We start from the raw sequence: 441,623 nt of genomic DNA on the forward strand, positions 1-441,623 counted from the left end.
GGGAGAACCAGCTCTCTATATAAATGACTCTATAGGGAGAACCAGCTCTCTATATAAATGACTCTATAGGGAGAACCAGCTCTCTATATAAATGACTCTATAGGGAGAACCAGCTCTCTATATAAATGACTCTATAGGGAGAACCAGCTCTCTATATAAATGACTCTATAAGGAGAACCAGCTCTCTATATAAATGACTCTATAGGGAGAACCAGCTCTCTATATAAATGACTCTATAGGGAGAACCAGCTCTCTATATAAATGACTCTATAGGGAGAACCAGCTCTCTATATAAATGACTCTATAGGGAGAACCAGCTCTCTATATAAATGACTCTATAGGGAGAACCAGCTCTCTATATAAATGACTCTATAGGGAGAACCAGCTCTCTATATAAATGACTCTATAGGGAGAACCAGCTCTCTATATAAATGACTCTATAGGGAGAACCAGCTCTCTATATAAATGACTCTATAGGGAGAACCAGCTCTCTATATAAATGACTCTATAGGGAGAACCAGCTCTCTATATAAATGACTCTATAGGGAGAACCAGCTATCTATATAAATGACTCTATAGGGAGAACCAGCTCTCTATATAAATGACTCTATAGGGAGAACCAGCTCTCTATATAAATGACTCTATAGGGAGAACCAGCTCTCTATATAAATGACTCTATAGGGAGAACCAGCTCTCTATATAAATGACTCTATAGGGAGAACCAGCTCTCTATATAAATTACTCTATAGGGAGAACCAGCTCTCAATATAAATGACTCTATAGGAGAACCAGAACCAGCTCTCTATATAAATGACTCTATAGGGAGAACCAGCTCTCTATATAAATGACTCTATAGGGAGAACCAGCTCTCTATATAAATGACTCTATAGGGAGAACCAGCTCTCTATATAAATGACTCTATAGGGAGAACCAGCTCTCTATATAAATGACTCTATAGGGAGAACCAGCTCTCTATATAAATGACTCTATAGGGAGAACCAGCTCTCTATATAAATGACTCTATAGGGAGAACCAGCTCTCTATATAAATGACTCTATAGGAGAACCAGCTCTCTATATAAATGACTCTATAGGGAGAACCAGCTCTCTATATAAATGAATAGGGAGAACCAGCTCTCTATATAAATGACTCTATAGGAGAACCAGCTCTCTATATAAATGACTCTATAGGGAGAACCAGCTCTCTATATAAATGACTCTATAGGGAGAACCAGCTCTATATAAATGACTCTATATAAATGAGCTCTATATAAATGACTCTATAGGGAGAACCAGCTCTCTATATAAATGACTCTATAGGGAGAACCAGCTCTTTATATAATTGACTCTATAGGGAGAACCAGCTCTCTATATAAATGACTCTATAGGGAGAACCAGCTCTCTATATAAATGACTCTATAAGGAGAACCAGCTCTCTATATAAATGACTCTATAGGGAGAACCAGCTCTCTATATAAATGACTCTATAGGGAGAACCAGCTCTCTATATAAATGACTCTATAGGGAGAACCAGCTCTCTATATAAATGACTCTATAGGGAGAACCAGCTCTCTATATAAATGACTCTATAGGGAGAACCAGCTCTTTATATAATTGACTCTATAGGGAGAACCAGCTCTCTATATAAATGACTCTATAGGGAGAACCAGCTCTCTATATAAATGACTCTATAAGGAGAACCAGCTCTCTATATAAATGACTCTATAGGGAGAACCAGCTCTCTATATAAATGACTCTATAGGGAGAACCAGCTCTCTATATAAATGACTCTATAGGGAGAACCAGCTCTCTATATAAATGACTCTATAGGGAGAACCAGCTCTCTATATAAATGACTCTATAGGGAGAACCAGCTCTCTATATAAATGACTCTATAGGGAGAACCAGCTATCTATATAAATGACTCTATAGGGAGAACCAGCTCTCTATATAAATGACTCTATAGGGAGAACCAGCTCTCTATATAAATGACTCTATAGGGAGAACCATGTAGAACGATGAATAAAGTCAACTGAATAACATTTTTATTAGATACAATTTCACCTGCCTTGTGGACAGAGTGTAAGCTGACCCTTTGAAATAAACTGTGAGGCAAAGAAAATGTCAGAAATCCTGTAGTTAACTCAAGGGAAACAGAAATGGGAATTACGTAACAGAATTGACAATGGCTGTTGTTTTGTGGCCATTCATTTACATGTATTATTTAGTTCACTGAGAAACAAATGTTAACCCTGAAAGTGCCAAAAATGTAAATTACTAAACACTTTTTTTTATCCATCTGAAATGTTTAGGACATTGTCAAGCAACTAATTATAGACAAAACACACAATTTATCAGGATTTAATATAAAATAAAAGAATAACCTCTCTTTTGTATGCTAGTGGTGTGCGGCTAAACTGAAAATGTAGACTCAATAGTAAACTTTGGCATAGAGGTAGATGTAACTCTAAAAATACATCGTTTTGGGGCCACTTCAGATCTGCCCTTAGGGTGCGTGGCAGCCACTATAACTACAAAATTACTAAACAATTCTAGTCAGTAGCTAGGTATCCATCCAACTGGCAATAGGTTTTCAATATTCTAAAATATGCATAAATAAAATATGCAAATTTTTCCACCAGAGATGTGTTTCCATCAAATTAACTTGTTTCAGATAAAAGTCTGTGCATGATGACATAGTGCACATATAAAACTTTTGCGGTTCAATTTCCGTGTACTGAATAAAAAATACAAGTTAAATGGGGTTCCATTGCATTTTCAACTCTACTGATGGTTTTGTAACAATTTTTTTTGCTTTATATAGCGAATGTGCCCAGACTGGTCTGGGTAAATGCACTCCAGCCAACAGCTCGCAGAAACAGTGCTCTGGTATAGCCAACATGATGAGAACATTTTGAACGAAAGAGCAATATTATTTTTAATTGTCAAATGGCAGAAAAGCATCGATCATCATGTCACCAGAATAAGATATTTATTGGAAAGGAGCATCAAGCTCATCACCTTGCACTTTCACCACTGTGAAATTCAGAACTTATAATAAACAGCTAGGTGTAATAAACGGCATGCTTTCCCGAGTTGTAGCGGGGGGACCAGGGTTGGATAGGTTACTTCCTAAATGTAATCCATTACAGTTACTAGTTACCTGTCCAAAATTGTAATCAGTAACGTAACTTTTGGATTACCCAAACTCAGTAATGTAATCTGATTACATTCAGTTACTTTTCGATTACTTTCCCCTTAAGAGGCATTAGAAGAAGACAAAAATGTATGTTACCAATTGAACGACATCTATTGCAGGATGAATGAATGTTAAAGTTTACATAACTGGTCATATATGGATGTTACATTTTACTTTATGGGTTGGTTGTGTATGCTTCTTCTAACCCATCGCTTTCTACTACATATAATAATACGATTAAATTATATCTTTACATTAATATATATAATTTGTAAGTCCAAAAATGGATGTAACAACTACAGATTGCCCCTTTAAGTCTATCAAAAGTGTGTGAGTTTGAGCATGTGTCCATTAGGCCTGTGGATGCATTTTTTTTATCAGCATGAATTACATTGAGCAATAAAAGCCCCACTTTTATTCCATAGGCTGGGATCCGCACTATTCATCTGTTGTAAGAGCTCATTTTCACTAGCTGTCCAATGGTTTCAAAAACAATGATTGATAGGCAGCTTAAATTTCTTCAATTCAACCATTATTGGGTTCAAATAAACATTTGATTTGTGAACAGCCATCCACAATAACCACAATCCGTAAGGTGCAAATAGCTAAATGAGAGAGCAGCAGTGTGATTCACACCAATGCGCTATGTAGATATCAATAATAAGTGATATCCATATCCCGGTAGACTACACCACTGCTGTCATCCTTACCTCCAACCTTTTATTCAAGTTGAATCATCTTTGGATGCCAACAGCAGTCGCACCATTGGAAGACATAGCTTGACTGTAGCCTACAAAAGCCTATTCCTGCCCTTTTTCCGTGATCCACATTTGGTTTGTCATCATAGTGGTCTCTGACTTGTGGTCAGACTCACTCAAGTGGAACAAACTTAAACTTGCACCTTTTTTCAATGCTGATTTGAGTGTCATTGAGAAAACAGAGAACTGTCAAATATTTATTTTCCTAAACACCTTTTCTCAATATAAAAGTAATCCTCGATGTAATCTAGATTTTCAAAAGTATCTGTTATCTGATTACAATATTTTTGCTTGCAACGTAACGGGTTACAGTTCCCGGTATTTGTAATCTCTTACGTGTAACGGATATGATTACTTGTAATCCATTACTCCTAAACCCTGTGGAGGACTATACAACATGTGACTCCAAGTTAACTTCGATATGATGGTTACTACAGATGAACCGGAAGTTTAAATACACCTTACCAAATACATTTAAACTCAGTTTTTCACAGTTCCTGACATGTAATCTTAGCAAAATACCCTGTTTTAGTTCAGTTAGGATCCACCACTTTATTTTAAGAATGTGAAATGTCAGAATAATAGTAGAGAGAATGATTTATTTCAGCTTTTATTTCTTTCATCACATTCCCATTGGGTCAGAAGTTCACATACACTCAATAAGTATTTGTTAGTATTGCCTTTACATTTTTTAACTTGGGTCAAACATTTTGGGTAGCCGTCCACAAGCTTCCCACAATAAGTTGGGTGAATTTTGGCCCATTCCTCCTGATAGGGCTGGTGTAACTGAGTCAGGTTTGTAGGCCTCCTTACTCGCACACGCTTTTTCAGTTCTGCCCACATATTTTCTATGGGATTGAGGTCAGAGGTTTGTGATGGCCACTCCAATACCTTGACTTTGTTGGCCTTAAGCCATTTTGCCACATCTTTGGAAGTATGCTTGGGGTCATTGTCCATTTGGAAGACCCATTTACGACCAAGCTTTAACTTCCTGACTGATGTCTGCAGATATTGCTTCAATGTATCCACATAATTTTCCTACCTCATGATGCCATCTATTTTGTGAAGTGCACCAGTCCGTACTGTATCAAAGCACCCCCACAACATGATGCTGCCACTCCCGTGCTTCACGGTTGGGATGGTGTTCTTTGGCTTGCAAGCTTCCCCCTCCAAACATAACGATGGTCATTATGGCAAAACAGTTCTATTTTTGTTTCATCAGATCAAATCAAATCAAATCAAATGTATTCATATAGCCCTTCGTACATCAGCTGATATCTCAAAGTGCTGTACAGAAACCCAGCCTAAAACCCCAAACAGCAAACAATGCAGGTGTAAAAGCACGGTGGCTAGGAAAAACTCCCTAGAAAGGCCAAAACCTAGGAAGAAACCTAGAGAGGAACCGGGCTATGTGGGGTGGCCAGTCCTCTTCTGGCTGTGCCGGGTAGAGATTATAACAGAACATGACCAAGATGTTCAAATGTTCATAAATGACCAGCATGGTCGAATAATAATAAGGCAGAATAGTTGAAACTGGAGCAGCAGCACAGTCAGGTGGACTGGGGACAGCAAGGAGCCATCATGTCAGGTAGTCCTGGGGCACGGTCCTAGGGCTCAGGTCCTCCGAGAGAGAGAAAGAAAGAGAGAATTAGAGAGAGCATATGTGGGGTGGCCAGTCCTCTTCTGGCTGTGCCGGGTGGAGATTATAACAGAACGTGGCCAAGATGTTCAAATGTTCATAAATGACCAGCATGGTTGAATAATAGTAAGGCAGAACAGTTGAAACTGGAGCAGCAGCATGGCCAGGTGGACTGGGGACAGCAAGGAGTCATCATGTCAGGTAGTCCTGGGACATGGTCCTAGGGCCCAGGCCAGTTGAAACTGGAGCAGCAGCATGGCCAGGTGGACTGGGGACAGCAAGGAGTCATCATGTCAGGTAGTCCTGGGGCATGGTCCTAGGGCTCAGGTCCTCCGAGAGAGAGAAAGAAAGAGAGAAGGAGAGAATTAGAGAACGCACACTTAGATTCACACAGGACACCGAATAGGACAGGAGAAGTACTCCAGATATAACAAACTGACCCTAGCCCCGACACATAAACTACTGCAGCATAAATACTGGAGGCTGAGACAGGAGGGGTCAGGAGACACTGTGGCCCCATCCGAGGACACCCCGGACAGGGCCAAACAGGAAGGATATAACCCCACCCACTTTGCCAAAGCACAGCCCCCACACCACTAGAGGGATATCTTCAACCACCAACTTACCATCCTGAGACAAGGCCGAGTATAGCCCACAAAGATCTCCGCCACGGTACAACCCAAGGGGGGCGCCAACCCAGACAGGCCGACCACAACAGTGAATCAACCCACCCAGGTGACGCACCCCCAGGGACGGCACGAGAGAGCCCCAGCAAGCCAGTGACTCAGCCCCAGTAACAGGGTTAGAGGCAGAGAATCCCAGTGGAAAGAGGGGAACCGGCCAGGCAGAGACAGCAAGGGCGGTTCGTTGCTCCAGAGCCTTTCCGTTCACCTTCCCACTCCTGGGCCAGACTACACTCAATCATATGACCCACTGAAGAGACGAGTCTTCAGTAAAGACTTAAAGGTTGAGACCGAGTTTGCGTCTCTGACATGGGTAGGCAGACCGTTCCATAAAAATGGAGCTCTATAGGAGAAAGCCCTGCCTCCAGCTGTTTGCTTAGAAATTCTAGGGACAATTAGGAGGCCTGCGTCTTGTGACCGTAGCGTACGTGTAGGTATGTACGGCAGGACCAAATCAGAGAGGTAGGTAGGAGCAAGCCCATGTAATGCTTTGTAGGTTAGCAGTAAAACCTTGAAATCAGCCCTTGCTTTGACAGGAAGCCAGTGTAGAGAGGCTAGCACTGGAGTAATATGATCTAATTTTTTGGTTCTAGTCAGGATTCTAGCAGCCGTATTTAGCACTAACTGAACTTTATTTAGTGCTTTATCCGGGTAGCCGGAAAATAGAGCATTGCAGTAGTCTAACCTAGAAGTGACAAAAGCATGGATTAATTTTTCTGCATCATTTTTGGACAGAAAGTTTCTGATTTTTGCAATGTTACGTAGATGGAAAAAAGCTGTCCTCGAAATGGTCTTGATATGTTCTTGAAAAGAGAGATCAGGGTCCAGAGTAACGCCGAGGTCCTTCACAGTTTTATTTGAGACGACTGTACAAACATTAAGATTAATTGTCAGATTCAACAGAAGATCTCTTTGTTTCTTGGGACCTAGAACAAGCATCTCTGTTTTGTCCGAGTTTAATAGTAGAAAGTTTGCAGCCATCCACTTCCTTATGTCTGAAACACATGCTTCTAGCGAGGGCAATTTTGGGGCTTCACCATGTTTCATTGAAATGTACAGCTGTGTGTCATCCGCATAGCAGTGAAAGTTTACATTATGTTTTCGAATAACATCCCCAAGAGGTAAAATATATAGTGAAAACAATAGTGGTCCTAAAACAGAACCTTGAGGAACACCGAAATTTACAGTTGATTTGTCAGAGGACAAACCATTCACAGAGACAAACTGATATCTTTCCGACAGATAAGACCTAAACCAGGCCAGAACATGTCCGTGTAGACCAATTTGGGTTTCCAATCTCTCCAAAAGAATGTGGTGATCGATTGGTATCAAAAGCAGCACTAAGGTCTAGGAGCACGAGGACAGATGCAGAGCCTCGGTCCGATGCCATTAAAATGTCATTTACCACCTTCACAAGTGCCGTCTCAGTGCTATGATGGGGTCTAAAACCAGACTGAAGCATTTCGTATACATTGTTTGTCTTCAGGAAGGCAGTGAGTTGCTGCGCAACAGCCTTCTCTAAAATCTTTGAGAGGAATGGAAGATTCGATATAGGCCGATAGTTTTTATATTTTCTGGGTCAAGGTTTGGCTTTTTCAAGAGAGGCTTTATTACTGCCACTTTTAGTGAGTTTGGTACACATCCAGTGGATAGAGAGCCGTTTATTATGTTCAACATAGGAGGGCCAAGCACAGGAAGCAGCTCTTTCAGTAGTTTAGTTGGAATAGGGTCCAGTATACAGCTTGAAGGTTTAGAGGCCATGATTATTTTCATCATTGTGTCAAGAGATATAGTACTAAAACACTTGAGCGTCTCTCTTGATCCTAGGTCCTGGCAGAGTTGTGCAGACTCAGGACAACTGAGGTTTGGAGGAATACGCAGGTTTAAAGAGGAGTCCGTAATTTGCTTTCTAATAATCATAATCTTTTCCTCAAAGAAGTTCATGAATTTATCACTGCTAAAGTGAAAGTCATCCTCTCTTGGGGAATGCTGCTTTTTAGTTAGCTTTGCCACAGTATCAAAAAGGAATTTCGGATTGTTCTTATTTTCCTCAATTAAGTTAGAAAAATAGGACGATCGAGCAGCAGTAAGGGCTCTTCGGTACTGCACGGTACCGTCCTTCCAAGCTAGTCGGAAGACTTCCAGTTTGGTGTGGCGCCATTTCCGTTCCAATTTTCTGGAAGCTTGCTTCAGAGCTCGGGTATTTTCTGTGTACCAGGGAGCTAGTTTCTTATGAGATGAGAGGAGATTTCTCCACAAAGTATGATCTTTGTCCCCATGTGCAGTTGCAAACTCTAGTCTGGCTTTTTTTATGGAAGTTTAGGAGTAGTGGCTTCTCCCTTACTGAGTGGCCTTTCAGGTTATGTCAATACAGGACTCATTTTACTGTGGATATAGATACTTTTGTACCTGTTTCCTCCAGTATCTTCACAAGGTCCTTTGCTGTTGTTCTGGGATTGATTTGCACTTTTTGCACCAAAGTACGTTCATCTCTAGGAGACAGAACGCGTCTCCTTCCTGAACGGTATGACGGCTGCATGGTCCCATGGTGTTTATACTTGCGTACTATTGTTTGTACAGATGAACGTGGTACCTTCAGGCGTTTTGAAATTGCTCCCAATGATTTTTTAAACCTTTGTTTAACCAGTTAAGCTAGTTGAGAACAATTTGTCATTTACAACTGCGACCTGGCCAAGATAAAGCAAAGCAGTGTGACACAACAACAACAACATAGAGTTACACATGGAATAAACAAGCGTACAGTCAATAACACAATAGAAGAAAAAAAGAATTGTGGAGGTTTACAATTTTTTTTTCTGAGGTCTTGGCTGATTTCTTTTGATTTTCTCATGATGTCAAGCAAAGAGGCACTGAGTTTTAAGGTAGGCCTTGATGTACATCCACAGGTACACCTCCAATTGACTCAAATTATGTAAATGAGGCTATCAGAAGCTTCTAAAGCCATGACACCATTTTCCAAGCTGTTTAAAGGCACAGTCAACTTAGTGTATGTACACTTCTGACCCACTGCAATTGTGATACAATGAACTATAAGTGAAATAATCTGTCTGTAAACAATGGTTGGAAAAATTACTTGTGTCATGCACAGTACTAACTGACTTGCTAAAACTATAGTTTGTTAACAATACATTTGTGGAAACAAGTTTTAATGACTCCAACCTATATTATTAAAGTTTTACATCAGGCATTGCGTGACATGTTTTATCCGACATGTACTTTACTCACATAAAAAGATTGGATGGAAACCTGGCTAACCTGCAAATGGAACTGGATTGATAGCACATAGCATTCCAAATGTAGAGCTAAAAGTCTGATGGCACCAGTGACCATATCACGTTCAGCACCAGTCAAAAGTTTGGACAAACCTACTCACTCCAGGGTTTTTCTTTATTTTGACTATTTTCTACATTGTAGAATAATAGTGAAAACATCAAAGCTATGAAATAACACATACTGTACAGATTCACCTAATAACCAAAGAAGTGTTAAACAAATCAAAATACATTTGTGGAATTTCTTTCCTTCTTAATGCGTTTGAGCCAATCCATTTTGTTGGGACAAGGTAGTGGTGGCATACAGAAGATAGCCTTATTTGGTGAAAGACCAAATCCATATTATGGCAAGAACAGCTCAAATAAGCAAAGAGAAATGACAGTCCATCATTACTTTAAGACATGAAGGTCAGCAAATGCGAACATTTCAAGAACTTTGAAAGTTTCTTCAAGTGCCGTTGCAAAAACCATCATGCATCATGATGAATCTGGCTCTCGTGAAGACCGCCACAGGAAAGGAAGACCCAGAGTTACTTCTGATACAGAGGATAAGTTCATTGGAGTTACCTGCCTAAGAAATTGCAACCCAAATAAATGCTTCACAGAGTTGAAGTAACAGACACATCTAAACATCAACTGTTCAGAGGAGACTGCATGAATCAGACCTTCATAGTTGAAATGCTGTAAAGAAACCACTACTAAAGGACACCAATAATAAGAAGAGACATGCTTGGGCCAAGAAACATGAGCAATGGACAATAGACCGGTAGAAATATGTCCTTTGTTCTTATGAGCCCAAATTTACGATTTTTGGTTCCAACTGCTGTGTCTTTGTGAGACTAGGTGAACGGATGATCTCTGCATGTTTAGTCCCCACCATGAAGGATGAAGGACGATGTGTGATGGTGTGGGGGTGCTATGCTGGTGACACTGTCAGTGATTTACTTAGAATTCAGGGCACACTTAACCAGCATGACTTCCACAGCATTCTGTAGCGATGCAGCTTCCCATCTGGTTTGCACTTAGTGGGACTATCATTTGTTTTTTTGACAATGACCCATCACACCTCCAGGCTGTGTAAAGGCTATTTGACCAAGAAGGAGAGTGATGAAGTGCTGCATCTGATGACCTGGCCTCCACAAGCACCCGACCTCACTCCTATTGAGATGGTTTGGGATGAGTTGGACCGCAGAGTGAAGGAAAAGCAGTCAAAGTGCTCAGCATATGTGGGAACTCCTTCAAGACTGTTAGAAAAGCATTCCAGCTGAAGCTGATCGAGAGAATGACAAGAGTGTGCAAAGCTGTCAGAGGCAAAGGGTGGCTACTTTGAAGAATCTAAAATGTGGAATATATTTTGATTTGTTTAACACTTTTTTGGTTACAACATGATTCCATATGTGTTATTTCATAGTGTTGATGTCTTCACTATTATTCTGCAATGTGGAATTTAAAAAACATTTATTTAGTTGGAAAAGATAAATAAAATAATGTGTATTTTTGCCATAATTCCCCATTTAGAGTCATAAATTACCCCTGTTGGCGCATTTAGGGGTCTGAATAGCCTATGTTGCAGCTTTTAGGGTTAAGGATATTTTATTTGTTTCATGAGCAAACCTCTAAATTACTTTCATAAACCACTCAAGGTGTTGTTATCCTCTTTCCCTCTTATTATTCTTTGTAACACCTTCTATAGAGCGGATATTATACATGTTGAGACATTTCATGACAGTTGTTTAGTATGCAGACCGAAGCTTGTCACCTGCCTTCTTGCCTTTGGGACAACTTCCATTGGTAGTGCGGAGACATGAGCAACTCGTCATTATATAGCCAACAGATCTCGGACTAATGCTGCATTCAATTGCACTCTGAAATTTCCGACATGTGAACTGATATTATTTATACATGTACCGCAGCCCAACGAAACAGGAAGTTGGATATTTCAGAGTAGCATATGAATGCAGTATAAGGTAACACTGACATCATCTTTTAGGGTGTGGTAATGAGGTGACCATTAATGATTGCAATTGAGATCAGCCGTGTGGGTGAATTTAGCACATATTGATGTCTTAAGGAGACGTGGTCCTTCTGTAGCTCAGTTGGTAGAGCATGGCGCTTGTAACGCCAGGGTAGTGGGTTCGATTCCCGGGACCACCCATACGTAGAATGTATGCACACATGACTGTAAGTCGCATTGGATAAAAGCGTCTGCTAAATGGCATATATTATTATTATATTACATCAGCTGGCGTTAATCTAGTGACATCCATGGTTGCAATAGGCATCTTGTTATTTGATTAAATTCCAATAGGCCACATTTTGCCTAGCCATTGTCACAAATTGAAAGGTGTGAAAACCATTAATAGGCTACTGTTTCTGTTTCCCTGAGCTGATTTGGGCCATCAGTTGATTGACAGATGTTGACCTACTGTAGAATGGTAAACTTTCCTCCAGTGTGGATGCTCGCCCATGTTTTATAGTTAGGCTATGTACAATTTGCAGAGGAATGTATGGTACTGAAAATCTGTACTTAAAGCGGTTATCAGCAGTAGAAACAATAACAAAGTGCTCTCCCAGACCCTGTTTCGGTATAAAGCTAAGGAATGGGGCTGGAGAAATGTAACCATTTAAATTAATAGACAGAGCTATTGATGCAAGGACTGACCATCCATGATATCACAATTATAGTTTTAACCATGTTTTGAGGCTATATAGTCTTTAATTTGTTTAGAAACAGAAAAATACCTAAGTACTAGTCACAAATTTAGTTTGGTCATTTTTACACCTTATAGTAAATTGTGGCAGCAAAGAAAAAGGACAGTTTAGTGCAAGTGATTTGACATGCATTGTTTCATTTAAGCCTGCCAGCCAGCACCATCTTGCAGATGTCCTCCAGTACAGCTAAAATCTTGATATAATAACCATCAGATGGAAATAAACGTAATAAATGATATGGTGTGGTCCTCTCACTACAACTCGGGAAACCATGCAGTTTACTAGGCTACAGATGAAATAAGTTATGATGAACTTCACAGAGTTGTGAAAGTGCACGGTGATCTTGATGTTCCTTTCCAAACAATATCGAGGGTCTTATTCTGGTGACATGATGTTTGACAAATGCTTGACAAATATTTTTGCTCTTGTCCATGATAAACTCATCTGCAAGCTGTTGGCTAGAGCACATGTGCCAAGACCAGAGTAGACACATTTGCTATTTAATGAAACAATTTTTGTGACATAACTGTCCATTGGGTTGAAAATGCGATGGACACACATTGAACTTTAGATTTTTATTCGGTACATGAAAATGTAAGCGAAAAAGTACATTTTGTGTGGATTATGTCATCACGTGCTGATTTTTATCCCCAACATATGTCCATTTGGTGTTAACACCCCTGGTGGTTAAAGGCACATATTTTCTTTATGCGGATTCTAGAATATTCACATGAAAATCTGTCGCCAATTGGACCGAAACCTAGCTGCTGTGCAGAATTTCATAAAAAGGTAAATGGTAACTGAGACATTTTAATAATTTTACAATTACAATAGCATTAGAACGCCAGCCAGCCCTGAGGTTAAGAGGTTGATCCGGTAACCGAAAGGTTGCTGGTTTGAATCCCCAAGCTGACTAGGTGAAAAATCTGTTGATGTGCCCTCAAGCAAGGCACTTAACTCTAATTGCTCCTGTAATGGATAAGAGCGTCTGCTAAATGAGTAAAATGTCAAATGTAATTGCACAATATAATTTGAGGCCCATGATCACTCTGGATGAACTGCAGAGATCTACAGCTGAGGTGGGAGACTCTGTCCATAGGACAACAATCAGTCGTATATTGCACAAATCTGGCCTTTATGGAAGAGTGGCAAGAAGAAAGCCATTTCTTAAAGATATCCATAAAAAGTGTCGTTTAAAGTTTGCCACAAGCCACCTGGGAGACACACCAAACATGTGGAAGAAGGTGCTCTGATCAGATGAAACCAAAATTGAACTTTTTGGCAACAATGCAAAACGTTATGTTTGGCGTAAAAGCAACACAGCTCATCACCCTGAACACACCATCCCCACTGTCAAACATGATGGTGGCAGCATCATGGTTTGGGCCTGCTTTTCTTCAGCAGGGACAGGGAAGATGGTTAAAATTGATGGGAAGATGGATGGAGCCAAATACAGGACCATTCTGGAAGAAAACCTGATGGAGTCTGCAAAAGACCTGAGACTGGGACGGAGATTTGTCTTCCAACAAGACAATGCTCCAAAACATAAAGCAAAATCTACAATGGAATGGTTAAAAAATAAACACATCCAGGTGTTAGAATGGCCAAGTCAAAGTCCAGACCTGAATCCAATTGAGAATCTGTGGAAAGAACTGAAAACTGCTGTTCACAAATGCTCTCCATCCAACCTCACTGAGCTCGAGCTGTTTTGCAGGGAGGAATGGGATAAAATTTCAGTCTCTCGATGTGCAAAACTGATAGAGACATACCCCAAGCGACTTACAGCTGTAATCGCAGCAAAAGGTGGCGCTACAAAGTATTAACTTAAGGGTGCTGAATAATTTTGCACGCCCAAATTTTCGGTTTTGGATTTGTTAAAAAAGTTTGAAATATCCAATAAATGTTGTTCCACTTCATGATTGTGTCCCACTTGTTGTTGATTCTTCACAAAAAAATACAGTTTTATATCTTTATGTTTGAAGCCTGAAATGTGGCCAAAGGTCGCAAAGTTCAAGGGGGCCGAATACTTTCGCAAGGCACTGTAAATACAGGCAGTTAGCAACCTAGCCATTTAATTTGCACTCGCCCCTCAAAACACAATCAAAATAAAATGTAATTTGTCACTTGCACCGAATACAACACCTTACCGTGAAATTCTTACTTACAAGCCCTTTACCAACAATTCAGAGTATGAAATTTCATACTGGCTAAATAAACTAATGTAAAAAAAATAACAAAGCAATAACAATAACGAGGCTACAGTTGAAGTCGTAAGTTTATATACACTTAGGTTGGAGTCGTTTTTTTCAACCACTCCACAAATTTCTTGTTAACAAACTATAGTTTTGGCAAGTCGGTAAGGACATCTACTTTGTGTATGACACAAGTAATTTTTCCAAGCATTGTTTACAGACAGATTATTTCACTTATAATTCACTGTATCACAATTCCAGTGGGTCAGAAGTTTACATACACTAAGTTGACTGTGCCTTTAAACAGCTTGGAAAATTTCAGAAAATGATGTCATGGCTTTAGAAGCTTCTGATAGGCTAATTGACATCATTTGAGTCAATCGGAGGTGTACCTGTGGCTGTATTCCAAGAACTACCTTCAAACTCAGTGCCTCTTTCCTTGACATCATGGGAATATCAAAAGAAATCAGCCAAACCCTCAGAAAAAATGTCTGGTTCATCATTGGGAGCAATTTCCAAATGCCTGAAGGTACCACGTTCATCTGTAAAAACAATAGTACACAAGTATAAACACCATGGGACCACGCAGCCGTCATACCGCTCAGGAAGGAGACGCTTTCTGTCTTTTAGAGGTGAACGTTCTTTGGTGTGAAAAGTGCAAATCAATCCCAGGACAACAGCAAAGGACCTTGTGAAGATACTGGAGGAAACAGGTACAAAAGTATCTATTTCCACAGTAAAACGAGTCCTATATCGACCTAACCTGAAAGGCCGCTCAGCAAGGAAGAAGCCACTGCTCCAAAACCACCATTAAATAAGCCAGACTACGGTTTACAACTGCACAATGGGGGACAAAGATCGTACTTTTTGGAGAAATGTCCTCTCGTCTGATAAAACAACAACTGTTTTGCCATAATGACCATCGTTATGTTTGGAGGAAAAAGGGGGAGACAACCAAGCCAAAGAACACCAATCCAAAGAACGGAGGTGGCAACATCATGTTGTGGGGGTGCTTTGCTGCAGGAGGGACTGGTGCACTTCACAAAATAGATGGCATCATGAGGTAGGAAAATGATGTGGATATATTGAAGCAACATTTCAAGACATCAGTCAGGAAGTTAAAGCTTGGTCGCAAATGGGTCTTCCAAATGAAAAACCCCAAGCATACTTCCAAAGTTGTGGCAAAATGGCTTAAGGACAACAAAGTCACGGTATTGGAGTGGCCATCACAAAGCACTGACATCAATCATGTAGAAAATTTGTGGGCAGAACTGAAAAAGCGTGTATGAGCAAGGAGGCCTACAAACCTGACTCAGTTACACCAGCTCTGTCAGGAGGAATGGGCCAAAATTCACCCAACTTATTGTGGGAAGCTTGTGGAAGGCTACCCGAAACGTTTGACCCAAGTTAAATCATTTAAAGGCAATGCTACCAAATACTAATTGAGTGTATGTAAACTTCTGACCCACTGGGAATGTGATGAAAGAAAGAAAAGCTGAAATAAATCATTCTCTCTACTATTATTCTGACATTTCGCATTCTTAAAATAAAGTGGTGATATAGGCGTAGAGAGGCCCATTATCAGCAACCGTTGTTCCTGTGTTCCAATGGCATGTTGTGTTAGCTAATCCAAGTTAATCATTTTAAATGGCTAATTTTTCATTAGAAAACCCTTTTGCAATTATGGTAGCACATCTGAAAACTGTTGTACTGATTAAAGAAGCAATAAAACTGTCCTTCTTTAGACTAGTTGATTATCTCAAGCATCAGCATTTTTGGGTACGATTACAGGCTCATAATGGCCAGAAACACAGACTTTCTTCTGAAAGTCGTCTGTCTATTCTTGTTCTGAGAAATTAAGGCTAATCCATGTGAGAAATTGCTAAGAAACTGAAGATCTCGTACAATGCTGTGTACTACTCCTTTCACACAACAGTGCAAACTGGCCCTAACCAAAATAGAAAGAGGAGTGGAAGGCCCCGGTGCACAACTGAGCAAGAGGACAAGTACATTAGAGGGTTTAGTTTGAGAAACAGACGCCTCACAAGTCCTCAATTGGCAGCTTCATTAAATAGTACCCAAAAACACCAGTCTCAACGTCAACAGTGACGAGGTGACTCCGGGATGCTGGCCTATGCAGAGTTAAAAAGAAAAAGCTATATCTCAGACTGGCCAATAAAAAGAAAAGATTAAGATGGGTGAAAGAACACAGACACTGGACAGAGGAACTCTGCCTAGAAGGCCAGCATCTGTTTAAGCTCTCTTTGGTAGGGGGCAGCATTCTGAATTTTGGATGAAATGCATGCGCAAATTAAACCGCCCGCTACTCGGGCCCAGAAAAAATGATATGCATTTAACTGGTATATTTGGATGGAAAACACTCTAAAGTTTCCAAAACTGTTAAAATAGTGTCTGTGAGTATAACATAACTGATTTGGCAGGCGAAAACCTGAGAAAAATCCATTCAGGAAATTTATGTTTGGTAGTTTTCTATTCATTGCCATTAGAGTATCCGTTGACTCAGGACTCATTTTGCAGTTCCTATGCTTTCCACTAGATGTCAACAGTCTTTAGAAATTGTTTCAGGCTTGTATTCTGATAAGAGGGAGTAAGACCAGTCTGAATGAGTGGACCCTGACGTGTCACAGAGCTTTTTCATGCTCAATCCCGAGAGAGTGCATTTCTTGTTTACCTTTTATATTGATGGCGTTATTGTCCGGTTGAAATATTATAGATCATTTAGGATAAAAACAACCTGAGGATTGAATATAATAATTGTTTGGCATGTTTTCGGTGAACTTTACGGATACAATTTGGATTTTTTTGTCTGCCTGTTTTAACTGCGGTTGAGCCTGTGGATTACTGAAGAAAACGCACGATCAAAGATACTTTATCGAACAAAAGGAACATTTATTGAGTAAATGAATGTCTTCTGAGTGCCACCATATGAAGATCAAAGGTAAGGGATTAATTTGATCTCTATTTCTGAGTTTTGTAACGCTTCTGCTTGGCTGGTTACTGTTTGTAATAATTTGTCAACTGGGCTATGTTCTTGGCTAGGTATGTTCTGGGCTAGGTATGCTTTCACCGAAAAGCATTTTATAAAATCTGACACCGTGGTAGGATTGACAAGAAGTTAATCTTTAAACATATGCAAAATATGTTTTGTTTTCTGAATTTTTATAATGAGCATTTCTGTATTTGAATTTGGCGCTCTGCAATCTCACTGGATGTTGGCCAGATGGGACGCTAGCGTCCCAAATACCCTAGAGAGGTTAACAGTCTCATGACGTTGCCCTCTTTGGACACAGCGAGCACCATCCTCCGACCTCTGCACCATCCCCCTCTCTCTCTCTCCTACACTCAGGCTGCTGTGGTCAAAGAGGTCATAAATTCCTGGAGGAGAATCTTCCTCATGGCCAGACAGTATAGAGAGAGAGTGAGTTTCATAGAGAGAACAGAGGAATTTATTCCGCCTCACAGAACTGGAGAACCGAACAATATTTATGTTCTGGAGAATGGATAAAAGATCGGTGAAGAATCCAGCTACGAACTGGTCCATTTGGTACAATTTTGTGAAACTCATGAGAGTCAACACAGCAGCATTACCATAACCCTGTTTTTACAAGATTCTCAGTTATGAGGCTTACATCTAATTGTTGTATGAAATTAATGAGTAAAGATGAAACTATTTGTGAAATTATGTAATGTGATTTTAGACTGTTTAATGAAGGAAACTCCAATTCCCTTTGGAGTTTAACTAAATCAGAGGACCGCCCCCAGCACAGGCAGGACCCGGCGTCATGGGACCGCCCCTTTCTATGTTCTGAATAAAACCCCCACCTGGGTTTTCCCCACTTCAGACCGAGCTTACCTCAATTAGGGGAGGGCTAAGGGTTGAGACCAGACCAGCTTACCTCGATAACCACAAGAGGGCTAAGGTTGCAGACCATGCATTTCTCTTGTTGAAAACCATACCACGTGGTTAAACTCTTAGACTATTGATACCGACAGAATAACAACAAATCTTTGATGCTAAATACTAGTCTGCAGCTAGGAATTCGGGATCATTGAACCGACAACCGCCGAAACATCTATTCTATAACAATATGAATGAATGTTACTCTGAACTATCCATTCTAACCACGGCAGAGAGAGAGGGCGGACAAACTCTCCAACAGAAACAAACTTTTCAACAAAGATCCCGACGACACACTGAGCGTAAATATATATTGACTGCAATTATTCCCGAATGAGTGAGCGTTCATGTGCAAAGGATTAGCATTTCAATTGTTATAATGATCAACTTTGTAGTGTCTCATCTCAGTTGACCCCCACTTCCCTTTTTGTCCACCAAACCGCGATACCTGTTTATAAAACTAGGGAAACTCCACTATCATTTCCTTGTAACTATCTACTGTTTGTTTATGCATTTCTGTGAATTACTTAGTTAGTAAATAAATGATTTAAGACAATTGATGTATGGATGACTCATAGTGAAGACTGGGTTCATGCAGATAACCAACAATTTACGACGTTTGGAATGAGACTGACGTGAGGTAAAGAATAATTCATTAATTAGAAGACTAATTGATCAGATATTAAAATACCTGAAGTTACATTAGGAAAATTATAACTTTGTAATCTGAATATTTTCCTTCGTGCCCCGACTTCCTAGTTAATTACAGTTACACGATTAATTTGTTTAATCGCGTAATAATAATTACAGAGAGTTATTTGATAAAATAAGTCTTCAGTTTTAATGATGCCAAAGACACGACAACAGTCTAATGGCCTGGGAATAAACCGTTTCTATCAGTCTCTCCTCCCAGCTTTGATGCACTTGTACTGTCTTCTTTTTCTAGATGATAGCAGGGTGACCAGGGCCTGTTTCGAGTGGCTGAGGTCCTTGATGATCTTCTTGGACTTCCTGTGATACCGGGCTGACCTCACCACCATCTGGAGAGCCCTGTGTTTGCGGACTGTGCAATTGTCGTACCAGGGGTTGATACAACCCAACAGGATGCTCTCAATGGTGCATCTGTAGAAGTTTGTGATGGTTTTAGGGGCCAAGCTGAATTTCTTTAGCCTCCTGAGGTTGAATCAAATCAAAGTTTATTTGTCACGTGCGCTGAATACAACAGGTGTTCAGTGAAATGCTTACAGGCTCTAACCAATAGTGCAAAAAAGTATTAGGTGAACAATAGGTAGGTAAAGAAATAAAACAGTAAAAAGAAAGGCTATATAGAGTAGCGAGGCTATAAAAGTAGCGAGGCTACGTACAGACACCGGTTAGTCAGGCTGATTGAGGTAGTATATATGATAAACAGAGAGTAGCAGCAGCGTAAAAAGAGGGGTTGGTGGGGTTGGGGGGAGCACACAATGCAAATAGTCCGGGTATCCATTTGATTACCTGTTCAGGCTTGGGGGTAAAAACTGTTAAGAAGCCGTTTTGTCCTAGACTTGGCACTCCGGTACTGCTTGCCATGCGGTAGTAGAGAGAACAGTCTATGTATGACTGGGGAGGCTGGGGTCTTCGACAATTTTTAGGGCCTTCCTCTGACACTGCCTGGTGTAGAGGTCCTGGATGGCAGGCAGCTTTGCCCCAGTGATGTACTGGGCGGTACGCACTACCCTCTGTAGTGCCTTGCGGTCGGAGGCCGAGCAATTGCTGTACCAGGCAGTGATGCAACCAGTCAGGATGCTCTCGATGTCGCAGCTGAATAACCTTTTGAGGATCTCAGGACCCATGCCAAATCATTTTAGTTTCCTGAGGGGGAATAGGCTTTGTTGTGCCCTCTTCACGACTGTCTTGGTGTGTTTGGACCATTCTAGTTTGTTGGTGATGTGGACCCCAAGGAACTTGAAGCTCTCAACCTGCTCCACTACAGCCCTGTCGATGAGAATGGGGCCGTGCTCAGTCCTCCTTTTCCTGTAGTCCACAATCATCTCATTAGTCTTGGTTACGTTGAGGGATAGGTTGTTATTCTGGCACCACATCAGTGTGGCAGATGTTTTGCTACCTACCCTCACCACCTGGGGGCGGCCCGTCAGGAAGTCCAGGATCCAGTAGCAGAGGGAGGTGTTTAGTCCCAGGATCCTTAACTTAGTGATGAGCTTTGAGGGTATTATGGTGTTAAACGCTGAGCTGTAGTCAATGAATGGCATTCTCACATAAGTGTTCCTCTTGTCCAGTTGGGAAAGGGCAGTGTGGAGTGCAATAGAGATTGGATCATCTGTGGATCTGTTTGGGCGGTATGCAAATTGGAGTGGGTCTAGGGTTTCTGGGATAATGGTGTTGATGTGAGCCATTACCAGCCTTTCAAAGCACTTCATGGCTATGGACGTGAGTGCTACTTGTCTGTAGTCATTTTGACAGGTTGCCTTCGTGTTCTTGGGCACAGGGACTATGGTGGTCTGCTTGAAACATGTTGGTATTACAGACTCAATCAGGGACGTGTTGAAAATGTCAGTGAAGTCAGTTGGCCAGTTGGTCAGCACATGCCCAGAGCACACGTCCTGGTAATCCATCTGGCACCCCAGCCTTGTGTATGTCATCCTGTTTAAAGGTATTCCTCACGTCGGCTACGGAGAGCGTGATCACACAGTCGTCCGGAACAGCTGATGCTCTCATACATGCCTCAGTGTTGCTTGCCTTGAAGCGAGCATAGAAGTGATTTAGCTCGTCTGATAGGCTTGTGTCACTGGGCAGCTCGCGGCTGTGCTTCCCTTTGTAGTCTGTATTAGTTTGCAAGCCCTGCCACATAAGACGAGCGTCAGAGCCGGTGTAGTATTATTCAATCTTAGCCCTGTGTTGACGCTTTGCCTGTTTGATGGTTCGTCGGAGGGCGTAGCAGGATTTCTTGTAAGCTTCTGGGTTAGAATCCCGCACCTTGAAAGCAGCAGCTCTACCCTTTAGCTCAGTGTGAGTGTTGCCTGTAATCCATTGGTTCTGGTTGGTACGTACAGTCACTGTCGGGACGACATCCTAGATGCACTTTTTGATAAAGCCAGTGACTGATATGGTGTACTCCTCAATGCCATCGGAAGAATCCCGGAACATGTTCCAGTCTGTGATAGCAAAACAGTCCTGTAGTTTAGCATCTGCTTCATCTGACCACTTTTTTATAGACCGAGTCACTGGTGCTTCCTGCTTTAATTTTTGATGTAAGCAGGAATTAGGAGGATAGAGTTGTGATCGAATTTACCAAATGGAGGGCGAGGGAGAGTTTGTACGCGTCTCTGTGTGTGGAGTACAGGTGATCTAGAATTGTTTTCCCTCTGGTTGCACATTATATAGCTGAATATAGCTGAAAACTCTAGGCAATTTATCACAATATACTCTACTTCAGGCGAGCAAAATCTAGAGACTTCCTTAGATTTCGTGCACCAGCTGTTGTTTACAAATATGCACAGTGCCCCCCGTTTTACCGGTATGTGCTGTTCTATCTTGCTGGTGCAGCGTGTATCCCGCTAGCTGAATATCCATGTCGTCATTCAGCCACGATTCCGTAAGACATAGGATATTACTATTTTTGATGTCCCGTTGGTAGGATATTCGTGATCGTACCTCGTCTAGTTTATTGTCCAATGATTGCACGTTGGCGAGTAGTATTGACGGTAACGGCACTTTCCCAGGCATCTGGCTCTTTGTCCTCTGTACCTGCGTCGCTTCCTCTTGGAAATAACGGGGATGTCAGCCCTGTCTGTCACGATGTTCGTAATAATGAATGTCGGACCAAGGCGCAGCACACGTTGAGTTCAACATAACATAATTAAACTTTAGCAAAGACAAAACAATAAACAATAAACTAACAAACAACAAACCGTGACTACAACACTAACTCAAAACATAAACAATATCCCATAACCCACAGGTGGAAAAAATGCTACTTAAGTATGATCCCCAATTAGAGACAACGATTGCCAGCTGCCTCTAATTGGGAATCATATAAAAACCCCAACATGGAAAAAACAACCTAGAACCCCACATAGAAAATATAAACTAGACTAACCCCCCAGTCACACCCTGACCTACTCCACCATAGAAAATAAAGGCTCTCTATGGTCACTTGATGATTGAGTTGGAGACGTGCGTTGCTACACAGTCATGGGTGAACAGGAAGTACAGGAGGGAGAGGAGCACGCACCCCTGTGGGGCCCCCATGTTGAGGATCAGTGTGGCGGAGGTGTTGTTGCCTACCTTCACCACTGAGCCAGGGCCTTGAGCTTAGTGATGAGCTTTGAGAGCACTATGGTGTTAAAGTCAAGGAATAGCATTCTGTGAGATGGGCAGTGTGCCTTGCAATGACGATTGTGTCATTTGTGGATCTGTTGGTGGTCTAAGTTGTCGGGTAAGGTAGAGGTGATATGGTCCTTAACTAGCCTCTCAAAGCACTTCAAGATTACAGGAGTGAGTGCTATGGGGCGATAGTCATTTAGTTCAGTTACCTTTGCTATTTTGGGTCCAGGAATAATGGTGAATATTTTGAAGGAAGTGTGGGGGATAACAAACTGGGATATGGAGAGATTGAATATATCCGTAAACACTCCAGCCAGCTGGTCTGCACATGCTCTGAGGAATCGGCTTGGAATGCCATCTGGGATGGTAGCCCTGCGAGGGTTAACACGCTTAAATAACTTACTCACGTCAGCCACAGAGAACAAGAGCACACTGTCCTCATGAGCGGAGGGGGCCCGCGTCCGCGACTTGATGTTGTTTTCCTCGAAGTGGGTGAAGGAGGTGTTTAGCTTATCCGGGAGTGAGGCATCGTTAGATCAACACTTAACCCTGCTGAGAGCACTGAAACACAAAACTGACACTTCATCAGAACTCAGTGTGCAGTGCAGGGTTGCTCCTGTGCAGTGGCTAACAAGATATTAAATATAAAGGAGCTGATTGACATCTTCAAAATCACGAATAAGATTACAAATCATTTATAATATTAAACTGAAATATATTCTGCTATCCATGGGCTCAGCTGTTTCAAAAAAGGCATGCTAAATGAGGAGAATCTAGGTCAGGGATGTGCATCTGGGCAGGCCCCTTTTGAAGATACTTTAATATACACTAAACAAAAATATACTAACCAAAAATATAAATGCAACATGTAAAGTGTTGGTCACATGTTTCATGAGCTGAAATAAAAGATCCCAGAAATGTTCTATAAGCACAAAAAGCTTATTTCTCTCAAATGTGTTTACAGCCCTGTTCGTGAGCATTTCTCATCTGCTAAAATAATCCATCCACCTGGCAGGTGTGGCATATCAAGAATCTGATGAAACATCATGATCATTACACAGGTGCACCTTGTGCTGGGGACAATAAAAGCACACTCTAAATTGCACAGTTATGTCACACAACACGATGCCACAGATGTCTTAAGTTTTGAGGGAGAGTGCATTTGGCATGCTGACTGCAGGAATGTCCACCAGAGCTGTTGCCAGAGAATTAAATGTTCATTTCTATACCATAAGCCGCCTCCAACTTTGTTTTATAGAATTTGGCTGTACGTCCACCCGGTCTCACAACCGCAGACCACGTGTATGGTTTCTTTTGGGCGAGTGGTTTGCTGATGTCAACATTGTGAACAGAGTGCCCCATGGTGGTGGTGGGGTTATGGTATGGACAGGCATAAGCTACAGACAATGAACACAATTGCATTTTTTCAATTGTAATTTGATGCTGTGATGAGATCCTGAGGCCCACTGTCGTTCCATTCATCTGCCGCCATCACTTTATGTTTCATCATGATAATGCATGGCCCCATGTCTCAAGGATCTGTACAGAATTCCTGGAAGCTGAAAATGTCCTAGTTCTTCCATGGCCTGCATACTCACCAGACATTTCAGTCATTGAGCATGTTTGGAATGCTCTGGATAAACGTTCTACGGTGCTCTGGATTGACGTGTACGACATGTTCCAGTACCCACCAATTTCCAGCAACTTCACACAGCCATTGAAGAGGAGTGGGACGACATTCCACAGGCCACAATTAATTAGATATGTTGCGCTGCACGATGTAAATGGTGGTCACACCAGATACTGACTGGTTTTCGGAACCTAAGTCTAGGTTCCTGGATATTACAAAAGGTGTACCACAGGGGTTGGTATTGGGACCTGTTCTCTTTAATATTTATATAAGTATATTGGTCTCTCTGTTAAAACTTGTAATAGTCATCCATATTCAAAGCAAATTTGTTTGGTCACATACACATGTTTAGCAGATGTTATTGCGTGTGTAGTTAAATGCTTGTTTCTAGTTCCAACAGTGCAGTAAAATCTAACAAGTAATATCTAACAATTTCACAACAATACACACAATAGACACAAATCTAAAGTAAGGAATTTAATTAAGAATATATACTGTTATGTATGCCATTGCCGCAACAGTAGACCAGGCATTGATAGAGCTGCAATCTGACCTTGTTACCTTACAGAAATCCCTGGTTTATTAATAATGTGCACATAATGTGGCCACGACTACATATATGTTGTTCTCCAATTCTCAAGAAAATGTTTCAGATGGACTAAATATTTATTAATGGAATGGTTCTCCCATCGATCGGGTTCCCGTCTCTATAAATATCTGAGCTTCTGGTTTGGCAAGGATTTAAAAAACATACTAATGAGTTAGTTAAAAAGCTAAGATTTAAGTGGCTTCATTTCTAGAAATTGATCTAGCCTCTCCCTAAACTGCAGGAAGTAGATCGTATAGTTCACTTTCCTGGCAGTTCTTGATTATGGTGACACAATTTACCAGAATGCAGCAACCACTACTGTTAAACCTTTGGATGCCATCTTCCATAGCACCCTTCACTTTATCACAGGTGAGAGCTTTAATACTCATCACTGTATCCTTTATGAAAAACTCTTGAGGTTCCTCGAGTCTCCACCAAATGAGGCAAATCCCCTTTCAGTTTCAGTTTCCTCACCACTGGAACAATTTCCACAAGTCATTACAGTTAGATGTTCTGGTGTCGCTCGGACAGCTTAGGGTGTTAATTGAGGACCTAGTAGCTGAGGACTGTGACTGTTTTTCATACATTTTGTGTGTCCTGTTGATTCCTGTTATATTTTTAATCGTATTGGTTTTTGTATTTTTTTTCCAAGGTGGTGTAGCAGTGCAGATGTGTTTTGTTCATCCCCTCGTGTACTTTTGTATTTTTTCATCTTTTTTTGTATATAGTTCAATTTTATTTTCTATCTCTTCTCCATTTTAGTTCAATTATACCTTCCAGTAACCTACTTCACCCAATGTGATACGGAACCGCTATCATTTGTCATTTTTAGACTTTTAGCAAGAACCACAGCCATCGGAAGCTAACCATTAGCTATTTAGTCATTGTTAGCCACTGCAAACTGCCTTTACCTTCTGCACAGGTACCAGACCCTTTTTTAAAAATATATATAGAAATATTTATACAGTTGGGCAAAAGTAAAACAATTCGATGAGAGAGGCCTGTAATTTTCATCATAGGTACACTTCAATGACAGACAAAATGAGAAAAAAAATCCAGAAAATCACATTGTAGGATTTTTAATGAATTTATCTGCAAATTATGGTGGAAAATAAGTATTTGGTCACCTACAAACAAGCAAGATTTCTGGCTCTCACAGACCTGGCTCTCACAGACCCCTTCTTTAAGAGGTTCCTCTGTCCTCCACTCGTTACCTGTATTAATGGCACCTGTTTGAACTTGTTATCAGTATAAAAGACACCTGTCCACAACCTCAAACAGTCACACTCCAAACTCCACTATGGCCAAGACCAAAGAGCTGTCAAAGGACACCAGAAACAAAATTGTAGACCTGCACCAGGCTGGGAAGACTGAATCTGCAATAGGTAAGCAGCTTGGTTTGAAGAAATCAACTATGGGAGCAATTATTAGGAAATGGAAGACATACAAGACCACTGATAATCTCCCTCGATCTGGGGCTGTGCAAGGCCCCGTGGGGTCAAAATGATCTCAAGAGCGGTGAGCAAAAATCCCAGAACCACACGGGGGGACCTAGTGAATGACCTGCAGAGAGCTGGGACCAAAGTAACAAAGCCTACCATCAGTAACACACTACGCCGCCAGGGACTCAAATCCTGCAGTGCCAGACGTGTCCCCCTGCTTAAGCCAGTACATGTCCAGGCCCGTCTGAAGTTTGCTAGAGAGCATTTGGATGATCCAGAAGAAGATTGGGAGAATGTCATAAGGTCAGATCAAACCAAAATATAACTTTTTGGTAAAAACTCAACTCGTCGTGTTTGGAGGACAAAGAATGCTGAGTTGCATCCAAAGAACACCATACCTACTGTGAAGCATGGGGGTGGAAACATCATGCTTTGGGGCTGTTTTTCTGCAAAGGGACCAGGACGACTGATCCGTGTAAAGGAAAGAATGAATGGGGCCATGTATCGTGAGATTTTGAGTGAAAACCTCCTTTCATCAGCAAGGGCTTTGAAGATGAAACGTGGCTGGGTCTTTCAGCATGACAATGATCCCAAACACACCGCCCGGGCAACGAAGAAGTGGCTTCGTAAGAAGCATCTCAAGGTCCTGGAGTGGCCTAGCCAGTCTCCAGATCTCAACCCCATAGAACATATTTGGAGGGAGTTGAAAGTCTGTGTTGCCCAGCACCAGCCCCAAAACATCACTGCTCTAGAGGAGATCTGCATGGAGGAATGGGCCAAAATACTAGCAACAGTGTGTGAAAACCTTGTGAAGACTTACAGAAAACATTTGACCTTTGTCATTACCAACAAATGGTATTTAACAAAGTATTGAGATAAAGTTTTGTTATTGACCAAATACTTATTTTCCACCATAATTTGCAAATAAATGTATTAAAAATCCTACAATGTGATTTTCTGGATTTTTCCCCCCTCATTTTGTCTGTCATAGGTGAAGTGTACCTATGATGAAAAGTACAGGCCTCTCTCATCTTTTTAAGTGGGAGAACATGCACAATTGGTGGCTGACTAAATACTTTTTTTGCCCCACTGTATATATATATATACAATGCCTGACACCTGCCGTAATCCCTGGACCATTCTCCTGATCTTCACAGCTAGCTAGCACCCATCGTGTTACCCAGTACTGAAGTTATCCCTGAGACCCACCTCCCGGTCGACTGAGTTGTTCACCCGGACTCCAACCAAACACGGCTAGAACACACTACTCCACCGAATCCTTGCCATAACCTCTGGACCTTGGCACCGGATCACCGCTGCTACCGAGTGGCTATAGTGGCTAAAGCCTCTGCCCCGAAGCTAGCACCAGTTAGCCGTGAGCCAGGCGTATCTACCGTATAGAAAACTAAATTACTACAACTACAATACCTCTTTTGCCACCTGGCTTGGATCCTTAGTCGACACGGCGCCCCGCCGCACCACCACGACAAGTCTGCCGACGAATACTCCATCCGCTGTGCCTTCAATTGGCCTCCGTCGGAGCAGACACTTCTACTAGCCCCAGGCTATTAACTTTAAACGCTGCGTCGCCCTCGTGCTAGCGTGGTAACGACTACTCCGCGGCCTCCCTGTTCCATCTATTGCTACCCCTGGACCCTATGATCACTTAGCTACATAGCTGATGCCCACTGGACTGTCCATTAATCACAGTACTCCATTCTGTTTATACTGTATATACTGTATATATATATTTATTCATTATTATTTCTTTATTTCTTTATTTCTTAATCTGCCGGCCCCAGCCGCAAACTCAGGCTCTGTGTGCAGTTAACCGACCCCCTGCCCATTCATCGCCATTTTACCTGTTGTTGTCTTAGCTAGCTCTCCAAATCAACACCTGTGATTACTTTATGCCTCGCTGTATGTCTCTCTCATACGTCAATATGCCTTGTATACTGTTGTTTAGGTTAGTTATCATTGTTTTAGTTTACAATGGAGCCCCTAGTTCCACTTATTATACCTCTGATACCTCCTTTGTCCCACCTCCCACACATGCGGTGACCTCACCCATTATAACCAGCTTATCCAGAGATACAACCTCTCTTATCATCACTCAGTGCCTGGGCTTACCCCCGCTGTACCCGCACCCCACCATACCCCTGTCTGCATATTATGCCCTGAATATCTCTTCTACCACGCCCAGAAATCTGCTCCTTTTATTCTTTGTCCCCAACGCTCTAGGCGACCAGTTTTGATAGCCTTTAGCCGTACCCTCATCCTACTCCTCCTTTGTTCCTCGGGTGATGTGAAGGTAAACCCAGGCCCTGCGTGTCCCCAGGCACCTTCATTTGTTGGCTTCTGTGATCGAAAAAACCTTGGTTTCATGCATGTCAACATCAGAAACCCCCTCCCTAAGTTTGTTTTACTTACTGCTTTAGTACACTCCACCAACCCTGATGTCCTTGCCGTGCAGAGAGAGAACCTGCAAAGTTTTGTCATACTTTCCAGGTCTATACCCAAACAGTTTGAACTTCTAATTTTAAAAATGAACATCTCCAGAAATAAGTCTCTCACTGTTGCCGCCTGGTATTGACCCCCCTCCGCTCCCAGCTGTGCCCTGGACACCATTTGTGAATTGATCGCCCCCCATCTAGCTTCAGAGTTCCTTCTGTTAGGTGACCTAAACTGGGATATGCTAAACACCCCGGCAGTACTACAATCTAAGCTAGATGCCCCAAATCTCACACAAATCATCAAGGAACCCACCTTGTACAACCCTAATTCGGTAAACATGGGCACCCTCATAGACATTATCCTGACCAACTTGTCCAACTTTCAACCGTTCGCTGCCCGCACCCGCCCGCCCGACTAGCATCACCACCCTGGACGGTTCCGACCTAGAATATGTGGACAACTATAAATACCTAGGTGTCTGGCTAGACTGTAAACTCTCCTTCCAAACTCATATTAAACATCTCCAATACAAAATGATATCTAGAATCGGCTTTCTATTTCACAACAAAGCCTCCTCTCTCATGCCGCCAAACTTACCCTAGTAAAACTGATTATCCTACCGATCCTCGACTTCGGCGATGTCATCTACAAAATAGCTTCCAACATTCTACTCAGCAAACTGGATGTAGTCTATCACAGTGCCATCCATTTTGTTACCAAATCACCTTATACCACCCACCTCTGCGACCTGTATGCTCTAGTCGGCTGGCCCTCGCTACATATCCGTCGCCAGACCCACTGGCTCCAGGTCATCTATAAGTTTATGCTAGGTGAAACTCCGCCTTATCTCAGTTCACTGGTCACGATAACAACACGTAGCACACATTCCAGCAGGTATATCTCACTGATCATCCCCAAAGCAACACCTCATTTGATAGCATTTCCTTCCAGTTCTCTGCTTCCAGTAACTGGAACGAATTGCAAAAATCGCTGAAGTTGGAGACTTTTATTTCCCTCACCAACTTTAAACATCAACTTTCTGAGCAGCTAACTGATCACTGCAGCTGTACATAGTCCATCTGTAAATAGCCCACCCAATCCACCTACCTCATCCCCATACTGTTTTTATTTAATGACATTTTCTGCTCTTTTGCACACCAGTATCTCTACTTGCACATCATCATCTGTTCATTTATCACTCCAGTGTTAATCTGCTAAATTGTAATTATTCGCTCCTATAGCCCATTTATTGCCTACCTCCTCATGCCTTTTGCACACACTGTATATAGACTTTCTTTTCTCTACTATGTCATTGACTTGTTTGTGTCATTGGTTTGTTTATTTTTTACTCCATGTGTAACTCTGTGTTGTTGTCTGTTTTACACTGCTTTGCTTTATCTTGGCCAGGACGCAGTTTCAAATGAGAACTTTTTCTTAACTAGCCTACCTGGTTAAATAAAGGTAAAATTAAAATAAATAAATAAAAGTATTGTTGTGATGAGGGCACCCTTTGGAAAGAGACCATGGTCTCAAGGAGTTTTCTCTGAATAAATAAAGAATAATACAAAAAAATACATAATAGTACTCGCTAAAATAAAAAATACATCTGTTCAAGATACAAAAACTAGTAACACTCAAGCAAAGAAAGACATAAAGAATGAAAGAAAGAGAGAGAGAAAGATAAAAAGAGAGAAAGAAAGAAAAACACCCTACACAAACTTTAGCGGATTGTCATGGGTTGTTTTACTGCTGTTTTCAGAGCAGCCATTTTGTGGTGTGCCTCAGAAGTAAGGGGCTGTTGATGTGATGGGATTCAGAGCACCTCTGACTCACTGTGGGCTGTAATTCAGCAGGAGGCCCTCCCGAGGGGAAGGAGGCAGTGTATCAATCTGCCCTCAGTATTGCAACTCCTTTCATGTGGTCAGGGGGTTTACGCTAAGAGGCCTCTATACTTGCTGAGAGTTCCTGAGAGTACGAGTTTATTCATGCTAGCCCCGTACGTTATAGAGAGGGAGAAATGTAGCTGGATTGGAAAGAATCCATGATATTAAACAGTAGATGGGATTGTAAGTGCTAGAAGTAATCATGCCAGGCAACAGGCCACAGGAATGCAAATCATCCTCCACGCCAAGAGTTAAGTTAGCAGGTGGCCTCTTCTATTCATTGAACATCAACACTTTACGATGGGAGCACACATAACATCTGGGCAGACTGGTCACTGCTTTAAATTAAGTGAAATATAGTCACTCAATGTTCTGCCATTTGGGAAAAAAAGCTATAAAAAGGGGTGACTAAGGGAAGAAAAAGTATAACTGAATACATGTCCTGTGTTTGATGAAGGTCAATACAGTTGTGGCAATAAATATTCATCTTTAACCTAATCCCTTTGGTTATCTACCTTTCCAAGTGTACTGAACATCCCTGGGCAACCAAAGGACTTCAGGAAGCCCTACTTGGACTGATTTGTTAGACCAGGGGTGAATGCAAGAGCTATTCATCCCAGGTCACTGCTCTCATTTCATAAATGAGCTGCTATGGTGAGATATTGCCTTAGTTAGGACAGCGCATGCTCCTGTTGATAGAACCTTCTTCTGATTCGACTTAAGCCTGCTCATTTCATAGGTAGATGCTTACAGCTTGTTGTTGTTGTCGTGGAGCAGTTGTTGTTGGTATTTAAGTGCCTTGCTCAAGGGCACAACGGCATGCAATGGCATCTATGATTTGATACCAGCAACCCTCCGGTTGCCAGCTCACTTCACGACAGATTTTTCCCATCAGACCCGGGATTCAATCTTGCAACCCTCCGGTTGCTTGCTCGCCTCTCTAACTGCTAGGCTCCCTGTTGCTAGGTTACTCTATAAACATTTTTTTTAAACGTTATGTACAGTGGCGTTTATTCATGGATGCCAAGGGAACACAGGCTTCCCCCAAAAATGAACGGGAAAAAAACTATATAAAATAATGTATCTTTCGTCTCTCTGTGTTTCATAATTTTGATTCAATTCGCAAGAGACTGAATGTATCTCACTGGAGAAAGCATCTGAGCAAGCGAAACAGTGCCCCTCTCTCTGTCTCTGTATATGTAGCCCATGCTGTCTGGTCAAAAAGAGTATGACATTGTTGCCGCCCGCAGAATTGAATGCAAAGGAAGCCAGAGAGCATTTGGCCTCTGTTGATAAAAACATAAAAGTAATAAAAGCCAATCAACATTGAGCTAAACTGAGTGAGCACAACTGTGAAATTAGCCATGGATGGAGACAGGGATTTGGACTTAATTATCCATACTGGCCAATGATTATAACATCGATTCTGATCCAACCATTAATTCATATTGTGCCCATGGCCTGAGGATGGTAGTTCAATATGCTGCTATATGTAGTAGGCTAACATTAACTAACTGGCTCATCATTGCCCATGAAAGGAAGTCAGGCTAGTGAGCAAGCATTTGAGCTCGGTAGTCTAGGAAAATATATATTGTGGTAACTCTTCGTGGTTCTAAATCATCAGTTATTTAGTAGTTGGAAAATGTTGTAAACATTAACTTGCTTGACTATGCTGTAGGTGATGTAACTGTTCGTATGCTTTGTGGACTTCACAGGACAAATGTTGCTCCCCGGTTTTGTAACGGAACAAAGGTGTAGTTGACTTTATTCTGCCACTGTCTTCTTATTGTCTGGGCCTTAGGCCTATATGTCACAGTGGCAAGGCATAACTGGTTATAGAGCAAACAATGCAAATATCACAACAAAAAGGTTGTAATATGTTTTTTTTCTGGCCTGGCTTCCTCAGTGATTTTACCCATGCACCGCTACTGTTTATGTATATTGCATAAACAAGAAGTTTGATTGAATCCTACTCTTGGTGTGTTAGTGGTTATTAGGGACAAATTCCTCAATGGTTAACTATCTGTTCTTCATCCCATTTGAGCCAAGTGGGAGCTGGAATAGCAACTATGGCAAATAGCATTGCTTCTCTTTTTATCTCGAAGGATAGGACGCAATGTCAGTGGTCAAAAAAGTAAGTCGAACTGTCTTGAACTGAATTGTCTACAAAGTGTTTGTGTGTCACAGAGAAAACTGAATCCATTTAGATATTCTACCTCTTGGCAGTTGTCATTCTAATAGCGTGGATTTCCTAGCTAGTTGATTTAAAAGGTCACTTCTCTATGGAAACCCCATGCACAACGGTGCTTTACCAACAGCTGCTTGGCAGGAATCATGATTAAGTGCTAGCAGATACGAAAAAAGCATAACAACCATTATGATCACACCACCGTAATTCAAACCCTGATGCTACTCATATACTTTGCATTAAACAATAATGTAGCAGTAGAACATTTGGTCAATGTATGGTCTAACCCGTACATTTATTTTATATTCTCCAAAATAGGAGGGATGCCTCTTTGGTGCCTAGTGACTATAGATCACCGCACACAGCAACAATATGATGGTGTAATCCTCCCTGTCAGGAGTCAGGAGAGAGCTCTGCTGAAGCTCACAAAACAACTAAACACTAGCAGTCTGTCACTACGCAGCAGATGTACAGGCTCCCTGGGTGGACCCCTATGTTTATATCATACTTGTCAAACATTTATAAATCTCAGACGGTAGTCCGGCAACAGTGCATAAAACATCCATAGAATTCCAAACACTAATACACGAAGACAACTTGGATTTGAAAAACCTGAAGGCCTGCAGCTGGAGGACAAAAGAGAGTGTTTGTCAATGGAGTTTCTTTAAGGTGGGATTGGTGTTTTAAGCCTTTTGGGGTGGGGAAAATGGTTATTTTCATGTTTAAACTGAACATCTTTTAAGGGATGTAAATTGTCTGTTTATTTTTTAATATGTATTGGTTGAGTTAATAATACATTGAAAGTATTTGGAAGCAATATTTTCAAAAAGATCATTTAATAATATGTAAACAACACTAACAACACAGTAACCTGTATTTTTCCCAAACATATATTACTCAAATTACTATGAAGCATAACAACATGACAATAATAATATAACATCAATAATAATACAAAAATAACAGTGATATAACCACAATTGGGCAAACAATGTATTTTCTCACACCTTGACCAAACCTGTCCCAAGCATGCATCCGCGTGCGCCATCGTGTGCATTTTGATTTAGTTTATCTCCGCCATATGCGTTCATGACACGCAGGTTAAAATGCCAAAACCAACTGTGAACCAACTATATTCATTTGGGGACAAGTTGAAACACAAATTAAACATTCATGGACATTTAGCTAGCTTGCTGTTGCTAGCTAATTTATCCTGGGAGATAAACATTGGCTTGCTATTTTATCTGAAATGCTAACGGTCCTATTTTTTTGCTGGATCTTTGTAGAATTTCCTTTGAGTCATACAAAATTGTGTGTCCTCTACTCCGACAATTAATTTTGTTGTCAGTTTGTGAGTTTTCTTTGATTAATCTCTCCTTGTTAATTATTCAATCACCCATGTGGGTTAGTATGGTCATGAAAACAAAAGAGTAGATGGGAGAGGCAGGACATGGAACCAAGTTCTGGCTACGCAGACGATCGTTGAAACATGCAAGCAGTTTGGATGAAATGATTGAATAACGTGTACATGATGTGTACATTTATTTTGCAACACTCGCGCACACAACGTGGCCGGTCTAGTCAGCATGTTAGGGATGTTTCATCCATTACGTATTGAATATGTAAAATATGAAAATATATACTGGCCATAAAGTACTTTTAAGAGAGCTACTGCACAACTTTTGCCTAATTTTCATATATTCCTACTGTTATTGAACTATGACATTTCAAGGGTCTGAGAATATAGCAGGCCAGTCCTCATGTTTTTTCAGTGAATGCTCTGGAAATATGTATTCAACAGAATGTAGCTATGGGATACTTTGGCATAGAGGAAGTACCTTTCAGCAGAACTTATTTGATATAAAACATGATATATACATATATTTTATAGCCAGAAGTCTAAGGATACCGTATAAACAACCACGCGTTTTTCCAAACCCATTTTCATGATAGACTGAAGCCTGTGCACAGTGTAAATATGATTAACTTCAAGCCTGGAGGAAAAACTCAGAGTGTTATTCAAGGGGACCTATTTGAAATACTTCCTTTGCTCTTTTACGGCATACCTTTAATGTGATTTATGTTGTGCCAGGCTCTTACTCAGTCAATGACATCAATACGGATTCTGCTTTAACACGTCTGATGGATAAATCAAATACATTTTTTTGCAAGTTGCATAGGCTAGTATAGGTTATAATGTGCTTCATAATACAATGTCGATGCAATAATTGACACTATTTCTAGGTAAGATACTGTAGCTACGCAAGCTATTTTCAACTGCGATGTCATAAGATTTGACCTCATTTTACTGTAGCAGCATCTTGTAAATCTTTTCTGAGTGGTTAGAATGGTTTAAAACAATGGTTTGAAAATGAAACCTAATGTAACAGTTTGAAAAACAGTGCTTTACACTCTTAGAAAACGGGTTCCAAAACGGTTCTTCCGCCGTCCCCATAGAAGCACCATTTTGGGTTCAATGTAGAACCGTATGTGGAAAGGCTTCTATATGGAACCCCAAAAGGTTCTACCTGGGAAGAAAAGGGTCTCTTCAAATGGTTCTCCTATGGGGACAGCCGAAGAACCATGTTGGTAAAATGTGTATACTTAGTTGAACCGTATTCAATAACAATACGTCCAATAGATCCATATTGGATCGAGAAGTTTCCTTTTGCTAAGATGTACAACAAAATCCTACAACTATAACAACATACCTTTATATGTTTGATATGGCCTATAGGAGAGAGTGCCAAGTCATGTCTAATATACATGCACTCTAATTTCATATTCTAAGTCATATTCATTGTACAATGTTGAGTGTTTCCACAAAAATAGGGGAAATAAATAAGTTAATACAACTAATATATACATAATACTGTACATCACACCTCCAACCTATCTAAATCGATATTGTACTTTTTCCAGCAATACCACATATGTGAAATATAACGCTGCTTGCCCGTTAATGGCAACCACATGACCTGACGACCATGTTTCTGTATTTCTTGAGGATGACATTTGAGCTGTCATCAAAGTAAAGCACAGATATAGCGTTCAGCTTGGTCGGTGCACAGCATGGCTTTGGCACATTGTCAGGGAACATCAGATGGACCTGTGGAAGTGAACAGAAAGGACTGAGTAAAATATAAATGAAAATGACTGAAAGAAAGAAAGAAAGAAAGGACTGAGTATAGAAAGGAGATAGCATCAAAGCAGCAGTTTGAGAAGCTCATAAAATCTATATGGTGAGGGAATAATTATCACCATATTGTTAAAGAAATTCAATATGAATTCAAATAAGTCACTTTTGAGGCTTTGCACTTACCAGAGTTTGCACAATGGCGTGATTTGTCGCATTCATATGTGCATTGAGTGGAAAAGAACATTCCCCATCGCAGTAAAAAGCAGCATAGCCTTCAGGTGCAATAATCCAGTCCTTCAAATAGAATTAAAAAAGACAAAATAAGCCGCAACGTGCTCCTCATTGAATATTGAAGACACTTCATGTGTTTCCTTTAGTCAGTCATCTGTCTGTTTCTCGTGCACTGCATTGAATACCCTAAATAACAGTGTTGAAACTAACAGAGGTGTTTTTACAAACACACACATATTTGTAACACACATGTAACACACATGTTATGATTCTGATATTTTTTTTTACTAATTGGTCTTTTGACCAATCAAATCAGCCAAGAAAAAGAGCTGATGTCATTGGTCAGAAGACCTATTATTGGAGAAAGAAAAGAATTGGGCTGAATTGGGCTGCCTGTCTAAATGCAGCCTATGTGCCTTCTGCTCTGACATGCTTATGACAGTGTAGAATAGACATGGTAAGGTTGAAATGGTATTCCATCTTTCTTACCTGCCATCCTAAGTCTCGGAAGCTGACGTAAAGTTCATGCTTCTTGCAGGCTTGTTTCTGTTCACTGGTGTTATGATCTGAAAACAAGAAACATTAAATTCATCTGCAAGTTTACCGGTTTTTCATGCATCATTAGACTTTTATTTTATTTTATTGAGCACCTGTGAGCACTATTATTATTTTGGACAATAGGAAACTAGAAAATTATTAGTGGAATGTTAACAAACTGTTAACAGCAAATGGCAGCGCCAACTAATTTCTAGTTATTACAGTAAAGCGGCCACTGAAAGGGTCTTGACTGGGTGTCCCTAACGCACTGAACCACATCAGTTCTAAACAGCTGTGGAGCTGAAGCAAGTGCACATAGACTTCTATAAAATGACAGCTAAATTAAACTAATTTATTGAGGGTCATTGGGGATGTTTTGTGTACTTTAGCTACAGTATTTATTTAAGGTGAGCGTTACATGTTAATATCCATGGACCATCCTAAGTTGAAGAAAGGGTAAAAGATTCACCAGGTAGGTTTATTATTTTGAAAAGCTATGTGTTTTATATGGATCTATAGTACATGTGTAACTGCCAAAACAAGGCTAATTGGCAACAAGAAGCTGCTTGAGTAGACATAACTTCCTGGAGGGTAGACATAACTTCCTGGAGGGTAGACATAACTTCCTGGAGGGTAGACATAACAATTATGATCGTTTAATATGCCCACCTCCACTTTTCGGTGCCTGTGATGATTCCTGTTGACCACCTGATTTGTTACGATTGTGATTCTTTTTCTTTCCACCAGCGGCCCTGACAGAGCGCAGCAATACCTCACTGGCCTTGAAGAATGAGACGAGGAACGGCTGTTTGGATTGTGGTCCATTCCTACCAACGATGCCAGCAGACTTCATGTTGATACTCCGTCCTTTAAAACAACAAGCAGTGTGAATAGCAGCAAACAGAAGCATACTTACATTCCTATCCAATCAAATGCAATGATCGGGGCACAACATAAGAGTTTATTTCCAAAAAGCAATATCCACCAATCCTTCACATTTGTGTTTTTAGGATTGCATATGGATACTTTCATGTGTGTGTAAAATATTACTGTTCTCAGATGTTTCATTCATAGATTTTAGATGTATAGTTGAAGTTAGAAGTTTACATACACCTTAGCCAAATACATTTGAACTCAGTTTTTCACATTTAATCTTAGTAAAAAATTCCCTGTCTTAGGTCAGTTAGTATCACCACTTTATTTTAAGAATGTGAAATATTAGAATAATAGTAGACCGAATTATTTATTTCAGCTTTTATTTCTTTCGATCACATTCGAATTGGGTCAGAAGTTTACATACAATCAATTTGTATTTGGTAGCATTGCATTTAAATAGTTTAACTTGGGTCAAATATTTCACAAGCTTCCCACAATAAGTTGGGTGAATTTTGGCCCATTCCTCCTGACAGAGCTGGTGTAACTGAGTATTGTAGGCCTCCTTTCTGGCGTATGCTTTTTCAGTTCTGCCCACATATTTTCTATAGGATTGAGGTCAGGGTTTTGTGATGGCCACTCCAATACCTTGACTTTGTTGTCCTTAAGCCATTTCGCCACAACTTTGGAATTATGCTTTGGGTCATTGCCCATTTGGAAGACACATTTGCGACCAAGCTTTAACTTCCTGACTGATGTCTTGAGATGTTACTTCAATATATCCACATCATTTTCCTACTTCATGATGCCATCTATTTTGTGAAGTGCACCAGTACCTCCTGCAGCAAAGCACCCCCCACAACATGACGCTGCCACCCCCTTGCTTCATGGTTAGGATGGTGTTCTTCGGCTTGCTAGCCTCTCCCTTTTTCCTCTAAACATAACAATGGTCATTATGGCCAAACAGTTCTATTTTTGCTTCATCAGACCAGAGGACATTTCTCCAAAAAGTACGATCTTTGTCCCCATGTGCAGTTGCAAACCGTAGTCTGGCTTTTTTATGGTGGATTTTTCCAAGCTGTTTAAAGGCACAGTCAATTTAGTGACCCACAGGAATTTTGAGACAGTGAATTATAAGTGAAATAATCTGTCTGTAAACAATTGTTGGGAAAATTACTTGTGTCATGCACAATGTAAATGTCCGAACCGACTTGCCAAAACTATAGTTTGTGAACAAGAAATTTGTGGAGAGGTTGAGAAACGAGTTTTAATGACTCCAACCTAAGTGCATGTAAACTTCCAACTTCAACTGTATATTTTGATTTTGTTTTGCAAAACGCTACAAAATGTATACGTTGTTTAGCTGGAATTTTTTATTTTTTATTTAACCTTTATTCAAGTCAGTTAAGAACAAATTCTTATTTGCATTGACAGCCTACCAAAAGGCAAAAGGCCTCCTGCGGGGATGGGGGCTGGAATTAAAAATAAACATGTATTAAATCAAAATATAGAACAAAACACACAACACGACAAGAGAGACAACACAACACTATATAAAGAGAGACTTAAGACAACAACATAGTATGGCAGCAACACATAACAGCACAGCATGTTAGCAACACAATATGACAACAACATGGTTGCAACACAACATGGCAGCAGCACAACATGGTAGCAGCACAAAACAGGGTAAAAACATTATTGGGTAAAGACAACAGCACAAAGGGCCAGAAGGTAGAGACAACAATACATCACTTAAAGCAGCCACATCTGTCAGTAAGAGTGTACATGATTGAGTATTTGAATGAAGAGATTGAGATAAAACTGTCCAGTTTGAGTTTTTGTTGCAGCTTGTTCCAGTCGCTAGCTGCAGTGAACTGAAAAGACGAGAAACCCAGGGATGTGTGTGCTTTGGGGACCTTTAACAGAATGTGACTGGCAGAACGGGTGTTGTAAGTGGAGGATGAGGGCTGCAGTAGATATCTCAGATAGGGGGGAGTGAGCACTAAGAGGGTTTTATAAATAAGCATCAACCAGTGGGTCTTGCGATGGGTATACAGAGTGATGTGTCCTACAAGCAGCATTGGTGGCAAATCTGATGGCCGAATGGTAAAGAACATCCAGCTGCTCGAGAGCACCCTTACCTGCCAAACTATGAATTACATCTCCGTATACTAGCATGGGTAGGATGGTCATCTGAATCAGGGTTAGTTTGGCAGCAGGGGTGAAAGAGGAGCTATTACAATAGAGGAAACCTGATTTTATACACTGCACTCTTTGAGAGAGGTAGTTAGCAAACCAGGACAAAGACCTTCTTGTCTACACCCATTCAGCATCATTCACACCCTCTTCAGTTTTAGCCCCACCCAGCTCTTAAGGGTTGTTCCGAATGTACTAACAGCAGCAGTCAAGCACCCGAGCTAACTTGTTAGCTACTTAAGTGAGAGAGAACAGCTCACTGAACATTACTCACCCTAGCAGAGCTAATTAGGCTGTAATGTTATCCAGAACATTGGTGACTGCAACTGTGTTGTCAGACTGTCCGTTAGTAAATTCAGAGCATTTCGCGTTCAGAGTGCACACCGGATGCTTTGGCCAATTAGTAGGGCTGATCCGAACATTCTGATGGCTCTTTCTGTCAAAATTAGACATTTGTAATATCTGAAAATATGGCTAGCTAGAATATCTTAATGTCTTATCTTACATTATTCATGGATGGAAGCGTCTCCTGTCGGATGCCATGGTTGCTCTTAGGTTGAAGATGTAATCCGGAGACATATTATATTCCACTGATTTCAAAACTCAGTACTCCAGAAAGTGGAGAGCCACACTTATGCAGTTTTAATACGCAATACACTTTAAAAAAAGCCACGCTAGACAGGATTACTTAGACATATTGACCAGCTCAAATAGACAGAAGCACACTAAACTCAGCAAAAAAAGAAACGTCCCTTTTCAGTCTTTCAAAGATAATTTGTAAAAATCCAAATAACTTCACAGATCTTCACAGAAAAGGGTTTAAACACTGTTTCCCATGCTTGTTCAATTAACCATAAGCAATTCATGAACATGCAGCTCTGGAACGGTTGTTAAGACACTAACAGCTTACAAACGGTAGGCAATTAAGTTCAAAGTTATTAAAATTTAGGGCACCAATGAAGCCTTTCTACTGACTCTTAAAAACACCAAAAGAAAGATGCCCAGGGTCCTTGCTCATCTGCATGAACGTGCCTTAGGCATGCTGCAAGGAGGCATGAGGACTGCAGATGTGGCCAGGGCTATAAATTGTAATGTCCGTACTGCGAGACGCCTAAGACAGCGCTACAGGGAGACAGGATGGACAGCTGATCATCCTCGCAGTGGCAGACCACATGTAACAACATCTGCACAGGACCGGTACATCCGAACATCACACCTGCAGGACAGGTATAGGATGGCAACAATAACTGCCTGAGTTACACGAGGAACGCACAATCCCTCCATCAGTGTTCAGACTGTCCACAGTAGGCTGAGAGAGGCTGGACTGAGGACTTGTAGGCCTGTTGTAAAGGCAGCTCCTCACCAGACATCACCGGCAACAAAGTCTCCTATGGGCACAAACCCACCGTCGCTGGACTAGACAGGATTGGCAAAAAGTGCTCTTCACTGACAAGCCACGGTTTTGTCTCATCTGGGGTGATACACTGAGGCATTACACTGAGGTCTGCACTCTGGAGCGGAATCGATTTGGAGGTGGAGGGTCCGTCATTGTCACGTTCTGAACTTTATTTCCTTTGTTTTGTCTTTATTTAGTATGGTCAGGGCGTGAGTTGGGGTGGGCAGTCTATGTTTGTTTTTCTAGGTTTGGTTTCTGTTTCGGCTTCGTATGGTTCTCAATCAGAGGCAGGTGTCGTTAGTTGTCTCTGATTGAGAATCATACTTAGGTAGCCTGGGTTTCACTGTTGGTTTGTGGGTGTTTGTTTCCATATGTGTGTTTGTCGCCACACGGTAATGTTTAGTTTTTTGTAGATTTCACATTATCGTTTATTATTTTTGCTCGAGTGTTCATTTGTCTTTATTAAAATATCGCCATGAACACTTACCACGCTGCATCTTGGTCTGATCCTTACTCCTGTTCAGACGAAGATCTGCCGTTACAGTCGTGGTGTGGGGCGATGTGTCACAGCATCATCGGACTGAGCTTGTTGTCATTGCAGGCAATCTCAATGCTGTGCATTACAGGGAAGACATCCTCCTCCCTCATGTGGTACACTTCCTGAAAGCTCATCCTGACATGACCCTCCAGCATGACAATGCCACCAGCCATACTGCTCGTTCTGTGTGTGATTTCCTGCAAGACAGGAATGTGTTCTGCATGGCCAGCGTAGAGCCCGGAACTCAATCCCTTTGAACACATATGGGACCTGTTGATTCGGAGGGTGAGGGCTGGGGCCGTTCCCCCCAGAAATGTCTGGGAACTTGCAGGTGCCTTGGTGGAAGAGTGGGGTAACATATCACAGCAAGAACTGGCAAATATTTTGCAGTCCATGAGGAGGAGATGCACTGCGGTACTGTTGATGGAATTTATAGCTTTAAAGGAATGATTAGAATACTCCACTCAGAAACCATATAATTGTAGGAATTGACTAGAATCATAAAGTTATAATTAATGATGTGTGTAGTAGTTTTAGTCAAACAATATGTCTATTATAGCGTCTTGAGCACAGACTGTCTGAGCAATATTCGGTGCCGACCTGACTAGAGATTTGGGAGAGAATGGGAAGTCTCAAGGACAAGGTCTCCCTAATCTCTGTCGGCTGGGTAGTGAGACAGTATGTGCGTCGGATACCTTCTGTTTTGTGTGGATGTATGTGTGTGCATATGTTTGCGTGAATGTGTGTGCGTATGTTTGTATGAATGTGTGTGCGTATGTTTGTGTGAAGGTGTGCGTGAAAAGCCAGTATAAAATTAATTGTTTTGTACAACAGGCTAGCGTGCTCTCGTATATACATTTTCTGACTATTGTAGCTGGGCCTCCGTCTGATTCATTTAATCCAGTTTCTTACAAATTCTGGGTTTCAGGCTGAGTAATTAATTAAATTGGGTTTATGAACATTGAGAACATAATTCTTGTGACAGGTACTTAATGCAGCTGGTGGCCACACCAGATACTGACTGTTACTTTTGATTTTTAGCCCCCCAACTTTGTTCAGGGACACATTATTCCATTTCTGTTAGTCACATGTCTGTAGAACTTGTTCAGTTTATGTCTCAGTTGTTGAATCTTGTTATGTTCATACAAATATTTACACGTTAAGTTTGCTGAAAATACATTTTGTTGAAGGTGAGAGGACGTTTCTTTTTTTGCTGAGTTCATATGGCAGAACAATCCCAACTCATCTCTCGGCAAGTCCAGCCCACTCATTATCTCAGCCAATCATGGCTAGTGGGAGGTTTGCTCACTATTTCTGTGGCTCAACCAACTAGACTCGTAATTTAACAATTTTATTTGTATTTACAGATTGCATACACGTTTGTTATTAAGGCAAATGAAAGCTCACATGTTCGAGAAGGCATTTCTGCCAAGAACGCATTTTGATAAAAATGTTTACGTTCAAACCGCTCTCCTGTGAAGTAGTGACCCGCGACATATGCCTAGTTTCCTGAAATGAGTTACATTTTACTGTGATATGTGGCTGTCTTACCTAGCTATCTTAAGATGAATGCACTAACTGTAAGTTGCTGTGGATAAGAGCAACTTGCGTTCTTGGCAGAAATGTCTTCTCGAACATGTGAGCTTTCATGTGCCTTAATAACAAACATGTATGCCATCTGTAAATACAAATAAAATTGTTAACCTCTATGAGGAATGGGCTTCTCAGGATGATCACCACAAACACATGAAGAGGATCTATCCTTAACTTTTATTTATTATTAGGAAAGTCAGTTAAGAACAAATTTTTATTTACAATGACAGCCTACCCCAGCCAAACACAGACTACACTGAGCCAATTGTGCACCACCCCATGGGACTCCCAATCACAGCCAGATGTGATAGAACCTGTATTTGAACCAGGGACTGCAGTTATATCTCTTGCACTGAGACAGAGTGCCTTAGACCACTGTGCCACTTGGAAGCCCATGAAGCCAAGCAACACGTGTTGGGTTAAATGCGGAAGACACATTTCAGTTAAAGGTATTCAGTTGTGCAACTGACTAGGTATCCCCCTTTCCCCTTTCCCCAGGGCTCAGTTCTCCTCCCCTGTTCTCTCTGTAGACCACAACCAAGTCACAGGGCTCTGTTTTCTCTTCACAGGGCTTATCCTACATTTGCTATGCAGAAGGCAAACAGCTCTGTCTGTCCTTCTCTCATCTGACATACAGGTTATGATATGGTACAGTATGTATCTCTTCATGGTAAACATCAACATCACAACCTCAAACCTTGACAATAAAGACATAAACTCTCCTCTATGGACAGCTGTGTCTACCTACAAGATGGCAAAGAACTTGGTTGTGACTTTGGAAGACCAGTTTTGGGGTAACTACAAAGTTTAACTGCCATTTGCTTTTCTATATGTATTTCCCAGCAACAACAAAGGCTGAAGAAAAGTAATGCTTCCATTACCATCCATAGTTTCAACAGAGAGCTGCAGACCCATGTTCTGCAGTGGATTCAGCACCCAGTGGTTACTGGTAGCTGTGATATCAAAGACCAGCCAACCCCCATCAGAGGCCTTGATCTTTTTGGAATCCAACAAGAACGTCTCTGCATCCCTGTTGAGGAAAAAATACATAGAAAATCAATAAGAAAATAACAGGTGAATGCATGTGATCACTTGACACGCAAAGCAATGCACATACATTATTATGTGTAATAGTTTGATTTATTGAATAAAAAAGATTTGGCACAGTGGTGATATAATTGATGGGCCTTCCTCTCCTCTTTGAGCTCTGGAACTAATCATGAAATTCCTGTCATTCCGCGTTAATTTTGTTAAAACTTGCACGGGGCCACACAAAGAGAGAACATGCTTCCTCTGTGACATTTAGACTTGGAAGCAGAAGAACAGTTAAGGAGGCCCTGACACACCATATTGGAAATTATTCTAGAAACAAAGTACCATTGAATAATCCCTACTGGATGCAATTTATTCCATCTTTCTCTCTCAGATCTGAGCCAAAAACATCCTTTGACAAACATGTATCTTGCTAGTTACATTTATTGATCCCATTTGCTGTGTCCTTTGAGCCCCATACTTTGAAGTAAATTCTTCTGAAATACAGGCACGCAACTTTCACTGGGGACTGGGGGTCATGTCGTCCCTACATTCTGAAATTACATTTCAAACTCAAATAAAATCGAATCAATTTTATTGGTCACAATCATGTGTTTAGCAGATGTTATTGCGAGTGTAGCGAAATGCTTGTGCTTCTAGTACTGACCGTGCAGTAATAACAGTAATATCTAACAATTCCACAATAAATGCCTAATTTCTTTTACCTTTATTTAACTAGGCAAGTCAGTTAAGAACAAATTCTCATTTTCAATGACAGCCTAGGAACAGTGGTTAACTGCCTGTTCATGGTCAGAACAACAGATTTGTACCTTGTCAGCTCAGGGATTTGAACTTGCAACCTTCTGGTTACTAGTCCAACGCTCTAACCACTAGGCTACCCTGCCGCCCCATGGAGTCATTTACATTCTGAAATTACATCTCTGTCCCCCCCCAGTTTTATCATTGCAATATGATACAAAAAAGCGGCAACGGTGTGCTTTAGGACGACGTGGACGCCTCGGAGAGGTCCACTAGGCTGTTTGGAGTGTTCAGCAGGCTGGATTTAGGACCATCCGGACACCACAGAGGGGGCGGACAGGCTGTGTAAAAGGCAAAGGAACTGGAAGGCTGGTTGGACCAACACCAGAGAGTTGAACAGAGGCAGCTGCTGTCAGTGTGTTACACTTTTTTTCCAAGTTGTAAAAGCAAGCAGAGCAGAAACTGGCTACTCTTTAGTTGACTGATGTAGCTGGTAAGGTAACTGCTGTTTAACTTAACAGAATAAAACAAAACTAGTGTTTAACTAGTGTTTATTCGCAGTACTGAGCTATTAGCTAGTGTGACTGACATATAACATTTGCTAAAGTTTCATCCTCTCTCGACTGAGGTGAATGAATTAGCTGCACTAGCTAGTAGCTACCATAGCCAGGTCAGCTCTAGCCTCTAGCTGTCTGTCAGATTGCGATATGAGGTCCCTATTATAACTATATAACAGCAGTTGCTTGTATGTACAGTATTTTTGGGCCTACCTGTAAGGAGTGGGAAGATTTTCAGACCAAGAAATATGGGTTATCAATATTTAGGCCTATTTCTAGGCAATGTAGTAAACTAATTAGGAAGTATATTTTCTTGGAAAGATAACGGCCCAGTGCTTCTCTGCCCATGCATAGGCTATAGCCTACTCTATTTCATTGAGACCACAAGCACACCTGATCTCAGGTACTGTATGGCTACTGAACTTGAAGCAGCAAGAATGATGACAGCGACACTTGCTATTTTTTTGCAGAGTCCTATAGGATATAGCCTACCTTTTAGGAGGACCATTTGCAGGCATTGACAAATAAATGGGTAATCAATGCTTATTGAAAAAGAGAAGGCGCAACCCTCGCTCACCATAGTAGCCTAACCAATGTGCGTATTGTGCCTTTTTCTTTTCAGTGATGATTATATTTTTGGATTGCACTTCAACTCACGTTGGTGGAGCACCCTCCACTTCGTTCCATTACCAATATTTATTTACAGACACTGTGGTAAACTACTGTCTAATCATATTTAAGTTAACAGCCACGTGATTCTCTGCCCATGTATGCAGCTTAGTTTATTTCAATGAGACCACACATTCTAGATGCACTTGAACTCTCACACCCAACTAGGAGAGGTAGGCTACTAAAGTTGAAGCACCATATTCTGAGTGTGTGAGTAATGCGGAAAAATATGTGCTTTTAAACCTCTCTTGGGTAGGGGGCAGTATTTTGACATCCGGATGAAAAGCATGCCCAAAGTAAACTACTTGTTACTCTGCCCCAGAAGCTAGGATATGCATATAATTGGTATATTTGGATAAAAACACTCTAAAGTTTCTGAAACTGTTAAAATAATGTCTGTGAGTATAACAGAACTGATTTGGCAGGCGAAACCCCGATGACATAGGATTTTCCAATGGATTTCTATGGGATACACTTATTATTAGGAACCTGGTTGCAGTTCCTATGGCTTCCACTAGATGTCAACAGTCTTTAGAAATTGTTCGATGTTTTTCTTTTGAGAAATGAAGAAGTAGTCCTATTCATTGTATGTGTCACTCCAGGTGGACTCGACGGTTTTGGTGCGCGTGAACTGGAGCGCGCTTCACGTTGTATTTATCCGGTATTAGAAACTTAAATTTGATTGATTATTTACATTTTAGGCTACCTGAGGTTGGATTAGGAACGTTGTTTGAAATGTTTGGACCAAGTTTACAGGTAACTTATTAGATACTGCGTAGGGATGTTGGGCGAGTTGAAACCGGTGTATTTCTGAATCAAGCGCGCCAAATAAATTGACATTTTTTGGGACATAAAGAAGGACATTATCGAAGAAAATGACAATTTGTGATGTTTCTGGGACATGATGTTTCTTGGAGTGCCAACAGAAGAAGATCTTCAAAGGTAAGGCATTAATTATATCGCTATTACTGACTTATGTGTCGCACATTCTTGGTTGAAAAATGATTTTCATGTGTTTCTATGCGGGGTGCTGTCCTCAGATAATCGCATGGTGTGCTTTTGCCATAAAGCCATTTTGAAATCTGACACAGCAGCTGGATTAACAAGAAGTTAAGCTTTTTTAAAATGTATAACACATATATTTTCAAGAATGTTAAAAATTTGAATTGAGTATTTTTGAATTTCGCGCTCTGCAATTTCACCAGATGTTGGCCAGGTGGGACGGTAGCGTCCCACCTGTCCAACAAGAAGTTAATACAATACAATAGGCTAACACCAGGTGGGACGGTAGCGTAACACATACAAAGCAGAAAGAGGACCGTTTCCAAATAATCTGTGGGACAAGAAAAATATTTTCATCCCAAAGTCATTTGTCTGACCGCCTGCAGCATGAAAAATGCAGACCGCACCGCAATGATCTCTGTCAGTTCCTGTAGGCATCCCCCGGGAATGCAGCCATCTAGTGCACAGACGGTACACAATATTGCTCATCATGTCTTAGCAGGATCAGATGGTGACATGGGTCAGGGAAGACTAATCTACAGAGCTCAGGTGAATTTTGCAGTATATTAACAATATCAGTGAATGATACAAAGTTCCATCTTGAATTGATGGGTAGACCTACAGCAGCCACAGGACAGCAACTTAAAGCTACAGTCTGAGATCTGGGAATGATGGTCATTTCAATTATTGAACAATTGATTATATTCTTGGATAACATCATGTATAAATATACACCAAGGTAATTTGTTGTCATGCCTCATCTTAGGAGGATCAGATGGTGACAGGGGTCTCAGCAGAGTCAGGCAGCCTGGGAAAACCAGTCTGTGATGGAGCTGAGGTGAAGTTTTGCAGATACAACACGTTATTCTCTCTGTGCAGCAAACACTGGACAAGCCACATACGGTTTCCAAACTGTATAAATGGTTGAAAGAGGCTTTGTCTGATGTCACAAAACATTCTGAAACAAAAATGTGAAGAAGAACCATGGGCAGGATTCACAAAACCTTCTTAAGAAGAAATTTCTTCGTAACAGCCATTTATTTGCCCTTAACGTTAGACTTAAGAATAAAGTTAAGAAAAATTGCTATTCCTCAATAAAGGAAATGTTCTTAAGGTTTTTCCTAAATGTCTTTTTAAGAAAAAAGTCGAAAGGAAATGGGATTCTTGAAAATAATGCTTTAGAATTTCTTCTTGGAAATGTACTTAACTTTAGAACAGTTTAAACCCTTGAGACAAATGGATACTTTTGTAACCATGAACGTTTTCTTGCGCCACAGACACAGTTGGCTAAAGGATACAAATTAAACATGCATTATCTTGCTAGCTAGTAATTAACAACATATTACAATATTCTAGAAGTGTTAAATAGCTAGTGCTATCTCATCAATTTGCAAAGAAGAACACGGCTAACTTAGCTAACGTTAACGTTGTTAGCTATGTTGGCTATAATGTCTTTACACGTTAGCTAGCTAACATATCTAACTAATTTACCGGTTGCGCAGTCCATCTACCACCATCTCTATGATGGACGACACCTTCTCCTCCAGCTGGTCCACATGAATGTTCTCTCAGCTCCCTTCTTCTTAGCAGCCGACTTGATGTCGGGCCACTTCTTCTTTACGGCGTCACTGTCCCTTGCCATACCCCCGACGGCAGAGACAGACTCGGCCACTCTCGCCCATCCTTTCTTTTTGGTCTCTGCAGTGACCACACAGTTATCAAGTCTCACCAATAGCAACCTTTTCCTGGCTGCTATTTCCTCCACCATCGCTTCAATCTCTTTTTTTGGTTATCAATTTTTGATTTTGATATAGTTAGTCTGATGGCTATAATCTGTGAAAAATAACCAAATAACCAAATCTGATCATCCCTGTCACATAGGCTTATTGACTTGTTTCAAGCCCGTCACTAATGTCAAAGCCCTCAAATGAATTACTTAAAAATCATACAATGTGATTTTCTGGATTTTTGAAATTACAGACCTCTCTCTACATGCTTTGTAAGTAGGAAAACATGCAAAATCAGCAGTGAATCAAATACTTGTTCTCCCCACTGTATATACAAAACATTAAGATCACTTGCTCTTTCTGTGACATAGGTGACCAGGTGAATCCAGGTGAAAGCTATGATCCCTTATTGACGTCAAAGTTAATGAGCTCTTCAGTAAGACCATTCTACTGCCAATGTTTGTCTATGGAGATTGCGTGATTGTGTGCTCGAATTTATACACCTGTCAGCAACGGGTGTAGCTGAAATAGCCACATCCATTCATTTGAGGGGGTTTCGATATGCTTTTGACAGAATTAGATTACTTCCCCAAATTTTTTTTTTTTTTTTTTTGTCTTTGGCAATAGCAGGTTGTAACTCAGCCTCTGAATATCAACTAAACAAAACAATGATATCAATATGCATCTGAGTAACGTCTTTCCCGGGTATTTTACACTTTGTTTCTAGCATAAAGCATCACAGACCAAAGCGCTGTTATAGATCACTTTATATAATCGGATCAGTTTTATTTGAATCAAAATCTTAAGCTAACAAAGGGTAGGCTTTTAGACATTTTCTTTAATAAAAGGTCAGCCTATGGGATACCCTCTCATACCCCCTCAATTCAAGTCTTGGTTTAAACTTAACAGCCCTTCACTGGCACAGAGGTAGGCTTTTTAAAGAGTACAATATGAGTGGAGGAATTTACCAACAACTCTATGGATATAGCAGCATATAGCCTAATTTTGTTTGTTTCTTATTTATTAAATATGAAGAAATAGGGTCAACACAAAGCCCTCTTGTTGTTAGTAAAGTCTAATTTAAATGAAGACGGTTGAAATTAATTATGCTTACTTGAATTTGCCTACTTTCAGCACCCTGAGCTGTCCATTTCTGATTGATTGTGGCTCGGCTGCTAATTCAAAGTTTAAGCACCACAATGTAAATTACTCCAATCTGGCTTATTGTCAATTACTCTGATAAATACACTACTGTTCAAAAGTTTGGGGTCACTTAGAAATGTTTTTGAAAGAAAAGCATTTATTGTCCATTAAAATAACATCAAATTGATAAGAAATACAGAGTAGACTTTGTTAATGCTACCCACCATTGCGACCTGTACGCTCTCGTTGGCTGGCCCTCGCTTCATACTCGTCGCCAAACCCACTGGCTCCATGTCATCTACAAGACCCTGCTAGGTAAAGTCCCCCCTTATCTCAGCTCGCTGGACACCATAGCATCACCCACCTGTAGCAGCACATGCTCCAGCAGGTATATGTCTCTAGTCACCCCCAAAACCAATTCTTTCTTTGGCCGCCTCTCCTTCCAGTTCTCTGCTGCCAATGACTGGAACGAACTACAAACATCTCTGAAACTGGAAACACTTATCTCCCTCACTAGCATTAAGCACCAACTGTCAGAGCAGCTCACAGATTACTGCACCTGTCCATAGCCCACCTATAATTTAGCCCAAACAACTACCTCTTTCCCTACTGTATTTATTTATTTATTTTGCTCCTTTGCACCCCATTATTTTTATTTCTACTTTGCACATTCTTCCACTGCAAATCTACCATTCCAGTGTTTTACTTGCTATTTTGTATTTACTTTGCCACCATGGCCTTTTTTTTGCCTTTACCTCCCTTATCTCACCTCATTTGCTCACATCGTATATAGACTTGTTTATACTGTATTATTGACTGTATGTTTGTTTTACTCCATGTGTAACTGTGTCGTTGTTTGTGTCGAACTGCTTTGCTTTATCTTGGCCAGGTCGCAATTGTAAATGAGAACTTGTTCTCAACTTGCCTACCTGGTTAAATAAAGGTGAAATAAAATAAAATAAAAAATGTTGTAGATGACTATTGTAGCTGGAAACGGCAGATTTTTTATGGAATATCTACATAGGTGTCACGAGTCCGACCGAGGGTGTTTCCCCTTCCCGGGGCGGGTGGAGCTCGGCGGTCGTCGTCACCGGCCTATTAGCTGCCACTGATTGTTTTTCCTCCCCCTCCTTGTATGTTTAGTGGTAGCACCTGTTCATGTTAATTAGTTTGTCTTTATTAGACAGCCGGCCCGCCTGGTTGTTGTGCGGGATTATTTCAATGTAACCTTCGGCTCTGTTGTAGAGGTACGTGTTAGTGCCTGGTTGTGATTTTTTCCATTGTATTTTTTGATTCCCTGTGTTTGGGAACGTAACTTTTGTGAGCACCCTGTGGTGCGTTGGTGCTATTAAAAGACACACAGCATTGAACTCTGTCTCCTGCATTTGACTCCACACCCACGACACCCGGAGCATTACAATAGGCGTATAGAGGCCCATTATCAGCAACCATCACTCCTGTGTTCCAATGACACGTTTTGTTAGCTAATCCAAGTTTATCATTTTAAAAGACTAATTTATCATTAGAAAACCCTTTTGCAATTATGTTAGCACAGCTGAAAACTGTTGTGCTTATTAAAGAAGCAATGAAACTGGCCTCCTTTAGACTAGTTGAGTATCTGGAACATCAGCATTTTTGGGTTCGTTTACAGGCAAAAGGCCAGAAACGAAGCACTTTCTTCTGAAACTCGTCAGTCTATTATATTGTTCTGAGAAATGAAGGCTAATCCATGTGAGAAATTTCCAAGAAACTGATGATGTCGTACAATGCTGTGTACTACTTCCCAAAACACCGCAAACTGGCTCTAACCAGAATAGAAAGAGGAGTGGGAGGCTCTGAGCAAAATGACAAGTACATTCGAGTGTCTTGCTGAGAATCAGACGCCTCACAAGTCCTCAACTGGCAGCTTCATTAAATAGTACCCGCAAAACACCAGTCTCAACGTCAACAGTGAAGAGGTGACTCCGGGATGCTGGCCTAGGCAGAGGTGCAAAGAAAAAGCCATATCTCAGACTGGCCAATAAAAAAAAGATTAAGATGGGCAAAAGAACACAGCATCCAGGATTCGCCTCTTCACTGTTGACGGTGAGACTGGTGTATTGCGGGTGCTATTTAATGAAGCTGCCAGTTGAGGACTTGTGAGGTATCTTCTTCTCAAACTAGACACTCTAATGTACTTGTCCTCTTGCTCAGTTGTGCACCCGGGCCTCCCACTCCTTTTTCTATTCTGGTTAGAGCCAGTTTGCTCTGTTCTGTGATGGGAGTAGGACACAGCGTAAGGTAGTCATTTACAACATTAACAATGTCTACACTGTATTTCTGTTCAATATGATGTTATTTTAATGGATAAGAAATGTGATTTTCTTTCAAAAACAAGGACATTTCTAAGTGACCCCAAACTTCTGAACAGTAGTGTACATCATGGGCAGGAAACATACTGTTTTTTATAAAACCAACTATATTAGTAGCAAGCTATCAAAGTTGATCTTCATTCCTCCTAATCTTCACACTCCCCTTAAACTGATGAGAACATAGGCTATAGGCTAGTCCATGCGCAATAAGTGCGTTTTTTGGACTAGGCCTAATCCTTTCCCAAAAATCAGAAGAAGCCTTTGACTCTTGTTCTGAACTGCTACACAGCACAGCCACTGGCCAGGCAGCACATAAACACGTTTTTGATCAGCAAGAGCAGAGCAGGCAGGGGCTCAGGGTTGGAATATCCATTGCGGTGTGTAATGCAGCCTAGTTTAATTACACGTCACAGCAGCTATTTTCGAAATGTAACTTTACTCTGTGATTCTCCGAGCGTGCACTTCGTAGACTACAGCCTATATGGAAAATCTGATTGAGACCACAGTAAATAGCCTATAGGCGCAATTGATATTGCACGCCCAGCAGAGAATCATAGATGAGGGGTGGCATCGGGCACACATCGATATATAACCTAATAAGCAACTAATTGTAAAAATATGTTTTTTAACCAATTACAAATGACTCTGACTAGATTTCAAAAAAGACTAAACCTTCTCATGTCTAGACTTAAAAAAGACTAAACCCTCCTCTGACTATATTCAAAAAAGACTAAACCCTCCCCTTGACTGAAATTGAAAAAGTATGGCCCTCTCCATTTTCCTCCAGGTAACCATTCTGTAACTTTCGATTCATGCCTCATGACTCTTTGGCCAGATTAGAGACAATCTGTTTTCACAACTGCACAATGTATGGACAGGCAGGATATTAATCAACCAGTCACATACTCAAGGCCATAATTTCCAAGTAGTGAAAAAAACAATAAAGTTACAAATGTGTCTTTGTTCTACCACACATTTAAAGTCCTATGTGTCTGAGCTGTTGAGCAGTTTAGAGCCATCTTTATGAGTGCTTCTTGGGGGAGGAGCAGAGAAAGGAGGTGCTGAACTGTGAAACTCGGAATAAGTTTTATCCAGCAGAAAAATAACAGTTAGGACCTAAGAAGCTAAATGTGTGGTGTGTGATGGCTCCAGACCTGGGTGAGCTATAAAGGTGACCGTGATGACTGGGGCCCAGGGCTTCAGATGGGAGAGTTTATTGACTAGGACCTCCAGAAAAGCCCAAGAGGGCCATATCTCCCCTTCAATCACCCGCACACATATTTGGCCAGTGAATGTGGGCCCTGCTTTAAGTAGACCCCTGTGTGTTCAGCTATGTCACTGCTTCCCACTTCCAAAACAGCTTTAAGAGAAGTAGGTAGGCATAATGGTTACCATGGGAACCCCCTAGGCAGCTCCTATTGGGCCAATATGGCTTCAACTGAACGGGAATGCAACAAGTCGCCTGATAGTTAACACATAGAGCAGGAGGACTGATAACTGATGGTTTTCTGAGTGGTGAACTTGCTAATGGAAAATCTTTATCCAATATATTTGTGAGCCCCTGGTGTGGTGAGAATGAGACAGAACAGGGTTTGAGATACAATGATGAGGTTCACAAGCTGTATCTAGACAGTCAACTGAAAGGAGAACAATGTAGAACATTTTTAGACCAGGCAAAGATCAACTGTAGAATTCATACATAACATTGACATATTTACTTAACATGCAAATGTATGTTTGTTCTAACGTTTCAGTAACTTATTAAAACCTATTTTTCATGTCCAAATACACATAAAGTCAAAATGTATGTTTGGTCTTAATTAATTAAAAGAAAAACCTGATTGGGCCAGAATGTTTGCGTAAAAACCATGTCCATTCAGCTGTGTTTACACAAGCAGTCCAATCAGATCTTTTGCCAATAATTGGTCATTTGAACAATCAGATCTTTAGCCCATATTTGGTCATTTTAACAATAAGATCTTTAGCCCATATTTGGTCATTTTAACAATCAGATATTTTGCCCAGAATTGGGTAAAAGATCAGAATTGGGCTGCCTGTGTCAACCCAGCCTTATTGCCTCCTTTGTTGTTTGCTTCATCTTCATTGGATTGTTTCATGACTCACCACACTGTGTAGGCTACTGATTGCATTTACCACAGCTAAAACTCTCTTTCCATGGAAGACGTATAATATAAATACCACAATGGATGTTTCTAGTCAATAAAATAACCTTAATCTAGATCCTCCATTTGGAATCAAAGTTAAGATTTAAAAAAAGTATAGTCAAGCTCCTAATGATAATATATTTGTGACAAGCTTCATTTCATGGCAATTCTTATTACTTTGTGCCACTTAATGCTCTGCAATATCCATCTATTGCCTAAATGTTTGTATCAGGTCATGATTTGATATTTCAAAGGAGAAAAATAAAAAGTTTGAAGATACTCAAAACAAGCTGATTAATCAAGGAAAATACCCTCTAAACTTTAGAGATGGGCTAGTGTAAACATGCCCTTTATTTTCTGTCTGATTGCCTGCCAAAAGTGTTTCACAGTATCATGCAGGTGTTAAAGGGACATTTGAAAGCCTCCCTTGGAGAAAGCCTCCCTTGGAGTTGATTGATTGACTGATTAAGAGCACAAGATTGGATAGTGCTAGAGGTTCCAAGGGTGGCTTCCGATTTAAGGCCAATTTATGCTTGATCTCCAAATGCGGTTGGAGGTTCCGTATGGACGGTGTGACACAATTGTGGAGCCGCTGGAGGCATGCAGAGGCCATTGAGGTCCGTAACGCATTGCCGTGCTCCTCCCAAATTTTGCAACAATGAGGAGGGCTCTGTATTGCGCCGTATAGCTCCGCATTGACATGATTGATTAAAGAATGGTAGGGGCGGGAGGTCCTGTGTCAACACAAACTCACTTCGTTAACAACTTCCTTCACAACAACTCTGCTTCATAAAGCACAATACGTATGAATGCCCTGACTTCTGCGGAAGCTGCATCACAGTAAACGCTGTAAAGCCACTGCAGACGTCAGATTGACCATGCATAGCCTTTTAGGGAGAGCCGCTCATAGATGTTATGCTCTACAGATGTAGAATATGTTGCAAGGAAAGCTCAGGCTTGAATGCCTCGTGCCCTTTAGGGAATGTACAGCATTAGTGGGGGATGCTCTAACGGAAGATTGTGTTTGGGTTTCTGTTTCTGTACAGCACTTTGAGATATCAGCTGATGTACGAAGGGCTATATAAATACATTTGATTTGATTTGATTTGTTTGTTTTTTATGGTTATTTAGTATTTGTATTGTGTTTTGTATTGATGTGTGTGTTTGTATTGTGCAGGGCTCATTTGTAAAAGAGACTTGGTCTCAATATGACACCCTGTTAAAATAAAGGTGAAGAAAAAGTATAAAATGTGATTGATTGGATTTATTGATTAATTAATTAGTTAATTAATTAATGTATTTATTCATTCATCCATTCATTTGAAAATACATTTACATCCATATCACTGAGGTATTACATCTCACATATGATAAAGTCATGTTTTCCATTCTCAAGCTTTCCATTTTAAAAACCCAAATCAGCAACCATTTTGGATCTCTAACTGGCAAAAAGCCCAGGGCAGAACAAGGCAAACTGGTTTGTAAACTCACATGGCTGCATCTTTTATGTACAGTGATTCAGGATGCCTATAAACAGTAATAGGGGACATTTGAGATGGCTGTTTCCTCTCAGTTAAACAGAATAAAATGTGCTTTCACTTCCCTTCGTATAGGCGTTTGATTGAGGAATCCACCACTCTAAACCATAGAATGATCAATTACATGCAGTAGCAAATTCAGTTCATAACATAGTTTGATTTAGACCAAATGTACAGTGACCGTCTAAAGAGGTATAAAACTGGATGTCAAGGATACTCTACTGTGCACAGTACTGTTTTAGAAAAAAAAGATTGTGGAACTTATTCCAAAGGTGGTATTCAATATAATCTGTTTCTGTGGAGGGACTTTTAAATGCCCATGACTGAAAGTATATTCCATTTCACAAGAATTTACAAGGTAATGATATACTTCATATAAAAACATTTTTATAGGATGGATGATTTACAGAGTCAAATTGAAAAGCAGCTGGTCATGATTTGATATTTCAAAGGAGACAAATTACCTTCTTGAAGCTACTCGGAACAAGCTGATTAATCAAGAAAAAATACCCTCTAAACTTCAGCGATGTACTTATATAAACAGGATGTCCTTTATTTTATGCCTGATTGCCTGACACAAGTGTTTCACAGAACCGTGCAGGTTTTAAAGGGCCATTTAAAAGCCTCCCTTGGAGTAAACTGTCACAAGCATGTCCCCAAACCTGGATGCTCAGCTTTAGATAATGATCTAAAGATATCCACACCCAAAATTCCAAACTTTCAAATGCATTCACATCAAATCAAATCAAATGTTGTTTTTCACATGCGTCGAATACAACAGATGTAAACGTTACTGTGAAATGCTTACTTGCAAGCCCTTAACCAACAATGCCATTTTAAGAAAATAGAGTTAAGAAAATGTGAAAATGTGCAGATGTGTTCTTGCCTACCCTTACCACCGGGAGACGACTCATCAGGAAGTCCAGGATCCAATTGCAGAGGGAGGTGTTTAGTACCAGGGTTCTTAGCTCAGTGATGAGCTTTGTGGGCACTATGGTGTTGAGCGCTGAGCTGCAGTCAATGAACAGCATTCTCACATACTGTAGGTGTTCCTTTTGTCCAGGTGGAAAAGGGCAGTGTTGTGTGCGATTGAGATTGTGTCATCTGTGGATCTATAATAATAATATTGGGTTGGTATGTGATTTGGAGTGGGTCTAGGGTTTCCGGGATGATGGTGTTGATGTGAGCCATGGCTAGCCTTTCAAAGCCCTTCATAGCTTCCGTCCTGAGTGCTACAGGGAGGTAGTCATTTAGGCAGGTTACCTTCGCTTCCTTGGGCACAGGGACAATGGTGGTCTGCTTGAAACATGTAGGTATTACAGATCCGGTCAGGGAGAAGTTGAAAATGTCAGTGAAAACACTTGCCAGTTGGTCAGCGTATGCTCTGAGACAAGACCTGTTAATCCGTCTGGCCCCGCGGTCTTGTGAATGTTGAACTGTTTAAAGGTATTGGTCACATCGGCTACGGAGAGCACGATCACTGATCACTGTGTCCGGAATAGCTGGTGCTCTCATACATGCTTCAGTTTTGCTTGCCTCGAACAGACCATAAAAGGGATTTAGACTGTTTGATAGGCTCGCGTCACTGGGCAGCTCGGGGCTGTTTTTCGCTTTGTAGTCCGTAATAGTTTGCAAGCCCTGCCACATCCGATGAGCGTCAGAGCCGGTGTACTAGGATTCCATCTTAGTCCTGTATTGACACTTTGCCTGTTTGATGGTTCATCTGAGGGCTGTCATGACGTTGGCATGTGGGTAAGGTTTATGACCCCCCCCATAAATACCTTTCTCCCTTCCCTCTCTCTTGACTCTACAGAGGGACTCTTGAATAGCCTTTGTTAAACAGAGGTTCTGGAAACATCAGAAGGTGGGGGGAAATGAACCATATTTTGGTAATCCAACCAGTTGAACATATGCATTGGTACTTAATGAATATGATGTCAGTTCAGTTGTCATCTGAGACATTCTCATCAATGATATGATGACATAAACGGTACAGTGGAAAGTCTACACATTATAGTTATCAGATTCACATGGAATTGTGTGCAATTTAAATGTTTGAATATTAAATTATTTGGGAGGGGATGAAATGTGATTTTATATTCTAAAATGTGAGAATTGGGTTTTCATGAATGAATTAGGCCCGACTCAGTGGCCCGCCCACGTGAAGAGACACTGGTTATAATCTATGAAACACGCCATCCTCTCCCTTCCTATGTAAAACCTTGACAACAATATAACTTTCTGTTCCGGGTACATTAGGATGACATTCCGATGTCAGAAGGGTTCAGATAATAACTACAGAACGAAGCCAACCTCAGTGTGAGCTTTGGTTGCGAATGGTATGAACTTTGAACTCTTATTCACTACAGAAGTGATACCTCCTAGCTGTTGAGTTAGCAACAGCAGCTACAAACGTGGGCTAGGAAAGAACAGACAGAGTATCCCATCTACCACATAACAACGTTATTACAATGTATCCAATTTACCACCAGAGACATTATTCAAAGGACAAAGGACTCTGTTGGACAACACGGCCTTCTATCTACCACCAGCCTACCGAAGTGCAGCTCAGAGTAAATATTTATTGCATTTTCCTTTTCCAAATGGGCGGTAATTTAGAATGCATAAGATACTGTTTTTCCGAGACATCACTTCTCCCTTTTTCTTCAGTCTTTCCGCTCTTTCACTCAAACCCAACCCCCTTTTCTTTGGATAACCAGCTGTCATATCTGTTCTGTCCGCTAGGTACGCTTTCCTTTATGACATAATTTGTAATCAAGGTATGATTCATTCTGTGTATATGTAATTCTGTGTGATTAGTTAGGTATTTAGTAAATAAATAATTAAACCCAATTTTGTATTGCTGATTCAACTTGTTTGCCAGGGTGTTTGTGAAGATAACCAAGAATTTACAACTTTCATATGAGACTGAAATAAGCTGACGGTATTGATATTGACTGCTATTGATGTAAAATATTACTAGGTCTTTAAGAATTTATTTGGAATATAACTGCTCTATAAATATTATTTCGTGGTGCCTCAACTTTCTCGTTAATTACATTTACATGATTAGCTCAATCAAGTAATATTAATTACAGAGAAATGATTTTTATAGAAATGCATGTCATATCACTTAATCCGGCATAGCCAAAGACACGACAGGGCATAGCAGGATTACTTATCAGATTAGTCTCCCGCTCCTTCAAAACGGCAGCTCTAGCCTTTAGCTCTGTGCTAATGTTGCCGGTTATCCAAGTCTTCTGGTTGGGATATGAACGTTCTGTGACTGTGGGGATGATGTCGTCGATACACTTATTGATGAAACCGATTACTGAGGTGGTATACTCCTCAATGCCATTGGATGAATCCCAGAACATATTCCCGTCTGTGCAAGCAAAACAGTCCTGTTGCGTAGCATCTGCGGCATCTGACCGATTCCATATTGATCGAGTCACTGGTAATTATTGTCGAATTTGCCAAATGGAGGTTGAGGGAGTACGTGTCTCTTTGTGTGGAGTAAAGGTGGTCTAGAGTTTTTTTCTCCCTCTGGTTGCATATGACATGCTGGTAGAAATGAGGTACAACAGATTTAAGTTTGTCTGTATTAAAGTCCCGAAACACTAGGAGCGCTGCTTCTGGATGAGCATTTTATTGTTTTCTTATGGCCTTATACATCTTGTTGAGTGCAGTCTTTGTGCGAGCGTCGGTTTGTGGTGGTAAATAGACGGCTATGAAAAATATATATGAAAACTCTCTTGGTAGATAGTGTTGTCTACAGCTTATCATGAGGTACTCTACCTCAAACAAGCAATACCCAGAGACTACCTTAATATTAGACATTGCACACTAGCTGTTATTGACAGGTAGACACACAACCCCGCCCGTCATTTTACCGCACATAGCTGTTCTGTCCTGCCGATGCATGGAAAACCCAGTCAACTGTATATTATCTGTGTCATCGTTCAGCCACGACTCGGTGAAACCTAAGATATTACAGTTTTTAATTGTCCATTGGTAGGATAGTCTCGAACGGAGCTCATCCTGTTTATTCACCAGTGATTGCACGTTGGCTAATATAACAGATGGTAGAGGGGGCTTACACACTCATTGACAAATTCTTACAAGGCACCCTAATCTGTGCCCCCTATATTTCCGTCTTTTCTTCATAAGAATGACAGGATTTGGGATCCGCCATAAGAGATGGTAGCATCAACATTATGTACAAAAAAGTTACAAACAATGCGGAAAAAAACACAAAATAGCACAATTGGTTAGGACCCCGTAAAACGGCAGCCATCCCCGTCAGCGCCATTATCAGTTTCAAAGCTGATTCAAAACTAATTTAAGCTGTGTTCAATTTCATAAAATGTTAGGTTCACTCTAAGACCATGGTGTTTGGAAGATTGGGTGATTGGTAGATTGGGTGATTGGTCGATTGGAAGATTGCGTGACTGGTAGATTGGTTGATTGGTAGATTGGTAGATTGATTGACCGGTTGATTGGTAGATTGGTAGATTAGTAGATTGGAAGATTGTTTAATTGGTTGTTTGGTGGATTGGAAGATTGGTGGGTTGATTGATTGATTGATTGGTTGGTTGATTGGTAAATTAGAAGACTGAAATATTGACTGATCTGTTTGGAAGATTAGTTGATCGATAGATTGGATGATTGGTTGATTGATAGATTGATTGATTGGAAGATTGCTTAATTGGTAGATTAAACGATTGGTTGGTTGATTTATTGGTTGATTGGTAGGTTGATTGATTGAATTATTGATTGAATGTTTAATTGATTGGATTTATCAATGAATTCATTTGAACATACATTTACAGCCATGTCACTTAGATATTACATCAGACATGTGATAAAGACAGTTCTTCCATTCTCAAAATATCCAATATAAAACCCAAATCAGCAACCATTTTGGTTCTCTAACTGGCAAAAAGGCCAAGGCAGAACAAGGCAAACTGGTTTGTAAACTCACATGGCTGCATCTTTTATGTACAGTGATTCAGGATGCCTATAAACAGTAATAGGGGACATTTGAGATGGCTGTTTCCTCTCAGTTAAACAGAATAAAATGTGCTTTCACTTCCCTTCGTATAGGCGTTTGATTGAGGAATCCACCACTCTAAACCATAGAATGATCAATTACATGCAGTAGCAAATTCAGTTCATAACATAGTTTGATTTAGACCAAATGTACAGTGACCGTCTAAAGAGGTATAAAACTGGATGTCAAGGATACTCTACTGTGCACAGTACTGTTTTAGAAAAAAAAGATTGTGGAACTTAGGAATCATAAATATACAGTTCACCCTATTCCAAAGGTAGCAGTCAATATAATCTGTTTCTGTTTCTGTTTCATAACTGAATTCATATACCATTTCAGAAGAATTGAAAAGGTAATGATATACCTCATATTTAATTGGGATGATTTGGGGTGTTAAAATGAAGAGCAGCTGGAGCTTACTTGTTTTGATATTCCTTGATGACCTGGTGGATGGTGACCTTCAGGGTAATGTTCTCATAGCGAGGAGGACTGCCATCTTTGTAGATCCGAAACTCAGCAGCAGTCACCGCCTCCCCCTCTGGGATCTGAGTCAAGTCAAAACGGAACTCCTTGTAGTGTCTTCGCTGATGGGAGAAATCTTTGTCTTTCTCCACTGAAAAAGAAGACAGTATGGTCCATGAGGACTAAATAGAGGACTCGCATAACTGCATAACATGCTGAGAGGAAATGTATAAACCTTGTTCAGATCAGTGATTATTATTACCGATATCTTCCTCCCTGATACACAATAGATCCAAAATGTGTTGCAAAGCGACAGAATGTGGTGTGACAGCAGTAACCTACCTAACTGAAAAAAAAGTAATTTATCAAAACTTTTCACATTCCAAAAGCCAATCCAAACATTTTGACTCCCAACAAAAGCACTCTCCAGTCCATTCAATCAGTCAACTGAGTACAAGTAGAAGTTTCCAGACAGGCCCTCCACTGTGTGCCGCACAACATTCTCTGCCGATGATGAATGGGCTGTCAGTTATGAAAAACAGGGTGATTTCAATAATTGAAAGTTACTTTCGTCTGCCCCTCCACGTGAGAAAAAGAGATCAGACAGACTTTTTTTTACATGATTTGAGTGACTGCTTTGACCTCATTTACCAACCTAATATTGATCTCCTGTAGTTCCTATATAACATATTGGCTATGTTTGATACAAGAAACCCATATGAAGAATCAAGGAACCCATATTAATCTTTGTCTGATATATTTGTTTAAACTTGTTTCATAGGAGGACATTAGAAAATGTGCACATTTCCAATTTACAAAAATTATAAATGCAGGTGTAGCATCTTCATTTAACTAATATTGTCACCACTGGCGGTCGTGCCTTTTAAGATTAGGGAGAACAAATTGTTTTAATAAGCATGGTTTTATTTCTATTACAGCATTATTGGATGATACTCTAATTTGCCCTATTCCCATCATGAGGTTGTTACAACTTAGCATGCAAATGTTTATAACGTTGGTGCACAGGTCGAGAGACAAATTGGAGTAATCAAGATGACAGACAGTGACACATTCAATACTGCCTTGCACACTCTTGACTGCATCTAGCTGATCTGGGGTGTAATCATTAGTCCAAATAGTTTCAAAATGTTTCTCCTCCTCTCAACCTTCACTCTTTGCTTGTGGACTTCAGTGCACAACACAATAGCTGTGACCAAGGGCAAAAAACTCTCCAAGCCAAACCTTCATACCATAACCGCTAACCGCTACACAGCTTACATCGTTGTCACTATATTAACATTATAGTCAACAAACTAGAACTAACGCGTTAGTAAACCCACAATCTAATCCATATATATAATTGCGAAGTAAGCAGTTTAGCAGTTACACCAGTGGGCCCTGGTGGCAATACATTTATAAAACTGAAAGTTTACCTGGACTTGGAAGAGTTGCAGTGTTTCATAGCCTCACAGCAGTGTTATAGAATATTGGACCTTTGACTTTCATTCTTTTCTCATTCTCAGCTCAAGCTATTTCTCCAACTGTCAATAATTTCAAATGAACAGAGGACGCGTATCAGAGCTGCTTAGCAATGTCACAATGGGATGCCGGACTATTACGTCTCAGCATACGTGGACTATGATTTACTCTTTAGCCAGCTAGCTAACACACAGTAAATAGCTATCTAGAATTCCTCAATGTTGGAGTCAGGTTGTTGAGCAGGCTAAATGAGCTGCATTACCCAAGTAAGTGAAAGGTAAAACAATAACAACAACAAATTACCATGAAATCTCTCTCTCTCTCTCTCTCTGCTGCTTCTCCTTAATTTTTGAAGAAATGAATGTATTCAAAACTGTTCCAACTATTGTCTTTCTCTCTCTTCGAGTCAACTACTCACCACATTTTATGCACCGTAGTGCTAGCTAGCTATATCTTAGGCTTTCAGTAGGCTACTAGATAAATGATCTGATTATTGGATTGGATGGCCAACGTGTCAGTTCATACTGCAAGAGCACTGCTAGGTAATTATGAAGTCGTCATAATTACTGTGTAAGTCTATGAAAGCGGGTGAGAACCATGAGCCTCCTATGTTTTATATTGAAGTCAATGTACCCAAAGGAAGAAGGAAAATAGCTGTCCTCCGGTTACACCATGGTGCTACAGTAGAGGGTTCTGTTAAGGCCACTGTAGACCTTCATTGCAAAACTGAGTAGAATGGTCCTCGCCTTCCTCCTCTGAGGAGCCTCCATTGATAGTCACAGCAAAATATTCCTGCAGCAACATGATTTGAACATTTAGTCAATAATGTTGCTTTATCAGTGGTTAGGCTATTAGCTGGCCAAATGTAAGCTACATGAAATAGCGAATTTATGTAAATCACGAAGCTCATCTGCATTTCCTGCGGTACAGGAAAATTATCAGCAACAAAATATTGATCAAATTAAGATTGTACATTTGTACTATATTATATGACTGAGAGTTACACTTGACAAACAAAGAAGAGCAGACCTCATTTTGAACCCTGTCTGCAATCAAAGGCATGCCATAATACAGTCAAGAAGACACAAAGTGACAGCTAACCATCCAACACTTGCTAAATAGCAGCAGAAAAGCATTGATGTTGAGGTGTGTTAGTGTTCTGGCACAGCAAGTGAAATCATACAGCCAGTGAGTCCATTTCACTGATAGTTTATCTACAGTGAAAGTCTGTGGTTACTTAACACAAACAGGCCAGGGGTCAGGCCGTCCTGTTATAGATTGGAATTGCTCCATGATTAGCTTTGGTCAGTAATCAGAAGCAGAAGTGAGGTTGAGTATATAGTATTTCAAGCGTCAGATAGCTGCAGATCAATTCAGAGGGTGGTTTGACTCACTAAAAAGGGTCGGCAACTTAGGCTACCAGACATGTAGCAGTTTCAGTGAATAAACTTTGATGATAATTTGGAAGAGGAACTAGGCAAATTATACATATTTTGCACAATTGCTCATCATAATCTCTCCCGAGTGGCGCAGTGGTGTGAGGCATCACTGTAGTGCATGAGGCATCACTGCAGTTCCTGGTTCAAAACCAGCTGCGTCACATCCGGCTGTGATTGGGAGTCCCATAGGCCAGCGCACAATTGGCCCAGTGTTGTCTGGGGTAGGCTGTCATTGTTTTTTTAGAAATTGCTCTTGCCTGATAAAAATTAATTTTGACAAGAGTGAATATGCATTTTTGTGAATACTACTACTATGAATGACCTACTAATCATTCATAGTAGTAGTATTATAATAGGCGTTAGTAGTATCATTAGTGTAGTTAAATCCATTATAGCTGTAGTAGTAATACTTGCGTAAATAGTCTCATTGAACACTTTACCACTGACTGTCCCATGAATGAGAGCACAGAGCATTAAAGGCTGACAGTGAACATGCCATACAGCTCTAAGTGCAAACAGATGGGACTGGCCAAGGTGAGGGATTATTCATCCAACTGCGTTCACACAAATACCTTTTACATGCTTCCGCTATACAGCACATATAAGAGCTATATCTCGTATAAGCCTCTTTGTTGTTAAATGTGTTCTCTGTAACTGTAGTTGTTGGTAGATGTGTCTGTATCATTGTAGGATCATAATTTGACCTGTATTGTCACAGCAAAAATAATCCTGCAAGCAACAGGATTTGAACTGTTTAGTCCATAATGTTGCTTAATCAGTATCTGGTCAAAAGTAGGCTACATGAAAAGTGCAGTACAGTTAATATAACTTGTGTTAGTGTGGGTTTTCAGTGAATTTCTGTAATCACAAAGCTCCTCTGTATTTCTTGCAGTCCAGGAAAATTCTCAGCAACAAAATAGCGATTTAATTAAGATCCTACATCTGTAAGTGTAGTTTGTGTTTTATCATAGTGGCACATGTGAACAAGTATAACATTTCACTAGCTCCTTTTTTGCCGCTGTTGTACTATTCCTTAAATGCGATATACATTACATTTCACTCTCCTTTGGGATGTAATGTTTAATGAAAAATGACACAAAGACGAATTAACAATGCTACTGCTTTCACATCTTACTTCCCAAATCCACTGCCACGATGAATAAGTGGCGAAAATGTGCAGCACTCATTCGATCGCTTTCCTTTCTTTAACAACAGGACGTAATTAAGGCCAATTTAACCAAGGCCAGACAGTCATCTGATAAGTTTGTATGAACTGCGGGTATAAAGGTCAGCGCTACTGAAGAAACAGTGTTAATCATATTTACCAGAACGCCTTTCCTTAGGCTACAATGCGTTTTGACAATTTCAAAAAACATAAATATTCCGATGTGGGCCTTATGAAGTACTTTGATAAAAATCTAATCATTCAAAATGCATGTGCTGGATATCTAACATGTGCTGAATGCTTTTGATGTCCCCTTGTCAAATAACCATTGTCCTAGGTTATTCAAATATGAAGGTTTAAGAGAAAAGTCATGCATTTTAAGGGAAGCAAGACTTAGAATGAAATTGCAGTTGAATATTTCAAGATCTCCATTACAGATGAGAATTTGAAGAATGTCCATACAAACAGCTTGTTTGATCAAACCTTATTCAAAGAGCATGGATAAGGTCTTTAAAATATGGGTCGTTTGTGCTTTTACCACTGTTTTACCTTGTAAATATGGTCTGACATTAATATCAGGCATCTCAAATTCTGAACTAGAAACTGATATTGACATCGAAATAGACTTGAAACATCAACATCAGTATAATGAAAAGTACAGCATTAAGACAAACAGCACAGCACAGTGACCTTGAAGAGAACTTGGGAACACTTCTGAGCAGTGTGCCACACTGTTCATGCTACAGGTGACAAAGGGGAAATGAGGTCCTGATACTACAGGAATAGCCTGTATTGGAAATCTAACTGAATATCATAATTATCTGCAACAAAATTAATAGCATTGCATATGCTACTGTGGGAGGAACATTTGTTTAACATGTTTAGGGTTTTTATTTTCGTCTAATGAATCCAATCAAATTCAATAAAAATAAACACAGATTCGTGTTAATTTAATCAATGTTGTTAAGTTAGAATTTGTATGAATCTATGTGGTATTTTAAATCTAAAATGAAAACAGGGTTTAAAGAGTACGTTTCCAGCATGGAAGGACATATGGACAATATAAGAAAAAGAATAAGCCTATAATATATTAACAAATCTGAATATTAAAATATTAGTAGTGAGAAAGCCATGTGACATTGTTCTAAGGATTAAAAAATACTGTGGTTAATCAGTTACCGCAATATTTGCCATTTTTGTGTGTTGGAGCGCACGGAACAAATCAGCAAGCTTGAAACCTTTCTCAATTCAATTCGCTTACCTAAGTTGACAAAGCTCATAACCATATCAGCATCGTTTAGAAAGTTGGTGTCGTGAGATGTAGTGAGTGGAGGGCTTTGGCTCGTCAGAGGAGCCGCGCGGTAAGGTTGCGAAACACGAGAGTGTCCCTGCGGAGAGCCGTGGTACCCTTTACGCGAGTTTCCATGAGCCTTCGCGCTGAATCCTTTCCCTGTAACCTCTTGTGTTCTCAACCCTTCTTCCTCCTCAGTAGTCATGGCATTGTACAGGTCAAGCATGAACAGGGGTGCTGAAGATGCTTGTTTTCCTGGAGAAAAGGGCCTTGGACGATGTGGTAAACCCAAAATAGAGAGAATCTCTCTCTGAATCTCTCTCCGTTCATGGTTACGCAATCTCCTGTAAATAAAACTAGAATGCGCATGGTTGTCGCCTAAACCACAATGAGCGCAGTATAGAAAACTCAAGCAGCTCCAGAAAAGTCCAAACGTTGCCCGGTTCAAAGAAATGAAAGCTCTCATCTTGCACAATTATGTTTTTGATGATGATGTTACACAAGTATACAGTTGTTACCAATGTATAAAGATGATCTCCATTTCAATGCAAATATCACAATTTCTGAATGTTTTTTTTTTTACATCCAGCATAACATAAAGGTTATTATGTCACAACACTTTTAAGGAGAACGTCTGCCTGCAATGATGTTCTTGTAAGTCTCACATGAACGTATGCTGTGGAGCTGTCCCTTCTCTTCGGCAAAAATAAACACGTTTTTGTTGGTTCTTTCCAGTGCTCCGCTTAAATCCAATGTCCCACTGTCACATGTTTCAAAATAGGCGCATCACATGTGGAATTGTTACTTTCTATCGCACCTACACAATAACATGCAGGTACGCCCATAAAAGTCGAAAATGCCCAACGCTTTCATTGAATAGGAACATAAAAGCCCATTTGAGTGGAAATCAGTAGACTATATACAGTAACAGGACCCGTTGCCACTAGTTGCCACCGCGCGTAAAGTTTTGGGGAAAATGTGTTGAAGCTTGTTGTCTATCCAATGAGTCCATCCCATCCAGGAACACGTTGTTGCATCCAACTCTAGCGGCCACAATAAAACTTAACCGACATGAAGATGAATGTGGCAACTCAGATGTGCAAGGGGAGACACTTGAAATCTGAAACCTGTCTTAACAAGTCAAAAAATAACGACACGGCCATTTAATTACCCCTTCAGGGTTGGCCATATCAGTGCGTTTAAGGAGAGGACATTTGGACAAATGAGTAATTATAGTTTCCAAAATCAAATCTGTACATTCATTGAATCTAGAAATATATCAATCAACGTATATTTTTGACCACCTACAATATTATGTCGATGGTCTTTTAGGACAGGCCCATCTATATTGAACACCATTTTTATATGAATGCAACATGTAAAGTGTTGGTCTCATGTTTTGTGAGATGAAATACAAGATCCCAGAAATGTTCCATACACTTTTTTTTCTCAAATTTTGTGGCCAAGTTTGTTTACATCCTTGTTAGCGAGCACATCTCATTTGCCAAGATAATCCCTCTACCTGACAGGTGTGGCATATCAAGAAGCTGATTAAACAGCATGATCATTACACAGGTGCACCTTGTGCTGTGGAATATAAAAGGCCACTCTAAAATGTACACAGTTGTCACATAACACAATGCCACAGATATCTCAAGTTTTGATGGAGTGTGCAACTGGCATGCTGACTGAAGGAATTTTCACCAGAGCTGTTGCTAGTGAATTTAATGTTAATTTCTCTGCCATAGAGAATTTGGCAGTACGTCCTACCGGCCTCACAACCACAGACCGACCACGTGTAACCACGCCAGCCCAGGACCTCCACATCTGGCTTCTTCGCCGGCGGGATCGTCTGAGACCAGCCACCTGGACAACTGATGAAACTGAGGAGCATTTCTGTCAGTAATAAAGGCCTTTTTTGGGAGAAAAAAACCCTATTCTGATTGGCTGGGCTTGCCTCCCCAGTGGTGGAGGTAATGTGTAATAAATAGAGTAGGGCCTAATTCATTTATTTCAATTGGCTTTTTTCCATCTATGAACTGAAATTGTCACATGTTGAGTTTATTGTTTTTGTTAATTATTATTTCATTTTAGCTCCACAAAGTTGCAAATCATTTTTTTCTTAATAAGCAGACTGTAGGCTGGTGAGGTGTGACATGTGCGCGAGTTATCCTCACATGGGGCTGTATGGTCATCATCATTGGACATAGTTAAATAATGGGGTTAGTGCATACATTTTCATATGTACTGGTGCCCTGTGGGAATCAAACATACAGCCCTGGCATTGTAGCAACTACGCTCTATCAACTGAACCACACAAGCCCCAGGAATGTGTAAGCCTATGTATGTATACAGGAACGTATGTGCTATTGATATGGCTGCTAAGATGTCTTGCCAGGTTTGCAATAGTGTATTGATTGGGTATATCATGATATAAATATCCTAACATTCATTTACATCAAAGGCAACACGATTACTTTTCCAATTATGTTCAGACCTACAGTATGTATACACTATTAAAATGTTAACTTTTGAAGGGATTGATAGCAATAGTTACAGGTAAGAACAACCTGTAACCATGCAGTAGGCCTACCTCAGCTTTAATATTACTGATGTACTATCATAGTGTCCAAGCTATCAGTCATTGGTTGGCTCAGGTGCAGCTTAGCAGTGCTGTCAATATTATCCCCAAGACATATACAGTAGCAGCATAAATTGTCCTTCTCCACATTTTCTCCATCAAAGTCTTGGCCTCTATTGGTTGGCTTCGCTATAGTTAGGCTACTCATGGTGATGTATTGGTTGACCTCACTAACTATAGCTAGGCTGCTCATTAAGATCTATTGGCTGTTTGTTCTATGCCTTTCAAGCTGAGTTTCTTTTGAAAAGAGATAGAAATTGTAAATTATTATTATTATTAGCAATCTATAAAGTATTTAATTTTCATTGAATTGACTAAGCATCCCCAATGATTAAGTTATTTCACAGTTTAGTTGCAGAGTTGTAATCCCATTGCGCCATCTAGTGTAGGATGTGTACATCACCTGTTATTGCAGACAGACAGCCATAGACAGACACACAGATACACACACATGCGAGCACACACACAAATTCAGTCATCTGGCAACTGTGATGTGACAGTTGATGAAGATCGTACAAAGATGTAAGAGTGTGAGAGCGTTAGGACCATCATGTATCATCCCCAATTACCACCAGTGAGAATTCTGTACTTAAAAGGAAATTCCAACTGTAATTTTGAAACAGAAGGAAATTAATAATATAAGGTAAAAAGTGGTGGAATTAATTTTTTTATTTGCATTACACACACACAAACACCAAAAAAATTCACGTCATAAAAAAAGTTTTAATTAATGATACCAAAAGTCAATACAAAAGTCACCATTACACATACAAAATTAGACACAGCAAAAAAACGACCATGCTCTCACAGGTAAAGCCCATCAATACACAGTAAATTAGTTCAGTTTTATAAATAACCAAAAATACTTAAACTTGATAGGCTAAGGTAAGACAAGGTACGGTAAGGTAAGGTACTCAGGCACATAAATGTCATATATGCACGAACAGTAAAACATTTGCAACAGAGCAAACTTCAGATTAAGTCAAGATGTCAACATGTTTCATTTATCCCGCACTCGTTTGGCAGAAAGTAGCTAGGATTTCCCAGGTTTACATTTGTTATAGTAGGTAGGCCTATCCTCTACTCAAATTTAAAAAAATACTTGTTAATGTATTTTTCATACAATACATAAACTAGTTTTTGTTAAAAAAAAATGTTTTAAAAGGAATATAAACTGAAATAGCATCGCTGTAATGCACACAGGTTTTACATTATGGCTTGTATATGTTAATTCATCAAAATGTTTCATAAACATAGCAGCCTCCATTATAGAGATAGTAAGCTCACAGATTTGCCCTGAAACTATGTAATAATTATTTAGATGTTGTTTACAACAACTTTATTTGTCAAATTACAAATTATAATACATTACAGGGTCTTTAAACATTCCATTAAAAAATACAAACAAATTTGCTAAACAAATTGGGTGGTGACCATGAAATAGAAATGGTGCAAAAACACAACTTTTTTGGGGTGACCAATCAGAATGTATGGTGCAAAAAACAAAAACGTTTTGGGGTGACCAATCAGAATGTATGGTGCAAAAAACAAAAACGTTTTGGGGTGACCAATCAGAAAGTCTGGTGCAAAAAATGTATAATTTTGGGGTGACCCATCAAAAAGTATAGTGGAAAAACACCAACACCAGGGGGCAGTATATGGCAAGAAAATGTACCATCAGCATTGTCCAAGTGGAGTACCAACCCTTTATTCCTGTGTACTTCTGTGAGCAATGTAGAATTCTTTACATTGGATTTTTTGTATTGCTATTTGGCTCAGAATCTAACCAACCAAAGCCATCCAAATGTAGGAGCAATTACTATCATTCTTTTAAAGGGATAGTGAAACATTTTTTCATGCTAGCTGTTCCTGTAGACTTCCAGTCATTGTGCTAATGCTAGATAGCAATGGCTCCAGAAACTACCTTCAAACTGCCTGCAGAGACAAATGGTATCCATGAGTTCATCTGACTCTGGGCAAGTACAAAAAGGAAAAAATGTTGTACTATCCCTTTAAAGCAAAATGGAGCCCATGACATAACAAGCAGAATGTGACAAGGACAGAATGAATATGTTTTTTTCCCCTCTAAAGCCGGTTTATACCTGCTGCTAATATGGGACCTGTGTCCTGATCTTGTCCACATTGTGATTGTTCCCAAATTTTCAGAAATGTAATCTCTTATCTGTCCACTGTGCATGCATTGTGACCAGATTTCCTGGCCCACCCCTGTATGCAAATGATTTCACAGTTATTCTTTCAAAATAATCTTTATTTATTTTAAGACACATATTGATGACATAAGTCAATGGTGCCATCTGTCCAGATTCGTCTACACAGATATTTCCAAACCCAACGTGTGACTGACTACCGAAGAAGCTGGTCAGGAAGATTCGATCACAATCAGATCACAGATCACAATCTTATAATTGTCTACACCTGTCTAAAAATGTGGGCACAGTCAAAATGTGGACAAGATCAGAACAAAGGACCAGGTTAGAACCAGGTATAAACTGGGCTTGATAAAGGTAATGAAAGGATGCACATGAGTATCTTTGCTATATACATGTTAAGAGGTACTTCCTGTTTCCGTGACTAATGGGAAACACTGTAAAATGTGATCTTCCTGAGATTGGAAAGATTTGCTGTTTTTCTTTGAGGTGTATGCATCAACTCCAGACTGTTTGATTGCCTGCCTGCTGCCATGTTGGGTCAATAGTTTGGTCCTTTACTAAAAGGATCCCTGCTCCTCATCATGACACCGTAACACATGGATAGATGACACACCCCCGGCTGGCCCGGGACCCCAGGGTTACCTCTCTTCCCCTCCTCCCCGTTTAAGCCAGGGGGTCCTGGCTTCCCTGGATGGCCTGGTTTACTGTACCCCTGGGGACCCATTTGACCTAGGAAAGTAGACAATTACAAATGAGATGTTTCTCTTGTGGTTCCAAAACATGTCTTACTGGTTTGCCAACAATTCCTAATCCTGTTATTTGATCACTTTTGATTGAAAAGGGTAGCTAAGGTCCCAGAAGTCTTACAATGTGTTTATCTGCAGAAGAGGGGAAAAGGGTCATAATAGATTTGAAATGAATCCCAGAAAGTACTCTCCAACAGCTTGGACTGAGGACATGATTGGACACTATGCAGTGACTCAGATGCATCAATCTTAAGAACATTCTCCTGATTCCATTTCTATCTTAACTAAATAACTGAATAGACATAACTACACTGAGTGAAAAAAACATACAGAACACCTTCCTAATATTGAGTTGCACCCTTCCTTTTTCCCTCAGAACTGCCTACATTTTTTGACACAAACCGGTGTCACCTGGCACCTACTACCATACCTCGTTCGTTCAAAGGCACTTACATCTTTTGTTTTGCCCATTCACCCTGTGAATGGCACACATACACAATCCATTTCTCAATTGTCTCAAGGCTTCTTTAACCTGTCTCCTTGTCTTCATCTACACTGATTGAAGTGGATTTAACAGGTGACACCAATAAGGGATCTTAGTCTATGTCATGGAAAGAGTAGGTGGTCATAATGTCTTGTATACTCAGTGTATATTGCATTTATCTGGTTGGATGTACAGTAGCGTACCATACATAGTAAACATGTATTATATTCCTATTATTACCTGGAGGCCCTGGTGTTCCCGGATCTCCAATCTCTGTTCTTCCTTGACTGCCCTTCTCACCCTTTAATCCAGGATCTCCTGGAAACACAAATAGAATGCAATGTGTTCCAGACAATACAAATAGAATGCAATGTGTTCCAGACAGTACAAATATAATGCAATGTGTCCCAGACAGTACAAATAGAATGCAATGTGTTCCAGACAGTACAATATAATAATAATATAATATATGCCATTTAGCAGACTTTTATCCAAAGACTACAGTCATGTGTTGCATACAATACAAATGGGTGGCAATGAACCCACTACCCTGGCGTTACAGACAGTACAAATAGAATGCAAACTCCAACAGAAGGACCACAGTACAAATAGAATGCAATGTGTTCCAGACAATACAAATAGAATGCAATGTGTTCCAGACAGTACAAATAAAATGCAATGTGTTCCAGATAGAACAAATAGAATGCAATGTGTTCCAGATAGAACAAATAGAATGCAGTGTGTTCCGGACAGTACAAATAGAATGCAATGTGTTCCGGACAATACAAATAGAATGCAATGTGTTCCAGACAGTTCAAATAGAATACAATGTGTTCCAGACAGTACAAATAGAATGCAATGTGTTCCAGACAGTACAAATAGAATGCAATGTGTTCCAGATAGAACAAATAGAATGCAGTGTGTTCCGGACAGTACAAATAGAATGAAATGTGTTCCAGATAGAAAACATAGAATGCAATGTGTTCCAGACAATACAAATAGAATGCAATGTGTTCCAGACAGTACAAATAGAATGCAATGTGTTCCGGACAGTACAAATAGAATGCAATGTGTTCCAGACAATACAAATAGAATGCAATGTGTTCCAGACAGTACAAATAGAATACAATGTGTTCCAGACAGTACAAATAGAATGCAATGTGTTCCAGATAGAACACATAGAATGCAATGTGTTCCAGGCAGTACAAATAGAATTCAATGTGTTCCAGACAATACAAATAGAATGCAATGTATTCCAGACAGTACAAATAGAATGCAATGTGTTCCGGACAGTACAAATAGAATACAATGTGTTCCAGACAATACAAATAGAATGCAATGTGTTCCAGACAGTACAAATAAAATGCAATGTGTTCCAGATAGAACAAATAGAATGCAATGTGTTCCAGATAGAACAAATAGAATGCAGTGTGTTCCGGACAGGACAAATAGAATGCAATGTGTTCCGGACAACACAGAATATGTGTTCCAGACAGTTCAAATAGAATACAATGTGTTCCAGACAGTACAAATGGAATGCAATGTGTTCCAGACAGTACAAATAGAATGCAATGTGTTCCGGACAGTACAAATAGAATGCAATGTGTTCCAGACAATACAAATAGAATGCAATGTGTTCCAGACAGTACAAATATAATACAATGTGTTCCAGACAGTACAAATAGAATGCAATGTGTTCCAGATAGAACACATTTAGAATACAATTTAAGACATTTAGCAGACAGTACAAATAGAATCAAGTGTTCCAGACTTGCAATGTGTTCCAGGCAGTACAAATAGAATTCAATGTGTTCCAGACAATACAAATAGAATGCAATGTGTTCCAGACAGTACAAATAGAATGCAATGTGTTCCAGATAGAACAAATAGAATGCAATGTGTTCCAGATAGAACAAATAGAATGCAATGTGTTGCAGATAGAACACATAGAATGCAATGTGTTCCAGGCAGTACAAATGGAATGCAATGTGTTCCAGACAGTACAAACACATTTTGAAATCTTATTTGAATAAAGGAAAAAGCTAGGCCTATGTTTATATTCTACTCTACTGTTTACCTGTACAAGCTGCACAGATTAATTGAGTCCTCTGTAAGCCTATGTATTTATTACCTTTCAAGCCAAGCATCCCAGGATGCCCAGGTCGACCTGGATGGCCTGGCTGTCCACTGGAACCAGGGTTCCCAGGAAAGCCTGTAGATCCTTGGGGCCCAACCGGGCCTGGTACCCCCGGAGTCCCATCCCTGGTCTGACAGTGGTCACAGTTACTCAGCTGCTGGTTACTGAGGAGTAGTGAAGGCATCTCCACTGGGATGAAAACACAATGGAGAGGGCTCAGATATAGGTGTACTACACAGAGCACAGCAATGATCAAACATAATCAATACTCACATCTAAGTACCTCTCTGCATATTTCCTGAATTATTTGCTTGGACATCTCCCTTCCCTGTGGAAATGTGACATGATTGATGGCATCATGTAAAATGTACGAGTCAATTAATACAAATGGCATAGACATTGATGGAACAGTGAACGATTGTTGTTGAAAAGTGACATGTTGGGTAGTTGTTGATGACCAAGGATGGTCAGTGTACTGGTGATTGTACTGGTGAGGTACATACAGGTCTCCCCTCTAGTCCAGGTGGCCCAAGAGGGCCAACGTCCCCGCTTTGTCCTCGAGGCCCAGGCGGGCCTGTCTGCCCAGATAGTCCTGGCTGGCCTTGGTGACCTCCCAGTCCCCTCTGACCGGGGTCTCCTGTTGTCCCTTTCTGGCTTCCACAAGAGCATAGTATAAGTACACACACACTGCTCTAGATGGGGATGTATGCTTGGCTATTAGGGCTGCAGCTACTTACAGTAAGTAGTCAATGACAAACTTACCTCTCCTTTTTGTCCCGATGAGCCATTAGAGCCCTGTCAATCAAAGTCATAATGGCTGATTATTAGTAATGTTCATTAATTATAATGTAATACAACTAACTTCCATATCCTCTAGATGTGGATAAAGGGAAAACATGCTGTTTAAATTGATATTGCCAATGGAAAAGTGATCGTCAGAAGTAAATTTGAGAGTTGTTCTGACACTTCCAAATTCACAATCCAATTTCTGTACATGAATGTATTAGATCAGTGCTAGTCTATGATATGAAATAAATACATTGTGACAAGAGGATAATATTCCCATTTACAAATGATTTAGGCTATTGAAGAACCACTATAATGTGGTGAGAAAAGTTTCCCAATAGAACAAGTCTACTGCAGCACTTGCAAGCAGTAAATATTATGTAACTGGGCTTCCGAGGCTACTGGACAATCAACTGTCCAATTGGACAAAATGCTCTTGTATAGCCATTACAGAATTCATTCACTGATGTAAAAAAAAATATGTAATCATAGGAAGGGGAACTTACATGATTCCCTGGAATTCCTATATCTCCTTTTTCACCTCTCAATCCCTGTAGAGAAAATTAAACTAGCAATTATGGTTTTTGTTTTTAGTCATTCTGTTTGTGATTAAATGTAAGGTCATCCGTAATCAAATTAGTGTCCTTCAGAGCAGAGTTAAAATTGACTGAGATTTTACAAGAAGGTTGTTGCTACGTCCATGACAGTCAGTTTAAGGATATTTCCATCCAGAGACTCGGTACAAGTGACTTCTTAACCGTAGTCCTGTGGTGACATTGTTATTTGACTCGATACGCTTCCTAGTTTCCCCCCCAAAGATCATAGCTGTCCCTGTTTTCCATGACTTTTGAATTAAGCGGTTGTTCAACATGATTCCACTCTGGCTAAATGAAAGCAACCACATTTGGAAGGAGGTAGTGAGCCAAGCATCCGATTATACTTGAAGCAGTCTTTTGTACATGGAAAATGTAGCAACCTGTATATACAGTACCAGTCAAAGGTTTGGACACACCTACTCATTCAAGGGTTCAAGACGCTCCATACAAAGAATCAAGGGCAGCTAATGGATTTGAATTATCAGGAGTTATTAAATGTCGCAAATACCTCCCCTCCTCGTTCACCTGGATCTCCCCTTTGTCCCTGGTGAGATAGAAATGACACAACAATCACGTGTTATGATATTGTTCTAATATTGTTACAATAGGAGAATACAGAGTTACAGCTACAAATGTTCAAACTTCAGCTGCATCAATTCCACGGAACATGTTATGGATATGCCAGAGGACAGTGTGTTAAACATTCTACAAGCCTCTTGTAGTGTTTCCCTGTTTTTTGAAAACATATTTTGTTGTAAGATTGCAAGTTGTCCTGAAGTGGTAGAAATTAAACGAAAGGCAAACTAAAAAGTGCTGTTTATGATACGGTAAGCTAGATATAATTGTCTCTAGGGTGGAGCATCAAATAATGACCGTGAAACAGTTCCTGTAAAAAATACTGTTATTGATCAATGATGTATTTTATGGCATTTGATTAACCCTCACCTGTAAATTGCAGTCCTTGGGGAAATGTATTTATTTCATCATATGAAAGGCTTATTGGAAGCTGTGGTATAAATTATTATTCTTTATTGAAGTTAATGGAGGTAAATCTGGAAACACAGCTCACTATAAAGTAGCTTTCTGGCTCCTAATTCTTCATCAAAATGCAATGTCAGTGTTTTTCCTCGCTCATTAAATAAACAATTTGATCGGGATGGCAACACTGAAAACATTTGCAGAAAACATTCTTAATGCTTAATCCCAGCTCAATCGTACACTAAGCCTCAGAAAAATAAATAATTATACCAATTTCAAAAGAACATATTTGACCAGAACATTTAGTGAAAATGAGTATAATTGCTAATTCCAATAATTCCAATAATTGCTAAATAGGTTAATCCCTATTGAACAGTATAGACATAGTATTTTCACAGCAGTTAAGAGTGATTTTGTAGGAGACTGTCCTCTCCCTAATAACTACCTTAGGTCCTGTCAGGCCTGGCATTCCTGGGTGTCCTGGCTGACCTGCTCCACCATGGTCACCTGACTTGCCCTGGAATAACATTCATTCAATCAGCATTATACTGTACATGTCCATTTGAGTCATTTAGCAGACACTTATTACAGCGACTTACAGTCTTAACATAGCTGGGTGAGACAACCACATATCTGTACATAGTAAGAACCCACAGTAAGGACACTTTCTCTTTTAGACGTTCTGTAGCTTACGTCGTCAGGGTTCATCAATGACTCACACAACCTTCTTAAAACAGATCTAAATGACGTAATCACCTTCACATTCATAATAGACAATATCAACCGATATAAAACTTTAAATGTTGACCTCCTGTCCTGGAACCCCTGGTTGACCTGGAAGTCCACTTTCACCTTTGCTGCCCTTTATTTGAGAAGAAAATATTAGTTGAAGGAGGTACTTCATAAAATACAAATCAGAAATACAATTCTGCTTTGAAATCATGATATACTGCTGTGAAAAAAAAGGCATTGTTGAAAGGCATTGTTTCCACATTGGCAGAGACCACATTCAAGGTAAGTGCTGCGTATGTCGGCTCAATCAGAAATTCCATTTAAATGTCAAGCGTGCTATCACATTATCTAGTGCAGATCGGATTTAAACCTAGCCCTAGTTTGTGTTTTTTCTTTTTCTAAACAAATATCCTCTCCGTAATAAATGCTGTTTGAAACTCGGACATTAATATGAAAACCCTGGTCATGTCTATAAACTACTATTTCACTCCTGTGCCATTAACCAATACACATTGGCTCTTGTTAAACACATATCAGTTAATGAAAAGTGATTGGGAGACAGAGAGTCGAGACCAGAGAACCAGAGTACCAGACCGCTTTTGATTTCCATCCCAAAATTCCACTGTCGAAGGCAATAGTAGTCAACTTATATCACCATTTCATTTGGCGTCTCCAGTATAACCATGGCACTGCTCTAAACAACATACTCGCTAGAAATTATATCACTGCAGAAAATGTTAACCCAAGCACTATATGCATCTACAATAATGCAAAGTTTTGTTGCATGTCTCGGTAGGCCTATACAGTGGCACTCTAACATGACTAGAGGAACGGATTTCACACACCAATAGACAAGGGCTGATATGCACAGCGCAACTATAAACCCTTTTAAGGACAGATGAGGTAATGTAGCCGGCAATATTTTGAATTTCATAACACTGCTCAATGTCATTAAGTGTTTTAAAGTTGCTCTGTGTGGTCATCACTGCCTCTAGTGGTGGTGTTGCAGCGCTGCCTCTAGTGGTGGTGTTGCAGCGCTGCCTCTAGTGGTGGTGTTGCAGCACTGCCTCTAGTGGTGGTGTTGCAGCACTGCCTCTAGTGGTGGTGTTGCAGGAGACAGGAGTAATTGAGATCTTCAACAGGACACTGTATCAGTACCAGTAAATGGCCAGAACACTGAAATTCGTCCAACACATTACAGATGTAGGGTCTTAATTTGTGCCAGTTTGCTGCAGCAAGAAAATACTTATTAAACCAATTATAATTCATGGACATTCTTGTATGAGGTGATGGATTTTTTGTTAGATCAATTCTGAAATGTATAGGTGGAAATGACAAACTTTAGAAGCCTTTTTAAAACTCAAATACACTCAAAGTTAGCATTTCCTGCTGTGCAGGAACATTCTCAGCAACAAAACAGTGATCAAATTAAGATCCTACATTTGTACCTGTATTGGTTCACATCATTTCAATGCTAATATGGTGTATTAAGGTATGTGTTCGAGCAATCTTTACTAATACTATTGACATTATTTACACAGGTTATTGAGATGTTCTCAGCCCCCCATGAAAAGTGCATTTTACTACTTCTGCAAATAGTATTCACATGGACATTGGGCAAAAGAAAATCGACATAATCCATGATTGACATAATCCCATTGACAAGATGTTACATTTCTGGAAGAGAACAGAAACCACTAGTACCTTAGGTCCAGGTTGTCCTGATGATCCAGGTTCACCAGGCAATCCATTGTCCCCCTAAATAAGAAAAACAAGAAAACAACATCAGTTTCGATGTTCCCGGTATCTCTGCACATCTGTATTTGTATTTATTATGGATCATTGAGTATGTGTGAAAATTACTTAGAACTTTGCTCCATGCATATGTAAAATATACTATACTACTGTAAGTGTGACTCTGAATACATTTGTAAAAATTGAAACTGTATCTATTGGTGGCAGCCAACTTACAGATAGTCCAATGGAACCTTTGGCTCCCTTCGGTCCTGGTAAACCATCTTCACCCTGTAATTATAGAATCATATAATTAATAACACTTTTCTATACAGTGGTTGTTCAATTTGGAAATATTTTTAGCTAAGAACAAGTTTAACAACTTCCCTGATTGTTTGCATGTGTGCTCTTTCTCTCTGTTACTTATGACATCTTTATTAAAGATTATTTATGTATTTCAATATCAAAACTTGAACCATAGTTTATAAAAGTCTAATGTTATGGGGATAGGGTACTGGGTCCTCAGAGGACTTTTGAAATTGAAGACTGAAGTCTTCAATTTTTGTAATCCCAAAATCATTTGTGGATTTTCCAAAATCCATCACCTGCACTTATATTTTTGTGATTTTGCAGATGCTAAAATCTTATCCAGAGTGACTTACAAGAGCAATTAGGGTTCAGTGCCTTGCTCAAGGGCACATCGGCAGATTTTTCACCTAGTCGACTCGGGGATTCAAACCAGCATTTTTTTTGGTTACTGGCCCAACACTTTAACGACTAGGCTTACTTTATTATATTCCTATTTATTTTAGTCTATACTTTATAACAGTGCAGGTAAACCAAAGTTGAAAACAGTATAGTGTTCCTAAATTGTTTTAGACATAAAACAAGGGAATGTCAAATAAAGTACAATAACATTATAGCCTTTCTTGCACAAAAGTTTTCTATAAAAAATTGCCGGGAAGGAGATGTGACTTTGAATCAATATTTAATGAAAATGTAATAGACAGTATGGGTACGTCCTGATATAAGGGCAGATGTTTATGAGAATAACAGGAGCTCACCTTAGTTCCACTCTGGCCCTCATTTCCAGGCCCGCCAGGCATACCCTGGAAACAAAAGAGTATGTAGCTTACTCTATATGACAGAACACGATCACAATACCCCGTGTGTTATGCATTACAATTGTTTTCAATATATTGATGAAAGACAGACAGGAAAGTGTCCTCCCCATCTAACACAGCTAACATACTGTATATGGTTCACGGATAGTCTTGTTTTCTTTCTTCTGAGAGGTCTGGATTATTCACATATCAAATGTCTTTCCCCTGAGCTTCGCTGGCTGTATCAGACAGTGGGTTTAATAGCTTTCACAGGATGTTGTAAAAACAAACACAAATACCGCCCTAATGAAGAGAACAGTAGTACTAGATAGCAATGGGTATCACTATGAATGGACAGGTCGAATGCGGCTTGAAACCTCATTGCATTTATAATTCATCAGAGAGATTGTTGTACCAATCTATATAACATACAATGTGTGTGTTAACCCTTGGCGATCTCTTCATAACATGTTCATTGATTTTATATGAATAACTAGTTGACCCCTAACAAGGATAGACCTAATAGTACAAATAAGTTTGTTGTCCAACTAAACTAATGGTGTTTTCTAATGCAATAAATAGACCTCTGAACCTTTCACCTATTACTACCTGTCAGGGCAAGGAGATTGAGGTTGTAACCTCATATAAATATCTTGGAATTTTAACTGATGATGCCTGTCTTTTAAATTGCATATTCAACCATTTACAAAAAAATTGAAGCTGAAATTGGGATTTTATTTTAGGAATAAGGCCTGTTTTTCTTTTGAAGCCAGAAGGAGGCTAGTATCAGCTACATTTATGCCTTTACTAGACTATGGGGATATTTTATATCTGAATGCTTTCGCTCAGTGTTTGAGATCAATTGACACTCTTTACCATGGCACTTTGAGATTTATTTCAAACTGCAAAACCCTTACGTACCACTGCACTTTGTATACCAGGGTTGGCTGGCCTTCTCTAGTCACTTGTAGACTCAGTCACTGGTATACTTTTATGTACAAAGCCATTTTGGGTTTACTACCTTTTTATTTGTGCATTTTTATTGTTCATAAATGTGGTGGGTACTCTCTTCGTTCGCTCAACTTTATCCTGCTAACTGTTCCAAATGTCCGAACGGAATTTGGTAAAAGGGCTTTTAATCTCAATGAGCCCTTCCTGGTTAAATAAAGGTTCATTTAAATTAAAAATGTACTTCCTAAAGTTTGTATAGAAGAATATACACAACTTTATGTTGACCTATAAGTGTTCTCTGCACACAATAGTTTTCCCACTAATCAGACATTTCAACATGGAAAATGTATCTGGGACACCTCCAGAGTCTCATTCCGACAAAGCCTCAGACCTCAAAGCTCTTAAAGCCACAGTGTATATCTTGGTTTAAATGAATAGCAACACAGTCCCAAAAATATTACTCATTGAAAACAGCAATAGGTGTTTCAAATGCTTGAGGATATGTTCCATGAAGTGGAACGGATGCATTCCATTTCCATGAAAGCTTGCCCATTTTGTCTGACCACTCAGTGTCACAAATCAGGAGTTTAAAAGAAGAAGCATGTATGTAGTGAATACATATGCCATGTTTATGGAAGTACTAAATATGGACTACTGCATTTAGTGATACCAAATATCTCTGAAAATACACTGTGGTGTAACCCTGTGAACGATGAGACCAAAAGGAGACTATTGCGTACAGGCCAAAGGTCAGTTGATACATCATATTTAAGTAGTCCCAGAGATGACTGTATATCCTTTTTCAAGTATGTTCTACATTCATGACTGTACGCATATTATCTATTGAAAACATTTCCTCCTCTTCAAAGACTTTCGACAGACACATCTCTGTCACACTTCAAACAAAGACTGACGTCGAAGGTTAAGGATATGGATATGGGTGACATAGCAGGTCACCCAAGTAGTGGTTGGCGGCAAATGGTTGGCGGCAAATGTAGAATAACCAACAATGTCAAATCCCAAGCAGGGATTGTCACATCCTAAACCAAATTCTGCATATTCCATTACACCTCGCAGCATAATCTGATATATGTTTGGTAGATGAGAGACAATATTTGTTGTTAATGGACAAATGTGAAAAGTGCATGGCGTTTAAAACCCTCCTGGGGACATAAATGGTCGTAAATAGTAAATCTGTTAGTTTGTGAATGTTTAGTTGAGTAAATAAACAGTTTATAATTGTTGAGCACATCCAACAAAACTACCTTGAAATGCCTCTTTCGTCAGTTTTTCATGATAAACGGGTACAGATGTTTGGAAAACGGCAGAGACTTTATCTTGAGGGGATTGTAAAGGAACATGGAAACATGGAAAATAACTCATCAAAACTCCTCCGATGCTGCAAATATATTAAAAGCTGTTCCCCAGATGAGGCTATTGACAATTAGCCACTTCAGTTAAGACACCATGAAAATCTATGTATGTGTCATATAGATAAGCCAAAGCGTATTTATGTGTTAAACGGCAGAGATATTCTTGGAATAGGCAGAGTAGTACATCATGGTCAACTATAGTTTGTTACATGTATTCTTGGATCTTTGATGGGAGTATGGGGGAGATGAATGGAGTTAATCCATGAACAAGTTGTGACTGTGAGGCTTATTATGGCTCATTGGAGGCACAAATGTTTCATATCATTTTCTTCCAATGGAATTCATAGAAAATGTTGCACATCAAAGAGTTGCCTAGCTATGGAAGTGTCCAAGAACAGCCTTTGTTTCCTTCTCTTTACATAGTGTTCTACTAATTAGAAATGTGACGACAAAGAACCCTTTCAATTCCAAACACTAAATACCTAAATAAGGACCTCTAACCAATTTTGGGCAAGAACACCGCATGAGCTATGTTTTTCGTTATGTGCAATGCTTAAATCCTGTTAAATGCTAACATGCAGTACTGTATCTATCTGCTGCAGAGGAGGCTGGTAGGAGGAGCTATAGGAGGACAGGCTCATTGTAATGGCTGGAATGGAATACATGGAACGGTATCAAACACATCAAACATATGGAAACCACATGTTTTACTCCATTCCATATATGCCATTCCAGCCATGACAATAAGCCTGTCCTCCTATAGCTCCTCCAAACAGCCTTCTCTAATCTGTTGGCATCTATCTGTTGGCTTTGGATAGGGCCTGAAAGTGGTTTTGGAGGGCCAATAGTGTGTGCTCTTCCAGCTAATCTAAAAAAAGCAATGACTCAATGTCTTTCGGATACAACACTCTTGACTCTCATTGGTTATTCAAAATCACATGACACTTGTCTCAAGAGTAAGGCTGATAACCCAATCCTTTTCCCCATGCCATTATCAACACGTCATGTAAAATAAGTACCTAAATAGAAAAAATATAGAAAAAAGTCTCACAATACAATCATTTTTAGACACTAGCTTTGAGGGGGTTACAGGCAGATACAACTATTGTGTTATTTAGTCCATAAAGACATTGGATCATTGGATGTTCTGGCAAACCAAATGGCTTACAGCCCTGTGGAGCAACTGACTCATCTAGAACATTGTAGTTCCACCACTCGGCTTGTGCGGCCAAATCTGCAGAACTCCCAAGACTAATGGGGATGCACTTTTTCAGATGTATTATTCTGTCCCCAAATGACTACAAAATGACTACATGAAGTCACCAAAGTATTGTCATAATAGGGTTTATATCCTGGGATGAACTAGAGGGAAACCACTCCAAATTTACTAGCTGTCAGAAATACTGTCATGATCCATGATGTCGGCTGTGATTCAAGTAGCTCCAGATGACTGAGTCTGTTTTGGATATCCCCTGCTAAAGTCAAGGAACTCATTTTATTTGAGGGGGCGGAGGGCATTCTGGCATTGTTCATATTTCATAGAAACCTAAGCATACAAGAAAGTAGACCGTCTAGAGTGCATAGAATGTAGATTATAATCCATGGTTATAGAAAGAATAGAAATGTCCATGACTTACAGGATGGCCCTCCCCTCCGTCTAGACCAGGGATGCCAGCTGCTCCAACCTCTCCCTATTGATGAAAATAATGCATAAGAATATCATTAACACAGACATCATGCTTGATGATTCAGTGAACCGGCTACAGGTACAGTTCAAAGAGATAGCAGCACCCACCATGAATTTGCTAATTGGATACTGTTGAATCTATCTTTGTTAGATTAAAGTTAACAGCAGAGGCGGCAGGTAGCCCAGCAGTTAACAGTGTTGGGCCAGTAACCGAAAGGTCACCGGTTTGGATCCCCAAGCCAACTGGGGGAAAAATCTGCCGATGTGCCCCTGAGCAAGGCACTTAGCTGTAAGTCACTCTGGATAAGAGTGTCTGTCAAATTAGGTGTTAAATAAGGTGTATGTACAGTGTCAGCTCTACATGTGACCCAGCTTGTCAAGCCATGATGAGGTTAAATAAGGTACAGTGTCTGTACAGTATCAGCTCTACATGTGACCCAGCTTGTCAACCCGGGCAGCAGCGTAGCCTAGTGGTTAGAGTGTTAGACTTGTAACCAAAAGGTTGCAAGTTCAAATCCCTGAGCTGACAAGGTACAAATCCCCTGAACCAGGCAGTTAACCCACTAGGCCATCATTGAAAATAAGAATTTGTTCTTAACTGACTTGCCTAGTTAAATAAAGGTTAAAAAAGCCATAATAAGGTGTCTGTACAGTATCAGCTCTACATGTACAGTAACCCAGCTTGTCAAGCCATTATTTTCAACCAACTGGCATTCTAAAAACATCCAATGAGACACTACTTGTTCTATTTTCCACAGTGTAGAAGGGAAGAAACCAACTGTGAACATTTTTGGAAGGTTCTACATGTGGAAGAAAAAAATGATATAAATCCAGAAGTTATAACGCAGACACAACCACCTAGATGGTGATGAACTGCCATTAAGATAATGGAAACCATGTGTCAGGAAAGCCTGAGCTGAGTAAGAACACAAGGAAACAATGGTGCTAACCCCCTTATAGATCACAATGTGTTCTAACAGCAATAATATATTTCCACTGTTGGGGAACTGCCAGACAATAGCAGCGTAACCCTTTGGTGGTTCAGTTCCGACCGACTACGACAGGTCAACCTTATGGTCAATTTTGTCAAACATCAATCCCATCCATCAGTAAGTTAACTTTCCTTTGTTTAGTCACATTGAAAACCAACCTTTTGACCGATTTGTCCTGGGACTCCGTTCTTTCCATCGCTTCCAGGTAAACCCTGAGTTGAAGAATGGGAGAAAGAGATATTTTTTCAAACTTAAAGCCATGTCAGTTCCTGGTTTGAGACCAGAGTATCTATATTGTACATACGGGTACTCCTGGATGTCCGGCTGGCCCAGAGAATCCCCTGGCTCCTTTTTCTCCCTGAAATCGTTAAATTGATATATAGTATTTAGTATTTTATTAGGATCCCCTTTAGCTGCTGCCAAGGCAGCCGCTACTCTTCCTGGGGTCCATACGGGAACCAAACAACACATCACACCAAAACGGTCTACATCATCAATAAAACAATACATCACACAATACCTTTTGTACTATACAAATTCACCCTTATCCATCATTACAAATGTACAATATAAAATGTACAATATTACAACAATATAATACTGCAGTATATTGGCCAGAGGTCAATATACTGTATAAATTTGTCAATATGTTTGTCATCTTGAAAGCATAAGCAAGTGGCCAGTTAACTACTACCTAACCTTTGTTGTTTACTTAGCAATTAATGTACATAACCGTGTGGTTAACAGTATTGAGATATTCTTACCACGAGGCCATCTTTGCCGGCAAGTCCTGATCCCCCTGAAAGACCCATAGAGCCCTGGGAAAGAAATGAAAGAAATGAAAGATTCATTTAATAACGCCCCTTGCCCACCGTTCCCTGAAAACATTTGATTAAGATGAACAGTGAAATGCTTACTTACGAGCCCTTCCAAACAAAAAAAGTAATAACACATAATAATAACAGTAACAATAAATAATGTACAGAGTCAATGTCTATGTTCCTTATAACCTACAAATGTTTCATGTTCTTTTTAATTTCCTTTGGCTTGCTCTCATAGAATACAAGGTGTATTGTTTTATTAGATGTGGGGTTCATGACATTCAGTTCACCAGCTGTTTATTTCCATTTAAGACGGATCTATTAGGATAGTTCCGAGAGTTTATTGCTATGGATTACCAATAGCTTCCTTTTCTGTTCATAATTTGACCAAAATAATTCATCAATGCAACATATGTCATCTTCCCAGGATGTAAGACATTTAGGGAGATGGATTACTGATTATATACAGATTAATTGAATAACCTGGCTGATAATGTGCATGCAAAGAGTTGATATTATATAGAGATGTATACATTTGATAACCTTATTCAGTGAAACCAGTGTTATGGTGTACCTTTTCACCTGCTTGACCCAATGGCCCAGGTAATCCCGGAACCCCTCTTTCACCCTGAAAAGACAAGAGATTTATACATAAAATGTGTGTCTGATAAAAGTGATTGTAGATTATTAGAAGTAGCTTTGATCAGTTGGTTGGAATACAAGCATTGGTTATAATGCATGAAAGTGGGTCTCCTACAGTGTCATAAAATACATAATGCCGAATCGATAAAAAGTCATACTAATGCTTTTTTTTGACCTTCCTACCGAATCACCAGGCCGTCCTTGTTCTCCCTTGTTGCCATCAACCCCGCGTCGCCCCTGAAAGAGAGAACAGAAAGAGTATCTCCATTGATTTTACATCAAAAACACTACTCTGATCAAAACATAATTTGTTTTAAAATTCAGCTGATACCTCTGTCCCAGTTGGACCCTGTGGTCCAGGAATCCCTCGGTTACCAGGCACACCCTTCAATTTAAAAAGAGGAGAGATGAGAATTCATGAGATATTTACCCTTTTTATTAATATTGCTCATAGATAAAACACATGAATCAGCTGTGTTCAATTAAATTAGTCTCACTTAATGTGGCAATCAGCAGTTAAACATTAACAAGGCGTGCTCCCAGCCTGTGTTTCGCTAAAAAATTGAGGGATGGGGCTGGAGAAACGTAACCACGCTCAAATTCGTAGACAGAGCTATGGATGCAAGGACTGACCATCCATTATATCAAAATTACGGGTAACAATTTACTTTGATAACACAGCTATAAAGCATTCTTTATACATCTATAAGCATTTCATGAACGTGTTATAACAGGCCCCAAATGCATTATTCATTAAAGGTTAATGAAATATATCCATAGCATATCTACAGAGCATATCTATAGCGCCTTCATGTCTTTCTAGTCTGGTGTGGATCACTTGGTAGAGCACAGCACTTACAGCACCAGGGTTGTGGGATCAACTCCCATAGGGGACCAGTATGAAAATCTATGTACTTAGTACTGTAAGTCTCTTTGGATAAGAGAGTTTTCTAAATGTAAAAAACTGTAAATGCTATGCAAGAGCTCATGTTTAGGTATCTTTATAGATGTGTCATATGGTGTACTTTATCCTTCATAGTTACATTTTCATTGACCTAGGCATGCTCTCACAAATTATTTACCTTAATTGATGACATGTGTGTGCTGTAACTTTCTGTACTTAATTAACCACCCTCCTCCTGTGATTGGAGCATCCTTTAAACTACTGACTCTCTTTCATTGTGGTCCACACGCTCTGCCTCCTTTATAACCTGTGGTGCCCCTGTGTTTGAGGTCAAGCGTGGTGAAGAAAAGACGCAAATTGTTGGTCCAAACTACAAAGGTTTGAGCTGCGTAGGTGTGGTTGAAGCTAGCTCATAGTGGCGTTCGTCCTAAAAATAGTTTTCCGTGAGTTCAGGGTTGTCGCCTATCGTTAGTTGTTTTGTAGTTGTTGGTCCAAGTGCCACACCCCGTGCTCCCCCATGCTCGTGGTGATGGTGGCTTCGTCCAGGTAGATTTATTGTGATTCAATAATTGACAACGTCATTTATTTGCTCTTATGGACAGTAATGTGGTTGTAGTCCTGTGCATTATTATTGTCTAAGTAGTGTGCAAGCCACCATCTCGGTATCTGTTGACTGATGATCATTGTGATACTGGCTTGGAGAAAGAAGATTGGAATAAAATAGATTTTTTTTAATGGTGTTGTCTGCTCAATTACATTGCTTCACAGATCTTCACTATAAAGGGTTTAAACACTGTTTCACAAGCTTGTTCAATGAACCATACACAATTAATGAACATGCACCTGTGTAGTTAAGACACTAACAGCTTACAAACGGTAGGCAATTAAGTTCAAAGTTATTAAAACGTAGGGCACTAAAGAGGTCTTTCTACTGACTCTGAAAAACACCAAAAGAAAGAGGCCCAGGGGTCCCTGATCATCTGCGTGAATGTGCCTTAGGCATGCTGCAAGGAGGCATGAGGACTGCAGATGTGGACTGGGCAATAAATTGCAATGTCCGTACTGTGAGACGCTTAAGACAGCACGACAGGGAGACAGGACGGACAGCTGATTGTCCTCGTAGTGGCAGACCACGTGTAACAACACCTGCACAGGATTGGTACTTCCGAACATCACACCTGCAGGATGGCAACAACAACAGCCCAAGTTACACCAGGAATGCACAATCCCTCCATCAGTGGTCAGAATGTCCGCAATAGGCTGAGAGAGGCTGGACTGAGGGCTGTTGTAAGGCAGGTCCTCACCAGACATCACCGGCAACAACTTTGCCTATGGGCACAAAATCACCAGACAGGACTGGCAAAAAGTGCTCTTTACGGAAAAGTCACGGTTTTGTTTCACCAGGGGTGATGGTCGGATTCGCGTTTATCTTGAAAGAATGAGCGTTACAACGAGTCCTGTACTCTGGAGTGGGATCAATTTGGAGGTGGCGCGTCCGTCATGGTCTGGGGCGGTGTGTAACACTCATTCCTTCACGAAGGAGAGTTACACACAGCATCATCGGACTGAGCTTGTTGACATTGCAGGCATTCTCAATGCTGTTCATTACAGTGAAGACATCCTACTCCCTCATGTGATACCCTTCCTGCAGTCTCATCCTGACATGACCCTCCAGCATGACAATGCCACCAGCCATACTGCTCATTCTGTGCGTGATTTCCTGCAAGACAGGAATGGTAGTGATCTGCCATGGCCAGCGAAGAGCCCGGATCTCAATCCCATTGAGCACGTCTGGGTCCTTTTGGATCGGAGGGTGAGGGCTCGGGCCATTCCCCCCAGAAATGTCCGGGAACTTGCAGGTGCCTTGGTGGAAGAGTGGGGTAACATCTCACAGCAGGAACTGGCAAATCTGGTGCAGTCCAAAAGGAGGAGATGAGCTGCAGTACTTAATGCAGCTGGTGGCCACACCAGATACTGACTGTTACTTTTGATTTTGACGCTCCCTTTGTTCAGGGACACATTATTCGATTTCTGTTAGTCACATGTCTGTGGAACTTGTTCAGTTTATGTCTCAGTTGTTGAATCTTATTATGTTCATACAAATATTTACACATGTTACGTTTGCTGAAAATAAACGCAGTTGACAGTGAGAGGACGTTTCTTTTTTTGCTGAGTTTACTTTATTTACGTACGTATTCAGACCCTTTGCTATGAGACTCGAAATTGAGTTGAGGCGCATCCTGTTCCCATTGATCATCCTTAAGATGTTTCTTCAACTTGATTGGAGTCCACCTGTGATAAATTCGCTTGATTGGACATGATTTGGAAAGGCACACGCCAGTCTATATAAGGTCCCAAAGTTGACAGTGCTTGTCAGACCAAAAACCAAGCTATGAGATAAAAGGAATTGTACATAGAGCTCAGAGACAGGATTGTGTCTAGGCACAGATCTGGGAAAGGGTAACAAAAAATGTCTGCTGCATTTAAGGTCCCCAAGAACACAGTTGCCTCCATCATTCTTAAATGGAAGAAGTTTGGAACCACCAAAACTTTTCATGGAGCTGGCCGCCTGGCCAAACTGAGCAATCGGTGGAGAAGGGCCTTGCTCAAGGAGGTGACTAAGAACCTGATGGTCACTCTGACAGAGCTCCAGAGTTCCTCTGCGGAGATGGGAGAACGTTCCAGAAAGAAAACCATCTCTGCAGCACTCACCAATCAGGCCTTTATGGTAGAGTTGCCAGACGGAAGCCACTCCTCAGTAAAAGGCACATGAAAGCCTTTCTTGGAGTTTTCCAAAAGGCACTCACAGACCATGAAAAACAAGATTCTCTGGTCTGATGAAACCAAGATTGAACCCTTTGGACTGAATGACAAGCGTCAGATCTGGAGGAAACCAGGTAGCATTCATCACCTGGCCAATACCATCCCTACGGTTAAGCATGGTGGTGGCAGTATTATGCTGTGAGAATGTTTTTCAGTGGCCAGGACTGGGAGACTAGTCAGGATTGAGGAAAAGGTGAACGAAGAGATCCTTAATGAAAACCTGCACCAGAGCGCTCAGGACCTCAGACTGGGGTGAAGGTTCACCTTCCAACAGGACAACGAGCCTAAGCACAATGCAGTCAAGACAACGCAGGAGAGGCTTTGGGACAGTCTCTGAATGTCCTTGAGTGGCCCAACCAGAGCCCGGACTTGAACCTGATCAAACATCTCTGAAAATAGCTGTGCAGCAACACTCCCCATCCAACCTGACAGAGCTTGAGAGGATCTGCAGAGAAGAATGGGAGAAACTCCCCAAATACAGGTGTGCCAAGCTTGTAGCGTCATACCCAAGAAGACAGTTGGTGGTTGAGGATATCCCTCTAGTGGTGTGGGGGCTCATCTTTGGCAAAGTGGGTGGGGATATATATCCTGCCTGTTTGGCTCTGTCCAGGGGCATCTTCGGAAAGGGTAACAGTGTCTCCGAACCCCTCCTGTCTCAGCCTCCAGTATTTATGCTGCAATAGTTTATGTGTCGGGGGGCTAGGGTCAGTCTGTTATATCTGGAGTATTTCTCCTGTCTTCCTGTGTGAATTTAAGTATGTCCCCTCTAATTCTCTCTCTCTTTCTCTTTCTTTCGGAGGAAAGAAGTGTCTCCTGACCCCTCCTGTCTCAGCCTCCAATATTTATGCTGCAATAGTTTGTGTCGGGGGGCTAGGGTCAGTCTGTTATATCTGGAGTATTTCTCCTGTCTTCCTGTGTGAATTTAAGTATGCCCCCTCTAATTCTCTCTCTTTATCTCTTTCTTTCTCTTTCTTTCGGAGGGCCTGAGCACTAGGACCATGCCTCAGGACTACCTGGCCTGATGACTCCTTGCTTTCCCCAGTCCACCTGATCATGCTGATGCTCCAGTTTCAACTGTTCTGCCTGTGGCTATGGAACCCTGACCTGTTCACTGGAAGTGCTACCTTGTCCCGGTAGCACTGCTATATTGGACTCTCTCTCTACCGCACCTTCTGTCTCTGACTCTGAATGATTAGCTATGTGATAGGTGAGAATTGTCTGTTAATTGAATGATAAGAATATTCCGCCCTGAAACATATAATTGTATGGAATTGATTAGAATGTATGAAATCATAATCAATTAATGTGTAGTCCTAGTCAGAAATAGGGTAAAACAATATGCCTTTATGGTATTCTAAACACAGACTGTCTGAGCTTGGTGCTGACCTGACGAGAGATTTGTGAGAGAACGGGGAGTACGTCTCAAGGACAAGGTCACTATCTCTGTCGGCTGGGAAGTGAGACAGACAGTGTGCGCGAAGCAGGACATGTGTGTGCGTATGTTTGTGTGTACGTGTGTGCAAATGTTTGTGTGTATGTGTGTGCGTATGTTTGTGTGTATGTGTGGGCGTATGTTTGTGTGTATGTGTGGGCGTGAGAAGTCAGTATAAAATGAATTGATTTGTATTCATGACTTCAGAACGTTCCCGTGAATAAACATTTAACTTTGGTAGACTGGGCCTCTGTCTGTTTCCTGTTCTATCAGTATCTTACAAATCCTGATATAACAGACTACGGGTAACTTAATTGGTAAATGAACAGGAGTATAGAATTCTCCTGACACTATGAAAAGCCAACTGACGTTTACTCTTGAGGTGCTGACCTGCTGCACCCTCTACTACCACTGTGATTATTATTATCTGACCCTGCTGGTCATCTATGAACGTTTGAACATCTTGGCAATGTTCATTTATAATCTCCACCCGGCACAGCCAGAAGAGAACTGAACACCCCTCAGAGCCTGGTCCTTCTCTAGGTTTCGTCCTAGGTTCCGGCCTTTCTAGGGAGTTTTTCCTAGCCACCGTACTTCTACACTAGGCAAAGTACTGGGTAAAGGGTATGAATACTTACGTAAATGTGATATTTGAGTGTTCATTTATTTTTTAATGCAGAAATACGGATTCTGCTTTGTCATTATGGGGTATTGCGTGTCAATTGATGAGGGGGAAAAACTATTTAATCCATTTTAGAATAAGGCTGTAACGTAACAAAATGTGTAAAATGTCAAGGGGTCTGAATACTTTCCGAAGGCAGTGTATTTCATTAACCTTTAATGTGGTTGGGAACTGTTATAACATGTTCCTGAAAAGCTTATATATGTGTAATGAATACTTTATGGCTATATAGTGTTGGGTTCGGGATTTCTTAACTTGTGAAATCTACTTATTCATGTCACTGTGGGAGAGAGTGGAATGTATCATGTTTACATTGTGACAGGATGTGTTATCGTTAGCCTTCAGGGATCCTAGTCACCATGACAGAAGTGATTTTGGTAGGATTGAGCACTTTGGGGCAGAGGTCAGGTCAGATGAAGTGAGGAAGAACAGATATCACTAAGGTTCTGTCTTGCACCAGGGATGCATTGGCTGTTCAGATGTGTAGGAGGAGACTCAGCCTGGGAGAAAGAGTTCAATATCAGTGCTTGTGTGAATATGTTTTTTGTCTAATGCAGTTGTATTGACCCAATGGGAGAATAAACTTGGTGTAAGGTTTCATAGTGTCCGACGAGTTCTTACTCTGATAATTAGAACATAACACTAGTCAAATTATAGTTTTAACCTATACAGGCTATACAGTGTTTGTTTACAAACATTGGTGTAAAACAAGGTCATATTGTGGGTTCTGATGGGGTACGACAGTTGAACTAAGCTCATGAGGCATTTATAAGTTATATTCTTCAAGAATCAATGTGTACATATCATTCCTTTCTATGTCCAAAAATGGCTGTAGCTACTGCAATTGTCCCTTCAAAATTTTAAAACAACTTTCAAAACCTTCATACATACACACTTTATAAGCCTTCATTAGCCCGTTATAAGGCCTATATAGATGGTCTAGAAGTCATTCATAATCAAATGCCATATGAAGGGTGCCAAAGGGGTTTTGATAGATTTGACAAAACAGATGTAAGGACCTTTTATATCACTCTTTTTGTAGTATGACTTTGCTTATAAAGGATTCGTAAGACCTCTATGTAGGGATCATTAAAGCTCTAAAAAGCCTTTATCAGTTGAAACATGTTGCTGGTATAGTTAAGACAAGGTTTTTGGTATCCTGTTAAAGTCAAGGTTATAAGGTTATGGGTAAACTATGCCTTTGTCCTCACAGCAGGACAACCACAATCTATATGAGGACATGACCTCCAGCCAGCTTTCAATTGGAATCTGTTGAAAAATGCTAATCAGTTTAATCAAACATCAGGCAATTTATTTTCTCCAAATCTTGTTCCTACATGGCCATGAAAGAGGGTGAACACCTTTTTCCATTGCTTTTAGGAGACGTACTTTTATCCTCGTGAGAGTGGTGAGCACCACCGCCAAGCACTATACACTTCATAATTTTACGTCAAGAGAGCATATGAAACTCATTAATGAATTAGCGCTCATACTGCTGCTCTGCAGCTGTTATGGAAAACTTGAGCCTCTGCCCTAGATATGAAGTACTACATAGGTAGCAATTTACAGTTCACACTACCTGTTAGCTAAAATATAGTTCCATACTGCATTTTACTTGATTTTAATATCATAAACTGGCACAGGAATGGTATGTCATCTGCATGTCTATATTCAACATAAGAAAAAATAGTCAGGAGAAAAGTATGCTTTCTGTGTGTAGATAAGTTTCTGCATTGATCATAGATCTTTGCTCTTAGTATGATGGTAAACTTGATTACTGAACAGAATATGTTTCCAGTTCTGTAAGTTCTTTCATACTTCCACACCCATACTTGATTATACTACAAGTGGGTACCATTTGTTTATTCAACTAAGTGTGTCGACAAATTCATTGGGGAAAATTTGAGGACTGTTCAATTAAGATAATTATTCAATTCTATTTAATGACTCAAACCACTAGAGGATGTTTACTGGGAACTAAAATATTCTCAGTTGCTACAGACATTAGCATTTGCAATAAAACAGCCCTCATATTTTGGGATAAACCCAAATGTAACATCTGCCCCAACTTCAGTGGGAGGATGAAATGTAGGAGGATGATATGTACTGCTTTCATTGTTATGTAGTGTAGGGTTTGAACGAAACTAATATCTTTCCTCTGGTTACAAAGGAAAGACTTCACAAGATATTTATGAAAGACACTCTCTCATCCCTTTATGGCACTTTGGAGGAAGATTTGCTCCAATAATGCATTGGCAGTATTTAAAGGCCACAACATGTTCACAAAGAATTCATCTTTGTATTGTAAACTGGTCTACAATTCTCGTGACCTCAGTCAACAGTAGAGATTAGTATTGAGTGCAAGTTGAACACCCCACACAGACCAACGTACTGTCCTTCCAACCATACAGCATTTCAAAGCATCTAATGGAAAAAGCTATTAAAATATAGGACTTCAAAATGTCATCCGAACAGTGAGTTGATAAAGAGTTCATTGATAGATAACAATGAACAAATTGAGTTCATAAAAATTAGTGAAACAATGGTTATTTTGTCCCTGATATAGTTTAGGCAGAAAATGACACAATAGTCTTTGTTACATGACTATTTACAAGAATAATGATGATATTCAAAATTGACTTTATATGCCACTTTGGGCAAACATTACTGAGTCATTACAGGGTGGTTTTCCGGACACAGATTCAGACTAGTCCTGAATTAAAAATAATTTTTAATGTAGATTCTCCATTGAGCTTTACTTTTTAGTCCAATACTAGGTTTAATCTGTGTCCAGGAAATCACCCTTCAAGTTCAAAGTGATGGTAGAGCTGGTACAAGCAAGCAAGCAACATCAGCAAACGTGCCACATGTTTTCAGTTAGTGAATTTCCAGGTTCTTGTGTAAGTTTTCATACAGACACTCTTACCTCCTGCTTACCAGTTTCAGTGAAATCTGAGTCATACCACAAAAAAACAACAAATGCCAAACCGCTAATGCACAAACGCCTACTAAAAAATCTACTGCTTCTGTAAGATGTATCTTGTTACAGTGACAGTCCCCTGCGAGGTAACATGTGCTGTACTGTTTCATGGAAACAATGACCATGAGTCCTCTTAAAACATTTGTCAGATTTCCAAAAACATTTGCTTCATGGCATGAAGTCTAGCCCTTAGAAATGAACAGTCCCCTAAAGGTCATGATCCAATCCACTAAGGGTCTATTCAATCAATTCTGGTAAGACAATTCTGCTCTAACTCAAAGAAATCAAACACCAACATGGAACGAAGACATGTAGGGACTTTATCATTAAGCTAGACACTAGAGGTTAGAGAGACATTCACCTTTACAAATGACATGACAGATTCTTCTCTTTTCCTTTCTGCTTGATGTTAGAGAGCATCTCAGGGAGGACTTGCTCCTTGACTATCTTCATGATCTGTTTCATAATCGTTATGTTCTGACTATCAGCCACTTAACATGTAATCAGGTGAAGATCCAATATGCTTTAGCATCTTCAGTGGCAACCAGATCATTCTATCAAATCTACACTTAGAAAAAAAGGGTTCTATAAAAGGGTTCTTCGGCTGTCCGCATAGGATAACCCTTTTTGATTCCAGCTATAACTTTTAGGGTTTCATGTAGAACCCTCTGTGGAAAGGGTCCTACATGGAACCAGAAAGAGTTCTACGTGGAACCAAAAAGGGTTATCCTATAGGGACAGCCGAAGAACCCTTTTTGGTTCTAGATAGCACCTTTTTTTCTACTCTCTGCAGATTTCTGTATGTTAGAAACTGTGGCAGCGGTGATTACTTACGTTTGAGTTCAGTCTAGTCTAGAAATAGTAGATCTGGGCCCGTATCCACAAAGCGTCTCAAAGCAGGAGTGCTGATCTAGGATATGTCCATATAATCTTAATCTTTGTGATCAACACTCCTACTCTGAGACACTTTGTGGATACGGGCCCTGGACTTATTAATCATATTTAACACAAAGCTTTTCTGCAAATAATGACATTTGATCTCCATCTGGCCCGCCTCCATCTGGCCCGCCTCCATCTGGCCCGCCTCGTGTGCCCAGTTATCACACTGGCAGGAGTCATAAAGTTTCTCCTGCCACCCAGTAGGGAGAAAAAGCCTTTAGAGTTAAGTACCAGATACTGTACTTAACACTCAGACATGAACCTCTTTTCCCTTTCCTTTTAAGAAAAATGAAAAATGCCCTGAAATCCCTAGAAGGTAAATCCTGTTGGAGAAAGGGTACTATTAGCACCACTATGTACTCTACCCCGGGTGCCGATGGCATGGGCGTCAATTAAGGCAGCCCCCTGCACCTGATTCAGAGGGTTTGGGTTAAACGTAGAAGACAAGTTTTGGTTGAATGCATTCAGTTGTACAACTGACTAGGTATCCCCTTTCACCCTCTCTCTCCAAGTGTGCTCTTTAACCGTTACAACATTAAAGGGAATTCTCTTGACATCCAAAACATCCAACTGGCATCCAACTGATTTGAATGCCCATTCAGCAATGTCCCGAATAGCAATTCATCCATTTTCAATGCATTTATTTTCTCCAAAAGTGTTGGATTCTGATGGGTGTTGAATAAGTAGATGTTTGTATATTAAACTATGTAGTACTCACAGGCTTACCATCAGCACCAGCAGGACCAGCTTGACCTGGGTTCCCCGTTGTTCCTGCTTCCCCCTGACAGAGAACACAGCATGTTATTGACTGGACCATTTTGATCTTTAAAACAACACAATTGCACCACTCATGAAACCGCTGAACTACTCAGAAACTGTTTGTCTATTGCATGCTGCAAAGCAGCACCGATTTGGTTTTAAAACATGTTCTTTGTGAGGAGCATCAAACATAAATGCTTTTTACCTTTCCTGGAAAAGACCTTTCAAGGTTTTACAGACTTTATCAGTACGAAAGATCATTCTGAGTTCATGTCTCAGCAGGACATGTTGAGCTTTACTTGATTCAAGATGCCCTTTGCTACAATTCCTGTTAATATATCAGCCCCATAGGAGGCTGGTGGGAGGATATATAGGAGGACGGGCTCATTGTAATGTAATGGATAATTGTAAACAATTATGGAAACATGTTTAACTCCATTCCATTGATACCATTCCAGCCATTACAATGAGCCCATCCTCCTGTAGCTCCTCCCACCAGTTTCCTCTGATTCAGCCCAAAAGATCCATCTGCGAACCAGCCATGCTTGTAGCCTTTTGGATGTATTATTAAAACCTTTAAGAGCAATCTTTTCCTTTTGAAAAACTGGATTTGTACCCATGCGTGACTATGGCCTTATAAACACAAACATGCCTGCAACCTTGTGCACTTTTACAGAATAAAATGACCTGTTGCTGTGGTAATATTGCTTAAAGGTGAAACGTTTTAATTTAACTTTTAACATCTTGTAAATTCTTTGGCATATGCTCTGTGAACAATTAAATGTGTCACACAGCACTTTATTTTGTGGCCCATTTAAGGAAATTGTATTTTTGCCTAGGAGCCAGTCTGTTTGTACTTTTAGTCAACTTGTCATTCTCTTGCCAAACAATCCGTAACTAGTCCCTTTTTCAATGGTTCATTATTTAAATCAATAAAGACGTTGGACAGTGGGGCAGGTCTTATTGATAACATCTTCCAACCACAACCCAATCACATGCATTGCTGTCACAGTGACGTACTGTAGGCACAAAGCCACATCCGTTTGAACCGCATCTTTCTATTTGGCTGTACGTTCACGTCTTGGATGAATTGGTCAAGTTGTGGGTAGACAAAACCATTTAAGTCAGAAAACTGTTCAAAAGTGAAACGCTTTCAGAGGTGTATTTGATTTGCACAGCATCATGTCCTGATGGAAGGAGTTGACACCTGATTTAGAAACTGGCAAGCGCGGTGATGTAACCCTTCTGACTGACCTTCATTCCTTGAAGACCAGGAGGTCCGGGAGGACAGGTACATGGTTCTGGAGTCGGGTCCACGTCTATGTCACCAGGGCCATTGGCGCACTGGAATAAACAAGAAACACGCACACCATTCACTAATGGCACGTAGCCCTTTCCAGCGGTCATACCACCAACTCTCCCTCTAGTGGCCTCATGGGTGGAAAGTTATTAATATTTTTCATCATTTCATAATTAATCAAGATGATTAAAAAAACAGCCAAAAATCCAGTGTTTCAATGTCAAACTTTTTTCCCCTCTTATTTCTTCTGTTACGTATATAAAGTGTAATATTGGGATGCAAACTCAAAATTGAATACATTTCAACTCTATATCTGACATGGTACAGGTGTCTTTTTTTTTAAAGTCCATAGCCATGCGTGTGAGGTGTGTACTTTTCTTTCAAAGTAGACTACCAAGAAACACTCTGCCTACTGCAGTAAAAGGTTTGAACATAGTGATCACTAAGCCATACTCTTGTCATATGGAAGACATACGAGCAATTAATCAATGATATGTCTGATTTCCTGCTAACAGACACTCAGACAACTGAAGCCAAGGGAGTGCATTCAGTTCAGGTCTCTTAGCAGTCGTATCATTTAGCATTTGGCAGCCTAGTAGCATTCACACAGCAGACACTTCCAGCAAAATGACTTTGCAAACATAGTTCTAAAGACAAAGCGCTATATTACATGTTTATAGCAAGAGACTAAAAACCTTGACTGCATATTAGTACAAATATGTTTGCTTGCTTGACGCAAGGGAAAAATATTACTTTGGACTTACCCTGAAATTCATAAAATGTAACTATAGGTATGTTCAACATAACGTTATTACCATGTGATTACTTTTGTATTACCGGTAGCCTAGCGGTTAAGAGTGTTGGGCCAGTAACTGAAAGGACGGCTGGTGCAAATTGTCAAGCCGGCAAGGTGGTAAAAATCTGACGTTTTGCCCTTGAGCAAGGCAGTTAACCCCCAACAACAACTGCTCCCCAGGCGCCTATGATGTGGACGTCGATTACAGAAGACCCCCGCACTTCGCTGATTTAGAGGGGTTTGGATAAATGCGGAAGACACATTCCGATTGAATGCATTCAGTTGTGCAATTGACTAGGTATCCCCTTTCCCTTCCCTATTACAATGTTGTAACTATAGTTAGTGCTGTGTAGTTACCTCGGTATAAGATAAGCTTAAAAGAAAACTCCACCCAAAAACCCTATTTTTATTTTGTTTCCCTTGTTGATATAGTCCCAAAATCTGTTGCATGTCAGCAACCACATTTTGAATATACTGTATATAACTTTCAAAATACAGTAATACAGTCAGTATTTTGCATTATATGATGGTGTGTATTGCATCATATAATTGCTGGCATACAAAACAAGTTGGGATTATATCAACAATGGACTAATAAAACCAATACCAAAAGATAACATTTTGGGTGGAATTTTCCTTTAAGGTAAAGTGTTACCTATACATTGCACAACCCCTAGCAGATTAGTGATGGCAGGTAGCCTAGTGGGCCAGTAACCGAAAGGTTGCTAGATTGAATCCCTGAGCTCACAAGGTAAAAATCTATTGTTCTGCACCTGAACAAGGCAGTTTACCCACTGTTCCTAGGCTGTCATTGTAAATAAGAATTTGTTCCTAACTGACTTGCCTAGTTGAATAAAGGTTAAATTAAAAAATTATAAATTAAAAAAGTGACACTGCAAAAGACCATAAAATGAAGTATAGTCTTACCTCTGTCGATGAAAATTAAACTAGGGTTTACTTTGTAAGCGAGCAAAGCCATCAGCCAAAATACATACCTCGCCGTCCTGGAAATAAAAGGAGCGAGATTATGTCATGGAAGCGCCTGGAACCTGTAATCTCACACTAATAGACCAATTCATTTAGACAATAACACTGGTTGAAGGTAAATGAGACAATGCAAGACATGCAGGGAGAGAGAGAGAGAGAGAGATGCTGGCATGCGGTTGTGTTTTCAGTGCCTCTCTGTCCCTCTCTTTTTGTTTCTCCCAAACTGATATCCAGAAACCACATATGCAAAACAATGGTCTGGCATCGTGGGTTAGTAGTGAAAGCAATAGCCAAGCCAATGCAGCATTTGGCCACTGCTTCACAAACAGATTTGCTGTCAGACGGTAAAATAACAGTGAGAGCAATGTGCATGTGGCAAGCAGAGGTAAAAGGAGCTCCACCACAGCACAATAGAAAGCAGGATGAGGTCAAACAAGTGATATGTGTAATAATCTATAAAACACGGGTCATATATCGTGAATCATATTCCTAGTACCATATGATTCAATGCACAACTGAAAGAGGAGAAAGAAGAAAGAAAAAGGTAACGTTTTTTGACAAATTTCAACAGATTTCAAGATGAACATTGAATGGATTTTCCCCGATACTAAGTCATGGTGGTGGTATGGTGGTATACAGTATAGTGGTGCATTGTGATCACAAACAGGAAAATATGTGATCCCTTAAAAAAATGTGGTTTGGTTTTAATGTGCCACATTAATTACAAGGACACATCCAAAAAGTTGGTTGTACTCACAACTCCAGGTATTTCACAGGCAGTCTCACGGTTGTTCTGCTCGGGGTCGCAGTAGATCCTGAGTTTCATAATCTCAAACTGTTAAAGATAAAGGAATTATCGTACGGTCGGGGGGAAAGCATTTCAACACTAACAAGTGGCTACTTTATCTTGATAAGAGTTTTATAACGATTCATGAAAAGTAATAAGTCCCTCTCATCACCATACCAGGAAGTTATTTATCTAGACTTAAGTGACACCTTCCTTATATTTACCATAACTTGTAAGGATTTACTTGCAGGTCATTTTCAAGTTTTATGGGTTGAAAACAAATCCAGCAACATTCTGGTTGCACGTCTCAAATTAGCTTGGCCAAAAGTTGTTCATTTTAACACACATCATTATGATTGATTGCAGGTTGAGGATGTTTGGCACAGCACACCAAGTATCAACATGTTCTAATAAAGCAAAGACTAAATAAGACGTAGAGGGCAGAGAGGTTCTTCGTGGTAAGATTTTCTAATCCACTGAGGTCAGTATGTTTTAGAGGAAAATGCAGAATATTGACTCTTCACATCCTACAGTTAAACAGTTAGACCAATAGCCGCTTAAATGCGATCCAATGTACCGATGTAGGATGTTAATTCGATCACAATGTTGAAGGAGAACTTTGCAAACTTGTGGTGTATTTTAGGTTTTAAAAGGCTTCTAAAATGTGTAATTTCCCTTGCAAAAAATTCATCAACCCCTAAAAAATGCCCATTAATTGTAATTAATTGTAATTCACATTTCCTGTTGCAGAAGGATTATTTTCTTGTTGTAGCAAACTGGCTCAAATTAAGATCCTACATCTGTAAACGACAGTTGTCTTGCTCAAAGAAGCACAAATGCACATTACTGGTTCTGAAAATGTTGTCTCCGGACACTTACTGGTACAGTCGTCTCTTTGCTGACATACTTTCCGATCTGGGTCTTCCCATTAATGAAGATACCAACCGGAGGTTCCAATGGCATGGTTTCAATTTCCAGGTCATCAACATACAGGGTAACATCCTGCTCAGTGACCAGTAGGCGAAGCTGGTGCCAGTTCTCATCAAATAGTTTCTATTTGACAAGAAAAGAGGATAGGGAATGATTATATATACAAAGGTCAACAAGGTCAAGGAGGATGTAGCAACCTGCCCACTAGAGAGTGCAATGGATATGAAATTGTTGGGTAATCACAAAACACTGATAGAAAGAACAATGGAGAAACAAATAATAAAGACAGCCTCAGCTTTAGAAGATCAGTTTCTTTTAGTTTTTGTTAAAATCACTAATCCATATGGTCAAAACGTAAGAAATCAAAGGCTAAGTTTAGACAGGCACCTCAATACAGATATTTTTTAACTAATTGGTATTTTGACCAATAACATCAGATATTTTTTTTACATCAGATATCCTTTAGAGCTGATCTGATTGGTCAAAAGAACAACTAGTGAAAACAATATCAGAATTGGTCTGCCTGTCTAAAGGCAGCCCATGACATTTAACTTAGGCATGTCAAGAAGCCATTGTAAAGTAGGCCTCGGCTAGCACAAGGCCAGTAGGAAACCGTTGGATTATTTGAAATAGTCTGGTAAGGTGACTGATCTCCAAGAAGTTATTATCTAACCATATTGAATCATTCCTTCAATTCACTACATCCCATTCTCCTCAAATGTCACAGTCTTCAATCCCCCCACATCCTAGGCCTTAGAAAGCTAGTTATTTTCCCAAAAATGCTTCTTCGGAATATAACGTAGCTTGTTGTCATATCATTAGTGTGTGTAGTAATAAACCCTATCACTGTTTTATGAGGACTCTCTGTGTTTCATGGACTGTAGAGACTGTACATCTGCCTCAGAGATTTTCATGATGATTGCCAGTTCTGGAGAGAAATGAATTAATGACTTAGCCAGACTATTTTTGTTTCTCTTTTTCAAATTTGATGTTTTATAAATGCCACAAACAGATCATGATTTTACATTTGTTGGGGCTCGGTAAAGATTTATCATCTTAATCACTCTTTCGTTGCTGAGAATTTCACTGTTTCACAGGAAATGCACATGAGCTTTGTGATTTACAAAAATGAATTGAAAACCTGCACTAACAGATCGTTATAGTAACAGTATCCCACTTTACAAGTAGCCTCATTTTGACCCGCTAAAAGCCTAACCACCGCTCAAGCAACATTATGGATTAAACGTTGAAATCCTGTTGCTGCAGTATTATTTTGCTGTGACTATACTCATTCAAGGGGGTTTCTTTGCCTTGATGCAAAGCTGTCATCTTCGAAGAATCTCAAATATAAAATCTATTTTAATTTGTTTAACACATTTTCTGGTTACTACATGATTTCATGTGTTATTTCATACTTTTGATGTATTCACTATTACTAGAAAATAGTAAAAATAAAGAAAAACCCTTGAATGAGTAGGTGTATCCAAACCTTTGACTGGTACTGTAGGTAGGGGTAAAAGTGACTAGGCAATCAGGATAGATAATAAAAAGAGTACCAATAAACAGAGGTCAAATAAAGATCCAACATCTGTAAAGTACTATCATGTCATGTGTCTGTTTTGGTGGTTTGGAAGACTCATGGTGTTGAGGTACCTTGGAAGGCTCTTGTTGGAAGACCACTGTCTGAGTATCACCTGGTGCTACACTGGTTGTAGTGAACTTGACATTGCGTTCAAATCCGTTAAGTGTGACAGCCATTTGTGGTTTGCCGTTGTTGGTCTGTACCCTCCATAAGTCCCACTCTTCCCTGAGCAGAGACCCCTTGTACCTCAGTGTGGACACAAAGACGTAGGACGGAGGCAGGCCGTCTGGAAACAAGTTCCTGTGGGCCAAAATTAAACAACCAGTCAATCACATCACCATGAAACAACCAGTCAATCACATCACTATGAAACCAGAGTGATAAAGTAGACATGTCAACAGTGACACTCGTAGGAAAGGTTACCATCTTTACCTCACAATCTGTGGATACTACACGATTAGAAATGTAAAAAAAATGATGTAAAACATCACAGCACAATTGAAAAACACATGGCACATGGAAACTAAACAAGGGTGGTCTACGGTGATAGGTGGGATAGGCTGAGAGTGGCTGAGGTTTGGGATTAAAGAGCTGAGGTCTATGGTGATAGGTGGGATGGGCTGAGGGTTGGGATTAAAGAGCTAAAGTCTATGGTGATAGGTGGGATGGGCTGAGGGTTGGGATTAAAGAGCTGAGGTCTATGGTGATAGGTGGGATGGGCTGAGGGGTGGGATTAAAGAGCTGAGGTCTATGGTGATTAGGTGGGATGGGTTGAGGGGTGGGATTAAAGAGCTGAGGTCTATGATGATAGGTGGGATGGGCTGAGGGTTGGGATTAAAGAGCTTATGTTTGGTATTGTATTATTGTTATGTGAATGCTTTATATAAAAGTACCATGTATGTCAAATGTGCATGTCAAATGTGTATGCAAAATGTATAAAAAATGTATTTATAAAATGTATGTACACTATCATTCAAAGTTTGGGGTCACTTAGACATTTCCTTATTTTTGAAAGAAAAGCTAATTTTGTCTATTAAAAGAACATCAAATTTATCAGAAATACAGTGTAGACATTGTTAATGTTGTAAATTACTATTGTAGCTGGAAACGGCTAAAGGAATATGTACATAGGCGTACAGAGGACCATTATCAGCAACCATCACTCCTGTGTTCCAATGGCATGTTGTGTTAGCTAATCCAAGTTTATAATTTTAAAAGGCTAATTGGGGTGGCAGGGTAGCCTAGTGGTTAGAATGTCAGACTAATAACCGAAAGGTTGCAAGTTCAAATCCCCAAGCTGACAAGATACAAATCTGTCCTTCTGCCCCTGAACAGGCAGTTAACCCACTGTTCCTAGGCTGTCATTGAAAATAAGAATTTGTTCTTAACTGACTTGCCTACTTAAATAAAGATAAAATAAACCCATTTTGCAATTATGTTAGCACAGCTGAAAACTGTTGTACTGATTGAAGAAGCAATAAGTAAGTAAGTAAGTAGGATGGCAGATGTTTATTTGTGTTATTTGTAACTTTTTTTAAATCTTTTTTTGTACATAATGTTGCCGCTACCGTCTCTTATGAGCGAAAATAACTTCTAGACATCAGGACTGCGATTACTCATGACGGACTAGCAGAATCCTCTTTTTCCTTTCACAACTATGATGAGCCCAACACGAAGGATACACTGCTTCCTCAAGAACAGGCCCCGATCCCATGATCTGCCTGAAGAGGAGGCGGAAAAAGAGGGGTGAAGGTCAGGCTGCCTTCTAAGAATTCATAGGCGATCGAATAAACCCCCACTTCCCTCCATTCTGGTGGCAAAGTGCAATCTTTGGAGAATAAACTCGATGAGTTACGAGGAAGATTAAACCACCAACAGGACATTAAAAACTGTAACATCTTATGTTTCACGGAGTCGTGGCTGAACGACTACAATATCAACATACAGCTGGCTGGTTATTCACTGTACCGGCAGGATAGAACAGCGGCGTCTGGTAAGACAAGGGGCGGCGGTCTATGTATTTTTGTTAACAACAGATGGTGCACGATATCTAAGGAAGTCTCAAGCTATTGCTCGCCTGAGGTAGAGTATCTCATGATAAGCTGTAGACCACACTACTTTTACTGAGATAGTTGTCATCTGTATTCTTTGTAGCTGTTTACATACCACCACAGTCAGAGGACGGCACTAAGACAGCATTGAATGAGCTATATTCCACCATAAGAAAACAAGAAAACGCTCACCCAGAGGTGGCGCTCCTAGTTACTGGGGACTTTAATGCAGGGAACGTTAAATCCATTTTACCAAATTTCTATCAGCATGTTAAATGTGCAACCAGAGGGAAAATAACTCTGGACCACCTATACTCCACACACAGAGACGCATACAAAGCTCTCCCTCACTCTCCATTTGGCAAATCTGACCATAGTTTTATCCTCCTGACTCCTGATACCAAGCAAAAATTAAAGCAGGAAGCACCAGTGACTAGATCAATAAAAAAAGTGGTCAGAGGAAGCAGATGCTAAGCAACAGGACTGTTTTGCTAGCACAGACTGGAATATGTTCCGGGATTCCTCCTCTGATCAGTCATTGGCTTCTTCAATAAGTGCATTGATGATGTCGTCCCCACAGTGGCTGTACTTACACACCCCAACCACAAGCCATGGATTAGAGGCAGCAACCACACTGAGCTAAAGGCAAGAGCTGCCGCATTCAAGGAGCGGGACTCTAACCCGGAAGCTTATAAGAAATCCTGCTATGCCCTCCAAGGAACCATCAAACAGGCAAAGCGTCAATACAGGGCTGAGGTCGAATCGTACTACACCTGCTCTGACGCTCGTCGGATGTGGCAGGGCTTACAAACCATTACAGACTACAAAGGGATGCACAGCCGAGAGCTGCCCGGTGACACAAGCCTACCAGACGAGCTAAACTACTTCTATGCTCGCTTCTCACATGGAATAGCCTTCATTTCTCAGAACAAGAATAGACTGACGAGTTTCAGAAGAAATTATTTGTTTCTGGCCATTTTGAGCCTGTAATCGAAACCACAAATGCTGATGCTCCAGATACTCAACTTGTCTAAAGAAGGCCACTTTTATTGCTTCTTTAATCAGTACGACAGTTTTCAGCTGTGTTAACATAATTGTAAAAGGGTTTTCTAATGATCAATTAGCCTTTTAAAATGATGAACATGGATTAGCTAACACAACATGCCATTGGAACACATGAGTGATGGTTGCTGATAATGGGCCTCTGTACACCTATATAGATATTCCATTAAAAATCAGCCGTTTCCAACTACAATAGTCAATTACAGCATTAACAATGTCAACACTGTATTTATGATCAATTTGAAGCTATTTTAATTGACACATTTTTTGCTTTTCATTCAAAAACAAGAATATTTCTAAGTGACCCCAAACCTTTCAACGGTAGTGTATATGTAGCAGAAAGGCTGTAAAAATAAATAAATAAAGACAGTTGTCCTCCAAAGAGGGATGGTTAATAAAAAATCAAAATAAAAAATTAAATATTGACACAGCCACTGGTGTTGCACATACTGAGATACGGGGGGCACGAGATTTGGGGTCCCCCAGCCCCCCAAAAAAGCATCATACCATGAAAGAAATGTTCAGAATTATAGGAAATTGGCTTTACAACTACAACATTTTCTCTCAGCAATATGTAGAATGTCAGGAAATTAGCTCAGAGACTCTTGAAAGTCAGGACAATTGTTGTCTGACAGGGAAGTTTTTATAGTTAAAAAATATGATTTTGTTGTGTTATTTTTATTTGAGCCCTAAAATGTATATTCATGATAATCTTAGAAGGGACGAGATTTGTTTGAGACATTCTCTAAACTTTCAAAAAGCCTTTGTCCGGAGCAAAGGAACCCAATTTCAAACTTTCCAAAAAAGTGTTTAAAATTTTAAAAACTGGCAATGATGGTTATTAACTACAAAATTATCTTTCATGAAATAGCCATCTCTGAATTTAAAACCCCCTAGATTTTATTGACACACCCACACCCACAAGGTGATGTCATTTTGGATATTGAGTAGCTCCATGTATGTTTAAGTTAGAGACATACAGTACAATTTATTGTATTGGCTGCAGCTCAATCCCCTCTTTCCGGATATATAAAGTTTTCACTTAATCCATACAACGGGGCTTTTGAAAGTGGCCTTTTTATACACATGAGAGAATCCAGACAAGACATTCGCAACAAATCTGTCTGTAAAACCCAAACAGTGTGAGTTACAAACTAATAAGCTTCAGGGAAGTTGTCTGAAGGTAATCCAGTACCAGGCTGCAAAAAATGTATCGTAAAATGTGCCAAAAATAACGTGACCAAACATGGGTCTAAGTTTTCTCATTCAAAACCTTGTTCCTTCTTATTTATTTTTTGCCATTTATTAATGTGTAGTTCAATGTGTTTCTATGGGCTGTAGCAATAAAGGTCTAATTCAATATTATATCAAATATGTTTTTTTATATAGGCCTTTAAACACCTGTTCGATAATAATTGTAAAAATAAAATGCCTTTTATGGTGTCTGATGGGGTTGGCAGGAATCCAGTTTGTTGCATTTTATGAAAACATATAGAAATTGGAGGTTGTTCCTTTACATGCTGTTATACTGTAGCTGATACTTTGGTCTATCAAAATATATGTTTCATTTTTATTTGTATTTTTATTAAGACAAATATTTGTGGAAAAAAAGTTGAGATTGTCCTGTCTTTCAAGAATCCCTGAGCTATAAAATAGCAAAACATATATATACCTCATAGCCAAAATGTGTAAAATAGCATGAGATTAGCTATAAATCTGCACATTTTTCTCTCTGCCCACATGAAAAACAGGGGGCCCAGTGAAACTGTGCTACGCCACTGGACATGGCATGGTGTTTAAAGCTTACGTCGTGCTTTCACTCAGGTCAACGCGAGATGTCACCTGGAAGGCTTTGGAGCCATAGAAAGACCCTTGAGTTTTTTTGACCTTTTTGGCCAAATTAAGATACTGTAGAATATCGAAGCCCTTCACATCACCGTTATCGACTGAGATACTGCTTGGACAAACAGTCTCTGAAATAAAGAGAATGAGAGAATTTAGAACACAGCAGAGTACGTATTTTTGTGTGACTGGTTGAACATCACAAACACACTTTCATACCACCATCCTTTTTTTCTGGTTGGGCTGCATGTTCATTTTGAGTTAAATCCATTTAATTTGACCTATAAACCGAAGTGTCAGATAATCTGTTGTAAAAGGGATTGGAAAGGCTGTCTAAAGAACACCCCTCCCATTGTGAAAACCAGACAGCATTTGACCATTACACCCACCCACACCTTAATCACGCATGTTAATTGTTACAGTAGGCTATTCATTTACATGGGATCAGGCATCCTTATTGTTTTTAAGTGGATACAACCACTCAAATAGGTCTGATTTTCCTAACTATTGTTTTATGCTTGGTTCTGGGAGTTGTTTCTGCTCTTGTTCTTGATGAAAACATTTTGTTTTAAATAGCTTCACTAACCTTCACTTCACTCTGAAGCATGAACCAGTATCTGGGCAAAGGAGATGATGAATATGACGAGATCGCCTCTCTGCACAAACCTCTACCATTCAAGCTACCATTCACCAGCTCTGCAAGCGTCAAAATTTCAGAGTTACTAACCAAATATGCCTGCGATGCCAGCAACTATTGTAATTTACTGCCGTTACGCCATGTATGTTCCTTTAAAAAAGATTTAAATAAAAATCTACAAGCGAACAAAAAAAATCATTATGTATTGTTTCTTACCAGAAGGTGCCTCTTCCGGTCAAAAGCAATTGATAGCTGTTTTGTTGTTGTTGCTTGTTCATTTTTATTTAGGCCTTGGGCAGAGAGCAGATCACATCATATCATCCTCTCCTTTGCCCAGATATTGGGTCACCTGAAGCACTAACATCACATTGACATTACTCTCTAGGCACAGTTTGGCTCGTCATCCATAGTCATCAGCTTTAGAAAACATTTACATTAACAATCATTAGATCTTGAGAAAAAATTAGATTTCAAGACAGTTCTTGGTTTTGAAGAGCTTCAATGTTTGGCAATGTGCAAACATGTTAAATGAACCGAAGAGTCCTTAAAGGCCCTCTCCTTCATTTTAACGAACAACAACAAAAATGATTGCCCCACTTGGTTTGTTGTAAAGCTGAGGGATAGGGCATATGACTGTCCCCATTTTGTCATCACAACAATGCCTACCTTCACACAATTTCTGCCTTATGGTCTCACGGATCTTGGAAATAGCTTTATAGTCATCAACGTAAAACACGTAGTTGGAGGAAGGCTTGTTTCCAATAGCATTCAACTCTGCCTCTTCTGTCTCAGATCCCACACCAATGGCAAAGATGATTATTCCTCTTCTCCTGGCTGCCTCTGCTGCAGCTTTCACCTCATCTTGTGACTTCCCGTCTGTTAGGACCACAGCGATTCTAGCAACGCCCTTTGGGCCTCTCTCAGACAGGTTAAACAGTTTGTCGCTAGCAAACTGTATGGCCGTCCCAGTCCTTGTATTTCCTCCCATGTAGTCAATGGATTCCATGGCTCTAATGAGATCCTTGATATGAAGGTGCTTCCCTAGTGGAATATTTATGATTGGATCATCACTGTATTGGACCACTCCAATCTGGGAGAACTTCTGTCCGATGTTAAAGCTTGTGGTAATGTTGACTAGCCATCGCTTGACTAGTTCAAAGTTCACATCAGCTACACTCCATGAGCCGTCTAGGATAAAGACCAGATCACTTGCAACAGTCTTACAACCTGTAAGAGACATGAGACACATGAGTGGTGGTACACAGCCTTGAGACAAAACATTAATGCTGAGTATTCACTTCTTCTAAACGAATGGCCTTTACCAATACGGTTCATAGAGAGCTTTCCTGAACATCCATTCTGTTTTTATAGTAAACCTGAGAGATAACGGACACCATGCAATGGAAATGTGTCACACATAACGATGAAGACAGAAGCACTCTTACTGAATCTCATGTCCTCATCTTGTGCTGTACAAGACAAGTGAAGGAGCATGAAGCACACACACCGCAAGACACAATGCATGGATCTTGTTTTGCAACCCATGATGCTGAAGTACCAAACTCCAATTGTGCCCCTATAGGGAAAGGGAAACAACACATGCATTGCTGAGATTGTCGTTACAATTGCTCATATCAGTTAACCAATCAAGACCGTTTTTCTTACTTGTCACTGCTGTTACTTGAATTGCATGCAATGCAAATCTTAATATTGAAAGTAGACATATCTGTGACAAAAGATGGAGGGTCAGTATATTGTATTTGTTGTAAAGATGATAAAGCAAATTAAGTATGTGTTAGTGGCAATGAAACATGGAAGAGCATTCTGAGGTCTCTCTCTCTCTCACACACACTCGCTCTCTCTCACATACTCGCTCTCTCTCCGTGTGTGTGAGTACTCAGAATTGTTTTGATCATACTTCTTTGTTTCCCTCTGGCTTCTTTAGGAAATGGTATATTTTATTGCAGTTTCCAGCCCGTGAAAGTTAGAAACTGCAGACATTATAAAAAGAAGCAGCTATAAATGAGGAACAGATATGTTCCATAGAAAGCATTTGTGGAAGGAAGGAAGGAAGGAAGGAAGGAAGGAAGGAAGGAAGGAAGGAAGGAAGGAAGGAAGGAAGGAAGGAAGGAAGGAAGGAAGGAAGGAAGGAAGGAAGGAAGGAAGGAAGGAAGGAAGGAAAGACCTTTAGTCAGCTCAGTCAATCCATCCGATCAACCTTAAGCAGTGGGTTTTCCTGAGACAATGACCAGACTTGGATAGATCAATTCTGCAATGACCGAAATCTAACCCTGATCCACCATATGTAACTGTGCAGTCGGTTTGTTGTCACAGCCATAACATGACTGTGTTTTTCCACTCCCTGACCTGGGATTTGCGGCACAGCTCAGTGAGGCTCCAAACTGCCATGGTAGAACTGCCATTTTGTTCCGGTCTTTCCCCCCAAATCCGTCCAGAGCACTAGGGGAGGTCGCTGGAGCAGAAGCGTGACATGGGCAATTTGGTATGGTCAGTGCTATCCTGTATCCTTGGGACATTCCTACCATAAACCTTAACATTAACCCCTACCCTTACCCTAACCCTAACCCTTACTGTTTTAAATTTCAACTTCAATGATGTGACTTCAGAGTAGGGACTTCCCAATGATCCCAGAAAGCAAAGACCCATTCGCTAGTACCCCAAACTGGATATTTCTACATTTCTGCTAAAGCCACATGGAATTCATTTATGGCGTCAGACAGTGAAATTCCAGCTCTGGACAGTGACCAAACACATGTAGTCATGACGAATGGATGGCAACCATTGTCCAAGACACAAAGAGACCTGGTTGTGATTGGACTACACAGTTAAAGGAACACATTCCTGAATGGGCTACATTAAAGCTTGATGGAGTAGGCACCAGCTGAGAATGCATGCCACAAAATTCTCTCAAATAACCCATGCACTTTGCAGGTCAGTGCAGTGCCGTCAACCATATGTTTATTTTTATTTTGTATGACCCAGTCATTGACCTCTGACGTTATTGGAGCAGTGCAGACACTTAATAGCTCTCCATCTTGGTCAAGATGACGGGTCGCTGGTATGCAGTTTATTATCCCCTCCCCGACTAGAAAAACACAAAACAATATCCATCATAAAGATTTTTTTTAATCTGACATGTTGCCTAAAACCCGTAACATGACTTCCAAATTCTATTCCAGACACCTTATTTATTATTATCGAGTCTGAGTTATTCATCTAGTTTGCAGCAATACTTTGTAAAATATTTATGTCATGCCTAGTGGATTGCATCCAGCTGGACATGGGAGTCAGGAAGCTCATGTTGAACAGCTGATTCCTCCCACTTTTCCAGAAAAGGTGCTACCAACAGAGTTAACCTGTTCATGGTTCGAACCGAAAGCACAAACTTATATAGATGATCACTTACGGATTTTCTGGTTCCTTCATCTGGTTCTTACCCTAACCTTTTTGGTTGCTATGGTCTTCTGATTGATAGAGTTGTTGTTAGGGATACATTTGAGATGTTGTTTTCACAACTCCAAAGCTAATTGGGGAAGTTAATGTGCACCTACTAGAATAGCTATTTAAACATTAGCACCTGCTGTCTTAAATTACTCTTTAATATGTCAACCATTGCATTTTGGACTGAACTCCTTTAAATAATGCAATTAAAAGTTATTCCATCCCAAAATCAACAGCTGCTGTTCAGCATGTACTACAACCAATGATTTATACAGTATGTACACTAGTTGACTGACTAGCTGTCTCTAAGCCACCGCACCTCAATTGTGACACTCCGCCACCATTGTAAAAACTATTTTGGAAGCTATATAAATACATTTATTTTTATACCTTCATTTGTTTTTGCCAGCTTTATTCTATTATAAGCTCCTTATTTTATTACAGACACATACATTTGATTATGTTAGCTAAACAGAAAAATATATATATTTAGAAATATTCCTTAAAGTATAGTTTCTTACTTTCCCCGCTACAAAAACAAAAATACTTACTGCCCAGTGCAGTAAAATATGTATTTATTTCCACACTGAGGTTGGAATAATAATTTGAAATTCAGAAAATGATGATAATGCCCTTTTAGTGTAAGAGCTGTTTGAAAATACCGCCTGAAATGTCTGCCTGTTTTGATGGGAATTCCAACGCTCTCTGCCAATAACAGATCGTTTTTCAGTTATCCCTCCCCTCTCAGACCACTCCCAGACAGTCCAAGCAAAATTCTTGTTTGAGAAATTGCTCTTTGCTAAGAAGCAATTTTTTTGTTCATGACCATATTAATAGAAAACAATCACAGTAAGTTATTCATTGTTACCCAGAAATGATTTGATATTGAGATACAAATGGCTGCTTTGTACCTTTAAATAGATGTCATTTTGTTCTTAAAAAATGTAATTGAAATACTGTAGAATTCCATTCATTCATGTGGAGGACTGCTTCTTCTGGGGAGTGCCAATATGGCTGACTGGTGGTTTCAAAGACTCTCTTTGGCCAATACATAGCATCAGCAATCCAGGGTTTATATACATAATTGATTACAACTTTGCCAAGATAAGGGGAACGTTAATTACTGCCAAGTTCCTCAGGCACCAAAGGAAAAGCCAAAACATTATATTAAACCTCCATTGAAATCAAATCAAATAAGCAAAACTATGAACCTATATCATCACAGGAGACTAAACCACTTGGAGCCTGGGAGGGGTATATTATCATCCAATATGTTCCTATTTTAGAATGAGCTACAGGCTAGGGGTTTACTTTTGGGAATGCCTAAATTTTGTTTTATATAAATCTGTCACACTCACAGAAACTCATGAAAGCAATTTATGCAAACCCCTGATCTTGGTATTTCTATGGTTTTTGTTCCCTCAACTTTCTTTTTCTGTTTATGAGAGGAGACTGAGTCGAGCGCCAAGCAGAGTTCAGTTAAATAATTCCATTCATTCTTTGCATATGACAGAGGCACAAACAAGGGACTGATAACTGCTCCTAATGTCTTCAGTATGCTACCTGCTGTCTGCTGCTGCAGCCGCTCAGATCATAGGAATATAAACACTAGTAGATTATCACATCTATTGAGACATTGATAAAGCACAAAGCTTCAGTGAAAGCTACAACACACTAAAACACACTCAAAAACCAGAATGATCTGAAATTGTACTGAAAGTTCATACTCAGTTTAAATCCCAAAAGGATCCAACAGGTACAACTTGCTTTACAATGCATTAAACAATTGAATAATAAACACATTTCAAACAAGAAACAATCTGTTTCCTAATTTAAACATGAAACATTCTTTAGCATACCGTAGATTAAAGTATTGGCATCAAAGGCCCTTGCAGACCCAAAATCAACAAGTGTACAAAATGTAGTTTTCCAAAAATGGCAAAAGCAAACCCCCCAACCCCCCCCCCCAAAAAAAAAGTTACCAGAGGTTAGTGTAGTCCGAGTGTCAGTGTCCCCTGTCACCTTCTCATATGTGCCCTGTGGCCATAACCGTGGCAAGGTCTAGGTAGAAGAAGAAGAAGCTGTGTATAGGGAAGAAGTTTCAGCACTGCACCAAATGTTCCTCCTGTTACTGAAAGCCTGCCTTCTCCATTCACTTTCCAGTTTTCTCTCTCTCTCTCTCTCTCTCTCTCTCTCTCTCTCTCTCTCTCTCTCTCTCTCTCTCTCTCTCTGCCTCTCTCTTCCCCTCTCTCTCTCTGCCTCTCTCTTCCCCTCTCTCCCCCTGTCTCCCCTTCTCACTTTCTTCCCCTCTCTCTTGATCTCCCCCTCTTCCCTTTCACTTTCTTCACCTCCCTCCCTCCCCTTCTCTCTACCCCTCTCTCTTCTCCTCTTTCTCTCTCTGCCTCTCTCCCTCTCTCTCTTTTCTCTGGGCCTTCTCCAACTTTTACTGACCAACAGCCACTCTTAATTATCCAGGCTAAAAGAGAGAGAGACAGATAAGAAATACTGAGAGAGACAGCCTCTTTCTGTCAGTGCCAGGAGAAAAAGAGTAGTCAAAAGGACAGGATTGTGTGTGGGGGCTGAAGGTATACACATGAAGTCCTGAGGGTTCCAGGAACCAGGGTGGGTCCTAGATAACGCTACAGGCTTTCACATGCTGGGACCAAACCTCGGGCTTGGTAACTGGCATTCTGTTCCGTTGTTTTTCATATTCCATTGTTATCCATATCTCCATCTGCCCATTGTCATTTTCCTATTGTGTGCTCAAGGAAAGGGCTTACCAAGGTGGACAGCAGGAGATCATGTTGTACAAGTGAGCAATGAACAAGGGGCATAAAATGACTGTGATATTGTACCGTTCCTAGTAGCCTCGTCTTACAGCTGAAACTCGTCAAAAATGTCCAACCAAATCTGATATCAGTTGAGAATGTTGTTGAAGACTTCAGTTTGTCATATTTCTTTGAGTTTCATAGCTCTGCAGCATCCTGCATCAACTAATGACTCCATTTTGGCTTTCTCCACCTCAGTATTGCAATGATTAACGGGGGCAGTTTCAGCATACAGGCTGAAATACTCCCAGGGTAGCCCAGAATACACAATGTTAGGCCTTCACAATGTACATCTCATGAGAATAAAAACACACATTGTACACATCAAGATGATTTCACAACCTGACCTAAGGGAACAAAAAAATCAGTGTAATAACTAAGATACACATTAAATGCTGTCCAGATGCTGTAGGACAGGGTTTCCCAATAGGCGGCACACGGGCCGAATTTGGCCCGCTGGTGATTTTATTTGGCCTCCCAAGTTTTCTGAGCAATTTCTTTATATATTTTTGGACATAAAATACTGTAACAACACCAGCAAATCAGCTCCAAGTGATTTTGATTTGGGAAGTCTGTTCCAAAGTATTCCCATGTATAATAGAGAGATAGATGTGGTCGTTTACAAATGTAAGCTGGGTTTGAAATTATTACGTTTAGTCAAATATTACATTATTTTGGGGTTTCTTGCGGTCAATTTGCAGTCTACAAATTATGTGTAATTATGTTCTGGCCCCGTGACCATCCGCTCAAGAAAAACTCTAGTTGACGATGCCTGCTGTAGGAGAATGCATTGAGTCAAGCATGATCGTCATCTGTTTGAGGAAAAAAGGGGTTTACGCTAACGATACAAATAAAATAAAATTAAATTTGTCACATACGCCGAATGCAACAGGTGTATATCTTACAGTGAAATGCTTTACTTATAAGCCCTTAACCAACAATGCAGTGTTAAGAAAAATAGCCCCCCCCCCCAAAAAAAAAAATGAAAGTAACAAATAATTAAAGAGCAGGAGTAAAATAACAAAGCTATATAGAGGGGTTACCAGTACAGAGTCAATGTGTGGGGGCACTGGTTAGCCAAGGTAATTGAGGTAATATGTACATTTAGGTAGAATTGACTATGCATGGATAATAACAGAGAATAGCAGCAGCGTAAAAGACAGTGTGAGGGGCGACAATGCAAATAGTCTGGGTAGCCATTTGATTATATGTTCAGGAGTCTTATGGCTTGGGGGTAGAAGCTGTTTAGAAGCCTCTTGGACCTAGACTTGGTGCTCCGGTACCACTTGCCGTGCGATAGCAGAGAGAACAGTATATGACTAGGGTGCCTGGAGTCTTTGACAATTTTTAGGGCTTTCCTCTGACACCATCTGGTATAGAGGTCCTGGATGGCAGGACGTTTGGCCCCTGTGATGTACTGTCACATCGCCTTCACTCTGTATGACAGAGAGGGTAGTGGCAGTCTGACAGCGGTGGATGTGTCTGACCTGATGGGGGCGGTAGTGGGGAGTCCTCAATACCACACAGAGGAGCTGTACTTAGAACTGTCCCGGAGAGGCGTGCCCACTGAACGCAAGACACCAATCTATATTAACATAATTTACATTTAAATGAATGAACAACTTGATTAATCAAATTAACATATCTTTAATTTTTGGGGACCCATCCACCACGACCCCTCTTTCGGAGGACCAACAAATGTTTTCGTTACATGTATATTCTACACATTATTTACATGGTACTTTTTTTTACACCGTAATTACATAACTATACAGTGGGACAAAAAAGTATTGACTCAGCCACCAATTGTGCAAGTTCTCCCACTTAAAAAGATGAGAGGCCTGGAATTTATCATAGGTACACTTCAACTATGACAGACAAAATGAGAGAGAAAAAATCCAGAAAATCACATTGTAGGATTTTTAATGAATGTATTTGCAAATTATAGTGGAAAATAAGTATTTGGTCAATAACAAAAGTTTATCTCAATACTTTGTTATATACCCTTTTGTTGGCAATGACAGAGGTCAAACGTTGTCTGTAAGTCTTCAAGGTTTTCACACACTGTTGCTGTTATTTTGACCCATTCCTCCATTCAGATCTCCTCTAGAGCAGTGATGTTTTGGGGCTGTCGCTGGGCAACACAGACTTTAAACTCCCTCCAAAGATTTTCTATGGGGTTGAGATCTGGAGACTGGATAGGCTACTCCAGGACCTTGTATTGCTTCTTACGAAGCCACTCCTTTGTTGCCCGGGCGGTGTGTTTCGGATCATTGTCATGCTGAAAGACCCAGCAACGTTTCATCTTCAATGCCCTTGCTGATGGAAGATTTTCACTCAAAATCTCACGATACATGGCCCCATTTATTCTTTCCTTTACACAGAATTTGTAAGTCGCTCTGGATAAGAGCGTCTGCTAAATGACTAAAATGTAAATGTAAATGTACTGGGGCATTCGCACTACTACCCTGCCTCCATGGTGCAGCTGTTAGAAACTTTAGAGCATATGAGGACCCATGCCAAATCTTTTCAGTCTTCTGAGGGGGAATAGATTTTGTCGTTCCCTCTTCATGACTGTCTTGGTGTGCTTGGACAATGTTAGTTTGTTGGTGATGTGGACGCCAAGGAATTTGAAGCTCTCAACCTGCTCCACTACAGCCCCGTCGATGAGAATGGGGCGTGCTCAGTCCTCCTTTTCCTGTAGTCCTCAATTATCTCCCTTGTCTTGAACACATTGAGGGAGAGTTGTTGTCCTTGCACCACACGGTCAGGTCTCTGACCTCCTCCCTATAGGCTGTCTCGTTATTGTCGGTGATCAAGCCTACCACTGTTGTTATCTGAAAACTTGTGACCTGATGTAATGAAACACTGTTTACATTTTTGACATGATTGTGCTGTGATAGGGGGGCATCTAGAGCCTAATTATTTGATTTGGCCCGCATTTTCAGAAATACAGTGGGGCAAAAAATTATTTAGTCAGCCACCATTTGTGCAAGTTCTCCCACTTAAAAAGATGAGAGAGGCCTGTAATTTTCATCATAGGTACACTTATAAAATAAATTAATTAAAAATCCTACAATGTGATTTTCTGGATTTTGTTTTCTCATTTTGTCTGTCATAGTTGAAGTGTACCTATGATGACAATTACAGGCCTCTCTCATCTTTTTAAGTGGGAGAACTTGCACAATTGGTGGCTGACTAAATACTTTTTTGCCCCACTGTATGTCTACACATGGTATTAAAATGTCACTTATTCGTCCACTGTGTCTGCATTGTGACCAGATTTCCTTGCGTCTCCCTGTTTGCAAATTATTTGACAGCCATACTTTCAAAATAATATGTATTTATACATTTTAAGACAAAAATTGATGCCATAAGTCAATGGTGCCACCTGTCAATGTTAGAAGGCGGGATAATGATGATTTAAATGGTTCCACTATCCAGATCCGCCTACACTTGTAAGATATCCAGATACCATGCATGCCTGACTACCTCCGGGGGTGATCAGGAAGATCTGACCACAATCAGCTAATCAGTTTTTAATCCTCTAAACCTGTCTGAAAATGCAGGCACAATCAGAATGTGGAAATGATCAGGACAAAGGATGCATGTTAGAACCAGGTATAAATGTCATACATAAGCCTATGAAGACAGCATACTGATAAATAATGTCAGAAACAAGGTTGTTTTGTTAAAATGTTTATGATGGAATTGTAGATAAAGTATCTAGTAGCAGTGGAAGAAGGGGTGGACAATCCTCCTCAGTGAATTTCATAAAAGTAAAAATAATGAAAAGTGATCGTTTTTAGATAAAACTATACTAAATATATTCACGTCACCAAAGAATTGATTAAAGCACACTGTTTCGCAATGGCTTACAGTAGCCTCAGCAGCACTCTGTAGGGTAGCACCATGGTATACCCGGAGGACAGCTGGTCCTTCCTCCTCTCGATACATTCACTTCAATAAAAAAAAATAGGAGGCTCGTATTTCTCACCGCTTTCCATAGACTTACACATTAATTATGACAACTTCCAGATGACATCCTCCAACCGATCAAAGCTTTTGCAGCATGAACTAACATGTTGTCCACCCAATCAAAGGATCAGGTAATGAATCTAGTACTAAAAGTATAGGCTACAGTACAGCTAGCTAGCACAAAATCTGGTGAGTAGTTGACTCAAAGAGAGAGAAAGGCAATAGTTTAACAAATTTGAGAATGTGTATTTTGTTTAACTGAAGGAGAAGCAAAAGAGAGAGAGAGTGAGAGAGAAATAGCTATATTTCATATTTTTCCACTATCACTTTCACTTAGTTAGCTAGCAAAGATATATAGCTAGTTTAGCCTACTCAAACACCCAGCTCAAACAGAGAGCGATGCTATGTGACCTAGTTGGCTATGGCTATCTAACATTGGGACCCTTCCAAGTCAAGGTAAGCTTTTGGTTTTATTAATTTATTGCCACTGCGGCTCGCCGATCGATGTAACTGCTAAACAGCTTGCTAACTGTACAGTGTACTACATGATTGTAGCGGGTTTAGTAATGGGTTAGCTCTAGTAGCTATGTTTTTGACTTGACATTAGCTAATGAGGTGACAACAATATAGTCTGTGTGTAACGGTTAGCGGTTATGATATGAAGGTTTGGCTTAGAAAGTTTTTTTTGCCTGGTCACAGACCAATGATGTGTTGTGCACTGAAGTCCACAAGGGAGTGGAAAGGTGAGAGGAGGAGAGTGCATAGATGCAAGAAGGATTATACAACGATCTGGCTGCTATGAAAGTGAACTGTTTGCATGTGATCAGGAGTGTATTGATTCTACCGATTCTGTTGAAAAACAGGCATAAACATACCTGAATTTGTCTAATAGAAACTCTTGTTTGCAACTTTTGGACTAATGATTACACCCTAGATCAGCTAGATGCAGGCAAGTGTGTGCAAGGCTGTAATGAATGTGTCAATGTCTGTCACCTTGATTACTCAAATTTCTCTCAATCTGTGCACCTACAGTACATTGTAAACTTTAATTCATAGGCTAGGTTGTAGCAACCTTGTTGGGTATAGGGAAAATGTGAGTATCATGTAGTAAGTAGCCTAAACCTATCTCTGTTACATTGAGCTGGATGAATGGAATATGAATGACAGTCATCCAATATGCTGTAATATAAATAAATCCATGCTCATAAAACACGTAATCGTCCTCCCTCATCTTAAATGGCACCTAAATCAAATCAAATCAAATTTATTTATAAATCCCTTCTTACATCAGCTGATATCTCAAAGTGCTGTACAGAAACCCAGCCTAAAACCCCAAACAGCAAGCAATGCAGGTGTAGAAGCACGGTGGCTAGGAAAAACTCCCTAGAAAGGCCAAAACCTAGGAAGAAACCTAGAGAGGAACCAGGCTATGTGGGGTGGCCAGTCCTCTTCTGGCTGTGCCGGGTGGAGATTATAACAGAACATGGCCAAGATGTTCAAATGTTCATAAATGACCAGCATGGTCGAATAATAATAAGGCAGAACAGTTGAAACTCATTGCTATGAGCAGCAGCACGGTCAGGTGGACTGGGGACAACAAGGAGTCATCATGTCAGGTAGTCCTGGGGCATGGTCCGAGGGCTCAGGTCCTCCGAGAGAGAGAAAGAAAGAGAGAATTAGAGAGAGCATATGTGTGGTGGCCTAATCCAGTCCTCTTCTGGCTGTGCCGGGTGGAGATTATAACAGAACATGGCCAAGATGTTCAAATGTTCATAAATGACCAGCATGGTCGAATAATAATGGCTCAGCCCAGGCATAACAGTTGAAACTGTAATCCTTCTCACCCCCTTTCTCCCCCAACAAAGATTTAGCAGCAGCACAGCCAGGTGGACTGGGGACAGCAAGGAGTCATCATGTCAGGTAGTCCTGGGGCATAGTCCTAGGGCTCCAGGTAATCCTCTATTGACTCCATGCTCAGGTCCTCAGGTCCTCTGGAGAGAGAAAGAAAGAGAGAAGGAGGGAATTAGAGAATGCACACTTAGATTCATACAGGACACCGAATAGGACAGGAGAAGTACTCCAGATATAACAAACTGACCCTAGCCCCCCGACACATAAACTACTGCAGCATAAATACTGGAGGCTGAGACAGGAGGGGTCAGGAGACACTGTGGCCCCATCCAAGGACACCCCCGGACAGGGCCAAACAGGAAGGATATAATCCCACCCACTTTGCCAAAGCACAGCCCCCACACCACTAGAGGGATAACTTCAACCACCAACTTACCATCCTGAGACAAGGCTGAGTATAGCCCACAAAGATCTCCACAACGGCACAACCCAAGGAGGGGGGGCACCAACCCAGACAGGATGCCCACAACAGTGAATCAACCCACTCAGGTGACGCAGCCACTGCATGGACGGCATGAGAGAGCCCCAGTAAGCCAGTGACTCAGCCCCTGTAATAGGGTTAGAGGCAGAGAATCCCAGTGGAAAGAGGGGAACCGGCCAGGCAGAGACAGCAAGGGCGGTTCATTGCTCCAGAGCCTTTCCGTTCACCTTCCCACTCCTGGGCCAGACTACACTCAATCATATGACCCACTGAAGAGATGAGTCTTCAGTAAAGACTTAAAGGTTGAGACCGAGTTTGCGTCTCTGACATGGGTAGGCAGATCGTTCCATAAAAATGGAGCTCTATAGGAGAAAGCCCTACCTCCAGCTGTTCTAGGGACAATTAGGAGGCCTGCGTCTTGTGACCGTAGCGTACGTGTAGGTATGTACGGCAGGACCAAATCAGAGAGATAGGTAGGAGCAAGCCCATGTAATGCTTTGTAGGTTAGCAGTAAAATCTTGAAATCAGCCCTTGCTTTGACAGGAAGCCAGTGTAGAGAGGCTAGCACTGGAATAATATGATACAATTTTTTGGTTCTAGTCAGGATTCTAGCAGCTGTATTTAGCACTAACTGAAGTTTATTTAGTGCTTTATCCGGGTAGCCGGAAAGTAGAGCATTGCAGTAGTCTAACCTAGAAGTGACAAAAGCGTAGATTACTTTTTCTGCATCATTTTTGGACAGAAAGTTTCTGATTTTTGCAATGTTACGTAGATGGAAAAAAGCTGTCCTTGAAATGGTCTTGATATGTTCTTCAAAAGAGAGATCAGGGTCCAGAGTAACGCCGAGGTCCTTCACAGTTTTATTTGAGACGACTGTACAACTATTAAGATTAATTGTCAGATTCAACAGAAGATCTCTTTGTTTCTTGGGACCTAGAACAAGCATCTCTGTTAAGTCCGAGTTTAAAAGTAGAATGTTTGCAGCCATCCACTTCCTTATGTCTGAAACACATGCTTCTAGCAAGGGCAATTTTGGAGCTTCACCATGTTTCATTGAAATGTACAGCTGTGTGTCATCCGCATAGCAGTGAAAGTTAACATTATGTTTTCGAATAACATCCCCAAGAGGTAAAATATATAGTGAAAACAATAGTGGTCCTAAAACGGAACCTTGAGGAACACTGAAATTTACAGTTGATTTGTCAGAGGACAAACCATTCACAGAGACAAACTGATATCTTTCCGACAGATAAGATCTAAACCAGGCCAGAACTTGTCCGTGTAGACCAATTTGGGTTTCCAATCTCTCCAAAAGAATGTGGTGATTGATGGTATCAAAAGCAGCACTAAGGTCTAGGAGCACGAGGACAGATGCAGAGCCTCGGTCCGATGCCATTAAAACGTAATTTACCACCTTCACAAGTGCAGTCTCAGTGCTATGATGGGGTCTAAAACCAGACTGAAGCATTTCGTATACATTGTTTTTCTTCAGGAAGGCAGTGAGTTGCTGCGCAACAGCCTTTTCTAAAATTTTTGAGAGGAATGGAAGATTCGATATAGGCCGATAGTTTTTTATATTTTCTGGGTCAAGGTTTGGTTTTTTCAAGAGAAGCTTTATTACTGTCACTTTTAGTGAGTTTGGAACACATCCGGTGGATAGAGAGCCGTTTATTATGTTCAACATAGGAGGGCCAAGCACAGGAAGCAGCTCTTTCAGTAGTTTAGTTGGAATAGGGTCCAGTATGCAGCTTGAAGGTTTAGAGGCCATGATTATTTTCATCATTGTGTCAAGAGATATAGTACTAAAACACTTGAGCGTCTCTCTTGATCCTAGGTCCTGGCAGAGTTGTGCAGACTCAGGACAACTGAGCTTTGGAGGAATACGCAGATTTAGAGTCCGTAATTTGCTTTCTAATAATCATAATTTTTTCCTCAAAGAAGTTCATGAATTTATCACTGCTAAAGTGAAAGTCATCCTCTCTTGGGGAATGCTGCTTTTTAGTTAGCTTTGCGACAGTATCAAAAAGGAATTTCGGATTGTTCTTATTTTCCTCAATTAAGTTAGAAAAATAGGATGATCGAGCAGCAGTAAGGGCTCTTCGATACTGCACGGTACTGTCTTTCCAAGCAAGTCGGAAGACTTCCAGTTTGGTGTGGCGCCATTTCCGTTCCAATTTTCTGGAAGCTTGCTTCAGAGCTCGGGTATTTTCTGTGTACCAGGGAGCTAGTTTCTTATGAGAAATGTTTTTAGTTTTTAGGGGTGCAACTGCATCTAGGGTATTGCGCAAGGTTAAATTGAGTTCCTCAGGTGGTTAACTGATTTTTGTCCTCGGGTCCTCGTCCTTGGGTAGACAGAGGGAATCTGGAAGGACATCAAGGAATCTTTGTGTTGTCTGTGAATTTATAGCACGACTTTTGATGTTCCTTGGTTGGGGTCTGAGCAGATTATTTGTTGCAATTGCAAACGTAATAAAATGGTGGTCCGATAGTCCAGGATTATGAGAAAAAACATTAAGATCCACAACATTTATTCCATGGGACAAAACTAGGTCCAGCGTATGACTGTGACAGTGAGTGGGTCCAGAGATATGTTGGACAAAACCCACTGAGTCGATGATGGCTCCGAAAACCTTTTGGAGTGGGTCTGTGGACTTTTCCATGTGAATATTAAAGTCACCAAAGATTAGAATATTATCTGCTATGACTACAAGGTCCGATAGGAATTCAGGGAACTCAGTGAGGAACGCTGTATATGGCCCAGGAGGCCTGTAAACAGTAGCTATAAAAAGTGATTGAGTAGGCTGCATAGAACGTCATTCTTTTTTTGTAAATTTAAATTTGCTATCGTAAATGTTAGCAACACCTCCGCCTTTGCGGGATGCACAGGGTATATGGTCACTAGTGTAGCCAGGAGGTTAGGCCTCATTTAACACAGTAAATTCATCAGGCTTAAGCCATGTTTCAGTCAGGCCAATCACATCAAGATTATGATAAGTGATTAGTTCATTGACTATAATTGCCTTTGAAGTAAGGGATCTAACATTAAGTAGCCCTATTTTGAGATGTGAGGTATCAAGATCTCTTTCAATAATGACAGGAATGGAGGTGGTCTTTATCCTAGTGAGATTGCTAAGGCGAACACCGCCATGTTTAATTTTGCCCAACCTTGGTCGAGGCACAGACACAGTCTCAATGGTGATAGCTGAGCTGACTACACTGACTATGCTAGTGGCAGACTCCACTATGCTGGCAGGCTGGCTAATAGCCTGCTGCCTGGCCTGCACCCTATTTCATTGTGGAGCTAGAGGAGTTAGAGCCCTGTCTATGTTGGTAGATAAGATGAGAGCACCCCTCCAGCTAGGATGGAGTCCGTCACTCCTCAGCAGGTCAGGCTTGGTCCTGTTTGTGGGTGAGTCCCAGAAAGAGGGCCAATTATCTACAAATTCTATCTTTTGGGAGGGGCAGAAAACAGTTTTCAACCAGCGATTGAGTTGTGAGACTCTGCTGTAGAGCTCATCACTCCCCCTAACTGGGAGGGGGCCAGAGACAATTACTAGATGCCGACATATCTTTCTAGCTGATTTACACGCAGAAGCTATATTGCGCTTGGTGATCTCTGACTGTTTCATCCTAACATCGTTGGTGCCGACGTGGATAACAATATCTCTATACTCTCTATACTCGCCAGTTTTAGCTTTAGCCAGCACCATCTTCAGATTAGCCTTAACGTCGGTAGCCCTGCCCCCTGGTAAACAGTGTATGATCGATGGATGATTCGTTTTAAGTCTAATACTGTGGGTAATGGAGTCGCCAATGACTAGAGTTTTCAATTTGTCAGAGCTTATGGTGGGAAGCTTCGGCGTCTCAGACCCCGTAACGGGAGGAGTAGAGACCAGAGAAGACTCGGCCTCTGACTCCGACCTGCTTCTGTCGGCTGAATGAGCGACACCGGTTGAGCGTTCCTACAGCATTTCCTTCCAAAAACCATGAGAAAGTTGTCCGGCTGCGGGGACTGTGCCAGGGGATTTATACTACTATATGTACTCACTGGTGGCACAGACGCTGTTTCATCCTTTCCTACACTGAAATTACCCTTGCCTAACGATTGCGTCTGAAGCTGGGCTTGTAGCAGAGCCATCCTCGCCGTAAGGCGAGTACAGCGACTGCAATTAGAAGGCATCATGTTAATGTTACTACTTAGCTTCGGCTGTTGGAGGTCCTGACGAATCGTGTCCAGATAAAGCGTCCAGAGTGAAAAAGTTGAGGAAAAAAAACAACAAAATATAAACGGTAATTAAAAAGTAAAAAGCGTAAAGTTGTCAGGTAACAAAATAGGTTGGCAACAAAACGCACAGCAACTCGAAAACAAGTCTGCAAGTTGTTTGATGACACCTCCCACCACTCGTATCGAGCATTTGTCAAGTCGACAGGAAATTGAATGGTGCTCTGTAAATATTTGATGACTCATTAGATTGGTCAATGAAAAATACATGGCCTTCAAAAAATAACCCAACAGAATGTTTATTGGTGTTTTACATGGTAGGATCACCAGCCGATGGATCAGAAGTTCATTAATCACAAATGATGACTCCATTGTAGCTTACAGTTGAATTTGTAGTATTTTCTCACTGTAACAACATTGCTGTATTCTGTAACAACTGAAATGACAACGTAAAGATGGAAAGTGCATTCCCAAACTTGATCAGACATGTTACATTTTGATGACCTCACAGCTTTAAGGGTCCCAATGAAAATGTTTAGGTACTTTGTCGAATTAACAGAAAACTACTGACACAGCAAATTACTGTCATCCTAAAGGAAAACACTGGAAACTCACAAGCACCATTATTAGCAATTGTAACAAGTATTAATGTTATACCCATCAAACATAAACCCATCATTCAATTCCTTGAAAGTTGACCCAACATACTACTATATTTCAGCTGCTCAGAACACTCCAATGTCGCACAGAGAGTTTCTTTCAAAAGTCCATTAGACATGTTCTTGTTCTGAAGCCAAGCAACAGAGGCTTCGTGAATCAGACCTGAGAGACCCTGTGTCTCGGCACAACCTTGTGGTAGAGCGCCCACCTGCTGACAATCTTCTGGCAACTTAGTTCCACATTTGACGAATGGTTAATCTGTGGTTTACACTGACGGATGACATTTAAATGGGAACACCTGGAAAACTAGAACATCTCTGGGAGTCCTGTCATTCTGTCATAGCTATCGAAATGTGAAATTTACAGCTAGGATCATTCTGGATGATTTGGAGGCCTTAGAGGAAGAACCAGGGGAAGGGAACATTGTGAGGTTAAGGAATTATAGGTCACACAAGGGAAATAGCAGGGATGCATGAGAGACATACATGTATGATTATGCAATTATCTTGGTTCTCCCCCAAAAAACGTTATATGTATGTGTATGCATGTGAACCTTTCGGAGGGGTTGGGTTCAAAGAGGAAGTCAAATTTAGGTTGGACCTTATGTGCTATTGACCAATAAAGTGATATTCATCTTAATCTTGATTTTGTAAATGTCGCCGAATTACTTTGAATATAGTTGTATCATATCATATGTGCATTTTTCAAATAAATGACAAACCTTAAACATTAGTGAGGACCTACTATCCTTACATACTGTAGCCTATAGTATACTTGGGATGGAAGGGCTGGTACACCAACTGTACAGTATACCCTCTCTCTCTTCGGACGACCACTTTTCCATCTTGAAGGTAGACTCAGCGATATGACTTACATGCAGAAAGTAAACAGCATACTGGGTCAATTTCCACATCAACTCAGAGCGTTGAAGTGCGATGCTCAAATTCTCTGCTGTTTTGGATACCGGGAACCACCCATATGTCACTTCAGTCACACTTCAGCATTATCACCGTGCTGCTGGGCTGTTTGTTGCTACTTGGCTACCTGCCAAACTCTAGCTTTTTACTTTTAAAAGCCGTTTAATCAAACTTTGCATTTAAGACATTTCCCAACATCTTAGTTTTGCCCAGTAAGTACAGGTGGTACTAACTGTCTGCATGCTCAACCGGTGTTGCTCATTCAACCGATATAAACTTTCAACCAGTTTTCCCCACTAAGCCAGGAATCTGAGTCAGAGCCTTCTCAGGTCTCTCCTCTATCTGTTATGGGGTCTGAGCCTCCCACCATTAGCTCTGACAAATTGAAAAGCCTAGTCATTGGCAACTCCATTACCTGCAGTATTAGACTTAAAGGAATCATCCAGCGGTCAAACATAGTTTACCAAGGGGACGGGCTACCGATGTAAAGGCTAATCTGAAGATGGTGCTGGCTGAGGATAAAACTGGTGAGTGTAAAGAGGATAGGGATATTGTTATCTAGGATAGGATAAAGTAATCCTTCTTACCCCCCTTAAAAGATTTAGATGCACTATTGTAAAGTGGCTGTTCCACTGGATGTCATAAGGTGAATGCACCAATTTGTAAGTCGCTCTGGATAAGAGCGTCTGCTAAATGACTTAAATGTAAATGTTAAATGTTATCCACATTAGCACCAAAGATGTTAGGATGAAACAGTCAGAGGTCACCAAGCTCAACATCGCTTCAGAGTGTAACTTAGCCAGAAAGATGTGTCAGCATTGAGTAATTGTCTCTAGCCCCCTCCCAGTTAGGGGTAGTGATGAGCTCTGCAGCAGACTCGCACAACTCAATCGCTGGTTGAAAACTGTTTTCTGTCCCTCCCAAAAGATTGAATTTGCAGATAATTAGCCCTCTTTCTGGGACTCTCCCACAAACAGGACCAAGACTGGCCTGCTGTGTAGTGATGAACTCCATCCTAGCTGGAAGGGTGCTCTCAACTTATCTACCAACATCTGGTTACACTAGTTACCATATCCCCCGCTCATCCCGCAAAGGCGAAGGTGTTGCTAACATTTATGACAGTAAATTTCAATTATTAAAAAAAGAGTGTTCTTTTCTTTGAGGTTCTAGTCATGAAATCTATGCATCCTCCTCAATCACTTTTTACATCTACTGTTTACAGGCCTCTTGGGCCATATACAGCGTTCCTCACTGAGTTTCCTGAATTCCTATCGGGCCTCGTAGTCAGGCCAGATAATATTCACGTTTTTGATTACTTCAATATTCACATGGAAAAGTCCACAGACCCACTCCAAAAGGCTTTTGTAGCCATCATCGACTCAGTGGGTTTTGTCCAACATGTCTCGTGACCTACACATTGCCACACACAATCATAGCCTGGATCTATTTTTTTCCCCCTTGGAATAGATATTGTGGATCTAAATGTTTTTCCTCATAATCCGGGACTATCGAACAAACATCTTATGAAGTTTGCCAATCTCAACAAATAATTTGCTTAGACCCCAACCAATGATTATCAAAAGCAGCTGTCACGCCCTGGTCGAAGTATTTTGTGTTTATCTTCATGTTTGGGTCAGGCCAGGGTGTGGCATGGGGTTTTTGTATTGTGGTGTGTTTTGTCTTGGGGTTTTGGTATGTATTGGGATTGTAGCTAGTGGGGTGATCTAGCAAAGTCTATGGCTGTCTGGAGTGGTTCTCAATCAGAGGCAGGTGTTTATCGTTGTCTCTGATTGGGAACCATATTTAGGCAGCCATATTCTTTGGTTGGTTTGTGGGTGATTGTCCTTAGTGTCTTTGTAACTATCTAGTGTTAGTTTGCACCAGTTTAGGCTGTTTCAGTTTTCATTATGTTTATTGTTTTTGTATTGATTCGTGTTTACTTAGTTTTTATTAAACATGAATCGCAATATACACGCTGCAGTTTGGTCTGACTCTCCTTCACCATATGAAAACCGTTACAGCAGCACCATAAATTCTCAGGCAATCCAAACATTCCTAGATGCCCTTCCAAACACCATCCACCTGCCCAAGGATGTCGTGGTACAAAAGTCAGTTAACCCCCTAGAGTCGATTTCCATGGCTCCGCTGAAATCTAATTAGCATAATAAAAACATCCCCAGCAAGATCCATCAGTTTAAACTAAAGATATCTCCATTGGATGCGTCTCAATCTATCATATCTGCAGATGTCTCACTTCCGCATTCCGCAAAGCTAAAGTGGTGTTTGTCAGACCATGAAACATCCCGAAAATCGGTCTTCGCACTAAATTGTCTGTAGCATCTCAATGGTTCGGCCTACAAACTACCCCTCTATAGAAAGAGGAAACTCACAAACATGAAGGTGTTTGCAGTTTCGCTTTAGGATGCCCACAAGCCTCACAAGACTAGTCTGAATGTCCCCTGGTACCAGTTTTAAAAAATAATGGATGTACAGTATATGGACAAAGTTTAGTGTCAAAACTAAGGGGTTAAATGCATGTCAAAAATAAATCAAATCTCTCAGATATACAGTAGATTCAGAAAGAATTCAGACCCATTCCCTTATTCCACATTTTGTTTTGTTACAGCCTTATTCTAAAATTGATTAAATAAAAACAAATCCTCATCAATCTACACAAAATACCCCACAATAAAAAAATAAAAAAAGTTTTTTAGACATTTTTGTCCCAAAAAATGGAAATACCTTATTTATGTACGTATTCAGACCCTTTGCTATGAGACTCGAAATTGAGCTCAGGTGCATCCAGTTTCCATTGATCAACCTTGAGGTGTTTCTACAAATTGATTGGAGTTCACCTAAATTCCATTGATTGGACATGATTTGGAAAGGCACACACCTGTCTATATAAGATCCCACAGTTGACAGTGCATATCCCACAGTTGATCAGAGCAAAAACCAAGCCATGGGATCAAAGGAATTGACCGTAGAGCGCCGAGACAGGATTGTGCCGAGGCACAGATCTGGGGAAGGGTACCTTAAAATGTTTTCAGCTTTGAAGGTTGCCAAGAACACAGTGGCCTCCATCATTCTTAAATGGTAGAAATTTGGAACCACCAAGACTCTTCCTAGAGCTGGCCGCCCAGCCAAACTGAGCAATCGGGGGATAAGGGCATTGGTCAGGGAGGTGACCAAGACCCCGATGTTCACTCTGACAGTGCTCCAGAGTTCCTCTGTGGAGATGGGAGTACCTTCCAGAAGGACGACTAAAGACCTCTCAGACGATGAAAAACAAAATATTTGACCTGAATGGAAAGTGTCATGTCTGGAGGAAACCTGGCATCATCCCTAGAGTAAAGCAAGGTGGTGGCAGCATCATGCTGTGGGGATGTTTTGCAGCGGTAGGGACTGGGAGACTTGTCGGGATCGAGGGAAAGATGAATGGAGAAGAGTACCGAGAAATCATTGATGGAAACCTAATCCAGAGTACTCAGGACCTCAAACTGGGGCAAAGGTTCACCTTCCAACAGGACAATGACCCTAAGCACACAGCCAAAACAATGCAGGAGTTGCTTCGGGACAAGTCTCTGAATGTCCTTGAGTGGCCCAGCCAGAGCTCGGACATGAACTCAATCGAACATCTCTGGAGAGACCTGAAAATAGCTGTTCACCAACACTCCCCATCCAACCTGACAGAGCTTGAGAGGACTTTCAGAGGAGAATGGAAGAAACTCCCCAAATACAGCATCATACCCTAGAAGACTCAAGGCTATAATCGTTGCCAAATGTGATCAACAAAGAGTCTGAATACCTATGTAAATGTGATATTTCTCTTTTTTTTAATACATTTGCAAAAGTGTCTAAAAATCTGTTTTTGCTTTATGGGGTATTGTATGTAGATTGATGGAGGAAAACACAATTTAATCAATTTTAGAATAAGGCTGTAACACAACAAAATGTGGAAAAGTCAAGCAGTCTGAATATTTTTCAGATACACTGTAGGACAGACACTTCAGAACAAACTTCCTTTAGATTTTTTGGGGGGGACTATCTGTTGATCCATGTAATGAATCCGTTATTAAATGTGTTTGTACGGGCTAATAGTAATAAGGCTAAATTCAATATTTCATCAAACAATTTTTTTATATATATTTTTTTATACTTCAAGGGGTCTTAAAATTCCAAATCAAATAGCTAAATGATCCTTGGTATGACCGTCCACATGTTAGCGTAGTAGCTTGGAAAGACAGTACCATGCAATATCGAAAAGAACTCACTATTGCTCGATCAGCCTCCTTTTACACCCTGATGGAGAACAACTATCCAAAATGTATTTTGATACGGATGAAAAGCTATGTAAAAAGCAGCATTCCCCAAGTGAGGATGGCCTTCACTTCAGAAGTGATGAGTTTGTGAACTTCTTCAATGAAAAGATCATGGAGTGGCAGGGTAGCCTAGTGGTTAGAGCATTGGACTAGTAACTGAAAGGTTGCAAGTTCAAATCCCTGAGCTAACAAGGTATAAAATCTGTTGTTCTGCCCCTGAACAGGCAGTTAACCTAATGTTCCTATGCTGTCATTGAAAATAAGAATTTGTTCTTAACTGACTTGCCTAGTCAAATGAAGGTACAATTTTTAAAAATGGACATTAGAAAACAAATTACAGACTTTCTAACTTTCTTCAAAGTTGTTCTGAATCTGCAACAAACTTCCATGAAATCGTATCAATAGAGACACTCAAGTTTTTTAAATCCCGTATCTTTCGACACATTCACAAAAATAGTCATGGCCTCTAAAACTTCCAGCTGTCTAGTGGAACTTATTCAAACTGAACTACTGAAAGAGCCACTTCCTGTTGAATTTAATAAATTGCTCCCTGTGTAACAAACTCACTAAAAGTGGCTATTATAAAACCTCTCCTGAAAAAAAAACCTTGACAAGGAAACTATCGGCCTATATAGAATCTCCCATTCCTCTCAATAAAAAAAATTGTTGGTCTGCAACTCAATGCCTTCCTGAAGACAAATAATGTATATGAATTTCTCCAGTCTGGTTTTAGACCCCATCGTAGTACTAAGATCACCAACAATGATGAGACAGCCTATAGGGAGGAGGACAAAAACCTGGCAGTGTGGTGCTAGGACAACAACCTCTCCCTCAATGTGAGCAAGACAAAGGAGCTGATCGTGGACTGTAGGAAAAGGAGGGCCAAACAGGCCCCATTAACATTGACGGGGCTGAAGTGGAGCGGGTCGAGAGTTTCAAGTTCCTTGGTGTCCACATCACCAACAAACTGTCATGGTCCAAACACACCAGGACAGTTGAGAGGGTACGACAACACCTTTTCCCCCTCAAAAGACTGAAAATGTTTTGCATTGGTCCCCAGATCCTCAAAAAGTTCTACAGCTGCACCATCGAGACCATCCTGGCGGGTTGCATCAATGGCAACTGCTTGGCATCTGAACGTAAGGCGCTACAGAGTGTAGTACGTACAGCCCAGTACATCATTGATGCCAGCTTCCTGCCATCCAGGACCTATACTCTTGGCGGTGTCAGAGGAAGTCCCTAAAAATGGTCAAAGACTCCAGTTACCCAAGTTATAGACTGTTCTCTCTGCTATCACATGGCAAGTGGTACCAAAGGCTCCTTAACAGCTTCTACCCCCAGGCCATAAGACTGCTGAACAATTAATCAAATGGCCACCTGGACTATTTATTTGATCCCCCACCCTTTTATTTTTACACTGCTGCATCTCGCTGTTTATTGTCTATGCATAGTCACTTTACAAATGACCTCAACTAACCCGCACATTGACTCGGTACCGGTACTCCCTGTATATAGCCTAATTTTCTTGAATTATTTTTTATTTTTTATCTAACATTTTCTTCACTTTAGTTTAGTTAGTAAATATTTTCTTAACTCTATGTATTGAACTGCATTGTTTGTTAAGAGCTTGTAAGTAAGCAAATACAACACCTGTTGTATTTGGCGCATGTGACAAAAACGATTAGATTTTATGTGAATGTGATAAATGACCTTTTAATGGTGTCCGACCAAGGCTCTGCGTCTGTCCCCGTGCTCCTAGACTTTAGTGCCTCTTTCAACACCTTTGCTCACCTCATTATTTTGGAGAGATGGTCCCCTTAGTAAAAGTTATGCCTGTTTTTGATCTTATCTGATAAGATCTTACCTTATCGGAAATATATCAATTTGTCTCTGTTGATGGTATTTCCTCTGACAAATCAAGGGAAAATTTCAGTGTTCCTCAAGGTTCCGTTCTGGGACCACTATTCACTAAATATGCTACCTCTTGGTGATGTCATTCAGAAACACAATGTCAACTGTCACTGCTATGCAGATGACACACAGCTACACATTTCAATGAAACTTGGGAAGCTCCAAAATAGCCTACCCTGGAAGCTTGTGTTTCAGACATGAGGAAGTGGATGTCAGCAATATTTGTACTTTTAAACTCGGACAAAACAGAGACGCAAGTCCTAGGTCTTGAGAAATCTGACAATAAGTCTCAATGGTTGTACAGTTTTCTCAAATAAAACTGTGAAGGACCTTGGCATTACTCTGGACCCTGATCTCTCTTTCGACGAACATATAAAAAATATTTAATGAGCAGCCTTTCCCATCTTTGTTAACATTGCAAAAATTTGAAACGTTTTGTAAAAAATTATGCAGAAAAGCAAATACATGCTGTTGTCGCTTCGAGATTAGACTACTGCACTGCTCTACTCTCCGGCTACCCGGATAAGGCACTAAATAAACTTAATCTAGTGCTAAATATGGCTGATATAATCTTGACTAGAACCCCAAAATGTGTTTATATTACTCTAGTGCTATCCTCTCTAAACTGGCTTCTTGTTAAGGCTAAGGCTGATTTCAAGATCTTACTGAGAACCTACAAACATTACATGGACTTGCTTCTAATTATTTGGTCATGCAGTACATACCTACACATATGCTATTGTCACAAGACGCAGGCCTCCTTATTGTTCGTAGAAATCCTCAGCAACCAGCTGGAGGCGGGGCTTTCTCCTATAGAGCTACATTTTCACGGAATGGTCTGCCTGTCCATGTGAGAGACGCAGACTCGGTCTCAACCTTTATGTCTTTAGTGAACACTCATCTCTATGATTTAATGTAGTCTTTGGCCAGGGGTGTGAAGGTGAACGGCAAGGCACTGAAGTGATGAACCACCCTTGCTGTCTTTGCCTAGCTGGCTAAATCTTCTCTCCACTGGAATTCTGTGCCTCTGATCCCATTACGGAGGCTTGGGATCAGTATAAGAGTTTGCGCTCTCCCATGCCATCCCTAAGAGGGGTGCGTCAGGTAGGCTTTTTCACTATACTCGACCTGAGTGGGTTGAGTAACTGACAAGATCTTCCTTCCTGCCGTTGGGATCGTGCGGTGGGGGAGATTGTCCAGTATCTATGCTGCAGTAGTCTATGTGCTGTGGGGATAGGGTCAGTCTGTCATATCTGGTGTAATTCTCCTGTCTCTCTCTTTTTCTCTCTCCTTCCATCAGAAAGGGCATTGAAGATGAAACATGGCTGGGTCTTTCAGCATGACAATGATCCCAAACACACCGCCCGGGCAACGAAGGAGTGGCCTAGCCAGTCTCCATCTCAGCCTCATAGAAAATCTTTGGAGGGAGTTGAAAGTCTGTGTTGCCCGGCAACAGCCCCAAAACTTCACTGCTCTAGACTAGATCTGCATGGAGGAATGGGCCAAAATACCAGCAACAGTGTGTGAAAACCTTGTGAAGACTTACAGAAAACGTTTGACCTCTGTCATTGCCAACAAAGGGTATATAACAAAGTATTGAGATAAACTTTTGTTAATGACTAAATGTGATTTTCTGGATTTTTTTCTCATTTTGTCTGTCATAGTTGAAGTGTACCTATGATGAAAATTACAGGCCTCTCTCACCTTTTTAAGTGGGAGAACTTGCACAATTGGTGGCTGACTAATTACTTTTTTGCCCCACTGTATATGGGGTCGTGTGGGTGAGCGGTTTGCTAATGTCAATGTTGTGAACAGAGTGCCCCACGGTGGCGGTGGGGTTATGGTATGGACAGTCATAACCTATTGACAACAAACACAATTTAATTGTATCAATGGCAAGTTGAATGTACAGAGATAGTTCCAAGATGGCATAGCAGTTCAGACGTCTTTTGTCCTCGTCTTGTTGTGTCCTGTATATATATATATTTACAATATACATTTTTATATATTTTATTTTTATTTTCCTTAAACTCATCTTCAAAACACTTTCCTGCAACCCGCCTCACCAATTTATATGTTTTTTTAAAGAAAGTATTATTTACCTCAAATCTGTAATCCTCCATAGAAGCTAACCAGAAGCTAGCCAGAAGCTAATCCAGAAGCTATTCCAGAAGCTAGCCAGAAGCTAACCAGAAGCTAATCAGAAGTTGGTTAGCTTCTTTACTATCTAATCATTAGTATTCAGCTAACCACGGTTTGTGGTCATCAGCTATCCTTCAGCTCGAAAATCTATCGCCAGTTTTCTACGGCGCGGCTCGGACCGGAACATACCGGACCTATTTTTCTCTCCATGTCCCCGGATTTCAACCGCTAACTCTGGACATTTATACCTGGATCTCGCAGCTAGCTAGCTGCTATCTGTGTGACTATCGGCTTACATCAATTATTCCGGAGCTAGCCAGCCGAAGAGTTCCATCAGTCACTCTTGGGCTACAATCACCTATCTGGACCCATTTTACTGCCAACGCGGAGCCCCACCGGGCCTTCACAACTGGACTACCGACGTTATCTACCCGAGGGAGTTATCCGGCTGGCTCCTCCGTCGCGACGTTACCTGAACGCCCATCTCGGGTCCGCTAATCGTTAGCTGTCTTATCGGCTGCTATCTGAATAGACCTATCGGACAATTTATTTCCTTTTCCTTTTTGTCTTCTTGGGCCTCTATAACTATATCTATTTTTTTTTTTTTGCGAATTGTATTGATACTTTTAGAAATCCACCTCTCTAAAAACAAGTCTCTCACCGTTGCCGCCTGCTATAGACCACCCTCTGCCCCCAGCTGTGCTCTGGACACCATATGTGAACTGATTGCTCCCCATCTATCTTCAGAGCTCGTGCTGCTAGGCGACCTAAACTGGAACATGCTTAACACCCCAGCCATCCTACAATCTAAGCTTGATGCCCTCAATCTCACACAACTGATCAATGAACCTACCAGGTACCTCCCCAAAGCCTAAAACACGTGCACCCTCATAGATATCATCCTAACCAACTTGCCCTCTAAATACACCTCTGCTGTCTTCAACCAAGATCTCAGCGATCACTGCCTCATTGCCTGCATCCGTAATGGGTCAGCGGTCAAACGACCTCCACTCATCACTGTCAAGCGCTCCCTGAAACACTTCAGCAAGCATGCCTTTCTAATCGACCTGGCCTGGGTATCCTGGAAGGATATTGATCTCATCCCGTCAGTAGAGGATGCCTGTTTGTTTTTTTTTAAATGCCTTCTTCCTAACCATCTTAAATAAGCATGCCCCATTCAAGAAATGTAGAACCAGGAACAGATATAGCCCTTGGTTCTCCCCAGACCTGACTGCCCTTAACCAACACAAAAACATCCTATGGCGTTCTGCATTAGCATCGAACAGCCCCCGTGATATGCAACTGTTCAGGGAAGCTAGAAACCATTAGAAAGGCCAAGGCTAGCTTTTTCAAGCAGAAATTTGCTTCCTGCAGCACTAACTCAAAAAAGTTCTGGGACACTGTAAAGTCCATGGAGAATAAGAACACCTCCTCCCAGCTGCCCACTGCACTGAAGATAGGAAATACTGTCACCACTGATAAATCCACTATAATTGATAATTTCAATAAGCATTTTTCTACTGCTGGCCATGCTTTCCACCTGGCTACTCCTACCCCGGTCAACAGCACTGCACCCCCCACAGCAACTCGCCCAAGCCTTCCCCATTTCTCCTTCTCCCAAATCCAGTCAGCTGATGTTCTGAAAATCAGCCGGGCTAGACAATCTGGACCCTTCTTTCTAAAATTATCTGCCGAAATTGTTGCCACCCCTATTACTAGCCTGTTCAACCTCTCTTTCGTGTCGCCTGAGATTTCCAAAGATTGGAAAGCAGCTGCGGTCATCCCCCTCATCAAAGGGGGGGACACTCTTGACCCAAACTGCTACAGACCTATATCTATCCTACCCTGCCTTTCTAAGGTCTTCAAAAGCCAAGTCAACAAACAGATTACCGACCATTTCGAATCTCACCATACCTTCTCTGCTATGCAATCTGGTTTCAGAGCTGGTCATGGGTGCACCTCAGCCACACTCAAGGTCCTAAAAAATATCTTAACCGCCATCGATAAGAAACATTACTGTGCAGCCGTATTCATTGATCTGGCCAAGGCTTTCAACTCTGTCGATCACCACATCCTCATCGTCAGACTCGACAGCCTTGGTTTCTCAAATGATTGCCTCGCCTGGTTCACCAACTACTTCTCTGATAGAGTTCAGTGTGTCAAATCGGAGGGTCTGCTGGGTTCAATTCTTGGACCGACTCTCTTCTCTGTATACATCAATGATGTTGCTCTTGCTGATGGTGAGTCTCTGATCCACCTCTACGCAGACGACACCATTCTGTATACTTCTGGCCCTTCTTTGGACACTGTGCTAACAACCCTCCAGGCAAGCTTCAATGCCATACAAATCTCCTTCCATGGCCTCCAATTTCTCTTAAAAACAAGTAAAACTAAATGCATGCTCTTCAACCGATCGCTGCCTGCACCTGCCCGCCTGTCCAACATCACTACTCTGGACAGCTCTGACTTAGAATACGTGGACAACTACAAATACCTAGGTGTCTGGTTAGACTGTAAATTCTCCTTCCAGACCCATATCAAACATCTCCAATCCAAAGTTAAATCTAGAATTGGCTTCCTATTTCGCAACAAAGCATCCTTCATTCATGCTGCCAAACATATCCTTGTAAAACTGACCATCCTACCAATCCTCGACTTTGGCGATGTCATTTACAAAATAGCCTCCAATACCCTACTCAACAAATTGGATGCAGTCTATCACAGTGCAATCCGTTTTGTCACCAAAGCACCATATTACTACCCACCATTGCGACCTGTACGGTCTCGTTGGCTGGCCCTCGCTTCATACTCGTCGCCAAACCCACTGGCTCCATGTCATCTACAAGACCCTGCTAGGTAAAGTCCCCCCTTATCTCAGCTCGCTGGTCACCATAGCATCTCCCACCTGTAGCACACGCTCCAACAGGTATATCTCTCTAGTCACCCCCAAAACCAATTCCTTTTTTGGCCGCCTCTCCTTCCAGTTCTCTGCTGCCAATGACTGGAACGAACTACAAAAATCTCTGAAACTGGAAACACTTATCTCCCTCACTAGCTTTAAGCACCAACTGTCAGAGCAGCTCACAGATTACTGCACCTGTACATAGCCCACCTATAATTTAGCCCAAACAACTACCTCTTTCCCTACTGTATTTAATTTATTTATTTATTTTGCTCCATTGCACCCCATTATTTTTATTTCTACTTTGCACATTCTTCCATTGCAAATCTACCATTCCAGTGTTTTACTTGCTATATTGTATTCACTTTGCCACCATGGCCTTTTTTTGCCTTTACCTCCCTTATCTCACCTCATTTGCTCACATCGTATATAGAGTTGTTTAAACTGTATTATTGACTGTCTGTTTGTTTTACTCCATGTGTAACTCTGTGTCGTTGTATGTGTCGAACTGCTTTGCTTTATCTTGGCCAGGTCGCAATTGTAAATGAGAACTTGTTCTCAACTTGCCTACCTGGTTAAATAAAGGTGAAATAAAAAAATAAAAAAAATAAAAAGATACCGTGAAGAGATCCTGAGGCCCATTGTTGCGTCATTCATCCTCCGCCATCACCTCATATTTCAGCATGATAATGAACGGGCCCCATGTCACGAGGATCTGTACACAGTTCCAGGAAGCTGAAAATGTCCCAGTTCTTCCATGGCTGCATACTCACCAGACATGTCACCCATTGAGCATGTTTGGGATGCTCTGAATCAACATGTACGACAGCCTTTTCCAGGTCCCGCCAATATCCAGCAACTTCACACAGACATTGAGGAGGACATTCCACCAGCCACAATCAACAGCCTGATCAACTCTATGTGAAGGAGATACAGTATGTCGTGCTGCATGAGGCAAATGGTGGTCACACAAGATACTGACTGGTTTTCTGATCCACACCCCTATGTTGCGTTTATATCTTTTAGTTCAGTATAATTAATGTTCAGTATAGTCACCCTGAAGAAGGGAGTTTATATATGGACTGTTCGACTCTCTTTATTTTGATCCTTTTCAGTATAATTAATGACATCAATAAGATCATATTATTTTTGGCCTCCCGAGTGGCTCAGTCGTTTAAGGCGCTGCATCGCAGTGCTTGAGGTGTCACTACAGACCTGGGTTTAATCCCAGGCCGTATCACAACCGTCTGTGACTGGGAGTCCTATAGGGTGGCGCACAATAGGACCAGCATCGTGAGGGTTTGGCCGAGGGTGCTTTACATGGCTCATTGCGTTCTAGCGCCTCCTTATGGGCAGGGCGCCTGCAGGCTGCCTTTGGTCGTCAGTTCAACGGTGTTTCCTCCGACGCATAGGTGTTGCTGGCTTCCAGGTTAAGCGGGCAGGTGTTAAGGAGTGTGATTTGGCGGGTCATGATTCGGAGGACACATGACTCGACCTTTGCCTCCCCCGAGCCCTTTGAGGGGTTGCTGCAATGAGACAAGATTGGATCTCAATTGGAAATCATGAAAAAAGTGGAAAATATCCCCAAAAAAGATCTAGTTATTTTCCTCAGACATTTTGGAGTCCTTGTACAATAACACAGGTTCATTTAGTTTTGTTGGCTTGTTAATGTAAGATCCACAGAGCCCATTCCAACAGTTCTTCGTGGTTAACTGAGGTCGAAATAAAGCATCTCCCTCTCTTTAAAACTTTATTTCACTACCCTCACTTTGAACCTTACCATAGCAAACCAGCTTCTTTCTGTTGGCACTGAGCATCGGTGGAGCGGTAAGGGTTTATAATTCCATGCAATAAACGGCAATTAACATGATCACTTGTGCGGTTGGCCACAAAGATTTGTGTGATGCGTTGCTGAGGCGAGTGATCAGGCTGACGGAGAGACTCCGGAGTGGAATAATAACAAGACTTTCCATGGAGAGAATTGTCCATGACAGAAAAGAACATCCTCTGAACTGAAGGAACACTACAGAACAGAAAGCTGCAGGCCGGGATGCTGCAGGCCTGCATCCACAGCCGAGGTGTCATCAAGAGGATGGGAGAATAGGATGGCCACCTAGGTGGGTCTCTCATATTGAAGGAAAAACCCACAGACAAGAGCCAGGAAACACACTGTAAAGAAGTACATGGAGACAGATGAGATCCTTATGTGGTCCCCCACAGGACCTGTTTCTGTCTCCATTCACTGGGCCTGGTATTTGTAACAGAGAATAGTACATAGTAATAGCAACCCACAGTGGAGTAAAATTCCAGTAAAAATGCTTGAATGTACTGCTTAAGTAGTTTTTGGGGGTTTCTGTACTTTACTATTTATATTTTTGACAACTTATACTTTTACTTCACTACATTCCTAAAGAGTGTGCTTTTTACTCCATACATTGTGAATGCTTAGCAGGGCAGGAAAATGGTCCAATTCACACACTTCTCAAGAGAACATACCTGGTCATCTCTATAGCCTCTGATCTTGCAGATTCACTAAACACACATGCTTCGTTTGAAAATTATGTCTGAGTGTTGGAGTCTTCCCCTGGCTATCTGTAAATGATGTCTTAGTGTTGGAGTGTGCCCCTGGCTCTCTGTAAATGATGTCTGAGTGTTGGAGTGTGCCCCTGGCTCTCTGTAAATGATGTCTGAGTGTTGGAGTGTGCCCCTGGCTCTCTGTAAATGATGTCTGAGTGTTGGAGTGTGCCCCTGGCTCTCTGTAAATGATGACTGAGTGTTGGAGTGTGCCCCTGGCTATCTGTAAATGATGTCTGAGTGTTGGAGTGTGCCCCTGGCTCTCTGTAAATGATGTCTGAGTGTTGGAGTGTGCCCCTGGCTCTCTGTAAATGATTTCTGAGTGTTGGAGTGTGCCCCTGGCTATCTGTAAATGATGTCTGAGTGTTGGAGTGTGCCCCTGGCTCTCTGTAAATGATGTCTGAGTGTTGGAGGGTGCCCCTGGCTATCTGTAAATGATGTCTGAGTGTTGGAGTGTGCCCCTGGCTCTCTGTAAATGATGTCTGAGTGTTGGAGGGTGCCCCTGGCTATCTGTAAATGATGTCTGAGTGTTGGAGTGTGCCCCTGGCTCTCTGTAAATTATGTCTGAGTGTTGGAGTGTGCCCCTGGCTCTCTGTAAATTATGTCTGAGTGTTGGAGTGTGCCCCTGGCTCTCTGTAAATGATGTCTGAGTGTTGGAGTGTGCCCCTGGCTCTCTGTAAATGATGTCTGAGTGTTGGAGTGTTCCCCTGGCTCTCTGTAAATGATGTCTGAGTGTTGGAGTGTTCCCCTGGCTCTCTGTAAATGATGTCTGAGTGTTGTAGTGTGCCCCTGGCTCTCTGTAAATGATGTCTGAGTGTTGGAGTGTGCCCCTGGCTCTCTGTAAATGATGTCTGAGTGTTGGAGTGTGCCCCTGGCTCTCTGTAAATTATGTCTGAGTGTTGGAGTGTGCCCCTGGCTCTCTGTAAATTATGTCTGAGTGTTGGAGTGTGCCCCTGGCTCTCTGTAAATGATGTCTGAGTGTTGGAGTCTGCCCCTGGCTCTCTGTAAATTATGTCTGAGTGTTGGAGTGTTCCCCTGGCTCTCTGTAAATGATGTCTGAGTGTTGGAGTGTTCCCCTGGCTCTCTGTAAATGATGTCTGAGTGTTGTAGTGTGCCCCTGGCTCTCTGTAAATGATGTCTGAGTGTTGGAGTGTGCCCCTGGCTCCCTGTAAATGATGTCTGAGTGTTGGAGTGTGCCCCTGGCTCTCTGTAAATTATGTCTGGGTGTTGGAGTGTGCCCCTGGCTCTCTGTAAATTATGTCTGAGTGTTGGAGTGTGCCCCTGGCTATCTGTAAATGATGTCTGAGTGTTGGAGTGTGCCCCTGGCTCTCTGTAAATGATGACTGAGTGTTGGAGTGTGCCCCTGGCTATCTGTAAATGATGTCTGAGTGTTGGAGTGTGCCCCTGACTCTCTGTAAATTATGTCTGAGTGTTGGAGTGTTCCCCTGGCTCTCTGTAAATGATGTCTGAGTGTTGTAGTGTGCCCCTGGCTCTCTGTAAATGATGTCTGAGTGTTGGAGTGTGCCCCTGGCTCCCTGTAAATGATGTCTGAGTGTTGGAGTGTGCCCCTGGCTCTCTGTAAATTATGTCTGAGTGTTGGAGTGTGCCCCTGGCTCTCTGTAAATGATGTCTGAGTGTTGTAGTGTGCCCCTGGCTCTCTGTAAATGATGTCTGAGTGTTGGAGTGTGCCCCTGGCTCCCTGTAAATGATGTCTGAGTGTTGGAGTGTGCCCCTGGCTCTCTGTAAATTATGTCTGGGTGTTGGAGTGTGCCCTGGCTCTCTGTAAATTATGTCTGAGTGTTGGAGTGTGCCCCTGGCTCTCTGTAAATGATGTCTGAGTGTTGGAGTGTTCCCCTGGCTCTCTGTAAATGATGTCTGAGTGTTGGAGTGTGCCCCTGGCTCCCTGTAAATGATGTCTGAGTGTTGGAGTGTGCCCCTGGCTCTCTGTAAATTATGTCTGAGTGTTGGAGTGTGCCCCTGGCTCTCTGTAAATTATGTCTGAGTGTTGGAGTGTGCTCTCTGTAAATGATGTCCCCTGGCTCTCTGTAAATTATGTCTGAGTTTTGGAGTGTGCCCCTGGCTCTCTGTAAATGATGTCTGAGTGTTGGAGTGTGCCCCTGGCTCTCTGTAAATGATGTCTGAGTGTTGGAGTGTGCCCCTGGCTCTCTGTAAATGATGTCTGAGTGTTGGAGTGTGCCCCTGGCTCTCTGTAAATGATGTCTGAGTGTTGAGTGTTCCCCTGGCTCTCTGTAAATGATGTCTGAGTGTTGGAGTGTGCCCCTGGCTCTCTGTAAATGATGTCTGAGTGTTGGAGTGTTCCCCTGGCTATCTGTAAATTATGTCTGAGTGTTGGAGTGTGCCCCTGGCTCTCTGTAAATGATGTCTGAGTGTTGGAGTGTGCCCCTGGCTCTCTGTAAATGATGTCTGAGTGTTGGAGTGTTCCCCTGGCTCTCTGTAAATGATGTCTGAGTGTTGGAGTGTGCCCCTGGCTCTCTGTAAATGATGTCTGAGTGTTGGAGTGTTCCCCTGGCTATCTGTAAATTATGTCTGAGTGTTGGAGTGTGCCCCTGGCTCTCTGTAAATGATGTCTGAGTGTTGGAGTGTGCCCCTGGCTCTCTGTAAATGATGTCTGAGTGTTGGAGTGTGCCCCTGGCTCTCTGTAAATGATGTCTGAGTGTTGGAGTGTGCCCCTGGCTCTCTGTAAATGATGTCTGAGTGTTGGAGTGTTCCCCTGGCTCTCTGTAAATGATGTCTGAGTGTTGGAGTGTGCCCCTGGCTCTCTGTAAATGATGTCTGAGTGTTGGAGTGTGCCCTGGCTCTCTGTAAATGATGTCTGAGTGTTGGAGTGTGCCCTGGCTCTCTGTAAATGATGTCTGAGTGATGGAGTGTGCCCCTGGCTCTCTGTAAATGATGTCTGAGTGTTGGAGTGTGCCCCTGGCTCTCTGTAAATGATGTCTGAGTGTTGGAGTGTGCCCCTGGCTCTCTGTAAATGATGTCTGAGTGTTGGAGTGTTCCCCTGGCTCTCTGTAAATGATGTCTGAGTGTTGGAGTGTTCCCCTGGCTCTCTGTAAATGATGTCTGAGTGTTGTAGTGTGCCCTGGCTCTCTGTAAATGATGTCTGAGTGTTGGAGTGTGCCCCTGGCTCCTGTAAATGATGTCTGAGTGTTGGAGTGTGCCCCTGGCTCTCTGTAAATTATGTCTGGGTGTTGGAGTGTGCCCCTGGCTCTCTGTAAATTATGTCTGAGTGTTGGAGTGTGCCCCTGGCTCTCTGTAAATGATGTCTGAGTGTTGGAGTCTGCCCCTGGCTCTCTGTAAATTATGTCTGAGTGTTGGAGTGTTCCCCTGGCTCTCTGTAAATGATGTCTGAGTGTTGGAGTGTTCCCCTGGCTCTCTGTAAATGATGTCTGAGTGTTGTAGTGTGCCCCTGGCTCTCTGTAAATGATGTCTGAGTGTTGGAGTGTGCCCCTGGCTCCCTGTAAATGATGTCTGAGTGTTGGAGTGTGCCCCTGGCTCTCTGTAAATTATGTCTGGGTGTTGGAGTGTGCCCCTGGCTCTCTGTAAATTATGTCTGAGTGTTGGAGTGTGCCCCTGGCTATCTGTAAATGATGTCTGAGTGTTGGAGTGTGCCCCTGGCTCTCTGTAAATGATGACTGAGTGTTGGAGTGTGCCCCTGGCTATCTGTAAATGATGTCTGAGTGTTGGAGTGTGCCCCTGGCTCCCTGTAAATGATGTCTGAGTGTTGGAGTGTGCCCCTGGCTCTCTGTAAATTATGTCTGAGTGTTGGAGTGTGCCCCTGGCTCTCTGTAAATTATGTCTGAGTGTTGGAGTGTGCCCCTGGCTCTCTGTAAATTATGTCTGAGTGTTGGAGTGTGCCCCTGGCTCTCTGTAAATGATGTCTGAGTGTTGGAGTGTGCCCCTGGCTCTCTGTAAATGATGTCTGAGTGTTGGAGTGTGCCCCTGGCTCTCTGTAAATGATGTCTGAGTGTTGGAGTGTGCCCCTGGCTCTCTGTAAATGATGTCTGAGTGTTGGAGTGTTCCCCTGGCTCTCTGTAAATGATGTCTGAGTGTTGGAGTGTGCCCCTGGCTCTCTGTAAATGATGTCTGAGTGTTGGAGTGTTCCCCTGGCTATCTGTAAATTATGTCTGAGTGTTGGAGTGTGCCCCTGGCTCTCTGTAAATGATGTCTGAGTGTTGGAGTGTGCCCCTGGCTCTCTGTAAATGATGTCTGAGTGTTGGAGTGTTCCCCTGGCTCTCTGTAAATGATGTCTGAGTGTTGGAGTGTGCCCCTGGCTCTCTGTAAATGATGTCTGAGTGTTGGAGTGTTCCCTGGCTATCTGTAAATTATGTCTGAGTGTTGGAGTGTGCCCTGGCTCTCTGTAAATGATGTCTGAGTGTTGGAGTGTGCCCCTGGCTCTCTGTAAATGATGTCTGAGTGTTGGAGTGTGCCCCTGGCTCTCTGTAAATGATGTCTGAGTGTTGGAGTGTGCCCCTGGCTCTCTGTAAATGATGTCTGAGTGTTGGAGTGTTCCCTGGCTCTCTGTAAATGATGTCTGAGTGTTGGAGTGTGCCCCTGGCTCTCTGTAAATGATGTCTGAGTGTTGGAGTGTGCCCCTGGCTCTCTGTAAATGATGTCTGAGTGTTGGAGTGTGCCCCTGGCTCTCTGTAAATGATGTCTGAGTGATGGAGTGTGCCCCTGGCTCTCTGTAAATGATGTCTGAGTGTTGGAGTGTGCCCCTGGCTCTCTGTAAATGATGTCTGAGTGTTGGAGTGTGCCCCTGGCTCTCTGTAAATGATGTCTGAGTGTTGGAGTGTTCCCCTGGCTCTCTGTAAATGATGTCTGAGTGTTGGAGTGTTCCCCTGGCTCTCTGTAAATGATGTCTGAGTGTTGTAGTGTGCCCCTGGCTCTCTGTAAATGATGTCTGAGTGTTGGAGTGTGCCCCTGGCTCCCTGTAAATGATGTCTGAGTGTTGGAGTGTGCCCCTGGCTCTCTGTAAATTATGTCTGGGTGTTGGAGTGTGCCCCTGGCTCTCTGTAAATTATGTCTGAGTGTTGGAGTGTTCCCCTGGCTCTCTGTAAATGATGTCTGAGTGTTGGAGTGTGCCCCTGGCTCTCTGTAAATGATGTCTGAGTGTTGGAGTGTTCCCCTGGCTCTCTGTAAATGATGTCTGAGTGTTGGAGTGTTCCCCTGGCTCTCTGTAAATGATGTCTGAGTGTTGTAGTGTGCCCCTGGCTCTCTGTAAATGATGTCTGAGTGTTGGAGTGTGCCCCTGGCTCCCTGTAAATGATGTCTGAGTGTTGGAGTGTGCCCCTGGCTCTCTGTAAATTATGTCTGGGTGTTGGAGTGTGCCCCTGGCTCTCTGTAAATTATGTCTGAGTGTTGGAGTGTGCCCCTGGCTATCTGTAAATGATGTCTGAGTGTTGGAGTGTGCCCCTGGCTCTCTGTAAATGATGACTGAGTGTTGGAGTGTGCCCCTGGCTATCTGTAAATGATGTCTGAGTGTTGGAGTGTGCCCTGACTCTCTGTAAATTATGTCTGATTGTTGGAGTGTTCCCCTGGCTCTCTGTAAATGATGTCTGAGTGTTGTAGTGTGCCCCTGGCTCTCTGTAAATGATGTCTGAGTGTTGGAGTGTGCCCCTGGCTCCCTGTAAATGATGTCTGAGTGTTGGAGTGTGCCCCTGGCTCTCTGTAAATTATGTCTGAGTGTTGGAGTGTGCCCCTGGCTCTCTGTAAATGATGTCTGAGTGTTGTAGTGTGCCCCTGGCTCTCTGTAAATGATGTCTGAGTGTTGGAGTGTGCCCCTGGCTCCCTGTAAATGATGTCTGAGTGTTGGAGTGTGCCCCTGGCTCTCTGTAAATTATGTCTGGGTGTTGGAGTGTGCCCCTGGCTCTCTGTAAATTATGTCTGAGTGTTGGAGTGTGCCCCTGGCTCTCTGTAAATGATGTCTGAGTGTTGGAGTGTTCCCCTGGCTCTCTGTAAATGATGTCTGAGTGTTGGAGTGTGCCCCTGGCTCCCTGTAAATGATGTCTGAGTGTTGGAGTGTGCCCCTGGCTCTCTGTAAATTATGTCTGAGTGTTGGAGTGTGCCCCTGGCTCTCTGTAAATGATGTCTGAGTGTTGGAGTGTGCCCCTGGCTCCCTGTAAATGATGTCTGAGTGTTGGAGTGTGCCCCTGGCTCTCTGTAAATTATGTCTGGGTGTTGGAGTGTGCCCCTGGCTCTCTGTAAATTATGTCTGGGTGTTGGAGTGTGCCCCTGGCTCTCTGTAAATTATGTCTGAGTGTTGGAGTGTGCCCCTGGCTATCTGTAAATGATGTCTGAGTGTTGGAGTGTGCCCCTGGCTCTCTGTAAATGATGACTGAGTGTTGGAGTGTGCCCCTGGCTATCTGTAAATGATGTCTGAGTGTTGGAGTGTGCCCCTGACTCTCTGTAAATTATGTCTGAGTGTTGGAGTGTTCCCCTGGCTCTCTGTAAATGATGTCTGAGTGTTGTAGTGTGCCCCTGGCTCTCTGTAAATGATGTCTGAGTGTTGGAGTGTGCCCCTGGCTCCCTGTAAATGATGTCTGAGTGTTGGAGTGTGCCCCTGGCTCTCTGTAAATTATGTCTGAGTGTTGGAGTGTGCCCCTGGCTCTCTGTAAATGATGTCTGAGTGTTGTAGTGTGCCCCTGGCTCTCTGTAAATGATGTCTGAGTGTTGGAGTGTGCCCCTGGCTCCCTGTAAATGATGTCTGAGTGTTGGAGTGTGCCCCTGGCTCTCTGTAAATTATGTCTGGGTGTTGGAGTGTGCCCCTGGCTCTCTGTAAATTATGTCTGAGTGTTGGAGTGTGCCCCTGGCTCTCTGTAAATGATGTCTGAGTGTTGGAGTGTTCCCCTGGCTCTCTGTAAATGATGTCTGAGTGTTGGAGTGTGCCCCTGGCTCCCTGTAAATGATGTCTGAGTGTTGGAGTGTGCCCCTGGCTCTCTGTAAATTATGTCTGAGTGTTGGAGTGTGCCCCTGGCTCTCTGTAAATTATGTCTGAGTGTTGGAGTGTGCCCCTGGCTCTCTGTAAATGATGTCTGAGTGTTGGAGTGTGCCCCTGGCTCTCTGTAAATGATGTCTGAGTGTTGGAGTGTGCCCCTGGCTCTCTGTAAATGATGTCTGAGTGTTGGAGTGTGCCCCTGGCTCTCTGTAAATGATGTCTGAGTGTTGGAGTGTGCCCCTGGCTCTCTGTAAATGATGTCTGAGTGTTGGAGTGTGCCCCTGGCTCTCTGTAAATGATGTCTGAGTGTTGGAGTGTGCCCCTGGCTCTCTGTAAATGATGTCTGAGTGTTGGAGTGTGCCCCTGGCTATCTGTAAATGATGTCTGAGTGTTGGAGTGTGCCCCTGGCTCTCTGTAAATGATGTCTGAGTGTTGGAGTGTGCCCCTGGCTCTCTGTAAATGATGTCTGAGTGTTGGAGTGTGCCCCTGGCTCTCTGTAAATGATGTCTGAGTGTTGGAGTGTGCCCCTGGCTCTCTGTAAATGATGTCTGAGTGTTGGAGTGTTCCCTGGCTATCTGTAAATGATGTCTGAGTGTTGGAGTGTGCCCCTGGCTCTCTGTAAATGATGTCTGAGTGTTGGAGTGTGCCCCTGGCTCTCTGTAAATGATGTCTGAGTGTTGGAGTGTGCCCCTGGCTCTCTGTAAATGATGTCTGAGTGTTGGAGTGTGCCCCTGGCTCTCTGTAAATGATGTCTGAGTGTTGGAGTGTGCCCCTGGCTCTCTGTAAATGATGTCTGAGTGTTGGAGTGTGCCCCTGGCTCTCTGTAAATGATGTCTGAGTGTTGGAGTGTGCCCCTGGCTCTCTGTAAATGATGTCTGAGTGTTGGAGTGTGCCCCTGGCTCTCTGTAAATGATGTCTGAGTGTTGGAGTGTGCCCCTGGCTCTCTGTAAATGATGTCTGAGTGTTGGAGTGTGTCCCTGGCTCTCTGTAAATGATGTCTGAGTGTTGGAGTGTGCCCCTGGCTCTCTGTAAATGATGTCTGAGTGTTGGAGTGTTCCCCTGGCTATCTGTAAATGATGTCTGAGTGTTGGAGTGTGCCCCTGGCTCTCTGTAAATGATGTCTGAGTGTTGGAGTGTGCCCCTGGCTATCTGTAAATGATGTCTGAGTGTTGGAGTGTGCCCCTGGCTCTCTGTAAATGATGTCTGAGTGTTGGAGTGTGCCCCTGGCTCTCTGTAAATGATGTCTGAGTGTTGGAGTGTTCCCCTGGCTATCTGTAAATTATGTCTGAGTGTTGGAGTGTGCCCCTGGCTCTCTGTAAATGATGTCTGAGTGTTGGAGTGTTCCCCTGGCTATCTGTAAATTATGTCTGAGTGTTGGAGTGTGCCCCTGGCTCTCTGTAAATGATGTCTGAGTGTTGGAGTGTGCCCCTGGCTCTCTGTAAATGATGTCTGAGTGTTGGAGTGTTCCCCTGGCTATCTGTAAATTATGTCTGAGTGTTGGAGTGTGCCCCTGGCTCTCTGTAAATGATGTCTGAGTGTTGGAGTGTTCCCCTGGCTCTCTGTAAATAAACAAAAACTTGAATGGTGCTGACTGTTTTGCTTAATATAAGGATTTTGAAATGATTGATAGTTTTAATTAAGTATATTTTAGCAAATACATTTACTTTTGATACTTTTAGTAAAACCAAATACTTTAAGACTTACTCAAGTAGTATTTTCCTGGGTGTCATTCACTTTGAGTCATTTTCTATTAAGGTATCTTTACTTTTACTCAAGTATGACAATTGGATACTTTTTCCACCAATTGTAACCCATGCTCATGTTAACTTACACTCAGGAAAGAGAAGAAGAAGAATAATGATTGTTTTGTTCATTTTCTAGTGGGTAGATCAGCTTTAATATTGCAGATAGACTGTGGCTTCTATCAATGTAATTGTCTGCATCATTTCCAATATATTTGCATATCATTTCCAATATTTGTATATATATTTTGTAAATACAGTATATATATTCCTTTAAATATATATATTTTAAAATATGTATTCCTTATTTATTATTTTCCCCTAACCCTACCAGCCCTTCCCTTACCCTACCAGCCCTTCCCTAAACCTACCAGCCCTTCCCTAACCCTATCAGCCCTTCCCTAATTGGAGTAAACTAATGGACAACAACACTTAGGCTCTGCTTCCAGATTATACATACTATATACATTATTTTACGGACAGTATATTTTACATTAGTTATCTTTTGTTTGTTTTTAGTTCCAGCCTTCAGCTACCCTCAACCCCTCCCATCAACCTCTGAACACCATCGGGTTTCGATTTCAAGCTGCCATATATTTTTCTATATATAGTGGGGAGAAAAAGTATGTGAACCCTTTAGAATTACCTGGAGTTCTGCATAAATTGTTCATAAAATGTTATCTGATCTTCATCTAAGTCACAACAGTGGATAAAAACAGTCTGCTTAAACTAATAACACACAAACAATTTTTCATGTCTTTTTTTAACACGCTGTGTAAACATTCACAGTGCAGGTTGGAAAAAGAACTAGTTGACCCTCCTTTGGCATCAATAACCTCAACCAAACGTTTTCTGTAGTTGCGGATCAGACCTGCACAACGGTCAGGAGGAATTTTGGACCATTCCTCTGTACAAAACTGTTTCAGTTCCACAACATTCTTGGGATGTCTGGTGTGAACCACTCTGCATAGGCAAGATGCAGTAGATGGTATTGAGTACAGTATATACATATGAGATGAGTGATGTAGGGTATGTAAACATATAAAAGTGGCATTGTTTAAAGTGTCTAGGGATATATGTATTACATCAAGATGGCAAGACGCAATAGATGGTATAGAGTACAGTATATACATATGAGATGAGTAATGTAGGGTATGTAAACATTATATGAAGTGGCATTGTTTAAAGTGGCTAGTGATACATTTTTTTCATCAATTTTTACATTATTAAAGTGGCTGGAGTTGAGTCAGTATGTTAGCTGCAGCCACTCAATGTTAGTGGTGGCTGTTTAACAGTCTGATGGCCTTGAGATAGAAGCTGTTTCAGTCTCTTGGTCCCTGCTTTGATGCACCTGTACTGACCTCGCCTTCTGGATGATAGCGGGGTGAACAGGCAGTGGCTCGGGTGGTTGTTGTCCTTGATGATCTTTATGGCCTTCCTGTGACATCGGGTGGTGTAGGTGTCCTGGAGGGCAGATAGTTTGCCCCCGGTGATGCGTTGTGCAGACATCACTATCTTCTGAAGAGCCTTACGGGCGGAGCAGTTGCCGTACGAGTCGGTGAATCAGCCCGACAGGATTTTTTCGATTGTGCATCTGTAAAAGTTTGTGAGTGCTTTTGGTGACAAGCCAAATTTCTTCAGCCTCCTGAGGTTGAAGAGGCCCTGCTGCGCCTTCTTCACCACGCTGTCTGTGTGGGTGGACCAATTCAGTCTGTCAGTGATGTGTACGCCGAGGAACTTAAAACGTACTACCCTCTCCACTACTGTCCCTTCGATGTGGATAGGGGAGTGTTCCCTCTGCTGTTTCCTGAAGTCCACGATCATCTCCTTTGTTTTGTTGACGTTGAGTGTGAGGATATTTTCCTGACACCACACTCCGAGGGCCCTCATCTCCTCCCTGTAGGCCGTCTCGTCGTTGTTGGTAATCAAGCCTACCACTGTAGTGTCATCTGCAAACTTGGTGATTGAGTTGGAGGCATGCATGGCCACGCAGTCGTGGGTGAACAGGGCGTACAGGAGAGGGCTCAGAACGAACCCTTGAAGGGGCCCCAGTGTTGAGGATCAGCGGGGTGGACATGTTATTACCTACCCTCACCACTTGGGGGCGGCCCGTCAGGAAGTCCAGTACCCAGTTGCACAGGGTGGGGTAGAGACCCAGGGTCTCGAGCTTGATGAGGAATTTGGAGGGTACTATGGTGGGGTTGAGGTCAGGACTGACTGGGCCACTCTAGGTGTATTTTATTCTGTTCAAGCCATTCTGTTGTTGATTTACTTTGGCATTTTGGGTTGTTGTCCTGTTGCATTACCTAACTTCTGTTGAGCTTCAATTGGCAGACAGATAGCCTTGCATTCTCTTGCAAAATGTCTTGGTAAACTTGGAAATTAATTTTCCATAGAGGCAGCAAAGCAGCCCCAAACCATGATACTCACTGCACCATAGTTTATAGTTGGGATAAGGTTTCGATGTTGGTGTGCTGTGCTGTGCCTTTTTTTCTCCACACCTAGTGCTGGGTGTTCCTTCCAAAAAACACAGCTCCAGTTTCATCTGTCCACAGAATATTTTGCCAGTAGCACTGTGGAACATCCAGGTGCCCTTTTTGCGACCTTCAGACGTTCAGCAATGGGTTTTTTTGGACAGCAGTGGCTTGTTCCACGGTGTCCTCCCATGAACACAATTTTTGTTTAGTGTTTTACGTATTGTAGACTCGTCAACAGAGATGTTAGCATGTTCCAGAGATTTCTGTAAGTCGTTAGCTGACACTTAGGATTCTTCTTAACCTCATTGAAACATTCTGCACTGTGCTCTTGCAGTCATCTTTGCAGGACGGCCACTCCTAGGGAGAGTCGCAACAGTGCTGAACTTTCTAAATTTATAGACAATTTGTCTTACCGTGGACTGAGTTTTACAGATCATTTTGTAACCTTTCAAGCTTTATGCAAAGCAACAATTTTTAATCTTAGGTCTTCTAACATCTCCTTTGTTTGAGGCATGGTTCACATCAGGCAATGCTTCTTGTGAATAGCAAAGTCAAATTTGTGTGTGTTTTTTATGGTGCAGGGCTGCTCTAACCAAAATCTCCGACCTTTTCCAACCTACACTGTGAATGTTTAAATGATGTATTCAATATAGACAAGAAAAATACAATAACTTGTGTGTTATTAGTTTAAGCACACGGTGTTGGTCTGTTGTTGTGACTTAGATGAAGATCAGATCAAATCAAATGTTACATCAAATGTATGCAGAAATCCAGATATTTCCAAAGGGTTCATATACTTTTTCTTGCCACTGTATTTTGATTGTATTTTGCGTATGAGTGAAAGACAGAAGCACATCAAACAGAATTGTTGATAAAGTCTCAAACGTGAAAACAGACCTGTTGATGTTGTAGAAGTTATGATTAGTTTCCGTGTTTGTCTACACTCATAACCATATGTTTCCACTTGAGGTGTACAAGCAAACATCTTGTGAAACATACAGGCAGTGAAAAATCTTTCATTACAGAATGAAAATAAAACGCATGGAACTCATTAATTAAACAAGATAGAAGCCTCAATCTACCAGATATAGAATACTGCACACAGCGATAGCTGTCCAGGCCTGAAAGATAAATAAAATAGGCACACAATGTGTACTGTTCTTTATGATTCACAATTTTGCTCCAGATTTTTCCACTACAATAGGTCATTTTGTTGGTTACTTCATAACAAAAAAGCATTGTGCCTTCTGGATAACACCTAAACCCTCTAGAAACAAGGCATAAAAAACATTGTCATAATAATCAAATAACATCATCATTTCACAGTTAATGTCAGTTTATGGCAACTGATGTTTCACTGTCTGACAAAAACTGTTATTAAAGACAGTTGGCTTTACAGCATGCTGCAAGCCAAAAGAGTAACCATTGGCTAGTAATAGCTGCAAGCCAAAAGAGTAACCATTGGCTAGTAATAGCTGTAAGCCAAAAGAGTAACCATTGGCTAGTAATAGCTGCAAGCCAAAAGAGTAACCATTGGCTAGTAATAGCTGCAAGCCAAAAGAGTAACCATTGGCTAGTAATAGCTGCAAGCCAAAAGAGTAACCATTGGCTAGTAATAGCTGCAAGCCAAAAGAGTAACCATTGGCTAGTAATAGCTGCAAGCCAAAAGAGTAACCATTGGCTAGTATAGCTAGCTGCTGCAAGCCAAAAGAGTAACCATTGGCTAGTAATAGCTGCAAGCCAAAAGAGTAACCATTGGCTAGTAATAGCTGCAAGCCAAAGAGTAACCATTGGCTAGTAATAGCTGCAAGCCAAAAGAGTAACCATTGGCTAGTAATAGCTGCAAGCCAAAAGAGTAACCATTGGCTAGTAATAAGCCAAAAGAGTAACCATTGGCTAGTAATAGCTGCAAGCCAAAAGAGTAACCATTGGCTAGTAATAGCTGCAAGCCAAAAGAGTAAACTAGTAATAGCTGCAAGCCAAAAGAATAACCATTGGATAGTAATAGCTGCAAGCCAAAAGAGTAACCATTGGATAGTAGAGTAACCATTGGCTGCAAGCCAAAAGAGTAACCAACTAGTAATAGCTGCAAGCCAAAAGAGTAACCATTAGTAATAGCTGCAAGCCAAAAGAGTAACCATTGGCTAGTAATAGCTGCAAGCCAAAAAGTAACCATTGGCTAGTAATAGCTGCAAGCCAAAAGAGTAACCATTGGCTAGTAATAGCTGCAAGCCAAAAGAGTAACCATTGGCTAGTAATAGCTGCAAGCCAAAAGAGTAACCATTGGCTAGTAATAGCTGCAAGCCAAAAGAGTAACCATTGGCTAGTAATAGCTGCAAGCCAAAAAGAGTAACCATTGGCTAGTAATAGCTGCAAGCCAAAAGAGTAACCATTTGGCTGCAAGCCAAAAGAGTAACCATTGGCTAGTAATAGCTGCAAGCCAAAAGAATAACCATTGGCTAAGCTGCAAGCCAAAAGAGTAACCATTGGCTAGTAATAGCTGCAAGCCAAAAGAGTAACCATTGGCTAGTAATAGCTGCAAGCCAAAAGAGTAACCATTGGCTAGTAATAGCTGCAAGCCAAAAGAGTAACCATTAGCTGTGCAAGCCAAAAGAGTAACCATTGGCTAGTAATAGCTGCAAGCCAAAAGAGTAACCATTGGCTAGTAATAGCTGCAAGCCAAAAGAGTAACCATTGGCTAGTAATAGCTGCAAGCCAAAAGAGTAACCATTGGCTAGTAATAGCTGCAAGCCAAAAGAGTAACCATTGGCTAGTAATAGCTGCAAGCCAAAAGAGTAACCATTGGCTAGTAATAGCTGCAAGCCAAAAGAGTAACCATTGGCTAGTAATAGCTGCAAGCCAAAAGAGTAACCATTGGCTAGTAATAGCTGCAAGCCAAAAGAGTAACCATTGGCTAGTAATAGCTGCAAGCCAAAAGAGTAACCATTGGCTAGTAATAGCTGCAAGCCAAAAGAGTAACCATTGGCTAGTAATAGCTGCAAGCCAAAAGAGTAACCGTTGGCTAGTAATAGCTGCAAGCCAAAAGAGTAACCATTGGCTAGTAATAGCTGCAAGCCAAAAGAGTAACTGTTGGCTAGTAATAGCTGCAAGCCAAAAGAGTAACCATTGGCTAGTAATAGCTGCAAGCCAAAAGAGTAACTGTTGGCTAACTGTAACTGCTAGCAACAACTAACAGCAACGTTTGGGTTACAGCATATTGGCCATATAGGGGCCCTAAACAATGGTGTAACTGATGACAGAGGCTGTCATAAACTGAGGTGGAATAAATGTTAATGTTTTAGGAAATTATTATGCAAGTATCATGTAAGCCTTTTGAGGGAGGTTTTGAGTGTTTTGGGATTTAGGTAGGTAGCATGCCTCGACAGAATTGCGATAAACACAATGAATTGAACCCTTGATTTTATATTCTGCACAGCTAATATATGGTAATAAAAAATAAACAGTGGAGCAAATGTTGTAGTAAAACAAGTTAGCAATCGTTTTTGGACTTTTATTATAAAGAACAGTGATATTTGAAGACAACTAGGATCAGTTTCAATAAAATGTGTCAAATAAACTTTCATAATTTTTAACAAAAATAATACCGTAGCTATTGGTGTCTTTTTCAAATGAACCATGAGAATGGAGTGTTGTTTTCAGGCCAACAGTACAAGTTTCTACAACAGATTTATTTGAGAAAGTAAAATGGATATCTCAGTCATTCAGGGTGGAGATTGGATGCATATTTACATTGAAGCATTTATTTAGACTTTGATTTGAATACATTTATCAACAAAAAATCTCTCTCTCCCATTCTACATCTCCCTCTACACCTCTCCCCCTCTCTTCTCCCCTCTCCCTCTCTCCCTCTCTCCCTCTCTCCCTCTCCCCCTCTCCCCCTCTCTCCCTCTCTCCCTCTCCTCCTCTCTCCCTCTCTCCCTCTCTCCCTCTCTCCCTCTCCTCCTCTCCTCCTCTCCTCCTCTCCCTCTCTCCTCCTCTCCTCCTCTCTCCCTTTATTAATAAATCCATGCAGTTTGGTCAAAAGTGTCCTCTTTGCCTCTATGGGTGTCTTCTCAACCTCTGGGGTGCATTCTGAGGTGATCCATTGGTTGTGTTGTTGTTTAGCAGAGCGCACCCAGTGGTCTGACACACGCCTGGGACTCCTCGTAGTCCTGGGTGACCTCTCAGTCCAGGCCGGCCTACATGGCCTCTCTCGCCCTCTCGTCCTGGTGTGCCATTGAAGGCTCTGCCAGGTCTTCCACGTTGGCCTGGTGGATAAAGAAGTGGAAATGCATATTCGTTTTCAGTGGGTAAAGAATGACTGTGCCTACGAACTACTACACGGCTTTGAGAGTTTGCAGTAGACTTTAAATTGACTTCCCATCTACTTTTCATTGTAAAAGAAAATGAAATGACGCAACATCTGCTTACCAAGAAACCGGCATCTGTTGTTATATAATAGAACTGGGCCCGTCAAAGCGGTTGTTGGATTTCCTTTGCTATGCTGTAAACCATTATTCAGACAATAAAAAGGACGCAGAATGAAATGTTGCGTTACCCTTTGGTCCCTGGTCCCCGATGTAGCCAGGTAGGCCATGGCCCTCTGCTCCCTTATCTCCTTGATCTCCTTGATCCCCTAGGAACCAGACACAATGTTTTCACCGCATGAAGGACAACAGGAAAACACATGATATGTACCACCCCTGACAGCGCATGCCCCTGGGACAAAGCTGGTACAGAGGAACAAGCTGTTCATGTTGATTAACAACCATGTGTGTTACTGAGATCATCACTAGATAGATGTATAAAAACGTCTTGTAAATATTCTTTGATTTCATTAGTTTGGCTGGGGGAATGTACCATAAGTGTGAAGTCATGCTGGGCCCTAAAGCAATGCATTATAATTCCCCACGAGAACATACACAATGCCATACTTAGTTATGTCCAGAGCCATATATATATAGACAGAGTTGGGTCAGGTTTTAGAACAGCTGCCATGTTAGCTCCTTTATTCTTGAAACGTTGGTGATGTGTCCATTTTTAGAGGAAGAGCGGCACACTCGGTCACGGTGTGTTCTTGCCCTTTCGTTGGGATTAGAGATGTAAAATAATAATAATTCAACCGTTAATGCGTTTTTTTGTTTGTTTGTTTCATATATCTTCACAAGTTTATTTCATCTCATTATTGATCCGATTTTTCCCCTGGACATTTTGAGAAAAATACTTTTTGTATTTCTAAACTTTTATTTCTAAAATGTCAAAGTTTGCTCGCGTGTTTTTGTACCCACCTTCGTCTATGGAATCATCTTGGGGATATTAGAAATAGCCTAACGGACATGGAGGAGTTTATCAACTTTTCCCACACAAGGTGTCTTTTGTTCGTGAATAAGGCAGCGTGCTTTTGGAAGACTAGACCATGAGGGAACCTATCGAGCGCACAACTGTCGATTAGGCGACTGGTTGCTTGAGAGCATCAAAATAAAATGGTAAGGAATGCTCCGTTTTAAAACAATTTATTTTTTATAAATGTTTTCATTTTTTTAAAAGTTGTTGCTTTAGGGTTTTCATTATTTTTTAAAAAGTATTTGCTACTTTTCATTATTTGAGAACAAATAACATGGTATGGTCTATTGATGATTTATTTATGACGTATTCCTACTTTATTACTAGCCTATTAACTTATTACTGTATAAGGACTTCCTGCTGTATAAATGATGTACTGTATCCAGTGTGGATGACTACACAGGATGTGTTGTTTCTTACCTGATAAGGAATACCTAGGATAGGATAAAGTAATCCTTCTCACCCCCCCCCCCTTAAAAGATTTAGATGCATTATTGTAAAGTGGCTGTTCCACTGGATGTCATAAGGTGAATGCACCAATTTGTAAGTCGCTCTGGATAAGAGCGTCTGCTAAATGACTTAAATGTAAATGTAAAATACAATAATACCTCTGATAGTTCCCTATGAAATTACCCACAGAGATTTGTATTGATTATCATTACATATAAACTGAACTGTGTTGTCGTGTCAACAAACAATCTGGTTTTACTGGACATCTTCATAGGTTAAAGAAAACTATGAGAAATAAACAGCACAGGAAGTGTCAATTATTGCTTAGCAATGGCTAAGGAGGAGGAAGTGGCGCTCTCGGAAGGTTTAGACAGAAATCGCATTGGCCCAACTCTCTCTCTATATACAGTGCCTTGCGAAAGTATTCGGCCCCCTTGAACTTTGCGACCTTTTGCCACATTTCAGGCTTCAAACATAAAGATATAAAACTGTATTTTTGTGTGAAGAATCAACAACAAGTGGAACGACATTTATTGGATATTTCAAACTTTTTTAACAAATCAAAAACTGAAACATTGGGCGTGCAAAATTATTCAGCCCCTTTACTTTCAGTGCAGCAAACTCTCTCCAGAAGTTCAGTGAGGATCTCTGAATGATCCAATGTTGACCTAAATGACTAATGATGATAAATACAATCCACCTGTGTGTAATCAAGTCTCCGTATAAATGCACCTGCACTGTGATAGTCTAAGAGGTCCGTTAAAAGTGCAGAGAGCATCATGAAGAACAAGGAACACACCAGGCAGGTCCGAGATACTGTTGTGAAGAAGTTTAAAGCCGGATTTGGATACAAAAAGATTTCCCACGCTTTAAACATCCCAAGGAGCACTGTGCAAGCGATAATATTGAAATGGAAGGAGTATCAGACCACTGCAAATCTACCAAGACCTGGCCGTCCCTCTAAACTTTCAGCTCATACAAGGAGAAGACTGATCAGAGATGCAGCCAAGAGGCCCATGATCACTCTGGATGAACTGCAGAGATCTACAGCTGAGGTGGGAGACTCTGTCCATAGGACAACAATCAGTCGTATATTGCACAAATCTGGCCTTTATGGAAGAGTGGCAAGAAGAAAGACATTTCTTAAAGATATCCATAAAAATTGTTGTTTAAAGTTTGCCACAAGCCACCTGGGAGACACACCAAACATGTGGAAGAAGGTGCTCTGGTCAGATGAAACCAAAATTGAACTTTTTGGCAACAATGCAAAAATGTTATGTTTGGCGTAAAAGCAACACAGCTCATCACCTGAACACACCATCCCCACTGTCAAACATGGTGGTGGCAGCATCATGGTTTGGGCCTGCTTTTCTTCAGCAGGGACAGGGAAGATGGTTAAAATTGATGGGAAGATGGATGGAGCCAAATACAGGACCATTCTGGAAGAAAACTTGATGGAGTCTGCAAAAGACCTGAGACTGGGACGGAGATTTGTCTTCCAACAAGACAATGATCCAAAACATAAAGCAAAATCTACAATGGAATGGTTCAAAAATAAACATATCCAGGTGTTAGAATGGCCAAGTCAAAGTCCAGACCTGAATCCAATCGAGAATCTGTGGAAAGAACTGAAAACTGCTGTTCACAAATGCTCTCCATCCAACCTCACTGAGCTCGAGCTGTTTTGCAAGGAGGAATGGGAAAAAATGTCAGTCTCTCTATGTGCAAAACTGATAGAGACATACCCCAAGCGACTTACAGCTGTAATCGCAGCAAAAGGTGGCGCTACAAAGTATTAACTTAAGGGGGCTGAATAATTTTGCACGCCCAATTTTTCAGTTTTTGATTTGTTGAAAAAGTTTGAAATATCCAATAAATGTCGTTCCATTTCATGATTGTGTCCCACTTGTTGTTGATTCTTCACAGTTTTATATCTTTATGTTTGAAGCCTGAAATGTGGCAAAAGGTCGCAAAGTTCAAGGGGGCCGAATACTTTCGCAAGGCACTGTATGACTCTGTTTATCTGTGTTAAGGCTGCTTCATTCAACTTTTGGTTGTCATGGTATTTCTTTGCATATTTGTAGGCAAAATGAGAACCAGTTATGTGTACTTTTCAACAAATATGTATTGTTGTAGGTCATAGAAATGACTAATCTAAACATACTGTCATAGTGAACAGCAATGGCTGATATATACAATAGACATACATTTTCAGATATTGCATCAAAGGAATGCTGAGATCAATTTTGTTCTGGCAGTCATTCATTTGTACAGTATTTCTCACCTGGCTGTCCTTGTTGGCCTGCGTCTCCTACCTCCCCATAGAATCCTGGTTGTCCGATCTCTCCATTCACACCGGCAATACCATCACCACCCTAGAAGCACAACAACGAAAAGACTCTTAAGTGAGGTGAGCTTTGACAGAGATAAAATATTAGATATTTACATGATAAGGTTATCGAAGGCCAAAACATGGGGCTTGACAGGATTATTTTTAGACATTTGTGTCTTTATGAACTTGAAAGACTCTGTGGTTTGAAAATGTTCGTTTAGGAAACCCGAACAGTCTGTCTTAATGCTTAATAATTGTGGAAAAGGCTTTCCACTCCAGGGATGCTGGTGAATCCCTCCAAGAACCGATCAACACAGAGCAAGTGCCTCTTCTGCGACTTCTTATTTGTCTTCACGGGAACATGGAAAGTCTGAATGTTTTCATTCCAACCTATACTGCCAAATACTTCAGCTCTCTCACTCCAAGTCCTTCCAATATGTAAGCATTTTACTTGGCCCGGGGAGACACAGAAACATAATAAAGTATGGAGTGTGCACTTCCTGAGCAAAATTACCTACAAATGAATAATCATGGATTCATACAGACAGTGTCTATGTTCAGTTGTTAGAGGATTTCTAATAATTAAAAATCGCACAAGAAATATTCCAGGCATTGACTTTGGGTCACACACACACACACACACACACACACACACACACACACACACACACACACACACACACACACACACACACACACACACACACACACACACACACACACACACACACACACACACACAGCATAGTAACCTCCTAACATATGACACTCACTGGAGGTCCCGGGGGTCCCTTTTGTCCAGAGGGACCGGGGGCACCCAAGGGTACGTCTCCATAGAGTGGGCACACGGCGGCACACGTCCTCTTCACCGAGTTGGCAAAGGTGGACATCTGTTCCAGCACCACTCTCTTGCAGACCTCAATCACGTGTTGTGCGGAGAGGGTTGGGCCCTGTGGAAACAAATCATGACTGCATCCATCACTTGGGACAACGACAACGCGATAAGGAATATGACAGAACTGGAAAGGCTGAGCAAGGCTGGCACAACCAGCAGCATGCAGGACTCTGTGAGAAAATGGGTGGGTGTATGTTATGAACAGTGAGAAAACACAGCCAACAATATTTCTTTTAGGCTCATTATAGATTTACAGCCATACAAAATGCAACCCTTGCTGTGAGTCACACAAAAAAACAATACTAATGAGAAACCATTTACAAGAATTGTCGACACCACATTGATACCACACATGGTCTAACAACATGTACATCAATCTCCTCTGAATCAATGTAGAGGAAAGATTGACTGCATCACTACTGGTCTTTGTGAGAGGTATTGACGTGTTAAAAGTACCAGACTGTCTGTTCAATCGGTTAACACCCAGCTCAGACACTCATACATACCCCACAAGACATGCCACCAGAGGTCTCTTCACAGTCTCCAAGTCCAGAACAGAGGCTAGGAAACACATAGTACTACATAGAACCATGACTACATGGAACTCTCTTCCACCTCCGGTAACTCAAGCTAACAGTAACATTATTTTAAAAAAACAGATAAAACAACCACAAAACACAACGCAGACTGTGAAGAGACACACACACACACATGAAGACACACACACACACACACACACACACACACACACACACACTCTAAAACACACACACACATTATTCTTAGTAATTTAATGTAGTAATGGAGCAATATAAACTTGTATAACACAATGTTTTGTTTAATGTAATGTTTTATCTCTGTTTTATTTATTTTACCTTTAAAACACAGTTGAGAACACATTCTTATTTTCTTAGTAATTTAATGTAGTAATGGAGCAATATAAACTTGTATAATGCACAATGTTTTGTTTAATGTGATGTTTTATCTCTGTGTGGACCCCAGGAAGAGTAGCTGCTGCCTTGGCAACAGCTAATGGGGATCCTAATCAAATACTAAATTCTAAATATGCTAATCGCTACAACGACTAAGTCTGTCAGAACAGCTTTGATGAGGTTAGGGTGGGGTATCTGTGAAATGTCTTTCATTTAAAAAAAACAGAAGATACGTAGCTGGCAGAGGAGGCTGGTGGGAGGAACTATAGAAGCACAGGCTCATTGTAATGGCTGAAATTGAATAAATGGAATAATATCAAACACATCAAACATATGGAAACCTCATGTTTAACTCCATTCCATTGATTCCATTCCAGCCATTACAATGAGCCTCCTATAGCTCCTCCCACCAGCCTTCTCTTGTAGCTGGCATGTTGTTGCGATGCAGGTTGCAAATATGGTGGCTTGTTTTGATCAGTCAGTGCTACAGTAACATGCACACTGAAGGGTGCCAGGTAGTATTGTTCTTTATACAACACAATTGAAAGCAGGTTCCAGTCTCTCTAACGACTAGGCGTTGATGAGTCATCCATTGCATGTGTGACTTTATGTGTTTTACTATGTGAGTCACAGCTGAGTTAAGATAATACTGACTTCGTCCTTTTTTCCATTTCAGACCCAGACAGTCAATAAATAGGCCTACTTTGATTTCAAAGGTTTATATGGCACTAGCCCAAAACAAAGTAAGTTACTTGACCTTTTCAGATCTTGCTGAACATGGCAGTCTCTGTACTTACCGGTGGCCCTGGCGGCCCCTGAAATCCGACTGGTCCTCCATCGCCACGGAGCCCCTTTGTTCCGACTGGGCCTGTGCGTCCAGGCTCGCCCCCTGGCCCACGCTTCCCCCGACCACCGTGGGGACCCTGTGCACCCGCATCTCCAACCTAGATCACAGACAGAGCATCAAGGGACATGTTCTGTAATACACACACAAGCTACTGATAGGTATGGTAGTAAGCTGCCCAGGAGAACAATCTCGCCCACACAGTGCTCATTTGGTAGAACAACTAGACACAGCATTAAGAGACATTGTGTGCAGGTAGCCTAGCGGTTAAGCACATTGGGCTAGTAACTAAGAGGTCGCTGGTTAAAATCCCAGAGCTGACTAAGTGAATAATGCTCCCTTGAGCAAGGCACTTAACCCTAAATGCTCTGGATAAGAGTGTCTGCTAATATATGTAAAATGTCTCATGAAACAGAAATAAGATATAGTGTAGTATAGTGTATAGTGTAGTATAGTGTATAGTGTAGTATAGTGTATAGTGTAGTATAGTGTATAGTGTAGTATAGTGTATAGTGTAGTATAGTGTATAGTGTAGTATAGTGTATAGTGTAGTATAGTGTATAGTGTAGTATAGTGTATAGTGTAGTATAGTGTATAGTGTAGTATAGTGTATAGTGTAGTATAGTGTATAGTGTAGTATAGTGTATAGTGTAGTATAGTGTATAGTGTAGTATAGTGTATAGTGTAGTATAGTGTATAGTGTAGTATAGTGTATAGTGTAGTATAGTGTATAGTGTAGTATAGTGTATAGTGTAGTATAGTGTATAGTGTAGTATAGTGTATAGTGTAGTATAGTGTATAGTGTAGTATAGTGTATAGTGTAGTATAGTGTATAGTGTAGTATAGTGTATAGTGTAGTATAGTGTATAGTGTAGTATAGTGTATAGTGTATAGTGTAGTATAGTGTATAGTGTAGTATAGTGTAGTATAGTGTATAGTGTATAGTGTAGTATAGTGTATAGTGTATAGTGTATAGTATAGTGTATAGTGTAGTATAGTGTATAGTGTATAGTGTATAGTGTGTAGTGTATAGTGTATAGTGTATAGTGTAGTATAGTGTATAGTGTAGTATAGTGTATAGTAGTGTATATAGTGTAGTATAGTGTATAGTGTAGTATAGTGTATAGTGTAGTATAGTGTATAGTGTAGTATAGTGTATAGTGTAGTATAGTGTATAGTGTAGTATAGTGTATAGTGTAGTATAGTGTAGAAATCCAGATCTTGACTATAACCCATCTTATGCAATGACTGTTGTCTCCATTTTGTTTTATGTGACTATTGTACAATAAAGCAAAGAAACTATATCTTACCTCGCCTTTGGGGCCCTTTTCTCCTTTTTCTCCCTGTGGAAAGTAAGAAACCCCAGAGTGAATGCATTTAGATAACTTGGGCTTCATGACTACTGCTCAAAATGAAGTAGATACAATTTAATATAATGAAATGTGTATATGACAAAACAAAGCAATAGTATAAGTACCGTTTCACCATTGACACCTTGGATCCCTTCAATGCCTATATCTCCCTGGAAGATACAATTGAAACAAAACTTGATTAGAATGGCCTGACATCTTTTTCACAGGCTGTCTGTCTGTCTGAACATGTAGTCCTCGTGGACTGAAGCACAGCATTTCCTTTGACTCTAATTTATTTGATGTTTAGGACAGCGTTTATCTCACATCCATTCATCACCACTAGTCTTTGATGGCCCGCAAATATTTGCTTTCTTCTTCTCATCCAAGAGCAGGATGTGTGTGTGTGTGTGTGTGTGTGTGTGTGTGTGTGTGTGTGTGTGTGTGTGTGTGTGTGTGTGTGTGTGTGTGTGTGTGTGTGTGTGTGTGTGTGTGTGTGTGTGTGTGTGTGTGTGTGTGTGTGAGGTGAATGTGTCTCCAGAGTCCTTTGCCTCTGTCCTGATGGATGGCAAATGTCAAATGAACATGTACTTCAGAAATACTGCAAAAACTACTTTGTTTTATAGGGAACCTAATGTTCCAACATGCTCTATGTTTTTAACAGCAGGCCACACCGTGCCTCCTTTTAGACTATGTATCCATGTGTCTATGGGGCGGCAGGTAGCCTAGTGGTTAAGAGCGTTGGGCCAGTAACCAAAAGGTTGCTGGTTCCAATCCCTGAGCTGACTATGTTAAGCATATCTGTTTACAGGTATCCGTCTGTATAAAATAATACTCTGTATTATTTGTCCGATGTCTAACTCTATTTTACTGTATCTCTATTTACTGTTACTGGGAGAGTGTTAGATTTTTTATTAAGCATGATTGAGGTTGTGTGTATCATAACATGATTCAGACTTTCGAGAAAAACGTTTGTACAAATAATGATTTACATTTTATAATCCATTGATACATTTCCTAATCCGTTGAGCCTGTTCAGCGCTTTTAAAGCCAGCACGAAAGGCTCTTGAAATAGGTTCTATTCTGATTTGAGAGCTGACACTGTAAGGAGAACAGAGAAGCCCATGGTTTTACTCACACACACTTTGTAGTCTGACGCCACTACGAGCCAACTGATGATGCAGCCAACATGGAGTGATGCTACGCACTGCAGTACAGTGGGGATTGTCTCACAGCAGACAAGATCAAACCTCAAAAACGAGTTGAAAGTCAGATGTTTGATCTAACTACATCAGGGGTTCTATGGAATGGGAGACTGTGGTTTAACACTGTGAAAAATGTTTCCTAATGCATAAAAGGACGCATTGATTATATAACGAATAACGCACATGTAATTGTGGTCCTGTAGCTCAGTTGGTAGAGCATGGCGCTTGTAACGCCAGGGTAGTGGGTTCGATCCCCGGGACCACCCATACGTAGAATGTATGCACACATGACTGTAGGTCGCTTTGGATAAAAGCGTCTGCTAAATGGCATATATATATATATATATATATATTGTAAGAAAACCATCCTGAAAACACATATAACAGGTCCCATCCAGACCACATAGTACAAAGCAAGCTTTGAGTTTGGTATCAGCAGCCAATTAAATAGCTAGAACAGACTGTGAACAGACTCCTGGGGGAAGTTTAGCACCAACGTTAACTTCCGGTCCAGATGGGGAGAGAATAGGATATTCTGGATGAAGAGCCAAGGCTCTGGGAAAGCCAATGTGTCACAGCTTAGTGAACATGCCACGAGAGAACTGGATATCCAATCAGGTGGGGAGAACTAAGTGAATCGTCCACTTGTTTGTTTGTTCCAGCCTGGTCATGGGGGTTGACATGGGGTTGTTGACTTGTGAATGGGGGGGTAGTGGGCTACAGAAGATCTCTCAGTGGTGACACATGAAACCACAAGAACTGGCAGCAGTAACCTAGCCATTGTATCAGGCTGCTCTGTAAAATGACCAGAAAGGACAGGTCATATATTTTATCTGTGTACATCTCTGGATATTGATCTAGTGCAGCGATTGGCAAAAGGCGTCTGTCTCTCCAGTGATTTTTGTTCTTCAAATAGGGGGATTAGTTTGCTCAGAAAGACTGTAAAATCACCAGGAATTTGGCTAAAATGAATTTAATTTAGCAAATATGTTCCGAAGTAATCCCATGTATAAAATGAAATGGCTTAGTTGTTGTCTTACTGGAGATGTGGACTCCGGACCATCCGCTCCTCCAAAAACCATTTGCGGCTGAATCGAGTTGACTACCCCTAGGCTAGTGTTTCATCTGACCTCTTTGAGACTGTTTGGTAATAGTCGGAAAGTGTTGGTACTGTGTTGAATACAGTAGCAAGTCTCATTATCAAGTCAGTTCATCTCGAAGATGTGCTTTTATGTAGAATTCTGAAGAACGTTATCCAAACTCACAGGCACTTATATAAGTATTGGTCCCAGTTCCACCTAAGCTTTGATATCACAGACAATGTAATGTTATTGAGGTGTAGACTCTGACCAATTCATGTCTTGACACTTGACTTCATTAATCAAGTCCTAACACACTTCATTCCTCGCTACATGTTGCTCTTCTAGCAGTATAGTAGGTGAATAAAGTTGATTACCTTGGGGCCTGGCCGGCCAGCTACTCCCACATGCCCCTGTTCGAGAAACAACATATTTTAGTGGTTTGGAGAGAATTAACTTATATTTCAAAGAGTTTACAAAGAGTCATCCGGAACACTCACGACAGGTCCTGGGGGTCCAATGAATCCGGGTCTTCCTGGCTTTGCTGCTGATCCTTTATAACCTCTGGGGCCCTGGAGAGAGAAACATGTCTTACATTTAGCAGAGGGACTACTTTCTTTTTTCTTAAAGGGAAACTCCACTCAAAAAATAATATTTTGGTATTTTTTTCATCAGTGCACTGTACAGTCCCAAAATCCATTCCCAAAATCCATTCCCAAAATCTTTTGCATGTCAGCAGTCACGTTTTCAAGATATTGGACTTTGAAGAAGTAAAGTGTCACCGGCCGCATCATCATGGCTCCATAAAGTGAGACGTGTGAAGATGTGAAAGCCAACTGTACTTACCGTTTGGCCTTGAGGCCCCATCTCCCCTGCCGGCCCCAGCATTCCTTTCTCTCCCTGTTGAGGGTAAAACCCATATACCTTATATTTCCATATATTATTCAAACTAATGAAAAATTATTGTTTGTTTCATGAGATAGTTCTGTTACCATTATTCCGAATTGTCCGTTTCTGCCCTCGGGGCCCTGGGGTCCTTGGTAAGCCTTGAGAAGGGACGGAGGATAGCACAGATCAGATAAAGACAATAGATAGGGTCCACATTCATCGTGCCTCACACGGATGTCCTAAATGTACACCATACACAAGGTCAAAGCATTAGGCGCTTTGGATAAAAGCATCTGCTAAATGGCATTTATTAGTTGTATTAAACAGAAACATGGATGCTAAAAGACAGTGAACCTACCTCTATTCCCATGTCCCCATCTCTCCCGGGCAAACCAGGATCTCCTATAATGCCCTGTGGAGATATGTTGTTATTGATGTTACTAAAAGTTTGCCCATGCTTGTTCATCTCTGAGATTGAAATGTACATTTCAGTCAGAATAATTAACCTTTTGTCCAATGGTGCCATATCTTCCTTTTGATCCTTGGGTTCCCTGGTGGTGACAAACAAATTGAGTAATGAGACTGTTGTTATCACTGATATATATATATACATATGTAATTTAAGTCATGTGCGTCTTTGTATTCTGCATATGCTGTAAATATATATTGTTGTTGTTGGTGAACAATGTACAGTGGAGGAGGAACTGTTTGCATGTTTAGAAATGAGAGACGCGATTAGGTGCCATACGTACAGGTTTTCCCTTTTCCCCAGCAACTCCTGACTCTCCAGGATCACCTACAACACCCTGCCAAGACAACGTAAAGACAAACCACATGTTTATTCTGTTTCACTGAAATGAGACCAACTTTCCTTTCAATTTGTTCCTGCTTGTTGTGACCGGAGATGTTTTAATGTTTCACTAAGGACGTCTACATCTACAGTGGAATTAGGAGACATTTGAAGGATAGTTCTTGCCTTGTAAGCTGACCTGCAGATGGTCCTCCCTCTAGGAAATCACTAGGGTTGAAAGTGCTACCGTTACTTACCCAATTTGTTGTGTTGCTATGGTTTGCATACTTAAAACTATTCCCAAACCTGGCCACAGGTACTAATGTTGTTTGTGGAAAGAGCCGAAGTGCCAAAACATATCTTTCCGCCATGGCCTCATCGCAACATAAAATTGTATTAATTTCTCTGTGTGCGTGCATGAAGGCTTGGCAGGTGGCAGAAAGTGAATTTACAATTGATTTATGGGTTGTAGCCGTGTTAATTTAATCAAAAACTAGTGAATAGAGACTAAAATATTAGTCAAACACCTGTTTTTCAGTGACAATTGACGAGACTATAACTGACTAAATAGACCCTGAAAAACTGTTGACTAAAATGAGATAAGACAAAAATTATCTCTGTTCCTAAAATCTGACTACTAAGTGGACTGGAAAAGAGTATTTGGAGAGAATGAGAGCTTTCAGTGATAAGCACTATTAATGACATTGAGCAGGAGCTAATGACTGTTTCACCCAGTGATGTAGTTGAGTCACTAAACCTCGAGTCCGAATCGAGTCCCAAGTCCACTGTGCTCGAGTCTGAGTCCACCAATGAATTGAGCCAACGTTAATTCCTTATTCAACATGTCAGAGAGACATATTTGTTCTACATAGCATATTTCTATCTGAATGTTCCAAAATGTTAGCTATAGCTAGCTATGAGGTGACATGACTGGACAAGGTGTAGCCTAAACAAATGGAAAATGGTCTGGTTCGCAAGTAGCCTAGTTTTAGAACAGCCTGAAATATGCCTTATGAATGTAAAATGCGGCCCGCAAATGCTCGATATAAAGAGAAAAACGCAGTGGCATGTCTTTTGAACAGTAGCCTAAAGGGCTAGAATCAAGCAATATTCTCTGAGGAGAAGAGGAAGACTTGGCTACGTTGGCTACAGAACATGTATATAAAACATTTGTGGGAAAAGTGGGAGGTTTGAGCGAGACTACAAATTCAAAGACGGCCTACTTTTCTATACGCAAGGGAGAGAAAAACATAGACATTGTATGAGTCTGTTTGTTTTGTATGTAATATCTATGTAGCCTGAATTAATAATTTACATGGCCATTGTTACATATTCTTATGTGTGTCCTATTTCTGCTGTTGGGAATGGAATAGGTTGGTGTTATGGTTAAATCTCTGTTGGTAAGACAAGGCTATGTGTGTTTGTGCACATGGAAATCAGTGATTTATGTTTACTATAGGCATAGCTGCAGGAAGTAGCAGGGCTGAGAAATAAATAATAATAATACATATATATATATTGAAAAATATATACTTTCTTCACAAAAGTAGTGCTCTGGGCCTTTAATAGTCCTGTATTAGCAGACCAATATTTCCGTCTGCAGCACCAGCGCTGGCAAAAAAGATTGTCCACCCCCCTAAACTACTTCCCCCGGCTATGACTATAGGTTAATAGGACAATACAAATGTGATGTTTTAGTCAAAATGACTAACAGGCTGACTACACCGCTGACTACACAAAATATATTTAGAAATCTATGTTATTCAATTATTGCACCCACATGGCTCGCGCCAACGAGCGTCTGCGCTGCCAAGGGCTAAAATAGAACGTTCTATTTCTGACACAGATCGCGCTGCAAGTCCTGCCTCTCCCATCTCCTCATTGGTTTATAGAAGCAGGCACCCACGTGCCATCTCCTCATTGATTATACCCACGTGGCTGACTGAAAGATGAAAGAAGTCAGTTGCGGTAATGCACCTAATTTATGAAAGTTGCCAATCGCAATATAAAGTCAAGAGAAGAAAAAGCCTGGAAGGAGGAGAAATGACTAGAAATTATTCGGTTGACCTTTTAATGTGTCAATAAATTTTCGGACTAGAGGACCTTGTGCATTTCAGGTAAAGTAACAACTCAATGTTTGTATCCCAGGACAAATTAGCTAGCAACAGCAAGCTAGCTAAAAAGGTCAAATTAGCTAGCAAGTGGAAGCTAGCTAGCTAAATTGCCATACATTTTTAATGCTTTTCGACTTATTAGATTTATGCACGAAGGTGCAGGCCCACTGCCGGTTTGGGTTCCGTGAAAGAGTAAACTAAAAAAGTGTGCCAAAATGAACACTGGGTTGTAGATACAGTATTATTATTATTATTACAAGTGGGGTTTGGTGTGAACATGTGTGATGTGGCTCTTAACGTACCTGCTTTCCCTGTGGCCCATGAGGTCCTTCAACACCGGAGGCCCCTTCTTCTCCCTACAAACAATACAAGCATAAAATGTTATTGAAAATGTAATAATTCATAGGAGAGAACATGTAAAAATAGGAGTTTCTGGTGGATAAAATGATATTCACCTTCACTCCTGTATATCCTGGAATTCCTTCATATCCAAGTGGACCTGGATCACCCTTCAAGAAGACAGAGAAGTTAGTCAATGATGATAAAACCAATGACAATTGGGATTGATCACTAGTATACTGCAATTATGGCTGCGTTTACACAGGCAGTCCAATTTTGATATTTTTGGTAAAAGAGCTGACCTGATTGGTCAAAAGACACAATTTGTGGGGGGAAAAAAATCAGAATTGGGCTGCCTGTCTAAATGAAGCCTGTCTCCCATCTTTAGAAAGACATACCGTTTCTCCTTGTACTCCCGTCTCACCCAGCTCTCCAGGTGACCCCTGAGTTCCCTGGAATCATTATTAAAACATTAAAATGAGACCCTCTTAATCTTCTATTAAATAGAACAAGCCCCGCACTCAGAAAAATAACACACTCATGAAAAGTTTTAAAAAATGTGTTACTTTTCAACTTGACTACAAATGCTCAGAGCCATATGTATTCTATATACAGTACATGTATGGTTCTGCAATGTGCACAATGATGTGTTTAACACACCTAATGGAAGCCTATGGGATTTGAAGAGACCCTATCATCCATTACGAAGGACAACACAACCTACCTTGAAGCCCCCAGCGCCATGTAATCCCTTCAGACCTTTGGGACCTCTGTCGCCCTGAAACACAGTAGCTCGTTAGCACTAATCTGCACCGTGACACCAGAGACCAGCTAAAGAGATTATGGATATGTGTTTGAGGGTGGATTACATCAAGGCCGTGAAGTCCTCTCATCCCCTTGTTCCCGCTGATTCCTGCGATGCCCTGAGGGAGACAAGTTGTTGTTATCCACAGTGAATATACACACACGATAACATACGCACTATACACACACATACAGTACACATGGATTTAGTACTGTAGATATGTGTCAGTGGTGGAGGAGGGGCCTGAGGTCACACAGTGTGTTGTGAAATCTATGAATGTATTGTAATGTTTTTAAAATTGTATAAACTGCCTTAATTTTGCTGGACCCCAGGAAGCGAATCAGCAGCTAATGGAGATCCATAATAAATACAAATACACATTTTTTCTGACAACTCAACTCGACAGATACAGATCTGATACAGTTCGGGGTCAGATGTCGTGTCTTACCTTAGGGCCTGGCTCTCCAATGTGGCCATAGTCACCTGTCTGTCCCATACCTCCCTGCAACAGAAGAGAAGTTTGAATTAGGTACAGAAGTGACTTGTGGAGGGAGACATTGTGAGCTGTATAGCAGGTGGAAAACCAGATTAGCCAAGATACATCAAAAATATGTCATTCTAGTCAAATGTGCTCTCGCATCATGTAGGACACAGAAGCTCAGCACAGGGACTTTCCTATTTTTCAGTTTCACACAGTGTTCATGTAAAAGCATAAGACTGAACTTAATTAGATGTGAAATAATCAATTATGTCATGGTTGAACTAGAGCAACGTTTCCCAGCTGTCCATTGTGACCATTATGCAGTAGTCTTGGCCGGCAGAATGTGTCTCTGACTGATGCTATAAACAGATTAGACACTGGATCAACACATTGGAGTTTCCCAATCTGTCCAGTGTGTGGGCATCACAGTAAGGTATATGCATTTCATTGTGGCCTTCAAATGGAACATACACTTTATATCCAAGCGCATGAAGCTATGACAGTAACCATAACATTTCCTTAAAGGAGGAAATCTGAACACGGGCTATTAGGGGATCCAAGTAATACATGATGATCATAATGATGTGTCAGATGTTTACTTTAGACCGAAGATCTTATTAGTGAGCGACAGGCTGAGCCACTGAAACACGGAGTTAGTGTTAACACGATGTAGGCCACATTTTATGACCCGAGGAAAGATGTGTCTTAGTTAAGGGAAAATTGAAACATTTATTCTGTTAGTGTTTCCACACAAATTTCCACATCCTCACTCATACAGGACAACGTGTTGGCCTATGAATTGGGGATATTCCACTTAGTAAACCAACACCGTTGAACAATACCAAAAGTCCTCTGTGCCATGGCACTAGTTTATTTAACCATTTCACCTCTGACCTCTCTATGTCAGCTGCTAAGAGGCTAACCTTGGAGACAATAGACGCTTTATCCAGGAGCATGACCGTGAACTTTACAACTTTACACTTAAAAAAAAAAAGCGATTAGTGTGTAGCAGGGGACTAATGGAAGGACCACCCACCGGGACTGACAGTACATATATATCTGAGCCAGGAAATGCCCTCCTCAGGCGCCAACGGAGGTGGCAGTAAACATGGTTGTTCTCTGTGACTTACGTACTGGCAGGAGGTGAGGGCTCCACTGAGTCTGAGAAGACAGATTTTGGCCCCCAACTGAGCTCCATAAACAGCTTGTCCCCCTCATCCGCCTGTTTGTGAGTGAGTACCCAGCATGGCCATTTGTGTGTGCATGTGTGTATGAGAGTGCATGTGTGTGTGTGTGTGTGTGTGTGTGTGTGTGTGTGTGTGTGTGTGTGTGTGTGTGTGTGTGTGTGTGTGTGTGTGTGTGTGTGTGTGTGTGTGTGTGTGTGTGTGTGTGTGTGTGTGTGTGTGTGTGTGTGTGTGTGTGTGTGTGTGTGTGTGTGTGTGTGTGCTTTGAGTAGTATATGGACAATTTTTACCCAGAGTCTCTCCAGCCGAAAGGGCATGTTATATGCCAAGCCAACAACTCATTTCTCATGTACAAGACAAGTCGTCTGTCTTTGAAGACCCAATAGAAGCCCTGCACACTATTAGTCACATGTTCTCTATTCTCTGAGTTGTGGTCCCAGCATACCACCAAGAGCTGGAGCTGCTACATCAAAGAGGTAAATTAGTCTTACAGATGTAGGATCTTTATTTGATCACCCTGTTGCATGACAACCTTCCTGCAATGAAGGACATTTTTAACATGTAGTTTCTTGGTTTAAAAAGGCTTCTGAATTTTGACATTTCAGACTTGATTTTCCCTTCCGATTAAATGTATAAACCTCTACAAAAATGTCCATGAATTATAATTATCATAATAATTTACATTTCCTGTTGCTGCAGGATTATTTTCCTACTGTATCAAACGGGTTCAAATGAAGATCCTACACCTGTAACTCAGCCTCAAATGGAACTAATCATATCTACTGCCTGAAGCCTATAAGCAGGGAGGGTTATGTTCACATGGTCCACCATGTAATTGAATCCTGATGCAGTGAGTATGCCATATCCTTTAATTAAACTGCTTAGTAAACATGTTGTCCTCTGTTCTGCGCTGAATGGTTCTCTATTGTATTTTAAGAGGTGTTCTGTTCTCAACTCTCTCCACTTTTCTGACAATGACAACGCATTTTCCCTTGAGCGCTGAGTGTTATGTATATGAAGGGCAGTAGAATGATGCTAATGACTATGATGACTGTGATGATGAAATGATGACTATGATCCCGATGAAGATGAAATGATGACGAAACAAGGATTCACATGTATGAGAACATAACATACCACTATAATAAGTAATACGACATTCATTATTAGAATATTACTGAACTGACTGCTTTCACTGGCTGAGGATTTGTCAAATTCAGATTCATTATATTAAGTATGAATCTCCTAATGTTAAAGTGAAACCAGACAGTCTATGATGGTTTGCCATATTGATCTAAAAGTTATATTACGTCCATTGTGGTGCGGTGTTCCCTGTTTTAGCTTCTGTTCCCATCGTGCCGTCTCTCAGTTATGTTTCCATTGTATTTTCCACAACTTCACTGCTGTCCCGCAAGCAGGGGTTTTCCTATTTCATTCACACGCAGTTCAATTTAACTCTTTACACTGAAACAACCTCTGTAGTCAATCTGGGGTCTATAGCCCAACATCCAAATGTCTGTCACTGTCAAATCCACAACACCAAAAGAGGGCATACATTCTGAATGACAATTAGCACTCATTATTGTTCTAAGTTGTTGACCCTCACTAAACAAAGTTCAACTTAACACTATAGTGAGAATTGTGCTGTAATGCCCTTACCCAGTTGCCTAGTCTTCCTGGCTCTCCTGTGTTGCCTGGGAGACCTCTATGACCCTGCAGAAGGAGACATACAGTTGGAGTAGTTAGCATTAGCCTGGACCGCAACCCAGCCATGCCAAGTTGGCTCTCCAGCCTGGTCCAATGCTGTATGTGCTGTAACCAACTCATTTATCTATCATTGCCAATGAACGAACACAGAGGAGTTGGCTAACAGCAGACCGAACAGACTAGACCACCAGGCTAAAGGCTCTCAGCTCATTATTCAAAGCAAAGATGCTGTTATGGGAACTGTAATGGGCTTAGTAGTCACCTTCGGTCCTGGGGGTCCCTGGTTGCCAGGCTGTCCGTGCATACACTTACAGGTGGCCCTTCCTGCTGTCAGGCCAATCTCAGCATGCCCGCCACACTAAACAGAATAGAACAGCAGAGAACTTGACTAGTCAGTCCATCTGCAGAGACAGAAATTGTTATTCTGCCCTGTTCACCACTCCCTAGAGACAACACATGAACACACAACACACATTTGGGAGAACATAGTCACTGCTATGGGAGACAATGAGAAAAGAGGCTCCATTTAAAGACACACTCTACTGTACATATCTGTCACTGACGAACATGAACCTGCTGGAAGTTACACCCAACTCACCACACTGGAGAGCTCACAGCAGCCTTCTGAGTAGGCCTTCTCTGGATCACAGGACACATCCATCTGCTGGAGGTCTACCTACAGTTCCAGGACACAAGACATTGTGGTCAGTGAGCTTTCATATGAACGCTGAATTGACCATGGAGCATTGATCAATTCATAGACACAACTGCAAAATACTGTCGGAAACCCAGCATGATTTGGTTTGAACAGCACAGAACTTACTGAGGCGGAGCGATCTCCCACAGCCCTCTTCACGATAGAGGTGTAACCCTGGCGGATGACAGGTCTAGGATCACCGATGGGCTCCACGCTCACCTCCTCGCAGTCCACCAGCAACTTGACCTTATCGGCCTTGACCTGCAGCGCCAGCTTGTGCCACTCTCCATCAAACAGCTTGTCCACCTGGTGGAAGGTGCGTAGCATCTGGGTGCCATGGGGGCTGGTGTAGAAGAAGTCCAGAGAGCGTGTGTCACCCTGAAAACGGAGGCCCACCTGTTCACGTCCATCGGGGTCGCTGACCTGCCACAAGTTCCAGGACCTCTTGGCGGTGTCCTTCGTCACCTTAAATGTGGCAATGACGGAGTAGTCGGAGGGCAGGCCATCGGGGTACACATCGCTGTGGCACGACAATCATGGGGTATTAGGAGACAATTAATATAGTTGAAAACAATGCATCATATTTTCATGCAGAACAAGCACTGGCATTTGTTGTGTAATTGTATTTTGAATAAAATGATAAAATACTTTCGAAACAACAGAATCAGTGTTTCACAAGCTTAACATTGGATGCCTTATCCCACTGCTTTTAAACTTCTGCTCGTAGTTTCAAAGCACCCCCCACCCTAGTTGGAAAATGAAGCTCATTCAACCTACCATTAATGTTTTCAATCACAACAGGCCTGTTGCACAACCTAATTTTATATACCCTCTTCTCTCCCTCTCTGGCTTCCTGTCAGGGCAAATCATTCCTGTTGGCTTTTTGATGCTGTACTTTGTATTTGATGTACAGTAACGTACTTCTGCTACTCAATATAAACATTTCTTAGTTGTCAGGCATCGAAGGTTCATTGAGGACAGCTTTGCTGGCTACAACACAGAGAAGGAAAATACAGATGAACTACTGATGTTCAGTGCCTCCCAGCAACGAGGAGACAGACAGCATAAATAACAAAACAAACAGCTGAGTGTGTAGCATATCTATGCCAAGAAAGTGTCAATCAGGGTTTGAGGATAGTTGGGGAAAATCCTTGCCTTTTCCAATTGAACGATGATGTATTTCTTTTCAAAGGAAACCCTGGATGATAGGCTGATACACTAATACGACTCATAATGCGTTTTGACTAACAGCACGTCATTATGCTCATCGACAAAGAATCAACTGCTATATTCATCCATTGTGATGACAATGAAATTCCAGTGGTGTTCCACCAGCTGTCCATTGGTGACTATCAAGTGATGAAGCAAATGCAAATGTTGAGGTTTTTCGTGCCGGAGAGGAAATCAGATTTCTTGTTTGAAGGTGGGCATAATTACACTGAGTGGAAAAACGGCGGAAACCCCACTGGCAAAGAGGCCGAGAAGAAATGATACACATCGCTATTAGATCTCTCATTTGGGTCCATGCTCTTAGCTCACTTTGGCTAGCTCACATCCGAGGAAAGTAGGAAACCTTAAGATAAACATCATTATTCACCATCAGTGAGGAGAATTGACAAAGTCTGGACTTTTTTTTAATCACATATTGATGGAGGAAGAGCAACCGGATCTCCTTAAGGAGGGTTCAACATACTGGACGTTGCGGATAGAAACACTATGAATAGAGCTAATATGATGACTTTATCTACATGTTCGTGACACATGTCTATTCTATAACAACTAGTTCCACAATGTTGTGCCCTAGTAGATGCACCCCTGGTCTATTGCAGGCCTGTGTGTTCAGTTTGAATATCTGGGAAATTATGCTCTGGACCACTTTGGAAACAAGTGTTTTCCTGTGTTATCATGTTTAACTGTTATCCTCTGAGATTGAAATGCACATCTTAACATACGTTTTGTTTTTTAACCTCATCATCAAATTCCAGTCTATACAAATCCATTTGGCTTCACCGTGTGCGTGCAGACAGTACCTCATGGTTTTGCGTAGGTGGATGGCAGGGTTCACACGGTAGGCCACTGAATCAGGTTCAGATCCAACCACTTTCCTCACCCCTCTGGACTTAGATACACGGAACTCCTCTAGCATGTCATAACCTCAGAGTAAAAACACACAGCTCAGTTTTTCACCAATGTGATGTTCAAAGGTTTGAGGATTAAAGTAAGACAATGAATGAGGAGGATCTGGATGAAACACATAATTTAAAAAGTCGCACATTAGGTTACACAGTGCAGTGGGGGTGGGCATGTGGAAGGACTGGAAAGTTGAATAAATCAAAAATATATCTATATGATCAATCAAACAATGGTTATTGGTATTCATGTTATTGGTATTCATGTTACTGGTATTCATGTTCGTGCTTTTACACCTGCATTGTTTGCTGTTTGGGGTTTTAGGCTGGGTTTCTGTACAGCACTTTGAGATATCAGCTGATGTACGAAGGGCTATATAAATAAATTTGATTTGATTTGATTTGATTTGTTATTGGTATTCATGTTACTGGTATTCATGTTATTGGTATTCATATTATTGGTATTCATGTTACTGGTATTCATGTTATTGGTATTCATGTTACTGGTATTCATGATACTGGTATTCATGTTATTGGTATTCATGTTACTGGTATTCATGTTACTGGTATTCATGTTATTGGTATTCATGTTACTGTTTTTTCTAATACTGGTATTCATTTTATTGGTATTCATGTTACCCAATTTGTAAGTCGCTCTGGATAAGAGCGTCTGCTAAATGACTTAAATGTAAATGTAAATGTTACTGGTATTCATGTTATTGGTATTCATGTTACTGGTATTCATGTTATTGGTATTCATGTTACTGGTATTCATGTTATTGGTATTCATGTTACTGTTTTTTCTAATACTGGTATTCATTTTATTGGTATTCATGTTACCCAATTTGTAAGTCGCTCTGGATAAGAGCGTCTGCTAAATGACTTAAATGTAAATGTAAATGTTACTGGTATTCATGTTATTGGTATTCATGTTACTGGTATTCATGATACTGGTATTCATGTTATTGGTATTCATGTTACTGGTATTCATGATACTGGTATTCATGATACTGGTATTCATGTTACTGGTATTCATGTTATTGGTATTCATGTTACTGGTATTCATGTTATTGGTATTCATGTTACTGGTATTCAACAGCAGCAAACTTTGTCAATCTAATGTTTTGTGAAATAGTTATTTGTTCAATCAGTGTTGATTTGCAGTAACTGTCACTTAGAACAGTATAATTGATGACTCATTACAAAAGGACATTACACTTGGCACAACATGAATTTAGTTGACTATCATGACACTCACTCCCACAGTTTAAGAGTGTCATCATAGAGATCCTATTAAATTATTTGAATTCCTAATTCTATGGGTGTCATTTCATTCAGAAAAAGTGAAGTCTGGATGTTTTTGTGACATTACAATGACGTCAGTTAGGGTTGGTAGTGATACATTCTGTTAAGGCTAATTCACAAACTGACTGCAGGAAATACTCAAGAAGGGAAGGATGTGTGTTCTTCTGAGAGTGCAATGGTTTTATGTGCCAGTGCTGCTGCCTGCTGGTTATGCAAGAGATAAAGGATCAAATAATATTGCATTGCATGGACCACTGTTCATAAGTTCCTGCACCTACCAACTTTGCCAACATCAGACAGAAAGAAAACATAGACACAGTCTTGAGAAAAGCTGTAAATCAATCAACCAAAATTACTAGACGCTCAATAAACAGGAAAGAAAACATCTTATGGTAGGGCCTACTTACTTGGTAACTCCTGGCATTTGGTCAATCCAACGAGAGCTAGAAGCACTGGGAAAACCAGCATCTCTTTGAAGGCTGGCATTTTGAAAATGTGATGTGTCAGGGATTATATGTGCCTACAAAAGTACAACAAGAGAAACTATAATAGAATTTTTAAATGTTTGCCATTTTTCCCAATGAACTTATAGTGAGGAACAGTGCACTGACTGATTTACTATATGTAGATTTAGGCCTATTCAAATCAAATAAATAAATAAAAACTCAACAATAAACATCTATAATAGAAAATAACAGCAATATTTTGATTCTAGGATACAATTTGACTACATATAATCACAATAATACCCATCATGTCAATCACATATTTTACAGGTTTATGCAGGACTATAAATCACCCTTAAATAATCTATAAAAACGATGTACTGTAAAAAAGTATGTACTTTTCCATTTGGAGTGATATTATGTCATATAGTAATATGAAATCAAGTCCACTCAGGCAATAGGGTCGAAAAGTGCCTATACTAACTTGTTTACAGTTCGGTATGGAAGGAGTCACATAATTACTTTTAAAAAATCTATATCAACTTCACCATTATCCATAAGTGGTATAAAATACTTAAGTAAAAATACTTTAAAGTACTACTTAGGTAGTTTTTTTGGGGTATCTGTACTTTACGATTGACATTTTAGACAACTTTTAATTTTACTTCACTACATTCCTAAATAAAATTATGTACTTTTTACTCCTTACATTTTCCTTTACACCCAAAGTACATTTTGAATGCTTAGTAAGACAGGAAAATGGTCCAATTCATGCACTTATGAAGAGAACATCCCTGGTCTGATCTGGCGGACTCACTAAACACAAATGCTTAATATGTCAACTATATTTGAGTGTTGTAGTGTGCCCCTGGCTATCCATAAATAAAATAAAAACAAGACAATTGTGCTGTTTGATTTGCTTAATACAAGCAATTTGAAATAATTTATACTTTTACTTTTGATACTTCAGTATATTTAATCAAGTGGTATTTTACCATGTGACTTTTACATTCAACTGAGTCATTTTCTATGAAGGTATCTTTACTTTTACTCAAGTATGATATTGGGTACTTTTTCCACCACTGGAAAATATCTTGACCATTGCACAGAAATGAGATATTTCATTGAGTTAAAAGTAGGCTAAAGTTCATTTAGGGTGTTTGACATTTTGATCCCATAAAGCAGTACTAATTATAAGAATCAAAACCCGTACAGTAGAATTTACTGTACTGAATTGATGGGGTTATTCTCTTAGTCTACTCTTAAATTAGACTTAACACTTTTTAACGTCAGTAATTTTGTCCACAATAAATCAATGGCTTATTGATGGAGCTAAGGTTATCCTTGAGGTTATCCTAGGAAATAGTTCCAACCACAAACAAAATCCACCATAATATTTAAATTAAAGTATTTAAAGAGAGAAATATACCTGTAGATGAATGTAGACAGTATTGTAAAAATCACTCACATATTCTTGAAAAAGAGGCCCCCGATGTGGACTGCAGACTGTTCCTTTACAGTTCCCGCAGTGAGGATGTAACCAATTTTAAAGTGGCATCCCTAGGCCAAACCTTGCCTTAAACAGGAGGATCATTCAGTCCCACAGTGGTGGGTCTCAGGAAGACCTGACCCTTGTGCTCCACTCTACCTTCGGTCCCCAGGGGATCTGAAATCTCCCATAGGCCCGTCGCGTCTACTGAAACACACTTCAACGCAAGGGGATTGCTCAGGACAACCTTTAATCCACCTTTCCTTTTTATACATGCCAGGTGCTCAAGCAAACCCTTGATTATACTTTTTTCACACATTATTATTGGTATGGGATATAATAGACTGAATTTAATTGGCGAGGAGCATGCAGCCTATCCTTTCTTACACATATCATGTCCTCTGAAGCCAGCCTAATAATTATTTAGCAATGAATAGGCTAATTCTTGTTTGCATATTAACTTGTCACAGTTCACATATTATTTTCATTATTGTAGGCCGCTTTTATATAATTATTTTGTCAAATAAAATGTGAAATGAAACTGTTTATGGTCAGATGACCACCTTCCCAGGACAGTCAGCTTTTGTCCTGATTCCCACTGGTAGAAACGTGTAGTATGTCGAGGCCAAGCGCGAGGAGCGCTCTGCAAACATTCCTCACGCAGAGAATGGTGATGCTGGGAATACCATTAATCCAAAACGCATATATGTGGGGTGTATTGGGCCATTGGGACCTAACATAAATTAGCGTTGGATTGGTACAATACACCCTGCTTATGGACCTTCGCTGATCAGAATTATATTTAGTTGTATCACTTTTTTTGGGGGGTACACACCTTGGCATTAAAGTCACAGTCTGTAGATTTACATCACACGAAACAACCCATTTATTTGCTCCTTTGTTTCCATTTCTGTTGACCCACAGATGATATGGGTGGCCTGTATAGGCCAGTTATTGAGCCAAGCTAAAGTTGTCTCTAATTTGACATTTATGGGATTAGCACCATTATCACAGCCCTTACATTTGAAAGAGACAAAAGTTGATATGATCTGAGCGATTTCAAAGGGGATTGAATGATCTGTAAGAAACGCATATACGGACCATGTTGAAATGTAACAGTTCAAGTCTCCACATTTGCCAAAATTCAAGGATTCTTTGGTGAAACTGTATCTATCCACTGATGAAATGTAGTCGGCCTATTTGTAGAGCGCTCTACCTCAAGTGGCCTATATAAAGTAGACTATATAAAGTATCCTATAAAGTAGACTATATAAAGTAGTCTATATAAAGTAGTCTATATAAAGTAGTTTATATAAAGTATCCTATAAATTAGTCTATATCAAATAGTCTATGTAAAGTAATCTATATAAAGTAGTCTATATAAAGTCATCTATATAATGTTGTCTATATAAAGTCATCTATATAAAGTAGTCTATATAAAGTCTCCTATAAAGTAGTCTATAAAAAGTAGTCTATATAAAGTCATCTATATAAAGTAGTCTATATAAAGTCATCTATATAAAGTAGTCTATATAAAGTCATCTATATAAAGTCATCTATATAAAGTCATCTATATAAAGTCGTCTATATAAAGTCATCTATATAAAGTAGTCTATATAAAGTCATCTATATAAAGTCATCTATATAAAGTCATCTATATAAAGTAGTCTATATAAAGTCGTCTATATAGAGTAATCTATATAAAGTCATCTATCTAAAGTAGCCTACAATGTACTCTATATAAAGTACTCTATCTAAAGTATTCTATATAAAGTAGTCTATATAAAGTATCCTATATAAAGTCTCCTATATAAAGTAGTCTATATAAAGTAGCCAATATAATGTAGTCTATATAATGTAGTCTATATAAAATACCCTCCACAGTCCAGTACGTCCTGTGCCTCCTCTCCGCACTCGCCCTGAGGTGCGTGTTACCAGCCTGGTACCACCAGTGTTGGCACCACACAACAGACTTCCAGTGCGCCTCCACAGTCCAGTACGTCCTGTGCCTCTTCCCCGCACTCGTCCTGAAGTGTTTTTGCAGGTTTTCCTACTTACAAAGCATGTAGAGGTCTGTCATTTTTTATCATAGGTACTCTTCAACTGTGAGAGACGGAATCTAAAACAAAATCCAGAAAATCACATTGTATGATTTTTAAGTAATTAATTAGCATTTTATTGCATGACATAAGTATTTGATCACCTACCAACCAGTAAGAATTCCGGCTCTCACAGACCTGTTAGTTTTTCTTTAAGAAGCCCACCTGTTCTCCACTCATTACCTGTATTAACTGCACCTGTTTGAACTCATTACCTGTATAAAAGACACCTGTCCACACACTCAATCAAACAGAAGACCAGAGGGCTGTGTAAGGACATCAGGGATACAATTGTAGACCTGCACAAGGCTGGGATGGGCTACAGGACAATAGGCAAGCAGCTTGGTGAGAAGGCAACAACTGTTGGCGCAATTATTAGAAAATGGAAGAAGTTCAAGATGACGGTCAATCACCCTCGGTCTGGGGCTCCATGCAAGATCTCACCTCGTGGGGCAACAATGATCATGAGGAAGGTAAGGGATCAGCACAGAACTACACGGCAGGACCTGGTCAATGACCTGAAGAGAGCTGGGACCACAGTTTCAAAGAAAACCATTAGTAACACACTACACCGCCATGGATTAAAATCCTGCAGCGCACGCAAGGTCCCCCTGCTCAAGCCAACGCATGTCCAGGCCCGTCTGAAGTTTTCCAATGACCATCTGGATGATCCAGAGGAGGAATGGGAGAAGGTCGTGTGGTCTGAGGAGACAAAAATAGAGCTTTTTGGTCTAAACTCCACTTGCCGTGTTTGGAGGAAGAAGAAGGATGAGTCCAACCCCTACAACACCATCCCAACCATGAAGCATGGAGGTGGAAACATCATTCTTTGGGGATGCTTTTCTGCAAAGGGGAGAGGATGACTGCACCGTATTGAGGGGAGGAAGGATGGGGCCATGTATCGCAAGATCTTGGCCAACAACCTCCTTCCCTCAGTAAGAGCATTGAAGATGGGTCGTGGCTGGGTCTTCCAGCTTGACAACGACCCGAAACACACAGCCAGGGCAACTAAGGAGTGGCTCCGTAAGAAGCATCTCAAGGTCCTGGACTGGCCTAGCCAGTTTCCAGACCTGAACCCAATAGAACATCTTTGGAGGGAGGTTGAAAGACCGTATTGCCCAACGACAGCCCCGAAACCTGAAGGATCTGGAGAAGGTCTGTATGGAGGAGTGGGCCAAAATCCCTGCTGCAGTGTGTGCAAACCTGGTCAAGAATTACAGGAAACGTATGACCTCTGTAATTGCAAACAAAGGTTTCTGTACTAAATATTAAGTTCTGCTTTTCTGATGTATCATATACTTATGTCATGCAATAAAATGCAAATTCATTACTTATAAATAATACAATGTGATTTTTTGGATTTTTGTTTTAGATTCCGTCTCTCACAGTTGAAGTGTACCTATGATAAAACATTACAGACCTCTACATGCTTTGTAAGTAGGAAAACCTGCAAAATCGGCAGTGAATCAAATACTTGTTCTCCCCACTGTATCTCTGTTTTCTATATATTTTGGTTAGGTCAGGGTGTGACTAGGGTGGGTACTCTAGGGTTTTTTGTATTTCTAGGGTTTTGTATGTCTAGGGTTTTTGTATGTCTAGGGTTTTTGTAGGTCTAGGGGTTTTTGTAATTCTATGTTGTTCTGATATGGTTCCCAATCAGACAGCTGTTTATCGTTGTCTCTGATTGGGGATCATATTTAGGCAGGCTTTTTTCCCACTTTCTGGTGTGGGATCTTGTCTATGTGTAGTTGCCTGTCAGCACTATATTGTATTGTTTCACGTTTCATTTGTTATTTTGTTAGTTTGTTCGGTGTTCATTCTTTAAATAAAGAGAATGTACGTATACCACGCTGCGCCTTGGTCTCCTTCATACGACAACGTGACAACAGTATTCTATATAAAGTAGCCTAAATAAAGTAGTCTATATAAAGTAGCCTACATAAAGTAGTCTATATAAAGTAGCCTACATAAAGTAGTCTATATAAAGTAGCCTACATAAAGTAGTCTATATAAAGTAGCCTACATAAAGTAGTCTACATAAAGTAGCCTACATATAACCTTATTCTAAAGTTGATTCCTCTCATCAATCTACACCCAATATACCCTGTAATGACAAAGCAAAAACAGGTTTTTAGAAATGTTTCCAAACTATTAAAAATAAAAAACTGAATTATCACATTTACATAAGTATTCAGACCCTTTACTCAGTATTTTGCTGAATCACCTTTGGCAGCGATTAAAGCCTTGAGTCTTCTTGGTTATGACGCTACAAGCTTGGCACACATGTATTTGGGGAGTTTCTCCCATTCTTCTATGTAAATCCTCCCAAGCTCAGTCAGGTTGGATGTGGAGCATCACTGCAAAGCTATTTACAGGTCTCTCCAGAATTGTTTGATCGGGTTTAAGTTCGGGCTCTGGCTGGGCCACTCAAGGACATTCAGAGACTTGTACAGCAGCCACTCCTGCATTGCCTTGGCTATGTGCTTAGGGTTGTTGTCCTGTTGGAATTTGAACCTTCACCCCGGTCTGAGGTCCTGAGTGCTCTGGAACAGGTTTTCATCAAGGATCTCTCTGTACTTTGCTCCATTCATCTTGCCCTCAATCCTGACATGTCTCCCAGTCCCTGCCACTGAAAAACATCCCTACAGCATGATGCTGCCACCACCATGCTTCACTGTAGGAATGGTGCCAGGTTTCCTACAGACGTGACGCTTGGCATTCAGGCCAAAGACTTCAATCTTGATGTCATCAGACCAGAGAATCTTGTTTCTCATCGTCTGAGAGTCCTTTAGGTGCCTTTTGGCAAACTCTAAGCAGGCTGTCATGTGCCTTTTACTGAGGTGTGGCAATCTGGCCATTCTACCATAAAGGCCTGAATGGTGGTGTACTGCAGAGATGGTTGTCTTTCTGGAAGTTTCTCCCATCTCCACAGAGGAACTCTGGAGCTCTGTCAGAGTGACCATCGGGTTCTTGGTCACCTCCCTGACCAAGGCCCTTCTCCCCTGATTGCTCAGTTTGGCCGGGCGGCCAGCATTAGGACGAGTTTTGGTGGTTCCAAACTTCTTCCATTTTAGAATGATGGAGGCAACTGTGTTCTTGGGGACCGTCAATGCTGGATAAATGTTTTGGTACCGGTCACGCCATGACCATAGTTTGCTTTGTATGGTTATATGTTTTGTTTGGTCAGAGTGTGATCTGAGTGGGAATTCTATGTTGTATGTCTAGTTTGTCTGTTTCTGTGTTTGGCCTGATATGGTTCTCAATCAGAGGCAGGTGTTAGTCATTGTTTCTGATTGGGAACCATATTTAGGTAGCCTGTTTTGTCATTGTGGGTTGTGGGTGATTTTCTATGTTATGTTGCTTGTTAGCACAGTGTTTTGATTAGCGTCGCGGGTGTCACTTTGTTGTTTTGTAGTGTTCAGTTTTTTCCATTAAAATGACGAACACTTACCACGCCGCATCTTGGTCCTCCTCTCTATCTCCAGACGACAGCCGTGACAGTACCCTTCCCCAAATCTGTGCCTCAATACAATCCTGTCTCGGCGCTCTACGGTCAATTCTTTCGACCTCATGGCTTAGTTTTTGCTCCGACATGCACTGTCAACTGTGAGACCTTATATAGACAGATGTGTGCCTTTCCAAATCATGTCCAATCAATTGAATTAACCACAGGTGGACTCCAATCAAGTTGTAGAAACATCAAGGGTGATCAATGGAAACAGCATGTACCTGAGCTCAATTTCGAGTCTCATAGCAAAGGTTCTCAATACCAATGTAAATAAAGTATTTCAGATTTTTATCAGAAACTCAGATATTCACAAACATTTTTTTTTCTTCTCTTTTGTCATTATGAGGTATTGTGTCTTTTTTTTAACTTAATCAATTTTAGAATAAGGCTGTAACATAACAAAATGTAAAAAAAGGGAAGGGGTCTGAATACTTTCTGAATGAACTGTATATCAGGTAAAGTTTCCATTTCCATACGATGCGAGATTCCTTTAGTCTCTTTGTCCCTCCGCTGCATCCTATCGGGTCATTCTACAGAAATAATACATGATACTGTAATAATCATTTATAACATCATATTTAAAGAAACAGACATCTGTGTGAGCCATCTCAGTATCCCATGGTAGCTTTCTGCAAGCAAATTTATTACAAAAAGGTTACAGTAATCCTTTCCACTCCAGCTAAATGAACCATACACTGACATGATGATGCACTAAAGAATGTCTACTCAGGGCGCCGGGGGGGCCCCTCTTCAAGGTAAAATGGCACACATCGCTGTAAGTTGACCAAACAAAACAGTATTACCTGCAGGTGCTAAGGAAAGTTGAAGTATTTTAAAGCCTGGATATTGAGGGGTTTCTGCGTGAACTTGCCTTCAACAGTCTTCTCTGTCAGAACATCATTATTTGCAGTGTTTACTATGTGGTAGGCTACATGTATATTGTATTGCCCTTTAAATGCATATTTTGGCAGTACATCATTGCACTTTAAATAGATAATAGATCATTGGTGTCCCACAGAGTAACGCGATACACCGTTTGTCACACGCATGTCAGCATACAGAAATTACAGTACATTCAGTATCTCTCTCAGAGCACAATACAGTGCGTTACCATTCATTAGTGTGTAAAAGTGTTAGAACGACCATACAATGTAGTCTTTTCCATGTTTTTTTTTCTTTCAGTTTTTTGTATCTCTTCAGGTTTAGCGTCAATAAAATAAAATGATCATAATATTATTCACAGAAAATAAAATACATTAAGACAAATACACAAATACACAAGGCCATTGACAATCCATTCACACTTAATATTAAACCATTTTTTCTCTCAACAGAATATTTAACATCTTCGCAACACTTTAAATAATTAACACATACACCAGTCTCTTGTGTCAGTTCTAGTGTCTCCAGTCTCCATATGTCTTGTGGAACCAGGAGGGCCACTTTGGGCCAACAGGGCTCCCATAGTTGTCTCAAGGCCAATGACTATCTCTTGGAGGTCTTGGCCAGTTTGCTGGGGGTCAACCTCCTTTGAGGAGTGGGGATTTTGGAGGGTTTGCCTCCGTGTTGACGTGACGATGAGCGGGGTGTGGCCCGACTGGTGTCACCCACCATCTCTGACGTTTCGGAGCACACCGATGCGATATCGGAGATGTCGAAGTCTGAAGCATCGCTTCCCCTCCGGCTGCTGCCTCGGCTACCTGCTTTACTTCCAGGTCGGCTGCCGGGTCTTCTCGATTCTGGGGAACAAAAGATTCCGGTTCGCTTATTGTCTGGTTACAGCAACTGGCAACTCTGACAGCAGAGCCAAAAAGCAAAGACGTTTAGCAGTTAGAAAGCAGTCACTGCATTTTCAAAATAATTCTCTCCTCACCAAAGCCTATTGCCTGCCCCCGTGCTTTCATCACAGCAGCATTGATCAGGGTTCCCTGCTCTTCTCCCGTCTGGAACCCTTTTCCTGACAAGTATCCAGGGAGCCGCAGTTTGCTTCCCTGTATCGGGATGCTCTAGAAAAGACAGAGCATTTGTTGGGATTTAGAAACTAAAAGCTATACAATGGGAAATCATAGAACAAGACAATACTGTATGTTGTAGTTAAATTGATTATCTACTATAGCACATTGACTCTTATTAACATTGGTAATTATCCTCTAACTAGCATGTTATGCAACGTGGTATTCTGATGAAATCAGATGAAATCCCAGAAACTTCCAATGTAAGGAGTTATTTTGTTGAATGAAAAGTTACATGTAATGTTTGATGTTTCCGTAACAACCTAAACCGTTACAGCGGATTAACAGGTAAACAGTTGAACATGCAACACAGAACAGCAGTTCAGTTCTTAGTTTGAGTTAGTTAGAGAAGGAAATAAACTGTGTTTTTTTTTTTACAGTCAACAGAGAGAATGACTCATGTTCCACCACAATCACCAGTCAGTACTTTAAAGCATCCTAACTAAAAACCCAACTGAAATCGGAATCTAATAGAAGAAGGAATAAACAGCTTATGTGCTCTCTCCAATCACAATTTGCTCTCTACACCCTCCCTTTTCCCTAACACTTCAATGCTAGTATATCTGTAAGGTTTAAGCAAATATGGTGGACGTTCCACCACTCCACTATTTCTACTTATGCAGAGATCCTTTAGCTCTTTAAATATTGTGCAGTTAGGGCCAAGGGGAAGGGGTAGGGCTATTTAAAGGTCCGCTCTAGAACCTAAAAGGGTTATTTGGCTGTCTCCATAGGAGAACCCTTTGAAGAATCCTTTTTTTGTTCCAGGTAGAAATGTTTTGGGTTCCATGTAGAATCCTTTCCACAGAGGATTCTACACGGAACCCAAAAGGGTTCTTTCTACCTGGAACCAAAAAGGGCTCACCCGAAGAACTCTATTGGAACGCTTTTTTATAAAAGTGTATAGTAAGAGGTAGTAGTTGTTAGGTTCAGAGCTCTGGAGTGTTTCAGATCCTGTTGATTCACTATACCTCGGAGGATGAACCTTGGCTCTCAAAGGAGTCTGATGATTTTAGAGGACTGGAGGGTTTGCTGTTTGTCAGCCAGGGCTTATCATAATTGCGGGTTATGTGTTGGGGAGTCTGAGGGAATAATGGCAAATCAAACACACAAACACAGGGATTCAGATGGAGAAATCAACAAAAAAGAGCAGAGGTAGACTAAAATAATAGTTATGATATGACAAAACAAAGGAATTATCAAACTACAAAAAAAAACATGAAACAACAAAAATTATTTATTTTAAACATACTGTGGATATGGTTGGAAGCATGTTGGGAATGGCAGACAAACCGACACACACTATTTCTCTAGAAATTTTTCAAATACAACTAGCTTCCTAAGGTCATCAACCACAAGTCATTATGCAATTCTGCTCTGTTATCAGTCAAGTTATTAAATGTATTTGCTGTGGAAGAAGAAGTATGTAGTCAAAAGATGAGGCATCCAGAACGTGGACGTCTCTTACCTTGGGTGTGCTGGTCAAGGCTGGGTTATTATGCTGGGCCGGACAGCTATGGTTAGAGTTTGACCGGTTGGGAGAGGCAGCTCGTGACGACGGCCGCGACCTACGACCTCTATACCGGAAGCTGGCCATCACCTGAGTGGTGCCTTCTGGGAGAATGAACTTTTCTCGCAGCTCCATGTTTGTCCTTCCTTTGGCTGGGGGGTAAAATATGACAGCATACAGTAAGACATGAGGCATATATATGCATGTTCGTTGGTGTATGACTGATTGACTAGGTGAACCTAATTCATTTCAGTGGAGTGAGTCAATGGATGATGAGTACCTGCTTTTGGAAAAAGCAGACCAATTGAAATGAATACAGGTTGTTCTCTACACTATTTGTGTTTGGACTATTGTGCAAATAACAGATTGTAAATGAAGGACATGCAGTTTCACATCACTTAGCCACACCAGCGAACTCACTGAAAGCATATGGCCCATTAAAGTAAGTATAGTGATTCCTTCAACCAATAGAGAATCATATGAACTTAATCTAACGGATTGACTCTGCACATACAAATCTATAAAGACAGCCCCTGTCACCCCAACCTCCTGAAACAAAACCAAAGAAAGGTATAATAGCTGACTTTTCCCCCAACTCATCTCTACCAGGGTAGAAGAATCTCTGGTCATCCCCCCCCTAGCCCTTAGGTGGAAACAGTCAATTACTGTTACTGTGATTGTCAACACAAACTTGAAAATGGAATTGCAAAAGAAAAGGTGCACAGAGCCACAGGGTGCTACATGCTGAGAGAGAGAGAGAGAGAGAGAGAGAGAGAGAGAGAGAGAGAGAGAGAGAGAGAGAACCAGAGAGAGAGAGAATCAGAGAGAGGAAGAGAGAGAACCAGAGATAGAGAGAGAGAGAAAGAAAGAGAGAACCAGAGAGCGAAAGAGAGAGCCGCTGTTGGCCTGGAGGTCAGTCAGTAAGAAGCACTTCAGAAGCAGATGATGTGAATCAGCGATAACTACAGCATGCATGAAGACCCACAGACTGCTGGATAGACAGGCGAGTGTGAGTGGAGTCACTTTATGGGAACGCCATTCACGAGGAGCACTACAACACACCCATAATGTACACACACCCACACTAACACCCGAAGACCCGAACACACAGTGATGCAGAAACATACCACTGGGGGGTTCATGGAGCAAGGTGAGAAAGTTTGAGATTTGTTGCCAACCTATAGGAGACTGAGTAATTGAAGAGTTTGATTCCGAGCGTAACATTTTACTCCCGTGGTGATGAACTGGAAAGGAAGGAGTAGGAGCAGTAGGAAGGAATTTTTTAGCAGGAACATAGAAATACATAGAAATAGAGAAACCTAACAGGCAGAGGACAACATAGAACTAGAGAAACCTGACAGGCAGAAGACAACATAGAAATAGAGAAACCTGACAGGCAGAGGACAACAAGCATTCATAACATCACATCAAAATCCATGGAAATAAATAGTAAATCACCAATAGCACTGTTATCTAAAAGTAGACGATTAACACCGAATCCAGTAATCTGCCTTCATTACAATGAATTGCATTTTATAAAATGTTCCCCTCCAGTGTTCTGCCTGGTATCTTACCTCGACACGGATCGTTCTTTACCAGGAACTCATCCAGAGCCATCCAGCCTCCACCTACGCGCACCATCACAGTACTCCGTAGGATCCGTACCAGACGCAGCTGCTGGGAGTCTCCGAACTGCAGAGGGAGGAGGGAGGACAGAGAGGAAGGTGAGGCCGGGAGTCACTGAGCACTACTCTGCATCAACAACATTGGACAAGACTTGAAGCTGTGCAACACCAGAAACCAGCAGATGCTATAATGTGTTAGGAGGAAGATTCTCCTTCTAGGAGTTTGTGCCTGATTACATTGCATGTTCTGACTGTAGAGTACAACGACTAGTTCTACATATGAAATATGATTTCACTAAAATGGATTTCACTTAATCACCAGTTGAGAGGTGACATCATCTGTCTTATGTTTTCTGTCTGGTTTCTATTTTTTGTTGGTCAGCCGAGCCCATTGATTAAGACACAAAGCAATAACATCAAGGTTTCATTCTCAAAGACACAAATGAAAGGGTCAATCCAACTGGTTCTACCTTTTCGGATTGTATTAGTGCATTCATCATTGTCAACAAGGTAGGATTGGTTTGTGACTTGTGAAATTGTCATTGATTTGTAATTGAGGTGAAATGGGTAACACTTTACTTCATACCCCCTGTCAACAGGCTTATCGTAGCCTACATACATCTGTCATAATCATGATATAACAACTGGCATCTAGACATGACTGGCTAGGGCATCTGTTGTTAATATCAATGTTATGACAATGGTATGTATCCCTTATGATTAAGTTTGAAGTAAATCATTAGTAAGTGAATAATTTGTTACAAAGGGTTGCAATATTTGTATTAATCTCTAATATTGGAATGTTTTCTCATTATTTTGTCTCATTTTCACCTGGGAATTCCTGTAACAGGCCTTATCATATAAAGACCATTAGGCAGAGGATATTCCACCACTAGGGGGCACTATAGTATTGTGGTTTATCCTTACCTTTATTAGGGACACATTTGTATTCCTAAATACTTTGGGATATTTGCATGTATCTTGCAAAGCTTTCAAACAAGCTTGACATGGAGGGTGAACAAACAGCCAAGCGTCATGAGGTGAGGTCACCCAGTTGGATATGGCCATGGGGTTAGCAGATTTGACAACACAACAATCACGGCCTCATGCTTTCCATCAAACATTATCACGTCATAGCAAATAAAAGAAACGGACAAAACAGACAAAATCTCCTGCAAAACCAACAACGTGACAGCTGCACTTTCTATCAGTACAGTACAAACCACCATAGTCATAGAGGATGCATTGATATTGATGCAGGAACCAATGCTTCAATGGGACACTGAGGGACAACATGGGGGATGGCATTTAATAGTCTCTCTCTAGTCAACCACGGTGTAACAATCAGACATGACCACACACTGATGAGCCTGCAGTTAGGTTCCTATTGTCACTTGAATTCATCAAACTGTGATTCCCAGAATGATTGAATGCCACTGGTGAATTGTGTGATTGAGTACAGTAAGGGTGATGATTTGAATGATCTGAAGAATAGTCACGAGAAGAATGGCCATTTACCAGAATACAGCTTTCCAAAACCGCAACGTGTAGGTGGGGTGTTAGATTTTGACTGTCCCTGCTTGTTATAATCTCATCGTCATGTAAGCAGTGAACCAGACCAAACTGTCAAAAGAATTGTTTCAGTTGATTTTGAGTCATAAATGAATACAAACTGGTGCAGAAGACACACAAAATATATATGTACAGTGTATATATGTTTCCCCCTATATAGTAATTCTCCTCAGCAACACCCATCATCGTTTTACATCCACATGGCCCATGAATTTAATATGAGTTATGTAGAATTGCAACATGCATTTCTTTGCACATTAGAACTGAATAAATAAAAACAAGCAGGGTAAAACCCTAACAATGGAAAGGCGTTTAGCCAGCTTTGAATGCTGTCACACAAAGACATGTCAGCCATTATTTAGACAATTCATTTCCAGGAAATAAAAGAGAAGCAACAGACAAGCACAAATTAAAATAATTATAAATCCCAAACTGGCCAAGGGTTCAGTTAATGCACATAGAGAGATAATAAGATTCGTGTGGAATAGTGTTGGGCTAGAAAACCTATTCTTTCTTATTTGAAATGCAAAAGCATCAAGGAATAAGAGGAAATAATTGAATCAACATTTTACTTCAAAGCATTATAACACTTGACTGCTTTAAATGCTCTTTAGTAATGATCATAAGGTCGATCTTATTTCCTACCTATCTAAATAAGAATGTTACTGCCACTAGGTTTACCTGCACAATCAGCGCAGGTTACATTTACAAAGGTGTGTTTATGACTCTGTGGCCATTTCATTCTTGGCATGACCCAAAGGGGGGTTATTTCATTCCACAGTCCTTCCTAGCAGGCTACTACTATGTCAATGGTCCTCCGCTGCACCACTCATAGGCACCAGCTGCTTTCCCACACCAGCCAGCCAGACCTATATCCCATATCCCAACTACTTATGCCAGTGGAACTACGCACACAGTTAATGTTATTATCATAGACTAATTAACAACTAAACAAAAGTTGGCCTTTTCAGGATCGAGTGACTGCAAAGGTCTGAAAGCATTATTACTGTCTGCTGAAGCTACTTCTGAGTTCCATTCTGATGACATTATGACTCTTGGCAAAATGTTAATGTTAATTGGAAAAGAAACATGGCCAACAAAAAGGATAGGAGGGGTTGATGAGGGCACAGCACCAAATAACAGACAACAAAAATATGTACCTGATTTCCAAGGTAGAACTGGGCATGGGAGGAACAATGAAAAGATTCACATTAGTTTCTCAGAGAGCAAACGTTTCACTATAAACCATACAAATTGGATAGGACATTATATAACAGTGAAGGTCATGTGTTGGTGCTAGAAAAATCCTCTTACCCTGTATTTGTTGGCACCAATTTGCTCAACTTGGAATCGTTTAGGACACTTGCATTTTGCCACTTGGCGTGTAACCTATAAAGAATGAAATTATTTAGACATGTTTTACAATGAAGACAGGTAATACTGTACATATTGTCTGAGTTACAACACATGTAGTACCTCATCTTCAATTTTGTCTGCATCTGTGAGGGGTTTGTATGCCTCTTTGTTGGGGTGAAGGGCAGCCACAAACTCATAGTAGTCAATATAGCCGTCACCATCCCGGTCAAATATGTCTGCCACCGCACTCATCTCCAGCCGACTGGTGGGGAATTCTGGTACACAAAATAAAAAACAGCCGTAAGAATTCTCTGATTTCTTGGACACTTGAAACTCCAGTACACTAGTGTACTGATCTGGGCCCAGATTCACAAAACACATCTTACGCAAAAACTTAAGAAGATTCATAAGTGCAATTCCTCAACAATATCTTAAGATTTAATGATTTTATTTTTAACTTCTCAAATATCTTCTTACAAATCTTCTTAAAATGTTTGTTGCTAGGCAACCGTTTTAGCTAGCTATCCAGCTAGCAATGACAATAATTTTAGCATATTTCATACTGAGATTACTGTTCTAAAACATGTTCTTGGGTTTAAAATAATCAATACATGTTCAATTACTTTCATTTTCTTTTTCTCTCACTGCCCTGAGTTTAAGACAAGGGCTTAGCTATCTTGGAATTAAGAACATTTCCAAGAACCTTTGTGAGGAATGGTAACTTTGCTTAACATTTCTTCTTAAGAAGGTTTTTTGAATCTAGGCCCTGAACTGTACTATGCTGGCTCTGATATTTTCTTTTCACATTGTTCTTTCTAGCATACAGTACCTTCAGAACGTATTCATACCCCTTGACTTATTCCACAGCCTGAATATAGAATAAATTGATTTTTTCTCTCACCCATCTCCACACAATACAAGTTTATGCAAGGGTGCAATGCATTATGGTCAGTGTAGTTAATTACCACATTTTCGGCACTAAACTACAATATGTAGAATATTGGCCATTGGAAACTGCAATTACCTACAACACAGCGCAGTTCAGGCTTGATCTGATTTATCACTATAGAAACTGCCATTTGAGCGCCCCCGAAAAGAAACTGAACTAAATGGAAATAATTGAACCGACGTCAGTCAATTAGTTGTTTTAAAACTGGAACAATTATAGAAATTCCGATAAATTGCTCAGCACTAGTTAGTATTGTAGATTATCCTCAGTTTTCTCCTATCACAGCCATTCTGTAACTGTGTAACTATTTTAAATTCATCATTGGCCTCATGGTGAAATCCCTGAGTGGTTTCCTTCCTCTCCGGCAACTGAGATAGGAAGGACGCCTGTATCTTTGTAATGACTGGGTGTATTGATACACCATCCAAAGGGCAATTAACAAATGAACCATTCTCAAAGAGATAGATTTTTTTTTTTACCCATCTACCAATAGGTGCCCTTCTTTGCAAAACCTCCCTGGTCTTTGTGGTTGAATCTGTGTTTGAAATTCACTGCCCAACTGAGGGATGTTACAGATAATTGTTTGTGTGGAGTACAGAGATGAGGTAGTCATTCAAAAATCATGTTAAACACTATTATTGCACACAGAATGAGTCCATTCAACATTATGGGGTATTGTGTGTAGGCCTGCAACACAAAATCTAAATAGTATAAATGTTTAATTCAGGCTGTAACTGAAACTCGAAAAAGTCAAAGGGTGTGAATACTTTCTGAAGGCACTGTAGTTACAACATCTATGGTTAAAGTGTAAACAGGCCAGCCCAGTACGGCTCAGCTTGGCATGGCTCTGTAATGTGAAGCGTATATAGATATAGTATCTTAATTTAACCCCCGTTGTTGCAGGAAAATTCCTGCACAGCGGGAAATGCAAACAGAGTGTAATCAAGGTTTAAAAAGGCTTTTAGGTAATGACATCACAATGTATTTGAAATGTGTGTCTATCTTTATTTGATTTTCATGTTTCCCCCACAGCTCCCTCTTCTGGGATCTCTTGATTGGGCCAATACTGACTGGGAATTTATAATTATGCCCACCTGTGAGGTCTTTATGTTCTGATATTGATTGCCATTGCCTTGCTCGCTGAAGAAGGGCTCATATCCCTAAAGTTCGTAATATGTCAATTTAAGTTTATTTACCGGAGTGCTGTTCTATTTCTGTTCTTTGCATTAATTATAATCAACACAATAATTCAAATTTCCTGATGCTGCAGGATTCTTTTCCTGCTGTGAGAAACTGGTCAAATTAAGATCCTATACATGTAACTGACTCTATACACTACTGATCCTACTATCCTGGTAATGTGAAGAGGTTATAGGTCTTAACAGAACTATGACTTACTGGAGGAGAGGATGCCTTCTATGAATTCCTGTCTGGTGACCTTTCCATCCTGGTCCTTGTCAATGCGTCTGAAGAAGTCCATGACACGGGACTTCTTATGGTTCATCCATCGCATGTAGCGCTTTCGCCACACATCAAAGTCGAAGTTGGCAAATTCCTTCAGCTGAAAGAAAATCAAGCACTATACATTATACACCATGATATACATTGTATTGAGCATAGTGATGGTACGGACATTAACAAGCTAGCTAGCTTATTGGCGTCATACTTTGGTGATGGCCTGCCATATTATTTTCAACATCTCTAAAATGTCATTCCTGAATGTCTCCATGAAGCAAATAAAGTAATTCACATGATTGTTTTTGAGTTTATGTATTCTTACTCACAGATAAAACTGAAGAAATGCAGAATTTACATTACTAATAATTTCAAAACACTCTTGTAAAATACATAACACTTTATACATGACATGAATAGAATATTGAAACATTACAGGAAATTTTTCATAAGCTAACAGAGGTTTAAATGATCTACCTCCTCAAGTCTGTCCATGGCATCATTGAGTTTCCTCCTCCTGTCCAGGGCCAGTAGCCACACCTGCTGCCACTTGCTGACCAATAGGTTGACCCTGGGGTTCTTGGTCTCTATGGGAGGCTGTGAAGAAGGGTACATGGCTTGTGTGGGAGAACGCTTTCCTGTAGGTGAAAAACAACCTGTTTAGTGATACTGCTATTCCATTGTATAACTTTGGTTCCATACCAAAAATAACAGATGAATTATATAATTTGGGGGACATAACACACAGAGAGAATAGGAGGTAATGTATGAGGATGATGTGTCAGGGTGAAGGCAGTGCCTCAGAGCTGGGCCAGATGGCTGAGTTCAGGGCCTTTAAGGGGGTCCTGGTAGGGGTACATACTTCCACCTCTTCCTTTCTCCAGGACAGGGATATGGGACTGGCTGGCAGGCTCGCTCCCAACCACAGCCTTTCTCTTGTGTGTCTTTGTGACCTTGTCAACATCTGGTTGCTTCCGGGTCATTTCCTCCATGAATGTCTGCATTGCCACCCAGAAAAAACATATTTTTCAGTGTGTACTGTATACTGTACTCACTTCAAAGGTAATGTACTGCATGCAGAGTACACATACAGTAACTCATGTTATTAGACAGAGTGAGCTACTCTACATACAATAGCATCTTGTATTAACATTTCTAGTACTACTAGCCATGTAGTGAACAGCATTGATATTGCATGCAGTGGAGAATGTTTGGTCAACCAAGCACCAAGTAATACACCAAACGCTTAACATCCTTTAATAAAGAAGGATGACACTGTCAAGCTCCTGGTCATACGCTACCTGGTGTTCAGCGATGAGGGCTTTGACCTCGTCTATCTCTTGAGGGATGACCTCCTTGTCCTTGTCATTGAGTGTGGTCTCAGCCCACTGCAGCCAGCCCAAAAGACCCTCCAGCAGCTCCTTCGTGGCCAGCAGATCACCGAGGGCCATGGCCAGGCGCTGCTGGTGCTGTCGCGCCCACGCCTGGACCTAACATGGCGAAACATGAATAATACATTTAATAGGCCTACATCTGGTCATTTAGCAGATGCTTTTATCCAAAGTGATTCACAGTTGAAAGTGATACATGTTCAGTAATATGTGGTAAATGCTGATTCAAGACCACAACTCCAGTGTTGCCAGCACCATGCTTAAACCCACTGAGACATTGGAACAACCTAGTGCTAAGTAGTTTGTCCACATAGGGGAACCCTTTTTGGTGCCCTTTGCAGAGGGTTCTACCTTGCACCCCCTATGTAGGGTTCTTAACATAACCCCCTGTAAAATAGTTCTACATAGAACACTCTATGAAGGGTACTGCCTAGAACCCTCTATGAAGGGTTCTATCAAGAACCCTGTTCTTCCTATAACCCTCTATGAAGGACTCTACCTGGCTTGCAAAGTGATGCAAAATTCCTACTGCCAGAGTGAGGATATCCAGAATGACTGCCAGGATGGGGAATATTGATTAATGGAACTACCTAAAATATCTAAACTAGGACAACAATCTCAGTAATGGGTGCAATACGTATAACTACTAACAGATTGGATTAGTTTATACAAATGTATGATATTTATTTTTGTGTAACACAAGATTAATCAACCAATCAATGTATTTGCAAAAACACAGACATTGAAACAAACAATTCTGAAAATAATTCTGCAATAGAGCATGCTGTGAAATATGATCTTCTGGTGAAAACGGTTCTTGGTAGAACCCAATCCCTCCGCAAAGGACCCTTTTGGAACCCTTTTTTCTAAGAGTGTATTATTTTGACCCCCCAACAACAAGATTTACATTCAAGGCTACATTACACTTAGTCTATGGTTAGTTACAGCCAAGTGACAAAGTAATGTATCGGTATGATTGAGAAACGTGATGAAACATTCTGCCAAGCATTGAGGTTATGCAAGTGATATGTAAGGAGTTGGCAGACTGCTTTGCCATGATATAGGCCTATGATCTGTCACCCTCCAGTATGACGCGCAGCAGACTGGCATGTAAGTAAGTGTTCACTGACCTCCTCGAACCGGGCTTTAATGATGGTGTTCCAGTGTTTGATGGTGGTGATAGAGTCTGGGTGGCAGATGGTCAAGATAGCCTCCCCCATACTGGTGGCTTTGTTCAGGCCCACTCTCTTCTCCTCCTGTTTCTTCATGAACTCCTGAAAGAGAACCGTTGGTTTCCATTAGCAATCGGCAATGTTTGCGGCAAAACGTAGCAGCCAACAAGTAATTTCTCTGTTCCTCTGTCAATACCTGATCAAGTGGAGATGAAGAAAGTCATGCTATGTGAAGTCAGGGGAGACTATTTTAGATCCAGTGAGATCATGCTTGAGAAAAACTCAATATTGTGAAGTAGTTGGCACGGACTAGCAAACCACGATCTAAAATCCATTTATGGCATTTCTACTTTTACTGGCGAGCTTGACAGACGTGTGGAGACAGTCAAAGTGAAGTGTGTTTTAAACATCAACAATACATTATGAGAAAGCCTCATCAGAAAAGAATGATGAAACATACCCACAGTCTCTGCAAATAGCAACCTTAACTGCCATATGGTTGAGCTAGGTACTAGTTTGCTTTACAATTAAAATGGTTCCATGCAAGCCCCACCCCTACAGTATATACAAACCTTTAAACAGCCCAAAACAACTTCACCTATGACCAGATATTGCATTTCACGTTTGGTGTAATTTTAACTATTGAACTTATTCTAGATTATGGATTTTGCTTTAGAGACCTTTGTGCCCTGCCTGGAAAATAATCTGCAGGGGAAAGACTGTGTTGTTCTATAGGATGACAATGTTCCAGGCTAAAGGTCACTTGCCTTGTGCTGCTCGATAAGAGCCCCTAGGGCCTCCTCTTCGTCGGGCAGGGTGCCATGGAAACGTAGGCTCTGCTCGGCCTCGGCCAGCCACTCCAGCAGCATATGGACTGTAGAGTGGAACTCCTCAGCCTGCAGCAAGGGGCAAGAGAGGTTCATAAACACACAAGTCCCCCAAAGCATTCCTCTAAGCATTCAGCCAGGTCCTAAAGGTGGCATCGTCTTTTTTGCAGACACACTACACTCCTCAAACGATTGCTATGAGCATATGAATGATGTTTCTGAGACGTTTTAACAGATTTTCGGGCTTTGTGAGATCTGATCATCTGTGAAACTGCATAAAAATATGTCTTGGAACACCACCATTTTGAATGAGTGATGAAGAGAGGTTTGGCATAGTAAGAGTCCTACCTGACTCAGTGCCTGTTCCAGCCGGGTCTGTTTAGATACTGAGCGAGCGCAAACTGTCTCCCAGCGAGCGCTCAGCTCCTGCATCTGAGCTTTGACCCAGGAGGAGTCTTCATGGCTGCTCTCAATCAGGTCCTTAGCCGAACGCTTCAGGGCTGCAACGCTCCCCGTCCGCTTACCCAACTCCTTCTGGAACACCTGGAAGACACAGCAAAGAGAGAACGAGTGAGACATTACACAGTCATAAACAACACTACACCAAACATATACAAAACTACACTACACCAGACATAAACTACACTACACCAGACATATACAACACTGCACTACACCAGACATATACAACACTACACAAAAAATACACTACACCAGTCATACACTACACCAGACATACACTACACTAAACCAGACATACAGTATACTACACTACACCAGGCATATACTACACTACATCAGACATACACTACACCAGACATACACTACACCAGACGGTCCTTCTGTAGCTCAGTTGGTAGAGCATGGCGCTTGTAACGCCAGGGTAGTGGGTTTGTTCCCCGGGACCACCCATACGTAGAATGTATGCACACATGACTGTAAGTCGCTTTGGATAAAAGCGTCTGCTAAATGGCATATATACATATACTACACTACACCAGACATACACTACACCACACCAGACATACACTACACCAGACATATACTAAACTACACCAGATATACACTACACCAGACATATACTACACCACACCAGACATACACTACACCAGACATACACTACACCAGACATATACTACACTACACTACACCAGACCCACATACCACTACACAAAACATACGCTACACCAGACATACACTACACCAGGCATATACTACACTACACCAGCCATATACTACACTACACCAGACATACACTACACTACACTAGACATATACTACACTACACATATACTACACTGCACCAGACATACACTACACTACACTAGACATATACTACACTACACTAGACATATAATACACTACACTAGACATATACTACACTGCACCAGAAATATACTACACCACACTAGACATTTACTTCACTACACCAGACATAAACTACATTACACTACACCACACATTTACTTCACTACACCAGACATATACTACAGTACACTACACCAGACATGTACAACACTACAATACACCAGACACATACAACACTACACTACACCAGACACATACAACACTACACAAAAAATATACTACACTACATCAAACATATACTACACTACACCAGACATATAATATACTACACTACATCAGGCATATACTACACTACACCAGACATACACTACACCAGACATATACTACACTACACTACACCAGACCCACATACCACTACACAAGACATACGCTACACCAGACATACACTACACCAGGCATATACTACACTACACCAGCCATATACTACACTACACCAGACATATACTACACTACACCAGACATATAATATACTACACTACATCAGGCATATACTACACTACACCAGGCATATACTACACTACACCAGGCATATACTACAATACACTACACCAGGCATATACTACACGACACTACACCAGACATATACAGTAATCACTACACTACACTACACCACACCAGACATATACTGCACTACACCAGCCATAAGCTACACTACACTACACCAGACATGTATTACACTACACCAGACATATACCGTACTACACTACACCATACATATACTACACTACATCGGACATATACTACACTACACCAGCCATATAATAAACTACACTACACTACACCAGACAAATACTACACTACACCAGACATATACCACATTACACTACACCAGACATATACTACACTACACCAGACAGATACTATACTACACTACACCAGCCTTATACTATACTACACCACATCAGACATATACTACACTACACTACAACAGACATATACTACACTGCACCAGACATATACTACACTACACTACACTACACCAGCCTTATACTATACTACACCACATCAGACATATACTACACTACACTACACTACACCAGACATATACTACACTACACCACACCAGACATATACTACACTATACACACACAGACATACATATACAAGACTACACACAGATGCAGAGACACGTGTAAACAGACACACAGACACACAGACACAGACACATCAACACACCTGCCCCCACATCCAATAACCTCAAACTCCATCTATCCATATGCTGCTCTTTGCAGAGTCCCACATCGCAAGTCATTATTGCTATGATATCCCACATACAGAAATAAAGAAAGTCACACACTAATTATCCTCCCAAACATTTAATGGGTCTAGCAACCAATGTTTCGGCACTTGCAGATTAACCAATTAAATGTTTGGAAGCATAATTACAGTGTGTGACTTTCTTTCTTGCTTTTTATAGTTTATTCTCTGTTAGTCAGCACCTCTACGAAACATTTTTGGGTGTGCGTCAGCTTATGTCTTCTACTAGAATATCCCTAGTAGCCATGATAAATTAGACCAGGTTATAAACAGTCATCTAGCCCCATGACCCTCAGAGCTAAGCTGTGGTCCAAAACAAATTAGGCCAAATCAACACTGATTATGAAAAATAGGGGTACCATTTTTTTGTTGTTAATTTTTTTAATTGAACCTTTATTTAACTAGGCAAGTCAGTTAAGAACAAATTGTTTTGGCCCGGCGATGCTGGGCCAATTGTGCGCCTCCCTTTGGGACTCACAATCACGGCCGGATGTGATGCAGCCTGGAATAATATAGTTCAACAGGGTTGAAACCGATCCAGCTACACACTAACATTGTGCCAAAAACACTTCCAATTCTGCACCCGCATGAAGTCATCTGGATGCCTTTGAAGGCCATATGGAGGGTGACTGAACTGAAGGTCTGACTGTTGATCTACCTCAGTGTAGTGACTCAGATATCCTGCCAGGCACTCTTTATTTCACTATAACTCAGCAATCTTGCTTCTCTGCTAATTCAAACAGCGTTTTGCCATTTTGCCACATAACACAATTTCTATTTCCGACAAACGGCTATGGGGGGGGGGGTATTAATTACCGGAAGGAATGAGAAAATAAAATAGGCTGAACAATGAGAACAGCAAAACCACAGGCAGTACAGTATCACAGGGTGCACAAATAGGACATGTTTCAGCTTTAGAATCAAGTTAGATGAATGTGCTTAGACCCAGAGTTTGAATAGATCTATTCTGCAAGTGGCACCTACTGCCATTATGCCCTTGAACAAAGCACTTAACCCCACCAAACTGCTCCAAGGGTACTGCTCTGCGGCTGGACAATGAAGATCTATTGTACAAATGTTTCCTTTATTTACCTTGTGACTGTCGATGAGATTGAGCACAAGGTCTATATCTCCATGTACTGGCTGGTCCTCGGCCATCTGAGGCTCCACTCTGTACAGCCAGTCAATCAGGGCCTGCAGGGCATCAGTAAACTGACCAGAGAACAGCAACGCCTCTTCCAGTTTGTTCTGCCTGAAAGATAGTTATTGGTGAAAATACATAATGACCACTGACAGCAGAAAATATCACGAAACTATCACTGTTTTCTATTATTTATGTAATATCATCACACTTTGACAGCAGAAACGCTACAGGTGCATTCTGCATTGAGAAGAATTATAGTTTAATCAGAGTCAATCAAAAGTATTCACGAAGCCGACAGTTTCAGTATCCATCGTCATCACGATTAGATGACAGTAAAATATATCATTAATATGCATATTGTGTGTCCATTACACAGCAATGTGCCGGTCATGTCCCCTTACCTCTCGACTGACTTGCCACAGACAGTGTCCCACTTGTCCCTCAGTTCACTCAGCATGTCGTCCAGCTTCTGGTTGTCGTCCTGCAGTGACGTCTTATCCTTCAGGGCGCGTCCGGTACGACTGGTGGTGTCATACACTGAGTGCTTGCTCCCCAGAACCTTCTGGAACTCCTGCATGAACCCAAGTTGGAGAGACATGGTCATTATTTAAGCTAGTTCAAGCTGTCCAAGTCAGTCTGTGGCTGGTTTTTAGCCTCGTCTTCAGGCCGTTCAAGGTTTATACGGTGTGTCTGGCAAAGAAAAACAAGTAGATTTTAGACTAGACAGCTGAACAGCCAACAGTGAAATGTCCATAATTGAACAGTAGCCTAAGCAATTTGACCATGGTCTCACTTTCTGTCTTGTTACGTAATTGACAAATCGTCAACAGCACAACTGAGAAACTACAGCTGAGTAAATCCAGAGGCTCTACGTATGATTTATCTGTAGATTCCTTCAAAAAGGTCCTGTCTAGAAGCTAAAAGGGTTTCTTCGGCTGTCCCCATACGAGAACCCTATTTGGTTCTAGGTAGAACCCTTTTGTTTCCAGGTGGAACCCAAAAGAGTTCTACCTGGAACCAAATAGGGTTCTACCTGGAACCAAAAAGGGTTCTCGTATGGGGACAGCTGAGGAAACCTTTTGGAACACTTCTTTCTAAGAGTGTACCGTCTACATTCTGTCATGGATTCTAATTTGTGACCTAGTTGTTAATAAAGGACATGTAGTGGCTGAAAAAAAAGGGGTCAAAATTCCAGCATCTTTCATCCACACGGATTAAAAGTTTCTCAAATCAGGGCATCCCTAATACATTCCGTACATCCAGGGATTATTATAGGATTAGCAAACAATCCTCACACACAACAGTGCAAGGACAACAACTGGATAGCTTAGTCTCTGACACTAAACGCACTAATGTGTACTGTATACTATAATGTATAAATCCCAAACTGAAGTCTCACTAGAAAAAGCCCCCGAAAAAGCTGTGGTTTTAAAGAACAGCTTTGATAAATGACTACAGTCCTGCTGGAGATCTTTTGCTTTGCTAAACGATCTCCTTCATAAACGCCTCACTATAGGAGGGGTCTCGCCAACTCTTTCATTGTCACCCTTCGTCTTGTTCTCCTCCAAGGATGAGAAAAGGATTCGACGAGGTTCAGTTAGTTCGGTCACCTTGTGCTGGGCCAGCTGCGTCTTGATCTTGTCAGGATCGTTGGCGATTTCCAGCTCAGAGTCCAAAGCCTTCTCCGAATCATCCAACCATTCTGTCAGCTTGTTCCAGGTTTCGTGGAACTAGGGGGAGAGATGTAGGAAATTAGGTTTGAGTAAACCACACACCGTGATGTATGATTTCCTTTGAATTATTCTTCTACATTCTCAGTTCAGCGCCAAGAAAAGTGAAGGGTGCGTACTAATGAAAGGGCTCTGAGGCCTTTGGAATCAACATGTAAGACAAACCTCACTGTAATACCTAACCACAGCTTTCCAACGATAATAACTAGCATAGAGTAGTTGTAACACATTGTCCAGGCAACTTTTGTCTGCAAAGCCTTAATGTACTGTACTGTATTTGACCTCACACTTCGTTAGTGACCTCACTTCTCTGTTTTTCTATTGATGCCTATTGCCCAATTACGTGGAAGGATGGTGACACCTACTACAGTCCACCTGTGTAACTCCCTCTTTCTCACCCTCTCTCTTTTTCTCCTTCAACTATGAATCTCTCTCCTACTTTTTTCAACCTACATCAATTTCCTATCATACTTCAATGTGGCTAGACCGCTGACTCCTAGCACACCAGTTTAGGTCATGTACTGTGTGATCCTGTACCAACTGTTCCCAGTGTGTCGTACCTGTTTGGCCCTCTTCCTGGTGTCGTCCAGCAGACGGCCCCTCTCCACAGACCTCTGCACCACCTTCTCCCAGCGGCCCTGTACACTTATCAGCAGGTTCTTGATCAGCACCACGTCCTGCTTCTGGCTGAAGTACTTCAGGTGTGTCCCTGTCTTATCCAGCTCAATGATCTGCTGCCTGTGGGAGTTGACCTCTGTCACAAACACCTGCCAACACACACATCAGAGGATCATGATAGATATTACAATAGTGTTACACAGTGGAGTTGGTATTTTTGGGGTACAGTTTAAGGCACTAGTTTAGAATGTCCAATGGCAAGCAGAATGTTCACTTGACTAATAAGCAGAGTTCTGGATGAGAGTCAAATGCATTGTTGAGCCGTGGTTGGCTTGCTTGCACAGCAAGCTGTCTCGGCTATAGAACGTAAGCCCATCAATCGTTCTTGCTTCTGACATCATTAATACTAAGTAAGTCAGGATAGGAGGCCGTTTAGGTTCATTATTAGACAGTTGACTAATACTGAAATGACGAATCATCAGAAACCTATCAAAAATGTAAATGTATGTGTCGTGTTAACTGTCTCCCCACCGACTCATACCTTGTGCTCATCTATCTGAAACAGGATGGTCTCCAGGATGACGGAGGCAGGAGAGGACATAGTGAGAGTCTGTTCAGCTTGGGTCAACCAGCTGATGAAGTCCTGGAGAGAGTTATGGAACTCTGTGGCCAGAGCCAAAGCCTCTTCCAGTTTCACCTGAAGCACAGAGACAACAGAGACACTTGAGAAACATTGCACTCTTCCTACTGACACACATATTCACACACGTGCACACCCACAAACGGATAGACCTACAAACACACACACACACACGTGCACACCCACAAACGGATAGACCTACAAACACACACACACACACACGTGCACACCCACAAACGGATATACCTACAAACACACACACACGTGCACACCCACAAACGGATAGACCTACAAACACACACACACACACGTGCACACCCACAAACGGATAGACCTACAAACACACACACACACACATGCTTACCCACGCACACATACACATGCACCAAACAAACATGCAGGCTGTTTGGTTGCCACAACATTAGGTAATGATTGTAATTGATCCAAACATGACCTCTGTTTAGACAGAGGAAGTCAGCATCTCTGGAACACTTCAAGGGTGAAGGGAAGAGGATGAGCTATCAAAACGATGCATCCTCTACAGTTATAAAAATAGCTTCAATTAGCCTTTTGATTGTTAGTCCAAGAGCAGGGATCCTTTTTGCTTACAGTCAGGCAAGCTAAAGTGAGTAGCCAATGCTGTATCCTCATCACAATAAACAATGGGGTAATAACATTACAGCCATCACAAGCCTAATGGCAAGAAGTACTGTCTCTGGTATACAGTGTCGTCCCTCTCCATGTAGGCTACTTTAGCTTTAGTTGTGAATGAACAGTGCTATCTGGGCAAGCTAGCAAAATGCAGAGGAACCTGTGAGTCAAGTTGTGCAGTATTCATGACATACAGCACAGTACACCATAGTTGATTAAGGGCCTTGACTGAGTTAGGAACAAAACCACATCCAACCCCAGCATTTCCTTTACATCTATTTCAACATATCAGCTGTTGGTTAGAGTGTCTCTGAAGACAAGAGAACTTTGTTCCATGATGACTGATGGCTGATGACTCAGGCAATAACCAGTAGAGAGAGACCTGTGACCACATCTTACATGCGTACGTGCTTACCAACCCTCTCTGCTGTTCACCATTCATAACTTGTGGATTAGAAACGTATAATGTACAGTACAGGGGGTGGGAGGGGATGAACCAGCGCTGAGCAGTAACGTCCCACTGGGGATATAATAAACCTCAACATTATGAATCATCAGACAAGTTCAGACCACTTTGTTGAGTGTGATCCATTCGAGACAGGTTTTCTCTAGATCATTTTTCAGGCGGAGCACAATGAACCCCAAATCATCCCAAACATCCAGGTCCTGTCAAATCAACATTTCCAATGTAATCCAATTGAAGCTGAATGATTTTATGCAGTCACTGGGGGCAGAGCTAGGAATGGGGGCCCATTCTGGAAGAGAAACACTGATTCATCCCACCGTAGCCCAACAATGCTACTCCATGTCACTTTACATTCCCTACCTTTCTCTCAGCCACCTTGGCCTGCACAGACTCCCACTTGTCCTGTAGGTTACGGAGGTCCTGCTCTGTGTTGCTGTCCTGGCCGGAGGGGGTCATGGTGAGCAGCTGCTGACCTTTGTTCATCAGCTGCTGGTACAGCTCCTCCTTGGCCTCCATTGTGGAACATAACTCCTGCAGAAGACAAAAAACATGAGGGGCTTAGAAAAGATGGCTGCAGTTATAATGTTAATATCCAATTATGGCACTGAAACTACTGTTTTACATGTCATTATAGAAATTCATTGAATTTGACAATAAGTCCAGTATATAGTTTGCTGCCTCTTTATCAGTTTGTTTTGTGAGCACATAAAATCCAAATGAAGTCCAAACATGGTGAAATAACGAGAGCAGTGAGGAGAAACAATAGGCAAGCTTTTCCACACGTAAATTAAAACCTTCAAATCTCAAGTAAGTGCTAAGTCTGATAATCTTATCATTTGGAAACAATCTCTGTTTTGGCTGCAATGATGTCCTGCTAAATGGAAGCCCCATAGAGAAGCATTCACCGTGACAGTGTCTGGGTTATCCTATCAAACAATTACAGAACAGTGGAACATTATCTGAGTACAGTCAGTGTTTAATGACTTAGTAACACTTTGGGTCTTTAATCACTCCTTTAATGATTATTTTAGTAGGACACATTATTGTTCTTTTAGCAACTTAATTTAGTATTCACAGTTCACACTTCAGAACGAAACAGCAGACAAGGCCTGAGTTGGGCCCTTACAAGCCTGTCATCTGTATGAGGCATTTCATATGGTTAAATACATACCAGATGGGCATTAAGCTGCTCGCGGGCCGTGTCTGGTAAGCCTCCCACAGCCTTTGATGCTAACAGCTGACGCTCTGTGTCTTTCAGCCACTGCTGCATGTCTTCCATCTCGCCATGGAAACCTTGGGCCTGCAACACAATACAACCGGAATCAGAACAACACACCTTATAGACCTATTGTGGAATTCAAGGGTGGGAAAGGGGAATGTTTTGAGAAGTTAGGAATTCCTCATAAATGTTTTGGTCTGAGGTTATTTGACAGAACGAATGATGGTGTCTGTGAACAGTCTATTCAATACACATATTGTATGTTTAACTTCCTGAAACAAGCATGGCTTTATGCTTCTAATTGTTTTGTTCAGTTTATTCCCCATATGAATCAGATAACAATGTCTATGCTCAATGTTACAATGTTGTCTACGCACATGTTTTACATATGCATTGTATTGGAAATCCACTTTTCTCCGTAAAATGCTTTTGACAGAGCTTTGTAGGTTTACTGGGTACCAAAGTAAAACATTCTTGGAAAATACATTGATTTCATTTTTGGCAACCCTTCAGCAACCCACTAAAAAAATCAAGACTGCATGCATTTTTTTCATAGGGCGTACATTTCTTCATATTCTTAAAACATTCCTGATTCCTTGCCATAAAACCCTTCAAATACTAACAGTAGAAAAATACTTAATAACAACCCTTTCAAAATTCTTCAAATAAAAATACATATCCACTAGTCATTGACATTCCATCCATCACTCCTTTCACACACTACATCAAAGCATTCCCCTAAATGTCAAAGGTATGAACAGGAACACCAGTAGTTAGGAATGGGGGAGGCAGGAGGTGGGTGGTGAAGGTTTACATTATTTCTCTGTAACTTATCCTCCCACTCTTCTATAACGTTCTTTATGAATTTTGAAAAACAACATTCTTACACTCCAGGAGGGAAGAATATCAATCATAGCTTCAATTTCAGATACGAGTCATCATGGTACCAGATTCCATACGGCGGCTTGGTAGGTGAAGAGGTGAGGCAGCTGACATCAGAGTAAGGGAGGTATAGCTAGACACAAACCTGAAGCAGAGCACTGTCCAGTTGCTGCCTCCTCTGCTCTGTCTTCTCCAGGATGTTCTTCCAGCGCTGAGTGAGGTTCTCCAGTTTGTTCTGCAGGCCGGCGGCTTCCTCCCCAGAGGTGGACTCCACCAGGTCAGTACCGGCCTTGTTGACCGCCTCCACCGTCGTCTTATGGGCCAATACATCATTCTGGAGCACCTGGAAACACCACAGTACAGGGATGGTTAAAGACCAGGCTGATGGGATCAACTAAATAAACAAGATCAGACAGCACTAAACTGGACAAACACTTTTCCAAGAAGAGTGATAGGGTCTATACTCCACACTAAATATATTTGAGTGTCTATTTGTTCTACTGGATAAAATATGGTATAATCTACTAAACGCTTATGGAACATAAATTTAGAAATGGCAAGGAGAAGACGAGATTAATCTGCTGCGTGGTGGTTTAAATCCCTGCATGGTGGTCCTCGACCAGACTGGTCCATGTATCACTGTCTGTGGATGATGGCTTAAAGCAGTTGTTTCCCAAACTCGGGCCTGGCGCACCCTCCCCCCTGGGTGCATGTTTTGACGATGAGTTGATTATTTGAATCAACTGTGTAGTGCCAGGGCAAAAACCAAAACGCCATTTAGGTGTCAGGTGGATTTTAAATTATAGGGGCTTTTAGAGACGGGAGTGAAATAGGTCAAATGCATTTGAAAGACTGCAGATTTGTATGTGCTTATAATACATGTTGTACAATGTTGTGTATGCAGTCCGGGTAGAGTGGAACTTTGATGTTTGTTGTTGTTGTGACTAAGCCAAACGGTTGTTGGGGTCAGAGGTCATAAAAAGGTTATACCAAGCTGCTCTTCTCTGCAGATTGAAGTTTGTCGCAGGAAAAAAGACGTGTCTCGGCTGAAATAACACTTTATAAGAACAACAAGAAGAAATGGGTCTTACGTGGTGCTTGGCGAGCTTGATCTCAATGGCCTTGGGGTCTCCTACAGCCTTCCTCTGTTCGTTGAGCAGCTCTTCAGTATTGCTCATCCAGGCCAGAAGCTCGTCCAGCGCATGCTGGAACTGCCCCAGAGCCAATAGAGCTCCTTCCAGTTTGTGCTACACAGAATCAGTACAAACACATCAGACTCAGGTCAAAGTCACTTGGTGAAAACACTCGCCATGTGAGCGTAATGAATCTATTTTGACGGGAATGAGAGGGGAAAGGCACTTTATCAATTAGAGAAAACACAACGCAGTTCACTATTCATGTAATGTACACTGTATTCTTGTCACAAGGTTCTAATTATATGTAGTCTATATAGAAAGAGACAGTTCAGAGAGGCAATCTATTTTGTACAACAACAAAAAAGAAACAGCATTGAATTAAGCTTGTATGGTTCTGTTAATTTCACCCCCCCACACCTCCCTCCTCCCTCCTCTGGTATACCTCCAGCCCTTAGCCGCATGAAGTAGGGTTGCTGATGGTGCTTCAGCACCCCAGAAAAATCATAATAAAAGATAAATAAAAAAATTCAAAAGTAGTGCCTTGCTCCAGCCCCAGTCTGACCTACCTGTCTGTTGATGATCTTTTCATCCAGGTTGTCCCAGAGCATTTTGAGCTCGGTCATGGGCTCCTGGATGGCACAACGGTCGTACTCCTCCGTCACCTTCTTCAGCAGCAGGCCCGCCTGGTGGTTCAGTCGCTCCATCTCCATCTGCAGCTGATACGCCTCACCTTTGAACTCCTGAAACACCACACAAGGGATTGCCAAGGCAACACGTCAATATAACTACAAGGTTATGATGTGCAGGAAAATTCTCAGCAAAAAAATGGTGATCAAATTAAGATCCGACATCTGTACAGGTCAAAAGCTTTATTAAAATATCACTTAGCATGGGGATAGCAAACAGTGGGTAGACATGACTTTGTTCTATGGTGACACTTATTTTTGTTCAGCTCCTGTGCAAAGGTGGATGTGTCTAAAACCATCTTCATTAACTAATCCATTGGAGAGTCACAATAGCTTTTTCTTGTTGTAGATCAAAGGAGAGAAACAGATGTTAATGTTCTATGTAGCATGACACTGTTTCTACACCGTTCTTCAATAAGAGCAGGGCACGAACTGAACATCCGTAAACACAGCAGCTGCTTGCTCTGTCATTTTGGAGGACATTAAATAAATCAACACATTCACTTGAGTGAGATCAACTGAAAGTTATTTATGATGTTTCAATCAGATACATTTTTTACATTTTATTTAACCTTTATTTAACTTAATAAATGTGGGAATCGATCAATAGTTTGGTCTAAGATTCCTCATAGCTAACGCTTTATACATAATATGTATCGATAATGACTATTATAATAAAAGGTGTAGAAACACAATACCTTGAGTTCTTCTATCTGTTGCTTGACAGTGTCCAGGTCTGTGCCCACAGGTGACATAGAACCCAGTTTGTGCTCCACAATGTCCACCCAGTCAAACATACCCTGTAGATAGAGGGAGTGGGTACCATTGTCAGTGGGAGAACACACTGCTAGCTTTCACATTCATAGCACTCAATCCATCAACTTTTCTTAAGTAAAAGCAACACTGTCAACGAAAAATAGATATTAGCACATGGTGAAAAATGACGGACCTCAACTGATTCACTCAAGTCTAGGAGAGGGTTGTTAATGTATAACCCAACAGTGTAAATCTAAGCCTTTTAAAACCACTGCATTACAATAGCCTCATACACCATTATAAACAATCCCAACCAATATAAACAAAACAACAACTTACAATCAATATAAGCAAACACATAAATGAATGTGATCAACTTATAGCAACATGATGTCATTGCAGTTTACACTCCTAACATTAAAAACAATGCCTGTTACATGACAATTAACTTGTATCTATTAGTGCCTGGTAAACTACTCAAACTCTGGCCCTTGATTAAATCTGAGAACTACAATGCTACGTGGCAAACACTGATTAGCATTAACACATTAACATTGCTTGATTAACGGGGCCATTGATTGGGCCATTGATCATAAGAATAACACAAAACCACAGACACTTTGATCAACAGGAATGAAGTTGTGAACATGTCCTGAGTAATGTGGGTGACTTTCTCTTTCTCATGAAAAACATATTAACGAACACTAACGAAACCACAGAAGTTCTGCATTACATGCTAACAACAAGTTGCTCAGTGTTAGCCTGTGTGTTCAGTGACAGCAGGGCCATGTTCAGTCGGTAAGGAATGGTTAGATAACATTTGATCTGATCTTGACCAATAAGAACAAAGATTGTATGCCCTACTGAACAGGTCCTGATGTATGACAAAGCACTGCAGATAATCCATAATGAACAGTAATGTACCTGCAGGCCATCCTGGAACTGTACAGCAGCTTGCATGGCCTCATCCAGTCTGTCCACTCTCTCCTTCCATGCCTTGTTCAGAGTCTCCCACGCCAAGTTCACCTGGTGGAGAAAACAACAGAGGTCAGGGAATAGGACCAAAACACAGCAGCTGGAAACACACACCACTCTATATAAAAATAGAAATAAAGAAACCAGGATCAAATTATATATGATTTACCATCATTACATATATCCTTATGCAAGTCAATAAGATATCTATGAGTAAAGTATCTGCCATTTTAGGTTGTCTGTCTGGAGTACTTGAGTAAAGTCTTCTCTTCTTTTTAAAGGTGATGTTCTGATGTCATTGATTACCTCGTCAATACTCTTCTTTGTGACTGGCTTATCTGGTTCACCACAAGCAGCCATAAGCTCCGCCCCCAGGTTCCGCACCACATCAAGCTCCTCCTGTAGGCCGTCAATCTCCTCCTTGAAGCTCTGGGAGAAAAGACAACTATCAGTCCCAAAGAAGTAACTAAACCTACAATCACATCAAACTGCATAGAAATGACATTGCCCATGGTATCTTGTTTGAGCTGCTCTAATGGTTACATGTTACATGAATGTAAGAAGCTTAATTTTGCATAACAAGACAAAAAAAAATGCAAACTGCACTCTTAGAAATAAATATGCTATTTAGAACCAGAAAGGGTTCTGTGGCTGTCTCCATAGGATAACCCTTTTAAGAACCCCTTTTGGTTCCTGGTAGAACCCTTTAATTTAGAGTAGAAACCTTTTGGGTTCCATGCAGAACATTTTCCACAAGAAGGTTCTACATGGAACCCAAAAGAGTTATACCTGGAACCAAAAAGGGTTCTTCTATGGGGACAACCACAAAACCCTTTGGGAACCCTTTTTTCTAAGAGTGTAATGCTCCTAATTCCACCGTATAGTGAACATGTTCTGATGCTCTTTCACCTCCAGATACTCCTGCTGCTGTTTCACCACAGAAGGGTCGACTCCAGGCTCCTCCAGCTCCCTCAGCAGGTCCTGGGTGTCCTTGATGGTAACGATGAGGGCACAGTGGTCACACCAGAACTTGTCTGCCAGGTCCATGACATCCAGCAGCTTGGCCTCCCTCTCCTCCATCAGGGCATGGATCTCATTCCAGGTGAACACCATCCGATCCAGCTTGTCTTGCACAGCTTGGAGACACGGAGAAGAAATAACAGTATTATTTATTTAGGCCTTCAATCCTCAACACCAACCATTCTGTAATGTGGTGTGGTGTCTGGCAGCTTGAGGCTAGGTCTTTAGCTAACTCATGTATTTGGCTGGAAAGAGAACTTCAACTGATTTTCATTGGCAGCAAATGTAGCAGTCCAGCTATTGGCAGCTAATGTAGAAGTACAGCTAGCCATCCAAACCATACACATCAACTACAGCTGAAGAGGGAAAACAATTGGTTGATCTGTAGTAGTGTGAGGTTACAGTTATGCACTGTACACTGTTTCCAAACATCACCAAAACTAGCGGTGCTAACAAGCCTTCCCCCAATGATAGGCACAGGGAAACAGCAGCCAATACCTTTAGCAGATATGTCCTTGTCAGCTCCCGATGAGCGAGCAATCATCTCTTCGCCGCGCTGCTTGAGCGTGTCGTAGGACGGCTGCAGTTTCTCCAGGTCCGCAGACACAACCTTGTTCTCTGTGATCTGCTCCCTGATCTTCTCCACCTCCACAGAAATGGAGGGAGGCTGACGCAGGCGCTCAGCGATCCGTTCCAGGGACTCTAGCATGGGCTCGATCTTGTCATGGAACTGGGAGGAGATTGACATGGTCAAACTGGCTGCCTGGATCTAAACAATCCACATCTAAGTATCAAATTGTATTTATCCAAAGTGCTTTATTTGGTGAAATACTAAGGGTTAAGAGATTAAGAGACTTAATCATTCAGCCACAAGAATGAGCATTCTACTACAGCAATGATGATTACATGCACCTGGAAGGACTTCCAAACAACTAACCATCCATCCACCCACATCTATTTTCAGTGTGAACAATCAATCAACATAGGAAAACAGGACCATTGTCTACTCAAATATAGAGACGCAACCCTGTTGAACCCAACTGACAGGTGAAATCCATTCTGTCTGAACCAGACGTGCCCTGCCGCCACCCTCAGTATTTTTGTCCTGTTTTCAAAGGAAGGATATGAATAATGTTTCCTTTCCCTCTGAGGCCGCCAGACACATGATAAGGACTTTTATCATGCCGTTTCAGCCTCAGAATTCTTTAGAGCTATGTCATTAATTTGGCACTTCATCAAACAATCCCATCCTTAACACTTTTCGAAAACATCCTTTTATCTCCAATCAGTTGCAGTAAGTGAAATAACATAAGCCGTCATAAGACCAAAGTCAAACTCACATGCGTGTGCGTCCTTTAACATACACAATAAAAAGCGCTACAGGTCTATGATGTTGACGGCACGCCAAGGTCTCTCTTGCGAAATACATTTTTTATTTTAACGGGATTTCTAGCTGTATAAACAAGGGATACATCCAATAAATAGTGAACGTGTGAACGCGTGTTACCTGTGTGGATTTGGAGACGGCCTCATCCAGAGTGAAGGCCCTCTGTTTGACGTCAGCCTTGAGCTGGGCGTACAGCAGGTCTGTGGCTATGTACTTCTCCCTGATAGCGACCCCCGCCACAGGACTCAGCTCCAGTAGCTGGGGACCTGTCTTGTTCATCTTGTCGATGTAGGGCTTGTGCTCAGCAATCAGCTCTCGCATTTGCTGTGGTGGATATATGACATTGTCAGTCAGAGAAACACCAAACCATTGAGAGAATTTCACCTACAGCTTTCTAACACTCAAATCATTCTTTGTCCATTTCCTTCATTGGTGTTACGATGATCTTAGTGCTATGATTGTTTTTTGGACACTCCTCTGTTCCCACAAACAATAGTATGAAAATCCTGTGGCACAGATACATCAAGCTAATAGGCTTTAAGTTGGGCTCACCCTGAGCTCCTCCTGCTGCTGTCGGAGAGCTTCGTACTCGATGGACGCCAATGGGAGCTGGCTGAAACTGGTGCGGGTCTCCTGGAGCCAGGGCCACAGCTCCTCGTAAGTCTCCCAGAACTGGCCAGCCAGAGACTGGGCTCGCTCCAGCTGCAGGCAGCGTTCCGAGTTCAGCTGACTGACAACAACATACTTCTCCAGGAGGGCCTGGATCTTGGCCTGAGAAAAATATAATGTAAAACAAGTTCATGTACTGTATGCTTCTTAAAAAAGAAAGCAAAGTAACTGCACACTCGGGTGCAACTTGATTTACTAGATAACTGACATTTCAACAGCAAGCTGCCATCCTCAGGGTCTCTGATAGAAATCTCTATCAAAGATCTGCTACATTAATGGACGCACAAGGGAGGTATTCTACCAACAACAGATGTAAGTTAGAACTTCATTCCATTCTAGGACTTTTTTACCTTCAAGGCTTGCTTTTCCTCCTCGTCCTTGCTGTTCATGATGGCCTCGCCTGTTTTCACAATTCCATCCACGGCATCCTTGTGTCTCATGATGTCCATAGAGAAGCCCTGGTCAATCAGAGGAGGATATTTGGGGTTGAATGTTAACTAACACACAGTGCACACGCAGCTGCAGCACACCACTGTTTACTGCACCTGTTTGTTTGCACAGCGGTGGTGGTGGCCAATGTCTCTACAGGCAGATATACAGTATAGATGCATGACAGACAGACTAACCTTCTGGGACTGGAGCTGGACAGTGGTTTGACAGACATACTAACCTTCTGGGACTGGAGCTGGACAGTGGTTTGACAGACATACTAACCTTCTGGGACTGGAGATGGACAGTGGTTTGACAGACATACTAACCTTCTGGGACTGGAGCTGGACAGTGGTTTGACAGACAGACTAACCTTCTGGGACTGGAGCTGGACAGTGGTCTGACAGACAGACTAACCTTCTGGGACTGGAGCTGGACAGTGGTCTGGTCCTGTTCCAGCCTGATCTCCCCCAATGACAACATCTTCCTCTCTGCTTCAGTAAGCCAGGCTAGCTCAGTGTCAGCTGCTTGTTCAAACTGCACAGAAAACATCCCAGTATTAAAGGCCTAAGTAAAGGTAGACTCAGCAATATGATGTCATTGTCCACAGTGGGGAAACTTCCTGTACCCAATGTGAGTGCGCATCAAGGGGGTTCTGGGAAGAGCTTGTAAGGCCCGTCCTGGTAGATTTCAATACTATTGTTGTTTATGCCTGTAAGCAGGAAGTCGCCCCGGAGATTATGGTAACAAAATATTGCTTCAAATATAAAACACATAAAAAGATGTAAAAGAATATCTGCAGAAGTAAAACAATTAAGACATTAGGGAAGTAAAATGAACAGGTTTGGGACAATTCATCCATGATTCTTCCAAGCGATACCATAACCTATTTTCTTTCGTGTCCATATTAAAGCATATTATTATCAATGAGCAAATAATCAGATGCAAATGTACCCAACCTCAAGAACAATTCCCAGTGTTTAATTAACAATAATGACAGAAAACAAAGCTCCCAAAGGGCAAGGATGCCAAACGAGACAGGATTTAGTTTTGAAAGCAGTGGGAATAACACTTTAAAAACTCCCAATCACCTAAAAATGCAAATGAGCATTCTGGTCAGGGCTGGTCCCCTTTGTTGAGCAAGTTTGATGGGCTGTTCTGTTTCTGTTTATGAACTCCTGTTTACAGTCGCCAGGTACTGTGACTTTAAGTGGTGTTTCTACCTGCTGTGATTTCAGTATAGCGGCGTCTATCTGCTCCGCGTGATGTGCGATGGTGTCGCTGGTGGCCTTGTAGCGATCGTTGTCCTCTGTCACTATCTTGTCCAGGCCCTCCCGAGCCCTCCAAGGGACCAGCTCCAGTAAAGAGCTGCTCACCTCGTTGAGTTTGTCCACCTGGGGCTTGTGATCCCTGGCCTCTTGCAGCAATGCCTAGTTGACATAGAGGATCCTACAGTGAGCAGTGAGCATCAATCTATCTATCCATGCACTGTGTTTATAGTCATGTGATATGGCTGTCGTAATTTCACCTTGATGTTGCAGCATATTCCAAGTATATGACGGACTACAACTAACATGGATCACATGGCAAATCTACATATGCGTGTTGGGCCAGTAACCAAAAGGTCACTGGTTTGAATCCCCGTGCCCACTAGGTGAAAAATCTGTTGATGTGCCCTTGATAAAGGGAATTAACCCTAATTGCTCTGGATAAGAGCATCTGCTAAATAACAAACTTTTTAAAATGTCATCATGACACTAACCTAGGGTTGCTACCAAAGCCAGCTTGTCGTTGGTTCTATCCGTTCGGTTGCTAGAGACGCAACCCAGTAGTTCAGTCTTTTTGTTCTGTATCTATGAACGCGACCCAGTCATTCAGTCTTGTTGTTCTGTATCTATGGACGCGACCCAGTCGTTCAGTCTTTTTGTTCTGTATCTATGGACGCGACCCAGTTGTTCAGTCTTGTTGTTCTGTATCTATGGACGCGACCCAGTCGTTCAGTCCAGTTCTGTATCTATCAGTAGTCTTTTGTTCTGTATCTATGGACAGCGTTCAGTCTTGTTGTTCCAGTTGTTTCAGTCTTGTTGTTCTGTATCTATGGACGCGACCCAGTCGTTCAGTCTTTTTGTTCTGTATCTATGGGACCCAGTCGTTCAGTCTTGTTGTTCCAGACCCAGTTCAGTCTTTTGTTCTGTATCTATGGACGCGACCCAGTCGTTCAGTCTTGTTCTGTATCTATGGGCGCGCGTTCAGTCTTGTTGTTCTGTATCTATGGACGCGACCCAGTCGTTCAGTCTTTTGTTCTGTATCTATGGACGCGACCCAGTCGTTCAGTCTTGTTGTTCTGTATCTATGGACCCAGTCGTTCAGTCTTGTTGTTCTGTATCTATGGAGTCGTTCTGTATCTATGGACCAGTCGTTCAGTCTTGTTGTTCTGTATCTATGGACGCGACCCAGTCGTTCAGTCTTGTTGTTCTGTATCTATGGACGCGACCCAGTCGTTCAGTCTTGTTGTTCTGTATCCCAGTCGTTCAGTCTTGTTGTTCTGTATCTATGGACGCGACCCAGTCGTTCAGTCTTGTTGTTCTGTATCTATGGACGCAACCCAGTCGTTCAGTCTTGTTGTTCTGTATCTATGGACGCGACCCAGTCGTTCAGTCTTGTTGTTCTGTATCTATGGACGCGACCCAGTCGTTCAGTCTTGTTGTTCTGTATCTATGGACGCGACCCAGTTGTTCTAAATGCAGCCAGAATAACAGCAAAGTAGCCGCATTTGTATTTGTTTAAGCTGTTTTCTCGTGACATTTATTTGGATACATCCATAACAATGAGCGAATGAGGCTCGATTTCACCTGGCATTGAGAACGTGCTCAGTCGTCAGCACACCGTTGTTCAGAGGAGCAAGCCAACAACACAGCTAACACAATCACTTCAAACTGAACCTGGAAAGACTGTAAACTAGCTGCACTTAGTTTTGTTTGACCTTTTATCAATGGGCATTTCTTTGTATATATCTATAACAATGATGCCAACTGATTCATGACTTCGACTAGCTGAGAAATGTTGCCTGCCTCTCTGTCTCATCCCGACTCCCAACACGTTCATTACTATGGGACAGATGGAGATCGAATTTGAATTTTGAAACAATGTTGCAAATGTCAGAGAGACAGACAGCAGGTTATTACAAATCTCAGCTGTTGAAAACTAAATGTTGGTCTAAAAGAAATGTGCGATAATGCATTTTATAGTGGAGATCATGTTTATAAAGGGCCTTGCTGGGTAGAGGAGACAGTGGATTGCGCAGTCAGATGGAACAGAGTAAATAGGCATTTTAACGTCATTGATTTAGCCGGTGGTAACTTGTGGAATAGACCACGGCTGGAATGCAGCTTTAACCAATCAGCATTCAGGATTAGACCCACCTGTTGTATAAAGCAACTTAATAACTAGTCTTAACTGCTCTCCCCAACAAAAAGTCAAGCAAAAGAGGCCTGTTATTACCTTCTGCCTGTCTTGTGCCTGGACGAGCTGCTCTCCTACAGGTGCCTGAGCAGCGAAGGCAGTGAGCTCAGCCTCGACATTCTCCAGCCAGGAGCTGAGGTCTTCGTGTGTGTGCTGGAGCTTGGAGGCCAGGGTCAGGGCCTGGTTCAGGGTCTGAGACACGTTACCACTCATGGAGTTGATCTCAGCGTATCTCGTCTTTATCCCGTCCAACTTGCCTTGGATGACAACCACCTCATCACCTGTAGAAGGTCAAATAAGAAACATTAATTGAGATTCGTAATAATATTAACTAGGTGTAGTAATAAACATTTTGTCTCACCTGTTGTTTGTTTCAGCAGTTCCAATCCATTAGAAATGGCTTGATCAACATTCTGCTTCCTCAACTCAATGTCTTCATGTAGGGCCTGGACAAGACACAAAACCTTACCACCAACTCATCTGACACAATCAGCATTGGGAACCAAGAAGGAATGGGACTTTTCCACACAAACTATACAAAATTAACTGAACTGAAAGTAAGAAAATAGCTAGGTGTAATTTAAAATAACTTCAAAACGCTGTAAATGGTTAAAGAATGAATGAATGTTGGGCCTGAGGAGCAGTGTGAGGGTAGTAGTACCAGCTGTTCTGCACACTGCTTTTCCAGCACGTCCGTCTTGTAGTCTTTGACGGACACTTCGCTCAGCCTAGTGTGTACTTCGTTGAGCCAGTTCATGAGGGCCACCTCGTCTTCTCCAAAGAGCTGGGCGTTGGCCAGAGCCTGCTGCAGCATCTCAGCCTTCCTCCTACAACGCTCCTGCAGCTCTACATAACTAGCCTGGCTGGAGTCCAGCTTAGACTGCACCAGCTCCTTATCGTCCACTGAGCTGACTAGTTTCAGCATCTGACCCAGGTTGACGGCCTGAACCAGGTCTTTACAGTGACCCGTTATCTCCTCCTCTAATACCTGACCACATCACAACCACGCATGGAACACACCAGAGGGATAAACAAAAAACACACAAACAAACACAATGTGGGGGGTGAATACTGAACCCATAAAAAACTCAAAATGTATGATGCCAATCATGATAAAAACGACAATACATGAGAAACTGAAAACAAGGGAATGGGCAACTGATAAGTAACATCAGTGACTGAAACATGAGTTATCGTACCTTGTGCTGGGAGATCTGCTCTTCCAGCTTGGAGGTCTGTGTGCCAATAGGTTCAGCTTTGGCCAAGTGTTTCTCTGTGGCAGAGAGCCACTCAGACAGCGGCTCCAGTGTCTCATGGAACTGCTGAGCCACAACCAGAATGCTCTTCAGCTGTTTGTGCCTACATTACCCAGCATGCCAAGAGAGAACAGAAGAAGAGGGACAGGTAGTGATGAGACAGGTTCACTCCCCTCAACTAAAGTCTGGCCTGGATGCCAAGATACTGGATGCCAAGGTACTGGTCTCCTCAAAGACCTCTGTCTATCTCCAGATAACGCAATTGAAGAATTATACCTAACAACTGTCATTTAGGGATGGTGGGTAGAGTCGATTAATTCTGTCTTCAGGGCACGTATCCAGAATGCAACACCTTTGTCTGTATTGTCCAAAATGTAATCTCCACTTCAATAATCTTTTAAATGACAAACACGTTACTTAAATTAATCTCTCAGGGAAGTTTGACAAAATAGTGTTAGAAAATATGGGTATAAGATTTCAGGTGGTTGTGTAGACAGACCTGTTCTCAGCCTTCTTCAGCAGAGCGTCCCACCTCTGCCCCAGGCACTCAATCTCCTTCCCCACCTTCTCCTTGTCCACGGACTCTGCTCCCAGCTCCGCAACCTTCCCTCCCTCCTTCTTAATCAGCTCCACCGTGGGCCTGCGGTCATCCAGCAGCCTCTGGAGGAGCTGTCCAGGACAAACAAAGTCGAAGAAGTTACAAGGCCCATTCAACATGCTTCAAGGACAATTACCGCTTTCAGGGAAACCCGTAAATGTAATGGCCTTGCATACATTCAACAGAAGCTTAAGGATAACCCTTAATAATGCTCCACAATGGATGCCAATAAAAAAGATTAATGGCTAAATCATTAAAGCCTACATGGATTCTCTGAATGGGTTTGAATGTAGCAGGTACTGCTGTTTGTTCATCAGTTATCTATTGGCTTACTATCTGCTCCTGGATCTGTGCCTTGACAACTTTGAATTCGGCAGACGGAGGTTTCTGATTGGACACCAGGTCCTCTGTGTCCGTCAGCCAGCTGAGTAGGGACTCCAGGGCATCCTGGAATCTCCCACAATGCAACAGGGCCTCGTGCAGCTGCACTGACCGCTCAGCAATCTATGGAAGACCATATAAATATAGGCATGACAGATATTATGATATAGGAGGTAATTATTATGCTCAAGTAAAAGTAATGTTCAGAAGCTATCAATCATATTGCATAACATTAAGCAAGAATGCAAGGGAGTATTATCTGTGAACTAAAGTTTGACCTCTTTCACCCAGGTAAAAAGCAATAAAGACCAGAGTGTGAAGTAGAGGAATAAGCCAAAGACGAGCTAACCTTTTTGTTGAGAGTGTTCCATCGTGTGTTGACATCCTCCAGGTCATGTTCAAGGCCCTTGGTGCTGGTGCCTTTGTCAGCGTTCTGGATCAAGCCTTGGCCCAGCCAGTTAATGTCTTGCAACTGGCTCTGCAGTGGATCAACCTCTTTCTGGAATACCTGTGGCCAGAGATAATACAGTTGAAATAATGAGATAGTATGAAAATAAAAGCTGTATTACCAGACGCAGAACAACTTAGAGCGGATGAGAGATCATGTTTTATCTCAATAAGACAGGTGATGTCAGAGGTTCATAAGGGTAAGACAAAACAAGATATGTTTGATGTTGCTTTTAAAACGATATTCCTACCCTATGTTTTAAGAGCGCTCTCAGGAATGCATTAGTTGCTTTCAGGGTTATCTGGTCGTTATCTAAATTGGACTGATTTAAGTCCTTGATTCATGCCATACATTTGCATTTAAACATTTCCACTGTAGATGATAAGACATTCCATTATTTTACCAAATCCAGCAATTGACAGGATATTTAAAACATTTCAGATATCTCTGTTTGCCTATACTACTTCTCTCTGAGATAACCTCAGTGAGTGGAACGTTTATTGAAACGCATTGGTTATTTGTGAGCCAACAAAGACAAGTCATACTGGATTATCAGTTAGGCACTTTGATTGTCCACAATCAACAATAATGTTGAGAAAATGCAGCTAAGTATTCAATATTTTTTTGACAGTCCCTGAAGACTGATTGTATACACAGGCTGATGACTTAGGCCACATGCTGGCATAACAACAACCTATTTCTGACTGGTCAGCACTGCAGCTTCTAGAACGGAATGCAGGGAAATCAGTTGGTGCACAGCTGTGTAGGAACACACCAGACAGACACACAGGGCAGGCTGACTGACTGACTAAACTCAATTCAGACCTAATGTAATCTGATAAACAAGGAACGCCCAGAGCCAGCCCAAAGCCAGCCCAGAGCCAGCCCAGAGCCAGCCCAACGCCAACCCAGAGCCAGCCCAGAGCCAACCCAGAGCCAGCCCAGAGCCAACCCAGAGCCAGCCCAGAGCCAGCCCAGAGCCAGCCCAGAGCCAGCCCAGACGCCAACCCAGAGCCAGCCCAGAGCCAGCCCAGAGCCAACCCAGAGCCAGCCCAGAGCCAACCCAGAGCCAGCCCAGACGCCAGCCCAGAGCCAGCCCAGAGCCAGCCCAGAGCCAGCCCAGAGCCAGCCCAGAGCCAACCCAGAGCCAGCCCAGAGCCAGCCCAGAGCCAGCCCAGAGCCAGCCCAGAGCCAGCCCAGAGCCAACCCAGAGCCAGCCCAGAGCCAGCACAGAGCCAGCCCAGAGCCAGCCCAACACTAATAAAAAGTGCCATATCTATCAAACAAAATGTGTATTTATTTGGCCCAGTTGAAGATAGAAACAGGAGGAGACTATTTTTGGGTACCTGGGGGGAGGCGAAACCCATGAGGTCCATTTCGGGAAATGCGGCTATAGCAGTTAACAGGCTGTCGATCTCGTCGTCCCTTATTTCTCGATACGCCCGTGGCTCACTGCCATTGGCCAAGCAAGCCTCCCTTTCCACTGACAACAGGAAGTCCTCCAGGTCCTCCATGCTGTATTTCCGTGGTTCAATAGCTCCGTGGTGTTGCAAGTCAAACGGTTTAACACCTATATTCTGCCTACACTCTGACCGCAGCCCAGAACTCACATAGAGCTCTGGCTGTGTGACGACCACACTGACTAACTCACAGTCTGACTGATAGGACATGTCCTCTTGCAGCTCGGCGGTGGGGAGCTCATCGTAGCTTGCTAGCGTCCTATAGACTCCATTTTGGACCCTACTGGCTGATCTCGAGGACCGTCTCCTGCCAGTCGAGTCCCTACTGTTTGATCTTGAGGAGCGCCTGCCTGTGGAGTCCCTGTATTCTCCATTAGTGATGGTCAAATCTGTTTCACTCAGGTCTGTCACACAGGTGTCATTCCCCTCCTGGGACTCCCGTACAGGGTAGTTTCTCTGTCCTGGGTGGTACAGTGTCCTGGGTATGTTGTCTCTGACAGGGGAGAAGGGGAACTCCTCCTGCCCTGAGCTGAGGGAGCGGCCTGGCTTCAGCTCCCCAGACATGTGCATGGCTTCAGAGGAGGAGAGGCTCCTGGTGCCTGGTTTCCTGGAGGCCCGGTTAGAGTGGCGCTCCCTCTCTGCGGTGGGGCTGCACAGGCCCGAGTCCTCCTCTGAAGTCAGGGAGTTGGTGACACTCCGTCCCCTCCTGGCCAGACCATGGCTCAACCTATCCACTCCGTCTGAACACATGGTGCCACCGCGACTGGCGTACTCCCCTTCGTTAGTGGGGGCGAATGTCTTCCAGGAGCACCGGTGGTGCGGGTGCTCCTTCTTCTTCTCCCCTCCCTGCCCCAGATGAGGCTTAGAGAGCATTGTCCCCGCTCCCCTGATGACGTCACCGTTGAGTTTCAGCCCATCAAAGACGGCACACTCCATCCTGGATACCTCACGGTTGCGGAGCTCAAATGCGCTGGAGGAGGTGAGGACTCCGTTGCCACACAGGCTGCTCATGTCCAGGATGCGCTGTGTGTAGGTTGGGGTACCACTGAAGTGCCTGGAAGCCAAGCTGCCCTTTGAGCCACAGTCGATCTGCTCGTTGAGGCGGACAGTGTCGTAGATGGATCTCTGGGGAACGTAGCAGTCATCAATGTTTAGGTCCTCCTCCTCCCCTTTGCCCACACAGGAGGGGTTCTGGCGGAGGCAGTCTGGTCTGCTAAGAGGTTTCCCCATCTTAAATCCAACTGCACTGACTCAGAGATAATAAAATAATACCCTAAATATACTAATGTGGTCTGAGGTATGTGGTTTCATTGCAATTATTTGCTGAAAAAGCAACAAACCCCCCAGAAATAATGAAAGTACATATTCTATACACACAGACTTAACACAGACCTCCCAATCGTGATAATTCAAACAGCTAAAATAATGGACCTCAATAACACTAGAGACACATATCACCCTCAGTCAGAATGGACCACAATAACACTAGAGACACATATCACCCTCAGTCAGAATGGACCTCAATAACACTAGAGACACATATCACCCTCAGTCAGAATGGACCACAATAACACTAGAGACACATATCACCCTCAGTCAGAATGGACCTCAATAACACTAGAGACACATATCACCCTCAGTCAGAATGGACCACAATAACACTAGAGACACATATCACCCTCAGTCAGAATGGACCTCAATAACACCAGAGACACATATCACCCTCAGTCAGAATAGACCTCAATAACACTAGAGACACATACCACCCTCAGTCAGAATGGACCTCAATAACACTAGAGACACATACCACCCTCAGTCAGAATGGACCTCAATAACACTAGAGACACATATCACCCTCCGTCAGAATGGACCACAATAACACTAGAGACACATATCACCCTCAGTCAGAATGGACCTCAATAACACTAGAGACACATATCACCCTCCGTCAGAATGGACCACAATAACACTAGAGACACATATCACCCTCAGTCAGAATGGACCACAATAACACTAGAGACACATATCACCCTCAGTCAGAATGGACCTAAATAACCATAGAGACACATTACACCCTCAGTCAGAATGTGCACAGGCTGTGCAATTGGTCTCTGGAACAACACAGAACCTGTCTGTCCATTGAGTCACCTGTCCTCAAAGAATTCCCTACTTGGTGCTGTTCTCCCCATTGTCAAAACATCATTATAATTGTTCTTTGCCCGTCCGTCCTTTGCTCCACTATAAACATCCCTTAAAAGTGTTCCTTTTCTCCCTCAAATATCTCTGGTATCCATGTAGGCTGAGGGAGAGCTTCAGTGCAAAGTGGCATATCCTGATATAAATCCACAGGGCTCTATGAAAACAAAGGGCGATCTGAGAGGAGAGCCGGTGCCCTGCATCTCTGGTGGTTCGCCCTACAATGACAGACACCCTCCTGGCTGCAGGCCCCGCCCCCGCTCTCTCATTATTCAGGCAACATCTGCCACTGAGGACTGCTCCGGCACATGTTGATTGGTCAGACACTTGACCCTTTTTTTCTCTTTGAATTCTCCCCTTCTGGCTCCACGGTCCATATGACTTAACTTCTTAGTCATCTTCTGTGTCCTGGCACCATCTCTCTCTCTCTCTCTCCCTCTCTCTCTCTCTATCTCCTAAGGAAGAAAAAAATAAAACACCAGACCAGCAGGCAGCTGCAGCTCCCACTTTGATGACATCACTGGTGACATCACCGCAGTGCTGAAATAGATCTCAATGTTTTTATTTTTTTCTCTGTTCTCTCTCCGTTGTTTTCCTGTGGATTGTTGCTGTGGACCCTGCAGATATTCTTAATTACTCTGGAATGCTGAGGGAGGCACAGATCCCAGGTAATTTAACACCCACAGCTCTGCCAAGCCCATGTCATGGTGTGGCTTTTTTATGGCGAGTGACCCGGTTCGGGTGAGAGAAGAAAGGGGGTATGAGAGAGAGAGAGATAATGAGAGGAATTCATTTTGTGTTTATTGAACTGTGTGCAGCACAGAAGGCTGATAACAGACAGAGAGGCGTTTAACCGTCCTAACTCCTTCCACCACCAGCCCTCTCCGTGGTTGAGAGGAGAAAGAACTCGGGGAACGGAAGGCTGATAAAGATTAATAAGCGGTTAAAGAGATCTGTGGGGTTTAGAGAAAGGATATTCAGCAGCTGAATCCCACATACTTTTGACATAATCAAGACATTGAATTAAGAGAGTGTTCCTCTCTTTGCCCTTCGTCTTTCCAGGGACCAACGCTGTTTCAGTTCTCCATGCCCACACTCACTGGTTTGTCATATCCAATGGGATTTTAGTAAACTGGGATATTGATCTAAGAATGAGATTTATGACAAATGGGTCATAATAAGAATTTAAAAAATGTATACTATGACAGCGACATAGGATAGACATCAACCAATCCAAATGACTTGCATATGTCCCTCGAAACATATAGAGAGCACTTACACAGAACTCTTACTATATTCACAAGGACAGGCTATTCAGACCAAAGGTTGCAGAAGGGCCACATTTTTTTGAGACATGAAATATCTCTTTCAACGGAGCTGCTTATCAGTCACAACAACGGGTGTGAATGAAACGAAAACCATTATCAAGGACTAGACAAATCATTTAATGGGACAAATTCAAAAGCTTATTTTGCTTGTGTATAAGATTAACTAAAAAACACAGGAATAAGTGAATCTCTCCAATGTCTTAAGGTGAATCACAATCGCAACGCACATCGGAAAAATGCAACGTGTCACCATAAAAAGTGCCCTGCCGTCCGCTAACCAACTCAGATCCTTCTGGGACATTTCACGTTCCACCTTGGGGAGAGTGTATCATGGCTGGGCTAAGTGAGTAAGCTAGGCTACAGGATGAGGTCTCCCCAACGGCCCTTTCCCCTCATCACCTTCAGTGAGAGGAATAGCTATGATTCAGGAGGTTGACATTCCTTTTAGGTTCACAGGAGACACTGATGTTATGTCTGAGTAGAAGCAGTAAAAAGAGGCCCTCACACGTCTCCCATCTCCCCAACCCGCAGCAGGTTTTGTCAGCTGAGCTGAGCTCACACTAACTATCATGAGGGCCTACATACACCAGATGGTCCCCAGCAAACCTTCCAGATCTCCTGAACAACCATAAGAGTGAAGCCATGGACTCGGGAGCCCTGACCTAAAATCAGTTCACTGACTGCATTGCTACCTTTCTATGTTTATTTCATTCACAACAGCTGCCAATGAAACCCCACAATACACCAAGTACCAGATCTACAAAGACACAGAGCAGGATTATTATAGACTACATGAAACCCCTATTCACATGGCAGACAACAAATTCTGCTCTGGTCTCGGTCTAGTCTGTGTCCACAGGTTTCCGAGCTTCAAACCGGTTTTAAGAAATACCTTGTTCTGTAATGGAATTAACTAGGGGTCTTTTGTGATTCCTTATTCCCAGGGAACTTTTTCTCAGAGAGACGAGCTAGTGGCATGAATGAGTACAGCGTTGATTTTCCACTAGCAGCTGACGTGTCTGTGTTCAGGCCTACCCAACGAGACAGAGAGCGGACAATGAAAGGGTGAGAACAACCAGCATGGAACACGTTGCTCAGCAACAGCTGGTAGCATTTCACATTATGGAATGGTTCATGGTTACCAGTCAAACCCTCTTAACTAGCACAAATAAACATTATTTAAATTATTTAAATTCCAGCTACCATTCAGACCATTAAATTACAGGTCTACTAGACCTATAATTTGATATGACATTTATTTATCTAAAGGCTGATGTTTGTGAATGTACAACATGAAATGAATTCCTTAGATGTGTGTAATGCTGTACTATGAAACATGTAATACAATGTTTTGTTATGGCACGTTCAGCCCATGAACAACCATTCAAATGGTCCCAGTCTGAATATAGGTGAATCCCCCTCCAACTCTCACGCCATTTACAGGCTTTTAGAGCGCTTCCTTTCCAGCTAGAAGTCTTGGTCATGAGTATCCCTGTTTTACTCATCACTGATATTTCAACAAAATATAATATTATGACACAATGATGCTGTTGTTGGTGTTTTATTTACATTCCCTCTCATCTCTCGTGGTAAAATAAAGTGTGTTATAAAATAATTGTTGTTTAATTATATACAGAGCCTACTGTAAATGATTGTTTTTATACACAATCTCCTCGTAGTACAATCTCCTCGTAGTGGTTCATGTGTTCGTTGGAGAAGGAGTCTGTGGAGGTATGTATGTGTACGGGAATGAAGGTTCCACTGCAGGAATATAGTGGTTCATGTGTTCGTTGGAGAAGGAGTCTGTGGAGGTCTGTATGTGTACGGGAATGAAGGTTCCACTGCAGGAATATAGTGGTTCATGTGTTCGTTGGAGAAGGAGTCTGTGGAGGTCTGTATGTGTACGGGAATGAAGGTTCCACTGCAGGAATATAGTGGTTCATGTGTTCGTTGGAGAAGGAGTCTGTGGAGGTCTGTATGTGTACGGGAATGAAGGTTCCACTGCAGGAATATAGTGGTTCATGTGTTCGTTGGAGAAGGAGTCTGTGGAGGTCTGTATGTGTACGGGAATGAAGGTTCCACTGCAGGAATATAGTGGTTCATGTGTTCGTTGGAGAAGGAGTCTGTGGAGGTCTGTATGTGTACGGGAATGAAGGTTCCACTGCAGGAATATAGTGGTTCATGTGTTCGTTGGAGAAGGAGTCTGTGGAGGTCTGTATGTGTACGGGAATGAAGGTTCCACTGCAGGAATATAGTGGTTCATGTGTTCGTTGGAGAAGGAGTCTGTGGAGGTCTGTATGTGTACGGGAATGAAGGTTCCACTGCAGGAATATAGTGGTTCATGTGTTCGTTGGAGAAGGAGTCTGTGGAGGTCTGTATGTGTACGGGAATGAAGGTTCCACTGCAGGAATATAGTTTCTGGCTACTGTTCTGGCTTCCTTTCCATCTCCGTAGAACCCAGACAACCCTACTGGATATTGTTGATGTTAACAGCAGTGGTATGATATACGGTAATCAAGTCAAATCAAATTTGATTGGTCACATACACATGGTTAGCAGATGTTAATGCGAGTGTAGCGAAATGGCACCTCAAGATGTTCCACAACCAGAAAAGTAAAGCCCTGTGTAGTGTTAAATTCAACAAGGGGAAAGTTCAGGGAAGTAGACACAGAAACGTAAAGCCCTGTGTAGTGTTAAATTCAACAAGGGGAAAGTTCAGGGAAGTAGACACAGAAACGTAAAGCCCTGTGTAGTGTTAAATTCAACAAGGGGAAAGTTCAGGGAAGTAGACACAGAAACGTAAAGCCCTGTGTAGTGTTAAATTCAACAAGGGGAATGTTCAGGGAAGTAGACACAGAAACGTAAAGCCCTGTGTAGTGTTAAATTCAACAAGGGGAAAGTTCAGGGAAGTAGACACAGAAACGTAAAGCCCTGTGTAGTGTTAAATTCAACAAGGGGAATGTTCAGGGAAGTAGACACAGAAACGTAAAGCCCTGTGTAGTGTTAAATTCAACAAGGGGAAAGTTCAGGGAAGTAGACACAGAAAAGTAAAGCCCTGTGTAGTGTTAAATTCAACAAGGGGAAAGTTCAGGGAAGTAGACACAGAAACGTAAAGCCCTGTGTAGTGTTAAATTCAACAAGGGGAAAGTTCAGGGAAGTAGACACAGAAACGTAAAGCCCTGTGTAGTGTTAAATTCAACAAGGGGAAAGTTCAGGGAAGTAGACACAGAAACGTAAAGCCCTGTGTAGTGTTAAATTCAACAAGGGGAAAGTTCAGGGAAGTAGACACAGAAACGTAAAGCCCTGTGTAGTGTTAAATTCAACAAGGGGAAAGTTCAGGGAAGTAGACACAGAAACGTAAAGCCCTGTGTAGTGTTAAATTCAACAAGGGGAAAGTTCAGGGAAGTAGACACAGAAACGTAAAGCCCTGTGTAGTGTTAAATTCAACAAGGGGAAAGTTCAGGGAAGTAGACACAGAAACGTAAAGCCCTGTGTAGTGTTAAATTCAACAAGGGGAAAGTTCAGGGAAGTAGACACAGAAACGTCAGACACACCATCTAAACAAATCCACAGACAGACTTTAAGACTCCATGTCCGCTTCTTTCAAACACATAGGAGGAGAAACAGATGCTCAAACACCAGTCAATTAGCAGGTAGGGCTATATAATGAGACAAAGCACTTGTTCCCTCTTTCATGCCAACGAGTGAGTGACCACTGACCAGGCCACTCTTAAAGGGGAGGAGAAGGAAAGGGAGAGGGGAGTAGGAGTCAGTTACCCCGAGCCACTGCAACATACAACATCCCACTGGTCCCAAGCTGGCCCCTGGGTCGCCTGTCACCCACCCACCACAATGGCTGCTGGGCCAGTCAGAGCTCTTTTGTCTGGACCAGATGCTCAGCGACATACTGAGGGATCCACAGATGGAGGGTCACGCACAAGGTCAGCAGGCCCAGCAGAAACCTAGAGAGCCCCTGCTGTTTAACTTCCAATACCACTGGTCCCGTTTGGCTCAGTTGGTAGAGCATGGCACTTACAATGCCAGGGTTGTTGGTTCGATTCCCACGGGGGACCAGTATAAACAAATCTGAAAATGTATGTGCTCACTATTGTAAGTCGCTCTGGAAAAGAGCATCTGCTTAATGACTCAAATGTAAGATGGGTTAACGCAACATCCCCAAAATAATTTATTGCATGAAGAAAGTCACAGGGATTTATTTCTAGAGAGGCATAGGGGGTGTATGGGAGGGTTCAGATACACCAATAGCGTACGCTGGCCAAGAGTACTTAGGAAGTGTTCACCAATGTTACATGTTGAATAGAGTGAAAAATGTCATCAATCACATGTCTACAGTGGGTGGTCCCTAAAACACAGCGTGCTGAAACGATAGACAGACGAATGCTAGATCCACATTTTCTGCGAGCCTTGAAATGGTCAAATGGTGTAATGGTTTTCTAATGCACTTTGTTTATTGATGTGTTGTGTCATTACTGTTTACCTGCCTGTAAAGTACTTGGATTTAATGTGGTACCTATTTTACTCCAAGTGTTACAAGAGGCTGTCAGACACTACGTAATGATATGTGTTATTAATGGTTATTTTAGGGCAGTGCTGTATGTAAGGATGATATCTCTCTGGCAGGGTTATGTCATACAGTTGAGTGGTGGGGCTGGTGAAAGTGATCCCGCTAGAGTACAATAGCACAGCATGTGCTGTAATAACATGATACTATAATGTATCCAATGTGTGAGACATGAAATGAAAATTCATGGACATTCTTTTCCATCATTAAAAACCAAGAGGATTCACCATGTGTTGGCAACCAAGACTGATAATACAGTAAAGGCCTAGGAATTACATTTACTTGGCATCTTACCTTGAAAGCTTCCAGCTGTTGGTTGATGACATCAGTCTCCATGCCAACTGACCCTTGACCTTCCTCCTTGACCTCAGCCCCGCCCAGTGTGTTGGTGAACTGCTGTAGCTTGGAGTAAAGCTCATCCAGACGGGTAAGTGTGCTCCCCACCTCTTCCCCTCTCCCTTTAGCTCTGTCCATCAGCTTGCCACACTGCTTACTCAGACCATCCAGATCTCTCTTCAGCCCCAGCAGGTCTGGGGAGGCCTCAGTCTCCAGCATCTTCTTACAGCTGTCCCCTCCCCGAGCCGTGTCGGCCATCAGCCCCTGCAGTTTCTCCACAAGGCCCTTGATACCGTCCTGCTGCTCCTTAAGGGTGATCAGGTCACGGCCCACAGAAGCCATGCTGTCAAGCTCGTCGTCTAGGTCTGCGAAGCGGGTGAACATCTCGCGGATGTTGGTCTGGAACTGCCCGATGCCCTGCAGCTTGCCCTCCAAGGTGGAGCAGGTCTCCCCTACATCCTTGCTGAGGGAGCCGTGCTCTTTCTCCAGGCTGTCGGCCTGCAGTAGGAGGTCGGTCACCCCGTCTGCCTCGGGGACATCAGCCACCAGGCCCTGGGCAAGGCTCTTCAGGTGCTCAACCTGGGTGTTGACTCCATCCAGGCTCTTCTGCTGGGCCTTCATGTTGGTCAGGTTCTTGTTGCTGTAGGCCTGGACCCCCAGTGATGTGTGGGCATCTAGCTGCTTCTTAGCCACTGCCAGCTGGCCCTTGGCCTCATTGTGGGTGTCGTTGAACTCTTTCAGCCTCTGTGAGATCTTCTCCAGAGACTCTCTCTTGTTCTGGACCCCATCCATTACCCGGTCCACGCTCTGCCCGATGGCCGCCTTCTCCTCCCTGACGGCCTCCGTGTCTGCGTTGGCCACCTCCAAGAGGCTGTCAGCTGCAGTGTTCAGCTGCTCCACCAGGCCTCTGTGTTTGTCCACATCCTTCTGGATGGCCTTTAGCTGGGAGATGGAGCTCTCCACCTCCGCTGGGTCCACGCTGAGCCTGACGCTGCCCTCCCTGACTCCACACTCCTGGACCCAGGACTGGAGCTTCTCAGCGTGCTCGTGATACTTCTGGGCCCTCTGCAGCGCCCCCTGGAGCTTATCCTGGCGCTCAGCCGAGCTCTTCTTCACATCGTCCCAGTTGGAGCGCAGTGTAGCCAGCTGGCCCTGCATCGCCACCTTCTCTGCCCCGTCAGTGTTCTGGAGGAGGGTCTCTCCCTCCCTGACAATGGTACTGTATGGTTCCTCGTGTTCACTGAGGGCCTTCTGCAGGGCACTCTGTTCTTTCAGGCTCTGCCGAAGGGTCTCCACCTGGGCCGAGATGGCCTGGAGTTGAGACTGCTCCTGGAGCTTCCCGTTCATCCACCCCTGGAAGTCTTTGGAGGCCTGGTGGAACTGCTGGGAGCTTGCGAATGCGGAGTTCAGTTGCTGGATCCGCTTCCCTAAAGAAGAGCATGTACATTTTTGTGATTTAGAGGCAGAGGAACAAAGCATACATTTATAATTCAGAATGGCAATGCCTCCCACATCATGAAATTCCTTCAATGGCAGTCAAATTTTCAGACATTAAACCAAAGCTTTATAGCCTAAAGCTTCTCATTAAAGAGAAAGAACATATCATATAACAAAATGAAGGCAAATTAAATCAAAGCCCAACCTGCTTTGTCCTCCAACTGTTTGAAAGGCTTGTTGACCCCCTCCAGCTGCCTGTCTAGGCCTGCTTTCAGGTAGTCCTCCGTGACCAGGGCAGAAAGCTCAGAGCAGAGGGTCTCAGCCTCTTTTAGCCTCTTCCTCTCCTCACTCAGCTGGCCAGAGATGGTGTTAGCCTCCTCCAGCTGCTTCTTCACCACGTCAGGCTGACTGCTAAGGGCCTGCTGGCTGTTGAGCCGGGTCTCCAGTGAGGCGGCGCTCTGGCTCAGGCTCATCAGCAGATCCTGGAACTGGCTTGACTTCCCCACGGCCTGGTCGATGAGGCTGGCTCTCTGGCCCAGCTGCCCAGTCAGGCCCTGCCATTTCTGAGTGACGGCGGCCAGTTGATCCTTCACCACCTTCCCACCAGAGGAGGGGTCTTGCTTGCCCGATGTGCTCAGGATAGCAGCAGCAGCCTCGTGAAGCTGGTCAAACTGTGGCTTACGGCTGTCAAACTCGTTCAGGAGGATCTAGAGGGGAAAGTCAACATGAAATTAATAAAGAGCAAGGCTGGTGTTTAATACTGAACATAATGTGCAAAATGGTCTTAATAGATTTTGATTCATTCTGGCACACCTTAACATTTGGCCAGCAGACAAAAAATCTTTAACATTAGCTTACGTCTGAAGTAAGGGACATTGACATTGAACTGTGCATGGTGGTTATAATTTCAAAGGTAACTAATATGCCCCATAGTGAAGTACCTGGACTTGCTGCTTCTGTGTGTTGAGCATGTTGGGGTCCATGGAGAGGGGCCCCAGGACACTGAGCATCATATCCTTCTCTGAGAGCCACTGGCGGAGCTGCGGCTCAGTGGTCTGGAAAACGTCCAGGTTCCTGTTGGACTCCTCCAGACGCTGCTTCCTGTCCTCCACCGACCCGCTCACATCCGCCCAGGCAGTATCTGAAGAACAAACATCGGTCAGCACAAAACACCCCTGCAACTTGAACTTTGCACAGCCCCCACAGATTAGGGTTTAGCTGTAGGAGTGTGCCAAGTCTGTAGGTGAGGGGGAGGCCAGGTATACTGACAAGGGGGAGCGGATGTGTGGACTGGACTGACACTAGGCAAAGCGCTCTGCATTGATGCAGTAGATATTAACCATATGGAAACAGATAGATGGGATGGTGCATACTACATACCAGAGGAGGCTGGTAGGATGAGCTATAGGAGGAGAGGCTCAATGTAATGGCTGGAAAGGAATAAATGGAACAATATCAAACACATCAAACATATGGAACCCACATGTCTGACTCCCTTCCATAATTCCATTCCAGCCATTACAATGAGCCCATCCTTCTATAGCTCCACCCACCAGCCTCCTCTGCTGCATACCTATCTGTGACAGCATCTGCTTCCATTTTGCTGCTTCAGGAGAGTCTGGGTGTTTCTCAATCAGATGGAGAAGCTTCTCTCTCAGCTTCTGGAGCTGCTCGTGCTTTTGTTTCATGTCTTCCTCAAAGGCCTGAGAAAAAGAGAGATATATCGCTTGACTAAAACCATCATATATTTGACCTATTGGCTCCTCAGGCACTCTGAGATGCAAAGACTAGAGACAAGAGGCGCCTGCCTGAAACATTGGCTTCCCACAGAGCATTTTGCATACCATGAATAAAATGTGGTATTTTATATGATACCACTGGATGGATGGATTAAATCTCGACTGCAATAAAACGTAATGACAACAAGTAGTACACTGTAGAAAGTTTCTATGCAGACCAGGCCTTGGCTGAATCTACCTTCTGTTGCTCCAGTTGTGTTTTCATGGTGTCTTTCTCTGTGGACGCAGAGTTCCAGGATGCTGCTGTCTTCTTCATATCCTGCAGCCATGTTATCATGGTGTCTGTCTCCTTCTGGGCCTCTGTCACCTCCTGCACAAGGACAGACAGCTCTGTAGCCCGGCCCTTCAGCACTTCTCCCAGACTCTTGTGGCCCTCGTTGATATACGACATGTTTTGCTGTACCACCATCAGCTCTGTGTGTGGTTAGAGGTTAGAGTGTTAGACACTAAACAGGTTGCCTTTCATAACAACAATAACTTGGACAAGGCATTGCTGTAAGTAGTTACAGCCCTACTGGAAATGTATACACATCAAACATGTGTTGGTGAATGTATTGTGTTATATTGTTTTGCAGTGTGATCTAAATACAGATGGTTTGAAATGACTTTTTATATTATTGGAGGTATATAGAAAACGTATTGAACTTGTGTTCTTAAATCACTGAAATGCAAAAAGAAGATTAAAAATGTGACATTTCGAGTAGGGAGAACCAAGGATAAGTACAGTATCCTTCCCAGCTCTGTGGAGGATTTCTAAATGTCCTTTAGATCAAGCCAAGACCTCAAACATATCATTTCAACCTAACAAGCCATTAAATGTACCTTTGTGATGATGAGTTGATATGTTGTTATGATAATGTACAGGTCTGGAACACTGTATTTATACATTCCTAACACAATATACTTGTAGAGAAAATGTACCTTTATTAGTTAGGTAGGCATGGTTTCCGGGGCCATCACTGTTAGTAACGGCTGGTTGCAAAACAATAAAAAGCAAAATATCTTATTTGTTAAGTACAAATGTCAAAAGAAAACTAAACTATATTGGGGTGTTTAATACATGGAAAAGATCATTGTACTGTATGATCAGTATAGTTACATTTATATCAGGATCATGTTTTGTAGCGTACAGATGTAGGATCTTAATTTGAGCCATTTATCAAATCAAATGTATTTATCAAGCCCTTTTTATATCAGCAGATGTCACAAAGTGCTTATACAGAAACCTAGCCTAAAACCCCAAAGAAGAAGCCAGTTTGCTACAGAGGGGAACAATTCTACAGAAAATGTGAATTACTCTGTGGATTATAATTAATGAACATTTTTGTAGGGGCTGATACATCGTTTTGTAAGGCAAAATCAAGCCTGAAATTTCAAAGTGGGAATGACAAACTTCAGAAGCCCTTTTAAACCTAAAATACAGCATTGCAGGAAAGTTCTCCAGGAACAGGGTGATCAAATTAAGATCCTACATCTGTACAGTGTAGCAAAATGTGTTGCAATCAACAATCTCTCAGTTTCATTGTTTTCTCATTATTGAACACTACCCAAACTGCTCCGAGGGAGTCAAACATTTTGAGAGTACCTGACTTATGCGACATCTTGGTCTTGGCTGGAGATGTGAGAACACTGATGAGGCTACATAGTGCAGATCCTTTGCTATTTATATCTTGGACAGCAGAGCCTTTGGTTGTCCATTCCTCCATTAGAGCCTGAGAAGAGATCAATCAAACCAATAACATAGTTTACACAACGCCATCCAGAATAGGGCTGCAATTTTCATACCTGCATTGAGAGAACACTGAATGAGTATGTCTTGAGTGTTTATTGTGAGAGGCAGGGCCAAACAAAGGACATTTGGAGCGTTGCATCATCGAGACTAAAATGTATTTCATTTTAATATGTGCTTTTTCTCGTGACACAAATGATTCAATATGCCAATGTGTTATTAAGCATCGAGGGATTTGTGTTTTAATCTTTCACGTTTGACCTATTTTGTTATTGTTTGTCACTCTCTTCTTGCCTTTAATAGTTTTTTCAGTGACACACACTGTAATAGTTCAAATCAGATTGGACGTTTTTCCCTGACGACTCCTATGTAAAACACTTCACATCCTTGTATTACTTTGGCATGGAAACTACTGTGAGGTTAGGGAGGACAAAATAGTAATATATCGCACCGCACTTCTCTGACTCCGTTACAAAACATATTTAGTGCCAAGCCTGTGATTTGAGACGTGAGAACATAAGTTATTCAAACTTTTCTATCAAGGCCATTTGAAGAACAAGTTGCACATTCACCTGGTCCTTTGTAACTTAGCTGTGCAGTTGTCCTTCTTTGCACTAAGAACCAGGGTAGAACCAACGATTTTTATATACACTAGATGACTGACAGGGGACGCTGCGTGTCTCCATGTTGGCACTCTACCACATTGTAAAAGATATTTAGGAAGCTATAGAAATGCATTTATTAATGTATTTTATTCTATTACAGACACCTTAAAGCATACTTTTAAATTATATTATGTGAGATAAACATCAAAATAAAATACAAATTATATGAAACCATTTTCCTTAAAGTAATATTTTGAGATTACTAATGTTACTACAACAAAACAATATTTAAATACAATGAATTTTGTCTTTGAAACATTTAATTGACATTTTAGAATTCCTGCTCCTAATGGGGAGTCCCAATAGGGTGGCTTCAAAGCATCTCAATGGCCAATGCCTGGCTTCAGCAATCCAGTTTGTATATATCATTGGGTAGAATATACCATTTCCATAATGTACATACTGTAAGCGAGGGAGCCTAGCCAATACAAGACTAGTCTGTCTGCTGACTTACATTGACTCTCTGCAGGTCCTTTCCTAGACTCTGCTCACTGCTGGTTGGCTGAACCACAGGGACTTTCTCTATCGTCTCCTCCAGCCACGTCCTGAGAGCTCCGGCTGCAGCCCTGAAGTCTCCCAGCTGGTCCTGGCAGGAAGACACCTCCTCCTCTCTGTGTCAGGGAAGAGAGAAGACAACCAGTCACATCACATTAAAGAGACATATCAAACATGCCATAACAAGACTATCAACAGGCAAGAGAAAACAATCATGTGTGTCCTTTGTCAAATGAGAAGTATTCCCAACGTAACCTACACATGAGGACCAGCAGTTAGCTCTGCAACCGTCATCTTCACTTACTTCTCTTTCACAGTGTTTTTGAAGGAATTGAAGGTGTCGGAGAGTTTGTCCATCTTGCTCTGAATCTGGGCCTTGCTTCCCTCTGGACCCATATTGGCCAGTTCCTTTGACAGCATCTGCAGCATTTCCACATCCTTGTCATGTTCGGCCAACTCAGTGTTAGTATCCTACAGAAACATTAAAATAGTTAGTAGATCATTACTGAGCAGTGTGTGGTTGAACATGTGCCATTAAAGGGGCAATCTGCAGTTGTTACATCCATTTTTGGACTTAATGATATGTACCAAGTGATTCTTGAAGAATATAACTTAGTAATGCCTCATGAGCTTAATTCAACTGTCGTACCACATCAGAACTCAAAATATCAGCTTGTTATACTGTAAACAATGTAAATGTAAACAAACACTATATAGCCTCCAAACATGTTTAAAACTATCATTGTGATATCATGGATGGGTATTTTTTGCATCCATGGCCCTGTCTATGGGCTCCCGAGTGGTACAGAGGTGCATCTGAGTGCTAGAGGCATCACTACTTTTACTTAGCCTTTATTTAACATGCCTAGTAAAATAAAGGTTCAATCAAATCAAATCGAGTGGTTGCATTTCTCCAGCCCCATCCCTCAGTTTTTTACTGAAACTGGGTCTTGGAGTCCACATTGATATTTATTTCAACTGCTGATTTCCGCTTTAAATGAACATATATCCTTTTAGACAATATGTTCTGCTGAAAACATGTTCAAAGAATGAAACATATTTGATGACTAGCTACCTGCATGAGCTGCGAGAGCTCGTTGACGTTTTTCCCTGGTCCATCTGTTTCAGAGAGGGCCTGAGAGCGCTTGAGCACAAACTGCTGCACCTTCTCCGTTGTCTTCTCAAACTCCTCCACCTTGTCCTTCAGCTGCTCCAGCTGGCCCTGCTTGTGTTTGTGCTTGTCACAGGCGTCAGAGAAGCGCTGAGACAGGGTGTCCATTTTGGACTGCAGCAGAGCCGCTGCAGCGGGGTCAGCTGTCTCCACAAACTTCTTAACCTTGGCCTTCATGGCAGAGATGCTACTCTGGCGACTGGAAATATCCTGCTCCAGAGCCTGGAAGAAAACACAATGGATGAATTAGACTTTAGAGCCATTCTAATGCTTTAAAAGTGTTTTATAGTTAAGGTTTCATCATCTGCAGAAGACAATGTAGAGACCACAGGAGGCTGTTGAGGGGAGGATAGTGCATAATGACTTGGATGAAGTGATTGGAATGGTATCCAACACAAGGAAACCATGTGTTTGATGTGTCGATACCATTCCATTCATTCCAACCGTTACTATGAGCCATTCCTCCACAATTAAGGTGCAACCAGCCGCCTGTGGTAGATACAAATCCAGAATCAACTGTTGAGCAAAAATGACCAGTTACATTAAGGTGAAGCTATGGTGATAATGATGTTCTGTCTATTTGACTGGCAGAAAACAGTTCTGCAAAGTTAATGTTTACAGTACATACTGCCTCTTTGCTGAGCACATCTCCAATGACTGCTGAGTCCAGAGGGACTTGTCCTTTCTCCTTCACACTCTCCTCTACTCCCTCCATCCAGCTCATCATCTCATCCAGGCCATCCTGGACACTCAGGGAACGGGTCAGGGTGATCTGAAGCTTCTCATTACGATCACTCACTGACTTAGACAGGTTGTCATACCTCTCCACAATATCATCTAAGAGCAGAGGCAATGGTTTTGGGTCAATGCTTGGCACTGGTAAAAGTTCATACCACTTTGGAATAACAATTCTTGAATTATGAGCAACTCAAGTCAGGGGTTTCACTGTTCTCTCTGTAAGACCTTCCAGCTAAGGCCATTCACATGGAAGAGATTACTGTATCATAAATATACAGCACATACAAAGAATACTTGAGAGTCGGCCAATAGCAATATGATTAGGAATAAGGTAAACAGACTTAACATTCCAATACTACTATTTCACTCCAACATTTCTGAATTGCTATTTCATGGTGTCAATGATAGTAACCACACATTGGCTGTGGCACTATATTATCAAGTATTTCATTATAAACATTTCTCGAAATATCATTGGATGAGAATCCATACTTAGTCTGATCACTTACCTACTGTTTCATGGATATGGTCCTGATTGGTCAACAAGTCCCCCTGGGCGGTGACCAGAGAGTCAGCTGTTTTGCGGAGTGTCTCCACAGCAGTCTGACGACCAGTAGTCTGACCCTGCAGACCCTGACCATGACAAACACAGACACAGAGGATCGATGACAGTCAACATGACAGTCAACATGACAGTCAACATGACAGTCAACATGTGTTACAGACAAGCCATACTGCTCCAAATAGATATATAATTTAACTCCAGCTATACTATATCATTACAAAAAATGCTGTAATTATACAGATTTAAAGCTAGGGACAACTATTATGTATAAGCATCTAAAAATAAATTGTGTCATTCAAGCACTCAAATACTGGAACTATACTACTGCAACTGTACATACAGTTTGCTGCACTGCTTCACACTCCGAGGGAAACATAGCATTGTTCTGACATGATTTTGTTACCAAAACCACAAGAGACACTTCTAGATTCTTGAGTTTCAGGCGTCTCCAATCTCTCTATATCTCTGAGTCACTGCAATGCAATTCCCTAGAGAGATGTAATGAAACAAGACTCCCTCTCTCACTACATGACATACTTTCATTTGCAAGCTAGCTGAGCTGGACTCAATCAGAGTGTACTGCAGGTACATCATCTATTTCAGGATAATAGGCATTCTCTACGCCTATGTCCAGTCCAACTCCAATCGTGAACCCCCTCACCCTCCACCCCTCCTCAAAGGCATACGCAAGGAAATGTACCCATGGCTAAGCTATTCGTGTCTTCGGAGTGCTGGGAGGTTTGAATGTGGACCTATAAATAGCAGTGTTGTTTTAAAGTGAGTGGAAACACTGTATATGGAGAGGGGAGTCTGAAGCAGTGTAATGACCTCTAAACCCATTCAGTTCTCAGAGCCATCAGTGAGTAAACTCTGAAAAAAAAACTGTTGTGTAAACAGCTATTCCTCCACTTGCCCTCTACCTCTGAGTCTGTTAGACTGCGGTATGTGATGTGTGTTGATAAAGGTCATACTGATTTGGTGAGTATTTTTAGAGTTTCGTCATGCCTTGGTGTCCTCCAGCTGTTTCTGTAGGGTTTGAGGGTCGGCAGCGATGGCCTCAGACTGCTGCCTTCTGGCGTCCTCCTCTGAGTTGTTGAGCCACTTCAGGAGACCAGCAGCCGAGTCCTCATACTTCTTGTACTTGTCCACCACGTCTCTGAGATTGTTGCCAAGATCATTGCACTGAAATAAATGAGTTGATATGTTGATTGCTATGGTAGTTACTAACTTTGAATGCATGGAGCATTGACCGCCTACTCTCTTATCAGCATCTAAAAAAGCAGGACAACAATTTAGTGTAAAATAAAAGAGCATATAACCTGAATTATTTATAAGATGCAGGGTTACACAAAATCAACCTTTACTTCTCAATATGAGAGTGAACCAGTCTTGTGAAACAGAACAATAGCTCCTTTGTTTTCATTTTGTTCAAAGAGAAATGCTTCCCCTGTGTGGTGCGAATAGGTTATTACATTCCTTTAAAAAAATACATTAAATCGGCCTGAGACGTGTCTCATTCAGTGTTTGATCTCACCCTCCTCATTTAAATAGGTAGGCCTCCTAGTGCTACCAAGGTGGTTCAGTGAACAACGTGCATGTGATCATTAACTAGGCTTTAGCTCAGAGGGCTAAAACAGTCTTACTAGTACTGGTATAGAGTTTACCTGAGAGTGTAGAGCTTTGAAGCGACCAGCAGCTGAGTCCAGCTTCTCCTTCACAGCAGCACAGGTTGCAGTGGTATCCACCTCCAGCTGGGCATCTTTCCCACCAGGGTCCATGCGTCCGCAGGCCTTCGCCACGTCCAACACCTTCTGTCCTGAGATGGTGATGAACCGCAGGTCTCCCTTGTGGGAGATGACGTCCTCAGAGAAGCTCTTCTGTCTCCGGAGCTTCTCTGTGAGGTCGTTGAGAGCTCCAGCAGGGGCTCCCAGCTCCTCCACCTCCTCCTCGGCCTGCTGCAGCCAGCCCTCAAACTCCTCACAGTCTCCCTGGAACTTCTTCAGCTCCTCCTGAACCTGGACCATCTGCTTCATCTGCTGTTCTGCCTGGGTAAGGGAAGAGTCGTAACGTCCTTTCAGCTCCTGGATGTCCCTCTGGAGCTTGTCCTTATCCGTGGGCGACAAGGCATGAGCCTGGTGGTCCAGCAGAGCCTGGGCTGATTGGGTGGCCATGATCAGCTCCTGTTGCTGGGATAAGATCTCCTGGTGATAAGCCTGGAAAGGCGAGAGAGAGTCCATTCAAATTCAAAAAGCTTTATTGTCAAAGTTACAGAACATAATACAGAAAATGATCACATGATAAACATCATCACTGAAATTTAACACACAAGACAAAAGATGAATATCAAATATAAAATAAAGTGGAAAAATTGCATTTCAGTACAAAAGTATTTTGTGTGACAATGTGACTTGAAAAGATGAAAGAGAAGGTCAATGCAGCTATTAGAAAAAGGGACCTGAGTCATGTGTATCCAATGAATTTAAGTGACAACAAGCCACTATGAATCCAGCACCACCAGAGAGAATAGGTTAATTTACCTTGACTCTGTCATACTGCTTTTCCAGGTCCAATTCTGGGGTCTTCCCTGTGGTCTGTCCCTCAGTGTCGTTGTCTGTAGTCTGGAAAGCGTTTCCATTGTTTCCATTGGGGTCATCATCCTCACCCAGAATGTTCTTGGCCGAGGTCTCCGACTGCAACGCCATGTTCCCGTTCTGTATGCCCATATGGTCTGTCTGTTCGCCCCCCATCACTTTCTCATTCCCCATGTTGTTGATCCAGTCCAGCAGACCCTCAATCTTGTTCTTGCTCTCCTCAAGCTGCTCAACCGCAGCCTCCTAAACAGGTAGAATATAGAGAGTTAAAAGATGTTTAAGTTACATGTTTAAATCGATGAGATCTATACAGTTTGACTTAGATATTTTAAGTAGGCAATCATCAAGCAGAGTAACATTTGTCTTTAAGCGGATCCATCTTTTACTGTAAACTACCTACGATAGAAAGTTGAATTGTCACGATTCAGGTCCAGACATATGGATAATGTTGAAGTATGCAAAATACAATATGTTTTCCAACCTTCTCAGTCTCCTGTTTGATAGCAGTGGTCACAGACTTCTCCAGGTCTTTCCTTGACTCCTCGGCCCGTTGGTTGATAAGTTTGACCTTGCTCTTGGCGTCTTCCAGCTTGCTCTCGATGGCAATGATCTGATCTGGGGTCAGCTTAGACCGATTCTCATCCAGGAACTTCTTGGAGCTACTGATGACCTCATTCAAGGCACTGCCATTGGTCAAGATGTCTTTCTGCAAGGCCTGGACATTTAACATTTAACAAACACAGATGCAGAAAACATAATAAAATAAATATTCATTTATAAATTAGTGAACCCATCAAACAAGATTCAGTATAATAGCAATACATTTGTAAAACAATGTGTATAACTGTTTATACCATGGTATTGTTGAATACTTGTTTCTGATTGGCTTGAAGGGCATTATAGAACGTGCGTTATTTCCCTATAACACACGCTATATTTGCACTGTAGAATTCAATGGCTATAGTTAATTCGTACATGTTCTATGTTTGAGCTGCTTTTGAAATGATTGGCATTGTTGAATTCGATTTTCATAACGGCAAGCTAGGGCTGATAGTTTTGTGAAACATTTTGTGAAACATCACAGCACAATTGAAAAATATATGGCAAATAAATATCAAAACTGGATGGTCTTCAGCGATAGATGTGAGGGGTTGAGTGGAGCTGAATGGTGGGACTAAAAACAAACAAAAGATAACTATTGTAAAATATACTGTGTCCGTAAAATGTATAGTACCAGTCAAACAGTTGGACACACCTACTCATTCAATGATTTTTCTTTATTTGTACTATTTTCTACATTGAAAACTATGAAATAACACATGGAATCATGTAGTAACCAAAAAAAAGTGTTCAACAAATCAAAATGTATTTTAGATGATAGATTCTTCAAAGTAGCTCATCTTTGGCTTGATGACAGCTCAAATCAAATCAAATGTTATAGGTCACATACACATGGTATCAGATGTTAATACGAGTGTAGCGAAAGGCTTGTGCTTCTGGTTCCAACAATGCAATAATATCTAACAAGTCATCTAACAAATTCACAACAACTACCTTAAACACACAAATGTAAAGGGATGAATAAGAATATGTACATATAAATATCTGGATGAGCGATGGCCGTGCGGTATAGGCAAGATGCAGTAGATGGTATAGAGTACTGTATATACATGTGAGATGAGTAATATAATATGTAAACATGATTAAAGTGGTGTTATGTAAAGTGACTAGTGATACATTTATTAAGTCCATTTATTAAAGTGCCAGAGATTTGAGTCTGTATGTTGGCAGCAGCCTCTCTATGTTAGTGACGGCTGTTTAACACTTTGGTGGCCTTGAGATAGAAGCTGTTTTTCAGCCTCTCGGTCCCTGCTTTGATGCACCTGTACTGACCTTGCCTTCTGGATGATAGTGGGGTGAACAGACTTGGGTGGTTGTTGTCCTTGATGATCTTTCTGGCCTTCCTGTGACATTGGGTGCTGTAGGTATCCCGGAGGGAAGGTAGTTTGCCCCTGGTGATGCATTGTGCAGACCTCACTACCCTCTGGAGAGCCTTGTGGTTGAGGGGGGTGCAGTTGCTGTACCAGGCAGTGATATCGACCAACAGGATGCTCTCGATTGTGCATCTGTAAAAGTTTGTGAGTGTTTTAGGTGACAAGCCAAATTTCTTCAGCCTCCTGAGGATGAAGAGGCGCTGCAGCTCCTTCACTATGCTGTCTGCGTGGCTGGACCATTTCAGTTTGTCCGTGATGTGTGCACCGAGGAACTTTCCACCTTCTCCTCTGTCTTGTTGATGTGGATGGGGGGGGGGGGGATGCTCCCTCTGCTGTTTCCTGAAGTCCACTATCATCTCCTTTGTTTTGTTGATGTTGAATGAGAGGTTATTTTCCTGACATCACACTCCGAGGGCCCTTACCTCCTCCCTGTAGGCTGTCTTTTCAATGCTTTACACACTCTTGGCATTATCTCAACCAGCTTCACCTGAAATACTTTTCCAGTCTTGAAGGAGTTCCTACATATGCTGAACACTTTTTGCCAGCTTTTCCTTTACTCTGCGGTCCAACTCATCCCAAACCATCTCAATAGGGTTGAGGTCAGGTGATTGTGGAGGCCAGGTCATCTGATGCAGCACTTCATCACTCTCCTTCTTGGTCAAATAGCCCTTACACAGCCTGGAGGTGTGATGGGTCATTGTCCTTTTAAACAACACATGATAATCCTGTGGTTCATTGCCCCTAAGCTCAATTATATTCATTACTAACTTTAGTGAAGTGGGAAAACCTTTGTGATTTACAGCACCCTACTAGCATGGAGGGACTGTAAGAAATACCTGGGCATTTCCTCCCAAATATGTTCTCACTCGCCTATAGTAGGCAGCCCAGACTTGCCAAAAGCCCTGAGGGATGCCAACTTTTAATCTTTGGCATACTCTAGGAATCAGGACCTTTTCAGACCTATTTCATCAGAAAACCACTACACTGAAATCCTTTCAAGAGCTCTGCAGTGAATTCAATGTGCCAAGATCCCATTAAAAAAAATCTATCTTCAAATTAGACATGTAATTTCCTCATTTACTTCCAAGAGGAGGTTTAGAGCTCAGTTGAATGGAGTTGAAACCCTTCTTGTCACAGCACAATCCCTTAATGGCAAAATATCTTACATCTATAGACTCCTTTCTGAGAAAGGAGGCTCCTCCTTTACTCCTTTGAAAATAATCTGGGGAAAGGACCTTGGTCTGACTATCAGTGATGAGTTATGGGCAGAGGTTTGCGACAGGGTATACTGCTCCTCTACTAATGTAAAAATGAAGGAATCTAATTACACATTTTTGTACACATTTTATTATACTCCGTTGAGACTCCATAGAATGAAAACAGACATGCCTCCTAACTGTAAAAGATGTACCTCTGAAAGTGGAACCTATATGCATGTATTTTGGAGCTGTAGAGAGATTGACAAATTCTATACATACTGCTGCACAGAAAATAATAGATGTACAGTTTGATATGACCCCGTGTATCTATCTTCTTAATGCCCAGCAGGACTTTGTTCTTGATCCTGACAGAAAAAATGTTTTTATGACTATCTTTGCTAAGAAATGTATTCTTCTATTGTGGGCCTCTAATACCTCTCCTACATTTAAAATGTGGATTGACCAGATTGTTGACGTTCTCCCTCTTTAAAAGCTCACTTATGACCTCCACAAGAGACAGCCCAAGTTTGATAGACTCTGGTCTCCACTAGTCAACTATATTTCAAATTGGACAGAGTGAATGGGTAGATACATTGTGTAAGGTGCTGTAAAATCTAAAAACTAATTATTTGCTCGTCGTCATAAGAACCTTCATAGTGCTGCTGCAATGTTTCATTTTTAATTGTTCTTTGTGTGTATGTGTATGTACATGTATGTATGTGTGTGTGTGTGTGTATATATATATATATACTATTATATAACTATTATTTATTATTTTTTTATATATATTTTTAAGCCTGTCACATCTGTGAATGTGGAATGTGTTGTGTTGGTTGATTTGAAAAACAAGAAAACTTGTTGATAATGATCGTCCCACTAAGCACAAACCAGATGGGATGGTAAATCGCTGCAGAATGCTGTGGTAGCCATGCTGGTTTAGTGCGCCTTGAATTCTATAAAAATCACATACAGTGTCACCAGCAAAGCACCCCCACACCATCACATCTCCTCCTCCATGCTTCACGGTGGGAACCACACATGTGGAGATCATCCATTCACCTACACCACGTCTCACAAAGACACGGTGGTTGGAACCAAAAATCTCACATTTGGACTCATCAGACCAAAGGACAGGTTTACAGTGGTCTTTCATGGCCCAAGCAAGTCTCTCCTTTTTATTGGTGTTCTTTAGTTGTGGTTTCTTTGCAGCAATTCGACGATGAAGGCCCGATTCACGCAGTCTCCTCTGAACAGTTGATATTGAGATGTGTCTGTTACTTGAACTCTGTGAAGCATTTATTTGGGCTGCAATTTCTACAGCAAGCGGCAGAGGAGAACCATCAAGCGTGAGAGACAGTTTCATAATAGCGCTTGCTGGTTTTTGCGACTGAACTTAAAGAAACTTTCAAAGTTCTTGAAATTTCTCTGATTATTTGAGCTGTTCTTGCCATAATTTAGACTTGGTCTTTTACCAAATAGGACTACCTTCTGTATACCAACGCTACCTTGTCACAACACAACTGATTGGCTCAAAATAATTAAGAAGGAAAGAAATTCCACAAATGAACTTTTAATAAGGCACACCTGTTAATTGAAATGCATTCCAAGTGACTATCTCATGTAGCTGGTTGAGAGAATACCAAGAGTGTGCAAAGCTGTCATCAATGCAAAGGGTGGCTATTTTGAAGAATCTCAAATATAAAATACATTTTGTTTTGTTTAACACTTTTTTGGTTACTACATGATTCCATGTGTGTTATTTCATAGTTTTGATGTCTTCACTATTATTCTATAATGTAGAACATAGTACAAATAAAGAAAAACTGCAATGAGTAGGTGTGTCCAAACCTTTGACTGGTACTGTATATATATATTCCCATTCCCATTGGCCATGGTAAAAAATGGATTATCAACTCGGGGCTCTATGCGTTCTTTGGAAAATAATGCACCTCCGTGGAAGGTCCGTTCCACTCAGCTAGCGCGTCGTGGAACACACCTTCCACATTGTTCATTATTTTCCATAGAACGCATAGCCCCTCGACTTCATCTCGGTCCTAACAACACCGTGCCAATATATCCTCCAAACACCGGCTTCTCTGGCATTATCACTTAAGTATACGATAAAAAAAGAAAGAAGACTGTAGCCGTACACTCTGAAGCTCAGATGCAATTGATTGACTAGTTAACCAGCATGTTTTACTGAACCTGATGCTCTTGCTGCACATGCTGCAGGTCTTCCACACTCGCTGCACCCTTGGTCTGCTGCTGATGGCCTATCAGACGGTTCTCTGTATTGGTCAGGTTGTCACACAGCTCCTGCAGCTTGTCTGAGAACACCTTCTGTTTCTCCTCCATGTCCTGCACATATCAGAGATCAATGTTACTATGTTACACTCCACCCAACAGGTCTCAGTTTACACTACATGTTACGTACTAATCATACCCGGACATTTATAGAAAGCCAACCCCCTAGGACAATGGTCTGAGTATGCTGTAAACATGCTAGCCACACAACAAGCCAGATCTCTGACTTGGTAAAGAAGGAGGACGGGTCCAGTAGACAGCAATAGGATATTCACAAGTGTGTTAGTGCTGACTGAGGTTGGTGGGGGAAAACGTCCCCCACTGAAGATGCATTTTGAGTTTATCATCTGGTGTTTAGAGTTCAAAGGTGTCTTGAAGCCTGTGAAACGTGAACACGACCAGGAGAAAGGTTAGCGTTTGGCAGTGGTCAAGCAGTGATCTTTGTGTTGTTAAAAGACAAATGCAATAGAGTAATTTCTAATTAAAACACATTCAAAGCACATCATTCTAAATCTTACCTTAATGAATTTTAGTGACATACAATATTATGTTATAGATATTAAAAAATGTAGAGCAATACAATAATTAGTTTATATATCCATAAAATACATAAACAACCACACTTCACTCTCATGCTCACCTCACTTCAACCAATACATTTTCATAGTTTTCTCAACAAACTGAAAGCGACTCTTTCCAAGGTGCAATGGCCCTAATTGTAAAATAGTCATTTGGGTCCAAACCTTCTGCTGACTCTCGTCCTCTCTGATCTCCAGATGACGTTCCAGGGTGCGTCTCTGTTTGGCCACCCTCTCCATTTGTTCCTTAAACGCCCTCTGGGTGGCGCTGAGAGATTTGAGGAGGTGCCTGCTCTGGGTCGGACTCAGGAACTGAGCATGCTCTGAGATAAAGTACTGGATGTCAAACGCAGTGTCCTCCAGATGTCTGTGGGTCCCTGACAGATTAGTCTCCATGCCCTAGAAACACAGGCAGAGGAGGTCATGGATGTGGAAGGAATAAATCAACACAACTCATTGGATGTTTAAATGTAATGCATACATGCAATGTCTATTACAATATATTGTGTCATTTAAGGGAAAAACAAACTTTTATTTATTTTCATCCATATAACCTTCAAATACTGTGTTTGACAACTCTAGGTGAATAAGGAACATGGAGAATAAGGTATTAAAATATACCTTATTCTTTTGGATCATGTCTTTCACTGTGTCCACGTCAGATGTGTTCAGGATGTCGAGGTTGCAGGCCATCTCAGAGGTGTCATGAATACAGCCTGATAGTCTATCAAGGGTACTGAGGAGATCCTGGTATGTTGACTTCAACTGGGCCTGAAAAACACAAGACTCACTGTATTTACGTATTTAGTGCAGTTCAGTAACACAACTTCCTACAGATGTAGGATCTTAATTTGATCACCCTGTTGCAGGAGAACTTTCCTGCAATGCAGGAAATGTAAAACTTGTAGTATATTTGAGGTTTACAAAGGCTTCTGGTTGAAAAATGTATCAACCACCTCAAAAATATCCATTAACTATAATCTACAAAATAATTAACATTTCCTGTTGCTGCATGATTATTTTCCTGCTGTAGCAAACTGGCTCAAATTAAGATCCTACATGTGTATATCCAAACAATGAGAAACAAACACTGACCTTTCCTGTATCAATAGCCTGCCTTAGAACATAATTATTTTCTGCAGACATCTGGCAAACGTTTGCAAAAACTGGCTGCAACTCTCGAAAGGCTGAAGCCAGATCTTGGTGGATATGCGTGGGAACAAGCTCACTGGCAGACTTTAACAGCTGCTTGGTTATGTCCAGATCTCTGGTCAGAAAGCCAGCCAGTGTAGAGAGATGTGCTTCCAACGACTAGAAACAGAGTGAATTTAGTCAGAAAATAGGAAAGTGACATGTAAGAAGTGGGTGAATATTGAGACAGATGCTCAATGCAAGGAGGAGAAACTTAGAAACAGAAATAAAGAGAGAAATTGAAGTGTCTAGAAAGTACCTGTAGGTTGCATATTCTTTCACTGAGGGAGAGTTCTGATTGTGTATTCAAGCATACAACTGAAGTCAGAAGTTTACATACATCTTAACCTGTGTTTAAATGTAGTTGGCTTTCACAATTCCTGACATTTAATTCTAGTAAAAATTCTCTGTCTTAGATCAGTTAGGATCACCACTTTATTTAAAAAATGTCAAATGTCAGAATAATAGTAGAGAGAATGATTTATTTCAGCTTTTATTTCTTTCATCACATTCCCAGTGGGTGAAAAGTTCACACACATTCAATTAGTATTTGGTAGCATTGCCTTTAAATTGTTTAACTTGGGTCAAACGTTTCAGGTAGCCTTCCACAAGCTTCCCACAATAAGTTGGGTGAATTTTGGCCCATTCCTCCTGACAGAGCTGGTGTAACTGAGTCAGGTTTGTAGGCCTCCTTGCTCAAACAAGCTTTTTCAGTTCTGCCCACACATTTTCTATAGGATTGAGGTCAGGGCTTTGTGATGGCCACCCCCTTGCTTCACGGTTGGGATGATGTTCTTCGGCTTGCAAACCTCCCCCTTTTTCCTCCAAACATAACAATGGTCATTATGGCCAAACAGATCTATTTTTGTTTCATCAGATCAGAGGACATTTCTCCAAAAAGTATGATCTTTGTCCCCATGTGCAGTTACAAACCGTAGTCTGTTTTTTTATGGTGGTTTTGGAGCAGTGGCTTCTTTTGTGCTGACCGGCCTTTCAGGTTATGTCGATATTTGACTCGTTTTACTGTGGATATAGATACTTTTGTACCTGTTTCCTCCAGCATCTTCACAAGGTCCTTTGCTGTTGTTCTGGGATTGACTTGCACTTTTCGCACCAAAGTACGTTCATCTCTAGGAGACAGAATGCATCTCCTTCCGGAGCGGTATGATGGCTGCGTGGTCTCATGGTGTTTATACTTGCGTACTTTTGTTTGTACAGATGAACATGGTACCTTCAGGTGTTTAGAAATTGCTACCAAGAATGAACCAGACTTGTGGAGGTCCACAATTATTTTTCTGTCTTGGCTGATTTCTTTTCATTTTCTCATGATGTCAAGCAAAGAGGCAGTGAGTTTGAAGGTAGGCCTTGAAATACGTCTACAGGTTCACCTCCAATTGACTCAAATGATGTCAATTAGCCTATCAGAAGCTTCTAAAGCCATGACATAATTTTCTGGAATTTTCCAAGCTGTTTAAAGGCACAGTCAACTTAATGTATGTAAACTTCTGACCCACTGGAATTGTGATACAGTGAATTATAAGTGAAATAATCTGTCTGTAAACAATTGTTGGAAAAATTGCACAAAGTAGATGTCCTAACCGACGTGCAAAACTATAGTTTGTTAACAAGCAATGTGTGGAGTGGTTGAAAAACAAGCTTTAATGACTCCAACCTAAGTGTATGTAAACTTACGACTTCAACTGTATGGATAGTATTTTTGCTAAACTTTTATCACATTGTGTATGTGATAACAAACCTGAGATTCATCCAGATGACTTTGCAACTCCTCCATATTGTTACTCAGAGAGCCCTGCTGGGATGACAGGACATTCATGATCTCCTCTAGAACATCTGCATGATCCTGAAGTCTGCCAACACACTCCAGATAATCCTGGGTGGAGTACTGTTGCTGGAAATACATCATATTCATGAATAATACATAATCAATACATAATATGTCATATAAATTAAGAATAGTTCTTTTCTAGGCATTTATGTGTTTTGAACATTAACTTACCCTGACTTTAGATTGAACTGCTTCAGCATTGCCTGTGTCTGAAATGGTTTCAACCTCTGTAGATTGACATAGGTCAGGAGCTTCCATGGGATCTGCCACGGCACCTTCAGCCTCATCTGATGAGCCTTCCTCCTGGAGGATCTCCAGGTTGTGTGGCCTGTCCTTATGAGGAGCACCGCCCAGAATACTGCTCAAGGTTCCTATCACATCTCTGAGCATGGCAGGGTCTTGGCTTGAGGATACACTTTGAAGAACCTGCAGAAGCCGAGACTGAATCTGGGTCACATCAGATGGAGGGGTTTCTTCATGGAGGGGTTCCCCTTCCTCTTCCTCCGGACTAGTTTTACCTGAACGGAGAGGCTCCTGCTTCAACAGATCCCTGAGGAGATCTGGGCTACTACTTATCATAAGCCCAGGCGCTGCATCTGTCTCCTCACCAAAACCTCTTCCATGGGACTGTGGATTGTCCTGTATCAGGTTGATGATGTCCTCCACTGCTTGGGTCTCAGCTTTTTGCAAGTCATTGACATCTGCCCCCTCCACTCTCATTCTCACCAGCTCATCTAAACCATTCCTTAGAGCAGTATAGATCGCCAACGCAGGTGGTGGGACACTATCATGTGTCATGGAGTCTGGTGGAACATCAACAGTCATCAGATGGGGATGATTCCCATCAGCACCACATTGATTCTGCCTACGTGTAAGTTCTGATCCGAGGCCAGGCTTTACTGGATGCCCTGAGGTCATTTCTGACGTTGAGGGTGTATTGGCGTCTGGTTGAGCATTAGCGGCCATTGGCTGGGGATGATTATCAACAGAACCACATTCATCTTGTTTAACATCTGATCTCATACCTGGCTCTTTTGCCTTTGATGGATTCCCTGGGGTCATTGTTGATGCTGACAACAAACTTGTATCGTTGCTACTTGTCTGTCCTGTCTGTGATGTCGCTTGATCAGTAATCTGTGAGAGACCATCATCAGATAAGCCTGCTTGTCTCCCTGGTTTGCTGTCACCACTCCTGCTTGATTCAACCCTGTCATTAGCTTTAGGCTCAACATTAGCGTTTGAATTTGGCAGGCATTTATCAGTCAGTGTCGGATCAGGGGTGATTGTGCTAGAATTCTCTTTAATGGGAGCAGTTTCTAACTGCTCTTGATCACCTATATCGTAGCTGTCTTTATTGTCACTGCCTGATTTTATGCTATGTACACTGGATACAATAGCTAAATCAGATAAGTTTGTCAACTGCACTGGAGTCTTTTTCTGAACGGTGGGGTTACTATGACTATGCCCGTTTTGAGAGGATATGGGCTCGATTTCGCCACCAACATCCCTCTCTGACTTCACTAGAGGTCGCTGAGGTGACACAGTGTTAAACAATGAAACTCCATCACCATTTATTACAGTTTTATCCCCACTGACACCCACATCTCCGGACACTGTGCTTGTTACACTGCCAGACAAATCTCTTGGTGATGAGCTATCTATTCTCCGGTCTGACTCCTTCACTAGCTGGCTGGCTGGCGCCTGAACAGTGTTCTCCATTTTCCTTTCATCAGACAACAGATCACTATGTGATGAGCAGGACACGCCTGAGTCACTCTGAACAGGACTAACAGTCTGGTCCCCCACTATCTCACGGTATCCTGCTCCCAGCTGCCCATCACCCGGAGTGAAGCCCACCGCCTCGCAGGACATATCAGTGTCTCTCCTCAGAGAACTGCTACCGTCTTCCTCTGTCTGTCTCAATTCCTCAGCCTGGCGCTGAGGTGCTCCACTATCTCCACTATCGCTCAAACTGAGAGAGTTTGATCTGTTTGACAAAATGTCATTTTGGATGGAATTTCTAGACCCGGGGACAATGTCTGACAGTGGACGAGTGGGGGAATATGAGGCACTATCTTCCCTTAATGGAGATGTTGTTTCAAGTTCATGGATGACACGTCCCTCTGTTACCTGATCTGACAGGATAGGTGATATGATCTGTCTACATACAGGCCCATGACTAATGGTGAATGAAGGTAGTAAGGCCTTCTGTGAATCGCAGTTCTGTTCTTTGCTTCCTTCTGCATACAGATCTTCCCGTGCATGTCCATCCGTATTCTCTATCCATTCTTCCTCATCAGAGACATCAAGAACCAAAACCGACAGCTTTTTGTCTGTTTGATGCTGCAGTAAATTCTCAGCCTCATCGTTGTCTATGAGGCCCAGACTCTGGGAATATGAAATGCTGTGAGTACAGTGTCTATCAGGGTGGATGATTGCTTTGTATACTGGGTCTGAGTGAAGGATCTTTTCAGCCAAATCATCATCAATCATCGCTGAATCTAGTGCTGCACTCACACTAATAGTACATCCAGACATGGGGTCATGTACACCCCCCAACATGCTGTGCTCTTCCATGATCTGCAGGGCTATCTGGGAGGATATGGAGCTTTTAGACACAACTTCTTTCAGGGTTGCCACTGTGCTTCTCTCTTCCTCTAACACATCTCCCTTGTGGAGCCGCAATGCCGACACCTCTAACACCGTCTCCTCATCCACAAGGCCCTTATCAAAAGGTGAGTCAAGATCACAGCGTTTCTCAGAAATTATATACAAAATGCCACCCTCTTCAACTTGGGGTCTGAGAAGGTGGGTCGCAAGTCCTCTCTCATTTGTATTGTCCCGCACTACTTCTTCAGTGCATGGAAACGCTGTGGTCGTGTCAAGGGTGTCTGTCGATACAGTGGCCAATAGCGATGACTCAAAGTTGGTGTCCTTGTCTGTCTCACAGCCAGGTGTCACTGGATATGTGGGATGTTGTGGGGAACCTTGTGCAACTGAGGCCAAGGGCAGGCCTGTGTCTTTCCCTGAGCACAAAGTAGAGCTTTTCAGAACTGTTTGTGTGGCTGAACTTCCATTGAAAGTCCCTTTAGGTTGATTATCTGAAGCAATATCTGTTTCTGAATCCATTTTAAATGGTGTTGGGCTTGTGCTCATTGTGTTGGTTTGATAGATTCTGTCAGACACAAACCCCATTTCAAAGGAAGGCTGCCTGGTATTTTTTTCAGAGTCAATAGATATGGGTGATTTGTCTTTGAAACCGTGTGCTACCTCCATTTTGGAATGTTGTGCATTGTTTTCAGAGCTAGAATATTCCTTTTGTGCTGGCATCCTTTTGGAATCTGGTGCAGCTGAGCACAATAGTGGGCGGGTTGACCTTTCCAAAATTATTTGTGTGGCTGACCCTTCATTGAAAGTGAAAGCCTCTTGTGGTTGATTATCTGAAGTTATATGTGAGGTTTCTACATCAATTTCAAAGGGTACTATACTTGTGTTGTTTATCTTCTTCTTCTTCGAAACAATTGCTTCAGAATCAGACTGCTGGATAGTCTTTTCAGAATCAACTGTGCAGAATCTAGGAGTTGAGCTTTCCAAAATGGTTTGTGTGGCTGAAACTCCATTGGCTGTATCTTTTGGTTGATTATCTGAATAAGTTTCCGAGGTGACTAAATCAATTTCAGTTAGCGCTGGGCTCGTATGGGTATTTTTACAAGAGCTAACCTCTACAGATGCTTCCTCTGTGAGGCCTTTTGCCACCACCTTTTTAGAATCCTTGGCACCTGATGTCAGGCGCATGTCTGTGTCATTCACGAAGCACAATCTAGGAGGAGCTGAGCTTTCCAAAACCGTTTCTGAAGCTGAAACTCCATTGACGGTCTCTTGCGGTTGATAATCTGAAGGTATTTCTGTAGTTTCTACACCAATTTCAAATGATGATGGGTTTGTACTGTGTCTGGTCTTTTGATAGGTGCTATTAGACAACACGTTGTCTTTAGAATCAGGTTGTCTGGCATTCTTTTCAGAATGAACAGCTACAGATGCTTCGTCTGTGACGCGTTGCGCTAACAAGTTAATGTCTTTGCCACTCACTGTGCATGATTTAGTACGGGTTGAGCTTTCTGACATGGCTTGTGTGGCTGATTCTCCTATTGATTGATTATATAAAGCTTTATCTGAGGTTTCGAAACCAATTTCAAAGGGTGATGGGCCATCAGACAAAACAGAATCATGCTGTCTGGTATTCTTAACAGAGCTATGAAACATCTCTGTGAAATCGTGTGCTATCATCATTTTGCAATCCAGTGCACCTGAGGGCAAGCTCATGTCTGTGGAAGGAGTTTGTGTGGCTGAACTTCCAGTGAAAGTCTCTTTTGATTGATTATCTGAGGATTCTACATCGATTCCAATGGGTGCTTGACTTATACTGCTTGTGTTCTTTTGATAGATGCTAATGTCAGAATCAGGCAGAGTGGTATTGTTTACACAGTCAATAGCTGAAGGAAAATCCTCTGTTCCATCATGTGCTACCACCTTTACCACATTATTAGAAAATGCTTGATTGCCAGATTGCTTATAATCTGACTCCTCCTCCTTGAAGAAATTTGAAGCATGATGGTCTTTCATTGTTCCATCTGTTTCCTCGTTAATGTGCAAATATCCAAAATCCTCAGTATTGCTATCAAAGGACATCTCTGAATCTTCAGAAATGTCTTCTTTCAATGAAATGTCCTCAAAAGTGGCATTACCAGGTCCAGTGTTGTATACCTGGTTTTCAGTTGTCTCTACTGAAATGTCAACTAAAAGTTCTGCCATTTTAGTCAACTGTCCATCGAATATTAAAAGCCTTTGTCCTGATTTTGGATCCATGTAACTATTCATTGTGAGGTATGAGATAAATAACTGTTTTGCCTCGATGGAAGATGGGGTATTTATGTTCTCATAATCAATCTCATTATCATCTGTACTGCGATGGGATCCTCCAATCTGAAGCTCTCTCAACATCAGCCAGTTAGAAAATCTGTCATTAAGGTCATCAACATCAGGAAAAACATCTGGTATTTCAATAGTTTTCAATACCTCTGCTGTGTGTACATCAATGAAACCATTTTGAGTAGCAGAGTTAATATCCACTACCTCTGAGTATTCTGGTATGTAAAGGGACGTGATTTTCTGTCTATTGCTGAGCAGTTTGAATGCAAGCTGACTGGTGATGATTTCGTGCCGCAGAGAGGTGGAAACTGTCAATATTTCACCAGAGTGAGGCCATAAAAGTCCCATGAGCCCCTTCTGTTTCTCCAGCACCAAGAGTGCACTGCTAAAGCTCATCAAATCACACTGAACAGCCTCATCCACCGTTAGCCTTTTGCCATTCTGAGGGTTCACTATGCCTCCATTTTGGGCCTGCTGGCTCAGTATCCCACTGGCAGTGTCTTGATCGATCAAGCCCTCTGACAGGGCTTGCTCTACGGTGAGCTTACGGCCTGTTTTGGGGTCGGCGATACCGCCTGCAAACAGCTGAGCACCCAGCAGTCTCAACGTGGTCTCTCTGTCAATCAACCCCTCATGAACCGCCCTAAGTACACTCATCTTCCTTCCGGATGTCAACTCTATGCCCCCATTGTGGCTCTTCTTCACCGGCAGCAGTCGCAGTCCAGTCTCCTCATCAACCACGCTCCTCTGCACCAGCTGGGTGAGCGAGACCTTCTCTGCTGTGCCGGGGTTGATCAGGTCCTTCCATGTGTTCTGTCTCTCCAGGAGCTTGACATACAGAGGTGCAGGGATCAGGCCAAACTGAAAGGCCCTCTCCAGGGTCAGTACATCACCTGTGTAGGACACCCTCAACCCACCTGTAGCCAGCTGGATCTCTATAACCTTCATGGCGAGGCGCTCAGAGACGGCCCCCTCTCTAAGAGCTGCCATCACAGGGAGAGGTTCTGAAGAGAACGGAGGGCTCAGGATGCTCCGATTGGCTTCGTTGAGCTCTCTGAGCTGCTTCCAGGTGGCCTCGTCAATGAGGTTGTGATGGTAAGCTTCGTCCAGCTCCAGACACATCCTGAACTGAGGCAGAACGAGGCCAGATGTGATGAGCTGAGCCTCCAGGAGACTGAGCCCAGTGGTATGGTCGATCATGCCACTCTGGACAGAGCTAAACACAGAGTAGACCTCTATACTTCCCACTTCGAGAACGCCTTCAATGGTCTGAAACTCCTGTGGAAACATTAATTAAGCATTATGAGTAGACATATTCTCCATCAAATTTAAAAATCTAAAATGTTATGACAAAAATCGTATTGTTTATTTATAATTTACATTATTGTTGAGAAATTGCCAGACTAATTAAATTCACAGTGTATTCTAAAGCAAGGTGAAACATGTACTCACCCCTCAGACAGGCATTTGAATGTTAACAGTTCATACGCAACAGTGCAAGGCTGTGTCAGTGTGATTCAACAGCAAGAAGAAGTGGATAATCTAAAAGCTGGCATGCATCTGTGAACAGAATATTCACTATCTTGCAAAACAAGAGAGCAAGTTAGACACGACACATCAAGGCTGTTATATTTGGTTGTTGGTGACCACCTGTAAGAATGAAAAGGAGATCAGCAAAGCTTGGTTTCAATGATGGCTGTGAAAAGTCATAATGAGGCTGGGTGACATGAAACACTAATGCTCCTAGACCTAGAAGCATGTTTACAGCATACTCAGTTTCAAAAAACTAATTTCCCTACTCTCGAGAAATCTACTTTCCCTCACTTTGATCACAAGTAAATACAGTGGTTTTATGATGACAATGAATGTAGCACAAGAGACAACCATGCTAGAGCCCATATAGGAAACAGGGTTAGTCATGCAGTTGAACAGTAGATGGCATTGTTTGTGCATCATTTCTCACACCACACTGTAAACGCCAAGCCAGTGTTTCAGAAGCCCTGTTTATACCTGCCGTTAACATGTGTCCTACGTCCTAAGCTTGTCCTGATCTTGTCTGTTTACACTTATAAGATCTAATTACAATCATATCTAAAAATGTAGGCAGAACATGGACAAGATCAGGACAAAGGTAACATGTTATAACCAGGTATAAACAGGGCTAGAGATGAAGTCCAGTATCTAACCTGCTCGGCAGACGGTGTCTGATCAGAACACTGTTGGGTGAGATCACTGTAGGCTTGATGGAGGGATTTCAGCTGCTCCTTTGCTTCCAGCTTCTCTTCCTCGGTCATCCTGCAAATCAGGACATCAGAGACATTTAAGTTCTCTTATCATTATCATATCATTCAATAATTGAAGGCATATGAAATATTGCATTATTTACAGTGCACAGAGTCATGTACAAAAGTCAGCCTTAAAAACCTCTAATATATGTAATGATAATTCAACTCACTTATCACTGTGTTTACTTAGCATAAGCTGTGTAGTCCTCAGGGCTTCTGCAATTTTCTCTTTTTGTGTTACCATCTCTTCCATTGAAACCTGAAATAACAATGGGTATACCTTATGAATACATCTTACTGAGGTTGACTCTCATCCCTTGATATGCCAATTTGTAGCATAATATTAGTCACAATAATATACACTGACGTTTCACAAAACTTATTTAATTGGGTTTTGTGCTGTATATTAAAGTCAGATATCCACTTCCTGATTTTCATTCATTGGATTTGCACATGCATGTTTCTTTGACTTGTTATCATATCTCTTAAAAAACCTAAGTGGGAGGAGTTTTTCCTGACTACGTGAACCTGACCAGGAGAAACTAGGTCATAGCAAGTCAGACTAGAGCCATGACTTTTTCCTGGCCAGGCCAAAAAGAAAATGTACCCTGATCAAAATACGATCATTTTCTCAGAGTAACTGTGCATCCACTATGTATTGCTTTTCAACGTAAAGTTCATTGAATAAAATTAAGCAGAAAAAATACTTTTCATTTGAATCCATAAAAAAAATTGTTATGCTGCAAAATGTTCAGTACATTTTTAAGGAGTAGGGTGTGTTTGTAATCACGTTATATGGAAATACAGGAATGCTTGTGCAACGGTGTCACCGTTGGTTCTATTATTATGGTTATAACTACAGGGGGGTGAGGAATCACAAGGATGGCAGAGACCCGGGGATAATGATTCAAACTGGGGTCAAATTCATATTCAAATTTCAAAATTCAAATTTCTGCTCATTGGAATTGATCACAACTTTTATTTGTAATAGGGTAAAGACATAATAAGAGACTATTAAAAGCATTGTGTTTATTAGAACTATGCACATACAGTAATAGTGAAAGGTTGTGTGACTTTTTGCTCTTTATTGCATATTCTTGAGATTGAGCACGGCCATTAGTATATAAAATACACACAGAATTGTGGGCATGATGATATACTGTATACAACTACAATATGTGTACAACAAAAAGACAGGAGATGAAACTGTAAAGTACATACGTAGGATCTTAATTTTATCAGTCTTTTGTTGCTGAGAATTTTCCTGCATAGCAGGAAATGTAAACTTGTAGTGTATTTAAGCTTTTAAAAGGCTTCTAAAGTTTGTAGTTTCCACTTTAAAATGCTGAACTTGGGCCTCACAATTGGTGCAGTGGTCTAAAGCACTGCATCGCAACGCTAGCTGTGCCACTAGAGATTCTGGGTTAGAGTCCAGGCTCTGTCGCAGCCGGCTGCGACCGGGAGACACATGGGTCGGCGTACAATTGGCCCAGTGTGGTTAGGGGAGGGTTTGGCTGGCAGGGATGTCCTTGTCCCATTGCGCACTAGTGATTCCTGTGGCGGGCCGGGCACAGTGCATGCTGACACAGTCGCCAGGTGTACGGTGTTTCCTCCGACACATTGGTGCGGCTTCTGGGTTAAGTGGGTGTTGTGTCTTGAAGCATTGTGGCTTGATTGTGTTTCGGGGGACGCAGGGCTGTCAACCTTCGCCTCTCCTGAGTCCGTACGGGAGTTGAAGCAAAGAGACAAGACTGTAACTACCAATTGGATCCCACAAAAAGGGGGAAAAATCTAAATAAATGTTTTTTTTCTTCAAATTGACTAACTTGATTTTCCCTAACAAAGAATGTATCAATCCCAACAAAAAATGTCCATTAATTATAATCCAATTCACATTTCCTGTTGCTGCAGGATTATTTTCCTGCTATAGCAAGCAGGCTCAAATGAATGTCCTACATCAGTAACAGTAAATGCATGTTTTCACACAGTATTTACCTGAGGCTTACTAGAGGCCTCTGTGCTGGCTTTACCATCTTTGTTCTGGCCCGGTTTCACACTGGACATCCAATTCAATAGCTTGCTTACTTTATCACCATGCTCTTTCTTCTCCTCATCAACAGACCTCTAAGATTTGAGGAAAGAATTTCAAAAAGGCTGTTAGGGTCAGAGTTGGTCTTGTATGAAAACAGGAAATGTGGTTATGCAGACATTCAACAACAAAGAAACCTCTAGGGAGAACCCCAAGCCATTTTTCTGACCTCTATTTGGACCATGGGGGATGCAAAATTCCATAAATGTTCAATAAATTCCCTGGTTTTCCCAAAATCCCGGTTGGGAGGTCTTCCGGAATCAGGAGAGAATAAGCAGGAAATCTGTCATTCTCAAAAAGGATTTCTGGAAAACCAGGAAATGCATTGCAAGTTCACGGAATAGTGCAACCCTACTTACAACTCAAAAATCAGGGTTTGATTGATGCCGTTTATTGCCATGTGGATCATGATGTTTATGTTTTATGACAGGTGGCGGTAAAAGCATTTCATTGTTTATTCATTGACGTGAAATATGTCTAAAAGAAAAAGACAGGTACATAACATAAACATATTAAAATATCAAATTGAACAATTACACATCATGCTAAAAGCAATTATTCATGTCTGACTTAATCAACTCCATATTGGTAATTATATTAACGTTCATATTACTCCAAGTCAAAGAAAATTAACATGTAATTAATGATTCTTATTTTAAGGATAGGAAATACTAGATTTGATTTATTTCAGTGAACATTTTATTGAGTCAGGCTTTGCTTTATCAATCAAATATTCAGTTTTCCCTATTTACAAACCATGGAAAATCAAATACTGTTCACTCAAATGTGGTGATAGTTCCAAATATATTGGAAAGACGGCTTAGCCCCGACACTAAGAGCCTTTGTTGCCTCCAGTAGCCTGAGCCCAGTGTGACCGTCATAGACACCCTTTAACAGAGCATCCATGAAAGACATTTTCCTCTTCGTCTTTGGGCAGGTGAGGCTTTTAGGGTGAGACTTCTCATCTTTCAGGAATGAGGCAGTGGCTTTGTCAACCAGGCTACTCTGAACAGCCTCATCCAGTGAGATTCTATCATGGGTCTCTGGGTTGATCAGTCCACCAGTCAGGACTTGGAATTCCAGGCATCGAAGGCCCATGTCTTTGGGGAACAGATTCTCCTGAATAGCCTGAGCTACACTCAAGGTCTTTGCTGTCTGGGGATGGATGATGCCATAGTAGGCTTGCTCGGACTGTTGAAGCTGGCGGGCAAATGTCTCGTCCAAGAGACCTCTACGCAGAGCTTCGGTGACTGGGGCTTTCTCCCCAGAAGCAGGATCACAGATTCCCCCGGTGCAAGCTTGGGCCTCCAGCAGCCTCAGGGCAGTGAGTCTATCGATTAGGTTCTGCTGATGTCCCTGCAGAATGGTCACCCTCCTCTTCTGAGTGACATCCCACAGACCAGCCACCGGACTGTTAGCGTCCTGAACAACGACCATCCTTGAAAGGATAAGGTCTGCCAGCTCGTAGATGCTGATGAGGCCACTCCGATAGCTTACCAGTTCTGCAATTTCAAGGAACTTTAGATCTAGGGCAGTTTCGATGCAAAGCTGCCGTCCACTTTTGAGATCTGTGATGATGTGTAAATGGCTTCCGTTGACATCGACAGTGGACTTTTCTTGCCACTCACTGTCCTGCTGAGAGAGAAAAAGATAGGTCCGCTTATCTATGTGGTTGCCCTTAAAGGCTTGATATGGGGACCTTTCCAGACCAAGAGCACTGTTGATGACTGATAATCTGTGAGAACTAGAAAAGGAAAAACTGGAGAGATTCTTCTCACCAAAAGGTAGGAGATAGACACCACCATCTGTGTCATACAGGCACTTTTTCAACAGTTCACAGTAGTAGGTCTTCTGTCCTGAATCAGGGTTGTGGAAGCCCTTGGGGTTGCTGATCGGGTCATAGAGATTCTGTAGGGTAGCTTTGTTCAAGAGACCCTGATCAACTGCCACATTAACGGGCACCCTAACACCAAGAACTGGGTGAACTAATCCTCCAGTTGCTATCTGGGCCTCAATGATCTTCTTCCCTTTGTGCCTGTCGACAATCTTTTCCTCCATGGCCTGATATACAGACAGTGTTTTAGTGCCGTGGACATAGCCAGTGGCTGCCTTTTCGGCATCCATGAGTTTGTCTTTCAAATTTAACCCAAAAATGCCCATCTCCAAAGCAGCTTGAACCGAGAGGGTTTGTCCAGTTGAAGGATCGATAATACAGCCAGTTGCAGCCTGTGCTTCCATATACTCAATAGCATACGTCTTAGCTAAAAGGCCTTGATCTGCAGCCTCCAAGAAGGATAACTTTTTCTTGCTCGACTCCAAGTAGACTCCGGCAATAGCAGTGGGTTTGTCGATGAACTGAGCGAGTGATGCTTGGACCTCTTCTAATGTGACAAGGCCAGTTTCTAACTTCTGTAATGTTTCTCTATCCAACAGCTTGGTGTTGATCAACTTCCTGATACTGATGCTGCCTCTGAGTCCTTGGAGCTTTGGGGAAAATCGTAGGGAAGTTGTCTCACTCTCAGAATGAGATGCTTTGGATGACAGGTCTTTGACATTATGTGAGCTTGTGCTCGTGGTGCTTGATGTAACATTTTGACCTTTCCCTGCCTGACCCTCCAGAGACACTAACCGTTTTGTTATTGCCATCGCTTCCGTTTTTATACTCTGGTTCTTGGCAATCAAATTTTGTGTGTGTTTTTGTTGGACTGCTGGAGTCTGGACAGTGGAATAATTTGCAGTTTTCATCAATGTTTGATCCTGTAAACTACTAGGATTGCTGACTATTTCCCTTTTGCCTCCATTCACTCTTTGCAGCTCTTCTAGCACTTTGTGTTTCTCCATTGTTGCTACCTGTTGGCATAAGATGTAAATAATCATTAGATATAGTAAATACTGTACCTTGAGATAATTTCTCTATGCACATTGAGCATGTGAAAGTGAAATATTATTATACATTTTTACATACAAATATGAATATTTAATATTCAAGTGTGTCTTGTTTATTATCTACAAATATTATGATTTTTTTATGAATGTAAAAAATAAGTATGATGGTCATGGATATATACCTCTAAGGACACTTTCATTTCGATAAGCTCCTCCTCCAGATTGCACTTTGCCTCTTCATATGATGACACTATTTTCTGTGTTAACAAAAGCTCAGTCTTCAGTTTGGCAACCTCATTGTCTTTATCACACTTATGCTTGGTTGTACTTGAAGTCTCCACTTCCTTTACAGTCCTACATTCAGTGTTAATTGTGACCTCTAGCTGAAATACTTTTTCTTGAAGACCTCTGACCTCCTTGGCATATGAAACAACCTGTTCATTGAGGGATCTTGCATCCTTTTCCCTTATTCCTAGTTTCTGTTCACTCTGTGCTAACATTTGTTTAAGCTTTGTGACCTCATTTGAGTTTTCCTTATGGATGTTTTCCAGCTGAGCAATGCTAGAGTTAAGTAGCATTTTCTCTGTTTCTAATTTAGCAATTTGCGATTTTGCTTTAAGCAGGTCATGGCTAAGAGCAGTTCTCTCATTTTGCACTTGCTGCATTTTAATATGAAGCTCATCTATTTGCTGTAGAGCCTCCTGCTTTAACTGCAAAGTACTCTCATTGAACATTTTCAACTGTTCAATTTCTTGCTGGTAATACTTGGTGTTAATCCCGGCCGATTCTGCAGTGTGTGAATGCTCTCTGTATTTCTGCTCCATTTCTAGTTTGATATGAGACTCCTGTAATGCAAGCTTTTGACTCATCTCATTCTGCACTAATTGCAGCTGTCTCTCATATCCCTGCTTCTGAAGTTCAAGTTTGCTTTTCAAGTCCTCCAGCATCCGCTTACAGTTCTCAAGTTGGTCTTCCAGCTTCTGGGACCTCAGTTGAAGGGCTGAACCATCCGTTTGCTTTCGCTTGACATCCTCTTGGGCTTGTTCCAGCTTTCCCTTGAGCATGGTGACGTCAGATGCCAATGAAAAGGTTTTCTCTTGGGCTGCACTTCTCTCCCTCTGAAGAACCGTGATTTCCTGTTTGAAACTGGAAGAGGATTTGTCAGAGCTGGTGCTGATTTCTTTAATTGTCAACCTACTCTTCTGAAGATCTGTCTCGAGCTCTTTGACTTTAGACTGGCAGATTTTCCCTTCCTGAGTCACTTTAATTAATTCATCTTTTGTTCTTCTCAGAGCAGAACTCATCTCCTCGAGTTCTGCTTTCAAGATAACCAGTTTTTGGTCAGCAATGGTCTTGTTCCTTTGAAGGGCACTGATTTCCTGCTTCATATTCACTGTAATTCTTTCGGAACTTCCAGTCATTCCTTTCATACTTTGCTTGCATTGTAAAAGCTCACCCTCCAATGCCTTCACTTTAGCCAGATACCTCTGGCCCTCATTTGACTCCTTCTGCAGCTCTGTTATTGCTTTCTTCAGTGTAATGTTCAGATCATTCACTTCACCCTTTTGCTGTTGGACTGTCTTATTGGCCAAATTCCTCTCAGCACCAACGGAGCTAAGCTCAGACGTCAGATTCCGGATTTCCTTCTCGTAGTTGGTGAGGTTTAAGCTGAGAGCTTTGTTTTTCTGCTGCAGTTCAGCTGTTCTCTTCACCTCCTCATTGTAGTCCCTCAGTTTGATCTGAAGCTCATGGGACAGCTGAGATTTCTTTAGCAGCTCCTCCTCAATGATTTTCACTTGAGATTTGGTGCCATCCACCTGAGACTTGAATATGTTGATTTGCTGATTTTTGCTTCCCATTTCCATGGTGATATTGTCCAGTTGAGCTCTCATCTTTTTCACGTTGACTTCCAACTCCATATTGACCTTCTTAAGCTCATCTACTTTCTTCTGCAGTTGCGCGGCCAACATTCCACCTTTCTGAAATTCTGCTTCCAGGATTTTGGATTTGAGTTGTAACTCCTGTTCAGATCTTATCTTTAAGTTGAATTCTTCTTTGTTTTTTTGAAGCTGCTGTTTCCAGTTCTCCATTTCACTTTTCAATGATTTAATATTTTGTTCAGAGAAAGATTTTTCTCGCTGTAATGACTCCACACTGACCTTAAGACTTCTGACCTCATTGTCTAATGACACATTCATTCTCATCAGTTCACTGACCTTGAACTTCAACTGGTCTGCCTCAACCTGTTTGGAGGCCAGCTCCTCCTCTAAACACTGCATATTGTGACTACTCTCCTGTTCCATGGAGTTCCTCAAGAGCAGTTTTCCTTGGTTGATCTTTAACTGTTCCTTCAGGCCTTCAACCTCTGTCTTATTGAAAATAGCTTTCTGTTCCAATGAAGACTTATCCCTCTGGAGAGATTTGATTTGCTCTTGAAAGACATAGATGGAATTTCTCAGCTCTAAAGATTGCTGTCTGAACTCCTCTGACTTTTGTCTCATGGTGCTCTTGTCTGATTCCGTGTCCAGCTGAAGTTTCTTCAACCTGGTATTGGCATCGTCCAACAGCTCTGTGATTTGTTGCGCTTTCTCCTCTGCTATTTTTTTATGCACTAACACAGAGTTCAGCTCTGACTTAAGTGTCTTGATCTCGGTCTCTGCTGTTTTCTTCGCCATGGCCAGCTCCTGTTTCTGCTGCAAGACCTCTGCCTCCACCTCTGCATGGATCGTCTGGATACTGTGGGTGACAGAGGAATGTTGCATCCTCTGCAGTGTGCGATTATGTTCCTCAAGATCCTGAACATCGCTGCTCTTCCTCTTCAAGTGGTCCTCCAATTTCTTCCGGGCCAGGGTGCTCTGCTCGATGTTCATCTTCAGCATACGAAGACTCTCCTCAAGAGAAGACCGTTTGGCCTCTGACTGCTGGACCATCTGTCGTGCGTTACCTAACTCTTGCTCAATGATTGCTTTGCCCTTCACAACCGTCTCTAGTTTCAAACGGTACTGCTGAGCCCCATCCTCTGCCTTGGACTTCTGGAGGGTCAGGTCCTCTATGGTACTCTTATATGTCTCTACCTCTTCCTGTAGAATGGTCAACTGGGTTGTTCTCTTAGCCAATGAGGTTTCCAGTTCCTGTACCTGCTGCTGGAGCTGTCCAATCACCTCCTCCCCAGCTGACTTTTGGAGCTCCAAGCTCTCTGTCCAGGTGAGGTACTCTGTTCTTTCTGATGCTTTCCTGTTCTATAATGCAAAACATAACAAGTCCTCCATTACCTCATACTTAACAATGAAAAACATTATGTTCATGGTATGATTATTCTAACATGCTTACCAAAGGGAGGATTGTTGCAGCGCTGTTAATTGTCCCCAACAAATACCACCGTGAAAGAGTGTTTCAGATTCAATAAGATAGAGGAGACAGCTTCCTCCCAGAGAAGTCACCATCACCAGAAACAATATGAAAGAATGGCATTTTTGTATCAGCGTTAAGCAAACCATCTACATCCATCAGCGCTGAATGGATGACGCATATTATAAACTGGGTGGTTCGAGTCCTGCATGATGATTGGCTGTCAGCCATGGTATATCAGACCGTATACCACGGGTATGACAAAACATTTATTTGTACTGCTCTAATTACATTGGTAACCAGTTTATAATTGCAATAAGGCACCTCTGGGGTTTGTGCTATATGGCCAATATACCACGGATAATGGCTGTATCCAGAACAGCCCTTAGCTGTAGTATATTGGCCATGTACCACAACACCTCGGGCCTTATTGCTTAAGTATAGCAGTGAAGAGAAATAAACCCTTTGAGTTGAAGCATCATTATGGCTTTAAAGGTGAGGTTCCTATTAATTCAATATGTCTGGGAGTCAACCCTGTTAACACAATAATGTGATGGCAGAGAAAAGGCAATCCAAAGTATGCACAGCGTTTCTAACAATCCAATATTTCTCCAATCCCCTACCTCTTCGCCTTCTGCTCTCTTCAATGTCTCACTGGCAAACTTTACATACTGCGTCATGGAGGTGACTACGGCCGTGTAGCGAGTTCGGAGGTCCATGAACTGAGGTGAGGGTGGAAAACAAGGGTCACTTTCCTTAGCACATCCAGCACACTCAGCACCTAGTCTACTACGGTTACATTCCAAGGTTCTCACCTCCTGAACAATGGCATCAGCCGAGTTCTGCATCCTCCGTCTCTTGAGCGGGGACTTGTGCTGGGAGTCAACCATGGCTCTGTAGGTCAACAGCTGTAGCTCATAATCCTGAAAACACATTCATGAATATTACTCCTCTGGTGTTCAAGTACTCTTCATGCAGACATATCTGACTGATCCTCCAGGTCAAAACAGTTACAGAGATAACTTACTTTAGCACCAGATGAGTACTGCTCTGAGTACTTTTGGCATTCATCAATTCTGCTCTGCTTTTGTTCCATTTCTGCAACGAGGACCTTCTGTTGGTTTACCAGCTCAGCGAGCGCTTTGCTGTCCTCTGGCTGCTTCTCTTGGGTCTTGAGCTGAGCCGCCTCCATCTCTCTGACCCACTCATCCAGACTGCCGTAGGAGTCTTTGTAGTACTTCAGTGATTTACTGATGCCCTCCAGGTCCCGAAGTCTAAAATAACAAAGGGACAGAGCCTTAGTATCCGTAAAAGGTTATTTTTACATTCCCCTTATTAAAGTGGGGGCGGCAGGGTAGCCTAGTGGTTAGAGCGTTGGACTAGTAACCGGAAGGTTGCGAGTTCAAACCCCCGAGCTGACAAGGTACAAATCTGTCGTTCTGCCCCTGAACAGGCAGTTAACCTACTGTTCCCAGGCTGTCATTGAAAATAAGAATGTGTTCTTAACTGACTTGCCTGGTTAAATAAAGGTGTAAAAAAATAATAATAATAAAAATAACATTTAAAAAAGTAGTGTTCCTCACTAATATTTACTGGTGTTTGGAATCAAACTCTGTCCCTCAACAGTTGACCTGCAAACACTAACCTGCTCTCAATCTGAGAGTGGACGTTGCTCCACCTTTCTTCTAGCTGGTCAGCCTTCTCCTTGTGCCAGTCCAGGTCAAAGTCCCGCTCGTTGTGAGCCTTGAACATACGTTCACTGATACCACGGGCCTTCTGTAGCCCATCCTCCAGGTCATGGAAGATCTCCCTCTGTTCGTCGATCTCTGAGCGCCATTGCTAAAACAGAGTAGAGCAAAGTGATGGCTCAACTTTCAATCATAGCTTAATAGTGGATCTCAAGGACTGAATGCCACAAAATAACAATTAATCTCCAGCAATCATTTTGCCAACCTGAGACAAAACCAAAAGATGAAATAGCACATATTTTAAACGTCTATAAAAACCTAGTACCAAGGGAGCTTACTTTGAGTGTGCTGACGACTGTGTCGATGGATTTCAGGTCAGAGTTCACGGCGTCTTCCTCAGAGAGTTTGGCCTCATAAAGCTTCACTAGAGCCTCCGCACTTTGGCTGTGCCTCACCACCATGCTCACTGTCTTCAGCCTGCAGAGACACCACAGAGACAGTGGGACATTAACTACATCAACATTTTGTAAAGCATCTGTGACGTCCTTATAAACAGTTTACGAAGGATTCATAAAGACTTTAAAGTTGCATTTAAAAAAAGCTAATTGCAAATGCCTTGTTGATTTTGAATGTGCTGTTATAGCGTTTATAGCCCTCTACTGAGGAGGACCATAACAGTGTCTGGGCCCTCTACTGAGGAGGACCATAACAGTGTCAGGGCCCTCTACTGAGGAGGACCATAACAGTGTCAGGGCCCTCTACTGAGGAGGACCATAACAGTGTCAGGGCCCTCTGAGGAGGGACCCTCTACTGAAGAGGACCATAACAGTGTCTGGGCCCTCTACTGACCCTCTACTGAGGAGGACCATAACAGTGTCTGGGCCCTCTACTGAGGAGGACCATAACAGTGTCTGGGCCCTCTACTGAGGAGGACCATAACAGTGTCAGGGCCCTCTACTGAGGAGGACCATAACAGTGTCAGGGCCCTCTACTGAGGAGGACCATAACAGTGTCAGGGCCCTCTACTGAGGAGGACCATAACAGTGTCAGGGCCCTCTACTGAGGAGGACCATAACAGTCTGTGGGGCCTCTACTGAGGAGGACCATAACAGTGCTTGGGCACTATACTGAGGAGGACCATAACAGTGTTTGGGCCCTCGACTGACGAAGACCATAACAGTGTCAGGGCCCTCTACTGAGGAGGACCATAACAGTGTCAGGGCCCTCTACTGAGGAGGACCATAACAGTGTCAGGGCCCTCTACTGAGGAGGACCATAACAGTGTCTGGGCCCTCTACTGAGGAGGACCATAACAGTGTCTGGGCCCTCTACTGAGGAGGACCATAACAGTGCCTGGGCCCTCTACTGAGGAGGACCATAACAGTGTCAGGGCCCTCTACTGAGGAGGACCATAACAGTGTTTGGGCCCTCTACTGAGGAGGACCATAACAGTGTCTGGGCCCTCTACTGAGGAGGACCATAACAGTGTCAGGGCCCTCTACTGAGGAGGACCATAACAGTGTCTGGGCCCTCTACTGAGGAGGACCATAACAGTGTCTGGGCCCTCTACTGAGGAGGACCATAACAGTGTCTGGGCCCTCTACTGAGGAGGACCATAACAGTGTTTGGGCCCTCTACTGAGGAGGACCATAACAGTGTCAGGGCCCTCTACTGAGGAGGACCATAACAGTGTCAGGGCCCTCTACTGAGGAGGACCATAACAGTGGTGGGCCCTCTACTGAGGAGGACCATAACAGTGTCTGGGCCCTCTACTGAGGAGGACCATAACAGTGTCAGGGCCCTCTACTGAGGAGGACCATAACAGTGTCAGGGCCCTCTACTGAGGAGGACCATAACAGTGTCAGGGCCCTCTACTGAGGAGGACCATAACAGTGTCAGGGCCCTCTACTCAGGAGGACCATAACAGTGTCTGGGCCCTCTACTGAGGAGGACCATAACAGTGTCTGGGCCCTCTACTGAGGGGGACCATAACAGTGTCTGGGCCACTTACTTCTCTAGGTAGATGGCGGACATGGAGTAGACTTGGCTCATGCTCTGGATGAGGACATTGAGGTCAGAGGAGAGGGTGGGGACAGCGGGAGAGGCCCCGGCCTGTCTGAAGAACGTCTCACACTTCTCCTTCATGGTCTCCAGATCGTCCTTCAGCTGATCCAGCTCTGCCTTCTTCTTCTGCAAGGGACAAAGTTGGAGAGGTTAAGTCACTTAAGATACTTTTCTGTTGGTTCCATTGTATCTGGCAAAGGAAATGAACCATAGATTTATTTGACATAATGTATTTGACCCGTGTCTGGAAAAGATACGTGTGACAGAGTGATGATACAGTCTGAATAGTGAGTTGTATTATGACAGAGTGATGATACAGTCTGAATAGTGAGTTGTAATATGACAGAGTGATGATACAGTCTGAATAGTGAGTTGTAATATGACAGAGTGATGATACAGTCTGAATAGTGAGTTGTAATATGACAGAGTGATGATACAGTCTAAATAGTGAGTTGTAACATGACAGAGTGATGATACAGTCTAAATAGTGAGTTGTAACATGACAGAGTGATGATACAGTCTAAATAGTGAGTTGTATTATGACAGAGTGATGATACAGTCTGAATAGTGAGTTGTATTATGACAGAGTGATGATACAGTCTGAATAGTGAGTTGTATTATGACAGAGTGATGATACAGTCTGAATAGTGAGTTGTATTATGACAGAGTGATGATACAGTCTGAATAGTGAGTTGTATTATGACAGAGTGATGATACAGTCTGAATAGTGAGTTGTATTATGACAGAGTGATGATACAGTCTGAATAGTGAGTTGTATTATGACAGAGTGATGATACAGTCTGAATAGTGAGTTGTATTATGACAGAGTGATGATACAGTCTGAATAGTGAGTTGTATTATGACAGAGTGATGATACAGTCTGAATAGTGAGTTGTATTATGACAGAGTGATGATACAGTCTGAATAGTGAGTTGTATTATGACAGAGTGATGATACAGTCTGAATAGTGAGTTGTATTATGACAGAGTGATGATACAGTCTGAATAGTGAGTTGTAATATGACAGAGTGATGATACAGTCTGAATAGTGAGTTGTAATATGACAGAGTGATGATACAGTCTAAATAGTGAGTTGTAACATGACAGAGTGATGATACAGTCTAAATAGTGAGTTGTATTATGACAGAGTGATGATACAGTCTGAATAGTGAGTTGTATTATGACAGAGTGATGATACAGTCTAAATAGTGAGTTGTAATATGACAGAGTGATGTTACAGTCTAAATAGTGAGTTGTATTATGACAGAGTGATGATACAGTCTGAATAGTGAGTTGTATTATGACAGAGTGATGATACAGTCTGAATAGTGAGTTGTATTATGACAGAGTGATGATACAGTCTGAATAGTGAGTTGTATTATGACAGAGTGATGATACAGTCTGAATAGTGAGTTGTATTATGACAGAGTGATGATACAGTCTGAATAGTGAGTTGTCGCCCTACCTCTTGCTCTGTGATGCGCAGGACACTCTGCTCCAGGTCGTCTCTGTCAAGTGGGGTGCGGATCTGTCGGATCAGGTGCTCCTCCTGAGCCTCCAGGCGCATGCGGAAGTTACGCACCTCAGAGATATACAGGTTGTACACAGACTCCTCGTGTTCCTCTGTTCATCACAAGACCCCAGAATGAGTAACAACCAAACGACGAGAGGACATCAACTGTGTTTGTCCAAACACTTGTCTAATGCTAGCTTTGTAAAAGTAACATTAGTGCACAATCAAAATGAATACGTTTGTATTATTCAAAACACATCTCTCCCGGACATAGCAGAGGGAGTGTGAAGTGAATGTTTTAATGAAAAACTATGTAGTAATCTCTGACACCATTCATTCAATCTGGCACCATTATTGCAAAGTGTTCACAAACAATCTGCTTATTACTCATTAATAACGCAGATTAATGAGTGGGCAATCAAGCAGACCAATGGCTCCTCATTAACGTAGTCTGCAGAAGATTCTACTAATTTTGGTGACACAACACCAAGCATCTTAAACAGACATATTCATGAGTCCAGGGGAAATGGACTGTACACCGTGCTTCTATATCTGCATTGCTTGCTGTTTGGGGTTTTAAGGCTGGGTTTCTGTATAAGCACTTTGTGACATCTTCTGATGTAAAAAGGGCTTTATAAAAGGTATTTATGTTATGCCTAATAGGCTAAAATAGCTATGGGTTTTCCACAAGGACTGCTGCAAAAACATGTATCAGCGAGCTCCTGTTAGCAAGGACAGTATAAGCTAGCTAATAGTTTACATACTTTTGTATATACTGTTGAAGTCGGAAGTTTACATACACCTTACCCAAATACATTCAAACTCAGTTTTTCACAATTCCTGACATTTAATCCTCTTAAAAATTCCCTGTTTTAGGTCAGTTAAGATACCCACTTTATTTTAAGAATGTGAAATGTCAGAATAATAGCAGAGAGAATTATTTATTTCAGCTTTTATTTCTTTCATCACATTCCCAGTGGGTCAGAAGTATACATACACTCAATTAGTATTTGGTAGCATTGCCTTTACATTGTTTATCTCGGGTCAAACGTTTCGGGTAGCCTTCCACAAGCTTCCGACAATAGGTTGGGTGAATTTTGACCTATTCCTCCTGACAGAGCTTGGGTAACTGAGTCAGGTTTGTAGGCCTCCTTGCTCACACACGCTTTTTCAGTTCTGCCTACACAGTTTCTGTAGGATTGAGGTCAGGGCTTTGTGATGGTCACTCCAATACCTTGACTTTGTTGTCCTTAAGCCATTTTGCCACAACTTTGGAAGTATGCGTGGGGTCATTGTCCATTTGGAAGACCCATTTGTGACCAAGCTTTAACTTCCTGACTGATGTCTTGAGATGTTGCTTCAATATATCCACATAATTTTCCTACCTCATGATGCCATCTATTTTGTGAAGTGCACCAGTCCAACCTGCAGCAAAGCACCCCCACAACATGATGCTGCCACCCCCGTGCTTCACGGTTGGGATGGTGTGCTTCGGCTTGCAAGCATCCCCCCTTTTCCTCCAAACATAACGATGGTAAATTATGGCCAAACAGTTCTATTTTTGTTTCATCAGACCAGAGGACATTTCTCCACAAAGTACGATCTTTGTCCCTATGTGCAGTTGCAAACCATAGTCTGGCTTTTTTATGGCGGTTTGGGAGCAGTGGCTTCTTTCTTGCTGAGTGGCCTTTTAGGTTATGTCGATATAGGACTCGTTTTACTGTGGATATAGATACTTTTGTACCAATTTCCTCCAGCATCTTCACAAGGTCCTTTGCTGTTGTTCTGGGATTGTTTTGCACTTTTCGCACCAAAGTACATTCATCTCTAGGAGACAGAACACGTCTCCTCCCTGAGCGGTATGGCGGCTGCATGGTCCCATGGTGTATATACTTGTGTACTATTGTTTGTACAGATGAACATGGTACCTTCAGACATTTAGAAATTGCTCCCAAGGATGAACCAGACTTGTGGAGGTCCACAATTGTTTTTCTGACGTCTTGGCAGATTTCTTACGATCTTCCCATGATGTCAAGCAAAGAGGCACTGGGTTTGAAGGTAGGCCTTGAAATACATCCACAGGTACACCACCAATGACTCCACAAGTACACCGCCAATCCTATTGAAATGATGTCAATTAGCCTATCAGAAGCTTCTAAAACTATGACACCATTTTCTGGAATTTTCCAAGCTTTTTAAAAGCACAGTCAACTTAATGTATTTAAACTTCTGACCCACTGGAATTGTGATACAGTGAATTATAAGTGAAATAATCTGTCTGTAAACAATTCTTGGAAAAATTACTTGTGTCATGCACAAAGTAGTTGTCCTAACCGACTTGCCAAAACTATAGTTTGTTAAGACATTTGTGGAAACAAGTTTTAATGACTCCAACCTAAGTGTATGTAAACTTCTGACTTCAACTGTATCTTAGCTTAGCCTTACCTCTCTATTTAAACTAGCTTTGGTTAGCCTTTCTCTGCAGACTAGTTTCGCTTACTCTTGCCTCTCTCTGCAGACTGGCTTTGCTTAGTCTTGTCTCTCTCTAGACTAACTTTGCTTAGTCTTGTCTCTCTCTCTGACTAACTTTCCTTAGCCTTGCCTCTCTCTCTGACTAGCTTTGCTTAGCCTTGCCTCTCTCTAGACTAGCTTTGCTTAGTCTTGCCTCTCTCTGCAGACTTGAGCAGCTCCTCGTAGTAGTCCTTGCAGGCCAGGACCTCCCTTTCTAGCTGGGAACAGTCTGCCACAGTGAACACCTCCGACTCCTTGCTGTCCTCCAGGAAGTCCTCAAAGTGGGATTGCAGGTTGCTAAGGACCTGCTGGTGCTCGCCTGGCAACATGGTCTTAATCTGGGGTGAACAGGGGAAAACACAGACAGACCCACACCATTAAACCTTATCAAAATGTTTCATGAAAAGGTTCAGTCACCAGCTACAGTATAATGATGAAATTGCAGGTCGGTGAATATGAGAAACATTAGACTTTAATAACATCATTCTCTTTTCTGTGAAGACCTGAATGAGACAATGACAGGTAATTCTACCTCTATCACTGAAATTCTAGGGTTTAAGTGTTGCTAATGGGGATTTATCTTGAGAAGTAGATTAAGTAGTTAGAAGTTAACGTACTGAGGACACGTTCCAGTCGCGGACGGCTCTGACGTCCGCCATCAGGTAGTGCCAGGAGACAACGCTCTTCATTTTGATGTGGGAGTGGTGCCATAGAGCCAGGACATTCTGGTACAGCTGTTCAATTCTGCTGGCCTGGTCCACAGCCTCTTTGTTGGGTGGAGGCACGGTGAAGCAGACAGAAGGAACCATAGCCTCGTTCCCAGACGGACTGATCACCTTCCACTTGGCCCGGTGAGAGTTACTGGCCAGGACACACTCATCATCCTTATAGATGGTGATCTAGGAGAGATGAAGTGAGACATGACAAATCAAAAAGACTCTACCATTTCACTCCGATATCCAAATCAACTCAAAGTATCAAACTTTTGATCCGCTATCTTAATACATCTACCTCGATATAAAATGGCCAGAAATGTTCCTTAGCGATCTCAATGCATATCTTGTTACTACAGAAGACAAGTGTGAAGGCTCAATTTAAAGAATGTGACTTGTGATGAACTACTTGAATAGACAGAAAAAGGACGGTGTTACATATCTATAAAAAGAGACATTGTACCTCTATTTGTCGGTAGTCACAGATGGCTTTGACGGGTATGGAGGATCTGATAGGGGTATCTGGGTTCCTAGGCTTGAGCTGGACGATGGCCTTGGCCTTGCCCACCAACCCAGCCACTGTGCTGCGGTACTGGAGGAGCTGCTCCTTCTCATCCTGTTCCAGCATCAGTGAAAAACAGAGGGATTATGATACCATACCAGCTCAGTATGAGCTGAATTCACTCACAGGGATAGTTGGTTCATCTTTAATGGTGGGGTATTCACTTGGAACCTCTATGAATCCATCATGTCTGACCATGACAGTCCATGAGATTGATCCTTTAAAAAAAAAAAATAAGTTAACCTTTTATTTACAATGAAGGCCTACTCCGGCCAAACCCGGACGACAATGGGCCAACTGTGCGCCGCCCTGTGAGACTCCTAATCACAGCCAGATGTGATACAACCTGGATTCAAACCAGGGACTGTAGTGACACCTCTTGCACTGAGATGCAGTGCCTTAGACGGCTGCGCCACTCGGGAGCCCTGATTTCACTGATTCAACAACATAGCTTTGGGAATCTGGCCAATGATTGTGTACCAACCAGTTGTTATTTGCCAGCTTACCATGGACTCCTGGATGTGATCTTCCAGCTTGTGTACACTGCTTGTCCGATCACAGCCATACTTTCTCTGGATGTCACCTTGCAGGCTCTTCAGGTAATCCGTGGACTCTTTGGCATTATTGAAAAACTGTATAGAAGGGTAGAAAGAAGATCATATTAACTTTTTGCAATTAGCATGCCTCCATCCATTTGTTTGTGGAAAGCAGATAACTAACTCACCTCAAAATAGACTGTGTTGTCTTTGAGGTGCTGCTCCACACAAGAGCAGAGCTGTAGGATCCAACTCCACTGGGTCTGCATGGCTGCTTTGTATGCCTGGAGGATTTCACATAGAATCATGTTAGAATTAAAAATGCTGTATAATTGTTCTTGTTGGAATAAGTTACTAAAGCAATTTAAATATACAATATTGTTGAGCACTTATGCAGGTTCTGATACCTGGAAATTAGTGATAATATGTATATTTTAATGGACAAATGACCACATTATCTGAGATGAACAACCGAATGGATTTATCATAAAAGGAGTTTATATGACATGGTTTTGGAGTGGTTATGGGACATCTGTAAACACAGACGGGGCTTACTTCAAGAGTTAACCTAGCAGGGTGGTTCTCCTGCAGAAGGTTCTCTGCCCTGTCCTGTACAGACTTGATCACCTCCTCCTTTTCATCCAACTCTCTCATCAGATCCTACAGAGAGAGCGAGAGAGTGGGGGAGAGAGAGAGAACGAGAGAGAGAGTGGTGGAGAGAGAGAGAACGAGAGAGAGAGTGGGGTAGAGAGAGAGAACGAGAGAGAGAGTGGGGGAGAGAGAGAGAACGAGAGAGAGAGTGGGGTAGAGAGAGAGAGAGAGAGAGAGTGGGGTAGAGAGAGAGAACGAGAGAGTGGGGTAGAGAGAGAGAACGAGAGAGAGAGTGGGGGAGAGAGAGAGAGAGCGAGAGAGTGGGGTAGAGAGAGAGAACGAGAAAGAGAGTGGGGGAGAGAAAGTGAGAGAGTGAGAGAGGGGGGAGATAGATAGAAAGAGTGGGGGAGAGAAAGAGAGTGGGGGAGAAAAATAGAGAGATTGAGAGAGTGGGGAGAGAAAGAGAGAGAGAGTGAGCGAGGGGAAGAGATAAGAGATACACAGAGAGAGAGAGGATATATATATATATATATATATATAGAGAGAGAGAGAGAGAGAGAGAGAGAGAGAGAGAGAGAGGGAGAGGATATATATATATATATATATATATATATATATATATATATATATATATAGAGAGAGAGAGAGAGAGAGAGAGAGAGAGAGGGCGAGAAAGAGAAAGAGATATAACACTGCATCCATGGCCTCCAAACATGGCCTGGAACCAATCCCCTCCCCTCTTCTAACACCATGACTTGCAGGGGCACGTACCCGCATTTCTAAATGCCAGATGGAAATAAAGTACTTTGAAGAGATATCAAAATGATTACCTGAATCAAGCTGAATAGAAAGTAATATAGACGATCACAGTGGTATTTTCTAAAGGTGTATCCCCAAAACAAGCCCATGTAATTCCTTTCCACCCATGCAAAAACATGAGAAAACACATCACCCTAGGAGATATGATCACCTCAAGGTATCTATTCACTCACAGAAAATGTGTTAATTCCCTTAGGTCTAGAGAGTCAAACCCAATTCCTTGTGGAAAGGCTATACTGCCATGCCAGAAATGTATAGCTTTACGGTTTCGCCTGACCATCTATAACATTCAACTCCTTCTAAAATATCTACCATAATGAATATGAATGGCATTATCCTCAGATGTGCCTGAACAGCCAAACATTCTGGAAACCAAATAATGAAATAGAAATCCAACGGGCTGAACAGTGGAGGGACTCACAGAGTGGTACTGTCTCTTCTTAGAGATGTTGCCGTTGAGATCGCTCCAGTCAAAAGCGACCTCCTCCTCCTCTTTCTCATTGAGCCAGATGAGTTCCATGGTGGCCCGCGAAACAAAGTCATGGAGGCTCTCCAGGTTCTTCTGACGCTCCCGCGAACAGTTCTACAGAAGCACAGAACCATGGCAAATAGTCAGGATCTCCATGTGCTATTCAACTAAGCAGTGAAGTGGTTACTACTTAGGAAAGCGTTAACTCCAATGATTTTAATAGGATACTTACTAGTAACTTCCCATACTGTGTTTCCAATTTTCCCAGTTTCTCAGAATAACTTAGTTTTTGGTTCATCTGAGTCTGATATAAAGAGACATACCATGTTTTAATTACTTGATATTTAAAAACATTGCAGCATTAAGGGGTTAACGTTTTTTTTTTTTTACTATTAAATGTGATGCACAGAGATATTATATAGTTTTTCCAAATAAAAACTTGGCAGAATAGGCTGACAATTGCTTGTACATACCTCACTAAGTTTGGCTTCTTTAAGGCTCATTTGAAATTCTTCGATGGCTCTGTGAACTCCTTTGTGGTTCTCTAAATGTGTTTCCACACTTGGCAAATCAGATCCCCAATCTCCACGATCCAATTGCACCTTCAAAGGAAGACAAAACCATTCAGAATTGGTCTCAAATGTCTAAATCGCAAATATCAAAAGGTACAGAATTATACAAACATTGTAGTGAACAGGTCTCTTATAAAAAATATAATATTTATCTCAATGAGGCAACCTGTATAAATAAGGATAAATAAATCCAATCAAGAGTCTGACCCCAGAGCTTCGCTAAGTCCTCACCTGCATCTCCTCCACCCAGTTGATCAGGTCCTGCACAAAGTTTATGTTGACCTCGTCCTCGGTCATGTTGGGGTCCACTAGCGAGGACTTGCACAGGGGCTTGCGGATCTGCATGTGTTTGAGGTGCTGGAGGTCTCCCGGGGCCATACCCACTCCTCCGCCCCCCATGTAGGCCTGCACCGAGGCGGGCTGCATGCCGCCGGGGGTCATGGCGGGGCTCAGGGTAGGGGTGAGGCCCGGGGTAAGGATGGAGGTGAAGGTGGAACCGGGGGTTCCCAGGCCTCCAGGGGTGAGGCTGGAGTTGAGGTTGGAGGAGGAGAAGCCTGAGTTGAGACTCTGAGTGATGCCTGAGATCATCATCGTGGTCTGTTGGGGGGTTAGGGTGTGTCCTTGTCTGTACACAGAGGAACACTCTGCCCTCAGGCTCAGCAGGTCGTCACGGAGCTTGGATACCCTAGATCATACACACAACACACAATGATATGTTTATTCATATAGTTCATGATTTATCATTTATCAGTTTACATGAGGTTCTTATCATTCTCATAAACAAATGTGTAATTCCCTACACTATGTTGCAATCAATATTTCACAACAAATGTTTCCTTTATGTCTATGTGTTGCGTGACATCTAGAAAAAGTTTGCACCTTTGAACAAGCTGATCGGAGTAGTAGTACTTCCCATCCAGTAGAATCTGGATATCTACCACCTGCTGTCTCAGCAGGTTTTCACATTCCAGAAGGTGCCCAGCGGTCTCTGCCTCATTCTGGAACTGGACCCCAGACTCTAGCCTCTTAGCATCCTGAGAAAAAATGTAAATGTCCAAACTGTTGTTAATGTACTTTTCTATTACAAAGTCCAATAACAATATTGATATAAAAAAAAATAAAGACACAACATTTGTGTCAACAAATAAACATAAGTAAAAGCAGGAGTATTCTGAGGTTTTGTGGTAAAACATTCCAATGTGGTACTTACAGACTGCAGAGCTGCTCTTGCTAATTCTAGTTTGTCCTCTCCATTGACACAGTCCCGCTGGACCCTGGTGGCAATCTGCTGCAACATTTCAAGCCTAAAATACAAAAACATTTAGTCAATTTACATTAATATTGTACAGAAGTCATTTTACCACATAAACAAAAAAAGATGTGGCAATGCAGTGCCATCAAAGTTCCACTTGAAAATCGCATCTGCAGAAAGAAAATCAACAACAGAAAAGGCTCTGACAGCCCTGACTCCTAATGGTTAACCTCACCTTGATCCATACAAAGAGTTGTTATTCAGAAACACTGGAAAGGCTGGGGTGCTGGAGAGCAGTGGCTCCATGGTTGGTCCTGAGAGGTTCTCAGAGGAACCCAGGCTGGTCAGAGTGCTGTTGCTAACCGATGAGACACTGCTGTGTCCCATGTTATATGCCATGTTGCTGTGCATGGTAGAAGACTATATAGGACTATACCGAGTCACTCAGAGAATCACACTAGCTAGCTAATTTCTCTTCCATCTAAGACAGGAACTGCAGCACAGACTCAGCCCCAACGATATGCGACACACACACAGGTCCACCTGGCACAGAGCGTTTATGTCTCCCCTTTTTTATAGGCTTGTACGTGTCCTCACGTACAGAAACCTACCCTTAAATAATGTTTTGCTCTAGGCCATAGAAGCTCATGGTATTCTTCCACAATCCATTACAGGTTCAGACAGTAACCGTTGATGGTAACAGGAGTCATCAGACATTTTGGATTGAAACGTTGTCTTTTTTGTGTGTCTGAATAAATCAACTTGGGAGCATAACAGAGATGCAGACATTCCTTTTTCTATTTAACAGGGGGTGTGGCACATACCACTGGGCCTCTATTAGTCTGCATAGCCAATAATTATCTACATAATATCACACAAAATTACTTCATATCAATAAGCCAGGTGATTTCCAACATTTGGTATTTGGTATTTTATTAGGATCCCCATTAGCTGTTGCAAAAACATAAATAGTCCCAGCAGTCCAAGAATGATAGATGCAAGATGCCATGATAAGAGAAGAATATTTGCCTGTGACTGTGTCAGACTGTCAGCTTATAAACAAACTGATGTTGACAAAAAATAAGGTGGACATCCACCATGGACTCACACCACCATGGACTCACACCACCATGGACTAACACCACCATGGACTAACACCACCATGGACTCACACCACCATGGACTCACACCACCATGGACTCACACCACCATGGACTAACACCACCATGGACTCACACCACCATGGACTCACACCACCATGGACTCACACCACCATGGACTAACACCACCATGGACTCACACCACCATGGACTCACACCACCATGGACTCACACCACCATGGACTCACACCACCATGGACTCACACCACCATGGACTAACACCACCATGGACTCACACCACCATGGACTCACACCACCATGGACTAACACCACCATGGACTCACACCACCATGGACTCACACCACCATGGACTCACACCACCATGGACTAACACCACCATGGACTCACACCACCATGGACTCACACCACCATGGACTAACACCACCATGGACTCACACCACCATGGACTCACACCACCATGGACTAACACCACCATGGACTCACACCACCATGGACTCACACCACCATGGACTCACACCACCATGGACTCACACCACCATGGACTCACACCACCATGGACTCACACCACCATGGACTAACACCACCATGGACACCACCATGGACTCACACCACCATGGACTCACACCACCATGGACTCACACCACCATGGACCATGGACTCACACCACCATGGACTCACACCACCATGGACTCACACCACCATGGACTCACACCACCATGGACTCACACCACCATGGACTCACACCACCATGGACTCACACCACCATGGACTCACACCACCATGGACTAACACCACCATGGACTCACACCACCATGGACTCACACCACCATGGACTCACACCACCATGGACTCACACCACCATGGACCACCATGGACTCACACCACCATGGACTCACACCACCATGGACTCACACCACCATGGACTCACACCACCATGGACTAACACCACCATGGACTCACACCACCATGGACTCACACCACCATGGACTCACACCACCATGGACTCACACCAACATGGACTCACACCACCATGGACTCACACCACCATGGACTCACACCACCATGGACTCACACCACCATGGACTCACACCACCATGGACTCACACCACCATGGACTCACACCAACATGGACTCACACCACCATGGACTCACACCACCATGGACTCACACCACCATGGACTCACACCACCATGGACTCACACCACCATGGACTCACACCAACATGGACTCACACCACCATGGACTCACACCACCATGGACTCACACCACCATGGACTCACACCACCATGGACTCACACCACCATGGACTCACACCACCATGGACTCACACCACCATGGACTCACACCACCATGGACTCACACCACCATGGACTCACACCACCATGGACTCACACCACCATGGACTCACACCACCATGGACTCACACCACCATGGACTCACACCACCATGGACTCACACCACCATGGACTCACACCACCATGGACTCACACCACCATGGACTCACACCACCATGGACTCACACCACCATGGACTCACACCACCATGGACTCACACCACAATTAATGCCTACAAACCTAACATCCACCATCAGCAATTAAAATCAAAAGTACCTCAAAAAACCCATCACTGAATAGCTTGAGCCGATAAACTCACACCACCATGGACTCACACCACCATGGACTCACACCACAATTAATGCCTACAAACCTGACAAGAGACATGACAGTATTTTAGAAATAAGGAGATAGGAGAAAGATGTATGATTTTACAACACCTCAGTTTGAAGAACTCAGCAGCCAAACCACAAAATGTAAAAGTGTAAAGAGAATGTAATTTAGTGAACCTCGGAAGAATCCAATTACTGCACATTCTTAAACAGAAGTATGACAATAAAGTCTAATAATAAAACGGATGACTTGAATCAAGAGCACTCACCATTGACACAGAAACCAACCATGCATTACCGTTTTGCATAGTCATTCAGGTAATCGGATCAAATCTTCAATCTTAGTTACCTCTGACTTATTGCTGTCATGTAAGTACGGGGTCAGTATTATAAATCACAGTAGTGTGTGTTACTCCTGCAGCATGAGAAGGTTGATCCTTCATACCTATCCACCTCAGGCCTCAGGCTCTTCTCTCTCTCCAGCATGGCCACGATCAGCTTGCCCCATTCCTTCTCCACATCGTTGGGGTGATATCCCTGAGGAAGCTGGATACGACCAAACTCCATCCACACCTGTCCCCCAACACACGCACAGCAACATCTTAGTGAAGTTCATTGTAGACTGCTGGTTAAGAAAGAGCTTACAGACCCAAAAGAACAACCGAGTGTACGTCGTGATAGCATACCTCAAGCATTTTGTAAAGATGCTTGATTTTGCTCTTCTCGGTTTCTTTCAGCGGGATTTCATTCTCTTTGAACTGCAAGTACTGTGTATAAAGTGCCTGTAAAAAAAATTCAAAAATAAAAAATGTTTTCAATTTTCACATAGAAAAATATCAAAGAAATATATAATCGATACATTTTGAACAAGATGTTACAAATTAATCTAATCTCAGTGTGTATACTCACACTCGTCTGCTTTGAAATGGCTGTACCACACAGAGCTCCTGTAGTCTTAGCAGCTGTGGACTATTTGAAGTAAACGGAGAAGCTCTCTGATACCCGTCAATATCGCTTTAATATTTCATGAGAGACGCTACTTATGGGCCATTTGAAGCCTCAGAGAGCTTGGGTTCTTAGCCTCGGGCTTTCAGGGCCAAGCAATATAAACTGATATCCAACTGACTGAAAACCAACCAGACAAACACTTCACACATTGGATGCTATTTGGAGGTTCATTCTTGATCAAACTAGGGCTCTTTCTACCGTTCAATATGGCTGAAAATTCAAGATGCATTTGATCTGTAATCAAATTGTATTTTTTCTTTACCTTGAGTTCCACTGGGTTGTTAGGGAACGCTCTGTCTGACATCACTGCCACATTGTGTTTGAGCCACTGGCTCAGGTAATTCACCATGTTCTGGTACTCTACCCATTTTATATCAACATCCTGTCAAGAAAAACATTTGATTATTAAACATATCAGTTTTCATACTTAAATTGGCTCATGCAGGGATGGGTGCATTTTCTAAATGGACCAAGTTCTTGGTGTAGAGTGTATCGTGTTGTTCAAGCAATACATATTAGATCTATAGGGCATCTACAAATATTGGCATAATACAACTTGCAAAACAACAGCTTGTCATAATTTTGCTTTAAATAGTTGGTGCTATACAAACTAATCTACAACAAGAAGTACAGATGTAGGAACATAATATGATCAACCTTTTGTAGGATAACTTTCCTGCAATGCAGGACATTTAAAACATGTAGCGTATTTGAGGTTAAAAAATGCTTCTGAAATTTGTCATTTCCACTTTGAAATTTCATACTTGATTTTTGCTTAGGAAAAATGTATTAAAACCTACAAAAAAATATTAATTATAATCCACATAATAATTCACATTTACTGTGACTGCAGGATTTTCCTGCTGTAGCAAACTGGCTCAAATTAAGATCCTACATCTGCAGTTAAGGTTCTCTACTGTGGTTACTAGAGTACACACAGTTTAGCATTCTTCCATAGCCTCTAAACAACATTTACACAATGTTCTGGGAGGGGTTCCAGCACCAAAATACTCCCTTTAAGCATCCAGCTCAAGCTTTCAGAATTATTTGCCTTAACAAAGCCAGATGGAATAAAATGCCTTCTCTTAAACATATGAGTGATACAATGGAATGCATATTATATAACATCCGTACCCAATCACAACCATAAATCAAGAATCACAGTCGAGAACCAAATCAAGAATATAGTCAAGAATGTATGCCAGGCCTCCCGAATGGCGCAGCGGTCTAAGGCACTGCATCGCGGTGCTAGAGGCGTCACTATAGATCCGGGTTTGATCCCGGGCTGTGTCACAGCTGGCCGTGACTGGGAGACCCATGAGATGGCGCACAATTGGCCCAGCGTTGTCCGGGTTAGGAGAGGGTTTGGCCGGCTGGGATGTCCCTGTCCCATCGGGCTCTAGCGACTCCTTGTGGCGGCCGGGCGCATGCACGCTGACTTCGGTCGCCAGCTGTACGGTGTTTCCTCTGACTCATTGGTTAAGTGAGCAGCGTGTCAAGAAGCAGCGATAGGACTGTAACTACCAATTGGATATTACAAAATTGTGGACAAAAAGGGGTATAAAAAGTACCCCAAAATAAAAATATATATATAAATAAATGAATGTATGTCAAAGTTATGACAAAAGATTTATAACTGATGTGAATTCAAAGGATGTAAGTGTGAAATATACTGTACATCCAGTGGTGAAGTACCATGGTGGTAATTTCATTCAAGAGGACAGCATAGAGACTGCAGTCAATGGTTACAAAGACACAAGTCAGCCCATGTTGACAATAGGACATTGTTGTTTTGTATTGAGATGTTGATTTTGCCTTCATCATACAGTATTTGAAATATAAAACGCTCTTCTCAACTCTACTCACATAGGACACTTAGGTGCACCGTACAATAATCTGTTCCTGGTGTACTTACATTTGCATTGATACCGTCGACACCATCAGGTACTTTAGGGAAGACATCATACAGAGTGGAGACGTATGTGATGACTGACTTCTCATCAGGAGTCTGCACATCCACATCTGGTGGTGAAAAGGTGAAATAAGACCCACTACACAACGTGATCGTCGGTAGGTACATGATTTAAGGGAGTGTTTATAATCATAGTGAAATGTTTCATTTAAATCTCATGTATCTCATATACGTGTTGTGTCTTTTTCATTTAGTAAAGCATGGTCCGTATGATGAAACAAATAACAGTCAGTAAGTTAAGCTGTGCTTAGAACACATCTCCTCCCTCTGGTAATAATGCATTGCATTTCTTCCAGCTGTTTTACAGTAGCAAAGATGTGTCAATGGCTTGGAGAATGTTTACCTGATGTGTCAAACAAACCATTAGAGAAAAGCATGTGGATAAACAGAATAACTCACCCTCAGGGTCCAGTAGTCTGGCCACCCCAAGCCGTTCAGCCACACCAAAGGCCTGTTCTAAGTTTGACCGGCTAGTCTGGGCCGACACTCTGGCCATGTCCACCAGGTCAGGCCTGCAATGGAAGAGAAAAAAACAGTGGAAGCTCATTAAGATTGACTGCTTTCTGTTTTATGAAATGTTAATATGAGGAGACTATTTTGGCAAATAATCATTTAGGGTGGTTTGCATTGTTATGTTTTAGGTTATGTCAGCACACACTATACTTCTTGAATAGTTTTGTTTAATTAGCAAGGAACAAACATTTTTGTTTGGAGGAAAGTTTTAGTGTGATGACTAGCTAATATAATATAAGCCTGTAACATAATGCAATATAAGCCTGTAACATAATGTAATATAAGCCTGCAAAATAATGTAATATAAGCATGTAACATAATGCAATATAATCCTTTAACATAATGTAATATATGCCTGTAACATAATGTAATATAAGCCTGTAACATAATGTAATATATGCCTGTAACATAATGTAATATAAGCCTGTAACATAATGTAATATAAATCTGTAACATAATGTAATGTACGCCTGTAACATAATGTAATATAAGCCTGTAACATAATGTAATAAGCCTGTAAGCTAACTATAGAGTAAATGCCTAGGGATGCAGTCAGTCCCAGACTTTCCAGTGAAATAAATCTGTTTTTGCTCAAGAGGACAAGGACAGTCGGGCCAGCCCAACATAGGTCAATGGTTAAGTAAAACAGTTCCACATGACCCACACATACATCAAGATCCATTGACCTTAACAATGGTTGACGAGCAAATAATTATGTGACATTAACCATAACAAACAAAAGGGAGAGAAAAAGGATAAATACGTCTCCATCTCCATCTAGTCTAGTTAATCTAATTTTAGGTCAGTCCAACAAGGTAGAGCAGTATTTCTCATCCTAGTCTTCAAGTACCCCCAACAGTACACATTTTTATTGTGACCCTGGACAAGCACACCTGATTTAACTTGTCAACTAATCATCAAGCTATGAATGAGTTGAATGAGGTGTGTTTGAACAGGGCTACAACAAAAATGTGTACTGTTGGGAGTACTGGAGGACCAGGGTTGGGAAACACTGTTGGGAGTACTGGAGGACCAGGGTTGGGAAACACTGTTGGGAGTACTGGAGGACCAGGGTTGGGAAACACTGTTGGGAGTACTGGAGGACCAGGGTTGGGAAACACTGTTGGGAGTACTGAAGGACCAGGGTTGGAAACACTGTTGGGGTACTGGAAGACCAGGGTTGGGAAACACTGTTGGGGTACTGGAAGACCAGGGTTGGGAAACACTGTTGGGAGTACTGGAGGACCAGGGTTGGGAAACACTGTTGGGAGTACTGGAGGACCAGGGTTGGGAAACACTGTTGGGAGTACTGGACCAGGAAACACTGTTGGGGTTGAGGACCAGGGTTGGGAAACACTGTTGGGAGTGAGGACCAGGGTTGGGAAACACTGTTGGGAGGAGGACCAGGGTTGGGAAACACTGTTGGGAGTACTGGAGGACCAGGGTTGGGAAACACTGTTGGGAGTACTGGAGGACCAGGGTTGGGAAACACTGTTGGGAGTACTGGAGGACCAGGGTTGGGAAACACTGTTGGGAGTACTGGAGGACCAGGGTTGGGAAACACTGTTGGGAGTACTGGAGGACCAGGGTTGGGAAACACTGTTGGGAGTACTGGAGGACCAGGGTTGGGAAACACTGTTGGGAGTACTGGAGGACCAGGGTTGAGAAACACTGTTGGGAGTACTGGAGGACCAGGAAACACTGTTGGGAACTGGAGGACCAGAAACACTGTTGGGAGTACTGGAGGACCAGGGTTGGGAAACACTGTTGGGAGTACTGGAGGACCAGGGTTGAGAAACACTGTTGTACTGGAGGACCAGTACTGGAGGACCAGGGTTGGGAAACACTGTTGGGAGTACTGGAGGACCAGGGTTGAGAAACACTGTTGGGAGTACTGGAGGACCAGGGTTGGGAAACACTGTTGGGAGTACTGGAGGACCAGGGTTGAGAAACACTGTTGGGAGTACTGGAGGACCAGGGTTGAGAAACACTGTTGGGAGTACTGGAGGACCAGGGTTGGGAAACACTGTTGGGAGTACTGGAGGACCAGGGTTGGGAAACACTGTTGGGAGTACTGGAGGACCAGGGTTGGGAAACACTGTTGGGAGTACTGGAGGACCAGGGTTGGGAAACACTGTTGGGAGTACTGGAGGACCAGGGGGGACCAGGGTTGGGAAACACTGGGAGGAGGACCAGGGTTGGGAAACACTGTTGGGGTACTGGAAGCCCAGGGTTGGGAAACACTGTTGGGGTACTGGAAGCCCAGGGTTGGGAAACACTGTTGGGGTACTGGAAGCCCAGGGTTGGGAAACACTGTTGGGGTACTGGAAGCCCAGGGTTGGGAAACACTGTTGGGGTACTGGAAGACCAGGGTTGGGAAACACTGTTGGGGTACTGGAAGACCAGGGTTGGGAAACACTGTTGGGGTACTGGAAGACCAGGGTTGGGAAACACTGTTGGGGGTACTGGAAGACCAGGGTTGGGAAAAACTGAAGGACCTGTTGGGAGTACTGGAGGACCAGGGTTGAGAAACACTGTTGGGAGTACTGGAGGACCAGGGTTGGGAAACACTGTTGGGAGTACTGGAGGACCAGGGTTGGGAAACACTGTTGGGAGTACTGGAGGAGAAACACTGTACTGGGAGGAGGACCAGGGTTGGGAGAAACACTGTTGGGAGTACTGGAGGACCAGGGTTGAGGAAACACTGTTGGGAGTACTGGAGGACCAGGGTTGAGAAACACTGTTGTACTGGAGGACCAGGGTTACTGGAGGACCAGGGTTGGGAAACACTGTTGGGAGTACTGGAGGACCAGGGTTGGGAAACACTGTTGGGAGTACTGAAGGACCAGGGTTGGGAAACACTGTTGGGAGTACTGGAGGACCAGGGTTGGGAAACACTGTTGGGAGTACTGGAGGACCAGGGTTGGGAAACACTGTTGGGAGTACTGGAGGACCAGGGTTGGGAAACACTGTTGGGAGTACTGGAGGACCAGGGTTGGGTAAACACTGAAACACTGTTGGGAGTACTGGAGGACCAGGGTTGAGAAACACTGTTGGGAGTACTGAAGGACCAGGGTTGGGAAACACTGTTGTACTGGGAGTGAAGGACCAGGGTTGGAAACACTGTTGGGAGTACTGGAGGACCAGGGTTGGGAAACACTGTTGGGAGTACTGGAGGACCAGGGTTGGGAAACACTGTTGGGAGTACTGGAGGACCTGGAAACACTGTTGGGAGTACTGGAGGACCAGGAAACAGGGTTGAGAAACACTGTTGGGAGTACTGGAGGACCAGGGTTGAGAAACACTGTTGGGAGTACTGAAGGACCAGGGTTGAGAAACACTGTTGGGAGTACTGGAGGACCAGGGTTGGGAAACACTGTTGGGAGTACTGGAGGACCAGGGTTGGGAAACACTGTTGGGAGTACTGGAGGACCAGGGTTGGGAAACACTGTTGGGAGTACTGGAGGACCAGGGTTGTGAAACACTGACGTAGAGTATACTGGGTCATACTGAAATCTGATCATGTCTAACTGAAAAGCCAACAGCCCCCTAATAACTAGTCAAAACCACTAAGTGCTGCCTCATTGGAATGATGAGGTCCAAGATTCAAAATGTGGTGGTTAACCGCAGACATGATTCAGCAAGACACAGCAAGTCAACAGAGGAAAATAGTTATGTTGTTATGTATATTGTTTTTGTTATACACTGGGAATATACTCCTAGTGATATTACAGTTAAACCCTAATGAAAGACAAAATAGTTTTTAATATCCATTAAATAAGCATTGTAGAGCATTCAAGAAGGTCACTGTGCTGGAATTTCTTTGGTGATTGGTGATATGTACATATTCTTTATCCCTTTACACTTGTTTGTATAAGGTAGTAGTTGTGGAATTGTTAGGTTAGATTACTCGTTGGTTATTACTGCATTGTCAGAACTAGAAGCACAAGCATTTCGCTACACTCGCATTAACATCAGCTAACCACGTGTATGTGACCAATTAAATTAGATTTGATTTTGATTTGATTTGATACAAGGGTCTCTTTTTCAGATACAGGTTCTGTACCTCAAGTGGTACCTGTATTTGTGAATGATGGTGTTACCTGTATTTGTGAATGATAGCGTTGAAAAGCCTCCCGTCCCTCCAGGAGGAGGTGAAGTTGTCACAGCGTACGCCCACGTAGCCCTCGGTCATCTGCTGGGACCACATCAGCAGACGCTCCTTGGCTGTCATGTCCTCCGACTCCCCGCAAACATGGATCTCAGAGATCTGGAGAGGAACAACATAGTTAATACAGCTGTTAGTGTCATTACACCTACAATCACAGATGTAGGATCTTCATTTGAACCAGTTTGCTACAGCAGGAAAATAATCCAGAAGCAACAGGAAATGTGAATTATTAGGTGGATTATAATTAATGGAAGTTTTTGTAGGGGTTGGTCGATTTTTCGTAAGGGAAAATCAAATCTCAAATTTATAAGTGGAAATTTAAAACTTCAGAAGCCTTTGATAAACCTCAAATACACTACACGTTTTACATTTCCTGCATTGAAGGAAAGTTATCCTGCAACAGGGTGATCAAATGAAGATCCTACATCTGTACCATCAAACACCTAAATTACCATCAAACACATGGGTGAGACAGACCAAATAATACTTCAGGGACATTTTTCAGATGTCAGGAACAGCATTTCTCGAGTCACACGTAGAATAACTAATAACAACATTAATTTCCTAACACACATTATCATGTGCTGAATAAATAAAAACACATGATAATTGTCTGCACCAAATTCAAGACAGACACCTCCATATTTCCTTATTTGGTTGTAAAATGTAAAATTGGCAGTGTCGACATACATCTGGCTAATAAATAAGCCATTCGTTGGCACATGTTAAAGAGTGTGATGACCTCAAACCAAACACATTCCCCTGTTGCTTCAACTCAGTTGACATCAGGTAGCAAATTCCATGTATCTGGAGCTGGAAGAACAACATGATCACCTCTGACGTAGACAACAGGAAGCGACCTTTGAACCACTCCTGCTGTGTTATCATGTTTCATGTTTTGCTAGGCAATGTTTACCTAGTTACACTTTCACAATCTGGGGAATGAGCTAGGAAAGACGGACATTGAAACTAAGGTTGAGAGAAATAATGATGAGTCCTTTAAACAGGTCAACATTCACAAGGCGGTTTACCAGTACGTGTACTCAGAGCATGCGCTGACCAGCTGGAAAGTGTCTTCACTGATATTTTCAACCTATCCCTGACCGGGTCGGTAATACCTACATGTTTCAAGCAGACCAACATAGTCCCTGTGTCCAAGAATGCAAAGGTAACCTGCCTAAATGACTATCGACCCGTAGCACTCATGTTTGTAGCCATGTAGAGCTTTGAAAGGTTGGTCATGGCTCACATCAACACCAACATCACAAAAACCCTAGACCCACTTAAATTTACATACAGCCCAAACAGACCCACAGATGACGCAATCTCTATTGCACTCCACACTGCTCTTTCCCACCTGGACAAAACACCTACGTGAGAATGCTGTTCATTAACTACAGCTCAGTGTTCAACACCATAGAGCCCTCAAAGCTCATCTCTAAGCTACGGAACCTGAGACTGAACATCTCCCTCTGCATCTGGACCCTGGACTTCCTGACGGCCACACCCAGGTGGTAAGGGTAGGCAACAACACACGCTGATCCTCAACACGGGGCCCCTCAGGGGTGCGTGCTTAGTCCCCTCCTGTACTCCCTGTTCACCCACAAATGCGTGGCCAAGCACAACGCCAACACCATCATTAAGTTTGCCGATGACACAATGGTGGTAGGACTGATCACTGACAACGAGGAGAAGAGGTCAGACACCTGGCAGTGTGGTGCCAGGACAACAACCGGCATCCGACCGCAAGGTGCAACAGAGGAAAGTGTGTACGACTCAGTACATCACTGGGACAAAGCTCCCTCTATACCAGGCGGTGTCAGAGGAAGGCCCTAACAATTGTCAAAGTCTCCAGCCACCCTAGTCATAGACTGTTCTCTGTGCTACCGCACGGTAAGAGGTAGCGGAGCGCTAAGCATAGGTCCAAAAGGCTGCTTAACAGCTTCTAAATCCAAGCCGTAAGATTTCTGAACAGTTAATCAAATGGCTACCAGGACTATTTGCATTGACCCCCCTTTTTTTTTTACACTGCTGCTACTCACTGTTAATGATCTATGCATAGTCACTTTACCCCTACCTACAAGTGCATATTACCTCAATTACCATGACTAACCTGTACCACATTGACTCAGTACCAGTACCCCCTGTATACAACCTCGTTATTTTAATTTCATTGTGTTACTTTTTTTACTTGAGTTTATTTAGTAAATATTTTCTGAACTGTTATTTTTCTTAAAATTGCATTGTTGGGTAAGGGCTTGTAAGTAAGCATTTCACAGTAAGGTCCACGCCTAAAATGTGATTTGATAATGTGAGATATCGTAGCAGTCTTGTTCAGTAGGTTTGGGGGCAGGCTAAAAGGATAATATTCACTGCATTACATTTACATTTACATTTAAGTCATTTAGCAGACGCTCTTATCCAGAGCGACTTACAAATTGGTGCATTCACCTTATGACATCCAGTGGAACAGCCACTTTACAATAGTGCATCTAAATCTGAGAAGGATTACTTTATCCTATCCTAGGTATTCCTTAAAGAGGTGGGGTTTCAGGTGTCTCCGGAAGGTGGTGATTGACTCCGCTGTCCTGGCGTCGTGAGGGAGTTTGTTCCACCATTGGGGGCCAGAGCAGCGAACAGTTTTGACTGGGCTGAGCGGGAACTGTACTTCCTCAGTGGTAGGGAGGCGAGCAGGCCAGAGGTGGATGAACGCAGTGCCCTTGATTGGGTGTAGGGCCTGATCAGAGCCTGGAGGTACTGAGGTGCCGTTCCCCTCACAGCTCACTGCATTTGGAAAGTACTCAGAGCATTTGACTTTTTCCACATTTTGTTACAAAATATTTTTATTCGAAAATGGATTCAATTGTTAGTCCCACTCATTAATCTATACACAATACCCCATAATGATGAAGCAAAAAACGTTTTTTATGTTTATTTTCAAAAGTATATATATAAAAAAAAATTGAATATCACATTTAAATATGTATTCAAACCCCTTTACTCAGTACCTTGTTAAAGCCCCTTTGGCAGTGATTACAGCTTTGGGTCTTCTTGGGTATGATGGCACGAGCTTGGCACACCTGTATTTGGGGAGTTTCTCCTATTCTTCTTCGCAGATCCTCTCAAGCTCTGTCAGGTTGGATGGGGAGCGTCAATGCACAGCTATTTTCAGGTCTCTCCAGAGATGTTTGATCGTGTTCAAGTCCGGGCCCTGGCTGGGCCACTCAAGGACATTCAGCGACTTGTCCCGAAGCCACTCCTGCGCAGTCTTGGCTGTGTGCTTAGGGTCATTGTCCTGTTGGAAGGTGAACCTTTGCCCCAGTCTGAGGTCCTGAGCTCTCTGGAGCAGGTTTTCATCAAGGATCTCTCTGTGTTTCATTCCTCTTTCCCTCGAGCCTGACAAGTCACCCAGTCCCTGCCACTGAAAAACATCCCCACAGCATGATTCTGCAGCCACCATGCTTCACCGTAGGGATGAAGGCCAAAGGGTTCAATTTTGGTTTAATCAGACCAGAGAATCTTGTTTCTCATGGTCTGAGAGTCTTTAGGTGCCTTTTGGCAAACTCTAAGCGGGCTGTCATGTGCCTTTTACTGAGAAGTGGCTTCCGTCTGGCCACTCTACCATAAAAGCATTATTGGTGGAGTGATGCAGAGATGGTCCTTCTGGAAGGTTCTCCCATCTCCACAGAGGAACTCTGGAGCTCTGTCAGAGTGACCATCGGGTTCTTGGTCACATCCCTGACCCAGGCCCTTCTCCCCCGATTTCTCAGTTTGGCCGGACAGCCAGCTCTAGGAAGAGTCTTGGTGGTTCCAAACTTATTCCATTTAAGAATGATGGAGGACACTGTGTTCTTGGGGACCTTCAATGCTGCATAAATGTTTTGGTTCCTTTCCCCAAATCTGTGCCTCGAAACAATCCTGACTTGGAGCTCTACGGACAATTCCTTCAACCTTATGACTTGGTTTTTTCTCTGACATGCACTGTCAACTGTGGGACCTTCTATAGACAGGTGTGTGCCTTTCCAAATCATGTACAATCAATTTAATTTACCCCAGGTGGACTCCAATCAAGTTGTAGAAACATCTCAAGGATGATTAATGAGAACAGGATGCACCTGAGCTCAATTTAGAGTCTCATAGCAAAGGGTCTGAATACTTATGTAAATAAGGTATTTCTGTTTTCTTGTAATAAATGTATTTTTACTTTGTCATTATGGGGAATTGACTTGCCTAGTTAAAATTGTAAATTGCTCAAATGACCAACATGAACACAAGGTTGTTACACTTTCGTATACTTAGAATTACGTCATGGAAAATAGTGGTCTCGCAGAAATAAAATGCTTCCTTTGGGATTTACATGTACATTTTAGTCATTCAGCAGACACTCTTATCCAGAGAGACTTACAGTTAGTGTCATCTTCAGATAGCTAGGTGAGACAAATACATATCCCAATCGTAGCAAGTACATTTTCCCTCAGAGTAGTTATCAGCAGTCAGTGCTCGTGGGAAAATACTTTTCTTATAATTTTTTTGTGTGCGTGTGGGAGGGGTGGGCGCGCCGTGGGATATTTTACTTTAGAATCTGAAAACAGGGAAATTGTGTAGCTGTGTCTGAGAAGTAAGGAGTGGGCGAGTTGCATGGACCTCAGTAATCATAACATCAACATTTCAAGGAGAATCAAAGGACAAATAACCTTTCCAAATACCAGCTGTTTATCACTGAAGTATACTACATTGCTAAAATCCAATAATTTACAGCAAACACATTGTACACATAAATAAAAGATGCATGATTTTTACATAAAAGCAGTATCAAACCAGTTTAGAACCTGGTTTGTCATAAGTGGTAGAACCCTAGTAGCCAAACTTGAGCTGAGGTGAGGCTCACCAGAAACACTGCTGAGTGAAATATCTTGTGAAGGGAAACAAGTTAGTTAACTACATAGAGCTTTGTAATTATCTCTGTGTCCATGTGTTGTGGCTTTGTAGGATGTAACGCGTATATTACAGCTCTAAATCACAGTTATGCTGTTATTTGACTCAAAGGGATTCTTACACGATGTCATAGTGTAAATATAGTTGTCTTCTGAATGGTTTTAGAGAGAAAATGGTGGTTAGCAGTCTGCCAGTACAGTACAGGGAAAGATAGTGGCGTGAAGCCAAGTCACACATCAACTCAAACACCGTCTCCATGCAACGCCACTGCAATGGAACAACACTTCACGGAATAATGAAAACATACGAAAGCATCTGTACAGATGTAGGATCTTAATTTGAGCCATGATACAGCTGCAGGAAATGCAAATTATTATCTGGATTATCATTAATTGACATTTTTGTAGGGGCTTATACATTTTTCGTTAGGGCAAATCAAGTCTGAAATTTCAAAGTGGAAATGACAAAACTTCAGAAACCTGAAATACACTACAAGTTTGCATTTCCTGCTGAGCAGGAATCAGAGAGGTGAGGGGGGCTGACATAATCGATATCCACCGCACCCGGGGAACAGTGGGTTTACTGCCTGGCTCAGGAGCAGAAAGACAGATTTTTACCTTGTCAGCTCGGGGATTTGATCCTGCAACCTTTCAGTTACTGGCCCAATGCTCAAACCACTAGGCTACCTACCCCTGAAAGGAGGGAAATAGGAGAAATGATTCACACTGACAAGTAGCATCAGCGACAAAAGGAAACCATATGACGTTTTTTAAACTGTATTGTTTACATGTTGATTGCATTTTAAAATGTCATCCTACAAGGAAGATAGGCCATGTGGAGATGTTCATATTGAAACATCTATTTTTGTTTGATGAGATTAGTACAGATTTCTCAGGGGACCCCACATGGGGCCCTGGCCCCAATTTTGGGAACCACAATGCTAACCTCTCTCTCTGCTTGCATCCTCTCTCTCTCTGTCTCCTCTGCTTCCTCCTCCCTCAGCCTCACCACTGAGCGCTACATGCCCAAATCACTGTCTGTCTCAGTAGCCTACTCTCTTTTTTTAAGTAGTATATGTTTTGCTGCCACTCCATTTAACGTTAGCTTCTTCCTTCAGCCTTCTAACTGGCTAAGAAATACAAGCCAGAGCCCTTCAACGTTATGCAATAGAAGTCTCTGCCGGCAGCTAGCCACCTGACTGACATATCTACAGTATGAGCGGCTATTTACCAGTTGTGCAGTCATTCTACACAAATCATTTTTTATTTGTTTGGGGGATGTCTGTAGACACGGCAGGAGTCACGGGACGGTTTTAAAACTGCCTTTTGTCCGGCATCTTGCAAACACACTGTCAGCAGCATCTCAAGTTGCCTATTGACAGTGAACTGGGGTGAGCTGGGGTAGTTGGTAGAATGGTGAATGTTCTGCTAAAAAAGCTCAAATTCAAGGGGATGCAGGCGAACATAACGAACAAACCACCCTTCATGATTCCACTCGTTCACAACGAGCCAGACGTGATTAGAAATGTCAGAAAAATAATATAAGTGCTCTGAGCTATGATCACCACTGGGAGCAATATTTACAGTTGAAGTCGGAAGTTTACATACACCTCAGCCAAATACATTTAAACTCAGTTTTTCTCAACAGAGAGCAGAGAGAATGATGTGTTTCAGCTTTTATTTCTTTCATCACATTCCCAGTGGGTCAGAAGTTTACAAACACTCAATTAGTATTTGGTAGCATTGCCTTTAAATTGTTTAACTTGGGTCTAACGTTTCGGGTAGCCTTCCACAAGCTTCCCACAATAAGTTGGGTGAATTTTGGCCCATTCCTCCTGACAGAGTTGATGTAACTGAGTCAGGTTTGTAGGCCTCCTTGCTCACACACGCTTTTTCAGTTCTGCCCACATATTTTCTATGGGATTGAGGTCAGAGGTTTGTGATGGCCACTCCAATACCTTGACTTTGTTGGCCTTAAGCCATTTTGCCACATCTTTGGAAGTATGCTTGGGGTCATTGTCCATTTGGAAGACCCATTTACGTCCAAGCTTTAACTTCCTGACTGATGTCTGGAGATGTTGCTTCAATACATCCACATAATTTTCCTACCTCATGATGCTATCTATTTTGTGAAGTGCACCAGTCCCTTCTGTAGCAAAGCACCCCCACAACATGATCCTGCCACCCCCATGCTTCACGGTTGGGATGGTGTTCTTCGGCTTGCAAGCCTCCCCCTTTTTCCTCCAAACATAACGATGATCATTATAACCAAACAGTTCAACTTTTGTTTCATCAGACCAGAGGACTTTCCTCCATGTGCAGTTGCAAACCCTAGTCTGGCATTTTTATGGCGGTTTTGGAGAAGTGGCTTCTTCCTTTTCGCACCAAAGTACGTTAATCTCTAGGATACAGAATGCGTCTCCTTCCTGAGCGGTATGACGGCTGCATGCTCCCATGGTGTTTATACTTGTGTACTATTGTTTGTACAGATGAAAGTGGTACCTTCAGGCATTTGGAAATTGCCCCCAAAGGATGAACCAGACTTGTGGAGGTCAACAATTTTTTTCTGAGGTCTTGTCTGATTTCTTTTGATTTTCCCATGATGTCAAGCAAAGAGGCACTGAGTTTGAAGGTAGGCCTTGAAATACATCCACAGGTACACCTCCAATTGACTCAAATTATGTCAATTAGCCTATCAGAAGCTTCTAAAGCCATGACATCATTTTCTGGAAATTTCCAAGCTTTCCATTTCCAAGCAATGAATTATAAGTGAAATAATATGTCTGTAAACATGCACAAAGTAGATGTCCTAACTGACTTGCAAAAACTATAGTTTCTTAACAATACATTTGTAGAGTGGTTGAAAAACAAGTTTTAACAACTCCAACCTAAGTGTATGTAAACTTCCGACTTCAATTGTACATGCTGACCCTGTAACAAATACTAAATATATTTTAAAATGTTTGAAAATATTACTGAGGTCCGGACCTCATAGTTACGGCCATTGTTACAATAGCTGGCTACTGATATGCTAGCACATGATATTTTGGTCCACACATATTGGCTGGCTATAAATAGCTTGCACTTGGTTTACCTCTTGTTGGGCGGATGTACACTTGGAAGACACTTGGAGAGACTCCAGATAATCTGAAGAGAGGGACCCTCTTCCAGAGCAGGTGTGGACCCTCCTCCTCTTGTGAACTTGAGTGCTCCATATGATTTCGGGGAGCTCTTCTAGGTTCTCTGATCTGTCATTGTCTCCTCTCAGGGTTCGGAGCATATGCTCCATGGCGCCGAATGTCATTGCCCGCGCCAACTGCTTATGTGACAGCTTCTTTTCCAGCAGGCCGTCCTTAGGAGCGATACTCCTGGAGGTCTTGGTGATGCCATGGAGAATTGCCTCTCGGTCTGTCTGGTGTGCTGAAATTTGTCCCGATTGGGATGCTAACTTGTTCTCAAGAGGAACTTTGGGGACCTCCCCAACATACAGCCCTTTGCTGATACCTCCCAGCCTGGGTCTGGGTGTCTCCCCTTCCGGTCCTCCCTCCATCCCAACCTGGCTCTCCCTGATGCCCATGTCTGCTTCATGCTGGAGCTCTACCCTCCTGGGGATATCCTCCTTACTCTGGACGCTCTCACCCTCTCTGCTCTGGAGGGATTCTGGCCACTGAAACTCCCTCAATTTCCTCTTCTTCTTCCTCTGAAAGTAGCGCCGGCCGCGGAGCTCTTTGGACTCGGGGCTGAGCGGAGCTTTGGTGTGGTCCACATAACATTCCTCCTTGGGGCCCCTCACACAGCCACACACGTTGCCCATGACTGTCAGACATGCATTCCCTTTCTATAAACTGTGTTAAGTTCCTTCTAACTGTAGTTTTCACGCCGGGATTCCGCTAGTGAACTTAACTTGATCTAGAGCTCTGTTATTCCACTGAGAGGCAGCCATAGTTCTCCTCCAAGGGGGCGGAGAGGAAGTGATGGCAGGCAGCCTGGCAACAGACCCAAACACCCCTCCCCTTCACACAGAGATGGGTAGCCTGGGGAGAGAGTCTGTCTGTCTGTCCTTATGCCTGCCTGTCGCAGACTCCCAGAAGAACACAGCTGAGATGTCCCAGGCACTTCCTTCTGTCACTCTTCTCTTCTGTCACTGCTCTCTTCTGTCACTGCTCTCTTCTGTCACTGCTCTCTTCCGTCACTCCTCTCTTTCCGTCATTGCTCTCTTCTGTCACTCTTCTCTTCTGTCAATGCTCTCTTCTGTCACTCCTCTCTTCTGTCAATGCTCTCTTCTGTCACTGCTCTCTTCTGTCACTCTTCTCTTCTGTCAATGCTCTCTTCTGTCACTGCTCTCTTCTGTCACTGCTCTCTTCTGTCACTGCTCTCTTCTGTCACTGCTCTCTTCCGTCACTGCTCTCTTTCCGTCACTCCTCTCTTCTGTCACTCCTCTCTTCTGTCACTGCTCTCTTCTGTCACTGCTCTCTTCTGTCACTCCTCTCTTCTGTCACCCCTCTCTTCTGTCACTGCTCTCTTCTGTCACTCCTCTCTTCTGTCATTGCTCTCTTCTGTCACTCCTCTCTTCTGTCACTGCTCTCTTCTGTCACTCCTCTCTTCTGTCACTGCTCTCTTCTGTCACTGCTCTCTTCTGTCACTGCTCTCTTCTGTCACTGCTCTCTTCTGTCATTGCTCTCTTCTGTCACTCCTCTCTTCTGTCACTGCTCTCTTCTGTCACTGCTCTCTTCTGTCACTGCTCTCTTCTGTCACTGCTCTCTTCTGTCACTGCTCTCTTCCGTCACTCCTCTCTTTCCGTCATTGCTCTCTTCTGTCACTCCTCTCTTTCCGTCACTCCTCTCTTCTGTCACTCCTCTCTTCTGTCACTGCTCTCTTCTGTCACTCCTCTCTTCTGTCACTCCTCTCTTCTGTCACTCCTCTCTTCCGTCACTCCTCTCTTCCATCACTCCTCTCTTGTCACTGCTCTCTTCTGTCACTCCTCTCTTCTGTCACTCCTCTCTTCCGTCACTCCTCTCTTCCGTCACTCCTCTCTTGCTCTCTCTTCTGTCACTCCTCTCTTCCGTCACTCCTCTCTTCCATCACTCCTCTCTTCTGTCACTCCTCTCTTCTGTCCTCCTCTCTTCCGTCACTCCTCTCTTGTCACTCCTCTCTTCTGTCACTCCTCTCTTCTGTCACTCCTCTCTTCTCCTCTCTTCCATCACTCCTCTCTTCTGTCACTGCTCTCTTCTGTCACTCCTCTCTTCTGTCACTCCTCTCTTCTGTCACTCCTCTCTTCCGTCACTCCTCTCTTCCATCACTCCTCTCTTCTGTCACTGCTCTCCTCTCAACTGCTCTGCTCTTAGGAATCCTCTATGTCTCTGAAACATTTCCTTTGGCCGGCTAATCCAACACAAACACATAAATTCACCACCGGAGAGGCAGAGGCACTGCCACGTCCCAAACGATTCTACCTCATAGCTGACAGAGAGAGAAACAGCCCTGCTTCCTGGTTCGGGGTGTCCTCCTTATCTGAAGTCTAAACCCAGCCCCCTCTGGGTGTGATTTCACCCCACTGCAATTCCCCGCTATGGTCGTGACCCCGACTTTGAAAACCACTGCATTATGTATTACTGCCCCACAGTTGCAAGAAGTGACAAGGCTCCTAGACTCCCACGCATAGGCTACTTTCTGTCCCTAGCACTAAAACTGAAACTAAATCATATAAAAAACATATAGAAATGTTTTTATTTAACTTTAAATAAAAACAAGTAAATTCAATTTTGAAAACTAATGGAAACTAAACTGAATGTCGTCAAATGTGGCTGTTTATAACAGGGCTGCCTGTCTGATGGGGGAAGGGAGGGAGGACAGCAGGACAGGATCAGCTGGCTGTCTGGTTGTCTGCTCTGCCGGCTAATGGCCACTGATTACACCATAGGGGAAAACTTTGCTCAGCAAGTTGGCCTTCCCTGATAGGCAGGGATTCTCTCTGCTTGGTACTGCCTATCATAGGGGGCTTTTAAAATAACAGGACAGCATGGGTCAACAAAAGCAGTCAACGCAAATCCTGGCAGCTAACAAAGCCCTACCACTTTGTCTATTAATCAGACTGTATACAATCGCAAAGCCAGAAGTGGGGCTTGAGTCCAATGGTTTAAACAAACACTATTATCCAGCCAGACCATTGCCATCCCAGTTCAACTGAGGGCAAATACAGAATTCACTTAGCACAGGAAGTGACTTGTGTACACTATATGACCTATGGAACACACATAGTGAGTAGATTATATGTAATTGTATATGTGAATTGTGTAGCATGTACTGTCCATGAAAAGCATCTAAAGCTTGTGATTTTTGTTTAATATATTCAACAAATTTTGGGACAGATAGTTAAATTGGCAAGACCTCAGGAAGAGCGTTTATTGAAATAGTAGAAATCATTTCTTTGCACAGCACAACTAAAAAGAAGTGTCCCACCAGGCTCTGACACTATTCAGACGGCAGTGACATTTCCCCTGAAGGTTCCAGAACTAGGTCCTGCAGTTGACATACTGTATACCTGGCTGGCTACAGTACATTCAACATTCACAGTATACTGCACAAAAGGAAAACTACTTCATAAACCATAACACAAGAGCAGCCTATATTTACTTTCATGGAAAATCTGCTTTCTATGTTAATGTATATATAAACTGAACAAAAATATGAACGCAACAACGCAACAAGTGTTGGTCCCATGTCTCATGAGCTGAAATAAAATATCCCAGAAATGTTCCATAGCCACAAAAAGCTTATTTCCATCAAATGTTGTGCACACATTTGTTTACATCCCTGTTAGTGAGCATTTCTCCTTTGCCAAGATAATCCATCCACCTGACAGGTGTGATATATCAAGAAGCTCATTACAGCATGATCATTACACAGGTTCACCTTGTGCTGGGGACAAAAAAAGGCCACTATAAAAAGTGCAGTATTTTCACACAACAAAATGTGACAGATTAAAGGGAGCGTGCAGTTGGTATGCAGACTGAAAGAATGTCCACCAGAGCTGTTTTCAGAGAATTGAATGTTAATTTCTCTACAATAAGCAACCACAGACCACATGTATGGCGTTGTGTGGGCAAGTGGTTTGCTAATGTCAACGTTGTGAACAGAGTACCCCATGGTGGTGGTGGGCTTATGGTATGGGCAGGCATAAGCTACAGATAACGAACACAATTGCATTTTATCGATGGCAATTTGAATGGACATAAATACCGTGACCAGATCCTGATGCCCATAGTGAGGCCCATTTTGTTTAAGGTATCTGTGACCAACAGATGCATATCTGTATTCCCAGTCATGTGAAATCCATAGATTAGGGCCTAATTAATTTATTTCAATTGACTGATTTCCTTATATGAACTGTAACTCAGTAAAATCTTTTAAATTGTTGCATGTTGCGCTTATATTTTTGTTCAGTATATAAATTCCTGTGGTGTTTAAATAATATCTGAGTTTTGGCATACTGTCATTTCTCATTCCGTGCAAACCAATGTGGAAAATAGAATTACAGTCTTCCAGCATTGAATAAAGTCTTAAAATACAGACATATATTTCACTGACTCATCTCAGATGTTTGTTTTGCAATGTCATCCTACTCTATCATTTCATCCTTTTTATTCACCCATCTAACAGGATGCTGGTGCTTCCAGCAAATGGCTGTCTTTGATCTCTAGAGAAGGGTGGAAGGATGGAAGGAAGGAAGAGAGAGAGAGAGATGTGTTCAGTACATTATGACAGACTCCATCCTATCACATGGCTGTCTTTGATCTCTAGAGAAGGATGGAAGGATGGAAGGAAGGAAGAGAGAGAGATGTGTTCAGTACATTATGACAGACTCCATCCTATCACATGGCTGTCTTTGATCTCTAGAGACGGGTGGAAGGATGGAAGGAAGGAAGAGAGAGAGATGTGTTCAGTACATTATGACAGACTCCATCCTATCACATGGCTGTCTTTGATCTCTAGAGACGGATGGAAGGATGGAAGGAAGGAAGAGAGAGAGATGTGTTCAGTACATTATGACAGACTCCATCCTATCACATGGCTGTCTTTGATCTCTAGAGAAGGGTGGAAGGATGGAAGGATGGAAGAGAGAGAGATGTGTTCAGTACATTATGGCAGACTCCATCCTATCACATGGCTGTCTTTGATCTCTAGAGAAGGGTTGAAGGATGGAAGCACGGAAGAGAGAGAGATGTGTTCAGTACATTATGACAGACTCCATCCTATCACATGGCTGTCTTTGATCTCTAGAGACGGGTGGAAGGATGGAAGGAAGGAAGAGAGAGAGATGTGTTCAGTACATTATGACAGACTCCATCCTATCACATGGCTGTCTTTGATCTCTAGAGACGGGTGGAAGGATGGAAGGAAGGAAGAGAGAGAGATGTGTTCAGTACATTATGACAGACTCCATCCTATCACATGGCTGTCTTTGATCTCTAGAGAAGGGTGGAAGGATGGAAGGAAGGAAGAGAGAGAGATGTGTTCAGTACATTATGACAGACTCCATCCTATCACATGGCTGTCTTTGATCTCTAGAGACGGGTGGAAGGATGGAAGGAAGGAAGAGAGAGAGATGTGTTCAGTACATTATGACAGACTCCATCCTATCACATGGCTGTCTTTGATCTCTAGAGACGGATGGAAGGATGGAAGGAAGGAAGAAAGAGAGAGAGAGGTGTTCAGTACATTATGACAGACTCCATCCTATCACATGGCTGTCTTTGATCTCTAGAGACGGGTGGAAGGATGGAAGGAAGGAAGAGAGAGAGATGTGTTCAGTACATTATGACAGACTCCATCCTATCACATGGCTGTCTTTGATCTCTAGAGACGGGTGGAAGGATGGAAGGAAGGAAGAGAGAGAGATGTGTTCAGTACATTATGACAGACTCCATCCTATCACATGCAATATGTCCCCTGGTGAAACAAGTCCAAAGCCTCCATAGATTGGTTTCTGTCAGTGAGATTTATTTTCGTAACTCTTGGAGACCTTGACTGTCAGTCAGATGACACTGTAGAGACCAAAGAGTAACAATATGATGATGCATCGTCAGCATATTCAGGTCTCATATATTCGGCAGTATATTCAGGTATCACTGCATCGTCAGGGCAGTGTATTCAGGTCTCACTGCATCGTCACGGCAGTGTATTCAGGTCTCACTGCATCGTCACGGCAGTGTATTCAGGTATCACTGCATCGTCACGGCAGTGTATTCAGGTCTCACTGCATCGTCACGGCAGTGTATTCAGGTCTCACTGCATCGTCACGGCAGTGTATTCAGGTCTCACTGCATCGTCACGGCAGTGTATTCAGGTATCACTGCATCGTCAGGGCAATGTATTTAGGCCTCACTACATCGCCACGGTAGTATATTCAGGTCTTACTGCATCATTTCAGCAGTGTATTCGGGTCTCATTTCATCGTCTTTGCAGTGTATTCATGTCCTACTGCATCGTTTCAGCAGTGTATTCATGTCTCACTGCATCTTCACTGCTGAGACGGTGCAGTGAGACCTGAATACACTGCCGAGACAAAGAATTGAGACCTGAATACACTGCCGAGACAAGGAAGTGAGACCTGAATACACTGCCGAGACAATGAAGTGAGACCTGAATACACTGCCGAGACAATGAAGTGAGACCTGAATACACTGCCGAGACAAGGAAGTGAGACCTGAATACACTGCCGAGACAAGGAAGTGAGACCTGAATACACTGCCGAGACAAGGAAGTGAGACCTGAATACAGTGCCGAGACAAGGAAGTGAGACCTGAATACACTGCCGAGACAAGGAAGTGAGACTTGAATACACTGCCGAGACAAGGAAGTGAGACCTGAATACACTGCCGAGACAAGGAAGTGAGACCTGAATACACTGCCGAGACAAGGAAGTGAGACTTGAATACACTGCCGAGACAAGGAAGTGAGACCTGAATACACTGCCGAGACAAGGAAGTGAGACCTGAATACACTGCCGAGACAAGGAAGTGAGACCTGAATACACTGCCGAGACAAGGAAGTGAGACCTGAATACACTGCCGAGACAAGGAAGTGAGACCTGAATACACTGCCGAGACAAGGAAGTGAGACCTGAATACACTGCCGAGACAAGGAAGTGAGACCTGAATACACTGCCGAGACAAGGAAGTGAGACCTGAATACACTGCCGAGACAAGGAAGTGAGACCTGAATACACTGCCGAGACGATGAAGTGAGACCTGAATACACTGCCGAGACAAGGAAGTGAGACCTGAATACACTGCCGAGACAAGGAAGTGAGACCTGAATACACTGCCGAGACAATGAAGTGAGACCTGAATACACTGCCGAGACAAGGAAGTGAGACCTGAATACACTGCCGAGACAAGGAAGTGAGACCTGAATACACTGCCGAGACAAGGAAGTGAGACCTGAATACACTGCCGAGACAAGGAAGTGAGACCTGAATACACTGCCGAGACAAGGAAGTGAGACCTGAATACACTGCCGAGACAAGGAAGTGAGACCTGAATACACTGCCGAGACAAGGAAGTGAGACCTGAATACACTGCCGAGACGAGGAAGTGAGACCTGAATACACTGCCGAGACAAGGAAGTGAGACCTGAATACACTGCCGAGACAAGGAAGTGAGACCTGAATACACTGCCGAGACGATGAAGTGAGACCTGAATACACTGCCGAGACAAGGAAGTGAGACCTGAATACACTGCCGAGACAAGGAAGTGAGACCTGAATACACTGCCGAGACAAGGAAGTGAGACCTGAATACACTGCCGAGACAAGGAAGTGAGACCTGACTACACTGCCGAGACAAGGAAGTGAGACCTGAATACACTGCCGAGACAAGGAAGTGAGACCTGAATACACTGCCGAGACAAGGAAGTGAGACCTGAATACACTGCCTAGACAAGGAAGTGAGACCTGAATACACTGCCGAGACAAGGAAGTGAGACCTGAATACACTGCCGAGACAAGGAAGTGAGACCTGAATACTCACTTCATCGTCTCTGCAGTGTATTCAGGTCTCACTGCAGCTATTGATTTCCACATGAGACTGACTGAGTGGAAGACAATGCTTTCAATTCCTTGTCCCAGGGGTGGATATGCAATATGCTTCCAACTGTAGGGAACACAGCAGGGACTTCAATGTATACATTATGTAAACACACCTAGGGACTGCCTTTGTAAAGCAATTCTCAACTAAACAGTCTGGAATGCTTTTGTATAACTTCAATAGCGACAGTCTATTGCTTCACTTCTTATCATACCATAGCAAGTGATGTATGAATGACATATGACATTCTTAAAAGGAAATATATCAGAGAATTAACACACGCCATTGGATGATCATGACCGAATGGTTGGATCATCCTACTATAGGTAACGGCAACTTGCTCCTTCCAAAACCTTTCTGATAGAGTCAAGTAGCATCAAAACAGGGTCCATCACTGTGTCACACTGCTTTTCTGCCAGCTAGGGTTTAACCCCATACAGAACTGATCAACAAGTTCTCCAACTGACATGCAACCCTGAAAAATCAAGAATCTACAGGTCCACAATCACTTGCTAGTACAAATGCCCAGCGGCAAGCGTAAGAGTGACAGGGGCAGGTGTAGACACACATCCCCCTAGCTACCCGTCAGCATGTTTTATGATTCCAAGCATTAGAAAATTATTTCATTTTTGCCATATTTGTCCTTCTGCAACAAGAACTTCAAACGATTGACTTTCAAAATATTCCATCTCTTTTTGTTTTTACCAGACCTCATGGAGGCTGGGGTGTCTAGGCAACAAAGGAGAGACAGGATAAATGTTGAGGCATGCAACTAGACACTACAACACTGCTCTCTGTCTGTTGAATTGGTATTGTACACTTACGTAAAAATACACTCCCCTATGTATTTAATTGGACAGTGAAGCTAAAACGTTGGCTGTATACTCCAGCATTTTGGATATGAAATCAAACGTTATATATGAGACATAATGTCACCTTTTCTTTGGGTTTTGGTTGTGTTTCTGATTACGTTGTGCCCAATAGAAATTAATGGTAAATAGTGCATTGTGTCATTTTGGAGTCACTTTTATTGTAAATAAGAATATAATATTTTTCTGAACACTTCTACATTAATGTGGGTTACCATGACTACGGATAATCATGAATGAAGAGTGGATAATGTTAGGGAATAGGGTAGGTAGTTTAGACATCTCACTACCACTTCCACACTCCATCCTCCAGGGGGCAGCAGAAACCTTGTCCAAGTGCTGAGCCTGGTTGATAAGCAGATCAGGTGCAGCCAATCAAGGTGAAAGTCAGTGAGAGTCCCAGCTGGAAAAGCCGTGAAGCTACTGGTTTTCTTTGGTGGCTATGAGGCCTTTCATATGGTTATGAGTCTTTAGTTTGGCCATGGTTTTCGTATTTTTCCTTTTCGTACATATTTATGTTTTGTCACCATCTGAACAAATAATATTCCCCTTTGACTGGGCGACCAAGAGGTCAAGAACGAGCTGTCCCTAAGGTAAAGTGGCTGTCTCCTGGGTGAATTTATATTCAACATCGGGTTGCATAGGCTTACTTCTCACATTTATGCACACATCAAATCAGGTAACAGACCAGTTAACTAGGCCTAAGACCCCTAGACTTAGCAAGTCAAACAATATTAGCAGGCGAGTTAATCGGTTTTGTAACTCATGATGAGTGAGAAAGTTACAGAGGCATAAATATCATACCCCCCCCCCCAAAAAATGCTAGCCTCCCCTGTTATTGGTAATGGTGAGATGTTAGCATATTTTGGGGGCATGATCTTTGTGCATCTCAGAAACATATTCTATTCTTATTTACAATACAAGTGACTCCAAAATGACACAATACATGATTTACCATTCATTTATATTGGGCGCAAAATAATCTGTAACACAACAAAAACAAACTGCAAATGCATCCAACAAGTTTGTAGAGTCACAAGCTTGATGTAGTCATTGCGTGCTAGGAATATGGGACCAAATGCTAAACCTTTGATACACTATAAGTGAATTTGTCCCCCCATTTGACACCTTCAAATGGGGGACTATATATACAAAGTGCATTATTTGTAAATGGTAAAAGATATACGTATGAAAATAACATTTACATTTAAGTCATTTAGCAGACGCTCTTATCCAGAGCGACTTACAAATTGGTCCTCAAATATAAGGTGACATTTGAGTTACGTGCTGGAGTTTTAGCTTCACTGTCCAAATACATATGTAGTGGAGTGAATGAACTAATGCAGATGAAAGGCTTACTGTACAGTAAGTGCATGCTTTTTCTTGTCTTTCTACCATGGTGTGGTTCTAAGTTAGGGAGTCATAAGGCTGCTGCTAACATTCCTTTCCCATACTGTAACCTAGTGGAGAACAGCCTGCAGGCTGACTGTGCCAGATATATTAATAATCCATAGCAGGGGCCTGAGAGAGACAGAGAGAGAGACAGAGAGAGACACAGAGAGAGACACAGAGACAGAGACAGAGAGAGAGACAGAGAGAGACACAGAGAGAGACACAGAGACAGAGACAGAGAGAGAGACACAGAGATAGACACAGAGAGAGACACAGAGACAGAGAGAGAGACACAGAGAGAGAGACACAGAGAGAGACACAGAGACAGAGACAGAGAGAGAGACACAGAGAGAGACACAGAGAGAGACACAGAGACAGAGACAGACAGAGAGACACAGAGAGAGACACAGGGAGAGACACAGAGAGAGACAGAGAGAGAGACAGAGAGAGACACAGAGAGAGACACAGAGAGAGAGACACAGAGAGAGACAGAGAGAGAGAGACAGAGAGAGACACAGAGAGAGACAGCGAGAGACATAGAGAGAGACAGAGAGAGAGACAGGGAGAGAGACACAGAGAGAGAGAGGGAGAGAGACACAGAGAGAGAGACAGAGAGAGAGACAGGGAGAGAGAGAGCAAGACAAAGAGAGAGAGAGAGAGAGAGAGAAACAGAGACAGTGAGACAGAGAGAGAGCGAGAGAGAGACAGAGAGAGCAAGACAGACAGAGAGAGAGAGAGAGAGAGAGAGAGAGAGAGAGAGAGAGAGAGAGAGAGAGAGAGAGAGAGAGAGAGAGAATTAGCAGTGTGTCCTTCACTAGGCCTCAGAAATGCAACACTCGATCCACCTAGTGCTGCTACTGATGATACCATCTACCCCTTAGTGTGCAGGCGTGTGTGTATGTTGGTTGCTAGTTTGAATCGCTGAGCTGACTAGGTGAAAAATCTGTCAATGTGCCCTTGAGCAATGCACGTAACCCTAGTTGCTCTGGATAAGAGTGTCTGCTAAATGACTAAAAATGCATCAATTGTTCCCATGTGAATGTACAGCTGCAGCAAGACAGTCTGTGTGGTACTAGACAGACATGGGCACAAATGCTCTCAGGGTGTGGGGTCTGTGAAAACACTGTGAAAACACTGGAAGGACACTGAAAATGGATGAACTTTAAGCGATAGCCAGGCTGAAGGAAGTGACACTTCCTCTAATGCAAACAATCTATTTTCCCACGCTCATCATCACACAACACAGCATACTGGAGGGAGGGACATGCTGTTCACATTGTAATGTCAAACATCTCCCTCCACGGAAGCATAAACAGTAAACGACCATTTCACCATTTCAGCTCAGATAACCATTAAGTCTTCAAGTGTCCAGCAAGATTACTAATCACACCATTGCTGCACCATTTTCAAGTCCACCTGTCATTGTCAGCAGGTGACTTCACTTGGGGAGCTTTTCCACTTGTAAGTGCAGAACTTGAAAGAGACCATCTCTCTCAGGAAATGACACGTTATACTACCATGAATATCGACACATTTCAATCTCCAGTCATCAATAAAATATGTGCAGAGTAAGTGATCATTCTTATTCTGCCACTTTTCACAGCCATAATAACTGGGGCATGTATGAGCCAGCAGACAAACAGACATAGATATAGGCCTACATTACAATAACCACTGGCAGGACACTTTGTTATGACTGTTTTGACATCTTGTGGCCAAAGAGGGAAACAACAGCTAGAAAAAGAGAAACTGACAGTTTAGATTGTTCAACCTGCACCAAATGTCACAGTGTTATGCAAGCTAATCCCAAGTCATTCAGTGCTGTAGCGAGCTTAAGCAACACGCTAGCTTTTCAATCACACTGGCCTCAATATACTACAATTTACTGTCGATTTAAGGGACATACTACCTCAATCCAGAACCCCTTAAATGACAAGTATCTTACTTTGGTTGAAACAATAACCATAGCTCTATACATGACATGTCCTCCTAATCATCAGCCAAATGAACAATAACAAAACACTGGAATATTCACATCCAGAAATAATAATAACAGAAATGGAGAAAGGATACTAGTACAGTGATTCACACAGCCAGAGAATGAAATACATAGCATGAATCTGACCTGAAAGTGCAGAATTATGGTCCATATCAATCCCAGCGTCAATTTGGGATTCCCGTCTGTGATGTCATCATTCCTGATGTTAACCAGCTTGACCTGAGGACAACAGTTATAAACAGCTGTGTAATAAGCATGATACACACAAGTGACGCATTCCAAATCTACATAAACTTCTACAGTATAACAAATGTATTATATCGTTTTGCAAAGCACCTTAATTCTTAGCACGCTAAAGTTAACGTCTCTGAAAAACAGATGGAGATGTCTCTATTTCCAAAACCCAATAATACTGTATGTCTTCAACTGGTAATACACAGTGTACAAATACACATGAGTGAGAATTTGAATTTGTTCATCAGTATTAGTGTCGTACTCACTGTAACAGATCATTTATAATCCTCATTAAAAAAAGATGCATAAATATTCTGAGGGTAATGTCTTTCCTCTTGGAAATCCCCAAAACAGATTCTCTCCATCTGCTAGTTGCCTGGGCAACTCCAGTCCTCGGGGACCTGATTGGTGTCACAGTTTTGACCAAGCCCCAGCTAACACACCCGACTCCAATAATCAACTAATCATGATCTTCAGTTAAAAATGCAATTAGTTTAAATCAGCTGTGTTTACTAAGGATGGGGGGAAAATGGGACACCAATCAGGCCCCCGAGGACTGGAATTGCCCAGGCCTGTGACTTATGCTACCACCCTCTGATGACTCAACACTATACACGTCAGCTACTACAGGGAAATCTCTGCAACAATTAATAAAGAGCTGCAGTTAGTTTTAGAATGGGTGGCAAGGAATAAGTTAGCACTAACTATTTCAAAAACTAAAAGCATTGTATTTGGGACAAATCATTTACTAAACCCTAAACCTCAAATAAACCTTGTAATAAATCATGTGAAAATTGATCAAGTTGAGGTGACTAAACTGCTGAAAGTAACCCTGGAGTGTAAACTGTCATGGTCAAAACACTAAGATCAGGAGAAGTCTGTCCATAATAAAACGCTGTTCTACCTTCTCAACAGCACTATCAACAAGGCAGGTCCTACAGGCCCTAGTTTAGCCGCACTTGGACTACTGTTCAGTCGTGTGGTCAGGTGCTACAAAGAGGAACTTAGGAAAATTACAACGGGACCAGAACAGGGCAGCACGGCTGGCCCTGAAATGTACACAGAGAGCTAACATTAATGACATGCATGTCAATCCCTCATGGCTCAAAGTAGAGGACAGATTGACTTCATCAATACTTGTATTTGGAAGAAGTGATGACATGCTGAATGCACAGGCTGTCTGTTTAAACTACTAGCACACAGCTCAGACACCCATACATACCCCACAAGACATGCCACCAGAGGTCTCTTCACAATCCCAAAGTCCAGATCAGACTATGGGAGGCGCACAATACAACATAGAGCCATGACTACATGGAACTCTATTCCACAATACTAGATAGAGCCATGACTACATGGAACTCTATTCCACAATACTAGATAGAGCCATGACTACATGGAACTCTATTCCACAATACTAGATAGAGCCATGACTACATGGAACTCTATTCCACAATACTAGATAGAGCCATGACTACATGGAACTCTATTCCACAATACTAGATAGAGCCATGACTACATGGAACTCTATTCCACAATACTAGATAGAGCCATGACTACATGGAACTCTATTCCACAATACTAGATAGAGCCATGACTACATGGAACTCTATTCCACAATACTAGATAGAGCCATGACTACATGGAACTCTATTCCACAATACTAGATAGAGCCATGACTACATGGAACTCTATTCCACAATACTAGATAGAGCCATGACTACATGGAACTCTATTCCACAATACTAGATAGAGCCATGACTACATGGAACTCTATTCCACAATACAACATAGAGCCATGACTACATGGAACTCTATTCCACAATACTAGATAGAGCCATGACTACATGGAACTCTATTCCACAATACTAGATAGAGCCATGACTACATGGAACTCTATTCCACAATACTAGATAGAGCCATGACTACATGGAACTCTATTCCACAATACTAGATAGAGCCATGACTACATGGAACTCTATTCCACAATACTAGATAGAGCCATGACTACATGGAACTCTATTCCACAATACTAGATAGAGCCATGACTACATGGAACTCTATTCCACAATACTAGATAGAGCCATGACTACATGGAACTCTATTCCACAATACTAGATAGAGCCATGACTACATGGAACTCTATTCCACAATACTAGATAGAGCCATGACTACATGGAACTCTATTCCACAATACAACATAGAGCCATGACTACATGGAACTCTATTCCACAATACTAGATAGAGCCATGACTACATGGAACTCTATTCCACAATACTAGATAGAGCCATGACTACATGGAACTCTATTCCACAATACTAGATAGAGCCATGACTACATGGAACTCTATTCCACAATACTAGATAGAGCCATGACTACATGGAACTCTATTCCACAATACTAGATAGAGCCATGACTACATGGAACTCTATTCCACAATACTAGATAGAGCCATGACTACATGGAACTCTATTCCACAATACTAGATAGAGCCATGACTACATGGAACTCTATTCCACAATACTAGATAGAGCCATGACTACATGGAACTCTATTCCACAATACTAGATAGAGCCATGACTACATGGAACTCTATTCCACAATACTAGATATAGCCATGACTACATGGAACTCTATTCCACAATACTAGATAGAGCCATGACTACATGTAACTCTATTCCACAATACTAGATAGAGCCATGACTACATGGAACTCTATTCCACAATACTAGATAGAGCCATGACTACATGGAACTCTATTCCACAATACTAGATAGAGCCATGACTACATGGAACTCTATTCCACAATACTAGATAGAGCCATGACTACATGGAACTCTATTCCACAATACTAGATAGAGCCATGACTACATGGAACTCTATTCCACAATACTAGATAGAGCCATGACTACATGTAACTCTATTCCACAATACAACACAGAGCCATAACTACATGGAACTCTATTCCACATCAGGTAACTGACGCAAGCAGTAGAATCAGATAAAAAAACAACTGATAAAATGCACCTTATGGAACAACGGGGACTGTGAAGAGACACACACACAGGTACAGACACACATACACATGATAAGAGACGCACTCTACACACACGTACACATGGATGATGTATTGTATGGGATAGTGGCCTGAGGGAACACACTAAATGTATTGGTAAAGTGTTATGTAATGTAATGTCATGTAATAATGTCAATTGTATGTAACTGCCTTAATGTTGCTGGGCCCCAGGAAGAAGAGCTGCTGCCTTGGCATGGATCCTTAATAAATACAAATAGCAACTGAAGCGGTGCCAATAAATCCTAGGTATTATTCTGTGGCCTTGAGTCAATACCTATACACCACAATGGGGCTCTATAGTGTGGTGGTTTATGTACTAGTACACAATGTGATGTCATGTTTTCATTCTAATAAACTAATGCAGTTTAATATTGTTCCCATACATTCATCATTCCCTACGCAAAGTGTTTGTATTGTAGATGATTGTCTGAAACTGCTACTGTGCTGGAATAGGCCATGATGTTTAAAACACTGCCTTTCATTGATATGCATGACAATCCCTGTCATAAGCAGAAATAAACACAACTTTATTTAATTATGCACTGAATTATTCTTATTCCGTTGTTCAGCAGTAGTCAAACTGGAAACAAAGACATCCCTTTCCACAGTTCATTGCAATGTTGATGGCACCTCTACCCTTATTATGATACATTCTAGCTGTACATCCACAGCAGGACAGAACAATGGCATGGTTGTCATTGTCAATTTTTGTTTATGAATATGTATGAAGTGTGACTGGGGCTTGGTGTGTCATTAAAACAATGGCATAACTGAACGATCTATGAATCCTTTGTCTCAGGTCTTGGGTTTCTCTCAATGACGTGATGTCTGGCAGGCCGTAGCTGACCACTGCACACTGTTCTCCATCCCGATCACTTCCTGACTGTGGTGGATGTGGGGGAGGGGCAAACAGAGATGTAATCACCGTTGGGAGATGGTTTCCGTATGCCCTCTATTGTGAGTCATGATGAGGGAGGTATTGAATCCATTATGAGGTAATGAAGTTGGCTGTCCGTGTCGTGTATCAGCAGTGTTACCGTTTTGATGTGGACATACAGTTCCAACAAATTCTCAGTCTCACTGCAGAATTAGATGTTTATCCACGTTTCTGCAAGTGTCACATTTTGAAGTTGGGATAGGGTTTAAACATTAAGTTTAGTCACTCATTCTGAATGGTTAAGGTAAGGGTTAAGGTTTGGGATAGGGTTTAAACATTAAGTTTAGTCACTCATTCTGAATGGTTAAGGTAAGGGTTAAGGTTTGGGATAGGGATAAAACATTAAGTTTAGTCACTCATTCTGAATGGTTAAGGTAAGGGTTAAGGTTTGGGATAGGGATAAAACATGAAGTTTAGTCACTCATTCTGAATGGTTAAGGTAAGGATTAAGGTTTGGGATAGGGTTGAAACATTAAGTTTAGTCACTCATTCTGAATGGTTAAGGTAAGGGTTAAGGTATGGGTAGGGATAAAACATTACGTTTAGTCACTCATTCTGAATGGTTAAGGTAAGGATTAAGGTTTGGGATAGGGATAAAACATTAAGTTTAGTCACTCATTCTGAATGGTTAAGGTAAGGGTTAAGGTTTGGGATAGGGATAAAACATTAAGTTTAGTCACTCATTCTGAATGGTTAAGGTAAGGGTTAAGGTTTGGGATAGGGTTTAAACATTAAGTTTAGTCACTCATTCTGAATGGTTAAGGTAAGGATTAAGGTTTGGGATAGGGATAAAACATTAAGTTAAGTCACTCATTCTGAATGGTTAAGGAAAGGGTTAAGGTTTGGGATAGAGATAAAATAGTGTCCCCTCCCACACTGGGTTTGAACATCATCATGGGATTACGCCCAACCCCGTCCATAAGGCACTCGTCTCCTTGACTGTAATAGTGCTCACTGTTGCCCCTAGTGGCTGGTTGATAAGGCATTTTCCGACATCCTCAGGACATTGATAGACGTCCAATTTCGAAGTCAATCTTTATCTCCCTGGACATACAGTATGCTTTATTTGAATAGCTTTACATGATGAATTGGTTAACAGAAAATTAGCTTACATATTTTAAGTTCTACCATTCCGGCACGTGTGATTGGTCCTTACCTGCCGCCTCTTTAAGAAGTCCAGAGCTATCTGTACATTCTGGAGTCTGTGGAACCGCATCCTCCCTTTCTCCCGAGGCTGTGGGCATAGAGGAGGAATGGGAAGAGCGGGTCATGTTAGTGACGTTGCCATGTGGTCTCTCCCTTTCCAAGGACCAGGGACTCACCACACCATTAGTAGTATGAGGACACAGGACATGCTGCTGCCAGGGTCTTACCCACTCATCTGCTGAGGGAAAGAGAGAAAAACCAAAAGGGAGGGAACCAACAAATCCGGATCCAGGGCGGTCATTGGCCAATTCCACAGTAACATAGTTAACTCAGATGTTTTATTTTAAAATGTATGTCAAACAAAAACCAATGATTGCAAGGTTAAACAAACCATACAACACTATGCACAAGAATGACTTTTAAACATTTTACAAAAACACATTTCATTGAAGAACAGTGCAGTCATTCTCTTACCAACCTTTGCATTTGCACTTTTCTTCAATTTCTTCATTGTTTTTTGTTTGACATACATTTTAAAGTGAAAAATCGGAGTCTCAGCGTCACTGTTACCGTGGAATTGGCCTGCTACAAATCACTGCTATTACTACACACTGTATGTACTAGAAAATAAATGTGTCTATGTCCTCCCAAACTGAACTGACAGAACACATCATCTGACATATTTTACCATTCACAACTACAGTACTAATGACAAAAGGCTAAACATGAAGCTATAAACCAGTGTGTCTGAGTGATAAACTCATTCCAATGAGGACCTTTCCCAAATCCAAAAAGCATCTAGGATGAATTTAGCTGTGAGGTAAAACACCTGAAAATGTGTCATTTTGTGAGCAGAGAGCCAAACTCCTGCGAAAGACACCCGTGGACAATGGGAGGTTACAGCTCAAGGTAATGAGATGGAAACTGTGTCACAAGCCAGGCAGTCCCCTGACAACCTGGGATTGAGCTGCAGCAAAGCCCTCTGGATTCAGTCATTACTCTCCTGGCTAGACAAGAGAAGAGGCGGAGGAATCCCTTTCACCACAAAAGCCTTTCCCTCAACGGCTCACTCTCATTTAACTCGGCACGTTCAGTCAAGTGGCTTGGTTTTTGGTATACACTAAATACAATAGAAAGCCACTATCTGATGAAACATGTCCAATGGTTCATAAATGTTGACGTTCAGTTTGATTGTATGGCTCAATGATGCACAAAGCTACTGAGGTTGGACTTAAAGACCCAGGCGGAGCTCTTATGAACCACATAATAATGTTACTTGTTTCAAATGTGACTGAGTTGTGCCAGCGTTTGCAATCCTACCCAAGACTGAAGTGCATGGTGTTACTCCTTTACTTTCCTATGGCATGTACAATACCACAGTTTGTTGTTGTTGAGAAAAATTGAACATGAGCCTGGGCCTTTAGCTCATAAGGCGAGTGCATTGCCATCATGTAATCCATCTCAGCTTGTCAACTAACATTTCTAAAGCAATACAGTGGGCCTCCTCCCTAGTCTACACAGCAGCATCGAGCACAGAGTTGCTTCTATCATACAATCTAGGAGAAAAAAAACTTGACCTTGCCAACTACGGTCCACTAAAGTGAAAAGCCTGTGGAGGGATTGTTGTTCCACTCTCATTAATGTCCACGGCACGCGCTGCATTAGTTGTGTTACAAGGGGGAGGATGGTGAACCACACCTACCCCCTTATCATCATCCTGCTCATGTCCATGCTGCTCAACCGCACATGCTTCTGCCGAACTCACCAACCGCAACGTCTTGAGGAAATCACGCTCCCTTGGCTTACCAGACCGAGTTAACGTGAGCGCAAGAAAGAAACACACAAGGGAGAGACAAATAGACATGGACACAAGTTGGACAAATAAAAAGGAGGACATAAAGTGAAACAATCCAATACAGAAGAAACAGAGGAGAGGAGGAAGAGGGTAGAGAGGAAACAGAGGAGAGGAGGAAGAGGGTAGAGAGGAAACAGAGGAGAGGAGGAAGAGGGTAGAGAGGAAACAGAGGAGAGGAGGAAGAGGGTAGAGAGGAAACAGAGGAGAGGAGGAAGAGGGTAGAGAGGAAACAGAGGAGAGGAGGAAGAGGGTAGAGAGGAAACAGAGGAGAGGAGGAAGAGGGTAGAGAGGAAACAGAGGAGAGGAGGAAGAGGGTAGAGAGGAAACAGAGGAGAGGAGGAAGAGGGTAGAGAGGAAACAGAGAAGAGGAGGAAGAGGGTAGAAAGGAAACAGAGGAGAGGAGGAAGAGGGTAGAGAGGAAACAGAGGAGAGGAGGAAGAGGGTAGAGAGGAAACAGAGGAGAGGAGGAAGAGGGTAGAGAGGAAACAGAGGAGAGGAGGAAGAGGGTAGAAAGGAAACAGAGAAGAGGAGGAAGAGGGTAGAAAGGAAACAGAGGAGAGGAGGAAGAGGGTAGAGAGGAAACAGAGGAGAGGAGGAAGAGGGTAGAATGGAAACAGAGGAGAGGAGGAAGAGGGTAGAGAGGAAACAGAGGAGAGGAGGAAGAGGGTAGAGAGGAAACAGAGGAGAGGAGGAAGAGGGTAGAGAGGAAACAGAGGAGAGGAGGAAGAGGGTAGAGAGGAAACAGAGGAGAGGAGGAAGAGGGTAGAGAGGAAACAGAGGAGAGGAGGAAGAGGGTAGAGAGGAAACAGATGAGAGGAGGAAGAGGGTAGAGAGGAAACAGAGGAGAGGAGGAAGAGGGTAGAAAGGAAACAGAGGAGAGGAGGAAGAGGGTAGAGAGGAAACAGGGGAGAGGAGGAAGAGGGTAGAGAGGAAACAGAGGAGAGGAGGAAGAGGGTAGAGAGGAAACAGAGAACAGGAGGAAGAGGGTAGAGAGGAAACAGAGGAGAGGAGGAAGAGGGTAGAGAGGAAACAGAGGAGAGGAGGAAGAGGGTAGAGAGGAAACAGAGGAGAGGAGAGGAGGAAGAGGGTAGAGAGGAAACAGAGGAGAGGAGGAAGAGGGTAGAGAGGAAACAGAGGAGAGGAGGAAGAGGGTAGAGAGGAAACAGAGGAGAGGAGGAAGAGGGTAGAGAGGAAACAGAGGAGAGGAGGAAGAGGGTAGAGAGGAAACAGAGGAGAGGAGGAAGAGGGTAGAGAGGAAACAGAGGAGAGGAGGAAGAGGGTAGAGAGGAAACAGAGGAGAGGAGGAAGAGGGTAGAGAGGAAACAGAGGACAAGGAGGAAGAGGGTAGAGAGGAAACAGAGGACAGGAGGAAGAGGGTAGAGAGGAAACAGAGGAGAGGAGGAAGAGGGTAGAGAGGAAACAGAGGAGAGGAGGAAGAGGGTAGAGAGGAAACAGAGAACAGGAGGAAGAGGGTAGAGAGGAAACAGAGGAGAGGAGGAAGAGGGTAGAGAGGAAACAGAGGAGAGGAGGAAGAGGGTAGAGAGGAAACAGAGGAGAGGAGGAAGAGGGTAGAGAGGAAACAGAGGAGAGGAGGAAGAGGGTAGAGAGGAAACAGAGGAGAGGAGGAAGAGGGTAGAGAGGAAACAGAGGAGAGGAGGGAGAGGGTAGAGAGGAAACAGAGGAGAGGAGGAAGAGGGTAGAGAGGAAACAGAGGAGAGGAGGAAGAGGGTAGAGAGGAAACAGAGAACAGGAGGAAGAGGGTAGAGAGGAAACAGAGGAGAGGAGGAAGAGGGTAGAGAGGAAACAGAGGAGAGGAGGAAGAGGGTAGAGAGGAAACAGAGGAGAGGAGGAAGAGGGTAGAGAGGAAACAGAGGAGAGGAGGAAGAGGGTAGAGAGGAAACAGAGGAGAGGAGGAAGAGGGTAGAGAGGAAACAGAGAACAGGAGGAAGAGGGTAGAGAGGAAACAGAGGACAGGAGGAAGAGGGTAGAGAGGAAACAGAGGAGAGGAGGAAGAGGGTAGATAGGAAACAGAGGAGAGGAGGGAGAGGGTAGAGAGGAAACAGAGGAGAGGAGAGGAGGAAGAGGGTAGAGAGGAAACAGAGGAGAGGAGGGAGAGGGTAGAGAGGAAACAGAGGAGAGGAGAGGAGGAAGAGGGTAGAGAGGAAACAGAGGAGAGGAGGAAGAGGGTAGAGAGGAAACAGAGGAGAGGAGGAAGAGGGTAGAGAGGAAACAGAGGAGAGGAGGAAGAGGGTAGAAAGGAAACAGAGGAGAGGAGGAAGAGGGTAGAGAGGAAACAGAGGAGAGGAGGAAGAGGGTAGAGAGGAAACAGAGGAGAGGAGGAAGAGGGTAGAGAGGAAACAGAGGACAGGAGGAAGAGGGTAGAGAGGAAACAGAGGAGAGGAGGAAGAGGGTAGAGAGGAAACAGAGGAGAGGAGGAAGAGGGTAGAGAGGAAACAGAGGAGAGGAGGAAGAGGGTAGAGAGGAAACAGAGAACAGGAGGAAGAGGGTAGAGAGGAAACAGAGGAGAGGAGGAAGAGGGTAGAGAGGAAACAGAGGAGAGGAGGAAGAGGGTAGAGAGGAAACAGAGGAGAGGAGGGAGAGGGTAGAGAGGAAACAGAGGAGAGGAGAGGAGGAAGAGGGTAGAGAGGAAACAGGATGTAAACAGAAGAGAGTACTACTACTTCGAGGAGAAAAATCAGCTTCACCTATTTTAGAGGGAACCTCATTTCTCCTCACATGAGTTACAGAGATGCTGCTGAACGTCACCAAACAACGGTGACATCAGAAATGATTGTGATTCATTTTCATGTTCTCTAATGCAGGCATCTACAACCCTGTTCCTGGAGAGTTCCAACCCTAATCTAAGCGCTCCTGATTCTAACAATTAGCCGGTTGATAGATAAGCTGAATCAGGTTAGTTACAACTGAAAGTGTAGTTCTCCAGGAACAGGGTTGGAAAGGCAAGCTCTATTGTGATGACATTTTGAGTGATCACGATTTCTTGTCTACCTCTCCCATCCATAATTTCTATCAGGCAGTGTTTTGTTTGGAACACAATGACATAAGAAACATTGTAAACAAGCATCCCACTGGGCACAGACGTCAGTTCAATGTCTAGTTTTGAGTTATCAACTAACATGAATTCAATGTCACCCTGTCATTGGATTTAGGCTAAAAGTTAGGTGGAAAAAAACCTACATTCCCTTACGTTGATGACTTGCAAATCCAATCAGTTTTCCACATTGATTCAACATCATCACATTGAATGTTTGGGTTGAAATGACGTTGAAACAACGTTGATTCAACCAGTTTTTGACCAGTGGGATTACAGTTGGTTTCCCCTTCGCCTTGAAGCATATATGGTCTTGGGGCATTTTCACATATCTGTTTGACAAAAACTGTAGGATATACTGTATATGTGGACTAGGTGTATGTAAAAACCAAATCAATTCCGGTGCTTGCCCAAGAGGTTCAGGATCCAGGATGTGATTTATAAACAATAAAGTTATATAGCATGTCTGGTAAAGTGAAAACATTCATAAAAATGTTTTGCGTGAAGAAAATTGTAGTTTTTTGGAATTCTCATAAATGCACCGTGATACTGCTCCAGTGTACAGACTAATATACGAAAACACCCATTACGTTAATCAGAATCACACAATGGAGTGAATTGTGTTATCTTGAGGTTTAGTAGCAAGGCAAACCATAGCCTATAATGTACATCTCTGTTCTAACTTTTCTTTCAAGAACGCAGATACAGTTCCCAAAATAAAACTGTCTCGCACAATGAAAAATTGCACCCTATTCCCTATAAATCAAATCAAATCACATTTTATTGGTCACATACACATATTTAGCAGATGTTATTGCGGGTGTAGCGAAATGCTTGTTTAGATTATTATTTATTTTTTATGTCTGTCGGCGCCATCCTGCATTTTTGCATGGGCTCTGGTCAAAAGTAGTTCCCTAGGGAATAGGGATCCATTTCACATACCCTCTGACTCATCATGTACACAGGCTACGTTACCATGACAACACAGTACTCACCAATGACTGGCCAGTCAGGACCTCCAGCAGTGAGATCAGGTTATGTCCATCTCGTAGGTCTTCATACAGGTCATTAACATGCTTCCGGACCTAAAGGCCAGAGGAAAGGAAAGTTAATAGAATAATATGATATATAACGTTTGGCAGATGCTTTTATCCAAAGGGACTCACAATCATGCAGGCATATATTTTAAGTACGGGTGGTCCTGGGAATCGAACCTACTATCCTGGTGTTTCAAGCGCCATCAAATCAAATCACATATTATTTGTCACAAATGCCAAATACAACAGGTGTAGGCTTTACAGTGAAATGCTTACTTACGAGCCCTTTCCCAACAATGCAGAGTTAAAAAATAAGAAACAGAGGCCTCCCGGGTGGCGCAGTGGTCCTGGGCACTGCATCGCAGCGTCAGCTGTGCCACCAGAGACTCTGGGTTCGCGCTCAGGCTCTGTCGCAGCCGGCCGTGACCGGGAGGTCCGTGGGGCGACGCACAATTGGCCTAGCATCGTCCGGGTTGACTGGTAGTGATATCCTTGTCTCATCGCGCACCAGCGACTCCTGTGGCGGGCCGGCGCAGTGCGCGCTAACCAAGGTTGCCAGGTGCACGGTGTTTCCTCCGACACATTGGTGCGGCTGGCTTCCGGGTTGGATGCGCGCTGTGTTAAGAAGCAGTGCGGCTTGGTTGGGTTGTGTTTCGGAGGACGCATGGCTTTCGACCTTCGTCTCTCCTGAGCTCGTACAGGAGTTGTAGCGATGAGACAAGATAGTCATTACTAACAATTGGATCCCACGAAAAGGGGGTACATTTAAAAAATTAAAAAATAAATAAATAAGAAGCATTTGCACAAAATAGTAACACAATTAAATATCAATAACGAGGTTATATACAAGGAGTACCAGTACCGAGTCATTGTGCAGGGGTACGAGGTGTTGCGGTTATTGAGGTAATACAATATGTAGGTTGGGGTAAAAGTGACTAGACAATCAGGATAGATAATACACAGAGTGGCAGCAGGATATGTGAGTGTGAAAATGTGTGTGTGCACGTGCGTGTACGTTGGAGTGTCAGTGTAGTATGTGTGTGTATGTGGGAAGGGGTATTAAAACATGGTGAGCGTGGATACCTATTGGGATATCAGACCTGTGTCAATTTAGTTTGAAGTTTGCACTTTTGAGACTATTCCATTGGTTCCATTGTAGCGTGTAAACTAAATCAAGTGCATTTCAGTCATTTCAAAGTATTTGACGTAATGTATTTGACCCAGGTCTGATTCGAATTTCAAAACATTTACAGTATATTTACTGCCTGACTGAAACTACAATTAGGCTACCTTAAACAACCTTATTTCCTGATCCTATTTTTACAGACTGTGATTTATCACCATATAATTAGTATATTTTACATGAGGCTGAAACAGGATACTTGGTATTTGGCCCAATTTTACTGCAAGGAATTCTAATTGGTCAACCACAGGCTAGGGTCGGGGGTTATAAATTACATCCTGTCACTTTGTTCTGGGGAGAGAATCCCTGTCACGTTCTGACCTTTATTTCCTTTGTTTTGTCATTATTTAGTATGGTCAGGGCGTGAGTTGGGTGGGCAGTCTATGTTTGTTTTTCTATGATTTGGGTATTTCTATGTTTCGGCCTAGTATGGTTCTCAATCAGAGGCAGGTGTCATTAGTTGTCTCTGATTGAGAATCATACTTAGGTAGCCTGGGTTTCACTGTGTGTTTGTGGGTGATTGTTCCTGTCTCTGTGTTTTGCACCAGATAGGGCTGTTTTTGGTTTTCCACGCTTATTGTTTTGTAGTGTTCATGTTTATCTGTTTTATTAAACATGAGTCAATATAACCACGCTGCGTTTTGGTCCTCCTCTACTTCACCACAGGAAAACCCTTACAATCACTGAGGACAGGAAGAATTAACATCTACTTCTCAGCATCACATCAAGGATTTGTCCTCTTTGAATAAAGATATTTTTCTCCCCCTGATTTGCTTAGGAGTCTGTGTTATTGAAGAGTAACATCACCTGCTGACATAATGGCAAAGTAATCTTTGACAGACAAAGTACAGACGTTCAACCTTTGAATGTGCTCTGGATTAAAGTTTGGGTAAAACCATGATACTACTATCCTTCCTGCATACAGAGCAGCTGCCCCTCCCTCTTCCAATTCAATCTGAGCCTCTTTAATACTTCCACTCAAAATCAAAAAAAAGACACACCTCTCCGTGTGCTTATTTTAACACGTGCTGACCTTTTGAGTTATCCATAACCTGTTTCAGGAAACCTGACTAACAGGGGCTTGTCTGTCTTTCTTCACAAAAGGCTTGTAACGGCAATGGTAGCACCGTGCTGAGTTGATGATATAGTTACACGAAAAGGAGAAGACCGGACAAAGACAAGAAGACAAAAAGCTCCACTCACTGTGACTGACATGCTGCAAAGAGGCTGGGAATCAGGGTTATATGGTCTTAACATTTCTCTCTAAGACACAACAGCAAAGGCTTTATCAAAATAATTCCAATCAGGTTCCCCTTCAGACACTAGAGCCTCTGAATAACAGAGGGAGCACATGGCTATGCCACATATCCATGGCCCTCAAAGCACTTCATCCTGCCCCATACTCAACAACTCCAGACCAGTCCTAGGCTTTCTCCTCCCAGTAGGCCAATCTCCTCCCTTTCTTCCTGTCCTGGATACCACCAGGCCTGTGAAATCCCCCAGCTGCCCGGTGACCAGCTTTTACGGAGACCAGGTGCCAGACTCCTCTCATCTCCACCACATAACCCCAGCTAACAGGCACAGTTATATTGTTTGTATATCATTGTACTTAACTTTGGAACACAATGTAAATGACAGCATGTTCCAATTCCTGCCAATATCCAGCAACTTCACACAGCCACTGAAGAAGAGTGGAACAACATTTTTTTTTAAATTATTATTATTTATTTATTTGTAATTTTATTTAACTAGGCAAGTCAGTTAAGAACAAATTATTTTTTACAATGACAGCCTACCCCGGCCAAACCCTAACCCGGGCGACGCTGGGCCAATTGTGCGCCACCAATCACGGCCGGTTGTGATACAGCCTGGAATCTAAACAGGAGCTATAGTGACGCCTCGAGCACTAAGATGTAGTGCCTTAGACCACGTCGCCACAGGTCACAATCAACAGCGTGATCAAGTCTATGCGAAGATGTGTCGCGCTGAATGAAGCAAATGGCGGTCACACCAGATACGGACTTGTTTTGTGATCCACGCCCCTACCTTTTTTTATAAAGCTAACTGTGACCAAAATATGCATATCTGTATTCCCAGCAGTGGAGGCTTCTTAGGGGAATGTTTGCTAGTTGCTCAGGAGGTAAAGGGGAAGTCAGATCTGAGGAAGACTTAGTGGGGGAAACTCCTGGAGATCCAGAAAAAGGAGGGTATATGAGCAAGCATTGCATGAGTATTATGTGTGCCAAACAGTTGCTGTTAGATTACAATATTATTATTTTTTCTGACCATTTGTAACAGTGTAAACAACACTAAATAAATAAGTGTACCGGAGAGTCTGTTGTAACGGAAAAAATAATAACATATAAAGCCTTTATTACAGCACAGCGACGGTTAAAAACAGCCAAATCTGTGAATTTGCTTTATCTGACATTTTGCCGTTGCATGAGGCTTGGTGCTCACAGAATCAGCAGGCTATTAATTAAACAAACACTCAAACAGACAACAGAAGCTAGATCTGTCTTATTTCTGTAGATATGTATGGATGATATATAAAGCCAGGCACATTTAACTGAAAGGCTATTGATTATAGGACCTAATTAAGTTGGGCTTTCCTCTCTCCTCAATTATCTTAGACAATTAGGCTAAGGCAAGGGCTGTTTCCTCTGCTGCTGCTGTCTCCACCACATTGTTCTCTATCCCAATATAATATGCTGCATAACTTTGCTATTATGCACATAGCAACATATGGAAAGGCACCAATTATACGGTGCACTTTGTTAGCTTCGGGGGTTTACAACACTTTTGCCTTCGACCAAATCAAGCAGGCTAAATCAATTGAATATGTGACGAAAACAGGATTATAACTTGCTCCCTAAGCACATTACACAATAAACAGGCATGGATTTTCATGCATAATAACAAATTGCCTTGAAATATGTCATACTTGCTCATATGGGAAATTGGGAAATGTATTGTGAAGACAGACACTGCATGCAGACACTTGTTGCTCTGCCTCCATGACTAGGTGTTCCCTAATTCCACAGCAAATGAACCAGAGTCATTTAGATTCCTGCTGAGTAAACAAAAACGACTCGGTACATGTACACTGCACCATGAGATGGGTGGAAGACATGTAGGCTGGACAAACTCTGACAAGCTAGCAACAACCATCTCCGATTGGCACCTAGACTCTAGATCTGTCATCAGTAGTGGCAATAAGTTGGCTGAGGATAAACGCCGGTCTTTAATGGATTATTCCCTGCATCGGGTAATTACACAGTATATTTCATCTTCATGGAAACTGACAGGGCTAAAACATGAAACAGCCTGTCGTTCTATTATCATTACCATCATACCATCACTCCTGTGTGTAGAAACAGTAACAATTTCAACACAGAATGGCTGAAAGGTGATGACAGAGAAGTGGATGGACAATACGATAATTAGGCAGTGAGGTATATGAGAAATCATCTACCTACGGGACCGGATTCATACACAACAAGAGTCCTACTGCCATGGGAAAAGCAAAACAGATTCATCTACATGCCCAGACTGAACCTAGCTAACACTGTACATGTGATGAATTGGATGAAAGGAAGAAGCCATTTAAAAACTATATGTTGGTATTGGAATTGCAAGAAGCAAAGTGTCACTTGCCACATCATCATGATGTCCATGAAAATCCAATGTTTTTGGACAATATTAACAGTGGACTAATGAAACAAAATACCAACATGTAGGTTTTGAGTGGATTTTTCCTTTAAGACTGATGCAGGCCACAATATTAAAACAAAGTTCTAACGTTGTCTCTCATATTACATTAAATCTCTTATTAGATTATTGATATGGCAGGCGAAATAAAGACTCCCCAATCAAATAAAAGGAAAGATGAATCAAAATCACTCTTAGAAAAAATGGTTCCAAAAGGGTTCTTCGCCTGGGACAGTGGTAACATACTTTTTATAGTCCCGTACTACTTCAAAAATTCAACCTCCAGCTGCCTACCCCCTCTAGCACCAGGCGCACTCTCAAATGTTGTTTTTGCCATCATTGTAAGCGTGCCACACACACACTATACAAATCAAATCAAACTAGATTTGTCACATGCGCCGAATACAAGTGTAGACTTTACTGTGAAATGCTTACTTACAAGCCCTTAACCAACAGTGCAGTTCAAGAATAAGAAAATATTTACCAAGTAGACTAAAATAAAAGGTAATAATGAAAAGTAACACAATAAGAATAACAATAACGAGGCTAAATACAGGGGCCACCGGTACCAAGTCAGTGTGCAGGGGGTCAGGCTAGTTGAGGTAATCTGTACATGTAGGTGGGGGCGAAGTGACTATGCATAGGTAACAAACAAACAGCGAGTAGCAGCAGTGTAACAAAAGGAGGGGGGGGGGTCAATGTAAATTGTCTGGTAACGATTTTATGAATTGTTCAGCAGTCTTATGGCTTGGGGGTAGAAGCTGTTGAGGAGAATTTTGGACCTAGACTTGGCGCTCCAGTACCACTTGCCAAGTGGTAGCAGAGAAAACAGTCTATAACTTGGTTGACAGGAGTCTCTGACAATTTTATAGGCTTTTCTCTAACAACGTCTATTACATAGGTCCTGGATGGCTGGAAGCTTGGCCCCAGTGATGTACTGGGCCATTCGCACTACCCTCTGTAACGCCTTACGGTCAGTTGTTGCCATACCTGGCGGTGATGCAACCGGTCAGGATGCTCTCGACGGTGCAGCAGTAGAACCTTTTGAGGATCTGGGGACCCATGACAAATATTTTCAGTCTCCTGAAGGGGAAAAGGTTTTGTTGTGCCTTCTTCATGACTGCCTTGGTATGTTTGGACCATGATAATTTGTTGGTGATGTGGACACCAAGGAACTTGAAACTCTCAATCCACTCCACTACAGCCCCGTCGATGTTAACCGGGGCCTGTTCGGCCTGCATTTTCCTGTAGTCGGATCAGCTCCTTAGTCTTGCTCACATTGAGGGAAAGGTTATTGTCCTGGCACCACACTGCCAGTTCTCTGACCTCCTCCCTATAGGCCGTCTCATCGCTGTCGGTGATCAGGCCTACCACTGTTGTGTTGTCAGCAAACTTAATGATGGTGTTAGAGTCGTGTTTGGCCACGCAGTCATGGGTGAACAGGGAATACAGGAGGAGACTAAGTACAGACCCCTGAGGGGCCACACTGTTAAGGATCAGTGTGGCAGACGTGTTGTTGCCTACTCTTACCACCTGGGGGTGGCCCATCAGGAAGTTCAGGATCCAGTTGCAGAGGGAGGTGTTTAGTCCCAGAGTCCTTAGCTTAGTGATGAGCTTCGTGGGCACTATGGTGTTGAACGCTGAGCTGTAGTCAATGAACAGCATTCTCACATAGGTGTTCCTTTTGTCCAGGTGAGAACGGGCAATGTGGAGTGCGATTGAGATTGCGTCATCTGTGGATCTGTTGGGGCAGCATGCGAATTGGAGTGGGTCTAGGATGCTGTTGATGTGAGCCATGACCAACCTTTCAAAGCACTTCATGGCTACCAACGTGAGTGCCATGGGGCGGTAATCATTTAGGCAGGTTACCTTCACTTCCTTGGGCACAGGGACTATGGTGGTCTGCTTGAAATATGTAGGTATTAGACTTGGTCAGGAGGAAGTTGAAAATGTCAGTGAAGACACTTGACAGTTGGTCCACGCATGCTTTGAGTACCCGTCCTGATAATCCGTCTGGCCCAGCGGCTTTGTGAATGTTGGCCTGTTTAAAGGTTTTGTTCACATCAGCTACCGAGAGCGTTATCATACAGTCATCCAGAACAGCTGGTGCTCTCGTGCATGCTTCAGTGTGCCTTGCCTCGAAGCGAACAGAAAAGGCATTTAGCTCGTCTGGTAGGCTCGCGTCACTGTGCAGCTTGGGTCTGGGTTTCCCATTGTAGTCCGTAATAGTTCTCAAGCCCTGCCACATCCGATGAGTGTCAGAGCCAGTGTAGTAGGATTCAATCTTAATCCTGTATTGACGCTTTGCTTGTTTGATGGTTCGTCTGAGGGCATGGTTCGTCTGCGGGATTTCTTATAAGCGTCCGGATTAGTCTCCTCCTTGAAGTGGAAGCTCTAGCCTTTAGCTCGATGCGGATGTTGCTTGTAATCCATGGCTTCTGGTTGGATATCTATGTACAGTCACTGTGGGGATGATGTCATCGATGCAATTTTGATGAAGCCGATGACTGAGCTGGTGTATTCCTCAATGCCTTTGGATGAATCCAGGAACATATTTGGTCACGAGATTTGCCAAATGGAGGGCGGGGGAGAGCTTTGTATGCATCTCTGTGTGTGGAGTAGAGGTGGTCTAGGGTTTGTTTTTCCCCTGGTTGCACATGTGACATGCTGGTAAAAATTTGGTAAACTGATTTAAGTTTGCCTGCATTAAAGTCCCTGGCCACTAGGAGCACCGCTTCTGGGTGAGCATTTTCTTCTTTGCTTATGGCCTTATAAAGTTGGTTGAGAGCGGTCTTAGTGTCAGCTTTGCTTTGTGGTGGTAAATAGACGGCTACGAATAATACAGATGAAACCTCTCATGGTAGATAGTGTGGTCTACAGCTTATTTGTTCTGCTGGTGCATGGAAAATCCCGCTAACTCTATATTATCCATATCTTTGTTCAGCCACGTCTCGGTGAAACATAAGATGTTACATGTCCTGTTGGTAGGATAATCTTAATCGTAGGTCATATACGATACATTTATTAAATGTAAGAATGAGTGTGAGTTTTTGTCAGAACCCGGCTCGTGGGAAGTGACAAAAAGCTCTTATAGAACCAGGGCACAAATAATAATATGATAATAATCAATAATTTTGCCCATTATTTATTTTGCCATCTTACATATAAAACATTATTTGTTCATCAAAAATTGTGAGAAACTCACCACAGGTTAATGAGAAGGGTGTGCTTGAAAGGATGCACATAACTCTGCAATGTTGGGTTGTATTGGAGAGAGGCTCAGTCTTAAATCATTTTTCACACACAGTCTGTGCCTGTATTTAGTTTTCATGCTGGTGATGTCCGAGAATCCACTCTCACATAAGTACGTGGTTGCAAAGGGCATCAGTGTCTTAACAGTGCGATTTGCCAAGGCAAGAAACTCTGAGCGCAGCCCAATCCAGAAATCTGGCAGTGGCTTCTGATTAAATTCTATTTTCACAGAACCGCTTGTTGCAATTTCGATGAGGCTCTCTTGTTCAGATATCCGTAAGTGGACTGGAGGCCGGGTATGAAAGGGATAACGAATCCAGTTGTTTGTGTCGTCCATCTCTGAAAAGTACCTGCGTAATTGCACACCCAACTCACATAGGTGCTTCGCTATATAACATTTGACATTGTCTGTAAGCTTGAGTTCATTTGCAAACAAAATATCATACAATAATGGAAAGATGTGTTGTCCTTGTTAATGAAGACAGAAAAGAGCTCCAACTTCTTAATCATAGCCTCAATTTTGTCCCGCACATTGAATTTAGTTGCAGAGAGTCCCTGTAATCCAAGATTCAGATCATTCAGGTGAGAAAAAACATCACCCAGACAGGCCAGTCGTGTGAGACACATGAAAATGATGGTCAGTAAAGAAAACTTTAAGCTTGTCTCTCATTTTATTTTAATTTTTTTAAATGTGTCAATACTTTCCCCCTTGATACCCAGCACACTTCTTCTGTATGTTGTAAAAGCGGTACATGGTCGCTGCCCATATCATTGCATAATGCAGAAAATACATGAGTGTTCAGGGGCCTTTCATTGACAAAGTTAACCATTTTCACTGTAGTGTCCAAAACTTCTTTCAAGTTGTCAGGCATGCCATTGGTAGTAAGAGCCTCTCGGTGGATGCGGCAGTGTACCCAAAAGGCGTCGGGAGCAACTGCTTGCACGCGCGTTACCCCTCCACTATGTCTCCCTGTCATGGCTTTTGCGCCATCAGTACAGATACCAACACATCTTGACCATCAAAGTCCATTTGATGTCACAAAGCTGTCCAGTACTTAAAAAATATCCTCTCATATCCTGGTTTCCAATGGTTTGCAGAAGAGGATGTCTTCCTTAATTGACCCCCCATAAACGTAACGGACATATACCAGGAGCTGTACCAGGCCCGCCACGTCTGTTGACTCATCCAGCTGTAATGCATATAATTCACTGGATTGAATGTGAAGCAGTAATTGTTTAAAAACATCTCCTGCCATGTCACTGATGCGTCGTGAAACGGTGTTGTTTGATGAAGTCATTGTCCATATTGTTTTTTTGGCCTTTTCCCCCAGCATTGTCCCAGCCATATCGGCGGCAGCAGGAAGAACTAAGTCCTCCACAATAGTATGGGGCTTGCCTTTTCCTAGCCACTCGGTAGCTCACCATATAAGACACTTATAGACCCTTCTTATTAATGGCATCTGTTTCTTTAATACGTCTTACTACTCGAAAGTCGTCTTTATTCTCTCTCAAAAAACTCCTGTGGCTTATTTTTCAAATTATCATGTTTTGTTTCTAAATGTCTGTGCAAGAGTGAAGGTTTTCTGTGAGAGAGTAACGGTTAATGTGATTGGATGTTAATTATTTGACGAGGCAACCTGTATTTGACATGGTGTTGTTATGTCGCTGAACACAATATGGTTTCATTTTATTTTTGGCAGTGAAACGTGGCTACTAGAGAAAAAACTCACCCAAATGTATAGCCCCGTTTGAAAACCTGTAATTGTGAATTATATTTGTATTTGGTGTACCCCCCACGGCATTGCGCGTACCCCCACCCAGTTTGGGAATACCTGCATATAGGAGAATCCTTTTTGCTTCTGGTAAAACACTTTTTGGTTCCAGGTAGTACAATCCTTTTGGGATCCATGTAGAACCCTACCCAAAATGGTTATACTTGGAACCATGTAGAACCCTTTCCACAGAGGATTCTACATGGAACCCAAAATGTTTCTATTACCTGGAACCAAAAAGTGTTTTTCCTGGAACCAAAAAGGGTTCTCCTATGGGGACAGCTGAAAAACCCTTCTAGGTTCTAGATAGCACCTATTTTTATAAGAATGTATTTCTAAAAGAGGCTCAAAATACATTAAATTCCTACCTTCATGAGATGTTGGTTTATCCATTTTGTAAAAGTCTTTTTCTGCACTCTGTCTCTTTCATCTGAGGAAAAGACACAAAAAAATACATTTAGGAAGGTGTTTACATACGTACATACATACATCACATGAGACTGCTGAGGGGAGAAAGGCTCATAATAATGTCTGGAACGGAGCTATCCATGTGTTTGATGTATACAATACCGTTCCAGTCATTACCACATACCTGTCCTCCCCAATTAAGGTGCCACCAACTTCCTGTGGTAAGCATGGTGTAACTTTAAGGCACACACACACAACACACACACACACAAATTCACAGAAACACACACACACACACACACACACACACACACACACACACACACACACACACACACACACACACACACACACACACACACACCACACACACACACACACACACACCATATCCCCCCCACCCCACAAAGACACACAGGAAATGGTAATTTGCATGACAAGCAGAATTGTGACATGGTATGTGTGATTTACTATATAACTCTACAGTTATTGAATGAGCCCTTCATGAATGAGCCCTTCATTCCTATTGTCAATATATATGCTCTTATCAATATCCAACCACTGTATACATATGATTGTATTATGATTTTTCTTTGGATCCCCATTAGCTGTTGAAGAAGCAGCAGCTACTCTTCCTGGGGTCTTACTTACAAGTGGGTTCATTCCCAGAAGTCTCCAGAGAGATCGATATTTTTGGAAGCGTAATTGAAAAGAAGTAACTTCTATGCATGAGGCCCAGCTTCCATTACTTATGATTCACTATTGTACACTGTCAACCACATTATTTTGTGTTTCTTGTATCCATGACATCCAGACTGGCCGCTTCCACATGCAGCCTCTAACAGACATCAGTCTCTCTGGGATAGAAAATGGAAAGATAAAGGCTCAATTGTAGGCTGTCAAGACAAAAACTTTCACCAGCTATGCTACACAGACAAAAACATTTGCTCTGAGAATCTAACAACATAGAGAAAATACCTATCTAATATTTCTGTATCATTAGCCTAACAAAATCCATTACTGTACTGCAACACTGCACATGGACGGTAAGCTACTGGTCCTGAGACACACAGCTTGGGGAGAGACCCTCCATACTTACTATTACCTGTCTCACACAGAAAGACAGAGAGAAGGCTGCAGTGTGGGATTCGGGATTCAGGCCAGAAGTCTGTCTGTCCTGTTTTATCTCTCTGCCTAAAGGTCCATCTGCTACAAGCCCTCATAGGCATACTTTGATACCAATCACGAGCCCAGTAAATCACATTAAAACATGACATTATAAACTTCACATTTAACAAAGCATCTGTCTCAGCTTTAAAAACAACAACAACCCCACACAATCTGCATCTTCTTGGACTTTGGAACCAACATGAAAAAGAGAAGCTAGTCAATTTACAACAGCATTATAACACAACAGGATTTAGCTTTGGGAGGTTTAAAGATCCCCCCTGTAAATGAGAAACTAGAGCAAGCTTAAACGCTCAGTCAGCAATTGAAATTCCCAATCTTCTGAACCCGGAAGAGGATTGGAGGGAAGCAAAGCAGAAAGACACATGATACTGACCCATGCAGCACATCAACGTCACCAGGTGAGCTCTGAGCTCCCCCTCACTCCCCAGCAGGTGCCATATCTCCTTAGCCATTGTTAGCTCCCGGGGACTCTGGAGAGAGTGTATCATGGTCCTGGCAGAGGGATGTGTGTGAGCTACCAGCGTTACTGAAGGAGCAGCAACAGACTCCTCCTGTCTGCCTCTGGGGCAGCCTGCAGTTACTCCACTTTTCGTCAAGCATCCAGAACGAGTTCTGTCAGGTTTTCCAACACAACTCAGTGATCTTCTTATATGGTTCATGTTTACTTAAGGCCACAGCACAAATGCATTTGAGGAACTAACTAATAAGGAACTTTCACTGGGCATTCTGAAATTGCATTCTTGTCCCCCCCAGTTTTACCATTGGAATGTGATACAAAACGAGGCAACAGTGAGCTTTGGGACAATGTGGATGTCTAATGTCTCTGAGCGGTCGGGTAGGCTGTTTGAAGTTTTTATCCAACTGGATATTTAACAAAAATATATCCAAAAAGTTATGCCCCCACTTCTAAAACCAAAGTTCCACCCCTGCTAATAATGCTCCTTAAGATAAGGAGCAAAGTTATTTGTCTGCTTAGAAACCATTTTTTTCAGATGACACTTTAACCTGAAATGGGAAGGGGCATCATTGCAGTAGAACATAGGAATAGATATAACAATTAGAGATTCAATATGCATTTAACCCAACCCCTCTGAATCAGAGAAGTCTGAATACAAATGATTAGTCTGCATTTCCACACATACAGCACATCCTACAGTGCACCGCCCACAACAGTATAAATTACTGTTTCATAAAACACATTTAGCACACTCACTTGCGCTCGTTGGGAAAAAACCACAACACCAACTGAAATCAAAACAACCACACCCTTTACTTAAGGCTGCATAAAATATGATGCCAAAATTAGCATACAAAACATAGGCAATGGCATGAGGTACATTGGTCAGTTCAGAGACAAATACTGATGGGTGATTATTCATATAGGCCTTTCCTTAATACAGAGGTGTCTCAATGGTGCTGCCACTGTCAGTGTGTCTCAGAGGACAATTCCATGTGGTTCATCTATTAATACTATGTGTGTAAAGCTGCAGAGGATTCACTACTGGGCTGGGAGTCTGGGACTGGGAATTGCTCCACATTTTAGCGGACAGAACACAGAACATATGGGAGAATTAAGGCTGTCCCCGACTCAAAGAAATATTGGTCGACCGAGAGTCGTCCTGTTCTTTCGACTAATTTGTCTAAATGTTTACATGTATTCTTTACATTTATAGACAGACACAGCCTATGTGTTTGAATAAAATCAACTACACACAGTACCAGTCAAAGATTTGGACACGCTTACTCATTCAAGGGTTCATACATTATCTGGTAAAACTAATGAGCCTTACTTGAGCCCTTCTCCACGACATTGAAGTTTATCCAGCCAGTCAAGTGCAAGTTCCAACACAAGCACACACTGCAGGACCGGCAGACCAAAATACTCATTAGCACACATGGTCTAGATCCCCCTACAAAACAAGGGTGTGTCGAATCCAGGCCCTCTCTTGGTTTTTCATGCTTAACTGTTGATGGTTGGAAGTGCTACAGTCCACCCAGGGCCATGGGAATGTGTTAAATGTGTTCCCTTACAGCTCTTGCCCTCTGACTTGACTGGGTTGATGTTTGTCGTATCACAAGTCTACATGAATCTGTTACACTTTCTCTGTCCACTTGGAAGGTTACTCTTTGGAGCCTAAAGCCAAAGAGAGGAGTAGCTGTAAACCGGTTAACCATTAAAACATCATGTGATGTGACAAATGCCAGAGGGGAATTTGAAGAATAACATTGCAATAACTGACGTGTCATTAGTCATTTAAGCAATAAGGCCCAAGGAGGATTGGTATGTTGGCCACAACATTATTTATTTTTTACTATTTTCTATATTGTAGTTTAATAGTGAAGACATCACAACTATTAAATAACACCTATGGAATCATGTAGTAACCAAAACGTGTTAAATAAATCAAAATATATTTTATATTTGAGATTCTTCAAAGTAGCCACCCTTTGACTTGATGACAGCTTTGCACTTTATTACAGCATTGCAAAGACTAAAAACAGCCGAATCTGATTCTGTCATCTGCCTCCAGACGTCCACGTTGAGCCATGGTAGAGAGTTTTTCCATCTTGGCTTACGTTGACATTTCCTGGTAAAACAGGTATCCACTTTGTCAATAACTAACAGAGATGTTCTGTATCCAGACTCGGGGTCTTCATTGCTTAACAGATCAGATAAATCAATATGACTTATAGCTGCATCGTAGTTACATTAATATGGTTCCTAAATCTCTTTTTAGTGATCTTTCTAACCACCAATGGAACATTGTGGTCAGATATACCAGTTAGTAAGTTAATGGACTTAGTTTTTCGATCAGGTCTGTTAGTAAACACCAGATTAGTTTGAGTCTGGGATGACTGTGTTACTCTGCTTGGACCTTGTATTATTTGAGTCAGGTTGAAATAGTCTGTGATCTCTTTGAGCTTTTTCCTGCAAGTTATGTTTTGCCACTTTATATTGAAATCACCCATGAAGATTATCTCCTTCTTATGATCAAATTCTTTAAGCATGGTATTTAGATGGTATTAAAACGAGATATCAGAAGTTGGTGGTCGATATAATCCAATAACAGTGAGAGACATATGAGGGGAGAGGAAGACATTCAGCCCCATACATTCAAGGTCATTGGCATGTTTATGATATGATTGCATTTAAAGTTATCTTTCATGTACATAAGCAATCCACCCACTCTACCCTTTCCCCTGAATATCCAGAGACATTAAAGCAGAAATAGGAAAAGATTTCTTCAGACATTGTCCCGACTTCCGCCGAAGTCGGCTCCTTTCCTTGTTCGGGCGGTGTTCGCCGGTTGACGTCACCGGCTTTCTAGCCATCACCGCTCAATTTTTCGTGTATCCATTTGTTTTGTCTTGTTTTGCACACCTGTTTTACATTCCCCAATTACACTGCATGTATTTATTCCTCCGTTCCCCCTCATGTCTTCGTGTGATATTGTTTGTGTGTTACATGTTTTGTAACGCGCCAGGGTGGCGTTCGTTATTTCCGTGTTATTTCACGAAGCCTGTATGAATTGTTAAACATTCATGTTTTGTGACTGTTTGTGCCCGCTATACACTTTGCCTTGTTGGCTGGAGGTTTTTGACGCAGCTGCGTCCGTTTGTAATCTTTCCCCTGCAGTAATAAATTGTGCGCCTGTTCACAATTCTCTGCTCTCCTGCGCCTGACTTCACCAGAAGTACGCACACGCTTGACAGCCATGTCTCAGAGAAACAGAAAAATAATCAAGATTAGAGTCATTCATTAAATGTTTTACTTGTTCACTCTTAGAAATAATGCTACGAATATTTAGGTGACCTCCTAATATTCACCTAGGCTTGGAATGAGGGTCCCAGAGCATTTTAGCCTGATTACCGGTTTGACAAGTTTCATGGTACAAGGTTTTCTAATAGCTGGATTAAGGGAACTGATTTTCTGTCTCGAAGGCGGGTTTTGTTTGGGACATGTATTAAAATTGTATTATCTGCAGATTGCTCATTCGTTTGAAAAGCCTTGTTAGCGACAGAGGTTATGCTCACATACACAGAATGTCCTTCTCTGAACCAGAAAATATAGGCTACTCAAATATAGATTATTTCAAACATTCACATTCTACCATTCATCACTGATTTCGTTCTGGATATTTTTTCCCACTTCTCCCAGAATGACATCCTCCATATCAGCCATTTTTGTCTGCAGGTGACCTAACTCCAGACTCTGATGGGGAGCTTGGTACCCTGGTCCGTTTGGGTGTTTGTTGATTCCGGATTGTTTGAATGAAAGCCAGCCTTTATGTTTGGCTGCGTTCTTTAGTATTCCCCAGAGAGTTGCACCGCCTTCGAGGTCCCTTATTATCCTCAGAGTTTTCTATTGGGTTATGATTATCACTTGTCTCAGTTGCCACTTTTCCAGCTTCATGTTTAGCATTTTTCCTCTTATTCTTCTTTTTCTTGGAATGAGAGGTCATTGTTGAAGTAGACTCTGGCTCACCAGGTACCAACTCTAATGTGTCATTCACTCCGGCTTTGTCCTTAGGAGCCCAGAAATGATGCTCCTCAACCTCAAGTCTCACTTTCTGTCATTTCAGCTGAGATATGTGATACGTCTGCCCTACTCATAGGGACAGGATTGTTGACCTGCACCTAGTGTGAAAAAGTTTCCTCTATGCAACTTATGTTGTCCAGTGTAGTAGGACTGTACTCTACCATCTCCTGACCCCCTCTAGTGTGGGATTGTGTCAGCCAGTCCTGTCTATGTGCAGGACCTTGTCCATCATAAAATACTTTGATCCAGTGAGTGTCCATCTTTACCGACATTGTTATGGGAGTGATGGGTGCTACTTTAACATATACAAATGATCTCCATTGTATCAGTTTGTGTGTTGACCCTTGTATCTTATCATGCACCTCATCACTCTCCCCGCCACCTTACACCCAGCTTTAGCGAGACACTCAGTCACAACACTATCATCACAACACTATCATCAAGTTGTTTGTTTGTAAATATCCTTTGCTATTCATTTGACATTTTTAGATGTGATATGTTTTATTGACTGCTGCAAGATGAATTTCCTCTCTGAGGACATGAAACGTTTTCTGAATCTGAAGTCTGAATCTGAATTCTGAATCTGAAGTCTGAATCTGAATTCTGAATCTGAAGTCTGAATCTGAAGTCTGAATCTGAATTCTGAATCTGAATATGTTGATTCAGGTAGTTCTTTAATTGTAACTAGAGTTCTGGTCAGCCATGCGCCACTTCAAACTGAACAGATTATTCTCGTTGAACATAACATGTTTTCCTCTGACTGTTATGCCTCTGATCAGAAGCTTTGCCCTTGCTTCCTTACTGAGAAGGTATATATGCCAGAGTGCACATGCTCTCTGTACTGACCTCAAAGGGTTTGGATGAATTTCATGTATGAGACGGTGATAGGGCTCCTCCTCCTTAATGGGGTTGGCTATGACCACCTCCTTTGTCAAGATTTCTCTCTCCATGATAAAAATTGGTAAAACAATCTCCTTTTGGGCATTTCGTCCCACAACCTTACTCCAGGTCTCATTTTCCTTGACATCAGTTTTTGCATCGCTGGAAATATACACAACTACAGCAGCCATTTTAATTGTAGTGTTAATGTTTAAAGTAATTTGTTTAACATTGGAATGTATCAACAAGACTATTCAGCATTATACAGTGAATTGAGCCAGTTCTGAGGGCAAAAGGGGAGGGTGCAACTCAATATTAGGAAGGTGTCCTTAATGCTTTGTACAATCACTGTATATATATATATTTATTCCATACTCTGACATTGCTCATTCTGATATTTCTTAACTATTTTATATTTTTTTACTTTTTGTTTAAGGTTTTGCTAGAAATTACTGCAGTGTTGGAGCTACAAACATTTCACTTAACTTGCGTTAAAATCTGCAAATCTGTGTGCGCGACAAATAAACTTTGATTTGAATTGCACATGAGAGAGGACAAAATATCCATCCCGCCTCTACCCTTTCATGTGAATACACCCTGGGAACAAAACTGGTTGCAAATGACATCAATGGGAGTGCTGATCAGTTTTTCCTTTTAGATATAATGAAAAAGATTACATGGAGAGGGGGTAACCTGTTCTAGAATCAGATACATACTGTCTTGGAATATGAAACAATGAAATCAAGGTGATCTGCGGGTTCTGCAAAATTCCCTGTACTTTAGTGTAAAACGCAATGGCATAAGAACGCCAATGCTCAGCATGGATGCTTTTGAAAGGTCAGAAAGGTTGACAGTCATTGAACATATCAAACAGCTTTCCTCCCAATATCTGTTTAAATGTCACAGTGTGTCCCTGTTAAACCAATAACACTGTGTTTCAAATCCACCTCAGCCATGGTAGTGTTGCAGACACTTTCATCTGCAGCAAGACTGCAGTGCTGCTCCATCACTCCTTCTCCCTCTCTCTCTGTTCTGTACATATATCTCCTGTTCCCTCTCTCTCCATAACTGTTAAGTAAATCACAACTGCCACTGGGTAGAGCAGAGCTTGGCCTTCAGGACATTGCAATTTGTGATCCCAGTGGCCTTACTGCTTACTGCATAATACATGAGCAGACTTGAGACTCATTAATACAAATGGGGTCTTCAGGGCATGTCCAAGGCAACACCCTTCCCTGCTCAACAACACCTTTCCCAGCTCAACCACCCTTCCCAGCTCAACAACACCCTTCCCAGCTCAACAACACCCTTCCCAACTCAACAACACCCTTCCCAGCTCAACAACACCCTTCTCAGTCAACAACACCCTTCCCAGTTCAACAGCACCCTTCCCAGCTCAACAACACCCTTCCCAACTCAACAACACCCTTCCCAGCTCAACAACACCCTTCCCAACTCAACAACACCCTTCCCAGCTCAACAACACCCTTCTCAGTCAACAACACCCTTCCCAGCTCAACAGCACCCTTCCCAGCTCAACAACACCCTTCCCAACTCAACAACACCCTTATCAGCTCAACAACACCCTTCCCAGCTCAACAACACCCTTCCCAGCTCAACAACACCCTTCCCAGCTCAACAACACCCTTCTCAACTCAACAACACCCTTCCCAGCTCAACAACACCCTTCCCAGCTCAACAACACCCTTCCCAGCTCAACAACACCCTTCCCAGCTCAACAACACCCTTCTCAGCTCAACACCACCCTTCCCAGCTCAACAACACCCTTCTCAGCTCAACAACACCCTTCCCAGCTCAACAACACCCTTCCCAGCTTAACAACACCCTTCCCTGCTCAACAACACCCTTCCCTGCTCAACAACACCCTTCCCAGCTCAACAACACCCTTCCTTGTTCAAGGTCCAGAGACAGGATGAATTTGCTGTATCATTGACCACCAGGGCTCATTCAGGGCTCTAAAGTGTGACTATTTTACTTGCATATGTGCCCAAATACTTTGCTGTGTGACCTGGAATTTGAATTTAGGAGCACCAGTGCGCCTAGTAAAATGGATTCTAGCTTTAATACCTCAAACATATTTCATTGTGCTCCTACATTTCTTTGTGTGAGCTTACATTTTTCAAGTTAGCCGCACACGTGCTCATCATAAAAAAGGTCAGCGTGGAGCCCACGTTTGAAATCCATAACATCAAATGACCATAAGGAGCAGTTTATTAAAACATAGAAAACATACATCTGTATTGTACTCACATGACATCATGAGTGGAAATTGCACACAGAGACTGTAGTACTGAGGGGATACAGTAGTAGCTGGTGGAAAGTGTGTACTTCTCTTCGGCAAAGAGAATGGTAATCTAAAGAGAATAGTGCCCTCTTGAGGAACATAGTTCTACACTCAAATCACTTCTTCTAAATCTTCAATCCTCTAAAATAGTGAAAATTAACTTCATAAAAACACACCAAACTGCAATATTACTTACCAAAATGTGTGAAAAGGTATATTATATAAATAGAGAGAGAGTAATCAGAGTCTACTTATACCACCACATTAAAAGGTCATGTCAGGTCATACCAGTCCTAGTTTCACAGCTGAACACCCCAGTAAAGTCAGAGGTAATAATTTCAGTGTGATCTACACAGGCCTGCTTCCTACCATGACAATAAACATGATGTCAGCTAAAACATTATGCTATAAAAATAAACAGAGAAGCACACTATATTTAAATTCCCACTAACTGATTTGGTAATTTACCAATGTTTTGGCATCATTTCAGGGTAATGTCATACATACTTGTTACCAGGTTATGCAGACAAACAGTGCAATTAGTGCAACCAATGACAATAGTGAGGGCTGTGTCATAATTATTAAGTTAATTAGAATGAATTGAGTGAAACTTGAGTGAAAAATAAAAACAAAAGTGTATAGCATTTTGAATATATCAGGCAATTGTTATCTTGTGAAAACATAATTAAATATTGTACATAATATTAGCAAAACATACATTATTGTTTAATTCAATTTCACATATATATTTAATTGTTTACTATTTCATAAAAATATGTTGTTACATGTAATCTTTTGGTTCAACCATAATGAATAATAAGCATCATCAACAGGGGGAACATATTAGGTTACGCTAATAAGCCGTAGAAAGAATATATACATTTATAAGACTTGTTCATAAGAAGGGCCTGAGATCAAAGTCAATATTCAGACCACTAGGGGTCAATATTTTAGATAGGATATCCAGTAAGCCTCCATTTATAGTAGTAGGATCTCAATGTTTATGACCATCAGCTGATAACTACACTACAGTCACAACTTACTGGCACACAGTCATCACTCGCACTTACCAACACATTATTACAACCCTATTATAATGTCCAATAAACTGTGTGATGTTGGACTTGAATGTATTATTCAACCAGAAAGTCCCATTGAAATTGACGTGAGCCCTTGCAATTCTCTCTTATATTACATTGTCATGTCTCTGCATGCAGTTAGAAGGAATTTGCTGAGCAGCACGAGTGCAATGACTGGAGGTCTACGGGTGTCTGCAAGCATGCTGAGACATAAAAATGGTATCAAATGTTAATCTGACTCTGGGGAAGCAGATAAAGGGCCTCATTCCTAAAATCTCGAAATATCCCTTTAACCAGGAAAGTCCCATTGAAATATACATGTAGGGGCCTCCTGGGTGGCGTCACCAGAGACTCTGGGTTCAAGCCCAGGCTCTGTCGCAACCGTGATGTCCATGGTGCGACGTACAATTGGCCTAGCGTCGTCCGTGTTAGGGAGGGTTTGGCTGGTAGGGATATCTTTGTCTCATTGCGCACTAGTGACTCCTGTGGTGGGCCAGGCGCAGTGCATGCTGACCAGGTCACTAGGTGCACAGTGTTTCCTTCCTCCAATGCCTCTCAACTTTCGTCTCTCCTGAACCCGCACGGGAGTTGTAGCGATGAGACAAGATAATAACTACTAACAATTGGATACCACAAAATTGGGGGGTAAAACTTTTTTATTTTTTATTTAAAAATTGACATGCAATTACTCTTTATATAGAACCAGTCAAAAGTTTGGACACAGGTACTCATTCAAGGGTTTATCCGTTGGTGGTAAAACTAATGAGCCTTACTTGAGCCCTTCTCCACGACATTGAAGTTTATCCAGCCAGTCAAGTGCAAGTTCCAACACAAGCACACACTGCAGGACCGGCAGACCAAAATACTCATTAGCACACATGGTCTGGATCCCCCTACAAAACAAGGGTGTGTCGAATCCAGGCCCTCTCTTGGTTTTTCATGCTTAACTGTTGATGGTTGGAAGTGCTACAGTCCACCCAGGGCCATGGGAATGTGTTAAATGTGTTCCCTTACAGCTCTTGCCCTCTGACTTGACTGGGTTGATGTTTGTCGTATCACAAGTCTACATGAATCTGTTACACTTTCTCTGTCCACTTGGAAGGTTACTCTTTGGAGCCTAAAGCCAAAGAGAGGAGTAGCTGTAAACCGGTTAACCATTAAAACATCATGTGATGTGACAAATGCCAGAGGGGAATTTGAAGAATAACATTGCAATAACTGCACTTGTCATTTGTCATTTAAGCAATAAGGCCCGAGGAGGATTGGTATATTGGTCATATATCACAAACCCCCGAGGTGCCTTATTACTATTATAAACTGTTTATCAACATAATTAGAGAAGTAAAAATAATTGTTTTGTCATACCCATTGTATACGGTCTGATATACTACGGCTGTCAGCCAATCAGCATTCAATACCACAACTCTATTATTTTAATTTCTCTAATTATGTTGGTAACCAGTTTATAATAGCAATAAGGCACCTCGGGGTTTGTGGTATATGGCCAATATACCAAGGCTGTGGTATATTGGCCATATACCACACCTCATCGGGCCTTATTGCTAAATTATACCATTGATTTGTAGGGTGCTTTTCTTTCACTTGGGACGCTAAATGGGTGTCCTGACTCTCTGTGGTCACTAAAGATCCCATGGCACTTATTGTAAGAGTAGGGGTGTTAACCCCGGTGTCCTGGCTAAATTCCCAATCTGGCCCATTCCATCTTGGCCACCTAATCATCCTCAGCTTCTAATTAGCTCATTCATCCTCCCTCCTCTCCTCAGAAAACATCATGTGTTCTCAGTCAACTTACCAGGTAAAATAAGGGTAAAATAAGGGTAAAATAAGGGTAAAATAAAAAAAAGAATATAAGTTTTAATATGATCTTATACCTCTATGTTTATTCTTTAACAACGGTGATACAAAACTTTGTGAACTTTAGAATGACTCAAAAACAAATCCCAGCTTGTCCTTTAGCGATGCTTGATGCCAGACATAAAGTACTACAGATAAGAGAAGCTGAGCATTATGACTGACTGACAATAACAGAAGGACTGTGACCTTTCGACTGGTTTCACTTACAACTACTTTCATGACATAATATACCACCGTTTGAACTTACGCCGACATGTTTACTTCAACTCTCTCAAGTAATGTGTGTTGTAGTTGTTTGGTATCTCCGCTTTGCTTTTTGTAGTGTATTGATGTGTCTATGTTTGTGTATATTTTTGCAATTACAGGGCTCATCTGTAAAAGGACCTTGTTATCAGGATAACTCCCTGTCAAAATAAAGGTTAAATGAATAAAGACCAGTTTCATGTCAGTCCTCCATGCAGAGCATGTTAATGTTGAGTAGGTAGTAAACACTTTGAAACACTGTGAATCACTGTGAAACGAGGAGTTTCATTTTCCGTTGCACAATGTTTTGCTCTGGTGTGTGTGACCTACTGAATATGACCCTGGTCAGACATCCGGCAGCCTGGTAAAACTTGGACAGCCGTTGATCCGGTGGGACAGTTGGTGTGACTTGTGGAGAAGGAGTGTATAGGCGCGGCTATAAATAGCGACGACAGTTAAACCATGTCATGTGTGCCTTACTATCTGTGCCATTTCATTAACATCCTTTCTTACCTCACAGCACACAGCAGCCTGGTTCAGGGGTTTTAAAGCTGGGGTCTGCAATTACTTTTTTTATAAGAAATGTTTTGGGGAATTTTTATGTGAAAAATAATGATTTTGTATGAATATCGCTAGCTAAAACAGAATACAATAGTGGATAAAAAAAAATGTATGTGTCTCCGTCCTGTGACGCCCCTCCCACTCTGTCTGTGACGCCCCTCCCACTCTGTCTGTGACGCCCCTCCCACTCTGTCTGTGACGCCCCTCCCACTCTGTCTGTGACGCCCCTCCCACTCTGTCTGTGACACCCCTCCCACTCTGTCTGCCGTAAATTTTCCTCTTTGCTCTTGTTTTCCTTATTAGGACGTCGGCAGGCAGAGCTGGGAGGTACATGGGACACACCTGGGCCCGGGTGTGTCCCGGGATGAATACACCTCTTCCCCATTCATGGAGGAGACTCTCTCCATGCAGACACACCTGGGCCCAGGTGTGTCCCGGGATGAATACACCTCTTCCCCATTCATGGAGGAGACTCTCTCCATGCAGACGACCTGGGCCCGGGTGTGTCCCGGGATGAATACACCTCTTCCCCATTCATGGAGGAGACTCTCTCCATGCAGACACACCTGGGCCCGGGTGTGTCCCGGGATGAATACACCTCTGCCCCATTCATGGAGGAGACTCTCTCCATGTAGACACACCTGGGCCCGGGTGTGTCCCGGGATGAATACACCTCTTCCCCATTCATGGAGGAGACTCTCTCCATGCAGACACACCTGGGCCCGGGTGTGTCCCGGGATGAATACACCTCTGCCGAATTCATTGAGGAGACTCTCTCCATGCAGACATACCTGGGCCCGGGTGTGTCCCGGGATGAATACACCTCTGCCCCATTCATGGAGGAGACTCTCTCCATGCAGACATACCTGGGCCCGGGTGTGTCCCGGGATGAATACACCTCTGCCCCATTCATGGAGGAGACTCTCTCCATGCAGACACACCTGGGCCCGGGTGTGTCCCGGGATGAATACACCTCTTCCCCATTCATTGAGGAGACTCTCTCCATGCAGACACACCTGGGCCCGGGTGTGTCCCGGGATGAATACACCTCTGCCCCATTCATGGAGGAGACTCTCTCCATGCAGACACACCTGGGCCCGGGTATGTCCCGGGATGAATACACCTCTTCCCCATTCATGGAGGAGACTCTCTCCATGCAGACACACCTGGGCCCGGGTGTGTCCCGGGATGAATACACCTCTTCCCTATTCGTTGAGGAGACTCTCTCCATGCAGACACACCTGGGCCCGGGTGTGTCCCGGGATGAATACACCTCTTCCCCATTCATTGAGGAGACTCTCTCCATGCAGACATACCTGGGCCCGGGTGTGTCCCGGGATGAATACACCTCTTCCCCATTCATGGAGGAGACTCTCTCCATGCAGACATACCTGGGCCCGGGTGTGTCCCGGGATGAATACACCTCTTCCCCATTCATGGAGGAGACTCTCTCCATGCAGACATACCTGGGCCCGGGTGTGTCCCGGGATGAATACACCTCTTCCCCATTCATGGAGGAGACTCTCTCCATGCAGACACACCTGGGCCCGGGTGTGTCCCGGGATGAATACACCTCTTCCCCATTCATGGAGGAGACTCTCTCCATGCAGACACACCTGGGCCCGGGTGTGTCCCGGGATGAATACACCTCTTCCCCATTCATTGAGGAGACTCTCTCCATGCAGACACACCTGGGCCTGGGTGTGTCCCGGGATGAATACACCTCTTCCCCATTCATTGAGGAGACTCTCTCCATGCAGACACACCTGGGCCCGGGTGTTTCCCGGGATGAATACACCTCTTCCCCATTAATTGAGGAGACTCTCTCCATGCAGACACACCTGGGCCCGGGTGTGTCCCGGGATGAATACACCTCTTCCCCATTCATTGAGGAGACTCTCTCCATGCAGACACACCTGGGCCTGGGTGTGTCCCGGGATGAATACACCTCTTCCCCATTCATTGAGGAGACTCTCTCCATGCAGACACACCTGGGCCCGGGTGTTTCCCGGGATGAATACACCTCTTCCCCATTCATTGAGGAGACTCTCTCCATGCAGACGACCTGGGCCCGGGTGTGTCCCGGGATGAATACACCTCTTCCCCATTCATTGAGGAGACTCTCTCCATGCAGACACACCTGGGCCCGGGTGTGTCCCGGGATGAATACACCTCTTCCCCATTCATTGAGGAGACTCTCTCCATGCAGACACACCTGGGCCCGGGTGTTTCCCGGGATGAATACACCTCTTCCCCATTCATTGAGGAGACTCTCTCCATGCAGACACACCTGGGCCCGGGTGTGTCCCGGGATGAATACACCTCTTCCCCATTCATTGAGGAGACTCTCTCCATGCAGACACACCTGGGCCCGGGTGTGTCCCGGGATGAATACACCTCTTCCCCATTCATTGAGGAGACTCTCTCCATGCAGACACACCTGGGCCCGGGTGTGTCCCGGGATGAATACACCTCTTCCCCATTCATTGAGGAGACTCTCTCCATGCAGACACACCTGGGCCCGGGTGTGTCCCGGGATGAATACACCTCTTCCCCATTCATTGAGGAGACTCTCTCCATGCAGACACACCTGGGCCCGGGTGTGTCCCGGGATGAATACACCTCTTCCCCATTCATTTAGGAGACTCTCTCCATGCAGACACACCTGGGCCCGGGTGTGTCCCGGGATGAATACACCTCTTCCCCATTCATTTAGGAGACTCTCTCCATGCAGACACACTTATAGATTTTGGTTGTGTCATATTCGTGGCCGTTTGTTTGCTTTGGCACCTTTCAACACCCCTCATTATCACATTTATGCATGTAAACACTCACTTACACTGCTGATTACACACACCATTGTTAATTGTATTTAGTTTACTTCAGTTAATAAATATATTTAGTTATTCCTTATCTCCACATTGTCTACCTTTTTGTTACGAACTTCGAGCCGGTTTGTGACAGTCCAGTATGTAGAAAGTTAGAGGTAGTTTCACGAGGCAATCTTAGCATTAGCACAATAACTGGAAGTCTACAGCAACAGTTAGCATGCTAGCTGTCTGGGGAAGTAGATTTGAACTATCCCTTTAATATGATGGAAATTAAAGTCATTGAAGGTAATTACAGTTTTTTTCTGTATTGAACATTCTTAGGCTGGCTGTCAAAGGGATGTTTCTCGGGATGGAAAAACTGTTTCAATGTCACGCCCTGACCTTAGTTATCTTTGTTTTCTTTATTATTTGGTCAGGTCAGGGTGTGACAAGGGTGGTTTGTGTAGTTTTTGTATTGTCTAGGGTTTTTGTATGTTTATGGGGTTCACCTAGTCTAGGTGTTTATATGTCTATGGTTGCATAGATTGGTTCTCAATCAGAGGCAGCTGTTTATCGTTGTCTCAGATTGGGAACCATATTTAGGCAGCCATATTGCTTGGTTATTTTGTGGGTTGTTATTCTATGTTTAGTTGCCTGTTTGCACTAGTCATATAGCGTTTTGTTCAGTGTTCGTTCTTTTCATTAAAAAGAGTTATGTACGCTTATCACGCTGCGCCTTGGTCTACTCTTTTTGACGACCGTGACATGCATATTGAACTATATATATTTTTATATAATACCATCTTTGAGAACTAACAATCAATTAAAAGGGAGAATTGAACATTCCCAAAACCGGGCATTCAGGGTACATACATGTCCATTGATTTTGTTAGAATGTTTGAGCAGTGGATCACAGAATTAGCAAAATGCAGAGAATTGCAGGACATTTACTTTAAAACAACTCAATTGTCAGCTCCAGGCCAAACTGTGTAGAATTGCTGGAAATGAACTTCAAAACTACATGTTCTATCAGCTCAAAACTGTGTAGAATTGGAGAAAATGTGCTTTACAACAGCAACATTTTCTATTCGCCGCCTTTCTAGCTAATAGGCTGTTAGAGTTTACACTTCCTCTCCCAATGAACTGTGGGGAGGTCAAATCAATGAAACTACCAAATATATTCATTTAAAAATGCTAATTACTTCTACTTGCCATTGTCATTCACCATATACAAACAGGGAGTTTGTTTATTTAATCTTGGTCTGGGTAATTAGTATGTCATTCATATACTAACAGAGCTCATTCTGGAAGCTATTTCTGTTGTCTACAGTACATCAAACTATAGTGTACAGTATGTGGCCGTGTAAATGATGTAACAGGTTTAGTCTACTCAAAGTCCCTCTCTTCTGTCGCTCATTCTGACTTCTGACTACATGGCACGAGAAGCCATCAAAAGTCACATGACATGTGCCCAGAGCAGTATTTATAAACACACAGAAAGTCCCACAGGCCAGACAGTTTATACTGAGAGTGTTAAAATAGCAGCAGCACTGCTTTCAGTGACACGAGCACCTGTTTTACTCTGGCCCCTGTTTTACTCTGGTCCCTGTTTTACTCTGGTCCCCGTTTTACTCTGGCCCCCGTTTTACTCTGGTCCCTGTTTTACTCTGGCCCCTGTTTTACTCTGGTCCCTGTTTTACTCTGGTCCCTGTTTTACTCTGGCCCCTGTTTTACTCTGGTCCCTGTTTTACTCTGGTCCCCGTTTTACTCTGGCCCCCGTTTTACTCTGGTCCCTGTTTTACTCTGGTCCCTGTTTTACTCTGGCCCCTGTTTTACTCTGGCCCCTGTTTTACTCTGGTCCCTGTTTTACTCTGGTCCCTGTTTTACTCTGGTCCCTGTTTTACTCTGGTCCCCGTTTTACTCTGGTCCCCGTTTTACTCTGGTCCCTGTTTTACTCTGGCCCCTGTTTTACTCTGGCCCCTGTTTCACTCTGGTGTGTTCGGTGGGACAGTTGGTATGACTTGAAGAAGTGTATAGGCACGGCTATAAATAGCGAATACAGTTAAACCATGTGTGCCCTACTATCTCTGCCATTTCAGTAACATCCTTTCTTACCTCCCAGCAGCCTAGCTCAGGGGTTTTCAAGCTGGGGTCCACGAACACTTAATGTGAAAAAAAATTAATTAATAAATAAATATCGCTAGCTAGAACAGAATACAATAGTGGATACAATTTGTATGTCACTGCGTCCAGTATGAAGACAGTTAGAGGTCGCTCTTCTGTCGCTCATTCTGACTTCTGACTACATGGCACGAGAAGCCATCAAAAGTCACATGACACGTGCCCAGAGCAGTATTTATAAACACACAAAAGTCCCACAGGCCAGACAGTCAATTCTGTAGGAGTGGAAATAGCAGGAGCACTGATTTCAATGACATGAGCCCCAAAGAAAGTGGTGGGGAAAACAAGTCAAGGAGACACTACCATGGCAGTAAACATAGTCTTTTCCCTCCTGTCTCTGGTCTCCCATTCACGCACAGGTTGACGTGAAGAAATGGGCAATGTCACAGGGGCCTTTCCCCGATGAGCTAATGTATATGCACGGCACTGCCGACCGCTGCCACCTTTGTGCAGACACTTCAGTCAGGAAGCCTAAAATAAAGTAAAGCTCAGTACAGAAACAGGCACATTTTCTCATTCACAGTAGCAAAGCACAGCCCAGTACAGTCTAACACAGCCCAACACAGCCCAGTACAGCCCAACACAGCCCAACACAGCCCAGTACAGCCCAACGCAGTCTAACACAGTCCAACGCAGCCCAGCACAGCCCAACGCAGTCCAAAACCACCCAACACAGCCCAGTACAGTCCAACACAGCCCAACACAGCCCAACACAGTCCAACACAGTCCAACGCAGTCCAACACAGCCCAGCACAGCCCAAAACCACCCAACACAGCCCAACGCAGCCCAACACAGCCCAACACAGCCCAGCACAGCCCACTACAGCCCAACGCAGTCCAACACAGCCCAGCACAGCCCAACTCAGTCCAACACAGCCCAACACAGCCCAGCACAGTCCAACTCAGTCCAACACAGCCCAGCACAGCCCAACTCTGTCCAAAACCACCCAACGCAGCCCAACACAGCCCAACGCAGCCCAACACAGCCCAGCAGAGTCCAGCACAGCCCAACACAGCCCAGTACAGCCCCGTACAGTCCAGTACAGCCCAGTACATTCCAGTACAGTCCAGTACAGTCCAGTCCAGTGCAGTCCAGTACAGCCCAGTATAGCCCAGTACATTCCAGTACAGTCCAGTACAGTCCCATCCAGTGCAGTCCAGTACAGCCTAGTACAGCCCAGTACAGTCCAGTACAGCCCAGTACAGCCCAGTACAGCCCAGTACAGTCCAGTACAGCCCAGTACAGTCCAGTACAGCCCAGTACAGTCCAGTACAGACCAGTGCAGTCCAGTACAGTGCAGTCCAGTACAGACCAGTGCAGTCCAGTACAGTCCAGTCCATTACAGTGCAGTCCATTACAGTCCAGTGCAATACCGCAGTCCTATAACTTCCTATCAGTGTAGTAGACACTAACAATACCACAACCCTATAACTTCCTATCAGTGTAGTAGACACTAACAATACCACAACCCTATAACTTCCTATCAGTGTAGTAGACACTAACAATACCACAACCCTATAACTTCCTATCAGTGTAGTAGACACTAACAATACCACAACCCTATAACTTCCTATCAGTGTAGTAGACACTAACAATACCACAACCCTATAACTTCCTATCAGTGTAGTAGCTACTAACAATACCACAACCCTATAACTTCCTATCAGTGTAGTAGACACTAACAATACCACAACCCTATAACTTCCTATCAGTGTAGTAGCTACTAACAATAACACAGCCCTCTCTCTCCCTCCCCGCCTCCCTCCCTCTCTCTCAGAGGTCCCCACAGAGACCCCATCAGCAGATACTGTGGAAAATCTCCCAGTCAGATCTGGTTCACTGATTAGAGAGGAGGTCGTGTGTGGAGGGGGATATACAGTATGAAACATGTCTGCTTGTCATTTCCCACGTCCTCCTGCTGCCAACAGACTTCTCCTCAGCTCCTACACCGAGATGTCATATTAGGCAGCCTGTCATGATTCTGCTGATAACACAAGACTGTCTGACCAAAGCATTACATAATGGCTATTAGGGGCAACTGAGAAGAGGAGGGAAATCCTGCCTCTTGATAATACAGGTTTTTATACATACAGGATGAAATAGCTAAGGTATCAGCAGGGTAGCCTAGTGGTTAGAGCGTTGGACTAGTAACCGAAAGGTTGCAAGTTCGAATCCCAGAGCTGACAAGGTACAAATCTGTCGTTCTGCCCCTGAACAGGCAGTTAACCCACTGTTCCTAGGCCGTCATTGAAAATAAGAATTTGTTCTTAACTGACTTGCCTAGTAAAATAAAGCTAAAAAATAAAAATCAGCTATCCTTAGATAATGTTCTCTCCCTCTAAATATGCTTTAAAGAAAGCTCTACACCAATATGTCAGTTGAGAACCTGGGTGACAAGCTGCAACCGTCATTGACTGAAGGTGAGGCTGGTACAGTGCCCTTAGACATGATGACTTATGACCTCATGAGCCATTCAACAAAGTCAAGGAGAGGTGAATCAATCTGGAATGAGTGTCTGCTTTAAAAAAAACACACACACACCCAGACAGACAGACAGACACACACACACACAGTAAGTGATCCCCACCAGTCTTTTTGCCAGTCTGCATCAGATACACAGGGTTACATATTGTAAGACAGAAGGGCACCGTTTCGGCCAATCGGATGCTATTTTGGACTAACGTGCGAAGGTAACCTACTTTCTTTAAGTGATTTGTTTTTCAATCAGATGAAAACATCATGACTGGGTGTGTTCATGGCTCATCAAAAGGAAGGCTAATACATTTTTATAGTTAAATTACGTTGTTACTATAAAAGACAATAGAACCGCTAAAGCAGTCATTTGGACTGCTCATGAATTTAAAAAAAAGCTTTACTCTGACATTTTTAAGTCATGCCCCCCTCCGTCCTTGACTTTTCCTAAATCAGTCTATGCATTCCAGGTGACTACCTCATGAAGCTGGTTGAGAGAATGACAAGAGTGTGCAAAGCTAACATCAAGACAAAGGGTGGCTAATTTGAAGAATCTCAAGTATAATGATATTGTGATTTGTAAAACAATGTTGGGTTACTACATGATTCCATATGTGTTATTTCATAGTTTTGATGTCTTCACTATTATTCTACAATGTAGAAAATAGTAATAATTAAGAAAAACTCTTGAATAAGTAGGTGTGTCCAAACGTTTGCCTTCGGAAAGTATTCAGACCCCTTGACTTTTTACGCATTTGGTTAGGTTACCCCCTCATCAATCTACACACAATACCATCATAAAATACATTTTTGCTCATTTATTAAAATAAAAAACATAAATATTAAATTTACATAAGTATTCAGACCCTTTACTCAGTACTTTGTTGAAGCATCGTTGGCAGCGATTACAGCCTTGAGTCTTCTTAGGTGTGACGCTACAAGCTTGGCACACCTGTATTTGGGGAGTTTCTCCCATTTTTCTCTGCAGATCCACTCAAGCTCTGTCAGGTTGGATAGGGAGCATCACTGTACAGCTATTTTCAGGTCTCTCCAGAGATGTTAGATCAGGCTTAAGTCCGGGCTCTGGCTAGGCCACTCAAGGACATTCTGAGACTTGTCCCGAAGCAACTCCTGCATTGTCTTGGCTGTGTGCTTAGGGTCGTTGTCCTGTTGGAAGGTCAACCTATGCCCTAGTCTGAGGTTCTGAGTGCTCTGGAGCAGGTTTTAATCAATGATCTCTCTGTACTTTGCCCCGTTCATCTTTGCTTCGATTCTGACTAGTCTCCCAGTCCCTGCCTCTGAAAAACATCCCCACAGCATGGTTCTGCCACCACCATGCTTCACCGTAGGGATGTAGCCAGGTTTCCTCCAGACAGTGGCGCTTGGCATTCAGGTCAAAGAGTTCAATCTTGGTTTCATCAGACCAGAGAATCCTGTTTCTCATGGTCTGAGAGTCTTTAGGTGCCTTTTGGCAAACTCCAAGAGGGCTGTCAGGTGCCTTTTACTGAAGAGTGGATTCTGTTTGGCCACTCTACCATAAAAGGCCTGATTGGTGGAATGCTGCAGAGATGGTTGTCCTTCTGGACGGTTCTCCCATCTCCACAGAGGAACTCTAGAGCTCTGTCAGAGTGACCATCGGGTTCTTGGTCACCTCCCTGACCAAGGCCCTTCTTCCCCGATTGCTCATTTTGGCTGGGCAGCCAGCTCTAGGAAGAGTTTTGGTGGTTACAAACTTCTTCCATTTAGTAATGATGGAGGCCACTGTGTTCTTTGGGACATTTAATGCTGCATAAATGTTTTGGCACCCTTCCCCAGATCTGTGCCTCAACACAATCCTGTCTCGGAGCTCAATGGACAGTTCCTTCGACCTCATGGCTTTTTGCTCTGATATGCAATGTCAGCTGTTGGACCTTACAGTATATAGACATGTGTGTGCCTTTCCAAACCATGTCCAATCAATTGAATTTACCACAGGTGAACTCCAATCAAGTTGTAGAAACATCTCAAGGATGATCAATGGAAACAGGATGCATCTGAGCTCAATTTTGAGATTTTGAGGGTCTGAATACTTATAATGTATTTCTGTTTTTTATTTTTAATACATTTGCAAATATAATGTATTTCTGTTTTTTCTTTTTAATACATTTGCAAATATTTAAAAAAAATAATAATAATAATTTGCTTCGTCATTATGGGGTATTGTGTAGATTGATGATTGAAAAAAATAACGCTGTAATGTAATAAAATGTGGAACAGGTCAAGGGCTCTGAATACTTTCCGAAGGCACTGTATAAATATACATATTTTTTACATACATGTACGACCACATAGAAGGTCCAGTGAGAACAATGTTCCCCCCTACCGGCCCTGCCTGTGCCTAGGCAGCAGCAGCAGCTGTGGGGGCCACACCAGAGTGTGTGTGTGTGTGTGTGTGTGTATATGACTATGTGGTAACTAACTCAGCTGCTTCAGAATGCACAGTCCTTATCATGTTACCCAGCTCAAGGTAGAGACTGAATGCCAAGGAGGGAGAACTGAAAGCTTCTCCATTAGCTTCATCAGGATAGTCTTTGAAATGTGATTTAGGAGATGATTGTGTGGTACTCTCAATGCTTCACGTTCAAATGGAAGACAGTTTGGGGCCAGCGTATAGGGATGTGTATTGATTTTAAAATCAAGTCATTTGATTAGCCATTGAGGCCCAATCAGTATATGTCAAACTAACACATTTACAGTTTGAAACCTGCATATAGGACTAGGTGGTAGAATTGCTAACCTTCTAGCACCTCTCATAGAATACTAGTGCACGCTGTCAGTAGGATCTTGTATGGAGCTAACCAGGGCAGAACAAATCCAACCCGTCTACAATCAGATGGTGTATACAGTGTGACTTATTACAATGCTGTGAAAGAAGTGAAACAAGCCCTTTACACAGGAAATACAGCTACAGTGTATGGTGACAGACACAGTCCCTGACAATGTCCCCTCCCATGTTTGTGTGTGCAGGAATTAGTTGACTGACATCAGCATAGGAAGGACAATTTGACAGTGAATTGTATCGTCTGTTCCAAGGTTCCATTGGCCCCTTAATCTTATCACCAGTATGGGTTTGTTTTGACAGACACAACGCTAGGTCGGACAAGAGATATGGGACAGAGTCACTGTTATCCCTGACTAAAGAAACAATTATTGCTTCACGGTCTAAGTGGACTATTTCCCCAATTGTTTTAATGTAAGGAATTGTTCAGACCTGTGGGACAATAGAGCGCAGTAAAAACATTTTAAAACATTACATTTCTAACATGCATCTCATGCAATTCTGGATTTCTTATTTGTGAAAACACAAACAGTCCTGCTGATACCACGCTGATACTAGGGGCCAAATAACCAACACTGAAAATAATGACATACATTTTATAACAAGTAAAATAAGGAGCGTCTTCAACATTCTTCTATATTCACTCTATGCCTCTTCAAAAGTGAGAAAATAACAATGATAATTCATTCATTTCCATCAATCAGAAGCTGAGGACTGAGAAAAGACATTTTCCGCAGCTGGGATGATCCTTGCTATCCGGGTTCCTTAGGACGTCCCTAAAACATTGTCGTTGACGTTTAAAATGGCGAAGATAAAAGCTAAGGGTTATGGTTATGGTTAGGTAAGGGTTATGGTTAAGTGTTAAGGTTAGGTTAGGTTAGGTAAGGGTTAGGGTTAGGTAAAGGTTATGGTTAAGGGTAGGGATAAAGGTAAATGTTAGGTAAGGGTTATGGTTAAGGGTTAGGTAAGGGTTATGGTTAAGGGTAGGGGTTAACGTTAGGTAATGGTTATGGTTAAGGGTAGGGGGTAACGTTAGGTAATGGTTATGGTTAAGGGATAGGGGGTAACGTTAGGTAATGGTTATGGTTAAGGGTAGGGGTTAAAGTTAAGGTTAGGTTTAGGTAAGGGTTTTGTTTTTGTTTTTGGTTATGGTTATGGTTAAGGGTAGGTGTTAAAATTAGGGTCAGGTAAGGGTTATGGTTAGGGTTTAGGGTAGGTACGTCCCAAGGATCCCAGATAGCACTAATAGTGTTTCCTTCCCAGCATCCTCTTCACTGTGTGAAGAGGAGCATACTGCTGCACTACAGTGGGTGAGTAAGCCAATGGTCACAGAGTATTATCCCAGAGGGGAGGGGCAGTGACTCACCAGACAGAGCTGCCACTGTGAGCCAGCCAAGGCCAAAGAGCGGGGTGCTGTCATGCTACCATGACAACTCATAAACACACAATTGAACAACCGTAGGCTGCCCATAATCATACTGTCAGTTTGCATTGTAGAACCAAAACATTAACTGGTTTACTGATAGTATTTCTTGGAACCTATTGATGTCTGAAGCAAAGTAAGATATCCTAACTAAGAGCTCAGAGTCTGACTCATTGCTTCCACACAGTAAGTACATCTAATCGGTTCAGATCAATACAGGTCTTGACAGTAGACCTAATAGAACAGGGTCGGTAACTGGCTCAATTGTCAGGGGATTCACTGTCTTCAGCTCTGCTGCCTTATTGTTGTCTGCATTTTTGCTATTTCTTTCATGCGGTTTCTTTCCCTCTTGTGTGTACTGTACTGTGCATTAGGCTTCACAGGCCTACTGTATTTAATGTATAATTATTCCAGATCAACGGCCCAACCCGATCAGGACAAAGTGTTCTGTTCTATAATTTTGTACTAATGTGGGTGGTTTGGCATTGCAAACTTAAAACACCTCACTCGGCTCAAACAAAGCCTTCACCTACATCACTATAATGGTGTCATGTCCAAGCATGTTTTAAACGGAATGAATGAAACATTTTATAGAAAGATGCCATCCATTAGACCTAATGAATACTTGTGTTAATATAAATATTATGGAGAGCTATATTAACAGGTGGAAAGTAGGACCTGTTAGCTTTGATTTTTCTGCAGTATCTCAGGGCACCAAGCTGACACATTAGAGGTGGGAACCGCTCCAGGAATTTGATGGGCTGAAATAGACATTACCACTCAACATTTTTAACTGCCGCAAATCCGAACTGACAACTAACGTACATTCAACATTCATCCAAATGCTTTTTAGAACACAACATTAAGTAATACTTGCCTTTACATTACACTATACAAACTGTCAACTGAACGCACCATACATTACACTATACAAACTGTCAACTGAACACACCATACATTACACTATACAAACTGTCAACTGAAAGCACCATACATTACACTATACAAACTGTCAACTGAACGCACCATACATTACACTATACAAACTGTCAACTGAACGCACCATACATTACACTATACAAACTGTCAACTGAAAGCACCATACATTACACTATACAAACTGTCAACTGAACGCACCATACATTACACTATACAAACTGTCAACTGAACGCACCATACATTACACTATACAAACTGTCAACTGAACGCACCATACATTACACTATACAAACTGTCAACTGAACGCACCATACATTACACTATACAAACTGTCAACTGAACGCACCATACATTACACTATACAAACTGTCAACTGAACGCACCATACATTACACTATACAAACTGTCAACTGAAAGCACCATACATTACACTATACAAACTGTCAACTGAACGCACCATACATTACACTATACAAACTGTCAACTGAAAGCACCATACATTACACTATACAAACTGTCAAGAGAAAGCACCTTACATTACACTATACAAACTGTCAACTGAACGCACCATACATTACACTATACAAACTGTCAACTGAAAGGACCATACATTACACTATACAAACTGTCAACTGAAAGCACCATACATTACACTATACAAACTGTCAACTGAATGCACCATACATTACACTATACAAACTGTCAACTGAAAGCACCATACATTACACTATACAAACTGTCAACTGAACGCACCATACATTACACTATACAAACTGTCAACTGAAAGCACCATACATTACACTATACAAACTGTCAACTGAAAGCACCATACATTACACTATACAAACTGTCAACTGAACGCACCATACATTACACTATACAAACTGTCAACTGAAAGCACCATACATTACACTATACAAACTGTCAACTGAAAGCACCATACATTACACTATACAAACTGTCAAGAGAAAGCACCATACATTACACTATACAAACTGTCAACTGAACGCACCATACATTACACTATACAAACTGTCAACTGAAAGCACCATACATTACACTATACAAACTGTCAACTGAAAGCACCATACATTACACTATACAAACTGTCAACTGAAAGCACCATACATTACACTATACAAACTGTCAACTGAACGCACCATACATTACACTATACAAACTGTCAACTGAACGCACCATACATTACACTATACAAACTGTCAACTGAAAGCACCATACATTACACTATACAAACTGTCAACTGAAAGCACCATACATTACACTATACAAACTGTCAACTGAAAGCACCATACATTACACTATACAAACTGTTAACTGAACGCACCATACATTACACTATACAAACTGTCAACTGAACGCACCATACATTACACTATACAAACTGTCAACTGAAAGCACCATACATTACACTATACAAACTGTCAACTGAACGCACCATACATTACACTATACAAACTGTCAACTGAACGCACCATACATTACACTATACAAACTGTCAACTGAACGCACCATACATTACACTATACAAACTGTCAACTGAAAGCACCATACATTACACTATACAAACTGTCAACTGAACTGAAAGCACCATACATTACACTATACAAACTGTCAACTGAAAGCACCATACATTACACTATACAAACTGTCAACTGAACGCACCATACATTACACTATACAAACTGTCAACTGAAAGCACCATACATTACACTATACAAACTGTCAACTGAAGCACCATACATTACACTATACAAACTGTCAACTGAAAGCACCATACATTACACTATACAAACTGTCAAGAGAAAGCACCATACATTACACTATACAAACTGTCAACTGAACGCACCATACATTACACTATACAAACTGTCAACTGAAAGCACCATACATTACACTATACAAACTGTCAACTGAAAGCACCATACATTACACTATACAAACTGTCAACTGAAAGCACCATACATTACACTATACAAACTGTCAACTGAAAGCACCATACATTACACTATACAAACTGTCAACTGAACGCACCATACATTACACTATACAAACTGTCAACTGAAAGCACCATACATTACACTATACAAACTGTCAACTGAAAGCACCATACATTACACTATACAAACTGTCAACTGAACGCACCATACATTACACTATACAAACTGTCAACTGAAAGCACCATACATTACACTATACAAACTGTCAACTGAACGCACCATACATTACACTATACAAACTGTCAACTGAACGCACCATACATTACACTATACAAACTGTCAACTGAAAGCACCATACATTACACTATACAAACTGTCAACTGAAAGCACCATACATTACACTATACAAACTGTCAACTGAAAGCACCATACATTACACTATACAAACTGTCAACTGAAAGCACCATACATTACACTATACAAACTGTCAACTGAAAGCACCATACATTACACTATACAAACTGTCAACTGAAAGCACCATACATTACACTATACAAACTGTCAACTGAAAGCACCATACATTACACTATACAAACTGTCAACTGAACGCACCATACATTACACTATACAAACTGTCAACTGAAAGCACCATACATTACACTATACAAACTGTCAACTGAAAGCACCATACATTACACTATACAAACTGTCAACTGAAAGCACCATACATTACACTATATAAACTGTTAACTGAACGCACCATACATTACACTATACAAACTGTCAACTGAACGCACCATACATTACACTATACAAACTGTCAACTGAAAGCACCATACATTACACTATACAAACTGTCAACTGAACGCACCATACATTACACTATACAAACTGTCAACTGAACGCACCATACATTACACTATACAAACTGTCAACTGAACGCACCATACATTACACTATACAAACTGTCAACTGAAAGCACCATACATTACACTATACAAACTGTCAACTGAACGCACCATACATTACACTATACAAACTGTCAACTGAAAGCACCATACATTACACTATACAAACTGTCAACTGAACGCACCATACATTACACTATACAAACTGTCAACTGAACGCACCATACATTACACTATACAAACTGTCAACTGAACGCACGCACCATACATTACACTATACAAACTGTCAACTGAACGCACCATACATTACACTATACAAACTGTCAACTGAAAGCACCATACATTACACTATACAAACTGTCAACTGAACGCACCATACATTACACTATACAAACTGTCAACTGAAAGCACCATACATTACACTATACAAACTGCCAACTGAAAGCACCATACATTACACTATACAAACTGTCAACTGAAAGCACCATACATTACACTATACAAACTGTTAACTGAACGCACCATACATTACACTATACAAACTGTCAACTGAACGCACCATACATTACACTATACAAACTGTCAACTGAAAGCACCATACATTACACTATACAAACTGTCAACTGAACGCACCATACATTACACTATACAAACTGTCAACTGAACGCACCATACATTACACTATACAAACTGTCAACTGAAAGCACCATACATTACACTATACAAACTGTCAACTGAAAGCACCATACATTACACTATACAAACTGTCAACTGAAAGCACCATACATTACACTATACAAACTGTCAACTGAAAGCACCATACATTACACTATACAAACTGTCAACTGAAAGCACCATACATTACACTATACAAACTGTCAACTGAACGCACCATACATTACACTATACAAACTGTCAACTGAAAGCACCATACATTACACTATACAAACTGTCAACTGAACGCACCATACATTACACTATACAAACTGTCAACTGAACGCACCATACATTACACTATAAAAACTGTCAACTGAACGCACCATACATTACACTATACAAACTGTCAACTGAAAGCACTATACATTACACTATACAAACTGTCAACTGAACGCACCATACCTTACACTATACAAACTGTCAACTGAAAGCACCATACATTACACTATACAAACTGTCAACTGAAAGCACCATACATTACACTATACAAACTGTCAACTGAAAGCACCATACATTACACTATACAAACTGTCAACTGAAAGCACCATACATTACACATAAACGAGAACAGAACACTTCCTGCCAAGTCGGCAGAACAGTGTTTGCTCACGTTTGACTAAGCACTAAAATAGAAAATACTCCTGTCAAGCACAACGGATCCACAAAGGAACAGGTCCCAGATAAATAATTGGAAAGGGTAAAGAGTAACTAGCTCCAAAGTATTATCTTAGCCTTGATTGGGGCTGTTAAACAATTTCTAATGTTTTCCCTTATTTTATCACCATGAAGTGCCCCTAAACTAACTCTGTGGCATCATTTCAACAGTCCTCTCAAATTGACTTTTGGAGAGTTGGGTTGAGAGAGGTTTTCAACAGCCTGACACACTCAACCTAATCTGACAAGAGAGTTAGCCTAACCACCCCTCGTCTAAAGTACACACACAGTGTTTTGATTTCTCTCTCAGCGCCATGGTCACATGGTCAGGGAGCGAGTGAGCGGAGGGTTGGGGTGTCTGTGCGGGTCTGACAGGATTAGGAATTTCATGGCCTAGTGCTGAGTATTCACCCTGCTTGGGTTTCCTCTGGGAATACACAATTCAGTAGTCACACATCCCACACCATCACAGTACGGCCCAGACAAAGGATCTTAACCACCATCACATCGGGAGCATGGTACACAGACAAGTCTCTGACTGGGATTTGGATGCGGCCTCTCCTCTGTCTGGACACAATGTGTCTTTTGTACAGTAACAGACAGTGTCCATAGAGGAAGCCTGCCCTTCTGTATGTGTGGCCCTGGCCCTGGGCCTGGTTCTGGTTCAGGGTCTGGGCCTGGATCTGGGTCAGGGCCTGGGTATGGTTCTGGGCTTGGGTCTAGTTCTGGGCCTGGTTCTGCGCCTGGTTCTGGGTTTGGGCCTGGTTCTGGGTCAAGTTCTGGGACTGGTTCTGGGCCTGGTTCTGGGTCTGGTTCTGAGTCTAGATCTGGGCCTGGGTATAGTTCTGGGCCTGGTTCTGGGTCTAGTTCTGGGCCTGAGTATGGGCTGGTGTGATGAGTGGGCTGTGTGGAGAGAGGGACGATATAATCGGCACAGGGGGACAAGGGACAAAGACAGTGAATGTGCAAAAACAACAGATGTTTTTTAACTCCTCATTGTCTTTTTTCAGTCAATCAGTATATCTACCAGTGGATGAGCTACCATTAAAGACTGTGTCTTGAGATCCTGCAGGACACACGTGGGAAAACATTAATCTCAGAGAGAACCAGAAGGGAATATTCATCTGCAATAGCCAGACAACACCCTAGTAAGAAAATAAGAAAACAAAGGACCAGGTATTGAAACTCCAATAATATTATCTGAATGTCATTCAGCGTGGGGAGGAATACGTGCTCTGAGAGCAGTCAGGCATAAAAACCTCATTTGCAATCATATTGTAACGACCCTAGCCGACCCTAGGAAAAACCACATGAATTTCACGTGATCACGTGAAGTGTTTCAAAACCACAGTGATCACATGTGATCTTATGTGAAGTTAATGTGATAACGTGACAACATGTAAAGCAACATGTGATAACACAAACCTAGACGTTTTCACATGACTTTAGATGTGAATTTTCAAATTAAATCATGAGATTTTCCACATGTAAAATCATGTGGTTTTTCTGTAAGGTTAGCCAAATGGCATATCCCGATTGGAAGAGACTGTATAATGGGCTTCCATAGGCTAAGGTCATTACAATACAACTATCTCACTGAATAAAGCAGGTAAAACATCAGATAGAACATCAGGTAAAACATCAGATAGAACATCAGATAGAACATCAAGATAAAACATCAGGTAAAACATCAGGTAAAACATCAGATAGAACATCAGATAAAACATCAGATAGAACATCAGGTAAAACATCAGATAGAACATCAGGTAAAACATCAGATAGAACATCAGGTAAAACATCAGGTAAAACCTCAGATAGAACATCAGATAGAACATCAGATAGAACATCAGGTAAAACCTCAGATAGAACATCAGATAGAACATCAGATAGAACATCAGGTAAAACATCAGATAGAACATCAGGTAAAACATCAGATAGAACATCAGGTAAAACATCAGATAGAACATCAGATAGAACATCAAGATAAAACATCAGGTAAAACATCAGGTAAAACATCAGATAGAACATCAGATAAAACATCAGATAGAACATCAGGTAAAACATCAGATAGAACATCAGGTAAAACATCAGATAGAACATCAGGTAAAACATCAGGTAAAACATCAGATAGAACATCAGATAAAACATCAGATAGAACATCAGGTAAAACATCAGATAGAACATCAGGTAAAACATCAGATAGAACATCAGGTAAAACATCAGGTAAAACATCAGATAGAACATCAGGTAAAACATCAGATAGAACATCAGGTAAAACATCAGATAGAACATCAGATAGAACATCAAGATAAAACATCAGGTAAAACATCAGGTAAAACATCAGATAGAACATCAGATAAAACATCAGATAGAACATCAGGTAAAACATCAGATAGAACATCAGGTAAAACATCAGATAGAACATCAGGTAAAACATCAGGTAAAACCTCAGATAGAACATCAGATAGAACATCAGGTAAAACATCAGATAGAACATCAGGTAAAACATCAGATAGAACATCAGGTAAAACATCAGGTAAAACATCAGATAGAACATCAGGTAAAACATCAGATAGAACATCAGATAGAACATCAGGTAAAACATCAGATAGAACATCAGGTAAAACATCAGATAGAACATCAGGTAAAACATCAGATAGAACATCAGGTAAAACATCAGATAGAACATCAGGTAAAACATCAGATAGAACATCAGGTAAAACATCAGATAGCACATCAGATAGAATATCAGGTAAAACATCAGATAGAGCATCAGATAGAACATCAGATAGAACATCAGGTAAAACATCAGATAGAACATCAGGTAAAACATCAGATAGAACATCAGGTAAAACATCAGATAGAACATCAGGTAAAACATCAGATAGAACATCAGATAGAACATCAGGTAAAACATCAGATAGCACATCAGATAGAATATCAGGTAAAACATCAGATAGAACATCAGATAGAACATCAGATAGAACATCAGGTAAAACATCAGATAGAACATCAGGTAAAACATCAGATAGAACATCAGGTAAAACATCAGGTAAAACATCAGATAGAACATCAGGTAAAACATCAGATAGAACATCAGATAGAACATCAGGTAAAACATCAGATAGAACATCAGGTAAAACATCAGATAGAACATCAGATAGAACATCAGGTAAAACATCAGATAGAACATCAGGTAAAACATCAGGTAAAACATCAGGTAAAACATCAGATAGAACATCAGATAGAACATCAGGTAAAACATCAGATAGAACATCAGGTAAAATATCAGATAAAACATCAGGGATGAAGCTGTAAATACCAAGGGCACAATGCAGATCTATTGGCAAATGAAAGAAACATTGGAAATGTGCCATGCTCATGCTTGCCATGCTCATAGACAAAACACAGCAACGTTGTTTTCCATAACGTATGTCACCATTACAAATATCATCAGGTCCCACAGCAATGTTGTTTTCCATAACGTATGGGCAACATATCTGTACTGATCTCCGTTTTTAAAATGTCTGTTTGTACATAATGTTTTCATGTTCATATGTCCACCTTCCCAGGGACTGCATATGTAAATTAGCTGTCAGCTAACTCCGAGATGTATGTATTGTGGTACATTGCACCTGCCAAATAAACGTAATAAACAAACAAATATACCATGCTTTTTCAATTGACAGTATTCTGTACTCTTATAAACTATGGGACAGTAAAGATAAAACAATGACATTATCAGTTTATACAAAGTTATGGTGATCAGGCATAATGCATTTTATCAAGGTATTGATAATGGTTGTACATAGTCACGTACACTACATGACCAATAACATGTGGACACCTACTCGTTGAACATCTCATTCCAAAATCATGGGCATTAATATGGAGTTGGTCCACCCTTTGCTGTTATAACAGCCTCCACTCTTCTGGGAAGACTTTCCACTAGATGTTGTAACATTGCTGCGGGGACTTGCTTCCATTCAGCCACAAGAGCATTAGTGAGGTCGGGCACTGATGTTGGGCGATTAGGCCTGGCTCGCAGTCGGCATTCCAATTCATCCCAAAGGTGTTCGATGGGGTTGAGGACAGGACTCTGTGTAGGCCAGTCAAGTTCTTCCACACCGATCTCGACAAACCATTTCTGTATGGACCTCACTTTGTACATGGGGGCATATTCATGCTGAAACAGGAAAGGGGCTTCCCCAAATTGTTGTCACAAACTTGGAAGCACAGAATCAAATGTAATTGTATGCTGTAGCGTTAAGATTTTCCTTCACTGGAGCCTTGCCCGAATAATGAAAAACAGCTCCAGACCATAATTCCTCCTCCACCAAACTTTACAGTTGGCACTATGCATTGGGGCAGGTAGCGTTCTCCTGGTATCCACCAGACCCAGATTAGTCCTTCGGACTGCCAGATGGTGAAGTATCACCCCAGAGAACGCGTTTCGACTGCTCCAAAGAGAACGTGTTTTGACTGCTTGACTGCTCCAAAGGCACGCTTTATACCACTCCAGCCGACGCTTGGCATTGCACATGGTGATCTTAGGCTTGGCTGCTCAGCCATGGAAACCCATTTCATGAAGCTCCCGATTAACAGGTCCTGTGCTGACGTTATTTCCAGATGCAGTTTGGAACTCTGTAGTGAGTGTTGTAAACGAGGACAGACAATTTTTTACGCACTACGCACTTCAGCACTCGGCGGTCTCGTTCTGTGAGCTTGTTTGGCTTACCACTTCGTGGCTGAGCCGTTGCTGCCCCTAGACGTTTCCACTTCACAATAACAGCACTTACAGTTATCTGGGGAAGCTCTAGCAGAGTAGAAATTTGATCAACTTACTTGTTGGAAAGGTGGCATCCTACGGTGGTGCCACGTTGAAAGTTAATGAGCTCTTCAGTAAGGCCATTCTACTGCCAATGTTTGTCTATGGAGATTGCATGGCTGCGTTCTCGATTTTATACACCAGTCAGCAACAGTGTGGCTGAAATAGCCTATTCCACTAATTTGAAGGGGTGTCCACATACTTTTGTATACAGTATATAGTGTATGTCACAGGTAACACTTTTTATCCACTAAGCAGCTCCTGGCAGTGCAAAATTACACATATCTTACCAAAAAAAATATATATATATTTCAAATAGACACTTAAACTGAACAATGTGCACTGTTTACTTAAAACACATCAAATATTGTTGCTATCTCATGGTCATGATAAAAATATAGGTTTCAGGATGAAGTAATATGGACGTCATTTCAGTGGACAGAAAATGACAACCCTCAACAATGTTTCAGAGAACAAAATATCATTCCAATAACCATCAGTTGATCTGATCAACAACTTTAGATTAGAAACCAGTGGGTGGCAACAAATCACTGTGCCAAATAAGGAGCTGGCTTACACGTGACTCAGGGATGGAACACAAGTCAGCATACATGACATGGGGAGCTGCTTCATAAGGGTCGTTTCAGTGGACACTGTTAACCTGTTGCCTCTGCAGGAGTGACTGAGAAGGCCAATGCATCTGTGCATCTGGCTGCTACCTATCTTTCTTTAGGTGTTAGCTTTGTAAACAAACTCGAACCATCCCTACCCCGATAATTCTAGCATTAGATTACATAGTTATTTCCATTGTGAGTTTTTTAGCAAATTCTTGAAATTGTGAATTGTGAACAGAAATATACAAACAAAAGTACATAAACCTAACATGTAACAGTATTACATATTGAGATACATTTTCAAATTGTCTAAATGTTTTATGGTGCTCTGTTTTGTTTTTACATTTACTGATCATTTCAAAATAATATTTCAATTCTATATTAAATAATGTGCAGAGGGGTTTGTTCTCCACCCACTTCATTTTATAGACAAATTATTATTCCATGAAACATAAAGAAATGAACAATGAAAGTTAAATCAGGGTCCATATCATTTGGATCAAAATAAAACATAATATCAGAGTCTTTCAAATGAACATTAACAGTCGTTTCTTTTAAATCAAATCTTCTATCTCACTCCAAAATCTTCTGACATAAGAACAGTCCCAAAATAAATAGTCAAGAGTTTCTGGGTCACAACCACAAAATACACATTTGTTATCAATAGCTACTTTGAATCTGTGTATAATAAAGGACTTTACAGGGTCGATTCTATGAATGAGTTTGTATGATACTTCTTTCACCTTATTAGATGTACAATATTTACCAGATAACAACAAGACTTTGTTTCAGTTCACTTGTCCTTAGGGCTGCATTCCAGTACCTTTTAACAGAGGGAATAGTAACATCTTGACATAGTTTTCTTATATACATGTTATTACATTTATAGTTTAAAATGTAAATTCCTTCTAGCTGTATTGAGGCTACAAAATCGTCAACAGTTGCACTTGGAGTATTGTTATATTCTCCTAAAAGAAGAATAGCACCATTAGGGACAACTCCTTAACTCCTAACAACTATTTGAAACTCCTCAGGAGTGAATGTGTGCAGCATGAAAAGTGTAGCCTGTAGCATGTAGCCTGTACAGTCGAACAGTGTGTCTCCAGGCTCTCTACACAGGATGCTTCGAGGTGTCTCCACCTCCCATACACTGTAGCCTACATGAATGTGTTGGGGTCAAGGACTACGGTATAAACAGTGGCAAGAAAAAGTATGTGAACCCTTTGGAAGAACCTGGATTTCATACAATTTGTCAAACAACACAGAGTTACACATGGGATAAACAAACGTACGGTCAATAACGCAATAGAAAAGTCTACATACAGTGTGTGCAAATGTAGCGAGATTAGGGAGGTAAGGCAATAAATAGGCCATAGTGGTGAAATAATTACAATTTAGCAAATAAACACTGGGATAGATGTGCAGATGATGAATGTGCAAGTGGAGATACTGGGGTACAAAGGAGCAAAAAATAAATAACAATATGGGAATGAGGTAGTTTGGTGGGCTATTTACAGATGGGCTATGCTCAGGTGCAATGATCGGTAAGCTGCTCTGACAGCTGATCCTTAAAGTTAGTGAGGGAGATATGAGACTCCAGCTTCAGTGATTTTTGAAATTCGTTCCAGTCATTGCAACAGAGAACTGGAAGGCAAGACTGCCAAAGGAGGAGTTGGCTTTGAGGATGACGAGTGAAATATACCTGCTGGAGCACGTGCTACGGGTAGGTGCTGCTATGGTGACCAGTGAGATGAGATAAGGCGGGGCTTTACCTAGCAAAGACTTGTAGATGACCTGGAGCCAGTGGGTTTGGCGCCGAATATGAAGCGAGAGCCAGCCGACGGGAGCATACAGGTCGAAGTGGTGGGTAGTATATGGGGCTTTGGTGACAAAACGAATGGCACTGTGATAGACTACCTCCAATTTGCTGAGTAGAGTGTTGGAGGCTATTTTGTAAATGACATCGCCGAAGTCAAGGATCGGGCCTATTGAGGTAGTATGTACATGAATGTACAGAAATCTTCACATAATCTTCACATAATCACTAGTTAACTACACATGGTTGATGATATTACTAGGTTAACTAGCTTGTCCTGAGTTGCAAATAATCAATGTAGTTCATTTATCATCGATTCACAGCCTACTTCGCCAAAGGGATGATTTATTTTTAAAGCGCATTCGCGAAAAAAGCACAATAGTTGCACGAATGTATCTTAACCATAAACATCAATGCCTTTCTTGAAATCAATACACAGAAGTATATTTTTTTACCTGCATATTTAGTTAAATAAATTCATATTAGCAGGCAATATTAAGCTAGGAAAATTGTGTCACTTCTCTTGCGTTCATTGCACGCAGAGTCAGGGTATATGTAACCGTTTGGGCTGCCTGGCTCGTTGCGAACTAATTTGCCAGAATTTTACATAATTATGACATAACATTGAAGGTTGTGCAATGGAACAGCAATATTTAGACTTAGGGTTGCCACCCGTTCAATAAAATACTGAACAGTTCCATATTTCACTGAAAATATAAACGTTTTGTTTTCGAAATGATAATGATGAAATTAAATGATGGCTTGTATTTCTGTGTTTATTATATTATAATTAAGTCTATGATTTGATATTTGATAGAGCAGTCTGACTGAGCGGTGGTAGGCAGCAGCAGGCTCGTAAGCATTCATTCAAACTTCACTGCGTTTGCCAGCAGCTCTTAACAATGCTTGAATCACAGCGCTGTTTATGACATCAAGCCTATCAACTCCTGAGATTAGGCTGGCACTTACATCCAATAATCAAAGGTACAGTAGGATGTTTACATACACCAGTGCCAAATACATTTGAGCTCAGTTTTTCACAATTCCTGACATTTAATCCTAGTAAAAGTTCCCTGTCTTAGGTCAGTTAGGATCACCACTTTATTTAAAGAATATGAAATGTCAGAATAATAGTAGAGAGAATGATTTATTTCAGCTTTCATTTCTTTCATCAAACTCCCACTGGGTCAGAAGTTTACATACAGTCAATTAGTATTTGGTAGCATTGCCTTTAAATTGTTTACCTTGGGTCAAACATTTTGGGTAGCCTTCTACAAGCTTCCTACAATACGTTTGGTGAATTTTGGCCCATTCCTCATGACAGAGCTGGTGTATCTGAGTCAAGTGTGTAGGCCTCCTTGCTCGCATACGCTTTTTCAGTTCTGCCTACAGATTTTCTAGGGTTGAGGTCAGGGCTTTGTGATGGCCACTCCAATACCTTGACTTTGTTGTCCTTAAGCCTTTTTGCCACAACTTTGGAAGTATGCATGGGGTCATTGTCCACTTGGAAGACCCATTTGCGACCAAGCTTTAACTTCCTGACTGATGTCTTGAGATGTTGCTTCAATATATCCACATAATTTCCCTTCCTCATGATGTCATCTATTTTGTGAAGTGCACCAGTCCCTCTTGCAGCAAAGCACCTCCACAACATGATGCTGCCACACCCGTGTTTCATGGATGGGATGGTGTTCTTCGTCTTGCAAGCATCCCACTTTTTCCAACCCAACATAACGATGGTAATTATGGCCAAACAGTTCTATTTTTGGTTCATCAGACCAGAGGACATTTCCCCAAAAAGTATGATCTTTGTCCCCATGCTCAGTTGAAAACCGTAGTCTGGCTATTTTATGGCAGTTTTGGAGCAGTGGCTTCGTCCTAACTCAGCAGCCTTTCAGGTAATGTCGATATAGGACTAGTTTTACTGTGGATATAGATACTTTTGTACCTGTTTCCTCAAGCATCTTCACAAGGTTCTTTGCTGTTGTTCTGGGATTGATTTGCACTTTTCGCACCAAAGTACGCTCATCTCTCGGAGACAGAACGCGTCTCCTTCCTGAGTGGTATGACGGCTGCGTGCTCCCATGGTGTTTATACTTGTGTACTATTGATTGTACAGATGAATATGGTACCTTCAGGAGTTTGGAAATTGCTCCCAAGGATGAACCAGACTTGTGGATGTCTACAATTTTTTTCTGAGGTATTGGCTAATTTCTTATGATTTTCCCATGATGTCAAGCAATGAGGCACTGAGTTTGAAAGTAGACCTTGAAATACATCCACAGGTATGCCTCCAATTGACTCAAATGATGTATATTAGCCTATCAGAAGCTTCTAAGCCAAGACATCATATTTTGGAATTTTCCAAGCTGTTTAAAGGCACAGTCAACTTACTGTATGTAAACTTCTGACCTACTGGAATTGTGATAAAGTGAATTATAAGTTAAATAATCTGTCTGTAAACAACTTTTCATGCAGTAGTCCTAACCGACTTGCCAAAACTATAGTTTGTAAGGACTATAGCTTAAACGTTTGCTTTTTTGCATGGCACATATTGCACTTTTACTTTCTTTTCCAACACTGTGTTTTGCATTATTAAAACTAAATTGAGCATGTTTCATTATTTATTTGAGACTAAATATATTTTATTTATGTATTATATTTAGTTAAAATAAGTGTTCATTGTTGATTCAGTATTGTTGTAATTGTCATTAGTACAAATATATATATATATATATTGGCCGATTAACCGATTAAGCTGTTTTTGGTTCTCCAATAATCGGTAGCGGCGTTGAAAAATCATAATCGGTCAACCTCTAATAAAAAACACTCAAAAAATATTAGTTTGATATTCACAAGAAGCATTGCCTGATGTGAACCATGCCTCAAACAAAAGAGATCTCAGAAGACCTAATTGTTGACTTGCATAAAGCTGGAAAGGGTTACAAACGAATGGATGCTCATCAGTCCATGGTAAGACAAATTGTCTATAAATGGAGAAAGTTCAGCACTGTTGCGACTCTCCCTAGGAGTGGCCGTCCTGCAAAGATGACTGCAAGAGTAAAGTGCAGAATATTCAATGAGGTTAAGAAGAATCTTTGTGTCAGCTAAAGACTTACTTAAATCTCTGGAACATGGTAACATCTCTGTTGACGAGTCTGCAATACGTAAAACACTAAACAAGAATGGTGTTCATGGGAGGACACCACGGAAGAACACACACTATGTGTTTAGAAAAAAAAAGCGCAGCACAGCACACCAACATCAAAACCTCATCCCAACTGTAAAGTATGGTGGAGGGAGCATGAAGATTTGGTGCTGCTTTGCTGCCTCAGGACAGCTTGCCATCATCAACGGAAAAATTAATTCCCAAAGTTATCAAGACATTTTGCAGGAGAATGTCAGGCTATCTGTCTGCCAATTGAAGCTCAACAGAAGTTGGGTGATGCAACAGGGCAACAACCCAAAACACAGAAGTAATCAACAACAGAATGGCTTGAACAGAAAATATGCTTTCTGGAGTGGCCCAGTCAGAGTCCTGACCTCAACCTGATTTAAAATTCTGTGGCATGACCTCGAGAGTGGTTCACACTAGACATCTTAAGAACATTGATGAACTGAAACAGTTTTGTAAAGATGAATGGTCCAAAATTCCTCCTGACCGTTGTGCAGGTCTAATCCACAACTACAGAAAACGTTTGGTTGAGGTTATTGTTGCCAAAGGAGGGTCAACCGGTTATTAAATCCAAGGGTTCATATACTTTTCTCACCCTAATGTTTACACGGTGTGTTCAATAACGACATGAAAACGTATAATTGCTTGTGTGTTATTATTTTAAGCAGGCTGCGCTTGTCTGTTGTTGTGACTTAGATGAAGATCAGATAAAAATGTATGACCAATGTATGCAGAAATCCAGGTAATTCCAAAGGGTTCACATACTTTTTCTTGCCACTGTACATCGAATCCTGAAGCTTTAATTTACATTCATTGCCAAATAGATTCCAACCATCCAGGATCAATCTGACATCGCTGCTACACCGCAAAACCATGTAAACAGGTTCTTTGATATAACCAAAGTCAAAGCTGTAACACAACATCTGAAGATGAACAGATGAACAGATTATATAATGCAGAGTTGAGGCCCACATTCTGGGAATATTTGAAGACCTACTGGAAGCTCTGTGTCCTGGCATGACCTTGTGAGGCTTTACTTGACGGTAGGAAAAGCTTGGGTTAGGATGAGGTGCCATAACTCACTTTGTTTATGAGACCTTGTTACACAGTATAGTAACTGTGCTAATAAATTGGTATGACTACACCATGATTCTCTTTCAGAAACCTGTCTCCAATACGGTATCCCATAATAGAGAGAGCATGAGGTTATTGCTGAGTCACTGAGAAGGCTTTACGTCACTCACTGCGCAGCTACTGTACATGGTGTCAGAGAGAGAACCTGGGAGGGGAGACGACAAGACAAGGTTATCCTTCTCCTGTGGTTGAGATGCTACATATTTGTGTTGCTAACGTTCTACAGTATAGGATAGATCGGAAGGTTTTCAGGCATAGCCTCCTCAATCAGCCTGTAAGCCAAGTGCAAAGTCATTGGATGTAGGCCTACTCCACTAGATATCTGTGCTGGTAGCATTTGATTCAATTTGCCTTAGCAGTTCATTACTGTAATGGATATACTGACTGCAGCCACAAAACAACACTACACTAATGCAATTACTCAATATTGATTCCCTGTCTAAATAAAGGTTAAATAAATACAATTAAAATATAACATAACTGGACATTTATTTCAGGCTAATGAGATTTACCATGTGACTTCATTAGGCATTCTAAAACATAAGACCAGTAAATTACTAGTAAAAGACTGGCCATGTGCATGATGCAGCTAAACTGAACAAATGCATTCCTGTTCACACACAGACACACACACACTACAACCCCCCGTCCAAACTCTAGAACAGCCATTCAATGGACAATATGCTTGATGTTTTGACACAACATCTTTGAATTGAATGAAAGAACCCAGTCAGTCGATCCCAACAGAGAGAAATGAGGCACACGCCCACTCCCAATAAATCTTCAGGTTTCTTAACAACAGTTGGAGATCAACTGTTTGAAAAGACCACAATGGCTCCCATCGTTACCCAGGAGGACTAGAGAGACCCATCTAGAGAGGCTTTACTAGAACATTGTGATCCCATACACTCACTCACTGTCCTATGCAACAGCCATTGTATATGTTCAAGAAACCATGACTTGAAATCTAGACGAAGCTCGAATTTACAGACCTTTTGTCTATGAGGCTGTATTTTCTTCCAGTTGTAAAGTATGGGATTTCTACATTTTGAAAGAAACCGGTCTAATCCTTCCATCTCTGGTAAAACAGCAGTGGATTAGTGGAGTACCGACCCAAAGAAACCCCTTGTTAGTGTGTTATTAACTCTAATGCCCAATTATAGAGGTATGGGGACGGACAGTCTTACAGGACTTGAATCGTAAATATGACTGGTGCGTTTTAGACTGCATATCTGAGGAGTATAACCAATGTGCAAACACCCAAATTATTTCGTTTCAAGTGTATTTTAGAAATAATTGTTTCAGGTTAGTCATTTCCTCTTGAGTTTCCCATTAAGGGTTGATATGAACAGCTGACTTCCAATGGTACGTCGCGGCGCCACTGCGTAACACCGCCATCATTAAAACCAAAGCATGTATCCCTCCACACAGAGGCGGTCGCCTCAGCATACTCAGCATGTGAAATAGAATGTATCTGATGTCGCGAGCAATGTAGCAACATCCAGACATCAGAGGTGTCACACCACACTTGCAATTCTTAAGTGAGATGCATATACTGTAACAGGTGATATGTGACAGGTGCAGTGTGAAAACCTTACTGTGTATTGCTCTAGCCAAGGGCTGGGCGATATAGCGAAAATATCATATCACAATATGTTTGACGGTAATGGCGGTATTCTATGGTATTTTATGCTTCTGAATAATAAAAGTTCTAAGTATGTTTAATGAGTAGTGTATTTTTAAAATTTATTTCAACTTTATTTAACCAGGTAGGCTAGTTGAGAACAAGTTCTCATTTACAATTGCGACCTGGACAAGATAAAGCAAAGCAGTTCGACAGATACAACGACACAGAGTTACACATGGAGTAAAACAAACATGTAGTCAAAAATACAGTAGAAAAATAAGTCTATAACCAATGTGAGCAAATGAGGTGAGATAAGGGTGGTAAAGGCAAAAAAAAGGCCATGGTGGCAAAGTAAATACAATATAGCAAGTAAAACACTGGAATGGTAGATTTGCAGTGGAAGAATGTGCAAAGTAGAGATATAAATAATGGGGTGAAAAGGAGCAAAATAAATAAATAAATAAATACAGTAGGGGAAGAGGTAGTTGTTTGGGCTAAATTATAGATGGGTTATGTACAGGTGCAGTAATGTGTGAGCTGCTCTGACAGCTGGTGCTTAAAGCTACTGAGGGAGATACGTGTTTCCAGTTTCAGAGATTTTTGTAGTTCGTTCCAGTCATTGGCATCAGAGAATTGGAAGGAGAGGCGGCCAAATGAGGAATTGGTTTTGGGGGTGACCAGAGAGATATGCTGGAGCGCGTGCTACAGGTGGGTGCTGCTATGGTGACCAGCGAGCTGAGATAAGGGGGGACTTTACTTAGCAGGGTCTTGTAGATGACCTGGAGCCAGTGGGTTTGGCGATGAGTATGAAGTGAAGGGCCAGCCAACGAGAGCGTACAGGTCGCAGTGGTGGGTAGTATATGGGGCTTTGGTAACAAAACAGATGGCACTGTGATAGACTGCATCCGATTTATTGAGTAGGGTATTGGAGGCTATTTTGTAAATGACATCGCTGAAGTCGAGGATCGGTAGGATGGTCAGTTTTACGAGGGTATGTTTGGCAGCATGAGTGAAGGACGCTTTGTTGCGAAATAGGAAGCCATTCTAGATTTAACTTTGGATTGGAGATGTTTGATGTGAGTCTGGAAGGAGAATTTACAGTCTAACCAGACACCTAGGTATTTGTAGTTGTCCACATATTCTAAGTCAGAACCGTCAGAGTAGTGATGCTGGACAGGCGGGCAGATGCAGGCAGCGATCGGTTGAAAAGCATGCATTTAGTTTTACTTGTATTTAAGAGCAGTTGGAGGCCACGGAAGGAGAGTTGTATGGCATTTAAGCTTGTCTGGAGGGTTGTTAACACAGTGTCCAAAGAAGGGCCAGAAGTATACAGAATGGTGTCGTCTGCGTAGAGGTGGATCAGAGACTCACCAGCAGCAAGAGCGACATCATTGATGTATACAGAGAAGAGAGTCGGCCCAAGAATTTAACCCTGTGGCACCCCAATAGAGACTGCCAGAGGCCCGGACAACAGGCCCTCCGATTTGACACACTGAACTCTATCAGAGAAGTAGTTGGTGAACCAGGCGAGGCAATCATTTGAGAAACCAAGGCTATCGAGTCTGCCGATGAGGATGTGGTGATTGACAGAGTCGAAAGCCTTGGCCAGGTCAATGAATACGGCTGCACAGTATTGTTTCTTATCGATGGCGGTTAAGATATCGTTTAGGACCTTGAGCGTGGCTGAGGTGCACCCATGACCAGCTCTGAAACCAGATTGCATAGCGGAGAAGGTGGGATTCAAAATGTTTGTTGACTTGGCTTTCAAAGACCTTAGAAATGCAGGGTAGGATAGATATAAGTCTGCAGTTTGGGTCAAGAGTGTCCCCCCCTTTTAAGAGGGGGATGACCGCAGCTGCTTTCCAATCTTTGGGAATCTCAGACGATACAAAAAAGAGGTTGAACAGGCTAGTAATAGGGGTTGAAACAATTCCGGCAGATAGTTTTAGAAAGAAAGGGTCCAGATTGTCTAGCCCGGCTGATTTGTAGGGGTCCAGATTTTGCAGCTCTTTCAGAACATCAGCTGACTGGATTTGGAAGAAGGAGAAATGGGGAAGGCTTGGGCGAGTTGCTGTGGGGGATGCAGTGCTGTTGACCGGGGTAGGGGTAGCCAGGTGGAAAGCATGGCCAGCCATAGAAAAATGCTTATTGAAATTCTCAATTATAGTGAATTTATCGGTGGTGACAGTGGGCAGCTGGGAGGAGGAGTTCTTATTCTCCATGGAATTTACAGTGCCCAGAACTTTTTTGAGTTTGTGTTGCAGGAAGCACATTTCTGCTTGAAAAAGCTAGCCTTGGCTTTTCTAACTGCCTGTGTATATTGGTTTCTAACTTCCCTGAAAAGTTGCATATCACGGGGGCTGTTCGATGCTAATGCAGAAAGCCATAGGATGTTTTTGTGTTGGTTAAGGGCAGTCAGGTCTGGAGAGAACTCAGGACTATATCTGTTCCTGGTTAATCAGTCTAATCGTGTAATACTAATTACAGAGAATCTTTGATAAAAACTATAAGTCTTCAGTTAATGATAGTAAAGACACGACACTGGTATTCACGATATATCGGCCTACTGTAGCCTAACTGTCCCCATAATAAACAAGAAGTAACAGCATTTGCAATGAGCTATGGTTCTCTTTCTCCACGGTCTCAGTGGGGAACAGTAAAAACCATTTAGAGGGATGAAACTTGAGGACCACAGTAAAGGCTTGTTTGTTTGGAGAACAGATGTGTGACTGTTTCTGTTTCTGTACTTTCCAACAGTGCTGCCAATCAATTTCAGGAATGTTTCAACCATATGATATTAAATCATTTGCTGACTTTGCCCATGGCACAGCTACAGTACATGCAGAAGGCTAGTAAGGGCATGAATTTCAGCAAACACCATAGAAAAATATGTTGAAGTTCTATGACTGATTGTTTGCTCAAAGCTAAACAATGACACAGTAACCTGAGTAGATCTACATATTTAGCATGTGACGCAGCTTTGACCGAGGCCTGGTGTTTCAACATAGATGTCTATTCGTACTAATGACAGCGACAGATGATGGTGTCACGTGCAAGACGAACCGGAGGAAATCCACCCTCCCAACTGGGCTGTTGATTGTTCCATTGTATAATTTTACTGTTATTCTGGACGAGGACGCATATAAGCCGCACCATTGTTTAAACCAGGGATGGGCAACTGTCGGCCCGTGGGCCACATGCGGCCGTACCCCCCCTTTGTAGGCCCGCGGACCAGTGCATCAGCAGTTTTTCTCTTGTTATGCCAGTCACTGACAGTCACTCAATTAGCCTATGTCAGCTAAAATGTTTTAGATGAGTAAATTAGTCTAGCCAGCTATCTAAACTTGTAGTAATCATGGTCGAATTACAGACCGGGGGCCCCTATTTATATTGTTAGTTACTCTCACTCAGATATCATATAAAAAAGGGAAGGAAATTTGCTGTAAAACTGCACATTTTTCTCTCTGGCCCATGGCGAAATTAGTGGAATTGCATGAAATGAGTTATAATAATAGCTAAATCTTCTCTCTGCACCCGGGAAAATATATAGAATTGCAGCAAACTTGCTGTAAAACAGTGCCACCCCTTGACCTAATGTGTAGAATCGCAGGAAATGAACTCTAAAACCTTTTTCTCTTCACTGTCAAGAGGGTGGGCCACTAAAATATTTTGCTAGCAAGGTGGGGCTGGCCCCCGACAAAATGTCCCTTAGGGCCCCCAAAAGGCCAGCTCTGACAACATGTGTGGGTATGGATGTGGTTATGCAGACCCATGAGCCACTGCGGCCCCTCATGATGAGTTCAGATTTTTTTGTGGCCTCTACCCCCATCAAGGTTGCCCATCCCTGGTTTAAAACATCCTAATTATGGATACAACTTCTCTTCTGGGGTAAAAACTACTTGACTGCTAATGCTGGAGCAAAGTTTATTTTCCTCAAGTTCCTATGACCAAGGATATTGTCACGGTTGTTAAAATGGATGGACCAAGGCGCGGCGTGATTTGAGTTCCACATCTTTATTAAAAGTGAAACTTCTCAACAAAACAATAAAAACCCAACGAACGTGAAGTAACACTAACACAAAACAATATCCCACAAATGCAGGTGGGAACAGGGATACCTTAAGTATGATCCCCAATTAGAGACAACGATAATCAGCTGCCTCTAATTGGGAACCACTCAATCCCAAACATAGAAATAAATCGACTAGAACACCCCCTAGTCACGCCCTGGCCTACAACACCATAGAGAACCAAGGGCTCTCTATGGTCAGGGCGTGACAGATATGTTGCTAGTTTGTTTTGCTTAATCACCGTTTGTTATGTTTGGTAACTATTATTGAATAGGATGTAGATAAATAAGTGTTTCATTGATGCACAAAAGGTCACACGGAGATAAGCTTTAGGGAGACTTGAGGCTCTCTGTGCTTTATAGATGAACAACAGACAAAGGCTGTATGAAGACAGTTATAGAGAATGTTCTCAACATCACTGAACTACCCTTCAGCCTAGAGTCATTCCTTAAAATAAAATAATGTGACGAGACTATGACATTTGTTCAAGTTACAACAACATGTTTTGGGGTGTTGTACTTTTTCAGATGGAACACCCCAGGGTATGTTAAGTATTATTAGTAAGCTGTCTGGTAGATAAATGCTCTGACGAACAGTTAATGTTAGGGATGCACGATATATCGGTGAACATATCGGAATCGGACGATATTAACTAAAAATGCCAACATCGGTAATGGCCCGATATCTAGTTTAACACCGATGTGCAAAACCGATGTCAAAGCTGATATACCTATATAATGTAGGTACATGACGTAATGAAGCCATGTAAAATGTTGCGCTACACGTGCAACACAGCATTCCTAACCTATCCCAGAATGTCTGCTGTGTGGATCGAGCAGTCAACAAGTCAAGCAGTCAATTGAAAGAGTAAGAACATTTCAGCGAGACAACTCAAAAGGCAAAAGGCCAAGATAATGGAATTCATTGCCCTTGACAATCAACCATTCTCTGTCGTGGGTGATGGCTTTCGCAACTAGTCAAGCACCGATACACACGACCAAGTGCGCTATTTTTCAGATGTTGCCCTACCGAAGTTACACAGTAATAGCGTCACTGCTATTAGTTTCACGACATACTATGGAATGCCGTTTGTGTCTTTGCGTGTCAAAAAAGATACACACCAAATAACAATATTTAACAATAACGCTATTTGACGCCTTAAATAAGCTTTACATTTGAGATGTCAAATAACACTTTTCTATTATAGAATATTGTGTTTTCTGAATTTGCACATGCAAGCCAAGCGCCACCACTACACTATCAGTAGTACTGTCAAAGCTGAACAAAAAAGTCTGCAAACAAGCTATCACCAGCCACGAACAATGGGTTTACAATACCGCGTTAGTAATTAAGCATTATTTGTTCGACCGCAACTTCTGAGGTAGATAGCTAGCTTTAGCTTGGTACCTATTGTAGCTAGCACCAATACAATCAGCCTGAAAACAATGACCAGTAGAAACTACAGTCATTCTCAATATTCTTAGTAGAGGTCGACCGATTATGATTTTTCAACGCCGATACCGATTATTGGAGGACCAAAAAGGCCGATACCGATTCATCGGACAATTTTTTTAAATATTTTTTATTTGTAATAATGACAATTACAACAATACTGAATTAACACTTATTTTAACTTAATATAAAACATCAATAAAATCAATTTAGCCTCAAATAAATAATGAAACATATTCAATTTGGTTTAAATAATGCAACAACAAAGTGTTAGAGAAGAAAGTAATATGTGCCATGTAAAAATGTGTGCCGTGTAAAAAAGCTAACGTTTAAGTTCCTTGCTCAGAACATGAGAACATATGAAAATTGGCGGTTCCATTTAACATGAGACTTCAATATTCCAAGGTAAGAGGTTTTAGGTTGTAGTTAATATAGTATTTATAGGACTATTTCTCTCTATACCATTTGTATTTCATATACCTTTGACTATTGGATGTTCTTATAGGCACTATATTATTGCCAGTGTAACAGTATAGCTTCGGTCCCCCTCCTCGCCCCTACCTGGGCTCGAACCAGGAACACATCGACAACAGCCACACTCGAAGCATCGTTACCCATCGCTCCACAAAAGCCACGGCCCTTGCAGCGCAAGGGAATAACTGCTCCAAATCTAAAAGCGAGTTACGTTTTAAACAGTATTAGCGCATACCCAGCTAACTAGCTAGCCATTTCACATTGGTTACACCAGCCATTAGACTGATAGGCTTGAAGTCATAAACAGTGCTGTGCTTGCGAAGAGCTGCTGGCAAAATGCACAAAAGTGCTGTTTGAATGAATGATTACGGGCCTGCTGCTGCTCAGTTAGACTGCTCTATCAATTCAGACTTAATTAAAACATAATAACACACAGAAATACGAGACTTTGGTCACAGTTCCTAGGCAGTCATTGAAAATAAGAATGTGTTCTTAACTGACTTGCCTAGTTAAATAAATGGTATAAAAAATAAAATAAATAAATGTAAAAATAATCGGAAATCGGCGCCCAAAAATACAGATTTCCGATTGTTATGAAAACTTGAAATCGGCCCTAATTAATCGTCCATTCCGATTAATCGGTCAACCTCTAATTCTTAGCAATGATTTAGGAATCCTTGTGAGTAAGTATTAGCTAGGTAGCCACTTGTTGTTCACCTATTGAAATTGAACTTCAGTTCATGAAAATAAATAGCTAGCCAGCTACTTAACCCTGTTGCCCAAAGCTAACGTGTGATATTAGATTGCTTCTTGTGTAAATATTTTCTGTCTGGATTTTAATGATTTGTAGGCACATTCTTTTTGATGTGTAAGATTAGTTCAAAACATGATTTCTGTTCTCCCATGTGACTGTGCATGGGAGAACTAGCTTCATCTGGCTAGTGAGGCTCGACCAGACCGGGTTATGTGTTGTGAAGCTAGCCACAATAAGGATTAGGCACAATAGTGGAATATGTGGTTTGCCTTCAAAATAAAAGTACCTCTTTGAAAGTAAAAAAACATTTAAAAATCACTTCAGTTAGTCAGTGTGCAACAGATTAAAAATAAATTCATGGGTAACAAAACATACCAGAATTCTCAGCAACACAAGTAAACTGTATTTGTGTCATACTTCCACTAAGGTTACAATTGGTGGAATCATGCCATATTTAGACTAGATCATGTTGAACAAGGTTGGAATGTGAAGCAATAAAATGAGTCTACTCTGTGACACCCACAGAACACAACTGTGAAGATTTTATGCAAATATTAGCGTTGTATCGCGGGACTGTGATATCACACCCCCCCAGTCAGCCTGTTGTATTGTATTGATATTCATATTGAACTGTACAGCTTTACCTAAGGATTTGGGGTATCAGTCTCCTCAATACCCAAGCTATTTGTTACCAACGTCCTCCTCAGACTCCAAAACATCCAATCAGTATTGTTTTGTCTTGGGAATAGTGTTCAGTACACAAACTTTGACAATAAATGTGGCTCAATTCACAGTTGTTTCAGAGTACTGCAATAAGAGCTATGACACTAATGTTCTCTGGGTGTCACTGAGTAGACTGATACCACATGTCATTGATCCACAATCCATTGGTAAGGCTGTACAGTGAAATACATATGCCCCCAAAGCAATTCTAAAGTTTGTATTTATTTATTTGACCTTTATTTAACCAGGTAGGCTAGTTGAGAACAACTGAGATACTAAGATAAAGCAAAGCAGTTCGACACATACAACAACACAGAGTTACACATGGAATAAACAAACATACAGTCAATAATACAGTAGAAAAAGTCTATATGCAGTGTGTACAAATTAGGTAAGATAAGGGAGGTAAGGCAATAAATAGGCCATGGGGGTGAAGTAATAACAAAATACCAATTAAACACTGGAGTGATAGATGTGCAGAAGATGAATGTGCTAGTAGAGATACTGGGGTGCAAAGAAGAAAGATAAATAAATAAATACAATATGGGGATGAGGTAGTTGGATGGGCTATTTACAGGTGGGCTATGTACAGGTGCAGTGATCTGTGAGCTGCTCTGACAGCTGGTGCTTAAAACTAGTGAGGGAGAAATGAGACTCCAGCTTCAGTGATTTTTGCAGTTCGTTCCAGTCGTTGGCAGCAGAGAACTGGAAGGAAAGGCGGCGAAAGGAGGAATTGGCTTTGGGGGTGACCAGAGAGATATGCTGGAGCGTGTGCTACGGTTGGGTGCTGCTATGGTGACCAGTGAGCTAAGGTGGGGCTTTACCTCGCAAAGACTTGTATATGACCTAGAGCCAGTGGGTTTGGCGACGAGTATGAAGCGAGGGCTAGCCAAGGATAGCGTACAGGTCGCAGTGGTGGGTAGTATATGGGGCTTTGGTGACAAAACGGATGGCACTGTGATAGACTGCATCCAATTTGTAGAATAGAGTAGAGTAGAGTAGAGTAGAGTAGAGTAGAGTAGAGTAGAGTAGAGTAGAGTAGAGTAGAGTATAATACATACAGTGTGATTTCAACAGATGTTTGTCAAATTAACAAATTATTGTCTTTTGTTGATTTTATATAATAACATTTCAACCTTGTTTAGCATGCTCTATTCAATTATGGCATAATTCTACTATTTGTATTCATTTGCATCACTGTCAATGACATACTTTTATTTTGAAGACTAACCGCAAAGTCCCTATTATGGCTAATCCTTATTGTGGCTAGCTTCACATAGATGGGTCCGACCATCATTCATCCAAGAAGAACTGTCTTATAAATTAGGGTTATTTTAAATGATGACACCTGGGTGTCCGACCACCATTAATCAAAAAAAGAACTGTCTTTTAAATTAAGGTTATTTTAAATGATGACACCTAGCTATAGTCAGCTAGCTAACTATAGCTACAGAAACAGATCATTTCGTTTGCTATGTTTTTGGGGAAGAACATTGTTTGCATCCATGAGCTAGCTAGCTTTTTTTTATGACCAGCACTGTAGGTGCGCGAGACAACTTTACCAGCAGCATAGCGTACGTATTGATGAATCGTTGTGACATATGAAATACGAGTGATAGTGTAATCAATCTGTAATAACTACGTCAAAAATGTATGAACGCCTTAGATTATTATGTGACTTGCAGTCATATTCAGGTCCTGATTGGGCAACAAGCTTATTTGACACGTAGTGTTTTTTGACAGGCAAAGACCCAAACGGCGTTCCCATAGAAATCCTGTTTGAGAATGAAATGACTGAACAAATTAACAATAAAACAGCCCAGCAAGTAAGTGAAAGAAATAGGTTTGATTATGTTTTACTGGTAATGGGGACATAAGTGAATGCCAACAGAAACCTTTTGGTGTGTGTGTGTGTGTGTGTGTGTGTGTGTGTGTGTGTGTGTGTGTGTGTGTGTGTGTGTGTGTGTGTGTGTGTGTGTGTGTGTGTGTTTTTTTATGTTCGTGTGTGTGTGTGTGTGTGTGTGTGTGTGTGTGTGTGTGTGTGTGTGTGTGTGTGTGTGTGTGTGTGTGTGTGTGTGTGTGTGTGTGTGTGTAACCTTTATTTAACTAGGCAAGTCCGTTAAGAACAAATTCTTATTTACAATGACGGCCTACCCCGGCCAAACCCAGACGATGCTGGGACAATTGTGCGCCGCCCTATAGGACTCCCAATCATGGCCGGATGTGATACAGCCTGGATTCGAACCAGGGACTGTAGTGACGCCTCTTGCACTGAGATGCAGTGCCTTAGACCGCTGCGTCCATGTGTGTGTGTGTTAACTATTTAACTGTACTAGAATGATTAAAAGGCCGCAACATTTTTAAATATTGGTTATCGGTATCATTTTTGGGGGGGCAAGGAAAATATTGGATATCGTTATCGGCCAGAAATTTAATATTGGTGCATCACTCGGTAATATATTTTACCAAAACATTAATTATGATTCAGTATTGAACTTCCTCCTTGTTCCCATTATAACTTTGTACTGAGTCCTCAGAAAAGGTGATTTCCAGCTATCTGTCACATGAAAAATAACTTAGATCATTAACGTTTTACTGCAGTGGGCTAAATCAGGGTCCCACAGAGTCTTTCTTGCTAGTCTTAAACAAATCTACTTTGAAACAAAAGTATCCACCTCACACACATGGTTATGTGCTTAAAAAAAGAAGACACCTGTACCATGTCAGATATAGAGTTGAAATGTATTACATTTTGAGTTTGCTTCCCAATATTACACTTTATATACGTAACAGAAAACTGAAATATAACAGAACTGTTTGACATAGAAACACCAGATTTTTTTGTGGGGTTTTAAAAATAATGTTTATTAATTATGAAATTGGTGGTCCTTCTGTGGCTCAGTTGGTAGAGCATGGCGCTTGTAACGCCAGGGTAGTGGGTTCGTTTCCCGGGACCACCCATACGTAGAATGTATGCACACATGACTGTAAGTCGCTTTGGATAAAAGCGTCAGCTAAATGGCATATATTATATTATTATATTATTATATTATTATTATTATTATTATTATTATATTATTATTATTATTATAAATTATGAAAAATATGAATAACATTCCACCCATGAGACCACTGGGTCATTTGACTGAAGGAAAGGGTCCACGGATATGCCTTGTGATCATTTCAAACAGGGATATTCCTAAAGTGGTTGGCAATGCATTGCAAGGCTATTGGCCTGTCTTTTAAAGCTGCAGCACAGCTCCCTGACTGCAGGTGACAATGACATTGATCACTAGTATTCAAATGTTCGGCTCAAATCACTGTCGGGCTTAAAACACTTTACAATACCTTTATTTCATAAACTACTGATAAGTAGTGCACATACTAAATTATTATTGCGGTATTATTAAACATTACCAACATTTGTAATGATGTATAAGCTCAAGAGAAGAATTTATAAGAATCAAAGTAAAGAAATAATATTAATAGAATATCGGTTTAGAGTGGTTGCAATTCTTAACATTATGGTAACAATAATAAGTGTGGACCAAAGTCATTTTTAGAAACCAAAATGTTTTTTGTAACATTTGAAGTAGAAGTATGTAGGTGGTTGTAGGGAGCACCAATTATAAAACAAATTGTTGTCTGACCTAGCGCCTGGAGACAAGTCAGACACATTCCAAATGATGCTACATCATATGATTCCATTAGGCTCTAGTCAAGGACCATTAAGCCAGGTCACAGCTGACTGTTTGTTGCTGTCATAGCAACAGCTGAGAGAGAGAGGGAGAGAGAGAGAGAGAGAGAGAGAGAGAGAGGGAGAGAGAGAGAGAGAGAGAGAGAGAGAGAGAGAGAGAGAGAGAGAGAGAGAGAGAGAGAGAGAGAGAGAGAGGAGAGAGAGAGAGAGAGAGAGAGAGAGAGAGAGAGAGAGAGAGAGAGAGAGAGAGAGAGAGAGAGAGAGAGAGAGAGAGAGAGAGAGAGAGAGAGAGAGAGAGAGAGAGAGAGAGAGAGAGAGAGAGAGAGAGAGAGAGAGAGAGGGAGAGGGAGAGGGAGAGAGAGAGAGAGAGAGGAGAGAGAGAGAGAGAGAGAGAGAGAGAGAGAGAGAGAGAGAGAGAGAGAGAGAGAGAGAGAGAGAGAGAGAGAGAGAGAGAGAGAGAGAGAGAGAGAGAGAGAGAGAGAGAGAGAGAGAGAGAGAGAGAGAGAGGGAGAGAGGGAGGGAGAGAGGGAGGGAGGGAGGGAGAGGAGAGGGAGAGGGAGGAGAGAGAGAGAGAGAGAGAGAGAGAGAGAGAGAGAGAGAGAGAGAGAGAGAGAGAGAGAGAGAGAGAGAGAGAGAGAGAGAGAGAGACCACATTAATCTGCATTGTTAGTGACCACTGGTTAACAAGGATTCACAGTAACATACACAACTAACGCATTCACACAGATGACCTTTACTCACTGATCGTTCAAACGGTGCAGATAATGTGGGGGAGATGGAAAATATAAAGTGGAAAAACAATCACTGTAGGAGACGGTGTCTATTCGAGTTTGACACTATAGGCCTGGTCAGAGATTATGGGAACTGGGATGATGTCATCCAGCTAGTGGAGAATGCTTTGCTGTAGACAGGATATTGAAAATGTAATTCCAGTACTTGACTTGGCCTCAAGTCCTCTCAGCCTGAATGTAAATGCTTGATGGACTGATGTAAGTTAATAGGCCTGCTGCATCTTTAGCTGATGGACCACGGTCCTCTCGTTGTTTAGGCCTACATCAATTACAATATGCTCAATAGATTAAACTAGAGTTATAACAAAATAGGTGTCATCCACGCAACAATATTCAATCCTTCATAGATACCGTATGTTCAAGGCAAGTAAATAACATCTCCTGCATTATATTTTATTCAAATAAATAAGCATCTCCATAATGAATAGGCCTACCAAAATATAGCCTACAGTAATTTCGAGTCTGCCTTTTTTACGTGACAAAAGTGACAGCAAAGCGTGGCTATTTACAAGTGGTAAACATAACTTTCATACTTATAATATCAACTGTCAAGGCTGTAGACTACAAGTAAATAGCTTAGACTTTCATGTTTCCATTCACTCCGACCCGCTGAAATCAAAGCTCATTGCTTGCAAAGCTCACAAACTTGTTTAGGGCTGTCATTCGGCTGTAGGTTACCACGGAGCAATTTTCCCATACATGGCTATTTGATTCATTTCAAAACATTGTAGGCCTACCAATTAACGCATATATTCAATCAGTATAGGCTAAAGTAATTAGCATACCTTTGTATTTTTCGAGGACATCCTCATAAGCTTGAAGGTATTCCTTTTCGTCCGCGAGCACATAACCCGCCTGTGTCGCGTTGTGGTGAGCCATTACCGGGATCCACCATAGAGCTCTACAGGCTGGACATTCACCAGACGCTGTGACGAGAATATGTAGCCTCGTTGCGGGACAGGATCCGGACTGAGGAGTGATCCGCGCTGTTGTTCCAAGCAAGGACCCCCCCCCCCCAACAACCAATAGGCGACTCGCCTCTCCGGTGTCATGAGAATCCCGGTAGTGTTCTGTGACAGTCTGGGAGGGAGGGAGAAAGGGCTGCTGGACAAGAGAATACTAATGCACGCGGCTCCCCTCCTTTTACCAACATCCCAGCAATACCAGGAGGCTAATGCGACTGTTCATTACAAAATCAGTCATCATGAACTGCTGTGTTTAATATGCATTAATAAGCACTGATACCATTCCAGTCATTTCAATACAGTCCACAATGTTTTCATTCCATGACAAGTATAGCTACATAGTTTAAGCATAAACTCTATTAAATTGTTTTACTTGTTTGGCATTGCCTTATTACAGATATAGGATCATAATTTGACCATTTTCTCAGGGGAGTCAAATAATTATGAGGCAACAAGAATTGTGGATCATTGTGTAGATTATAATTACATTTTGAAGGGGTTGATACATGTTTAGTTAGGGTAAATCAAGTCTGGTATTTTAGTGGAAATTAGAACATTTAGAAGTCTTTTTTAACTTTGAATAGATGACAAGTTAGCATTTCCTGCTGCACGGGAAATGTCCTCCAACAACAGGGTGATCAAATTAAGTTCATACACCTGTAGGCCAATTTTTAATCCAACATACTTAATCCAATTATTATAAAAGGATGACAACTGTCGTAATTCATAAATCAAGGCCTATATTATATTTGTTTTAACATAGAGATGCTTCAAAATTACGTTTCACTGATCAAAAAATGATTTGTGTTATACATATGATACACTAATCTGGAATATTGTATATATTTTTCCATCTCTGTTGCATGAGTCTGCATGCAGCTCACATGCAACAGCAGGCAGAGGAGATGTCCTCACAGGTCCTAATATTAAAAGGGTTTCATTCTAGAGGAAATGCAGTCCAGAATGAACAGAGGATGCTGATGATTATGCATTTCAACACAGTCCAGGCTCTATTCAACCAGATTATTTACATAAAATACAGAGAATCAATAGGCCAATTCTTTCTAGGGAGAAGTGATCAAGATGGTATGGACAACAGTTACAGACATGAATAAGATTAACAAAAGGGGAGAAATCAGAGGGCAAGTATTTCCCAGTATCAGACATCATTGGGAAAGGGTCAGATGCATCTAAATGTATGTCAATTGTAAAGTATTTTGTCAGTAATGTCTTCTTTGTTATCTATCGAACCCCAGTATGATGAGCTGTCGCCATTGGCATTGGCTAATGGGGATCCTAATCAAATCAAATCCACCTGAACAATGACTACACCCTGCCACAAGGAAGATTCAGGACTGGTGAATTGAAGGGATAGATCAACCAAACTATATTAACCTAATTCTTTTTTAACTAGTAAGTAATCCATGGATCCTGAGATTCAGGTAATAAAAATGATGGGTTTTAGGACTACTCACATCGTGAACAAAACAATAAGGGCCCCTTTTAGAAACATCAAATAGCATTTCAAACCAAGCAACACACTGAAGGTTGTACGTGTGATAGGCAATAGCATATGTAGCCTTATAATAACATAATGTTGGTCGTATGATCATATCAGGCTGGATTATGATATGTTATACAATGGATGGGTCTAATCCTGAATGCCGATTGGTTAAAACCGCATTCCTGCCAGTGTCTATAATCACATCAGGCTTAATTATGATATGATAGACTCCTGTTGCTCCATTTTTATCAAAGCCAAATATTCTGTTGAGGAATGTCATCAAGCAGGAAAAGGAGATAAGTGGGCGAGACGGCACACCCTGCAGATATACCCATATTCCCATTACCATTGCCAACCAAATACTTCACTTTGCAGTTATGGTTCTGATCATATGACTAACGATTCATTCCTGAATTGAAAAGTGCATCCAGCCTATTTCATTTTTAAATTTTTACCTTTATTTAACCAGGCAAGTCAGTTAAGAACACATTCTTATTTTCTATGACAGTGGGTTAACTGCCTGTTCAGGGGCAGAACGACAGATTTGTATCTTGTCAGCTCGGGGGTTTGAACTCGCAACCTTCCGGTTACTAGTCCAACGCTCTAACCACTAGGCTACCCTGCCGCCCCTATCACAGCCCTGTCAAGGCCACTGAACTGAAATGATGGTCTGAGAACAGTCTTTTTGCAAAAAACAAACAAACAAAAAAACAAATCCTTTAGCAAGGTCGCCCCTGGAATGTATCATTACTAGGCCTACTCTCATTTGTTTCACAGACTGCATTTGCAGCATGCCACATGGTTCAATACTGTGACATTCCCAGTTTGTGGCATAGATGTTGATCAAATGATTCCTATCACATTTAAAAAATATATATTCAAAAAATTAAAACATGTTAATCAAAATAAACATCATCAGACGAACATAAAAGTTGCACTCATAAAGGCCCTGCAGCTTATAAACCCATGTATCAAAGGATTACAATGAATATTCAAATTCCGATTCTAATAGCCTAATGCACAGCCTTATGCACAGGCAATGATGACTGCTCCTTGCACTTTCACCTATAGAACTCAACCTCAACAGCCATTGGACGGTCAATAGAATAGAGGAGTAATGTGAGCATTCCAACACAGCAAATAACGTACCTCGCCTCCAGGTTTTGACATGCATTTATTAATGTGTGTTATGGGCTATTCTTATGAGACAGAAGCTTAATTATTGGCTACAGAAGCCTACACACATGTATGGCTTTGTCTGAATTGGACATGTATCAGAAGTGACAGTGGCTGACTGCTTATATATGTGACTGTCCAGCAGCTGCTTCAGTCTATACTGTAATTGCCCATAGTCCATTTATATGGAGAATAAATAGAACCTGTAGTCTGTAGCCTACACATCAGAGTTGCTATGTGCCATATCTGATAGATGTGCAAAATCAATAGGCTTTCATGTTATATTATCAGCAGCACATAAACGATCACTTAGGGCCCCAGCGGTAGCTTAGGGCCCCCCCACCCCCCTACAAATCAGAGTCTCAATTTACTGTTGAGAGTTAGAATAGTAGACTAACAAGGTGCAGGTTCTAAATTTGGTTGTGGGTCAGCAATTTTTCACTTGTTATGTCAGTCACTGACAGTCACCCAATTAGTCATGTCAGCTAACAATTTTTGATTGCAAAATTGAATTTAATTTATCTCTGCCTCCATAGCAAAATGAATAGAATTGCATGAAATCTGACATAAAATTGCATAAATGTCTCTCCGCCCCATGGCAAAATTTGTAGAATTGGAGGATATTCGCTTCAAAAGTATCTTATTATCCACTTTTTTTAAAGAAGGAGGACCACTCAAATGTTTTGCCCGCGAGGAAGGGGGAGCAACCAAGTCTCGCTTAGAGACCCCAAAAGGCTAGATCCGGCCCTGACAATCAATTAAATATGGGCACTCACCTGCAATCCTGAGCACAGCTCTCTCTGCTGGATCCAAAACGGATCCTCCCTGAATTTGTCGCTTATGTCGCTCGTGTCTTGGTAGGTTCCAGGGTAACGTGTCCCCCGGTGCCGGTGAGACCGACCCAGATTTAAGACTATAATCATCTTCGTCCGAGAAATCCGCCGATGAAGACATGGAACAGTGAAGGGAAGCGTTGCCAGAACCGGAGCTCTGTTGAAACAATAGAAATAAATTATCAATGTGTTGCTCGCTCCATCGTAACACAAATATGACAACACACATATGAGCACAGTCAGAAAGACACAATGTAACATGTCTCACCATCGCTACTCCCACGGTTGCCTAAACTGACGTGCGTAATGTAAATGTACATTGCTCTAGGGAAGGCACCGTAGTGTGAGCCACCAGCTCGCCTAGAAATTATCTCTGATTCAACAATAAAAAGCTAAAGCAGAAGCAGGCAGCTAGAATGAAAATCAATTGTATCTGGCTCCCCCGCCAGGCCAGAAATAAGACTTACCGCTGTATACATGGTATCAGTTGATTATATCGAAATCCTTTATCCACTTGCTGTAAACTCAGACAGCGTCCGGGCAGGCTATGTTATTTTTAATCAGAACCACACCCTTCTAGCGATGCACTCTGCTCATTACATTATGCTTGTCTCCCCTTTGGATTGAGAGCCCGAAATGATGTCAAGTCCCCAGAGAGTGTGAAAAGATTGGGCCAGGGAGAATATCATGCGATGCGAGAGCTCTAGCATGTCAACGCGTCACCATCCTAGGATACAGAAGAGGGCGGATGGAGTCTGGAGGAGCCAAGCGCTGTATTTCTGATTATTCAATCGGCAAGCTGTGGCCAATGACGCGGTCTTACAGCGCCATCCTGGGTGGATGCGTGTCTAGTGGTGACTGCGTAGTCTCCATGTTTACCGTCCAAAACCAATCAGAAATCCAGAGACTGGTCCATGAGCATCCTTTGTGATGCACAGTCGGGTTGTTGTTTTGCTGCCTGATGCGCATGTGCTCTGTGTGCCATTCATTAGAAATGCTGCTAGTTGACAATGAATGTGCAATTTTAGAGCACTGTCCTTATAATCTTTATGAAGTCCAAATAAAAATGTATGCATTCTGTTGGGTTATTTATGATGTTCTTGTATGTCTGTCTGTCTGTCTGTCTGTCTAGGCCGTCTCTCTGTGTCTAGGCTCTGTGATAGGGTAACTGAGCAAGTACATAAGTAATACTTATCCACACCGTGTGATGACACATCGAGGCAGGGTGTGGCTGCTCAAATAGCAATAGGTTATACAGTCACATGTTGAGTTCGATTGCACAATTATAGAACAACTTTGCTGTTTAAATCTAAACTAGAGTAGGTCATTAAAAGCCCAGTGCAGTCAACATTCTGTTTGTCCTGTGTTTTGTATCATATTGCACAACAGCCTATGAAACCCACACTGTAAAAATGAGAAAACATTTGATCAGTGTTATTTCACTATAGTTGCTGGTTGAAAATACAGGACCTTCTAATCAGCAGGTTGGCATTGGTGTTGCAGCTTTCCATGGTGACATCACCATGCAGTAAATTGGTTAATAGACCAATAACAAAGACTGTTCCGAACCTCTCTGCCAATAACAGCTCTATTTCAGCTTCCCCCTCCCCACTCATACCACTCCCAGACAGTCCTATCAAAATTCTTGCATGATACATCGTTTTTTGCTCAAAGCAATTTTTGCCATTTTAATGAAAATGACATGATTTGATATCGACATAAAAACGGCTACATTGGGCCTTTAAAAATTAACTCAGGGTATATCACAGTCAATCACCAACATTTGATTGACCATGGGTGTATCAACAAAGCATGCTCTTGCTCAATGGTGAAAGCAATCATGCTTGAAATGGTGCAAATAATGCATGATATGACCTAAATATAATGATCCATGAACTTTGTAGCCCTGACCGGGACTCGAACTGTGGTCCAGCGACTGTGAAGGCATCACCTTAACCGTTAAAGGGATAGTTCACCCATATCACAAAATAACATATTGGTTTTCTTAGTATGTAAACAGTGTATGGAGAAGGCATGACAGCAATCCATGCTTTGGTTTTATATCCCTGGCAATGTTTAAAAATGCTAATGTTTTAGCATTTGTGGCACAAACCCCATTCAAGTCATAGGACCGATGTTAGCATTTTTCACACATCTTGTCCAGACCATCTGAACGTATCTAAAATTAATTGTGAATCTTATCAAAGTCACTTATAGAAAAATGCTAATATCAGTCCAATCACTTGAATGCGATTTGTGCCACACTTGCTAAATGCTATATGAGATTTGTGCCACAAATGCATTCAGAAACACTACCAGCTAAACTAAAACAAAGCATGGACTGCTGTCATACATTGTCCATAGACTGCTCGCATGGTAAAGAAAGCAATAGGGGTAGCCCCGACCAGGACTTGAACCTTGGTTCAGCGACTGTTAAGCCACACCTTGGGCATGGCATAGGAAAATAACATTTGAAAAATCTACTTCATATTCATAATCTCCAGCACCACACTGACTGTGTTTTGTTATAAAAAAAGATAGAGGAAGATAAGTGTTTCCAATGACATCATCACTGTGCATCGTTTGATTTTAACCAATTATGAGTAGGCATTGTCTACATATTGCCTACTAATTGGTTTATGATGTCATTTATCTTCCTCTATCTTTTTTTATAACAAAACATAGAAACGTGCAATTTTCACATATGTTGATGTTGGGGTGGTGCTGGATATGATGAATATGAAGCAAAACATGTTTAAAATTTCCCCTTAACGGTTTAGGTGTTGGCTTAACAGTCGATGGACCAGGGTTCACGTCGGGGCTACCCTGAATTCGCTACATGGTGCCCTTGAGGCCAGGCGTGTACACGTGAGGGACTTGGTATAGTGAAGCGTCTAGACACACTTTCCCTGAAGGAAGGGGGTAATGTATCGACCCTAACCCGACACCTAGTGACCTCGTCAAGGTCGAACGTCTTAAAGGGATAGTTCACTCAAATTACAAAAGTACATACTCTGCCTGATGACAAGAGGTCCGACTCTGAAGGCCTACATTATCTTTATTGTGATCATAGTGAGTGACAAAGGTGACAAAATAAACAAACCGATACCACCTCAAACAAAGCATAAGCGAAACACTTGTTTTAATTGCCAGGGTCACCCACCCGATACTTTGCCTTACGACTCAAACTGAATCATTCCGCTTCTATCTATAGAAGCGGAATGATTCAGTTTGAGTCGTAAGGCAAAGTATGGGGTGGGTGACCCTGGCAATTAAAACATCTATCTATCTATCTATCTATCTATCTATCTATCTATCTATCTATCTATCTATCTATACATTGCAGAGAAGAATCTAACGTCCGTGGGCGTGGTGTAGCGTTTGGCCGGAGCAAGGAGTTTGGGTAGACAGTCACCAGCAAACAGAATCTTACTCAATTTAATTTTTTATCCGTTAGGCTACAAGTCAACAGCAATGAATATTGGTAATACTTCCTGCTACAAGGCCACAGCATCCAGCATTATGTCAGAAATAAGACAATAAAGACTGCATTCTCCATAGATGTTATGTTAGTTAGCCTAATATTTGCTTCATATTTTCATGCCTGTGAATGTAAAAAGTCCCAAAGCAATTTAGAATGATACTTTTTTAAACCGTACATGGTAGGCTATTGCTACCATCTATAGTACATTAAGAATCAAGGTATTTCTTGAGAACTTGAGGGTACAAGAGAAAAGGATCCATCAGTAAATGTTCATGTTTACAGAAACCAAACATTATACATTTGGGACAAGTAACATTCAAATTGACATTGTTAATCTATTATAGGCCTATACTATTTACAATTCTAGAGGTAATTGTAATGAATATTTGCCATTTGAAACAATGTAATCATAACACAAAGAGGTTTAGACATCTTAACCATCATGCATTTCAGTTGTAACTTGAGTCATGCATCTCAGTTGTAACTTGAAAGTCCATACTGAGCAAGATTCATCCAGAATAAACAAAGAAAAATGTAGACACACCCAAAAGCACACATGTACCAACATTTTGTCTACATCCTGCTTTTCGCCCCAGTAGAGTTTGGCGTATGGTGAGGTTTAAGGATTGTAGCCTACAATGGAGATGATTGTTAATCTAAAATATCGACAATAATTTGGTTGCATTATTAATATGGCATTGTACTAGGTTTGCTTGGTGCGTGTATCAACATGCAAAATGACAACATGAGCAATATCAAGAAATTGCTGAACTTTCAAGGCTTCAACTTCAAGTACCATCGCCAGGATGTGGTACTGAAGGCCAAACTATTGAAGGCTAACTATTGCGTAAAAAACATCCAATAATTGCATCATGTTAATAGGGATTACGCGCGCATGTTGGTTACTTTAACAATTTAAGGACCCATATCATCGCTGTAGCATGTATTTGTTAATTGAAAATTTGAAAATAAATCGGCGCACTGATAATTGACCAAAGCAGATTTCATTTATAATGGATACCCTAAATGACAATGACTGGCATTCGGCTATAATTACGCAAGAATATACCTACGGGTTTGCGTGTTGGGGTGACTTGTACTGAGTGATAGAAGTCTGGAAGGACTCTTTTCTTCACTTTTCGTTTCCTCACAGTTGTGGACGAGTCACTCTGATGATCACTCTGGGGAATTTCGACAAGAGGCTTTTCCTCTGCCACTCGAGCGCGCGCCCTCCTGGCATGGCGCGGACTGTGCCTGAAACCCTGTAAAAACATGGCACATCATGTCCAAAAAGGAGAGAGAAAAAGATGCCGAAAATGTTTAATATGGTTGAGACATTTAACTAGTTGGATGATCAATGTATTATTATGGATCATACTGACAAATATTGTCATTAATGGATGGAACTTTGGTTTTTGATTGCCATAAACCTAATAAGTTAATTGTGTAATTAAGTGGTTTTTAATGTTACATTTGTAATCGCCTATGTTGGCATATTTTGTAAGTTTTCATTCAAATGTGGATTTTTTTTCTCCAGAATAGTCAAGCTGCATAAAGTGCAGAATCATTCACATTATTTATTGATCACACATGCGCAATGCGCATAACACAGTCCTAACAATAGCGCACCAACACAACTCTCAAAAGTATACAGTAAAGTATAATAAAAGTAACACAAAGCAGCATATAGTTGTACTTCCTTCACAATCTTGTATTTGAAAGAAGACATTGGCTACTTACTGACCTTGACCGAAGTAAAAACGAATGATTACCTCTGATCGAAAATGATGTGTCCGGAGACCAGCTTCTAGGACAAATGAAAAGATGTTTAACTCACTCTGATACTTTCTAACACATCACATAAGCACATGGCTACATTTAGGCTATCGTAATGACATCATAGACTAACGACCGTTAGACAAATTAAGACTGTGAATAAAGTGGAAAATATATATTTGGACACTGATAGTAATATATGATTTCTCCCTCAAGGCCATGCACATAGCAGTGAGTCTACACTAAACTGTAGCCAATGCTATGTTTATCTGCTGAAAATAATGGCGATTCAAGTGTGTCAAGTAGCTTAAAATAGCACATGATACACTTTAGGCTATATCCTATTTAACAGGTAATCGTGTGAAAAAAATGCTTGAACATATTGCAGACATGCCACGCATTTGGTTTGGTGGATTAGCCGCACTGCTTGAAGATGCTGACGACGCCTCTACTCACCGCGACTCCTTGAGCGCCCTGAAAGCACAGATTTTATGGGATGTTTCCCGTTACGAAGCCTCCGATGCCAGCAACAGAAAAAAAGAATGGTTGCAATAGTTCCAAGCAATAGCAGCAATAATAGCAAAACAACTTGAATACTATACGGTCTTAATAAGACCAAAAACGCTGCAGCAATCATTATAAAACGCGATGTAGGGCAGCGCCTCCTGCGCACAGACAACCGGCTCTGGGCTTGCTGCCCTATATACTGAAAGCGAAGGTAATATTATTGACAGGATATAGTGAACGTCTCATTGCAGCCCGAAACATAGGCTAGACTACAGACTATCCTTCAGTTCTATTGATTTCAATAATGTAAGGCAACAACCCATGACTCAGCAGAATAGCTTTTTTTTTTTTTTTTTTTTTTTTTTTTTTACTCATGCAAGGGGAGTGAGCATCGGCATCCGAGCTCCGCACAGCAAAGATGCTGCATACGGCCTGAGTATCACGATCAGTCTCTATCATCAACCTGGTCTCTGATATATGATAATTTAAAACAGTGTAGTATTAAATATGCTAGGCTATTTATAGGCTACGGCTAAACTATTTTGACGTAACAATTATGTCAAAATTAAGCTTTATAGGTTTCCTGGATTAAAGGCAAATGCGTCTGATAGACCACCTGACTCCAAAGTAAAATGTGATTTTTTTCCCCAGAAAAAGAATTGCCTTTATAATTCATGAATTAATTAATGTCGACACGACAGTTTTATGTTTTCCCCCCAATGCGACAGCAGCACTGCGAAACTAAATGTTTCTGCCGTGCGCTTTTCCTTAGAACTCCAAGTCCCAGCAACACCCGCAGAAAATCAACCTTCCTTTTGCACGAAAACGTTTCTTGGTGAGTGTCCGCTGGTGCTTAAATTTACTTTAACGATAATTATGTAGTTATCAAACTACTTGGGTGGCTAAATGGTTTTACCCAATAAATACGTTTATAATGTCTGCAAAGTATAGACTGCTTGTTGTGCACGGTGACCTGCTAACTATCGTTAGCTAGCTAGCTAGCTAGCTAGACCAAGGAAGCTGCCTCGTTCTTGTGTTTTCTTCGACAATGTTTCAACTAGTTTAGCTAGCTAACTAGTCAGCAAAAGTGTTGAATTTGAGCAGTTATTCACACTAGTGCTCGCATGGGTTATAGCTAGCTAGTGTTGAACACACGTGATGGCAAATTGGAGAACGCTTGCATGAAAACAAACAATTTGTGACATTGTAATTAGCTATCATTGTTTTAGATTTTAGCTATTATCATTGTAACAATGTACTGACAGCTGGATGAGGATAATGATGTTGACAAAGTTTAGTTGTTTATTATCAGTGGGTTTCGATTTGGATGAGTTGTCTGTTTTATTATGTAGTTTTTTTTTACTCCAGATAAAATCAATGTCCTCCCCGACTGGAGCAGAAGATGAAGATGAGGTGGAGTTTGTGTCAGTAAGTGATTTGTCATTTGCAGAACCAAAGGTTCAAAGGTTTCTCTACTATGTTGTCATTGCGTCGTTCCATGTAATTTCAGCAAGCCATGACACCCACCATCATCATATATTGTTCTGAAATCGTTTCTGTAGTTAGAAACAGATAAGGTTAGCTAGCATTCCTGCAACATTTTTTGTTGAAATATAATCTCTAAGAAATTAAGTTTATTGATGGCACCCAAATTGGCAATTTTTAATTTATAGTATTCATATCATATTTAATACAAATAGTACCTAAAATCTGATTTGGACCAAATGTTTTTTTTCTAACAATGAGTAAGGCCCCCACGCCAGTCCCAGCCCAGTGGTTTCAGAAAGTATTCACACCCCATTACTTTTTACACATTTTGTTGTTATAGCTGGAATTTAAAGACCTTTTAGATGTAAAGTCCCCTGTTTAGGTGACTTGCATGGTTCTGGTACTGGTTCTGACCAACATTTTTGCATAGAAATCAATCTGTGGACACCATAGATCGAAATGGCTTGCATTTAGATGTAGGCCTGATTCTCATGGATACAGGGTGAATGTATCTTCTGCCTGTGTGAAATCTGACACCACATTAAGCTGGAATGTCCCTCCTGTCCATCAAGCCCTGGCTGAACCCAAGTCACAACCACTAACAACTCATATGCCTGGAATCCTTACATCGTAGCAGCAGGATAGTGGTTTTGTCGCCATAGCACATTCCGAGAGAGATTCATAGATTTTACACAAAAACACTTTCTGTTTATCATTGACGGAGAGACGTTCACAGCGGTTGGGGCAAACATTTTGATCAAGAGATCTTCAGAAAATATTAACCTTTTCTCTAACTCTAAATATACACATATGTATTTTACAGTTAGAAGTAAGGTGAAATCTTATAGTTAGTCATTTTATAAATGTATTATAGTATATTTAGACATAATGTAATTTCAACCTTATTCATACAGTTTTGGGGGAAAAGGAAATGCATAATCTAAAATATTTCATATTTTTATCATTTTTGTACTGTGTACTTGAGCTTGTGTTCTCAAAAAGTCACTACACCTCAGCAATTTATAACTATTTTTACAAGAAAGGTGTTTTTTGGCCCTCCCATGATTAAGTTACTTTTGGGAATTACATAGATTACATTTTCGATTAAATTTACTTACATTTAAGATTTTAATATCGATTCAATTTAGAATTTTTGTCATGGCCTACACACTACCCCATAATGTCCCCCCAAAATATTCCACTTTGACATTTTTACAAATTAATAAAAAATGAAAAGCTGGAATGTCTTGAGTCAATAAGTATTCAACCCCCTTCTTATGGCATGTCTACAGTACATAAGTTCAGGAGTAAACATTTGCTAAACAAGTTGCATGGACTCACTCTGTGCAATAATAGTATTTCACATGTTTTTAAAATACCTAATCTCTGCACCCCACACATACAATTATAGTGCCTTCGGGAAGTATTCAGACCCTTTGCCTTTTTCCACATTTTGTTATGTTACAGCCTTATTCTAAAATTGATTAAATAAATGTTTTCCTCAGCAATCTACACACACTACCCCATAATGACAAAGCGAAAACAGAAATACCATATTTACATAAGTATTCAGACCCTTTGCTATGAGACTCGACATTGAGCTCCGGTGCATCCAGTTTCCATGGATCCATTTCTACAACTTGATTTGAGTCAACCTGTGGTAAATTCAATGGACATGGTTTGGAAAGGACAAGAATCCGATGGTCACCTCGACAGAGCTCTAGAATTCCTCTGTGGAGATGTGAGAAACTTCCAGAAGGACAACCATCTCTGCAGCACTCTGCCAATCAGGTCTTTATGATCGAGTGACCAGGCGGAAGCCACTCCTTAGTAGAAGGCATATGACAGCCCGCTTGGAGTTTGCCAAAAGGCACCTAAAGACTCTGGTCTGATGAAACCAAGATTGAACTCTGGCCTGAATGCCAAGCGTCACATCTAGAGGAAAACTGGCACCATCCCTATGTTTTTTTTCAGTGGCAGGGACTGAAAACTAGTCAGGATCGAGGGAAAGATGAACGGAGCAAAGTACAAAGAAATCTTTGATGAAATCCTGCTCCAGAGCACTCAGGACCTCAGACTGGGGTGAAGGTTCACCTTCCAACAGGACAATGACCCTAAGCACACAGCCAAGATAATGCAAGAGTGGCTTTGGGACAGTCTCTGAATGTCCTTGAGTGGCCCAGCCAGAGCCTGGACTTGGAACGTGATCGGACATCTCTGGAGAGACCTGAAAATAGCTGTACAGCAACGCTCCCTATCCAACCTGACAGAGCTTGAGAGGATCTGCAGAGAAGAATGGGAGAAACTCGCCAAAAACAGGTGTGCCAAGCTTGTAGCGACATACTTTAAACTCAAGGCTGCAATCGCTGCCACAGGTTCTTCAACAAAGTACTGAGTAAAGGGTCTGAACTTATGTAAATATGATATTTCAGTTTTTATTTTTAATAAATTAGCTAAATGTTCTAAACCTGTTTTTGCTTTGTCATTATGGGGTATTGGTTATAGGTTGATTATATTGAGGGGAAAAACAACAATGTTAGAATAAGGCTGTAACGTAACAAAATATGTACAAAGTCAAGGGGTCTGAATACTTTCCGAAGGCACTGTATGTGTAAGGTCCTTCAGCTGAGCAGTGAATTTGAAACACACATTCAACCACAAAAAACAGGGAGGTTTTCCAATGCCTTGCAAAGAAGGGCACGTATTGGTAGATGGGTAGAAATATATCCCTTTGAGCATGGTGAAGTTATTAGTTGCACTTTGGATGGTGTATCGATACACCCAGTCAAAGATACAGGCGTCCATCCTTCCTAACTCTTGCCGGAGAGGAAGGAAACCGCTCAGGGATTTCACTACTAGGCCAATGGTGACTTTAAAACAGTTACAGAGTTTAAGGGCTGTTATAGGAGAACTGGAGATGGCTCAACAACTTTAATTACTCTGCAATACTAACTTAATTGACAGAGTGAAACGAAGGAAGCTTGTACAAAATGAAAATATTTTCCATATTTTCAAACATAGTGGTTGCTGCACCATATTATGGGTATGCTTGTAATCGTTTTAGATTGGGGAGTTTTTCAGGATAAAAAAATTAACGGAATGGGCTAAGCACAGGCAAAATCCTACAGGAAAATATGGTTGTCTGCTTTCCATCAGACACTGGGAGATGAATTTGCCTTTCAGCAGGACAATAACCTAAAACAGAATACCAAATCTACGCTGGAGTTGCTTACCAAGAAGATAATTATTGAAGAATTTTGAAAATAATAATGGGCAAAGGTTGCACAATACAAATGCACAAAGCTCTTAGAGACTTACACAGCTGTAATCACTGCCAAAGGAGATTCTAACATTTATTGATACTTATCTAATCAATATATATTCGTTTTATTTTTCATAAATGTTTAACAAATGTTTATTTTTTTAATCCACTTTGATATTAGAGTATTGTTTTAGATTGTTGACAAACTGACAAATCCATTTTAGTCTCACTTCGTAACAACAAAATGTGGAAATGTCAAGGGGTGTAAATACTATTTGAAGTCACTGTACAGTATCAGTTCTTTATCTGACAAGTAGTATATTGTTTCTTCATCCTATGTAATGTATTCTCAGTAAAAAAATATATATTTATAAAATCCTGTGCAGAGAAATTAGTAGTTGAAGTCGTTCAGTTTAGGTTCCAATCTACATCCTGATATAGATGATGCTGTTCCTGCTATTAGTTTCTTTAAAAAATATATATAATTTAACCCCCCTCCCACCCTCAATGTTAAAGGGATAGTTCACCCAAATTATAAAATGACATTGGTTGACAGGACACGACAGTTCACCTGACACAAGACTGAATCCAAAAATGACACTGTTGATTTTATGTGCATTTGACATGTACTGTACTATTTGCCGATAGCCGTGTTCCATGGCAAATTTTCTTTCCAATAGACAAACAGGCTCATTCTGTTCAGAACAACCCAGGGTATGACGCCATGTCATCTAGTAAATGCACATCAAACATGGTGATCATTGACACTGTATATGACACAAGTTTCGTATGGATAATGTAAAGTGCACTTTTGGAGTCATGGGTGTTTGGCTTGCTTGTATGACATCAAATTGGTATTTATTATAATCCTCAGTCTCATCTTTCAAAATACATTGAGTCCTTTTAATTTACAGCATTTTCCTCACTTGGACAAGAAAAAATGGAGGGATGGGGGCAACTTCTTGTCGCATATGAAGTGCAGAGCCTGAGCTCTGACGTAATTTATAGCATGTTACTTTACAGCAACTGTGTTCCAATTTAGGTGCTTATCAGTTTCCAAATCTGCCATTTTCAACCTTTATAAGGGTACAAGTGTATAAGGCTACACATTTTCATCCTATGCATTAGTTGAATTGAAATTGACCCAAACGTGGATGTTTGAGTCAGATTAGGTCATCTACTACTGTTCCCATATTGTTAAAAAACTATTCTGTATTCTTCTACAAAAATCAGACGGTGTCTAAGTGAGTCAACAGTTTATTAAAGACAGTGTCAGACAGTGTCTCATCCATTTAACTATTTTGTTTCAGGAGGCTCCACTCAGACCTGTACTGGAGTGTATTGATTTACTGAGTGAGGGCGAAGACGATGACAGTTTACCCATGGCAGAGACAGTGAGTGTGACAAGTGAAAGATAATAAATTAAATCCAAACAGTAATGACATATGGAAAGGTTGGTGGAAGACCAGTTTAAAAAAGTAACAGCCCGGGTTCGACCCCAGGCTGTGTCACAGGTCCCAGGCTGGCCTTTAGGGAAGGGTTTGGCCGGCCGGGATTTCCTTGTCCCTTTGCACTCTAGCGACTCCTTGTGGCGGGCCGGGCGCCTGCAAGCCGACTGCGGTCGCCAGCTGCACGGTGTTTCCCGTGCAGCTGGCTTCCGGGTTAAGCGAGCAGTGTGTCAAAAAGCAGTGTGGCTTGGCAGGGTCGTGTTTCGGAGGATGCATGGCTCTCGACCTTCGCCTCTCTTGAGTCCGTAGTGGAGTTACAGCGATGAGCCAAGACTGTAACAACCAATTAGATATCACGAAAATTGGGAAAAAGTACCACAAACATTTTTTAAATGTTATGTAAGTAGTATATAATGTTCACCTTTATTTTTTATTGTGAAGATTGAAGATGAGATTGAGCGACAGAAGGCTCAGGTCACCTCCACTTTGGACAGACTGGCTCAGCAAGTCACTGTGGAGAAAAAGGAAAGAGCAGAGAAGTGTAAAGCCTTCAAGGTAAGGACACTTCAAGTTGGTATGATAATCTTATTAACCATTTGAAGCTTGTTCTGCACTTGTCTTTTGTGGGTGCTATAATGTCTGCACAGTTCTTCATTTTGGTCCTGTCTCTGCTCGCATTATTTCAGGAGAAGCAAATCTCACAAAAGGCTCATGGGCGGCAGGAACTGGCATTTAGTCCCAATGGACATGCATATGATGCCAAGCGCTGTGTGGATATGTGGTTAAAGATGCCAGGTAATGTCTCTTTTGTACTAGAGTTCTGGACCCGTATTCATAAAATGTCTCAGCGTAGGAATGCTGATCTCGGATCTAAAGTGATCAGCATAGTTACTCCGAGACATTTAATGAACGGTCCCAACTAGCACACAGAAAGTTTAACTTCATTTGTTAGAAGAGCAGCATCTCAGTCTTACCATTGTCTGTTCTCAGGTGTGAAACCCGGTATCATCAATACTGGAGCTAGCTGGAGACGCAGACAGGTCCCCTTTCCCACCAGTAGCTCATCTACACATTCCTGTCCAGTGATCAACTGTGGTCGGGTTTATGACAATGTGCCTCTCCTGGAAGGTCACTTGAAAAGGTTAGATAATATATGAGATTTATATTTCTGTGACAATTATACATAATAAACAGCCAACTTTTATTTTAGCCGTGGGTTGCCTTGAAAAATACTTTTTTTCTTTGTGTTTGCAGGTTTGACCACTCTCCTTGCGATCCGACCATCTACCTGAAAGGAAGCCCAACTGAGCTGTTTGCTTGCGTTGCCTGTGGTCTGCATTTTGAAACCAAAGAGGCTTGGAGGGTGCATCAGCAGTCAATGGTTGGTTGTGCCTGTACAATCAACCGCTGTTAGAAGATGACAGCACTTTCAATTGTGTTCAGTCACATATCATTCAAATGTGCTCTATGCAAGAATTCTACCTGTCTTTATTCCTAACCTAAAGGAATCAAGTACCATGAGGAGAAAAAGGACATTCCTGAATGCCGTTTCAAACTATAAAGTAGCTTTTTACCTGCAAATAGTCTGTCCGACCGACCACCTTTACACAGTAGTCTTCCTGTTTTAAAATTGGAGGTTAAAAACGTAAACAATGTAACAATACTTCACATTCCTGCAACAGCTTTTGTTATTGGATGGAGGAAACTGGATGTCCATCTCTACCAAAGCAGTAGAGAGCAGCATTTAGCTGTGATATACACTTGGTGGCACTAAATACCAATGAGGAAGATCAATTATTTGGGGGTAGTTGCCATACTATTATGTCTCAAGATTTTAAAAAAATCTGAAATTAAAATGAATACTTTAATATTCTTGTTTAAGTCTTCAACCACAGATAATGCATACACATTTCAATCCAGCTGAAAAAGTATTCACTTTCATTGTGTGGGGAAATTGTTATTTTGTTTAGCTGTCCTCCTCGCCTAATGAAGACCATGACCACAGTCAGACCTGCCAGTCCATCGTCTGCTTCGCCTGCCCTGTCTGCTACTTCCTGTTCTACACCAGGGACGAGTGCCTCCATCACATGGCGGCCAAAAACCACTTCTCTCAGTCCATCATCATGAGTGGTAATTCTTGCCTCTAAGTATAATCAATCGTGTAACAAAGATGTGAGATCTGCATCAACACTAAATATTCCACTCATGAAAATTGGATTTAGGCAGAAAGAGCAAAGATAAGTGGCATATGGACTCTCTTTATGCTGTTATTGGCATTACTAGTTATTTTATTTTTTACCTTTATTTAACTAGGCAAGTCAGTTAAGAACAGATTCTTATTTTCAATGACGGCCTAGGAACCGTGGGAACGACAGATGGGAACGACAGATTTGTACCTTGTCAGCTCAGGGATTTGAACTGGCAACCTTCCGGTTACTAGTCCAACGCTCTAACCACTAGGCTACCCTGCCGCCCCATCTGCATGTAGAGCAAATAGGTTGTGCGAATGAATAGTGCTTGGACGGGATAACATAACCAAATACACTGCTATTAGTTTGCTCTATTGAAACATGTAACCAGCTATTTTGTTCTCTTTCTGAATAAAAGAAACTACAGGGACAGCATTGCCAGTTCCCATCCCTCGATATGCGAAGAATCGTCTTACTGCTTTATGTAAGGAGGTTATATTCAGCGTGAGATGTACAACATGCCGAAAGGGGCTTAACTCACACATGGAAGCACAGGCCCACTTCAAGTAAGTTTATATCTGTATGTGTTTGTGTACTTTTGTACTCTATGGCGTTAGTGTACATGCAATTACATGGTTGTTACATAGGCAGTTATAATTGCAGTATAGGTACAAATTATTCATATACAGTTTGTCTGTGTATTAGAAAATAAATCAATAACAGACATGCATATTCAACATCTCACTTCCTTCATATGGATAAATCATCTTATTTGTCATTTTGTTAATGTTATTCTTCTCCCTCAGTGTGCAGTGCAGAGAGGGCAGTGCCAGGGCTGAGGCAGTGAAAACAGTGGTGCAGGTTATGAAACAACTGCAGGTGCTGGGCCAGTGCTCTGTGTGTTGCAAACTGTTCCTCACCCAAGGTCAAGTTGACAGGCATAAAGAATTGAGTCGGCACATTACTGAGGTCAACAGCACCATGGAAAGGGCGATTCTGCACTACAGCAATTTCTATGAAATCCAACACGCCAAGAGGGCTGCGGTTGCCCCATCACAGAAGAGGGACAAGGAGAGAGGTGATTCTGTTGGATACCCAGCCAAGCGCCAGAGACGCGGAGGAACTTTGAATGGCAGTGCTGGGCCCTCAACGAGTGTCTCGATAGTGGCATGGTTCTGTGAATGTGGCCAGCGCTTTTCAGAGGAGGCCATGGCAAGTAAGCACCTTTTAACTGCCAATCAGATATTCTATCAATGTGGTGTGTGTGGAAAGCGTATGGATGAGTCGTCCATCACTCGCCTACACATGAGCCGCTTTCATGGCGGCGCCCATCTCTCAAACTTCCTATTCCACTGCCGGCTGTGCAAGGTGGACATGCCACGTCACGAGGACATCCTGTTGCATGTGTCAGAGACCCACAGTGGACACACTTACTTCAGGGAAAGAGAGGTATCAGACGAGGAGCCTGCTCCCATCTCCTATTCCAAACCCTCCACCAGTGGCAGACCCAGTGCTCCCACTGAGCCCAGGGCTAGAACTACAACTCCCACATGTCTCCCCAAACAGGACGAGAGGTGGCTGTGCAGAATGTGTGAGGACATCTTTGACTCGGAGCGAGCCGTGCACAAGCACTGCAGAGATGTGAGAAACCACAGTTTCCAGAGGTTTGCCTGTGGCCACTGCCCACAGAAGTTCTTCAAGGAGGACACATTACGCAGGCACTGTGTGAACGAGCACAGCAACCAAATAGTGACACGCTACTTCTGCGGGCTCTGTGACAGCATGCAGTATGACACCGAGGGGGAGTTCCAGGAGCACTATAGAAGCCTGCACAGTAAGGACTACTACCTCATGGATGTGCCTGGGGTTGATAGACCCACTGAGGCCGAAAACTACAACTCCAGTCAACTGGCAACAACCAGTGAATGTCTGTGTCCATGCATGTCGTCAGAAAAGGCCGGAGACGAAAGGAAGGCTACTTTCACACGATGCATGAAGCTGCTGTCCAGTGAAGACAAATGCAGCTTTGTATGCGCACCATGCGACATCAAGGTAGCCTCCTTTGCTCAGATTAAGACTCATGTCCACTCTCAACACGAAGCCTTGGGGCTAGAGAAGACCTTTGACGTGGTGTGTGGATCCTGTCAGAAGAGTCATAACGACGTGCCCAGTTTCCATAACCACTACCACTCCCAGCACTGCTTTCTGGAGCCTTGCTCCAGCTCTAGAGATGGAGGTGAAAGTCGTACGCAGAAGGCAGCAGCTTCCACCGCTGTTAAGACACTGGCTGCTGTGGAGATTAAACCGGAAGTGAATGGCAAGTCTGCTTTCAAGTCTGCTTTGAGTTTGGACTGTGTTCCGTGATTCATTTCCACTGCACTGACCTTCCTGGTCTTAAACTGATTTGATTCATACTTTTTTATTTAATAGTGGAGGAGTTTGAAGATATGAAACATGCCATCGCTGTGAACTTGGATGAGGTCAGAGATGACACTGAACCCCATGGAGGTGATTATTTTTTGTTTGCTGATCTGTTCAGTGATTTGGTGAATGACATCGACCATAGAAATTATATAGCTGCAGCTAGCCTAGCGGTTAAGAGCGTTGGGCCAGTAAGTTTGTTGGTTTGAATACCTGAGCTGACTAGCTGAAAAATCTGTCAATGTGCCCTTGAGCAAGGCACTTAACCCTAATTGCTCCTTTATGTCGCTCTGGATAAGAGTGTCTGCTAAATAACTCAAATGTAAAATAGCTATAGAAGGTTTCTTGAATTTTGGTCTGTTCAGTGATTTGGTGAATTACATCTACCATAGATATTAAATAGCTATAGAAGGTTTCTTAGAAATATTTCCTAAAGTGCTGTTTTTCCCCCAACTGAGATTCTCTTTTTTTGTCCATTTCCATTGTGTTTCAGATGAATCTGAGGAGATGAAGCGTGCCTTGGCTTTAAGTGCAGAAGAAGCAAGAGAGCCAACTGACTTTGATATTGGTGTGTAACACCTTTACTTATCTTTGTTTATTTGAGGACCTTTTCAGTAGTTATCTTTTAGTTTACACGTTAGAGTTGGGAGATTTTTAGGTTAGACCACTTCTACGATATGCTAATCCAAATATCACGATATCCGATAATTGTTTTGCGCCGGGAATGACTAAGTAATTCCAGACTGTGCAATTTTTGTGCTTTAAAAAAAAAAAAGTATTAGTCACATTCTCATTAAATAATCTTTGTGTGGCAGAAAAAATAAGGCTTAGTTCATTCATATGGACTTCATTTTCAACATATTGATAGAGCTTAACTGGTAAAACTGCACAGTTTTGATTTGTAAAGTGCAAGACTATACTGTATTTGAACATCACAATATATCGTCTTGCACTTCACGATATTCGATTGAATCAAATAGCAGCCAATCCCTGTTGCATATTGCCTTATTTGAATGGCCAGAAAGGTTCTGAAGACTTTTCAAGCGGTTGCCCGATCTGGTCATGTAGATGTAGCATAATAAAAACAAGATGATACCTCTCTTTTTTTTTAACCAGCGTTACATGCTTGAAGAATAACCTTAGTGTGAGTATGTCTAATCAAATCATAGTGACGTTTAATGCACACTGGGATATTCAGATAGTTGGTGTAGAGAACAGCATGAACACTTTTTGAATGGTTTTGAGATGGTAGTCTCGTGTGTTTTTGCAACAGTTATATTTCTTATTTAGGTTGACATTATATTGATTATTTTTTCCTGTTGTGCCCCCCATTTATCTTCACAGAGATGGAGGAAGCTCTCAAAAGAAGCCTTCTTGAATACTGATCAGCAAATGTTACTTTCTGGTAGCCTGTCATTTATTTAGATGTGTAACATATCAGCTACTTTCAAAATCGTTACACTTTACGACACCCTTATATCTATGTGATTACACAGTAATAACTGTAGTAACATTTGAACTGTACAGATTATGTTGAGGCATACCGTGTATGCATCTTTATCACATGTTCAGAGCTTTTTTTTAAATAAAGATGTTAAGTATTTTCCTTGTCTCTTTCTTTGAACTTTTAACATTAATCATTGGATGTCTGGATATTGTCAACAAGAAATTAGATTAGGTCATCGTTATTTATGTATTATATTATATATTTTTTTAAACCGTTATTTAACTAGACAATATTAGGTCGTTCTACTGGCTGCCGTGGAGAAAGAATCCCACCCTCTTGAACGTTCCAGAAATGCAATCCTCAGTCCCGTCCGATGGGTCGGTAAAAACAGCAAGGGAAGTTCCAGCCCATGTTTGGAAATGTTTACTCTGTGGCGCTGTCTGTCAAGCTGAAACCTCTACGTTGTGCTCTTGGGACTAGCTAGTGCACCGTTAGGTGTCCATTGGAATTTAATCTCGAGGGAGATCATTATACTAACTATGGCACAAGCGAAAATCCACCAGGCTAAAATGATTGAAGCCGCTAATGGCAAATTCAGCAGATCAATGTCTATGGCAGATCGCTCCGGACGACTTCTTGAAAGTTTGGACCAGCTGGAAATAAGGTAGGCTCTTTTACATACAGCTTGCCTGAATACTGTATAGAGAAGACAATTCATCCTTGTTGTAAATACAGAGCGCACACTTGTCATTGTCCGCTACTGTAATGCTATCATATGCCTTTGTTTTGTCGAGTTTCTTTGAAGAATACACACGATATTCGGCTACACAATCTCTGGTTCCATGCAAGAGCTGGTTTAAACGGATTCTAAACATAGACAGCAGTAGACGGTGCCAGTGGAAGAAGGAAGAAAGTTCTCTGAATACGTGTGCACACTACAGTGTACGCCATGACCGTATCATTTACAACAGTGGTTTATTTGAATATTATACGGTGCCAGACTGTGTTCTTTTAAAATAACATCATAACCTTATTTAAACAGCTGCAAAAAAAATGTTTGAAATCAACACCGAGAAACAGTTGTAGAATATGCAATGGAATGAATAATATGATCACAACTTTCTCTGAGTCACGTACTAACACTTACCATACATAACCTATCGAAATATCTCATGACAATGACATCTGTTTTAGGGTGGAGGCTTTACGCGAGGCCGCAACTTCAATGGAACAGGAGAGAGAGTGCTTACTTGATATGATCCAGTCCATAAAGAATAGTGAAGAAATGCGCAGTATTTGTGACGGTATGTGTTTGATAGCCATCAGAAATCTCAGGTTGGATAATTTATGCCTAAAACGCATACATTTCGTTGAAACAAAGGGACACTTCACTGGTAGAAATTATTATTTAAAGTGATAGTTCACTCACTGATGTTTTAAGATCTCAAAAATGGTCTTAGGTTGAGTCCAAGGCCTGTCATGACTTTTGCAAATCCAGCTATACAGCCTCCCTCAATCCAAAATGCACGGGAAAGGTAAGTACCATGCAATTCCCCATGTGGGGTGGCATGGCTATAGGCCTAATCTACTTTTATGGCATAGACAGGAATTCTTCTACTTCTTCTTGACAGAACTTCTGTAAGATTTTGGTACTTCTGATACACTTTTACTTTAGTGAACTGTTCTGTTAAAGGCCCAACGCAGTCGTTTTTATCTCAATATCAAATCATTTCTGGGTAACAATTAAGCTACTTACTGTGATTGTTTTCAATTAAAATGTAATATATAAATATATATACATAAACAGCTATTTTTCAATTTTCCCCTCCCCACTTGAAACCACTCCCAGACAGTACTAGCAACATTCTTGGTTGAGAAATTGCTCTTTTCTTTGTATATATATATATATTTAGCAAAAAGAGCAATTTCTCAACCAAGAATGTTGTTAGTACTGTCTGGGAGTGGTTTAAGTGGGGAGGGGAAAACTGAAAATGAGCTCTTATTGGCAGAGGTTTGGAACTCTCAAATTGGTCTATTACCTAATTTAGCTCATGATTTCACAATTTTACAATATTATTCCTATATATATATATATATAAAACATAGGAAAATGCATTTTTTGACTACACCTGGCCTTTAACACCAACCAACATCTGATAACACTGTGCTATGTCTTTTTCAGGAGAGAGAGAGGAACTATCTTTAACTGCGAACCGTCTTCTGGGTAGGACGCTGACAGTTGAAATATCAGTGGAAATCATTAGAAACTCCACACAGGAGGATGCGCTACGCAAGGCTACCTCTTTGATTGATGAGCTTGCTGCAAAGTTGCTTGACGACATGGATGGGGCCAGAAAGGGCCTGATGGCACTGCACGCTGCCTGTGTGACCGAGGCACCACCGGTTCCTATCGATACAAAATTCCAGACGATCGTCATCACCTGCGCCCTGGAAGATCAGAAAAAAATCAAGAGGAGGCTGGAAACTCTGATAAGGAATGTGGATAATGCTGAGAAGAATATCAAGATAATGGATCATCAGAAAGTGGATGACTTAAACAGTGCCAATGGCAAATGAAGTTACTCATACTGATTCAACCCCCCTAATAGCCCTAATTAATAGAAAGTCATAATACATTGGGAAACCAAACTCCTCATTACCATGCTATTATTTCCCATAATTAGTGAAAGATAGCATCCACCCGTCTTCCTGTCATGGCGTCCATACTAAAGTACAGGTCTACCTACACTGGATAAATGCAGTCTGTTCTATATAACTTGAACCTTTAAAGTGCTTTGCCTTGAACATTTGAAGTCCTTATGACTACCACTGTATTCTACTACCACTAATGTCACATTCAAACCCTGTCACGATAAATATTGCATATAAAAACGTTTTACACATCTTAACATTACTAACATTGTCACATTATTGTTTTGAATTTCAGTTCAGTTCACGCTGCCTTATGTAGTTTCAATAAGCACTCAGGCTGCCACTCATTAAGGCATTTAAAAAGTGTTGTTTTTGTTGAACCATCTTAGTGTGATCCTTTACAGTCTTAATCGTTGACATGTGTTGCTACTCTCTGGTCATTACTGTAAGCCCGGGTCACAACCTACCTGAAAACACAAGGCAAGGTACTGAGACAGTTAATCAGCTATATTAAGTTCATATCTTTATGTAGAGATATGTTACGTACATACAGTTGAAGTCAGACGTTTACATACACTAAGGTTGGAGTCAATAAAACTAGTTTTTCAACCACTCCACAAATGTATTGTTAACAAACTATAGTTTTGGCAAGTCAGTTAGGACATCTACTTTGTGCTTGACAAGTCATTTTTCCAAAAATTGTTTACAGACAGATTATTTCACTTATAATTCACTGTATTACAATTCCAGTGGGTCAGAAGTTTACATACATTAAGTTGACTGTGCCTTTAAACAGCTTGGAAAATTCCAGATAATGATGTCATGGCTTTAGAAGCTTACGATAGGCTAATTGACATCATTTGAGTCAATTGGAGGTGTACCTGTGGATGTATTTCAAGGCCTACCTTCAAACTCAGTGCCTCTTTTCTTGACATCATGGGGAAAAAAAAAAATCAGCCAAGACCTCAGAAAAAAATTGTACACCAGCACAAGTCTGGTTCATCCGTGGGAGCAATTTCCAAACACCTGAAGGTACCACATTCATCTGTACAAACAATTGTACGCGAGTATAAACACCATGGGACCACACAGCCATCATACCGCTCAGGAAGGAGACGCGTTCTGCCTCCTAGAGGAAACCGCCATAATCAAAGCCATACTACGGTTTGCAACCCCACATGGGGACAAAGATGGTACTTTTTGGAGAAATGTCCTCTGGTCTGATGAAACAAAAATAGAACTGTTTGGCCATAATGACCATCGTTATATTTGGAAGAAAAAGGGGGAGGCTTGCAAACCGAAGAACATCATCCCAACCGTAAAGCACGGGGGTGGCAGCATCATGTTGTGGGGGTGCTTTGCTGCAGGAGGGACTGGTGTACTTCACAAAGTAGATGGCATCATGAGGAAGAATTATGTGGATATATTGAAGAATTATCTCAAGACATCAGTAAGGACGTTAAAGCTTGGTCGCAAATGTATCTTCCAAATGGACAATGACCCCAAGCATACTTCCAAAGTTGTGGCAAAATGGTTTCAGGACAACAAAGTCAAGGAATTGGAGTGGCCATCACAAAGCCCTGACCTCAATCTAATAGAACGTGTGGGCAGAACTGAAAAAGCGTGTGTGAGCAAGGAGGCCTATAAACCTGACTCAGTTACACCAGCTCTGTCTGGAGGAATGGGACAAAATTCACCCAACTTATTGTGGGAAGCTTGTGGAAGGCTACCTGAAACGTTTGACCCAAGTTAAACAATTTAAAGGCAATACTACCAAATACTAATTGAGTGTGTGAACATCTGACCCAGTGGGAATGTAATGAAATAAATTATTATCTTTACTATTATTCTGACATTTCACATTCTTAAAATAAAGTGGTGATCCTAACTGACCTAAAACAGGATTTTTTTCCTAGGATTAAATGTCAGGAATTGTGAAAAACGGAGTTTAAATGTATTTGGCTAAAGTGTATGTAAACTTCCGACTTCAACTGTATGTACTTGTGAACGACCAGTCCAGAAATAGCCAAAGTAACAGTACTATCTGTGAGACCTCATTAGAGACAATGTACCATGTCAATACATCATGAATAGGCATTTCACATGCAGGTACAGAGTAAGCAACACAAGCACATGCACATACAGAATAGGATACTAGGCAGTAATTTTATATGTCCATTAACACATATTTAGATATTTCTTTAAGCAAGTCACTGATGTTGAAACATGGCATTCTTATTCAGATTTTTTTTTTTTAATTTTTTTGGGGGGGGGTCTCATTGCAATGTTTATATCTGTTATTCTAACAAACCCCACACAATTTAAAATGTGGGTAAAATAAACACATTCTTAGCATAGCCAGTACATTCCTACAATGTTTTTTTTCATTGGGTCGTATTGTGTACGAACCAATGTGGTCATGCTTTAAATGACGTGTCAAACATGACTTAACCCATTATGTCAAATATGACATAAATCTGTGCTTTATAAAGGGTGGCATAAGCACCTCTTAATAAAGGCCATATAAGTCATTCAATTGCATCTGCACAAATAGGATTTATAACCCATCTTGGTAGAGCATTGCAACGCCAGGATATTGGGTTCGATTCCCTAATCTATGGATTTCACATGACTGGGCAGGGGTGCAGTCATAGGCTGGTAGCCAGGCCCTGCCAATCAGACAGAAATACTCCTGTTTCATCAACTTTCCGGGTGGCTGGTCTCAGATCCCGCAGGTGAAGAAGCCGGATGTGAAGAGTCTGGCGTGGTTACACATGGTCTGTGGTTGTGAGGCCGGTTGGACGTACTGCCAAATTCTTTAAAGTAGATTCTTCTACTTCTAAAATAATTTTGGTGACTTCACAGAAATTGCTAGCTATCTGACATTTAGCTAGTGAGCATGCTCAGCTAAATACAAATCCCCCTAGATTTGGAACTGAAAGTGTAATATAATAATATTAATTCACTGGAGTTTCCCATCTTCCCATTTAGTTTCTGGCGCAGACAGAAATGCCCTTATCCAGATGGTGTGACAAAGGCATTTTCAAACAGACCTGCTAACTTTCTTTGTTGTTCCTTTTAAGGTTGGAACCAACATGGAGTACCTCCAGTAGGAAGAGATGCAAGAACCATTCGTCTGCCAGTTCAGGGACAAGCTACACTATTCACAGCAATTACATTGTAATGTTCAATGTAATTGCATTGCTGGACTTTTTGAAAATTAATGTATTTGTATTGCTTAAAACATTTATAAATTAAAGGAAATGTATGGTTTAAACAGGTGTTGTTAGTGATAATTCCCAGTGTTAATACATTTGTGTTTACATCGTTAAGCCTTTATGTATCTGTTATGATCAAAGGGGTCTGACTTTATAGTAAGCAGAGCCTCATAGGATACATGGCATTTATGTATGTGTTATAAATTACCAAAGGGGTCTGACTTAAAATTAAGCAGAGCCTCATAGGGTACATGGCATTTATGTATGTGTTATAAATTACCAAAGGGGTCTGACTTAAAATTAAGCAGAGCCTCATAGGGTACATGGCATTTATGTATGTGTTATAAATTACCAAAGGGGTCTGACTTAAAATTAAGCAGAGCCTCATAGGGTACATGGCATTTATGTATGTGTTATAAATTACCAAAGGGGTCTGACTTAAAATTAAGCAGAGCCTCATAGGGTACATGGCATTTATGTATGTGTTATAAATTACCAAAGGGGTCTGACTTTAAATTAAGTACAGAGATATAGTCTTTATGGATGTGTTATGAATGTCCGAATGGTGTCTCACTTCAAACTAAGTATTACAGGACAACAGTGTCAATAAATATGTTAACGTTCTGCTGATTTCTCTCATGATTTACATATTACTGTAGGGGTGAGAGGTATTTACATGGGTTTATGGATCTGCAAATCTTGCGTTTGTGTGTGAGAGAACCAAGATGATTTGGAGTAGTCCAACCTGAGACTGCAGCACCAGGTATTCCTCTTCTGTTCCCATGGAGACCAGGGCTTGATTACATCCTGTTACAATGGCAACATTTTGTAGCTGATCATTCAGCGGGGGAGTGGGGGAATGTGTCAAAGACCTGACCTGGCCCAGCATTGTGCGGTGTGACAAATTTTTGCTGGGTGCGTGTTTGTGTACTGAGGAACATGTAACTTGGTTCCAGAAGAAAGACACTATCAATTTATTTAGATTGGGTGTTTTCATCAAGGTAAGTGTTTCTTGCACACACAGCGATAAGCCTGGGATATCAACCAAAGTTGGCCATAGTGGGAGTGACCATAGAACTCTACAGGAGTGACCTTAGTGACGATGACAAATACTATACTCTAACAGTCAAAAAGTCATAACGATGACTAAATCCTGCCCATTACCATGGACCCTTTATAAAGAATGACATACGGTTATAGATGCTTTGTAACACTTACCTTAATCAGCTGAATGTCATTGAAAGCGAGAAAGTACATTTTTATGTGAATCTATCAGCTTTGAATAAAGTGGAAATTACAATGAAGAAAACAATGAAAATAGATATTTTATTTATGCTATAGATCACCATCATCAAAACAGATTGTCAACAAAGGAGCAGGTGCAAGAATGTGTGGTACACCTTGAGACACTTTATAACTGTTAAATCAAAGTAATGCAAATTAACAAACTAGGTGAGATATACACCTACTATTAAGTGTTACATTTTGTCAAAATTTTGTGACACAAAGTCTGTAGCCTGGACCCAGGTATGTATGTGCCCTTGTCTACTCCATACTGACAAACAATGTTTAGCATGACAATTCCAGGAGTTGCAGGTTGACGTTTAGGGTTATGACGAGCTTCAATGCCATACAAACACTCCTTCCATGGCCAACTGCTCGTAAACGCTAGTAAAACCAAATGCATGCTTTTCAACCGTTCGCTGCCCGTACCCGCCCACCCGACTAGCATCACCACCCTGGAAGTTCCAACCTAGAATATGCGGCCAACTATAAATACCTAAGTGTCTAGCTAGACTGTAAACTCTCCTTCCAGACTTATAAACATCTCCAATCCAAAAATCAAATCTAGAATTGGCTTTCTATTTTGCAACAAAGCCTCCTTCACTCACACCTCCAAACTTACCCTAGTAAAACTGACTATCCTACCGATCCTCGACTTCTACAAAATAGCTTCCAACACTCTACTCAGCAAACTGGATGCAGTCTATCACAGTGCCATCCATTTTGTTACCAAATCACCTTATGCCACCCACCTCTGCGACCTGTGTGCTCTAGTCGGCTGGCCCTCTCTACATATTAGTCACCAGACCCACTGGCTCCAGGTCATCTATAAGTCCATGCTAGGTAAATCTCCGCCTGATCTCAGTTCACTGGTCACGATAACACCCACCCGTAGCGTTCCAGCAGGTATATCTCACTGATCATCCCCAAAACCAACACCTCATTTGGCCGCCTTTCCTTCCAGTTCTCTGCTGCCAGTGACTGGAACGAATTGCAAAAAAAAAAAAAAAACCCACTGAAGTTAGAGACTTTTATTTCCCTCACCAACTATCTGAGCAGTTAACCGATCGCTGCAGCTGTACATAGTCCATCTGTAAATAGCCCACCCAATCTACCTACCTCATCCCCATACTGGTTTTGTTTTATTTACTTTTCTGCTCTTTTGCACACCAGTATCTCTACTTGCACATCATCTGCTCATTTATCACTCCAGTGTTAATCTGCTATATTGTAATTATTCGCTCCTATGGTCTATTTATTGCCTACCTCCTCATGCCTTTTGCACACACTGTATATAGACTTTATTTTTTCTACTGTGTCATTGACTTGTTTATTGTTTACTCCATGTGTAACTCTGTGCTGTTGTCTTGTGTCACACTGCTTTGCTTTATCTTGGCGAGGTTGCAGTTGCAAATGGTTAAATAAAGGTGAAATATATATATTAAATGAATCTTGCCCTGGTTGTAATTTAAGATTAGGGTTAGCAGTGTGGTTGTTTAACATCAGATTTTATGACTGCTAGCTAGTGACCACAGCATAGCTGCCTCCAGGTCAAGATTCATGACAATAAATGCCAACTCGCTAAGGAGTTTACAAGAAAGCAGAAACAGACTGGCACATCTGGGTACAAACATTAAAGTTGGTGGAAGCAGTATGCCATATTTCAAAAAGTCATCTGCTGAATGTAATAACGTTGTAACAATAGAATGGATTACAGTGATTCTCACATCATCTGAGTGAAAGAGCACTTGGCCATAGATTTTCTAAGAATGGTAACTGACTGAATTATAAATATGTTCATTGGTCATTATAAAACATTGTATTTTCAGAAGACAAACAAACCATAACACATGTTTACAAACAGCAACTGTTATAAAGGGACGGAGTGTGATTTACAATATTCACTGAGCAGGCATCTTTAAAACAAAATAGTTATGTTTAAGAATGAGGATGTAAACATACATGGACAAAGCATTGTGGCATTGGACCGTGGTTCCACATTCCTTCAAATGAAAAAAAAAAAAAAAAAAAAAACTAACATAAGGCAAGCATGCATCATTTACTGAAGACAGTACTTTTTTTTGTTTTTTTAAATACAGTGGAATGTACTTAGAAACACGGGGGCCATTTTGATTTGTGAAGTGTTAATGGTTAACTAAAAGTTATGAATAGGACGTTATAGAGACAATGAGAATTTCCTGTTCGTCTTACAGTGAAATGAGAGCAAAAATATGTCTTGCCTCAGAAAAAGTCAACATCGGTTAGAGTGGTAACAGAACATTATCCAAGCATGACGACTAGGCTCGAAAATTAAGCCATTACAAAGCACTCCTCAGAGCATGATAGTAGTTCTGTTCATAACGTAAGAACACTCAATCAAGACACCATTAATTGAGATCTGTTTTCACTTAAAAATAAAAATTGGATATTTTAGTAAACAAGTGTTTATTTCTCCCGAAATTAACGTAACAAATATAAAATGTAACAAATATAAATTGACTCAAATATGAGCACATTAAAGATGTTACCATTGATTGTACCACAGTAGAAACACAAAGCACATATTTAAATGCAGCAATGTAACATGTAAACAATTTCAATTGCTAGTACCCTATGAAAGTTAGACCAAACAGTTGGCCAGTTACAATGACCAGTACAAACACCTGTGCATGAATTGTGTGCGCTAACCAGATAGAGGGATATTATTGATTTGTATGTTCTGTGTAGCAAAATCCTCTTCACCGGCTCATCCATCCTATAAGTCTACAACATTGTATAAGTTTGTCACAAGTAGAGGGCCTATTGTGCAAATCTCAAATAGTATTTGGTCGTATAACAGCAAACTCTTCTAGTCGACTGTAATTCAATATTCTCAACTGAAAAATGCCTCCAATTTTTCTTTAAAATATGCTAATTTCTTACAATGAAATAAGCATTTGAAACTATTTGGCACTATGTTAACGAAGGTGTTAAGCAGCTCATTGTTAAGATTCATATAAAAATACATTTCAGAAAAGAATGAACATATGTCTGAATCTCGTAGGTTTCGATTGTTGGCTGGTGTTAAGGTGCAAGCATCAAACGCACATTAGTTGAAGACCCTCAAAAAGCAGGTGGAGTGGCAGGTAGCCTAGTGGTTAAGAGTGTTGGGCCAGTAACTGAAAGGTTGCTGGTTTGAATCCCCGAGACGACTAGGTAAAATAAACTGTCGATGTGCCCTTGAGCAAGGCACTTAACCCTAATTGCTCCTGTAAGTCGCTCTGAATAAGAGCATCTGCTAAATGACTAAAATGTAAAAACAGCTTACCGCCCATGCAATGGCCATTAGCCAAAATTAGTATGAATGAAGCCATTTTAAATAGTCAGAGTGCTTTGAAATTAGTTTGCCTTAATGCTTTTTAATTATTCACATACCGGCATTTAGCTTGTTCAAGTAGGCTATCCATCCCCATTTTCAAAGAACACCCCTCGTCTGATTACCAAAGCCACATTCCTCCGAACTATTCAGTCCTTCTATAATGACATAACGGTAGATTGTTGCAGGCTGATTCTCAAAACATAGGCAACGATACAAATGTCAGGAGCCTAGTATTTTGTATAGTCATCAGAATGTTGTGTGTAAAGACATTTAGACCACGTGTACACAATGCCATGGAACGAGAAGCCGTGTAAGATAAAGCTTCTGACCCGATCCTATTTAGAAACATTGTTTTTGGTTTAACACATAAAATAGCGTAAACACACAACTTGAAGCCACCACATATTTAGTCATGGGGCACGTTCTGATTGGCCGGTGAGGGGCCAAACCTCAACACACCAACAACATGTTTGTTCATCAAAACCCAGCTTTCACACCACAGCCAGCTACTGCGCCAATAATTCTGGTAGTGAAAATAACAAGAACATGACATCCCGAACCCATAACGCCACTGCCAGCATTAAAACGTACCATTGTGTTAGCCTTGTTAAAATAGAGCCCTTAGTCTTTATTCATGATATACACAGAGTGTACAAAACATTTTTATGACAGACTGACCAGGTGAAAGCTATGATCCTTTATTGATGCCACTTGTTAAATCCACTTCAAATCAGTGTAGATGAAGGGGAGGAGACAGGAGGATTTTTAAAGCCTTGAGACATGGATTGTGTATGTGTGCCATCCAGAAGGTGAATGGGCAAGACACAAAAATATTTAAGTGCCTTTGATAGGGCACCGGTTTGAGTGTGTCAAGAACTGCAATGCTGCTATGTTTTTCATGCTCAACAGTTTCCTGTGTTTAATCAAGAATGGTCCAACATCCAAAGGACATTCAGGCAACTTGACACAACTGTGGGAAACACTGGAGTCAACATGGGCCAGAATCCCTGTGGAATGCTCTGGACACCTTGTATAGTACATGCCCCGACAACTTAACCACTTTCTGAGGGCAAAAGGGGGAGAAACTTAATATTAGGAAGGTGTTCCTAATGTTTTGTACACTCAGCATATTGAACCATATTCCATTAATATTTTAGAACAAATATGGTAGAAAGTAATCTGTATATTTCTTACAATACAAACAGATTCAAGTGCACAAATGGCAATCTATAAAAAATAACAATATGAACATACAAATACACCTTGTTAGTGAACTAGAATGTAACCCTTCCCTGCACCATGTTGAAGGGTGTAAATGGGAGAACCCTGTCATGCCCAACTACTATTTCTCAAAAGATCTGCTTCAAGCATTACATTCATGCTACAACATAGTCTGTGTTGGATTGTAGTACCCATTACAGCCAACAGGACGACTATTGTTACTGTCGCTTTATATTTCATACATCTATCCATGAGAAACAAAGGCTGCACTTGATCTGTAAAGATGCTCAAAGGCATGGTATTCACAATACTCAGGTGCATATTAGATTTACAGATGTCGGATCTTCATTTGACCAATATTGTCAGAGCAAAAATAATCCTGCAGCAACAGGATTTGAACGTTTAGTGTTGCTTGTTCTGTGGTTTAGACTATTTGCTGGCCAAAATTAGGCTACATGAAGTGCAATACTGTTAATATGTTATACGTGCAGATTTCTTGTGAATTTATGTCCATCATGAAGGTCATTTGCAGGGAAATTCTCAGCAACAAAAGAGGGGTCAAACTAAGACCTACACCTAGGTTATGCTCAAATATAAATGTATAGACTCTTACACTCACACGGCAGTGAAATCGTATATTATTGTAGGGAATGCATTGATTCTAAAGAAGGCTGCAGCTACCAAAGGGGTTTTTGCTTTTCTTTGTCCTCTGTTTGTTGGGTCGCAAGCTGATGACTTCTCGGCCGTTGCTGGAGTTCTGACTAGATAAGTTACTACTTGTGGTGTTGAAAACTCCTGTTAGGGTAGAGACGTTAAGACGTGTTACAACGTTCATGACTCAATGCTGATACAAAAGAAAGTTATCAGAGCACTCTTATGAAATCCCTTGGACTTCTATGCACGCGTCCTGAAATCTAAGAAAATGAGAATTATAATGAATACCGCTTTGATGTCATTCAAGCAAACCACACACCCGTGAGTCCAAATATGCACTTTACATGTCTATATAAAACACATCGTCTTTACTGATGCAGAAACATTTAGGCCTTCATGTTGAAGCCAACTACAACAATTTGGACAGCAAACACGCCAAACATATTTAGCAAAACTGGATGCATTCTAATTTTGCTATTATTCGTTACTGTATGCTATTTAATGCATGGTGTCAATCCACAACGGACTAGGATGGGAATATTCTGTGCCTTCCAGCCGAATTGGAGTTGATAACGCAAAGACAGTCAATAGCCTACACAACTTGGTGCACTATTAAGCCATGTAGAACGCCGATTGGCCAGTGAGTGGTCAAGCCCGCGTCACACCATGTAGAACGCCGATTGGCCAGTGAGTGGTCAAGCCCGCGTCACACCATGTAGAACGCCGATTGGCCAGTGAGTGGTCAAGCCCGCGTCACACCATGTAGAACGCCGATTGGCCAGTGAGTGGTCAAGCCCGCGTCACACCATGTAGAACGCCGATTGGCCAGTGAGTGGTCAAGCCCGCGTCACACCATGTAGAACGCCGATTGGCCAGTGAGTGGTCAAGCCCGCGTCACACCATGTAGAACGCCGATTGGCCAGTGAGTGGTCAAGCCCGCGTCACACCATGTAGAACGCCGATTGGCCAGTGAGTGGTCAAGCCCGCGTCACACCATGTAGAACGCCGATTGGCCAGTGAGTGGTCAAGCCCGCGTCACACCATGTAGAACGCCGATTGGCCAGTGAGTGGTCAAGCCCGCGTCACACCATGTAGAACGCCGATTGGCCAGTGAATGGTCAAGCCCGCGTCACACCATGTAGAACCTTCTGTAGCTCAGTTGGTAGAGCATGGCGCTTGTAACGCCAGGGTAGTGGGTTCGATCCCCGGGACCACCCATACATAGAATGTATGCACACATGACTGTAAGTCGCTTTGGATAAAAGCGTCTGCTAAATGGCATATATTATTATTATTATTAGAACGCCGACTGGCCAGTGAGTGGTCAAGCCCGCGTCACACCATGTAGAACGCCGACTGGCCAGTGAGTGGTCAAGCCCGCGTCACACCATGTAGAACGCCGACTGGCCAGTGAGTGGTCAAGCCCGCGTCACACCATGTAGAACGCCGACTGGCCAGTGAGTGGTCAAGCCCGCGTCACACCTAGAACTTATTTATTCATCAAAACAGGGCCTTTCGCACCACCGTCAGCTATAGCGCTCATGATTCCTGCTGTGAAAATATAATAAATATCACACCCACAACTCGAAAGTGCTGCGAGAAGACTTATCATTTGCGTAAGGTTTATTAAACTAGAGCCGAGAGACAGATTTCTTACTTAAACTTTTTTAGGCCTTGTTGTATGAACCTCAAATGTTGCATGAATGTTGTTGTCATGTTACCGAATGTAATTGACAAATGAGAAATGTATAGTGAAGATAAAAATGGGGAAGATCATAAATGCAAACTATCTTTGCAGAGCTTGCAGTACAAGACAAATATCTCTGTGGCACTGTACAATCCAGTCCCAAAGGTCTGTACTTACTGGAGACGTGACTGACATGGTTATCAGGATGCTTACCAATTTTATTGCTAGTTGTATGGACTACCTCAGGCTCTTCTGCTGTTTGTCGCTTCAGTCGCTGCAGATACTTATCTGCTAGGTATTTAAAAACTGAAAAGAATAATTTATTTTTTATTTTGTTATCATTCCCATTACATTCTTCCTAACATAAGTTCTTTAAATGGTCATTTATACATGTTTTCATTGACTCACCTTCATTGACATTGAGGTCCTCCTTTACGGAGGTTCGGTAAAACCTTAACTTGAGCTTCTTGGCCAGACCTTCTGCCTCCTCACTACAGTACCAGAAGAAAAAGAGCCAGGGTTACTGATCAATTCTGCCATGCTTCATCATGTCTAATGTTTGTTATCCTAGCCATGCATCTAGAAATTATTATTCATCAATATATCATAACAGACCATGTTCAAGGAGGAAAATTAGTCTATAGAAGTGGTACTTTTTGATCACTGTATCATCCAGAAGGTCAATCTTGTTCTGCACCAGGACAGTGGGGATGTCTCCCACCTCTATCTCCACCTTCTCCCACCAGCTGCCGATGGCCTCAAACGATTCCCTGTCGGTGGTGGAGAAGACCAGTACACACGCCTGGGCACCTAGAACACATAAAGCGTGGCTCAGTAATGTATAGAGCCATGTCATTGTGGAATGCTCTGCCACCAGAGGTTACTCAGACAAAAAAATGTGAGTTTAGCCTTTTTTTTTAATACTGATTACAAAAAACATATTTTATCACAGCGCCTCTTCTCTTCTAAAGCTCTAAATTAACTGTACCGTATATAATTATAGGAAGTGTGTAAATATTTTTGATGTCTTGACAAGAACATAAGATAATATTAAATACAAATAAAATAAGAATGATCTATTGTCAACAACTGTTCTGTACTCTGTCATTTAGGCCATTTTATGTTTTGTGTGGACCCCAGAAAGAGTAGCTGCTGCATGTGGAACTGCTAATGGGTATCAAATAAACCTAAACATACAGGCCAGCTGTCACCACAATGCTAAGAAATGCTGGATCCTCACAGCCCTCAGTTATTTTGGTGTACATAAGCTTTCAAATCAAAACTGATTTTGTAATGTGTTTTTAAAAAACATTTGTATTGTTCAAATTCCATAACACCCCAGTTTGTATTTCATGTGTTAGGAGAGGGTGTAGCTGCCTGGGCCATACAATAACAGAAATACAATATGGACATAATGCTAGTTGAATTGTTCCCTGTGAGGTCATCTTGGTGTAGTTCCACAGCTGAATCCATACTGAAAAATAATAATAAATAAAGTTGAAAAGTGAGAAGCTGTCTTTTCTGGCAGACCCAGTGGAGGACGATCATGTCCTTCCCAGGGAGGGAGGAGTCTTACCGCGGTAGTAGGCCTTGGTGATGGCGTCAAACTCTTCCTGCCCTGCCGTGTCCCACAACATCAATCTCACATCTTCATCATTCACTCTGGGGGAAAAAAAGACAAATTCAATACTTGGTATTGTGAGTTTCTCAATGTATAGACAGAGCAGTATCAAATGTATACAATTCTACTTGGCTATCATATCAAACTATTCACTCAACAGTTCTGCGCTATACGTTACAGGAGCGATAGTCTTTTGAGAGTGAAATATCCTCCACACCTTTACTGTTTTATAAAAATAATGCTTCAAGCATTCAGTGATCGCACCTTCATCTGACAATACTGCCTGTTTTATTCAATGCAGTTAGAGTTACAATGTTTTCAGTGTTTCTCTGGTATTTCCTGAGAGTATCCACGCTTCCTCGTACATTTTGGCACTCGAGGTTGCCTAGTGGTTAAAGCGTTGGGCCAGTAACCGAAATGTTGCAGGACAGAACCGGAGCTGACAAGGTAAAAATCTGTCGTTCTGCCCCTGAACAAGGCAGTTAACCCACTGTTCCCCAGTAGGCCATCATTGTAAATAAGAATTTGTTCTTAACTGACTTGCCCAGTTAAATAAAAGGTTAAATAAAAAATAAAAAAATGTTTTTTATGTGACCGAAGCCATTGTCACACCATATTAATAAAAAACTATCTGAATGAAATACCTGACACTTTACATTGGAGTTATGAGTTGGATTCACATCTGTTAAGCATAAAAACAAGGAAAAGAGTGGAGAAAGGAAAGTTTGTGGTTTTGGGAAGCAGTTTTTTTAACCTTAGGTCAAAACCTTAAGGACTCTCTTGGGCCAGAATGCAGTTAACTAACAGTTTGAGTTGACAGATGCCAGGGATCTCATAAAATAACATGTTAAGAGAATAAATAGATTATCTGTGCAGCCAAAAAGCATTTATTTTGATTTCAGTGGTCACTTAGGACACAGTACGGTCCCTGAGATCTCTGGGTATTGCTCCTATTGAATGTACCTCGTCAGATTGTACTGCATATCTGTAAGAGTATTGTGTATTTTTATGCATCTTAATATACATACTGTATGTATATTCCGGATGTGCATGGTTATTTGAATATCTTAAGAGATGTTAGCATTTTAACACTTGTGTGATTATTCATTTTAGCGAGAAACAAAAAGTATAGGTCTACTTTAACACTGAAAAGGCTTTTTCTAAATTCAATTAAAATATCCATGTGACATTGTTAGATACAAGGCCATTTCAAATGGTTCATTTAATAAAACAAACTTGTCCATGTGGTTCTAATGCCGTGCGCCCAATAAGAGAAACAGTAGCCGACCGGTAGCCTTCACGTGTGTAGCTTGTTGTTTTTGTTGGGAACCGAGTGGCACAGCGGTGTAAGGCACTGCCTCACAGTGTTAGAGGCGTCACTACAGACCCGTATTCGATCCAGGGCTGTGTCACAACCAGCCGTAATCGGGAGTCCCATAGGGCGGCGCACAATTGGCCCAGCGCCGTCAGGGTTAGGGGAGGGTTTGGCTGTCATTGTAAATAAGAATTTGATCTTAACTGACTTGCCTAGTTAAAAAGGTTAAATGAAAAATAAAATGTTGGCCAATCAAAACAGCAAAGAGGCCCAATGTGTAGCAGGTGTAGTGAGACTTCACTAATGCAGCACAAGATGGAATAAAGTTACAGAATTAGAAGTTAGTTAAATTAGAAGGAGTAGGCTACAATGAGCAACCAACAGGTAGGCTGTTTTATCTGAATAGGGTTAGGAAGAAAGTGCAGAATGTAGCCTTCATTAGCCTAGCTAGCTTCTCTAGGCCAGGGGTTCCAAACATAGCATAGCAGGAGTTTTACTATGACTTGGGCAGTGCATGGGGTCCGTGGCAATACTGCAGGCCACTGCACAAGTTTAAAAAACTTGCATGCAATTTTATATCTCACTTGAGTTGTGTACTGATTAATTTGCCATCACAAAAAGGAGTCTCTAGCCCTAAAACGTTTGAGAACCACTGCTCTATGCTACTCCAGTCAAGACAGGAACTGTTATATGGGATGATAAATTACATTCTGTCCACTACAAGTTAGCTCATCTTGGCTGTAGATGAGTTACCTTGGCTAGTGGCTACTGCATCTCTCTATCCCTTGGGGCGTCAGGTAGCCTGGTGGGTAGGAGCATTGGGTCAGTAACTGAAAGCTTGCTGGATCGAATCCCTGACAAGGTAAAAATGGGTCTTTCTGCCCGACAAGGCAGTTAACCCACTGTTACCTGGGCGCTGATGATGTGGATGTTGATTAAGGCAGCCACCCGCACGCACCTCTCTGATTGAGGGGTTAAATGCGATAGATACATTTCAGTTGAATGTCTTCAGTTGACAAGGTATCCCCTTTTCCCCTCCGTCTGCTCGCTCCCATCTCACACACGGTTCCCTCCGCAGCTGCAGCAATAGAGAGCCAGCCTCTCCCGCGCGCAGCAGTACTCAGGTTCAAATGTAAGTTTCAAAACCCACATGAATTTTTGTCAGATATTTGAAATACATGATACTATTCAAATAGTAGACATATTTCAAACAACCATTCCTAATGTAAAATATGCATAGACACACTAACAATGGAAAATGTCCTTACAGTAGCTGTCTCTCCAGGAAGTCCACACCGATGGTCTTCTTGTAGTCCTTGGTGAAGATGCCCTTGCAGTAGCGCTGGATCATGCTGGACTTCCCCACCGCACCGTTGCCCACCACCACCACCTTGATGGCCACTTCCATGTCCTCCTCCAACATGGCTACGTGTTGCTGGGCTTTCCTCACACTTCCAGGCAGTCTGGTGTTGCTGGGCTTTCCTCACACTTCCAGGCAGTCTGGTGTTGCTGGGCTTTCCTCACACTTCCAGGCAGTCTGGTGTTGCTGGGCTTTCCTCACACTTCCAGGCAGTCTGGTGTTGCTTTCGGAGGGCTGTCACTGGATCACTTAAAACACCTTAAACAGAAAACCCAGACATATGGCAGCAGATCCACAAGGTCTGCCATGAGAGGTGACTGTATAGTTCCCCTAAGGAAAAGCACCTTTAGTAAATCTGCATTCTCTGTGAGAGCTTCCCATGTCTGGAATACACTGCCATCAGACACAGATAACTGCACCACATATCACACTTTCACAAAATGCTTGAAGACATGGCTAAAGGTCAATCAGATTTGTGAACATGGTCCCTAGCTGTGTGTTGCCGCTTTCCATGTTGTCTGTAGCTTGTGAGGTGTGGAAACACTTTGTTGCTTTTATGAATTTTGTCTTGCTGCTTTTTGTTCTATGTTGCTATGTCTATGGTGCTATTGTCTATATTGTAATTGTTTTTAATAACCTGCCCAGGGACTGCGGTTGAAAATTAGCCGGCTGGCTAAAACCGGCACTTTTACTGAAACGTTGATTAATGTGCACTGTCCCTGTAAAAATAAAATAAACTAAACTAAACTAAAAAACTAAACCTCCTGATAGAGACAACACAAACTGATGTTTTACACATTGATGAACACGACTTAAGGTCTGAATATTGTTATTTTCCTCTGCACAAAACCCTTGTCGTTCTGCTGTTCAAACAGCGAAGTCACCAACTGACGAGCCCAGCCCACATAAAAACATCCCTCTGTTTGTTCAGCAATATAATGTCTTATGTTACGATGCGGAGAACACTTTTTACCTCACTGCTCATCAGTCTACCCATAAAACCCTCACTAGCTGGCCCTCTGTTTTACAGCAGAGTGTAAACATTAGCCAGTGCATCCTGGCTGCAGCCATCTGAGGTAATGTCAGCTGATGGTTTCCTCGTTCTTACATGCTACAGTCAGCTACACTTAGCTCAGTTACTGCCTCCGTAGGTCTGCTCCCACACACTTTTCCATTAGGTAGCAGTCTGGGCCTGCCTGCCTGGGTCTGGCCAGAAGAGGGTGTAGCTGACGTGGCAGGCATTTAAGAGAGGAGAGGAAGCTGCCTGGCCCTGGCCGGGAGAGGGCGCCGACGCCAGGCCCTGGCCGGGAGAGGGCGCCGACGCCTGGCCCTGGCCGGGAGAGGGCGCCGACGCCTGGCCCTGGCCGGGAGAGGGCGCCGACGCCTGGCCCTGGCCGGGAGAGGGCGCCGACGCCTGGCCCTGGCCGGGAGAGGGCGCCGACGCCTGGCCCTGGCCGGGAGAGAGGGCGCCGACGCCTGGCCTGGGAGAGAGGGCGCCGACGCCTGGCCCTGGCCGGGAGAGGGCGCCGACGCCTGGCCCTGGCCGGGAGAGAGGGCGCCGATGCCTGGCCCTGGCCGGGAGAGGGCGCAGACGCCTGGCCCTGGCCGGGAGAGGGCGCAGACGCCTGGCCCTGGCCGGGAGAGGGCGCGACGCCTGGCCCTGGCCGGGAGAGGGCGCAGATGCCCTGGCCGGGAGAGGGCGCAGACGCCTGGCCTGGCCGGGAGAGAGGGCGCAGACGCCTGGCCTGGCCGGGGAGAGGGCGCAGACGCCTGGCCTGGCCGGGAGAGGGCGCAGATGCCTGGCCCTGGCCGGGAGAGGGCGCAGATGCCTGGCCCTGGCCGGGAGAGGGCGCGACGCCTGGCCCTGGCCGGGAGAGGGCGTCGACGCCTGGCCCTGGCCGGGAGAGGGCGTCGACGCCTGGCCCTGGCCGGGAGAGGGCGTCGACGCCTGGCCCTGGCCGGGAGAGGGCGTCGACGCCTGGCCCTGGCCGGGAGAGGGCGTCGACGCCTGGCCCTGGCCGGGAGAGGGCGTCGACGCCTGGCCCTGGCCGGGAGAGGGTGTAGATGCCTGGCCGGGAGAGAGTGTCGATGCCTGGCCGGGAGAGAGGGTGTCGATGCCCGGCCGGGAGAGAGGGTGTAGATGCCCGGCCCTGCCTGGGAGAAGGTGTAGATGCCCGGCCCTGCCTGGGAGAGGGTGTAGATGCCCGGCCCTCGCTGGGAGAGGGTGTAGATGCCCGGCCCTCGCTGGGAGAGGGTGTAGATGCCCGGCCCTCGCTGGGAGAGGGTGTAGATGCCCGGCCCTCGCTGGGAGAGGGTGTAGATGCCCGGCCCTCGCTGGGAGAGGGTGTAGATGCCCGGCCCTCGCTGGGAGAGGGTGTAGATGCCCGGCCCTCGCTGGGAGAGGGTGTAGATGCCCGGCCCTCGCTGGGAGAGGGTGTAGATGCCCGGCCCTCGCTGGGAGAGGGTGTAGATGCCCGGCCCTCGCTGGGAGAGGGTGTAGATGCCCGGCCCTCGCTGGGAGAGGGTGTAGATGCCCGGCCCTCGCTGGGAGAGGGTGTAGATGCCCGGCCCTCGCTGGGAGAGGGTGTAGATGCCCGGCCCTCGCTGGGAGAGGGTGTAGATGCCCGGCCCTCGCTGGGAGAGGGTGTAGATGCCCGGCCCTCGCTGGGAGAGGGTGTAGATGCCCGGCCCTCGCTGGGAGAGGGTGTAGATGCCCGGCCCTCGCTGGGAGAGGGTGTAGATGCCCGGCCCTCGCTAGGAGAGGGTGTAGATTCCCGGCCCTCGCTAGGAGAGGGTGTAGATTCCTGGCCCTCGCTAGGAGAGGGTGTAGATTCCTGGCCCTCGCTAGGAGTGGCAGTAACTGGTTAGGAGAGGGTGTAGCTGACGTGGCAGGGATTCAGTCATGTTCCAGATGACTATGTTTTATGGGAACTGACATCAAATATCCCAGATACTTTGGATATGAGAAGGGAAACATCCACACTATGACACCCATGACAGATTCAGCCTAAACCTCTTGCCTGGTAATGTGACTGATAATATCACGTTGGCCTAAAAGTATCAGCTTGGTAGCAAAAGAACACTAAAGACTAGCGCTATGGGCCTATCGCTAACGTAGCTACGAAAACAGAACATTGACAATGTTAAAAGCTCTGGTTTGACTTAACAGACTATGCAAGGAAAGTGTTGTGGATCCGTCTAGGGTTCCACTGACTGCAAACAAAGATAAGGTATGCCTTTTCCTGAGTTTAAACGCTCATAGAGATGTTTGTTATCCAACATCATCTGGTCCTATTCGTAAAGTGGATGATCCAAGCTTCACTGTAAACAGGCTGGCTTCGCAACCACAACGAAAGTTACCTTGATGCCTGCTAACCAAACCATGTCCCATTATCCAGACTGTCAGCAAATTGCCAAGTTGTCAACACACAACCCAACAACACAGACTAACCGAACATCATGGAAGATTCTAGGTAGACGAGGCTACTAGGCGACTGGACAGACCACAGATTGAGTTACAAAGTAGAGCCTCTCCCACAACGTCTCACCAAAGGTAACTGAATACAGAGCCGGCTGTATGCAAGGACACACCATCTTCATGTACCATTCACTCGGATTTGACACAGGCTGTTGAAATGGCACGCACTTACAGGAATGTAGCCCAAACTGCAGCTGACACAGCAAAGCTTGGCAGAACTGGATGTTCCACTGTATAAAAACATATTTCCATGGCTACATTGACTCTTCAAATACAATCTGCATCAACAAATTTAGCTTAAAATAAGACATTTGTCTTAGAGGAACGTGCTGTTATGTCTAGGCTGCATAGTTAGATTATCAGGCTAGTCACTTTGAAGGAACAAACGGGTAAGCAGGCATACACAACCACAGTGCTTGTGTAAACACTCCACTAGATCACAACATGACTTCAAACATCAATATACCTATTATTAACGTCTTCATTAAAAACGGCTAGGTACTACGGCTTACTTTAAATCAGTAAATTGGAAGACAGTTAATTGACAAATTGCCAGAACATGAACAGCGTCTGCTGATTTACAATTTTAAAAATGGCACTACTTGACATCAGCGAATTCTTCATGCAGTAAGCTGAGGTCACATAGAAAATGTGCCTTTCCAAATAGTGTTTGAAAAAGTGTTTTTAAATCCACGAAATAAGATAGATTCATGCAAGTGAATTATAAACTAGCTAGCTAATCATGTTATTTGTTCAGAAGCTGTCCAACGCTTGATACAAAGTCTCACTCACGAGCATCACTGAAACAAATAATATAATTTACAACAATTGTATAATTTCGAGTGATACACTCGTAACATTGTTTCTCTTACCGGCATCCAGTTACATGACCGTCTTTCACTTGCAGCTGCAACAGGCAACAAACAGCACGAGACGAAAACAAAATACAATTGCTGCGCAATGAAAGAGAATAGGTCCTGTGAAATATAATCAACTGTAACGTAGTAACAACAATCAACTCGTTTCACCAATTTGTAAAGCTAACTTAGCGAGCTAGCCATGTAAGTTAACGTTAGCTAGCAAACGAACGATGGATTGTCCGGTCTCCACGTTCAGCTAATGTTAGCTAGTACGTCTCCTAGCTGGGCTTGCAAGCATTTAACTCGTTTATATCATAAATCACAACAAGAGGAGACGCATATCCACGCTTTTCATCATTGTAACAAGTCGTCTAATCATATTTCACAAAGCGACGAATAAATTGTTGTTGCCTTGCTAGCTCTATTTGCTTGGCTCTCACCCACAACTGCAGTCCGGTTGCTTTAAACGCTTTTGGTTTCTGATAGCAGATGCGCAGTTCACTGCAACTCGCTGGGTCAGTTTATGAACTACAGCTCCTGTAAAATAAATTAATCTAAACTGATCTAGAGTCTGTGTGTGGCCAGGTTGTATCGTGACCACCAGGGCCAGTGTTCGACTTTCTGCCGCCTTAAGCGAGACAAAAATCTGCCACCCCAAAAAATGTTCTAAGCTAAAAGTCGGAGGAAGAGAACATAATAAACTCAGCAACAAAATAAACGTCCCTTTTTCAGGACCCTGTCTTTCAAAGATCATTTGTAAAAATCCAAATAATTTCACAGATCTTCATTGTAAAGGGTTTAACCACTGTTTCCCATGCTTGTTCAATTATCCATAAACAATTAATGAACATGCACCTGTGGAAAGGTAACAGCTTACAGATGGTAGGCAATTAAGGTCACAGTTATGAAAACTTAGGACACTAAAGAGGCCTTTCCATTGATTCTGAAAAACACCAAAAGAAAGATGCCCAGGGTCCCTGCTCATCAGCCTGAACATGCCTTGGGCATGCTGCAAGAAGGCATGAGGACTGCAGATGTGGCCAGGGAAATACATTGCAATATCCGCACTGTGAGACGCCTAAGACAGGCTACAGGGAGACAGGACAGACCGCTGATCGTCCTCGCAGTGGCAGACCAAGTGTAACAACACCTGCACAGGATCGGTACATCCGAACATCACACCTGAGGAACAGGTACAGGATGGCAACAACAATTGCCCGAATTTTTAACACATCTAGTTAGTAGGCTAAATAATCAGTTCAATGTCAATAACATAGCCTAATATTTCCAAACTAATTACATTGATAAAATCACAAATGCCCTGGAAGTTCTGCCACTCTAGGGGAGACAAAAATAATTACATCTCAGACATCCTTATGAATCTAAGCATGGCACTTTCAAAAGTTACCTTCCACCCAGACAGAGGCTCTACTGATGCAGAAAGCTTCAACTGCTGGCTACTCGTCCATTGTATAACCCACAAACAGAGGTGCTTCCCTAAACGCTGCCTGGGTTTAAACAAACATCTTCTCTTTTCAGAAAGAGAAAAGCTGAATTAGCAAAGCAAAAACATTTTTTATCTCCTCGAATATTATAGGCTGCAGTTTAGCTTTAGATTGTCATGGAGAGGAATCAATATATCCCCATATGCATCGGATTCACGTCTTTCGTGGGCCTTTTAGACCTTGTTTCTACCATAAGACATCGCAGTGTTAAGCATTGTTATAGAACTCTTGATATAATCTGGACACGTTTTATGTATTTATTTAAAAATATAAAGCCAACAATAGATATCCTTTTTTCCCTCTTCTTTAACAATGGGTACCTGGTACCCTCACTAAATTTGAGCCCTGGTTTAAGTCAAACACACCAAGCCCTTCCCAGACACGGAGGATAATTGTGTCAAACAGGTGGGTTTAACACTTGTTTTTTTTTAAGTTTAAGAAATAAGCCCCAATTACATTTAACACCTGCATCGGAGAATTACCATGTTGCTATCACTGTGCAACCTACTACCTATAGCAGGAAAACCAGTTTCTTATTAATAATATCCCACCTGTTATCACACATGGCACGAGCCCATAATTGTTACAATTACAATACAAATAACACTTTTATATAACATATTTAACATATATTTTAATATTTCTGTAGAACTGTAAAACAGAGTAAGTTAAATTGAGCTTTGGTAACAACTGCTTTCGTAAAATAAGCTTTATGTCAATGACCCAGCCTTAACGAATTTAGTTTATTTACATATCGAATTTGGTTGTCCATGGTCCATCATCAGTTTCAACAATTTATTTACTTCGTCTCCACCTAGAGTTGCCTCTTTCCTCTAATGTGCTGCTGCATTGCAGTCAGCAATGTTTTCTCTCGGGAGCTATCCATGGCCCTGACATCAAATCATCTGTTTGCTTGGACACCAGCCTGATCTCCAGCTCCTTCCACCTCTGGAAACCATCTAGGTGGTCATGCGACTTATCATGCGAGCTGAGGAGATGGCACAGATTCTTCCAGTCCCTGGTTACATCCCTGATCAGCACAGATCTACACTCGTGTGAAAAACATTTGCAGCAAAAACAGAAGACTACATCGTTTTGCATGGAATAGACAAGCCTTGGTCTCTCCACTCTCTCTCCGTTTGCCATCCTCCTATTGTAGTGGGCCACAGAACTTGAGTTGCCCCTAAACTCTTGGGAAAGTCCCCTCCTTATCCTGATGTTGCCCAGCCTGCACTAACATATCCCATAAAGATCCATTCCTATATTTTGGCCACTCACCGGGATATTTGATGTTTTTTGAGTGGGAGTTGAATTTAGTAAGGCAGCTCCAAAATGCAGGTGTTTCAGCCTAGCTCAGTGCTTTCTGTGGTGGTGGGGCAAGTCAGCAGAAAATACAGAGCGTTGAGCCATGATTGGCTCAGTGTTCTGTCACTCTTTGGGACACTACGTCACTGCCAACTCTAAGGGTAGAGCTCGAAAATTCAAGCCCTTTGGGTGCTGCCAGAGTTACATTAGAGGTGCCCATCCAAGAAGGCTCAAAGTCATTGGCCACAGATAAAATGACATCCAATCACGTTATATCTACAGTAGCTTTGATTGTACTGATCATGTCAACATCATACTTTCAAAATCTTAGGTAGCAGTCATCATCATGAATCAAGTCAACAATCTACTGGAAAATCCTTTTAAATCCTTATCATATGAAGATAAATAATTAAGAGAAATATAGATAAAACGTATTGGTACTCATCGGCCATTGGACATAAACATTACACAACAAGTTGGAAATCGCAAATTCAACAATGAGTGTTTTGGAAAGAATCAGTGGCTAATTGCAAGCATTGCAAAGCAATCATTAGTGTCACGACTCCTACCGAAGGTGGCTCCCCTTCCTGTTCGGGTGGCGCTCGGCAGTCCTCATCACCGGTCTACTAGCTGCCACTGATCCCTTTTCCCCCTTTTCTGTTTATTAGTTGCACCTGTGTTTAGTTTAGGCTAATTGGTTGGGCTTTATTTACCAGCCAGCCCGCCCGCCTGCTGGTTGTGCGGGATTATTTTAAGTGTACACGGCTGTAGGTCATGGTTGTCCGTGTGTTTGTATTTTGCTGGACTGTTTTAAGTTCCCCGTGTTTAGGGCATTTGTTTGGGTTGGCGTCGTTTCACCGTTGTGGTGCATTAAAAGTAGCGCTACCCTGAACTCTCTGCTTCCTGCGCCTGACTTCTTCCTCCACTACACCCTGAACTCTCTGCTTCCTGCGCCTGACTTCTTCCTCCACTACACCCTGAACTCTCTGCTTCCTGCGCCTGACTTCTTCCTCCACTAAATCAAATCAAATCAAATTTATTTATATAGCCCTTCGTACATCAGCTGATATCTCAAAGTGCTGTACAGAAACCCAGCCTAAAACCCCAAACAGCAAACAATGCAGGTGTAAAAGCACGGTGGCTAGGAAAAACTCCCTAGAAAGGCCAAAACCTAGGAAGAAACCTAGAGAGGAACCGGGCTATGTGGGGTGGCCAGTCCTCTTCTGGCTGTGCCGGGTAGAGATTATAACAGAACATGACCAAGATGTTCAAATGTTCATAAATGACCAGCATGGTCGAATAATAAGGCAGAACAGTTGAAACTGGAGCAGCAGCACAGTCAGGTGGACTGGGGACAGCAAGGAGCCATCATGTCAGGTAGTCCTGGGGCACGGTCCTAGGGCTCAGGTCCTCCAGCATATGTGGGGTGGCCAGTCCTCTTCTGGCCCGGGTGGAGATTATAACAGAACGTGGCCAAGATGTTCAAATGTTCATAAATGACCAGCATGGTTGAATAATAGTAAGGCAGAACAGTTGAAACTGGAGCAGCAGCATGGCCAGGTGGACTGGGGACAGCAAGGAGTCATCATGTCAGGTAGTCACTACACCCTGAACTCTCTGCGCCTGACTTCTTCCTCCACTACACCCTGAACTCTCTGCGCCTGACTTCTTCCTCCACTACACCCTGAACTCTCTGCGCCTGACTTCTTCCTCCACTACACCCTGAACTCTCTGCGCCTGACTTCTTCCTCCACTACACCCTGAACTCTCTGCGCCTGACTTCTTCCTCCACTACACCTTGAACTCTCTGCGCCTGACTTCTTCCTCCACTACACCCTGAACTCTCTGCGCCTGACTTCTTCCTCCACTACACCCTGAACTCTCTGCACCTGACTTTTTCCTCCACTACACCCTGAACTCTCTGCTTCCTGCGCCTGACTTCTTCCTCCACTACACCCTGAACTCTCTGCTTCCTGCGCCTGACTTCTTCCTCCACTACACCCTGAAGTCTCTGCTTCCTGCGCCTGACTTCTTCCTCCACTAAACCCTGAAGTCTCTGCTTCCTGCGCCTGACTTCTTCCTCCACTACACCCTGAACTCTCTGCTTCCTGCGCCTGACTTCTTCCTCCACTACACCCTGAACTCTCTGCTTCCTGCGCCTGACTTCTTCCTCCACTACACCCTGAACTCTCTGCTTCCTGCGCCTGACTTCTTCCTCCACTACACCCCGGGTGTTACAATTAGCTTACTATTCAGTGGAGTGGCTGTGTGATCCCAAGTCTAAGTT

At 42.0% G+C, this 441,623-nt stretch overlaps 8 protein-coding genes and 1 long non-coding RNA gene across 22 annotated transcripts; 3 read left to right on the top strand and 6 right to left on the bottom strand.

The window, feature by feature from the left end:
• Positions 1 to 33,720: 33,720 nt before the first annotated feature.
• On the bottom strand, positions 33,721 to 68,284 carry bmp5 (bone morphogenetic protein 5). The gene is made up of 7 exons (XM_035800999.2): positions 67,212 to 68,284; positions 61,826 to 62,018; positions 44,291 to 44,439; positions 37,480 to 37,677; positions 36,763 to 36,839; positions 36,226 to 36,336; positions 33,721 to 36,012 (listed from the first exon to the last, which is right to left on the bottom strand). Exons 1-7 carry the CDS (start codon positions 67,705 to 67,707, stop codon positions 35,863 to 35,865), a joined length of 1,374 nt encoding a protein of 457 aa, XP_035656892.1. The 5' UTR covers positions 67,708 to 68,284; the 3' UTR covers positions 33,721 to 35,862.
• Positions 68,285 to 70,585: 2,301 nt separating this feature from the next.
• Positions 70,586 to 116,012, bottom strand: col21a1 (collagen, type XXI, alpha 1). Of its 4 annotated transcripts, none has more exons than XM_035801003.2 (29): positions 115,753 to 116,007; positions 111,754 to 111,884; positions 110,975 to 111,535; positions 109,637 to 109,802; positions 104,788 to 105,016; positions 103,084 to 103,257; positions 102,175 to 102,252; positions 99,589 to 99,678; positions 98,294 to 98,356; positions 88,147 to 88,200; positions 87,999 to 88,052; positions 87,748 to 87,801; positions 87,117 to 87,170; positions 86,657 to 86,710; positions 86,511 to 86,564; positions 85,311 to 85,364; positions 81,311 to 81,355; positions 80,484 to 80,537; positions 80,217 to 80,270; positions 78,589 to 78,642; positions 78,226 to 78,297; positions 77,311 to 77,346; positions 76,713 to 76,757; positions 76,183 to 76,215; positions 75,924 to 76,070; positions 75,694 to 75,748; positions 75,415 to 75,609; positions 73,524 to 73,601; positions 70,586 to 72,782 (listed from the first exon to the last, which is right to left on the bottom strand). In XM_035801003.2, exons 2-29 carry the CDS (start codon positions 111,851 to 111,853, stop codon positions 72,592 to 72,594), a joined length of 2,898 nt encoding a protein of 965 aa, XP_035656896.1. In that variant the 5' UTR covers positions 111,854 to 111,884; positions 115,753 to 116,007; the 3' UTR covers positions 70,586 to 72,591. The 4 variants fall into 4 exon arrangements, with proteins under 4 accessions (XP_035656896.1, XP_052333838.1, XP_052333840.1 ...); XM_052477878.1 differs by lacking the exon at positions 115,753 to 116,007 and adding an exon at positions 115,630 to 115,724; XM_052477879.1 differs by lacking the exons at positions 70,586 to 72,782; positions 73,524 to 73,601 and having other exon boundaries at positions 75,460 to 75,609; positions 75,924 to 76,074; positions 115,753 to 116,012.
• Positions 116,013 to 157,226: 41,214 nt separating this feature from the next.
• On the bottom strand, positions 157,227 to 182,719 carry zmp:0000000760 (collagen alpha-1(XXII) chain). The gene is made up of 27 exons (XM_052477882.1): positions 182,512 to 182,719; positions 181,005 to 181,117; positions 179,194 to 179,317; positions 177,290 to 177,683; positions 177,065 to 177,142; positions 176,729 to 176,824; positions 176,419 to 176,472; positions 173,543 to 173,596; positions 173,159 to 173,212; positions 173,014 to 173,067; positions 172,688 to 172,741; positions 172,406 to 172,459; positions 172,253 to 172,306; positions 169,799 to 169,852; positions 169,553 to 169,597; positions 169,405 to 169,458; positions 169,151 to 169,204; positions 169,005 to 169,058; positions 168,659 to 168,730; positions 168,536 to 168,571; positions 166,003 to 166,047; positions 165,836 to 165,868; positions 164,479 to 164,625; positions 162,628 to 162,804; positions 161,807 to 161,897; positions 158,288 to 158,365; positions 157,227 to 157,997 (listed from the first exon to the last, which is right to left on the bottom strand). Exons 2-27 carry the CDS (start codon positions 181,081 to 181,083, stop codon positions 157,789 to 157,791), a joined length of 2,298 nt encoding a protein of 765 aa, XP_052333842.1. The 5' UTR covers positions 181,084 to 181,117; positions 182,512 to 182,719; the 3' UTR covers positions 157,227 to 157,788.
• A 6,028-nt stretch (positions 182,720 to 188,747) lies between these two features.
• On the bottom strand, positions 188,748 to 401,737 carry dst (dystonin). 7 transcript variants are annotated; one of them, XM_052477885.1, is made up of 103 exons: positions 401,513 to 401,737; positions 401,053 to 401,087; positions 400,354 to 400,542; positions 395,740 to 395,953; positions 336,570 to 336,631; positions 326,242 to 326,331; positions 320,350 to 320,427; positions 315,072 to 315,164; positions 294,597 to 294,763; positions 290,380 to 290,492; positions 289,924 to 290,030; positions 288,271 to 288,390; positions 287,687 to 287,782; positions 287,446 to 287,573; positions 284,172 to 284,265; positions 283,841 to 283,995; positions 283,193 to 283,646; positions 282,863 to 282,991; positions 282,622 to 282,693; positions 282,342 to 282,503; positions 281,066 to 281,170; positions 280,699 to 280,794; positions 280,481 to 280,606; positions 279,876 to 280,028; positions 279,317 to 279,598; positions 278,854 to 279,037; positions 276,141 to 276,298; positions 274,624 to 274,802; positions 272,951 to 273,089; positions 272,570 to 272,763; positions 271,952 to 272,198; positions 271,740 to 271,847; positions 271,548 to 271,646; positions 270,714 to 270,815; positions 264,597 to 264,725; positions 262,772 to 262,860; positions 262,503 to 262,611; positions 255,559 to 261,594; positions 255,298 to 255,450; positions 253,446 to 253,661; positions 252,972 to 253,121; positions 252,516 to 252,749; positions 251,674 to 251,826; positions 246,757 to 246,990; positions 246,222 to 246,518; positions 245,349 to 245,897; positions 244,690 to 244,866; positions 243,629 to 243,752; positions 243,010 to 243,218; positions 242,286 to 242,603; positions 241,515 to 241,681; positions 241,170 to 241,326; positions 239,907 to 240,033; positions 239,243 to 239,293; positions 238,500 to 238,735; positions 238,096 to 238,225; positions 237,464 to 237,663; positions 236,728 to 237,229; positions 235,044 to 236,512; positions 225,085 to 225,243; positions 224,688 to 224,858; positions 224,256 to 224,425; positions 223,700 to 223,859; positions 223,162 to 223,488; positions 222,862 to 222,946; positions 222,540 to 222,781; positions 220,262 to 220,468; positions 219,456 to 219,575; positions 218,960 to 219,067; positions 218,493 to 218,711; positions 218,061 to 218,264; positions 217,052 to 217,283; positions 216,443 to 216,669; positions 215,840 to 215,962; positions 215,483 to 215,584; positions 214,501 to 214,602; positions 213,683 to 213,856; positions 213,072 to 213,227; positions 212,126 to 212,323; positions 211,051 to 211,179; positions 210,240 to 210,410; positions 208,664 to 208,819; positions 208,065 to 208,271; positions 207,385 to 207,504; positions 206,176 to 206,345; positions 205,723 to 205,882; positions 202,354 to 202,548; positions 201,946 to 202,074; positions 201,137 to 201,280; positions 199,917 to 200,105; positions 199,478 to 199,613; positions 199,093 to 199,253; positions 198,559 to 198,721; positions 196,332 to 196,486; positions 196,170 to 196,244; positions 196,016 to 196,033; positions 194,802 to 194,906; positions 193,233 to 193,350; positions 192,837 to 192,902; positions 191,617 to 191,810; positions 191,120 to 191,230; positions 190,013 to 190,145; positions 188,748 to 189,878 (listed from the first exon to the last, which is right to left on the bottom strand). In XM_052477885.1, the coding sequence occupies exons 1-103, from the start codon at positions 401,691 to 401,693 to the stop codon at positions 189,625 to 189,627; spliced, it is 24,072 nt and encodes an 8,023-aa protein (XP_052333845.1). In that variant the 5' UTR covers positions 401,694 to 401,737; the 3' UTR covers positions 188,748 to 189,624. The 7 variants fall into 7 exon arrangements, with proteins under 7 accessions (XP_052333845.1, XP_052333847.1, XP_052333848.1 ...); XM_052477887.1 differs by lacking the exons at positions 400,354 to 400,542; positions 401,053 to 401,087; positions 401,513 to 401,737 and adding an exon at positions 396,264 to 396,429 and having other exon boundaries at positions 192,786 to 192,902; XM_052477888.1 differs by lacking the exons at positions 400,354 to 400,542; positions 401,053 to 401,087; positions 401,513 to 401,737 and adding an exon at positions 396,065 to 396,141 and having other exon boundaries at positions 192,786 to 192,902.
• Positions 367,963 to 369,621, top strand: LOC127911395 (uncharacterized). The gene is made up of 4 exons (XR_008078181.1): positions 367,963 to 368,013; positions 368,700 to 368,879; positions 369,108 to 369,203; positions 369,384 to 369,621. It is a non-coding gene; the product is annotated as an uncharacterized LOC127911395 (long non-coding RNA).
• Positions 401,738 to 402,270: 533 nt separating the features above from the next.
• Positions 402,271 to 413,974, top strand: znf451 (zinc finger protein 451). Of its 2 annotated transcripts, XM_035801026.2 has the most exons (14): positions 402,271 to 402,398; positions 402,932 to 402,991; positions 407,624 to 407,707; positions 408,203 to 408,316; positions 408,448 to 408,556; positions 408,752 to 408,902; positions 409,016 to 409,142; positions 409,732 to 409,891; positions 410,369 to 410,516; positions 410,757 to 412,267; positions 412,381 to 412,458; positions 412,865 to 412,939; positions 413,488 to 413,515; positions 413,716 to 413,974. In XM_035801026.2, the coding sequence occupies exons 2-13, from the start codon at positions 402,941 to 402,943 to the stop codon at positions 413,499 to 413,501; spliced, it is 2,622 nt and encodes an 873-aa protein (XP_035656919.1). In that variant the 5' UTR covers positions 402,271 to 402,398; positions 402,932 to 402,940; the 3' UTR covers positions 413,502 to 413,515; positions 413,716 to 413,974. The 2 variants fall into 2 exon arrangements, with proteins under 2 accessions (XP_035656919.1, XP_035656918.1); XM_035801025.2 differs by lacking the exon at positions 413,488 to 413,515.
• Positions 413,975 to 414,196: 222 nt separating this feature from the next.
• On the top strand, positions 414,197 to 420,312 carry bag2 (BCL2 associated athanogene 2). Of its 2 annotated transcripts, XR_008078182.1 has the most exons (4): positions 414,197 to 414,482; positions 415,013 to 415,122; positions 416,001 to 416,955; positions 419,554 to 420,312. XR_008078182.1 is itself a non-coding variant. In XM_035801027.2 (3 exons), the coding sequence occupies exons 1-3, from the start codon at positions 414,358 to 414,360 to the stop codon at positions 416,393 to 416,395; spliced, it is 630 nt and encodes a 209-aa protein (XP_035656920.1). In that variant the 5' UTR covers positions 414,197 to 414,357; the 3' UTR covers positions 416,396 to 420,312. The 2 variants fall into 2 exon arrangements, 1 of the variants encoding a protein (XP_035656920.1); XM_035801027.2 differs by having other exon boundaries at positions 416,001 to 420,312.
• Positions 420,313 to 420,995: 683 nt separating this feature from the next.
• On the bottom strand, positions 420,996 to 439,999 carry rab23 (RAB23, member RAS oncogene family). Of its 3 annotated transcripts, none has more exons than XM_052477894.1 (8): positions 436,967 to 437,325; positions 436,539 to 436,573; positions 432,097 to 432,446; positions 429,469 to 429,554; positions 428,546 to 428,702; positions 428,301 to 428,383; positions 428,106 to 428,198; positions 420,996 to 426,346 (listed from the first exon to the last, which is right to left on the bottom strand). In XM_052477894.1, the coding sequence occupies exons 3-8, from the start codon at positions 432,249 to 432,251 to the stop codon at positions 426,213 to 426,215; spliced, it is 708 nt and encodes a 235-aa protein (XP_052333854.1). In that variant the 5' UTR covers positions 432,252 to 432,446; positions 436,539 to 436,573; positions 436,967 to 437,325; the 3' UTR covers positions 420,996 to 426,212. The 3 variants fall into 3 exon arrangements, with proteins under 3 accessions (XP_052333854.1, XP_052333853.1, XP_035656921.1); XM_052477893.1 differs by having other exon boundaries at positions 436,539 to 436,619; XM_035801028.2 differs by lacking the exons at positions 436,539 to 436,573; positions 436,967 to 437,325 and adding an exon at positions 439,906 to 439,999.
• LOC127911394 (spidroin-2-like) lies at positions 433,363 to 436,544 on the bottom strand. Its single transcript, XM_052477884.1, has 3 exons — positions 436,539 to 436,544; positions 434,343 to 434,942; positions 433,363 to 434,232 (listed from the first exon to the last, which is right to left on the bottom strand). The coding sequence occupies exons 1-3, from the start codon at positions 436,542 to 436,544 to the stop codon at positions 433,363 to 433,365; spliced, it is 1,476 nt and encodes a 491-aa protein (XP_052333844.1).
• Positions 440,000 to 441,623: the final 1,624 nt, after the last annotated feature.

This window comes from Oncorhynchus keta, chromosome 24 (assembly GCF_023373465.1).
Source record: "Oncorhynchus keta strain PuntledgeMale-10-30-2019 chromosome 24, Oket_V2, whole genome shotgun sequence".
Lineage (NCBI taxonomy): Eukaryota > Metazoa > Chordata > Actinopteri > Salmoniformes > Salmonidae > Oncorhynchus > Oncorhynchus keta.

What these genes read in the sequence shown, in the direction of transcription:
- bag2 (XM_035801027.2), top strand. Translation starts at nt 414,358, where the DNA reads ATGGCACAAGCGAAAATCCACCAGGCTAAAATGATTGAAGCCGCTAAT. An exon ending in TTGGACCAGCTGGAAATAAG is followed by an intron (nt 414,483 to 415,012) that starts GTAGGCTCTTTT and finishes CATCTGTTTTAG; the next exon opens with GGTGGAGGCTTTACGCGAGG. An exon ending in AATGCGCAGTATTTGTGACG is followed by an intron (nt 415,123 to 416,000) that starts GTATGTGTTTGA and finishes TGTCTTTTTCAG; the next exon opens with GAGAGAGAGAGGAACTATCT.
- bmp5 (XM_035800999.2), bottom strand. Translation starts at nt 67,707, where the DNA reads ATGAGAGCTTTCATTTCTTTGAACCGGGCAACGTTTGGACTTTTCTGG. An exon ending in TATGAGCTTTGTCAACTTAG is followed by an intron (nt 62,019 to 67,211) that starts GTAAGCGAATTG and finishes CTTCTTTTTCAG; the next exon opens with TGGAGAAAGACAAAGATTTC. An exon ending in ATCAAGGAATATCAAAACAA is followed by an intron (nt 44,440 to 61,825) that starts GTAAGCTCCAGC and finishes TTTCCTCAACAG; the next exon opens with GGATGCAGAGACGTTCTTGT.
- LOC127911394 (XM_052477884.1), bottom strand. An exon ending in GCATCTACACCTTCTCCCAG is followed by an intron (nt 434,233 to 434,342) that starts GCAGGGCCGGGC and finishes TCTCCCGGCCAG; the next exon opens with GGCCAGGCGTCGACGCCCTC.
- zmp:0000000760 (XM_052477882.1), bottom strand. Translation starts at nt 181,083, where the DNA reads ATGCCAGCCTTCAAAGAGATGCTGGTTTTCCCAGTGCTTCTAGCTCTC. An exon ending in TTGGACCCCCAGGACCTGTC is followed by an intron (nt 168,572 to 168,658) that starts GTGAGTGTTCCG and finishes TTTCTCGAACAG; the next exon opens with GGGCATGTGGGAGTAGCTGG. An exon ending in AGGGACCCCCGGGACCTCCA is followed by an intron (nt 161,898 to 162,627) that starts GTGAGTGTCATA and finishes TTGTGCTTCTAG; the next exon opens with GGTGGTGATGGTATTGCCGG.
- col21a1 (XM_035801003.2), bottom strand. Translation starts at nt 111,853, where the DNA reads ATGGGTTGCAAAACAAGATCCATGCATTGTGTCTTGCGGTGTGTGTGC. An exon ending in TGGGTCAAGCAGGTGAAAAG is followed by an intron (nt 87,171 to 87,747) that starts GTACACCATAAC and finishes TTTCTTTCCCAG; the next exon opens with GGCTCTATGGGTCTTTCAGG. An exon ending in CAGGTGAACGAGGAGGGGAG is followed by an intron (nt 76,758 to 77,310) that starts GTATTTGCGACA and finishes TTTTCTCTACAG; the next exon opens with GGATTGAGAGGTGAAAAAGG.
- dst (XM_052477885.1), bottom strand. Translation starts at nt 401,693, where the DNA reads ATGATTGCTGCAGCGTTTTTGGTCTTATTAAGACCGTATAGTATTCAA. An exon ending in AGCAGATCTCCCAGCACAAG is followed by an intron (nt 223,489 to 223,699) that starts GTACGATAACTC and finishes TGATGTGGTCAG; the next exon opens with GTATTAGAGGAGGAGATAAC. An exon ending in GCCAAGGTTCATCCTCCGAG is followed by an intron (nt 190,146 to 191,119) that starts GTATAGTGAATC and finishes TGTCTTTTCTAG; the next exon opens with AGCATCCCGATACAGGGAAG.
- rab23 (XM_035801028.2), bottom strand. Translation starts at nt 432,251, where the DNA reads ATGTTGGAGGAGGACATGGAAGTGGCCATCAAGGTGGTGGTGGTGGGC. An exon ending in GATGATACAGTGATCAAAAA is followed by an intron (nt 428,384 to 428,545) that starts GTACCACTTCTA and finishes CTGGTACTGTAG; the next exon opens with TGAGGAGGCAGAAGGTCTGG. An exon ending in GGACCTCAATGTCAATGAAG is followed by an intron (nt 428,199 to 428,300) that starts GTGAGTCAATGA and finishes TATTCTTTTCAG; the next exon opens with TTTTTAAATACCTAGCAGAT.
- znf451 (XM_035801025.2), top strand. Translation starts at nt 402,941, where the DNA reads ATGTCCTCCCCGACTGGAGCAGAAGATGAAGATGAGGTGGAGTTTGTG. An exon ending in ATGAGGTGGAGTTTGTGTCA is followed by an intron (nt 402,992 to 407,623) that starts GTAAGTGATTTG and finishes ATTTTGTTTCAG; the next exon opens with GAGGCTCCACTCAGACCTGT. An exon ending in GATTAAACCGGAAGTGAATG is followed by an intron (nt 412,268 to 412,380) that starts GCAAGTCTGCTT and finishes TTTATTTAATAG; the next exon opens with TGGAGGAGTTTGAAGATATG.